This window comes from Ambystoma mexicanum, chromosome 12 (genome assembly GCF_040938575.1).
Source record: "Ambystoma mexicanum isolate Mex_15411 chromosome 12, UKY_AmexF1_1, whole genome shotgun sequence".
Classification (NCBI taxonomy): Eukaryota; Metazoa; Chordata; class Amphibia; order Caudata; family Ambystomatidae; genus Ambystoma; species Ambystoma mexicanum.
In genome coordinates this window covers 874,914,657-875,491,372 of record NC_090936.1, presented here as the reverse complement: position 1 = coordinate 875,491,372, position 576,716 = coordinate 874,914,657, and the positions used below count along the sequence as shown (strand labels likewise).

Below are 576,716 nucleotides of genomic sequence, written 5' to 3'. Positions count from 1 at the left end.
TTGGGCTATGTTTGGGCTGGTTTTGGCCTCAGTTGGGCTATATAACCATGTTTACAGTTCTGGTCACCAGCCCTACTTTTCAGGAAGTTGTGAGGAGGGGCATTCCATGCTGATTGGTAGTTATGGTGACTTCAAAGTGGGAAGCACCATCTCAAAATGCACAGTCAAGATAATTAATTCCAGAGGCCCTACATATCTTGTGCTTACTCAGAAGCAGTAGTGGATACATAATACTTTTTAATACATATGTTAGTGTTTTTCATTGTGTGCACACAATAGTCTGCACATATTTGTAATACTTTTAGAACTAATTTCCAGATGTCTAGGCCCAATATGAGTGGCCTCTGTCACCTACTGTGACTGCCTACTGCCCCCTGCAACTTCTAAGGCAGCGCTGGTGATGATGTCCCTTTATCCCACTATACGTTTGCTGCTGATTTAGGAGCAATGTGATCACATTTCCTAGAGTATACATTTCCAGTTGTGACATGGGTCTTCATCCTGAGTAAATAAAGGATTAAAAAGGCAGCCACTAGCTTCACTTTGAGAGGTGCAACTGGCTACTGCCACCCCTAAAGCTCCATTTGCAGACAGAAGATCCACTCATCCCTCTACCCATATACATTGATATTATCCCACTCAACCACACAATATTCATCCATGAACTCAGGGGTCAAGTCCTAAAAATTAAAGAGGGGGGGACTCAAACGCAATGGGAAATTTGCATATCAAGGTGAAATATGCACATTTCATTAAATTGGTTTTGCATAACCACCCACATTGAACAGGACGAATGGCTTTTGCCTTCCATAAAATCAACACAAACACAAAACCAAGACAGGATATTTTCGTCTAATAGTGTTTTTCAAAACGTTAAAAGGTGTGCATGTTTTAAACTCCAAGAATCAATACAAATGTTTTCCCTGGGACTTGCAGTACCGAAATGGGATATTTCCCCTTTAGTTGTTTATTTTTCATCAGATTATATAGTGCAGTGTCCAGCCTACAAACCTGATGACTGCAGTTTCATCCCCGAGGGCGGCTTTAATTCATACATTCAAAGAGGACATCCAATGTTTCTCTTTTAGCTATGGGGGACTGAGTACCCCCTCTGAATAAAGTAGGTGGACTCTGTCCCCCCGCGTGTACCCTTGACTTGAGCCCTGGAACTCCTCCATATTCTCACACAAATCCATCCATCCATGGCCATCCACCTTTATGCCTCATTCACCCACACACTCATCTTCTCATTCATCCGCTCAGCCATCCACCCACTCCTATATCCACCCCATAGCTCTCAACCCTTTGAGTCACCAAGGTGGGTGAAAATAGCGAATATTGTCTTTGCTGGGTAATAGCCCATTTGAGTCTGTGCATGGATAAGGAGCATGGCCATACCACTCACCCACCCTTTCTTTGAACTCAAAAGGTTGAGAACTGTGGCTTAGCGGGTTAATAAAATAACTCCACAGTGGGTGACATTTGCCAAAAGGCCATAAATTGAGAGGTATGCTACCATTCATCCACTCTTTCATCAACCTATCCAACCATATTCACCATCCATTGTCACATATTCACCCGCTCGCCCATCCACATTCACCTGGTCCATCCACCCACTGAGATATTTTACGCTCATCAATCCCCCTATATAGACATGCTATGTTCACCCATACAACCATATTCACCCACTCGTTTATCCACTCGTTAGCAATACTCGTTGACTGAAGAGCAGATGTGAGTGAAGAATGTGTATAATTAGTTGTAAGCAACAACTAGATCGAAAGATATGTTTTAGAGTTACAAATATATATTGTATTCACTTACAAAATCCCTCCTCCCACCAAGACTTACTTTTTTGACTTTTAGTCTCAACTTTACAAAATGTGGAGTAAAATATTGCTACTTACAAATCCTATCTGCAGAATCTTATATAAAACAAGTCAGACCTAATGACTTTGCCATTGCATGTTCCAAGTCTTACATTCCAAATTCTGTGCTGTGGAGATGGAGGAAAACCCAAGGAAACCGAGAACAGCCATAGATGAACGACTGCCGAAAGAGTCTCTCTTTTCTGTCTATTTCAATTGGTTTATAGCTTTAAGTTTCCTTAATTCGTGCTTTCCGTCTTCTATGCCGCCTTTACCTGTGTTGGATATAAGCAGAGCATTGAAGAGATGAGGAAGGCGGCGAGGACTAGAGAGCGTGGGGCCTTGTGTGTGCTTTGGATGATCATGGCGTGTGGCCTGTGCATGCGATGATCCTTTGGATGAAGGGTGGGGCCTTTGTGTTGGGGTGACTTGGATGATAGTGTTGCAGGTAGCTGCTATTAATGGGGAAGGACAGCTTTCTCTCTACTGCATGGGACCGAAACTGCTCGTGGTGTTATGGGTTCTGAGGTTTTGCATCCGTGTTGGGTAATTAGGACAAGGCTGGGATTGGCAGTGGTTTCTACGCTCGCCAGCACTGGGCCAACGCTCTGTGGCTTTCCCAGTCCATATCAGCTGACTGCCATCTTTGTCCTGAAGGGAGACTCACTTTGATTCTGGCTTAAAGGTGTCCTAGCCCTCATCAACCTGCCCCAAACACGAGGGGAGGAAGCCAAAACATTCATATGCAAGGGCGGAAGCTTCTCTAAGGATGCAGCTAACCATGGGAAGTTAAGCCTTACACCCAGGGTGAGGCCCCACAAAAGTTAGTCTATCCTAAGTGTGAAATGGGAGACCTTTCCAGATCATTCAAAACTGCTCTACAAACATGTCGCTTGTTACATTCAGCCTCTTCAGGGCTGGGAAACCAGGGCAGAAGAACAATCTCTTGGGACATTCAAAGAGGAACATCTTTGTTATTTAACTATCATTTTCCTGCGTAAGCAGCAGACTGTTAAACTCATCTAGTACACATCCTGAACTGGGATACTGCTCCACAAGTGCGTCTTGGATCTCTGGCACTTCTAGTCAGTCTATGGAATTCTACAAATGGGTCTGGCCCATCTGATGATTCTTTATCGTCTGGGTGCCAGCGCCAAATGTCAAGATGACCAACAGGATTTGCTCATGAAAAGCAGTGCTTACCTGCTGTAATCCTCCCCCATTGCTAACATGACTTATCACATGTAGTGTCATGTCATGACGCAGGTGAGCAAATAAAGAGGCCTGCTTCGTGCCCTTTAGACAGCCCGAAGCTGAACTGTTAAAGCACCACCACGGATCCTGTCATCTCTCATGCGTGTCGCTGCGCCACGCAACCAGACCACATAGCCCCACAAGATTGGTGACAAGGGTCAGTAACCAGTACGCACGCCTGCCCATCGGGCAGTTTTTGAAGCGTCTGGGCCGCCAATCACACGGCGTGCTGTCCCTCAGCCCGCAGCAAGGCCCCATCATGCTCTGGCATGCTGTTGAGGGATCCTGCCCAACATACGGCCTCGTATTAGCCAAAATGTGCGCTCGCCAGAATTTTTGGAACGGCCAAGCCGTTACAACTCTCTCAGCCCCAAATTAAGAAAAGTGGAGGGTCAAACACCCTGGGGACTAGCGCGGCTCTCGCAAAAGAGTACTTGTGCGCTGCCCCTTTACAAATCACACCACTCAAAAGGGCGCTACATGAAAGAAAGGTGCCTGCGCACCCAACTCACTGGTGTGGAACACTCCAAACCCCTAATGGGGTCAGTGTCTCTCCAGGAGCGCCTGTACACCCTGCAGTGGACCCAGTACTAAGGAACAGGGGCAGTGACTCCTGCTGGAGTGACTGTGCACCCCAAAGCAGCACAGGTGCTGACACTACACATCAGAAGCCATGTCAGCAGAAGACACTGCAGCCCCTGCGCCAGCAAGGGGGGACCTCACAACAAAGTGTTTCCATAGCACCACTATGCAAGTTTGACATCGATGGAGCACCATCCTCACTGGGACCGCAATGGGAACTATGGCGGGAGCGCCTAGATATGCATTTTAATGCCACAGGGAAGTACACACTGACCTATTCAGCAGGACCTGCGGTCCACAAGCTCTTCAAGATCCTGTGCCCCACAGACGACTTATATCATGCACCTGTCAAGGCGCTGACAGACTACTTCACCCCAATGGTGAACACAGATGTAGTATCTCGGAAAAAGGTGATGTAAGAATTATTTATATTGAAGTATAATTTATTGTCATGAGAATATAAACATAAGTTAACTAGATGAAACGGTCCCACCAGCCCACAGCTCCCCTGCATCTGTTTACATTCAACCCACGTTCGCTTTCCACTCGCGAGTACGCAGATGCAGGAGCTGAGCACAGCCACGAGACAAGTCTCGTGGACAGAAGGAGAGGAGCATATATTACACATCTCCCTCCCATAGTCTTCTGCCGATCGACAAGTGTTCACACTGGCATCTCTCCACATATCTTATGACCCTGCACAAGTTTTGTGTCTCCACATACAAAATCCTTCATACGATCAGGTCTGCGAATGATTCTTACTCTTCTTGACTTGCGGGAGGAATCTGGTTTAGATACTGGCAAGGAAAATTTTGAAACCCTTGAAACCCCCTTTCCTTCCATTGCTTCACTGGTCTACTTTATATAGTCTCTTGTGTTCTCTCTACTCTTCTTCTCCACTCCTCTGACACACCTTTCATTCTCACTAATATATTCACCACTCCTCATGCTTTCCCCACTTCTAACAACATCTTCACTCAGCGCACCAATGCTATGTGGGGTTAGCACATACACCCTCTCCATGTTGCACATCCTCCCGTCAACAACCTTCACTGCATGCTTAAAAACTTCCACCACTTTAACAGGTTTTGACCACTTGCATGGTCCATCCCTTAGAACGGGAGGCAATTTAATCCTTACAAACCCTCCTACTGTAGGGAAAACCATTCTCTTTGCACAACCTTGTGCGTTGTCATAAACCCGTTTGTTTTTTAATTGGGTGTTCCTAATCTTTTCACACACGTCTCCAAAATCTTTCTTTACAACACTTGCTCCTTCCAACCATGATGGGGTCAGTTTTGTATTTGCTTTGCGTCCTCTAAACTCAAATGGGGATAACCCTGTCGTGCAATGTGGGGTAAAACGGTGAGCAATGATCTTATTTCTAACCGCTTCCTCCCACTTCAATCCATTTGTCCAAGCCTAGCGAATGGCATCTTTGAGTATCTTATTAAAACGCTCAACTACTCTGTTCGTCTGTGGGTGGTAAATGGCGCTTCTTTTGTGCACAATGGAATTTTTTTCACAGAACATTTTAATTTCCCTAGAATGAAATTGAACTCCATTATCTGTCATAATGCTTCTTGGGAAACCTTCTCTCGCACAAATCTCAGACATAAAATCCACAACTGTCTTTGCGGTCATGCATGGTTTAATCAAAACCTCCACCAACCTGGTCAAGAGGTCAATTACTACCAAACAATACTGTTGTTTCCCATCACTGTAAATTGGGCCTAATATGTCTATGCCCAATTCATCCCAAATCTTCCCCGGAATATCCGTCACCACCATAGGACATTTTACACTCTTGCACACTCTATCACTCTCATTACAAAGGATACAGTCTCAGATGTATCTCTCGATCTGTAAATCACATCCTGGCCATCAATAATCATCACGTATTCTTTGCTTTGTCTTTACTATTCCTTGATGACCCTTGTGACCCAGTTCAAGGATTCTATGGCGTAATCCTATAGGTGGAACAATTCTGTCGCCTCTCTTGCTTTTCAGCTTCTTCCCATTCTTCTTTAGATATAGATGACGATTCAATATTTAGGACAACTTCCGAATCATTGTCTCTTTCATCCTCGGCCTCAGAATTGTTTGTAAGGCGAGACAGGCAATCAGCAGCATGATTTTTTACTCCGGTTACATATTTTACAGTGAAAATATATTCCTGTAAAAGCAATACCCATCTCTTTATTCGATTAGATACTTTATCAAGGACCTTATTCATGATAACATGAATCAATGGTTTGTGGTCAGTGTGAAACTCCACCTCCACACCCCAGATGAAATTTCTGAATTTTTCTGCTGCCCATTTAACAGCCAAAGTCTCTTTCTCTATCACTGCATAGGATTTATCTGCACCTTTCAAAAGTCTAGATGCAAAGGCAATTAGGACTTCCTTTCCATCAACTTCTTGGGCGACAACCGCTCGAAGACCTAGATTACTGGCATTTGTCGTAATTATAGTTTTTCTGCTGCTCTCAAAGTTCTTCAGTGATGGTGCACGGCCGAGTGCTATTTTGATCAATTCGAATTCCTCCTCACATTCAATACTCCACTCAAACGTCTTGCTCTTCAAAAGTTCACGGAGTGGTATGGTGTGAATGGCGAAATCTCGTAAGAATTTATAGTAGTATTCAGCCATCCCAGTGAAGGTACGTACTTCTTCTTTCAACTACGGTCTTGGCCTGTTCATTATAGGATTGAACAATTCCTTCTTAGGACGTATTCCTTCAGCTGATATTGTGTGACCAAGATAATCAATTTCACTCCGGTTGATTTTGCATTTGTCTCTACTCAGAGTCATGCCAGCTTCATACAATTTCTTACATGCATATTGCAATCTCTCATCATGTTTCTCTTGATTAGTGGCATGTACTAAAATGTCATATTGGAAACAAATGATGCCCTGATCTCCTTCAAAAAGTTGGTACATAATCTTTTGGAAAACTGATGCAGCAGATATTAATCCAAAAGGCAATCTTTTATATTCATACAAACCATCAGGTGTAATGAAAGCTGTCATTTTCCTGGACTCTTTGTGTAGTTTGACCTGATGGTATGCTGACGTTAGATCAAGTGTGGAAAAATGTTTTGATGGACCAATCGTAGACACAATCTCTTGGATGTTGGGAAGAGGGTGTCTGTCAGGTATCACACACTTATTCAGTTCTCGCATATCCACACACATTCTTAATTTCCCAGACTTCTTTCTGAGAACAACTAAAGGTGAGACCCATTCACTGGCATCTATACCTTCTATGATGCCTTGCTCTTCTAACAATTTGATTTCCTTTCTCACTTCTTCTCTCATGGACAGTGGTATGGTGCGCATTTTCTGCGCTACAGGGGTATGCCCCGGTTTCATTTTGATCTGATGTACATAACCTCAAAGACATCCAATTTCATCTCTGAATACATCTTTCATTATCTCTCCGATGTCTGTTGCTTGTCGAAAATTCTCTGGTTTACCTATAATGTTCTCAACGCACAGATTCACTGGCATCTAGTTTCACTTTAAGTTTACTTTGATGAGTCCAACTCAATAAAGGCGTTCTACCTGCTTTCGTGATGTATATCTTCCCGTTGGCTCTTCTGTCCTTGAACTTTAGTTTGCCCCAAAACCATCCAATGACATCTATTTTTACTCCCCCATAAGCCTTGGGCTTAATGTCTGGTTCATGTAAGTATTCATGTTTGTCTCTGTTCCATAAATCCTGTGGCACCAGGGTTTATTTAGCACCAGAATCAATCATCATACTCATGTCAATTCCATCAACACATACCATGGCCTTGGGACTTTCTATTTCTTCTTCATTTTCATCATCGGTTATAACAAATACGCATTCTTCTCCATCTTCATCACTATAATTTTCATCACCAATCCAATTCGTTGAGGTAGATTGAAATCTACAACATCTGGCAAAATGTCCCTTGCCTTTGCCACATATGATTTTGAGAGCAGGGCATTCCGGATTATCTGCCCAATGATCAGCACTGTTACACCTGAAACACCTGCCAGTGCTCTTTCTTTTTGGGCTACCCCTTTGTTTACATGGACTCCTCCTTCTTGGGTTTATGGTTTGTGTCCTGGAAGACATACCACTTCTTTTATCATCTCTCCATGGTGGTCTACGAGTACTTTCAATAGTACTCCGTCCTCTTACAGCTTCCACCACTTGCATTATTGACTCAATATTATTGCTGGAACTCGTCATTGTGGTATTGATTTCCGGAGTCTAATGTTTGATTTCCACTTTTTGGACTCTATTTTCCAATTTTCTAACACACTTTTCTGTGTGTTCCACCTCCTTGACCACGCGTAGAACAGTGTCTAAAGGAGGATCATCCTCAGACCACAGCCTTTCTCTTACTTTGCTGCTTCTGCACTCTAGCATGAACTGATCTCTCAGTCTCTCATCCAGCTGTGCATTGAAATGACAAGTTTTGGCTAACTTTCTCAATACGGTTATGTATTGTTCTACACTCTCTCCCTCTTCTTGTACTCTCTTCCCAAATTTTTAACGTTCCAGAATTGTACTCAACTTCCTTTCATAATGCTTGCTCATCTTCTTCACAGACTTCTCATACTCATTTAACTCAGCAGCCTCATCGGAGGGGTAATTCTGGCAGATCTTCAAATTTCTCCTGCCCAGCTGGGCCAAGACAATGTAATAACAAAGACTTCCTTTTCTCCACACTACAATTCTGACCGCATACAACACCAGCATAGTGTTCAAAGGATTTGATCCACCTCTTCCATGAAATCGCTGGCTCACCAACTTCTGGCAGGAAAAACACAGGTGGGGGAACGCTATTAATAGACATTTGGTGCTCTGTCGGGTTTGTGTGGATGTTTGTGTATAAGATTGCAATATATAACTGACCTCAATTTCCTTTTCTATGAAGGACTTTATTAATAGTAGGTAGAAATTACAGAAATTCCATTGCATCCAATGTCACCCTGTAGAAATAGTACTGAGGCTAATGTGAGGTTAGTTGACCACAAGGTGGTGCCACCTGACTTGAAAATCGCTTTCCAAATAGGCAGTGTTACTTCTCCACAAAGTCATAAAATGATATATTGTTCAATAGATCAGGGACCTTGATATGGGATTTTCTAGCACTGACTTTGCAATTTGAATTGAAAGTGTGTATGATTGGAACTCACTGTCTCATTAAAAGTAGACAACAGGTGAAACGCAGCTACTGTCCCTTTAAGCTGAGGCGTGGTGTTTTCAACCCTCGTTGAGACATACGCAATATAGCACTGTCTCTTTAAGACAGAATCTCGTGCTTATGACTCTCGGTGAAATTACACAAGACACTTTGCAAGATCAGGAAGTAGCTGGTCCAACTTTGACTTGTCTGGCACGTCTAACTATAACTCTATTAGTAATTAGCATGCGCATGGTACCTGAAAGTCCGATGAGTTCGAGCGGAGCGGCAGCAGTGTGCGCGATACTGCGGGGAGCTGCTACAATGCTCCAGGACGATCGAATACAGTGTGCCGGTGGGGCCGGAGTCAATCCTCGTCGCCAATTGTATCTCGGAAAAAGGTGACGTGAGAACTATTTATATTGAAGTATAATTTATTGTCATGAGAATATAAACATAAGTTAACTAGATGAAACAGTCCCACCAGCCGACAGCTCCCCTGCATCTGTTTACATTCAACCCGCGTTTGCATTCCACTCGCGAGTACGCAGATGCAGGAGCTGAGCACAGCCACGAGACAAGTCTCGTGGACAGAAGGAGAGGGGCATATATTACAACAGACTATGAGAAATTAGTCATGCACACTGCCATGCAGCAAAGTGAAAAAAATCTGGACAAATGCCAGTCGGCTGCAACAACTGGCCACGTCTTGTGGGTGGGAAAATGAGGAGGAGGAGAGACTCCAAATCATTATTAGATGTCACTCGGTGAAGCTTCAAAAACAAATTCTGCGGGAACCAGGAATCACACTCCACAGGATCCTTGAACTAGGCCGCTCCCACAAACTAATGGACATAAGAGCCTCCAAGATTGATTCGGCCCTGAAGTCGGTCACTTGAGGAGGTGTGCTCAGTAGGGAGACAGTCCCCAAGGACCCAAGGTACAAAAAGTGCCTGGCGGCAGAAGAAGCAGCAAAACCCCACCACTCCAGCTCCCTGCCCACAATGTGGATATGATCTTCCACATGAGAAGGATTGCCCAGCAAAAGGGTACACCTGCACAAGGTGTGGAATTCCAAATAATTTCACGTGAGTTTGCAAAGCCTCGGCCCCAACCAGTGTGCGAAGGGGAAGGGAATGCCCCAGAGGATTCCCACAGGAGAAAGCGAGTCAATCCGCCAACGCCATGTCCATGGACTCTATCATCGACCCTCCAGGTGTGAGCATATGGGATGAAGAAGAGGATGCTTTCTTTTGTATCAGCTGTGCTCACCGTCGGCGGTCATGCGGAAACGCCAACCCTGATGCGCAGTGACCATCTTGAAAACTCCGGTTCACGTGCTCTTCGACACAGGGGCCTCAGTTAACGTAATGGCTGATGAAAAATACCAGACATTACCAGGATCCCCTACACTTCAAGACACAAGAGTGCATTTCTTCAACTTCGGAGGCAAGTCTCCTCTACCACTGGAAGACGCCTTCATCACCACTGTCCAGCACAACGGTGTATCCATACAAGCCAGATTCTACGTCACTAAGGTAACAACCCAAACGCTACTTGGCTGTGCAGCAGCCAAAGCCCTGGGTCACATCCACTTCGCCCATGGAATGCTCGTAGAGGATGTCCAATTACTACTGCAGAAGTTCCTGGATATAGTTACCAGAATAGGACGGATGGAAGGCAAACCAATCCGGCTCCACATTGACGATACGAACCAGCCAGTTGCTCTGAAGCGCTCTGAAGCACAGAAGAGTGCCCTTCCACCTCCGCAAGAAAGCAGAAAAAGAGATCCAAGACCTCGTTAACCTCAACATTATCGAGCAAGTCGAAGGACCCACACCCTGTGTATCCCCAATTGTCATTGCCAACAAGCCCACAGACAACCAGACAAAGTCTGAATTTGCATGGACATGCGGCTGCCCAACAAGGCAATCAGAAGGGAAAGACACCTGACGCCCACCCTAGATGACATTGTCACAGAGCTGGAAGCAGCAACAGTCTTTTCCAAACTTGACCTCCGATCTGGCTACCACCAGCTTCTCCTCCACCAGGACAGTCGTTACATCACGACCTTCACCACCCACGTCGGCCTCTACAGGTACAAAAGGCTGAACTTTGGAATCTCATCCGCCGCAGAGGTGTTTCAGAACGCCATACGCGGCGCTCTGGCCGGACTACCAGCTACCCTGAATGTAAGTGATGACATTGTAGTGCACGCCAAATCTGAAAGGGAACATCTGGAAAGGCTAGAGAAAGTCCTAGTCAGGATCCAGTCCCTAGGCCTAACCCTCCACCATGAAAAATTTGAATTTCTGAAAAACAAGATCGAATTTTTTGGTTTCATCTTCCAAGAGGGAGGACTATCTGCCGAAGGTCAAGGACATTCAAGAAACCAAACCCCAAAATCCGTATCGGAGGTAAGAAGCTTCCTGGAGATGGTCACTTATTGTGGCCGCTTCATTGAGAACCTGGCCACCGTATCCGAACCCCTAAGGAACCTCACCAAGCAGTCAACAGCATGGAGGTGGTTGGCCCTAGAATAAACAGCATTCAAAAACATCAAGAGCACTATCTGATGAATGCATACTATCGTTCTTCGAACCCCAGAAGAGCACAGCAATCATCGTGGACACAAGCCCGTTCGTACATAGAGCCATCCTCACCCAGGCCAATAAGGACGGCACACCCGTGCACCGTGGCATATGCCAGCCCAACACTCTCCCCTACGGAGCAAAGATACTCCCAGATAGAGCGCAAAGCTCTGGTAGTGTTGTGGGGATGGCGCCATTTCCATATATACATTTTTTGGAAGCCAGTGAAGGTGGTCACCAATCACAAACCACTTCTTCCTATTATGATGGGCGGGTCAGCAAACCCTCCACCATGCATAGAGAAATGGCTGCCCGCACTCCAAGAATAAAACGTGGACCTCAAGTACAGACCAGGGCAAAACAATGCTGCAGACTACTTGTTCCTGCACCCCAAACTGTCAAATACAGCTCCTCCCGAGGAGGTTGGTTGCAGCAGCTGAAGAGCACTTACGACACGTCAGAGTTCCGTCTGCAACTCATTGGACATCGCCAAAATCAAAGCAGTCTCTGCAAACGGGTGCTTCCAAATCCTGCGCAACGCCATGGAGTCATGACAATGGAGGTCCGCTCTTGAAGACCTGGGCTCCAGGACATAGGAAGCAAAACGCACCTTGGAGCAACTGTGGAAAGTGCGATGCAAACTCACTTTCACGAATGACGTACTCCTGCTGAGAGGGCCCCATATAGTCATCCTATTTGAACTGACCGACCGGGTAATCACCCTTGCCCATCACAGCCATCAAGGCGCTGCCAAAACAAAACGCTGCCTCAGGCTCAAGGTCTGGTTCCCAGAATTGGAGTCAAAGGTAGAAGATTTCATCCGGGCATGCAAGTGGTGCCAAGCCACCGCCCCACACATCAGAGAACCGTCCATCCAGTGCATGCTCAGAAGCAAAGAGCCATGGGAATCCATACACATGGACTTTGGATCAACACAAAGAGACTTGCACTTCCTGGTAATGATGGACCAGTGGTCCCAGTACCCATAAATTGAGTTTGTCCTGTCCCTGGCTCTCCAGGATGTCATTCCAGTAATAGAAAAAATATTTGCTACCCACGGCTTCCCCAAAACAATATGCTCATACAATGGCTACCCATTCCAGAGCGCAAGCCTAGAAGAGTTCCTAGCAAAACGGGCCATTGATCACAGGAAAATCACACCAGTGTGGCCACACGCAAATGACAAAGCAGAACGTTTTATGCGCACGCTCAACAAATGCTTCCACATAGTACATGGACAAGGATCATGTGAGAAACAAGCCCTGTTCCAATTCCTGCTTGAGTATAGGACAACATCACACTGCTCGACAGGAGTAGTCCGAGCAGAAGCTCTTTTTCAAAGATGTCCGCACACAGTTCTACACAAACTGGAGTGGTGAACTCCAGGGACAATAGATAATGGAGACGTGCAAGCCCGGAGGTAAGCTGCAATCCAGAAGGAGAACAGTAGGCGAGGGCTAAGAGAACATGATATAGCAGTTGCCAACAGAGTCCTGGTAAGAGCTTGCCACCCAGAAGGAAAATTAATCCTCCCACTCAAGCCCTCACCTTTAAAGGTAGTCCGGGTGCAAGGCTTGCAAATAACGGCCGCAGACCACCACGTGCTAGTTACACGGAACTCCAGCTTCTTCAGGAGGTTCTCAGGCCCGCCCAGGCTCCAAACCGACTGGTATGGACAAAGGATGGACACTACCTCCCATCACCCCAAGGCAGGCGACATAGAAGAGGACATTTCAAGAGATCCCTATCCAGAGGTGGCAGCTGAACCAACATCCAGGGAATCCGAACATCACCCAAGACCGGCCCATACCAGTGAAACGGAAAAGCACTACCTCGACCGGCAATCGAGAGGGCCTCCGGCACGACTGAAAGACTATGACCTGAACACCTGATAAGGTGGACACTCAGGGGACAGAAGCGTGGCTAAATACCCCGACTGGGGGTAACCCTGAGTCCTTTGACATGCAGTGTTTTTCAGTTGCATGCTTGTTCAACACATGTTGCATTTTTTTGCATATAACCTGTTCTTAAGGCCAAAGGTCTGTTATAAAAATTGGGGGGAGTGTAGCGTCATGTGAGCCGCAACATGACATGGGTGAGCAAATAAAGAGGCCCGCTTCGCACCCTTTAGACGGACCGAAACACGGCTGTTGAAGCACCACCAATGTGTCTGTCATCTTTCATACATGGTGCTGCGCCACATGACCAGACCACACGGCCCCGCAACATCACTGGTGCATAACATCAACTGACAGGGTCTATCACATCACAGACATTCAGACGGCATGCACTAGCAACTTACACCACCAACAACGGACAACATAGTCATAGAATTACCATGCTGAAATGTTTTGGGATAGTCTGTTCTGCAGATTTATGCTCATCTGCACACAGTTTAATGTTTTTTTTGTTACAACTTTATTTCAGTGGCAGCATAAATCAACAGAAATGGCAATCAGGACGGTTATCCCTTACAAACTGTGCTCTAAGTTGGTCCATCCTATTTCCCTCATTCCCCTCCCATGCCCCAAATCTAGTCACCTCCCGTGGTTTGGAGTTTGACGGCTATTACTGCCGGTAGGCTGGGCGAGGGCCGCTAAGAATTGTCACCAGTTGGGGTTGGTAGGTCAGCGCCGGGAACCGGCTATGGTATTCCAGTACCGGGGACCAGCAGTCAGTAAAGCCGTGCATAGTTCCTTCACCACCGTGATTTTCTCAGCTGCCAGGATCTCCCATACCTTTATCCACCACAGGGACACCAAAGGACCCTCAGTTGTTTTCCATTTATGGGCCACCGTTATTTTGGCCGCTAGAAGAAGTTGCGTTAGAAGTTTGACGGTGCGCTCTGTTTTAGGATAGCATTCCCGGCTTGCTACTCCCAGGAGGATCACCTCTGGGTCCTTAGGGAGTTTGCAGTGGATCATGTCTTCAATAACGTGTATGATTTCCCCCCCAAAAGGCCTGTGCTTTGGGGCATGACCACCACATGTGGAAACATTTTCCCAGTGCCCCACACCGTCTCCTGCAGGTCGGATCCAAAGAGATTTGAAAGTTGTGTAGGCGCTCCGAGGAGTAGTACCAGCTACGTAGGAGTTTCAATGCGCATCCTTATTGGTAATGCATCTGGAAGCTGAATTGATCTTTGTCCAAATGTCTACCCATGTTTGGTCCTTGATGGGGTGCCCTAAATCCTCTTCCTACCTGGCCATATATAGGGGTCTGGTTGTCAGCATGTCCTCTTGAAAGAGTCTGTACAGCTTGGTGATCTGTCCCCGTCGGGAGCCCTCTTGCATGGCGTGTTCCATGGAGTGGAGGACTCTCGTGGCCCCCTGCTTGACTGTTGGCTGTGAGATCCAGTGTCTAATCTGGGCGTATGTGAATTTCTCTGTTTCGGCTATCTGGAAGCGAGTCTTACATTCTTTGGAGTGGGGTGCCATTGTCGTAGAGTTGTGAGAGGGTCCGCAGACCTCCTTTGGACCATCCGCTAAACTTCACTGCATTCATTCCAGGTGAAAAGTCCAGGTTTTGGACGATCGGGGAGAGGGAGCCTAGGTCCCTGGGTAGCTTCTTCCTGCGCCTGGCCCACGTCCATGCGCACAAGGTGGTTTTGGTGGATGATAGGATTATCGGCCACCGACTGCGGGTTATGCCTGGTATGTGGAGTAAGGAGTCCAGCTGAAGATGGCATTTAGTCTATCCGATGCAGACCCATTTCGGGGGGTATGCCCGTTCCGTCCAGGCCTTGGCGTTTGTGAATTGGGCTGCTATGAAGTAGTTGATAAGGTTAGGGAGGCCCACACCTCCCCATTAAGCTGCTCCAGTCATGACCCTTAGCGGAATTCTAGCTTTTCTCCCCTTCCAAACCAATTTAGAGAGTCTCTTCTGTAGGTGATCCAGGGCCTGTTTCGGGAGAGGAACCAGGAAGGTCGAACTGAGATATAGAAGTCTGGGGAGTAGGTTTCTTTTACATGCAGTAATTCTGCCAAGCAGCAAGATTTCTTGACCTTCCCAGCGTTTCAGGTCGCTTTCCAGTTCCCTGAATAGAGGGGGAAAGTTTGCTGCGTATAGCTGCTTTGGGTCTGCTGTAATGTGTATTCCTAAGTAGGATGAGGATGTAGTGTTCCACTTCAGCGGGCATTGTGCTTTGAAGGGCTGCTGTGCTGTCTGTCCCCAAGTTTATCCACAGGGCCGCTGATTTGGAATAGTTCACCTTAAACCCTGCCACTTGTTCGAATCTTTCAGTCCCATCAGGACGTCGGGAGAGATGTTTGACAGTGTGTAATAAAGCGCATGACATAATTGGCATAAAGGGAGAGCTTACATTTTTCACCATTTATGTCCATCCCAGCTATCCTATTGTCTCTGCGAACCCTTTGAGGGAACGGCTCCATCATGAGGGCAAAGATCAGAGAAGAGAGCGTGCATCCCTGCCTCGTCCTACATGTCAAAGGGATCAGGGCCAATCGTTTTTGATTCATTCTCAGGGATGTCTTCGGGGCTTGATAGTTGGCTAGTAGCATCTTGCGGAATGTGGGGCCAAACTGGAGAGCTTCGAGCGTGATGCGCATAAAGTTCCAGTCCACTTTGTCGAAAGCTTTAGTGGCATCTAAATTTAGGACTGCTAGTTCCTGCTGATTTTGGGCGGCTACTTCAATGAGATTGAGGGCTCAACGAATATTATCCCCTGTGCTTCTGCCTTTAATGAGCCCTGTTTGGTCTGGGTCTATGCTGGATGGTAGGGCCGTTGTCAGTCTGTTCGCCAGCACTTTGGAGTAGATGTTTGCATCCACGTTAAAGAGGGAGATAGTGCTGTATGATGTGCAGTCTTTCGGGTCTTTGCCAGGCTTCAGTAGTAGAATTGTGACCGACTCCTGCATGGAGGGTGTTATTGTGCCTGGAATTGAACAGGTTAGTCATTGGCCCCAGGAGCAGGGGCCGGAATAGCTTGAAGAATTTGGGTGAAAAGCCATCAGGTCCTGGGGTTCTGGGTTTCACATTTTTGAGCACCTCCTCAATTTCTTCTGCGGTGATAGGGGCCTCTAACGCTGCTATGTTTCTGAGAGGTGTGTGAGATTGGTATGTGCCACGAATTGCTTCTGCTGCGTCAGTGGATGGGGCGAGGCGGTCAACGTGTCAGCTAGGTGGGCGGTGGCCACCTGTAGCTTTCAGGGCAGAGATGTTGTTTCGCCTACGGGTTCTGGATAATTTGCTTACAAGAAATCTGTTGCCCTTGTTGCTGTTCGCGTAGTAGCTTTGTTTTGTTTTGATCAGGTTCTGGGCGGTGTCTTTGGCATAGTGGACCTCCAGTTTCGTGCGGGCCAAAGTTTAGCTGCCTTGGGCGACCAACCTTTCTTGTGAAGCGATTCTGCCGTAGCCACTTCCTTCTCCAGCTGCTCTTTTGTCTTGGTGCACTTTCTACCATATGCTGCTGCCTGAGCTATCAGCTCTCCTCTGATCACCACCTTCAAAGCTTCCCATCTAGTTACTGTGGAGGTATGGTCTGGCAGATTCTCTTTGAATTAGTTATGTATCGCTGTGGTTACAGAGTTGTTAGAGTCGTGCACCAGCATGTCATGTAGCATTGGTTCATAGAGCACCCATCAAGGTTTTTCCGGGCGGTCTGGGTCAAAGATCCGGGAGGTCAGCACAATTGGAGCATGGTCAGATAGGACTCTCGTGCCAATCTCTACGTCGTCGGTGAACGCTAGGTGTTGCAGGCTTGCCAGAATTAGGTCTATACGGAACGAGGAGCGATGGACATGTGAAAAGAATGAGAAGTCTGATGTTTCAGGGTGGAGGACGCTCCAGGTGTCCACGACCCCCAATGATTTCAACAGGTGACAGAGACAATATTGTAGTCCCTCCGTGCCGGAGTGCCAGATTTGTCTAATAAGGGGTTAAGGACCCCATTAAAATCACCTCCTATAACTACTTGGCCTTCGATGAAGGGGAGAAGCGTTGCTTCCAGGTCAAGGAAGAGGGTTTCCTGGCCCTCGTTGGGGGCATACATGGCTATTAGTGTGTGAAGTTGGTTGTACAGGTCACCCTTTATCACCACATATCTGCCGTCTGGGCTCCGCAGAATCTCCCTCTCCTTGAAGGGTGTACCCCTTGCCAACAAGATTGCTGTGCCCCCTTTCTTGCTGTTACCAGATGCCCAGTACTTCGCAATCAAATGGAGTCTTCTTCCAACAAATGTGTCTCCTGGAGGAACACTACAGAGCTCTGGAGGTCTTGCAGGTGCCTGAGAGTGGATCTACGTTTTTCCTGAGAGTTCAGGCCTCTGACGTTTAATGATATGTAGCGCAGCTTTGTATGAGGAGGGGGGCCTCTTGGTGTTCAACCTCATGGGTCAGGTGAGAGGCACGGAGGGAGAGCTGAGGAAGGAAGATCGTCTTCAGGAGATGGGCTGTGGGGTCTTTTGTGCTGCAACCAGGTTTTACTTGTAACTGACCCAGGGCCAAACGTGGCCCAGAAGGGTCCCATCAACAAAGGGTACAAACCAAAATGTAACTAGAATTGGCCTGCTGGCCTGTGGTCGGAGTGTGTGTCCATTCACTCACTCGGCTGGGACATATCGTGGGATGCTCGGGCACTGAGAGTATGAGAGTATATGTGTTCCGGCACAGGAATAGCATGCTCCTCGTTAGTTCTGAGTGGCGGGGGGTCTCCTTCCTTTGGGGACCTTCAACCAACGGTTATGTTGTGCTTTCAGGGTAGAGCTTTGGCTCTTGTCTGGGGTCGGGTTAGTCGAGTCTTTGTCCTGAGTTGATTGTTCCCCCCCCATGATACCTCCCGCTTCTTCAAGGGATTGAATTATACGTGTCTGTCCTCCAAATAAGAATTAGAGAGTGGCTGGAAACAGCCACTGATATTTGATCTTCTGTTCCTGGAGGAAGGATGTTAGCGGCCGCAGAGCTCTTTGTCGCTGGATTGTAGTGGGTGCTAGGTCCTGGAAGATTTGTATGGTAGCTCCCTGAAAGGTCAGGTCTCCCAGCGAGCAGCAAGCGGTCATAATCTCTTGTTTGGTGGTGAAGAAGTGAAATTAGTTATTACTTCTGGCATGTCTGTCGTGGGGCGCCTCTGCTGCTATGCAGTCTGTGGGTGAGGTCCAACATGAGGATAAATTTAACGCAGTCCGGGAGGATCGTCTGGAAGAGGTCACCAATGTAGGCCGGCAAAGCCTGATCTGATATTGAGACGGGGACCCCGCTAATGCTGATTTTATTCCTGCGTGCCCTATTTTCTAAATCTTCCTGCTTGCGGTGCATGTTTACGCTGATTTCCTCTAGAGATAGGAGTTTCCTCTGTAGTTCATTGACCTGTGCTCAGTGCTCCAGGACTTGGTCCTCTGTGTCCCCCACCTTTTGTTCCAACTCCTTCATTCAATTGTACAGTCCCTCTAATTTTGTTGCCACCTCCGACATGCAGTTGCGAAACTCCATCTTTATATCAGCCAGAAGGGCCTGAATGTCGTTCTTTCCGGCCCATTGTCCCTGGGATCTTTCTGGGGACGTGGCCTGGGTTCTGGTAGGGTCGGTTTTCCCGGTTCTCTCCTGTGGGTGTAGCATGGTGGCTATGTCTGCTGATTTTGGGCCCTTATGTTTGGCCATCGTTGCGTTATAGTGGAAGCCGATTGGGGTAGGAACTCAGGAGATCTAGGAGAGCCGAGCTCTCGCTGCTGAATCGGAGCTTCTGAAGCCTCTGTGCGATCATGGCTTCCAGCGGGTAAGCTTTTATCTAATCCCTAGAGTAGGTGTCCGGGGGTGGGAAGGCACAATTCTTACTGTGAGGTGCAGCCACTCGGGCTGTGTGTGGAGGGTCCTTGGGGCCAGGCCAAGGGAGGAGTGTTATGCTGGAAATGCATCAGAGGGACAGGGCCTCCGTATCCTTGTCCTTTACTGCTTTTTATCGTGTGTTCTGTGGTGTTTTCCGCGCAGGAGTTCATGTGGGACTCCTGGCGGTGCAGCTCTCTTTTGGTTTGGTGTACAGACCCATGGGATACCCTTATGGCACCCTTCGGTGTGGGTACAACTCTGTGCCCCTAATGTATGTTTTTGGGCACCTGTGTGTGGCCCACAGAGCAGGGTATGGGCTGGTGGCAGCTCCATGCTGAATTTGACAGGTGCTTTGAGTATCCTCCATTTTGGGATACCCAGGCCCTGCCATTGGAATCAGTTGATTCCTGATAGGAAACAAGATGGCCCCTGTGGCCCTTGCTTTCTTTTGCCTGTTACCTTGTTTTCCCAAAGTCCTGAGAAGCCCTGACTCTGTCCCTTCCCCCTGACTGGCTGTTGGGTGGAAGTTCCATATATGGTGTTGTGAAGTCCAGGTCAGACTGGCTGGAGCCTTCCCAGTGACTGTATGTTGTGGGTACACCCTGTGGGTGGGACCTGGGTGAATGGAGTGCATGACGAATACGCATTCTCTGTTGTGGATGTCTAGTATCTGGTGTTTGACACAATGACTGAGACAGCCCTGCCCGAAACTGGTATGAATGCAGTGTGGAGTGTTGAATGGCTGGGTACTTGTCCCAATTCACATAACTTGTTGTGAGTGTCTGGAGAGAAGTGAATGTCCTGAATGTACTATGCACCTGATCGGCTGCCTGCCTGCATGAATGCCCTTCTGACCGATTGGTTGCCTGAGTGTGACCCAGCAGAATGAATGGGAGATCAACTAGTATATCTGGGGGCCTCTCACTGCTAGAATTCGTATTCAGAAGCTGAAGTCCAAACTACGAAGAGTAACTGGAGTGAAACTGAAGCTTGACCTTGAAGCCCTGCTGGAAGAGAAGAATTGCTGTTGGCCTTCTTCATCAATCTGAAAGCTGCTGTGTCTCCAAGGACTGACCCAGAGAGGACCGGGTAGGGCAGCCTCTTCCCGAGCTACAAGGTACCATCGTGCACCAGCTGATCTTTTCCAAAGCTCCCTGGTAGACAGAGCTACGACAGGCTGCCGACCGGAGACAGGGATTGCCGCGGAATCCCAAAGAGAAGCGCACGGACTGTTGTCTGCCACCGTCGACGACTGCTGTCGCCGACCAGAGCCGCCGTGCTCCCGGATCCTAAGAACTTAATTTGATCCAAGGATGCTATGGCCTGCACTGCCGCTCGCCTCATCCCGCCGGAGAAGGCCAGACAGTCGACGCGCCGAGGAGCATCCGCCGGTGGGTTTCCCACCACCCAAAGACCCTAGAGATGCCGACGACTCAATGCCCTTGCTGCGCCACAGTTCTTCAAACTCTTTGCAGTCCAGAACTATCAACATCAAGGTGCCCTGCACGCCTCTTCCTTGCAAGACGTTTACGCTTCCCCCGTTTATCTTGCGAGAGGTCCGCTGCTTCGGTTGTGTTTAGCTGGCATGCAGCAGCATCCGGAGGAATTCCGCCACCGATTGACTCGCTATCTATCTCCCCACAGCCTCTGCTTGGTCTCCACAGGCACCCCGGGTCTCGATGCCTCGCGCAAACATGTCCCCACCTCAGCAGCCAGTGGGGCCGGTTCGGGGTCGCCTGCCGTTCTGGCCCCCCCAGGGACTGGCCAGAGGATGTAGGCGCTGTGGCCTCAAGATGTTGGAGTCTGAGGGGGTGGCGGCCGGTGGACACAGGGTGCTTGGTGATCTCAGGAGGCCACCATTTTACCTCCTGGACCTCGGCCCCAGGGCTGCGACAGATGTGCAGATTTCGTAGGTTTTGCAGCTCCGATTTTCCTCGGCCAACAGGCGGCAGCCTCAGGGATGATTCTGCCACCTCTTAAAATGCTTCTGTGCTTGGAACAAGCTTAAATTATGGGCATATGTGAGCTGGAGCCCAGGCGTTCCACAGAGCTCTTAATGAAGCATCCTAATCGCGGAACCTCAAGCCACGCCCCCTCCCACAGTTTAATGTTATTGCTCACTTACAGTATGTTTGTAACAAATGTTTACACTATTTTTCATACGGTGTTCGGCTGTGGGCCTCGGAATAACCAGATCTGTGGAAGTTTGGGAGAGCGACTGCTTAAAGCGCTACAAGGTAATGCCAATGGGAGTTGAGTGCTTTACAAATAACAGGTAACCTAATGCAGCACTTACTTTCACAAGGAAAGTATTTTACACTCAACTGGTTGTAAGGAAAAATACTGAAATTTTGGATTATTGACACTTTACCATCCTAATAATTTGTTATTTATACTGCGCTTTTGCCAAATCACTGTAGAAAAAACATTTACATAAAATTGTCTCCCACTGAAGTTGGTATTCATTTATCGACATCAGAAGGAGACGTGAGCTGGCCTTGTCTGATTCACACAGAGATCTCAGCAGTGAGTGCTCAACCCACAGAGTTACTAATCCATTGCTTTTAGCCTGGCATCCTGTTTCCTGCTGGGATGGCAATTGTGGGAAGAAGACAACGTGGGTGGAGAAGGGGTTGGGGGGCAGTTGGGAGGAAGTGGGTTGAGGGCAGTTGTGGTAGAAGAGGGTACTTGGGGGGGGGGTGAGTGGGGTGGGGTGAAGTGGGGAGAGGGAGGTTGGGGAGGAGGGCAGGTGGAGCGCACACTTTGTATAAGCATTGAAGCTGGGATTGTAACCCACGGTGCAATTCATGCACTTGCCTACATATGAGCTCCAGCTGCTAAACATATTTAGGTCTGGGGTTTCAGGAATAGATTGTTTATTTGCAAAGGACAAAAATCACTTTTAAAGGATCCTGACAATGTATGTATCCATAAAGAAACCTATTTAGCCAAGTATCATTCCAACTTTATTTTACACATCCTGAAGGGAAGCCTAAAAGTTTCAGAATGCAAAGTAATGCGAGCCTGAAACATCTCCTCTTTTAAACCACTTTACTTTCAGACACACAATGGAATACAGTTCCTGAGAAGATTCCTTGCCCAAAGTAATTGTTTGACACAAACATAAAGCTTCTTGTAAGCATGGTGTTCAACAAATTTGAATATCCCGATACAATCAAATGCCTTGTGTCAAAATAGAAACCATCATAGGTATAAGCTAGGCTTTACAGTACATTTTTCTTTTATTGCTGTCATTCATTGCCAAGTAAAGGCTGCCATTTGTTGCTATTAGAATGTGTACTCCTAATGTTTATGCTACTATTTCAGTGTACCGGGACAGAATGGATTTGCATCAGAAGGTGGCCATTGATCACTGCCTGGAACTGGCTCTTCAGTGGAAAAAGAGGGGGACCAGAACCACTCGACTGCTTTAATGTGATCCCATTCCTGGTCCGGCAACTGCATCAGACGTAAGCATCCCTTGAGTAAAAAAGAAGTTGGTTGACGCCCCTATTAAAATAAATGTTTTATTTTCTCAGTCGTCAATAAGCAAGTGAAATCTTAGTCTTTCTCCTGCCTCATCTCTACCCTCTTGCCCCGGAATTCCTGTGAAGACATCTTGGGGTCGATACCCTTGTGAAATTAGCAATACACTATATGCCTAAACCTACAATGCTATAATTATATGTATTGTGCTTACAAAACTGTTTCACCAAAGCACGATACAATGTGAATACGTGACCAAAACCTAATCATTTTTCATTTCTTATTTGCACACAGGAAAATTCCTCTTGTTACAGACTTCTTGGTGAACCCTGTAAAACCAAGAGAGATTGTGATGGCGGCAAAAAAAGGCGGACAAGCAACTTGGCACGCTACCTGCTGAACAAACTGCTGGACTTTGAACATGGCAGAAAAGGGAAGATTAACATTGGATTGTCATCGACATGAAGCTATAAAAGGTACATAATGCCATTCAGAACACACAAGTTGACTATATTTATTTGGAGATTGTACAGTGCAAATTGTCTACTGTGCTTCCTTTCATCCATGACAGGCACATCTTCAGTAAAGTTGCAATGCTTGTTGAGCACCTCCTTTCAAGATCTACCCGTTGGTTAGATGTTGTTTGCTAGCTCTTTTCAAACAATTTCTACAGAATTCTTTCTTTTTGTATTTCAGAATGTATCTGTTAAAGCAACGGACATGGGCCTTGCAGAACTCTCTGCTGTTGAGTATCGAAAAGCACTGCCAAACAAAACTGGGATCCACCGGCTGAAGTGGAAGGCACCCGACTTGTTTATTTCTGTGCAAGTCTCTCCCCTTTGTGCCCTGTGTTGGGTTTGTGTCTTCCCTCTCCTCTGCTACCTAGGCTAATTCTAGGTCACTCCCTCACTGTCTTGCTCCCTGAGGTGGGTCTGCGTCACCTTCTCCTTGACTCTCTGGGCTGGGTTTAGGTCCCCATTTGATTGCCTAGCTAGGCTTGGGTCTCCATTTGACTCCATGGCTGGTACTAGGTTCCCCGCCTGACTCCTTTGCTCCCTGGGCTGGGTCCTCGCTTGACTCCCTTGCTCCCTAGGCTTGGGTCCCCAATTGAATTCCTGGCTGGTACTGGGTCCCCACCTGACCCCCTTGCTTCCTCGGCTGGGTCCCCATCTGACTCCCTTGCCCCATGTGCTGAGTCCCCACCCGACTAACTTGATCCCTGAACTGAGTCCCCATTTGACTCCCTGACTAGTATTGTATTTTAACCCATGCATGTCCACAAATTGTAAAACACCCAGTTCTGAGACTGCTAGTCATGCTTTTGTGCTATGTGGAAAAATAAAAGCAGGTGTCAATTCTTTTTTTTTAATATCCTATTTACCGTGGACGACTTTCATGTCATTTTACCCAAATTACTGCTAAGACCCAATGAGTGTGATCACTATTGGAAAGTTTCTTTTCAGGGTTATAGGTAACATTGTTTTTCAGGTTCAAACTCCTAATACATTTTTTCCAGTGCATAAACCAAAACAATTTATATAGGATAATTTGGGGATTTGCATTGCTTGTGGATTTTTATAGGCTTGCTTAATTGGACTGCCTCTGGATGTATTATATGATTGTTTGGGGATTGCATTGCTTTTGAATTTGTATAGGATTGTTTGGGGATTGCATTGCTTTTTGATTTTTACTGGATTGTTTGGGGATTGGATTGTTTATGGGCTGCATTTCACTGAGGATTGTTAATTAAAATATTTCAGGTGGATTAAGCCAAAAGCATGCCAAATGCAATCCACTGAGTACAATTGGATTATCTGGATTTAATGAGGATTTAAAGATCATTTAAATCTTTGGAAAAATCCAGTAGCAATGCACTTTTAGTAAAGATTTCTTTGGTAGGGAAAGAGCTTCTATTTTTCGTTTCGAGGCAGAACTAATTTTAGTTTTCAGATGTGTTTTGAGAACTGAGAGCTCCTCTAAGTGAGGGGTATGGGCCTAATGCCATTCACATTAACACTGGCATGTGTACAGGCCCAAAGAGTCCTGAAGATAATTGAGAGAGGACACGATATACAGCTATTGAATCAGGGATTATTGATCCTTTTTCTGCTTTTTCTACCTTGTGTTGGCCAGTGCTATAATTGTTATTGGGGTTTCTCCCCTGATTTTGATTGCATTTCTGTTATTGCCATTTCAAATTAATCGGCAGGCCTGGGGTTGTCTATATTATCATTATAGCTCAGGGTTTCTCCACCACAACAAGGGGAGAGCCACGTAGCTTTAGAGGGCCATTTTCTGAGGCAGTTATTTTCCCAGGTGCAATTATTTGGGTCACCTATTAGGTGTGATTTGGGTTGTTTTGGATTCATTTAGCTTTTTGCTGATTTTTTATGGACAAGAAAAGGTTTGGGGCTGGTTTTCTTTTCTTACAGGTTTTGTACAAAGAATTTATTTTGTTTGACTCAGTGACCTGCCCCACATCTTTGAGAGTCAGGGCCCGATTCTTATCTTGGCGCAGTAAGCGTGCTAAACAGCACGCTTCACTGCACCTTTTCAGACGCCCTGTCATGAATCGCAACTTTCACCCCCTATGGACTTCATGGTCCATAAAGCAACGCAACATCGGGACAATCATCCTTCCAACATGGCCGCCTGCACAGGAGCGCCACTCTCTAGCGTTTACGTTGGATGCGCTACCTTCTAGATAATAGGCACGCCCCGCGGCTCTGCGCGTGTCAACGCTACTGTTCCGTGTTGCTATTAGAAACTACTTCTTCAGTTAACAAAACAGCTTTCCTCCTAGTTTCACTCTGCAGTGATCATTTGACAGCAAGGTGTTAAATGATTTGTCGCCTTTCGTGTCAATGGTTATTACGGTAGAGGAGTACAGCTGTGGCAAGTTCTTTCAGAGTGCCAAATTTCAAAGCATGCCAGGGGCCGGGCAAAGAAAACCATGAACAGAAGGCACTGTTTACAGTACATTTGCCACAACTAAAACATTGCAACAACATAAATGCTATTAATAATTTGTCAAACTGAGCCATTATTGCTTTATACTCTTATCAGTTTATGGACCCAACCAGGGTTCAAGTCGAAGGTACACGCGGGGGGACGGAGTCCCCCCACTTTATTCAGAGGGGGGACTCAGTCCCCCAGCTAAAAGAGAAACATTGGATGTCCTCTTTGAATTCATGAATTAAAGCAGACCTTGAACGCAGTCGTTAGGTTTGGAGCCGGACATTTCACCACTGCACTATATAACCAATCAAAAATAACAAACAACTAAAAGTGAAATATCCCATTTCGGTACTTCAAGTCCCAGGGAAAACATTTGTAGTGGTTCTTGGAGTTTAAAACATGCACACCTTTTAACGTTTTAAAAAACACTATTAGAATAAAATATCCTGTCTTGGTTTTGTGCGTGTGTAGATTTTATGAAAGGCAAATGCCATTCGTCCTGTTCAATTTGGGTGGTTATGCAAAGCCAATTTAATGAAATGTGCATTTTTCACCTTGATATGCTAATTTCTGGCAACGTCACATCCCAATGCGTTTGTTGATGAGACCCCCACTTTAATTTTTAGGACTTGACCCCTGGACCCAACCAACAGTGAAAACCTTTTATGGGGACTACTTGAAGACAGCAACTTCCACCCAAGAGGGTAAATTAATACCGGGTGGGAACTTGAAAGTTTTACTCGACCAGATCACGGACAGATACACAGGCCGATTCATGGAATTAATGTGCGCCGAAAATTCCCGCGCAGAAGTGCCAAAACGTGCGATTCACAGTAAAAGTGCGAAAATGGCAGGGAAACCAGCGCACATCGATTCATGGAAGTCCGTGCGCGAGAAAAATATTGGATGTGCACTGAAAAAGTGCGCGGCGCACGCCGGCGCACAGGTCATCCAACGGCGTGCGCCACGGCCGCTGCAAAATCGCACATAGCGCGGCGCACATCACAAAAGTAGGCAGAACACGGGGCGTAACACTCAGAATGGGGAACAATGCGTGAAAAAATGGGCGTCACGGGGGAAGTACAGGAGGCAAGTGCGCGGAACGCCCAGACGCTCTCCTACAACTCGTATTCATGGAATGGAATAGGGCAAACCAGCGCACGGGCAAAGACGCGCACAGGGCCCAACAAGTACGCCACAAGAAAGCAGGCGGTAGCGTCCCAGCGCCTGAAATAAATGTGCGCCAAAATGTGCACTAACAAAAAGCACCCATATACAGCTATGATGAATGATCCATACAGTGGCCTTCTAGGACAAATGAGGTGCAAAGGGGTACCGACAAACACGGACACCCGCTGTGTGAAAAATAGCGTGTGCGTGTATTACGGGGTTCGCGGGAAGTTCCACACGCGAATCCAGCAGCCTACGTGTATTTCGGGGGTGCCGGGGAGTCCCACACGTGAATTGGCCGTGTGGGCCCTCCCAGCTGTTCCCTCTACACCCTCCATGGCCCCTGCAGGCGGCCCACACCACAGGGGACTACCCTGCACGCTTGCACATGTCCCGCAGGCTCTTCCATCCACCATGGCCATGCCCCCCAGCCAACCCACACCCTCCACCAGGCACCCTCCACCAGGCCCCCACTCATGTCCCCCTGCACCCCCACCCCCCTGGATCCAGGGGCACCCTCCACCAGGCCACCACTCATTTCTCCCTGCACCCCCACCCCCCAGCACTGTAGGGCACCCTCCACCAGGGTGCCCTACACCCCCACCCTACCACCCCCACCCCCCAGCACTGTAGGGCACCCTCCACCAGGCCACCACTCATGGCCCCCTGCGGCCCCACACCCCTGCATCCAGGGGCACCCTCCACCAGGCCCCAACTCATGTCCCCTGCACCCCCACCCCCTGCATCCAGGGGCACCCTCCACCAGGCCCCCACTCCTGTCCCCCTGCACCCCCAGCCCCCAGCCGTGCGATTTGCCTGGGTACGTGTATTCCAGGGGTGCGCGGGTAGTCTCACACGCGATTCCATCAGGGTACGTGTAGTATGGGTCTGCGTGAACTGCCACATGCAATACCAGCAGCCTATGTGTATTTCGGGGGTGCCGGGGAGTCCCACACGTGAATTGGCCGTGTGGGTCCTCCCAGCTGTTCCCTCTACACCCTCCACGGCCCCTACAGGCGGCCCACACCACAGGGGACTACCCTGCACCCCTGCACATGTCCCGCAGGCAGCCCAACCACCATGGCCATGCCCCCCAGCCAACCCACATGTCACCTTGCACTACTGCCCACCAACGCATGTCTCCCAGCACCCCCACCCCCCAGCACTGTAGGGCACCCTCCACCAGGCCACCACTCCTGTCCCCCTGCACCCCCACCCCCCTGCATCCAGGGGCACCCTCCACCAGGCCTCTACTCCTGTCCCCCTGCACCCCCACCCCCCAGCACTGTGGGGCACCCTCCACCAGGCCCCCACTCATGTCCCCCTGCACCCCCACCCCCCTGCATCCAGGGGCACCCTCCACCAGGCCCCCACACATGTCCCCCTGCACCCCCACCTCCCAGCACTGTAGGGCACCCTCCACCAGGCCCCCACTCCTGTCCCCCTGTACCCCCACCCCCCTGCATCCAGGGGCACCCTCCACCAGGCCCCCACTCCTGTCCCCCTGCACCCCCATCCCCCTGCATCCAGGGGCACCCTCCACCAGGCCCCCACTCATGTCCCCCTGCACCCCCACCCCCCAGCACTGTAGAGCACCCTCCACCAGGCCCCCACTCCTGTCCCCCTGCACCCCCACCCCCCTGCATCCTGCGGCACCCTCCACCAGGCCCCCACTCCTGTCCCCCTGCACCCCCACCCCCCTGCATCCAGGGGCACCCTCCACCAGGCCCCCACTCATGTCCCCCTGCACCCCCACACCCCAGCACTGTAGGGCACCCTCCACCAGGCCCCCACTCCTGTCCCCCTGCACCCCCACCCCCCTGCATCCAGGGGCACCCTCCACCAGGCCCCCACTCCTGTCTCCCTGCACCCCCACCCCCCAGCACTGTAGGGCACCCTCCACCAGGCCACCACTCCTGTCTCCCTGCACCCCCACCCCCCAGCACTGTAGGGCACCCTCCACCAGGCCACCACTCCTGTCCCCCTGCACCCCCACCCCCCTGCATCCAGGGGCACCCTCCACCAGGCCCCCACTTCTGTCCCCCTGTACCCCCACCCCCCTGGATCCAGGGGCACCCTCCACCAGGCCACCACTCATTTCTCCCTGCACCCCCACCCCCCAGCACTGTAGGGCACCCTCCACCAGGGCCCCACTCATGTCCCCCTGCACCCCCACCCCCACCCCCAGCACTGTAGGGCACCCTCCACCAGGCCCCCACTCCTGTTCCCCTGCACCCCCACCCCCTGCATCCAGGGGCACCCTCCACCAGGCCCCCACTCCTGTCCCCCTGCACCCCCACCCCCTCGGCACTGTAGGGCACCCTCCACCAGGCCACCACTCATGTCCCCCTGCACCCTCACCCCCCAGCACTGTAGGGCACCCTCCACCAGGCCCCCACTCATGTCCCCCTGCACCCCCACCCCCCAGCACTGTAGGGCACCCTCCACCAGGCCCCCACTCCTGTCCCCCTGCACCCCCACCCCCAGCACTGTAGGGCACCCTCCACCAGGCCCCCACTCCTGTCCCCCTGCACCCCCACCCCCCTGCATCCAGGGGCACCCTCCACCAGGCCCCCACTCATGTCCCCCTGCACCCCCACCCCCAGCATTGTAGGGCACCCTCCACCAGGCCCCCACTCCTGTCCCCCTGCACCCAGGGGCACCCTTCACCAGGCCACCACTCCTGTCCCCCCTGTACCCCCACCCCCCTGCATCCAGGGGCACCCTCCACCAGGCCCCCACTCCTGTCCCCCTGCACCCTCACCCCCCAGCACTGTAGGGCACCCTCCACCAGGCCCCCACTCCTGTCCCCCTGCACCCCCACCCCCTGCATCCAGGGGCACCCTCCACCAGGCCACCACTCCTGTCTCCCCTGTACCCCCACCCCCCTGCATCCAGGGGCACCCTCCACCAGGCCCCCACTCCTGTCCCCCTGCACCCTCACCCCCCAGCACTGTAGGGCACCCTCCACCAGGCCCCCACTCCTGTCCCCCTGCACCCCCACCCCCTGCATCCAGGGGCACCCTCCACCAGGCCCCCACTCCTGTCCCCCTGCACCCCCACCCCCAGCACTGTAGGGCACCCTCCACCAGGCCCCCACTCCTGTCCCCCTGCACACCCACCCCCCTGCATCCAGGGGCACCCTCCACCAGGCCCCCACTCCTGTCTCCCTACACCCCCACCCCCCAGCACTGTAGGGCACCCTCCACCAGGCCCCCACTCCTGTCTCCCTGCACCCCCACCCCCTAGCACTGTAGGGCACCCTCCACCAGGCCACCACTCCTGTCCCCCTGCACCCCCACCCCCTGCATCCAGGGGCACCCTCCACCAGGCCCCCACTCCTGTCCCCCTGCATCCCCACCCCCCTGCATCCAGGGGCACCCTCCACCAGGCCACCACTCATTTCTCCCTGCACCCCCACCCCCCAGCACTGTAGGGCACCCTCCACGAGGCCCCCACTCATGTCCCCCTGCACCCCCACCCCCCAGCACTGTAGGGCACCCTCCACCAGGCCCCCACTCCTGTCCCCCTGCACCCCCATCCCCTCCGCACTGTAGGGCACCCTCCACCAGGCGACCACTCATGTCCCCCTGCACCCTCACCCCCCCAGCACTGTAGGGCACCCTCCACCAGGCCCCCACTCATGTCCCCCTGCACCCCCACCCCCCAGCACTGTAGGGTACCCTCCACCAGGCCCCCACTCCTGTCCCCCTGCACCCCCACCCCCCTGCATCCAGGGGTACCCTCCACCAGGCCCCCACTCATGTCCCCCTGCACTCCCACCCCCCAGCACTGTAGGGCACCCTCCACCAGGCGACCACTCATGTCCCCCTGCACCCCCACCCCCCAGCACTGTAGGGCACCCTCCACCAGGCCCCCACTCCTGTTCCCCTGCACCCCCACCCCCCTGCATCCAGGGGCACCGTCCACCAGGCCCCCACTCCTGTCCCCCTGCACCCCCACCCCCTCCGCATTGTAGGGCACCCTCCACCAGGCGACCACTCATGTCCCCCTGCACCCTCACCCCCAGCACTGTAGGGCACCCTCCACCAGGCCCCCACTCATGTCCCCCTGCACCCCCACCCCCCAGCACTGTAGGGTACCCTCCACCAGGCCCCCACTCCTGTCCCCCTGCACCCCCACCCCCCTGCATCCAGGGGTACCCTCCACCAGGCCCCCACTCATGTCCCCCTGCACCCCCACCCCCAGCACTGTAGGGCACCCTCCACCAGGCCCCCACTCCTGTCCCCCTGCACCCCCACCCCCCTGCATCCAGGGGCACCCTCCACCAGGCCACCACTCCTGCCCCCCCTGCATCCAGTAGCACCCTCCACCAGGCCCCCACTCCTGTCCCCCTGCACCCTCACCCCCCAGCACTCTAGGGCACCCTCCACCAGGCCGCCACTCATGTCCCCCTGCACCCCCACCCCCCAGCACTGTAGGGCACCCTCCACCAGGCCCCCACTCCTGTCCCCCTGCACCCCCACCCCCCTGCATCCAGGGGCACCCTCCACCAGGCCCCCACTCCTGTCCCCCAGCACCCCCACCCCCCTGCATCCAGGGGCACCCTCCACCAGGCCCCCACTCCTGTCTCCCTGCACCCCCACCCCCCAGCACTGTAGGGCACCCTCCACCAGGCCACCACTCCTATCCCCCTGCACCCCCACCCCCACCCCCACCCCCCAGCACTGTAGGGCACCCTCCACCAGGCCCCCACTCATGTCCCCCTGCACCCCCACCCCCCTGCATCCAGGGGCACCCTCCACCAGGCCCCCACTCCTGTCCCCCTGCACCCCCACCCCCCTGCATCCAGGAGCACCCTCCACCAGGCCCCCACTCCTGTCTCCCTGCACCCCCACCCCCCAGCCGTGCGATTTGCCTGGGTATGTGTATTCCAGGGGTGCGCGGGTAGTCTCACACGCGATTCCATCAGGGTAAGTGTATTATGGGTCCGCGTGAACTTACACACGCAATGCCAGCAGGATACGTGTATTCCAGGGTGCGCGGGAAGTTCCACACGCAAATTTGCAGGGTATGTGTATTTTGGTGTGCACGTGAAGTTCCACACGCGACTGGGCCTGTGAGAGTGGGGTACGTGTATTCCAGGGGTGGGCGGGAATATTTACTCGCGACTGGGCCTGGGAGAGCGTGTTACGTGTATTCCTGGGGTGGGCGGGAAGATTTACACGGTCGCCTATAACGCGCCAAAAAATAAAAGGTCCAATCCTGAAACACGTACGCCAGCATGAAGCAGGCGCACGTCCCGCGCAGCATAAAAGAGTGCGCAAACAACAAACAAGCTCAGACGCCAGGATGAATATACCGTTCCTAGCAGCAGTGGCCATGGGATACCGCAGGAGGAGGAGAAGGATAGTCAGGGCCAGAATCTTCACACCCAGAACCAGCCTATTTGGTATGCCTGATGACCAGGTGTATGGGAGGTACAGGTTTCCACCACACATAATATTTGACCTGGTCAGTGAGTGGGAGGATGACCTCACATCACCCACCCTGTGCTCCCAAGCACTCAGCCCCCTGGAGAAGGTCCTCAATGTACTGCACTTCTTGGCTACCGGATCATTTCAGCGGACAAGTGCCATAGTGGGGGGGGTGTCACAGGCCACGCAGTCACGGTGCCTACACCAGGTGTTGGCCATCATCACTGCACGCCCATCAGTCCGCAGGCACATATACCTGCCCAGAACACCTGCAGTGGCACAATTCCCCAAAGTGCTAGGTGCCATTGATTGCACCCATGTGGCTCTACGTCCCCCCAGGGCATCTGAGCACGTCTATAGAAACCACAAGCACTGGCATTCCATCAACGTCCAGGTAGTATGTGATGCCAAGGGAATCATCACCTCAGTATATGCCAACTATCCAGGGTCCACCCACGACAGCTTCATTAACAGGATGTCAACCCTAAACCGGGACATGGAAGCTGGGCGGCATGGCAATGCATGGCTGCTTGGTGAGTAGAAATGCCACAGCACACGCATGCATGACAGATACAGAGTAATGCCAATACCCCACTAATGATCCCCATCACCAGCTCCCCAGGGGACAGTGCCTACCCTCTGAGCACACACATGATGACGCCAATTCGGAACCCCATCACGCCTCCCGAGGTAAGATACAACACAGCCCATATTGCAACACGGGGCATAGTGGAGCGCACATTCGGAGTGCTCAAGTCACGCTTTCACTCCCTTGACCGTTCTGGTGGGCAGCTGTTATACGCTCCCCCAGTAGTATGCAGGATCATAGTGGCAGCATGTGTCTTGCACAATGTTGCAACACGCCGGGGCCTGGCTGTGGACATGGTGGTGCCCCCACATCCCCAACCACATGCACGCCCGCTGCGCATGGGAGGGGAAAGGGCACGGGGTGAGGCAGCCCGTACGCAGCTGGTGGCTAATTACTACACATAGAAAGTACACCCCTGTGTAGTGCACACCGCCCTGGCACATACCATCTGACATTCAATGATGACTCAATCTGACAATTCTGATGAATTAATGGACAGTCAATTGTCAGAACCATAGCAGCCTGAGATTGTTCACCTGGAAGTGTCACAATGTGTGCATCCCTACCTACACAAACATCACCAATGCAGCGTCATCAAAAGACACACTTCCATGCAGCAAAAATGAATACCCACTTGCAAAATACAACATGAGAACAGTGCCATGTCACCCAACCCCTCCCCGGCACGGCCACACAGCACACCATGGCATGTCATGCAATGTGAGATCAAACTAATTAATCCCCACAACATGCCCCAAGTGTCACCAACTACAGTGTCCCTAATGGAAACTGGCCACACATGAAATGCTCACAGTAATGCAGGACCAACAACACACATTACCAAATACTTACCAATAATACCAATCACCTACACAACCTCCAACCTACCATAAACATGACAGTACGGGCTTAAAAAATTGGTAGCCTCACTACCTGATAATGCCAGCACTTCCAACACTTCCAACTATACAGTGTTAGCGCCACGCAAGAGTGTAGGTGCACTGCTTACAACATGGACTCCATTTCCAAAGTAGACCGCCTTGTGAAGACATGAGAAATGGACCTGCAAATTAGGAGGATGAGATGGATGCAGAGGCACATATTAATACACCATGCAGTGTACAATACAACCACAATATGCACTAGGAATGTATACACAGTATTGACTACAGACTGCCCACACATCATATGGGAGTCCAACGTCACCATGTAATTCAATGTCACTTGGGCACACCCTTTGTAAGCCCATGGAAACGGGAAGCAGGAGGGGTGTGTGTCACACAAACCCAAGCATCTGACCCAAATTCAGGACAAGCCTGCATGTGCCCAGCCACAATACAGCGTATGCCCACGGGAGCCACACAAGGCAACACACTGTCAAAAAAATCAAGATTCAAAAATCAAAAAAACAAAAAACAAAAATCAAAAATGGCCATGAATGGGCCCGGGGGAGGGGGGGGAGGCCACCCAGGAGGTCCGAGGACAGGGTGCACACCAAAACCCACCTGTGTGGATCTTGCGGAAAAAAAACACCTCCATGGGCTCATGGCCTGCACGGCTACCCTATTGTGGGAGAATCGCTGCTGTCGCTCTCCTCACCCTCTGCAGCTGCATCAGGAGGTGGTGGCACTATGGGAGGCAGCCCACGCAAAGCCCTAGTCTGGTCCTCCATGGCAGCAAGCATGCGGGTGTGGAAGGTCTGGTTCTGGAGGATAATTGTGTGTAGGTCCCCATGCAACAACTCACGGGATGCCCGGACCTCCGCCCTAGTTGCCTGCATCTCAGCTGAGAGCGTACATGTGAGCCGCTCCAGCTGCTGTTCTGTCCTCGTGTTAGCTGAAGCCTCAAGCTCAACCAGAGTTGCCCTGAGCTGACGGAGTTCCACCCTCAGGGCTTCCCTGTGGCCCTGGGACTCAATAGAAATGGCTTCCTGCAGAGTCTCCAGTGCCGCCCGCCTGTCCCTGTTGGACGCCAACATGTCCTCCCTGTGTGACTGGCTAGTGGAGTCTGTTGCCTGCTGTAGTTCAATTAGCCTTTCTTGGGGGACAATGGAAGTGGCCACCCTATCCATGGCCTGAGCCATCATCTCAGTTGATGCTGCCTGTTGGTTTGCCATACCGTATATGGATTGCTCCCATGCGGTATTGCCAGGTTGCGTACGGCCACCGCGTCGGCGGGCACCACACCTGTCTGGGGCAAGGCGAACTGCGCCTTGCTGTGCCGGCACTGCCTGAGGCTGCAGGACTGCATTCCCCCTCTGATCTGCTGGCCCAGGAACAGGATCAGATGTAGCAGAGTGTGACCCTGCATCCGTAACCACCAAAGGCGGACCTACCAACACTGACATCCCCATTCAGGGTTCTACCCCTGGTGCAGGTGGGGTGGACAGTACAGAATCCATCCCAGAAACACTTACCTGCGACGGCACATAGGTCTCATCATCCGAATCGACACCTGAATAGAGCTCGGGGGAGGTGCACCCAGAGACACCCCTTGAGATGACGGCCTGCAGCAAGTGTGGGTTCTCACCCACCACCACACCACATCCCTCACTGGTGCCCGGTCGGGCCTGAGACCCCTCCTGGGTCTGCACCATCTCCACAACCCCAGCAGTATCAAGTGCGTCATCCCCTGCAAAGACATGAAAGAAAAGAAAGGGGAACAGGCATTAGCAACATGGAACACAATTAGGGCTGAGAAGCAACAGAAACAGTACTTCATTGACACATGTACCACATGACTATAAACCTCCCATGCATGCACTGTCACTGCGTACAAAGGGGAGGCAAATGGCACACATTGATGACACCAAGATGGAAGACCAACAAATTTGCTGCATGCTGCCTAGCAGTGCCATCACACATTGGCCTGTGATTGGCATGTCCAATACACATACATGACACATACCAGCACACAGATGGCATGTACCCTAGCCATGTCACACATGTGACAATAGGACTGAGAAATGCCTAGTGAAAGTGGTGGAATGCAGACAATCAGCCTGAATGAACACAGAATAACATGCAACTATGTTGTGGCAAGATGACAATTCAAGGGCAACTGGCGTGAGGTTGGGCTGAATGTCTACTGTTGCCAGAAGGGATACTGCAACACCCAAATCCTGGTGCGCAGAATGTATTGGATGAAGCACATGGGTGACCCAAACCACTCAGGCACACACCCCCTCACCTGGCACTCAATCAGAAGCACTCACACACACACACCATGCACATGGATGACACACACATGCATGTGCACTCACCGGACAATGCCTCGTAATCTGGCAGGTCTCCCACGCCTTGGATCTGTTCCTCCGTGACGTAGGTCCCAGCAACATACTCATGTGGAGTGAGTTCTATGTCCTCTGCCGGAGACCCACCTCCAGTCACTAGAGTTGCGGCATGACTTGAGGCCAGCTTTTTCTTTGCCCTGTGCTTAAGGTCATTCCAGCGCTTGTAGCAATCATTAGCTGTGTGCCTCACGAATCCAAGGGCACTTATGAGTTCCGCAATGGTCTGCCAGTGTGCCTGACGTTGTGCAGGTGTGGTCTTGCATCCTGCAGTAATCACCATTTCGCTGTCATGTGCGGATACATACTCCACAAGTGCATCAAGTTCGACCTGATTGAAGCTGGGCTTCCTTGGTGGGCCGGACTGTGTAGCCGTGTCTGGGGCATCAGCCTGTACTGGACGAGCACTCTTCCTCTTCCGCTTGGAAGGTGGTGGTGATACTGAGTGTCCTACGCCGCTCTGGACACTAGGGGCAGGAGCCCCGGTGGACTGTGGACTAGGAGTGTGCGAATGAACACTCACCATGGGACTTGGTGCAGGCATTAGCTGAAGTGTGATGTAGTCAGGGGGAACATCAGCAGGATGCACTAGGACCAACACTGTCCTGGCTGGGACACTCAGAGCTGGGGTGGATGGAGCCGCAGCTGCCCCTGCAGCCTCCCCACCCTGCCTACTCGGGGCAGCAGATGACATAGCTGCCCCTGATCCACGTGGGCTGGTGACACCAACGTGCACCGCCACACTTGGCCTAGACCTGCTGACCTGGAAGTCAGCCATGGAGTCACCCAGTGCCAGGTCTGGTGCCACAATGGGCTGGTCCAACAAGGGCTGAGCAGGGATGGTGTCAGCCATGTTACCCTCAACCAGGGGGGGTGGCATGGGTGTCCCTGACTGGTCACCCACACATGGGGAGCTAGGGGCACCCTGCAAGTCCTGGCCATGTCCCCTACTGTATCCACCACGGCCATCTCTTGTGGCTCGCCCACCTTTGCCACACTTACCGCGTGCTCGCCTCCCAACCATGGCACTGATGTTGTTGTGCGTATGGGAGTTGCAGTAAACTATTGTCCTGGGCAATTGGGGGTCAAAGGGGTAGGGTACTAGATGGAATTCGTACCCTAGTGCTCTAGCAAGGCTGTATGTGACCCCTGGGGGAAGATGACGGGTCACGCAACGCACAGGCACCCCGAAAAAGGGAGATAATGTGCACGCAACCCCTCCTAGACCACGTGCGTGGAAAAAAAACCCTGCACTACGCTGTGGCACCCAGAAACACAAAAATGAACGTATGCTTGTCACACGCAGCCTAGACTGACCTCTGAAGGGGTAGGCAACACACGGGGCAAGCACAGATGTCAAATACGTGCGCGACTCACCGTCTGCCAGGAAAAATTGCATGAAAAATATGCGCGTGTGCGCATTGGCAACACCCCTGCCAAAAGAAGAATTGTACGCTGTCTGAGGAGACAGGACAACAGGAGAAGTGAACGCTGTTTGAGGAAACAGGCCCAGGAAAAATACAAGAAGACAAAAAGCTGTCAGAGGTAACAGGGAGTACGAACTTGGAACGCTGTGAAGTAAATCGCATGTGAACTGACAAGAAGTACAGATTTCACCCACTCGCTCTCCACGAAAAGCACGTACAAGGAAATGGCGTTCTACACGTACCTTTTAAACACCCACACGTCCAGCGTCACTTCCGCGTGTAAGCGCTAAGGCCCCATCCTCCAATTACACAAGCTGACACTCTGACGTGTAGTCATTGGACGTGTAACATGCACCCGTGTACAGGGAAACGCCCGCGCACGCACGTCACAGACGCGCATACGCGCTGGTGGCCTTTGGCCCAATGAATTCGCGTACGTGTGCTGAAGCGCTTACGCGCTAAGGCCCTTTCCTCGAATTACACGCAGACGTGCTGGATTTTCACGTGCCAAATCACTCTGTATCAAGCTGGCCACGCGTAAGCACACGGAAGACCATGCTCCTGCCCAGAAGGCCGGATTACTGCCCACCAGAGCCCCGAGCACGCTCCCACCTGCCATCTGCTGCTGCCTGATTGCCTGCTGCCCACGTGCCCTGCCATTTGCTGCCTGCACATCAGCCAGGGGTGCTGGTGCTGTGACCACCCCTGCTGGAACCGAAGACTCCCGACTGGGATTCCATCGCTCCACAGCCAAGCCCCAGGACCCAGTTGCCCACCCACTCCTGCCTCTGGGGTTGTCATGTCGGGCACTGCTACATCTGGCACCACTGACAACCCCCGGCCAGAGAGGCAGAGGGGCACCAGCTTCACTGCCACTGAAGTTGGTGTCCTGGTGGAGCAAGTCCTGGGGCAGTATGATGCCCTCTTCGGAAGTTTGCGCGCCGACAAGGAAGGACGGACTCGGATCTGGACGGACATCGTGACTGCCATCAACGCGGAGGGGGTGGCAGTCCGCGACTTCCAACATGTCAAGAAGTGCTGGGAGGACTTCAGGTCCAGGACCCTCAACAAGGCCCGGCGCCTCTTGAAGGCAGCGAATGCTAAGGGGCGCCGGGGCCACTTGTCGGACGATCAGATGAGGGTCCTGGAACGCATAACCCCAGCGCTCCACGTCCAGGTCCTTGTGAGGCAGACCCGTCTGGAGTCGAGCGGTAAGTGTACATGCATCTTGATTGTAAGCTGTGCGTGTGGTGATGTGCCAGTAGTGTGCAGGTTGCACATGTGTTTGTATGGGGCCAAGTATGGGTGGGGGTGTACAGGGCCGTGAGGCTAACACATGCGAGGGCTGTCATGTGTGAGACATGGATGGTGCTTGTGTGTGTAGGCTTGCATGCCAAATGCAGTTGTGTGGGCACACGTTTGGATGAATGTGTATGTAAGTAGGCATGTTCGTGATGTCACACATGGATGTTGTTTCAGCTGCATGTATCAGCACTGTGTACATGTGCATGTGTGTGTATTTGACAAGGGTGCAACAGTGATGCAACATGGATGCATGTGACAGCGGGATGTGGAAGCCTGATTGGCAGATGTGACATGGATGCCGATCTGAACACTGCGACAGTTGGCAGAGGTGTACACATGCATGCAAGTGTGGTGGTGTGTGTACATGTGTAGTGCACTCCCTGTGTTGCATGTGATGTCTGGCTCACCTTTGCCTGCTCATGCTGTTGTATGTGTATGGATGGTGCTGGCAGTTGTGATATGGCTGTGGTATGGCTCATGTGTGCAAGTTGAAATGACGTGTGTTGGCGATTGTGATGCCATGTCTGAGGTTTGCCAATGCCACTCATGTACAACTGTCATGTGTGTATGTGTCCATTGTACAGTGCCCTGATGCCTGTGTTTTATTTCTCCCTGTCTGCAGCGTCAACTGATGAAGAGGGCGGAGAAGGTTCTGTGGAGCACAGCGGCGGGGATCGCACTGCCAGCCGGAGACGCAAGGCCCGGCTCCCCTCCCAGGTTGTGATCTCGTCGGGGAGTGAGGAGACCGGTGGCGCGCCCCAGGCCGCAGCTGCCGGGGGAGGTCCAAGAGGCGGAGGTCGCAGTTGGACTCCTCGGCAGCAGAAGGGGCAGCTGGGACCCCACAGGGCCCAACGGGGGACGATGGCACGGAATCATCCAGGTTGGTGGGGGGTTTGGTGGCGGAGGAGGCCGTGCAAGCAACAGAGACGGGGTCTGGAGGTGGGGATTCCACTGGTGCTAGTGGTGCAGTGCAGGACCAGGGACAGGAGGCAGCACAGGCCGCAGCGGAGGTGCCTGTGTGCAATCCTGTCCCTGATCCTGTCACTGCATCATCTTGCACCAGCAGGGATGCCTACGTCCAGACCCGTCTTCAGGCAGGGGATGAGCTCACAACAACTGGCCTTCCTCTGCCTGCAGAGGTGGCTATCCGGGTCTGGGTTGAGCCTGTCCTGACTGGTGTGGCATTGCGTCAACGGGCCATGCGAGGTGACCTGCAGCCTTTTCATGAGGAGATTGCATGTCATCTCGAATGGCTCCTTGACCGCGTCGGCCTATTGGGACAGGTCACCCAGGCCGGATTCCTCCGTTTGATGGGGCTTGCTCAGACCCCCTCCTCAACTGAACCCCTTATGCGCCAGTCGTCCTCCGTGCCATCTTCCCACCCATTGTTAGGGAGAATTCTCTGTTTAGGCTGAATTTCCTAACCTAGTGAGTCCCCCAGCAGCTTTGCTGGATTTCTGGAGTTTGTTTTTTTCCATCCTGCCAAGAGTGTGACTCTTTTTCTCCCACTCTTGGACATGAACGTGGTCAATTCCTTTGAATGTCAATGTGTTCTATGGGCTATGGGGTCTTTTACTCCATAGGGTCTCATATGTTTTTCTATGTGTGTTACACCGCACCCTCTGTGCCGTAACACTGGGGCATCCTAGAGGATCCCCACCATAGACTCCATACCCTGGGACTGACTACTGTCTCCCAGGGCATGTAAAGTCACCATTGGCTTTAATAGACCTAAATTTACTAACAGAACTAGTACAAACCATCCTATTGTGGACGTACTAGTAGGGGTAATTCGATTACCCCTGGGTCTGTTATTCGAGGGGGCACTGTCCCGTCCCCCCTCGTCGAGTTTTGGCTGGTGGCAGTGGAAACTACTTGTTATATTCGACCCCGTATATAACCCTATGGGATTCTTCCCATTGTTGGAGGTTAATACTTTTTCTCGTTAATCTCTAACATACCACCGGTTTATTTATCTTAAATAAATCTATCGGTTGGTATTTTCTGCCAGAACTCGGTTTTTAAAATGGCGTCTGTGTTCGTCTCTGTGACTCCTAAACCAAAGGTTGAGCCCTTTGTTCCACTTTTGGCGGGCTTCTGCACAGAGGCCCTCCAAAGTGGTGCCATTCTGTCTGGGTACCACAGGGGGTGTGGGAGGGGGTTTAGGCACCCTGGACTGAGTTGCCTTGCCAACTCAAGTCGCACTCTGGTGTGGTTGGCCCAAGTGGTGAACCACCCCGCTCACCAATTAGCGTGTTTTGATTGACAGCTAGGCTGAATGAATGGGGGTTTTCTGCATAAAAGCAGGGCTTTTGGGACTGGATCTTCAGAAGTCGCCACAGGACCTAAGAATCCGACGAGGGTAAAGCTGAGCCGACCTGCAACGACGACACCTCCGGTGGAGCCCTGCTGAACCGTCTCACCACTTCCCAACGACAGAGGAGATCTCCCGGCTGGAGAGTCTTCTTACCCTGACTGGTGGGCACAACCAGTCCCCTTTGCTTTTTCTTCGCTTCCAGGGCGTAGTGGTCGAATTGCCCGTGCTGAGCACCCCGGCAACCGGATAGCCACTAACCTGTACCGTAACCAAAAGGTGGTGCCTTGTGACGGAGCACTCCACGGCTGGTCTCTTTCCTGGTGGTGCAACGATCTTCAACTTTCCTTCGACGACGAGAGCATCTCTTCTCTTGGCAAAGCCCCGACTTGCATCCACCACCAGGAACAACTGCCCCCGCCGGAGCTGTCTCTCCACATACAAGGTACCGTGTCCGCCTGGCTTCCCTTGTGACAGTTAGCGTGAGGTGTCTTAATCCTCGCCTCTCCATTGGGTCGCCTCCAAGCCTTCTTAACTTTCTGTTCTGAACTGGTCCAATCTTTCTGTGAGAATTTGCGATAAAGACTCGAAGTGCATTTCCACTGTGATACTTTTTTGGGACACATCACCTTGCCTCTCTCCGAGTGGGCCTGGCCTCTGAACTTTGCGATCTACAGTAGACCCTGCCTTACTTGCCTTGCATTTGTTCGTAAAAGTGTTGGTACCGAGTTGATTTCATACCCTGCCTTTTCTCTCCCGTCCTAACGAATACTAGAGTGCCATCTAGGTTAAAGCATTCACCTCTGTCTGCAAATAAGTGGTGCCGTTGAACCTAGACTTGTCGAACTATTGTTAGGGGGATTGATTTACTTATAGTAATTGTAATTGAAGTTGTTTGCCGTATTAGTGCCAGTGTGTTTTTCATAGATGTGTTTTTATAAATTAATAACTATGTATCTTTACACCGAAGCTCTGTTCCGTGTTTGCTTGTTCTACTGTGTAAATTGCCCTATCTTGTATACTCCACATACTGCCTAACTCTTCTTGAGGGAAGTCTGACTGCTCAGCCACAGCTACCAAGTGAATCTGTGTGGTACAGACTGCTACCAAGTGGGTTTACTGCCAAAAACATGTAGTCCTAAATCTTTTGCAGTGGTCCCAGAGGGAACTGCACAGGTTTCCGCATAACACCCATTAATCACCTGGGTGCCCTGTGGAGCTGCCTCTGACGGTGCGGCCAGGCTGGTGGAGGAGGCATCCCTGCCACAGTCGGGAGTCGGACGTCCAGCAGGGGTGGCCACATCAACGACTGCACCCCAGCAGGTGGAGGATGTGCAGGCAGCAGGAGCCAGGGCACGGGCACAGGCACAGCAGCAGCAACGAGGTGGGAGCCATGATGGCTCGGGGCCTTCGACATCGGAGGGGCAGGCATCGGCCGGAGGGCAGGAGGACCGAGGACGGGTAGTGTCTTCTGTGTGGCAGCGGTTGGGTCACGCCATAGATGCGAAGCGGCAGCGGGCGGAAGAGGCACGGCTCACGATGGTCAGGGCGGAGAACTCCATGCGGAGGGCCCTGAGGCGGGCTGAGTGCCTCGAGGCAATCTGCAGGGAGTTGGAGGTGAACATGTCGACGGCCCTGCGGACCCTCGGGGCCATGGAGGAGGACCGCCTCCGGGACATTGAGCAGGAGTTCGATGATGCCCTGGCCAGGAACATCCCGAAGTGAGCCGTCAGACTGGCCCGCTGCCCTTGTAAATAGTTCTGTAGTTAGTGTTAGGTTTTCTTTGGTTTTGCATTTTTTTTGGACCTTTTGGACAATGGGCCACATTTTTGTATATAGTTTTTTTTTTATTAGGTAGTGTTATTAGATAGGTTTAATTTCTTGTTGGGATCATGGACCCTGGATTGTTTATCTGTATATAGTTGACTGTTGGATTTTCTATTTTTTTTTATGATTTACCCATGGAGCAATGGTTTTCGATTTTAATTTTCCATTGGATTTACTTTTGTGAACTGTGACTTTGGACACCTTTCCTTTGGATTATGATTTGTGGTTTTACATTATTTTACGGACATGCTGCTTTCTTTTTTTAATTCCCATTTTCGTTTGTTTATTTTTGATTCAATTTATGTTGCTTTTAATACTTATTTTTTCTTCAAACTTCACTGTGTAGTATCATCTCATTGGTTTCATGCATATCATGATATGGGTTTTGACATTCACTGACACCCATTGTGTGTATGTGAGGGACATGTGTTCATTTACAAACTTGCCATTGGGGTTGTATCATGTAATTTCCATTTCTAAGTGGGTGGATGCAATACTCGGGTGGGAATTTGGCATTTGGAGGCTGCCCATAAGGCCAAGGGTTCTAGATTGTGATGACATGTTGGCTGGGGGACATGTGTGGGGGCCTGCTGGCAGGTGCCCCTGACTGGTGGGGGGTGGGGGTGCAGGGGGGCATGAGTGGGGGCCTGGTGGAGGGTACCCCACATTGCTGGGGGGTGTTGGTGCAGGGGGACATGTGTTGGACATGAGTGGGGGCATGGTGGAGGGTGCCCCACAGTGCTGGGGGGTGGGGGTGCTGGGAGACATGAGTGGGGGCCTGGTGGAGGGTGCCCCACAGTGCTGGGGAGTGGGGTTGCTGGGAGACATGAGTGGGGGCCTGGTGGAGGGTGCCCCACAGTGCTGGGGGGTGTGGGTGCTGGGAGACATGAGTGGGGCCTGGTGGAGGGTGGCCCACAGTGCTGGGGGGTGGGGGTGCAGGGGGACATGAGTGGGGGCCTGGTGGAGGGTGCCCCACAGTGCTGGGGGATGGGGGTGCAGGGGGACATGCGTGGGGGCCTGGTGGAGGGTGCCCCACAGTGCTGAGGGTGGGGGTGCTGGGAGACATGAGTGGGGGCCTGGTGGAGGGTGGCCCACAGTGGTGGGAGTGCTGGGAGACATGAGTGGGGGCCTGGTGGAGGGTGCCCCACAGTGCTGGGGGGTGGGGGTGCAGGGGGACATGAGTGGGGGCCTGGTGGAGGGTGGCCCACAGTGCTGGGGGTGGGGGTGCTGGGAGACATGAGTGGGGGCCTGGTGGAGGGTGCCCCACAGTGCTGGGGGGTGGGGGTGCTGGGAGACATGAGTGGGGGCCTGGTGGAGGGTGGCCCACAGTGCTGGGGGGTGGGGGTGCAGGGGGACATGAGTTGGACATGAGTGGGGGCCTGGTGGAGGGTGCCCCACAGTGCTGGGGGGTGGGGGTGCAGGGAGACATGAGTGGGGGCCGGTGGAGGGTGCCCCACAGTGCTGGGGGTGGGGGTGCTGGGAGACATGAGTGGGGGCCTGGTGGAGGGTGCCCCACAGTGCTGGGGGTGGGGGTGCTGGGAGACATGAGTGGGGGCCTGGTGGAGGGTGGCCCACAGTGCTGGGGGGTGGGGGTGCAGGGGGACATGAGTTGGACATGAGTGGGGGCCTGGTGGAGGGTGCCCCACAGTGCTGGGGGGTGGGGTGCAGGGGGACATGAGTGGGGGCCTGGTGGAGGGTGCCCCACAGTGCTGGGGGGTGGGGGTGCTGGGAGACATGAGTGGGGGCCTGGTGGAGGGTGGCCCACAGTGCTGGGGGGTGGGGGTGCAGGGAGACATGAGTGGGGGCCTGGTGGAGGGTGGGCCACAGTGCTGGGGGGGTGCAGGGGGACATGAATGGGGGCCCGTTGGAGGGTGCCCCTGGATGCTGGGGGGTGGGGGTGCAGGGGGACATGCGTTGGTGGGCAGTAGTGCAAGGTGACATGTGGGTTGGCTGGGGGGCATGGGCATGGTGGATGGGCTGCCTGCGGGACATGTGCAGGGTAGTCCCCTGTGGTGTGGGCCGTCTGCAGGGGCCGTGGAGGGTGTCGAGTGAACAGCTGGGAGGACCCACACAGCCGATTCACGTGTAGGACTGCCCGGCACCCCCGGAATACACGTAGGCTGCTGGATTCGCGTGTGGAATTTCCCTTGCACCTTGGAATACACGTACCCTGCTGAAATCGCGTGTGAAACTTCACGCGCAACCCGAAATACACGCACCACGGACAATCGCATGTGGAACTTCCCGCGCACCCTGAAATACACGTGCCCAGGGCAATCGCGTGTGGTACTTCCCGCGCACCTTGGAATACACGTACCCTGCTGAAATCGCGTGTGGAACTTCCCGCGCACCCCGGAATACACGCACCACGGACAATCGCGTGTGGAACTTCCCGCGCACCTTGGAATACACGTACCCTGCTGAAATCGCGTGTGGAACTTCCCGCGCACCCCGAAATACGCGTACCCAGGGCAATCGCGTGTGGAACTTCCTGCGCACCTTGGAATACACGTACCCTGCTGAATTTGCGTGTGGAACTTCCCGCGCACCCCGAAATACTCGTGCCCAGGGCAATCGCGTGTGGTACTTCCCGCGCACCTTGGAATACACGTACCCTGCTGAATTTGCGTGTGGAACTTCCCGCGCACCCCGAAATACTCGTGCCCAGGGCAATCGCGTGTGGTACTTCCCGCGCACCTTGGAATACACGTACCCCTGCTGAAATCGCGTGTGGAGCTTCCCGTGCACCCCGAAATACACGCACCCAGGGCAATCGCGTGTGGAACTTCCTGCGAACCCCGTAATACACATACCCTGCTGATATCGCGTGAAGTTCGCGCGGACCCATAATACACGTACCCTGATGAATTTGCGTGTCAGACTACACGCGCAACCCTGATATACACGTACAAAGGCGAATCGCACTGCTGGGGGGTGGAGGGGGTGGTAGAAAGGAGTGGGGTGCCTGTTGGAGGGTGCCCCTGGATGCTGGGGGGTGGGGGTGCTGGGAGACATGAGTGTGGGCCTGGTGGAGGGTGCCCCACAGTGCTGGGGGGTGGGGGTGCAGAGGGACATGAGTTGGACATGTGTGGGGACCTGCTGGCAGGTGCCCCACAGTGCTGGGGGGTGAGGGTGCTGGGAGACATGCGTTGTTGATCAGTAGTGCAAGGTGACATGTGGCTTGGCTGGGGGGCATGGCCATGGTGGATGGGCTTCCTGCGGGACATGAGCAGGGGTGCAGGGTAGTCCCCTGTGGTGTGGGCTGGCTGCAGGGGCCATGGAGGGTGTAGAGGGAACACCTGGGATGACCCACACGGCCAATTCACATGTAGTGCTCCCCACGCACCCCTGAAATACACGTGCCCTGATGGAATCGCGAGTGATACTTCCCACGCACCCCTGAAATACACGTACCCTGATGGAATCGCGTGTGATACTTCCCCCGCACCCCTGAAATACACGTACCCTGCTGATTTTGCGTGTGATACTTCCCACGCACCCCTGGAATACACGTGCTATGATGGAATCGCATGTGTTACTTCACGCGCACCCCGGATGTACACGTACCCAGGACAATCGCGTGTGAAACTTCCCGCGAACCACTGAAATACACGTTCCCCGCTTGGCGTTTGCTTTTTGGCAGCCCTGTGAACTGGTCCAGGGTTAGCGCAGCCCTTTGCGATGAATTGGGAATTTTGATGGCTTTTCCTTGCGCGAGGGCGTTCTTGGGGGCGTACCTGGCGCTGCTGCAGCGTCGCTGCACCACTCTGCGCCACGGCTGGTTTTGGAGGCTGAAATCCATGAATACGCTGTGCGATGAAATGGATTTTATCGCACGCGGCTGCCGCAGTGTATCGCAGGGGGACACTGTGCGCCAGCCGCGTGCGCCACTTTTGTGCGAAATTCTATGAATTACCCTGATAATGTTTATGCTACTGCTCTGGCTCCTAGTTCTTTAGCCCTTACTGATAATATCACTGACTTATTCTTCATTGATTTCTGGCACCTTAAACATGTCATGTAAGGTAATTAACTTTAGTGAACATATGCATAATATGTATATTCAAAACCTGATTCTTTTTTTATTTCACAATCCTTATTGGGCACTGTTGCTTGTTCGCACACCGCCTTGATACCTGCCTCAGTCCAGTCTCCAGTTTCTCTACTCTGAATTTGGGTACTCGCCTGTGTGGTAGTCCCACTCAGTGGTGCATGAGTGACTCTCTGCTTCCGGATCCCAAAATGTTGCAATCAATGTCGGAACATCTCACACATTAAGTTTCTAATGATTATATTGGTCAGGTATCACATGTGGCTCTGTGGAAGGCATTCAATCCCTGGTTTTGCGGGCAGGACCTTAGCATTGCTTCTGCATGTAAAAAGGCTAAAAATTCCTTCCGGAAATATCTGGAGTAAAATGTTTGCGATCTTGAACCGATTTATAAAAAACACATGGAGCAAGAAGATACTTAGACAACTAAAAGCTGCACAAGCTTAATGAAGATAAGCCTTGCTGTAGCGCAGGGAGTCTTGATTAAGACAACGAGGTGAGCATTATGCTTAACTTTCTTTAATTCTGCTCTTCCACCAGATTTAAATCTTCATATTTCTTTAATACATGTTTTTGTTCTTCAACCTTAAAACAGAAAATATTCCAACAAAGTTCATCTGTCCCTGGGCCCTATGAGCTACTTCTGCCCAGGTCCCTTCCTTTTCTTTGATGCCTTCCAACTGACATCCTGAGAGAAACACAAATGACGCTCAAAGCTGGAAGAACCCACATTCTGTCCCGTGCTGCAACTGAACCGCCACTCTTCGCCAGAGAACTTTTCATGGCCGACGACGACTACCTCCCGCATGACACCTTACCACGCCAGGTCCTAGACACTCAGCCAGCCTTCTGGTCATCACATGTCAGAGAAGACATGCATTAGCAGGGTCATACGATGCAACACATCACCAACACATAACATCATTACACACCAATGATCAACAATGCCTTGCGTCGCTGGGCGGGGTAATGCTTACCTCTGTGTCTTTACTAGAATTAAGACTCCCTGTGTTACAGCAGGGGTAATCTTCATTCTATGTCAAGACCGGAGGTGAGCATTATGCTTGTTCAAGGCTATGTACTGCAGCCGCTGCTACACTCGCTATTTGGCTTAAAATAAAAAGTCTTAAAAGTGCAGTTGCTGCACCAATCCTCTGCTTTCAAAATGTCCTGCAGACTCACTCCTCCTCCAAAGGCTTTGGAAGTCATGACACATCTCACCGAGTGAGACCCGAACCGTACCACGTCTATCCCTGCTAGGGACATTACTTCACATACCCATCAGACTATGGTCGCTGCCGCCACTGCCTTATACAGCTTCCTGTGCATGATGAGCAACTGCGACACTCCTGCCAGTCTCACCTCGCCTGTCCTAGCTTCGGATTCCTTGTTGCAGTTGGCTACGCACAATTTAGGCTGATCCTGCAAATAGGAATGTGAAATAGCTGACTAGTGACTTTTAGTCCTTCTCACAATCGAGAAGGTCCCCCCTCGGGGCCGAAGGTCTTCCTATGTACTTTAAGCGCTTTCACATCCAACACTCTTCTACAGGATACTAGGCACAACAGCATCGCAAATTTCCCGGAAAGCTGCAGTACCCACAAATCCCTGTTCCGTGGCAAGCTCGTAAATAACCTCACGGCTGAGTCAACGTCCCACAGCTGTGCGTATTTAGGAGTGGGCAGTATATTTACTTTTACATCTAGCATCAGCCTCACCACTGCTGGGTGTTCACCCACTGAGACCACGCTCAACAGATCGTGCCCTGCTAAAATCTCTGACATATGGACTTCTACTGTTCGAAAAGCCTTACCCCTCTTTTTAGGGATGCCAGATGAAACGGGATGAAGTTTGCACTGATTGCACCATAGGCTCCATCTCCCCCATGCTGCTTCGTAGCTCTTGAGCGTAGAGGGGGGCCCAGGATTGATTGATATATTCTGCAGCTGCTCCCGACATGACTGGGAGACTCCATCTGCTCCCTGCATGCTAGCAGTGGTAGTTGGCCCCTCCTCATCAGTGAATGATAATTCCCTGATGGGTCTGAGAGGAGATCCATCCTGAGAGGAAGCAGTTGTGGGATATGCAATGAAAGTTCAATCAGAACTGAAATCCACGCTTGCAACTTCCAGTTCAGGGCTACTATGATAGCCTCTGCCTTCTCTCGCCTGATCTTCCATAGAACCCTGGCTAACATCATGAAGGGGGAAACACCTAGTGTACTCCTCCCAACCATGCTTGAAGAAAAGCACCCACCCCTCATGCTTCCGGGTCCAGTCTCCAGCTGAAAAACGTTGATAACTGTTTGTTCAACGTGGGTGTGAATCGGTCGGTGTCCAGAGAACCCGACAGGGCCACTATCTGGGCAAACCCAGCTCTGTGCAGCATCCAGTCACTGGAATCGTGCAAGTAACGAGATTTCCAGTCCACGACTACATTCTGCATCCCTCAGAGATAATCTGCTGTCACTGAGATTTTCTGATCAAGGCAGTAATGCCAAAAGTCTTTTGTGATTTCTAGCAGCATCCTCGACCGCGTACCACCCAGGTAGTTTATGTACCTGACCGCCGAGATGTTGTCCTCAGCAGGATGCAACACTCTGCCCTGTCCTTGGTGAAGGCTTTTATTGCAAAAGAGCCTGCAAGCAGTTCTAAGCAGTTGATGTGGAGGGACAGTTCCTCCTGCTACCATCTTCCACCTGTCTCCAGATGACCGCACCAGGCTCCCCAGCCTGCTCTGCTGCCATCTGACTATGACAAGCTTTGGGACGTCACCGAAAATCGCATGCCCATTCCAGACTTCCATGTTCTGAAGCCACCATCCTAGTTGTAACCTCAGTGGTCAAAGTTGGCGGGAGCGGTCGGGAGCGGTGCTCCTCTACTTCTTTTATTTAAGTTTTACTGTTCCTATACTTTTCTTTTAAAAAGAAACTGTTCCGAACGGTTTCGTTTTAAAACAAAAGTGTAGGAAGAAGTTAAAACTTTTACTTTCAGTGCACTGCACTGAGCGTTCCCCTAAACAGCAGAATGTTTTTTGGGGTTTGTATTGTGCGTGGGAGTTGCGTGGCAATGGGGTTTGAGGGGAGCGGTGCAGGCCAGTAGGGAACATAGTTCCACTACTTATTTTTTGTGCACTTCGACCAGTGTGTAACCTTCCTTCCTGATCTAGGGGAACTAATTGGTGGTACCCTAGCCCATCTCATGGGTGGTGAATCTTCAACCTCTGAAGGTCTCTGTGATGCAGAGGACCCGGGAAGATAGCTTGGATGCAGGCTGTCAATAGCCTGCCAATCTTCGCTAGATCCTGGAGAGATATTACAGACTTTACTAACGCTGCTCTTAGGTATTTCTTTATTGCCCTCATTTTGGGGGCTCCAGCTCCAGTGTTGCCTTTGTTCTGTCTACTACAAACCCTAGAATGTCTATGCGTTGATTGGGAACTAGTTCGGATCATAGGGATGACAGCAGCTGAACCGTCCACTGCATTTGGTCAATAAATACTCAGGCGTCGTCGGCTAGCAAGAGGATATCATCTAGGTAAATGATCATGCAGATACCTCTTTCCCTCATGTCCACTGGTACCAGTCTCATGATTTTCGTGAAAGCCCAGGGTGCTGAGGCCAGGCTGAATAGGAGACACTTGAATTGCCATATCTGTTTATTCCATAGGAAGCTGAGATACCTGCAGTGACCCCTGGCAATCGGAATCGTCAGATAGGCCTCTGAGATCCATCCTCATTAACCAATTCCCTTTCTGGAGGATGTCTCCGAGGAGGTGTACTCCTTCCATCTTGAAGTGCCTGTAGACCAGCCACCCATTGAGCTCTTTCAGGGTGATGGTTGGTCTAACCATCTCTTTCTTGTGCACCAGGAACATATTGCTCATGAAAGCTGCCTCTGGGCAGATGCTTTATTCTATTGTGCCCTTGTTCGTTAATTGCTTTAGCTCTTTCTCTGGTAGTTCGCTCTCTGTGCGCACTTGCATGAATATCTGCGGCTTCTCTTGCTGTACAGGCATTGCCATGAACTCTAGCTGAAAACCTGCTACTGTCTGTAGGAGCCAAGAATCGCTTGAAAGCATTCGCCAATTTCACAAGCATAAAAGTGTTCTGCTCCCCACTGGAGGGTAGGCGCCAGAACTCACCTGACTGTGCTCCTGGATGACAGTAATACCCTTGTCCTTTGCGTCCATGTTGCCGTGTCCTTGCGCTGGGAAAAAGGTGTCTTGTTCATGGGCTTCCCTGTAATGGGCTCTCATTTTCTGAGGCCTTCTCTGTGAGTGGAAATGACTGGACCACGGCCCCTGCTGCGACCAGTCCCGGCAAAAACTCTTGAGGGGATCATTTTTTTTAATGGACATTTCAGCCTTTTCTAGGGCTGTGTACGTGCCCACAAATCTTCCCCTCTCTTTCCCCAAAGCTTTGTCAAATAGGAAACCCTGTTTGGTCTTGCCGTCCTCATAGGAAGCTAGATCCCCTAGTTTCTAGTTCATTTTTAATGGTAAGCTCCTCCTCCTTTCAGATAATAGGGCACAATGTGTGTTCCCAAGGAGACACACTGCCCCTTTGCGCCCAGTTTGCCAGGGTGTCAGGGTCCACAGGCTCTCCGGTATCTTTGGCCCTTTCAGCCAGGTCCATGATTTTAGCAATGGTGCTTGCAATGTCTAAACCCTTCTCTTGGCAACCTTTCCAGGCCTGGTCCAGGCCCTTTCTAAGATCTCTAGAGGCTTTGGATACAAAGGTGATCATCTTTGGGTCCAGTTCCGGTGTTTCGGCTGCTTTTCCCGTTAACTCTGGCCTGGGGCACTCTGAGCGCATTCTCAGCCTCACCTGTTTCTGGATGAGCTTGCAGAGCCTCTGAGTCCTGTACGAAACCACTCGTGGCAAAGGCAGCCAGTTTTGTGATCTCCGGTGCACAATCAACTCAGGAATGCACATGCCTGAGACATCTTCTTTGGGTTTCTCTAGATACTTTAGCTTGCATCTCCTCTTTAGATTGCTGGGAGGATCTTGAGTCTGATACTATCGGCTCTGAAAAGGAGTCATCATCATCTATATTTTGCACCCCCTGAGGAATGGGGTAGGAGGCTCGGTATTGTCGACCGCCTCATAAAAGCGTCTTTCAGCTTTTCGAATGCGTCAACAGCCTCAGGAGGCTTTCTGATTCTCTTCTTGAGAGGACACGGGGCAGTTGGAGAGTGCTTTCTCTCACAGGTCTGGTCTCTCCTCATATTAGTTGCCTTAGTGGTAAGCTGTACTGAGGACGTGCTTTTGTCAACTTTGGGACCTTTTTTTCTTAAATCCATCCCCAATCCTACATTCCAGAGCTTTAAGCCTCCCCTGGAGTGAGCGCACCCCCTGAGATACTGCATTTACTAGGGTGTCTACCAAAACTCTTTTAAAACTAAGCGTTGGCTCAGAATCCTCCTCGGAGTACACACCTGGTCTTGACTCCCCACACTCCCTTCATCTGACTCCATTGTATGATTAATTTACTATTGCCTGGACTGTGCATGCTGAATGGCACATCCTCTGGTAGATGGACGGAGCGGTGGGAAGGCACTGCCTTATGGGGATCTGCAGGTATCTTCCTTCTGCAGTTTATGTAGGCTTTTTAATATTTATCTCCACAATCTGGGGTATCCTCTGCAGGCTTAGCTATGTCTGCTTGAAGATGCACAAACCCAAGAGCTGTGCAAAGCTCTTCCTCAAGTTAGGCCTCACAGGCCTGATAATTATAGGGTCAGAATCAGCTGCTGAATGTCTCCTGGACTTGCGTCATACGAGCTGTCAGCACAGCACTCCGCTGCTAATGTTGGTTAAGGACTTATCTCTTGTTCTCCCGATGCAGGAACAGCAAGAACACACCACCCGTGTGCCGGGTCGTGTCTCGTTGCTGCAGCGAAAAAAAGAGTGAAAGAAAGCACCTTATGACGCTTCCTGTGCATTCATGTGGCCTCAGTGAAGCTGAGGAAGGCTTGTTCGGCTGTGGAATGCCAGGAGGGCAGAGGGGTAGGTGGTGGTGAGGCCGCCTCAAGGAGTGCTGCCGGGGGCCGCAGCTGTGGGCCCTAAAGGGAGTCAGATACACACGGGTCTAGCTGCGCTCCTCTCAACAAGCGTCTACCAGGGCTTGTGCCGTGCTTGACGATAAGCTGCGCAGACATAGCGATCTTAATTTGGAATGTTGTCCAACTAAAATTCTGATATGGAACAAAATGATCCAATAGTGCGCGTCGGCATGAACGCCATGACAATATGCTGCTTGGAGGCAGAGATCAGAATTTCAAACATTTCAAATGAACATTGCATATGAAACGTAATACCAAAGAGACCTTTTACACTGCTATGAAGTCATAACACACACACACACTGTCTAAACCAATAGAGCGCTATACATTGGTATCACATTATCAGAGCTAAAAGATCTGCTATTTATCTCATGGAAAAGCAGAAAAAGAAGAGGAAGGGACCTTGGCAGGAAGTAGCTCATAGGGCCCAGGGACAGGATATGGATACGGGACTACCAGAGACACTGGGGTTCATGGGATGTGATGTTTTTTGGAATATTTTCTGTTTTAAGGTTGAAGGGAGAAAAAAGTTACTTAAAAAAATGTAGATTTAAATCGGATGGAAGAGTAGAATTGAAGGAATTGAAGCATAATGCTTGCCCCTGGTCCTGACAGAATTGTTGGCATTCAATACTAAAATGGAAGTGTGTTTCCCGATCAAAACTAAACAATTTTACTACACAAATTCTAATAATGAAGATCTGAGTCTATAAATGTAAGGATTTACAGTCTTGCAAGATGATTATCGATTTGAAAGATCAGCAGGGGTCTTTAAACTGAGCAAGATCAAATATTTCCTCTCAATATTGCACCAGCTTGTTTGTGGCCCAGCTCATGCATCAAGTTTGTTTCTACAGAATATGTCCCTTCTGAAAATTACAGATGAGCTTGGAGAGCCTTGTGATCGTCCAATATCTGAGGAAGAAGTAATGCAGATCAGTCGTTCTCTTTGCACTAATATGGTGCGGGTCCCTATTGCATATCTGCCATAGTCAATGAGAAATTGCAACATGGCCAAATGTTTTAATTGTCTTCAAGTCGCACACACGCTGACACAATCTATGGTAGAGTCATTGGGCCTCGTTATAATGTAGGCGGTACGGTGTTAACGGTGCCGGTAAAACACTGGCATCGTTCATATCGTACTGCCGAATTACGAGTTCTGCTCGCGGGTGCCTGACAGCCCGCCAGGTCTGACCTGGCAGGCTGTGCGGCACCCGCGAGCATAACTCGTAAATGCGCCGGCACCGTTATCAACGGTGCTGGTGCATCCATGCTCCCCATGGGGAGCCCAGCAATACCGCCACCCGCAAATGGGCAATTACTGGCCCATTCAACTCGTAATGGGCTTGTAATTGCCCATTCATGGGTGGCGGTGCCGGTAGCGAGTTTGGCGGTAGCCGTGCCTGTAAAACAGGCACGGCTACCGCCAAGGTCGTAATGAGGCCCATTGTCCCTTATACTGAAGCCAGACAAAGGTGCCCAACTTAACACTACCTGTCACCCAAGTGCATTATACTAAATTATGAAGACTGAATACTTTCCAAAGTGTTAGCCAATCGCTTAGCCACCTTTCTCAATATACTGATTGATCCTGACAGATGGCAGATGTTACAGCTATATCTCATTGGAAGGGATCTCTTTTGGGGGCGCTGTTGAGCAGCAATAACAATGGCTGCCTGACCTGTGATCACAAAAATCCTGCTAGAGAAATCCTAACGTCCAAGGCGTTAAACGTCAGTTGTGATTGTAGCGTAGAACGTATCCGAAGGCCATGGAGCGAATCCTGGTTGAAATTGACACACGATTGTGGTGTCACGTGCCCCGCCAATCGAGGGTCACGTGACACACAGGAAATAAAGGAATCACCGGAACTGGCGTCATAACGCCAGTCCGGGTTTATGCACTGATCGAAGTGGTCCGTGTGTTTCTTTGCTGCGCCCCCTTTCCCGCGCTGTGAACCAGAGGCCTGCCATCCCAAGGCCCGACGCAGAACCAGGGCCCCCTGGGGCATATCATCACAACGATCAGGCAAGGAATCACCCTTGAAGTCAGACATGGCTTTGGGGGCTGATTGTAAAGTGGGCCGAAATCCATGAGTCCGGACAGCTGCTAGTGCAACACGCGGGAAGCAGATCCGGTGATTGAGGGAACACTGGCATTGGAGCCGCCTTGAATATACTTACCCGATCATCCATTGCACAATGCAGCACATCATCCTAGCCGGCGCCGGCCCCACCAGGGACTCAGGTGCCGGAGCTAGAAGTTACAGGGCCATTCAATAAAATGCAGACGGCTGAGAGGAGGAGCTCGGCAAACATCTGTGACTCACTGCCATACACGGGATCGACTGGCACTGGCCCCGTTGCTGATACAGGCGCTGGAATTAAGTAATAAAGACATTTCACAGCTGAATGCGGGCATCCGTGAGGAGGAGCTCTGCACACCTACCTGCCCACCCGATTTTCACCAGCCTCCTGCTGCCAGAAATACCTTGACTCCGCTAGAGGACTGGCCTGACACCGGCCCCAGTACACACAACACACCCCAAGACCTGTGGAGCCCACTAATTGCTGACAATTCACAATCTGGAAACACCCAAGCACAGCAGCAGGGAATTACAGGTGGATCTTTCCCTCAGGCATGGCTGAGCACTAGTCATCCACTGAGGCAGCGCTCTGCACAAACAATAACCCCAGCACACTAGCGTGGCACCACCACTAACAAATCCTGAGCCTGTGTTTGCCATCACACGTGGAGTGCATACTGGCCCCAGCCACCACCAGAGCCCCAGTAACACTGCTCCTCCAACTACAAACATACTGCCTAGGAATTCCCTGTTGATGACTCGAGGAAGAGCCACGGGGAGCAAGAAGGGCCCACAGATGTGTTTGCAGGCACATCCTGCCCTGGCACTGGCCCCAGCTGCCAACAGGACCTACCCTCGGATGCCGGCTCCTCCACTAATCCAGCCATGGACCCATATATGGCCACAATGCAGGCGGGCTTTGTTGCAGTGAACACCAAGCTAGATGATATTGGCTCAACAGTAAATTAATTGAAAGAAAAACTTGGGAAGGAGTGGACGCATCAAGCAGTCTGAAAACCAGGTTGGGGACCTAGAAGACACGGTCACTATACACGAAAAGGACATAGAAGAAATAAAAAAAGAGCTGAAAACTGTGCTAGTGAAATGTGATGACCTAGAATTGCGGTCGCGCCATAATAATATCCAATTAGTGTGTGTATCGGAGAAACCACTGAATGTCCCCACTAAGTCTTTTCCTGAGGAAATGATCCGCTCCTTGTTCCTGGAGGCACAATTCTTTGCACAATTCCTGATGGAAAGGGCACACCGCTCTCTGCCTCCAACCCCCAAACCTGAAGCCCCCCTTGCACAATCATTGCCGGCCTCCTCAATTACTGAGACCGCGTCCTGATACTTCGACTGTCACGTAAAAAGGGCTCCCTATAATTTGACTCGACCAGGATACATGTATACCCACATTTTTCAACTGCATTCAGATGGCTCGTCGTAACTTCAACCAAGTAAAGTGCACCCTACGAGACAGGAAAATACCGTATGCCATGATCTTCCCAGCTAAGCTCTGGATACAACATGTGGGTAGAACCCACTTTTTCGAAAGTCCAGAAGACGCTTCATCCTACATTGAACGAATCATCCCGATGCCTCCGATACTAATTGACTTAACCCACATGGCATTCCATCAACTGACCATGTGAGCTACTGACTGCCAAACGCTATTGCGAGTTCCATACTGTTTCCAGGATGACACACTATAGTGCGTCTGGCTTATCCCCATTATAGCACATGTTATGCCTTGGCGCTATCTCCTAGTGCTTTCCGGAGCACCAGACAGTGTTCTGACGTTCTTGCTGATGTTCGCAGGACTTCTCACAATGTTTAAAGTTAGTTTTTTATGGTATGGGACAACACTGTCATATTTGAAGTACAGTGAGGGTGGGGGTTGGGATGTTAAAGGGTTTAAAACACAAAAATCGACGGTCACACATGGGGAGCATTTGTTGGTCCGCTATTGCACGGTCATCTGGGAAATAGATTCACTTTCACTAAATGATGAGGAGCTGTAGTCACTCCATTAGAATGCTTACATGGAATATTTGTGGTATGAATAATCTCATCAAGTCCAGGAAAATACAATTATATGCCAAAAGACACAGAATAAAAATGCTGATGCTGCAAGAGACTCATGAGTTGAGCAGAGTGATCAACTCCTTTGCACGCTGCTGGGACCCCCAGAAATTTGCAACCAATTACTCCTCAAAATCAAGAGTGGCTCTCATTCTCATCCATTATACTTTGGGCTATCGGGTCTCAAAAGCGACGGTGGATCCATTAGGCAGATATGTCATTGTCTGGGGTGAATTACATGGACAGCCCACTACTTATTAACATGTACTGCCCAAACATAGCCAATCCAGAGATTTATCTTAACATCATAAACTTGATATCCCCCTTAGACAATGCCTGGGTACTTTGGGGTGGTGACTTCAACACCATTCTGGACCCAGTGCAGGAAAGAACCTGTAGGAACCCCCGTACACTGACCAGATTGGCCCAGGCTATTACCCAATCAATGGGATACTTGCTCCTGGTAGACATATGGCGGGAGCTACACCGCCATGTCGAGTAATTCACTTTTCACACATCCATACACAAATCGGGATCACATATTGATTTTTGGTTAATCACCCCTGATTGGACCCCACACACTACTGAATGCACAATCTTTCCAAACACAATCCCAGACCACTCTCCTGTACTACTTGACTTGCCTCCAGCTTCCTTCGCGATGCTACTGCGGTGGCTCCACTCAGGGTAGAGATAACAGATTTTATTGAACGTGATGAAGGTACAGTGGACTCTCTGTTCACTGTGTGGGAGGCTTTTAAGGTCTGGCTGCAAGGCCAGATTATATCCAATTTCTGGACACCGGTTTTTCCTGTGTCCCTTTTTTCACTTTCTTCTTTTTATATTTGACCTGCCCTAATTTAAGCAGTGTTGGTGGTAGCTGTATATTTTGGTCGACACTGTGTGTTTCGACCGTCTCTTCACCCAGCTGCGGCGTCACAGTTTAGCGGCCTTCGTCAGGACAAAATATAATTTTGAGAGTAAACACCCAATGCTTATTGTGTCTACAAAAGGAATAAAAGGGGGATGTGACATGTAAATTCCAAAGGACGAACAAATGCGTCTGAAAATAAGACTAAAAGCCACCAGTTGGCTTGGCTTCCTACCTTCTGCAGTAGTAGACCAGCGAGATCACTGAGGGGGGCTCCCCCCCTTGTTAGAGCGAAATCCAGGTGATGGAGATACTCATGAACAAGATGTATGCAAAACACAGGAATGCATCACTTCTAGTATCACAGCCACCTGCTATAGTAAAGAATACATATGGAGCAGACGAGAAAGGGTACCAATCCTACCCTTTTCTCAATGGCCCCATCTCCACCTCCACCAGTCTTTTGGCTGTGGTAGGTGCATGTGGTAGAGTTCACATATTCTCCTTCTTGGACAATTGACTCATTCAAGCCCACATCTGGTGACAGCAAACCTGCACCACATCCGTGATGCTGCACAGCTTGGGTTTCTCCATCAACTTCAAGACGTCCCACATTTCACTGCCCCAGTCACTCTAGTTCATAGTGGTGGTTCTGGATAGCCATTTGAGCAGGGTCTTTCCTCCTGAAGATAGAGTGGAAAACATCTTGAAGATGGTGAATGTCTTTTGGTCTCAGAGTCTGGCTCCAACTTCTGCTTTTCTACAGCTCCTAGGCCTCATGCCCTTTGCATCCTGGTGGTGCCAGAGGAACTGCTATGAATTAACTTGTTACAGCCTACTTTGCTGTCAGCTAGTTCTGTTTCAGAGTGACATGTCGAATCCCCTTGTATGCACGTTTGTCGATGATTTGTATAAAGCAAACCGAGCTAGGAAGTAATGAATCACTCTACAATAAAGGGTGTGTAACATGCAGGGGATCCCCTTGTCTGTTTATGACCTTAATGTGTCATTGAAGTGTCCTTTGAAGAGCAGGGCCTTCGCAGGAGGGAGCTAGCCTGATGTTAGCAAGAAGGCATAGGGGAATATCAGGAGAATTTGTTTTCTGGTCCTCTTGGATTCCAGTCTGGTCATTTTTAGCTCCCAGTGTTTCCTTGGCCTTTTAAGATGGTGATCCTTTCCGCTACGCATGATGGTGTTTTGGACATTAGAGATTTGCAGGTGATGTAGGCTGTCTTCAAAGTGATGCGAGCTTGAAGGGGTAACCAGTGTAGCTATTTGAGAGTGGGGAAAACGTGGTTGACTTGCTTCTGTCTTGCAATGAGGCATGCTGGGGCGTGCAGTACAGCTTCCAAAGGGTCCGCCTTTGGAAGTGGTTGGGACACCTTCCAGAACGGTGTTGCCACCACCCAGCTTGTAGAGCAGAAGGGCCTGGACGATGGATCTAAATACTGAATGTGGATAAGGGTTTGATAGTGTGCAGGAGTCCGAGCTGGTACCACAATGTTTGTGTCTTTTTTTTGGCGGATCTGTGCAATTACTACGGGGAACAAAATGCTGAACGGGAAAATGTCGATTTTATTATTTTTTTGGACATGTCACAGCAAATATATGCAGGGAGAGACCATCCACAGCCCCCACACTCTCCTTATATTTGTTATTATCCCAACCACCCCCACCTATAATTGCGTGGATATGTGCACTTTGAAATTATGCATTTTTGAGTTTGGCATTTTTTGTTGCAAAATTATGGGGTGATAGCCTTTTTGGCAATGTGTGCTTTAAAAAAAAGGGGTGCATTTGCTTATGAAGCCAAGAGACTTTGCACTAAGGGCGAGTTGGGGAAAGAAGCTACTGAGATGCATCTGTGTTAGCCGGATGTCAACTTGGGTGTATTTGGTGGAGCCCCCCCCCCCCGCCCCGAGTTGGATGAACTCTGTTTTGGCAGGGATGAGTTGCAGGTAGGCACTTGAAATCCAGGCTTGAATGGTGGAGAGGCAGTGTTTCAGTTGGTGAATGCCATAGAGTAATTGGCCAGGTATAGGTGTGCATCATCATATTCATGGTTTTTGATGTTTATTTTGACCAAGTGTCCCCAGCTGTTCCATGTAGAGATTGAAGATAACTGGGGAGAGGCAGAGCCTTGTGGCACTCCCCCAGTCATTGGCTGTTGTTGGGATATGCAAGTGCACATATAGAGCTGGATCTGTTGGAGAGGAAGGAGTCAAACCATGTAAGGACTGTGCCATTGAATCCAATGCTGGAGGACAGGGTGTTAAGTAATGTTTTGTGGTATGCTGCACCAAATGCAGCAGAGAGGTTGAGTAGGATCAGGAGGCATGAGTCGTCCTTGTCCATGATGAGAAGTGCCTTGTCGATTACCTGAATGTTGAAGATTTCGATGCTGTATCTCCAAAGCTGGGCTGGTATTCTTCAAGAAGGTAGTTTTATTTTCCCGTAGTTGAGCGTGACAGTCTTCTTGATGATTTTGCCAATGTATGGTAGATGGGTGATGGGGTGGTAGTTTTTTCGGATGTCTGGGTAGAGTGCAGGCTTCTTAAGGAGGGATGGGACATGACATGGTGGTATGGCATGGGTGTCTGGGGGCAGGGGTGTCTGGTGGTTAGGGTATTGTCAATGTGGTGATGGATCTTGTTGATCGTATGTGTCAAGAACATGTTGATTGCATTGCAGCTCTCCGTAGATTCAACTACTGCCAAAGCTCCTAGGTGGCTGATGCAACGTTTGACAGCCTTGAAGAGTGCTCTGCTCTTGTTGCAGGCTTCCACTGTGGATGGTGTATAGTATCTAAAAAATGTTGCCTTGGAGAAAACTTCCAAGGTACCACCCCGCCCCCCCACAACCTTCTCAGTGAGTCAACGAATGACTACTCGAAAATTTAAACAGGTGTAATTAAAATTCAATCACAAAAAATTCTATCTATAAATAATTTTTTCAAATGTATATTTCTTTTAATCCATAAATTACATTGTGAATTGTCAAAATCGTTTCTGACCATTTTTATATAGAGTGTTAGCATATATCAAAGAAACTTTGCAACACTCAATATACAATAAAACGACTTTAAATGCATCAAATTGAAAATGTTTTTCACCAATTTGAACTCGAGACATTCTAACGCAACATGTTTTGGATCATTAAGATCCTTATTCAGGAGAGAGTTCTAAATCCTAACATGACAGGTTGCAGGGTTTTCAGCCATGAACTAATTATTTATGGACTATCTTTGGTTGTTATTGATAATCAATTCCTATAAAGATGAAAAATGTGTCTGAGTTTATGTTCAAGCTAAAATCAATGTAGTTGCTAATGTAGGATAGTCGAGAAATTACTCACACCGTTCTAGATCTGGTACTCTTTAAAATTGGTCTAAAATATTGCATAGCCGTACTACAGGTCATAGTGCACTATACATAGTATCCCAATTCAATCTGAACTGTACGTTAAAAGAATCGATACAAATTAAATGAATTTACTTTACAAACTTAACATAAATTAATGTGTAACTGAACCATGGTGTAGATGGCAATCTGTGTGCTTACCCAATGTTCTTGGCTCAATTCACTTTTGGAATGATGGGTAAGCCAATACAGCGAATTGTTCCCTTCTTTAGGTATTCCATCTAAACATAACATTTCAAATATACCAATAAATTAATTGTTTTACAAAGATTCCATTACTTTCTATTAGGTTTGTAAAGTATGAGTCAACGTTTGTTTCATGGATTATGTTCAAATTTATTTTTTCAGGGTCATCATAATTGTTACAAATGTAGTACATTATTATTGTATTGTAGTCATTAATATACCGCCTTTTCCCATTTATATGGCTTAAGTGCGCTTTGTGGTAGGAACTCTCTCAGGCATTCTCAGAGGAGGCTTAAGATGTGTGTGTGCATTTGGCCAAGGAAGGAAAGGAATTAGGAGGGCTGCCTGGGCTCCAGTAAGCAACCCTAGAGGTCAGTCATGTGAATGGGTGCTGAGGGAGGTCACGACAGAGTGCTAGTGCATGAGACTCGATAGGTACCCAGCTAGACCAAAACTTGACATAGGTTGTTGCAGTATTGTAATGGTAGAAGTGTTGAGGCAAGTCTGGTGTTTCAGTGCAAAGTGGTTAGGTGACCAGCTAGACCGACTTTGTCATAGTCGTAGCTGCATTCTAAAGTGTGTATGAATGGATAGCAGATGTCCACCAAAGCGGTTCGTTTACACATACATGAAGCTCAGATGGAGCTTATATTTGATGTAGCTGTGTCATCCGAACGTCTGTGGGGAAGAAAAACCAGCTACCTTCTTAGACTTTTCCAGGCACTATGGACAGGCTACCGTCAATTCTACCAAGCGCAATAGACAGGCTGTCCTAGAACAACTTCTAGGCGGGACAGACAAGCTACCATATAATCTTGGATAATGGGATTCTATAAGCGCAATAGACAGGTTATCTTTATAGTCTTACTAAATATCTTCCAAGTTTTATAAACGATATCCAACAGGAGTCTACTAAGTGTGATATCAAGGATATCTACATATAACCACTGTGCGTTTCAACGGCTAATTTAAAAAGTTATAAGTACAATGGGAGGTTACCAACATATGTCTTTGAGCATAATGGGCGGGCTAACATTATAAGGTTTAACACAAGACTCACAGATTAATCTAATGCCACACATTGGCCACCCTCTGATCCATCCAACTAATACTGTTCTTCGAAGTGCAGTACAAGTGTCATCCTTCAAAGTTCTTCAAGTGCCACAGGTGTGCTAAATTTACATAATTTATTCTAAATGCAGTGCATGTGTTGACCTTCACAATTCTTTAAGAGCAGAATACGTGTTAGTTTACACAGTTCTTCATGTGTAATGCGTGGGTCAACCTACCCAATTACTTCTAAGTGCAATACAGGTGTCAGCACACACCATTACTTCTGGGTGCAGCCCAATTTCCACCCATCACAGTTCAGGTACAAAACAAGAGCTAATCATGCCCAAATCGTTCTAAGTGCAATGCATGTGCTAACCCACACAATTGCCTCCAAGTAGAAAACCAGAACTAACGTTTGCAGTTTTCTAAGAGCAATACATGTGCTAACCTACAACAACTTTCTAAGCGTAACAAGTGTGCTGACTTACAAATATCCACCCAGTGCAGTACATGTGCTTTGAAACAGAATCGCGCTTTGAAACAGATTTGACTTACTGTATAAGCGCCTAATATGCACAATAAATAAATTAAATGTGCTAATCCTCACAGTTATTCCATGTGCAGTACATGTGTTAGCTTACACAGAATGCTCCTAGTCTAACACATGCATTAATCTGCATGTGCTAGTCTTCTAACTGCAAGACCAGACTACCTGCATATCTACGTACAAGCCCATTGCTGTCCTCACAGGTATTGTAAGGGTAAAGGCAGGCTAACATCAAGAATCTGTCAGGTCCAGTACCATGGCTCCAGAGCAGTGGCAAGCTATCTCCAACAGATCTTTAAGCACAGCAGGGGAAATCCTAATGCATCTTCTAGGTGCAATAAACAGTCTGTCTTAAAAGAACTTCAGGTGCATTGGATCTGTTCTCTCTATGATCTTCAGAGTGATGGAGACAGGATATCATCATAAACATCTTTGTAAATGGACAGGGTAACGAGACTGTGCTACACCATTCCTACACCCCTAAAAATCCATCTAAGTCCTCACATTTCCTACCCTCCAAAATCCATCTAAGTGTGCCACATTTCCTACCTCCAACAATCATCTATATGCGTCACATTTCCTACCCTTAGCAATCCATCTAAGTGCGTCAAATTTCCTACCCCAATATACAGCTAAGTGCAGTACACAGATAACTTCCAATACATCTAACTGACTATCTAGGTGGCACAGTAGGAAATCTACACAGTGCTATAATATGATGGAAGTAATGTAGAACTGCAAAAAACAAGGGGGGTCCTGGGAGACCTTCTGCCGGACATTAGTCCCGGTTACGAGAGACTTAACCAGAGTCTTTAGCTCACTATCTTTCACAGAGGAGAAATATCTAAACTTTATCAGTCTTTGTCCTGCCGTAGGGCAGTCCAGCACCGAAATGCTAAGCAATTCTCCTCTGAACAAGAGTACCAACAGCAACCCCAGACACGTGTTTCGGTCTGGATGGACCTCATCAGTAGGGTGGAGCTGTGCCTCTCTAAGAATAGTGAGCAAGGGGTCCACGTTTGGATTCCCCAAGTAACTTAGGGTGAGACCCAAAGTTACTTAAATATGCAAAAAAACAAGGGGGGATCCTGGGAGGCAATGTAGAACTGGCAGAGCTTTCATTGAGAACAGTAATGGCTGTGTTCACCGCCCGCACCATCTTACCTTAGTTGTAGCTGCAGGTTGCTTAGTCGGTTGTTCATGGGTGAACAGGGGCAAACAGGGTAAAATAGCTGCCCATAGAGAAGCTGCCCTTTGCCTTTGTCCCTTAGCCGGCTGCCCTGCAGTCTTCATTCAAGAGGGCTACTTGACTGACTGATTTGTTATTTATTATGCACCTATACGTCTTAGTTACTTACCTGTAACTGTATTTCTCCAGCATTGGTATCTTTCATAGATTCACATGCTTGAATATTCCCCGTCGTCAGACTGGGAATCCTCGGTGATAAATTAAATAATAATATATATTTTTTTTAAATATATATATATATATATATATATATATATATATATATATATATACACTGCCACCTAGCAGTGCATGTACATAGCCCATTATAGCCTATGAGCCACTTCATTGTGTAGTCCCTCTACCTCACTTTGGTCCTTTATGGCCCCAGCCAATGAGGTGGCAGGGCTTAAGCTCCGCCCCCGGCAGCCATCTTCAGATTTTGAACCGTAGAGATTACAGTATGATGGATGCCGAGCATAGGAGCAGCCTCTCAGGGGAGGCGGGCGGGCGCATGTGAATCTATGAAAGATACCAATGCTGGAGAAATACAGTTACAGGTAAGTAACTAAGACTTCTCCAGCATTGGATCTTTCATAGATTCAGATGCTTGAATAGAATACCAAGCAGTTAAAACATGCCACCATTATAAACAGATATGCATAATTACAGAAAAACATATTTCTGATCAAACCTTTACCATGCAGCAACACAACGGTTACATACTTTGGGAAAGGTGGGAAAGGAGGCTGGTCCTACCTTACACAAAGAGATGGCGGAGCACTGCCTGTCCAACTGCAGTTTCTTTGTTGGTATCTTCAGTCAGGCAGTAGTGTTTCGCGAAAGTATGGAGAGTGCTCCACGTGGCAGCTCTGCATATGTCTTTCAAGGCCACCCCTGCGTGGAATGCTGTTGACGCCGCCCTTCCTCTGGTGGAGTGCGCAGACGGCGGTCTAGTTAAAGGGTCGCCTTTCAACTGATGACAGTGGGTGATGCAGGACGATACCCAGCGTGCCAGGCTTTGTTTGGATATATGTTGGCCCTTGGTACGGCCAGAGAAGGAAATGAATAGCCGGTTTGAGGAGCGGAACTCCTTGGTTCTTTGCAAGTAAAACTTCAACACCCTAGAAACGTCTAGAGAGTGTAATGTCCTTTCCGCTTCCGAAGCGTGATTCTGGAAGAAGGTTGGTAAAACAATGCGCTCAGTGAACGACATCTCCGAAAGTACCTTGGGGAGGAACTTCGGGTGAGGGCTTAAGATGACGCGGTCCTTCTGGAACAAGGTAAATGGAGGTTCCGAAGACAGAGCTTGCAACTCACTGATCCTTCTGGCCGATGTGATGGCTACCAGGAAGGATGTCTTCCAGGACAAGAATTTCATATCGCATCTATGTATGGGCTCGAAGGGAGGTTGCATGAGGGCTGTTAAGACGGTGTTGAGGCTCCAGTCCGGAACTGGTGTAGGTGTAGGCGGATAAGTACGCATCAGCCCTTTCAGGAAGATCTTGATCGCTGGTAAGGAGAGTAAGGCTTGCGTCTCCGCGGTTACTGTGTAGGCCGCTATGGCTGACAGATGGACCTTGATAGAGGACAGTGAGAGCCCTGATTTAGCCAGGTGCAACAAGTAAGGCAGAATTTGATCAACCGAGGCCGTGAGGGGATCGATCGCAGAGGTCTCGCACCATTTGGAAAACCTGGTCCATTTTCTGGTGTAGGTGAGTTGCGTGGACGGGGCTCTAGCGGCCCTGATGATATCCCAGCATTCTGATGGTAACTTTAGGTGCATTAGTTTACGCTGCTCAGGAACCATGCTTTGAGGGACAGGCTCCTCGGGTCGTGGTGGAGGACCTTGCGGTTCTGTTGTGTCAGTAGATATTGATGTGATTTGAGACGAATCAGGGTTTTGCAGGATAGATGTCTCAGCGTCGGGTACCAGACTTGCCGTGCCCAATCGGGTGCAATAAGAATCAAGGAACAATCCTGTTCTTTCACCCTGCGAAGTACCCTCGACATGAGGGGAATGGGTGGGAAGGCGTAGAGGAGCTTCCCCGACCAATCCACTGAGAATGCGTCTCCCAGCGATTGGTGCTCGGGGTATCTTGACGCAAATCTCTTGCATTTTTTGTTGTTCCTGGTGGCGAAAAGGTCGATCTGCGGATGGCCCCATAAGGCAAATATCCGTCGGGTTTCTCTGTCGTCCAACTCCCACTCGTGTGATGCTGTGTATTCTCTGCTTAATCTGTCCGCTAGGACATTGTCTACTCCTGGAAGGTGCTCTGCCCTGATCTGTATCCCGTAGCGCAAGGCCCATGCCCATAGCTGTTGGGCTTCTTGCGACAGAATCTGAGACCTCGTGCCTCCCTGCTTGTTTGTATAGTGCATGGAGGTCGTGTTGTCTGTCTGGACCGTAAGAACTTGACCAGCTATAACCGGTAGGAAGGCTTTCAGCGCCAACCTTACGGCACTGAGCTCCAACATGTTGATGTGGAGCTGGGACTCTTGTGCCGACCAAGATCCCTTGGTTTGGAGGTCCGCAAGATGAGCGCCCCAGCCTGATAAGGAAGCGTCCGTCTGCAGCAGGAGGGTCGATGTCGGTGCTTGAAACGGCATTCCCTGTACAAGATTCCTCGGAACGTTCCACCATCGAAGGGCCTTGTGCAACGTCGATGGAATCTGGACAATGTCTGCCCAGCATCCTAAAGCTTGTTTCCATTGGTGGTCCAGAGCTTCCTGAATCGGCCTCATGCGAAGCCTGCAGTTCGGTATGAGGAATATGCATGATGACATCATGCCCAATAGGGATTTGTAAGAGCGTACAGATGTTGTCTCTTTCTGTAGGAAGTTCGAAGTTGAGCGTAGAATCGCTGCTATTCTCTCTGTGGATGGTCTCACTCTGGGAATGCTGGAGTCAAGCTCGGCTCCCAGGAAGAGAGCTACCTTGCTGGGAACGAGGCAGGACTTCGTCTGGTTGATGGAGAAACCTAACTCTTTTAGAAGGTTGACCGTCCTCGATACTGCCGAACGAGCCTTTGCAGCTGAACTTGCCTTTATCAGCCAATCGTCCAGGTATGGAAAAACGTCCGTTCCTGCTCTCCTGAGACTTGCCGCTACCGGTGCCAGGCACTTCGTGAAAACTCTTGGCGCTGATTTTAGACCGAACGGAAGCACTTGAAACTGAAAGTGGAGCCCTCCCACTGTGAACCTGAGGAACTGCCTGTGTGCTGGATGGATCGGAATGTGGAAGTATGCATCCTCCAAGTCTAAAGTGGCCAAGAAGTCGTGCTTGTTTAACCAAGGTAGCACCCCTTGTAGAGCTACCATCTTGAAAGTTATGCGCTTGATGAACTTGTTGAGAGCCCTCAGGTCCAAGATGGGCCTCCATTGACCGTTTTTCTTTCTGACGAGGAAAAATCGGGAGTAGAAACCTTTTCCCCTCTGAGAATAGGGTACTGGCTCTACTGCTGCCATATGGAGCAGTTTTTGCACTTCGGACATGACCTGTCTTAGCATATCCACTCTGCGGGGAGTTGGAGGCAGGGAAGGAGGTTGGTCCAGAAATTCCAAGGTGTGACCCTTTCGGATCACCTGTAACACCCATTTGTCCAATGTAATTGACCGCCAGCGTTGGAAAAACTGGCTCACCCTTCCCCCCACCGGGGCGTGGCGAAGGGGGGGGGAGATTGGTCATCAGTTCTGCTTGCCTTGCGACTTCCCTTGGGCGGAGCCACGTCTGCCTCTATGGGCGTATCTGTTGGATGACTGATATTTATTGGCTTGGTACGTGCCGCCTTGTGCTTTTTGACCATAGGAAGAACGACTGTATCCCCTGAACTTGGAAGATGAACCTCTAAAGGGACGAAAAGACCGATGGTCCTTACTTTTGTCCTTTAAAGAACTGATGGCTCTGGCTGTGTCAGTGTCTGTCTTGATTGCCTTCAAATGGTCATCTATCTTTTTCCCAAAGAGATCTTGGCCGTCAAATGGCATGTCTAGTATCTGCGCCTGAACTTCAGGTCTAAAGTTAGTAGCCTTCATCCAGGCCTGCCTTCTGAGCACTGTGCCGTGCGCCATCTGTCTGAAGCCTGATTCGGCCACATCAACTGCTGCGTCGATCATGTGATCCGATGTTGCTTCACCATCCGCGATTATGGATTTTGCCTCCTCCTGGAGCTCCGGTGGTAATTGTTTCGCCAAGTTAGACATGCGGAGCCAAAGCTCGCGATCGAATCTTGCGGTCATGGCCAGTGCATTACCCGCTCTGATTGTAAGTGATGCAGAAGATGATACTTTCCTGCCCATGGCTTCCAATTTACGTCCGTCCTTATCCGGTGGGGCCGACAACGGTGAGGAGGGGTTGGCGAGTTTCTTTCTGGCCGCCACTGTAATAACTGAGTCCGGTTTCGTATGACCCCTTAAACAAAGCGGTGCCGAATCCGGAGCTTTATATTTCTTTTCTGGTCTGGACACCAAAGCCGGAGTCGATAAGGGCGTAGATAGGATCTTGGATCCGGAATCCCAGATGGTATCGAGGAGGGGAATTGTGGTCACTGTCCTCCTTCGTTTGTCCCTGTGCTCGTAAAGCACTGATTGCCTTTCCTCCGAAGAAACCTGAATTTTAAACAGTTCTGCGGCTTTACCTATTATGGTGTGGAAAGAGACGAGATCATCCGGTGGTGAGGCCTTGCCCGGCGAGTCTCTCCTCCTGGGCTTCTCGACGACGTAGTCATCCCAATCGTCTGGCTCCTGAGTAATTTCTCCTTCTTCTGGTTCCGAAAATTCACCAAAAGGATCCTCCTGCCAGTCTGATACCGAGATGGTGGACGGTACCATGGTGGGATCTACGTCCGGAGATCGCAGTCTGTGCGATGACTGTGGTGACGGGACTCTTGTAGGTGAAGCACTGTGGGAGCTGCTCCTCGGTCTTCGAGCAGGTGATCTCATTCGTTTTTGCGGTCTACTCCTGTAAGGAGAGCAACCCGATGTGCCTGGAATCGGGGATGACTCTCTAGGAATGGGATTAATCGGAATTTGCTTCTCCTTTTGCCGTTTGTAAAATTCTTCTACAATCCTCTGCACGGATAACATGAGCACCGGGTCATGAGGATATTCGGATTCTCCCGTGGACGGGTGCCAAGGAGGGCTGTATTGCTTCGGTAAGGGACCGATGGACTCTTCCACCACTTCCGCATCGGAGAATTCTTCCTGAAGAATTATATCCGGAAGTTCTGCAATGTGCCCCAAAGGTGAGAATTGTTGTAGCAGAGGTTCAGTTACAGTATTCTTCTCAATGATATTGCTTGTAATGACAGGAGCTTCAAGAGTGAGAGGCAGTAATTCCTCTGTAACTGCCGAAATTTGCGGTGCCTCTGAAGGCGTTATGGATGATGTTATCCTCGCTGACGACTGAGGTTTCCCCGTCGACGAGGGCTTCGCCGTCGAATGAGATTTTCCCGTCGACGACAGAGATTGTCCCGTCGACGGAGGCTTCGCTGTCGACTGAGCTTTTCCCGTCGACGACAGAGATTGTCCTGTCGACGGAGGCTTCGCTGTCGACCAAGCTTTTCCCGTCGACGACTGAGATTTTCCCGTCGACAAGGGATTCGTCGTCGACGACTGACCTTTTCCCGTCGACGAGGACTTCGTTGACGAATGTGGAGTGTGTTCTGTGGACGACTGCGTCATGGAGGAATGCTTCGTGGACGAGTGGTGTTTCTTGCTCGTCGACGATTGCTTCGCGGTCGACATGTCCGATGACGATGATCTAACTGTCGACGATGTCTTAAGCGTCGTCGTCGTCGATGCTGGTTTCGTCGACGGTATGGCCGATGACGGGCCTTTACCTTTCCCTTCACTCGTGGGCGGTTTACCCGCCGACGACTGCCCCCCCCCCCGTTTTTTGCAAACTCCTCCTTACCTCTGGAGGCAGATTTTGCTGACTTTTTCTGGCTTGATAGGTCAACTGGAGGCAGAAAGGGTATCAATTCCAGCTTCCTCTTTTTGGATTTGGGAGAGGAACTCCTTTCCACTGAAGAGGCCCTTCTCTTTGAAGTTTGCCTCTCAGATGGAATGCTGGATTGGACAGGAGCTGTTCTGACAGACTCTTCGTCCGAAGATTGATCCCTGGATTCCAGGTATGAAAGGAGTCTTCTATGCCTGTCATGAAGGGTCTTAGTGGAAAAGGTTTTACAAATCTCGCATTTTTTAATGTCATGTGGGTACAGACAATAAATGCAATGCTCGTGGGGGTCCTTGTAGTAAACCAATTTCTTCTTGCACCTTGTGCAGTTCCTGAACAGGGAAGGCTTCCTGACAGCCTGAGGTGCCTCGTTTCTGAAGAGAAGTTCAGTCGACGATTTTGAGAGGAAAACAACAAGTTTTGTCACCAAGGTTAATTGGAAAGAAAGCCCCTAAGAAGGGGAACAAGATGGAATATATTTCACAAATATATTCCACACAAAAGTAGAAAGAATTTGAGAAAGCTCAGAGAGCTTGAGGATTCCCTGTGTCTGATAGACTGCGGTGAAAAATCTGAAGATGGCTGCCGGGGGCGGAGCTTAAGCCCTGCCACCTCATTGGCTGGGGCCATAAAGGACCAAAGTGAGGTGGAGGGACTACACAATGAAGTGGCTCATAGGCTATAATGGGCTATGTACATGCACTGCTAGGTGGCAGTGTATATATATATATATATATATATATATATATATATATATATTTTTTTTTTTTTTTTTAAATGTATTATTATAATTATTTAATTTATCACCGAGGATTCCCAGTCTGACGACGGGGAATATTCAAGCATCTGAATCTATGAAAGATCCAATGCTGGAGAAACAAGTGTTTCAAGGTGCAACAAGGTAAAGGAGGGGGAACAGAGGGAGGACAAGAGAACGATCTTACCAGGCGTCGTTTCATTGTGATTGTGCAAGTGCGCAAACAAGAAGTGCAGGGTAGAGGGTACAAGGAGAAGTGCACCCAGAACAGCAGAGCCCCGAGTTAAGTGCTGGGAGGCTGGGGCTACAAGGGGAAATCCAAGCCCGGTTGCGTAAGGTTAGCCAAAGAGGCAGTGCAATAAGGCCAGGCGTCAAGTGCAAGGGGACTGGTCAGGAGGGTGCCTGGTGTCCTATAAGACTCGGAGGACAACCAGGCAGCCAGTCAGCAGATGGAGCAGGAGCAAGGAAAGGTTAGCAGGGTAGAGGGAGAGAAAAGAGGAGAAAAGGTAGGTCTTGGGGAGTTTCCGGAACTTAAGCTCAAGGTGGAAAGATGCAGGGAGGCCATTCCAGAGGGGGCACCTGCAAAGGAGAGAGTTCAACCCCCAAATCTCTGCTTGGCAAAGCGACTCACCCGCAGAGAGTTAGAGGTAGACGAGCGCAGGGCTCTAAGAAGAAGGTACTTAGGATGAGAGAGTTGAAGGCAATAAGGGCCACTGCCCCAAAAAGCCTTGTGGACGATTGAAGGGGAGGTCTTAAACTTGATCCTTGCAGCCATCGGGAGCCAGTGGAGGGATTTCAGGGCCAGAGAGATGCGGCCCCTGGGCATGAGGCCAAAGATAAGTCTTGTGGTCCTATTATGGATGAGTTGAAGTAGGCAAAGAGTAGAGGTGGGCAGATTGAGAGTTTATTGCAGTAGTCCAGCCTAGAGAAAACCCGATCTCTAGAGACAGTGAGCATCTGGGGGAAGGTGAGAAAAGGGAGAATACCTTTGAGGAGGTACAGCTGGAAGTGGGCCTTGTTGGCAAGGTCTGTGATGTGTGGAGAGAGAGTGTGGAGTCGAAGATCCCTCCAGGGTTTTTTGCCTCATGAGGGTGAGGGCAGAGGGTGCAAGGAGGGCCGCCAAAGTGAGAGAGGGAAAGCAGGAGCAGGGGTTCCAATGAGAAGGATCTCAGTCTTGCTGGCATTGAGGCAGAGATCATTAGAGGCACATCATGACTGAATAGCAGATAGACAGTCAGGGATGAGCGAGGAGGAGGCTGAGGGTAGCCTGAAACAGAGCTGCGTGTCATTCGCATAACACTGAAAGTTAGAGGTGAAGGTAGAGATTAGGAGGGCCAAAGGGGGCAGATAGACATTGAGGAGCCAGGGGGGAGAGGATAGAGCCTTGGGGAACACCACATGTAGAGAGAGAGAGAGAGGGGCGGTGGAGAGATAGGAACCAAGCTGGACCTAGGAGGGTCGATCCAAGAGAAAGGAGGTCATGCCAGAGCCTGATCCATGATGCCAAGGGTCTCGCAGAGACAAGTAATCAGGATGGTGTGGTTGACTGTGACAAATGCAAAAGGTGAAGGAGAATGAGGATCGAGGGAGTGCTAGAGTCGAGATTTGAGAGCAGATTTTCACGAGGTGCTCAGCAGTGCAGTTTCCATGCTTCTGGCTGCTCTGATGCCAAACTGATGGTCATGGAGACAATGAACAGATTCAGTGTGGAGGGTTAAGCTGAGAGAGAGCCCACTTCGCCAGGAGTTTTCTCAGTAAAGGAGTGATAGGGATTGGGCAATACTTTTTTAGTAGAGGGTGCACAAGGGAGTGCTTGAGAAGAGAGGGGAAAGTGCCGGTGTGTTACGCTCACCTGATCTCTGCGGGGGTGTCTGTTGCTGCTGGACCCTTGCTTCTGAGCAGTGGACCACCTCCCTCTGGTTCCCTGACTTTGATAGTCCAGAACAACCTCCCTGGGTCTGTTCCTATGAAGACAGGAAAGGGGGTTGAGTTTTGACAGTTCTAGGGTGATTTAACCCCCCCCCCCCCGTTCCCTTCAGTTTGTACCCCTTGTGGATGGGCAAGCTGAGTGGCTCACCTGCTGTTTTGCAATGATGGGCTCTCCGTCCTGCTGTTCTCACAGTGGCGCTAATCTTCTGTGAACCAGTTACTTCACTGGTCCCTGGTGAGGACTGGCCCAGGCCAGCTGCGGCATAGTCCTTAATGGTGACTTTTTCCCCTTTTGTAGCAGTCAGGCAAGTATTTGTGCTCCGGTGAGTATTTTGTGCTTTGTTAATGTCCTTAGTATCTGTTTTCAGGGTTGTTCGTTGATGGAGATGTTTGTCCCTGTGCTCACTTTGTCTCTTTCCTCCTTTTAGGTGCTGATGCACTTCCGGAGCTGCAACACGATGTGCAGAGGAGACTACGATGAGTGGAAATGGCTCGCCGTATGCAGATGTCAACGCGGCGGTATGCAGAGCACACGAGCAACAGGTAAGTGAAGCGTCTGATGTGAGCGAACTAGGGATTGCGCGTGCCTTCAAAGGTGCTAAGCTAACATTTCTCTTCTTTTCTTTCTCAGCGTAGCGGTCGCAATGAGGTGATGGATTCACGGGTGAGAAATTGCAGGCTTGCAGGTTACCGGATTTCTCTGCTCTTTTCTGCGTGGATAACTGAGCGTCTCAAGGTACGTGATTGCAGGCTTCTTGACTTCTATGGTAGATGGGATGATATCTGCAGGCAGGATTGCGGTGAGCGTCACGTTGCAAGGAAAAGTAATGGGAAGTATGGACTAGAGGAGACGCGGGGCTTAAATACCCTGGCCTGTAGCCACGCCCACATTCAGTCTGGCTGGGCACGCCCTGCCCTTCCTAACACAAGATGCTGCTGGGCACACCCTGCCACGCCCTATGCACGTGCATAATGGGCCTGGTAGGCTGATAGACTCAGTATTCCGCATGGTTTGGCTTTTCTCATGAGCCTGGCGCCCCAGCGGCGCCAGGACAAGGCCCACCTGGTTCCAGAACATATCCCATAGGGGATTTTGGATACCCCCAATGGACTTCCTACCTGGGGTTGGATGTGCAGGCGCACCTTAGACTGGGTGGCCATGACTCAGTGGCAAAGGAGTGATTACAGAAATCGGCCAAGGCTTGAGCGAGAGAATCAATGTTGTGCTTGAAGGTTCTGGAGGAGCAGGGGTCACCTGTTTCGATGAGACTTTCAACGACCGGACTTGTCTGGAAACTACTCCTATGTTATAAGAGAGAAGGAGAGAAGTGGTGGAATGGCCAAGGCAGGCCTGAGAGGGGTGGGGGAGGGAGAGGAGAGGTGAGATGGTGGAGAGTGCAGACAGGATTTCCTGAGTTTTAGTGGTGAAATGAGGAGCCAGATCGTGCAGAGGGCCTGAGTGGGTGTAAAGGAGGAGGATACTGCAGTAGGATTGACCATCTCCTTGCAGATTTGGAAAGGTGCGGCCATGTTGTTAGAGGTCGCAGAGATGCCAGCTTTAATGTGGACCCTCTTCCTAGAGAAGATGGAGAGTCTGTATTGCCTTTGGAGAAGGCGACAGGCCAGTTTGTCAGAGGGTGCACCCGAAGCTCCCCACTTCCGCTCAGCTACTCTGCACTTGCATTTCAGAGCAGCCAAATCAGAGTCGTACCAAGAGTTGCACTTTGTGGCAGACATCAGGCCGATCCTCATAACAGGGGCAAGAATATCCAGAGTGTTAGCTATGGAGAGGTGAAGGATGGAAAGGGCTGTGTCAGGATGGAAGTCAGCCGCAGGAGTAGGTGGAGGGGAAAAGGGGCAAAGGCAGCCGCTGACACTTGCCTCATAGGTCAAATCACTGCAAAGAAAGGTGGCAGTGCTGGAAGGGCCTTTGCCAAAGGCACAGGAAGTTTCAAGTGAGAAGTGAGAAGAAAGTGGTAAGTTCAGGAGAGAGGAGCAGTGAGAGAATTGAGAGGGAGATAAATAAAGAGATGAGAGCATCCAAGCTGTGGCCTGCAGAGTGAGTCAGACCAGAAGGTAGAACGGAGAGGGAAAGAGTCGGATAGGTTTCGAAAGAGCCCAGAGGAGTCTGGGGAGTCCAGGTAGATGTTGAGATCCCCAAGGAGGAGACTCTGGGAGGAGGAGGATAGGAGAGAGGAGGAGAGATCAGCCCATTCAGAGAGGAAGAGGATGACCAGGTGAGGTGGCCTTTAGATCGTGGCCAAGGTCAGAGAGAGGCCAGGAGAGATAGAGAGCCTGCAGACCAGGCATTCAAAGGAGGCGTAGGTCTGAGTGAGGATGATGCATGCAGGGATCCACTCAGGAAAGTTTAGGGCCACTCCGACTCTGTGCCTGTTGGGCATGTTGTGGAGAGGAATGTGTAGCCCTTGTGGAGGAGTGTGTCAGAACTTGTCACAGAGATGGCCTGGCCTTGAACCATGTCTCGGTAAGAGCGAGAACATCCAGGTCCAGAAGTTCAAGGATGTGGCAGATGTCAGAGGAGTGTTTGACTGCAGAGCGAGAGTCGAGAGTAGCCAAGTGGATCAGATTGCCACTTTTGAAATATTTCCAGGGGTGGGGGGTGCAGGGGAGAAGAGTCCCCAACGGAAGTGGCAGAGGAACCAGAGAGGTAGAAGGTGGAGGCGGCAAAGGATCCACAGAGGTAGTGGATGGAAAGGGAGCCAGAGAGGTGGAGGACATGGGTTGTAGAGGAGCCAGAGAGGTGGAAGCAGCCAATGGCAGGGTGGGTGTCTGGGAGTGGGGCGGGAAGAGGACAGAGGAGTAAGCAGGGAGTATGAGTGAGAAAAAAGCCAAGAAAAGGCAGGGGGGAGAGGGATAAAAAGAAACAAGGCTGGGGGAGAGTGGGACATAAAGGGTGGGGGAGCAGGTGTGAGGCCACTTACCTGCTGTAGGTGCACCAAGCACAGAACACAGAGCAGGACCCACACACAAGGACCTGCTGGTGGAATACATTGTCAAGTGACTGTCCTCTGTAAGGTTAGAAAATCTATAGCATTATTTTAGTTTGTAATCTGAGCGATCACGAATTGGTCAATTTGTAGTCCAAAATATATGGTGATAAACTACAACAAAGCATCTTACAAGGTGGCCATTTTGTTTCACGTCAATTTGTAGTCCAAAAATAAGTTAATAAACTACAAGAGAGCATGATGTGTAGTGGCCATCTTGTTTCCGCTTTCCGACGCTCAGAATGATATTTGCACTTGAAAAGAGTAGTGCTCTGTTTAGTCCCTCTCTTCTACAGAAGATCATCTTTTGGTGCGAAGTAAGTTACTGACTATATGTCAACCTGAGTGTTCCATTTAGCGAGTAGGAATGAGTCATTTACTGGCATATTTGAAATGTTATGTTTAGAAGGAATACCTAAAGAAGGGGACAATTCACTGCATTGATTTACCCAGAATTCCAAACTGAATGGAGCCAGGGACATAGGGTAAGCACACAGATTATATTGTTACCTACACCATGGTTAGTTACACTTTCATTTATGAATGGATTAAGTTTGTATAGTATATTCATGTATTTTGTATTTGTTCTTTTTATATATATACTGTTCAGATTGAATTGGGATGTTATATGCAGTACACTATGACCTGTGGTGCCATATGCAATATTTTGGACCAATTTAAAGAGTACCGGATCTAAAAATTAGTGAGTAATTTCTCAACTATCCTACATTAGCATCTACATTGATTTTAGTTTGAACATAAACTCAGACAATTTTTTTCATCTTTATAGGGGTTGATTACCAATTAATACAGAAGATGGTCAATAATTATTTCAGGACTGAAAACCGATTTAGAACACTCTCCTGAAGAAGGATCCCATTGATCCGAAATGTGTTGAGACAGAATATTTCCAGAGTTCAAATTGAAGAAATACATTTTCTATTTGATACATTTAAAGTTTTTTTTACTGTATATGGAACGCTGCCAAGTTTTTCTTTGCTCTATATATGTTAAACACTGTTTACAAATTGTCACAAAACTATTTCTTCTTTTGACGATTCACAATGTAAATTATGGATTAAAAGAATATACATTTGAGCACATTATTTATATATAGAATGTTTTGTGATTGAATTTCCCATTCAACCTGTTCACATTTTCAAATAGTCATTAGGTGACACTTTGAAAAGATTGTGTGCAGGGGAGGAGACCTTGGGAGTTTTTTGATATTTTTCTGACACCAAGTACCAGGTGTTTTTAGATCCACCACAACCTGATAATTTTTGAAACATTTAAGTCTTTGAGTTGTGCCTGCTTTATATATATTTTGGATGCTGTATAGTAATCTCCTTTGAGTGAGATAATGAAGGTCCAGCGGGCAGTGCAGAGGTTTTCAAGGCGAGATGATCTTGAAGTTGCATTTTTCTCTAGATCTTTTCTTGTCTGCAGATGGCACATTTAGAGTCGTTGAGTTCTTATGTATACTAGGATGTGGATGGCTTGGTTTTGTTGCTTAGTACTTTCAATGGTGCATGAATCTTGGCAGGGTCAATTAGAGGGCTATTGGGCTAGTTGAGTAAGGTGTTGATGTCAGATGAAGGAGTAAGCGTTGAAGCCAGGTTGGTGAGGTTTTCTTCTAGGGCCTCCAGGGGAAGGGTCTGAATGAGTGTCAATGTCTCTTTGTTGGTTTCAGTTGTCCTTAATGGTAGGGCTTCGAGTGCTGGAGCTTGTTCATTACTTGATCTCAAAACATACACCTGCAATCACACCTTCTTTTAAATTAACTCAACTTGCACCAACAGTTAATTACATCACTAGCTTACACTTAACTTCTTCATAGCACCCTACACCTCAACCATTAATATGCCCAGTGCAAACAAGCACACTTACTGTGATGCTGGAAATGTATTGGAGGGACAGGGCCTCTCGGTACTTGTTTTGTAGTCCTTTTTTGTGTATGTTCTGTGTTATTTTCTGCACAGGAGTCCCATGTGGGACTCCTGGCAGTGCAGCTCTTCCTCTTTTTGATTTGTTGTACAGACCCTTGGGATACCTTTATGGCACCCATGGGTGGGGGTACAACCCTGTACCCCTAGTGTATGTTTTTGGGCGCCTGTGTGTGGCCCACAGAGCATGGTTGGGCCTGGTGGCAGCTCCATGCTGAATTTGACAGGTGCTCTGAGTATCCTCCATTTTGGGACACCCAGACCCTGCCATTGGAATCAGTTGATTCCTGATAGAAGACAAGATGGCCCCTGTGGCCTCTTTCTTTCTATTGCCTGTTACCTTGTTTTTTCCCAAAGTCCTGGGAAGCCCTGGCTCTGTCCTTCCCCCTGACTGGCTGTTGGGTGGAAGTTCCATATATGGTATTGTGGGGAAGTCCAGGCCAGACTGGCTGGAGCCTTCCCAGTGACTGTATGTTGTGGGTACACCCTTGGGGTGGGACCTGGGTGAATGGAGCCTATGGCCAATATGCACTTCTTGTTATGGGTGTCTAGTTTCTGGTATGTGAAACTAAAACTAAGACAGCCCTGCCCAAAACTGGTATGAATGCAGTGTGGAGTGCTGAATGGCTGGGTACTTGTCCCAATACACATTCCTTGTTGTAAGTGTCTGAGAGGGAGGAGAATGGCCTGAATGTCTGGTGAGCTTGATTGGCTGCCTGCCTGCTGAATGCCCTTCTGAGTGATTGGTTGCCTGAGTGTGACCCAGCAGAACGAATGACAGTCCAAACAGTATATCTGGGGGCCTCTCACTGCTAGAAATCATTCAGAAGCTGAAGTTGAAACTGATGCTTAACCTCGAAGCTGAGCCCGAAGAAGAAGGTTGACTGCTGTTACCTTCACCGCAATCCGAAAGCTGCCGTGACGTTGAGACTGATCCGAGAGAGGACCTGGCTAGGAGACCTCTTCCCGAGCTATGAGGGACCATCGTGCACCGCTAACCTTCGCCGAAGCGTGTTGGAAGTTAGCCTTCGAAAGACTGTTAACCAAAGACGGGGACTGCCGAGGAGAACAAAAATAAGCACCGGACAGCCATCCACTGTCGTCGACCAGGGTTTGCAGGTTTGCTATAACCGCTGGAGGCCCATCGAAGCTGTGTTGCCCAGAAGCGGGAACTGCTTGACGCTGAGCCACCGATGACCAGAGCCATAACGCTCTATTGATTAAGACCCTTTGAATCCAAGGACGCTCTAGCCGCCCCGCCGACTGAATTGTCACGCCGCAGAAAGTCGAGACCACTGACGCGCCGAGGAGCATCCGCCGGTGGGTTTCCCGATATCCAGAGACCGCACAGACACTGATGACTCAGTGCCCTTGCTGGGCCAAAGTTCTTCAGTGACTCTTTGCGGCAACAAACTATCATCGCCGAGGTGTACCGCACGCCTCGTCCCTGCAGGACATCCCTGATTGCTCGTCGACGAGCACCACCAGGACCGGAGCTGCTTCCTCCACGACTTTGTCCATCATTTCTTCGAGGGATCTCGATGAGCCGTGGCTCCTGCCTTAAAGGGAGCCACTCAAGAAGGATCTGTTGACGATCCAACATCGAACTCTGCTATTCCAGGTACATTGGGGTAGTAGAACTATTTTAGAAGGAAATAAGACTAATTTAAACAATATATGGACTGGGATTGTATTAGATCTTTATTTACAGGTTGCCCAGGTGGGGAGATCCTCATACAGAACTGTGCCTGGTGGTAGGGGCTCAGTATTCTGCCCATTGTTTTAACCAACCTGCTTTCCTCCTGTCTATTATTGGTTCACTTCATTAATTGATTTGGTTCACTTCATTAATTGATTTGTATAACATTTGCCCCGAGTACAGTTGATTCATTTTAATGGAATGAAAGAGTAATTTTGGTACTACATACAAATTGTATATATTTACCATTTTAGATTGATCTTGAGCACAAAGTGTGTTATTGTGATTGTGTACATAACTTGAGCCTATTTATATATAGAACTGTGTTTTCACCAATATAGTGTGTGGACATTCTTTTGTGGGTGCTTGGGGACTACACTGTACTTAAGAACCAGACTGCATCACCTCCTGAGAGCTTAAGCCTTGATTGCTCGTCCACGTTTACCAAATAGACAATCTTGGCTGGGGTGCTGTGTGCCTCTACCATGCCATATAGGGAGCAGGGGTACAGACACCCCCCTCCACTCCTGCTGCCTCTGTTCCGACCTCCAGCAATGTTTTGTCAGGGAATTCCTTGGAACTTGAATTATTAAGGATGAAATTGGCCTTTGAATATGAAAAGTTGGAAACTGAAGCTGAACTTAAGAAAGAAGAGTTGGCACAGCAAGTGATACTGAAAGACAAGGACACTGAATGTTAGAGAATCCAGCTAGAGAAACCTAAAGTGGAGACTTCAGCGAAACCAGTTGAGAGTGTCAGGTCCCCAGCCCCCAAGTTTATGAAATATTTGGTTGGTGGTATGTGGAGAGTTCTGATATTCTTCAATGGATTGAAGCATTTCAGTTGGCTTGTGGAATCCATGATGTTGATAAAAGAGATTGGGCTAAGTGTTTGTTAAGCAGAGTGCCTCAGACTGGATAGGACTGTATTCTAAAACTGAGTGTGGAAGAAAGGGGTCAGTATGAGTCCACAAAGTCTGCTTTGATTGCCAAGTTTGGCAAAACACCTGACCAATACCTTAAAAGGTTCAGGGAATTTAAGAAAAGAGAAAATGTGTCTTGGATTGACTGGGTGAGTGCTGCACATATGAACATGATGGGGTGGATAGATGATGCAAAGTGAAAACGTTTGTTGAATTGTCTGACCTTTTGTTTTTTGAGCATTTTTCTGAAGCCTCTTCACCAGAGCTGCATCAGTTTGTTGCTGACCAGAACATTTTAGATCCCTTTAAGCTGGCCCAACTGGCTGACAAGAGGGTCTCCCACTGGGTGTCCCCTAAGGACTCCAGTGGGAAGGACAAGGACAAAGAAAAGGGGACCTCTCAGAAGGCTGAGGAGTCACAGAAGCAGTCACAGTCGAGTAAACAAAAACCTTCCTCTCCTAAGACCCAAAAAGCTAGTGGGTATAAGTCCTATGTGGGTGGGAGTAAGAGTAGTGGTTCATCTGCTGCAAAGCAGGCTCACAGTGGTTCCAGTACTGTACCCCACATTACTTGGCATTTGTTGTGACTGTGGGGCTCTGGACCACAAGAAGGGCAACCCCAAGTGTAAAGGTAAGGCACTTGGAGTCCAGGCTGTCAGCCTGACCTACCCATACCCCATGCCTGAGGTGGAGGCCACCGTCCACCCCTCCTCTACAGGGATTACATTTGGCGCTCCTGTAGAGATTTCCCTAGTGTCCCTTGGGGCCTGGGACCAGTATGCAGAGGTACTGGCAACAATCCTACAGAACACCCATAGGTTTTTGAGAAGTATCCTCTTGAATGGCCAGCCTTCTACTGGTTTGAGAGACACTCGGGCAGGCATGACAGTGGCGGGCAGGACCCTGCTCAAGATAGAGGACTATGTAGGTGCTCCTCTAAGAACTACCAGGTTAGCTGGCGGGCCTCCCAAATTATCTCCTGTCGCCTTAGTCACACTCATGATTGGAGACAAGACAACAAAACATCCTGTCCTGGTTCAGGACAATGTCCCTGCAAAACCTTTGTTCGGCAACAATCTAGTAGAGTTGGGGTTGATCTCTGATGGTCTCCCCATGACTGCTGCTGCCGTCACTAGGTCACAGGTGACACCAGGTCTGACTGAGAGTCAGGTACCCAAGCCAAAGGCGAGGCCTAAGGCAAGAAGGAGGAACAAAAAGGCTACCTCTGTGACGGGTGCTCCTTCTCCTCCTGCTGCTCCTGCAGCACCCATTGGGATTCATGCTCTGGATGGGCTGGAACCAGTGGTAAACCCAAACTCAACTCCTGAGGGAGAAGAGGCAGAAGACCCTCCTGTGGGAGAAGTGCTCAACCCGGAGGACCACCCTGACCTTCAATACCTGTTGGCTGAAGGGAGACCCTCCTGGGTGGACTTCTGTAGGGGACAGAGAGAGTGCTACTCTCCCGAGGGTCTGAGGAAACAGTCCCTGTCCCCGGCACAGGGTAGAAGTGCCTAGGACATTCTGGATATATTGGGAGGGTGAGCTCCTTGTTAGTGAGCCCACTAAGCCTGAACCTGGTGTCCTCAAGAGGTTGGTGGTACCCCAGGTTTACAGGCCCTTCCTACTGCAGTTGGTGCTTGAGGTGCCCTTGGCTGGTCATCTTGGTACCAAGAAGACTAAGCAAAGGCTCTCTGGCCATTTCTGCTGGCCCTGGATTGGAGTAGAAGTTGAGTCCCACTGCAGGACCTGCCCAACCTGTCAGTTATCTGGCAAGACAGGAGGCAGTGTCATTGCCCCACTGCGCCATTGCCAGTGGTTGGCACACCATTTGAGAGGGTGGGCATCGACATTGTCGGTCCCCTTGACCCTACCACTTCAGGTGGACATTAGTTCATCCTAGTCTTGGTTGATCATGCCACCAGGTACCCTGAGGCTATACTCCTTCGGACTGTTACTGCCAAGGTGGTTGCCAGGGCTCTCCTGAGCATTTTCACATGTGTTGGATTCCCTAAAGAGGTGGTCTCTGACAGAGGATCCAACTTCATGTCAAGTTACATGAAAACCATGTGGAAGGAGTGTGGGGTAACCTACACGTTCTCCACCTCTTACCATCCCCAGACCAATGGTCTGGTTGAGAGATTTAATACAACTCTCAAGGGCATGCTAGGTGCTTTGGAAGAGCCTCTAAGCAGGAAATGGGATCTCCTCCTACCATGCCTGCTGTTTGCTTACAGAAAGGTACCTCAAGAGGGTGTTGGTTTCAGCCCCTTTGAGTTACTCTTTGAACATCCCGATGGAGCCCCTTGCCTTGATCCGAGAAGGTTGTGAAGCCACCCCTTCAGGTCCTGCCAAGCAAGTGGGGGACTATGTGTTAGACCACAGATGGAGGATGACACAGATGATGGGTCATGCAACAGCGAACCTTAAGGCAAGCCAGGAATTGAACAAATACTGGCATGACCTTAAAGCATCACAAGTGGATTGGACTCCAGGACAGGAGATCCTTGTGATGGAGCCTACCAAGCCTCGAGCTTTGGCAGATAAGTAGACTGAACCCTTCAGGATAATCTCCAAGATGGGCGACGTCAATTATCTGGTTGACATGGGAGTCCCTGGGGTAGCCCCTCAGGTATTCCACGTCAACAGGCTCAAGCCTTTCCATAAGCGAGCAGAAGTCTCATGTCTCTCGCTGGCTTCTGAGCAAGAGGAGGATGAGAGTGATCCCCTTCCTGATTTGCTGCATTGCAACCCTCAGGATGGCTCAGTGGAGGGACTGCATCTCTCTCTCGATCTGTCTCCAGAGCAGCAGAGGGCCTGCCGGGCTTTGCTCCGGCAGTATGCGCCTCTGTTCTCGTTGACACCAGGCCTCACTCCATGGTGCAGGCATGAAATTGACACTGGTGACAGCGTACCTGTCAAAAGCAGATGCTACAGAATGTCATAGACTGAAGAACCACATCCAGGCTGAGGTTGCCAAGATGTTGGATCTGGGTGTTATTGAACCCTCAACCAGTCCCTGGTCCGGTCCAGTGGTCCTTGTCCCCAAGGAAAGTTCCCAGGCCGGTACCAAGGATTGGAGAGTCTGTGTGGACTACAGAGGAGTCAATGCCGTCATCAAAACTGATGCGCACCCTTTGCCCAGGGCTGATGAGCTTGTGGACACCATAGCTGCTGCCAAATTTGTGAGCACCTTTGACCTTACCTCAGGCTATTGGCAAATAGCTCTGACAGACCATGCCAAGGAAAAGACTGCATTTTCAACACCTGAGGGTCCCTACCAGTTTAAAGTCATGCCTTCTGGGTTTAAGAATGCACCTGAAACTTTCCAACGATTAGTCAATCATGCACTAAGTGGGCTGGAGGCCTTTTGTGTGGCCTACTTAGACGACATCGCCATCTACAGCTCCACTTGGGAGGAGCAAAGCAATTGACTCACTTGGATAAAGTGTTGCAGGCCTTGAAAAGGGCTAAGCGCACTATCAAGGCCACCAAGTGCCAGATAGCTCAGGGGAAAGTAATTTATCTTGGTGATGAGGTAGGAGGGGGTCAAATCCAACCTCTCCCCAGTAAAGTACAGGATGTACATGACTGGGAGAATCCCACTACTCAAACCCAGGTGAGAGCCTTTATGGGCCTCACTGGGTATTATCGCAAATTCATGGCAGACTATGGAACCATAGCTGCCCCTCTGACAGCTCTGACTTTGCCCAAACAACCAAGGAAGGTTAACTGGACAGAAGACTGTTAGAGGGCCTTCGTTGGCTTGAATGACATTTTGTGTAGGGCCCCAGTGTTGTGTGTGCCTGATTACAGCAAACACTTTATCGTCAAGACAGATGCCTGCGACACCAGAATTGGAGCTGTCTTGTCCGAGTTAGATGACAATGGGAGGGAACATCCGATCTTATTCATCAGTAGACAACTCAAGGGTAGAGAATTTAGGTGGGCTACTATTGAAAAGGAATGTTTCAGTATAGTTAGGAGCCTTAGGCTTTTTAGGCCCTACCTTACAGGGTCTACCTTGAAGGTCCAAACAGACCATAAGCCCCTGAAGTGGCTTATGCAGATGAAGGGTGAAATGTGAAACCCTGAAACTGCTCACGTGGTCCATTAGCCTGCAAGGTCTAGACTTCACCATAGAGCATAGACTCGGGAAGAGTCACCATAATGCGGATGGCCTTTCCAGAAGGTATGTTGACCGGTCTGGATGAGGGTGTCAATCTTGTGGAAGATTAGACGCCCTAACCTCAGTCTGGCGGCGGGGGGTGACTGTGATGCTGGAAATGCATTGGAGGGACAGGGCCTCCCTGTCCTTGTTCTGTAATACTTTGTCGTGTATGTTCTGTGTTATTTTCTACACAGGAGTCCATGTGGGACTCCTGGCAGTGCAGCTCTTCCTCTTTTTGGTTTGGTGTATAGACGCTTGGGATACCCTTATAGCACCCATGGGTGGGGGTACAACCCTGTACCCCTACTGTATGTTTTCGGGCACCTGTGTGTGGCCCACAGAGCAGGGTATGGGCTGGTGGCAGCTCCATGCTGAATTCGACAGGTGCTCTGAGTATCCTCCATTTTGGGATACCCAGGCCTTGCCATTGGAATTAGTTGATTCCTGATAGAAGACAAGATGGCCCCTGTGGCCGCTTACTTTCTATTGTCTGTTACCTTGTTTTTCCCAAAGTCCTGGGAAGTCCTGGGAACCCCTGGCTCTATCCCTTCCCCCTGACTGGCTGTTGGGTGGAAGTTCCATATATGGTATTGTGGGGAAGTCGAGGCCAGACTGTCTGGAGTCTTCCCAGTGACTGAATGTTGTGGGTACACCCTTGGGTGGGACCTGGATGAATGGAGCCTATGGCCAAAATGCACTTCTTGTTATTTGTGTCTAGTTTCTGATATGTGACATAAAGACTAAGACAGTCCTCCCTGAAACTGCTATGAATGCAGTGTGGAGTGCTGAATGGCTGGGTACTCGTCTCAATACACATTCCTTGTTGTGAGTGTCTGAGAGGTGAGAGGGAGGGGAATGGCCTGAATGTCCGGTGAGCCTGATTGGCTGCCTGCCTGATGAATGCCCTTCTGAGTGATTGGTTGCCGGAGTGTGACCCAGCAGAATGAATGAGAGTCCAAACAGTATATCTGGGTGCCTCTAACTGCTAGAAATTGTTCAGAAGCTGAAGTTGAAATGGATGCTTAATCTCGAAGCCGAGCCCGAAGAAGAAGGTTGACTGCTGTTACCTTCACCGCAATCTGAAAGCTGCAGTGACGTCGAGACTGGTCCGAGAGAGGACCTGGCTAGGCGACCTCTTCCCGAGCTACGAGGGACCATCGTGCACTGCTAACCTTCGCCGAAGCGGCTTGGAAGTCAGCCTTCTAAAGACTGTTAACCGGAGATGGGGACCGCCGAGGAGAACGAAGAAAAGCACTGGACAGCCGTCCACCATCATCAACCAGGGTTCGCATGTTTGCTTTAACTGCTGGAGGCCCATCGAAGCTGTGTTTCCCAGAAGCGGGAACCGATTGACGCCAAGCCCCTGACGACCAGAGCCGCAATGCATCATTGATTAAGACCCTTTGAATCCAAGGGCGCTCTTGCCGCCCCGCCGACCACTTTGTCCCGCCAGAGAAAGTTGAGACCGCTGAGGAGCATCCGCCGGTGGGTTTCCTGCCATCCAGAGACCACAGAGACGCCGAAGACTCAACACCCTTGCAGGGCCAAAATTCTTCAGTGACTCTTTGCGGCAACAAACTATTGTCATCGAGGTCTACCGCATGCCTCATCCCCACAGGACATCCCCGATTGATCATCGACAAGAACCGCCAGGACTGGAGCTGCTGCCTCAACGCCTTTGTACATCATTTCTTCGAGGGATCTCAATGATCTGTGGCTCCTCCCTTAAAGGGAGCTGCTCAAGAAGGATCCCTCGATGACCCGATGTTGAACTCTGCTAGTCAGCGTCCAGCAACAGCGTCCGTGAACACAGCTGCTGTCGCAGGTGAACCATCACCGGCTCCGGAAGCACCTCAAGACCTTCCTCTTTGCTTCTGCCGTTGCTCTTGCTCTCCCCTGCTGATCTGTCTGCTCTGGCACCGTGCACCTGGTTACCCTCTGATTTCGGGCGCAGGTCCCTGCGCACCCAGTCACACACCCGCACTCCCTCCTGGCAACCCCTGCACTTGTGTCTGTTTCTGTAACCCTACAGTCCCCTTACTTGCACTTATCAGACACCCCTTGTCTTCGCTCTAAACCTCGCACTTGCCTCTCTGCTGGTTGCACAATCATTTTTGTCATCTGTCCCGTGCTCAGCACTTTCCATCTCTCCCCTCTCCCTTGCACTCTCCCCCTTCCCTCTCCCCTGGACTTGCGTATTCTCAATGTCAGTGGACCTAGTAAGATTGTTGTTTTGTCCTCCCTTGATCCCCTCCCTTGCCTTGACGTGCTCTGAAACACTTATGTATGAGCGCAATACAAATAAAATATATCATATGCCGATGCCAACGCTGGGGGGATCAGGGGAAAGCGAGGTCAGATCAACATAAATAAAAGCTGTGCAGATGACCCCACGCTCACCTGGGCTCAATGTCTTGGGGCAAGAGTTCAGCTTTCAGAATTCAGCTTGCGGTGGTGTGTGATTGATGGCATCAGTTCCAGGTAGATTGTGCCTTAGTCTAGTGCACACGCATGCTGCTGATTATTCGACAGGAGAGTCGACACACCTTTGTCCATAATGGACAAGCCACCCCTATGTTTGAAATGCTTAATGCACAGGATATAAATAACCGTTACTGACATGGATAGGTTGTTACAGCAGCTTCATGCATGTGATTTAAAGTGTGTATTACTGGCATAGAAAGGGCAACCTACCTATGCCAGTAATGCACACTTAAAATCACCTGCATGTAGGTTTAAGTGCTTTATGCATATGATTTAAATTGACCATTACTTGCATAGATAAGCTGCGGGGCCACAACCTATCTTTGCCAGTAATGATCACTGTAAATCACGTGCATGAGGATGCTGACCTACCTATGCCTCGGGCAACCTAGCATTGGGGCATTGTAGAGCTTCCTGTGCTTTGGTGAGGTATTCACACATCTTTTGGATTGTGTTGAAGGAGATATCGGACAATGTATCCCCAGAGAGGAGGGTCGATTTTGTCAAATATCGGCAAGCAAGCTGCCAGTCTGTAGACCGACATTGTAAGTGGTGTGGCCTACACCAGGGGATCTGGCCCGGGGCTGACCATTGCTCTGCCCCACTGCGACAGCGCGCATTCATCCCTCCCACGCCTAACCTGTGGTAACCAATGTTTGGGCAGCCACCCTTCACCCCCCAGCATCCCGTGTTACAGAAGCAGTGCCAATCTGCCAACCTGTACCCGCCCAAACCCTTGCCATTATTGCATCCTGGGACCAGGTAGATTGTGCCTTAGTCTAGTGAACGCGCATGCTGCTGATTGTTCAGTTTTAACGATTGTGGTAGGCAGGAAGCTGTCACAAATTGTTCCTGCTTTATCGTCTTTTGAAAAATCACATGACCTTTATGTTACAATGCTCGCTCGGGATCTGCATGTTTGTCTGCTACTTGTACAAAGTGGTCGTGTCTGTCTTCAGTGTGTTGCTTATGTTGCATTTTGTGCTAATCTGCAGAACCAGCCCGCTTGTTTTAGGCTATTCTTGCATTTTGCACCATCTTTAAAGTTCTCTATTTTAGTATAACAAGATTTAAATCAGGGTGCACTTAAGAATGATGAGGGGAGCTGAAATCCTGATGGGATTTGCTTTGTAAAAGGGATATCATTATCTGTATGATTACTATCTGTTAACGTCTCCTTGTACTCCTACCTGCCCTCCCCCACAGCTGCTCTGCTAAATCTTGACTGTATTGTGTTGCTCCCAAACATGTTAGGTTGCTTGTTTGTAGAGTGTTACGCTACAGTAAGAACATACAATATTGCGAGAGCGTAGAGCAGAGTTGTGTGGTGGGTGGGAGGGGAGCTAGCTGGGGTACAGCAAAGTAAGCACCATGACGTCAAAATATCTGCACTGGGGCAAGGCAGTTTCTAGCCAACTTGCAGCCCAGGGTGAAATACCAGAATGCAACCCTGCCCCCCCCCCCCACACACCCTGACTGGCACACGTCACTCCCAAACTACACCTATATGTCGTGAGACAAAACCCCTCCTCAATATGAATAAATAATTGCTATATAAATGAAGCTGGTTTCATTACATTGTAATGCAAGTACATGACAGAAGAATTCTAATGTAAAAACACAGCTGTTGCTGTTGAAATTAAATGTTTTTTCTGTCACCTGCTCTTAGGGAAGGCCTTGCCTGAATGCAGTTTCAAACTATCCATACTGGCACACTGCGGTGTGACCAGCTTTCCAGGGTCTGAGGGCCCACTGACTACTGCCCAGTGTTGCAGGTGTTCTGTTCGTACCACCTCACCGGCATTTCGCAAGTGGCAATACTAGACTAACCGTATTCATTATTTTCTGATGGAAGGTTATCATTCCAAGATGGGCAGTCTGATGCACTCTTATTCTACTCTTTCAAAATACCTCTGAGAGTGGGAAAGGGGACACATAGCACCAGCGAGGGTTCCTATATGCTTTGTATTAAATCACAGCACATTTCAGGACTATAAGAGTGATCAGATATCTCTATATTGGATGAACACGTCTGTGATAAAAGGATTGTATGTGTGAATCTCTAAATTAATAACAGATGCATGGCTTGGTGCTCACATCACTGTTCACAACACTCACCCTAACATTAAAATGTCTGTAACCATAAATCATACATACTCATTTGGACAGCTTAGGTTTATGTATGCGAGTATGAAAGGGCTGCAACATCAGACACTCAAATGTGGTACACAGGCTCTTTTGCTTCTTGTTTCTGAAGAATTTTAGATGAGGAAGGGCTGGGCCTCAGCGTGAGCGTGCCCAACCCCCAATACAGAAACGTCTTTTGGGAATTATATCCATAGACAGGACAGGATAACGTAGAAGAGAGACCCAATACACAATGTACAGAAAGGATTGTACCTCTTACAAACTTTAGCCTGATCAGTAATAAGCTGATGAAACATTTTAAACAAAACAGCTTCTAATGCATGGTAAAGGGCCCACAGTTCCTCAGCCACTACCTCCTCACTATTAAGCAAGTCTCTGGGTTATTTCTGCAAAAACTTGCAGGCCCATGCTTCATCTAACAGAGCTTGCATTAGCATCTTTTATTAGTGATGGCCTGCAGCTAGTGAAAATCATGGTGTGGCGGTGTAGAAAGGGCCTTTGGCCTAGTGGATGTACAATTTGGAGGTAACTTCTTTGATTGCTTTATGCGCTTAAGTGTGGGCCCAGTATGGCATGCTCATCAGAGCCACATGCACAAAACATTCCAGTGTGCGATTGTATGGATATTGGACACATCAGTCAAAAACCGACATATGTGCTGTTATCTACGGGAGCACCACATAGACGCCATTAACAAACTGGGTGGTGGCTTGTGCAGCGCACAAAACATTACTGCACCCATATCACTGCATTGATTTGCCATGTACTACTGCCTGCATGGTGAGACCCAATGAACTCTACTTCCCTAATCAAGGTGCTAAGTGACATTGAGTTGCCATCTGGTGGGCGCGCTAGGCAGTGGGTGGTTTGTTTAGAAAATTAAAAGACCTTTGATGCTGAGAGGATGCATTTAGTCCATGTCCCAAAGCAGCCAATAGAATACTTAAGCATGAAAATTACAGTTAACCTTCCCAGGGATGCCCCATATGTAACTAAAAAGTAATATACAAAAAAAAGTTTGGTGTGTCAAATAAAGAGACATGAAAATAGTTTAAAACTGTTTCTGTGTGGAATTGTAATTCTCTTTGAAGAATGCATAGGTTTGGTCAGCTAACGTATACTTGTGCTGGCCTGGTGAATAAAAATGACCCATGTTCATTTCTTAACACTGAAATGTTAAGCACATACTGTGTACAAACAAAGGCTTGTTAAATGAGAATTCAATTATAAATTGCTTAACTTGAAAGGCTGTCAAGACAAAGAATGAGGGGCACATGGTGTCAGTCACCAGAGCATCTCACACGCTGCGCTTGGAATATGCACTCATTTATGTCCATATTCCGAACGCATCGCAGTTCTAGTCGGCAGAGCGCAGCCAGCCAAACATCTCTTTTGTCCGTCCAGATCCGAGTCAGCTCTCTGGGTGGGCCACTTACTGCGCCCCCCCCCCCCCCCCTGAGCTGTTTAGCTCTGCTCCCAGGCATCGCCCGCTCCGCATGGGCGAAGAAACGGGGATGCACTGGGGGCGCGGAACGCCCAAGGTGGCCCATTTCTTTAATAGGCATACATGGGTGTGCCCGCAGACAGCCGTAGCTTTCAGTCTTCGAATAGAGCCCTCACAGAGCCGGTGTCATGCAGTCATTGGGGCCTGTAAGGAATCTATTGCTCTTTAGTGAAGCAGCATTTGGCGCCTGCATGTCGCAGTTTTTTCATGGCGTAAATAATCTAAAATACCCCTATCATGTAAAAAGAATAAACTTTAAAACGTTTTTGTCCCCTAAAAGTAATGTAACCCCTTTACACCTGTACAAATAAAACAGGTGGTTTGTGCTTGCTATGTTTTTTTTAGGAGTAGTAGTGTAAATTATCTTTCCTACGAGAGCGGACATGCTTTTGAGACTCGGTTACAGTGTTTCCATGATTCAGGACATCTAAATCATTAATGGTGTTTTATATAGTTTCATGTTGTACCATGTGTCTTCTCTAAATAGTAGCGTTGTTCTTCGTGCCACCGCTAGAGGCCAGCCGTGCACTGTTACCATCTAGCAGTTACTTAACAGCATCTTTGTCGGCGGTTATCTAGTTCAACAAAGAGCACAAGATAAAGGTAGTGTTTACCTTTGCTTGCAAACCGAGTCTTTTCCGGCACCACTAGTAAATGTCGTGATTGCCCGTCTGCTTCTTTGGCCCTGGTATTAGTAATCTCATTTAGCACAGACGGTATTATTTTCATGTGTTCATGTGCACAGCTCCACATCATTTTAAGCAACACCCAGGCTTCTTTAATCCTCTGGTTAACATCACACTTGCCAAGGTTTTCTTCTTAACGATATGACTAAAAGAGTTAAACCCATCCATCGTCTTCGCAGTGCCGTAGAATGATGGTGTAAATCATACAACCGTTCCATAATATCTCTAAATAACTAAAGGAATAGCGCACAATTTGTATACCGCCTTCATAGAGTGCTAATATCATACTTTTCCTGTTTGACCAGATTATGCAAGTTCGAAGTGTAAAATGTAATGTGTTTGCTGGTTGCGTCTTTAATGCAGAAATACTGGGAACTGGGCTTCAACTCCTAGTCGGGTCAGGGATGTCATTTCACCAAAATGCCACGGGTAGCGGACGTGACCCCACACAACCCTTGACATCTGATGACATCATAGAAAGTGAGGTCATTTGAACCCACACCGAAGTGACATCACGGGAATCGATGAAACATGACAATTCACCCCCTGACAGAACAGGAACTGGCATCACATAGCATTGTGCCTAAGTACACTACGAAAATTATGGTTATATCACATCACTAATGTGATAAACAGTTCATACAAGAATGGATCACCATACGTATAATTAATATCAGTGTGTATCGGCCCAAATTACTGTGAATGCAAGCAGACGTCCAAGGCCAAATGATAATGACGTATCATTGCACTTATGCTTAAGCGATTTATATAGAACAAATATACATTCAATATCACCCAACCTGTGTTGGTACTCATTTATCAACCTCAGAAGGATGAAAGGCTCAGTTGGTCTTGCCAGGATTCGAACCTGCAGATCATACAAATCGCAGCAGCGAGCGCAAAACCCACTGAGCTATCTTACCGACTATAGTAAAATGAGCAATAAAATGTCTGACTGTTCTCAAAGTCAGAAAGCAAATTACACTCTGTAGTGGATACCAGTAAAAACCTGAAATTTAACAGCAGGGCAATTCATCTGCAGGTCTGGTGCAAAGTTGGCCACATGTCAAGCCTGCATGGATCTACTTTTTAGGCTTTTCAGTCAACGGAAACGCTCTGCTGGGCAGGATTTCGAGCCTTCCAACTACGCAGACTGCAAGTAGCACGCACAGAATGTGGCAGTCAGATTGTTTTTTGGTGTGGCAAAATCTTCCCCTATTTCCAAACTAAGACAATCTATTCATTGGGTAGCTGTGAAAGAATGCATAGATTTCAAGATTCTGTGTCTCATGTTCAAATTCGTGAACCAGAAAGCACCTAGCTACCTGGTGGATAAAATCAAGACTTACACTCCAGGCCGCCAACTTCGCTCATGCGATAAGTTGTTGCTACAACTGCCACGGTCGAGACAGCTGAATAAAGGAGACCAAAGAGTCTATGGTCCAAAACTTTGCAACAGCCTCCAGAGAACCATTCAGGAACATAAAACTCGTATCTCGTTCCGAAAGGCGGTGAAGACTTCTCTTCTGCTAACTGTTATATCTTAAGCAGTTTTGACTGGTGAAATGTTTCTAATTGATAAGCGTGTCACGGATAGATGAGTCGCATTCATTCAACGCATCTGTGCCCAGATACGATATGATAGGATGTGATATGGCATTTATAACGCTCCTATACACAAGTGTTTCAAGGCGCGACGAGGCAAGGGGGGGGACAATGGGCAGACAAACAACGATCCTACTAGGCCAGGTGTCATTCAGATCGTGCAAGTGCATGGGAAGGGGGGAAAGGAAAAGTGCGCAGGGGGAAGGGAGAGGGGAAGTGCAGTACATGGGAAGTGGAATAAATATGACAAATAAACAGCCAGCTAGTGGCAAGTGCAAGGAAGTGCAAATGTAAGTGCTAGTAGGGGGGACTAAAAGGATACAGAAAACGGTCCCCAAGTGCAGGGGGTGCCAGGGAGGTAGTGCAGGTGGGTAATTGACGGGGCTTGGGCCAGAGATCAAAAGGGTAGCCAGGTAGCCAGTGCAATTTCGGTCAGGAATTCAGCAAGGGAGAGGAGGAGAGAAAGCAGAAGCAAAGAGGAAGGTTTTGAGGTGTTTCCGGAACCGGAGATGGTTCTCCTCAAGTTTCAGGGAGGCAGGAAGGCTGTTCCAGAGAGAGGCCCCTGCTGAAGAGAGTAATCTGCCACCAACTCGTTGCTTGGAGAAGAAACTGACCCTAAGGGAGTTGGAGGCAGATGAGCGAAGAGCTTGAGAAGGGAGATATTTAGGTAGAGAGAGTTGAAGGTATTTCGGTCCCAGACCCCAGAAGGCCTTGTGTACAATGCAGAGGGTTTTGAACTTAATCCTCGCAGCCACTGGGAGCCAGTGCAGAGATTTCAGTCCTGGAGAGATACGATCTCTGTGCTTGAGGTTAAGGACAAGTCTTGCAGTCCTGTTCTGGATAATTTGCAGAGGGCGGAGAGTAGAGGCAGGCAGATTTAGATAGAGGCTGATACGATTAGTTTCGTCAGGTGCGTGATTTTAAATAAATCAAGAGATTGGGAAAATAGGGAAAGCATCGCACTCGCATCACCCCGTATTCTGGGCACTCGTTAGCTCATACATGCAAACAAACATCCTGAACAGCATGCCGGGGAGATGGGAAAGATTGGCACATTACAATTTGCATTAATTGTGGCACAATGAAATGAATGGCCACTTGATGTACTGTGGTCAAACATTTCTACACTGTACACAAGCTTTTAGGCATAAGGATGTTGTCAAGTGACCGAGGACACCGAGATGGAAGGTTGTATAATAATAATAATAATAATTTGGCATTTATATAGCGCTACGAACCCTCAGGTATCTGAGCGCTGCTTATTATTACCCACGGTGTGTGGTGCTCATTTATTGACCTCAGAAGGATGAAAGGCTGAGTTTGAGCAGCCTCTGCACGGATGTCATTGCGAGCGCTCTACTCGCTGTGCCACTTGACCAGTTTATATATATACATATATGTATGATGCTCTTAACAGACAACTGCAAAAAAAAAAATGCTATAACTGTAACTTGCGAAAAGCAAAATGCAGTCTGAAATGCTTATTCTACTGTAAATGCTTTTTTGGACGTTTTAGTCTGCATTTGAGGTGTTTAAGGACAGACTAAATCAGCGAGCCCCTGAAGTGTGCCTGAAATAAACCTTTAATGAGTCTAGCAATTATTATTTAGAATTCCAGAAAGGCAAATTATGTGTTATTCCTATTCTTTCTTATTTAGGGTCACTGCTCAGTGTTGCAATTGTGGAACCCCCTGTTTTTTAAGAGGCGTGAACAAGAATGCCAGCCACTCCAGAAACAAAGAGCCACATGGTTTTGGCCACAACCCAGGAGTTGCATTAAAAAAATGTTTGTTCTTTTTTTAGGGGTAGCAAAGGAGATCTCAGGGGTATCAACTGCCCCAAATGACCGCAGGGGTAGCAACTCCCCCAAATGACATCCTTCAGGTGGGTGCAATCTATTGGCGGTTTCATGGACCTCCTCTTAATGATTTGAAACGAGAACCGTCTCGATGAAGCATTCCTTCTATTGGTTGTCTCGCGTGATCCACCTTGTAGCTCTTATGTTACGTGTGATATGCCTTGGTTTATCTGTGTACTCATTTCTGTATACCAGTTGTCTCATTAACCATTTCAGCCCTTGTGCTAGTTGCCAAATAGTATTGATATTGTAATGTCTCGAAACTAATAAGGTTACATGCTACTTTAAATAGGAAAACTGAAAGCGTGTTTCCTCTAACTTATGATCTCGTCCATGTACATTCTTTAAACCTGGTGGTCAACTGATATGCATCCCCAGTGGTGGCTTGTCCGCAATGGGTGACGGGGTGCCATCGCACCATCCATTACGGAGTAGCAACAGAGCCAGAAAAAGTTGGTAAACCGTTTCCACTTACAATCTGCAATCCATTTTGCATGCCCAAAACGTCAGGCTAGCAGTATTTTGCTTTTCCAACCTTAGATGGCCCTTTTGGCAAACAGGCTGCGGAACTAAGGATCTCTAGTGTCTCCCTGCATATCGAGAAGTCCTCAGCCTATACTTTCTGCCACTTGAGCTCCACTGCGCATGTCGGGGGGGAAAAGAAAGAACCTCCTCCTGCTTCCAGTTTCCTGTCTGCCTAGTGGGTGGGAGTCTGAGGGCCTCGAGTAGGGAGGAGTCCAGAGCTGGAGCAGGTAAAAAATAAAACCCTATTTGTGTATGTATGTGCGCATACAAGGGTGTAAGTGCACATATGAATCACAGTACATTGTGAATGTTCTGTATGGGTGCACATGCAAATGAGAGAAAGGTGTGTATGTAGTATGCGTGAATAGGTATGAATGTGTGTCCGTGCAGTGTATTAGAATTAAAAGGGATTTTTAAAGTAGTTAGATACCAGTCGGTGTAAGTAACTCTTTTTGATATTAAAATTACTATTGTGGTATTACGGATGTAGTTAGATACCCATTGGTGTATTCCAACAGTTTATTGTACTATACGTTAGTGAGCAAATATTGGTTGAAGAAATATTAAATAGGCATTTGTTAGATTTGATCGTAACCTATGCTTTGGTGTCGTTACATTTAAACCAACCACCTGTTTTGTTAACATATGCAGTATAGTAGCCTGAAGTGTTTGTGGCACCAGTGTGGTAGATTATGCCTACTGTTGTGGAGGTTTTCTTGCCAAGAGATACTTGTCCGTGTGTGAACCTAGTGAGCTTACAGTTATTTATGGTACCATCAGTAGTGTACCTTAGAAGCATTAGTATGACATATTGGCCATGTGAGTTTATTTTTATGCTGCACCGATTCTCTGATTTGCAAAAAGGGCATAATATGCTATGATTTGCATTTTAGATAAGCTACTGAAATGGAATGGATTCACAATTTGGTATGGATACATTAGGGATGTGCTCATGTCAAACATGGTTGCAGAGAGTGCATGTATGTTTTCACGTGTATGAAATCTGCAAGATTTCATTTCTAGGGATGTTTTTGTTTTCTAGTACTAGTAGTAAGTACATTATTAATTCTTGTGGATCTTCCTCTTTAAGGTGACATTTACCAATCCTGCACAATAGTCTGATTCTTGCCTTATATCTGAGACAATGAGTGTTGTCAAGATTATTTGTGGCACTTCTATGAATTAAGAGCATTTGTAAACACAACTGGTCAGAGCCATTTCAGTAAATGTTGTGTACAAATGGTGGCAATTGGAAGAGAAGATTGATACATTTGCATAGCAAGTTACTCCACTTGTGTTTCTGAATTTAAATTTTAAACACACCAGAAAGTTCTGCTTTTGTATCTTTTGATGGGCCTGTAGTTGTTTTTTTGAGAAGAGACATTTGTCTCTTTCTCGTGTGATAGATGTGCAGTAGTTTTTGGACTAGAGAGTTTTGTGGTTGTATTATTTGATAGACCAGCAGTTTTTAGTTTTTTCAGTGGTATTGCTGAGAGATCTTGTATAGGCTCTATTTGTATGACTTTTCTGTTCTTTTTTCAGGTACAGGGTATATAGCTATGTAGGGGGTGTACAATGCACGTAGCCTGTTGTATTCTAGGATGCAAGGAATCTCAGCGTTGACTTTTTTTGCATCAAAGATAACAAGGAATAGACCACTGAGTGTATATAAACGTGAAAGTGCTTCTTTGAAGGCTGTGCTGCCAATGTCAATCAATGCATGAACTAGGCTTAGATCTTGTGATTTGTGACTAGTGACAGCATATGCAGGGGATAGAGAGAATTGTTCTCTGTGTACGCACGTGTATTTGAAAAGAAGGAAACATGCTATTGTGCAGCCTATTTTCTTAACTTCTGCAAGTTTGTCAAAGTGGATGTTGACAAACTGAATGCTGTTCTCATGTGGATATGTTTGGAAGCCAACAATTGTACCAAATGCTCCATTGACTAAACCTTGTTCTATGTCAAAGTTACGTTTTAGGATTCCTCTGCCATTTAGACACAGAGTTAATACTTTTTCTAATCCAGCTGTGTTGGAGATATGTTTTGCTAAGCTATTTACTGGTGCTGGTGATTGTTGACACAGCCATGCACTTCAAGTTTGTCTGTGGAGCTGGTATGCACTATTGGTTGCATTTCAACATTGTATCATTGAAATGACTGCAACTTGCAAGGATTGGCATTAAAGACATGCATTTTATATTTGGGTGAGTTAATTGTTCCATGACCTCAAAGCAGATGTGTTTTGCCCATACAGTTTATGGATTAGTCTACTATTTAAGATGGAGTTTGCATCTTTAGTAAGCAGACCAGTTCTAATGCTTTTAGAAATGTTAGCATAGGTGGGTTCTGCAGACTGACACATGTTTTGAGTTAGTTCTCTGTAGCGAAAATGTTGCCAGAGATTTACTTTTTCAATGCTGCCAAGTGGGTTACGGCATTGTTTGTGTCCTAATGTATTAAACATAGGTTCACCTTTACTGGTGTTAACTGCAGGAGGTCTCCGTAAAAAATTACGTGTTGTCCTCCAAACAGTTCTTCGTAGACAGTTTTTAGGACTTCTTGCATTCTGAGATTCATTAAAGCCAACATGAGGTTGGAAACCATGCTTACTTCATCTGTCAGGAGCACTTTCATTGGTTTCAGAATTCTGCATACCTCAGTAGCAGCTTCTGCTGATCATTTGTAGTATTCTAATTTGTTTGGTGTTCTACTAGGAGGAGTAGTAGTCAGTGTAAAGTTACTTTTTATTTTTTTATTTTTTATTTTGATTGGCTGAAAGAATTCAACCTTACAAAAAAGGAGACTTTGTTACAACATAATTTAGATATTAACAAAAGAAAAATGACATACTATTGTTGCATAAGCATACCAAAATACAATAACCCCATTATTATTATTATTATTATCATTGACAGCATTAAAACACACTAAAGGGAGAAACCAAAAACTAAAAGGAATGTTTAAAAATAAAATTTCAGTTTAGACCGATGTGTAACATCTCATAAAAAAGAATAACAAAGCACTTTGTATTTAGTAAACTACTTGTTAAAAGGAGCCTTAACCGAAAATGTATGGGGTTATCTTAAGACCAGAATTCATATGGCAGAATTGTTTTTATAAATTGCGGTAATGCAATGTGAATCACAGTTCGATTGCTCGTGATCAGAATCGTCCATATTTCACAGGTCGATCGATCGCAAAATATTTGCAATAAATTGCGAAAGTAGTGTTCTCGGAGCCCAGACAATGCACAACATTCAACTACTAAATGAGATAGTGTTTCCACTTGTTTGCAGTTTTGACAAAATCGGCAGTAATGATGATTTTTTGGAATTAATCCACGCCTAGCTAAGATCTGGTTTGTTGGATGAAGATTCAACCGTAATCTTAGCATTTCTGCTCGAACATAATGTGATGGACACTTTATGAGGTAATGGGCCATTTGTTTAAACTTTTTAGGGGGAAAAAGGTTTATATCAAAATCTACATAACTTGTACACAGTTGATGCGTCACAATCCAATCATGCCAATAGATTTTTTTCTTTGCTTTGTCGGGATTAGTAATTAACAGCTCAATTGAAATGTCAGCATCAACTAGCGAGTTCAGGATGACTTTTACCCACTGTTTAGGGAATGCATCATGAGATGTGCAAAGATATATCGCCACTGATCGCAAAATGTTTGTGTTATTAATTCCTAGCAAACATTTGCGATAGAAGTTACACATCTTTCATAGGACCGAAGCAGAAAGTGAGATCAAACCTAATTCATACCTTAATAGACAAATCGGGGTACACAACGGTAAGCAGAACACTGCTTTCCAAAATTTACCTTCAAGGTGATCCCAATATGATCTGAGCTGTGGTGTAAAAGTCTCAGCTCCGTAAGAAAGAATGGGGACGACTTTTTGATTGTAAAAAGTGACAACATGAGTAGATGTGAATTTTCCATATTTGTGCAGTATTATTCTTGCTTGAGATGTTAAAATCATAGTTTTTGCCTTTAATGTGTCTGCATAAATTTGATTTTTTACAGAGCCTGAAAAGGGAAGACCTTAAAAATTGTAATTAGTTACAATTTTTAGAGGTACTTTCTGCAAAAACCATTGAAAATTGGACATTGTTGTATTCTTTTTTTTTCGACAGGTCACTATCTGCGTTTTACTCACGTTGATAGTCAGATTGTTATTGCCGACATACTCATCTAGTTTATTTAGTAGTTCTTGCAGTCCTTTTGGGGTTTGTGAAATTAAGACTAAATTGTCGGCATACAAAAGCCATGTGATTTTTTGGGACCCTAACTTGGAGCATCGGAGAGTGCTTCCTCAAAGGAGATTCCTATATCTAATAGGAACAGATTGAATAATGTTGATGCTAAAATGCACCCTTGTTTTAGGCCTCTCAGTGTCACAAATTTCGCAGTTAATAAACCCTCAAGAGATAGTCTCACTTGCATCGTTGTGTCTGAATGAAGCTTTTTGATTATGGTTAATACTGACGATGGGCAGCCATAATTTTGAAGTTTCTGAAATAGTAACATTCTATCCACTGAGTCAAATGCTAAACGAAAGTCTACAAATGCCATATATAATGGTTGATTAATCTTGGCATATTTCGACTTTAGCATATTTAGCGTAATTAGATTTATCGAGGTCCCCAAGCCCGCCACAAAACCAGATTGAAACGGGTCTCGTTTAAGATCAGCTGAAGTCCATCTGTTAAGTTCTTGTAATATAATGCGACAATATAGTTTTCCAGGGGCATCTAATAAGGCGATGGGTCTGTAGTTCTCAGGTAGACTCCGGTCTCCTTTTTTGTGGCTCGGAACAATTAGGGAGTGTTTCCACGAGACCGGAATCTCTTGCGTATCATTTATATGCTCATAAATTTGATACAAAAATCGATGTCCACAACTCAGGATGCTGTTTAAAATTTTTATTGGATAGGCCATCTGGACCCGGAGCTCTGGAATGGCTTATTTTGTTGATAAAATATATCAGACTTAATTATGTCAATGTGAAATGGTATATAAGGAAGTGTCCTAGGATATTGCATAGAGTTCGGTGGAAGAGCATACATTTTGGAAAAATAATGTACCCAACTCGCTTCAGGAACACTCTGAATTTGGGACATCGCCTGCACAGGCGATATGGCGTTCGTTAAAACTTTCCAAATTTGAGCCGAGTTCCTGTCTCGAGTGATTTTTAACATCAGCTCTCCATCGCGCTGGAAAAGTTTGCTACGATGGTGGCGCCGCCAGTTTCTGTATGTAGTTTTAACTTTGTGTAATGTTTCATATCTAACTCTCAGTGGAAGCTTTAGCGCATTCCTTTTTTGAAGTCGAAATTCAGTTTTTTTATTTTGCGCTTCTATGTCAAAACAATGAGTGAGCCTAGGGGGTCAGTGTTTTATGAGTTCTGATGTCTGGAAAATATTGCATCAAATCATAATAGGGAGTATCAATGGAAGCTGGAGCATTCCGCAAGTGGCAAAAGGCAACTCGCAGAGAGTTGTCGAAGTGACTAAGACTAGTTTCATTCCAATATAGACGATTTAGCTGGTTTGAGATGGACAATTGTCTGGGGATCACCATGGAGTTATGTTTAGTGTGTATGACAGTGGACAGCCATTTGATAGAGAGAATGCAATGGTCGCTATTTGGATTTGAGTCAATATTAAAGACTTGGATTTTAGAGAACAGTCGATCATCTGTGTAAATATAATCAATTGTGGCTTTTGAAGAGTTTTATTGCCACGTATGATCAAGCACACCTATGTCTAGTCTGCCCCCATTCAGCATACAAAACCCTCTATTTGACATTATTTTTTCCCACAATCTTTTTCTCGAATTTTTCGTCGCATGTTTTTCTTGTAGGCGGTGCAGATTGAGGTCACCAGCAACAATAGTATGCTGAATATTCGGAACTGATACAATAAAGTCCAGCATGGTGGAGAAATCCGTCAAAAACTTTCGATCTTCAATGCCTTTGGGATTCCAGTATAAGTTAACTATTGCGTACAAGATTTTCTCGATTACTATGACCGTTAGTTGGATGAAAGAATTTGGAGAATATGTAAATAATATGCTGGTATTCGAGGTCAAATTGGAGCCCGTCAAAAGGCCAGACATCGGCCGACCTTTCTCTCCCTTCATTGCTGGCAAGAAATGTATGCAGTGATTTTCCCAGGAGGGAGCAGCCATAAGCCAGGTTTCTTGTAAAAGAATCATATCATAGTTAATGAAGGGGTCTTGCGTGTTATTAAGTAGGTGGCGGAACCCTCGCGTATTCCATGAGCAAGACTGATGGAACGTTCATTATTAACCCTGTACGGAAGTTAACTTCTGGAATCACAATTACAATGGCATTTGACGGGAACATTTTTCACTGTTTTCGCTTCTCTATCACTCATAGGGTTCTTGATCTCCTTCAAGACAGATTCAATCCAGACATGGACCCTCAGATGGATTTGTAGGGCCCAATAAAAGAATGAAACCTAGCGCTAATAGTTGATCTTTGGCTTCCCATATGAGAGTGTAAAGTTACACCTCCTATGTAGTAGACAGCTGAACCTGTGGGGGCTGTTACAACCACTGAAACGTTGCTGTTTGTTAAGTCTTGTAGAAAAGTGCTGATTATTTTAATTAAGAACATTTTACCAGAACCAGCTTCAAAACTTAAAGGAGCAGAGGTTTACCATTTTTACAGCTGCAAGTTTTAGTTTCATGTTTAAGACCATGCTCAATTTCTTCAGTGGCTTCTAGATAAATGGTGAGTTGTTCATCATTTAGCTGTGCTTTGATCACTGATATTTTTTTTCAGATTGTTTAGATTGATACATGGTATTTTCTAACTCAGTCATGGCTATTTGGGCTTCATTTAGAATGTGTGCTTCTCGAAGTGGTTCTTGGCTTCATGTAAGGGAAGCTTGACTGCTGTCAGGAGTGTCTTTATCTAGTATAGCTTCAATGTCTTCCTCTTGTTGGCGTTCATTGTCCAACATTTGTTTGTATTGTTTGAAATTGTTATACCTGCTTTCATTTGCTTTGAATGCAGCTTCAAATGAGTCATGTTCAGCTAATAATTCTTCTTTTATCCAAGGTTTAAAAATCTGTAGTAGGGCCATGTGATAAAGTTCTCTATGTTGCAGAGATTTAAATGATAATTTTATGTGATTAATTAGGCTGGGTTTCTTAGGTTTTAGGCTTCCTTCAAAAGTTGAGACTGAATATTTGCCAGTTGTCTCATATGGTGTGACATTGCTTTTGTAGGAGTATTTTTGGAACATGTCGTTTAGACACATGTTTTCCAAACTAGTACTTTGGTTTGGGTAATATGTGGCGAAATATTTTTTTAAATGGCCTGGCTGTTGGGATCATTTGTGGCTATTATTTCTATTTACTGGTAGGGTTTTAGTAATCTTTTTCGGGATGAAGCTGGAGCAAGGTTTAGCCAGAACATGTGTTCCGATTTGTCATATAAGGCGGTTCATGTTAAACGGTCTACAGCTTCGTAGCACCCGCATTCTCTATGGGAGATCAGCTGTATCATTGTTGTGAGTAGTTTGTCAGATATGTCATTCCAGAGGTCTTTTAGCTCTGTTTTCTCAGCTTTGGTGAGATATGCTGTGACATATCTTGCAACTGCAGTGGAATTGTCTGCAATGTATGTGGATGTTTATATTTGCATTCCATAAGAGGGCAATGATTGCATTGTAATCATTGATGTACTTGGATGCTTCATCTCACTTAATGTTGCATGTGTTTTAAGGGTATTTCCCTTTTACACTGTGTCTAACAGAAGACATTAAGCTATTTACTTGTCCTGTTGTGGAAAATGGTTGAGGGAATCCAAAGCGACATTTGGTATAGTATTTACCTGTCTTTATATCATTGGCAGCAGTATTTGCCACACTTATGTTTTTGAAAGCGTAACATTTGCATATGTAGGTCACCATCTGAGGTTTCTTTTTTTTAGTTTCAGTGATTTGGCTTAAATTAAGCCTTTCACATATTGTTTGCTTTTTTTCTAACTCAGTAAAATGAAAAAAGTTTGCATAAAGATATTAGTCAGTGATATAAAACATTAATAATCATCTAGTTAAAACTATGGCAATGTATGATCTACAACAGTGCATCTTAAGTAATCGAAATCCTGATATAGATGCATCTCTTATCATGGTTGTCAACATTACCCAAATTATTCTTATATTTTATTTTAGAATTTCCACAGTAGTTGATCAGTCCTAGTAAGACATTTTCTCTATTTGCAGTTATAGTTTTAGATCATCAAGAAATCTTATTGTTTTAATGTTCAAGGATATTGATTCTGCATCAATTATCATATTCCATATTTTCAATTGATCAATATTTCTATAATCCCTAAAAAAAAGCGTTTTCGTAGTTCAGCCAATGTTTCACATTCTGTCAGTAGATGTTCAAGTGTTTCGTTATTTTCAATGTCATTACAGAATCTGCTTCTTGTACAAAAATCTGGGACTTTTTGTCGTTGTGCTAGGACTTTTTTGGTTGGCCAAAGGTCGAATCTTAGATGCATTAATTGAGCTTGATTACTGGGGCCTGGAAATATTTGTAAGTATTTCGGTAATTCACCTCTTTTCTTCAAAGAGGGATTAGATATAGGGCAGATCTTATAGGCTCTGGATTCAGTTAAGGTCTGAGACCAATCATAGTCCCATAATTTCTTTTTGTTGCACTGTCTGGGTTAGTCACTAGCTTTTCTATTGTTACATCAGCATTTGACAGTGGTTGTTCCATTTTACTAAGTGGTTGCAGTTTTCTGACATTATGCATTCAGAAATTAGCGGGATTATAGTTGATTTGTATGCATCTGGCATTAAACATTTTCTGTATAAAGATATCATGTTCCACCACACACTGCTTTTTAATGATGTTAGACCAATTTCATGCCCGAATTATCACAAATGGGAAACTAGTTGGCACAGGCAATAAGGCTTTCCAAAAAAGGCCTTTGATGTAGTTCCATCTTGGCTGGTATTGGGGGGGGCTTCGCTTCGGCTCCATATATCACTGTGGGTATCACCTTCTGGTTATAGAAAACGACTGATGGCATTATTGAACATTTCCCATATGCAGCTTGAATTATTCTTGCTTGCAATGATAGTGATTTCATCTTAGCTTTAATGTGATTTTATAAGGAGTATCACCATTATTATTGTTAAAATGTATTCCAAGATATCTGTAATCTGATAAAACATCAAGGCACGCTTTGCTGAGAAACCATTTGAATCCACTGTTTTTGGCGTATCCTTTTTTGTTAAATAGGCGCATGATATTAGTTTTGTCTGTTGATTTCCAGTTTATTTATTAATTTCTGCAATGCTGTTAGTTGTCGCTGTAATCCTGTGGGTGTCTGATCGATTAATATCAGGTCGTCGGCATAAAGTAAGTACGAAATTATTTGTTTTCCAATTTTCAGAGGGTGCGATTGGATTTCCCACCATTGTGAGCTTATATCATTAATGTAGAAGTTAAAGTGGGACGCTGCAAGTATGCAGCCTTGTTTCAAGCCTTGTGATGTTGCTGTTGGATCAGATAAAAGACCATTTTCATCCAGTTTAATTCTGATGACTGTGGCAGTATAGAGTTGTCCTATTGCATTCACTATGTAATTTGGACAAGCTGCTTTTTTTTTTGTTTCTCTCATTGTTTAGTTCTGCATACTGCGTCAAACACCTGGCGGAAGTCAACAAATGAGATGTATAATGGAGTCTGAGATTTTTTAGCTTGTTATTTTAAATCTGAAATTATAAATAGATTGGGACTGGTTCCAATTCCTGTAATAAAACCAGATTGGTAATGGTCGGTTAAATTGACTCTATTGAGCCATCTTTTTAAGTCTCTTAACAGAAATGTTGCGAAATTTTGTCCAGCAGTGTCAAGAAGTGCAAGGGGTCTATAGTTTGCAAGGTTACTTCTGTCTACTTTTTAAAATATTGGTATCAGAGTCGACTCTTTCCATGTAGATGGTATTGATCTGGTCAAAATCACGGTCTGATAAATGTTGTATAAGATTTAGGCCTATTTCTTGGGGTGATGTTTTATGATGGCGTTGGAGATGACATCGGGTCCTGGTGCTTGGGAGGTACTTAATTTTTTAATTTCTAATAGAATATCCAATCGGTCTGTAGTTAATTCATGGAAGTCAGATGATTCACATTTGTTTTTACTCATTTCAGTAGAATTGAATAGTTTGTTATAGTGATCAGACAATTTTTTTCCACTTATGGCATTTAGGATTAATGATTTGTTTCCATTCTTATGTGTTTTTAACATGCGCCATATACATGCACTAAATTTGGAACAAAGTGCTTTCAACATGTTTTCGTTTCTAACTGGTTTATTTTTTGATATTTGTTTGATGTTATTTTTATACTTTGTCGTTATTTTCTTAATTCCTTTATACGTAGTTCTAATGTTAACATTCTTAGTTTTCTCAATTTTTGTTTCATTTCTGTTTTTAATAGTTCAACATCAGGTTCCAAGATATGTTTATGTATAAAGTTGAGTCTTCGAGGAGAGCAAGGTTGTTCATGCAAAAGTGCTCAAAAATGGTTGTAAGGAATTACATCAGTTGATATTAGTTTACTGTTTATTTGGTTATTTTCTTGTAATACCCTTTTCAGTAATAGGTCTAGATGTTCAGATGTCCATTTGAGCACGTTCTGACCATTATTTAGTGATAGTTTACCCTGGTATTTGGTGGTTTTAAGGGCCAGGGGAAGGTTCCAGGTAATATCCATCATGCTGTGGTCACTCTGCGTCATGTCAATTATCCTGAAGGGCTAAATTGCGTTTACATTTTGGGCTGATATAAATGCGTAGTCAATTATAGATTTTGCCGCTTTCCTTTTCCAGGTAGGTTTTAAACTCAGTGCAGGAGATATGCTGCCGTTAAGAATGATGAAATTCCTCTTTCATTAATCTCATCCAGTTTCTACCTTTCAGAGATAATGATTTGTAGCTTGCAGCAATGCAGTTTGTATTTAGATCTCCAGTAATGATTATTGAATAGTGCAACGGCTCTTTTTCAGTCATGTCCAGTAGGTCAGATATATTTTAGGAAGAGAGTATCGGCAGTAATTACAGTGTTCCAGTATAAACTTAGTACCACGATATTATTTAATGATGGATGGTTTTTCCTCTCCAAATTCTATTTTTGCTAACTGAATGCATGGGTGTGGTGATATCCATGGGGTTATTTTCCCCCCAGAATCCAAGCATAGGGCAGCTAGCAAATCAGCCATTGGTCTTCCTTTTTTTCTTTCAGTGCTGGAATCCAACATATTTCATAGTTGGTAATTACAGGCTGCGACGTAATCCATGTTTCTTGTAGTAAAATGAGCTTATAATTTTCTAGAGGACATACAGAATTTTTGTTTAGCAAATGCTTGAATCCTCTTGTGTTCCATAATTTGACATTCAATGGTGCTTGTATCATTCTATTACTCGCTTCTAAGATTGGTTTTCTCTATCGCTTCTTGGAGCCAAGATCATTTTGTCGATTGCTCTGTCTTTGCTGGGTTTTGAATGAACTTCTTTGTAAATTTCCTCTGGGGCCCTCACAATGGATTCGTAATTGATATTGGGCCTCATTCCGAGTATGGCGGTAAGGGATAGCGGCCACCGCTAACGAGAGCGGTGGCGGTAATCCCTTACCGCCATACTCCGAGTTCCCTTAGCGCCATGGTGCTTTTAACACCTGCTTTTAGCAGGCGTTAAATACCATGGCGCTAAGGGACCTTGATGTTAATTACGCCACCGTAATTTACGGTGGCGTAATTGACGCCTTCCCCACTCCCATTATGCCCTATGGGGCAAGAATGGGAATGGGGAAGGGTAAATGGGGATTGGGGAATTACCGCCCCGCCAACCTTGGAATGGGGCGGTAATTCCGCCAACCACCAAGGCGCTGCCGGTCCGGGTACGGCGTCAACCAAGGCGTTAATAGCGCCATTGGTTAGCGCCGTACTCGGAATGAGGCCCATTCACTTTTAGTTCCATTTACATTATATCTTTCAGAGGGATGATGATTAGTTTCACTTTCTCTAGTAGTTGTATATGATCTTTTAGTGGTTACTTCAAATCTTAAATAGATCTTATATCTTGAATTTGTTTAGAGAGATACCAGAATTAACTCTTGTATCCTCATGCGATATTCAGCTAGTGGACTTTATTGATCCTCATAGGATGGACTTTGTGTGTTTAGTGATCACTTCGCCCATGGTGCGAGCTCTTATACTCAAGGAAGCCGGGGCCCTGCAAAAGAGGGGGTTTGATACGTATGAATATGTTGATCATGGTGAGAATACACGTGTGAGATATGTGGAGCAATACCCCCGAAATAATAATACAAGAGAGAAATATAGGGCGGCGAATCAAGCAGGAGGTGAGCATTTAACCCTAAGTGAAATGGATGAATGGAGATTGATGGCGAACTCTCTTAGAGATACTTTGGAACAACTAAAGGGATTGGGTAAATCCCTTTAGCGATGACAGCTTTTTTAAATTGATATCCTGGAATTCTAGAGGACACACACACCTGGTACAAAACAAAAAAGTATGTATGAATTTAGAGAAATTTGACTTTGTTTTGTTACAGGAAACTTGGGCATGTGGTTTGTTGTCCTCTGTTTGCCTGGTACGAAGGGCACGAGAGGTCGCCGTACCGTAATGACCCAGATATATCTTTGATAAAAGAGACGCATGTACATGAGTCATGCCTAATGGCCAATTTTAAAATCCTAACTAAAGAGAACATTATTCACCTCATGATCATTAATATCTATTGGAATGATGTGGAAAATGATGATCGTATGCTTGAAAAATTGTTGTACGACCTGAATGTACTGCTAGATGAATGGATAGTGGCTACCCCCAAATGGTTTGATAATTCTAGCAAGCGATTTAAATGCGGATTGCGATGTAACAAGTAGCGAAAGAGCAGCAAGATTAAGTGGGTGTTGCAACCAAAGAAGGCGACTAGATAATAAACGAAAGAGAGGAGCCCTATGGTGTAACTTTGCAAACTCATGGGGGCTGATACGGTTGTTTAATGACAAACCCACTTGGAAGGCGCGTGGACTTTCCTCAATTATTGATTTCATTTTCGCAAGCGAACATCTAATTGGTAATAGGACCAGTATGCATGTGGAAGACAATTTAGAAAGTGATCATGCAATGTTATCAATGAACATAAATATAAAGAAACAAAATAACCTTACCAAAGCATATTGTGCCCAAACAACTGTTAATGTCAGAGGTTCGAGAATTAAGTGGAACATGAAAAAAAAAAGCGAAATTTAATGCTATGATGATGCATGATTTTGAGAAACGTACTATGGAGGTAAAAAAGACCCAATACTCGGGTGACAAATTTAGTGAGCTCTTGGGTACAATCATGGCCAAGGTGGAGCAACCAACAGCCAGAATAGCGCTAAAAGATAAAAATCATAGGCACGCCTTTGATCTTGAGATTAAGATGCAAAGGGCATGGTTGAACAAAGATCTCCGTGTCATAAAAAAACAAAAATTACCTGTTGAGGATGTAAGGGAGCAATGTAGACGGATTAATTACAGACCAATATCTTTATTAAATATAGAGACAAAGATTTTTTCGGCCATAATTCTAGAGAGTCTATTAAAATGGATGGAAGAAAAAGATATACTAGATATCAGACAGATGGGTTTTCGTAAAAACTTAGGAACTGATGCTGGGGGCTTAGTACTTACAATTATGCAGAATCAAAGATCCAAAAAGGGGAATGGACCAATTTGTGCTGCCTCAATGGACCTTTCGGCTGCATTTGATACGGTGGATAGGCTTCTTTTATGGCAGAAATTGGCAAGGTTAAACATAGAGGGCGGCTTACTTTCCATGATCATGCACCTGTATTCAAACACAACTCTAAAGGTGCGACTTAATAATGATGGACTGATGTCTAAGGAAATTCATGCAAAGAATGGTTTGAAACAAGGCTGCGCATTGGCAGCAATCTTATTTAACCTATACGTCTCTGGTGCGAATGCTAGACTGGACCCTGCGGGCCTATTATCCCCCAGGGTTGGTGGAATTGAGATTAAATGGTTGGCTTATGCGGACGATTTCATTCTTTTTGACAGAACTAAAATTGGTCTTCAGAGGCTTATTGATGCTTTTGTTAGATTTATAAGTGATCTGAAATTGAAAATTAATCCGCAGAAAACAGTGGTAATTAACCTAGGTGAAAGTAAAAAGAAATGTGCAAATCCGGTTTGGTATGTTGAGGGTATCGCAGTCCCCCTACAGAATGCATTCAAGTACTTGGGTTATTCTTTTGTTAGTAATATGTCATATAGTTTTGTGAAACAATGTTTGGAAGCAAAAACCACTGATGCGGCAAACCAAATGAGAGTTATTGAAAGCAAGTATGGTAAATTTTCGATGAATGCCTGTAGAGATTTCTACCTAATGAAGGTGGTACCAAGACTGTCTTATGGTCTTGAATTCTACCCAGAGAAAGAAGCTTTACAGCTAAAAAGTTTTGAATCAAGAATTTGGAAAAAGCTACTATTTTTTCTGCCAAAATGTATACCGATGGAGTTAATAAGATATGAGTTTGGTTTTTATTCATTAAAATGCTGCATGGATTGCAAAAAAGCGATGATTTATAGAAAATGTGTTCTTGCCAAACAGAATTCAATATACCAAGTTTGTAGGAATGATACGGGGACATATATGTCTAACTTGAAGGCAGAGGTGGAAAAGATCCTGAGAAATATGGGTGTTACAGTGAATGTCCTCTTAAAAAGACCTGATAAAATCAAAACAATGATCAAAGCCTTCGATTGGGTTGCGAATAATTCTGTAATAATAAACTCAAAACTGTATGCGCAAGTACTATCGGTCTGGAAATGGTTCCCAATACCTGAGCAATACCTAGTAAAATGTCCTTCACGGAATTTGAGATACAGTATTATGAGATTCAGAATGAATGTAATGAATACCAATGAAATATGTGCAATAAGAAAATTGATCCCACAGAATTTGAAAGTATGTAGATTCTGCAAGTCTGAAGATCTTCCTGAATCTTTGTCACATTTGCTGTTAGGCTGTACCATGCTAAAGAATGAAAGACTTGCCTACTTTGCTGAATTTGTCACGGATACCTCGTGTGTATTTAGAGAGCAAATCTGGTTTGAAATGCTACATGGTCGTAATATCATACTAAAAATAAGGGTGATAGCGTTTTTGGCAAATGTATGCAAAGTTACATAGAAGGATGGAAATCTGTCATGGGTGGTCACATGGATATATCCCTGGGAAAAATGACCAAATGTATGTAGTTAGATGGAAAAGGGAATTATGTACAGTTGAGGTCTCCAATTATGGATGAGGAAAAATCAAAGAATCTTAATTACCGTAATTTTTTTTTTTTTTTTTTTAGCAGAAAGAAAAGAATTGAAGACTTGTATGTGAGTCCTTTTAGTTGTCGGGTGTAAAATGCTTATTATATGTGTAAAATGATGTTTTAAAATGGAGGTGAAAAATGATAAAATGTATTTTTGTACAATTTTATGTTTTGATAATGAAAATTTGTAAAGGTTTTTTCAAACCAATATACGATAAATAAAAAAAAAAAAAAAAGGTTCTTTCAAATCCTAACGCATTCAAGGCTTTTTTGCAGTTCCATATGTTTTACTTCACAGTAAAAGATGAGATGTTTAAGATTGCAGTATCCATTTTAATATTATTTTTGATGTAGATATGTAGATTGAGTCGCTGTTGCGAGTTTCTATTCCTTTGAGCTCATTGGTTGCCCAAAAGCTTGTCAGTATAGTGGATCTGTTAGGGAAAGGATCTCTTCTTGTTCTGTCAAGCATAGTCATCTGCAATGTATCAGCTCTGCTCAGTTCATCACCTCTTGATTTATCAGGATTATCTTCCATACTCGGGTTATTCATTTCTGAATCAGTGGTTTTCTTAGTTTGCGCTCGAGATTCAATTCTTTCATTATTGCAGGATTTTTTTTAGTCTTTAAGTTTGGATAACATAGGGACTTAGGAGGGTTCTCTCAAGTTTTGCTTCTCTTGTTTCGATGACTTAGCTCTTTTTTGTTCGAGTATCATGAAGCTATTGGTTTTCAAGTTTGAGCTATTCTCCGCAGGTAATGTAGATTCATATCTTCCTTCGTCATTTGTGTCCATCACATCAATGTCGAGATTTGAAAGGTCCATTTCATTTTCATCGTTTTCTATTATAGTATTTATGGAATATGTGGACATATTCATAAGGTCCTCATCTGGAGAAAGGTTGCTTGTATTTGTACATTTTTTGATTCACAGTTCAGTGAAGCAATTTTTCCGAGTTGAGGTTGCTTCTGGGTATCATTAGTTGGCTCAATCTCATATGTTGCCTCCATCTATCGATATTTGAGAAACAAAGTTCTTTGTACTTTATTTCAAGCTTTTTCTTTTGACTTTTTTGGGGTTTTAGATTTTTTTCTTTTTCCTTTTATTTATTTGTTCAATTAGTTTAATTTTATTGAGTTCTTTAGTTTTTTTTACTTTCCCTTTTGTTGGAACAGGTGAATATATTGTGTAGATCATCTGAAGGAATTTCGATGTTCTCTGGGGAGTCTCTTGCTAGCACGTTTTTTTCAGCAGAAGGCTCCTCGCAAACATTTCCACAGTTTATTAGTGATTTTCCAAGTTTAGAATTTTCAGAGGGAGTTGTTCAAGCTCCATTTGCAGTTTTCATTTGTTTGGGTTCAGTTGACTCGATTTGAGGGCAATCACTTGCAGGTACAGCACTACAGCAGTCTAATAGTTGTTTACAATTATCAAATATTTCCTGGCTGGTTGATAATTGTTTTTTTAGCACAGTTTTCATAACCTTTGACTTGAGAACATGCTTGATAGTGGTTCAAGTTTCGAGCATATTGTTTGTGTTATAATTTGCTGTTCATTCATTTTTCTGTCCAAGTTTTCCAATAACTTGGTAAGGCTGTATAAGGCTGTGTTCATTGCCATCAATGTTATTTCATGGAAAGAGTTTAGAGACGGTCTAAGGCCAATTGAGGGTCTAGCCATGGGGTTAGCAAATAGGGTTTCAGAATGAGCAGGACTGCTTACAAATGATATATTCTGGTTGCCATACTGAATAGGTGATTGAGACAAGTTGGAATTATGTTCATTGCCTAGTGCACTTTGCGTGTCATTGGCCATTTGCACATCAGATTTTTAAGTGTGATTGTATGGACAGCATTGACGCAATGGCGAGCGCAATCCCTTCAATTTCAAGATTAATTAGGTCAGGGATGTTTTGACAAGGTTTTACTCTTTCAGTGGTCGTAGTCGCTTTGCAAGCTGTAGCGGATAGTCAAGTGTACGTTTTCGCTGGGTTTGGGATGTTACTTTTTATTATTTCAGAGTACTCAAATGTTTTTCCTGGGCACAGGGCTTCTTGCTTGTTGGTATTCTGTCATGACCACGGGACCTTTCTATGGAATTTCCCCTAAGAGGTCTTGGGCTGCAGCGCATCATTCCTGGGCTAAGAGCAGAAAGGACACTGTGGCCAATTGTAATTCCAGCATTCCCGCCAAGCGGCCGTTCCTGAATACTGCAGAGTGTTCCAGTTGTGAGGGCTCTGCGAATATTTAAGTCCCTCCCCTCGGTTGAGCTGCGCTTCACGTCCTCTTGCTTATTAACGGAAGCTTACTGCGGTTTGTTCCTGACAGGAATTCTTCTGTTCCCTGTAACCCTTGTTATTCAAAATAGTTGTGCCCGCCACCTTCACAGTTCATTCAGTTGTAGTTCCTTATCGCGCATAGAAACACTTGTGTATAGGCGCGTTACAAATGCCATATCATATCTAGTTCGAGTCTCAGTCCGGTTCCTAGTTTCGTGTGTCCTGTGAGAGAGTGGCGTTCTTCTGTGAGGAAGTAATCCAGTGAAGCCGTTCTACTATTCCCAACCTACCGCAAGTACTGCTCCCATGACAAGCATAACTATTATGTACAGTTCATATTAGCGCAGTCTTGTTGTTCTCGAACGTGGGCTTCTTTAAGCCACGCTTCTCTCTTGAAGGCATTACTAAGGCTGTGGTTGTGAATGCAAATTGTTTTTTCCCATAGTTGGCGCATTTAGTCACAGTAGCTACGTTTGTACACAACATTGGGGCGCACACATTGTCAAAACAGTATCATTAGTTTCCTTCACGCTTGTGCTCCAAATTTCATTTTAGTTTGTGAGGAAAGAATTTTGCATAGCGTGTAGCTTTACAGGAGGTGCCTTTTGTTGTTGTTCGAGCGGAAGGTGCACTCACTCCCTTGCCCCTTCCCCAGACACATAGGAACTTGTGAGGTGATTATTGGTGTAGGTGGCATTTCCTTCAGAAATTGAGTCTTTTCCCTCATCACTGTCCTAGCACCCCGGTGTCGATATAATTACCTGGTATTTTTTTAAACATCCTAATTAGCATCTCCTGTGGTTATTGGAACTCTCTAGTACCTGTCCAATCAGAGTTAGTTCCTTGCTCCTCATTCATTCAGAGCCCATCTTCAGAACTTGCGCCCCTGTACAGAAGCAGGATGGAGAGCCCATCATAACATAAGTAGAGGTGAGCAAGGTGAACTCAGCAGGGAGGGAGAGGTTCCAAGTGAGAAGAGTATTCACTGCTTTTACATAGAATCCACACTTGCCTGGGTTTTGTCATGTACTACAGATTTTCTGCTTATTGAACGCAAGGAAAAGGCGTAGTGAGAAAATCATGCACCCAGAGAAAAATAGTGGAGTTTATCAGGAGCGATGTTCCCGCGGAGCCCAAGGTAAGCGTTACATATTCAATGTTATTATTTCGCATTGACAGATATTCACAACATCCTCTACGTTTGAAGCGGTTTCAACCTGAGTATTGAAACAGAGAATTTTCTCATCAGTAACAGAGCCTTCGGGGTTGTTAAGCAAGGAAGATTTCAGTTCTATTGATCGTGTCGCTTCCTCAGGTAAAAAGCATACCTTTTGTGTGTTTTCAGTAGGCGTAGTCTTGTTATTTTGTTTCAAAATCACAGGAAGCCATAGTTGCCGTACATCAGACACGAGGGAGGTCGCACGTGTTGGTCTTTGATTATGGTTTTTTTTTCCCCCCCACGTTGAAATGTTCGGTAACTCAGAGGTTAAGAAGTTATCAGTGCCCAGTTGTATACTGTTCAGGGGCATATTCGTTTTGAGAGTGTATACATTCATAGAATAGACTCTAGAATTCGATAGATTTCAACGTGCACACTAGGATACATGGTGCTCAAGGCTTTGCAGAGGGTTGTCGGCTGTCAGCGGAACAGCACTCGGCAAAGCACTCTTGCAGGAGCACACGTGCTCGTAGTTTTGTAGGAGAACAAGAAGAGTGGGCGGAGTTTCACTCCAATATAAATATTGTGTTTTAGAGCAAAGTAGAGTTCATAAAACAGGTTGTAAGATATTAACAGAAGTCAGTAAAAGACAAACCCCATGGGTTTGCATAGAGAGCTCGCAGTAAGAAGTATTGCTATAATACGGGCACAGTCTCAGAATTCAATCCAACAGCCTCCCTCAGCTGAACAGCACTGGTAAAAGCACTCTTGCAGGAGCGCACGTGCTCAAAGTTTTATAGGAGGACAAGAGGAGTGGGCTGAGTTTCACTCGCATGGGTCTATAGAGAGAGCTCCCAGTAAGGAGTATTGCTATAATACGGGCACAGTCTCAGAAATCAATCCAACAGCGTCCCTCAGCTGAACAACACTCAGCAAAGCACTCGTGCAGGAGCAAGAGGAGTAGGCAGCATTTAACTCAGATGTGGCATTGAATCAGGACATGAGCGTTTCCTAAAGGGTAGTGTCTGTGGTTTCTGAAGGGATGTCACAGGTAATGCATTTTTTTATAAATTGTAAAACAGTGGCATCACTGTCATGGCCAAATTTGGTAGCATCTTTTTATCCACAAAAGCATGTGGATGTGTGGTGCTCCTCTGGATTGATATTCTCTCCAAAAGAAGTTTTTCACTTCTCTGAGTGGAGGGGTGTTTTTATTGCAGATGAAGTGCAGCATGGCAATGAAGCGATGGTGAAAGTACCTTGACTCATTAACAGGGTCAAGAGAACAGAGTTCTCTTGGTGTGTTTATATCTAGTCCCTCTTTATTTGGTTTACAGTGTTTAAAAAGTTGTGCAAGCCATCCCATGCATATTCCGTGCTCTTCCCCCGGCATCTTGGGCGACGCATTCCAGATACAGTGGAATGGCTTGGTAGCCTATGCATTCCCTAAAGTAACAAACCATGTGGGTGGGCGTAGGTTCCTTAGCATACAATGTACATTAGCGTGACGTCGGAACCAGTATTCTTTTGTACCACGCATGTTTGCCAAGAGATTTGTGACTTGACTGCAAAACTTCATCTTTTGAAGCAGTTGGGTAACAGATATGTTTAAAAAAATTAGAGCCTATTTTTAACGTGTGTGCAACTCCCTAACAGAGTTTCTAGTTCACTTTCAAACAGAAGGTGGAAAATGTTTTCTACATTTTGTCTAAATCTGGGGTCTTAAGAATACATTCCTAAAGAGCGATATTCTGATGCACTAATTTGTGTGGATCTTTCATCATATCTTCCTCCTTATCCTGTAGGAGAGAGCAGAGGAAAAGAATGTGCCTCTACACTTCTCTCATATGCTTATTGGAGAGCCTTTTGCTTGACGCATTTCATGTTTCTAATGCATCTTCTAGGGGATCTTTGGAATGTAGTGGGTAAATTGAATATGGGTCTTAAATGTTGGCTGCACTAACAGGACCTACATGTTCAAATTGCCCATTTTGTGGTAAATCTTGAATTATTTGGGTTGTTTTGAAGATTTCCTCTATGTTTATATCTTTGTAGTATTGATTGTTTTTTTTGAGATATTGTAGGGCTTGTCTAAGTCGACTAGTTGTTGCCACACCTCTTTTGGTACACTATTACAATCAATGATTGATCTATTGGCTGTTGAACTCCTAGAGCTTCTACATTTTCTTTACGATCTAATTGCAAATATACTACTTTGCCACAAATGCCTTTCAGTAACTCAGAGGGAGGCTATTTGGCAGTTTTCGGTTGAAGGCATATTATAGCTTGAAATGGGCGTAGCGGAGTGTGCGAGAGTGTGTTGCCTGTGACTGGCAAGTCTGTTTACCATTACAACTGCTGGAGGCGGAGCAAGACTTTAAAAACTCCCACTGCTACGGAGCGGAGCATAGCGGAGTGTGCGAGAGTGTGTTGCCTGTGACTGGCAAGCCTGTTTACCATTACAACTGCTGGAGGCTGGAGGTGGAGCAAGACTTTAAAAACTCCCACTGCTACAGAGCGGAGCGTAGCGGAGTGTGCGAGAGTGTGTTGCATGTGTTCCCTGGGGACTCCCTGGGGCCTCGAGAGGTACGCGAGGAAAAGGCAGCTGCTTGCAAATCGAACTGTGATCGCCCGTACTCTACAGCTACCCAAGAACACGGTAAGAGCTAGGGTAAGTGGGTAAGCGCGAGACCAGGCGTAGGCTGCCCTCCATAGCGCAGTGCCGAGCCCAGCACAGACATACTCAATACCGTTAAACACCAATAATGTCAATGACCACGAGGGGCGTCGCAAATAAAGCAAACACACGAGCGCAAGCCAAGCGAGGGCTGAACGCAGTGTGTATGTCAAGTGTAAACGAAAACTTCAATGGAAAAATAAGATTTACAATGCATACCTCTGATGCTGCCGCCGCGGATGAGGAGGGTGTGTCTCCCCGAGAGGGAGGATCTGGGATGATGTCTGCTGCTTCATCTGAGCGGACGCGACTCAGTGACGAGTTGCCAGAGTCCGAGTCGTCCCGCGGGACCGTGGTGGCGGTTCAGCTGATACGAGAGAGAGGCACTAACATTGCGATCGGAACCATAGACGTAAGAAGTGACATCAAAAATGAAAGTGAGCTAGACGAAGATGAAGAGAAAGAAAATGATGGGTCTACTGTGGGAGAGAGGCAAGATAATGGAGATCAGCAACCAAGATCCCCAGCGATACAGAACAGTAAACCTTGCGTGACGCCAGGAAAGGGCGAGGGGGCCCAGGCAGAAAGCGCGCTGGGTGTGAATGGAAAGTCGGAGGATAAGCGGACCGGTGATATGAACACTGAAATATGTGCGGCAATGATTCATCAGGTTGAGAATATGCAGCCCGAGAAGTCTACCACTCCCTGTACCACTCCCTGTAAGCCGAGGGACGGCGAGCAGACCCAAGATACTGGTAACATGCGACAGCTCACGATTAAAAACATTACGAACTATCAAAGACCCTCGAACTCGGATGAGCAACGAAATTCGAGCTCATCACTAAAACTATTGGCATGGTTAAAGGTGGCAGAGATGCACAAACCACCTCTAGTTAAATCAAAAGCAAACTAAGGTCCTGATGCCTCTAACAGAATGGACAAAATTGTTGAGACATGGTCAACCCAAGATGAATGGAGGAAAAAAACTGCATCACAAAACACAGGATCGAAAATCAATATAAATCTAGGAGAAAGAAGAAATTCACTAGGGATTGCAGACCAAGTACTAAAAGACTTGGCAAGGATGAATGCCAGCCTAATACAGTCACGGAAACCTTCACAATTAAGCTCTAATGGGGGTAGACCACGACTCGTGGAGATCCAGTGTCCTAAACATAAGAGCATTCACGAAGTAATGATCCTTGAAGCAAACTCCCCAGCATTCGAATCCAGAAATTAAGAAATCACGGTGTCTCAGAAGAGGAGTCGAAGAAGAGAAAGCTCAGAGTGATGAGGAAAATGTGGATAAACGATGCAAAAGCAGAACCCAAGGAAGAACCATAGGTGTACAAAAAAACCCAGAAGAGATGCCATCCCCTAAAAAGACAAAATGGTGTACTTCCTTAATTTCAGAGTCAGAGGGTGAGGATGAGGCAACAACCCTCAAAGATCTAAGGCGACGGAAGTCTAATGAGTTACTTCCGAAGGAAAGAAATGACCCAGAAGATATCTCGCCCTACATTGAGGCAACAATTTCAAAGTTGAGTCCCATTTTGATGTCAGCTACAACGATAGCTGTAGCCCCATTGCTGAAGTTGTTTGAGAACCTGAATGAGAACTGTAGAGACAAAACGACTCTGATTGCCCTATTGAATTCTAAAATGATAAAACTAGAGAATGACTTAAAGGAGATGTCATCTGAGATTCCGTCATCTAAAAGAGGGAACGATATTTCGATAACAGCGTTGAAAGAATCGTTAAGAAACAACTCTGAGGACAAGAAACTCTTGGCTGAAGTGACGAGACAAGCCCTCACGCTTCTCCAAAATGAACGAGAAGGAAGGAGTGATCAAAATGAAAAGCAAGCTTCTAAGAAAGATCAAACGAGCGCCAATCAAACGACCAATCTGGAGCCATTGGAAACAAGTGAGATTCCTAAAGCAAACAACCTCTGGAGAAAACGAGAGAGGCTGAGAAAAAGGGTTCTAAGCAAAATTGCATTTACGACAAGGTGCTACTAATAAGTGCCAAAGATTGTGACCATGGAAGGAAAGAAACCCGAGAGAATGAGATAAGTTCGAAAGAAAGGTCATCTAAATTGACTACAGCAATGGAAGTGTCTGAGAAAGAGGTGGCAAGGACCAATTCCCAAAAGAAACTAGAAGCCGTCAAAGAACTAGTCTCCTCCGATTCAGAGCCACGAAGTAACCAAAATCACAATGATGTAAATGGAAAGGCAGTAACAAGCAATGCAACCTCTATTACAGCAAAAAAGACGGATGGAGCGTGGTTCGACATATTTGAACAATCGAAAGCTCCATTGGGAGTGAGCAAAGGGATGAAGACAAATAGAGACAATCCAAAACAAATAGATTGCAAAAGAAAAACAAAGAATCAACAAGCCCAAAAGAGTAAGAATACTCGTAGCTCAGCAAATTTCTTTAGGAATATTAAAGCACTAAATATAACAGTGAATAACTCTGAGAAACCGGCACTGAAAGGGGAAAAAAAAGACTGATGATATTGCACCTGTGGATGGAAAGGCACAATCAGAAATTCGGAACGAGGATGTCAACTCACAGATGGAAAGCATAGCCGAGCTAGCTTCCGACAGTGACGACGAAGAATTGCTGAATATTTCAACTTACAGCATATCCGATGGAGACGAAAACAAAGAAGAGACCACAGAAGGGAACGCCAAAGTAACTAACAAAGCCAATGGGCAAGGGGTCCCCGAGTCTATGGTAACTACACCAAAACCGCATGCCCAAGAGGGCGAGAACGAGAGAGAAACAGAAATGACAAGCAAAAGAGTGATTCTGTGGCCAGAAACTCCTAAAAAAGCCTTGGCTACAATAAAGAAAGCTGACAAAAAAGCTGAAGATCCTCTAATCTTCCTCACTTTGGAAAAGAAAAGGCGAAAGAGTATGCTGAACCCAAAAATCATCCTGATGAATAAGGAAGAAACACAAGACTCATCAACAAACGAGCGAAAGAACAAAACGGAACTAGAATCCCATAAAGAGAAAATGAAAAAACTGGCGAACAAGGAAAGCGTTGAAGAGCTAGCTAAGCCATGGAAAAACATCACAAACGTCGAGGAGAAAGTAACGAACCATCAATACAGAATATTAGTCGAAAAGATAGTATGCAAAAAAAAGTGATATTCCTCTGAACCGATACACCATTCTACAGATATTCCAAAAAATACCAGTGCTAAGAGCAATAAAGAGTCCACGGATTAATTGTGTAGAAATCATCCCTGATATGAACCAGAAATTTGTGCTGTTACACATCAACGACAAAAAAGACGCACTACTCATGATGAGCGAAAGACAACTTCTGGAAGCGGGATATCAAGTGTATGAAGTTGATAACACACTAGGGGATAAAGGTTATGAAAAAACAAAAGATGCAAAACCACTGAAAATAAAAGAAAAAGAGTCGCAGTCAAATAAAACAATAGAAAATAGAGCAACTCAGGAGTGCGATAATAACGCCAAGCTAACCTATGAAGATAGCGATGCAGAAAAATCATGCTTACCTGACGAGATAAGAAAGAAGAAAATCAAAATAACAATAGAAAATCGGGATAAATCAAACGAGGAAAGAAGCAGCAACTTAGAACGAAACGATGGGGAAGGAGAATTGAAAAATTGGTCCTGGCTAGCAAAATCGCTAAACAATGTAAAGAAGAGCTAATGCCACGAGGAGATAACTAAGCTAGTGATAGCTTTGTGGAATACTAGAGGATTTTCACATCTCCTAAGTTCCCCTCCTGCAATCTTAGAAAAGGCAGACTTGATATGCTTACAAGAGACATGGATCACCACCATGCCATGTGTGGATGGATTCGAAGTAGCAATAAATCCAGCTATAAAACAAAAAAAAGGGCGGCCAATGTCAGGTCAATTGTCTCTAATTAAGAGAACAAGCGGTCTAAAAATCAAATCGGCCCGCATCTGGTCACCTTTCCTGCAGGAAGTCTGTTTAGAGCAAGTGGGGCTGAAAGAGAAGCACTCCCGCCTAGTGCACATACTAAGTATTTATTGGAACTCAACACAAAATTCAAATCAAAAGCTTGAGGATGACATCATTGAAGCCATCGATTCAATTCTGACAACTGATTCAAAAGCAGTAATTTTGTTGTGTGGAGACTTCAATATGAAGTTAATTGAATTAGATCAACAGAGAACAAAGACTGACAGCGAAAGATACAAAAATGATTGTTGGCTAGAAGAAATGTCACTCAGAAATCTCTCAATGCTCAATGGAGCAACAAGAGGAGACATTCCGGCAAAGCCGACATGGGAAAGAGGAAACCAGAGATCTATATTAGATTATATCTTTGTCTCTGAAAACATATTACACAAAATAATCTCTTTCAAAGTCACCAAAGACAATCAAGGTGACCATAACATCATATCGACAGAATGGAAATGGATCAAAGTTAAGAAAAGGGAACAGTGGTGTTGTGACATCTCAGTGGGACCAGGGCGAAACAGATTAAGGCTAAGAAAAACGGACATTAAGGAGATATCTGACCAAATGCAAAGATGCCAAGTAAAAAGTTCAACTGTTGGAATCGAATATCAGCAATTGCTAGAAATCTACAAAACTGAAAATAAGTTCTGTAAAAAGACTCAAAACTATCGAAGGCACACGTACGACCCAGAAGTAGCGAGAAAGAGAGAACTAAGGAAAACTTTAAGAGAAATTATTGCGACAAAAGGAGAAATGACTCAACGCTCAACAAAAAGAGCGAAGAACCAATATAACAACTGGTGTAAACAACACAGAGCAGAGATGGAGCAAAGAGATGCCGAAATAATGCTGAAGGCACTGAATCAAAGGAACTCCCGAGGCTTTTGGGCCCTAATAAATGAATCAACCAACTCAGAAAAAGCCATGATAACGAATATGGTAACAGAAAACGACTGGGAATGTCATTATAAAAACCTATTCAACAGAAGAGAAAGCACAGGTAAAACTGAGTGCCAAACAAAAGTACCATGGGAGATTGAAATAGACAAAGCGGACATTTGAGCTACAATTAAAAAGAGTAGCGCATCTAGAGCGGCAGGACCCGACGGTCTTTCCAATGCCGACTTAAAACAAAATATTGAAGAATGGTCCGAATTCTGTGACATCTTATTCCAGGCAATAATAAAAGAAGGAAGGATCCCTACAACATGGAAATCAGGGATCATTGTGCCTATATTTAAAAAAGGCCTGCTCTCTGACCCGGCAAACTATTGGCCCATAGCCCTCCTTGACGTTGTAGCGAAAGTGTTTGCAACCCAACTCCTTAACCAACTAACAACCTGGATTAACCAAGAAAAAATATATGAGCGCCAGTCTGGATTTGTCAAAGGAGTAGGATGCAGCACAAACCTTTTAATACTAAACTTATTGAAAATCGATGCCATCCGAGCAGGTCAGAAAATCTACTTAGCATTTATTGACATGGCAAATGCGTTTGATGGAGTAAACAGAGAAATCTTATGGTACAAATTAAAAGAAAGAGGGTATCACGAGTGCCTAATTGTTGCTATCAAGGAACTTTACTCAGACACCGACATTCAAGTACGGTTAGATAGCAAAGGAACTTTATCTAAACTAATTCCCACAGAGAAAGGTGTAAAACAGGGTTGCCCATTAGGGGCGACCCTGTTCAACTTCTACATCTCAGAAGTGGAAAAAGCCCTGGCAACCGTGATCTCATTCCCAACAAGCAGTAATGGATTACAGTTACATCACATCCTATATGCCGACGACATGGTGATCTTGGATCGCACACCTATCGGATTGCAGCGCAAACTAACAGCATTAAAGAACTATACAGAAGATCTCGGACTAGAGATAAACGTAGCTAAATCGGAAATCCTAGTCCTAGAAAATAAAAGAGGTAGGAAGCCATTGACATATAGTACAAGCTGGTTTGTGGGAAAGACAAAACTGGAGAAAGTACATTATACAAGCAATTTAGGTACACTAATCAACTCCAGCGTAAATGACGAACCGATGATGGCAATTTACCACACAAGGAATCGTAATGCAAAATAAATTTGGGAAATTCACGTGCGAGCCTGTGAAGAAATTTTATCAAAATAAAGTGACACCGATTCTAACCTACGGGGCAGAGAACATGTTTGGCTGTGACCACAAGATATGGGCCAGATGCGAAGGATTCTTTTGGAAAAAAATCCTCCAGATACCTCAAAGTACGCCGACGTCTTGTGTCCTGTATGAAGTAGGGATGTCCACCCTGAATGCAAGGATCATATGGAATAAACTACTGCTCTTCAGGAAAACTCATGACAAAGCAAACTTGCCAATGTTCAAAATCCTGATGGGAAATGAAATAGGAAAGAAATCAGCCCTAAGAGATTGGAAACAACAGTGCAGAGAGATCCTTAACCAATTGGGCACGGATGAGACCACATTCTGGTCTAATCCGGATTCTGTAAAAAAAAAAAAAACTACTAGATCTCGACTGGATCAAAACTGGTGAGAAAAGAGAATCTCAAAAATCTATGCGAAATCAGCATATAGAAGCAAAAAAACAGAACACACTCCAGAAATATCTGGTTTTATCACCATGCAAACGTGTGCCAAGACTTTACTTGAAGTTTTGCCTGAACATCATAGAAACAAAAGAAATTCTGAGGACCAGGCGCTTAATCCCAAAGGGAAATGTACTATGTAGATTTTGTGCGAAAGAAGACTAAAACCTAAAACATCTTATCCTAAAATGTTCCGAACTGAGTATGCAACGTGAAAACTGTTTAGGTAAAGTGATGGAAAACTATCAGACGCTAACCACTGAGGAGTGGTGGAGGCTACTACACCTGACCGAAAGCAACTCAGTGCTGATTGCGCTTACGCGATTCTTAGACATATTATAGAATCAATTAGAAATGAGACCTATCATTTCCAAAGGCGAGCCCGATCCAGCAACAAATCAAGGGAGAAAAATTTGCACAACTAAATCATAAGCAACAACATACAGAGGAACCAAGAAAAATAGTTGCAACCCAGTGACAATGAATAAGGTCCAAGACCAAAATAAGGTTAAAGAGACACTGCAAGCTAAGGCAATAAGCTTTGTGTCTCTCCTTTTTTAGTATGTGTATTTCTCTCTTTGTTTTTTGTATCTTTTTAAGCTAAAAGCTCGTTTTCAAAAGTTTGTTCAAACTAAATGAAAATAAAAAAAAAAGAAAAAAAAAGAAATGGGTGTACTGTTTTGGAAGTGGGAACGTTTAAGTTATTAGTAATAGCACATGATGGCATTCGGTTATTATACAGTATTGTATTGCAGTATGTGCAAACTATTGAGGGGTCAGTTATTTTGTATTTATTTTCTGCTGTTAGATATGCAGCTAATTGGAACCATTGGGATTCCTCATTGTCTTCCATTCTGTAGGCCATATCTACTATTTTGGTGCTCTTTTTTTATAATAGGTTCTGCAACAGCACACATACTGTGTCTGGTATTTCAGCAGTTGTGTTTTAGTCATTTCTTTTTGTATGTGTTTGTAAGGTGAGTGCTGTTTGTGAGGTTTTCACTAATGTTTTCAAAAGTTACAGAATTTTGTAAGTCAACTTCAGTTTCAAAATATTTACTTTGGATCTGTTCTATTTTTTTGAAGGAGTTCTTTAGTAGTGCCATGTAGGAGAATGCTATTTAAATTTTGCAGTTCTATAACAGGACTTTTTGCATAGTATAGTCTATGCACAAGATTTTGTATAGTGGAATGGTGTGTTGCTAACATTTTCATGTGATGGAACATGCTTTTGCAAGCAGTTCCTGAAATGCAGGCTAATGAACGTCTTCGCAGCCCTCAGTGGATGCGCACAAGTCTATGGTTTGTAAAGTTTTTATTCTACTTTTGTGTTTTAGTTTCACATAATGATTTAGGAATTAACGTAAAGATATGAAAGATTGTTGTACATTACATATTGAGCTGCACGTCCATTTGTATACTGGATGTTTGTTTGGGCTAAAGGAATATAGGGTTATTGGGGAAGTTTTGTCTATAACGGTTTCTTTTGCCATAATGGCGTCTCCTACCATTTCATAGCCTCGGCCATTGGGTTTCTTTGTTCTCGTTTATAAGCGTCTTCATTGAAATATGGTTGTGTGCCGCTTGTGTAAATCCATTCACTGTCACAGAAATTTGAAAAGGTATCTCTGTTGAAATTGCGCATATTTAAAAGTACTTTTAAAGTGTGGCTGCGAGTGTGCAGCCTTTGGCAGTCACTCTTCTCTTTCAACTGTTCCTGGGAGGTGCTACCACTGCTGTGGTTCTACAAGACTCACTCCAGACCGCGGAGCGGGCCGCGGAGTGTGGCTGCGAGTGTGCAGTCTTTGGCAGTCTGTGCATGGCTGCAATGGCGCAGATGCCGGGCTCTGTGCAAAACCAGGTCCTTGAGCATGACTCCAGGGAAGCAGAGGAGGGTCGCCTGCTTAGAAGTGCGTTCCCACAAAACGTCTCAAAAAGCAACTCAAACCGTGGTGTGCTAAGTCAGCCCCCGTAAGGTTCAATACAGTCTCACAAACAAAATAAACTGTCATCTTTACCAACTTCCCACGCCCGCTTTAGGCGGGCAGATACACCTGATCAATCCACGGTTGAAGGTGCCAAAATGCAAAATAGCCTAAGGCAACAAACATCGACAGAAATGGAGGGAGCTTCATTGGACATACCTGTCTCCGTGTTGAGGACACAAACGCCGGAACATCCAGTCCGCCCTCCGGCACCGCTACAATCGCAGACTCCCCCTCAACAGCTCCGGGACCCGGTGGCCTCCAGAAGGAGGACCGTGTCTCGTGAGCGGGGGGGTGCCTGCAAACGTGCGGCAGGAACTCCAGCAGCGGCTGCAAACGTGCGGCAGGAACTCCAGCAGCGGCACCCTACTCCGGGAAAGGAGCCCAGCAGGAGCCTTCTGAACTCGGTGGAGGCGGCCCCGGAAATGGCGGGGAACAACGAGAAACAGCCGCGGGTCATACAGGGGGAGGAGCCAAGACCCGCTCGCCCGCCTCCGGTGGCGGCCCCAACATGTGTGGAAACTCAAGGAGCGAGTTTAGACACGCCCCCTCACATGGAGGCTGCACCGGCTGTAAACCCCCAGGAGTGCCTGGACCAAGGACTCGCAAGGAGGGAGAAGGATACAACAAAAATAAACGGAGCAGTCGAAAATCAAACCTGTCCCAGCAATAAACATAGAAGGTAAATCAAGGCCCAAGTTCACCTTAACCCACCTGCAATAATTCCTCCAAGTCAAGATTGTACACCCCCCCCCCCGGCCCCGGGTGGAGAGTGGGGTCCCAGAGATCGACGTGACGGTCCAACCCACGAACACCCCAGAACACTTCAATCCATCATCAGCACCCGAAGTGGGAGCGCAAAATATCAAAAAACGTGCTAGGAAGGAGGGGGGGGGGGGGGGGGGGGGGTCACCAACTGGGAGGAAAACTAGACTTCGCACCAAAAAAGAGTCTCCAAAAAGAAAAACCAAAAATTTGACTATGAATCTCCATGTGGCAAAAAACAAAACATGCAGTCAAGCAGCAAAGAAACCTTGGAACCCGGAATCAATAAAACCCTCAGTGGCAAGCCTCGTAACAGACTTCTTTCATGCTTTTGCCCCAGATCCCGAATCCAGGAAAAAGGAGCTCACCGACGAAGAAATTCTGGAAGCGATTAAAATCTGCCAACCTCCGGATAAATAAAGGAAAATTGACACAGTTCCCGTGGCACGACCTCAATTACAAGACCAGGAAACGGGCACTCTGCCCTTGAGCACGCCCTCACGGGCGCTTCCTCCAGAGTCAGAAGCCCCTGCCCTTCGCCTTCGACTAGTCTCAGTGTCCACCTCAGAAAAGGGCCTAGAACTCTCAACCCCTTCTATCGAGTCTCCTGTCTTGGGAAAGGCGGCTTCTTTGGGAATCCCTGCAACCGCAAAACCATCAAGTCCGCGGACAAACAAGAAAGGGCCACCAATTTCAAACATGCTGAAAATCATGGCCGACCTGGCCCCTCCAGCAATGGCCGGGCCGCAGATAACTGAACACACAGCGCCTCAAGCACAAAGGGGGGCCGGTGGCCAAACGGAGTAATCACCAGACATTCAAAGTCAAGTACTACGCGGCCAAGTGTCTATCAATGGCCAGTTGGCCTGCCCAAGGCAAGAAGAGGTGCCACTTGTTCATCTCCCCAAATTACGCCCCCCGGACCGGATCAGCTGTGGTCCTGTAGATCCACCCCCTACGCCTATAGTGAGACGTCTCCTAAACAAAAGTCTCGCTTCTAAACAGCGCCCCCAGTTACCGGGCTCTCCATTGGACTCCTCAGGACAAAACAAAAGGGACCTTCTATCTGTAATGTCAGCAGTTACAATCACCCTAAACCCTTTCACTAAACTGTATGAAGGGATTAACGAAAACTTAAAGGATCACACCTCAATCCAAGCCTCCATGCTGACCAAATTGACTTTCCTGGAAGGTTACATTACTGCGCTAGATGGCCAATTAAAAGCCCTCAATCTGAACATGGACTGCGGGCATACAAATGCCGCTCCCTGCTTCACATCAGGCCCAATCGAGTCCACAGTGGGGACAATAAACGTGCCGTCACAACTGCGACTCTTACCTCCCAGCAGAGCCCCCCACCAGCAGGTGGGTTCAACTCCTCGGTTTTTGTCCAACAAGGAGGTCATTGTTATAACGGATGAATCCCGACAAGCCGATCAGCCTCGAATACCACCTGTGAGGGCAGAGGAAGGTTCCTATCCTCTTTTTTCAACAGTAAGACCAGAAAAAGCGGACCAGGGAGGAAAACCTTTAAATCAAAAAACCGTACCAGTGAAGCAACAGGTTTTTTGTGTTGATAAAAGATCGACGAATGCGGGAAATCCTAGACAAATGGTGGCGTCGCCACCAGGAAAGCGAAAAGGAAATCTTTCCTCGCCACGTTCTACAGGAGACTTCCTGGCGGAAAAAGATCTGATGGAAATCTCTCAACACCTTGATGATTCTCAATCTGCATTGCCGGTTAAGGGGGGGAGGGGTACAGCCCCGCAGGAGCCGCCCCACCCGGCCACATCGGGGGCGCAGGGAAATCGACAGAAGCCCTCAACTACTGAAGATCCAAGTGAAACGGACACAGAGTACAAATTCACTACCTTGGAGGAGCGCAGGAACAATCTTCTTCCTCGGAGTACACACCCCCCCATAGCCCTCAAGGCTCCAGAGTGGTGTCGTTTGCTCGCTCCAGATCTAGGGATTTTTCGGGCCGAAACAAACCGGCGTCCAGCGCCACGTCGGGCCACCATGCTTCTGGGGGGCCGCAGTCAGAACGCTCCATAAAGAAGGGAGGGCATCACCCCTCAGTACCCATACCAAAAGATCAAAGGGGGGCGCGCCCGTCGATCCACTATTCTTCAAGGACTGAGTCCTATCGTAAGGTAACCAAACCTCTGAATGAGTCTCCAATCAAGTTGGAACAACACAAAGAGAACGAGGACATCATCCTGAACAGAAGAGGGATATTCACACTATTCAGCCTGATCCCAAACCTCTGTGACCTAAAGATAGTGGAGCCCTACCATGCGTACGACAGAGCTAAAGCAAATATCTACAACGTTTCAAAGAGCGTGACAAAGGAAATAGGGCTATCGAAAGAGGACCTGGCCGCTCTTGGATACATCATCAACACTCAAAGATCAACTGTACATCAAAGGGGCCCGGGCCATCTCGAGAAAAACTCGGCCTGTCGGGAGAAAACCAACGGAAACGAGAAGGGACAAGAAAGCAAAAGAAGCTCGGGACACGGACGACCGGGGTCTAACTCGAACCCAAGGAATCAAGGACCTCCCCCGTCTACCTTCTGAGACAAACCAGCACCACTCAAGTTGACCAAAACCTTTGATTGCCAAAAAACAAGATCTCCTAGGAGCAAGCCCAAATCGTCTAAAGGGGATATGACACAGCATTCACCACAGAGAAACAGGACAAGTCTGAGTCTCAAAACAAGCTTCAGCCTCGAAATCTAATCCAAGAGACAAACTACAGGGGTTGTGGGCTTGGCTTCCCAAGGTGCTATCCCAATCGAACAAATAGCAATCCGCATGTCGGCTGGAAGGGCTCTTGGAACGTTCAACGGTCGACGGACATCTTACTCCTCTCCATATCGGTTCATGAATCATGGAATACCCGTGGCCACTTACACCTTACAACGACGAGTGACGCAAACTTAGCATCTTTTGACATTATCTGCCTACAAGAGACGTGGTTGGTACAAACACCTGCCATGGACGGGTATGACATCCTGGCCCCAGCCAACAAAGGGCTTTTGGGCCGCCCGACCTCGGTTCTTCTTACGGCATACCGGCAGGGAATCGGCCTAAAACACAAGGCCATACTTCTAGCAAATCTTTCGATCTTGGCAGTCATATTTGATTGGGCTGACAACATCAACTCCAGTCCTTCGCAAATAGCGATTGTCAACACATACTGGAACCCTGCAGCCATAAACCTTCAGTCCTACATAACGATGACGGAAAACCTGGTGGATGAAATTCAAGCAACGTACCAGGGCCCCGCTATCATAATCTGCGGGGACCTAAACATCAAATGCTGTGAGGGCCCCGCGAAGTCGGACAAACCTTCAACCTCGACGCCAGCGGGGAAAAGAGGGCACCTCTGGTCGGCCTTAATGTCCTCAAGAAACCTGGAAAACTTGAACGATGTATTCCCAAACATCCATCGTCTTCCAACCTGGGAACAAGGCACCCTAAACGCCACTATTGACCACATTTATATTTCAAGACAACTCTTGCACTCATTTGAAGTACGCAAAACAACAGCCAGTGACCATAAACAGCTGACAATGTCATTGGTCAACCATTTTACACAGCCTACGCCGTACACTCAGGCAGTAGAATCAAATCACAGGGGAAACAGACTGAACTTGACAGCGCAAGCAGTTATTTCCTTGCGTGCCAAGTACGTTCGTGAGGGGAGCATGGAGAAAAAATAAATTTTGGACTACGTCCCTGTATTGGTAAAACACATTGCAAAATCCAAACAGCGGCCTTCCTTGTTCACGCAACCAAGACACTCCTACGATGCTACTCTTGTAGTGAAAAGACGAGAGCTCCGCAGGCTGAAGAGACAGCTGGGAAGCCTCCCTCAAAATATAGACCAACCAAGGCTGGCAATAGTAACCTACAAAAATTGGGTCAAAAACCACCGCCATCAACTCTACCAGCAGGATGCGGAACGCATGCTAAAGGCCATTTGCGGAAACAAAGCAAAGGACTTTTGGTCATTGCTAAAATCATCGTCCCTCTCACCAAACAATTCAACCATCAATGCCATAGCCGAGCAAAAATGGATCGCCCATTTTTCCACAGTCTTTCAAGCACCGGAAACAAGTGTCCCTGCTACAGATGCTCCATCGGGCAATAATCAGCCGGTCTCGGACTGGCTAAAATTGAACGATCAAGCCGAAATCGGAGCGCTCATAAAAAAATTGAAGATCTCGAGAGCAGCAGGCCCCGACGGCATTTCCAACATAGACTTGAAAGCAAACCCAGTAAAATGGGCAGCGATGATCGCAGAGATTTTCGCAAAATGCACGGGGCAGAAAACCCTGCCGCCTTCGTGGACCAAATCCATCATTGTCCCGATCTACAAGAAAGGCGACATCACAGATCCAAAAAACTAAAACTACCGCCCTATCGCACTCTTGGATTGTATTGGTAAATTGTATGGGAGCCAGCTCCTGCAAAGATTCCAAGCCTGGGCAGAGTACGCACCGTGCAACGATAAATTCCAAACTGGCTTTAAAAAGAAGATGGGCACGGCGACTAATATCCTAACCATCAGCACCCAAAAAGCAAGGTCTGGGAAGGAAAATCTCGAATTTTTGTTGTCTTCATCGACCTCTCCCAGGCTTTCGATCTAGTAGATCGGAATAGACTACGGCAAAAACTAGAAGCGTGGAACTGTCCTCAGGAGATCCTGCAGCCCATTAAAGCCTTACATTCGAACACTACCCTCAGGATCCGATTTTCTCAAAGGGGGAACCTGTCAGGGGAAATCTCGACAGAACGGGGTTAAAACAAGGCTGCCCCATGGCCTCAGCGCTGTTCTTGGCGTACATAGGTGAACTTGAGGCATCAGAAGTCCTGGCCCGTACCTTCCCACCACAAGTCGCAGACATCAAAGTAAGTCATCTTTTGTACGCCGACTATCTAATTCTATTGGATCAGACACAGATTGGTCTCCAAAGGCAGCTTTTAAATCTCCTCACCTACATGAAGGAAAACAACTTAAGAATAAACAAAGAAAAAACTAAAATCTTGATAATGGCTGCCGGGCACAAAAAAACCAACGACAAATTCCCATGGCGCCTTGAGGAAAACGAGATTGAGAGGGTCACCGAATATAAATATCTGGGTGTCTCGATTGACCGCTCGAAACTTGAGATTTCCATGCAGGCCGCCCTACAAAACAAAACTAAGAAGCTGGCCGCCCAAGGAAAAGCAATTGACACCAAATTTGGAAAATTCTCCTGTATTCCAGTGCTTGAATTTTACAAAAAAAACATTGTGCCGTCCATCACCTATGGGGCGGAAGCCATGCCATCGATTCCAGCAAAAACCTGGCAGAACCTAGAAAGCCTGTTTTGGAAGTTGGTCCTTGGCCTTCCCAAATCCACATCTATTGTTGCAATTCGTCGTGAGCTGAGTCTCCTGTCATTAAAGACAACGGTAAACATCAATGCCCTCAGGCTTTACTGAAAATGCATAATGGATGACAGCGACCATATTTACGGCCTCCTCAACAAAGAAGTCCACTCTGGCAAGGTGAAGATGTTGACAGCCTGGAGAGAGTCCAACAGGGCCCAGCTTGAATCGGTGGAGTGTTCGGAACATGATCTCACCACCAACCCCACAAGAGTCTACCAGAAACTGAAACATCTAGACTGGATCCAAACTCAAGAAGTAGCATCCAAGAACAAACTCCTTTCTCACCTCCCTCCATTGTTCAACAAACTCAACAAACCAATGAAATCTCTGCAAAAATTTCCCAGCAGGGGGCCAGGAATGCGCTAACGATCAGACTGAATCTACTAGAAACCAACAAAATCAGGAACATCAGAGGTTTAGTGGACTCAAGCACATGCCGCCTGTGCGAATCCAAGACCGAATCGATTAGACACCTGTTGATGGTCTGTCCGAAAACCGTAACGCTGAGAGCTGCTTACTGCAAACATTTAATCGGCGATGATAGAGGGTGGGACGAAGAAAACTGGTGGCCAAGACTGATTGGAGGAGACCGTATATCATGGCTCCTAGCAACGACAAAAATCATGGAACATACCATGAAAATGTTAACATCGTGATGCTCCCACCCCGAGTAGTAGCAGCGATTTTGTTTCTTTTTTCTTCTCGCAACTTGTCCTTTGTAAAGTTCAATTTTGAACGTATACAAATAAAAAATGTTTTTAAAAAAGTACTTTTTGTAATTTGATTAATTTAGTTAGTGGTTTCATTCTGTTTAATATTAATATAAACAACTTTCTCATTAGTTGAAATGCGCTGTCAATTAGAGCTTTGAGGATTTGTTTTCTGCAATAGTTTTTAAGGGTAGATCGTGACTTTGTAGCAGTCTTTATGATTGTTAACAACTCTACAGTGGAAAAAATGTTGTAAAATTATTTTTTTGGATTGCTTTACTGTAACTACGCTAATATTGGTAGATCTAGTGTTAGGTTCATTACTTGGTCTGCTTTTGTTTGTACATTTTTTTTACATTTGGCAGGAGGGGCGTTAGTTGTTTTAATGCTGGTTTTGTTTTGTTGAGTGAGGTTACCAACTGTTTTGTTTTCATATTTGCAATACATTGTTTTAGAGGAGGATGCCTATATAACTTGTTTTTATTGTTATCTGCTCTATTTTTTCTTTGTTTTGCTTTTTAGTAAGCATTGTGTTTTGTCTGTTGGGGAAAAAAGAAAGGTTGCGTTTGAACATTGTGGAATGTTTATGTGGTATTTATTATGCATGAGTGTGTGTGTGTGATTGTGCAGTGGGATGATAGGTGTGGTTGGGAAGGTTGTAGAAGTAATTAGTTACTCACTGTAGTGACCAACTTAATCATAGTCCCCTTTCCTCCATACTGCATGGGGTGTCCCTCGCTAGGGACGGGATACGGAACCTTTTTCACCAGAAAAAACCTTCTTCCCCTTTAAATTTAGAGGCGAGCGGGGACGTGGCCGTTTGAGCATGCGCTCCCCTGACTCCGCCCACTGGCGCCACTCCTCAGTCCCCATTGACGAGTCGACAATATTAACATTGCCTAATGACACCAGTATGACCGAGGATGGTGGGACGTATGGTGGAAAGGGGACTATGGACTAGGAGTACGTTAGTCACTATGGTGAGTAACTATTAATTACTCCTATGGCCCATCCCCTTTTCACCATACTGCATGGGCGATTACAACTCAATGTAGCCCCAGGGTAGAGAGGTGACCCTCCTTAAGCAAAACATTTCCTTAGAACCGCCTGTCCGAAAGCCGCGTCTGATTTAGAGCCGGCGTCCAAACAGTAGTGCTTACAGAAAGCTGAAGGGGTGGCCTATGTGGCCACTCTGCCGATGACCTGCAGCTGGAATGCAATGGCCATGGCCTTGGCTGTGACAGTGTGGACGTGCATGTTAGCTGGAAGTGGTTTGTGCTGCCCCTCATAGGCCTCCTTGATGGGCGAAACCATCCACCTTGCTATAAAGGCCTTGGAAGTCTGATAACCTGGCCTTGACCGCCCCAAAGGAGACAGAGCGCCTGACCTGTGGAAGATCTTGGTCCTGTCGAGATAAATATTTCAGAGCGCATCTGACATCCAGACAGTGTAAGCCCCTCTGAGCATCTTCCATCGGATCGGCAAAAATGTAGGTAAAACTATCTCCTCATTTAGATGGAAAGCGGAGACTACCTTATGTAGGAACGTGGGGTGCGTTCTCAGGACCACCTTATCTTTGTGAAAAGTAGTATAGGGTTCTGATGCCACTAGCACCTGGATCTCGCTGACTCTGCCAGCATAGGTGAGACCCACCAACAAAGCTGTTTTACTTGTGACCAATCTGATGTCCAAGGATGCCATTGGTTCAAAAAGGTTTTTGCGCCAGGGCGCCCACCACTACATTGAGATCCCACATGGGGTGTGGCTTCTTGATGGGCGGGCAGAGCCTGGTGAGGTGTGCCAGATGCCACTTAACCACCAGTTGGAGGAGAAGACCTCCTCCTAAGAATTCCTGTAGACCCCTATAGCTGCCAAGCAGGTGGGGCAGGTGTCTATCTGCACGCCTGGGTGAGCGAGGCGTGATGAAAATTACAGCACATCGTCCAATGTGCAAGTAAGAGGGGGGTCGATCCCCTTAGAGTCCGCCCAGTGACTGAACCTGGTCCATTTACTCTTGTACTGGCTCCTAGTAGCCTGAATAATGTCCAGGTTAGCCTGAGATAGGCTCAGATGCTTCAGAGTGACCTGTTCAGGAACCACGCTGCAAGGGCTACTTTCTGTGGAGCGGGGTGGATGACCCTGCACCCCCTGCTGTGAGAGGTGAGCCGGGCCCAGCAGCAGGTGAATGGGTGGCCTGTTGAAGAGGCTGAGGATCTCTGAGAACCACGGTCTCGCCGGCCACCACGGAGTGATCAGAATGATGGAGAGGTGACACGATTCCCTTACCTTGCAGATCATCCTGTGGATCAGGGGTGTGGGAGAAAATGCATAGGCTGTCAAGCCATTCCACTGTATCTGGAATGCATCACCCAAGATGCCGGGGGAAGAGCGCGCGGTATTACAAGGCTGAAGCCAAACACAAGAGCACTGGTGAAATTGGCCCGTTCCCGTCGATGTGGAAAAGGGGACTGGGGAGTGGTGTCAGTGGGCGGAGTCTGGGGAGCGCATGCTCCCAGGGCCATGCCTCTAAATTTAAAGGAGAAGGTTTTTAATGGTGAAAAAGGTTCCGTCTCCCGTCCCTAGCGAGGGACTCCCCATGTAGTATGGAGCAAAGGGGACGGGATGTAAGAGCGAGAGGCTTTACAGGTGCGATAGGCTTGGGTTAGTGAGTAAGAGAGTGGTGGTGTGATGGAATAAGTAGGGAGATTATGATGTTTTGAGGAAAACGATGGTTGTTATAATGCTGTGGTTTACTGCATAGGTATGATGGGTGTATGGCTGTAATGGAAAAGGGGTGAAGAAGTGTGTGTTAGTGATTTGGAATGCAATGAGTTTGAAAGTTGTTACATTGGAATTGGTACCTTATGTGCATAGGGGTATGGAATATTGAGGAAGTAAATTGCAATATAGAAGTTGAAAGACAGCTGTGTCATTAGGTACTAAGGAATGGGCAGTGTTTTGAATAAAGAACAGTGTTTAGATGGGAATTGAAGGTGTGAATGTTGTAATATAACAAGTAAGAGTGAAATACAATGTTGGCAAGTAGAACAGAATATTCTAGGATATAATATATAGTGAAAGTACATTGTTACAATTAGAGCAGTTAACATGCTATACTCATGTACTTTGTAGGATGTGAAGAGTGTTCTTTCTTTGCGAAGTACTTTTAGTAAGAAAGTTTGTTATTTATTAGGTAGTAGAAGTTGGAAAAAAGTGTTAATGAAGGTGGGTTATGAGTGGTGTAGTAAATGATGTTATTTATGTTAGAAAAATTCGACTATGGCTATTCTTATGCATGAGCTAGTGTGAAATTAAAAAGGTACCAGTAAAAAAGTTACCAGCAGCTTTTCTGGACCGGCTCACTCTGTTTAGTGGTAGGGTCTTACCTTCTGGGAGTTGAGGCAGCTACCAGTAGGCTTTACACTGAAGCACTGGCATTGTTACTAATGGTGCCGGTGGTTCATGGTTCCCATTGCAATGGAGTCTTATAGGACTGTGTGGTAATGGGAACTTACTATAGTAATGCGGATTGTGATATTCTGGTAGCATCAGTGGTAATGGTAATACAGGGTTGATGGCAACATGCCAGATATCAGTGGGTCATACCGGCAATCCTGTAATGAGGCCCTAGGAGTAGTGTTGGGATATTATAAGGTGTAGGGCCAAAATGGGTGGGTAAAAAAAGATGCATATCTAGGTTATTTTTGTGCTTGTGTTTTTAGGAAGGGAAGGGTTGTGTTTGTGGTGCAATGTGTTGCAGTGTTTTTAAAGAATAGGGAAACTGTGGCCTAGTGGCAATGCAATGGCAGATTGTATTTGGTTCAGTGTTTGGTGTGTTATAGTAGTGGTTGGAAAAGAACAATAGTTTATATGTAAAGAGAAGTGTTGTATATAAATACTTTAGGCCTGATTAATGGAATGCAATTCTTTGCACTGTTGAAAAGTGAGTTTGCACAGCCCATAGAAACCATCATTCATGGAACTTTGCAAAGTGTATTTTTGCAGTGGAAAGGCAGCACACGTTTATTTTTGCAGTATAAACTGAGCTTACATTGACTGTGTACTACAGAAATTCTCTTTGCGCAGTACCACGAGTGTTTGTGTTGCCAGAGCAAAGTTACTTTTTAGCAGTCCAAAATCACTTTGCACTGTGCAACAAATGTGATGAATCTGGCTGCTTGGCAGTGTACACTTATCTGAGAATGGTGGCACTATAAAGGATGGAATGAGAAAGGTTGGAAAATGTGATGTGCATTTAAAAGTGTTTATTTTTAGTTACCCATGGTAACCTTCTTACGACTGGATGTTCCTCCCACGTATTCCTCATTTTATGATATTTCCATATCCAGCTTCAGCTGATTTGGAAATGTTTTCCAGCAGAAGGCGCTGTTCTTCAATATCTGTCGGCTCGATGTCCCTCAGAGGCTTCCATCTCGATGTCGACGTCATAGATGTTTTTTAAAGTGTATATAGGATATCCTACACCCAACAGTTACACCTCCTGAAAGAGTGAAGACTGCAATCACATGGAAAATTCTACTGCAGGGTTCGGCTGGGAAGGGCGATGAAGAATACGTGGGACGAACATCCAGTCGAAAGAACATTAACATGGGTAAGTAATTTGTTCTTCGAATGGATTGTGTCCTCCCACGTATTCCTCATCTTATGATGAACTCCCAAAGCAGTTAATGTATTCCTGGAGGAGGGAGTCAGAATTTTCAGACTCCTGATAATTTAGGAGTTCCTTTATATGTCTGTGTGCACAGAATGTAGCACCGCATTTCCAAATAAACATTCCCGGCTTGAGGAAGAGTCAGATTATAGTGTTTGGTAAAAGTGTGTACGGAAGACCAGGTGGCTGCCACACAAATATCTTTAATTGGGGACACCCCTCTGTAATGCAGAGGAGGTAGCAATGCCCCTGGTCGAATGAGATCTAATGCCCTCCTGAGGATCTTTTCCTGCTAATCTGTAGCATTCAGATATTCCTAAAATGATCCATCTTGATAACGTTTGTTTCAAAATTGCCTCACCCAACTTGTGGCCCGTGTAGCCTACAAAATGTTGGTCATCGTGGCTTATTTTAGACATCCTGGAGATATAAAAACTCAGTGCACACCTTGGATCAAGCTAGTGTAACCTCTCCTCTTACTTTCCAGGGTGAGGAGGAGGATAGATTGAAGGTAACATTATTTTCTGAGTTAAATGGAACTCGGACCCAATCTTGTGTAAGAAGGTATGTTTAACGTTAAGCACTACCTTGTCCTTATAGAAGATTGTATAAGGAGGCTTGCAGGACAAGGCCTTAAGTTCACTCACTCTTTGGGCTGATGTGATGGCCACTAAAAGGATGGTTTTTAAAGTTAACCTTAAAGGACCGGTATGGATAGGCTCAAAAGGAGCACACATTAGAAATCTCAACACCAAGCTGAGGTCCCAAGTTGGGACTTGAAATGGGACCGGGGGAAATGTATTTGTCAGTCCTTTTAAGAATTGCATCACAAGTGGAATCTTGAAGAAAGATGCCTCTTCAGATGAGCGCTTAAAAATAGAGAGCGCTGCCAGATACCATTTAATTGTACCAACCTGGAGTCCCAGGTTGGCTATGTGTAGTAGAAATGCTAACACCATAGGTGCACTGCATATAAATGGATCCTCATCCTCATCCCTGCACCAGCTAAGCAACATCTCCATTAAGACATCCGGGAAGTCCCAATCCTTGTATCTCAACCTCTCAGAAACCATGCGTGAAGGGTGAAGGTTGGGCGTGAGAGATTCTTCTCTCTCTCCCTCTCTCCCTCCCTCCCTCTCTGCCTCCCTCCTTCCTTCCCTCTCTCCCTCCTTCCCTCACCCCCTTCCCTCATCCCCGTCCTGGCCCAATCCAGAGCAATTAGGATCATGGATATCCTGAACCTCCTGATGACTTCAGGAATGACGGGGACTGGAGGAAACGTGTACAGATGTGGAAACTCCCAGTCCACTATGAACGCATCACCTAGAGCTCCTCTTAGGGGAAATTTCGTTGAGCAGTACCGCTCACACTTCCGGGTTCACACCAGTCGTGAACAGATCCACTTGGGGGGTTCCCCAAAGGGTGAAGATCTCTTGAAGGACTTCCTGAGCTAGTTCCCACACGTGGGATACTGTGCTCTGCCTGCTCAGAGCGTCCGCTGCTGTATTCTCCACTCCGGCTAGGCGAACTGCTGATAGGGAGACTTCTTCTTGAATTGCCCAGTACCAGAGCTGCATTGCCTCTCAGCACAGTGTTTGCGACCCTACACCTCCTCTCTTATTTAGTACATGGCCACTGTGTTGTCTGTCATTATCAGGACATTCTTTCTCCACACAGAAGGCAGGAAGGCCTTCATCACTAGTGTGATTGCCCTCAGCTCCAAAAGTTTGATATGTAGTTGGGACTCTGATGGAGACCAATGACCGCTGATTGTCAGATCATTGGTATGTGCTCCCCACACTGTGAGTGAGGCGTTCGTTACTACCTTTATCTCTGGCCATGGCTGCCAAAAAGGTTCTCCCTTTAGAATTTTGTCCTCGCAGGTCCACCACAGGAGATCCTGTGCAACCCTGCTTGGAACCTGAAGGAGATCTGACATCCTGCCTGAGAATTGAGACCATTAAGTCCTGAGAGCCCACTGGAGAGATCTAATTCTCAGGCCCACCTCTGGCGCCAGAAAAATGCAGGATGGCAGGAGGTCGGGCAACCTCAGAAAGTCAAAGGACGGGAGACTTTGGGCACTTTGGAATTTTGTGACCATCTGCAGAATGTCTTGATCCCTCACGTCTGGTGGCAGGGCGTTTTCCAGGGATGCATCTAGGACTGCTCCAATGAATTGGAGCCTTTGAGATGGTATCATATGGGACTTCTTGAAGTTGAGGGCAAAGGCCAGTTAGTGTAGGGAATGACAGGTGTAGCTGAGATGCACTAGGGCCTGTTCGGGGGAGCTAGCCCTGATCAGCCAATTGTCCAGGTAGGGGTAGACGTGAATCCCCCCCCCTCTCCTGAGATTCGCTGCCACCACCGCCATCAACCTGGTGAAAACCCTCAGGTGGAGGTCAGCTCAAATGGCAGAACTCGAAAAACTGATAATGAGAACCGCCAATGACAAACCTCAGGTACTGTTTGTGCTTGTGATGGATTGGCACATGAAAGTAAGCGTCCTGAAGGTCCAATGATACCATACAGTCCTGAAGCTGGAGGACCTGAAGGATCTGAGAAAGGGTAACCATCTTGAACTTGTCCTTCTTGAGGAATTTGTTTAAGTCTCTTAAGTCCAAAATGGGTTTCAATCTTCCATCCTTCTTGGGAATTAGGAAGTACGGGGAGTACCAACCCTTGTTGCTCTCTGCTTCGGGTACTGGTTCAATAGCACCTTTTCTCTAGCAGGGTCAAGATTTCCTGCATAAGCAGCGGATCTGGAACTTTGAAAGAGTTGTTCCCTGGTGGATGACTGAGGCTTTTTTTAGAAAGGGAAGGCAGTAATACTGGGCAACCTTTTCCAATGCCCATGCATCTGAAGTAATGCCTCACCATTCTTTCAGATGTAGTGAGGGTTTGCCTCCCACCAGAGTCGTGTGAACTAAGACCTCAGAGAGGTTTTGAGGTGGCTGGAGCAGTGGCTGATGGTAAAGTAGCCACTGCCTTGGCAGTCTTAGTACCTCTTCTCTGTCCACCACGGGGGAATATTTTTTGACCTCTTTGATTGGACAGTCCTCTCCACCTTTCAACTGAGGAGTAAAATCAAAAGGACCTACCTCTAAAGTGTGCCAGGTGGGAGCTTTTGTGGCTGTCTAATAGCAGCATAAAGGGATTTTGCTGCTGCTTTGGAGGTCTGTAGTTTCTCAAGACTCTTGTCAGCCTTGTTACAAAATAAATGTGGGCCATCAAAGGGCATCTTGAGCATTCTGGATTGCACATCTGGAGCAAAACCCGACTTTCATAACCAGGGAAATCTGCGCATTACTTTACTAGCCGCCATGGACCTGCTGATACTGTCAGCAGTGTCAAGACCCGTCTGAAGGGATTCACACATTCCGTCCTTCCCATCCTTGACTAGTTTTTAAAATCAGTCTCTTTCTTCCCCTTCAGGGATATGCACGGCCCCCATTGCTATACATTCCCAAATAGTATGAGTGAACCTGGCCAACGTGAACATAGCATTCACTGACTTTAGGGCCATACTTCCTGCAGAGACTATGTTCTTGGCCAAAGCGTTGTAACGCTTGTTATCTCTTATCCTGGGAGGAATAGTCACATATGCATTTTGTCTTGAGTTGGATGTGGCAGCCTGTACCACCAAACTTTATGGAGTGGTATGTTTCATCAGATAACTGGGGTCAATACTGGACGCCCTGTATTTTGATGTTAGTTTTTTTAATCTACTGGCGGAATTAATTCTGGTGTCTCTCAATTTGTATTTATTCACCTTTGCAATGCCACATGAAAAGGAAGAATAGGAACCTCCTGGGCTCCTTTATCTTGGATGTCAGTAACATCAACCTGCTCATATATTGGTGTGGGTCTTTTCCACCGCATGTATTCCACCACCCATATTCCACCTCCATAAGTGTTTTATAATGGCGCAATCCCATAGGAAAACATTCCATGAATCAGGCCCTAAATGTTAGTGAGACCCTTCTGCATGGTCAGTAGGATCAGGTCTCCCAAATTCTAATTCTGGGGATGTATCTAGTCCACTTGCATTTTGCAGGGACTGCTGTACATTTTTCAACCTTGATTCCTCTCAGATCAAGGGTTCAGGGACCCCAGGTGTTCCATATTGCAGACCAAAGGGACGTGAATCATCAGAGGAATATTCTGCTTCCTGATAAATAGAAGGAAGTGATTTAAAAATAAATCCTTTCTTGGTAGTGGTGTATATATTTTCTCAGTAATCTTTGAATGCGTAGATGGTGGTGCTGAAATCTTCGTCGATGTAGACTGACAAGTAGACTTTTGGTGCTGATGGCGACAATGACTTCTTCTTCGACTGCTCTCGAGGAGATTTTACCTTGCCTCCCGGGCCTGAGGGAGCACAAGTTTTGCCCTCATCTTTTTTCTTGTCGAGTTTTTTGACCTGGGCATGGCTTTCATAAGTCTTCGAGGGGGTCAAGGCAGCATTCTCAAATACTTCCATCATTTTCACTGTGAACTTCTCCCCCTCAGCTGGAAAGGCCGATTTCATTGGGCATTTAACCTGTTCTGGGGAAGAACTCGACGACGTAGACCGCGACCTCTGGTAACTTTTCTTCAAACGTCACGAAGATGAGTGGTGAGAACCACTGCGTGATCTCAATATTTTTGTCTTCTTTCGACGAGGTGAAATATTTCTCGACTCGGCCGATGACTGTCTTTTCGACAGTTTCAAACAGGATTCTGACCTACTTGCCACTAGTTTTCCTCTTTCAGGGCTTTCGGCGTCATCGATAGGCATGCCTTACAGTCAAAGGTTGCATAAGAGGAACCAAGGCACCACAGACACACCCGATGGGGGTCCGTAAGGGACATCTTCGCCCCATAGTCCCGACACTTCTTAAACCCTGATCTGGGAGTCGAAGAGGCTGATGATAATTTCATGTTATGCTTTTTACTCCAAGATTCTCGTTAGGGAACCGAAGTGCACCGCATCCGAAACAATGGCTTTTGCAGAAAAACAGAACTGAAGCCAACGGTCGCTGCGCGCGCTTTATACCATCGATGACGTCGAGACGGAGGACTCAGAGACATCAAGTGGACAGGTATTGACGCTCAGCGTCCTCTGATGGAAAACATTTCCAGAGCAGCTGAGCTGGATATGGCAATATCATAAGATGAGGACTACGTGGGAGGACACAATCCATTTGAAGGTTATTTTCTAGTTGCCTCTCCTTTTCCTTTTTCCATCAACTTTTAACTGCCCTCGAAGGCATTCTGCATGACGCATTTTAATTATTTTACCTGTTTTAACATGCAAAGCAAGGTTTCTTTCAATCGATGTTATATACGATGCATAAAATTGTTATGCCTTTTATTGTAATATTGAAAGGTTGGAATTGCCAACTATATCGATTTAAAAAAAAAAGTGCTGCAAAAAAATACTTTATAGAAAACATACTACAGGTATGTTTATATCTTATAGATGCAGATGTTCTTGAATCGGCAAGTAGAAATCGTGGAAAGTTTCCCAGTAGTTTCTGATGCAGGTGGCTGTGATTAACAGGAGATATGTACTCTGAGTTGAAGTGTACATCTGAAGTGTTGAACTGAGATGACAGGGTTAGGTGTAGAGTTTGTGGATGTGATTGGTGGATGGATCTGTGGCTGTTTGAAAAGAACCAATGAGGGAGTGTTACAAACATGAAAGTAGAAATGGTAGCAGGGCTGCCTTGTACTGCCGGGTTCTCAGACATAAGGCATGCCATCCGGGTTCTTTAATGATGCCTGGCATGGAACGAGGACAGTAGGGATCAGGCAATGACATTTTGTGGTTTATAGGAAGAAAGGGTCAGGTGTTTTGTTTTTCTGTGCAGTGAAGATGGATGTGTATATTGCTATTAAGAAGCAGTGTGGGGATGGATTCATTGAAGGTTTACAGTGACTGTTGTGGTATGTTTGGTACTATTGGATTGCAAAAAGTGGAAATTCCTGGTGTGCAGTTTGTGGGGTAAACTGGGCAACTTTATTATCATTTTGTGAGAGTATGGCTCACTTTTAACATCCAGACATTATTACTGTGCACTGTAGAGGGACCAGTGTAGGCCAGTCGGGATGTCCGTGGACACTAGGGGATCAGCCAATCAGGTTTCTTGGCTGCGGTGTCGAGGAAGACAGGGTAGCAGGAGTTTTGTTTATTGAGTGCACTGAAAATGGGTATGGCTGTTTTTGAGGAAGCAGGGTGTATGGATTCTGGGAGACTCTTTTTATTCATTGGCTAAAGGTGTATTCTAAACACTGTGGATTGTCTGACAATCCTGAATGTTTCATGGTACGGAGTTCGTGGAATGAAATGGGTGGAATAGCTTCAGTTTTGTGAGAGAATGGTTAATTTGAAGCATCCGGACATCTTGGGCATATGTGACTGGAATTTCATTACAGTTTGAAATAAAGGATACATTTGGGAAGTTGGTGGAACCGTTTCCTACATTTGAAAATTCTTTCTTCACAGATCACTCAGACAAATGTGGTAGCGTTCAGACTTATTTTGTCCACACATTGAAAAAGCAAGGCACAATGTTAACAAAACTGCATGTGCTTTTTGCAGGATTTTTGCATGACATCTTTTGATAATGCAAATAAAAAAATGTGATAGTGTCAACATTTTTCGAAGAGATGGAGTACATCCGACATTGGCAATCAGATTTTTCTTGAAAATCTTCAAAATGCATTGAAGCAGTTTCTGTGAACACATAAAATATGTAGTTAAGTATTTGACCTTTCCCTCCTTTTTGTCCCCCACTTTACCTTGCCTCTGTGAAGAAAAAAAAAGGTTCTTTTTGAACGAAAAACAAGTTCAATGATTTTAATTCCCCCACCACACGCCTGGGATTTTCTAGATGTCCGCGGACATTAGCACTGTCCGTGGACCATACAGGCGGCAAAAGGGTCCCACGATATTGTTTCAGTTCTATATTTTAACTGTGAAAAGTGGCTCTTAAAGGAATTGTTTTTTGTATTTCTCTATTTGTTGGGGCTTTTTGTTTGTCAGATGCAAGGTAAGGTGGGGGCAGAAGGGAGGGAAGGGCCTCCAACCACAGAGACGCAGGGCCTGGTGGACAGGGGAAGATGTTGGGCAGGCCTTAAATTTAAGGTAGGTGTCAGTGTTCTCGTGCTCCTTGACTGCAGCCTCGAAAGCACTATGAAACTTCCCCCGCCCCGCACAGATTGGTGTGTCGCAGTACAAACATAGTACTGTGACCCTTGAAAGGTAAGGGTCAACAGGGTTCTGTATGGCCTGTGAGGCGGCTGCCGGGATCCTCTGCCCAGAGAAGTTGCCTGTGTGGTTGCAGCAGAGGTCGAGGAAGATGGGGTAGAGCTCGTCAACCTGCTTCTCCCTGAGAAAGGAACAGCCATTCTCAGAGCTCTCCGGTGGTTGGATCTGGTGCTGCATGTAGGTGGTCCCATAGGAGTAACACATGGAGCATGGAGGTGGTCCCATGAGAGTACAGACCAGGTTGTCCGCGACTGAGTACGGCGCAGCAGAGTGACCCTGTGCAGCTGGAATCTTTCTACTGTTTCACTTGCTTCTACGTGCTACCGACATGAAGCTGTGAGAAGCTGTATATAATATTACAACTGCGGTGGAGTGTGACAGAGTGACCCTGTGACCGTGTGCAGTGTAGCCACACTTCACGGAACTTGGATTGAGCACCTCGTGATTCTTTACCTTAGGCCAGTGGTCTTCAAACTTTTTTGGCCTCAGCCCCCATGAGAAAAATTTGGGCAGGACAGGCCCCCCCAAAAATGCCAAATGGACAGTATGTATAAATGGCTATGAACTATTGCGTGCTGTCACCGCACTCTATTCCCAGTATAGTCCCTGGGCTCTCCCCACCCTGCTCCCACTACTATCCCAGTGCTCCCGCCCATCCTGCTCCCACCACAGTCCCTGGGCTCACCCCGCCCCGTTCCCAACACAGGCCAAGGACCAGTGGGAACTGGTAAATTTTTAACGTGGAGGGGCATACATCTTTCCCACAAACATGCCATAGTGACCGAGCACAGTGAGGGAGCCCGAACCAATCAACAGGGGTGCATGGATGGTTTTCCACCTGTGAATTTATTTTCAATAATGGGTTAAAATGTTGCATTTTAGAGCATACTTTAAATTTTAAAAAATGAGTAAAAAGCCAAACAGTTTGCAATTGGCGCTGGGGGGCCACGGGGGAAGTATGGTATTTTTGACTAGACATCTATGATAGATATCCAGTAAAAAAAGAAATACCATCCCTGGCCCCTGGGCTCCACAACGCCTCCGAAGGAGAGCTGATTTTGGCAGGTGGGTAGGGGGATTGTGCAACAAAGGCATTTTTAAAATGCCTTTGTTGTACAACCCTCCTTCCCCCCCTCACCAAAATCATATATATATGTATGTATACATATATTCTCTCTCGCTCTCTCTCGCTTTACCTACCTTGTGGGGACTATGTGTGGATACCTGCCTTGTGGGGACTAACCCGTCCCAATGTTTTAGAAATGGGCTAATAGCAGAACTATGTTAAAAAAAAAATTCCTAATGCAGGATCCAACTTCATATTTGCAATAATGCTTATTTTTACTTGCGTGTACGGTACCATCTTTGTGGGGACTTGAACGTGTGTTACCATCCTTGTGGGGACTTATTTCATCATTCTTATTTGGAATTAAATACATCCATATATAAATGACTAAAGGTTTTACAGTACACTTTTCACATTATACAATTCTAGCTCTAATAATTGGTACCTCCCAACATCCTGGGGATGCTCAACAGATAGGTGTAGAGGTAGAGAATTTCTTATAAAACATTCACTTAAAGGCTCTTAATTCTGGTATTAAATCCTATATCAAATAGTCCAAATGTGTCAGAAAAGAGGCTGGCACATAGAAGGATGACATGCATAACCCAGGATCACACACCATCATCAAGGTGGGAAGCAGTGATTTGAATTCAGGTTTCATTGTTTCACTGTCACCATCTTGCCCAATGATCTGTATGATTGGTATGATAATACAGATTTCACTCACTACTTTGGGACTGTATGTGATGATTGTGAAGTTAATTTCCCGATAGTGATGCTGTGTGATTGTGGTAAAGGGAATGACCCCACAAAGATTGTGTATGATAATATTGAAGTCCCCAAATGGATGGTGTGTGATTAATATTATGCTAAAGTCCTTACAGAGATGGTGCATCATAACAGTGGTGTTACCATCGCCCACAGAGATGGTGAGTGACAATAATGATGGTAAAGACTCCACAGTGATACTCTGTAGTAATACCAGTGTTGACGTGCCCACAAAGATGGTGTGTAATTATTGTGATGTTAAAGTCCCAATAGACATAGTATGTGACATTAGCGATGTAGAAGGGCCAGTATAGATTGTGTGTGATGATAATGCTGTGCAGGTCCTCACAGAGATACTGTGTGATGATAATGATGTACAGGTCCTCACAGAGATGAGATGCTGTGTGATGATAATGATGTACAGGTCCTCACAGAGATGAGATGCTGTGTGATAATGATGTTCCAGTCCCCACAGAGATGCTGTGTGATGATAATGATGTTGAGGTCCTCACAGAAATGCTTTATGAGGATGATATTCAGGTCCCCGCAGAGATGCTGTGTGATCATAGTGATGTCCAGGTCCTCATGGAGATGCTGTCATGATGCCTACCCCCGGGGATCCAGATCAAGTCCAGCAACCCCAGAAGCAGGCATCAAGTTATTCCAAGCAAGTCCAACAACCCCTGCTAGGGGCTATTTGGGTGCAGTCCTGGCATCTATGGCGCCAGGCTCATATGGAGAGTCAGTCCTGGCGCCATAGGCGCCAGGCTCATAGATTAAAACTTTACTGATGCAGACCATGCTGCAAGAGCTCCAAGCCAAAAGAGGCTTGGAAGGGACAACTTTACCTAGGGTCTATTTTTTTACTCGGGTCGGGTAGGAATACTTACCTGGGACTACTTTGGAGGCTATTTAAACCCCGCCCGAAGAGCAGCACACTCTTCGCATTATTCTGCATCCAGCAGCATAACGCTTACCGTGCCTGCAAGTCTGCATCCAGTCTTCTGCCACGCCCGCCTCGAGTCTGGAGCTCCTAGAAAAAGGGAGAAAGAAGGAGAAAAGGTTAGAACAAGAGCAATACCTTTGATCCTTACCTGAATTCCCGATCCACCGCGCCTTCGAGCTGGAGGAAAAGTTATTTTATGCGCGTCGCCTCGCCTGCTGCAGCGCCGCGCTGAACTCACCGGCCTTCGCAGCATCTTCACTATTCACCGCATCCTTCTGCATGTTCCCACCGCACTCCGGCACCTAAGGGGAACACAAGAACAGCAAGGTGAGCAAAGGGAATAAACAGAGGCAATATTAGTTACCCCCCCATAGACTTACCTGATTTTACCACCGGGGGTACTATTCCTCTTCACGGGTCGGCGCAGCCTCCATTGCATCTTCGCCGTACCCCGGCCCCTAAGGGGAACAAAAGGACAGCAAGGTGAAACAAAGGGACAAACAAGGGGAATCCTTCTCACCACAATAGACTTACCTAATTTTACCGCCGGAGGCATTATTCCCCGAGACTTCATAATTTCTCTCAGCACCTGAATAAGGGAGAAAGCAACAGGTTACATACTGACATTATTTTATCGCACTGTGTTGGATAATACAAATCCTTACCTGAATGTTACCGGTTGCCACAAGGAACTCTTCGCTAGGGTCAAGCTGCAACCTGCAAGGAATCGGACAAAAGTGAAAGTCAGACATTTGAACTCTTATGAACTATATACTTACAGCGTCTCGCCGGAAATCTCAGAGTCAATATTGTTCTGGAACTCACCAATTCCTTCGAACCAGTGAAGCAACTGGTTATCTACGTGCCCCTGCGCTCAATGCAGGATGGAGAGCTCTTCTTTCCAAACCATCAGGTGAGACTATAAGAGGGGACATTAAAGTTGATCAGTGGGGAGAACAGCAGGGGTGGGGGTTAACACTCAACTCCACGGGTGGTTAATTCCCTTTCTCCATTTGCAGAAGAATACTCCTACGGGCCAAGCAAACGAAGCTAGGTGGGCCAGTCCAGTCTGTCATTTCGGCACTACGCGTCACATTGGTGGAGACCGCAGCTGTCCAGATCAGATCGATGCCCCTGTGGGAGCCAGGTGAGCGTAACAGATGCTGTGTGATGATGATGTTCAGGTCCCCACAGAGATGCTGTGTGATGATAATGATGTTGAGGTCCTCACAGAAATGCTTTATGAGGATAATGATATTCAGGTCCCCGTAGAGATGCTGTGTGATCATAGTGATGTCCAGGTCCTCATGGAGATGCTGTGTGATGATGATGTTCAGGTCCCCACAGAGATGCTGTGTGATAATGATGTTGAGGTCCTCACAGAAATGCTTTATGAGGATAATGATATTCAGGTCCCCGCAGAGATGCTGTGTGATCATAGTGATGTCCAGGTCCTCATGGAGATGCTGTGTGATGATGTTCATGTCCCCAGAGATGCTGTGTGATGATGATGTTCAGGTCCCCACAGAGATGCTGTGTGATCATAGTGATGTTCAGGTCCTCACAGAGATGCTGTGTGATGATGATGATGATGTTCAGGTCCTCACAGCGATGGTGTGTGATCATAGTGATGTCCAGGTCCTCGCAGAGATGCTGTGTGATAATGATGTTCGGGTCCTCACAGTGGTGCTGTGTGATGAGAATGATGTTCAGGTCCCCACAGAGATGCTGTGCGATGATAATGTTGTTAATGTGCTCACAAAGATATTGTGTAATAAAGGGCAATGTTAAATTCCCCCTCATAGATATTATGTGGAATGTGTGACATTAAAGTGCCCATAGAGATGTGTGATGATAATGCTTATAAAGACCCCACAGAGCTTCCCTATGTCTTCCCCATCAGGGAGTCCAATGTATCGTCCACCTGGGGCGTGGTGTATTGCTCCTTAATAGTGTGGCATAGTCAATGCACATCCAGACATCCCCGTTCTTCTTCCGGGTGATGATGATAGGGGAAGCATCGGGTCTCTTGGACTCTTGGATGATCCCTGCCTTCTGACGATCGTCCAGGTGTCTCATTGCTCACACTCATCCAGTGTTCCACTGTTTGGGCCTTGCCGATGTCCCCTTGACGCTCATGTCGAGCGGTTCTCTCAGGTGGTCCTGGTCCTTTTCTGTGATCAGGGAGTATCTAAAGTCCAATGTTTTCAAATCCAGTACTGTGTCAGGTGGGCTGGTAGCAACACCTGCAGGGTCTATAGAAGGGGTCAGGTGTAACTGTATGATGGTGCACCCTGGTAATAAAATGGTCCTATTGGCCACATTAATGACCAATACCTTGATGGTCTTCAGGTCCATGCTATCCATAGTTACCAGAGTCTCCTGTACTAGTAAACCCCCTGCGATCTCCCCACATACCAGAGCCTCCATCAGCAGTCATCTTGGGTAGTTCTCCGCATTGAGTCGCACTCTGGCAGGAACCCCACACTGTGATGTGTGCCAGGATTGTGATTTGCCCGAACCAGTTGTTGCAAACCGCTCCAACGGGTCCATCAGGTAGAGTTGTAGGCCGAATATCTATCTTCAAGCATGCCTACTGGCACATAGGGTGCATGGACAATGTGCTGACATGTTATGGTTCGGCCATCTCCCGACATAGTGCAGCCAATCCATTGAACATTGAGGAATTGGTTCTAATCACCACCAGCGAGTGGGTTCCTCATTGGTTGCTGCACAACAAAGCCATGGAGATGATGGAGGTGCTAACATGGAAATGGCAGCCTGCATCAGATGTACTCCAGATATTTGCTGGGGTGGTCTCTCTTGCAGAGGAGGATTAGTCCAGTCAAGGGATCCAATGGGATATCAGTTAGGGGTTTTCTGTATAACCATTCATAGACAACGGTCATCTGTGAGACACTTTGCAGTAGTGTTTGTGCCTGCTATCCATCAATGGTAACTGTCACCGTGGCTGGTGGTCATGTGAGCCCTTTAGGTACTCCCCAAAGTGTTCCAGTGCTGCTCTTGATGGTAGTTAGATTACAGATTATCTACCTCTCAGGTGGGCTAGCCAGTCTGGGTGGATGCAAGTTCTCAGATGACTTGCCCACCAGTGGTGTCGCTGCAGCTTTGGACCTGTCTGGAGGCACAGACTTGCAGTTCTCTGTCTTTACATTGTCAGTCCATAATAATTGCAAGGATTCAGTTGCTCCTCCTTCTGGTCCTCACTGGCGTTTTCCACCATTGTGCATGTTGGAATGTTCAAGGGCTGGAACTTCTCTGCAACTTGGATGTAATCTGGTGGGGTTGTGCACATACAGAAAGTGCTGCTCTGCTGTCCACATCTTTGGCAGAACTGCCCGGACTGCAGCGGTGCTGTTCACCGTTGGTACTCTCTGGGCCGCCGTGGCTCTTGCGCTCAAAGAGCTGGTATTTCCTCTCCTGGGAGGAAAGTGTAGAGTCTCTTCCAGGCTCCAGTAGGATGGGTGACCCTAAAGGCAGTGTTCTGGCTGGTGCCCTCTGCAGCTGCATCACCAAGCTGGTATGATGCAATTTCACCACTTGATGTCATATCCTGGGGTTGTGTAAGGAGACACCAGTTGACTAGGTAGACTATACACTGTGTCCTTCATCTCTCCTTCCGGGCCAGTTCATCAAAGGAAGGTGGTTTTGGGATCCATTCTCAGAGTCGTAGCTGCAGAACCTCCTTCTGCTTGAAAGCCAGCCGCAGAATCGGTTCTGTTCTGCCCAGATATTCTGAGAGACTCTCACTGTGTTGGAGGTGGTTGGCATAATACTTAAATGTCAGCTCTGCATCGGACTCCGTGGCTCCAAAGACTCCATCTAGCATGTACAATGTCCTTTGATGTGGGGTTTGGGTATGTGGCAAGACATCAGAGTCTCTCAAGAGCGCAATGCCTGGTCTCCCTGTCAGGAGCTCTCCAGTCGTGGATTATCTGGTTGGTTGGGTTCACCCTTAAACGATATTCCTCTTCACATCTCAGGTGGCTATAGGGTCCATGTTCTGCTGGCGTCATGATACCCTCATTCAACATATGCTTGAAAGCATTTGCCATGGAGGAAGCATTCAGTATGGTGCCTCTATCCTCTGGTGTAGAACTGGTGTATGCTACACCCAGGTGAACTAGGGTTGCTTGTGGGTGCATCTATGATGGCACCCACAGTGGTCACTGCAGGGTGAATGCATGCAGTGTTGGTCAGGGCAGGGCTTGAGGTAGGTGGTGTGGATGGTAGGCTAGACTTTAACACTGGCCAGATGTTTAATGCCCAAAGAGGATGGCACACTATTGACTCACACCTGTGGATGGTAAGGGGCAATGTCTCAACGTCAACTTTCTTAGGGCCATGGCAGACCAGGATACTGGTCCTTGCTGGGCCAAGGTCTTTACCCAGGCACTTGACCTAGCCTATGAGGGACTCTAGGGACACCGTCATTTTGAGCACCTGTTGTAGGGGTGTGCTCCATGCGACATCACCTTTAGACTGACAATTAATTGTCAGTCTAAAACCCCTCAGGCTCAGCCCAGCTGGCTAATGGAATCTGATTTATGAAGATGGTGCCTGTATCTGCTGTGGTGGCAAATCACAATTATTACAAGACTATAAACACATCCTTATCCACAAATGTGCACAAAAAACCTATTTACATGGATGAAAAATGGAAACTTACAATAGAAATATGTACACTAACCCCGAGAACAGAAAGGGTAGGTATGCCTAGGTCAGTAGATTCGTGTAGGATGGGTATAGGCACACCAGAGGTGAGCTCGGCAGTGCCTCCAAGAAATGTAAGGGGGGTGTTCTTGCCGCGCTCCACCCATGCATCCCCATAAGGTTTGGTGGTGAAGGTCATGATGGCTAGCTTCCAAACCAAATTTTCCCCCTTTTGTCTCCTGACAGGATTCTTAGGGGAACAAGATATTAACTACGGGCATCCTTGCCCTGAAAACACTAAATGCATCCTGCACCTTGGCCAAGGCATCTTTTGAATTTTGGGCTGTGGTCTCCGAAGCAACAACAAATCTCCTAAATGGAGAGAGGGACAGCTTCAACATGCCGGTAAAGAAGGACAGTCCTTTACCGGCATGACAGTCCTTCTTCCGCTCCTTCCAACTCTTGGCCCCGCTACACTGGAACTCCCTCCCGCTCTCCATCCGCTCCACCCCTACCTACTCATCCTTCCACCACTCCCTGAAACCCCATCTTCTTCACTCCCCCCCCCTGACTTCCTTGCCGTACCCCACCCCCTCCCCTCATACCCTTTTCCCCCATCCTCTCTCCTTCCACTCCGACCTTAAATTGGTAACAAATACTACTTAAGGGCAATGGGGACACCAGATCACTCTCCCTTCCCTTCCCCTCCCCCTGCCCACTCCCTTCCCCTACCTCAAATTCTACACCATAACTCCCTTCACCTACCCCCTCCTCTACCCTCCCTCACTTGTAAATAGTTCTACTTATTGTTCTAATGACCTGTTCATGTTTGTAAATATGCTTCTCTCACTTTTGTACCTGTTATATTGTAAAGCTCTTTGGCTTAAAGCGCTATATAAATTCAATAAGCAAACAGTCGTGAATTTCATGCTAAATAAATGGGCACAGTGAAGTAGGTGAAATGTGGCAGACGTTTGGCAGAAATGTAAAGGATTCACCTCCAGCTATGAACTGGAGGTAAATCTGCTGAGTTCCTACCCATTTTCAGCGAAATTACTGCGGCGGAATTACTGCTGCAGTAATTTTGCCAAAAGTGCCCCATAGAGTCCAATGGACTCTGTTACTCCGCATACACCACGTGTAATCCGGCAGTAAATCTGCCAGACCAAGCGGCAGTAACAGAAAGTCTAGTGGATTTACAGACAGAATACCGCCAAATTTATAATGACCCCCCATTGTCAGGTGAGATTTTGTTCGATTTCTGATTTGGTCATGTACTAAGCAGAGATTGATGTAACGTTACCATTACATGAGTTCAAGTTAACATAAAACACACTCGGGCATATAAATACTTTAATTATTCCAACATCTTCACAAAACCTCTCTTTTACTTCCTTGAAGCATTATATATATGTAAGGCATTTAATGTCAAAGAGCCCACATATGAAAACTTTAAAATCATTATACATCTTCATTAAGGAGATTTCAACATCATCACACACTATCCATGTGAGGACTTCAATATCATCACATATCATCCCTGTGGGGACCTCAACATCAGCACACACCATCCATGTGAGGACTTCAATATCATCACATATCATCCCTGTGGGGACCTCAACATCAGCACACACCATCCATGTGAGGACTTCAATATCATCACGTCATCCCCGTGGGGACCTCACCATCAGCACGCACCATGCATGTGAGGACTTAAATATCACATATCCGTTACGCTCACCTGGTTCCCACAGGGGCGTCGATCAGAGCCAGACAGCTGCGGTCTCCACCAACGTGATGCGTAGTGAAGAGATGACAGTCTGGACTGGCCCGCCTAATCTTGTCTGCTGGACTCGTAGAAGTATTCTCCTGCAAGTGGAGAAAGGGATTTAGCCACCCGTGGACTTTAGTGATGCCCCCCCCCTCCAACTGTTCTCGTTCTCCCCACTAATCACCTCCGATATCCCCTCTTGGTAACCTCACCTTATGTTTTTAAATGATGAGCTATCCATCCTGCATGGCATGCAGGGCCGCGTAGATACCAGTTACTTCACTGGTATGAAGGTACTGGAGGAGTTCCAGAGGAATATTGACTCCAGTGTCTATAAAGTTCAAAGAGTTCAATATGTCCGATGTTCACTCTTGTTCCATTCCCTCGTTAGGTTGCAGCTGGGTCCAAAAGAATATTGCCTGGAGGCAGCTGATGGCGTTCAGGTAAGAGTTTGTATTACCAAACACTGTCCGGTAAAAGTTGCATGAGTTTAACTTGCTGTTTTCTCTCCCTTTATAGGTGCGGCATAGAAAGATGCGGCGAATTAAAGGATAATACCTCCGGTGGTAAAGCAGGTAAGCCTATGGTGGCAAAGAGATTGTCTTTGTCGGTTTTCTCGGCTCACCTTGTTATTCCTTTTGTTTTCCCCCCAGGTGCTGGGTTTCGACGAAGAAAATGATGGAGGCAGCGCCGAGTTGAAAGATGCGGTGGGCTGATGAGTATAACACGGCGCTGCTGCTGGCGAAGCGACGCATGCTGAAATAATGTCCTTTCCAGGCTGGGAGATGTGCTGGGCCCGGAATCAGGTAAGGAATCAAATAATGTCTGTGATGTAACCTCTTCTCCTTTCTTTTCCTTTTGTCTAGGAGCTCCGGATTCGAGGCGGGCGTGGCAGAAGACTGGATGCTGACTTGCAGACACGGTGAGCGTTACGCTGCTGGATGCAGAATAACACGAAGCATGAGCTGCTGTTCGGGCGTGGTTTAAATAGCCTGCAAAGTAGTCCCAGGTAAGAAGTTCCCCAGAACCACACCCGAGTAAAAAATAGTCCCTGTAATAAAATAGTCCCATTCAGGCCTCACGTTGGCTTGGACTCATTTGCAGCATGGTCTGCATAAGGTAAGTAAAGTCTATGTACCATCATATCAGCTCTATGGGGACCTCAGCATCATTACATACTATTCACATTCACTTACCCTTGTATGGCCAATTGCCACAGGTATATTTATATCTTATAGATGCAGATATTGTTGAATTGGCAAGTAGAAATCGTGGAAAGTTTCACAGTAGTTTCTGATGCAGGTGGCTGTGATTAACAGGAGATATGTACTCTGAGTTGAAGTGTACATCTGAAGTGTTGAACTGAGATGACAGGGTTAGGTGTAGAGTTTGTGGATGTGATTGTGGATGGATCTGTGACTGTTTGAAAGGAACCAATGAGGGAGTGTTCTGCAGGGTTCTCATATATTGATAACACACAAAATCAGGATGCGAGATCCTCACAAAAATCCACGGTTTTTAGATATATTTATTTCCATCTCAAAAACCAGTGTCTTCTATTTTTATACAAACTTTTGCTAAGCACGAAAGCGATACCGGACAGATTTTGAATAAAAACATAGGGAAGTGCAGTTGTGCACCCTCATCGGGATGTAGAAGATGAGTACCCTAGTAACATGCACATGTGAGTATACAACATTGGTGACATAAGTAACTCAGATCAGTGCTGCCCGTGGTTGTTTTTCAACCCGGGTGTGGTTTTCAAACAAAAACAGTGTACACAACACGAAATTCGAAACATACAACAAAGGGTATTTTCACAGTTGTGCCACAAGTGATCGACACAGTTGTGTTTCGGCCACAATCGCTGGGTTGAAGCTAGTAGTTGTGGTGGCCTTCATCAGGAGAGACTAGTTGAAGAGTCTGTCCGTTGGTAAGATCTATGGGAGGGAGGAGAACTATGAGGATCTCATAACGTACATAATGAATTAGGGGTTAATAAATAACAGCTCATTGGTGCTAGAGAAATACACCGTTGGTGTATAGGAGAACGCAGCTTACCGTCCGACTGGAGCAAGGCGGTAAAACTGTCAAGGGGCCTGGGTGTAATTCTAGGTCTGGTGTGGATCGGCCGGGCCGGGGAGACCGGATTTAAACGGTGCTGGGCTTATGATTAGCCATTGACCTAGAGAGAGGGAGACATAAAAGTATGTCCCAGTCAGAGCACTATGGTGACGAGAGGTGAGGCAAGACGTGTCAATAGTGCAGCGGTCTCGTGAAGGGGCCTGGCTTACCCGATTCACAATTGTTGAGTTCTTGCTGGGTTCACGGTCGCGGTGGAAATGGCTGCCTGTCGTGAATCAGCAGATATATCGGAGGGGGTTAGACACGCCCCCCGTGTACTGGGCCAATCCCAGTAAGGATGTGTTGAGTACTGGTGAAGGTGTTGTGAGCTCCCTATGATCGGCTACTAAGTGCTGTCACTCAACAGGAATCATCCCGTGTAATGGGTGTATGCATCCAGTGTGGAATGGAGTGAAGGAACTACTTCCACGTCCCCATTCTAGAAAGGCACAGGAAGTTCCTCAGGTTCGTGGTTCAAGGACGCCACTACCAATTCAGAACCCTACCGTTCTGATTAAAGTCGGCACCCAGGGTTTTCACCAAGTGTCTGGCACCAGTGGCGGCGCCGCTGCGCCTGCAGGGGATCCACGTCTACCCCTACCTGGACGACTGGCTAATCCGGGCAAGGTCAAGGGAACTCGCCGTCAATCATACGGCGAGGACCATCCGGTTGCTCACGGAGCTGGGGTTCTCCGTCAACTACCCCAAATCCCACCTGGTTCTGTCACAAGTAGCTGTGTTTTTGGGGGCGAAACTCGATACAGTGGAGCAATTGGCCTCCCCTTCAGAGGAGAGGACCAAAACCATCCCGGGCAAGGTACGGTGACTGTTAGCCACGGACGTGGCCAGGGTGAGGTCCATCAAGTCCCTTCTTGGGATGATGTCCTCATGCATCTACCTTGTACCCCTTTGAAGACTTCGGATGCGTCCGCTACAGGAGTTCCTCGATGCCCGCTGGGTTCAGGCAGAGGCTGCTTCGAGGACAGGATCCCCCTCGACAAGGAGTTCCGTCGGGCGATCCTATGGTGGGGCACCCGGCTCACCTCACGACGGGCACGGAGTTTCAAACCCCGGCATTTCAGGAGACGGGACTACGGACGCCTCTCTGGAGGGTTGGGGGGGCCCACACCGGAGATCTCCACGCAAGAGGCCTTTGGCTCCCGGAGGAGAGGTCTCTTCACAACATCTTGGAGCTTCGTGCAGTGTTCTGGGCGCTCAAGTCGTTCCTCCCGTCCCTCAAGGACAAGGTGGTGAGGATCTTCACTGACAACACCACCACGATGTTCTACATACGGAAGCAGGGAGGCACCAGATCCCCAGCCCTATCCAAGGAGGCCCAGGATCCGTCGCCCAGGGGATGTTTCTGGTTCCCTTCCACCTGGCAGGAATAAAAAACACCATTGCCGACTCACTCAGCAGGGAGCTGCGCTCGTGCCACGAGTGGGATCTGCGCCAGGATCAAGTGGATCGACTCTTCCAACGATGGGGCAAACCCCAGATCGACCTGTTCGCGACGGCGACAAACTCAAAGTGCCAGAGGTTCGCCAGCAGGTTCCCACAGCCGAGGAGCATGGGCGATGCTTTCTCGTTCCCTTGGGACGGCCTGTTTCTATACGCATTCCCTCTGTTGCCGTTGCTGCTCCGCCTCATCAGCCAGCTCAAGATGTCCAGGTGCAGGATGATCCTCGTCGCACCGGCGTGGCCGAGGCAGATCTGGTTCCCCGACCTTCTGGACTTGTCAACGTCCCCGCCAGTCAGGCTGCCGGCGGACGCGGATCTTCTCTCCAGAGAAGGAGGCGTCATTCTACACCACGACCCACAGTCGCTGAACTTGCAGGCCTGGCTCCTGCAGCGCTAGAGTTTGGAGGGTACGATATCCCAGCTGATTGCAGAGAGGTTCTTGCAAAGGCCAGGGCGTCCTCAACTCTCAAGTGTTACGGTCATAAATGTAAGAGGTTCTCTGTATGTTGCCGTGCACAGAAGATTAACCCTCTGCGGATTACGGCCCCTCAAGTGCTGCCGTACTTACTGTCGCTGGCCAAAGCTGGACTGGCTCACGCCTCCATAAAAATACATCTGGCTGCCATCTCCCGATATACCAGGACTACAGGACGGGCGTCCTTGTGGTCTCATCGCCTGGTAAAGGAATTTATGAAGGGACTATTCCGTTCATTCCCGCTGGTGAAAGCTCCTGCCCCGGCGTGGCAAGTTAATGTGGTGCTGACCAGGCTCATGGGAGCCCCATTCGAGCCTATGCACTCGGCGCCCTTGAAGTTCCTGTCATGGAAGACAGCGTTCCTCGTGGCCATCACCTCTGCACGACGAGTGGGAGAGATTCTTGCAAGCCTCCATACTTGACTTTTCATGACACAAGGGTAGTGCTTAGGACACACCCCTCCTTCATGCCCAAGGTGCCGTCGGACTTCCACCTCAACGAGCCCTTGGTGTTACCAGTTTTCTTCCCGTCGCCTTCGACGCCGGCCGAGAGGACTTTGCACTCGCTGGATGTAGCTAGAGCGCTGAAGTTCTACGTGGACCGCAAGAAGAGTTTTCGGAAGACGTCACAGCTATTCGTGAACTTTGGGGCTGTGAATCAAGGGAAGGCTCTCTCGAAGACTTCTATTTCCAGATGGCTCTCCAGCTGCATCATGCATTGTCGCTGGTTGGCAAACCGACCGCTGCCCGGCCGTCCGAAAGCCCATTCGACCAGAGCGATCGCTGCTACCACGGCATTCCTGTCTGGTGTACCCCTGCTGGACATCTGCAGGGCTGCTACGTGGAGGTCGACACACACCTTCACAAGATTCTACTGCGTCGATCGGGACTCCAGGGAGGAGTCCAGGGTCGGCCAAGCAGTGCTGCGCAACTTGTTCGCTTAAGGTGAGCCTGGTGAGGAGGTAAGAGATGCTTAATGTTGAGTTGTTGTAGTGCTTAATGTTGAGCCTGTTGCCACCTCCCGTGGTTGTGCATGTGTATACTGCTATGTATTCTTTTATTCATGAGCATGTGAATCCATGCCAGACCCCATGCTGGAGAAGGAACAAGTTACTTACCTGTAACTGTTGTTCTCCAGCATGGGTCTGGCATGGATTCACATGCGAACCCTCCCACCTACCCCTCTGCGACTCTTCACTTGATCATACTGCCACTTGGAGTGCTACCAAATCTGAGGATGGCTGCCGGAGGCGGGGCTTAGGGAGAGGGCAGTCATTGGCTGGGGGCAGTATGACACAGAGATCAGTGATTGGTTACTACTAAGAAAGACAGATCAGAAACGAAACTGATACTGATTTTTTCTTTACCGAGGATTCCCAGCCTGACGACGGGGAATATTCAATGAGCATGTGAATCCATGCCAGACCCATGCTGGAGAACAACAGTTACAGATAAGTAACTTGTTCCTTCCACCCCATCGTGCACAGCTTTTTACTCTACTTGTCTGGAGATGCCTCAGAAAAGACTAAGGGTTTTCCTGCTCTTTTCCGTGTTGTTGTTGTTACTACAAGAGAGTCAGGTTTGAGCTGTCCCCTGACATAGAGGGGTCTGAAGGAGCAGGGTGGAAGAGCTTCTCGATGTGGAGATTAACTGCCCGTGTCTGGTTAGGCATTCCCAGAGAGGGCCGTATCCTCTGCTGGAGAGACTGCAGGATGGGAATGAACTGTGTGACTGCTTTCTTATCCCATAAAATGTCGACAACAAAGTTTTTGTTATGTTGAGTTTCTTGCGTTTTTATCTGGAAGTGCTCAGCTGCCTTGATGAGCATGACATTATTTAGTGGCTGGTTATCTATAGGCGAATCTGCCACTGTTAAACATGTCCTGCTCTTCTTCATCATCACCAAATTAAGGATCTGCAGCCTCCTGAGTTATGTAGAGGTCCTCAGTGTCTGAACCCGGGTCATACAGGTCAATGACCGGAGGGTCCTGCTGGGACAGAATAGCCAGGGTATCCGGACGAGACCTTTTGGAGGGGGGCTCAGAAGCAGAGGCATCTACTGGGGCCTGAGAACTAGAGGCAGCTGTTGTGGGTGAGATGTTAAGAATGCTTTGGAAAGAATCTGGGTTTTTTTCAAAAAGGTTTGCTATAAGGTCATCCTCTTCATGACACTATGTCCCAACATGACCATTGGGCGGAACTTGGAATGGACATAGGGTCCAGTGCGTGAACCTGATCTTGGGGTGTGACTGGGACCTGAGGATGAGGCGGACTTGAATCCCCTTCTTTTGGATGCATGTCCCTTTCTCTGGATGGTGAATGGGACCTTTTCTTATGAGGGGTCTTTGAAAGGTGTTTCTTGGACTCCGTCGCCTTCATTAGGCCTTTCGGGCCATGTTTTTCGACCAGATGGGCTAGGCCCGACTGTTTTGAAATCTTCACCGATTTTGACGGGGCATGTGGAACTTTGGCCGTGGAGTGACCGGACGTCTTGTCAGCTGACGTGTGACATTCGGGAATGGTTTTAGGCACGACATCTGTGCTGTCTTTCGACAGCCGGGCCCTGTCATGGGGCGATTGGGACCTCGAGTGCCCAAAGGACCTCTCCCTAGTTGTTGTGTGTGGGCTCTTAGTACGTGTCGATTCACAGCCCTTGGCTGTGTGCTTAGTGGTAGTGTCTGTGTGAGCGCTGCTGCCGCAGGGGGGGTGGGTCATCCCCATAACAGGACCGCTGGTCTGTCTGTTGGGGTCGGGAGATATCGCTTGGGAAACCAAAGTATCCCCGTCTCCTTCGGAAAACACGGTGTTGCTACCGTCGCTGTAGGCCCCCCCCCAGTCCATGGTGGCCTCTGCCTGCATGGCATGGTGGGCCCAGTGCTTTGATAAACGGTCCTTCAACGTCTTGGGTTTACAGTTTACAGGCTCAACAGGTCCCTTCGATGTGATCCCGAGGGAGACAAAGGTTGCACACCAGGTGCTTGTCGACCCAAGGGAATTTTTTGTTGCACTTAGGGCAGAACTGGAAAGGGGTTCTATCCATAATGAAAAGAAACGGCAGCTAGGCTAGAATGAAGTATGAAAAGGGGTAAATCCATTCTCAAATGTCCTCCCCTCCCCCTCCCTCCCTACTGTGTGGGCCGAAGCGGCCCTCGAATGCCAGATGGATCAGTCGGTGGGAGTCTTCGCCGGTCATCTTCTTCACCGTTGTCGGATGTTATCGATAGTCGGTGATGGAAATATAAAGGATAGGAAGACGTCTCTTTTCGAATTTTGAAAACAACAACTGGAATACTCTGCAGCTTCCACTAGATGTCGGACTATGCACAGCATGTAATCTAAGCAGATTCCACAAGCCTCAGAAATATATATATATATATATATATATATATATATATATATATATATATATGGATATATAATTGGTTATTTATAACATGCTTAATACCCAGAGGTTTTTAAGCGCAGACCCGGGGATCGAATCTGCGTGGCTTCACGTCATCTTGCTTTCAAGGCCAGTGGGTTGTCCCTGAGCTATCCTCAAGAGACATCACTGAGGACATCATATTTGAAATGCATTTTGATGAAGTCCCTACAGGGGTTTGTGTTTACAATGTTGCTAACCAGATGTCAGGGGTGATTGGGAGACCTCTCATGAACTACTTAATGTATTAAAAAATGTACTCATCTTAACAAAACCTTATATTGGGAGTGTTAATACAGGAACCTAATAGTACATACAAATAGGCAATGGCTGCAGCATGCACCATAGAAGTACTGCATTTTTTATCTGGTAATATTGGACAGTAAAATAATAACTGCAACCAAATCAGAATTTTGACTAATGTTAATTATGGAATAAATCGCTAATAATTCAAGACTTACTACACCCTTGTGTTAGTACAAACAATACATATGAAGAGCCACAATGCATAGAAATCTGAGGCACATACAGGGAAACTCCAGTAAGGAGGAAAGAATCAACATCATCAAAAATGATAACATTAGAGATCATAATCATGTATACAAATCAATTGTTTGTTTGAGGCGTGCTCATTTCCTCATGTATGTGTAGCATGAACTGAGGCCAAACCCTAAGGAAAGTAGCTTAACAACATAGGACAAGGTAAACGACTAGATATATAGCACCTTTTGCATTTTAAAATTCTCACCGTCCGTGAACACAAACAACTGGTCTACATATGTCAGTGAACAAAAACAAGTGGCCCAGATATGTGAGGTCATCAATGACATTTGTGATGTGATCTTTGATGTCCTGGGTTTTAGTCTTAGCAGTGCGTGCTGATGGCGCGAGCTATGGTTGCCTAGCTTACCAGAACTGGAGAATTTCTGGGGGTTTTCGGTTTAATTGCAACCATAACGTCCCTTAAACAATATCTTTTCACTGAATTTCATAGGTCTTTACTAGTGCATCTTAACCATAACGTTTTTGTACTGAATATATATTATACAGACACGCACCTCCGCATCCACCAATTTGTTTTCCAGAGTTTTATCCTTATCTTAGAGAGTAAAAATAGTACCCTATTTAACTGTTCAATTTCAAAACTAGAAAACAATTTCTACATACTTAACAGAATGAAAAACAACTTATTCATACCAAACACCATGTTTTTCATTTTAATATTCAATCATCTTTTTTTTTAAATTACAACTACATTTTTTCTTGCAATCTTTCTCCTTCATCTACCAGCCAGGATTTTCCAAACTGGTTTAGGACCTATGTACCCAAAAAACAGGCACTTTTACTACTGTTTTTAGTTTCCGTTAACATGTTTGAAACGGGACTAACTACTCAAAAATCGTATATAATATAGGAGCAATTGGTGTTTCACCATCTGGATCAAGGGAAAATGTGGAGGATAGAGATCAGCATAAAACACATGAAATGTATGGTTTTGTAATCCTTTCATGGTATGAACCCTTAGTTAACTGACCGGTATAAGAGGTACATACCCCAGGCAGAACTATGGTACATCCTCAGATGAACTAGAGGAATCTGGGAGAAGCCACTGCTCTGAGGCTGTGAACATGGCATATCTGGATAATCTCTCGTGGGCAGAACTTTCTTAGGCCGGCAGGGACCTTGAGGTACATAACATGGTCCTATCTGCTTTTTAGGTAACTTTGCAGAGGTCGCTTGGCATTTACTGCCAATACAACAGAGCGAGAAGTAGCAGTGCACAGAGTAGAGGGCACAGCTACTTCTACACAAACAATGGTCACACTGGAAAAATCCAAGTTGGTGGACTAGCATTTGTGGAGCTACGACTGGACAGGTGGTGAAAAAGAATGGCACCAGGAAACACCACACGAGAAGAAAAAAAGTTTACAATAGGAAAAAAAGCAGTGATGAATAGCTACAGCAGCCGGGTTTTTAAGTTAAAAAAAAAACAAATAGCTGCACAAGGCTTGGATCCTGTACCTAGGGGACTAGTGTAAAGGAAAGACAATGGGACGTAAATGTACAACTGTCTATAATAACCGTTGTTTGCATTGTACATTTAACTGTTATTTTATCCTATATCTATTTTCCAATACACCCTGAAAGATGTTTTTGTTAGGATGCGTAGACACATTACGTTAGGGCAAAATGAAAAAAAGTAATTGAAAACTCTAGTGCCCACCAGCAGAATGGAGTTAATTTCTTTCAGTAAATATATATTTATTATTTGATAAAATATTTTTACAGTACAGTCAACAATTGAGATTTACAATACCAGAAAGATGGTCAGTTGTTCCAACGGAATTCCACAGCACACAATAGCAGTAGGTACAGTAAATAAAAATAACTCATGAAGGCCTCATTACAAAGGTTGACACAAAGTTAGAGGTGCCATTTGATAAAATGAAAGGATGAATGCTTCTTAATGGGACCTAAATCGGTGGCCTTATGGCTCTTCTGGATAGCCTCAGCTACTAAAATTACAAACCATGATTTGGTGGACGAACTTGACATATATTTAATGTGGCTATAAATGGCACTCCCAGAAGATACTACCCATGGACTCATTAAAATACTGCTGAGTACCCAATGCCAGAACTAACATTCCACACATTAAAAACATAACTCGGGGCAGCTTTTCAAAATAGCAACATGCTGCAATGTTGAAGGAAACTGCTGAAGACAAAATAAAATTCCTCTCACAGGATTGTTAAACCGCAACTTCTCGCCTAAACGAAAATACCCCTGCATGCCTTAAAACAAAACGACGAGCACATCATTTGGTTTATGTCCCTCAATGCCAATCAGGATTTCTTGACTATCCTTCCCTCCCTCCCTCCCTTCCCACTCAATCACAGAATGTCTCTTTTCATCATTACCCAAAATATGCATCTCCCATAATTTAGGATCCCACCCTGTATTGGATCTCAATTCCTCACGATGGGTTCTCGCAGGTCGCGATCAAGCAGGAAAAGCCAGAAATGCCCCAGATGTCAACACTACTCCCATTATTGAAGTGGCCATCCACTCTATACCTATATTGCAATGCCACCTCCCAAAGGATCCCCACCGCCGGCTTCAAATCTACTCTCAGCTCCACACCCACCTACATGCAGTATAATGGGTGCCATGGTAAGGAGAAGAGTTAAAATTCAGCTGCTCACTGAAACGGCAAGATCAAGATGTTCAATTCCCATTGGAGGTAATTTTGTGATGATAAGCAACACTGGAGCAGGTCACTGTGCAGAGTGAGGAAGTGACAAAATAGGAAACAAGAAATACAGCATTGCCAATGATTTCTCCGGCTTCTTATTGCCCCTCAAAAAGTTTTTTTTTTTCCTTAAAAAAAGTGATTTACTTTTTTACAATAAAGTGCACAGTCTATTGTGGCTGCCTATGTAAATCCATGTTCTTGTTTAGATGCTGTAACCTTAGCAGCCTTTTCAGCTTTATGTTTTTGAGATTGGCTTGTTGTCAAAATCTTTTCAGTTCTAGCAGATGATTTTGTTTTGGTCGAAGATTGTTGTAGTCGCACAACAGCGAGTGGTGTGCGTACAGTAGTTATTGTTCCGTTTCGAGTCTCATGAACTGTACCGTTACCAACGGTTTGCTTACTTGAATTACTTTTAAATGCAATATGTTTTTTAGACACTGTAGACATTTGAACCGTTGATGATTCAACACCCAAAACAGACACTTTAGTTTTACCAGGTTTACTAGATAAGGATAACATGCCTGATTGCGTACTGGACGGTGAGGCTTTCAGACTCTGCATTGGGCTTCGAACTGCTTGCACTGGAACGCCAATTGACTGGTAGCTATTCATAGATTTGTGCTCAGAGGCCGTTTCTGGGAAAGCTGAGGAAGAGCCTTTGGGATTAGTATTTTTATGTACAACGCGAGGCTTTATAACAGCATTTGTTGATGGTTTATGTTTCACAGAAGTGGGCTGGGTTGGCTTTTGTGTGGGGATACACTTGGATGGCACAGGTTTATGTTTCAAAGCCATAGTTGGTGTGGAAGACTGGGAAGAACATGCTTTTGAAGAGTCCGAAGGCACAGTATGCAACAAAGCAGGCGAAGAACTCTGCAAAGAGGGCTTGATGTTGCGAGTAAGTTTAGGAGTAAAAGGCGATGGAGCAAACTTTCTAGTTGGCTCTGAACGAGTATTATTCGGGGCTGACTGCACGAAAGGGCTCGTAGCTGCCTTAAAAGGTGATGGAGAGGTTTGAACAGGAGTTCCCAGTTTCTTTGCAATTTTCCTATGTGGTTCAAAATGTACGGGGGATCTTGTGGAGGGCAAGCCATCTAGTTTATGTTGAACTAATAAATCATTTGCTCGATTGGTTTTCACTGGAGTATATCTTGCATCTCTTCTTGATTTAACAGCAGGCGACTGATTGAGGGAGGAAGTCCCTTTCCGAGTGGACACTGGAGTAGAGGGCTTGGAAGATTCTTTTTCCGATCCATTAATAGCTGACAAAGGATTCATCACTGGGGTCTTTGGTGTATTCGTTGATGGAAGAAAGTTATTATAATTTGAACCTCCTTTCTGATACTGAAGAATTTTCTGCTCCAGAGTTGTAAATTGCAGTACTCGACAAGGGTCATATTTAAGCAGAAACCCTTGGAGGGTGTCCCAACCTCCACCTACACGAACCATCACATGTTTGCCATGTAACATCTGAAAGAGAGAAAAGTCTTATTTTTGGAGAAACACAGATCTACATTATCATCTAAAGACATTTCCATGTGCTCCATTTAAAAGGGTTCCAATTATTTGAGCTGTAGGAAAATCCAATTATCAAATGTCAATCACTTTGGTAATGCCTGAATGTGCCGTTTAAAGTACATGCGACATCCTGTATAAGCGGACAAACATAAATAACGAAAATAAAGCTTTCCCTAAATTAGGTGGATCCAGGCAAGTAATGGCAACAAAAGTGGCTCCAATTCACAAAGAATTGCTTTTGAGCTTTCAATGTTTCACCACCAACCACATTCAAAACCCATGTTCATTCACGAAAAAGTGTGCTTGCATCACATGCAATTGGCATATACGCACTTCGCAAGCGCAAATGGACCAGATTTCAAGAAACAGTTAACAAGGCTCACATTGGAAGAGAAAAAAATGTGAACAGTTCAGTGACAACAATTTTCTACATTTTTACCAGACGTGGTGCCAATCTTTGGGGAAAGTACCCTATTTCCAGTAAAAAAATGTATAGGAATTAAATTTCTTCCTGTGGATTTCCCCATCACTGCATGCGTGCGTGTGTACCCCTTCTTATCTTTTTAGTTGCAGTTAAACTTGCTTTCAATTTTGTGTATGGGGCAATTTACGTCAGGCATAATCAAGCATTTGGCACAATAGGGTGGACATGGATGTTCGCTTCTCTTAAACTATATGTCCTGGGTGACAATTATTAGATGGATCAAATTACTATATATACTGACCCAATAGCTAGGGTGCAAACAGGTGGAACAATCTCAGAGGTACAATGAGGGACAAGAAAAGGAGTATACACGCATTTTGTCGCCTGTATTTACATCGTGGGACTTTTCATCGCCGACCCTTTCATCGGCAAATTTTTAAAAATATTTTTTTTTAGGGGTGGTGTTTGTGCGGGTTGGGGTATGTTTATTTAAGTAAGGGGGGTTTTGGGGGGGCGCAGCCCCCCTCTAAAAAAATAAATAATAATTTTGGCGATGAAAGGGTGGCGATGAAAAGTCCCACGATGTAAAATCAGGTGGCGAAATCACGTAGAACCAAGAAAAGGATGCCCTCGTTCCCCAATATTCTTTACCATTTGTATTTTATTTATTGAATTTTATATAGCGTATTTAGCCAAAGCGCTCTACATAGAACAAGCAATATATTACATAGCAAAGTGAGTTCTTCTCATGAATCGTGTAGCAGAGAACAATGTACAGAACAATTTACCATGAAACAAACAGGATTATAAACTTGAGCAGTGCTGGCCAGTGATCAAAGTCAGCCGTTAACTGTCAGGCAGGTGACTGGAGTAGGTGGGTTTCTAAGGAAGTGTGGAAGGAGGAGTAAGAGGTGATGGAGCGGAGAGGGAGAAGGTTCCAGTGAAGTGGAGCAAGAAGTTGGAAGGAACGGAAACGGGATTGTGCACAAGGGGTGGGCTGAACAGTAAGTCGGAAGTGATCAGCAAAGCAGAGAGGGCGAGAGGGAGAATAGAAGGAGAGGAGAGATGCGAGGTGGGGGGTGGGGGGAGTCCGTAGAGAGATTTGAAGACAAGACAGAGGAAGTTGAACTTGAGTTGAGAGTGAAAGGAGAGACAGCCCAGTGAGGTACGGGATGAAGAGATAAGAGTCCTGGTGGTAAAGAAGACAGAGAATGGATGGCCAGAAGGTGTCCAGTCATTTGGTCGACTGAAAACTGGTCGAATGACATTTGGTCGACGTAATTTAGTCGAAAACCAAATGGTCGATTATTTTTTATTTATATATTTATTTTTCGGGTTTTCTTTTTGTAAAAAAAGGGGTTTTTAGAGAAAAAAAGGGGGTTGGGGGGACCCCCCCCCCCCAAAAAAAGGGTTAAAATAATAAAAAAAAAAATTCGACCATTTGGTTTTCGACCAAATTGGTTCGACCATTTGTCTGGTCGACCAATTCTTTTCGACCAAATGTCTGGTAACCATGGCAGATGGATTTAAGAGGGGCTAGATGTGAGGAAGGGAGGGCAAAGAGGAGCACGGAGCACTAGAAAAGATGAGAGAAGATTAAAGATGATATTGGAAGTTTGGTGGCGTGGAAAGTAAGGAAGGGACATATTTTGCGTATGTTGTACAGGTGAAAGCGACAGGCCCTGGAGGTAAGCGATGTGGTGAGTGAAGTAGAGGTTAGTGTCAAGGTGGAGACCAAGATTGTGGGCAGAGGGGGAGATGGGAGCGAGGAAAGAGAATGGAAGGAGGAGGGAGGACATTAGCGGGAAAGAATAGAACTTCAGTTTTCTCAGTGTTCAGGGTAAGAAAGTGGGAAGTCATCCAGGATTTGATGGCAGTGAGGCAGGGTGAGAGTTTGTGATGGATATCAGGGGTGAAAGATGAAAAAGAGAAAAAGCTGAGTATCGTCAGCATAGAAGTGGTGAGATACACCAAAGGGAGAGATGATAGGAGCAAGAAGGGAGGTGTACAGGGAGAAGAGAAAAGGGCCAAGTACGGAGCCTTGGGGAACGCCATAGTCGAGAGAGAAGGAGGAGGCGGTGCAGCCACCCCAAGAAAGAGTAAAGGTGCGGTTGGATAGATAGGAGGTGAACCAAATCAAGGACAGAGCCATTGAAGCCAAAGGAGGAGAGGGAGTCAAGAAGTAAATATTGATCTACTGTGTCAAAGGCGGTTGATAGGTCGAGAATAGGGACAGAAGAGTGTTTGGAGTAGCGGGCTGTAAGGAGGGAGTTAAGGACGGAGGTGAGAGCAGTTTCAGTGGAGTGGCGGGGGCGGAACCCTGATTGAGTAGGAGGGAGGAGAGAGAGGTTAAAGACGTATGCTGAGAGTTGGGAGTAGACAAGGCGTTCAAGGAGTTTGGATAGGAAGGGTAAGAGGGAGATGGGGCGAAAGTTTAAAACCAGGAGAGGGTTTGCTGAGGGCTTTTTCAGGATGGGAATGATGGTTGCATGTTTGAAGGCAGATGGAAAGGTAGAGGTAGCAAGACAGATGTTGAAAAAGGAGGTACGGTAAGGTACTAGGAGCGGGTAGACTTTGGGAATGAGAGAGGTGGGAAAGGGATCGCCAGGGGCAGCGGTAGGGTGAGTTTTGGACAGGCGAAGGGAGACTTCAGAGTCAGAGACAGCAGTGAAGTTAGAAACTGTGGTGGAGGGGGGTGAGAGATGGAGGGGGGAGAATAAGAGGGGGATTGTAGAATGTCTTGACAGAGTGTGTACCTTAGAGGAGAAGTTGTAAGCGAGATCACTAGCTGAGAGAGGTGAGGCAATAGAAGGGTCAGGAGAGGGGGTGAGAGAGAAGGCGAGTCAAGGTCTGAAAGATACGACGGGGGTGATTAGATTGAGTGTGGAGGAGGTCTGAAAGGTAAGTTTGTTTGGCAGATTTAATGCAGTTGTCATAGAGTGTGTGGTAGGAGAAATAAGTAGCCTGGTTAGCTGGAAAGCAGTGGTAGCACCAGCGTCTTGCAAGGCGGTGGAGGCGCATTGAGGAGGGATGTGGAGAGCGCCAGGGTGGGGGGGGTTTGCAGGTGGGGCGGAAGGAGGTGAGAGGGTAGAGTTGGTCAAGACTGGTGGTGAGGAATGAGGAGAGAGCGGATGTGGCCTCATTCGCAGAGAGAGTGGAAAAATTAGTGAGAGGGAGTTGGTGCAGGTGTTCTAGAAAAGTGAATAATTAAAGTTGCGCAGTTCACATCGGGAGAAGGAGGACGACGGTGGGGGGGGGCGGGGGGAGTGGGAGCGTTGGAGAACAATATGAAGACCTGGGCCTATGGATAGGATGAGCACCAACTCCTCTCTTTATATGCCAACAATGTGTTGCTCTGCCTTAACACCCCCAAAACAAAACTCAAATATATACTAGAGATATTTGAGAACTTTGGCAGATTGTCAGGATTGCATATTAATTGGAACAAATCATGCATGTTTCCCCTAAACGGTAACAACCAACTCCTGCACCCAGTTGATGGTAGGTTGGGATGGTGTCGCAACACCATCCAATATCTTGGCTTTGATATACACCACAACACTAGGGAAAGTATGTCTAACACAAGCAGGACGCTTGCTGCATTGGACAGCTCGTTGGCGTTCTGGAGCAGACTTCCGCTCTCCTTGATGGGGAAGGTCACGAGAATTAAGTCAATTATTCTCCCACACTGACTCTACAATGTTGCCAATATTTCCTATCTAGTACCATGGACATTCTTGTGGGGGTACGGCAGGCGGTGTATTTGGGTTTGCAAGGGGGGAGTATCGTTGTTTTATTACGGTTTATACGGAACCTTGATTGTGCTCCGTATTCTTCTATTTCTTGCAAGAGGGCCGGGATCGATTACTCGGGATGTGTGACATAGGCCAGCACATCATCCGCGAATAGTGCCAATTTGTATTCAACACCATATCTAAGGAACCGTTTAATCCTGGCGTTCTGCCTAATATTCTGCGCCAGTGGTTCCATAACTAAAACATATACAAGCGGGGAAAGAGGACACCCCTGCCTTGTGCCCCTGGTCAGTTTGAATTGTTTTGATGCCACCCCATTCACCACGACCTTGGCCTGGGTGTCCTGGTATAGTGCCTGGGCACCTCTAATCCAATCTGGGCCCAGACCTGCTTTATGTAGGACAATTGACATGAATCCCCATTCCACCCGGTCGAAGGGCTTTTCGGCGTCGACTGAAATCAGCGTGGGCTCATTTTCCATTACCAGGATGGACGCCATAAGGTCCAATGTTTTGCGGACATTATCTGCGCCCTGCCGTTCAGTGCCATACCCCACCTGCTCGCTATGTATCAATAGAGGAAGAACTCCAATCTCTTGGCCAGGATGCTGGTGTATATTTTAACATCAACATTTAGCAGTGAGATTGGCCTGTATGAGCCACATTCCAATCTATCCTTCCCTTCTTTGGGTATAACTATGATCCTTGCCTCTGTGAAGGACGGTGGGTCAGAATGTTGTTAAAGAGCTGGGTGAAGAACGAGGTTAAAGCACCTTTGAATCTTTTATAGTAGGCAGGGGTGAACCAGTCAGAGCCAGGTGCTGAGCCAGCCTTCAAGTGGGAGATGGCATGATCAACTTCTTCTGTGGTTACTGGGCCATTTAGCCGATCTCTATCAGCACTTGATATTGCGGGGAATGTCTGTGGAAATATATTCTTTGGCGCTATCTGGGGAGGGGACTGTGTCGGAAGTATAAAGCTGCTTGTAGAATTGAGCAAACCTTGCCGTAATGTCAGCTGGGTTTATCAGCCTAATTTTCAGGACTGCCCTGTCTGCTCTCTCCTTCCTGAGTCTAGCTGCTAGAAGCGTATGAGCCTTGTCCCCCTTCTGAAAGTATTTTTGCTTAACGAATCGCAGACTGGTTAATGCTTTACCTTCCCATATTTCTTTAAGCTCCTGCCTGAGAGCTCTAATTTCCTCTCTTGCCTTGGTTGAATCTCCCTTCTCTCTAACAAGGCGTTGTTTTGTTTCCACTATCTGTTGCTTGACCTATGTTTCTCTTAATAGCTTCTTTCTCTTAATTGAGGAGCCCTGCACTATAATTAAGCCTTTTATTGTTGCTTTGGCGGCCTCCCAGACAGTCGGGATGGGGGTTTCATCTGTATTATTTCTTTCGAAGAATTCCCGTATCTCCTCATCCAAAGTCTCTCGGAAAAGCCTGTCCTTGAAGAGCATGTCGTTACACGTCCATTGTTTATCTACTGGCGCATTATTCCCTAGGTCTAGGTTGACCGTGACCATGTCGTGGTCCAACCACCCCACCACTTCAATGGCTGCTTCAGTGATGAGGTATTCCAGACTCCCTTCCAGGAAGACGTAGTCTATTTGGCAAAATGTTTGGTGTGGGGGAGAGTAGAATGTAAAAGCTTTACTCCGTGGGTATGTGATCCTCCATGCATCCAGGAGGTGGTGCGCTGAAATGAGGTGCTGAAACGCCTTATTGTCTGGAGGTTTGGGGGGGGGGAGGGGCTTTTGGAAGGGTGCCTGCACGATAGGAGCACCAGTCTAAGGAAGGGACCATTATCTGGTTAAAGTCTCCACCACAGACCGGGGGCCACCCTCTCCCCTTCTAGGGTTGCCAAGAGGTCTCTACAGAACGGTATCTGCTGGGTATTCGGGGCATAAAACGAGCACAGTGTGACCGTTGTGGAGCAAATCGAGCCGTGCAAAATGAGAAACGCTCCCCCTGGGTCTCTTCATAGGCGCATTATATGAAGTCCTCCGGATGAGCGGTACAATATTTGTATTTGTATTTTGTTCATTTATATAGCGCACCGGGCCCGTGGGCATCTGGGCACATATAAGAGGCAAAGTTACGATTACATACATGGAAAAAGAAAATAGAGGTCTCTACCAGCTTACAGTAAACATGCAGGTAGGACTCCAGTATGACAAAAATATGTACAATATAAAATAGAATAAAGCATGTATAAGCAGGAGGGATTTACAGACAGTTCCTTTAACAAGTAAAGCAAAGAATATAGGAAGTTCACACGAAGATATAGGCACAGGAGGATAAATTATCTACGTACAAGAGATATCTGCAAAGAGGGATACAAGCGTTATGTACGCGTGAACTATACAGCTGAGTGCTAAGGTGGCAGAAGCCGTAGTATGGCGTCAAATGTCTCATATGTTTTGTGCTGAGAGCCACCCTTTGGTTTTGATCTTAAAGGATTGGAAGGTAGGCTCGGCTCTGATAGCATTAGGAAGGGTATCCCAGAGCTTAGAGGCCAGGACCGGGAAACTAGTGCCACCAGCTTTTTGTAGTTTAAACCTAGGGAGGTATAAATTGTGGCCTTGGGCCACTCTCATAGGCCGAGTGGAAGTGTGGGGTGTGAGTCGGTTGGCTAAGTAAATGGGGGCCTGGTTGCTAAGGCACTTGTGAGTCAGGGCAAGTGTTTTCAAAGAGATTCTATGTTTAACAGGAAGCCAATGTAGATTGCGCCTGTGGTTAGAGATATGGTGATTTCTCGGTATTTTTAATGCTGCTCTAATGGCATTGTTCTGCAGTTTGTTAAGGTTAGATAGACTATTGCAGCACCCTTTACCTTGGCACTAGTCAATCTTACACATGACAAGATTTCTAGCCAGGGTGATGCAATTGGGAGTAGACAAGAATGGTCTACAGGCAGAGAGAAGTTTGCATGTATAGGCAGATGCTGAGCTGACAGCGTTGGTTTGTCTGAACAATGATAGTGTAGAATCGAGGTAAATTCCTAAAGTTTTGGTATCCTTAGAGACCTTAATGACATTGCCATCAATGATGAACGACTTGAAGGGTGGGTCAAGTTTACTAAGACATTGGTGTGAACAAAGAATAAGTAGCTCTGTCTTGTCGTCATTGAGGCAAAGCTCAAGTTGTGCCATCCATGCCTGAATAACCATGTAAACCTCATTCAGAGCTTTAGTGTCCACTACATAATCACCCGTGATGGGGATGGGTGTCGTCAACATAGTTAGTGTAAGAGACACCCAGATAATCAAGAATATCAAAAAAAGGTTTGGTGAACACAAAGTTTTGGTGACACGCAGGACCCTTGGGGTACACCACAGTGAATGGGAGCAGGCTGCGCAAATGCCAACGGAGAGAAAACCTGCATAGATCTGTTGCTTAAGAATGATCTGATCCAGGCGGTGGCCGTGTCAGAAAAGTTGGGGGCTAATAGGAGGTGCTGGCAAAGGATATGGTGATTAACCAAATCAAAGGCTGTAGAGAGATCAAGTAATAATATGCAAGGCTATTTTCCCGTTGTCTTCCAGTACCACAATCTGTGTTTTTAGGTCCATTAGGGCGGTTTCCGTCCCATGCCTAGGCCGGAAACCAGATTGTCTTAAACCAAGAAGATTGTTGACTTCCAGATAGTCCTGGATCTGGAGGTAAGCGGCACGGTCCAATATTTTGAGCATGAATGGGACAGTGGTAATGGGCCTGTAGTTGGTAGGTAAGGTAGGATCAAGGGAGGTTTTTTTTAAGCAGAGGGATGATCCAGGCTTCCTTAAGGTTGTCCGGTACTATACCTGTTTTGAAGGATGAATTTATGAAGGTAGTAATAAATGGGGCTAGATCGTGGGAGGCCTCCTTGCTAACGGGGGCAGGGCATGAGTCGCCTTGACAATTGGAAGGTTGGATTTAATTAATGATATATTCAACTTCAGCAATAGTGAGTGGAGAGAAGCTGAAAGGATTGATGTTAGGAGTGGCCTGGGTGATTACAGTCGTAGGAGTATTAAGTTGCTTGTCTGTCTGTAGACAGTTTTGCTTAACTTTGATTTCAGTTTGGAGGGTGCCAATTTTGTCCTGTATGTTCGAGCACCATTTATTGTCTTTGGTGCAAGAATCAGGGGGAGTAGCAGGCGATTCAAGTTCCTTCAGAATCTTAAATAATTCTTTGGTGTTAGATTCTGCTTGTGTTATGCGTTTGTTAAAGGTATCTTTTTTGGCCTGGAAGATGGCCTCTTTGTAGTTGATGGAAGCTATGATAAGACTATCCTTATGGGCATCAGAAGGATGGCTTTTCCAACGGGCTTCAGCATTGCGTTTTTCTTTTCATAGCACTCTCAGATGTGGTGTAAACCACGAGTTAAGATGTGCATGCGGTTTAGATTTCCTAAGTTTGATTGGGGCGATTGAGTTCAGTGCTGTGAGCATAACATGGTTATAGGTTTCCGCTAAAATCGAAGGGTCAGAGTATGAAGCAGACGCTTTGCAAAGGGAGGGAAGAATAAGTGGGAGGAGTTTGTCTCTTGTTATATCCCTTTTATTTCTAGTAGGCAAGGCCGGAGCAATAGACTGTTTGGGGCATTGGACAGTTTGCATGTTGAAGGTAATAGTACGATGGTCTGACCAGGCGCGAGGTGAATTGGTCTGAAGGCTAACGTTGCAATTGGAGTCTACTAGCCAGTCGAGTGTCCGCCCTTTAATGTGAGTAGGTTCTAGAATGTGGTGAGAGAACCCCAGGTCAGTTAGAGTATTCTCAAGGTCGGCCGCGGTGGGGTCGTTCTGATCTTGGAAACCCAAGTTGAAGTCCCCCAGTATGAAAATTTGAGATTTAGTTTTAGAATTATCTAATAAAAGGGATGTGATGTTGTCTCCAAAGGATGTGGCAGGGCCAGGCGGTCTGTAAATGAGATGTAGGTTGGCAGTTTGATTAGGAGAGATGGGAAGCTTGACAGAGTATCTCAGCTCAGGGAATCTTTTGGCTGGGCATCGCTCTAAGACCAAGTGAATTTTTGTGAATAAAGGCAACTCCGCTCCCTCTAGATTGCGAGGTGTTGCAGTCGCATCTAGTGAATAAAGAATAAAGTCTGCAATGTCCAGTGCATGAGCAGGGAGGGACCTAGCATTGATTAGAGTGCCCTTAATAGGCATAACTTTAGGAGCGTGTGGTAGGATGTTGGGATTGGGTTTGGGGTGAGATGTGGAAGGCTCAGGGTGACTGACTCAGGGTGCATGGTTTCTGCCTACAGCTGGTAACACGGGGAGTTCTAGAGCCCAGTCTGTAGTTTCTTAGGTGCAAAGCACAAGGTTGATTAGGTAGGGGTTTCTTGGCAAAGTGTTCAAGCCATAAGGCGGGTGAATTTAGATAGAGATTAGTGGATGTGGGTGTCACTAAACAGTGCGTCACTTAACTGGAGCCATCCCACAGTGTGGCTTTGGGAAGGTGGTAGCTGTTCTGGTGGCTGATTCAGAGAGCGACTATTAGCAGGGTTTGTCATCATGACAGTGGATGCGTTATGCGTAGTAGAGCTAGGGAGCTGTAAGTGGGCAGTGTGCATAGGTTCCCAGGCTAGTATGGTGAAGAATGTGAGAAACATCTGAGAAGGTAATGCTAGGTGGCCCAGGAGCATATTAAGCGGCCGTGGGGTACGGTGAAGAAGATGTAGTGTAGGATAAAGTACTGTGCTTTAACATAGTTACTGCGCTAAGGTAGGGAGATCTATTAGGTCTAGATAAAGAAATATGCCTACCCCTCCCTTTTTTTCTGGCCCCGAAGCCCATATTGAACCTCCTATGTCTCCCCCCCCCCTTGATATCAAATTCTCCCAGTTGTTTATATTTCGTTTCCTGGACAAATAGTATGTTTAAATTGGCTAGTTTGAAGGTTCGCTTCAACATGGACCTTTTCTGTGGCAAATTTAACCCCTTCACATTGAGGGACCCTATTCCGATTGCCTCAACCTCCCCATCGTCCCACACATCTGAGCTAACGGCTAGTTTCCCCAACGTGTCGCATTGTTGTTTGTCTCCTTGGCTAATTGAAATGCGTCTTCTGCAACCAGCATAGTTCGGTCAGGCCCCAACTCTCCCTTCCCCCAGCCGCCCCCAAGAAAGAATGTAGAATAGAAAATAAATCATGAAGGACAGTGGAAGATGAGTACCATCTCTTTGCATTGGCGGAGACGCCCTGGATGTTAACATAGGGTCACAACAACGGGTGTTGCCCTTAGAACCCTTCGGCCTTCAACCATCCATCAACTCCAAATCTTAAGCGAAAGCTTATTGACAACTAATTCCTATGCCCAGCCCGGCAAAGCTTCAAGGATGTTCTCAGCATGTACTGACTACTCTTCTCATTTCAGTCATGGAGGATTCAATCTCTGAAAACTTTTACCACCTTTGGTCTTGTTTTTTTGTCGTCAGGGGCTAGCTGGTTTCCGTGTCGGCTCTGCTGAGGACGGCACAGACGAGGACGGCACAGACGAGGACGGCACAGACGAGGACGGCACAGACGAGGACGGCACAGACGAGGACGGCACAGACGAGGACGGCACAGACGAGGACGGCACAGACGAGGACGGCACAGACGAGGACGGCACAGACGAGGACGGCACAGACGAGGACGGCACAGACGAGGACGGCACAGACGAGGACGGCACAGACGAGGACGGCACAGACGAGGACGGCACAGACGAGGACGGCACTTCCTCATCGTTGATGGTGTTGGTCCCGGCGTGCAGAGTCTTGAGGACTCGCTCTGCTTCCTCTCCTGAGGCGACTCTAAATTCCTCATTTCCATAAGTGAAGACCAAGGCTAACGGGTGGTTCCACCTATATCTTGTGCTTTTTTCTCGCAGCCATAGGATGAGGGGGCGGCATGCTCTGCTCCGGGCCAGGGTGGCGGCCGAAAAGTCCTGATAAATCCTGACCTTAGATCCTTCGAAGTCTATGGGGTCTAGCTCCCTTGCTTTCTGCAGGATTTCCACTATGTTTATAGTGGTGGCATCTTGACAGAACTGATCTAGGGCCCCCCAGAGGACCACCTGCTCGGTGAACTCTTTCGAATTCCAATTGGGGTGTGAGGTCCTTGATTCTTCTCTCGAGCAATGCTGGTTTCTCAGAGGGGGCTTCCTTCAGGCCCTGTATCCATATATTAGCCCTTCTCTCTCGATTCTCCAAATCGTCGATTTTTGCCTCAAGGTCTCTGTTTTTCTGCTCAAGTTCTTGGAACCGGCCTTCCATCCTCATCTCCACTATGTCTGCAGATTGCTGATAATTTTCCAACACCTCGACCTTGTCTTCTATCCTGTGAATCTTGTCTTGCAGGACGCGGACTGTAGTTGTCATACTGGTCCGGAATGCATGAATTTCCCCAAGCAGGAGGTGGATGGCCGCTTTAGTTGATAGTTCCTGATCCCCTCCTGGGATGGCAGAGTCCTCTTGTGGGGTTGGAGATGCCATGCTTGTGGGTTCCTGGCGGTACTTCTGCAGCCTCTGGAGAGTCGAGGGAGCTGCGGTAGCTTGCATGCGGGGTGCGCTCTCAATATTGATGCCTGGTTGTTGTCGTGCTACCCGTATAGTGGAAGCATGTTTCTGGGCTACTGCTTCCCCAGGTGACTTCGCGCTGTTCCCTCTGCGGGGGGTTCCTTGCCCTACTGCCGGCCCTTTGCCGTACATCTTTTTGCGTAGTTCGCGATCTTTGTCCCTTCGCTCCGTGCTCAGCAACTGGATTCCTGGTTCGTTGTTTTTAATGTTCACCAGGCGCTGCGGAGGCGGGCTATGCAATTGTCTCCTTCTCTATGTTGCACTGCTGCTCAAGGTCGCAAGGCGCAACGCTCTTTTCGCCAAGAGATTGATTATAGTTCTCAGTTTTCATGCACGCTCGCAGCCTGGGGTGAGTATCTACTTATCAAACTTCCCGGGGCTTGCATCCCTATTCATTAGCCATGGTCTGCTGGTGGGGTGATGAACCTTACGGCCCGAGGCCGAAGCTTGAGACGTGGCTCGTCTCCCTCTAGGGTAGAGGGGGTGGGCTTTCTGCCCAACAGCTCCTGCAGGCAAGCTGGTCCCGCCGTTTCACAGCTTCCTTACTGTGTTGCTGGTAAGCAGTTTCTTCCCTGCCTGTCCTCCGCAGCAGACCCAGACACGGCCTTCAGACACTGACCCCAGAGCGTGGAGCTGTTATTTGGGTAATGCTCCATGTCGTGGTGTCCCTTTCCAGATGTTGGGGTGTCCTTCAGTAGGGAGGGGTGGTAGGTGGACAATTATTCTGTCTCCATGTGGCTCACTGCGGGTGCTTATGGGACCAGGAACCCAGTCTGGCGCGCCCGTTGTCCTTACCTGGTAACGGGACTCAATAGTGCCCGGAGGTGCCTTTTGTATTTGTCTGCTTCAGGCAGGCACTGACCTGGTTCGCCTCGCTGTTTGTAGCACTGCCGGGCCCGCGCTCCGGAGGTATCCTCCGCTGAGTCGCCAAGGCTGTGTCGTAGCAATGACCGCGCCGGCTCCCGCCTCCGAGCCGCGCTTGTGCTGTCCTTTATGCTGGGGGAAGCAGTCTGGGCACCACAGTGGGTGTGGTGTTGTCTGTAGTTCGTTGAGGGGTGTTGGGGGGGGGGGGCACAATTGCGGAAGCAGAAATCCGGGGGAGGGCAGCGCCCACCCCTCCCGCAGAGAGTGTGTGCGCGGCTCCCAGGTGCCTGAAGATGCGGGCAGTGCCTCGCCACCGCACCCCACCGCACTCCCTCGACAGCTGCCGCTGCTGATGCCTCCTCTGGGGCGCCCGTTGGAGCAGTGGGTGTCCCAAGCCTCAACTTGTCTGGCAGGGCTCTGAACGGGGATGCTCCTCCACGCTGCTACGGGCCTCCGCAACTCCGGGACAAGGCGTGCAACCGTCTGCTCTGCATGGCGGCTGCTTGGGTTAGTCGCAGGGTTGTCCCGAGTCGCCAGCCGCTCACTCCAGCTCCCGATTAGACGGGCGCCGTGCCCCGCGGCTCCCAGCGCTCTCCTACGTTCTCTGCCGCTACGTCGGGCGTCCCAGGTGTCTAGGTGGCCACACCGCGCCCCTCTCCAGAGGGCCTTCACACCAGGGGAGGGGAGGCCACTTTGCCAGCAGCGTTTCCGGGGCAAAACGGTCTAATTTTGGCAGGACACGGGCCGGTGATGCCTGACCCCTTCCACTACGAGGATGTCAGGTTTCAGTGGTCTGCGGGCTGGGCAGACTTCAGGAAATCGCTTTTCACTGTTCCTCAGGAGCTAAGCTTTCAGGCTTCCATACAGCCTGCACCCCCTGCGTTTGTTTTTTTTTTAAAACTCCCTTTTCACAAGTATTTTACTTACATTTGAATTGCATACTACATTCTAAAACTTATTAGAAAAGTGGTTGACTTACTGTGAATAATGCATTGGTATTTTTAAGTTATGTATTGTGTGCTATAGTACTTGCCTTGCTGAACAATTACTTACCTTAGTGCTTATATAACAAACACTTATTTTATATAACTTTAGGTTGTCAGTGTTTATTTGGCCTATGTGTATTCTAAGTACTTTGTACTCCTACATCCCTTTCTCCCACCTAAAATAAGCCTGGCTGCCCAGCCATTGCTACCAACAAATATTGTGTGGTTCAGGCCTATGCTAAGAGTTGGACCCCTGTGTCCCAAGTGTGAGTCTTCAGCTGTCCTACCACTGGTGGACTTTTGTAAAACTCCCTAACAGGGCCTGTTTGCTGTATGATGGCAGTGGGAAATGTACATGGAATGCCATCTAGAAATGGAAGACTTTGAAAGGGATTTGTCCTTGCCGGCAGGTCCAAAAGGTAAGAGACAATTGTAATGGCCTTTGGAACTCCTTAATGCGACTCGCATAGAATTTGAGGGTTCGGGTGACATCCAGGGAATGTAAGGACTCTCCGCCTGAGATGAAGAAGAGCCAAAGAACAGTGACAGAATCAAGTGTTCATTAAGGTGGAATGCAGAAGGGACCTTGGCCATGAAAGAAGGATTTGTACGAAGGAAGCACCACCTTTGACTGATGAACAGACAAGTAGGGAGGCTTGCAGGAGAGGGCTTGCCTGTTCTCCCACCCTTATGGCTGAAGTAATGGCAACCAGGAATGCTATTTTCAAGGAGAGAAACCTGAAGGAGGCTTCTGTGTAGAGGCTCGAACGGACAGCTCTTTAGCTTTGGGAGGACCACATTCAGTTCCCAACCTGGAGCACTAGCTCGGACAGGAAGGACTTTAGGGCCTAGAACACTGCCCTCAGCTGCAGAACATTGATGTGTAGAGCTTTTTTCCAGTGAGGCATCTGTGGTAAACGTGACCAGATGTGCTGGAGGGCGAAATGTGGTGCGTGGGGGGGGGGGGGGCTGAGTGAGGTTGAGACAACTCCACCAATGAAGGGTGTTCCTAAAGGAAGGTGTGAGGTGAAGCTTGTCCTCTAATGACCCCCAAAATGTGTTGCCAACGGACATCCAGGAACTCCTGAAGTGGTCTCATTCTGAGACTGCAGTGTGGAATTAATGGGGTGCATGAGGACATCATTCCCAGGAGGGACTTGAGCGAGCAGATGGAAGCAATCGGCAGGCGCGACATTTGCTGGACCTTGTTCAGGATGGTATTTACCCTCTCCTCTGAAGGCGTGGTGACACGCAGGAGTGTTGAGCAGTGAGCCCAAGAACAGTGAGTTCTGAGCAGGACTTCGGCAAGACCTTGCAAATTTCACTGGGAACTCCAGTGATGTTAGACTTGGGATCGTTTCCTTGGTGTGTTGAGTTGCTAGTGGATGAAATGGGGCGCACACCAACCAGTCATCCAGATACGGGTAAATGTGAATTCCTGAACGCCAGAGGTGGGCTGCTACTGGAGCAATACATTTGGTGAACAATTTGTGACACTCTCCCGCCGCTTTTTGTACACCTAGCATTCCTAGGTCTGGAATTAGGAGAGTATGCCTGAACCAGAGCATACGCAGTCACTGCGTCGCCCAGCTGTGGTGACGAACTTCATGGGTGACTTGCTACTGTGCCCACCTGTGCCCTCAGACTCGCTGCAGTGGAACTGGCCTGATCCCTTTCACCATTAGCGGAGAAATCACCACTGCCCCGCCACAGAATCCATCCCGGAACGTGACCCCTGAAAGCCGCAGAGCTGTACAACTGCAGGATTTGAACCTGCGACTGAAGTGGACTTGACTGCCGAAGTTTGGTCCGGAATGCGCCTAGGGTGGATAAGTACTTGCAACCCTTACCTGTGGCCGTAGGCGCATCCATAGACCTTTTTACGCACAAGTGTCTCCTGAGGGCCACTCTTCTTCCTCAGGGTAGCCTGTGCTACCGAGCTATTCCCAATTCTTGGATCCAGTTCTGCCCCCTTGGGGAGACTCTCCTCTAATAGTGGGAACTTATTCTTCACTGCCTCACCCACCTTCCTGAGTCACTACAGCCCCTTGAAGAGACCCCGCTTTGAACTTAAATGCATGATCGCTTGCGCCAGCAGCAAATGTACTTTTGAGCTCAAGGCTCCACTCAGACTGGACTGCCTCTTAGCTAGGGTTTGAATTGTGAAGGACTGCCTAAACAATATTCGTACTGTGTGACCCCCTTTCTTTGCAGGTTGTGAATCTATACTGTGTAATATTCCTTTAGGATATTGGTGACTGTATACATGTTTCATAGTTAGTGTTGTGTTTGTTTCATTAATACTGCTGAGATTTGCTTTGTGTTTGATTTAAAACACAAGCCTTCTGAACCCCTGTGTAACGCTCACCTGATTCCCGCAGAGGCGCCGGTCTTGACTGGGTGAATGCCGTATCTTCAAAGGTGATGTGTAACACACGGTTGGCTCTTTGGGCTGGACCTCTGTGCACTGTATGTCTGACTCGAAGAGTAAGATGTCTGCAGATAGAAAATATGGGATTAATGAACTGGGGTTATTGGGTGCCTCTCTCCTCTTCCCTTTCTCTTCTCCTGTAGAACCCTAAAGGTTAACGCCCTCACCTTAGGTAAGTGAACGCCGAGCTCTCCATCTGCCTCGGGGCAGGGTGCCGTAACCAGTTTCTTCACTGGATAAGGGTGCAGGCCTCTTGACCTCAGAGGACTGCTGTCCGTCAACTGCACGAACGGTAAGTTCTGGGCACTTCAAATGTCTTAAAAGTCTTTTGTAATGATATCTCTTGTTTTGCAGGGTTCCGGCGATGGCGGATGGCGGGCTGATGAGAGTAGAGGATCGAACCCGCGTGAGGAATAGAAGCGCCTGGAAGCACGTAAGTAAGCGCTTGTAGCCTGCTTCACGATGCGCACTAACTGTCCCTTTTATCTTGCAGGTACAAGTTCGGAGCTTTAGAGAAGCTGAAGGGTGCTGGAATACCCACTGGATTCGGCGTGGGAAGGAGTAATGGCACGTGAGTAATAAAGTTGCCCAATGTCTTTAAACGCATCTTCTTTTGTCTTTCAGATGCCGGAATGCAGCGCGAGGCGTTGGTGACAGCCGATGGACCAGGTAAGAGATGCGCTGCCACTGAAGACCGTAGTGCTAACCTGTTCTTTCTTTGTATTTACAGGTGCTGCTGAAGACTGGATTCCAGGATGGTAAGCCTTTGTTCCCTTAGGCCCAGGATCAGAAGCAGAAGACACGATGAGCGTTCTGCTGCAGAGAATGCAGAATAACGCAAAGCAAGATTCATCCATCGGGTGTGGTTTAAATAGCCTCCTGTAGTGCTTAGGTGTCTCCTTCCACAGCCTCGCCTAGGTAAGAAAAGAGTTCCTGCTTTCCAGAAGAGTTCCAGTGTTCTGAACCTAGGGAGTGGCTCCTGCCCCACCCAACAGGAAAAGTAGTCCCAAACAGAAGAGGATCAGGGGCTCAACTGGCAGGTAAGTAAGCAGCATGGTCTGCTGCAGGTAAGTCCACCCAAGCATTATGAGCCCGGCGCTTCCAGCGCTGGGACTGGGCATCTTTATGAGCCTGGTGCCACTGGCGCCAGGACAGGGTCCAAAAGGTCCCAATTGGGACTGGCTGGCACTCGGAACCGGGGTTATGGGTCTGCTTCCAAGGGAGTCGGGCAAGTCCTGATCTTTTGGAAGCAGAGATCATGACAGCACCCCCCTCAAGGCCCCTCCCAAACCGGGCTTCTCCGGGGTTTTGGGCTTGTTAGGAAATGTTCGATGAAATCTTTTGATTAGACGAGGCGCGTGGACATATTTGGCAGGTTCCCAGGATCTTTCTTGGGGACCGTAGCCTTTCCAGTCAATCAGGTAAAATAGTTTAGATTTGGAGATCTTGGAATCCAGGATGCTTTTGACTTCAAACTCGAGTTCTCCATCAACTAGGATAGGTTTTGGAGATTTAGTTAGTCGGGTTTGAGGTTGCACGGGTTTTAATAGAGAGACGTGGAAGACCGGATGTATCTTCATGTGAGGGGGCAAGTCCAACTTGACCGCTACTGGATTTACTATGGTAGTGATGGAATAGGGTCCAAGGTATCTTGGGTTGAATGTGCGTGGTCCTTTTAGAGGTAGATATTTGGTGGATAACCAGACTTGATCTCCTACTTGATATTGGGGGGCTTTCTTCCGATGTTGGTCTGCTCCTTTCTTGTACTGTTCTTTAGCCCTTTGAAGGTGAGAAACGGCTTCCTTAAAGGCTTGGGTGATTGTAGAATGCAGGTGGTCTACTGCTGGTGTTCCAAGATCTTGGAGTGGATCCAACTCCGAGGTTCGAGGGTGACTACCGTATGAAAGAAAAAACGGGGTCTTCCCAGTTCCCGAGTTATTGTAGGCATATTCGGCTATCCAAAGGATATCTTTCCAAGTTTTTTCAGTTTGTTGTAGCATGCAGCGCAAATACTGTTCCAGAGTTTGATTGGTCCTCTCGGTTTGTCCGTCGGTTTGAGGGTGGTGGCTGGTCGAAAGTCTCACATCAATTTGAGCCGACCGACAGCTACTTCGCCAAAAATGAGAAATAAATTGACCACCTCGATCTGAAATTAGAACTGAAGGAAAACCGTGCAGTCGGACGATGTTTTCGAGAAATTCTCGGGCCAGAGTTGCTGCTGTTGGTAAGCCTTTGAGTGGAATGAAATGCACCATCTTGGAGAATAGGTCCACGATTACTAGGATCGTATTGTATCCGGAGCATGGAGGTAGATCGGTGATGAAGTCCATGGAAAGCGTATGCCAAGGGAGAGGTGGGATGTCAATAGGGCGTAAGAGGCCGGCTGGTTTTTCCTTTTGACTCTTGTTTTGGGCGCATACTCCACAGGACATTATAAAGTCTCTGATATCTTTTTTCCAAGACGGCCACCAGAAGTAGCGCTTGATCTTTTCCGAGGTTTTGGCCATACCGGGATGTCCTTCCATTAAAGAATCGTGATAACAAGAGATTACCTTTTTCTGTAAATCTGTGCTGGGCAGGTATAACCGTTCTTGGAAATATAATAGGTTGTCCTTCACCGTAAAGTCCTTTCCCTGCAGATGCCAATTCTGTATGTCTGCTGGAGTTACCAGTAGCCTGGCTTTATCCTTAACTTCCTCTATGGATTGTGTGGCGATTACACCTAGAATTCTTTGTTCGGGAATGATAGGTACAGGTTTAGGACTGATCAAATGTTCTTCCACTCCCATCCGAGAAAGGGCATCAGCTTTACTGTTTTTTGTACCAGGTCGATAGGTAATTATGAAGTCAAACTCGGCAAAGAATAGTGCCCAACGGAGTTGGCTAGAGGATTGAGCTTTTGCGGTTTTCAAATATTGCAGGTTTCGGTGATCTGTAATCACAGTAACGGTGTGTCGGGCCCCCAGAAGATAATGCCGCCAAGCCTTAAAGGCGGACTTGATAGCTAGAAGTTCCTGATCAGTAATAGTGTAATTGATTTCAGGAGGCGAGAATTTGCGAGACCAAAATGCCACGGGATGCAACTGATTGGTTACTGGGTCCTTTTGTGATACAACTGCCCCCATGGCAAGGCTCGAAGCATCAGTTTCAACGATGTAGGGGAGTTCTGGGCGAGGATGTTTTAAGATCGGTGCAGAGATAAATCTAGTCTTCAAATTCTGGAAAGCTTGTTCCGCCTCGGTAGACCATTCAAAACGTTTGTTTTTCTTTAACAAGGCGGTGATGGGCTGGACTATTCGAGAGAATTCGGGGATAAACCTGCGGTAAAAGTTAGCGAAGCCTAACATGCTTTGAACACCTTTTACGGAGGATGGCGATGGCCATTTGAGAATTGCATCGACCTTCTTTGAATCCATACGCACTCCGCTAAGTGATAATATGAATCCCAAGAATTCAACTTCAGTCACGTTGAAAACACATTTTTCCAACTTAGCGAAAAGTTTGTGTTGACGCAATCTCTCGAGGACCATTTTCACGTGTTTCCGATGTTCAGTTTCCGATGAAGAATAAACGAGGATGTCGTCAATGTAAACAACAACACACACACATCTATGAGCTCTCTGAGGACATCGTTCATAAAATATTGAAAGGCGGCCGGGGCATTGCAAAGTCCGAAGGGCATGACCTGATATTCAAATAGCCCATACTTGGTGCGGAAGGCCGTCTTCCATTCATCGCCCTCCTTTACTCGTACCAAGTGGTAGGCTCCTCTAAGATCCAGCTTTGTATATATGCATGCTTTTCTGACTTGGTCCAGGAGTTCAGGGATCAAAGGTAACGGATATCTATTCTTAACGGTGATCTGGTTCAGGGCGCGATAATCTATACAAGTTCTAAGGTCCCCTTCTTTTTTTGGAATGAAGAACAAAGCTGAGGAAGCAGTGGACTTGGAAGGACGAATAAACCCATTCGCTAGGAATTGATCCAGGTATTGTCGGAGGTGAAAATTCTCAGGCTCGGTGAGGGCATTAATTCTACTACAAGGAGGAGTAGATCCAGGTATCAGGTCTATCTGGCAGTCATAAGACCTATGAGGAGGTAGAGAGCTAGCCTGATCCTTCCGGAAAACATCTTGGAATTCTAGGTATTCGGGAGGTAACTGGGGAGCCTCCGAGGAAATTGCTGCCAGTGCAACACCAGGTCGAGGGTGACGAGTAGAGACACATTCTGGGAACTGAACCGTTCTTGCTCGCCAATCGATCTGAGGATTGTGCTTCTCTAACCAAGGAATTCCTAGAATAATCTGGAACTGAGGGGCCTTGATCACATCGAACACGATCTTCTCATGGTGTCCATCTTGACTTACTAGCGTCACTTCTTGGGTGGTATGCGTTACTGGTCCGGAGGCTATCTCCGTACCATCCACCGTAGTAATGACGTCCTTTACAGCCCTTGGACAAAGAGTCAGATTCATCCTCAAAACCATTTCATGATCCACATAATTGCCGATGGCACCGCTGTCAACGTAAGCTTCAATTGCATGTAATTGATCCGGATGTTCAGGGCTAATGAGGACCATAGGTATCACGAAATGCGTGGTCACGGAACTGGTTTTAACGCTCGGCAAGAGGACCTCTATTCTTGTCGGGCGAGGTCGTTTCCCTGCTCAGAGTTTGTGACCCTGGTAACTGCAGCTCCTACTGCCTTCTTGGCTGGTTTCACCGGACAGTCTCGAAGAAAGTGCCCCGAGTTTCCGCAATAGAGGCATAATTGCAGCTGTTTTCTCCTTTCCCGCTCCTTTTGTGTTAGTGGTCCTTTCAGGCCCCCTATTTGCATGGGTTCCCCAGAGTCTACTCCTTTGGTAGGAGTTGGTGGTTTGGAAAATACTCTAGCATCAAACTTGGAACGATCGGCCTTCCTGTTCTGCAGTCTGTGGTCTATTTGAACGACTAAGTCAATATAGTCCGAACAGTCTTGCGGGGGATTCACTACTTGGGCTAACACATCTTTGAGCTCTCCACGTAGACCTCTATAAAACAGCGTAATCCTTTTGTCCTCAGGCCATCGAGTTTCCACTATCAGTCTGTTGAAAGACGCAATATAAGCCAAAAGGTCTTGATTACCCTGTCGCAATGAAAGGAGCTCATTGTCCAAGGCCTGCCCCTGTGAATGTCTTGCAAACAGTTTTTCCATACTGAGCTGAAAAGCTTGAAAATCATGGAGAACCGGATCATCTTGATTAACTAGAGGGATTGACCAGTCTGCCGCATTGCCACTAAGGTACGAAAGCACGAAAGCTACCTTAGCTTGATCAGTTGGAAAGGCTGCTGGCCGGCATAAGAAGTGCAACCGGCACTGATTAATAAATACTGCAAACCTCTTTGGGTCACTAGAAAATCATTCGGGCGGAGCCAGAGGTACATTCCCAGGTAGGTTGATCTGCACTGGGTTCGTAGAGTATGTTGAAGGAAGATTTGCCCCTGATGCGGGTAACAGAGTTTGTCCGGCTTGTGACTGTAGCAATTGTCTAGCGAGATCGTCTGTTCGCTCCTTGGAAATAATCAGTTCCCTTCTTAGAGCATTCGTTTCCGGACGGGCTGCATGCACTTCTGCTCTTAGTTCCCCAAGTAACTGGGCTAGCTGGTCGGTATCCGAGGTTTCCATAGCGCCTGGGTGGGAGTTTTGCGGTAGGCTTTGCGTTCTGTAACGCTCACCTGATTCCCGCAGAGGCGCCGGTCTTGACTGGGTGAATGCCGTATCTTCAAAGGTGATGTGTAACACGCAGTTGGCTCTTTGGGCTGGACCTCTGTGCACTGTATGTCTGACTCGAAGAGTAAGATGTCTGCAGATAGAAAATATGGGATTAATGAACTGGGGTTATTGGGTGCCTCTCTCCTCTTCCCTTTCTCTTCTCCTGTAGAACCCCAAAGGTTAACGCCCTCACCTTAGGTAAGTGAACGCCGAGCTCTCCATCTGCCTCGGGGCAGGGTGCCGTAACCAGTTTCTTCACTGGATAAGGGTGCAGGCCTCTTGACCTCAGAGGACTGCTGTCCGTCGTTAACTGCACGAACGGTAAGTTCTGGGCACTTCAAATGTCATAAAAGTCTTTTGTAATGATATCTCTTGTTTTGTAGGGTTCCGGCGATGGCGGATGGCGAGCTGGTGAGAGTAGAGGATCGAACCCGCGTGAGGAATAGAAGCGCCTAGAAGCACGTAAGTAAGCGATTGTAGCCTGCTTCACGATGCACACTAACTGTCCCTTTTATCTTGCAGGAACAAGTTCGGAGCTTTAGAGAAGCTGAAGGGTGCTGGAATACCCACTGGATTCGGCGTGGGAAGGAGTAATGGCACGTGAGTAATAAAGTTGCCCAATGTCTTTAAACGCACCTTCTTTTGTCTTTCAGATGCGGGATGCAGCGCCGAAGGCCTCCGGAGCGTGCAAAGAGCTGGTAAGCTTTTGTCTTTCAGATGCCGGAATGCAGTGCGAAGACCTCCGGAGCATGCGAAGAGTAGGTAAGCCTTTGTCTTTCAGATGCCGGAATGCAGCGCGAGGCGTTGGTGACAGCCGATGGACCAGGTAAGAGATGCGCTGCCACTGAAGACCGTAGTGCTAACCTGTTCTTTCTTTGTCTTTACAGGTGCTGCTGAAGACTGGATTCCAGGATGGTAAGCCTTTGTTCCCTTAGGCCCAGGATCAGAAGCAGAAGACACGATGAGCGTTCTGCTGCAGAGAATGCAGAATAACGCAAAGCAAGATTCATCCATCGGGTGTGGTTTAAATAGCCTCCTGTAGTGCTTAGGTGTCTCCTTCCACAGCCTCGCCTAGGTAAGAAAAGAGTTCCTGCTTTCCAGAAGAGTTCCAGTGTTCTGAACCTAGGGAGTGGCTCCTGCCCCACCCAACAGGAAAAGTAGTCTCAAACAGAAGAGGATCAGGGGCTCAACTGGCAGGTAAGTAAGCAGCATGGTCTGCTGCAGGTAAGTCCACCCAAGCATTATGAGCCCGGCGCTTCCAGCGCTGGGACTGGGCATCTTTATGAGCCTGGTGCCACTGGCGCCAGGACAGGGTCCAAAAGGTCCCAATTGGGACTGGCTGGCACTCGGAACCGGGGTTATGGGTCTGCTTCCAAGGGAGTCGGGCAAGTCCTGATCTTTTGGAAGCAGAGATCATGACACTCTGCCCACCAGGTCAGAGTTCATAAATCCATCTCAACAAATTGGTGTACAGCGATGGGATATGATCGAAGGTACCCAATTTTGCACACTGGTGAAGGTACTCGGATTACACTTACCCAGGACACACAGTGACCTTAGTAGTCGCTTAGCAGTAAAGGCTAACAACCTATCTTAAAACATGCAAGCAATAACCAATATAACCTTGAATGCTTCCAAGTCAGAAACACAGAGACTGATGTGTACCAAGAGAGGCTCATCTGTTCAAGGTATAAAAAGTGCAATGATCCAAAGGATCGCGGATTGGCAAGAGATGCAACTCGATGCCATTACCTCGGATGAGAGTGCAGAAGGTGGTGGGGATGCTCTCACTGACAGTTCTAGAAGAGCTGTCACTGCACTCGTTCATGTGGTCCATAACGACAGGGATGATGCAGAGTCCCAAGTTGTATCTGTCAGCTCTGATGCTGAAGCCATGCTTGAATTCAAAAGGCAAGAACTGCAGTTTAAGTAAAAGGAGCCTGAGTTCAACATGGCAAAGCTGAGAGTCGAGCAGGCAGAAAAACAAAAAGGACAGGGACCACCAGTTGGAGCTGGCCAAGATTCAGGCTACAACTTGCTCCTCGAAGGGATCTGGACATGGGTCTGGGTCCTCCTCTCATCCAAGATTTCCTAAAGATCTTCTCAGTTTGTATGATGAGAAGAATGACATTATGGACTGGCTGACTGCATTTGAGTGTGCATGTGAAGTCAAAGAGGTTGTGGATGCTGATAAGATTGCATGGCTGCTCTGTCGACTACCACATTCTGGCTGCAGTGCCATTATAGAAATGTCTAAGACTGATGGAGTAGATTTTGCAAAATTGAAGCAAACTCATCTTAAAGTTTAGGAAAACTCCTGCTCAATACCTAAAGAGATTTAGAGAGTACCTTCTTTTTTTGTAACACTTGGGTGTCCTATGTTAGCGATTCCTTGAAAAACTTGACTGGCTGGGTTGAAGGCTATAAGGTCACCGCCTTTGATGGTATGATATGTTTAGTCATGCTTGAACACATTTTTGCATCTTGTTCCCCTGAGTTTAAGCAGCACTTGGCTGATTCAAAGGAGATCGATCCTAAGAAACTGGCTAGTGCAGCAGATTTGTGGGTGTCACACTGTGTCCCATGAGGACAAGACTACTCCTGGTAAGCAGGAGGAGGGGAAAAAGAAAAATGAGAAGGAGGGTGGGGGATCTGATAAAACCTCCTCCCAAAAAAAGCCACAAAAAGAAAAACAAGGGTAAGTCCCAAGAGAATGTTCAGGGTAGTGGTAGTTACACTGCCAGAACTCTAGTTATAGTAAGCCGCCCTATGTACCAAGACCCAGTTGATCTTGTGTGGTTTGTAGAGCAAATGACCATGTGAAGGGGGACTTCAGATTTAAGCTCAAAACCTTGGGGTCCACTCTGAGTCTGGTCTTCCCCTTGTATGAGGAGGAAGAGATCACATAGGGGAATCCTTCCCCTGTGGGATAGAATCTGAGGTAGTCCTAGTTTCTGTGGGTTCCTGGGAGCCTAAAGTCTCAGAGGCGTATGCTAGCATTCCAGACAATACCAAGCACTACTTTAAGGACAGTGTGCTAATAAATGGAGTAGATACTCCTTCCCTTAAGGATAGTGGGGCCAGCAGAACTGCAGTGGATTCCACTTTGGTAAAGCCAGAGGCGCTTGCCAGAGCTCCCCTGATACCCACCAAGTTAGCTGATGGCCCCACTCTCAAGCTCCCAGTAATGCCAGTCAATCTTACTATACATGGTACAATGGTCAGAATTCCAGTGAGCATTCAGAGGCAAGTCCCAGGTAAGGTCCTGCTGGGGAATGATCTCAGAGACTTCGGTCTTGCTGGTGCCACAGCAGAGGGACCATGGACAAGGTCACAAACAAGGGCTGCCTTAGCCAAGACCAAGGTAAAGCCCAAGCCAAAGGGGAAACCCAAGGCTAAAGGAGTCAAGAAAGACAAGAGAGCAAAAGAAAACATTCCACCTAACTCACCTACCACTGAGATGGAGGTAGTTGGCCAAACACCTGAACCTGACGAAGAGGTGTTGCCTCTTCTTAATATTCTTCTTAATATTCTTAATCCACATGACCATCCTGAACTCCAAACTTTATTGGATGAAGGTGGTCCAGATAGGGTTGAGTTTAGTAAGGGCCAAAGTGAGTGCCCATCTTTGGAAGGCCTAAGGAGATAAGCTTGCTCCCACATTGAGGGTGAACCTCCTGGGAAGCACAGGAGTTATTGGGAAGGTGGGCACTTCTACAGTGAGCCCACAGAGTCTACCGAAGGAGACCACAGGAGGTTGGTGGTTCCCCTTCATGTAAGACCCTTCCTCTTGCAGCTGGCGCATGGAGTCCCCCTTGCTGGTCACCTTGGCATCAAGAGAACCAAGCAAAGGTTAGCCATGCACTTCTACTGGCCCAAGATTGGGGTCCAGGTAGAACGTCACTGCAGGAGTTGTGCCACCTGCCAGTTATCTGGAAAAAGTGGCACAAAAATTCAAGCTCCATTGGTACCACTCCCAGTTGTGGGGGTACCATTTGAAGGGGTAGGGATGGACACTGTTGGTCCCCTAGACCCTCAGGCAATATATTTATCCTGGTGCTGGTCGACCTTGCAACCAGGTATCCCGAGGCCAACCCATTAAAGACTAACTGCCAAGTCAGTTGCAAATGCTTTGCTTGGCATATTCACAAGGGTTGGCTTCCCTAAAGAAGTTGTTTCTGATAGGGGCAGCAACTTTATGTCCAAGTACATGCAAGCCATGTTGAAGGAGCGTGTGGTTACCTACAGGTTTTCCTCAGCATATCACTCTCAAACCAATGGCTTAGTTGAGAGACCCAATTGAACCCTCAAAAGCATGATTAGGGCCCTGAAAGAGCCCCAGAGGAGAACATGGGATATCCTCCTTCAATGCTCGTCTGCCTACAGAGAGATACCTCCTCAAGAGGGGGTTGGCTTCAGCCCCTTTGAGCTTCTTTTTGGTAACCCTGTTAGGGGTCCCATGGATAGTCAAGGAGAGGTGGGAGATGCCCACTCCCCCCCATCACTACCAATTTAGTGGCCTATGTGTTATGCTTAAGGAAGAGGGTGGTCCTCCTGATGGCTCAGGCTAGTGATAAGTTGAAGGCTGGGCAAGCTCTGGTGAAACACTGGTATGGCCAGAAGTCTTCCCTTGTCAAATTTACACGAGACCAGCAAGTCATGATCATGAACCCTATAAGGCCTAGAGCTTTACAGGATAAATGGTCAGGCCCTTACTCATTAGTGGAGCCACTGGGTGAGGTAAACTATTTAGTGGACCTTGGACGGGCTGGACAGGCTCCAAAAGTGTTCCATGTGAATAGGCTGAAGGTTTTCATCCCTAGGGTTGAAATTGCTGCACTGCTCCTGGCATCAGACGTAGAGGAGGAAGAGTCAGAACCTCTTCCTAATCCAGGGCAGTCCTTCGGACAGCTCCATTGAGGGCATCAAAGTTGCCCCTCACCTGACTTCTGTTCAGCAAGATGAGGTGAGAAGTTTGCTGAGGCAATTCTCCCCCTGGTTTTCTCTAGCTCGTGGTTTGACACCTTGGTGCAAATATGATATTGACATAGGAGATGGTGTACCTACAAAAAGTAGGGGATACATGATGTCAGATAATGTGAGATCTTACATCAAGACAGAGGTCAACAAGATGTTAGATCCTGGTGTGATTGAACCCTCCAGTAGTCCTTGGTCCAGTCCTGTGGTTCTGGTTCCAAAAGCAGGTTCCTCTGAGTTGAGGTTCTGTGTGGATTACAGGGCTCTGAATGCTGTCACCAAGACAGATGCACACCCCTTGCCTAGATCCGATGTGCTGGTGGATACCTTGGGTGCCTTCAAGTACCTCAGCACATTTGACCTCACTCCAGGATATTGGCAAATAGCCCTAGCAGAACAAGCCAAGGAGATGACAACATTCACAACTCCAGAAGGCCAGATCAGGGCAATGTCACCCCCGCTCCCCATGTTTGGTAGTGATTACCCAAACTGATTGTTTACAAACGATCGAATGGTACTGGCCGAATTCGGTCAGATTTACCAAACGATAGTTTGTAAACTATCAATTTGGGTAATACCGAGAGTGCAGTTGGAAGTGCGCCTGAGTTTCCAAAGTGACTGATGAATCAACAGTAAAGGCACAAAAGGGGTAAGCCTTCATGTTGTCCCAAGGAATCTCAATGGCATCCCCTAAAAAAGATGCTCCGAGACCGTCCCTGGAAGCATAAATAGGCAGTTTCCTGCTTGTTACCGTTGCAAAGAAGTCCACTGCCGGAGAACCCCATTGTTGGAAAATCTTGGTAAGAACATCGCTGTTCATTTCCCACCCGTAACTCGCAACAGACTGGCAGCTCAGTTAGTCTGCCGCAACATTGATCTGACCCAGAATGTGCACGCCCTGTAGCCAAACATTGTGCTGGACCGCCCAATTCCAAATCTGGATAGCTAGATCCACCAGAGGAGGGAACCTGGTGCCCCCTGCGTGTTGATGTAGAACATTGCTACAGAATTGATGTGCAATTTCGCACCACTCTGTTGATGAGAGGACTGGAAGGCTTTCAATTCGAGAAAAACATTCTGTCCTGGGGCATCAACAGATCGTAAATCTTGAGGTGACGTAGTGTCGCCACTCAGCCTAGGAGGGAGGAGACTCTTGTAACCGTAACCTGTGGGCAGGGCTCCTTGAAGGAGGTTCCCAATGAAAGGTTGCTGGCGAATGACCACCATTGAAGATACGCCGTCAAGGATGATGGGGTCGGAATCATTTTGGAGTTCGGGGTCCACGGCCAGGGACCAGCAGTCCCGAAGAGCAAGCTGGGTGCGTCTCATCTTCCGTCTCGCAAGGGGTAGGGCTAACACGCATGAAGCCATCAAGCCCAAGAGTCTCTGGAACCACCAGGACGACATGTGGGAGGACTCCAGGAAAGGCTGGCACATGGCTGATAAATCCGCAATTCTGTCCTCCATAAGGAACACTCTGGCACTGACAATATCCCAATGGAAACCTAGAAAAATCAGGTCTTGAGCAACCGTCCGACGAATTCCGCCAGTTCACCGACAGCACCAGTTGGAACAGGAGATGGAGGAGTGACTGAAGATTGGCCGTTGCAGCCCGTGGGCAAGGACCCTGCAGAAGCAATCGTCCAAATATGGATAGACATGTACTCCCTGCAGTCTGAGGAATGCTGCGATGACCGGCGTAATCCTCGTAAAGACACGCTGTGCCGAACTGAGACCAAACGGAAGCACTCGATACGGGAGGTTTTCCGTTCCCACAGAAAACAGACGGTATTTCCGATGTGGGCCCCAGATCAGGATATGCATGTAAGTGTCCTGAAGATCTACCACACTGAGCCAATCGCCCTTCCGGAGAGATGACCTTATCTGGCTGGGTGTGATCATCTTGAATCTCTCTTGGGTAGGAAAAGATTGAAGTTGGAGAGGTCGAGGATAGTGCGCAGGCCAGCCTGGTTGGGTTTGAGAACTGGAAACTGACCCGAGTAATAGCCCTCCCCTTTTTCCTACAAGGGAACAGGTTCCACCACTCTGAGGTCCTGAAGTTTCTGTACCTCGGCTCCGAGCGAGGGCAACCCAGTCTGCTGAAGAGGAGGGTGAGGTTTGAGGCAGGGGCAATTGAAAGCCTACTCGGGCGACAGACAAAACCTATCGGTCTGAAGAGATGGTTTGTCAGCGGCAAGACCACCTGTTGCCGAAGACGAGGCTGATGACCGACAGAAAAACCAGCCACTTTGTCTTTCCTGCGATGCCCACCAGAGCTCCCTTCTGCCTGGCGTGCACGGTGCTCCTGGAACCCTCTGAAACCTGAGAAGGACCTTGTCTGGGTCCCCGACCTCTGTGCATAGGCCACGTTAGCTGGGGGTTTGGCAAGGACCGACAAAGATTTCACTGTTTGCGTGCTTGCCTTTGTTTTATTGAGTTCCTCATCAGTGGAGGAGTGGAACAGCTCTTTACCTTCGAAGGGAGGATCAAGTACTTTGTCCTGAACCTCCTTCGAGAACTTTGTAGCATGCAACCATGCTTGGCGGGAGAGGTTTACTCCAACCATAAAACCCTGTGCAGAAGTGTCTACGTGATGGGCCGCAGCCTCCAGCACTCTGGCATCGGATAGGCCCCCTTTAAAATCTTTCAGTCTGTCTGGAGAGATACATTCCTGAAATTCAGAAAGCTCCTTCCATAGCTTGAGATTTGCTGCTGCCAGGATCATTTTGGTGTTCGCCTGTCGCAGCAGAAGAGCATAATTGGAAAATATTGTTTCCCCAATGGCATCAAGAAGCTTGTCCTCTTTGGACAGGACCGGAGATGCAGCCATAGAGGATGTTGAGGACGGCTTAGACTGGAGTGTAGCTGCTGCCACCACCACTGATGAGGGGTGTGGACATGCAGTCAAGGGTAGGTCTTCTGACAAGTGTAGCTTGTAGCGAGCATCAATTTCCTATTTATGTGCTGCCCAGAATGAGGTTTTTTCCCAGACCTTGCAGGCTTTAGCTAGCACATCCTTTTGGAAAAGGCTTGTGCGCTCCTGTGTCAAAAGAGTTAAGGCTCCTGAAAGTACACCTTCTTGTGAAGCCGGAGGCTCGGGTATCGGAATAACCAGCAGCGCCATCATATCCAGAACCCAGTCATGAAAGGCTCTGACAGAGTGCTGCAGGTCCTCGCTATCCTGGTCTGCTTGGTCTTCGTCAGATGCGGCGGGAACAGAGAACTGATCCACAGCACGTGGTACCTCAGACCCTGTCGTCATACTTTACTGCGCAACGGGTGTCTTAAGCACAGGTGAAAGTGGAGGCAGGGGCCCCACTGGAAGAGGAGGTGGTGGCACTACCGAAACCTGCTGAGGGGTTGTGGGAGCAGGCTGTGGCTTGAGAGGCTTAGGATAAAAAAAAAGAAAATAATAGATCCTTAAAGTATGCCTTCATCGGGTCAGAGTGCATAAGGGCCTGGAATTTGTCAAATAACGCAACCTGAGATGAAGGTCTAGGCACAGAAGTGGGTAGAGGCCACTCTGGAGGGGCATACCCCCAGGATTGTAAAGAGGCTGGTTGCCAGGATGGCCCTCTACCAACTGGATCCACATAAACTAAGTGAGCGGACGCAGGAAGGAGCAAGACTGTAGCAGCGGAAACCAAGCACGCCAATCCATTGGAGGGCGGAAAGGATTCCTATTGTCCACATTCTATGGAAAATGCTGCTCGCCCCAAATATAGGCCCCTCTGCACCAGCCGTTGAGAATGTTGGTGTGAAATACCTCATCAAAATGGCTGCCTCAGACCACATGGGTTGAAGCGCCAGTTTGTCACTGCCTGAGGTGTACTGTGTCAGTCAGGCCATTGTCAGCACAGAGGTTTCAGGGCCTTTTTTATCTATTTTAGCATTGTGACAGGGAACCTTGGCAGAGCCAGTACTAGCGGGTCTAGAGTGCTTTGAGTCCCTTTGGATTCTGCAGAAGAATGCCTCCTCAGTGAGGGAACCTCGGTAGAGCCGGTACTTGAAGATTTAGGGCCTTTGCCCTCCTTTGCCCCCTCAGCAGGATCGGTTTGACTACAAGATTGTTTGTGGGAAGGCTTAGGGTGACCCCCGTAGCCAGAGCCCTCGGAGGAGGCCCCTCGATCTTGCCGGTTTTAACTATATCCTTGGGGATAACCCTGATGTCTTTAGTCACTGTACAGGAAACCTCGAGACAAGGCTTACTATGTTTAGTTCCAGACCTGCTAACCTTGGGAATAACCTCGAACAAAACAGCCCTAGAAATGTTGGGCTTAACCTTTGCCATCCAGGTTGGATCCCTTTGACACCTCAGGGAGAACCCTGGTACCAGAGCCACTTGGGCCCCCCCCCAGAACCATATGACCCCCAGGAAGGAGACCCCTGTCCGGGGTGCCCTAAAAAGGAAGGAACTTACTGGACAATTCCTTTTTTCGTCGATGAACTGCTGTAAATGTGGAGGAGGAATCTGTTGGAACACCTCCTCCCACCTGACGAGCTGACGCTGGAATGCCCGGACGGAGAGGGAGTCACAGTAGAAGTAAGAGTCCCACCGATGTTCCGGGCCCAAGCATTCCAGACAGAGAATGGGGATCCGCCCTCGCAAAATGACATTCGCATGAAGAACAGTACATGAATCCCAGATGCTCCGGCACAGACGTAGAAAAGACGACCGTCAAAACAGAGCAGGAAGATGAAGGACAAGGGAACAAAAAGAATAATTCCCTAAGATGGAAGTGTGTCCGACCCTGACCGCGCGGAGAAAAGGACTGAAGGGTGATGTGCAAGGCAGAGCTCAAGAAGGCAGGGCTACGGTCACGTGCGGTGGCCCCGCGTAAAAATAAAAGAAGGTCACAACGTTTATTTTTGATGCTACAAAAGTGCTCCGGGCCCGTCCAGATGGACGGAATGTCCCAAAAATTATGGAGGAAGGGGGACGGGACGTAGGAGTAAGTGCATTTACTTGGCTCTAGATTTTTGCATTGATGAAATCTGACTTTTGGTACTTTGCACAACAGCTGAGTATACGGGAGAAAATTGCATTTTATTGTGTTCATATATGAGAGCAAGCAAAGCACGCTCAAGAAAAATGACATTTGATACCTGGAATTAAGATTTATGCTTACCCGTATGAAAATAGTTTTATCTCCCAAACGATAGCGCCCCTCAGATAAATATTCTATTGAAAAGCGATGGGAGCAACTGCAAGGAAGGTCTTCAGCAATATGCTTGACCTTGGGGCAAATGCAAAGCAAAGAAAACATGGTTTAATGAATGTACCTTTTTTTCATTTCATTTTTCTTTACACAAGAAAACACAAGACCTGCTATGGCAACATATTTCTCATGTCTAGCAGATGAACTATATGACTAAGATGCTTGATGAAACTAAACACACAACCTTGCATAAATAACTGCAATTATACTGAATATCTACCATCACACAATGTATGCATAAGGGGACAAGGTGCGTTTTCACGTATTTATTCAAATTTGGGGGTTGAAAAAGCCTCCTGCAACGCCCTCCCGACCCACACACATTAACCTTTCGGCCCACTATAGGCAGCATGTAAGGTACAGTCGGCCCTCTGTCAAAATCAGTTGAGCATCGCTGGCTTAAAGCCTACGCAGAGAACAAATATAAAAGATTAGCTCTTTGTCCCATATCATTACAAATGTACACCGGTCTCCTCTTCCATCCAACATGACAACTCCAATTCAGTCAATATTGATATCTTATTTTAATTGAAGACTTGTATTTCTCTTTCAATTGAATAATAATATTTTGTTGGTAAACATTAGGTATCTCAAAATTATATTTCTGTATTTACTATTCATAGTTCAAAACTTTGCACATGTGCATTAAACAGTGTGGGCAATCATTGATATAATTACCATGATATACAATACCATCAGCAATAGGCATATGTAATGTACCATACAACACAACAAGAAAGGGTGCGTGGCAAAGTGACGTAAACTCCAGATGTTTTAACTCTGAAGAAAACATGGGGTGGGTTACATTGAAGATAGTATTCTTTTGCGACCTGTGATTCTAATGGGTACAATTACAGATAAATGCCCACTATGTTTTTACCTCCCCAACGTTGAAACACATGTCGGTTAGGTTATGAACAGTTATGAACTGAATTGATGAACAGCACTTACTTTGTGGTTATGAATGGATTACAACTATCCACTTTGTTTAAGTTCACATAATTTAACATTTTGTGCGACTATTAATGTGCCCATTGCCCTTTCGATAATATTAAACGTACAACAATTTATTGATGTCCAAAGTTCATTCAGACAAAATCAATTTTCAGGTTTCTGTATATTATCCTACTTGCTAAAGTATATACAGTGAATCAACTTTATTTTTTGGTTGCATAGACGGCTAGGCCCCAGCAGTTGCAGAGGAGCAGTCGCAGGAGCCAACAACTCAAACTGGAGTAGGTAAGTAGACCTGCCCATCTTCTGAAAATCCAGCAGCACTCAGATCAGAACAGGGTTTCCACTGCATATCTCTTCAATCACTTGGGCTGGTTTCTGCCAGCCCATCCAATCCCATTAGAGGATTTAAAACAAAGGTCTTGTCAGGCAGCCAATCAGGTTTGCCAAAAAAGAATCAAAAACAACCAAACACCCAGGCGCAGCCTCGCAGGAAGTGTAGTGGGCTGCCCAGGACTAGGAACTTGTCTTAACCAATTCAAAACACTATGGAGGTTGCCATCTTGGGCTCACACAGAGCCCACATGTGCACAAAAGTTATTTTGAGTCCTGCCTCGTGGTTTCTCTGAATAAGGATATAGTAGGACTTGAAAACACCCATTTGTACCCCAGCGCCTACCATAAAGGTACATTGGGCTACTAATGCAGTAAATCGACTTCCACCGCTGGGGAAGCCAAAACAAAATATTAGCTACCACCAGCCTACCCCCTAAAACCAATATAGGATCATCAGGAAATCAAGAAAGGGGGGCTTTCCAATGGCTCCACACACCCCCAACATACAAGACATCCTGCACCCTTCTTCCTCCCACTTCTTCCTCTCCAATTACCTGCTGGACCCGAGCTTTGTGCTCTAGTGCCAGCATTCCATCCCACCCGCTGCTGCCATAGAAATAGAAAAGGAGACTCTGTCCCTTTTGTAGTTACTATGGCATCAACATTTTTTTTTTTTTTAACGGGGCTCAGAGCCTTTCTCCAGTAATAAAATAAAACTAGTCGCACTTTGGGTGCAAATAGCAATCATCCCCACTTGGGAAGGTCTATAGGGCCAGTAGCTGCCCTGAGCACTCACTTCACTTGGGCTGGCCTATGCTCGGGCTGGCGGGCCTTAACCGGCCATGTAAACCCGCTAAGCGGGGGTACTGCTACAATCTTAAATTAGAGAATGTCCAAAAGATGTGTTGTGTTACACTGTATCTTGAAACCAGCCTTCTTTTCAACCATTGCTACCAGTGGGTGAGACAGGGAACGCTTGCAGGAAAACCTGTAGCCTACCTGTCGGTGCAGTGAACTTCACCCCCCTGAACACAGTTGGCCAAGCAAAACTGTCCCATCAAAGTCCAGGATAAGGCGTGTTACAGCAGAGGAGCAACTGAGCATTAGACACATTAGTTGGGGTGCGGTGCAAAGCATAAAATAAGCAGTGTCATATAGCAATTTGCTATGTAATTATGCAGATTTGCTAATTAAGTTCACACTTGTGTAGTACAGCTGGCTATTTAAATTACCCTGTTCAATGAAAACCCAGCTCACACTGCATTCCTCTCTTGCCCTGGGAGCTCTCAATACCACCCCGCCCCCACACCCCCCCCTCTGCTCACTGCACATCCAAAGGGACTGAAGGAGAGAAGAGTGCAGCAATAATCCTCTACTCCACTCCACTCTTAAATGAGCCAACAGACTGTGTGGGAGTGCTAACCAATAAGAGTTCTCTCTTTTTCAAATATTTGCAAACCAGAAGTATATCGGGATGCTACTTCCATTAAGCTATTTTCTGTTTGGCGAAGACCAATACATATTAACTTTATATTTTTAAAGAATAGTCCTGCAATTCTATTATTAAAAATGTAAGTGGTTACATACTGCATAATTACAGTATTTATACTGTAAAACACTGCATTGTCTCCATGTTTTTCAGCAAGGTTTAGTGTATCTAAATCTCCTAATGTCCACTATATTTCATTTTGTAGGGGAAAGTGCATCATATTGATGAGTGAACACATTTGAAAATGTACATGATCACACAACCATATCCTTTTGAAGGAAAACCTAGTTCCATGACCTGCTGGCTGCATACATCTTTGCATCTAGTGCTCAACCCATAAGCAGAGCCGAAACGCCTTGACAATCCATCTATTCCAACTACAATATTCCACCTAGTTTGTCCAGTTCTCTGCCTGCTACACCACCTACTCTGCTTAGTCTCTTACTTTCTTTCCTCTTACATAACTCACAGAGCTACCTAGATTTTTACGTAAAGTAGCGGACAATAGTTCCATCCAGTCTGTACATCTACAGACTGTTAGGCAGAATCCTATGCAGTTCCCTTAGGGAGCACTACAGAAGATTAAGACTACAGGTATATGCAATAAATCCCCTTTGGTATCAGTCTGTACCACAAAGATTTAGTTGGTAGCTGTGGCTAAGCAGTCAGACTTATTGCAAGAGGGAGATTAGCAGTATTCAAGGTTTACACAATAGGACTACAATACTATGGACCAAGGAAACACTGACCAAAGGTTTGTATCAAAAAGAATATATATATTTATTTTACACTCTGATGTTCACACACAAATCACTATTAGTAAAGTAAGTTAAAACAGTCAAGAAAAGTATACACAACTATTTAAATTGTAGTCAAGTTTGAGCAAGAATGAAAACGGAGCAAAACGGCACAGTGTAAACTAAGCAGAAATGGCACTAACAATTTCTTCAGAGGGAGGGAAAGAACAAGTTATACAAGTTTAGCCTCTTAAACACACCAGCAACATTTCCCAATTGGATTGTGAACAAGTTAAGCAAGGCAGCACTTTAGCATCAACAGTACTTTGGTGAAAACCAAGCAAAATGGCACTTTGGCAATATATAAAGGGGAAGGAAAGGTGGTTATAAGAGTTTTAGGTGCACCAACACATTTCTTGATGAGAAACAATCTAGAGAAGGCAGTTATAACAGATTTAGCCAGAGTCAAGAGGCCTGTGCCAGACTCAGTGGTACAAGGCAAAGTGCCTAGGTTCAAAATGTTCTAGTAGCTGCAGTCAAGTCTTTGTTAAACGATTGAAAAGGCGGTTGCAGGACGTAGAAAGAATGTTAGACGAAAAGATGGCCAGCCCAGAAAGTAAAGGATTTAAAACGCCTTTAGCAATACCCAACGAAACGGGAGGCCTGGCGGAACAATGTACCTTGAAAGTGGAAGAGGCTCCTGCGGTGGCGGCAGTTCCGGCAGTTTGGGAGATCCAGCAGAGGAAGAGAGGCTCTCGTCGTGGAGGAAGGTTCGATTTACTGCATTGCCCAGGGATGAAACCAGCCGTGGTGCTGCCAAAACGGAATAAAAGCTACGCTCCTTTAAATCGCAGTCGTGGTGGCCGGGTGCCTGGCTATCCGCTCTCCTAGTGCTTGGCACTGGCGATTCGACTAAGGCAGTTCCTGGAAGGCGATTGGCGAACTGGTTGACCCCACCAGCTCAAGGGAAGAAGACTCTTGTAGGTGAAGATCTTCTCGAGTCGTTGGAGAAAAGTGTTGAGGATCTGCAGCAGGGCTTCGCCGGTGGTTCAGTCGTTAGTTGTCTTTGGCTTATTTCCTCTTCGGCTTCTTAGTTCCAGTGGCGACGTCTTGTCCTCCATTCCTCAGGACCCTGCTTTTATGCAGAAAGACCCCCATTCATACAGCCTAGGTGTCACTCACACAGTGGGGTGGCTATCCTGGCGGGATAACCCCCCAGCCTATCAGGGCAGAGTGCAAATTGGGTTGCCTAGGTAACCCTGTCCAGGGTGCCTATTCCCCCTCCCACACATCCTGTCTACCCCAGACTCAGTGGCGTCAAAAGGAGGGCTTCTGTGCAGAAGCCCGCCAAAAGGACGAACAAAAGATCCCCGACCTGAGTTAGGATTTCAGAGAAATAAATATTATTAAAGTTCTGGCAATAAAAACCTACCGGAGTAAAGTTAATAGTAAAATAAACCGTCGGCGAGGCCACCAGGGGGCCAGGCAATATGGCCGCCAGATCTGCAAGCTCCCTATATGGCCCCGGGATAAACACGAAGAAATGCAATAAAATGGAACGTTGCCCCATCCAAACCAGGAGAACCGGCCTTCGCAAGGTGTAAGGAGCCCATAGACACTTGAACGAGCTTCTGAGGTGCCCCCGGTCCAGAGATATCCGTTGAAGAAGCTGGGTGCTTCCCCTCCCACGTACGGCCTTGCGGGGTCCAGGACTGCGAGGCAGCCTTCCACCACACGGGGGAGGAGCCCGGCGTCTCGCTGAGTTCGCCCACCCAGCCTCCTCCGATCCCCCAGGACATCCTGCGGGGAAGCTGAGACCTTCTAAGAGCAGTAAACGAGGATTGCCATGCAGAGAGGCCTGCCCGTTCCTTGCCCCTGGAGAACCTAGCGCCGCATTGAGAGGAGGGGCGGACCGGGGTGCCGTGTGACCTAGACCTCCGTGACACGCATAATCCCCCTCGCCATCGGACTCTCCTTGTCCCCCCACCAGCGGTCTATCAGGCCTGTCCGGGCCGACATGGGTGCGCGCCCGGCCCCCTCCTCCCACCCGCACCCCACGAGAACGAGGAGCTGCCGGGGGATCCACGGCGCAACAGCGCTGATTGCGCTGCGGCCACTGAACTCTTCAGCCTCTCCCCCAGCTTTCACACCAGCAGCCCTGGGACGACGTGGGAGTGCGCCCAGGCCCCTTTCCACCTGCCTCCGCCTCAAAACAAGGTTTGCTGGGAGAGCCTGCCTCCAGGGGGTGGGGTTGAAGTCTGGCCTCCCACTGGGGGGCCGCACAAGAAGTCCTGCAGAGGAGGGTTTTTGCCCCATCACCCCGCCCTGATTTCGACAAGCAGCCCCATTAACCAGAGGGACCACCACCTGTCCCCACATGAATATGGTGGGCACACTGACAACAAAAATGCGAGGAAAAACCGCAGGGAGGGTGGCCCAAAGCACCCCCCAGGGACACTGTCCCCACCCCCGCCCCCATCACACCCAGGAGACATACAGGGGGACGTCAATACAAAGAGTGACATCTGACTCTGGACCCTGGTGAATGAGCAAGAAATCAGGGTGCCTCTCGGGTGCAGACCCAAATTCAAGGTACCACTGGTGGCTGGGCCCGGAGGTCTGCAGGAGCACAGTGCGGAGGTGAGTGGGAGGCTGACTCCATTGATCCGTGGGAGTCCCAAATACATGAAACAGACCCCAAAGCCTTGCCCATCACATTATAAATCTTGTGGACTGAAGCTACGGCAGGGGGGTGGGCTCTGGTTCTGTGGAGACACCACCGTGCACACCAAGAAACCATGGAAATACAGAAGGAGAGACCCCATGAGGTGGAAGGAGTCCTTGGCGAAATACCAATTTACACCTGGAAACCCAGAAATGTATACTGGAGCCCCCTCTGCCCCACCTCCAGACATGAACACCATGCAGAACAACATTCAGACGATCCTCGACGAGATAAGGGGGATGAGAATGGACATGGGGGCCAAGCTGGCAGACCTCACAGCCAAGTTCTCCACCCTGGAGGACCGAATGGAGGGGGTGGAAAACAACCAGGCATCCACTGACCTCCTGGAAACGCAGATGGAGGCGAGGTTTAAAGAGATGCGACGCCGGGAGGAGGAACTCCGCCACCGAGTTGATGACATGGAGAACCGCGAACGGAGAAGCAACCTGCAGATCTTCGGTCTCGCGGAAGTGGAGGGGGGAGACCCAGTTTAGCCTAAAGGGCAAGGTACAAGATATCATCAGAATCGTTCTAGGAAAAGAGACTCTGGAGAGGCAGCCCTGATTGACAGTCCATCGGGCGGGTGGAGGCGGAAGGGGTCCGCGTTCAGTTCTTGCAAGACTCCACTATTATAGAGATAAAGTGAGGATCCTGGAAAGGGCAAGGACTCTGAGACATACAATACGGCAATTCCAGGGTTGCAATCTACCAAGACCTGTCCGCCCTTACATTGCAGATGAGGAAAAAATGCGTGGCCATCACCAGATGGCTGCAGGAGAAGGGGGTCCGATATTGGTGGGGGCACCCATTCCACTTGGCCTTTGAGTGGCAAGGTGAGAGTTATCAGCTTGTAACGGAAGAAGACATCCAAAGAGCCATGGATTATTTGGTCGGAGATCCCCCAGGAACATCCAGAAATCAGGGTGGAACTGACAGAGACCTTGCCCGAACTCCGCAGGGCCCTGAACTGACCCTGGGCAAGCCTAAAGTGAAAGGCACTTGAAAGTTCCAGAAAACTAGACACCCTCTGGCGGGCTGCGGAGGGCCCCCATGAATGTAATGGAAATGCTACGAAATTAATCTCCGGGCGGAGGTTGCTTAAACGATCCCTCGAAGGTCCCCTCAAGTGGGGGAAACGCATGTTGCCCCGAGGTGTTGCCACAGTTGGCGAGTTTTTGTTCAAAGGGCATGATGCGCCGACGGGGCGGGGGGGGGGTCACCAGATGATAGATCCAGAAGAGCTATGTATCTTGGAGCCGTTGCGCTTTGCCCCTGTGTTTGGGAGGGCGGGGGGGGGGGCTCCTCGACCCACATCAAGTGTTAATGTCCTGGGGAGCTCACAGTTGGGGGGGGCACACTGCATGTTATGGGCATATGGAGGGGAACATGGTCGGTAGACCCTCAAAGAGACCCCAAGGCCGATCGAAATAGAGAAACATTCTTGATCAAAGGACGTGAGGTAACGTTCCACACCACTAAATTTCCTGGGTCTAGGGTAGCAACCCTGGTGGTTCGTTGACTAACCCAACGTAAGTTGGGCGACGGAGACGAATGCCTTACAAAATGGGAAAGGGAGATGGGGTGCAAAAGGGGGGGGGGGACAAGGGTAATGAAGATACCAAACCATGGAACTGTGGACCAAGAGAAGAGAATGTGCAAGGGGTCCACACAGGAATTTTGCAGGGCAAGGGCAGCAACGATCATGGTTGAGGGACAGGTTGGCATGCTCAATGTCAAGGGTCTAAACTCACAGAACAAGCGCTCTCTCACGAGCAACATGTTCTGCAAACAAAAACTGCTTGTCCTCGTTCTACAAGAGACACACTATCGGAGGGGGGCAGAGTCGACGATAAAGGGGAAAGAGATAGGAAGGAACATCTGGGCCTCACACAAATCCTCGAAGAAGGAGGGAGTGGGTATTCTCCTTGGAAAAGCGATGCACCTTTCCGATGTTTAGACAAAAAGGGGCTTTGGAGGCAGATTTCTGGGATCAAGGGACTCTTTCAGGGGACACGGGTCACACTGGCTACCCTGTACGCCCCCAATGCTGGTAAGATCAAATTCATCCGTAGGGTATTTCAGGTTATGGATGAATGGGCGGAGGAAGCAATGATCCCGGGCGGATCCCCCCCCCCCCCCCGACTAGACTGGTGGTCCGCTAAGGGTGTAGGGCCAAAGGAACCCACGAAGGATAATCTAGCCATGAGGGACCTCCTACAAGAATATTACTGGGTAGATGTATGGCGCAAATGTTGGCAAACCCCGGGGGGATACACGTTCTTCTCCCCTCCCCACCAAACATACACCAGGATTGACCTACTATTGGTATCAGAGGAAGGAGGTGGAGAGATAGGAAACCCGACAGTTGAATCAGTAACTTGGTCAGACCACGAGTTTCTCATCATGGACTGGCGACTACAAGGCGCCCCTTAGTCTTACAGGTGGCGCTGTAATGACACCCTTATGAGGGACCAGGTATTCAAGGAATTCCTAAGGAAAGAAATAGAAGCCTACTTTGTAACAAATGACACAAGGGATCCCAATGCCCACAGTTTGGGAGGCGGCCAAGGCCACCTTCCGGGGCCTCCTTATTGCGGAGGGCTCAAGGAGAAAATGGGAAAGGGCACTAATAGAGTCCAAACTCCGTGAGGACCTAAGGGTTATTAGGACCCAACTCATTAAGGGGGATGTGGATCGTGAAAACCTCCTGGGTGAAATGAGAGAAAAAAGACAAGCCCTACACACAGTCTTAATTGGGGAAGTGGTCAAAAAAATTAGATACACTAAGCAAAGATACTACGAGAAGGGGGACAGGGTAGGGACCCTCTTGGCATACAGGCTGAGGGGAAATAGTGGGCAGACGGGTTGAGAGTATCAAGGACAGGGTGGGCAAGGTTCAAACAAAAACCAAACATATAGCTGAACTATTTGCAGGGTTTTATAGGGAACTCTATGCCAAACAGGAAGGCGTGTCCCCAGATGAGATCTGAAGTTACCTCAATGACCACCCGCTACCTAAACTCACAGACCCAGAGAGGGAGGCCCTGGTGAGGGAAATATGGGAGGAAGAAGTAGTTGGGGCCATTAAGCAGCTAAAGGTGGGAAAGACACCGGTAGGGGATGGATATACAGCTGATTTTTTCAAACAATACCAATCGGTGCTGATACGCCCGCTAACCAAGCTATTCAATCAAATTAGGACCCCAGAGACTATCCCGCCGATGTTCTTACATGCCATGATTATGGCGATACCGAAGCCTGGTAAGAGCCCGGTGGAATGCAGCTCCTACAGGCCCATCTCTCTCCTGAACACCGACGCAAAGATCTTTACCAGGATCCTGGCAACATGCCTGGAACAGTCTCTCCCCCGGCTGATCCACCCAGACCAAGTAGGTTTTGTTCTCAACAGACAGGGGGCCGATAGTATGCGCAAAACTATTCACATACTAAGCTCAAGAGTAGTTAGAACAGAGGGTGCTCTTCTCCTATCCTTGGACGCGGAGAAGGCGTTCGACATGGTGAGCTGGGCTTTTATGGAGATGGTTCTGTCGTCCATGGGAATGGGGCCAAAGTGGCGAGGATGGATAGCTGCCCTTTATTCTAACCCCTCAGCAAGGGTGGTGGTGAGCGGCGGCGACTCAATGACCTTTCCACTGGAAAGGGGTACGAGACAGGGGTGCCCTTTATCCCCCCTCATATATGCATTAGTGATGGAACCCTGGGCCATAGCGATTAGGGGAAACGATAATATCACAGGTATCATGATAGGAGACACCGTAAGGTGAGCCTATTTGCCGACGATGTGTTGCTATATCTCACCAACCCAACCCGCTCTGTCCCTGAAGTACTGACCCACCTGGAGTGATATGGGGCCCTCGCGGGCTACAAAGTTAACCTAGGGAAATCAGTCGCATTCACAGTGGGTCAGCTTAATGAGGTTGAGATGCAGTACATTGAGGACCTTCCCTTCTGTAAACAAGCCGGAGGATTCTGTCATCTGGGGATCCAGATACCACCCGACTTGGCCAACCTCTTCAGTGTTAATTACCCACCCTTGTGGTCAGAGGTTAAGCGGGACTTGGGGCGATGGTCTAAGTCTGGCCTCTCATGGATGGCACGCCTCAATTCAATTAAAATGGTTATCCTCCCCAAGTTCTTGTACCTATTCCAAATGTTGCCGACCCAGATACCGAAGCCGTTCCTCCTAGAGGTCAGAAGGGCCCTCCTGCGCTACCTCTGGGCTGGGAAGTCCCATAGTAGAATCGCCTACAGTACACTGACAAGCCCCAAAGACGAGGGTGGAGTGAACTTCCCAGACTTCGATACACACTATAAGGCGTCACAACTGCGAATTCTTGTTGACCACTTCGCAAGGGGCCTGAAGAAACAGTGGGTAGCATTGGACAACACTCTCTTCGCTCCAGTTACACTGGACGAATGGTTGTGGGTCCTCAACGCGCACATCCCGAGGAGAATTCTGATACATCAGTCATGGGGGTACTGTGGTCAGTTTGGAAAGAGGGGGTTACCTCAGATGGCTCACGACATGGCCCTTGCCCTTAAGCTGTATCTGGGCTCCCCCACTTTGGGAGGGTATTGATGAACCACTAGCTTTCCAGCAATTTTATGAAGTGGGCCTCAGCAGGGCGGGGCAGCTCTGGGTGGACGGAACATTTATAACCCTGGGAGACCTGAAGGAGGTTCTGGGACTCAACAACCTCTCCCCTTTCCAATATCTACAACTTAAGGGGCCCCTCACAGAAAACAGAAGGGGGACACCCTTAGGCTGGACCGAACAGACTTCGAGAAATGCCTAATTACATATAAGGGGACCAAGGGTGTAATATCGAGACTCTACACCTTTTTACTGTTTTCCGCCCCAAGGGACCCTCCGCCCGCCTGGGTGCAATGGGAGAAAGACCTGGACACCCACATCACCGATAGGCGATGGACCAAGATCTGCAGACAAGCCAGCCGCTCCACAGCTGCGCCCCAATATCGCCACCTGGCCCTGAAACTGATCCACAGATGGCACTACCCCCCACAGAGGATAGCCAAAATAAGAAAGGGGTATGACCCACACTGCTGGAAATGTTGCACTGAAAAAGGGGACTATATCCATATGTGGTGGAAATGTAATGTGGTGCAAACCTATTGGAGTGAGGTGCTGTCCTGGATAAAGGGGTTTGACGGAGTTGAAGGAGGGAAAGGAGGTGATTGAATATATGTTTTTTCCAAAGGTTATATTGTTGTTCCATTAATATCATAACCCAATAATTTCAATAAAACCGAATTAAAAAAATAAAATAAACCGGCAGTATGTTAGAGGCTGTCAGTAAAAGTGGTAGCCTCGAACAATGGGAAAATCCCATAGGGAAATATTTGCGGTCGAATATTTACGGTAGTAACCACTGCCACAAGCCAGAAACTTTGGAGAGAGGGTCTGTACGGTACCCCCTCGAAAATTAACACCAGGGAAAAACAATTAACCCTTCCCAGTACTTCCATAGTAAGATGGGTTGTACTGGTTTTGTCCATAACTATTCACTAGTAAAGTCAATGGTGACTTTACATGCCCTGGGAGACAGTAGTCAGTCCCAGGGTATGCAGTCTATGTTTGGGGGTCGCTACTACACCCCTGGGTTACTGCGTAATACACTTGTAAAAAGATGATACCTATGAGGGTGAGAAAAACCCCATAGCCCATAAGTACAAAAATAGGCTGAAACATACATCAAAATACAGCTATGAGTGGAAAAAAAGAGTCTCACTCTTAGTAGGAGTAAAAAAAAAAAAAAAAACTGAAATCCAGCAAGCTGCTGGGGGCTCTATAGGTAAGGGAAATTAGCCCTAGAAGAGAATTCTCCCTAACACAGACCTACTGCAATACCAGAACACTAACCAGTTTCCAGAGCTTGCTTTGCTAGGAGTAAGTTTGCATTATGTATTAGCACTGGAAAGAGTGCTGGCCAATCAGGACGCTGGGAATTTAAATGTAATTCACAAGTAGCCATTCGCATTTCATGGCATTCCTACTGCGCCGATGCCCAGTCTTCACTTTGCCCTTGGAGCTGGTGCCCTAGGCGGAGTTGCCCATGGAGTGCCTCACCTTAAACCCTCTGCCCCACCAGAGCCCCCAGCCAACCCCAGTGCAAACCTCTTGCACCACCTCCAGGTCCTGGAAATAGTTACTTCCAATCGCAGACACGTGTGTCGTTACATTTTAAGGGAAGTATGAATTGCGCAAATCCTGGTTCCCTTCCAAACAAAACAAAAAATATGAGCACTCCAGATGGTGCCACATAGTGCTAATAGGGGTAAATACTGCTTTTGTGGGTGCACAGGGCTGGAAAGACACGCTTGGGCCTACCTGGCTTGGGGGCCATTACTGGCTCTGACCTCTCCCGAATGTGGTATGTAATGCTATATTGAAAACTGTTGAATGTCGCAACGCCACAGTACATACTTAGTCTCCAGCTAGGACTTTCCTTTAGCATTGAACTTTTTGATTGATAAAAGATCTCAAATTGCCCACAGTAAATTATGGGGCAAGCATACAGTACACAGAACACTGCCCTGTGCCACACCGACTACACCCACCTGCACAGAGTCTTACACTGAAAACCATTTACATAGCCTGTTTATCATATCTGTTTATTTTATCCATTCATGCAGCTAACCTTTACATTTTATGGACACTTGCCTTGCTAATCTCTTTCTTCAGAGGTACAGAAAAATGCTAGATTTTTGCTGATTTAAGTCTTGGGTGCAAATAACTTCTGGTGACATTTCCTATATACATAGAACATTGCTAATCAAATTAAGTTGGTTTGCAAATCAAGAAAATAGTAGTTAGGAAAATCTGCTAATCAATTTTTGAAAACCAATGGATTTCTGGCAGTGCGTACAATTACAGATATATGCCTGCTATGTTTTCATCTCCCCAACGTTGAAACACGCGTGGGTTAGGTAATGAACGGTTATGAACTGAATTGATTACCACCACTTACTTTGTGGTTATGAATGGATTAGAACTATTCACTTTGTTTTGGATCACATGATTTACCATTTTGTGTGACTAATAATGTGCCTATCGCCCTTTGGACTATATTAAGGGGGAAATTCGCGAAGACATTTTATTGGTCCAATAGATCGAGCATACATTGATCTATTGTACCTCCCGTTTTCTCACATTTACACATGCAAAACTGACGGGTTGGCTACCGCCATCTTGTGCTAAAGTTAGCCATTGATCCATCACTCTAAGTTCAAGTGCCCTCGCAGCAGTAATTCAGATCACCCGCCCTCAAGCTGACATCACTAGCCGCTTACACCCCTTTTCGCAATGCTAATTCAAGTCTGATGTCAACGTCCTCTGTGTGCAATCTATTGATGTGACTCCATGGAAATGTCAAGATGCCTCTTTCCTCGACAAGTAAAAACAAACCCTTTCTGATCAGACAACATTGGAGTTTCTTTTTCCTCTTTGTCAGTCTATTTAATGCCAGGCCTCCCCAACTTATTTTTGCTCTGTTCAGCCATCTACCAAGAATGGCGTGCTGAGAACAGGTACTTGCACTACCTTAAATGAATGAACTCACTAGTCGCTTTTTATTTAAACATTTCTTATACTATGTACAAATGTCTTTACCAAACCATATTTAAATCCTACATTTACAAGGCTTATTCTTTACATTTATCAATTTGAAATGTCAGAGTTTATGCCTATTATTTGTGTCTTTGCACTATGGGTATTGTAACATGGCTGTTCCTTCTGTTATTTTTCTTTTACATTGCATTTTCAGGTAAAACGTCATTATGTTCCTGTATACAAAGAAAAACCTTTTCATTTTTCTCACTGTTGATTTTATATTTCAATATTCAGGAACTATGGCAGTCCTACCTGTACGACCCCAAACATTCAGAAGAGGAAATGGTTCAAAGACAAAGAAGCCAAAATGATGGGGAAATCGGATGAAGTCGTGATAATCAATCACCAGAGCCTGATCCGAGACCCATGGAAGAAGTTTCCACCTGGTGTACCCATCATCGTTGTGAGGTTATGCCAACTGTGGTGGTGAATTGCTGTTGCAGAGAAAGCTGTGGCTGCTTGGCCTACATAGCCGAAGAAAAACACACCACCACTATGCGTTACCCAGATGCAGCACTTCAGGGCAGCCTGCCTTACAAGATCTGTAATGCGGCGAATGATGGTCCTTATGCACGAACTTCGAGCAACAGTTTGCCCATTTAACCCAAATAATGAGTAAGTTTCCTCATTATACGTTGTAAGTTTGACAACCAAGACCACTAACATTTTATGTTCTCCTACATCATAAGTTTGATAGATCACAGCAAAATAATTTTTCTGATATTTGAAAACATTTCTTGTTCTCATCTCAAGCCAAAGTATTCAACATTATATTTAACGGCCAAAAAATGACATTTTATTCACTTTAAAGTTAAAAAAAACAATGTTCCTGATGTTCCAAACTGTTTTTGCTGGAATGGGCGTTCACATTTCTAATTCATACCTACTTGAAAACAAAAGTACTGTTAGTACTTTGCTCGAAAAGGTACTTCTTTTAAGCATAACAATGCAATTATTGGAGCCACTCAAGTAAACTATTTCTGAACCTCTTACACAGATGGTACAGGCTTGTGGACTATCAAGCATTTAAATGGTGGATTCATGGAAGACTGGGATTCCGCATTCAACGAGTAATACCTGCCTGTGTGGTTCGAGCCATTCGTGAGAAATTCCCCAGTGACTCCGGACAATACAAGGGATTTATACAGACAGTATCTCAACCACAGCAGTACAATTTGTAGTTTGTCAATGCCATCAACCTTACCAAACTAAATTTAAAAAAATGAGTTCATATGAAAAGTTATTAGAACTAAATTGTAAGTCACCAACACGTCCAAACATCTAATATTTATAAAATGTATGCTATTCCAAGATCACGAAACGCAAATTGGACCTGGCCCCAGAGCTCAGGGACAGTGGAATAATGTTGGTGAGACTACCAAGGAGCTATTGAAAAAGGGATTGGCTGGCAAGAGGCATCGCGCCTCCAGGACCCAAGATGCCCAAAAGCACACACACACTTTTAGTTTGATTGTCTTGTAAAACAATAAAGCCTATGATTTTTATTCACACAGATTGTGGTTACAGAGTGGTAATTTACTATGCCAATGCTTCTTACATGCAAACAGTACATGCCTACTCAGCTTATGCACCGGAGACTGCGTGCTCGCAAGGGGGATGGCTGGGTGGGAAGGAACAAGGTGACAAAACAACGTACACCTCAAAGGGTTCTTTTGCATGGGGACCACTGGCCACATTGCCACCCCAGACCCGGTGTCTCCAGACTCTCCTTTGAAGACCCCGTCCACGAAATCAAAACATGCATGCGTCCTTTGACTATGTGCCGTGCCGGGCCTATTGCGCTCACCTCATCCACCCCTCTCCGGTATCAATGGCAGTTTGCAACTGTGACTGCGCGCTCACAACGGGGCTGGGCGGATGAATGACAACGAACAAGGTGCTTAATACCATGTACATCTGAAAGGGCTCTTTCGCATGGGGACCATTGGCCACATTGACTGTTCAGAGCCTATTACGCGCCTCTCATCCACATCCATCCCCCTCCAGTATCAATGGCAGATGTGCAGTTGTCATACTCCACAAGGCAGCACCCACTATTTAGATGGAACTTATTAGACTTTTTAGTTGACCCTTTCATGCACATGTAAGTTTCAGGTGGAAGGCAGTAAGTGAATTCACGCACCTCAGCAAGTCACGTCTGAACTGGTTTGTTTGCCACATAAAGTAATTGATTTATCTACTGAGAGACTTACTTTTGTCCATTCTTATAGCCTTATAGACTGAGGAAGGGTCATTATCGTGGGATAATGACCCGCCATCAAGTTATGGCCCAAGGAATTGCCTTGGCCATAAGTTGGGGAAGGGTCATGTAAGGGTGCAGAAGTAAGGCTCGGACAAAACGGTGGCACGTTTATGAGTATTAACTTTTATTAAAGAGAAAGGGTTGTGAAATTACCTCTCTATGCCTAAAGCTAAGAGGGGATTCCCTGCTTCAAAGGAAACTAGTGAAATTGTCAGGAAGTTCAAAACTAAAAAGTCGGTCACTGCCGTGTCCCAAACCTACTTCTATCCCTAACACCAATAATCTAAAGCAACTGTGCATGGTTGAACTCTTCTCCAAGCAAAAGATGTTCTTTGAGAAAAGTGATGCAAAATAATGTTCCAGAATGTAAAGTTCAAATGTTAGGGTTATGCTCCTTTCCACTAGACTTCTCCTCATTTTATGACGATTCTCTGAGGACTTTGGAGCACCTTTTATCCCCTTCCAGTAAGGCGTCACTTGGTAATTCACAAAGGATTTCATCTTGTCTTCATGCATCGTTTTCCTACCAACTTGGCAGTTCGCTACCAAGTGTACGATTCCGCTCATCAGTTCCAGTATTCGTATCTCATCAACCTCTAATGTGGGTGCGATATCTTACACTGCTTGGTCCACTCTCCTACTAAGCCAGTGCTCCTTCACAGACTGTTTCTTTTTCTTTCACAGGGTCTCAGAAACTCATAATCTTTGTCAGTTCAAACTTTGGCTTCTCAATTGGGTACGGGTCCTAACTTGCAGTGCTGAATTATATCTGCTTGGTTCACTCTTCTGACAAGTATATAACTCCTCCTTATTTGCCTTGCTTTCAAATCAGGGTCCCAGACCCTCTTATTCTCGAGATCCCATTTGGTGCGGGACCCAGACTCGCACTTTAGAGTGGTGTTCACCTGGTTTACTCTCCTGCCAAGCAGAACACCCTTCCTGCTTCACTTCTCTTTCTTCCAGGGTCCCAGACCCTTTTAATCTCAACCTCTTATTTGGGTGAGGGTCCCAGACTTGAAGTGTTGCATTGTTTCCGCCTGGTTCCCTCTCCTGCCAAGCATACCACTCTTTCCACTTGATCTCAGTGTCTCAGACCCTCTCTTTCCAGCTTCTGTGGGGACCCGTTGCTCCCCACAAGCTCCCGCAACCCCCGGGCAACCCGCGTACCCATTTCCCATCTTTCATGTATCAGTGGTTCCTAGGCCGCTGCTTCCCTCTGCAAGGCTCCGGTAGCGTTCGGGCATCCCACGGGTTCTGCAGCGGCTCTGCAGTCCTCCGACACCTGCCAGCTACGCATTCTCCCTTTCTCGTGTTTCGCTGGGGCCTCACTCAAGAGGATTTACTCAGCAGCGACCCAAGAAGTCCTCATGTTGGACCACCTTTGGATTCGCTCTTTCCTCTGGTTCCTGATGAGTCTGGCTCATGCCAGCAGCTCCTGTGCACGGCCCCCGCTGTTCCTCCTCAGAGGACCGCTCCCTCTCTCTCTCTCTCTTACGCGTCACTGCTGAGCCGCTTTCAAACTCCTGTGTGAGATTGTTGTCCTGCTCCGGGCCAATGATCGGCGTTGAGAAGCTAGACTGATCACTCTACTTCTCCAGCATAATCCTTGAAGTCCCGGTCATCATCTTCGTCACAGTATCAGTTAAGAGTAAATACATGATACTTTATACTATCTGATCTTTTGGTCTCGCTATTCAAGTTAAGTTAGCTGACTTGGCAAAAGAACGCATTGGCTCTATCGAGAGAGGGAGAATTTAGGGTTGGAAAAGGGTTTGAGGCTAATGAACAAGGATCATACTGCATTCTCTGCTGATGGTCATCCCCAACCCCATAGAGGGATTCCCCTCTCATGTGATCTTCCTTCGTGCACCACGCCCAGGGGGACTAGTGTACTGTGGATGCACCACCATGACCCCATGAGAAAGGTCTCCCCCTGAGTTAGTAAATTAAATGTGGTTTTATTTTGTAGAATTTAAATAAGATGTCTTCATACGTTAATTGCAACTTATTTGAACTGGAATAGGTTTAATATGAGCATGGATTAAGTGTCATGTAAAATTAAACTATTTTTGTATAAAAGTGAATGCACTTTGCTTAATTCTTTGGGTGTTAAATAGCATGTTGCAGAAAAAAGAAAAAATGTTCCACCCAGAGAGGAAGCATCTTGTTGAAAAAAAAAAAAAAAAAAGAAAAACGTGCCTAGAAAACGCCTGGTTGTTTCGCATTCTGCTTCCGAAGAATACCAACAGTTATTGATTACACTCTAAACATTCTGATTGGCTGAGAGGTGGTCAACAATAATCTCCATGTGCTAATATTGATTAGTACCCGGCGAGGGCGAATAAGAATGAAAGGACCATTCTGATTGGCCCTCGCCGTGGCATTACCCGGCCGGGAATCCCTGGATGCCATGCCTTTGTCCCCTGCAGGGGGGTGTGGCAGCCCCTCGGCCAATGAGGAGGCTCGAAGCGGGCCATCCCCGCTCTGAGCATCTACACGGCTGGAGGCCGCCTTCTTCCCTCACCGAGGATTCAGGTATGTTTTTTTTTGTGGTCCCCTCCCCACCTTCCCACTCCCACTTACCTTCTGCCTGCTTTGTCCCTGGTGGGTAGACGGTGGCAGCCTCCAGCCGTCTGGAGACTCGAAGCCTGCTCCAAGCCTCCACACGGCTGGAGGCTTCCATCGTCCCCTGCCGGGACCCAGGTAAGTTTTTCTTTTTTCCCTCCCTCCCTCCCAACCCCACTTACCTTCTTCTGTCGCCTTTCGGGAACGGATGCGCTGGGAACACTTCTGTTCCCAGCGCGTCCGCTCTCGATGGCCGCCATGGAAAGGTAAAACAGACTCCGTTTTCCCTTTCCCGGCAGCCATTTTCTTGGTCGTTTTTTATTTCTGTCTCGAAACGCAGCAGCGTTTCGGGACAAAACAAAATGCTTTTAGTGCCCCGGTCACGCAGATCTTGTGGGCCGGGGTACTAATAGCTATATGCCCCTTGCGGCAGTTGCCAAGGGAGCCAGTGAGGAGGAAGGTGGAAAGTTGATAAACTGAGGGAGGAGCATATCACAAAGGAGGTTGGGTTGGGGCCTTTGTACCAAGACTGTACGATTTTGATAGACATTTATGATGACCTTGGAGGCCGAAGAGAAGGCAAGAAGGACCTCCAAGCAGGTGCCCCCATTGGCGTTTGAGGAAGAGTAGGAAAAGAGCAGAGCAACCGTATGCCAATAACTATGGGCCCCGGGGTATTACCTGCGTCGGTAATGCCCCCGCCGCTTCGGGCATATTGCTTAATTACAGAACATTCATGGCCTCTATAGTGGCAAACAGGTTTTCAGTTACTGGTAGTGAAGGAGGAGTATCTTAACCAATCCCTTGAGACCGAAACATGCTCCTCAGATCTTGTTGTCAAAGCTAGACCTTTTGAATATAGAAATTACCTGTTTTGATTAAATCTCAAGCATTTAACCATAGACTGTAACCAGTTAAATGAATTTGCTGCTTAGTTGCTTGCTTGGTTTCTGTATTAATTTGTTATGCCTTTAACTTCAATGTTTCTTCTAATGTTTATGGGGTATATACTCACTTGTTATTTTGTGTAATGAGAAATGAACGACAACAATGTTTGAGTAATTTACTCCTGCAATAAGCGCTATGCTAAATATGACATACATTACTCACTGTAATTGTATTTCTGGTGCTTGTATCTGCTTAGATTCATATGCTGTGCATATAGTCTGACATCTAGTGGTAATCGCAGAGTATTTAATCTTTTCTTCGAAGATCGAAAAGGGATGTGTCTGTAACACTATCCCTACTGTGACGTCTAGTGCACCCTTGATCTCTCACACGTTGAGGTCCCCCCTGGTTGTTTTTTTTCTGCCATGAGGGAACCTGAAGAGAATGTGTGAATGAGTACAGAAGAATAGAAGGTGTAAGATGTCTATGTTCCTTCAACTCCAAGAGGGGAGGAAGGGTGGGCGCATGTGAATCTAAGCAGATTCACAAGAATCAGAAGATGTGCATTACTCACCGTAATCATATTTCTGGTGCTTGTATCTGCTTAGATTCACATGCGCCCACCCTTCCTCCCCTCTTGGAGTTGAAGGAACATAGACATCTTACACCTTCTATTCTTCTGTACTCATGATTACGGTGAGTAATGCACATCTTATGATGCTTGTGAATCTGCTTAGAATCACCTGCTGTGCATAGACTAGCGAGCAGTACCAGGAGATGGTGGTGGGATGTGTGAAGGAACAGCAGCAAAGAGATGTCTTAACACTGCCTGACACACCTCAGATTTAGTCTTAGAATGTGTATCTAAGCAGTAATGTTGTGTAAAGGTGTAACAGAACTCCAGGTAGCTGAATTGCAAATGGAATCCAATGGAATATGTGCAATGAAAGCTATAGTGCTCCTGTGCCTTGAGTAGATTATGCTCTAGGTCAAGGGGTAACACATTTGGATACATTCAACGATCCACTTAAAGATTGCAGACTTAGAGACAAGATCCCCTTCTCTACCAGCGGCAACAGAGACAAAGAATTGATCTGTCTTTCAAAGTGGTTTTATCTTATTAAAGTAATACATCACTGCTCTCCTAACATCTAGTGTATGGAGGCTTCTTTCAGCTGAGTGTTTTGCTTTTTGGACACGTGTAATGACCTCAGAACTACTCACCCTATTACACGGGCCAAACGTTCTTGGATTCAAGAAGGCAATAATCCACACCTAGACCAATGATTGGAATATAATTGACTCTTTATAGGCCCTTTATTCACAAACAATGATAAGCATACAGATAACTATTGGAATAAATACAATTGGTTATATATAGACACACAAATAGGAATAGTTACAAAAGAGTCTACATCACAGTTAGTGAAGTTGTAGGAGAAAACTTAATCTCAGCCACGATGACACTACCCAGTCCCGAGGCAAGTAAGCAGAGAGATTGCATGTACTAACAGGGTTTGGAGAGGAGCGTCCTCCCTCTCAGCGAGACTTCATCACCTGGGGTTCCAATTCTCTGTCTTCTCATCAGCATACCTCTCTGATTATGGGGGACAAATCCCTGCCCCTCATAGGTTGCAAATTGTCCACAGCCGAAGGACCGACAGCAAGCATGGGAGGCAAAGAGCGGAAATATTCAGACAGTAGTGGAAAAACCCAGCTTGTCTTCCGTGCGTTCTTTCCCAGCACCCCTTATCAATGTACCTGCACATCTCTGACTACCTTCTTGGCTCGTCCTTGAGCGAACAATACAACTATCCTTCATGGTGAGCTCCTCAGTTTCACAGTATAATATTGCAATCGTTGCAGAATGCATGTCTGCCTTCTAACTGAGCTCACAGAAACGTAGACTCATTGTGGTTTGGAAGTGAATGTCCAAAATGGCTGCGCACCAGCGCCATGTTTTAGCTCATTTTCACACACGCATTACACTGAGTTAGTATGATTCTGAAAGAAAGCTGGAAGTTCAATGGACTGGTTTACATGGAACTTGGAAATACATCTAGGTGCAAAGCATGGATGTGTGAGCAAAACCACTTAGTCCTTATGAATAGTAACAAATGTGTCTTTAACTGAGATAGCCTGCAGTTCACCAAGTCGATTTTAAATAATTGAGTTTAGGTGTGCTCTCATCCCGCATTGATTGTGACTGTTAGCTTAAAAATTGAATTTAGGTGTGCTCCCATTGCGCATTTGTTTTGTTCTGCTAGTTAAAATCCTACTTCCTTCCTTCCTTGCTCTCTGCATTGTCTCTTGCTCCCTTGTACCCCCCTTTAGCTCCCACTACCTCTTCCCATTCTTATTGTGTTTCCTTGTGCGCGTGCGCCCTCCTATCAACTCCCTCCCATGTGCCTCAGATGCTCACCTTGGTTAAGTGTAGCACACTCTGTGCCCTCTCACAATGACACTTTCCATCTGTCCTATCTTCTCCAACTGCTTCTCTATCTCCTATCCTTCACTGCTCACCAAGTCTGTCAGGAAGAAACTGAAGAATGACACACTTGGCCCCAAGCCCAGGCCTTCTTATCACTGTGAGAAATTAGTGCATCAGCCAGAGAGACTCAACGACCTTTGGACTCTTTATACAGTTGCTCTGCTCTTTTCCTACTCTTCCTCAAACATCAATGGGGGCACCTGCTTGGAGGTCCTTCTTGCCTTCTCTTCGGCCTCCAAGGTCATCATAAATGTCTATCAAAATCGTACAGTCTTGGTACAAAGGCCCCAACCCAACCTCCTTTGTGATAGGCTCCTCCCTCAGTTTATCAACTTTCCACCTTCCTCCTCACTGGCTCCCTTGGCAACTGCACCTAAAGCCTCCCTGGCTCCCTTACCGGCTAGGCACACCTTGGTTTCCCTGCCTCCACCTGGTCACATCACCTCTCTTCCTATGGCTCCTTTGATATCTTCTACTATCTTGGCTCCCTTGCCCACTCTCTGCACCAACATCCTTGTCAGCCTCTCCCACGCTGGTGCCCTTGCCACCCACTGCCGACACATTTGGGGTTCCCTTGCCCCCTCATTCACTGGCTCCCTTGCCATCTACTACTGTCTCGGCTCCCTTGCCTGCACTCCCTTCAGCCCCTATGCCTTCTCTTGCCTCCATCTCTCAGGCGCCGCCATCTCTCAGGCACCTCCATCTCTCAGGCCTCCGCACCACTTACGGGGGTGGGGGGGGCTCTCTGTCCCCTGCACCCTCTGTCCTCTGCACCACCCCCATAAGTCCTTCAAAAATCGCAATCTGCTCCCTGTTGCCGCACTTAAGTCTTGCTCCGTAGTCAAGCACTCCTCAGACATCTGCCACCTCCTTGAACACCTGGACCTTGATGTTCTTGGTCTCACTGAGACCTGGTTTAAGGACAGCTCTGTCACGAGTTTTGACACACTTCTTCCTGAACTGAAAGCTACAAGATCCTCTCTGAGCCCATTCTCAACAGGCCAGTAGGGGGAGTTGCCCTGATCTTTCCAGAGTGGATCCCTGTTTCCACCATTCCCATTCCTCCTTTGAAGGCCTGGTCTGCAGGCGCTCTCTCTCTCCTGTCTCCTCTCTTGCTCTGGCCACCTTCTATCGGCCGCCCGACAAGTTCACCCTCTTCCTCATGCAATGGGCTGACCTGGCATCTTCTCTCCTTTCCTCCTCCTCCCAACTCCTCCTGCTGGGGGAATCTCAACATCCATCTTGACTGTCCGGACTCTTCCCTATGCGACCCTCCTTAACTTCCTGAAACTCCTCAAGACCTTCCTCTTCTTTTCCTCTCTCCCTCTGCCCTGCTTCCCTCCTTTCTCTTCCCCAACCTGCTCAGTTCGCTGACTGGTCGCCTGGTGCACCTCCAGAGCCTCACAGGTCCCATGCTTCCCCACCAGTCCTGCACTTGCCTCCGGCCTCTACACTCAGCTTGGCACTACTGCACTTGGAATATGTTCCATGAGAGGGGCAACAACTCTGCTCTTAACCCAGGCCCCTGCTGGACTGGGCACACTTATCCCCTTCCCCTCCCTCGCACTTCCAGTGTGCGTACTTGCACAACCTTGAATGTACTAGGCCTAGCAAGTTGTCTGTCCTGTCCTCCCTTGGTCTCCCCTCCCTAGGTTGGTTGTGCCTGAAATACTCATGCATAGGCGCATTAGATGACCAACCACCAATCAATCTGAAATGTCGCCAGGCCTAGTACGGTAGTTTATTGTTCTGCATGCCCCTTGCCCCTTCTTTGTCAAACACTTACACTTGTAGATATGCCTGTGGCCTAGTATGCTAGTTATTGTTGTTAGATCATTCGGAATCTTCAAGGCCAAAGAATGACAACTGTATTCCTTGTTCCCTGTATTTCCTTTACACATAAACAATTACAACTCTCCTAATGGAATATCCACCAGAAAAGCAGTCTTTAAGGTGAGAGCCTTAAGACTAGCTTTGTAGTTGGGGAAAGGGGAGGGGGGTGGAGGGGGAAAGGGGGGGTTCGAAATTCATGAATTTTAAAATGAGATTCTGATGATACTTCATGTGCTTTATGTTGGCATTGCAAATAGCAATGTTTGTAATCTCAAAAAAAGATATACTGGGGGGGGGGGGGGAGAGAAAAAAGAAAAAAAAAAAAAAAGACCAGCTTTGTACATTGGCTCAAAAGAAGGGCCCATAGGCTTAGTAAGGACAACAGTCAAGTGCCATCTGGGAGTTGGATTAGAAATAGACGGGTGATGTCTTTTCACCCCTACCATGAAAGTTTCGATTACCAGGTCTTTCCACCAGGCAATATTCCTCTGAGAGGTGGTGTAAGCAGAGAGGACAGCAAGGTGGACCTTCAGCGAGTTAAAAGGTCCAGAGTCTAAGAGGTGAGTTAGATATAGGACTATGTGTGTTAGATATAGGACTATGTGTGTAGGACAATGACACTTTCCATCTGTCCTATCTTCTCCAACTGCTTCTCTATCTCCTATCCTTCACTGCTCACCAAGTCTGTCAGGAAGAAACTGAAGAATGACACACTTGGTTGATGTTACGAGTACCACACCAAATGACAAAACATCTCCATTTACTGGAAAAATATTGTCTGGTATTTGGGTTCTGTGCCTCTCTAAGAATGTCCATACACCTTTGAGGCAGTTGATGTCCAAACTCTATGATTTCAGGAGCCATGCTGCTGAGTTGAGAGTTTGAGGGCAAGGGTGCAGTGTTGTCCCCTGATCTGGGGCATCATGCTGTAGGGGCAAAGCAACTTCACCGGAGGGCAAAGTGTCATTCTCATGCGATGTGAGACCCACGGTTGACGAGCTCACATGGGTGCTATCAGGATTAGTGTAACTTGTTCCTGGTGCATCTTGTGAATTATCTTTTTGAGGAGCAGAGTTGGGGGTGGATGGGGAGGCAGTATACGCTAATCTCCCTGACCATTTGATCCAAAGACTGTTCCCCTTGGACATGTTTTGGGATACCTGGAGGCGTATTCTGGGCATTGTGCGTTCTCCATTGTTGCAAAGAGGTCGATGTCTGGATGCTCCCATTCTGCAAAGGTGTTGTGCAAAATGTGTTTGTGTAAACGCCACTCGTGTTATACTGGTAGCTGATTGTCGCTGCTGAGCACATCTGCAAAAAGATTGTGTTCCCCTGGAACGTGTTGGGACAGGAGGAACATGTGTTGGAGTGCCCACTTCCAACTATTTTGTGACATTTTGGGCAACCCTGGAGAGAGTACCTCCCTGCGTGTGTATGTAAAACATGGCCGTGGTGCTGTCTGTTAGGATTAGAATGGTCTTCCCTTGCATTTGTTGTTGAAAAGCCTTCAGGGCTTTGAACACTGCAAGTAGCTCTAACAGGTTGATGTGTTTGTTCGCTACTGATTGTGACCACGTGCCATGCGCTGGTGGAGAAGGTGAGCTCCCCACACTGACAGGTATGCGTCTGGAGTGAGAGTGGCTTCTAATGCAAGGGCGATGAATGATTTCCCCTTCGTCCACCACTGCAGTAATAGAACGAGGGCTTTCAAGACCACTACTAGATCGTCCCACTGACCACTTGCTTGACACCATTGGCTTTTGGGCCACTCTTGCACAGGACGCATGTGCAGTCGGGCATGTGGAACCAGGAAAATGCAGGATGCCATCATTCCTAATAGCCGCATGGATCTTCCTACGGTTATCTGACGGCCGCCTACATACTGAGGGATCTGTATCAATATGTTTTGGACCCTCTCGTTGGAGGCAATGACAACCCTGTCTTCTGTTCGAATTAGGGCCCCCAGAAATTATTTTACTTGGCTGGGGACAAGACTCGATTTCTTTTCGTTGATGGAGAACCCCAGCTGAATGAGTAGGTTTACAGTCTTCTGGGTGTTCTCCAGACACTCCTGATGTGCGTCTCCTGGAACAGACTGTCTGCGCAAGTGAGCTACCGCCACTGCCAGAACCTTGGAAAAAACCTTGGGCGGAGGCAATGCTGAAGGGGAGTACTTTGAATTGATTGTGAGCGTTCTCCATCTTGAACCTTAGGTACTTTCTGTGCGCTGGCAATATTGAAATATGAAATTACTAGCAGGTGCACCAGTGCTTCACCCGGTAATTCCTACTTCAGTCATAGTTTGAAGTTTATTTAATGAACTAAACCAATGCTTCTGTGTAGACAATATTGCTAGTGTTTCCTGTAGGAGCTAGTGTGAACGAATTGTTTCCAACTCTGGAGCAAGCCACATAATGAGAAAAGCATGAATTGATTGCAGCTACTTTGAGATGGAGGGTTGACATTGCGCAGCAACATTATTGGTGTCCTGATCTACAGCCGAGGCAGCAGCGACCTCAACGTAAGTGCCATACCTGTAGGGCTGGAGCATGTAAGCTTGAAGTAGTGTACCCCTACGTGTACAGCTGAAGCATGTAAGCTCTGTACTATTGAGATGGCATACATTCATCAACTTCCGTGGGAAATGAAGTTCCTGTAATTATCATGAGAGATTTGCAACTATGTGACTGACAACGTCATTTCGGATACTACTGTAGAGACATGCACCGTTTCCGGTCACCGCCATTACTACGAAAGCACCATTTTGTGTCACATGCATGACTTCAAAAGTGAGTGCCGCTAATGTCAGCTAGAAAGCAGAAAGTTAGGAACAATGAATGTAGAACTACGGCGTGGGAGCCATATGGCAGGGGTAACCCTTGCAGACCGCTTTAAAAAAAGAAAGAAATCTAAAAAGGTATGTTTTATACTTGTTACGTTGTGTACGCCATCGAACCTACCCACAAACCAAATTTCAGGTTTGTAGCATGCTGGGAAGTATGCTGAACCTTTCGAACAGACACACACACAAATAGTTTCTAATACAAGGCGCAAGATTAGATCCTTTTTGGGTACAAGGAAGTATACTGAATTATCTGATGATCTGGGAGGAGTTCAATCGCTTCCTTTTGCAGCAGGGTCCACCGCCTTTCCAAAGAGGGCTGACTCTTTAATGGGCTTATTGATGAGTCAGGCTTGCATCTCAGGTTTAAAACCAGAGTTCTTTAGCCATGCATGTCATTTTAAAAGAGTGCCTTCTGCCAACACTCTGCCAGCCAGTTTAGCGGCGTCAAGCATGTTTTAAAAAATATTCAGTGTGACATAACGCCATAACTTCTGCCAAAATAGAAATTGACCTCAAAATAATTGAAGATATCAAAAAATTGACTTCCCTTGACGTATACAAAAAAAGAATAGAAGAGATTGAGAAAGAGATGAAAGATTTTAAGGAAACTAATACCTTAGATCGAATCTCCAGACTCAAGAAAGAGCTAGCGAGATTTTCTCATGAGAGAGCTTTTCCATACACCAAAGAAGGGTGCCAAACTTCGGCTCCTCAACATACTGGTCAGAATAATCGATCAAGAAGAGTCAGTTTTCGTGCTACATCTTATAGTAGTAGTGACGACAGCAGCACGAATGATCCAGATGATCCCACTGCAGGAAACTCTAATGGACCACCTAAAAGAGGCAGAGGCAATGCCAACTTCAGACCCGCACGAGGAAACCGGAACAATTCCCAGAGGCCTTTTTTTATACCAAGGCCCGTCCAGAGGCACCTGGAACGACAATTACAAACACGGAGCGGGAATCGCTTCTAGTCAATTTGTCGAATTATGTTGTAACTGATAATGAACGCTCAGTCCTAGAAAAAGGCCTGGGCGTTGGAATTACTAAGACGCATAATTCGTTCGAGTTTCGTACCGATTTCCACAAGTTAATGCGCAAAATCCACATTAAGAGGTTTTTCGCCAATCCATCTAATGTAGATGCCCCAATAGCATGATGAATCATACTGGCCTTCGTCCACCCTCGTTCTTCTATCCCCCTGCCCGTTCTTTCTCTCCAGAATCTTTGGTATTTGAAAAGCGAGTATTGGCTGAGGTTGCCAAACTCGAACATACCAATACCAGAGTATTTCAAAATCTCTCCCAACAGCAATCTATAGCCTTGAATAACCTGGCCACTAATGAGTCCATTATAATTAAGAAAGCTGATAAGGGAGGTGGAATAGTAGTTTTGAATCAGACAGATTACGTCAACAAATGTAATCGACAACTTTTGAATGAGGCTTATTACAAAAAACTCAGTGGGGACCCTACTCTAGAATTAGCCTCCCTCATTGAACTCAAAGTCTCGAAAGCTAAAGCGAGAGAATGGAACAGCCCTCAAGAAAGTGCCTTTTTAATTAATAAAAATCCCAGTGCTCCCTGTTTCTATTGCCTCCCCAAGATTCATAAAACTCTTTGTGAATCCTCCGGGCAGGCTGATTGTTGCGGGTATTAATTCTATTCTTGAACCCCCCTCTATCTTTGCCGATCACTACCTTAAAGGGTATGTATCGCTGATGAAATCCTACTTAAAAGACACTAACGATGTTATCAACAAGTTTGAAGACTTGGAATTTAATCAAGAAACCCAATTTATGTTGACTCTTGATATAGTGTCTTTATACACTAATATTCCACAGCAAGACACTTTGGAGAAAATTGAAGAACTCCTCTTGACTCGACTGGATGCTGATCCAGTTCCCACGTCTTTCATAATGTGGTGTATTTCTTTAGCTCTCACTAAAAACTTTGAGTTTGCAGGCGTTTTTTTATCAACAAATAGAGGGTACCGCGATGGGGGCCACTATGGCCCCCCCAGCATGGCAAACTTCTATAATGAATTTTTTGAGAAACAGTTTGTTTTTGCGGTTTATCCTTTCAGTAACAACATCAAAGCCTGGTCCCGCTACATCGACGATGTACTCGTCATATGGTAAGGTACACGCGAACCTGCTGTTGCCTTTTTGAATTGGCTTAATAGTCTCAATAGACACCTTCAATTTACTTTGACTATTGAAAAAGAGGCAACTAACTTTCTTGACTTAACCCTATACCATGAAAATGACAAAATTAGAGTTAGGCCTTTTCACAAACAGACCGAGAAGAACTCTCTCTTGCACTATCAGTCACATCACATCAAACATCTGAGAGATAATTTACCCTTTGGGCAATTTCTCAGGTTAAAACATAACAGTTCTGGCAGAGAGTCTTATGAACAAGAAGCTCAACATCTTAAAGCTAAACTCTTGAATAGAGATTACCCCAAGAGACTCATTAAAAAAGCGGCTAAACGTGCCTTTAATAACAACAGATCAGTTTTACTGGAGGCCAAACCCAAAAAGAACTTGGGAGATAGAATAGTGTGTGTGAACACTTTCACTAATCACAGTCTAGCCATTCGCAAGATTATCTCTAAACAATGGAAAGTGCTTAAAACTACTAAATCTGATCCGGATATACTCCTTTTTGCTTATACCAAATCCACCTCTATAGGTAATCGAGTTAGCCAAAGCAGATTTCGTAACCCTTCTGTACCTAAGACCAGCATTACTAGTCAATGGGGCCTTCCTCCCATCACAGGCCACTATCCTTGTGGACAATGTGTGGCATGTGAAACCACATCTAAATCTCATTAAGTCAACATAGGTTGTGATTTAATCTGGACTCAGAAATCCTTTTCAAATTGCAATACTGACCATTTAGTATACATGGTCACATGCCCTTGTGGTCTCCATTATATTGGAAAGACCAATCGTAAAATCAAAGTTCGAATTAGTGAACATAAAAGTTGCATTAAGAATAAAACTCTCCAGGCACCCATGGTAAAACACTTCATTGATAAAGCCCACAATTTTGAAAGCTTTACTTGGACAGTACTGTTGGTGGTTAGAGCCGATACCTTATCAATTCAAAATTCTAAACTCCTACAAAAAGAACAGCTTATTTTCCAAACCCGTAGTGATCTCTACGGTTTAAATGATGCAATTGAGTGGCATAAAATTAAATAAGCTTAGATAGTGCATGTATCCTGTTAACATCAGGCTTTCCATTGTTTACCTTTTATTGTGTAATATGCTCTTTCACCACTAGGGGCCCGAGTTCTTCAGTAACAGACTTAGCCTGTTCATGGACACTAACAAAGGACTCGTCTATCTTTTGAGGGGACCATTCCAAAATGGCAAGGGGTCTGAGTTTTTTAGTAACAGACCCAGCCCGTTCATAGACACTAACAAAGGACTCGTCTATCTCTGATGGGGACTACTCCAATATGCCTAATTATGCTGCCCTTTTCTCCCGTGCGCTGTCAGGAATAATAATTTAAAAAACATACGCGCCTTTTTTGCTACGGGATTTAGGGCCTGCTTTCATTCTACCTCCTAAGACCAAACCTTTTGGAGCACACTCCTTGGATACCGCGGGACGCGCTAGACACGTATTTAACTAACGCGAGCGCAGGTAAGCACATACCTTACTACAGAGTCAGTTGTTTGTCCTGTACATTTTCAACTCGGTTTATTCTGGGTCACTAGTTATTTTAAGGTTGTGAATTAGCCCTTTGTTGCCACTTGGCACACCTGATAGTCCGAGTGTGTCTATATTTTGTTTGTGTATACTTGGTTTGTTTGTCTTTTTGAAACCCCCTCTCTTTCACTGTTTTCATTTTAGTGGATTCTATCCCCCATTCTGATTCTCTCTAAACTGTATGGAGAGGAGTGAAAAGGATTACGCCCTGATTGCACTGCCCGCCAAGACTAGATCTATATTTTCTGGCGCCACTTGCTTTACCTTGAGGTAAGAGACATTTTAAGTCTCCTCCTTCTGTTGTTTTTCCAACAGCGACTTGAGTCATCATGGTACTAAGGGTTATATTTTCCTAGTGTTTATAGTTATATTTTTTTGGAAATACTTTAACCCCACCCGAGGCGATATCTGTGTGGGTTTTTTCTGTTTTTTTTTTTTTTTTAAATGCAAAGACCTATTGTAAGTCGATATATGTGTAATGTAGATGTGAACACAGACTCAAAATTGACAGCTGATGTAGGTTCAAAAGAGTAGGTTCTGATATGATATGCATGTATTTCCACAGAATTTGAATCTGCAATGGGTGCATTTTATGTTTGAAGACGGAACATTGTCCAGCTTTCCCCTATACTACTTCGACCCTAAAGGCTAGGTATAAGATGCATTTGTTTCTCTGATTACCCTGCCTGATCTATTCTGTTTTTCCCTGTGTTTAATTTGTAGATTTACAGAGCGTTTTAAATGTCTTTCAGCAGCACCTCCTTTTGGGTTAAGCACTTTAGAATTATGAAGTGCTGCAGTGAATGCTAAAAAGAAAGTGACGGATCAAAATACTTCCTCCTGAAGAAAGTTCTTAAGAAATCACATGAACTGAAACATGTCGAGGCATACTACCAGGGATTAGATCTACTGGTCTATGTATTTGGGTCGTCATTGACCGATATTTTTTTCTCCTGTATATACAACATTAATGTATCAATAGGAGTTTTGTAGGTACCATTACATGCAACTGACCCACGCCCTGAAATCCCACATCCCCGCTGATGTTAACGCCCCGGACTACACACCGATTGAACGTAACATGTTACCTGCGTACATCCCCACCAAATGCACCTCCATCCTATATAACGCCATCACATCCTTCGCTACTCCTGAACTGACGAGCATGAGAATTAAGTGGGAAAGGGATGTAGGTGAGATAGACCCAGAAGACTGGATTCAGGTACTAATGTTCCCACGGGAGGTGGCTATCTCCTCTAGGCTCCGTTTGGTGCAACTTAAAATCTTGCATAGAGTGTACTACCCTAGAATGATGCTACACGGTTGGAAGAAAGCATCGAATCCAAACTGGCTCCGGTGTGGAGAAGGGGAGGGAACTTTTTTTCTTATCCTCCGGGCATGCCCCCGGATTCGTTCCTTCTGGAGCGCTTGCTGCAATGAACTGACCAGGATACTCAAGCGCACCGTGCAGCTAGATCCCAGGGTTTTGATCCTGGGTGTACCAATGGAGAGTGACTAACAAGTGGGAAAGACTACTGTTGAACACTGCAGGGGGTCTGATGAAGCGCAACATCGCACAAAAATGGGGAGTCCCAGAATCCCCGATCCTGGAACAATGGGTACTAGACATGGACACTTGCGCTATGATAGAACGTCGAGTATACAACGCAAGAGGCTGCTCCACCAAAGCCTCGAAAATATGGGGGGCATGGACAATGGTGGCATAGTCTGAACAGTGGCAAGACATGCAGGGTGGAATGCCCCAGGTGACTGGCGATTCATGTATTGATATCTGTTAAGATTGGACATGCTGGTCCTTGATTGTTTTTTCTTTTTCGTGATTGTTGTGACTATGTTATAAAACAATAAAATGTTTTATCAAAAAAAAATAGGAGTTTTGTACCTAGTCTATTGAATGACTAGAGATGAATTGTTACAATTTGATTGTGAGTATTTAGTTTGGTGTCACTTGCACTTTATGTTTACTAGGTTTTAACATCTGTATGTTTTTAATGATGTTTTTTAATAATTATTAATAAAAGCTGTATTTTGTGATAATATTTGGTTGCTGTCGACTACTTTTTCTCTACCTTGTGCTATTGTATTTTGTCTCTATAATCCCTTCTTGAAGGGTAGAGGTTCCTTTTACTACCCTAGGGAGTAATTGTTTTCTGAATGGTTTCCTTCTAATATATTATATATATATGATATAACGCCACTCCTGCAAAATCGCAAGCAGCTGTGACTTAGCTGGTTCAGGAACATACTGAAATCCGTCATATAAGAAGCAATTCTTTTACCCAAGGTGTAGAGATTGTTACAGTCTTTATCGGGAGGAGCTTCTGCTGAAGACCAGGGAACGCCTGCACCCAGGGAGTCCGGAATGGCGTCTCCCCAAATAGAGGGGATCAGAGGGTGCGGATCAAAACATCTTCTGAATGCGTGGGTTCACTGCCCAATTAAGGGAGGGGCATAAGTAAAGCAGGGGCAATACGCTTCTTAATGGAGTTGAGAATGGAAATCACCTGGCTGACCGGAACCTACTCTGAGGATGTGCAACACAAAGTCGGAGTCAGGTACGGCTTCCTGAGTACCAATTTTGAAATGGTCTGCTGCCTTCATAAGAATATGTGACAGGAGTAGAGTCTAAAGAAAGATGGTCAGGTTCTGCCTCATGAGCAGGGGTAGTGGGCCAAGCCCCCTGGTCATCTGTTTTAGGCCATGCATCTGGGTCATAAGAGACAGGATCTTGGGACACATCATAGAACATGTCTTCATCTCGATTATACTGAATAATATCTTCAGAGGGATCAGATAACTTGAGTTCACAAGAGGTAGGTTGGACCACAGAGTACCGAAGCCTAGGAAACTTGCAGGGCCTAGGGTTATCCTTGAAGGAATTAGTCCTTTTCTGAAGAATCTTGTCAAATCTTACTGAAAAAGCAATGAACTCTGAGACCTTGTCCATATACTCCACAAACCTTTCCTTCGTCCAGGAGCGGATAGTTGGAGTTTCTGGAAGTGGGAAAGTTCAATCTTCCAGAATATGGCCTGTAGGTCCCTAGGGACTGTGACAATTGAGAGGAGGCCTGGGGACCACAACCATGGGAATCCCGTTGTGGAAGGGCCTTATTGTGCTTTTCCATCAATTTAGTTTGAGTTGTACTTAAAGAAGCGTGTTTCAACATGTCGGAAATAGGCGGCAACACTTTAGGGGTGGCACCCAGTGGAGTGGAAGACTTGTATTTTGTTTATTATTTGTATCGTGTGCAGAACCCTGAGGTAACTGGGCGCTGGAAAATACTTGTGGTTTAAATACAAGAAAAACAAAAAGACATATGATTTACATACATGAGCATCAATGTCAGTACAAGTGAGGTTTTCAAGACCTGTGGTTACAGACGGTCTGGGGCATACGACAACAATTAGGTAGAGTCTGTGCACATGTGCAATCAGAAGAAGAAAGGTTTGATATCCGCAGGGGTAGTTATTGGAGGGGCTTGTTGTTCAGCCAAGCCTTGATTCTGGATTTGAATGCCAGGAGAGAGGGCTCGTATCTAAGTGCAGTGGGTAGGGAGTTCCAGCGTTTGGCTGCTTGGAATGGGAAACTTGCTCCTCCAGCCGTTTTAAGGCTGAACCTGGGTACAGTAAGGAGGTGAGATAGGGCAGCACGGTAGGTGCGGGCTGATTGGTGTAGGCAGATTTTATCGGAGAGATATTTGGATGCTGTATTCGCGAGGCACTTGTGTGTGATTACTAGTGTTGGAGGGTGATCCTATCGCGAACTGTTAGCCAGTTGGCATTACGCCTGGGGGTAGATATGTGACTGGATCTAGGAAGATTAAGTGTTGCTCTTAGTGAGTTGTTTTGCAGGACCTGGAGTCTATTTAAATTGAGTTCGGAGGAGCCTAAGAAGAGTGTGTTGCAGTAATCTATTTTGGACAATGCTAGTGCTCTGGCTAGGGTTAGGCAACTGGCAGTGGATAGATAGGCTTTAGAGCTATTGATTAGTTTATTAGTATAGGCTGTAGAGGAAGCTATTGACTGACTTGTTTTTTGAGGGACAGTGTGGCATCGAGGTAGACCCCCAATGTTTTAGGTGGTATACCAATGGTCAAGCTTATTAAGCCGACCCTGCGTGCCAGTAATCAGGAGCTCAGTCTTTTCGTCATTAAGACATAGGCTGCTGTTAGTCATCCATGCCTGTATTTCTAGATAGATGTCGTTTATGAGTTTAGTGTCTTGTTCATAGCAGCCTGTGAGGGGGGATGAGGACTTGGGTGTCATCTGTTTAGTTAGTGTAGATGACTTGGTACCATGAGTCACACCCGGTGGCAGGCGTGCACAGGTTTGGGAACTGGATGGTTCTCCAGGCCCCGCCGAACCTTTCGACGGGCCTGCCGGTGCCATAAGCTTCTTCGACGGTACCGTTGAGGAAAGCAGAGGGGTTGTGTGCTTAGCCTTGGTGGTGTGACTATGTGTGCCCCTGTCACCAGTGCATGGTCTCCCCGTAGCAGTGCGTTCAGCATGCCTAGTGGGGTGGGGAAGGGCACGTCTGAGTTGGCTGACTCTGCACCGGTGTCTTCGGCCTCCGAACTGGAGCCGTGGCTGCTGGAGGGGGTTCTTGTCTGATGCAACAGAGCCGGTGGGGGGGATGGGATTTGGACTGCATGGTGTAGGCTGCCCACCGCTTTGTGTGCCTTTTTTTTTTAAGTGTCTTAAGCTTAAAGAGTCGGCAGGCCTTGCAGCGCCACTTGTGGTCACAAGGTAAGCAGTTATTACACTCATTAACTGTGTCCATCCAAGGAAAGTTCCGATTACAGGAAGGACAACATTTAAATGAGTACTCTCCATTATCTAGTGTAAAAGGAGCAGCCAGACAGGAGAAATAAAGAAAAGGCATTCCCGAAAGAGTAATGTTGAGAATAAGGGTCCCCACTCTCCCTACTGTAAAGGCAGAAGCTTGTCAAGAATCCAACTGGAGATTTGTAGGACGGTAAACGGGAAACGACCGCCGATTAAATCGTCGAAAGGATGCATCAAAGATGCAGAGAATATGGCAATAAATCTCCTTACCACAAGCTCTGCATTTAAGCTACCAACCAGTAAAGTAGAAAAAACAATGTGGGGGAATCTCGACATGTGAAAGATCATGGGCGCACTACACACGTCACAGTAGGGATAGTGTAACAGACATGCCCAGGTTGACATCCTTTTTCAATCTTAAGATACAATACTCTGTGATTACCACTAGATGTCGCACTATATGCACAACATGTGATTCTAAGCAGATTTACAAGCATCAGAAATAGGATTTATCGGTAGAAATATGAAATGCAGAATTTGGCTAGTCGCTAAAATTCATGGTAATCAGATCGAGACAACACGCTTTGAATCTTCGCCATGAATTTATTTACTTCTAAAGATGCAGAGCACTGCCCATCTCCCAGCAGCACTGATGCTCCAAGAAAGGAGGTGGCATCTTGAACATTTTCATGCGGAAAATGGCAAAAAGGTCTCTAACAATCTTTTTAAATGATCTTTCCCCGGTCCTGGCAAACATACATAATTGTAGCTCTAAACCGATTCGCCTCACAAACCTTTATGCATCTGGAAGATTTGATTTTAATTATTTGCATAGCGCAAAACCCAAATAGGGTACCCGTCAAAATGAACAGCGTCTCGGAGCAAGAGATATTGGTAGAGAAATTGCAGAGGGATGGATTGACATGAAGTTGCTCATTTTAATTAGAAGAAGAAAAGATCAGTTTTAAGGTTTCTCCGAAAGGCTAACAATGATATATGATATGATATGGCATTTGTAACGCGCCTATACACAAGTGTTTTGTAGTATTGTACCTATCTATTTGCACTGGGTGCACACAGTGCTGCTAGTAGAATACAGCTATGTCATATGGAATGTGATGGGACCTGAGGGTTCCAAGAACTACAGTTGGGAACACAGGATGGGAGAACCTTACATGGAAGGATGACATCTGTTTAGCTCCCTGCCTTTCTAACTAACTAGCCCTGTAACTAAGTAATACACTTACTTCTTTTATATATACTAGTCTCCTGTGTTTACCTGAATCCAGATGTCTTCTTACCTTCCTCCAATACTACATGTTTCAAGGCGCGGCGAGGCGGGGGGGGGGACAAGGGGAGACAGACAACGATCATACTAGGCCAGGTGTCATTCAGATCGCGCAAGGGTAGGGGGACTGGTAAAAATGTGCAACGGGAAGGGGAAAGGGGAAAGTGCAGTACATGGTTAGTAGAATACAAGATAAATAATAGGGCCAGCTGGTGGCAAGTGTAAGGAAAGTGCAGTACATGGTTAGTAGAATACAAGATAAATAATAGGGCCAGCTGGTGGCAAGTGCAAGGTAAGTGCCGGGAGAAGGGGCTGTAGGATACAGAGACAGTCCCGTAGTGCAGGTAGGCAGTGCAGGGAAGAGTGGCTGGGCCAAGGACCGAGATCGGTGAGTGGCCCAGTTGCATATTCAGTGATTTTAGCAGGGGCGAGAGGGAGAGAAACCGGGGGCAAAGAGGAAGGTTTTGAGGTGCTTCCAGAACCAGAGATGGTTCTCCTCAAGTTTCAGGGAGGCAGGAAGGCTGTTCCAGAGGGAGGCCCCTGCTACGGAGAGAGATCTACCCCCAGCTCATTGCTTGGAGAAGCGGCTGACCCTGAGGTAGTTGGAGGTGGATGAGCGAAGAGCTCGAGAAGGAAGATATTTAGGAAGAGAGAGTTGAAGGTATTTTGGCCCAAGGCCCCAGAAGGCCTTGTGGACAATGCAGAGGGTTTTGAACTTAATCCTCGCAGCCACTGGGAGCCAGTGTAGTGATTTCAGTCCTGAAGAGATACGGTCCCTGGGCTTCAGACCAAGGTAAGTCTCGCAGTCCTGTTCTGGATGAGTTGCAAAGGGCGGAGAGTAGAGGCAGGAAGATTTAGATAGAGGCTGTTACAGTAGTCCAGCTTCGAGAGAACCAGGGCTCTGGAGACAGTGAGCTTCTGGGGGAAGGCGAGGAAAGGAAGGATACCTCCGAGGAGGTGTAGCTGGTAGTGTGACTTCTTAGAGACATCAGATATGTGAGGAGAGAAAGAGTGTGGAGTCGAAGATGACCCCGAGGTTTTTTGCCTTGCAGGTAGGAGCAGGAAGAGGGCCAAGGGAGGCCGGCCAGAGAGCTGCAGGGAAGGAGGGAGTGGGTGTGCCGTTAAGTAGAATCTCAGTCTTACTGGCATTAAGGCAGAGGTCCTTGGGGGCACACTATTCCTGGATAGCAGAAAGACAGTCAGAGATGAGGGAAGGGGAAGAGGAGGCCGAGGGTAGCCTGAAAATGAGCTGGGTATCATCTGCATAGCACTGAAAGTTGGGACAGAGAGCGGCGATGCGGTGAGCAAGAAGTGCAAGATACTGGTTGAACAGCCAGGGGGAGAGGTTAGATCCCTGGGGGACACCACAGGTAGAGAAAAAGATGTCAGAGAGGAAGGAACCCAGTTGGACTTGGGAGGGTCGATTGGAGAGGAAGGAGGTCAGCCACGCCAGAGCTTGACCAGTGATACTCAGGTTCTCACAGAGACGGTTGAGCAGGATGGTGTGGTTGACCGTGTCAAAGGCAGAAGAGAGGTTGAGCAAAATGAGAACACAAGTGGTGTTAGAGTCAAGGTTTGAGAGCAGGTCCTCACGGATGTTCAGTAGAGCAGTTTCCGTGCTTCTGGCAGCTCTGAAGCCAGACTGATGGTCATGAAGACTACCAACAGATTCAGCATGGAGATTAAGCTGGGAGATAGCCAGTTTCTCCAGGAGCTTGCCCAGTAAGGGAGTGATAGAGATTGGCCGATAGTTAGCTGGGCAGGAGGGGTCGGAGGAGGGTTTCTTAAGAAGGGGGTGCACAAGGGAGTGCTTGAGGGGGGATGGGAAGACTCCAGAGGCGAAGGAGTGATTGCAGAAGTCAGCCGGGGCAGGTGCCAGGGAGTCGACAAGAAAGTCATAGATCGAAGCTGGATTTGAAGATTGTTCCAAAGGGGAGGTCCAGCAATGAGACGAGTGGGGGGAAGGGCGGTAGGAATAATTAGAAGATGCAACTGGGTTGAGTGAAAAACGGCGGATGGTTAGTATAAGCCAATTTTATCTTTTAAATACTGTGATGCTAAACTATGGAGGCACTTAAAAACTAAAAGTATCTTAAAAGTGATTCCATGACAGACCGGGAGATCTTCTATTAGAAGTGGGGAAAACACGTGTGTAGACGAGACGGGTGGTAGCATCTTGAGCAATCTGGCTGCCATTTAAAAGACATTTAGTAAAGCCTATGTAGAATGCATTTGCATAGTTAAGGGGAGCGTTCACCAATGCCCCAACCACTATTGCATGAGACTCATAAGGGAGAGAAGGTAGATTATTCCTCAGTATTTGGAGGCAAAAAAGATTTGACTAGCCCAAATTCAGGGTCCCAGATGATTCCCAGGTTTTTAATCTTCTTAGCAAATGTGGTTAGAAGGCCAAATAATTGAGGAGGTGTTGGTTGACATGACAAGTCATTTAATATGCGTTTTCTCCCAGAAGAATACGCTCAATTTTATTAGGGTTAAGTTGGAGGTTATCGGTCAGCCAACATTTAACCTCTGACAAACAGAGCCGACGTTTTCCAAAAGTGTCCTGGTGGCCAGAGACTAAAGCGAGGTATCATCAGCGTAAGAGTAAAACACAACATTAAAGTTCTGAATAAGAGATATTAAAAGGAGAAGCTAAACATTCAAGAGGGGTGACAGCTAAGAGCCCAGTGGAACACCACAGGTAACCTTTGAGGGTGTAGAGGTGAGATGGCCAAGTTTCACCATTTGCGTTCTCTCTGAAAGGCAACTACAAAACCATTCTAGTACGAGACCGCCAACCCCGATAGTGTGCCAGCCTTGAAAGAAGGATCGAATGGTCCGCTGTATCAAAACACGGCAGACAAGTCTAACATGACCAATTACTGCTTAGGATCAGTCAATTCCTTTCTCTACATTTTGTTTCTCATTTTATTGTGGCATGGAAGTCCAAGTAATCAGTTTTGAAAATCAACATGGCCCTTGGGGCGGGGAATTTGACCATCATAAGTGAAGAGCACATAATGCAAGGGGACGACAAGCAAGTTAAGACTGACATGTGTTAAAAGAAGGCATAACCTGAAAACCATATTTGGTATTTTAATGAATGCATCATGTATTATGCAATATAAACAATTGGTTAACTAGTAAGCACCAGAAAATGTACATTGAATAACTAAATTCCCCAACACAGACAGTTTTTGTCATATACATGCAAATTCATACACAACAGACATTTGAAAAATATACTAATGTAAAACCAATGCAAAACAAAATATATAAGAAATACATACAAAGCAGTTCCACTACTTACCGCTTCATGCAATTCCCCATGATGGCAACATGACTTCAAGGTATTAGAAGAAATTATAGGTTCTGAAGAAACCAGCAAAGACTCCTCAAACTCAATTTCCTTCTCCAGTTTCACCAAAATTGGAGGTTCAACACCATATCTGAGAAATGGTAAAAGAGATAGATGTATACAAATGTGACTAAAACAGAACTTTATCCTCATTAGGAATCTGTCAAATCACAGATATTCTCATTTTCCAGAGGGGAGCACCTAAAAGCAACATGCTCGCCCAACAAATTTATGTTTTCTACCATTGATGTGCCAAGGTCTTAATAAACAAATAATCAACTGGATTTCAGAAGTCTATCATGATGTGGAACCCCATTCAAAGCACATAGTGCATGTCAACATGTTTGGGCCAATCTCAAAGAAAGACATCCTTTGGTTGGGAGATCTAAACCGGCAACTTCAAGATAGCACCCTGGCCACGTGACCATAGTATTCGGTTGAAACAGTGGCGAGGGGCACCACCAGCCCTTATATGATGAATTATTGGGAGGATGGCCCCATGCACTATTTTTGGGAGCGGTGGAGATGGTAGAATGAATGAAGGTCGGGCGATTAGGGGGTCAGTGCACACTTATTTTGAGAAGGGCAACTGCCTGCATTTTATTAGGCAAGTGGTCTATGAACCTACTATTATTTTTTTCTGAGTGTGCGGGCCATTTTGTAAAGTGTTCAGTGTACTGTACATTTGCAAGCAGCATTTGAACATACAAGTAAGCGTCTATGGTGTACTGTAATAAATGTACCATACGTCATCAAAACACGAACACTCAAAAGTTAGGAGATTGTAACATCCAAGAACTTCCATGTTGCATCCTTAACATAACTGGTCCTGGCTTAGTAAAGCTTGAAATTTGTTCTCACCTTGATGCAGGATGAGAGCAAGTAATTGTTAAGATGGGATTTCCAAAATCAGTCCCATGGAGAGGATTTTGGGATATTAGCGTGAACATGGAAGACACTAAGGTAAGGTAAGGAACAAGTTACTTACCTGTAACTGTTGTTCTCCAGCATGGGTCTGGCATGGATTCACATGCTCATGAATATTCCCCGTCGTCAGGCTGGGAATCCTCGGTAAAGAGAAAACCAGTATCAGTTTCGTTTCTGATCTGTCTTTCGTAGAAATAACCAATCACTGATCTCTGCGTCATACTGACCACAGCCAATGACTGCCCTCTACCTAAGCCCCGCCTCTGGCAGCCATCTTCAGATTTGGAAGCACGTGAAGTGGCAGTATGACCAAGTGAAGAGCCGCAGAGGGGTAGGCGGGAGGGTTCGCATGTGAATCCATGCCAGACCCATGCTGGAGAACAACAGTTACAGGTAAGTAACTTGTTCCTTCTCCAGCATGGGGTCTGGCATGGATTCACATGCTCATGAATATTCCCCGTCGTCAGGCTGGGAATCCTCGGTAAAGAAAAAACCAGTATCAGTTTCGTTTCTGATCTGTCTTTCGTAGTAATAACCAATCACTGATCTCTGCGTCATACTGACCACAGCCAATGACTGCCCTCTACCTAAGCCCCGCCTCTGGCAGCCATCTTCAGATTTTTACCGCACGTTCATGTGTTGGGATCCTCGTGCTATTGCTCTCGAGCGTTAGTGCTCTTTCTCTCTCAGATCTGAGATGCATAATAAATCAGATCCATCCGGCTTTCGTCTATAAATTCAACAATCGCTATGTCGTCCGGCCGGAGCTTCTCAGCTAGGAGCAGCTGGTTTAGCAATGTAGTTATGTTTTTTCTGTTCAGAAGGATCTTCTTGTGGTCTTTAATGATCCTTTCTAATTTCAATTTAAAGAATGATTTGTTTGAATTATTTTCCCTTGCGCCATCTCTCCGAGCTGGCCTTTCACAAAAAATGTTTTTGTCATTCTCCCTTTCACTGGGTGGCAGCATTGATATTTTTTCATTTTCATTTTGTTGTTTTTGATGTCTTCTCTCTTTCCAATTGTACCGGTCCTGCTTCTTTCTATAAGAACGATCATCCTTCTCGTTCCGATTTGGCACCTGTATTTTTGGGCCTGGTTGGTCTTTGATCCTCCTTCCTTCATTCCTAATTGGCGTCTTTTCTTGTATGTGCTTGAAAAGTTTTCCTTCTATTTTCATTCTGATGTGCTGTGTGCTTGTCATCTTCATTTCCATCTTTCTTTTAATCAGAGTTTGAGTATTTATCAATGACTTGCCAGTCTGTCATACTGATGTTCTCCCATGATTCTTCCTCATGGTTATTTTTAATTATTTTGATGAGATCACTCAGACACTCGGAGGCATCTAGATCCACTATTGACATTACATCAGAATCCTCTTCCCTTGTATGGACCTTTCCCGGTAAGACTTATCGTTAGGGACTTGACTTAATATCATTTCTCTTCTTGGTTTCTTTGTTGGTGGTTTCCGATCTTCTCGCGGCAGAGTTCTCATATTTCGTAGAAAAGCTCAACATCCATTTAATTTGCGTTTGATTGCTTGTTTTTTTTGGTAGAGTTAATGGGGGCGAATGGGCACATGTATTTTCCACAGTCACTATCTCCTGCTTGTCTTGATGGTTTCCTTCACGGAACATTGAGTATGTTGGAATTTGTTCTTTGTTGCCTGGTTTTGTCTTGAGGGCTACTTTTGTCTGTTTGGTGTTTGTTTGAGCCTTTCCAAAAAGCATTGGACCACCCGTACTTTGTGAAGTTTTTAGGGTCCAATCCCGTAGCTGGTTTTTTGCCTGAGACACTGGGTATCGAGCACATACTATGCAAGTCTTTATGGGTTGCACTTACGGTAGCTCTTATTTCACAAGATTTCCGTATCCACTTGTGGTCTTCCTGAATTGCTTCCATTAGTAGATGTTTATCATTTGTGTCTTGGCGCGTCAAGTCACATTATCGACTTTGCCATTGACAAAAGGCGTCTGATTCCTTCTCTAGCCTTGCATCCAGTCTTTTCGCGAATCCTGCAAGTTGAGTAACCTGCTCGTTTATGTTAAGATTCAATGCATAGGCCGAGTTTACCGATTCATTGATGGTCTCAAAGTTTCAGAAACGGAGCCATAGTTATATTTAGAGCCGCCATGACAACATTTTGGCGCTGAGTGAAATCTTCCCATCTATCTTTATCACACATCTCAATAATTTTCCTTAACGACCAGTCATTGATCATTCTAGGCTGGCCCACTTAGTCCGATCTGCGGCGTGGCATACTCGATAGATCTGCTGTCTCTGGCCATTGTATAAACTTGGCTCTTTCCTCCTGCTGTTGTTCCATCGGCGTAGGAGGCGTCTGTGGATCTTCTCCTTCCAGTGCAATTGTTTCCATGATAAAAAGACAGGTTCCTTTTTTTCTCACTCACTCTTTTGACTGTGAGATTAGCAATGTCTTGAATTAACTTACTGGCCAACGTGGAGTTCCTCTGTATAGGTGTTTCAAGGTTACTTAATTCCACCAGTGGCAGGGGAAGAATCAACCTTTGCTGATTTAAGAGCAAGTTCACCATATTAGCAGTCTGGGTCGATCCTCCCTTTCTTTTGACTCGTCATTGTTTGGTGCTTTGGCGGCATCTTAACCAGAGCCTTGGATCAAACTCTAGTTGGGGGGGGGGGGGGGGGGGGGGGGTCGTCTTGCTTGGTTGAAGGAGTCATCCCACAGGTCTTCTTGCCAGTCCAGATCGTTTGTACGATTGGGAGGGCCCTCTTTGCCTGCTTCCAAAATGTTTTCTGCAATTAAAGGGCCTTTGTCCCGTTGAGCATTTTGCTACTGCTGGCTCGCTCCCACCTGTCCTTGGTCAAGGGCTGAGAGCTCGGTTTCAGCCTGTAGTATCCCGGCTCCTGATACGGGAGTCTTTTTTCCAGCTTCACCCTCCGTTCCCTTCTCTTTATTCTGGTTGCTCTCATATCGCTTTTGCAATTTTAGGATTGGAGTTGTTTCATTGATATGAGTTGGGGAAGTTGTGTCTATGAGGTTATTTCTATTGGCCGGAGTCACTTCTGTTATTGGTGTCTTTATTTCTTTTAAATGATCCCTATGAACAACCAGGTTGCTAGGGGATATCGAGGATGGATTCGATGCGTCCGCTGGCAAGTTCACTCATGGCTCCGATAAATCCGAGGTGTCCTGCAGTTGCGGGATTCATGGTAAAGTTATTTATTTTCATGGTCTGCTGCTCCTCGTTTTAGACACCTTACTGTGTATCATGGTAGTCATTTCTAGGCAGATTTTCCCACTCTTGTTTGTGTTCCTCTAGGTCTTTAGTCCCCTCATTTCCATGTATTAGGGCTCTGGTCTTTAACAGTAATATTTCTGCCCTGGCAGCCGATTGGGGTATTAGGCAACTCCTCTTCGGGGGCTAGACTGGAAAAAGGGGAGGCGGGACTGTATTAGAGGCGGGAGCACTTTGTGTCTTTGTCGGGCTGGTGATGATGGCAGAGGCTGGGAGACTGGGTAGGAGACCAAGCGCTGCCTTACCTGTTGGCACATCTTTCTCTTCGAGTCTGCCTCAGGGTCCGTTGAGTCGCATGATTTGTCTCCTGGTGCAGCTCCTCTAGTTAAGTTTTCATTGTGGATGGCAACACAGACAACAGGACTACTTTACAGAGTGATGACAGCGTTGGTTAATGCCGTCTCCAGCCGTAAACAGCAGAAAACGGCAATCAGCCGGCGTCCTTGTCTCCACGGCGGGATTAACGCCGCAAGGGCGGCTAGGCAATGTTTTTGAGCTGTACTTCCTGTGGGCGTGGCTTAGGTAGATCACGTGACGAGTCAGTTCAGTTACGGGTAAATGAGTCCTCGCTCGCTTCTAACTGCTGTTGGCTCCTGCCGGCAGCCTTCCGCGAGTCGGAGCAGGACCAATTGGCTTTCTCTGGATTTCTCTGAGAGCAGCTTGCAGCCCACAGCAGTCGGATTCAGGTTAGTGGTCTTCTCACAGCGGAAAACAACAATCATCCATCGCCCTTGTCTCCACGGCGGGCTTAACCTTGTCCAACTTAGTGGTCTGGGATATAAGTGGTATGGCCTTATGTCTAATAAACTGTCTGAGGTCACAGATCGAAGGTTGGGCTAAGATCAAAAAACCCAGATACACCATTTTTTGGGCTCTTACAATCGGTTCCCCTCCAATTTTCCAAACAATTTGATTCCCCCATTTTTCCATTAGAAATTACCATTATGCGGCTTTTACTAGGGTTAATTTTTAACCCATTTGTTACAGCATACTGTTCAAACTTATGTATCAGTCTTTGTAATCCGACTTTGGTATGGTCAAACAGGAGAAAATCATCGGCATACGCCAACCACGAAAACCTGAGATCCCCAGTTTAGCACTCACCAGCCCAGCATCCCTGAGATTCACAGGCATCTGCCAGATTTAGGATGAAGAGGCAGGGAGCCAAATAGCAGCCCTGTCTCACACCTACACGTGTTCTTATTCTTCTAGAAAGATTCCCTTCCAGATTCAGTCGTACATGTGTCCCTGAGTTCTCGTACATAGCCATAATAAGTTTCAGTAATCCTGCAGGGAGACCCCACCTGGAAAGTTTAGCCCAGAGATGAGACCTAATAACCAAGTCAAACGCACTTGACAGGTCAATAGAGGCAATATATAGTGAACCCCCAAATGTAATCCATGCTGAATCTTGGAGAGCAGTTAGAATGAAACCATTTAGGTTAGTAGAATGCCCAGCCCTAAACCCTGTTTGATATTTATCTAAGATATGATTCTTCATAATCCACTTATTAACATGTGAAAGTAGCAGAGAGGCAAATAGCTTGCAGTCTGCATCGATCAGTGAAATCAGTCTATAGTTCTTAGCCAGATTCTGCTGACCTCTCTTAAAGATAGGAGTTATGTGTGCAGTCTGCCAACTGATGGGTATCGTGCCGCTCCTCGCTACATTTTGGAAAAGCATGGTTAGTATATTGTCCCACATTTCTGGTAGCGCTTTCATTGTATTATTTGTCAGTCCATTCGGACCTGGAGCATTTGAGTTCTTGGCTTTATAGATTAATCTTAATACAGTCAATGGTCGGATCTCATGAGATATTTGTGCCCTCCTCTATAGCTGGTTCTTGGAGTCCCTCTTCCCCTTGTGTGAAAAGCTTAGAAAAGCTCAGAGAAAAATTCTACCCATTGGACCTCTGAGATACTGTTCAGTTGGTCAGTTGCTAAAACAGTGTCTTGGAAAGAGAAGAGAGCCCAGAAAGCCCCGCGATCCCTTTTCACCAAGACACATAGCATCAGCTCAGCATCTTTTTGGAGCAAACTGCTTTTTTTTGCAATACAGAAGTTTTTATATCTGTCGGATGATCTAATCTTAGCATTTTTGTCCAGCTGGTCAGCATCGAGATTACGGGTTTCTCTGAGCAACTTCAGCATAAGGGACTTTTCCCTGGCCACCTCTTCGTCAAACATATGCACATGTTCTCTTTTAGAGTGTCCCTTTCTCAAACTATCATGGCCCTTTTATCCAAAGCGCTTTACATAGAAACATTTTATATACAATTATCCAATCGAAATTGGTACTTATTTTATCAACCTCCGAAGGACGAAAGGCTGAATCAACCTAGCCGGGATTCAGACCTGCTAGCTGCAGATCACACACAGATCGCTGCAGTGAATGCTTAAGACATTCATGGTAAATGCAAAAGTGCACGAGTACCATTTTCCAAAATTGTAAACATACCCGATGCCATCAACATGTGTTAAGCACACCGTAAAAGTAACCCAAAAGCCATCAAATGAAACGTTATAAGCATACATTCTAACTGCACTTCACTGTAAGCTGATGCATGCAATTGTAACAATACAAGCAATTTGCAAAGAGTACTTATAGACTTAGGAACTGATCAGTTTCCCCATGAGAATGAGCATAAAGTGAAGTAAAGCAGAAGCCTTTACGTCCCTCCAAAAATTTAGGACAGGGTTCAAAACAAGCAAAAAGAAAGGGTGTCCCAGAGACGTCAATGGGAGGAAAGCAGCAAAAACGAAATCTTTCCTAACATTGTTCACCCCTAGCACTGGGTAAATTTAGGACACAACTGTTATAATACCTTAATTCATTGAACAACTGGCAAAAGAGAAAGGTAATGAAGTCCTCCACTTGTGCCCCAACTCAAAGGTACTTTCTCTTGTAGCTGCCCTTTCAATCACATTCTGGCCCAGTGACCTGAATTTATCATTTTAGAATTAAACACAAATCTTGAAAGTACTGGAGATGTAATGCCTGGGGTCTTTGCACTTCTGCAACCGCATATGTTACGTACCCTGGGCATTCAAGAATTGCACATAATCAATTCCATACATCATCCAACTCCTGTTCCACATCCCTGTGACAAGGCACTCTGGAATACATGCACTAGTACAAGCAGATGCACAGTTACTGCACCATGAAGAACATCCAGTGAGACCTACAGAGGAGGTTGGACTTTCAATTCCTTTTTAGGGGGAGGTGTGCAGATGATATCTACCGAAGATCTTAGAAGAACCACACAGTTTAGTGGAACAGAGGAAAGAGTTTGTAAATTCCAAGTCCCCATCTCGGCAATCCCCATTCACTGATACATCAGACAATAACAGATGAGGGTCAGGACACCACGATGAGTCATTAAAGCACAGACACTGAAAATAGTGATAATGGGGAGGACAACAAGGACTCCACCAATATATAGGCTGTGACAGTAATAGACACTCACCCCCACCTGTGTACAGACCCGAGAAAACCTCCCCGTCACACATCAGAAAGCACACTACCCGACATCCGGAACACCACCAGCACAACCACCACCCACACCATTGCACCCAGATGAGCCCAATCCACGTAGATCACAACGAAAGTCAAAAGTGTGTCAGTACTTCACATAGAATAAACACAAAAGATTTATGGAGGGTGAAAAACATGTCCTTGCTACTGGATTTAATTACATTTTTGTATGAAATGCTTTCAGTCCTGAAAATATTGGATTTAAAATGTGTATATCTGTTTAATTATACCTAATCAATGAAATTTATTAATAGAAGTGTATACGTTTTGTATGGTTCTTTACTGCGATTTATGTATTTTAGTGTATGAAATGAAATCGTGTACTTTTTAGTTAATTTGTGTAAGGTTTTAATTTAAAACCAAATGACAAAGAAAAAATAAACAGTAACCATATATGGCTACTTGCACACTCTGCCAGAACGCGGTGAGCAGAGGGAGGGACCAACTTGGGCACTACATCTGTGTGGTTCTATTTGCAGTAGCACCACACACCGACACAGGAAGAAGTAAAAAGGTCATCTCTCCCCATACTGTCGGACATGCAGCATACTTCCATCTGTCTGTGCAACCCCTGCATGGAAGTGGCACACCAAGCTCAACCCCGCCCCCATCTTTCCAGCCATGCATAACAGGGATCCCTGATCGAGTCTGGCCAGCGGTAAAGCATTTAAAAGTGGCCAAAATTAGCACTGGTCCCATCACAGTCTGCCTGATGCTAACCTGGCTAGAATGTTGGTAACAGATCGCTTGCCCTACTGTTTGTGGAAAACCCAACATTCTGTGGGAAGTTCCTGTCTGCAGTATTTCCATTAGCAAGGAGTTATCAGAATTGTGCATGTTTATGGTTTACAGTGGAGTGGGTACTACAGCAGTCTGTGGAAGAAAAAAAACCTTTGCTATTTACACGCACATGCAGACAAGTGGTCAAATCAGACACTACATGGCTGTCACAACCTACATAAACAGCCTAGTGCTATCACAGATTACTGCTACGCTCATAGATGAGCTTAAGATGGGGCATTATTGACAGTGGCAGCTGCTGTCCAATTTCTCCTCCGCGCTACGACCTTTTGAGGAAGCACCAAGTGGGTTAGCTGTCACAATACATCCCTTTGTGAGATTCTCACACCGATGCATCTGCTTGAGCTCAACCTGACCAACATGGCGAGGGGTTGTGCCCAGACCGTTGATGCCAATGTGGCACAGCGGGAGAGGGTGCTGCTTTTAAAAACTTGCATGGTGATCCACAGCCAGTTGGATTTAAAGGTAATCCAAAGGTTGCTCACCATAGAACACATTCCCCTTTCCTCCAAACTCCGGGAAGTTGTGCTCGGGAAGGTTTGGGACTACAGCCCGATATACCGCTGCACATATTAAAAAGATGACAGCAGAGTGCATGAGTGTGCTTGGGCATGCCCCAATGCAGTATGTCCAGTGCACATACTCCCCGCCCAACTGCTAGTACTTTTCCTCCTTTCCTCCAGGGGAAAGCAAAGAAGCGTGAAAGGCGGGAAGGAGTATGCAAGAAAGGGGATTATGGGCTAGGAGTACCTTAATCACTACAGTGAGCAGCAGCTTTGTACTTCTAAGTCCTGTTCCCTTTCCTTCATACTTGAGGGAGATGGTAAAGCACCCTATACACTACACGAGGATAGAACGGTTTATCGGCCAAACAGGTTCAGAAGCACCTCTTGACCAAATTGAGCATTTGCTCTGGACCTTGAATCCATTCCATAGGGCTTGCAAAAAGCATAGCCTAAAAGGTCAGAATGCCACATATCCCGTTTAGTTGGTGGTGTGCAATCAGAATAAGGTGGCAGCTGTGGCTGCTTGTGTAAGACTTGGGCAATTAGAGGTGAAAGGCATTTAGTGTCGGTCCCATCCAAGGGAAAAGAAAGGCATCTTCCAATGAGTCCTACCCATACCCCTTCCACAAGGAATAAACAGCACTTCTTGTTTTGAAAGTCAAAGGAGTCGAGGAGGGGCAGGTCCCACTGATATCGGTTTCAGGATGTTAAGTGGCAGCTCCCACCCATGATGCAGGCATACATGTTTATCCATGTCTCAGGAAAACAGAACAAGAGACCCCCCCAGAGCAAATCCTGAGCTATTGCGGCGGACGATTGTATGTCGTTTTGCTGAAAGGAACTCCCATTAAGTAATTTACTTCACTGGAATTCTGCCGACAAAACTCAGATTTGTTTTTTAGGGTGTGTGGTTCTCCCCAAAACCCCCCTTTCCCTACACAATCACCCTTCCCCCAAGCCCATCCCCACCCCTTTTATTCCCCCCCTCCCTATTTTTTTCAATGAGTTATCTGCGGAATTCTTTCAAAGTGAAATAGGACGGCGGACACCAGAACGAGAACAGACTGGGGATTAGTCTCTTGAGACCAGTGAGCCGCAAAATTCATTTCAGTGGTTCTCATATGGAACATCCAAGTGAGGAACACCACTAGGCCTAAAGTCCCAGCAAACATTGGAAACAAGCAGCCATATGAAAGTTATCAAAAAATTCATGCAGAGCTTCAAAATGTACTAAAGTCTCAATCAGAGAGAAAAAGCCCTGCCCTGGGTGGTGTCAAAGAAGAGGGGAATGTATTCAGACTTCTGTGTCGGGAGAATCGGGACGTCTCCCAATTTATATACAGGACCAACATGAACATCATGCTCAAAGTAGCCTGAAGGGAATACCACTTTTTCTGAGGTAGACACTGATCAATTAGTCCAGATAAGGATAGATGGATTGGATTCCAACTTGTCCACCATTCGAGTAGGACTTGTGAAACCAGGAAACTTGTGAAGAGGTCACTTGGCCCAAAATGGAAGCACTGTCACTAGGGTTGCCATTGAAATACCCTTTCGAGGTACCATGGGGTGAGCTCTGGTAAGTGCAGCCCTTTAGCAGAGCTGGTGCAAGCCCTGTGAGCAGCCTCCAGAGGAGGCCCAATGAGGCACTCCCAACTGGGCGGCACAGTATGGCTTCCTTGCGGGGTATATCTTGCCAGGGGTCCAATTTGTTAAACAAGAGAGTCTTCAATCATTTCTGAAAATTAAGGAGGCTTTTCTCCTTGCGCAGGTCAGCTGATAGTTCATCCCAGGTCTGAGCAGCTCGAACAGTGAAGGACCGTTCTTTGCCCACTAGCTCTCTTCACCTTAGGACATAACAGCCGAAAGGTATCAATGGATATAGTAGTTCTTCTTTGAGGTTGTAGATTGAGACTTTCCTTAAGATATATAGGAGCTGTACCATGCAAGCATTTGTGAGTTACGGTGTTGATCTTGAAGAGAATCCGTGACAACACTAGTAACCAGTGAAGTTCTCTCCTGGCTATGGTAATATGTTCCCTTTTAGGGACATTCTTAATGATCCGTACAGCATCATTTTGGAGCACCTGAAGGTTTTGGATATTGTTCTTATTGGCTCCACCCAGAAGAGCATTACAATAATCTAACTTAGGGATTATAATGGCCTGAATTAATGATAGGCAGTTTTTATTTGTGACGTATGGCTTCACAAACCTCAACAACCTAAGGTGGTACTGGTATTTTATAATTACACTGTCCACCTGGGCATCCACTCCAAGTGAACTCTCCAGCATCACATCTAGTGTCTTAATTTTATTTTGGGTATCTATACGATGGTCATCAATTAAGAAATTAACAAAGCAAGGATCTAGTTTTGTTATAGTCTGAAGGGATCCAAATATCAGTAACTCTCTTTTAGCACCGTTAAGGCAAAGGCTATTGGGTTTAACAAACCTACAGACATCCTGAATCTTCATAGAGTCCTTAATGAAGTCGCCACTCAAGTCAAACAGCAGCTGTGTGTCATCAGCGTAGTTTGTGAATTTATTTGACTGCTTTCATGTCCAGGATGTCACAGAGGGCACACAGACATTAAAAAGTGCTGGGGACAAGCAGCCACCCTGAGGAACTCCACAAATCCAGCTTTCGTAGTTGCTCCAAGCAAACTCTGGATTTTCCTTTGGAGAGAAACCCATCAATCCACTTAATGGTTGCAGGGGAACACTGTCCCACTGAAGATGGCACCGTCAAGAGTTTGGTATGGTCCAGAAGATCAAAGACTGCTGCGAGGTCCAACAAGGAACAAGTTACTTACCTGTAACTGTTGTTCTCCAGCATGGGTCTGGCATGGATTCACATGCTCATGAATATTCCCAGTCGTCAGGCTGGGAATCCTGGGTAAAAGAAAAAATCAGTTTCATTTTTGAACTGTGTTTCTCCTAATCACCAATCGCTGGTCTCTGGGTCATACGGCCCCCAGCCAATGACTGCCCTCCACCTAAGCCCCTCCTCTGGCAGCCATCTTCAGATTTGGTAGCATGTAAAGTAGCAGTAGGACCAAGAGAAGAGCCGCAGAGGGGCAGGCGGGAGGGTTCGCATGTGCATCCATGCCAGACCCAGGCTGGAGAACAACAGTTACAGGTAAGTAACTTGTTCCTACTCCAGCATGTGGACTGGCATGGATTCACATGCTCATGAATAAAGAATACATAGCAGTACAAACATGCACAACCACGGGAGGTGGCAAGGCTCAACATAAACATCTCTCACCTCCTCACCAGGCTCACCATCAAGCAAACAGGTTGCGCAGCACTGCTTGGCCAACACAGCACTCCTCCCTGGAATCCCTGTCGACGCAGTAGAATTTCGTAAAGGTGTGCGTCGACCTCCACATAGGAGCCCTGCAGATGTCCAACAGGGGCACACCAGACAGGAACGCAGTTGTAGCAGCGATCGCTCTGGTGGAATGAGCTCTCGGACGGCCAGGCAGCGGTTGGTTTGCCAACCAGTGACAGAGGGTGATACAGCCGGAGAGCCATCTGGAAATGGAAGCCTTGGACAGGGCCTTCCCAGGCTTCACTGGACCAAAGTTCAAAAAAAGTTGAGAAGTTTTCCAGAAACTCTTCGTACGGGCCAAATAAAACGTCAGCACTCTAGCCACATCCAGCGAGTGCAAAGTCCACTCAGCCGGCGATGAAGGCGTTGGAAAAAATACAGGCAACACCAAGGGCTTGTTTAGATGAAAGTCTGACAGCACATGAAGGAAGGGTGCGTCGGCAGCACCATCCTCGTCTCGTGAAAAGTCAAGTAAGGTGGTTTACAGGATAGGCCTGGATCTCAACCCTCATCGTGCAGAGGTGATGGCCACAAGGAAAGGTATTTTCCACGACAGAAACTTGAGTGGAACCGAATGCATAGGCTCGAAAGGGGGTCCCGTGAGCCTAGTAAGCACCACATCGAGCTCCCACGCCGGGGCTGGAGCCTTCACCGGCGGGAACAAGCGGAATAGTCCCTTGACTAATTCCTTGACCAATCGGTGTGACCACAAGGATGGTCGTCCAGGGGATCTGGTGTATTGGGAGATCGCTGCAGGATGAACCTTGATGGAGGCGTGCGCCAGCCCCGATTTAGCCAACGACAGCAATTATGGAAGCACCTGAGGGGCCTTGACCCTCAGAGGATAGATGATCTGGGAACAGCACCAAATAGCGAATCTCTTCCACTTGTTGAGTCCGTAGCATTTCAAGGTAGACGAAGCTCTAGCCTTGGCGAGCACTTCCTTGCAGTCCGCCAGAAGACCGTAGCCACCGAATTCTAACGCTGCAGCAGCCATCCCTTCAGGTTCAGCGACCCTAAATCGCGGTGTAGAATGGCTCCTCCTTCCCTGGCGAGCAGATCTACGACCACTGGCTGCTGACTGGCGGAGACACTGACATGCTGAGAAGGTTCGGGTACCAGATCTGCCTCGGCCACGCCGGTGCGACGAGGATCATCCGGCACCAGCACCGTCTGAGTTGACTGATGACTCGAAGTAATAACGGCAACGGATAGAACGCATACAGAAAGAGGTCTTCCCACGGGAATGAGAGTGCGTCCCCCTTGCTCCCTTGCTGGGTGAACCTGCTGGCAAACCTCCGGCACTTGGTGTTTGCCGCCGTCGCAAACGAGTCGATCTGGGGGTTGCCCCATTTGACGAAAAGCTTCTCCACTAGGTCCTGCCGAAGTTCCCACTCGTGACAAGAGCGAAGCTCCCTGCTCAGAGAGTCGGCGACCATATTCTTTACTCCTGCCAGATGAAACGGATAAGGAACATCCCCTGGGCACCGGCCCAGTGCCACAAGTCCTGCACCTCTTTGGAGAGCACCATGGATCTGGTGCCCCACTGTTTCCAGATGTAAAACATCAGTGCGGTATTGTCTGTGAAGATCCGTACCACCTTGCCCTTGAGGGACGGCAGGAACGATCGGTGAGCCCAGAACACTGCCCGTAGCTCCAAAATGTTGATGTGCAAGGTCTTCTCCTGTCCTGCGTCAGCCACAGGCCTCTGGCATAAAGGCTTCCAGTGTGGGCTCCCCATCCTTCCAGGGAAGCGTCTGTCGTGACCGTCTCCTGGTGTGGTGGGGTCTGGAAATCCACGCCTGCGGTCAGGTGCGCGCACACGCCCCACCACCTTATCGCCCGACGGAACCCCTTGTCGAGCGCAATCCTTTCTTGGAAGCTTCCGGATACCTGGACCCAACGGGCATCTAGGAACTCCTGCAGTGGGCTCATTCGTAACCTGAAGAGCTTGATGAGGTAAATGCATGATATCATCATGCCGATCAGCGACTTGATGGCCCTCACGTCGCGATCTTCAGTGCTAGCAGCCGCTGCACCTTGCCCAGGATGGCCGCTATCCTCTCTTCCAACAGTGATGTCAAGCACGATACCGTGTTGAGGCGTGATCCCAGGAACAGAGCGTCCTGCGATGGAGTCAAGCAGGACTTTGCATAGTTCACCGAGAACCCCAGCTCTGCTAGTAGGCGGACAGTCCTCGTTGGGTGGTCGACAGCGATCTCTCTTGATCTGGCCTGGATGAGCCAGTTGTCTGATTAAGGGTAGACGTGGATCCCTTGTAGCCGTAGATGGGCCGACACCGGGGCCTGGCACTTGGTGAATATCCTGAGCGACTACTTCAGTCCGAAGGCAAGGGCCTTGAATTGGCAATGCTTCCCCTGAAAGACGAAGCGCAGAAACTTGCTGTGTCCTTTGTGAATGGGGATGTGGAAGTATGTATCCTCCAAGTCCAATGACGACAAGTCTCCCTCCTCCAGCTGTCCGAGCACGTGCTGAAGAGTGACCATGCAGAACTTTTGAGACTTTATGTATTTGTTCATTTGGCACAGGTCGAGAATGGGTCTCCAGCCCCCAGACTTTTCAAATGAGGAAGTACCTTGAATAAACTCTGGATCCCCGAAGTCGCTTTGGGACCAGCTCTATCGCCCCTTTCCTTAACATGGCCTGCACCACCAGCAGCAGCTGAGATATTTCCTGCCAGGCCACCTGTGGTATTCAAGGACACGTCCGTTGGAACTCTAAAGTGTGACCGTGGGCGAGAGCGTCCAGCACCCAACGGTCGGTGGAGATTGTCTCCCACACGCTGACGAAGTTCGCCAGCCGGTCTCCCACTGGGGTGCACGGGTTGGGGCCCGACTAATTGGCTGGTTCATTCCTGCTTGGAGGTCGACGGCCCACCTTGCGGTCCCCGAAGACGACATCCACCTCCACCGAAGGCCTTGGAAGGGCCCCTGTTGGTTTTCTGGGCTGAGGAGCGAGAGGGCTGACGGTAAGAAGAGGAGCCTCCACAGAAACCTCCATAAAATCGGGTAGCCTTGCCTCCTGAGGACCGAAAGGACAGCCTCGTTGCTGAAGCGTGCCTAGGGCACATGCCATCTCCATGTCCGCCTTGATGGCTTGCATGGACTCATCCACCGCCTTCCCAAAAATGTTGTCCCCATCGAAGAGCATGTCCAGAACACTGGTTTGGACCTGTCAGAAGTTGGTGGCCTTGAGCCAGCCACGACGAAGGCAAACACTGTTTCCCATCTGGCGGGACCCCGCGTCCGCGATGTCCTTGATTGCGTGATCCGAAGCCACTTCTCCCGCTTGCAGAATCTTCAAAGCTACCAAGTCCGGTGACGGCTGGACCCGCAAAAACCTAGGCGCAGAGTCCGGCACACTATACTTCTTCTCTAGGCAGTTCTTCATGAGTCCGCTTTTCATCCCAAATGTCATCGAAGAGAGGAACTGAGAGGATGGTCTTTCCCTTTGCCTCGCGGCGCTGGTATAAGAATCCCTCCTTCTCCTTCGGTGTGAGCTGGAACAGGATCTGGGCGTAGACGACGGGAGGTTCCCCCATCCCGCCGTTGTGATCCGTGCCAGTCGTCGGCGCTGTATCTGTCCCAGTCTCATCTGCACGGGGTGGTGGTGAAGGGTTGTAGGGAGGCAGTGGGTGCCTCTTCCTCTTTGCCGGCGGTTCCTCCGCCAAACGGGGCGGGTGGCGGAGACACCGTCATCCTCTGTTGTATCTCATATACCAACGTATGAAGAGTCTAAAGGATGTCCACGAGAGGTGTCTAGGAGGCTGAGGGGCAGGCGTAGGCAGCTGGGGCACAGGAGCAGGGCTAGGGCCCTCCGTCCTGGGGTTCCTCAACGGTATCCTCGTCGTTGCTGTCCTCGTCGTAGTGAGTGACTGTCATCCTCGTCGCCAACGTCACCCTGATGGTCTGGAGATAAACAAGCTCATCCTCCTTGGCCGTGGAGATGTCTGTGCCCTGGAGGGCCTCAATGACCCCACCCCCCTGCCTTTCTTTGCGTCCAGCGAGGGAGACCATCTCAGAGAGATGATCGCCATCTTCTTCTCTGGGGTCTTCTCAGTGGGTATGATTGAGGTCTCCCTCCTGGGAGCAAGGGATACCCTTGCCGACGGAGGGGTGCCCTGCGGGTCCGCCCCTGCGGCCTTGGAAAGGGACGCTGCTACCACCACCTCGATGGAAGGTGCTGCTTTCGTCTGGTGTACCTGGGCCTTCACCGTTAAACTTACCACAAGTTTAGAGCCAACACCATTTTATGGCTAAAATCCAACAACCAGCACTCCTAACCATTTGCTTACTGTTATGACAACAGCTTCTAATTAGCCCTCTTCCAGACTCTATTTTGTATATACCTCCCTGTGTCTATATATTCTCCTACTGTACACCATGTTTTTAAATATGCCTTCTCTGTATATAATTTTTACCTGTATGTATCCTGTATAATTCTGTGTAACCAAGCTTTGCATATAGTTGTAACTGCTGCGCCCTGTTACCCCCCGGGTATGATGCGCATTATAAATAATAAACAAACCGTCAGGCCAGGCCCTTTGTCCTGCTTTGTCTTCGTAGTCCTCTCCGGCTTGACCTTCTCCTAAGGGGATGGGTCGGGCCCACGCTCCTCTTTTGCCTTATTTGTCACGGGCAGGCTGGACGCTGTACCATGTTTGGACTTTTCTTTGGTCGTCTCTGGGGCCACCTTCAGCTTGCCCAGGTGATCAGACTTCCTCTTGGATGACGATCCAGAGCTTTGACTGGAGACCGAAGCAGCAGGAGATTTTGAGCACGCCCTGCCCGCCAAGGAACCCACCAAAACGGCGCTCCCGACGGTAGTGGACTCGCAGTGCTTGGCCTTCTGTTGGACCCCCGTGGGAGGGGCGCCCTCAAAGGACTTAGAAGCCCGCTCAGCTTTCCCAGAACCAGGAGAGGCATGCCCCTGGGAACCACCTGGTGGAGAGGCCTTGGCCTGCAGCCACTCTTCCAGCCGTTCACGCTGATCCTTCAACGTGCGCTTCGAGAGCTTTATAGGGGCCTTATAGAGACAGGTTCCAGTATAGGTTCCTTGTTTGCTACTGGAGGATTTATGGTAGGCAGTAAGGTCTGGTTAAATATTTCCACATTCAACAGGGCACTTTCTTGGATACGAATTGCCATTTTTGGACTACTGCGTAGACTTTCTTCTGCAATAACGGTACTGGGTTTACTTTTTATGTTTGTCTCTACAAGATTGCCAGCATACATATTTAAATATTTAGTGTGGATGCCTGGCTGAGATTGGGTCCATTGAAGTAGATGGCATATCATGCGATTACTCTGTCGTATAAGACAGTATTTACCAAAGAAACTACTGTACCTGTTATAAGGCAATGGTAAACGGTCAAAGAAATCCCGTAATGAGGAGGAAATGTATGTGTTGGGCAACCACAGACTTGCTTGGTCCAGATGCGTGGGCGCTGACGCGCCCGATAGGAGAATAAATATGCACCAAGACTACAATCCCGAAGGTAGATGTAGTTCTGGAGTGCTGACGAGGAGCAGCAATGAAAATCGAGTTAACAGTGTTTAAACACGCAATTCAACATGCAGGCAATTTAAAAACACAGCACAATCATCGGATGGCAAGAAATCATATCTAGAAGATTTTTAAACTCAGTTATTTAAATGTTCTATAAAAATGTTTTTTTTTAAAAATAATAATCGACCCCAACCACTCTAAAGTACTTACCTACTTGTTATATTCTGCCAAATCATAATGGCGATGTGCATGAAACACTGTCAGCTTGCGCAAACATTTTCTAGGGGAAAAATGATGCACACCACACAGAGGGTCCAGACACCGTCTGGGGTGGGGAGGTACTGCGAGCATGATGTACAGCACTCACGGCCTCCGGGATAAGCGTGGGGGGGAATAAAAAACAGACACTGCAGCTGCTGCACCGAAGTCCAGTCCTGCCCATGCAGAGAAAAGGATTGGCTGTTGGGCGGTGAGCATGCAAAGGGGTACCTTCTCCCCCAGAGGGCTGTGTCCATGTGCATGCATGAGCCCATGGTCATTTTTTAATTAAAAAGCTGCTACATACAAGACTCTGGTATCTCAAGTATGGCGGAAAGGGGGCGGGATGTAGGACCTTAACGGGCCCATTTTTCAAACATGGTTGCTTTTCATCCATATCTATTAGCAGAGGAGGACTTGCAGCAAACATCACAGGGAGTAGACACTCCAGCAATGTAGGCAATACGGGCCAGTGTGCCTCAAATGGTCCAAAGGGTTCTGCCCAAAGACCAACACTGCCAGTGGCACACCACCCACAATCGTTTGTTGGGGTGGTACCAGCAACAAGGGCAAGCTGCTGACCACAGTTGTCGATACCACCCATTTGGCATACTGGGCAAAGGTTTGCATGGTGTGCCTGATGTCTTGCTGCAATGCACCCTGGGATGTGCTTGGACCCATTTTCTCATCACCACTGCTGGAGGAAGAAGGATGGTAGCAGCCAGGTTGCAAGTGGTCTCAGCAGAGGCAGGGGACTAATTAGCCTTTTAAGTTCCTTTGTGTCACTGGCAATCGTGGTTTTTCATGGACATCATCCATAGGATGCAGCCCATATCCTTCTGCCCACATGTCACCCTCCTTCTACAGTCCTCCACCATACAGAGATGTTTCCCCAGTTAGCAGTGCAAAATACTCCTGCACCCAGGACCACGTGGGCTGTCTGGCAGAGAGGTAGAGGTGATCAGTCTCTAGGACAACTCCTGTACTTGTCTTGTACCCTCTGAAATGGCACACAAAGGACTGGGCTCCACCCGCATCAGCTCCCAATACCCCTCCTCTACTCCTCTTCCTCGGGTTGGTCCAACACCTGCTGCAGGACCTCCATGGACAAACACCAGCTGAGGCTCTCCTGACAGCTCCCGCTCCTCCTCAGAAAGCTTGTTGGGTCGAGTCCACCTCCTTCTCACAAGCACTCACCCAGATAGGAGCGCTTTCATACTTCACATAGGATGCTTGCTGAGGCTGCCCGCTCCTCCAACTTGAGGAATATGTGCCTCTCTGCTCCTGAATCCTTGTGACATCTGTGCTAGTCGGGGTCTGCTCTGATGGCCCTACCTCCTCTCGGACGATGACTCCTTCTCCTGGGGCCTCCACCAATGCCTCATACTCCCCTACTGAAGCCTTGACCCTTAAATCAGCACAAATGAATAGCACAAGGGTCACTCTTAGTCCATCATGGGGGAATCGTTGTCGTCCTGCGAGGAGAAAAGCTGCTCTCCTGGAACTCCATGGGTTTTAATTCCCTCACTTCAGATTGTGAGAGACTTCGGACCATTCAGAACTCGGACTTGCTTCTCCTTCAAGAAACGTGTTTGACATATATAGTGGGAATTGATGGCTTTTCAACATACCAACAGCTGGCCCTTCAATTACGAGGGGGGAAGGCCAGCAGGGAGTCTTCTGATTGCATGCAAAAACGATGTCTTTGTCTTCTCTGAACTTTTATCTATACAGAGACGGGGCATCTTGATTGTCAGGGTGGGTTTGGGTTGGTTGGTGGTTAACTTGTACTGGAACCCTCAAGCCTCCAATTTATTTGGGTTTCTACAAGATTTGTCTGACTGTCTTGTTAAATCTGCCTCTTCATTCCCATCTGATAAATAATAGCGGGAAATTTGAATTCTCAATGTGTTGATGTCAAGGACAGGATATCGGACAAAAGCAAGTACAAGGAATGGAAAACTTTGGTTAAAATGTATGGGGGAACGAGATCTCTGGTTGCTCAATGGGAATGTGGTGGGGGACCTTTTGAGCGAACCTACTTGGCATAGGGGAGGTTCATTTTCTACCCTAGATTACTTTTTTGTAACCAGAAGGATTTTGATAGTTGTCTGAAATGTGTAGTTTCTAGAGGGAATGGAGATGATCATGACATGTTGTTGGCTACATTGTCCCGAGAGGGTGAATGTACAATCAGTTTATAGTTGAGGTTTCAGCAAATTCTGCAGGGAACCGACTAAGAAAATTTGATAGAGGGGTCTTCACTCTAATAAAAAACCTGACGGAACAAGTAAAGCAGCTGTCGGAACATCAGCTCTCCCTCTGTTGTGATCCTGATAATTTCCAGTTTTTTTTGTTAAAGTTAAGTTCCCAAACTGTCTATAGTATAAAAAAACAGGTGTCAAACAAGCCCTCGTATGATATTCACATCCATGAACAAAAAAGGCTGAAACGGTTCCATAGAGCAGGGTTGAAAAAAAGGGGCCTGGATAAAGAGCTTCTTGAAGAACATCTTGGGGCGTTGAACAACGTATATAGGAACTGGGTCCGTTCACATAGGCATTTAACATACCAGCAAGATGGGGAAAAGATGTTGAGGGCATTAGCATTAGTTGAATAACCAACCTGCAGATAGTCAGAAAATGATCCTACAGGAACAGGTTTAGGTCAGGTACTTCAATGAGGTTTATGGATACTCAGACATTCCAATTCCGAAGACGAAGCTGTAAGGGGCCTGGTCCTCATCTCTTTGTTTTGAGTCAATTGAAAATCTGATTAAAAAGTCATCCACTTCCAGAGCGGCTGGCCCAAATGGGCTTAGTAACTATTCTAAAAAGGAACCCAGCCCTTTGGGCGCGGCTCCTAAAATGCCTATTTGAGAATATTCTGCGGTCACAGGAATTCCCAGAATCTTGGAGTTTGTCTGTGGTTATTCCAATTTATAAAAGGGGGGACCGTTTAGCAGCCTCGAACTACCGTCCCATATCTCTTTTATATGCCAATAGTAAAATCTTTGTGGGTTTGATTTTGGCAGAGATGGAGAGCTGGACCAAATTGAATGGCATCATTCCAAACAACAAACTGGGTTTAGAAGGGGTTTGTCGACTTGCCTCAATGGACTAGCTCTAAATTGTCTTAGCGCGCAGTTATTGGGGAAAGGCGGCACTCCCCTTTTTGGAACTTGGATAGACCTTTCACAGGCGTTCGACACCATCAACAGAAATCTTCTGTGGAAAAAACTGAACGCCTGGAGGGCTCCGCCCAACCTCCTCTCTATCCTCATAGAGCTCCATCACAATACATCTATGCGAGTCAGGTTGTCGAGAGCAGGTTCCCTATCAGATTCAATTAAGATCAAACGAGGAGTCTGTCATGTGTGCCTGATAGCCCCCTTCTCTTTATACTCTTTATGTCCGATCTAAGTATGTGGCTGCAAGATAAAGGCCTAGTTACTCCAAAAATAGGAGACCTGAAAACCAGTTGGTTGGCCTATGCTGATGAGGTGGTGGTTCTAGACCACACACAAGTAGGTCTTCAACGACTACTCTCGGCATTAGCAGATTATGCCAAATGCAATGATCTAAAAATCAACCCGAATAAATCCGAAATCATGGTTTTCAAACATTCAAAAAAGTCACTTAAGTCGTACATCTGGGAGTTGGAGAATCATCCCGTAGAGGTAGTCACTGAGATCACCTACCTGGGTGCTAGTATTGAATCCTTCCCGACTATGGGCCATGTTCTTGAAACAATTGATCTTAAAGTGCTCAATATGGGGGCGCAGAGGAAAATAATCTATCATACATTTTGCAAGTTCTCGGCCTGGACTCCAACCCCCTATCTTTCATTATAGATTGGGATAAATTCGAGGCCAAACTATTAAAGATGCTCCTTAATCTGTCCAACTGTGTACCTATTGGATGTCTAAGGTATGAACTAGGTTTGACCTCGCTTAGAGCGATGGAGTGGAAATGGGTCTCAATGCTGAGGTGTGTCCAAGTCTTTGCTTTTGTCTAGATGTTGGTCTCCGATGTGTATTGGTTACCATTTTGGTGCTCCTTTGTTTTAGTGTTTGTTCAGTGTGTTAGTTAACCCATATTCAAAGAAAACACCCTTGCCTCTTGTCCCTTTCTCTTTTGCTTCCCCAATAAAAGTAAAAAAAATCCAAAATAAAGCGCTCCTGTCCGTGCTCAGATCTGTAAAAGAAAAACACAAGACAACAAAACACATTGCCAGTTACCCCTTCATGTGCGTTTGTTGTCTCTCATGATGATCGTCAACGAAGGTATTCCTTTTAACTACTCCACTAAGGGGTTACTTAATTTATTGATTTCCACCTTACTCAGTGTTTTCAGCTCCAGGGCTTACAAAATCCACTCGAGCACAAGCATAGTGGAGGACTGAGTAACATTTTCACAGAACGTTCACCCTTTGGTGGAGTGCCCCTTTTGAAACGAACGTTTATGTGCACTAAATGCCCAGTTGACAGCTGCCCTCTGGACTACAGCACTGCACAAGGTTAATCCCAATTACCTGGAAGTCAATCTGTGGCAGTGTGCCTTTTAAGGGTGATAAAGACTGTTATGGGGTGGGATCTGGAGCAGTGCACAGGTGGATGTATACAGAGAATTAAGGAGTTTGCCTGCCTGGAGGTCCACCTGCTTCTGCTTTCTTTAAGAAGAGATCATAGAGGAGCCGTCACTGAGACAGGTAGATAGCATAAACAAAAGATATCCACAAGGCTTAGAACTGGTGTGGTTCAATAAATGCATAAACAAAGGGGTCCTGGGAGTGTCTCTCTACCGGCATATATCCAGGGTTAGAGTCTCAACCAGAGTCTCACCATCCTTTCACAGAAGAGAAATATCCACTACATATCAGTGTTTGTCCTGCCCAAGGGCAGTCCACCACCGAAAAGCCAGGCAATTCTCTTCTGAACAAGAGTACCAACAGTAATCCCAGACACGTTTTTCGGCCTTGTCAGTGAGGTGGCGCTATGCCTCTCTAAGAACAGCTTACATTACTCCATTCAATATGTCAAAATACTCCACATCAGTTGCCTGCTCCAAGTTCAAAAGCTTTTGCGACAAGTGCCAAAATAACCACTACAGGCTTATTGTAGGATGCAAGAACCCAGAGCAGAGGCATGGTGAGCGCCCATTGGAAGTACTGTGCTTTAGAGCAAATGTAAGAAACCTGATGAAGTGATAAGGACAATGCAACATTGACACAAAACTTTGGACAGAAGGTTTATTTTGTACATTCGTGACAGGACAGATCATAAGTGAAGTGTACAAGGAAGGATGGGCAGCTGCAATGCAGCCCAGTGCCTGTAGTATCCTTGGCTGTTGCGTCCACAATTCAATCAGCCCTTCCCTGGGGAGGGGGCAGATGAGTTACCCAAAGTTGACCCTCTAAACAGATACATAAACTGAGGCACTTCAAGTATAGTTAGCCCGCAGATGGACAACTCCCAGGCATATTCATGAGTGGGCCTGCTCATCCATTTTTATAAGTGTATATTGAGCAGCGAGGTATAGCCCCTTCCGAGTGCCTCTGCACTGTGCAATGTTAGGGAGATTTTTGCACAACCTGTATAATCAACTAACCTACTGGTGGAACAGTGTCTCCCCTGAAGGAAAGACCAGACTCTCTAATGGCAAGCGCAGCAGAGGAGACCAGATCAACTTTAGGAGGGAGAATGGTTGTCCGGGAGGTAAAACTAGTCCCAACAGACACAACACAAGAACACTCCACATTGGTATACTTTGAAAATACACACTTTATTATAAGGTCACACAAAGTATTAATGATGGAAAAAGTAAGTATTAAAGTTACACAGAGCAAATAGAGCACAGCGTAGACGGAAAACAGTAATTTGCCAGTAAAGGCTTAACTCAATCCTCAACTAAAATGTAGGCCCCATACCTGGTGATAGGCACTATACATATAAGCTTTCAGACCCTGAGACAAGATTACACACAGCAATGATGATCATTTTCAGGATCCAAAGGTACCAAACAGAACAAAGAACAGGCTTCCTACTACCTTCTGCATGAAGTATTATACTTAACACATAAGCATACAACACAGTATAGCACTTAGATTTTGAGCACATGGGAACACAATGTCCAACACAGCAACGGGGGAGGGGGCTACCAAAGTCCAGGATATATTTCAGATAGACAGTCCCCAGGTCCCGGAAAAGCGTATTGCACGCCAAGGAGGGAAACAGTAGCAACACACATTTATACTCCTTTGAGGGGTGTAATGTACAGATTTAAAAGGCCCTAGTTATTAAGGGAAAGTCTCTAAACATTCAGGGGTTGGTGAGGAAATCCAGGGACCTTAGAAAAATATCAGAGTCCAGGTTAATACCTTGCAGTGGCGCTTGTAAAAGTTCAAGTGTTGACAACAGTACCCCATGGGAAACAATGGGAAAAGCCAGGTAAGTCTGTTTCTTTCCACAGGAGACCTAGAAGAGGCTTCGGGACCCAGCAGCATAAAAGCACAGCAGGATTCAGCCCCCAATGTTAGCCATTGGAGAAATGCAGTGGAAGGAGACCTGCAGAACCAAATGACCAGAGACCACTGGGACGCCTGAGGAGTATATGGAATAACCCACCAACCCACGTCCCAAAGGCAAGTACTTACAGTGGTTGCCTCTGGAAATCCGGTAAATAACAGCTTCTTTTTAAATAGGGAAATGAAGGATCTAGTCACCCAAGGATTGGTACACCGAGCCAACGATGACCCCAACAGCCCAAAAGAACAATAATTGTCCTTCAGTTGAGCGGGACTCACCATCCATAAGTGGGATCACGACAGAGATGGCTCCAGAAGGACCGAGGAAACTGCACACGGTAGACCCCAGTGGCTCAGCAGATAAATGTGGTCAGCTTACCAACAAAAACAGCCCCTGCAGCAGGACAACGGCAACCAGATATGACCCAGGCAAGCGCGTTGGGCAGGTTTGGAGAGTCCCAACATCTTTCCAGGTGGCAGCAGCTTCCAAAATCAAACCAGTGTGCCTTTGTTGGGAAAATGCAGTAAAACGGCCTGGAAAACCACTCTAGGATGGAGGACCTGGCACCAGTAGATGAGCAGGACTAAAAGCAAGACAAGGAAATCTTGGCAAGGGAAACCAGCAGAAGAGGATCCAAACTGGAACTATGCCCAGGCCATTGCTTGCAGCCAGTATGGCCAGAAGAGTGCCTACAAATGCATCAACAGCAGCAAATGGACACAAATCCCTGAGCAGGTAAGCAGACCTGCTTACGCTACAAAAATGCAGCAGCTCCGAGTTCAGGAACAGGGTTTCCCATATATATTCATTCATTCGCCGGGGCTGGCTTCTGACACCCCACATATGCCATGAGGAGATTTATTAAAAAAACAAAAATGTTTTGGCGGCCAGCCAATCAGGATGGCCTCAAAAACCAACAAAAACTCAGGCCCACCCCCACAGAAAGTGTAGTGGCCCAGGGCCACAAACTAGTCCAAACCACCAGAGAGGCTGTCATCTTGGGCTCACAAAGAGCCAATGTGGCTGGAAAAACCATTTTAAGGCCTGCCTCGTGGTTCCCCTGAACAAAGAAAGCCTCCTAAACAAAGAGAGTAGGACTTAAAAAGACCCATTGATAACCTTCATTGGCTACTTTAAATGCACATTGGGCTACTAATGCGGTGAAGCCAAAACTAAATATTACCTGCCACCAGCCTACATCCTAAAACCAGTGTAGGGTGATAAAATGATACTACTGCTGACATTGGGCGTCTGAGAGGCACCCCTGAGAAAAAGGGATGCAGTGGCAGAGGGACTTTAGCAGAAATCCTTCTGACCACCAAAAGAAATTAAAACCGCCAACAAATGAGGGAAAAAGCAAAAAGAGAAGGGGTTCCATACAATGAGCCTGCAGAACCCCAGGGGCTATGTGGTCCCCTGTTTAACTCTATGCTGATTTCCCACAGTAAGCATCTAGACCAGCATTAAACACTTGGTTTAAACAAGTAATGATATGCCAATGGGGAGTGGGAGAGAGTGAATTGGAAGTCCTTAGGTATTGTGGGCAGAAATATTGGTCTTGATACATTGTAGGACTTTCCTAAAAAAAAAAGGTTTAAAAAAAAAAAAATTACATTAAAAAAAAAGAAAAAAACAACCAGCACTGAAAGCAGAGATGTGTTTTTTTTTATTTATCTTTGTGTTCCTTGTAGTATGAGACATTTACAGGGATGTCTCTCTCCTGACCAGCGGAATCATCAGTTCATCATCCGCGGCAGGTGCATGTGACGGCGTCCCACTGCGTGGCTCGCTCGTCCCATGCGGCGACTTCAATCCGGCCCGCGGCTTCGGAGGCCTGAGGGGGGCGCCTTGATCTCCTGTAGCAGCGCACCTGGTAGGCGAGCTCAGAGCGGGCACCCCTGGGCTCCGCTTGAGGATCCCTTTTATCATCTGCACATTGCCCCTTATCCCGAACGCTGCCGGCAACCGGCTGAGTGCCTGAACTCACATAGCTGTGAATCCTGATGCCTTTGATGTTGATGATGGGCCCTCTGATGTTGCTCGACATCCGAGCCCTCTTTCTGACTCTGGGCCCCCCAGAGGTTCTCCTGCTTTACATACTCACAGTACATGTGAGCCGGCCAGCGGGTGATGCATATGAGTCCCGGGGTCCCCGTGACTGGAATGGGATGCAAAGTCATTTTCTCCTGGCACAGTGGACCTAGTGGTGCTGGGAGAAAACATTGGAGGGCTGCAAGTCTGCGCTGCTTCTTGTGCACTCTGGTTGAGTGCTGGGCAGAACAGTGCACTGTGGACTGGAGTTGGGGGAGCTGGGGCGGTGGTCTCTCCAGCTCTGAGAATACAGGATTAGTTTTGAGTTTTCAACTCCATAAGTCACTTGGCCTGTTGGAACATGACGAAGGGTGAAGGGAAAAAAAGGGGCCCAATGGACACATTCACCAGTACTCCGGTAAGGGCTGCGAGTTCTGAAACACCTGTGGGGGAGGCCGGGGAGTGGCTTTGCTGCCGTCAATGAGAAGCTCGACGATATAGTTGCAAACATTGGCTCCCTGCGCTCCAAGCGGGCATATCACCAAGACGGAGAACAGGATCGGCGGCGTTGAGGACAAGATCATGCGACATGACCAGGACATAGCCGGTTTGAAGAAAGATCTGGCATCAATTTGAATGAAGTGCGATGTCTTGTAGTCACGTTTCCGGCACAACAATGTCTGTATAGTCGGGAGTGCCTGAAAATGCAGTGAAGGGGCCCATGGAGAAGCTTAATGAGGACCTGCTGAAACAGTTGTTGGGGGGAGTTGCAGATCTCAGCTCAATTCTTGGTCTAGCGGGAACACCATGCTCTGGCCCCGGTCCACAAACCGGGCACGCCCCCAAGGACGATTATTGCCAAGTTACTAAACTACAGGGATCTTATCATTAAGTTGTCCAGGGAGCGTGGTCGTTGCAGTTTGACTCCAGTAAGATCCATATATACTCCGACTTTGCAGCTGGTGTCCAAGTGCTGCAGCGGCCCTCTGATCCAGTCTTCTCCGAGCTCAGCAGATGCAGTATGCCCTTCTGTTCCCTGCTTAATTACATATCATGCATGGAGGTAGAGCCCACTTTTTTGAGAGCCCTTTAGATGCGATCACTTAAAATTGAGGCATTGATTCCGCTTCCTCAGGAGGGCGGCCCGGATGGTGAGCTCCCTAGCGGTAGTAGGGATGCTGGTACTGTGGACGCTGGGGAGTGAACGGTTTGAGTCGCCAAACATGTTACCCACCCAGCGAGGATTAACCTGAAGGCATAGTAAGCTATAATTGTAAATTTGCCGGGCCTACAGGCAGTTCTGTGTGACAGTTCTTCTCAAAGCTACCCAGCAGGAGTCCGGGTTTGTTGGTGCATCATCGAGTTGGGGGAAGATGGTGGGGTGGGTGCAGGATGGAGGTCCGGGGTAACAGTAGCCGAACTCCCAGAGTTGGGGTTTACATGTTTCAATATGTTTGGGCAAGTGGTGTACTGCATAGCATGGGCAAATTGGATGAGTGGCGTTGGCTGCTCTGAACTTCAATAGGTGCGAATGGTGGGAGTGGATAATCTAAGGTTGGCGGGAGGAGTTGACGTTCATCTCCTGGAATGTATGGGGGTGAACAACCCGGCTAAGTTTCGAAAGGCTGATGGCATATCTCGAGCGGCATGCCCCAAGGGTCCCGATGCTGCAGGAGACCCATGCATTAAGATCGGTTCATGAGTCCTTTGCCCCCAAATGGGGAGGCCAAGATTCTTCACCATATACTCCTTGCAGGCACGTGGGGTAATGACATTGATTCACCCCATGGTTACATTCATTTTAGACAAAAGCTACATTAATTTGTAGGGTCGGTATGTTGTGTTAAGGGGCACAGTTGATGGCGAGGATGTACTGCTGGTTAACTCCTGTGGTCCTAATGTTGATGATCCCGAATTTTACTGGTCGCTTGCAGATGTTATTGTTGGGCATATTGATGTACCTGTGATCTGGGGTGGGGACATGAACATACCGCCATGTATCACTACCTGAACACCCATGGACTGGACAATGGTGGCACAGTCACTCTTGCGTATTATGTTATGCGTTTTATGTTATGTTGCAGTTACACTTGTCGGATGTCTGGAGGAAGCTGCACCCCGGGAGTAGGGAGTAGATATACTACTCAACGGTCCATGATTCCTTGTTCTGGGTTTGATTATTGGGTGATGTCTACAGAGTGGATGGGGACGGTGAAGGGGTGCTCTCTCCTCCCATTCACAGATCACTTGCGCATTGTGCTTTCATTGATACACTCCGCTCCCTCTGGCACATGTCCCATGCGAAGTTGCAGGACCCCAATCTTGCAGAAATGCTTTGTCAAAATCGAGGAGTTTTTTTTTTTTTAACAATGTGGGCTCAGTAGCTCGTCATGCTACAGTTTGGGAAACCTTTAAGTGTTCATGAGGGGGGAGAATTCATAGCTAGCACCTTGGGGACCCTTAAATCACTCAGATCAGAACTTGGGTGTCCTTGGGCAGCGGATTCGGCAGCTCGAAAACAATATGCCAGGTCTAGTAACAAGGCATTGCTGGGCCTAATCAAGGGCAAATATCAAGAGCTGGCTGAAAAAGTGCTCTACATTGCAAGGCTGGTACTTACACGCAGATACATAGAGTCTGACTAACCAGGGTCCTCGTTAGGGCAGTGAAGTTAGATTTACCTTCCCGTGTGTTTATTGCCATTACCTTGTGTGCTGGGGTGCCTTATCATCCGAAAGTTCCTCTGCAAAATGTTTCTGGCTTGTCCCCACTCTAGATGCTAGATCTAGATGTGCAAAAACCCTGGGGAAGCAATACCGAGCCGACAGTGGGAGATCTTTTCCCAGAAGGGTCCTTTGTGTCTCTGGAGGACTACATGGCTAATCTTGGTAGTGGGCCATTGATTGATAAGTCATTTATAACGCGCCTGTACACATGTTTCTAGGCGGCACAAGACAAGGGAGGATACGGAGGGAGGACACGGAGGGAGGACACGACAAACGATCTTACAGGCCTTGTGTCCTTCAGATCGTGCAGTGCATAACGCAAAGCGCAAGGGAAGGAAATGGGGAAATGCAAGGCGAAGGGAAGGGGAAGGTGCAATAAGGAAAGCATTCCTCTGAGGCAGTGAAGCACTGGGTAAGTGCAAGGAGGCCGGGGACTGTAGAGGTTACAGTTACAACCCCTAGTACGCGACAGGCCCAGAGGCAGTGCGGGGGAGACTGGTCAAAGAGGAGTCCGGTACCAGTGAGGGTAACCACGCAACCAGTCGGCGCAGCAGACAGGAAGTTTATCGAGGGAGAGACAGCAGAGGAGAAAAGGAAGGTCTTGAGCTGCTTCTGAAACTTCAGGTGGTCAGGCTCAAGTTTGAGATGGGCAGGGAGGCTGATACAGAGGGAGGCACCCGCAGAGGAAAGTGATCTACCCACTACTCTCTGCCTGGAGAAGCGTCTGACACTCCGAGTTGGAGGCAGCAGAGCGAGGGTCTCGAGAAGGAAGGTATTTAGGAAGAAAGTGTTGGATGTATTGTGGGCCCCGGCCCCAGAAAGCCTTGTGGACGATGCAGAGGGTCTTGAACTTGATCCTTGCAGCCACCGGGAGCCAGTGGAGAGATTTCAGGGCTGGAGATACGGTCCCTGGGCTTGAGGCCAAGGATACGTCTTGCAGTGCTGTTCTGGATTAGGGTGGAGAGTAGAGGAAGGCAGATTGAGAAAGAGGCTGTTCCAGTAGTCCAACCTAGAGAGAACCAGGGCTCTGGAGAGAATGAGCTTCTGGGGGAAAGTGATAAAAGGAAGAGTACCTCTGAGAAGTTGCAGCTGATAATGGGCCTTCTTAGAAAGGTCAATGATGTGAGGAGAGAAAGAGTGGAGTCAAAGAGGACACCAAGGTTTTTTGCCTCGCAGGAAGGCAAAAGAAGAGGGCCCATGGAGGGCGGCCAGAGAGGGAACGAGGGAGCAGGGGTCCCGATGAGTAGGATATCTGTTTTACTCGCATTAAGGCAGAGAACATTGGATGCGCACCAAACCTGAATCACAGAACAGTCTGGAATGTGCAAGAGAGGAGAGGAGGCTGTAGGGAGCCTGAAAGAGCTGCGTTTCATCCGCATAACACTGAAAGTTAGAGCAGAAGGTAGAGATTAGGTGGGCCCAAGGGGCCACAGAGATTGAAGAGCCAGGGTGAGAGGTTAGAGCCCTGAGGAACACCACATGTGGAGATAGAGGTGGCAGAGAGCAAGGACATAAGTTGGACCTGGGAGGGTCGGTCCAGGAGGAAGGAGGTCAGCCACTCCAGGGCCTGATCTGTGATGCCCAGGTTCTCACGCAGTCGATTGACTAGGATGGCGTGAGTGATTGTGTCGAAAGCAGAAGAAAGGTCAAGGAGGATGAGGACAGAAGGCGCGCTGGTGTCGAGATTGGAGAGCAGGTCTTCATGGGTGTTCAGGAGAGCCTTTGGCTGCTCTGAAACCAGACTGGTGGTCATGGAAACAAGGAACACATTGCTTACCAGTAACCTTTGTTCTCCAGCATGGGCCTGGCATGGATTCACATGCTTGTGAATATTCCCTGTTGTCAGGCTAGGAATCCTCAGTAAAAGAAAAACAGTTTCACTTTCACTTACAAACTGTATTTCTCCTTTCAACCAATCACTGTTCTCAGAGTCATACTGCCCCCATCCAATGACAGTACTCTACCTAAGCCCCATCTCTGGCAGCCATCTTCAAATTTGGTAAGCATGTAACGTGGCATTATGACCAAGAAGAGCCGTAGAGGGGTTGGAGGGAGGGTTTGCATGTGAATCCATGCTAGACCCATGCTGGAGAACAATAGTTACAGGTAAGTAACTTGTTCCTGCTCCAGCATGGGGGTCTGGCATGGATTCATATGCTCATGAATAACTAATACATAGCACAACATTACACAACCACAGGAAGTGGCACGGCTCAACAGAAGTAATTAAGTCTTACCTCCGGAACAGACTCACCTCAAGCCAACAGGTTGCGTAGCACTGCCTGGCCTACCCTGGACTCCCTGTTGACGCAGAAGAACCTAGTGAAGGTGTGCGTGGTCCTCCATGGAGCAGCCCAGGACATGTCTAGCAGAGGCACACCAGCCAGGAACACAGTTGTTGCAGCAATCGCTCTGGCTGAGTGGGCCCTCGGACGGCCGGGCAGTGGTCGGTTTTCCAACCAACGACAGTGCATGACGCAGCCGGCGTGCCACCTTGAGACGGAAGCCTTGGACAAGGCCTTCCCATGGTTCACAGGATCTTGTGAAGTGTTTCAAAACGTTTTGTGCCTGCCACGTAGAACTTCAGGGCACGAGCAACATCCAGCGAGTGCAAGTCCCTTTCAGCCGGCGACAAAAGCTTCGGTAAAAAAACATGCAACATCAAAGGCTTGTTGAGGTGGAATTCTGATGGAACCTTCGGCATGAAAGAGGGGTGCATCCGCAGCGCCACCCTCGATTCGTGGAAAGTCAGGTATGGCTGTTTGTAGCATAAGGCCTGGTTATCACCTACCATCCTGGCAGAGGTGATGGCCAAAAGTAAAGCAGTTTTCCACTAGAGAAACTTGAGAGGGCCCTGATGCATAGACTCGAAAGCCCCCCCCCCCTCCATGATCCTTGTCAGAACCACATTGAGTTCCCACGTCTGGACAGGTGCCTTCAACGGTCGGAAAGATTGAAAAAGTCCTTCAAGGAACTCCTGGACGAGTCAGTGAGACCACAGCGAAGATCTTCCTGGTAACCTGGTGTAGCGGGAGATAGCCGCCAGAGGCACCTTGATAGAAGCGTGTGCCAGGCCGGCCTCGGTCAAGGAAAGCAATTATGGCAGAATTTGCGGGCCGCGACACTCAGCGGGGTAATCTGCAACCGGCACCACGTAGCAAAATGCTTCCACTTGTGACCATAGCACTTAAAAGTCGACGACGCCCTGGCCTTGGCGAGGACCTCCTTGCTGTCCGCAAGCAACTCGTATCGACCAAACCCTAGGGCTTCAGGAGTCAAGCCCTCAGGTTCAGCGATCCTGGGTTGTGGTTAAGGATTGCGCCTCCTTTTCTGGTGAGAAGATCCGGAACTACTGGCAGCTTGACCGGAGGCGACGCTGACAGACCGAGAAGGTCCAGAAACCATATCTGCCTCTGCCACGCCTGGCCGATGAGCATTATCCTGCATTGGCACTGAGTGTGTTGATGATTCGTAGCAGGAGAGGCAATGGAGGAAACACGTACAGAACCATCCATTCCCACAGGAAGGAGAACATGGCCCCCAGGCTCTTTGGTTGGTGGAATCTGCTGGCAAACCTCTGGCATTTGGAGTTCGCCTCTGTTGTAAACAGATTGATCTGGGGCCTGTCCGACTTGGCGAAGATGCGGTCCACCTGATCCTGCCAAAACCCCCACTCATGGCAGGAGCACAATTCCCTGCTGAGGGAGTCTGCAATGGAGTTGACTGCTGCTAGGTGGTGAGGGATGAGGAACATCTCTTGTACGACGGCCCAGCGCCACAAGCCCTGCGTTTCCTTGGAAAGCGCTGGAGATAGAGTGCCCCCCCTGTTTCCTGATGTAGAACATGGTGGTGGTGTTGTCCGTCGAGATCCTCACCACCTTGCCCTTCAGAAACAGAAGGAATGACTCGAGGACCCAGAACACTGCTCATAGCTCCATAATGTTGATCTCCTCCAGCAGTCACAGGCCTTTGGCGTGCAGACGTCCGGTGTGGGCTCCCCAGCCTTCCAGGGAAGTGTGTGTGGTGACCGTCTCCTGGTATGGCATGTTTTGAAACCCTGTGGCCCAGGCGATGTTGGGGCGGACACCCCACCACCCTATCGCCCGACCAGACTACTCATTGAGCGGGATCTTGTCCGTGAAGCTTCCGGACACATGTATCCAGCAAGCGTCCAGGAACTCCTGAAGATGTTGCATCTGTAACCTGCAGAGCAGGATGAGGTAGATGCAGGAGGACTTCAGGCCGAGCAACGACTTGATGGTCCGCACGGTGGCTGTCTTCATCGACAACAGCCGCTGCACCTTCCCTTGAAAGGCTGCTACCCTCTCCTCCGAGGGTGATGACAGGCAGGACACCGTATTGAGTCTGGCTCCTAGGAACAGCGCATTCTGCAATGGTGTTAAGCTGGACGGTTGTCTCTGTGTGTCCGACGGCCAACTACCGCAAGCAGGCCCGGATAAGCCAGTCGTTGAGGTACAGATATAAGTGTATACCCCGTAGATGTAGATGGGCAGCCACTGGTGCCAGGCATTTTGTGGAAACTCTTTCAATCTGAAAGGTAGGGCCTTGAACTGGTAGTGCTGGCCCTGCACTACAAAACACAGACCTTTAAGTTTCCTGTGAATGGGGACGTGGAAATAGGAGTCCCCCAGGTCCAGTGACGTCAAGAAATCCCCTTCCTCCAGTTGACAGAGCACATGCTGCAACGTGAACATCCTGGACTTTTGGGACTAAGTATTTCTTGAGAAGTCGCAGATCTAGGATGGGCCTCCAGCCCCCTGTCTTCTTTCTGAACAGAAAGTATCTTGAATAGACTCCAGAGCCGTTGGGGAAATGGCTCCAGACCGGTAACCGGAGGGATACCCGGACACCTGTGTTGAAACTTCAGGGTGTGTCCCTGGGCGAGAGCATCCAGCACCCATCTGTCAGTGGTGATCTTCTTCCACTCGCTGACGAACCTTGTCAGCCTGTCACCCACAAGGGTGCACGCGTGGAGCCCGACTTCCCTGCCGAATCAGACCTGTTTCGGAGCCGGCGTCCTGCCCAGCAAGCAACGCTGTCCTCTGCTACCGTAGGCCTGGGAACCGCCACTGTAGGCTTCCTGTGTCATGAATCTGGAAGGCTGAAGGTACGAAGAGGAGAAACCTCTAAAAGAACTGCTCGAATTTCCCCTGCAGGAGCGAAGAGAAGTGAACCAAAAAACAGGCCGTCTCCGTATCAACCTTGATGGCCTGGAGGGACTCATTGACGACCTTCCCAAACAAGTTCTCTCTGTCGAAGGGCATGTCCAACACCTTCCCCTGGACCTCCTGCTGGAAATTCGTGGCCTTCATCCAGCCTTTTCAACGAAGGCAGACACTGTTCCCCATCTGCCGGAACCCAGTTTCGGCGACGTCCATCGGCACTGTAATGGGGTGATCAGACGTAACTTCCCGCTCTTGGAAAAGAGCGATTGCCTCCATCCTCTTATCGTCTGGGAGGCACTCCAGAATAGGCCCCAGCTTGTACCACAGCTCCCTGCATACCTGGCTAGGATTGCCAATGCGTTGGTCGCCTTGATAGTAGACGCTGGTGTAAATCAACTTCCTTCCCATGGCATCCAACTTCTTTGCCTCGCTGTCCGGAGGGAATGAAGACGAGGACGGGTTAGCTGACAGTTTCCTTGCGGCCGCCGATACCACCGAATCCGGTGACTGTTGCGACCTCAGGCACTTGGGTGCAGAGTCCAGCACCCGATACTTCTTCTCCAGCCTATCCCGTTTGGCTGGAGTCATGCAAGGGTTCTTCATGAGGGCCAGGCCCCTCTTCCCACACGCCGTCCAGAAGGGGCACCACCAGGATGGTCTTCCTCTTAGCATCGCACCACTGGTACAAGAAACCCTCCTTCCTGGTTTCTTCGGCACAAGCTGAAAAAGCCCAGAGGCTCTGTCGATCATGGAGTGGCACGACCCCACCGGACGATGGGGACGCCCTTGGTGGTGCATCCAGATGCAGACACTCGCTGTCCACTGCGACGATGTCCTCATCCATAGTAAAGGCCGTATCCGTCACCGTGTCTGGGTCTGCTATGGGATAAGGGGCCCGACACGGAGGCGGAGGCATCGGCTGATGCTTCCTCTTTTTCATTGGAGGCTGAACAGAGGTCTGGGGGACTACTGGAACCGGGCCTGGTGGCATTGTCTTCTGGATCTCGGACACCAAGGTGTGAAGGGTCGACAGAATGTCCAGAGACACATCCCTCGGCTGAGCTGGCGGGATTGGAAAACTAGGTCCGCCGTCATTGTCCTCCTCCTCCTCCACATGGACCGTGTGCAAGGACACCTGGGTCCTGGTTGTCTGTGGACGAGACCTCCATGGCTTGTGCCACGGCCTAGGGGGGCTGTTTTGGGGCCTCCTCACCTGCCCTTTCCCCCCACTTTCCGCAGGGCTTGAACCGGAACCTGAGTCCGTTTCCACCCTTATGGCCTTCCAGCAGACTTTCCCAAAGTTACTGCAGCAGTGTTTGGCGTCTTGGGGACAGGGATACCTTCTGTGCTGCAGGGGCTACCATAGCCGTTGTGAGGGCAGTTGCCAGAAACTCTATCGTCAAAGTCATAGCCTGCACCGATTGGACCTGCTTGGGTGGTTTGGCCTTCTTCTCCTCCGTCTGTGGCTTCTCAGACTTCTCCCGCAGTTTAGCCGGGTTAGATGATTTTCTTTTTGTGAAAGAGCTCAATTGCCGGCTGGCAATGGAGACGGAGGGTGATGATCGCGCCCTATCCACCTTGGGACCCGCTTCCGCAGCGAACCGTGTGGGCTTGGACTTACAGTTCTTGGCTTTGTCTTACGCCCCCACGAATGAGGCGGCCTGAAAGGACTTATACGACCGCTGCTCGGAGCGGCTGGTCCTGGGTGAGGCATTTCCCTGCTCGTGGCAAGGGACACAGGCCTTAGCATTAAGCCACACCGCCAGTCTACTGTGCCTGTCCTTCGTCGTCTTCTTGGAAACACAAGGTATATCTCACACTCCACCTCCTTATGGTCTGGGTGCAGGCAGTAGAGGCATTACAGGTGCTGGTCTTCCACAAACACATTCTGCAGCCCAGACTTGGTGCAGGGCTTGAAGAGGGACCTTCCCTCCGTCTCATCCATCATAGTCGGAGGGCGCGAAGTATGTACAATGGTCTTCTGGAAACTTTGATGATACTCGCCCTTGAGGGGCGCTGAAAGTCACCGACAACGGATGCCTGCTGTCGGCAGATGGAGAAAAGAGCACACAGGTTCTTTTGGAACTAAATTAGAACCTTTTTCTGTGGAAAACATGAAAAAAACATAGAAGTAACTCGCAGAGCAAACTCGAGGACTCCCAAAACTGAAGCGTACGGTAAAAATCTGAAGATGGCTGCCAGAGGACGGGCTTAGGTAGAGGACTGCCATTGGATGGGGGCAGTATGACACAGAGGACAGTGATTAGTTTAAAGGAGAAATACTGTTTGTAAGTGAAAGTGAAACAGTTTTTTCCCAGCCTAACGGGGAATATTCACAAGCATGTGAATCCATGCCAGACCCCATGCTGGAGAACCAACAGTTTCAGTGTGGAGAGTAAACTGGGGGTATGGCCAGCTTTTCCAGAAGTTTTCCCAGGAAAGGAGCGATAAAGATCTGGCGATAGTTAGCTGGACAGGTAGGATCTGCAGAAGTTTTTTTTTTTTTTTTTTAAGGAGGGGGTGCACAAGGGAGTGCTTGAGGAGAGCGGGGAAAGCACCAGTGGCGAAAGAGTGATTGCAGAAATAGGCCAAGGCTGGGGCAAAGGTGTCAATGTGGCCCTTGATGGTTCTGGAGGAGTAGGGGAGCACCCGTTTGGACGACACTTTCATAGATCGGACTTGTCTAGAAACATTGTCAGGTGTTATCAGAGAGAAAAAGGAGAAAGGAGGAGGAGATGGAGAGGTGGCCAGAGGGGGATGGGGGGGGAGGAGGTCGAGGGCAGTAGAGGGAGAGGAAGAGGAGAGCGAGGACAGGATGTCCTGAGTTTTAGTAGTGAATTGAGAAGCCAGGGCCGTACCGAGGGTCTGGGAGGGAACAGGAGAGGTGGAGACTGCAGAAGGATTGGCCAGCTCCATGCAGATTTTAAAGAGTTTGGCCGTGTTGTGAGAGGTCACAGAGAAGCAGGCTTGGATCTGGACTCTCTTCTTGGTCAGGACAGGGAATCTGTATTGCCTTTGGAGCAGGCAGCAGGCAATTTGTCAGGGATGCGCCAAGTTTGTAACACAGAAGCAATGCAAAAACACCCAGATTAAAGTTTCCTAAAAAGGGAAAAAAACACCATGCTACAGCAGCAATGCAAGCACAGTGAGTATGAAGGGGAAAAGTTCAGGGAGGCTAAGCAAACCGGTTACTAAGATTCTGTAGTTAGAGAGACGACAGGGAGTGAAAAGGAAGTGGGGTCAGTACGAAAGGGTGTAGGGAGTATTGCACCCCATGACCCCATACCAGATGGTTGCAGCGGGTTGACGGCTGCAGGTTTGTAGCTTCCCCGGCAGACACTATCTGGAGCTGCTTCTGGGAGCCGTCCTTTCCCTCTGGGTCTTTCACCAAGGGGGTGCTGCCACAGCACTGGCTTCCTACGATGGATGTCTATGAGGGCCGGAATGGCGAATATGAGCGCAGTTGGCGGGAGGTAGGCTAGCAACTAGGAAGAGGAGACAAGGGGAAGGGGAGTGGAAACGCACACAAGCACTACAGCGCCTACACAGAAATGGATACAAAAAAGAAAATTATGTCAGTGCCAAACTCACCCCAGTCCTAGGAAGATGGGAAATGGTGCTGGGGGCAGAGAGAGGAACCATCACTGCAGGTTGGGCAGGATGCAGCGAGCGGGAGGGAAAGGGGAAGCCAGCAGCCAGGAAGGAGACAAGGGGAGGGGAGTGGAAAAACACACGCGCTATGGCGGCAGAAACAGATACAAACAAATGATTTCAGTGCCAATGGCAGGCACAAACTCACCAGCTATACACCAGCTAGAGTGGCGAAGTTTACACCGGAAGCCTTTAAAGTATGCATGAAATGCAGCTGCACCCCAACAGATACGGTGCACACGTTCTGGGGGTGCCCTGTCATACACAGTTTCTGGGAAAAGGTTGCCACTACACTGCATGAGATTTTAGATATCCCCCTATATTAGCCTCGGACAAGTATCTCTTGGGGGATATAGGTAAGATAGCGGTGGAAGTCAGACGACTTTTTAATATAGCATGTATAGTAGCCAAGAAATGTGTGCTCCGACATTGTGGCACGACACATGCAGAATGGTTGTGAGACCTGATATTTACATCGGAGAGGGAGGAGACGTATATAGCCTCAGTCCCGTCTCAGTGTCGACCCAGGGATATGTGGACCCCATTGCGTATCTCTTTGGGGTCTATGGTTGGCTCGCGGCCAGAAGTGGAGTGAACTGTCTGGTTGCTGTGGTTCCCTCTTGCTTACCCATTCGTAGTTGTCCCTCTACCCCTTCTTGTCCGTTCATTGTAATTCTGCTAATGAATGTTAATCCGCTCTGCTGTACTCCTACAGTTAATATGACCTGATTTAGTGACTGTATCATGCCAATGCATAAACGCTCATGTATGTGCCACGGATTTGTCCTGTAAGTTTGCCTATACATTTTAAATTAATCTCATCACCCCCGTAAGGTGGTCTTAAAAGAACTGAAACTTTGACTCTATGGGCATACTGTGAGATACATTGCTCAGTCCACACACTGCAGTGTTGCTGATAGTGAAGAGGCGTAATATAAAGGATTTGTAACACTTAAGCAGGGAATCACCTGCATCCTTTTTTTTAATTTATTTTTTTAATCTTTTTCGCAGTATGAAAGCCAATTAACCTAACAGTCTGTGACGGGTCCTCCGAGTGTGAATGTTGGATAACAAGAACTGCATAGGTGCTTTTGTATCTAAAAACCATGACAACCCACATGAATTACTCCGTCTTCAAAGATAAATAAACTGAGCAGCAAAATACCCCCTCCCTTTTAAACGACCTACTTTATTTCCATGCTTGACTTACACAAATAGTGTTTTCCTTTCATGGAACTTTACATTAGGTTCACATTAGGCACAATAGCAAGGTGCATGCATGTGTCAAGCAATGACTTCAAACAGGTAATATTGTCGCCGTTTAATTGTGGTTGTGTGTTTTTGCAGTCTTTACAGTACTGTTGCAAACCCCAGAGAAGATGTTTTTAAACCAGGGGTCTGCAGCCTTTGGCTCATCAAATGTTTTGACCACAAATACTACACTGGCTACCATTAAAACAGCGAATAAAGTTCAACTCCATGTGTATCACGCACAGAGCAATACACAAACAAGGCACAGAATTCCTAAGCGATAAACTACACCTACATCAACCGACAAGAACACTGAGATCAAGCACCGACATCCGCCTGGAACCAAAACCTTATAACAGAAGAAACCTCGGAGGATCCTCTTTCTCTCACCAGGCACCGAAAACCTGGAATGACCTACCTAAGAATATACGGAACACAACAAACCACCTAGCATTCAGGAAACTCCTCAAATCATGGCTCTTCACAGCGTAACCACAACAGCGACGCACTAGAATGCCCACCCCATTAAAACAACAACGAAAATAACACAAACCTCGGCCACTCTCAAATGGACAAACACTGAACCCAAAGAACTGACCACACGACAGACCATAAGATATCATGGGAAATAGCCACAAAAGGAGGCCTCCAGAGACTGATCACATAATCAGACCCAGACGAAAACCTTAAATGACTCCCCCACTCCCCCACGGACGTACCATATCCAAACCGGCAGATGCATTTAGATAGAAAGTTTGAGAGGAGTCCGCTACACCATCCCCAGCACCCAAGGAGGAGAATAGACACCCAACCCACATTAACCAATCCATCAGCATTAGAACACCTACAGAGCTGGCTAGAATAGAACTACGAGGAGCAATCAGAACACTTACAAAACACATTAGAACAGCACAGGGAGCGCCCCACACAAACCAAACCCTGCCAGGCGTAGCCCTTTTGCCCACCCTGATGAAATTGGGAGGATTAGCAAGTGCCACACTCGGACAGATTTCTGAACTTCTGTTAACCTTCATACAACCGACTAACAAAAAACTCAGCATTTCTGCAGACTTATCTCACTCAAAAATTTCACACAACCATCTCTCGCACAACAACCCACACACACTGCACAACACAAGCAACACCAACAGCACACGAGGACTGACATCGATCCAATACTCACACCGAAGCTCAGCACCCGGTGTATACTGAGTTGAAGCTGCCAACAGAACACCACTCGTCTCACTATTCTACTCCCGCTTCACCTACTAACCCATCCAACCTTCTCATTTGCAGATCCGCCAGTGCGCCTGGGGACCAACTCCGTTGTTGATGGTGCGCGGTACAAATACCTTTAACATTTAACAGCCCTAGTCAGCAAAGCCAATGGTGATGGATCATGGGAGTTGTAGTCCAACACACCTGGAGAGCCACAAGTTGCAGACCCATTTTAGACTGCCATTACTTGTAGTCTTCCATTAAGGATCAATAAAACAAAGCTTTCATTATACTCTCGATGTTTTAAATGCTTATATAAGAATTGATATAGCTATCACATTGATTAATAATGGGATTGGTGTACTTTTCAAATCATTGCTATAATGAACAGCAATATGTTAGCAATTCAAAGACATATATTATTCGTACCAACTAGGAGATATGTGGTGAAGCAGAGGGCAGACTCAAATCCTGTCCTTGTGTCTTAATTGAACGTGTGTGATTCTGGGCAAGTAATGTTATCTCCCTGTGCCAAATCTTCCCAAATTCGGATGCAAGGAATGGGTTTTGAGTTGCAGGGATCAGGCAGCATACCAGTTTTGGAGTTTGTGTTATAAGGGGTGGGGGAATGATTGGGACAAACAAGGGTATGTGCCTTTTACCAGCTCAGCTTGTTTTTCCCTCCTGGAGCCAAGCCAGACTGTCTCACTTCTACCCATACATTTGCTAGTTCCACTAGATCAATCATAGAAATATGGGCTTGAACTTCAACCTTATGCTCTACTACAGGCTTACAACCTCTTTGATCATAAAACACCTGTTCCCGTTTCAGTAGTCAACAGCACCAATCTATTTACTCTAACTTGCCACAAATTCATACTGTGTGGATTGGAAGCAATGGCCACCTCACATTTAGCTCACAGCCTGCAATGGTCATCCTTTTCTTACTTTAAATGTTACCTAGCTCCATTGCTTCTAAACTGGGGGATGTGTGCCCCTCCCTGAATACATCAGACCGTTTTCATTCTCCTATAGTGCTAGATTGTGATTCTTATCTTTCAGAATAGTTTGGACTTTGCCTATGCCACTCTACCTTGGCTTATGCCTAAACCTCAACTCTGTTTTTCTCAACTTTGAACCCGAGTTGAAAATTCAATTTTTGTTCCCCATTCCGTTACCACAGACCGCTAACTCTTCTCCCCTACCTCCCTCCTTGGATCATCCCTTTTACTTCAGGTACATTACATGGATCCTCTACTGATATAAGCAATGGAACCTATTTTACACCTTAAAAATAGGTACCTAGTGCTGTGTTGTGTGAACCCCTTACCAGCCTCAAGAAGCTAAATAGTCCCTTGAGCTAAACTATATTGTTCCCGAGTAAGGGAGAATGCAGAGACAAATCATCAATTTCCTTCAAAATTGGGTTAGAACAAGGAGGCGTTATCACAAGCTTCCACCTCCTTCCGAATATTATCAGCCGATGCTCCAGATAAGATTTGGAAGTCGGAGCATTTTACTCCCCATTTTTTAAAGTTGGGAGTAAAATGATTTTTTTACGGAGTTGAAATGTAAGTTCAATTCTCAATGGGAGTATTTTATAAGCGAGTAAAAATATATGTTTTAACTGGAAAACGGAATTGTTTTTGTAATCATTTCTTTACACCTAGTTATTCATACACATTAAAAGGGCAGATACATGTTTACTTCTTCCAACCATGCAGTTATAACAGTAGTCTCTTCCTGTGGAACTACATGCACTACTGGTCTAAACATATTCATGCAGCTGTGTGAGTGAAAGCAGAGGCGCATGGTCCTATGCGTCCGTTTCCTATTCTTTGGTGGGAGCATTTATTTATTAATTATTTTATTAATAAATAATCATTTTTTTATACTCCCCATTTTTATTTTTGGGGAGTCGTTGCCTATTTTTATGGAGTAAAAGCAGCCCATACATCCCTTATCTTTAGGGCTGTTATCAGGGGAAACCTTTGAAACAGAATCGCAGTTTAAATCTATCTTTTCACACATCTGTCAGTTTCCAGAAATACCCGGACACTTCATTACGCCTTGTCTGCAGATCTAATGGTTCTACGTGATATTTACTCATTTTGAAGGCTGAACACCAAAAAAGATTGATTTAGTTTGGTTGTTGTGTAGCCTCCAAAATGCCGAAATATCACCTATTGAGCCCCAACACCACCAAGACCCAAAGAACCACTATCACCCCCCTCGACCCTTTCCCTGCCCCAACAACACATTACTCCTTTCTCCAACACTAACCTAAACACATTTTTAACCGCAACCCACCCCTCCCTTCCGTTCCCACCTCAAACATTCAACCCCCTCTCCCTCACATACATGTAAACACACGAATATGCACACCCATACACATTCCCCCAAAATACTTAACCTAAATCCAAAGACGTCCCTTGCCTGACCGTGCCAGTCAGCCCCTGCGTGCACTCGTGTGCAACGCAAGCTGTCATCCGAAAGATGACCGGCGCACTAGGAATGGAGAGTTGGATCGAGTAAGGTAAGTGAGCTGAGGGGGAAGAGGCTAGAAGGTGGGTGAATGGGAATTATATGATCGATTTAGAAAGACTGAATTGAATCGCTGTTTCTAAATCGATCAAAATAGCTAGTACAAATCATTCAGCTTAGCCAAAGTATCGGGATTCAAGAGTCTTCAACATGGAAGGTGACGGCAAACGATAGGCCTACTTCTCTTGCTGATTTTAGGTGGACAAAGCAACAATATACTTCTCCCTAAGGTGCGGCCCAAAGACGTGATCCAATTCGGCATCAGTTTTTAACTTGACAGAGTTGTTGTACACTAAGTCAGCAAATCCATTTTAGACCGTGGAATACCCTTATCATGCCACAACCAAGTATTCTCATTCATCCATGTTCATCCCAATAATTTATGACTAAAATTTCAGGATTAACGTTTGAAATGTGTTGGGGGGCAGGGATGATTGTCCCATGCCCCCAAGAGGTTTCAGATGAGGCAGAGGCATAAACGTGAGTTGTAGGTGCTTGGGAAGGCTGTAGAGGGAGAGGGGTGTCGATAGAAGATGCATTATGGCTAGCTTAGCATATATTTGGGTATAGGTTGTGCTGGGAGTGAAACGCCAGTTTAGAAAACAGCAGCCATTTTGAAATCGAGGCCTAGCGCTGCGCTGCTGCCAGGGCAATAGGCTCGGGCCCAGACCATAGAAATAAGTGCGTGCATGTGGATTTGGGTTGCAGCGAAGGCATCAGTGAGAGAGAACAAACACCCGGAAATGTACAAACTGCTAATTGTTTCATACTATTAGCACATATATCCCAGAAGGAATGCACCCTGCAAGGCCAAGAGGGGGCACAGAGTTCCCTGTGAACAGTTATCCCACGAGAAGGAGGGCACGAGCCTCTGACCTGCACCGCTCCAAATTCTAAGTTATAGTACCCAGATGCCCCCGTCCCAAGACCCAAGCATTTCAGTGTAACAGTGAGCCCCAGACCACAGACCATAAACCAGCTAGATCGCCAATTTATCAGGAAGATCACAGCAGAAAGGCGGGTTCACCACATACTGGACCCTGTGATTTGTGCTGCGAGGTGCCAAGGGGGAAACGTGAGAAACCTAAAGCCCGGGTGGGAAGATTTGGGAAGGCGCCGACGTGTTGGAGATTGAGCTGGGGTTTTTAAGTCATTGTGACCTTGAAAGTATCCCCTGCGCCCATGTCTGCAGTACCAGGTGCACATTAGGCCAGAGATAGGGAATGCAATCATTTGTGTTACTAATTGCCAATTAGGAGCTCCGCGCCTGATGACGCAAAGAAGAAACCCACATGGAAGAAGACGAACAGGAGATGCTGGGACCAATGTCCAGGCATCCCTTATGGAACAGGTGATACATGTATAGGGTCGCACCAACCAGTGTGATTAAACCTTGTTCTCCTTGCAAAAGGTGTTCTGATTTCCCTAGCGGGTTGTATTTTTTCTAAGTGTGTGCGTTGGAGGTCGGCCAAACAAATGCATTGGGCTAAATCCAGCCTGGTTGGAACATAAATCCGCTGATAAGAGCCAAGGCAGGACAATAATGGTGGTCACACTCCATTGACTCCCTGATGGAATGGTAAGCACTGGGGAAACACATTAGCTTTGCCCAGAATGCTAATGAGAATAGACCTTCTCAAACAAATTGAGTTTATCATTATTCCCCAAATCAACAGAGTTAATCTGCTCTTCCTTCATTGCCAACTCATTCACACCAAACAGGAGCACCCTCCTCACAGAAGATACTAAACATGTAACTTTGGGACAGTTGGGACTGGAACTGATCGATCTTCAGCATTGCACTGGCCAGAAAGCACAAACGAAGCACTGAGGCAATGTATCAGTACAGATCCCAAAACGCATCCACATGGTTCCTACACTGGCTCCTCACACCCGCACGGATCACAATTACCAGCAGTTCCATGTCAGAGCAGCTCCTCTGTGTTAAGTAGACACAGGCCCTGAAAGCATCCACTAAGTTCCTACAAAGGCTCCAAAACTTCCTCTCAGCCCCACAGTCATCAGCATTTCCAGGTGTTTGAGTGGTGGGCCAATATAAACTAACAAATACCTTGGGTAGTCTATCAAGCGTATATAATTTCATGGAGAGGAAGAAAAAAAAAGGTCATAGGCTGAAAGGTTTTTTCGACAATCAAATGGCACTATTATTGTTTAAAGATAGCGAGTAGACTGCCTATGAAAGTGAAAGGTTGCTTTGAGATTGGAATACGTTTGATCGATCTATGGACGATCCAATGCTGGAGAATATAGGCCTTGCAAATTACATTTTACATAAACGTTCAATTCTAAAACTGCATTCAAGGGTCTGGACAAATGGGCCACCTTGGACGTTAAGAAACTGATGAGGATCAGGGGGCTTCAATTAAATAACTAACTCCTTCAGAACCATACCATGGGCATCCCACATAAAACATGACCAATTTAAGAAGTGCGTTTGAACCATGGTGCAAGTTGGAGGTTGTTGAAAAGTTGTGCTGTTTTCCCATCACCTTGAGGCACTACTAACAGGCTTTTGTTTTTGAAATAACCAAACCCACACAGAACTATTTATTTCTTGCATTGCACTGGACACAATATCTCACTAAAAGCCCATTTGTGCGCAGATCCCTCTTTGCAAGGCCTAATTTGCCCATTAATAACCCTACAACCTAACCCTGTCCCCTCCTTCATCCCCTCTGTCACTCCTCCTAATCTACAAATATCCATCATCTTCACCTATGGTGCTCTTAAGCAGCTTTTATACATTATCCAAGGAACCTCGCCTACTTAAAAAATCATGCTGATTCCTCTGCTTCATACCTGAAACCTTTCTCAGACTTCTCCTTCCATTCTTCCCCAATAGCACTTTGAAACTACTTCTGGATGAGCAATGAATGGAAGGCTGGAATGCACTGCTGCTTTATTGGTAGCATTCACGGTTTGAGGCACAATAACACTCATCCCAAATACTGTTACTTTGCACCTTATAGCGACTATGCTGACATGATAAAAGCAATTCTAAGCAACCCCATGGGAACCCGAAGATCAATTCAACCACTACTCTGCCCGTGTACATACTTGAAGTATGTTCTCTGTGCCAACGTCTCAACTGAAGTCCAGAGGAGCAGGAGATCCCGCCATCCACTACAGGAGTAGCAGGCTTTAGGATCGATGACTACGAGCCCTGCAAGATGCAAGGTAGGCCATATGCCTCCCCTAGTTGTACTCCAGATTTCGGCCGCATGCCCGTTTCTTCTCACTTCTATAGTGCTTGGGCACCCACATGGGCACTCACTAGCATACGGCATCTAGCCTGTTTATTACTGCCACATGTAGAAACAGTAATTGTAGCCCAACTTGCCAGCTCGTGCCCTACAGACTCGCTCTCTGACACACTACCACTGGTCTCACACATACCACCCTAGATCTATAGCTTTAGCACGACTCGGAACCCTTGAACGCTACCCCACTACATTATGAACTCAAGTGCCCTACCCGAACCTAGGCATCCCCAATTCCATCTCAGCTCATGTCCACTCTGAACCAGATGTTGCCTCACTGCACCTTGAATTGCACCTTAGGGTACTAATAGACTCCATTGATGTGTATTGTGTCCTATGGTCGCTAATAGACCACATTTGATTTGTACTGTGCCCTATGGTCGCTAATAGACCACACATGATTTGTATTGTGTCCTATGGTCGCTAATAGACCACATTGATTTGTGCTATGCCCTATGGTCGCTAATAGACCACTCTGATTTGTGTTGTGCCCTATGGTCGCTAATAGACCACACTTGATCTGTATTGTGCCCTATGGTCGTAACACAAAGACCTAATAGACCACTCTGATTTGTGTTGTGCCCTATGGTCACTAATAGACTACATGGATGGTGTTGTCACTCGCACGCCTTTACTGTGAAGTTTGCACATGCCAACTTTTAGCCTGAGTGTGATTTATGATTTTAAGTGAACCCCTTGTCTAACTGCATCTGTTTGCACATGCCACTTTTTAGCCTGAGCGTGATTTCTAATTTAGGTGAACCCCTTCCACTGAGAACCCTCCAAGGTCTTAAGCCTCTGATACAAAACACTGCCGGCATTATACCAATTGTTGGGCCTTACCTGATATTGCCTTATACTAGTTTGCACCGAACTACTATTGCTGCTGCCACAATTTGTCCTGCATCTTTAGCCCTAGTGTGAATTCGGTATCTAGGTTTACCCGCTTGCGTCTGCATATGCATTTCGCATTTTTGCCACAAACTAGCATGCCTCCCGTGTTCAGTAATTGCCTTGCCTGCCCCCTGCTCCTCTTAATCACCATAATACTATCCTACATGCCGCCTCAACATCCAACTACCATGTGCGCGACCTTACCTAACTCCAACTCATCCAACAGCTCACCGCTAATGACAACTGAGGCACCTCCAGTGCTACCATAGCCTCCCTGGCCCTACTATAGATAGGAATACAAGACTCAGAGCTAGAATAGCCAAAGTCCACGAGCCACTCGCCCGTTCCATGCCCACCACTAAGAAATCCAGCTCCACTCTCACCAGCCCTAACAACTACAAAACTAAATTATCTCTGAACCACCATACTAAATATCCAACTCATCCAAACAACCAGAGAAGTACTAAACCCTCACAGAAATCGTCGGCCTCTACGACCACTACACCCATAGTGAGCCCCCAAATCAAGGGAGCTCTAATCAACGCTAGATCACTTGCAGCTCACGCAACTGAAATTGCAGACCTAATTATCAATGAAGACCTGGACCTCCTTGCTATCACAGAGACATGGCTCCATCCGGCAGCAGGCCCTATGCTTATGCTAGCAGTCCCAGATAATTACACCATCCTGAGACAAGACCGACCTAACTCTAGAGGAGGCGGTGTTGCCATCATTCATAAATGTAGCCTTCCCATAAGAGCAGCTACCTCCATCAGTGTCCCTTCTTGTGAACTACTCTCAGCCAAAGTCCCTATTACTAATACCCAAACCCTCAACATCCGTGTGATCTATCGCCCTCCAGGCCCATTGGGCACCTTTGATGAGGATCTTAACACTATCCTATCCACTAACCTAAAAAATGCTACACAGGTGCTCACTCTTGGAGACTTCAACATGGGCTTCAACGACCCCAAAGACCCCAAAGACCAGCTGCCGTCATCACGTTGAACACCCTCACCGAATTAGGATTTACTCAAAGAAGCCTAAAACCTACCCATGACAAGGGCTGAATACTTGACTGGCTAGCTGACTACAACTGCCTAGCTAACATTACTGACATCTCACCTCTAGCCTGGACTGACCACCACCTGGTATCGTTCCTGCTGTCCACCACTAGACCCCCTCCTATGCAGCCCAGTAGGGCCCCACCCACTCTTACAAGAAACAAAAAGAGCATCACGACGGAGAGACTTATCCCCAACCTACTCCCCACACTCAACTCACTCCCTGACAACTTGGACCCTGAGAGCCTGGTTGAGGAATACAATAAAATTATGTCCACTTCCCTGGACTTAATTGCCCCTCTCAAACTCAGGCCAAGCAAGCCCAAAACACACCTGAACAATTGGTACACACCTTTCCTCAAAGATTTAAGACAACAAAAAAGAAATTGTAAAACCATCTGGAAAAGAGACCCATCAGTAGCCAATAAAATCAAATTCACTAAACTAGCGGCCCCGTACAAAAAAGAAATCCTCCTAGCAAAACGTACCTCCTTTGACTCCCGCATCTCCCAAGCCAGTTCAAACATGAAGGAACTATTTTTTATTCTAGAAGAAGTAGAATCCCCCATAGCACCACCAGACACCTGCATTAAAGATAAGAATTGGTGCACCGACATCCAAAATGCCTTAGCCAACATAATCGGTACATTACAAAATAAAATATCCTGTAAAAAAAGCATCCTTGAACAACCCTGCTCTGTCCAAGCCCCCAAGAAGCAGACTACAAGTGAATATACACGATTCAACTTTACCAGAGTGACCATACTCGAAGTTGAAAAAATCATCTTGTCATTAAAGCCTTCTAACTGCCAGGGAGACCTATGCCCAGCACAGCTTATAAAAGACGCTGCCGCGACCTCTCCCCATTTATCACAAAGCTAATCAATGCCTCCTTCTCCACTGGGTCCATCCCAACCAACCTAAAACAATCCTGGGTACTACCTCTACTAAAAAAAACCTATCCTTGACCCAGCCACACCTACTAATTACAGACCCATAACAACGGTACCATTCCTCCTGAAAATCCTGGACAAGGTCGCCTATGTTCAAATACAGAAGCACTTGGAAGAACACCACTTGTTAGGAGCCAGACAATCAGGCTTCTGAACCCAACATGGGACTGAGACAGCGCTCATCGACCTTAAAACACAGATCGATCTGCTCAAAGACAGTGGCCAAGCAGCATTACTCCTCCTCCTCGACCTCTCTGCAGCATTCGACCTGGTCGACCACTCGGTCCTTTGCACTCACCTACACACGGCTGCCCACTTCTCCCCCGAGGCCATTACATGGATTAGATCTTTCCTCGATGGCAGAACCATGAGGGTTTTCTCGCCTACAGACGCTGCAGACCCCATACCCATCACTTGTGGCGTACCTCAGGGTTTCTGTGTCTCCCCTACACTGTAACATATTTACCAAGCCCCTTTTCGATGATTTGGATAGAATTTCAGAGCGCGTCTGACATCCAGAGAGTGCAAGACTCTCTGAGCCTCGTCCTTGGGGTCAGCAAAAAATGTGGGTAAGACCATTTCCTCTTTTAGATGGAAAGCAGAGGGTACCTTAGGTAGGAACGTGGGGTGTGTCGGCAGGACCACCTTATCCCTATGAAATAGGGTATAGGGTTCTGAGGCCACCAGAGCCTGGATCTCGCTGACTCTGCGACCAGTGGGGAGGCCCACTAACAAAGCTGTGCTAATGGCGACTAGCTCGATGTCCACGGATGCCATTGGCTCGAAGGGTTTGTGCGCCCAGGCACCCAACACCACATTGAGGTCCCACACAGTGTGTGGCATCTTGATGGGCGGGTAGAGCCTGGACAGGCCCGCCAAATGTCTCTTGACTAGCGGGTTGGCAGAGGAAAAGACCCCCTCCTCCGAATTTCTGTAGGCCCCTATGGCTGCCAGATAGGTGCGGCATGTGTCCACCCGTACGCCTGAGTGCCCAAGGTGTGCTGAGAAGAAGAGCACATCAACCAGCATACACGTAAGGGAGTCGATCTCCTTAGAGTCCGCCCAATGACAGAACCTAGTCCATTTACTCTTGTATTAGCTCCTGGTAGCCCTGCTCCTGGTGCCGTGAATGATTTCCAGTTTAGCCTGTGATAGGCTCAGATGACCTGCTGGGCCAGGAGATGGGCTGGTCCCATTGGAAGTTGAATGGGTGGTCTGACCGTGAGGCTGAGCAGTTGGGAGAACCACGGTCTCGCCAGCCACCATGGAGCTATCAGAATTGATGCTGAGGTGACAAGATTCCTTTATCTTGCGGATCACCCTGTGTACAAGGGGTGTGGGAGGGAAGGCATACGCCGTCATGCCGTCCCACTGTATCTGGAATGCGTCGCCCAGGGAGCCGGGGCCCTGCCCCTGCCTGGACGTGAACTGTTGGCACTTCCTGTTGGCACTTCCTGTTGTCCCATGAGGCAAAAGGATCCACTTGAGGATTCCCCCAGCTGCTGAAGATCTCCATCAGCACCTGGTCATTCAATTGTCATTCATAATTGTCTGCTCCCCGTCTGATGAGCCTGTCCCCTTCCAAGTTGGCCTCCCCCAGGTGGTGGACGGCCATGAGATAGAGGTTGTTCTCCAGGGCCCATTCCCACATGCTGACCGCTAGGCTGCACAGTGGTGGGGACCTGGTACCCCCCCGCTGCTACTACATACTAGTGGAGTTGTCAGTCTGGGTAAGGACGGTCTTGCCGTGAATGAGTGGAAGGAAAGCTCTCAGAGCTAGCCAGGTGGCTTTCATCTACAGCCAGTTGATATGAGACTCCTGATCCTGCCGGGTCCAAATCTGTGGACGTTGTGGCTGTCCAGAGAGGCGCCCCAGCCCTCTAGGGAGGAGCCCGTAATGAAGGTGACCTGCGGGGCCAGCTGGCAGAAGGGCTTGCCCGTCCACAGGTTTCAGTCCTTCGACCGCCATGTGAGGTACGAATGGAGAGAATAAGGAATGTTGTGCAGCTCCGCTTGGGAGCCCCGCTCCTGATTCCATGAGGCTGCGAAGTGCAGCTGTAATCTCCTCATCTTGAGTCTCGTGTGGGGTACGGCCAGCAGGACTGCCGCCATGATACCTAATAAATGTCACTTCTCAGTGAGGAAGTGAGTAGTGGCCTTCTTGATGGCTGTGATCTTGTCCTCCGAGAGAAAGAGTCTGAGCTTGTATCCCAGAGGAGGCCCAGGAAGGTCAGGCTCTGCCTAGGTTGCAGCTGAGACTTCTTGAGGTTGATCGTAAACCCCAGGTCGTGGAGTGTGTTCATAGGTGCGGAGGAAGTGTGGATAACCGCCTCTGGAGATCTCGACCTGACGAGCCAGTTGTCTAGGTACGGGTAGATGTGGTGGCCCTGGGCCCTGAGGAGGGCTGCCACTGCATTTATGAGCCTGGTAAATACCCTGGGGGCTGAGTTGGGGCCAAATGATAGCACCTTGTATTGGAAATGGCAGCCCATGACCCTGAAGCGCAAAAGGAGAGATGTGGTTGCCAAATCGGGACGTGCAGTTAAGCGTCCTTCAGATCCAGGGAGCACATCCGGTCTCCCCTGTCTAGTGTCCCGGCAATGAGTGCTGGTGTAACCATATTGAATTTTTGAAGAGGGAGGGAGAGGTTAAGGGTGGATAGGTCCAACACAACTCTCAGGCCAGCCTGGTTCTTCCTTTGTATGGCAAAAATCCTGGAAAAGAAGCCCAAACCTCTCGGGGAGGCTGGGCCTTCTTCCGCTGCCTGGCTCTCGACAAGCAACCGAATTCCCACCAACAGAGTTGCAGTCCCAATCTGTGGGAGTGGAGGGGAGGAATAATAGGCGGACCCAGAGGATACTAATGAGAGGATCCAGGGGTCCGAAAAGTTCTGGTGCCAAGATTGCATGTGAAAGTCAAGCCTGCCCCCTACCGGAGACACATGGACCCGAAGGGACGCGTCATGCTTTCTTTCCCTCTGAGGCTGCTGCTGAGGAGGGGGACTGAAAAAAGTCCTTGCCCTCCCCCCTTTTGTTTTTTGCACCGGTGCTCACTCGGAGAGCGGTCAGGCTGCCTCAACCTCCGTTCCTGGAAGCCCTGGAACCCTGCCGAACGCCCACCCCTTGTTGGAGCGTTGATGCAACTGGGTGGGCGTGGCCTTCGTTAGGATAAAGACTTTGCAGAATGTGAGCTGTTCTTGCAATCTAATTCCTCATCGGTGGTAGAGTGAAAGAGGTCACTACCCTCGAATGGAAGGTCCAATATGCGTTCCCGGACATCAGGGTTAAACTTAGTAGCCCAAAGCCAAGCAGTCCTTCTCATATCCATGGTGATGCATATGGCCCGACCAAAGGTATAAATGTGGGCCACGGTGGACTCCATGATGTCCCGCGCTACCAGCTTGGCTTCTCCTAGTTCCCCCCATTGAAGCATGCTTGGCTCTGCACCGGATGTTCTGGGAGGAAGTCCGCTATTTCTCGCCAAAGCCTTTGGTTAACGGCTGCCAGCATGGCATCCGCGTTGGATTTACGCAGGTGCAGCAAGGCGTTGGAGTACAGCTTCTTCCTGTACGCCTCCAAGACCATCTCCTCCTTGCCTAGCAGCGCCGAGGACGACTGAGGCTTAGAGAAGAGTGGCACCGCAGCGATCACTGAAGAGTGCGGCTGAGGGTGCGCCGACAGCAACAGTGGATCCCCTCCATCTGCCTATACTTGGCGTTGAGGCACCGATTGACAGATTGGGCCGAGTGTGGCTTGAGTCACCCCTTCTTGGCCAAGGCCACGACATCTTTCTGCATCGGGATACCCGTTCTGGTAGGGGGTCGTAGGGTGAGGACTTCTGCCAAGACCACCTCCTTGGGCTGCTCGACCTCTGGTTGAGGAAGGCCCAAATATTCTGCCAGACCTGCAAGCCATTCGTGGAAGGCCTTTGCTGACATGTCAGGGTCGTCCTCCTCCTTGTCTGTGTTCACCAGAGTGTCCGGCTTATCCTGAGTGGGTGGAGGAGTGCTGGGCGCCGTGGGGACTGTAGGCTGCTGCAGAGGCTGGTGTGGAACTGCCTGTACTATGGGAGGCAGGGGAGCCGGAATCGAAGGAGCCGGCAGGGGCAGTAGGGGCTGTGCTGGTGCCTGCAGCGCCAGAGCCATAGGAGGAATGACTATGGGTACTGGTGGAGTGACCAGTGGGAGCAAGTCCCTGACTGCATCCCGCAGGATGACCCCCATCTGAGGGGTTCGCATCAGCACCAGGAACCTTTTGAAGAACCGGTCTTCAGAGGTTGAAGAGGTGACAGGTGATAGGTGATATTGACTGGGTGTCTGGAGGCTGCGGAGGCCGGAGCGCACTCTGCCTCGGTAGCAGGGGGAACCTGCCCTGCTGATGGATAAACTGTAGGCCACGTACCTGGTTGACACCATTCCCACCTTGAAACTCATTCTCCCGCCTGCTCCATTCCTAGGAGCGGCATCGGACGAGTGGCCATGTTGTCTGGCGCGGCGGCCCTTTTGTCTAGCTGCGTGCCATGTGCCGAAGTCGTGGTGCTTGGCTCCTTGGGCCCGGCCTCCTCCAAGACTCTTGGATGTGGAGCATGAGACCTACCCTGCACCTCAGGCCGGGGCCTGGCCGGCGTATTGCACTCGGCAGTGTCGCCGGTAGTGCTGCATACAGGCGCCCCCTTAGACATTAGGCCGGTACTTGGGTGTTGCCCCTAGGGTGTACACCTGGTACAAGAACCTTGTGCTCCCTTAGCACTGCTTCCGGAAGGATCTACCGCCGTGAGGCCGGTAGCTGTAAAAGCCTCGGTACGTGTGCTGGTGCAAGAACCAGAGAGTTTCCTCCCGGTTGGGCGCTTCCTTGGGAAGGAGTCGCCCTTACGGCGCAAGATGGAAAACAGCGGCCCTCCCTTGGGCCTCGATCTCTGTCTGACGAAGTCCTTCAAGTTCTCTGGAGGAGACCTTTTGAAGAGCTCCCTCCACCTAGCTAGCTTGTTCTTCGGTGCACGTGGAGTCAGAGCGTTGCATGCGGTACAACCTTACCGGTCGGGCCAAGGCAGTGGAGGAAAAAAGCATGGGGGTCGGACATAAGGATGACACCTGCTGAAGTCGACATGCACTGGGGAGGAGCGTGGTGCCGGGAGGACCAAGTACCTGATTGACAAAAAGAAGACAAAAAGATAGAAGAATCCGGGGAAGAGCGTGCAGTATTACATGGCCGAAGCCAAACACAGGAGCGCTGGTGATATCGGCCCGTTCCTGTCGATGCAGAAAAGGGCACTGAGGTGTGGCACTGGTGGGCGGTCAGGATAGCGCATGCTCCTAGGGCTGCACCCCTGCGCACCTCTAAATTTAAAGGTGAAGGTTTTTTCTGTTGAAAAAGGTTTTGTCTCACATCCCTTGGAAGGGATGCCCATACAGTATGGAGGAAAGGGGAAGGGACGCAAGAGTATAACACCTGTGTCGACAATTCTCCTAACACTGTCAAATGTCCACACGGTCATCTCTAAGCTGTTAAAATCAGCAAGTACTAGAAGGATTTTGGCTTCCAACAAAGAAAATAGGACCCCTCTGCTTTGTAGAATTTTTTTGGTAAAAATGTTTTTCTGTTTTTTCCCTTGCATGTGCATTGATTTCCGTGCCTATCCCAACAGAACATATACATGGAATGTTTGTTTGTCCTGTATAATTAGGATCACTTTTCTGTCCTAGACAGCCAAATATGCTATAACCAAGAAACTCGGTATGAGTAAAGCATTTTATTAAAACATCTGAGTCGCAAGAGTTTTTCGTCCATTCGGGACACCCTGATCAACTGCATACATTTCAGAAATCAAACAAGCCACTTTATGCCAATTTTAGATACAGCCCACACTGTGCACTTAGACTTAATCAAAAACCATCATTATTCTACAAAAAATACATACCTTGATACAATTCGACCAATTTCTAGAAGACAAAGACAGACCTGCCTTGGATCCTTGTGCAAAACTGAAAGAAAATGAAATTACATCTGGTGTGAAATAGTTGAAAGATAATCAGTTACTATTTGAGGATTCCATGAAATGCAGGAAAATAGGTTATTCTTCTGTACATAGCCTTCAAATATAAAACAAAAACAAATACATATGTTGATTATTCAACTAACATTGAATTCGCAACTAATACAAAAATAACACTTCTCCCTCGATAAATAATTCACCTCTTTGGCTGACTCTGGCGTTCAGGAACTCTCTGAAAAACTCTTCATTATTTCATGAATAACAAAAGAAGATTTTCTTTTTACTAATCCTCACCCATTGCCCTCTTCGCCCCACCCTCTGGTGCTTGTATTGCAATTTTTTGCAGGCTCCTCCATTCCTGTTCTGATCTCTTCCACAAATTCATGCTACCCTCTGCCTGATTAAGTTACTTTAAACCATCTCAGACACTACTGGATTCTCATTTCTCCAGATTAATCGCTCATCACAGGGACAGTCCCTGAAGCCTTTAAAAAACACAGTTCTTACTCCCTTGCCTTTCTAACCCAGCCAAAACGCTTGAACGTCAAAATAGTTTTTACCTTACAACTTTTGTGGGGAAAACTCCCTACGACATCTCTCGCGGGCATGTTTTTCAGCTGGCCATTGTAGACTCAGTTCTGGTGGCAGCTATCAACCTCCGTATGATGGTGGATGTCGGCAGTGTTGGGGCGATGATTCTTTTAGATTTTTTCCAAGCCTTCAGCACTGCTGACCATTCCACCTTGCTTATGCAACTGAAATCCATGAGTGTTTGTGACCATGCCCTTTCATGGATTTGCTCCTTTCTATCTGATTGGACTCATGTGGTTGCCCTTCCAACGGTCTTCTCTCAGTTTTGCCTTCTGCCTGCAGAATTCCATAGGGAACCTCAGTTTCGCCAATCATGTGCAACCTTTATATTACATCTCATTGATTCTTCTGGTACAGATATTTTTGTATACGTACCGATAATAGTTCACTGTCCTGACAACCACCCATTGAAGCAGCTGATAAACTCAAATGTGTATGCGAGTGAGATCAGCCTGGATGAACACCAAGAACCTAAATCTTAGAGAAAAAACAGAGCTTTTGTCGGTTGCAAGAGGCTTGGAGGCCCCACTGTTAGCCGAATTCCACGTTATTTACTGCCATCCTTGTCCCTTTGTTAAATTTAGAACGTGGGTGTTAAAATCGGTTCAACTTTCTCTCATCCCTCAGATTAATCAGGCTGCTTATACTTGCTTTTATCATCTTTGCATTCGCAAACTGATCTTCCCCTTCCTCTCCCCACAACCTGCTCCTGCCCGGCAACCTATTCAGTTGTGGCCACTGTTACTGCAATGCTATTTACTTGGTATTGTCGAATTACAACTTAAACAACAGCAGCTCCTCTAGAAGGCAGCAGCTATACTGCTATCCAACTCTTCTTGTTGCTGGCATATCACTGCCATCCTCTACTCTCTTTGTGTACAACCAATTAAACAGAGAATCAGCTTTAAGGTTCTCTGTAGAGTTTATGGTGGTAGGACGCTGTGCCGCTTTCCTTTCATGCCTTCCCTCCTATATTACTACCCACTCTCTCCAGTCATCTACCAAACATCTCCTCCAGTACACAGGCTCTGATCAATCTTGTGTGGCCGGGCACTCTCGCTCTGCTGGTGCACCTGCACTATGAAATCCTTTTGTCATCTGTTATAAAATCAGAATGTCTGTTTTTTGTTATGAACTCAAAACACTTCTCTTTAACAAAGGCTTCCAGCCTTCCACCTTAACCCTTCCTCTGATACAGGGTTTCACTGTACTGCCCCAACAGCAGTAAAGTGATGAGTAGTGGTTTCTAACTCAATCTCAGACTACTATTATACCAGAAGGTGAAAACACAACAACATAGTGGTACACCTCTTTCGCCTCTTAGGTTAACATAGGCTGAGGGCAGGGTATACTCTGGGGTGTGAGGAAGCATCCAAAACAAAATTACCTTTGTACTAAAATAGAAGAAAGGTCCAATCAAGATTCTAATTAAAATAAATAGGAATCTTTAATTGAAACAAGTACTCAAAAAACAAGTATACAAACTAAACGCGTATCCCTCTCCCTGTAAAAGAATACACAACATGCAGATCTTTGGATGGAGTATCCCAGATGGCACAATAGTCCCTCAAAGTCTCAAAGGCAGTTCAAGGATTTGTATTGACGTTGTTGTTGGCCCTAGGGCTGTCTCCTCTCTCTCCAGTCTTATATCCCAACTCCACCCTAGCCCAGGCATCCCTGGCCCAGGCATCCCTAAACCACGGGTTAGTACCTTCCGAAGGTCGATCTCCTCCGTCTAATCGTCCTCTGGTCGCTCTTAAACTCCCTTAGCTACTTCCCAGCTTTCCCTACACTATCCAGTGGTTCGTGTTCAATCAGGGTTTGGGAATGGTACCCTACAGATACCCTGATGGGTCCAGGCCCTTCTAGCATGCTCAATCTCCCTTTTCCACTTGTTCCACTTAAGGTCACTCCTCCTGCCAATCTCCTAACTCTTCAACGTCAGTCACTCACTCACTCACTCCTAGGTCTCGCCGCCAACCTTTGATCTTACTACTCCTGCACACCACTTCTCCCTCCTCCACACCACTACTAATCACCCACCTTTCACTCAATACATAGACTTCACAGTCATTCCTCGCACTAACTTTCCTAACCACTCTCGCCACACTAACATGCACACTTGCACAGCAATACCACATTCACTCACTAGCCAACATCTCACCCTCAGAAATCTCCTCCACAGTCTGCCATTCTGCCCTTCTTTCCTGCCAGTCTCTAGGTTGTCATTTGCCTCAAACCCCTCACGAATAACCCACACTGGCTACTTCCTACCGCTTCCTTTTATTCTCCTCCCGCTCCTTGGATTGGGCCCCTGTCCCTAGCCAATCCTGCCATGTGTCTTCCCCTCCCAATACGTGATCGAATAAGCAAATCTCATCAGTAGAGGGCAAAGCCCTGCCCACTTTCTCCACGCGGATGTATTGCGGAACTGCCATGGTGGCCCAGAAGGGCACATTTCCACATTTGTATTGTACGGTCTTGGTTCTTGACACCCGCAAGTATATGGTGGCGGGGAGAGTCAAATTCCCATATGAATATCCGTGGTGGTCTAGAGTGTCTCTGATTCCAAGTGCAAGCTTGCTGGTGTGATGAATCACTGGATACCACCATTTCTCCCTGAGGGGTAGCCCTTTCCATGAGGCTAGGGAGGTGAGGCCGCTACCTGATAGTCCCCCTGGGGGTGGTATAATGTGGTAAGATCTCATGGGGAAGTACTCCCGCCAAGTCTGCAGGGAGAAGGACACCATCTAGGATACAGCCCTTATGAGAACATCACAACCTCACATACTCTAGCCACTCCTTCTGTTAATAACCTCTTTGTAGACAGTAGACCTATGTACTGTTATCAGGCAGACTACTTCAAGGTTCTGGAAAGTACCGAGATGAAGAAGAACATCAGGAACATAGGTAATCCAAGTACTGTGACAAGTTGGCCATGCGGAGCAATGAAGATGAAACATATGAAAGACAAACGACTTATACAACGGACCCGACACTGCTGGCCACATTGTATAAAAATCGACAATGGACTAAGCACTGCGTCTCGGACAGACGTGGACGATGGCAGGTCTGCTGAACACTGAATGTGGGAGATACAAACCTGTGTCGCTGAGACAGAGGGAGAACTCAAAGGACGCTGGCAGAAGGCATCCGAGAACGCCATCGCACAGCCGGAGGGAAAGCAATACGCTGCATAAGCCGAACAGACCACCTGCCATCCCAGGAGGCCCCAAAAACATGTCAAAGCCCTCAACAAGGTAAAGGATGGCACCAGAGAACCGGGGTGGGGTGGGCATGTAGTTGTCCATATGCCCCTTTGCAACCATAACATTTGGGTGGTACGGCAGGGGCAGATAGCCTACAGACCTTCTCCTCCTAATTTCAAGAGTGAAACAAAGCCGGCTGATCGCCAGGGAAAGGTCGAGGACCCCAAACACCGTTGAGAGTGAGAGTCCACACAACAGTGGCAGGGATAAACTCACTAAGAGATACCAGGGTCGGGGACCCAAACCAAGATCGAGATACGAGTCATCTTCCTCATGGCAGTACTTGGCAGGAAAGTGGACCAAGTGGGCCCAGTCAATGAAGAAGAGAAGCCAGTGTTGCGGACCCTCCGAACACAGAGCTGGGTGTTGTAGTTGTGAAACCTTGTGAAAAGAAGACCAGGGGAAGGGACTGTTTTATGATTACCAGGAGAAGGGAGTCATTCTTCTGTTAACACGGACTGGGAGGAAGGTCCAACAGGCCTGGGGAAAGGAGACTGAGACCTAACACCAGGTGAAGGGAGGCATTCTACTGGCCCACAAACCAAATATAGTTTGGAACTTTGTGACCTGGGGAAGGGAGTCATTTCCCCAGGCTATCTGAGACTGAATGCCAGGAGAAGAGAGGCATTTCTCTTGGGCCACCAAGGAACCATTGTGTAGAACTTTAACCCTAACTCAGGACAAGGGAGGCATTCCCCTGGGACAAGAACAGTACTGCTTTATTATTTAGTTTATTTTTTTTTTTTTTTTTTTTTTTTTTATAATTTCAGCTCGATAAACCTGTGTGTAAACAGACAGGTCTCCGTGCTTTTATTACATTTCATCTGTTGGAGTAGGAGAGGCACTATACCAGTCAGTCACTCTTCCTAGTAGTTAAGACTAAACTTAAGGTAATCCTTTAGTTTTCATGTAGTTTCAAGGAATCTAGAAAGTTCACTACCCCATATGTCAGTTTGACGTTATGTCCAGATGCTGCATATTGCCACCAATGGTGGTTGTTTGAGGTCTCGGGGGTAAAACCACTTAAATGTTGTGTCCTCCGTTCAACCAACGCCGTACACCCCGACAGTAGATGTTCTGTAGTTTCGATCTCAAGCTTGCAGAATCGACAGAGGTTGTCGGTCATTTCTCTCATGTGACGACATGCTTGCATTGCTTTAGTCGGAAGGGCGTTCAACCGAAGTCGCAAGAACTGAGCACGATGATGTCTAGATGGACATTTGGTCAAGTATCGACTAGGAACATTTAATTTATGAACTACTAGATCAGATTTCAGCGTGGTTGGCATTAACGCACGTTGATCATAATTCTCGATCCAACTCCATTGCTCAAATTTCTTTTTGGCCCATTGAGGACGTAGAATCAGATCTTCTTGCGAGATGCTTGCTCGAGTCAGTAGTTTGGCCAACAATTGTCTCCATTCTTGTAGAAGTCCAGATTGTGATTGATCAGGGCTTACTTCGAAAAGATTGTACGCAGGGGCCCTTGGGGTCAGGTTCATTTTACGCAAGGTCATTAGTGACTTCCACATGACATGTGTGTACAAGGGGATTAGTGACAGCTCGTAATTTAGTTGGATCATTGAAATGTAAGATGGAAGTTTCAGCACACGACGCCAAAATAAGCCCTCTAGCTTCTGCCAAATCTTCGCGTCAAGGTTCCACCCAGCCTCAGAACCAAAAGTGATTACTGGAACCACTTTTTGGAGGTAGAACATTAGAATTGGTTTTAGGCTAAATTTACCAAATGAGTTATAGATTTTGCTTGCTTGAATACTCAGTTGGGTCATCTTGTTAAGAAGATCCGATTTCCAATGCTGTTCGTTTATTGAAGAATTAAACATAATTCCTAAATATTTTATGGAGTTTGTGGTGTTCAAGGGGATCCCATTTATGTACCACTTGAATTGCTTTTGCTTTTTAGAGCCAGCCGCTCCGATGGTCATTATTTTGGTTTTTCCAGAGTTCAGATGTAGATCGTTCAAATCCAAGTACTCTTGTAACTTGTTTAAGAGTCTTTGCAACCCGATCTCAGTTGAATCTATCAAAACGACATCGTCTGCATACACAACGCATTGAATTTGTGTATCATTAATTTTCGGAGCGAAGGAACGTGCTGACGATAAGTGTTTGGGGAGATCGGAAATAAACAGTTTGAAAAGTTCCGCTGCTAATGGACACCCCTGTTTTACACCTTTATTGGTGCATACAGGTTTTGACAATTCGCCCTGGGTGTTCAGCCGCACTCTAATTGAGGTATCAGAATGTAACGCAATTATTGGAGCGGTCAGCTCTTGAGGACAGTTCCAGGCAAACAACTATTATTATTATTTAGTTTATAGTGAAGGGACAGTATTAAGGTTTTCTTCACACAGAACGGTGGACACTTTTACTCCAACTGACATCCTGACCGTCACCATAGATATTTAGTTGGGGCAGGGAAACCCATCTTAGGAATAGGGAAAGATAGGTTTTCTTTTGCTTTATTGTTTAATAAAGGTCTTTAGCCCCAAGCATGCCACCTTTGTGTCAGAGTCGTCCATCTGCACTCAGACTGTTCTTTCCCTGGCTGCTACATGCGTTCTCCGAGTTGTTCGTGTGTGACCGCTGCCTGCAGTGCTCTGTGTGCAGAGGCTGACTGTAGGCTTGCCACTGCTTCCTTGTCTCCCTCTATACTTCTCATTCTCTGAAGTGTCTTGCTGCCGATCAATGTTGGCTGGCCGTCATGTTTCTTGAGATGTCCTGGGTCACCTCTCACTCCCAAAACTTTTCTTGCTTGCTGTTCCGATATAGAATTTCTACAAAAAAATTGAAAAACACAGGTGAGCATCTAGTAATGGAGGCATGGCTTGAGAGAACCAGGGTCTGCACAGAAATATGCTGGCATAAGAGGGGAGGCAAGAATTGGGCCCTCAAGTGCCATTGTGTACTTCAGGGGGAGGACTGGCTCCGGCTTTCTCCCTGGAATGCCTCCCACATCCATGGGTTCCTATCCCCCTCCTGACAAGGCCAGGTTAATAGCCTTTTCACAGCAGGCACTCTGGGTATGAAGACATAGGTGTGCAGGCAATTGTCTTTTACAGCAATCTCCAAATTCAAGGATATGTCTTTTTAAGAGTGGGATCTTAAGTGTCAATGGGGCCCTTAAACCAGGTCAGGGCTTCATAATCGATATAAATATCTTTCACTCTTGTTATATGTGTTCGACAATGTGTAGCTGGCCTTCTATTTGCCTTCAAGCTGATCAAGTTGGTGTCGAGCCAGCGGCTTCCAATGAGTCTGCATTGGGATGATTTGAGTCGGATGCTTCATAATGGGTCGAGTTGGCGTTTAGGTGGTTTGAGTCCACTTGAAAATGGATTGAACGGTCTGAAACACATAGGTTGTTAAAGGCAGCTCAAGAAGCTAGAAATTACTTGAAAGTGGTTGAAAAGCTGTTCAAGGCAGGAAACAGCCTTATGCTTGTCCTTTTCTCCCTAGCTTCTGTGGGAGTCTGTCCAGGGTCTCAGAGAATAAGAGTCTTTCTCCTGTGCTTCCCAGTGAAGAAGGTTGTCAAGAGCACTTGCAGGGCTGCAACTTCCAGTAGGCAGAGTTTTGGGTACCTGTGTCTAGGCAGTAGACGGGTCTTCTCCGACAGCAGCTCAATTCAAATGTTCTTCTGAAGTGGTTGAGGGGAGGGCCAGACTCCCCTCTTTGAAAGCTCTATTTTCACCCCAGTGACTGAGGACTTTGGGGCAGACTGTACCCCAAAACATTTCCAGCAAAATCCTTCTTCTGAAGTGCAAAGATGGTTCAATTAAGGGGAGATGTGGGAGCTTCTCATTCACCTATGTACCCTATTTGCCAAAGAAGGCTGGCCTGTAACAGAAATCTTGAAATGGCCAATCTTAGCTGTTGTAATAAGAGTTGCCACCCGATAGTGGCTTCCCATAGTGCTTTGCCTACAGGATGTTGGAAGGGGGTACAGGAAGTAAGGCTTACAAAGGTTCAAGGTGGTGGGACACTTCCTCTGGGAACAAAATCTCTCCTAAACTGCACTGTACTTACCGCTTCTTATGTCTGACTTGCATCAAAGGGACTCCAGTCAACATCTCCCATGTGTGACTTTCGGACTGTACTGGCAGGGTTCCCTAAGGCACTAGACCCCCTCCTTACCTCTGTGGGGTATATCCCGTCCTCCTGGGAAGGTGTTAAGCCTTCACAGGAAAGCACAAAAGGAGCTTGTAGGGCTGGACCCAACCGGTATTTTTGGGTGAAACTAAGTGCCGGACAGTGATGCACAAAACTAACAGTTGCAGGAGTCACTTGATTGATTGATTGATTTATAGAGCGCTTTACACCAAGGCGCTGTACAAAAGAACAACAAGATACAGAATAACAACATTTAATAATTAGAGCAACATTTACATCATGAATCATTCCACAAAACAGTGCAAAGAGCAATTAACTGAGGGGTGGGGGTGGAAAGAGAGGGAGTGGGAAAAGGTGGAGGGAGGAAGGGAAGAGGAGAAACTAGATGAAACTAGTTTGACAATCAAATGACATCAGATGGGTATTTGGCATTGATATCCATCTTTTCAGAATCCACTTTATCAAATCAGATACAGCTTCATAGTTATGTTTTACTAATGAATCTGCCACCTGGCCTTTGGGGATTGTGAGGGGTCAGAAATGACAATCGGACACAAAGTTGTAATGTTTTCATTATCAGACATCTTTATTAAAATAAAAAGGTTGAATAAAAGGTCTCTCTGTCCTTATCTTAAAGAGAGTTTCCCTACCTAGGAAACAAACTAAAAATCAGTCTGTGTTAAGTGGTTAAAACATATAAATTGTCTTTGTGTCCAAAACATACTAATTTGACCTTCACCCAAACAATTCAACTAAGGGTGCAAGGAAATGTCTCAGACTTATGTTTGGCAAAAAGTGTTCACAATCAAAGCAGGTAAACAAATCCAAGAGAAACTGTATTTTCCAAGGAGAAAACCCTTGGATCCAGAGGTGGAGGGTGGGAGAGCTCCCTTCCCTAGGATATTTCAGGTAGGATGGCAAAAGTGTCCCTTTCAAACAACAGTTTCTTACGGAGACCTCCTGGTATACTCTCCTGCCAGGTATCTTCCTACAATTTTAAAGTTCTTAATTATCTTCAAAGCGCCTAGTATTTTGATTGCCAGAGCTTCTTTTCATCATCTTCTTAGATCACTGGTCTACTCCCCTTCCAGGTATCTTGCCACAATGTCTTTTACTTCCATATACTTGGGGTGGATTGCCTGGTATACTCCCCTGCCAGGAATCCCTTTCTGGGTCTGACAGATCCCTGGTATACTTCTCTGCCAGGTATCCCTGCCCCAATATTCACTGCCCGATGTGCTCCTTTCATCAGCTGGTCTTCTCGGTTTCACTGTCCTTCAACATAACACAGTTTATTACTTCACTGTGCTTTCACTTCATTGGCTTGAGGTTCTACTTGTTCCAATGTTCACCACATTGACATCTCATGTATGCAGACTTGTTCAATTTCTGCCGTTTTATATTTTCATTAGTATTTCCCTGGATGGGATTTTCAAGAAAACCTAGAGGCCCGCCACCAAAAGTAATGTGCCACAAACTGTGGAAACTTAATACGTCCTCTATGTTACCTTTCTCTACCCCCATTCTAGACAATCTTGGAAACTACAATTCGGTCACTAAGTTGGCTGTAATATACCATGACATGATGTCCTCAGCAGTAAATAGCTTAGCTCTACAGAACTATAGCCTGGTGAAATCACAACCATATAAAGTATATTCTTGAAACAAAAACGTCAGAAAAATAAAGCTCTCCAGATCTGGAAAAATACTATCCTTAGGAAAACAAAACAAATTATGGAATTGCTGCCAAGGACTATAAACAGTTTTATGTACAGCACAGCAAAAAGAATCATTATATGACAAATGAATCAGAGAGGCAACATCTGATTCTATGGAACCATTGAAAATCTTAAGAGAATTGGAAAACCCTCAACCTGTTCCCACCATCAAAGATGCAAAGTGGTGTACCTCCAGTCAGAATGCAATGACACAAAAAAGTGAAAAAGCCAAGGGGGATATCTCAGTTAAATTAGGGGCCTCGGACAGTCCATCCCTTACCAGAAAGTGTGATAAACCAATCACCTCTTTACCGCAGTTTAACTTCAGGGAGGTACAGGAAGCAGAAATGCTGGATATTCTTCAGAAAATTAAACCTACCAACTGTAGAGGCGATGTTTGCACAGCCACCCTTATTAAGTCCTGCACTGCGTCTCTTACCCCTCATCACAAAATGTGTTAATGCCTCTTTCCAAAAGAGCTATATCCCCTCTGAGATAAAACAGGCATGGCTCTCCCTTCGTCTGAAAAAGCCTTTGCTGTATCCTAACCTACCAAGCAATTATAGTCCCATTACAAACTTGCCATTTCTTTTGAAGATACTTGATAAAACTGGCCACTGCCAACTTCAGGAGTTCCTAGCCCAACATAACATCTTAGGTGCAAAACAATACGTTTCAGAAGCGCTCACAGTACTGAGTCCACTCTCTTGGTCCGAAAAACCAACATCTTGCAATACTGTGATAAAGGGAACAACTTTCTACTGATGCTTTTGGATCTTACTGCAGCCTTTAATTTGGTAGATTACGGCAATTTGCTAACAAGATTGCAGAATTCTGCCTCGTTCTCCTGTGAAGCCTCTTATTGGGTCCACTCCTCCTTGAGTAATAGGGCGGCTAGAGTCTATCATGAGGAAGCGATGGCAGAGGGTCATGTGCTCTCATGTGGGGTGCTGCAGGGGTCCGGTGTGTTGCCAACTCTGTTCAACCTTATCATCTTGCTTCTCTGAGTTGTTGGACTCTAAAGGCATGATATATGTCAACTACGGATATACAGTGCCTAATACCTCTCTCACGCAATCATACTCAAGACACCATGACGATTAACACCACCTACAATTACATACATTCATTCATAGATGGATGTTGTGCAATGGGCTGGCACTGAATAATGCTAAAACAGAGATTATGATTGGCGGCAGAGCTCCCAAACTGCGCAAATTGGATGCTGCCTATAGTTCCTTACAAATAGCAGAATGCACCTTAGCGACTTTGACCAAGGTTAAAATGCTGGTTAAAATGCTGGGAGTGGTCCTTGACCAAGAGCTCACTATGAACGATCATATCAGTAGCCTTGTGTCAAGTACATCCTACTACATCAAGCTTCTAGCTCTTACGAGCACGGTTTCACTCAACACAGTACCCTACCCACTCACCAGAAAGGCAGAATGATAGTGGGTGGCAACACTCAACTGCAACACCACATGCAGCAACCCTCAACCCCTCACATGGTCAGGCCATTACCTTTTCCATCTCAAAATCAACATCTATCAGGTAGCTCCCAAAAAATGACCTATGGCACCTGCCTGGCCGACCAGAAACAAACGTAACATTACGGCCGAGGCCTTGCTACCACTGGTCCTACCAGCCCTAAATGCACTAATGGCCAATGCTGAACTAAACCTACTGGTTGACACCTTCAACAAGTCCATGGCCAATGCCATCGATACCATTGCCCCCCTGAAACTACGCAAAAGTAAACCAATAGCCCATTTAAATTCGTGGTACACCCCAGAACTTAAATTACTTAGGTAACAGAAAGCTAAACTAGAACTCATATGGAAAACTAACCCATCAGTGGAAAACAAATACAACCTCAGGAATACATCCGCCCTATACAAAAAAGAGATAATTCGCACCAAAAAAAGACACTTACAACGTCAGGATAGATCAGGCAGGCTCTTCCACTAAATAACTCTTCAAAATTCAGAACCCAAATCCACCCACAGACACCTGCATAAAAGACAAGCCTTGGTGCATCAGCATCCAGAACGCCCTTAACTCCAAAATCATAGGACTTCAAACTAAAATTGAGGACAAACGCCAACAACTCTTTAGTAGTAAGTCTACCAGCCGAAGCTCATCCTCACCCATCGATCTTAATACAGGCTTCACCTTTAAAAAAGTCCCTACTACAGAAGTCCAAAAAATCATCTCCTCCTTAAAACCATCTAATTGCAAAGGGGACAGCAGTCCCGCCCAGATAATAAAAGATGCAGCCAGAGACCTCTCCCCTTTCATCACTAAACTCATCAACCTCTCCATCGCTAATAACTCAGTCCCTAGCAACCTAAAACAATCCTGGGTTCTCCCCCTGCAAAAAAAACAATCACTCGACCCAGCCATACCCACTAACTATAGACCCATCACAACTGTCCTATTCCTGCTAAAAATATTGGACAAAGTCGCTTACCTCCAAATCCAGGAGCATCTAGAATCCAACCAACTCCTAGGTATACGTCAATCTGGCTTCAGACCTCTACATGATACAGAAACTGCCCTTGTGGACCTCAAAAGCTAGATTGATGAAATTCAAGACAAAGGCAAGGCCGCTATCCTACTCCTACTAGACCTCTCGGCAGCCTTCGATTTAGTCGATCATGAAATCCTTTGCAGCCACCTATCTATCGCAGCACATTTCACCCCTCCGCCACCTCCTGGATACAATCCTTCCTAGCGAACAGAACCATGAGAGTCTTCTCCACCACATCAGCAGCAGACCCCATCTCCATCACATGCGGAGTCCCACAAGGCTCTTGTGTCTCCCTGACTTTGTACAACATATTTACAAAGCCACTATTCGACAAACTGGACCGTCTGGGTGTCACCTACACTAACTATGCAGACGACACCCAGATACTCCTAACTATCTTAGGCAACTACAACACAGACGCCACCCGAATCAATGAAATCTTCTCAATCATTCAGGCATGGATGGCCACTCATGGCCTCTGTCTAAATGATGAGAAGACGGAGCTTCTCCTAGTCGGCTCTCCCAGCAACCTGTCCAAACTCAGTCCTCACTACAAAAACATTATTGATGGTAACACCATCCCCATTATTAATAGTGTGAAAACCCTAGGCTTTTACTATGATGCCAACACCAACCTCACCAAACAAACTAATATGACTGCATCAGCCACCGCCTACACTGGCAAACTGATAAGAGCCTGCAGACCTTTCCTCTCGCCCCATAGCTGCCTCACACTTGCCAGAGCACTCATACAGTCCAAACTGGACTAGGTGCCAACCAATAAATAATTAACAAACTCCAAGTTCTCCAGAATAACGCATTGCGCGCAGCACTCAACATCCCAAGACGAGAGCACATTTCCACAACTAGGAAAGCATGCAAATGGCTCTCAATACAACAAAAAATGGACCTCAAAACCATCTGCCTCACCTACAAAGCCTTAAACAACCTAGCCCCACCATATCTCACCAACATATTCACTATGAAATCTGCTCCCAGAATCATCAGGTCATCCAACTCCTTATGCTTGGTAGTGCCTAGATTCACATTAAATGGAGCAGGCGGCTCCAGTTTCACAGTGCTTGCCTCACTTCTCTGGAACTCCCTACCCCTCAATATCAAAACCATTGAGTCTTTCCACATCTTTAGGAAACAGGTTATTCGCTGGATACTGAACAAAGAGTAGCGATCACCTCTGAATCTCCTATGCACATGCTGAAGTTTTGTAAATAATGTAAATTGGTGTAATTTGTAATTGTTGCACCATGTATAATGCATACCTCATTCCTGTAACTGAACTCTATGCGCACATCTACCCACGGTCTGCAGCGCTATACAAATAAAATAAACAAACAAACAAACATTAGACTCCTTCCTTGACATGTCTAAATTGTGCTACTTTAGCCCGTGCCATCATATGAGCTCGTATTGACTACTGCTCCCGGGCACAAGCAAAGGTGAAAAAAATTGCCTACAAGTGGTACCAAACAATGCAGTTCGAGATGTCAAGGTGCTTCGAAAAAAATGACCACATTATGGAGGCGAGGAGACCACTACACTGGTTACCTATTGTTAAGCGGATCACATTCAGACATTAAACATGCCCGTCTTTATGGGAAAAGCCCAGATTATCTTTCCAACCGACTCTCCTGGCTCCCCATTAGGCATACACAGAGTTCTAATAACTCATGCCTCCTGCAGACGCCCCCCCCCCCAACCCCTGAAAAAACAGAGTCTGGTCTCAGCTGGATGTCGACTTATAGCAGCCCCTCGTATGTGAAATGCTTTACCACATGACCTCAGATCCTGTTCGTCCCTACCAGCTTTTATGCATAAGCTGAAAACTATCCTCTTTGAATACATTTCTACTTGAGCCATGTTGACTGCAGCCTCAGAGGCCTGACCCGAATGTTTTATGTTGTTTGTCCCCATCTAAGCGCTTCCATGCCTACGGGCTTCGTCCCAGCGCTTTATAAATAGATTAAATAAATTTGCTTGTGGTAACACTTTCTCCAACTTTACCCATATATACAAGTTCTGTCTTTGTACTTTACTTGGTCGTTATTCAAATATTCTTATTGGCTTACATGCCTGTCTGTATGCCCCGGGGTCCCCAATGGCTCTGGCCAGACTCAGTGGTATCTTGCAGCATACCTGACCTGTGGCGCGTTGCTGCAATGAAGCTTCCTCTCTGGGACAGGATCCCTTGCTCTGCAGACCTTCCTCTAGCGCTCCTGGCCACTTCGCGCTCACACGCCGGCAAGGCTGCTGCTGCTCTGCAAGACTGTGGCTCTCTGATAGCTCTGCTGCCGGTACTCATACGGTCCTCCCCGGTGCCCACTGCTACTCTCCTGGCCTGGCACCACACCGGTAACACTGGTATGTAATTGCGAGCGGCAGATTGGAAATGCCTGCCTTCTCCAGCACAGTCCTTTCCCGTACTGCTTCTTTCTCGGGTTCTGCCTTCCTTTCTGGCTCAGCTCTCTTCTTGAGTGTGGACACCATTTTTAAATGTACTGCACACTTGTGTTGCATCCAAACAACTAGTACGCACGTTTAACTTTGTGTTTCTTCGTCTGCATTAACTCATTCTTCCTCTGCCTCATCTCAGTACCTGAGGCTTTACGGGAGTTGGAGTCCATAGAATTTATAGGATTTCTAAAGCAATATTGTTTGGGATTTTTATTTGGAAAAACATTAGATATATGAGATTTTAGGTGTGTTTATGAGGTATGGGGTCATAGGGTTTTCCTCATAGGGAAGGGGGAAATACTGTGTCCCTCTTAATAAAGTCATTACCTCCTCCCGGTAGTCGTCCCCCGCACATGATCCTCCCTCTTAGTACCACCCACAGGGTCAGGATCAGGTAGCGGCTGCCGTCCCCTGGCCATGTGGGTGGAAATCACTGGGGAATCAGTGATGACTCTGCAGGATTTATCACAGGATATACAGATACATATAATTGGGATCATGGGACCCCACTAAGGACGGCCGGTGGTTGAAATTAGTTTAGATTACAGAAGGTTGTTTATCAGGAATGAATATACTACTCTGATGCTGCCAAACTACATGGCAGTTTCTGGTGTGCAGTAGGCAGGGCCCAGTAGAGGAACACACAAGCACTGTACCATTTTAGCATGGAGCATTAAGAAAGTGAGGCAATATAGCTCACTTTTATGAGTTACCAACCTCATTCTTTGTTCCAAAAATCAAAAAAGTTCAGGATGCACCTAAAGCAGAAACATGGTGGAGCCGACATGTAGATCATGGGTTCGCATTGAGAGGAAAGCAAAGTGTGAAGTTGTCTACTCCCCGAAACTTCCAGTCATACATGTTACAGTCTTGTCATTGACCAGCGAGCCGGGATTTGTAAACCGCATGAAACGGCTGGGTATATCTTGTTTGCGGGACCTAAGAGCAGGGGGCAAGAGGGGCTATATTGGACGGGATGCTAGACTGGGTGGATCCTGGTAAAACGGTCTTCCCTTTACAGTAAGATACAGGATGTCTGGGTGGGATGGGTGGAGTCCTCTCGGAGAAGTCCTTTTCGGGGGCTCTCTATGCAAAGAGGTGTGGAGCTATTGCTGTGTACAAACCAGAAAGTTACCACTTAACAGCTGATTTAAGCAGATTCATTTAAAGTACTTACATCAGTTCGATTATACCCAAGCGGTGTAGCACAGATTTTCCCCCACACACCTCAGATGAATGCGCTCAATGTGCTAACACACTGGCAGATTTTATACATGTAGCATAGAGCTGCCCTCCGGTGTTGCTATTTTGGGGAAAAGTATTTGAGATAATAAGCAACATTATAGGGGAGAGGGTGGAACTATCACCAGAGATTGCTCTGCTGGGTAATTCTAGATCAATTCACAGCAGGGTGAGGAAATTAGTAGGGCTGTTACTTTTGGCCAAGAGGAGAGTGGCAATGGTTTGGGGTGGACCTAAGGTGGAACAATGGAAAGGGGACGTTCTTTATTGCAATGAGATGGAACTGGAATACGGAAGAGTGATGCATCCGAGTGCCGGGCCAAGGGACGTATGGGACCCTTATAAGCACTACTTTATTGCCCAAATTCTGTGGTGGATTTGTGGGAGGAGATTTCATGAACAATAAAGGTAAATGACTGGGGTGGGGATGTTCAACGGTTATCATGGATTGATGGGTGCTTCTGTGAGAAGGGGAAACATGTTCACGGTGAAGAGTGCTGTTGCACGACAAGTGGAGATGTATAGACCTATGTACCTGTGGTGGAGAGAAGTAGCTTTGTGGACAATGTATGAGAGAGGGGGTTGATTTGTGGAACCACTGTTCTTTTGTGCAATTTTGTTATGAAAACTAATAAAAAGGACTTTAAAAAAAAAAAGCTTCAGGATGGCCCCACCCTGGTAGATGGCTTTAACTCACATGCCCTCTTTTGCTACTACTAAGAAACTCACTTGGGAGTTGACTCTGCACTCTATCCTTGGCATTCAGTGTGGGAATAATGGGGAAAAGTAAATACATGGCACACGATCGCTGTTTGAAAAGAGGTTTGGTTTTTGTGACCACCCTCCCCCCCTACATTTACTTCAATGGGACCCCCAGAATATCTGTTGACCGTCTTTAGACCCGGATGTGATTTCTGAGAGTGATATCCTTTATAACCCTACACCCTTGCTTAACTCACTTGGTTTCAAGCAGCACTAGTGAGTCCTTAACGGCTACCAGTGCAGGTGGGTGGGGACGCTGCCCCATTTAAGTCACTGCTGTAGAACTACCATCTTCCTCCAGGACAGCAGTGTAGGGGAACCATGTGTTTGCCCTTTCCTTCTACTGCATGCACATTTTTACCATACTTATTAAAGCCCAGATAGACTAGCGGCAGAGGTACCTTTTGATATCATCTGTGCACCTTTTTACTGCATGGTAGGCTTTTGTTCACTACAATGCTCAAAATGGATGTCCATGATTAAGCACAGTCTTTCTTCTTCACTTTTCATTTGGCAGGCTTCCTTATGGGCAGGTTTAGGAAACTGACATATTTGGGCATCCTCTTTACAGGCTCTGGGTCGAGCCCGGGAAGTAGCATTTGTATTCATTTAACATGATTTAGGTTAGGTAAGGGACTGCAGGTAGCATCAATACACATCCCGAACTTTGTATAAGGTCATGACCCTACCCGAACTGTCCATGATCGGACAGTTGCCCAGAGTTTGAATGGTGCAACTCACCCGGCAGGTGTAAACCCGCCCCACAGTTTGGACATCAGGAGACAATCTGGAGCCACTTCTTTAGTTGACCACTGAAGCCAAGGATCCAGAGTATGAGAGGTCTCGGGTGAAAGCTGGAACTCTTCCGATTCCTAAATTGCGAAGGCCATCGTCCTGGACCTTTGAAGAGTAATTGGCCTGTAGTGCAAATCCACATCACAGTCTGAAGAGGGGATTTCTCCTGTTCCCTGGCCATGGAAATTGCTGCTCTGTGCCAAAAATAAGAGGTGTGCAGGGACACTTGATATGTGGCATTGTTTAGGTCCTCCAATGCTGTAGAAGCCCAAGTTAATCTTCATCCTGTGTTCAGCCTGGTAATAATCAGAACCGTTAGCTCACTGAGAGACCAGAATTGTCAAATCGCCAAACCCTGCAGTCAGAATTGCCAAACAAGGGAAACCCTGAACCTGTGAACAGATGTTCAACACAAGAATCTATGGCGACATCAGTTGTCCAACAGCCTAGACTTAATTGTCCAATGTGGTCGGGTTATGACCTATTTGGCAAACATTTGTTGTAAGGTCCTACCCTACAGCTACCCTTGCCTCATCTTTGATGGTGAGCCCTGGGTACAGGAATCTTATTTGGGGTCCCTCTAGATGACCAGGATTGGTAGCTTCCCCATTCCTTGGCAGGAAACCTACTATTGAAATATGAATTGTGTCACTGACTAAAGCACTATTTCATTGATCCCATTGCTTCCTATGGGAGAACTGTCAACTCCTCAAACTCCTCCAATGTAGTCCACACCTGGCTACTCGCCTTTAACTCTGTTGAACCCTTGTTCCTAAGTTAGACGATACATTAAGATAAGAGGACTGCTGGTTACTTATAAAGAGTGCAATAACTTGTTTTCACATCTCCCTCCCCTCCCACTTCAGGTTATTGAAATAGTAATTGTTTATAATGGTTTTAATTCTAAAGTGTGGTGTGTCCCTCAATTGGATATGTTTATAGGTTTGTGTGTCTTTCTTACTGTAGTCTAGCTTAATGCAACCATGAGGTTAAACAATTAAGTGAATGCTTAACTATGTGGGCAATCTACTGCTTGATAAACCCTTGTGTATTTTAACTGCACTTTACACCAAGGCCCCGATATTAGTTTAAACCTTACTGCTCAGACTTGATACCAAGTGAGAGTTCAGTGTTAAACCTTTGCGGGTCCACTGAAGTTGGCATCTCAGAGTCCTATACCAGTGGTGGCTCTTAGAAAGCTACAAACATTGGTAGCAGTGTGGAGAGTAACTGATGGTGGATATGAAGAGAGACTGACTCAGTAGAGGTCTGGTGAGAAAGCAGATTAAGGTGGGAGCTGGAGGGCCTGGGGGGTAGCCAACTGACTTTTGTCATAGGAGTTCTTAATTATGGGTAGAATAGGTCAGGATTACAGCAGAAGGAACCCATAATGTGATACAGCTGTCCAAGTGAGGTTTCCTACTCGTCTGTGCTTTCTACCCCATGCCTATTAATCTTCAACCTTGATTGCTGTGCTCAGAATGGTTACATGCTTGTAAAAGAACAGCCGATAGACCAAAACACACGGTTTTATAAAAGTCAGCACCCCAGAGCATTAAACGAGAACTTACCCGTGGGGCAATTCTTGCGATTAGGACGAAATTGCATTCTGGTGGAGGACTACACCGAACAGGCCCAAATACTAAAATTGAGATTAATGGAGAAAGGTTACCCATGGAAGGCAAGAGAGCTAGATTTGCCATGGTGTGCTCTCTTGACTCCCCGTAAACAAGGCCCAACACAAGACAGGATTGTGTGTGAAAATACCTTCCTAAGGCACACTACCCGGTTAAAAAAAAATAGTGAACAAATATTGGCAACTCGTGACCAACACAGGGTGTATAACAAGAAAACAATTTTTTCCTCTAAAAAGAGGAAAAAACCTCGGGGACATGCTAGTCCATGCCAAATTTGGAGCCCCAAAGGAAAATCTAGGGCAAACCACCATTAAAGCAGCCTTGAGATCACAGATGGCACACTTGGTTGGACACCACCCCTGCGGGAATTGCACTGCATGTGCACTGTCACCACAAGGATTTTTTTTACACAACACATTCCACTGGACACAACAAATTCTCCAATTGTAATGCAACAAACATCATCTACAGCATTAAAGGAACGGTTCGCCCAAAATGTTTCATTTAAAAAATAGATAGGCAATATAAAAATAAAAAACGATTGGCATTTTTTTTTCGAAGTCCCTATGTAAAATTTTGAGCAATTCAAGCTCAAAGATAGCACATGGGGGCATCCATTTTGTGAAATGGGTGCCCGCCGCTGTGCTCGCTTTGGCTTTTGCGGCACTAATGAAGGAAAAGCCAGCCAGCTGTAGTAAACAAAAGCTACCACTGGGTGGCTTTTCCTTCATTGGTGCTGTACGCGGAGGACGGGGACCGGAGACTACAGGCAGAAAAGCTGCAGCTGCATCTCGGTAAGCGCTATTTTTTAAATAAAAATAAACACTAGCTGCGTTGAAAGCCAAGGCAGGCAGAAACAACACGGTTGTGTTTACATGCCGCAGTGTTTCTGCCTACAGCCGATTTCCCATTTGGGGCTCTCGGGCTCCCCGTGGGGAGCCCTAAAGCCCCAAATGGGAAATCTGCTTTCCCATTTGGGGCTCTAGGGCTCTCCGTGGGGAGCTCTAAAGCCCCAAATGGGAAAGCAGATTTAGGCAGAAACACAACGCGGTTGTGTTTGAAAACGCTGCGGTTTTTCTTTCCAAGTTTCTCAGGCTCGGAGGAGCCTGAGAAACTCAGAAAGAAAAACCGCAGCGTTTTCAAACACAACCGCATTGTGTTTCTGCATGCCGTGGGCATCACTTTGGGTCTCTGGTGCTCCCCCAGGAGAGCACAGGAGACCCAAAGTGAAAGCAAAGGCAGGCAGAATCACAACACGGTTGTGTTTACATGCCCCGGTGTTTCTGCCTAAATCTGCTTTCCCATTTGGGGCTTTAGGGCTCCCCACAGGCAGAAATACAACGCAGTTGTGTTTGAAAACGCTGCAGTTTTTCTTTCTAAGTTTCTCAGGCTCGGAGGAGCCTCAGAAACTTAGAAAGAAAAACCGCAGCGTTTTCAAACACAATAACGTTGTATTTATGTTTGCGGTCGCTTCAAAAGCTACCGCAAACATAAATACAACATTTTTAAAACTGCGGTTTTATTTCCAAGTTTTCCGGGCTCCTCCAGCCCGGAAAACGTAGAAAGAAAAAAAAACGCAGCTAGTGCTTATTTTAAAAAAAAAAATAAATAGCACTTACCGAGAGGCAGCTGCAGCTTTTCTGCCTGTAGTCTCCGGTCCGTGTCCTCCGAATCCCGGCACCAATGAAGGAAAAGCCACCCAGTGGTAGCTTTTGTTTACTACAGCTGGCTGGCTTTTCCTTCATTAGTGCCGCAAAAGCAAAAGCCAGCACAGGCGGGCATCCATTACACAAAATGGATGCGCCCATGTGCTTGCTTTTGCACATTTTTGAGCTTGAATTGCTCAAAATTTTACATAGGGACTTCGAAAAAAAAAAATGACAATCGTTTTTTTTTTAATATTGCCTATCTATTTTTTAAATAAAAATCTTTGGACGAACCATTCCTTTAAATGCTGCTGCAACCTGTTATTTATAGGGATGACATGCAGAAAGGTGGCTTTGAGGATCTGTGAACACCAGAGTAGGATCAAGAACCAGGTCCTGACAGAACCTCTAGTACAACAATTTATGGAGCAAAGCCATGGGCCAGATACCTCACTTGATTGGTCAAAGACCAACTGAAACCAGACATTCACAGCCTTCTGATAGCTAACAGACTGCTGACCTCGGAACAAAAATAGAATCCCCGCCTCAGGGCCCATGAAGTGGGCTTGAACGATGGTATACAATGGTTAGCACTTCTAATCTGAGAGAGGCAGTCCCTTGTGAAGGCATCATGAGTCAGACACAGACAGCAGGTACAATTTCTTTGCACAAAGTTTAATTAACTCAAAAGGTAGGGTTGAATAATGCCAAACTTTCACTATTCTGAAATGGGATTTCCGAACGTAAAGAAATCTAAGGATAGTCTGCATCAGGAAGGCCAAAGTAAAACATCCGCCTGTCCAAAATCTATACTTGCCCTCACAACTAAATGCATGTAATATATAGGGATGTCAGCATCAAAAATGAATAGTGTTAAAAAAATAAATAGTGTTTTAAAAAAAGTTCAGAGCTTCTTCCAGATATCCTTCACTCTACCTGGTTCCTCCCTAAATAGATCAGGTAATTGGCGTCTGAGGTCATATAGATATTGCTTTTGGTTATTGCCAAGTTCAGGTGGAATCAGGAATTTCTTACCAGAGTCTTCAGGTAACAAGACAGGATAGAATAGTGGCCGCAGACTCTGTAGGATTTTCCCTCCATTATTTTAGTTGATTAACATGATATACTGGTCCGGTCCGATAGTACAGCGAGTAGAGCGCTCGGTTTGACATCTGTGCTGACGCAGGTTTGAATCCCGGCAGAGCCAAACTCAGCCTCTCATCCTTCCGAGGTCGATAAATGAGCACCACACACCAAGGGTAATAATAAGCAGCGCTCAGATACCTGAGGGTTCGTAGCGCTATATAAATTCTAAATTATTATTATTATTATACCTGGGTCTTTAATCGGCGGTCAGGTTGGGAAATGATGTAGTTACAAGGGCTTCTTTGTTCTAATACCTCATATGGTCTGTGCTGCTAGGAGAGGAATTTGTTTTCAGAAGTGAGCAGCAATACCAAGACCTTTTGGCCTATTGAGAAGGAGCTTAAGGTAACCTTTTTGTCATAAGAGTTTTTCTGCTGTTACTGTGCCTTGGCCATTTGGGTTTCTACTAAGGATCTAACTACCTGCATGTGTTCTTTTAAATTGGTGTGCAATTTGGGAGAGTGGAATTGGGGCTGCTTCCCTTTCTTCCTATGTTTCTCTCAAAACATCCAGGATATCTCGAGGTTCCCGCCTGTAAAGTACCTTGAATGGGTAGACTCCCCTTAGAAGCCTCGGGAGTATTCCTTACAGCAAAGAAAGCCCAACAAATCATTTGATCCCAATTTCTGCCATTCTGTTCTACTCTTTTTTGTAACATGGTTTTCAGGGTCTTGTTAAATCTTTCAACAAGACCATCTGTTTCTAGGGTGATATACAGAGGTTTTTAAGAGTGGTAATTAACAGTTCTTTTACTTTCTCCATGAGTTTTATCATAAATGTAGAGCCCTGATCTGTCAGATTTCTCTGGGAAACCCTACTCGCGAAAAGAAAGGGAGTAGGTGTTTTAAGATCTGGTGGGTGGTGTTGGCTCCAAGGGGAAAGGCTGCTGGATATCGGGTGGCATATTCAACTATCACCAAGATGTACTTATTTCCTAACTTTGATGTTTCCAAGGGTTTCCATAATGTCCACGCCAATGCTTGAGAATGGAACTTCAATGATTGGAAGTGGCTCTGAGGGAACTGGTCTTTTGGCCCGATTGCAAAAGACTGAACAAAGATCTTAATGTCAGCATGACTTCCAGGCCAGTAAAACGTATTCAGGATTTGGGCTAGAGTTTTTGTCTGTCCAAGATAACCTGCTGTCAGATGGGAATGGGTTATTTCTAGGACCACCTGCTTATGACTTTTAGGGATGAATAACTGGCTTTTTACTATGCACTCTGAAGTGAGGTGTCCTCGGTATAGTAACCATTGTTTCAAAACGAAAAAAAGTTAAACACAAATAATTGGGTGCCCTTAGCAATTGGTAGCAGTTAGGCCAAAGTAGACTAGAAGAAAACAAAGAGGATCCCTGCCACCAATGTCGACATTTGATTGGTCATGGATTTGACCTTATTATGTAAAAGTATTGAATTTCAAAACATTTAGACCAACAATGTGCCGTAGAAATACTCTGATACACCATGTATGCAATAACAAGGAATTATTTATGTGGTTATAAAAAAAAAATATATTTAATGCATATAAAACTTCCTTTCATGCCAAAGATAGGAAGGATTAAAAAAAAGAAGAAAAAAATGAGAGACGGCAAGAGCCAGTTAAAAGAAGAAAAGACCCTGTTAGAGAAATCTTTTTGAAGAGAGATAATAGAAAGCCAAGAGACAGAGTGGATGCGGTTGACAAATAGCTCCTAAAGATCTAATAAACACATGCGTTCATCATCAAATGTTTAAAGGCACTTCATGAATATTCAGTAATTTGCATCATCATATACAGGACACTTTAGGAGACCCAATTTTTTCTCAAATGGAGAACATACAGGGAGAAATCATATACAGTTCTTCATTGATATGAATAGTAGAGGGTAATAGTTAATGACTCATATTTCTTTAGGGATTCAGTCAATCTGACCCTTCTAGTTCTGAAAGTACTTCTAAAGACGGAGAGTCGTTGGGCCTGCCTACGCGACATCAAATAATAATGGAACCAATTGGCACTGGGATGAAAATAATGTAGGCAAAGTTCAAGAAAGCCCCCGTGTTGGTCACATTTTTGGCAGCGTTCAACTGTTTGGCCACCTTCGTCAGGGCATAGCTTTAAGGACCCTGCAAACACATGTATAGGTGTATTGGGGTTACAAGGGAAAGGTCGGTCACTTGCGACAAATCAAGCATTAAGAGGATAAGTATCGGCTTGAAAAAGGGGGGACACCAAAGGATTAGTTTACCCTGGGTACCGGAACTATATGTCTCCTAATACGTGGGGGTCAGGGGGTTTAGGGGGGTATGGCACCCTGCGTGTGGTTCAGGTGGGGACATCTACAGCTAGGCTGTGGCCAGCGTCAATTATGCGCATAGCAAAATGTTAATGGGAATAGGGAAAAAATTGCTCCCTCAGTTTGATCTTTGGGAGGCCGGAATGGCAAATCTCTGAAACGACAGGCAAAGAGGTTGCCCCATGAGTTTCAGACTGTGTAGAACATGAGTCAAACAAGTCCTCATAGTCAGAATAAAGGGAGAGATAAAGAAATACAAGTGGATAAGTGGAAGCTTACCAATGTCTGGCTTCATGTTGTATAAATTGGTCTGCAAAGCAAAATATTGTTGGTGCGGTCATGTAGAAAGTACAGTCCTGCTGCATCTAGGTGGATAAGAGGCACAAACAGGAGGGAGGCGCATTAGTCGGTAATAATCAATCGCGGTATGTGAAGGCTTGATATAGATAGCCTGTGGGGGGAGGGGGTGGGTATAGAAAATGTTGAAAGATACCAGCCTGGTATGAAGCCTGGGAGCGAGCGGTGCAGACAAACAGAACTGCCGCATGTGAATCGGCATCGGAACTGTAGAGACGCGTCCAATCGTAATGTTCGTTTTTATGTGGTTGCCAAGGATACTGCATATGCTATATTGTGATTGAGTAACATACCGAGCTAGGAACTATCCTTTCACTTGGCAGCGTCGTCGTCAGGGAGAGCAGGTACGGGACATACTCGTAGGTAGGGGGGCGTGGCTATCCAGAGATGGAGCACCAATGGGTAAGTCTTTGTGTGCCCCGATGGGCACATTCATTATTCGCTTTCCGACAAGTGTCACAAACAAATGAAAAACAACAAGTTTGTCTTACAAGGAAGAAAAGCACACACAGTCTGCTGTTTTATGACAGCGCTTACTGCGTGTGCTGTGATTAAATTGGGCACAGAGCCATAATTTGATATTTCACTTGGTTGTTGCTAAGGAAACGCAGATGCAGGGGCATAATGATGAAACTTCAGGCGTTCACGTGTACCAGGGTACATAATCACAAAGTTAAATTGTAAATGTACAGATGTGTGAGGCCGATAGTAACATTGGAATAAATGGTTGCACAGCAAGTTTCAAAGAGGCTGGAAAAAACATTGGTTGATGAAAGGCTGGTTGTTAGGTTGCAGGTCTGTGGTGGGACACAGCAGATCTACGTGGGCAGGGTCTGCTGTTGTTGGAAGTGCGCCCCGAGACATTGCACCCTCTGGGCTTATGTTGTGAATACAAGGGGCCAAGTACAGGGTTGCAAGTACCAGGTGCTAGAGTGTTTACATAGCCTGGGGCAAAAATTATTGGTTCAGTCCATGATTGAAAGTGTCTAGTCTGTGGATCCAGCAACATCCAAGGTCCAATAGGCGTCTTGGTATATTGGGGTCCCCCTTTCACTTTTTCTAGTACCCACCAAAATAGGTCATCGGGTGTATGTCTGGCCTCTATGTAGTGCTCCACAAGGGGAGCTGTTCGCTTATTACACCGGATTTTGGATCTGTGCTCAGTAATACATGTGTTCACAGTTCTCCTTGTTTGCACCACATATTAAAAAAAACGCACAGCCATTTTATGCAATACACTACTTGATTCGACTTACAGTTGATCATGACCTGTTGCGTCCAGGTCCTGCTCCCAATTTGTATTGTTTGTATTTTGGTAGTGAATTTGCAGGCTACGAGGTTGCTGCATGGATAATGATGGTGCGTAGGTTCCAAAGGACAGTTCTTGTGGCCTCTTTAATAAACTGAGAGTGAACTAAATCCTCACTTATATTCCTAGCGCGTTTGAACGCAAACCGTGGAGGTAATTCCTCAGGTAGATATAAGTGTGCCATATGCCTGTATTTTTGGATGATCTTTTTAATTTGGAATGTCTGCATGCCATGCGTTATGACACATGCAAGTCGTCCATACTCCTCTCTTACGGCCCTCTTGCTCAGGTAGAATTTGCAAAAAAATTTCAGCCAACAATGGGTCATTCCTTTGGGCAAAGGCTTGGTCAGGATGAGTTTGTTTCTTCTTCCTCAACCCTTTTGGGTTGAGGGTCTTGAGGGTTTTCATGTGTCTCATCAGCCTCCCCAAAGCCTAGAGTTCCTCGATCTGTTAATTCCTTCCCAGCATCTTCCGTTACCCTAGGGAACACTGCTCTCTCGAGCACCCCTTGTACAATTTTTTTCCCCTGGTGAATTTGGAAGGGATCCTTTGAATCTACACCCGCTGACACAACAGCGGGTTTAGGCACCCTCAAATGTTTCCAGCCATTTTCGTTTTGTATGCTCCCAGTGCCTTGTTGAAAAAACAAACTTCGGTGCTCTCACATGTATGCAGACAATTTTTCTCGCTTTGTGTGCGTCAGGCCCTACACCATCTCTCTGATATACAAACCTTGAGGCTTAGTAATAGTAGCTGCTTTGACCTTTTCCTATGCAATTCGAATTCAGCTGTTACCAACCCTGCTTTTACTCCTTAGCCAGCCAATAACTGCACTTGCTACGGAAATCTAGGCACCCTTGATACTACAGGTATTACCCCCTGAGCCTCACTTTGTCTGTGTTCCTTGAGCAACAGCACAGATAGCCCACCTTCGCTGATCCCACATCTACCAGGCTCCGTCAAATCAAGGTAGCCTCTCCATCCAGATTCGCCCAGGAGCCAACAGGTAATGCCGCCCCCCCACCAAAGGCCTAGACAAAAGGCCTAGTTCTACCCCAGTCTGGCCCTGTCAAGAAATTGGCGGCCAGGAGCCAACAGTCCGCCCTATCAGCTATCTGCTGCATGCCACCACTAACTACAATCGTACTACCACCTTAAAAATGTCACATACTCTGCCCATTTCACATGACAGCCCCCCCCCTGTCACTTTCTGCCCATGGCATTGCCACCCTACACCACCTGAAGCCCACAGGTCACTGCGCACAAGCCTGCCCGAAGCCCTAGTTAATCATGCGCCATCAACAAACTGAACAGAGGGCTTCAAGATGGCCGCCGACACGAGATAAACGGGTCGACGGCGCTCCGGAGCCCTCAAGCGGTTTTAAGCAGTTCCACCACCCGGTTTGTCCATCTGCAACGGTGAGGTGTCCGCCCAGGTAGGAGAGGAAAACCCAAAGGCAGTCAAGAGGAGTGCAGCACCTTTCATGAGCAGGGAGACGTCCGGGCTGAGTGTGGCGGCAGAAGGGGCCTCCCTGGACTGAAGGAGCTCCAGCCCACCAACGGCTTCCTAGCAGCAGGCGGATCCAGCCCGAGTGGCGGGCGGGTCCACGGAAGCAGACCGGACCCCAGCACCCGAGAAATAAAAGGCACGGCTGCCTTGGAGGAGATCCCGCGGATCTGGGGGGAAGAGAAAAAGCGGAAGATCTGCAGTAGTTGGTGCCGGGGAAGAAACGCGGTCGCCCAGGGAGGGCGCAGCCTGCCGGGAATAGTGGAGTACCCTCCGTGACCAGGGGGGAGCTTGGGTTGAGTGCGGTGGAGGAGGGGACCTCCTTGGGCTCGAGGTGCTCCGGTCAGCAACGGTGCTCTTGCGGAGAGCGGATCGGGCCCAGCAGATGAGCGGGACCGCAGTGGAGGACCGGCCCCCCAGCATCCAGGCAGGAAGAACACAGCTGCCCTGAAGAGGATCCTGCGGACCTGTGCGGCGGGAGGCGAGCGGGAGAGGCCGGCAACGGCAGCTGTCGGGAAGGTCAACGTGGTCCCCTGAAGAGGGCTCGCTGGAACAAGCTTCCAGTGCAGGCTGCGCCTCCCGATCAGCAGCATTGAGGAGTGACAACACCGCCGGGGACCGGCCGCCGTGTTAGACAGAGCAGGGCTGCGGCAGATAAGATACGCGGGCATATGGTCAGAGTGGAGTGTTGAGTGGGCCCCACCCACCCCCATCTGGTCGACCGAGTGAGCAAGAGAGTGGGAGACTGGGGAGTGGCCGTGGGCCCCCAAGAAACTGGCCCGGTCCGCTTCTCAAGTCAGAGCGAGACAGCACATACAAAATTACCTCACTACTAACTGCATCTCAAGCCGGATGATACAAAAAGTTATGGAGGAGCAGTAGGTGCCACATGAGAAGACGGCTATTTGTTTGAATGTTTGGATCAGTAATGGAGGATATTTCTGCCAGGGCAACTTAGTACTGCCCTAGACGGGGATTGTTAGCCCTGTGCCCCAAATTCGAGAATGTCCTTGAAGAATAAAAACAAGCAGACTAAGGGTGGCCTGTCGCAAGCAGAGACCCTAGGCACCCTCCCAACCTTGTGACAGCACAGGGAGGAGTGTGAGGAGCAGGCGGACCCCCAGGAGAAAAGCGACGTCACGTCAGGACCTCCATGGCGAGATGCTAACCCTCCAGAACAACTTAGTCAAGACCTTCCAAAATCAAATTCAGCTGTTCAGATAAGTCAGGCGGTGGCGGAAATGAGGCAAGAGGTGGGCCATCTAGGTGAAAGAACGGACATTCTAGAAAAGGGCCTGCAGGAGGGGTGCAAGGAGATCACAGAGAATAGCGAAGCGATTGAAAGACTCGACACAGCAACAAGGAACTTGGAGCGGAGGATGGAGGACTTAGAAAATAGGTCTAGGAGAGTCAACATTCAGTTGAAATGGCTACCAGAGGCAGTCCAAGACAAGGATCTGAAGGGCACAATGCAGGAAGTATTTGCAAGGCTACTGGATGAATCCTCCCCGGAATCAGTGGAGTTGGATAGAGTCCATAAGGTGGGCCGTATAAACAGTGAAGCAAATGCCAGGCCAAGAGATGCATTAGCGGCCTTCGCCAGGTATGCACAAAAGGAGGCAGTCTTGAGAGCCGCTAGGCAGAGAGAACCCCTAAGCCACGATGGCCACACAATAGAGCTATATCAGGACTTGGCCAGTAGCACCTTGGTGAAGAGATGACAAATGAACCCTATCCTGGCATTCCTAAATGCTAAGGGGATTAAGTATAAATGGACCTATCCCTTCGGCCTCCTATTTGAGTGGCAGGGGGTACAAAAAAGGATAACCTCTCCACAGGAAGGAGTGGGCCTGCTGCATTTGGAGCTACACCAGGAAGAGACAGGGAGGAGGTCGGAGAGATCACAGGGAGTCGATCACGGACAGACAACTAGGGCTTGGGATTGGTCTACGGTGGGGGAGAACAAAAAGGAGGAAGCCTGCCCTCAAAGGACACCCTGAGAGAAGAGAAAAGCAGAATGAGGGGGAAGGTGCACCCAGCGGGCCGACTCCCTGATAAATCTCCGATTTAAAGGGGTGGTGGGCTCAGAAGCTATCTTTCGGGCGGGGAGCAACAAGGAGCAAACATCTTGGGGGTGGTAATGGAAGTGGGGAATTTAGGGGGGATGGGGCAGGGAAACCTCAGTTGGGTAAGGGGGGGGTGTTGGGAGGGGGTCAGGGGAGTTGAGGGGGTTAACACGGGCGATAAATTCCAGGGCACGAGAAAGGTGGTAACAGGGCTGAAATGGAGCAAGGGTGAAAGGTTTTTTGGTATAAGACGCAGGGGGGCCAATGGGAGAAATACTAAATGGAGAAGCCTTAGAAATGGGTGCCTACGAGGGGTCTAGCAACAATCCGGATAATTCAAGTGGATAACCCATAACGTGCGAGGGCTTAACTCCCCCCTGAGTAGGAAAAAACTGGAGAGGTTTACGAAGGAGGAGGGGCCGGATATATTGGGTCTGGAGGAAACGCATCTACTATACAAAGACCAAAAGAGGTTGAGGTTTAGGGTCTTCGACCAAATGTTTCAGGCCTCAGCTAGTACGAAAACGGCGGGAGTGGTTTTGGCGCTTAAAAACTCATTGCAGTTCAGGGAAGAGTGTATAGTCCGGGATAAGGGGGGGCAGATACCTCATTGTGCGTGGGTTGTATCTGGGTGCTGCATACACAATCACAGTTGTATACGCTCCAAATACAGGACAGGAATTGTTTCTGAAACAGTCCTTGAAATTTTAGGCAAAATGGCAAGGAGCCCTGTGGTGGTAATGGGGGACTTTAATTTAGCGTGGGACGGGGCTCGAGATCGATCCGGGAAGAGGGCAACGGGCATGGAGAGAGCAGTCTCAGCAGATGTACGGGAAAGAATGGTGGGGTTTGGCCTGAGGGATGTCTGGCGTGAAGCACGGGGGGGATGAGGTAGGTTATACATTTTTTCTCAGGGGTGCATGGGACCCAATCTAGGATATATTACATATGGGTGTCAGCGACCCTCTTGGGTCGGGTTAAGGAAGTAAATGTAGGCCCCCCTGGGTATAGCAGAACATAAAATCGTCACTATGCCCCTAAAACTAGGAGGGAAGCAGGAGGGGGATTTGGAACTGGAAATACCCAGCGGCCCTCATGAGAGACCCGGTGCTCAGGGAGAAAATAGAAGGTAAAATTAATAAATTCATGGAAGAAAATGAGAGGGGATACATCTGAGGGTGTAAGATGGGATGTGTTTAAGGCTACTATTAGAGGCGAGCTCATAGCGGCCAAGGCCAATCGAGATAGGCAAATGGAGGAGCTGGAGAGACAATTGGAGGGGGAAGTAGAAGCCGCTCGATTAAGAGCAGAAAATGCCGAATAGAGCCTCCCAGAGAGAGTACAGGCGAGTTGAGGGGCAGCTCCGAATCCTCCGAATGAAAAAAGCTCAGGGGGCCTTACTGTCAGTACGGCAAAGATTTCAGGCAAAGGCGAACAAAACAGATGCCCTCCTGGCCAGACTTCTGAGAGGGGAGGCAGCAAAAAGGTGATAGGGGCACTTAGGTGTCATGATGCCTACCCCCGGGCATCCGGACCAAGCCCATCAGCCCCGGGAGCAGGCATCCAGATATTTATTAAAACCCCAGCAGCACCGGCTAGGGGCTGGCTGGGTTCAGTCCTGGCGCCTTAAGCACCAGGCTCATAATAGAAATCAGTCCTGGCGCCATAGGCGCCAGGCTCATAGACATTACTTACCTCATGCAGACCATGCTGCAACTGAATCCAAGCCAACGTGAGGCTTGGATGGGACTATTTTGTTACAGGGACTATTTTACTCGGGTGTGGTTCTGGGGAACTTCTTACCTGGAACTACTTTGGAGGCTATCTAAACCACGCCCGATCAGCAACACACGCTTCGCGTTATTCTGCATCCAGCAGCGTAACTCTCACTGTGTCTGCAGTCTTCAGCCACGCCCGACTTGAATCCAGAGCTCCTAGCAAAAGAGGAAAGAAGAAGGAAAGGTTAGAACACTGACATTATTTCAATCCTTACCTGATTCCGGATCCATCACGTCTTCGAACTTGAAAGGACCTCATTTCTGCACGCGTCGCATCGCCAGCTGCAGCACCGCGCCATACTCGCCAGTCCTCACAGCATTTTTCGATCCGGCGCTGCCTCCATCATTTTCTTGCCGAACTCCAGCACCTGGGGGAAAACAAAAGAAACAACAAGGTGAGCCAAGAGAGCCGACAAATACAATCTCTTACCACCATAGGCTTACCCGATTTACCACCGGAGGCATTACCCTTTTATACGCCTCATCTTCATTTGCCGCACCTATAAAGGGAGAAAACAACAAGTTAAACTCATGCAACTCTTACCGGACATTAGTGGGTAATACAGACTCTCACCTGAACGCCATCAGCTGCCTTCAGGCAATATTCTTTTGAACCAGTTGCAATTCAACAAGGGAATGGAATAAGCGTGATAATCGGACATATTGAACTCTTTGAACTTTATAAACCCCGGAGTCAATATTCCTCCGGAACTCCTCCAGCACCTTCAAACCAGCGAAGTAATGTGACAAGAGGGGAGGACGAGAACAGTGGGAGGGGGCCATCACTACAATCCACCGGTGGCTAAATCCCTTTCTCCACTTGCAGGAGAATACTTCTACGGATCAAGCAGACAAGATTAGGCGGGCCAGTCCGGACAGTCATCTCAGCACTACGCGTCACGTTGGTGGAGACCGCAGCTGTCCGGGTCCGATCGACGCCCCTGTGGGAACCAGGTGAGCGTAACATTAGGTCAAAGGCGGGAGAAAGGATAACACGCAACGAGGACATCCAGGAACATCTAGCAGCCTACTATGAGACACTTTACACCTCACAGCACCCCACGTCCCGATCCCAGGAAGAGCTCCTGGGGAAAGTTGACTTACGCAAAATTAGTGAGGAGTCCCAAGAGGTCATAAACCAAGAGATTAAAGAAGATGAGGTGAGACAAGTGATCTCAAATCCCCCCCCCCTTGAAAGGCCCCGGGCCCCGATGGGTATTCGGCCGCGTTTTATAGAACTTTTGCGGCCTTTCTCGCACCGTACTTGAACTACTTATTCAACACGTTCAAAGATACCAGACGTATAACTCCCTCTATGGAGGATGCTAAAATCTCCCTGATTCTGAAAACACATAAGGACCCATTGGAACGGTCATCATATAGGCCGATAGCATTGATCAATATCGATGCCAAAATGTATACGAAGATTCTGGCCAATAGACTAGAGGGATTGCTCCCGGAGCTAATCCACCGGGACCAATCGGGGTTTATCCGGGGTAGGCAGACGACAGATAATCTTTGGCGAGTTGCACACTTAGTGGAAAAAACGCAGAAAACTAACACTCCCGCGGTCCTACTTTCTTTGGATGCCGAGAAGGCCTTCGACCGCATGGAGTGGTCGTATCTGTTTCACACTATGGAGAGGATGGGGTTGGGAGGAGAATTCTTAAACATGGTGAAGGCCAATTACCGGATTATGGTAAACGGGTCTCTCTCACGCGCCTTTAGACTGAATAGGGGCACAAAACAAGGCTGTCCCCAGCCCCTGTTGCTTTATGCCATATATTTAGAGCCACTCCTGCAACTGATACGAGACGAGGATGGGGTGCAGGGAATTCCATTTGGGGGAAAGCATCATAAGGTCACGGCATTTGCCGATGACATGCTGCTCTCCGTAATCAATCCAGTAGAATCAATCGATGCCAGCAAGAAGATACTTGAAGACTTTGGTGAGGCCTCGGGACTTCGTATCAATCTGGGAAAATCAGAGTTTATGGGCTTGTCCCTGGATAGGGCCTTAAATGCTAGACTGAAGACGGAAACCCCATTTGTTTGGTCCCCAGGGGGAATTAAATATTTGGGAGTATGGATCACCCCTATGCTCAAGGGCTGGTATGCGGCAAACTATCTTCCCCTTTTGGACGGGTTTAAAAAAGGACCTCAGGAGATGGGGGTCTTTACATTTCTCCTGGCTGGGGCGTATAGCCGCAATTAAAATGGTCATATTGCCGCGTTTGCTTTATTTGTTTCAAGCCATCCCGCAGACAGTCCCGGAGAAATTCTTCAGGGAGATTCGATCCTTGACAAAGGAGTTCATTTGGGAAGGAAAACGTGCTAGACTCAGCAGGTGCCTGTTAGAGACCTCCAAGAGGGATGGGGGTTTGGCCCTTCCAAATTTCAGACAATATTATGAAGCAACGCAGCTGCGGGTTATAAGAGTGGTTGAGGGAGGCTGAGGAGCCTTTATGGGTAGGAATGGATAGGGCAGTGACTAATATGACCTGGGGGAGGAACTATGGTTGAGGAAGGACCTTGGGCATAAACATATGTATGAAAGCTCTATTACGGGTTTAATGGCGTCCAACTGGGACAGTCTGGCTAAGAGGAGGGGGATTACGTCCTTCCTGTCCCCTTTTACACCGATATTTAACAACACTGACTTCACCCCTGGAACCGAGAAGGGAGCATTCACACAATGGGAGGAGAAGGGGATGTAGAAGAATTCGTGGGTGAAATCCCGTCATTTAGGGAATGTAAAAGAAGCTTTTGGGATTAGTGAAGGGGAGAGGCTTAGGTATGCCCAGCTGCGCCACTGGCTGCTATATTCGCCAAATAAACAAGCGGCAACAAAGGAGGTCACCTCCTTTGAGAAATTCTTACTCACAAAATGATGGGACCTAGGGTCTAATTGGCAACCTTTACAAGATCTTGGAAGAATCTACCCCCCACGAGCGATGGCACTTCATGAAAAAGGTGGGAGCGGGTAGTATGGAGGGGTTTGGAAACGGAGGAATGGTCCAGCCTGTGGAGGAGAATTCCTAAATTGGCTAAGGCTTCACAAACACAGGAAGCCTGGTATAAGATAATATATGGGTGGCATTATACGCCGGAAATCCTGCACAGAATGAACCCTGAGATTGCAGGAGAGTGTTGGAGAGGTTGTGGGCAAGAGGGAACAGCCGAACATATTTGGTGGAGGTGTCCGAAAATAGCTCCATTCTGGGAGGAAGTACAGAGGGGGCAAGATCAAGCATTGGGAGGAGGAGGGACTAGACCTCTGGAACAAGTGCTATTGGGCCTCCAGGGCAGGAGAATGGTTGGAGAACCGCGCAGCAGAGAAAGAGCAAGAGTGATATTGACACTTGCAGTTATGACTCAAATTGCACAGAGATGGAGGAGTGTTAATGTACTGACCTTCCAAGACTGGTTACGAAGGCTGTGGGATACTATCGCTCTCGAGTGGGCGACTTATGCTATGAACGGGGAAATGTCGATATTTGCTGGAGACTGGGGAGAGACGCTGGCCTTCCTTAGAGACGATTACAGGGCAAACTGGTGCCCCCAACGCCTCAAGATCTTAGACCTGTATCAAGCTTAACGAACATGCTCAAGCAGGAGATCCCCTGGAAAGGAGGGGAAAAAAAAAAAAAAATCGCCTGGGGGCAGGGGAGGTGGGAATTGTTGTGTTTTTTTTTCTTTTACTGTTCATGTGATAAACTTAATAAAGATATGTTAAAAAAAACAAACAATCGGAACAGGAGACTAACATCTCGCCTAGCTATATGCTGGTAGTACCTACAAACAACCACCCCTGCGCTCACATGGAGGAATGTGCAACTCAAAACCAATGCCATGACCCCCCCTGCACCATGAGAGCTTAACAACATCCCTTCCCAGCCCCAAACTGCAAACACAACATGAAAACAATAGGCATTTCTGATCCCCATGTCCTCAATCGTGATGATGCCACAGGCATTTCTCACAATACCCATAAGACGGCTACCCCAACAAATACCCACACCACCCTAGAAAGAGTACCCACAGCACGTGCTAAAGCCTCATACCCAAACTTTCTACCCCTGCTATCCCAGAACACTTGCCCAACAAGCTTACCCCCCACTGCTGACACAAAAGGAGATATCACAACACACCTCAAGGGAGCGCTCATCAATGCAACATGCCTCCTTGCTGATGCTCTCATCAAATCCAACAACCTTGATTTCCTAGCAATCACAGAAACATGGTTGCATCCAGCTGCTGGCCCTTCCCTCTGCCTGGCCATCTCAGACGGATACACTATCCTCAGGAAAGACAGACTGGTATCTAACGGAAGCAGAGTAGCTTTTGTTGCCAAAAACATCAAACACATTAGAGAAAGCCCCAACCAAACTATGCACTCAGGTGAGCTGCTCTCGATCAAAATCTCCTTATCGGCTACAGCTACCCTTACAATTAATTTAATTTACAGACCCCCCCACCCAGGCCCACTGCTTTCCTTTGAGGAAGACATTGCGCAACTCCTCTCAAACAACACAAAGCCTTCTTCCAGAATCATTATTTTGGGAGATGTTCACTTAGTCTTAACGACCCCTCTGATCCCCATGCACATGCCCTCGCCAATACCAGTGAAGCCCTATGCTTCTCCCACTAGATCTCAAGCCCCACGCATGATAAAGGCTGCACACTAGACTGGTTAGCAGATTTCAACTGCAACACCAACATACGAGATAACGTTCCATGCCCTTGGTCAGACCATTACGTTATCACTATTACCGAGATAGTACAATTGGATGCCTCGATCCAAACAGCACTGGCTTCCTTCGAGAAACTCGCACAACATTACTTCAGCCAACCTAATCCCCCTGCTGAGGCCTCTAACAGCCTACTCACATGCAAACAATGACCTTACCTCCATCGTCAAATTTTCTAACCAAACTCTCCTAGAAGCCATTAACAAGGTAGCACTTCTGAGCAACCGTAAACCTAAACCAAGAGCCCACCTGAATTCTTGGTACAACCCCGATCTTAAAGCCCTGTGCTCCACTAAAAGAGCAGCCAAGACCGCCTGGAAAAAATACCCTTTGATGTGAACAAACAGCACTTCACAGCCCTATCCAAAAAAGATGAACTTGACATGAACTTGAAACACCAACTCCCTCACCAGATAATTACATTAAAGACCTCCCTTGGTGCAGGAACATCCAAACCGCATGGCTCGACACATTCTCTCTTTTTCAAACTAAAAGCCCAGCTAAAAAAAAAAAAAAAAAGACCAGCCTTTAGACCAGCGGCCAACACCCACAATCTCCACTCCCTGGTTTGAATTTGCCCCAGTCACGACCACAAACTACCAACATTATTAAAGGCTTAAAACCACCCAGCTGCCAAGGAGACATATGTCTGGCCTCTTGTCCCTTTTATTACGGCACTAATCAATAACTCCTTCTCAACTGGCAATGCTCCAGATAATCTAAAATAAGCCTGGGTACACCCACTCTTCAAAAAGCCTAAATTAGATGCCAACGTTCCCAACAACTACCGCCCCATCATGACCGTACCATTCCTCCTTAAGATACTTCACAGATCAGCATATCTGCAAACACAAAACCACCTGGAAAATCACATTCTCCTCGGCCTACACCAATCCGGCTTCCACCCCGGTCATGGAATGAAATCCCGCCCTCCTGGACCTAAAAATCCAAATGGATGAAATCAAAGACAAGGGTAACCTGGCCATCTTCCTCCTACTTAACCTCTCAGCGGCTTTTGACTTGGTCAATCACAAAATCCTCTGCCAGCACCTCTCCTCAGCTGCCCATTTTTCACCTAAAGCCAAAGCCTGGATAGAGTCGTTCTTATTTAACAGTACAGTGAGAGTGTTCTTCACCTCTGCGGCAGCAACCCCCAGCGCCGGTCACCTGCGGAGTGCCACAAGGCTCATGTGTCTCACTGACACTATACAATATCTTTCCTAAACCCCTTTTTGACCTCCTCAATGACCTGGGTGTCACCTACACTAACTATGCAGAGGACACTCAAATCCTCCTACCAATCTCCGGCAATTATGACGCCGACTCCCACGCACCAAGCAAAATATACCAAACCATTCAGGCCTGGATGCCACAACACGGTCTTTGCCTAAATGATGATGAAAAAAAACGGAACTACTCCTTATTGGCATACAATACGACTGCCACAAATCCTTTACTATCGACGGTAACATCATCGCCATCGCTAAAGAGGTAAAAACCATGGGAGTGTACTTAGACTCAGCGTTATCACTATATAGACAGTTTATTTTGCCTTTTTTCTTCCAACCTCTGTGGAAACAAAATCTATTTTTCTGTGGCGGAGTAAGTTCTCTACAGAAATCACCAGTCACAGAACTGTGGTTGAAAACCTCACTGTGGAAGTTTAAAAAAAACTATAAATTGCTCCCTGTATGTTCCTTCAGCTACATGTCTACGGGGATATTAAAAGATGTTAATAACGAAGCTATTTAAAGAACCCCCCCCCCCCCATCATTAATGAAGGTTCTCCAATGGACTGATATAAAAAACCTTTATCAGACTTGCATGCTGATGTAATAGGACCATTTATATAATATGCCACATTCCAAATTGTCTTTAATGAAAGTGAAAAAGCAATGGAACGAGCAAAACACCCAAGGACAAAACTGAAAAACAATGAAAAAAGAGAAGGAAAGTGTGAAGAGCGTGTGAAAGAGCATGAAAGCAAAAGGGGTGAAAACAAAAACGAACACCGAAAGGAAGATAAAAAGAACAAAAGAAAGCAAATAAGAGAAAGGTCAAGGCGAATAACGCAGTATGTGAGAATTTTTTGTAGTTTTGATGAATATGGATGGTAGGTGTAGCAATGGGTTCAAATTACCCCAAGGCAGGTTTCAGGATAAATGAGTAGCATACAGCATGAGTAAATACTGTTTGAAATGTCGCATGTTTGTAATGATTACGAATGATGGACATGGGATTTAACAGCCTCAGCCCGGGCTGCGAGATGCTAAATCCCATGTCTGCCCCAGCCGAGGCATCTAAGCTATTCGCACTGTGGATTTCCCGTGGCAAGCACATCTCCTGTCGGAATAAAAAAATTGGGCGCCGCCATTAAAAAATAGGTCCCTTTTTGGATCACTGTGGCCATGGAAAACAGGTTCCAAAATAGCCCCCATCATTCGAAAAGGGGACTGTTCCCTTTTCTATTTTTATGGCGGTGGCCATTTATATGGACTTAAAAATAAATAAATAAATGCACCCACCATGGACGGTGAATGCACAATCGCAACCGGGAAAGGCAGATTGGTCAATCTGTCTTTCCCGGGTGCGAATTGGCGTTGTAAACTCGCTACTGGAGTAATATGTTGCACCATTTTGCACCTGCTACCATCAATGGCCATTTAATACAACCGTGGATGTGTATAGCAAGTGCCTTTGGCATGCCTACACAAAAGTCCAAACTGTTGCCATTGCCAATGCTGGTTTATTTAGGTTTGATCCTTTTGAAAAGACAAAAGTCGCTCATTGTCGCACACAAGAAAACGGTGAATACTCCTCCCCCCTCAGCAGTCGGTGAGATCCACTGCTACAAACTAAACAAACGTGGACAAATAGCCTCAATGTCATTTGCCTCTGCCTCCCCAAAACAACTCAACTAGTGACGTCCTTTGTAAATCCTGTATCCATTCCTATTTCGTATGGGGATTTACGGATGTCCACAACAGAGTCAACCCCCATAATTAAAGGCTGACTTTAGCAGTGTTCAACTGTGACCTGCTCCCAAAAATTGCCGAGCATACTACCCTCCCAAGTCCTGTGTTAAAGCGTTATCTACCTATGCGTGCACCCCCAACACACGTCTGAATAACTCCTTCCCCTCTTGGCCATTCTATACGGTGTCCAATACAGAGTGCAGTTTTAGGTATAAAGCAGTGGGCGGGGAAAACACAATACGCGCAAAGTGAAGTGTTTGTGCAAGTGCCACACCAAGTAGCATGATTGATTTAATCAGCTTCAGTCAATGTGCGTTACTTTAGCGTTTCCCCAAATACATTGGGAAACTGAAGGAAGAGAAAAGGATCGAGGGTTTCATATGCATTTGCACCATAAATGCTCGACGTTCTCATTAAACTTCTTATTTGATACGTATTTGCACCAGGAATGTTTGACCCCCGTTAATTGCCTTCGAAGTTTTTGCCGAATTTGTAAACTCCATGTGGCTTCTTAAAATTGCATTATGCAGTTAGCGAAGCAGAAGCATGCAAATAGGATTCAAAGATGCACACGAAGAACAGAAATCTCCCTAATGAGGTGTCAATTAACACCACTCAAACAACTTAGCAGCTGTTTGCCCCAAGGCTCAGCCTCAGTATATGGGTGGCACGAGCAGTGTGGCGGTTTTTGTTTTACACACAATTCTGTGGAGAAAAAAAAAAGAACCTTACTGACTGCTAGCTGAAAGGTCAAACAGGACTACAAAAACAACTTTCTAAATAAGCACTTACACAACTTCCAATTGTAAGAACGTGTGCACCTATATTTAAAATAGAAGGCATGCATACAAAATACAGATTTAAAACAGGTTTCTGGGTGCTAGGTGGAAAAGCGTGTCTTTATTGTGTAAGATAACACAATATCTTTACAGTGACAAAACATACTTGAATGGATATGGAGCAGGCTATTTTTCGAAAGGGAATGGAAAATATCAATGTAAAAAAAGTTAGGAAAAGTACCTAAACCCTCCGATTCAAAAAGGTAGGTTTCATCAACTCCAATGTATTTGCACCAGCGAAGAAAGTTGGCCGTGTTGTCCCGAGCAAAGAATGATCCGGAGGCCGCATTTTCCTTGAATCTTACTTTCCTTGAAGGCAAAAGCTAGCAAGATAGAAAAATAAACAAAAATCAAAAAAACATGAGAATAGACAATTATTTCCAGTACGTTTTTTCATACTACAAAATCATTACACAAAATATTCTGTGTAGGCAATACCTATAAAAAGGGGAAACATGATCTCGTAAGTACTATTCATACTAATACACACCTAAGGACGCTACTTTCCACAACAATATCAGCTTGCAAAATGTCCTCCCGATAAAGCAATTCATATTCCTGGATTGAAGCAATTCATATTCCGGGGTAGGAAAGGCTATGTGCAGCTTCTTGGTGTCTTCAGAAAGGGGTGTGCATCTCAGGGACATCATTTGGGGGTCGCAGCTGCGACCCCTGTGGTCTGTATCCCTTGCTACCCCTATATAAAAAAGAATATGAAAAAAAACTGTACGCTCCTGGGTAGTAATATGTCTATCTTTCTCATCTCCCTGGCATGCTGTTCAGGATGTTTGTTTGCATGTTTGAGGTAACAAGTGCCCAGAGTACAGGATGCCGTGGCAGGGCGCCGCTTTGCCTGCGCTACTCTAAATTCTTTAATACACAATTATCAACCCTCCCAATGGTATGCATTTTGCCAACCTCTGAAGCGTGAAAAATAGACCTGTGTACTACCCAAAAACAGTGAATCAAGAAAACTTAACATGGCACGGAAATATGAGGTCACCCTGGGAAAGTACAGCAACTACTATAGGTGAAGAAAGGAAACCACTGGCGACCAATATCATCTAGCAATCTCTTTGTCCAGTGCAGCAAAGCCTGGAAAGTAGTCAAGGGATACCGAGAACATTTCTCAAAACACATTTGTTGAAGAGGGGATTGAATTTACCTCCCCTTGGCCAAAGACTTTACCTACAATAGATGCACTTCAGCTAATAATTAAGCACAACCTGCTTTGAAAGCTGCACAAAGGTGTTCTTAAAATGAATATAAAAGGGTACACCAAATGCGTGCTGTACACCAATGATCAAGCCCTGCGCCAGGGCCTTTCAATTTTTCAAATGAAATAGGCCCCCACACCTGGGATGTGTGGGAGCAATGCTCCCTGTGACATTGGCAAAGAAGAAAGAGTAATAATCATTTGAAGTACTCATTTAGGGTTTCTGCTCCATGATAGTTCTTTTTCTTTGTTCTGCTGTGCAGAGGCGCAACCCATCCTCTGATAATCTGCAGCTACCCTCCTCCCACCATTGCCTTTTTTAGGATTCTAATGAAGCCAATGGATAGGACTGGTGGTATAAACACATTTCCTTGGAAAGCACCAGTCTTAAACAATTCATGTGATCTCACTTCTCCCCAGAAGGGAGCCCTTCCCTGTGAGGCTAGGGAGGTGACAACACTACATTGCAACCCCCTAGTGGTGACGCAATGTGGGACCTCGCAGAGGAGACTCCCCTCATGGGAACAAGGACTCCCGTTCCCCGATAGACCTTCTCACCTTTGAGACCAAGAAATCCTTGAGGTCCTCCAAAAAGCAACCTAAAAGCACTACTGTTTGTTACTGGAATATTCCCTCCTTTCCCCATCCATGTCTTAATACTACCAAAATGAGGAGGAACATCCAGCCTTTGACACGGTCAACCATGCCATCCTGCTCAACAGTCTATGTGATAACCTGGGTATCAACTATCAGGCCCTGGCTTGGCTGACTTCTTTCCTCTCCGATCAACCCTCCCAGGTCCAACTTGGGTCCTTCCTCTCCTCTATCTCTACCTGTGGTGTTCCCCAGGGGTCTAACCTCTCTCCCAGGCTGTTCAACCAATACCTGGCACTTTTTACCCACCACATTGCCACTCTCTGCCCCAACTTTCAGTGCTATGCGGATGAGAACAAATTTTCAGGCTCCCCTCTGCCACCTCTTCTCTCATCTCCGACTATCTACTAGCCAGGAGTGGTGTGCTGCCAATGACCTCTGCCTTAATGCCAGTAAAACCGATATTCTCCTAATCGGCACACCTGCTCCCTCCTTTCCCATCACTCTCTGGCCAGTCTCTCTTGGCCCTCTTCCTGCTCCCACCTGTGAGGCTAAAAACCTTGGGGGAATTTTAGACTCCACACTCTCCTCCTCTCCTCACATCTTTGACGTCTCTAAGAGGTAACACTACCAACTGCACCTCCTCAGAGGTATTATTCCTTTCCTCTCCTTCCCCCAGAAGTTCACAGTCTCCAGAGCTCTGGTTCTCTCTAGGCTGGACTACTGCAACAGCCTCTTTCTAAATCTGCCTGCCTCTACTCTCCGCCCTCTGCAACTCATCCAAGACAGGACTGCGAGACTTGTCCTTGGCCTCAAGCCCAGAGATCTTATCTCTCCAGGACTGAAATCTCTGCACTGTCTCCCAGTGGCGGGGAGGATTACGTTCAAAACCCTCTGCATTGTCCGCAAGGCCTATTGGGGTTTGAGGCCTCAATACCTTCAACTCTCTCTTCCTAAATATCTTTCTTCTTGAACTCGTCGCTCATCCGCCTCTAACTCCCTCAGGATCAGTCGCTTCTCCAAGCAACAAGTTGGTGGTAGATCTCTTTCTTTGGCTGGGGCCTACCTCTGGAACAGCCTCCCTAGCCTTTCTGAAACTTGAGGAGAACCATCTCCGTTTGCTTCTGCTCTCTCTCCTCCTCTCCCCTGCTGATCTCCTGGCTGAAACTGAAACTGCACTGGTTACCTGGCTACCCTCAGATCTCGGTCCCAGGTCCCCCCGCCCCCCCTCCAGTTGCACACATGCACTGCCCCCCCCCCGGCAACCCTTGCACTCAGGGGCTATTTCTGCATCCCTACAGCCCCCTACCAGCACTTGAAACCCAACGTCTGCTCTTACCCTTGCACTTATTTATTTATTTATTCATCCATTCGTAGAGTGCGCAGAGGCAACTAGGCGCTGATTACTGCTTAAGGATATGGTTACAGCTTTGCCGTCTTAGAGGCATTACATCACAAGTTACACAGTACATTACATATAGAGCATTAAACACTCAGGCAGTTACATTACAAGTTAAATAGTATATTACATATGGATCATTACACACTCGGGGCATAAAATGTTAAGCAGTAGGTTTACAATGGGGTAGAGAGCAAGAATCTCACAATGTACACACATTTTACATATTTATATATTATTGCGGGTCCTTATCCTAATTTGTATTAGGATGAAGGGCTAAGAGACTATTGCAAGAGGTCAGCTCTGAAGAGCAGGGCTCTAAGGTTTTTTCTGAATGACCAGAAAAACATGTAATTTCTCAGATTGTAGGGGAGGGTGTTCCACAGTTTTGGAGCTATAACCGGGAAGCTTGAGCCTCCTGCTTTCTGTCTTCTCTAATGGGTGGTGGAGAGCAGGATAGTATAGGCAGAGCGGGTTGGTCTGTTAGTATTGACTTTGCAAATTAGGCTACTAAGGTATTTAGGAGCCTTATTAGCAATGCATTTGTGCCTCAACGTCAAGATTTTGAATTTAATTCCGTCATGGACAGTGGATGCTCCTTCTAGTGGATGAGATGTGATTGTGGCTGGGGATATTTAATGCTGCTCTTATGGCATTGTTTTGTACTGTTTGTACTTTTTTGATATTTCTAATGCTGGTTCCAGCAGTGAGAGTTGCAATAATCAATCCTGGAGAGTATAAGAGCCCTCGCCAGGGTGATCGAGTTTTACGTAGATAGAGAAGGGCGGCTGGCTCTTATCAGTATAGACGTGTAGGCGGCTGAAGCGGCCACAGCATTGACCTGTCTATTTAGAGTGAGTGTGGAATCAATATAGACTCCTAAGGTTTTTATTTTGTTAGCCACTGAGATGATGTTGACATCAATGATGAAGGACTTGTGTATTGTTGTGGGAGGTTACTGAGTTTCCTTTTGTTTCCAATGATAAGCTCCATCTTATAATTGAGGCATAGTTCATTGAGTGCCGTCCAGGCTTGGATTGCAAGATATATTTTGTTGAGATTTTTGGTGTCTGTATCATAACATCCGGATAATGGTATTATAATTTGCATATCATCCGAATAATTGGTATACGTAATACCCCTTTTTTCAAGTTTGTCGAATAGGAGCTTGGTAAAAGCATTATAGAGTGTGGGAGGGACGCACAAACCTTGCGGTACTCCACAAGTTACCAATGCAGGGTGATCTGCTAAGTTGTCCGAGAAGACCCTCATGGTTCTGTTAGTTAGAAACGATTTGATCCAGTTGATGGAATCTGGGAAGACTCGGGCTGCAGTCTCGAGGTGTTGGCATAGTATATCATGATTGACTAGGTCAAATGCCGGTGAGCGGTCTAGCAATAGAAGTATGCAAAGTTCTCCTGTGTCTATGTACTGATCCATTTGAGTTTTCAGATCGAGTAATGCAGTGTGTCACTGTCTTAAGCCCAAGAGATGATGATCTTCAAGATGTTTTTGGATTTGCAGGTAGGCTGCACGATCTATTTTAAGTAAAAAGGGGACTGTAGTTATAGGGCGAAAATTGGTTGGAATGTTAGGGTCTAAGGTGGGCTTTTTTAGCAGAGGTAATACCCAAGCTGTTTTTACGTCGATAGCACCTGTGTTGGAGGCGAACGAGTTGTTGATGAGACTGGTGACAAAAGGTGCCAGTTCAACTGCACAATCTTTGATTAGGGTAGCAGGGCAGATATTGCCTTTGCATCTAGATGGCTTTAGGCTTTTGATGATGTTGATGGTATTAGTAGTTGTAAGTGGAGAGAATGTGAATTTGGTTACTTTAGGGTTAGGTGAAAGGTATGTGGTTGAAGGGGTAAGGTTAAGGATGGATATTTTTTGTTCTATTTTCCTTTGTAGTAATGAGATTTTGTCGGCAATATCATTCTGAATATTGGAACACCATTGTTCATCTTTAATTGTTAAGTCTGGAGTGGGTGCTGGTGATTCTAGTTCACAGAGGATGGTGAATAGCTCCCTAGTGTTGGATTGGGCCTTAGATATTCTTTGAATGTAGGCTTCACTTTTAGATTTAATTATTTCATTCTTGTAGTTAGTAGCTAGGGTTTGGAATAGTATTCTATTTTCTTGCGAAGGCGATTTGATCCATTTGTTTTCAGCAGATCTTTTTAAGGTCCTAAGAGCTTTGAGTTCAGTGGAGAACCATGGATTGACATGAGGTAAGGGTTTGATCTTTTTACTTTTAATAGAGCGTTTTTTTCTATAGCTGCGAGCATAATTTCATTGTAGTGGCTGACCAAAGTTGACGGGTCACTGTAAACGTGTGCTATATCAAGGATAGGAGTGAGAAGTGGTAGCATACTGTCTCGGTTGATATTTATGAGGTTTCTAGATGGGGCTGAAGGTGTAGATTGAGGCTGTTTCAAGGTCTTGGTGGTGCAGAATATGATAAGATTGTGTTCTGACCAAGGCGAGGCGGATGTTGGTGGAGCAGTTACTATCAGCTTATCAATCTAAGGTACGTCGTTTGTCATGAGTAGGTGTAGTGATTCTTTAAGTAAATCCTTTGGCTTCAATAGAGTTAGCCGTGAGACTTGCCACCAGTTGGCTGCACTTTTATTTGTTTTATTTATTATCATTTTTTTTATTTGACTGTTTATCCTATGTACTGCACTGCCACCTCCCCCTTTCCCTGCCCCCGCACTTTTCCCCCTGCCCTGGACTTGCGCAATCTAATTGTCATCTGGCCTAGTAAGATCGCCGTCTCCGTCTTCCCTCTGTTCCCCCTCCCTTGCCTCGTCACACCTTGAAACGTGTGTGTATAGGTGTGTTATAAATGCCATATCATATCATACCGAGTAATAAGTCCTCTCCCAAAAGTACTGAGAAGAGGAAGATTGAAGGAATGATGCAAACTACTCCTTTTTGAAGTCAAAACGGTACTGAGAGGAGATGGCTCTAAGGAGGGATATGATATGGTATTTGTAACACGCCTGTACACAAGTGTTAGTGGCGTGTTTGGAGCTCAACGGAACTGTGGATCTGTGCGCTAGCATAAGAACTAGTTTGTTCATCAATTATGGATATTCCCTCAGCTTGTTGTTCCCACTCCTGCTGACTCTGTGTAAGGTTCCAAGGGACAGAGCTCCTGCAGTCCCAGATTTGAAAAAGTGCACTTTTTGTGGGGGTTGGAACCCTGTTGTACAGTGGCGCTGGGTCTGGTTTTCACCTAATCCAATTTGTAATGCTCAGTGTTCATTCGTCAATGATAGTGGACACCACTGTGGGTTTTGAAAACACATTGTTTTTATTGTGCCAGACGGCCACTATTTGTCAGCTTATATTTGTCACATGTATCAGTCTACAATTTCATTGGGCAGAGTTATATGCTGCTGGCCTTCCAGCGGCCTATAACTCTGCCCAATGTAAGTGCCGAGTAACATTGCCCAATGTAACAATGCCCAGTGAAGTCTGGCTCTTTAGTCCTTATCTCAAGAAGGCCCTTTATTGGTGCTTAGAACCCTGAACTGGTGGAAACAGCCTGTCCCAACCCCTGCTAGAGGATCTGTGTCTGCTGACCAGCTATCTCCTGGGCTACCTCAGTCACCATTCTGAGTGCATCCTTGAACTTTGTGGATCTTCAACTTGTACAACAATACACATCTGCTCCTGCAGTTTCAGCCTTCTACACCAAAGAAGCTGTGCAGGGCCTGTTCCTTTCAGAGTCCTATGAAGATCACCTGTTGCCGCATGATCGTGGTAACTCCTGCCAGAACCAGTCTACTTTGTGTCCTGTCAGTCTCGTGACGTTGCCTGTCCTGTGGAGGTCTGCATCTCTTTGTGCCAGGAGTATCCAGCTGTCCAGCCTTCAGAACTGTATCACCAGAGCCTGACCCAAGTACTAGCTGTACCCACTCTAGACGAAACGGACCCGGGACCTCCCTCGACTGGATACATCGCAGAAGTGGGCACAGCAGATCTAGGAACCACTGAAGTGGTCCCTGGAAGTATCAGAGTAAGGCGGTGAGGGAAGGCGGGGAAGTTATACTACCATTTTCAGGAAGGGAAGTTACACTAACCAGATGTCTAGCGTTGACCTGATTTTTAAAGCCTCATGTTACCAGTAACATGTCACACCCTGCTTACTTCTTGAGCTATGTCGCTGCCGTGTGCAGGTCTATTTGAACAGGAATCTGATCATACCATGTTCACATGACCATACACTTTCCTGTGAAGTACTGAAGTTAAAAACACTGCAACGCTACCTGACCTAGTCACTACTGACAAATTCGTTTCTAGAACACAATTCGGGAATGCAGGGATGGATGATGGTCTCTAGGAACCACACTATATTACTTTCTAAGAGGAGAAATAGACTCGATTCTCTACATTTTCAAAGACACCTGCAGCAAGTTGCTTGCAGGCTTATCTGTTGCAAGCTACAAGTGACCGTACAGCTGCGTCTTCCCTATATAAAAGAGCGTGATGCTCTTGCAAGAAGTTCATCTCCAACGCTCTAAATGGAATTGGGCGACATCTTTAGTAGCTATTTTGATGATGTGTAGAGGGAAATATGTGAGCAGGCAATGTACAGCTCCCTAAATAGCCGTAACCGCCTGTTATAGTTCAGCTATCTTCATCAGACATACTATATAACAGAAAAAAAAGCACTCCAGCATCTTCGGGGGCACGCAAAGTGGAAGATTAGCGATTCTGATTTTGTACACTTGGCCTGTTCCTGCACTCAAATTGAAACTATATGGACCCGAGTACAGCCTCTGATAAAGTTAATGGGAGTAAATTGAGGACTGTGCTCGGGTCCATGGGTTGTCCACGTGATCTTATAAACATTGATGGCAATACATTCAAGTAATCAGGCCTGTGGTAAGAGCGGAGGACAGGGCCATTGTACACAGTATTTTTCCATATTGTCTGGTCCATGACAGGTTTGCGTTTTAGCCCCTGTGTTATTTTCTCATTTTATTAATGGTTTACAGAATTTCCTGGCAAGCCTGAATGTCGACTCTCTGGCTTGGAGTTAGACCAGGCCTTTCCTGGTATATGCAGACAATATGGTTCTTATTGCACGCAACCCAGGGCCTTACAAAAATGAATTGATGGATATACAAGCTTATGAATTCATTGGACTTAAGGTGAACACTCAAAAATCTGTTTTAATGGTCTGCAATAGAGCGAAAGAAAGCACAAAAATGTCTAAAATGCTTAGTAATGGATGCACTATCCCGAGGGTTACAGAACCTAAGGATACGTTTTTCTTCAGACCCGATAGGGTCTAGTCACGTCATGAAGCAGAGTTTAAAGATGAAACAGCAATTTGGGGGAACATCCCGTTTTATAACCATGTGCAAATGTCAACCACTGAATCTGATTCTTAAGGTTTACCAGTTACAAGCCAAAGCAAAGATAAATATGGCAAAGTTGCAAATAATGGAAAATTATTTCCTTCCGAAACTCCTGTGTCTATCAAAGTCTGCCCCCAACTAAGCGACTCATGCCGAGTTACGTCTAGGTTATCTTGAAGACAAACTGTCTGGAGGCGCCTCTACATTGACTACGGATTTGGTCTAACTTTAGGGCAACTTTGACACAGAATATAATTATGGAGCTGTTAAAGAGGAATGGCACGGGTAAAAATTCCATGGCTACAATATACCGAAAAGAGCTTTTCTAAAATGAATGCACAAGCACTTTCTGCAACACCAGGTCTAATGGATAAAACTGCACAATCTTATTATAAAGCATTTATGTGCTCCTCTATTAAAGAAGAGAATCTACGGAACTCTTGGGTCAGTGCAAATCGAAGTTATGTTGTTTTTGCTGCTCTAGACATTTTGCAGGATTATTTCACCTTGAGTCATACGTTTTAGGACAGGTGGCTAATAACGAGAGCATGTTTTAATGCTCTCCCGCTTAAAACTATCACAACTAAATGGACTTATCAAAGAAATTATATTAATTTCCCATTATGCAATGAGCCAAACAAAAATGTGTTGAATTTCATCATGTTTTGCCCGGCGTTTTTGCGCATAAGGTAACATTCTTTGGATTTTAAGAGATGAATTTTACTCAGTGCTTTAATGTCATATTTAAGTCAGGCTTTCTATTTAAGAAATACGTTTGCTGATACTACACACACACACACACACACACTGTTTAAGTCTATGTACATTTTATGAACTTTTTTTAGAGATCTTTTTTTTTATTAGTTGGGATTTTTAACTTAATGGAATTGTTTTTTTTTTTAAAACTTATGTTTATTGATTTTACATAAATAACACAAAAAAGATAAACATTGCAACTTATAACATTGCCCCCCCCCTTCCTCCCCTTGGATCGGATGAAGTCATATTGTCCCGGGTTCCCATTATGCGTTGAAAATATCTGAAACTTTAATGTTGTGGGGGCACCACTGTTCCATAAAGTCTGACTGGAGATATTGTAGGGTCCCTTCCCACTCTTTTACAAACTTGTCTCCAGTTCCTTGGATTTTGTGGGTGATTTTCTCCATTGTTATATGGGACCAGACTTTCTGTAGCCAAGTAAATGTCATTGGGGTATTCTTATTTTTCCAATTTTGTGCTATGGTGGTCCATGCTGCTATAAGTAGTCCCGTAAAGCTTCTCCATTGTGATGTACGATATTGTCTTGCTGTGTCATCTCTGATTCCGCAGAGCCACACCTCCTCCCCCATCAACCCCACATCTGGGAAAATTTTGCCCATTTCGTTTTTCACTTCTTCCCAGAATGGTTGTATACCCCCTACAGTCCCACCATATGTGTCTCCACGTTCCCACTTCATCGCATCCTCTCCAGCATAGGTTAGGTGTGTTTGGGTACATCGAGTCGGAATTGTTTTTTTACATTTATGTTTTATGGAAGTATTCATTTACGAAATAAACATTTGACAGACTGAAACTTTATGGACCTCTCTGCCCCTGTTACGCAGTAAAGTACCCACTATGGTTGAAACACATTCACAGAGACCCGTGAGAACTCCAGCTCTTTTGCTGGATTTAAGGCCTTTTTAATTTTTACTCCTGAGTGAGTGGGACCTTTTTCTCCCTCTCTCATGTGTTTTTACCTGATTTGGATGTTGCGTTTTCACTGTTTTTGGAGTCTGACAAACTCCATAGGCATCTGCCTTTTGTATGGTGACACACAGAACTTTCAGTGCAGTGTCACTGAGAAATGCTTTGGATTTCTCATAAGGTTTAAATACCTTTTCTTGTGTGAACTACAGATCCCAAGAATAGTAAAGTGAAATTGACTTTACTTACCTTTTCTCTTTGTAGGTCCAGCACACACCATCTTATATGGAGTGCTGGGGGGTTGCATAGTAGCCCCTTATCCTACTTTCTCATGTAACATTTGTATGTTACCCTCACTACTTTAAATGGCTGACAGCAGTGGTTTAATTATTCCTACCATTGATTGTGCTTTTCTACCGCAGGCTGAACACTCAGCTGCAATACAGCACCCATGGGTGACCATTTTGTCAAAATGGCCCCCTTCTTTTTTCGCCATTTTCTGTTTGTTGGGTCTTTCTTGGCTTTCACGCGTTGAGACAGGTTTGAGCCCTTTGTTTGTCTTGCCTTTGCCGGGCTTCAGCCATGAAGTCCTCCCTTGGCTCCAGTCTGTCTGGAAGGACAGGATGTGCGGGAGGGTCCTGAAACTCACCTGTCCGTTGTCTCTAGGAATGCCTGTATGAAACCAGTCCTGATTGGCCAGCTGGCTGTCCTGAAGGACAGCCACCCTGCTGTGTGATTGACAGACTAGGCTGTGCATGAATGGGAAATCTTGCTTAAAAAGGTGAGGTTCTTGGGACTACAGGCAGATTTGACCACTAGAAGAACATCCGAAGAAGAAACCGTGAACACGAAGCTCGCTGCAACCTTCTGGACCTTCAATTGCCCGGTGAAGCCCTGCTGCTGTGCTGACCTCCCTTTTCACCTCAACAGAGAAGCTCCTCAGGAATGACTTTTCCCCTTGGGTTAGTGGGACCAACTAACCCCGAGACAAACTCCACTTGGCTCCTCTACCGACTTGGTGTGCCTCTGTTGTTGCAGAAGCCCAATACCCAGGGTTGAGAGACCATATTCGAGTGCAAAGTATGCAGCAGGGACGAATCCGGCTAAAAGCTCCAGGAGCCTCCTAAGGACCCTCCAGAAGCAGGGCATCCCGATCCAGAGTCCCCTTACCAAAGCACAAGACAGAGGGAGCACAGAGAGCCCAACGGGTGTCCAACAATCTGTATCAGTGCGGTTTGACAAGCGCTGAAACCGCAAAGTGCCACTGAAACGAAAAGGGCCCGTAGCTGCCGACGACCTTCCTGTGTACTGCCGCAGGAGCCCTCCAGAGGTCCTTCCTTTTGTCCCCACAACTGAGGCTCAGGAACCAGGATCTGCTTGGCTGTAGCAAGACTGAATCCAGCTGGACCACATTTTCTTCTAACCAGAGGTAATATTTGGGCTTGGGGTGCTTACCTTCTTGCCTAAAGTCGTGCTGTCTCACTTGAGACTTGCACCTACTTACTTTCCGAGTTCATTTCAACTCCCTTTCTACAGTCTTAACAGCTTGTGGCCCTACGAGTGATTTTCTGAACTCTCTAACTTGTGCAAGACTTTGATCCAAGAAGTACATCAGACACAGATGGTATCCCAATGACTTTGGCGGTCCTTGCTCCCTAAAGGCACTCTTCTTAATACATTGACTTTGATATTGCTTGTCTCCCCTTACGCTGTGGCTTTTTAAACACTGTTACTGCTGGGAAAGGCACATCTCGACTTCATTGGAGGATTCAGTTGTCCGCACATATTCAGAGAATCTGTTCCAACCGTTTTGTTTCCCTTAACCTTTTACTTTCTTCAACTCTGAATCTGCAAAATATGCTTGTGTAAATAAATGTTAATACTATCCTTGTGATTGAAGTCACCTCCGGATGTAGGAGAAGTGTATGAAGCATATCCAAAGATTATTCACTGGCTTGTTTGATTCTGAAAAGTAATTTCAAAGTTTATTCGTATTGTTATAATATTTTACCTTTTTAAAGTATGCTTATTCAAAACTGACGTTAAATAAATAACTATTTATAACTAAAACCTTGAGTGTAAGTGTTACTTAGCTACTTGTATTTACAGATTTCAATTGCACAGCTATACAGATCACATTTACTCCTCTTGAGATAGGACTGGCTGCTCAGTCACGCTCCCAACCTGTGTAGTACGGACCAATACCAAAAGGTAGGTTACCTAATACCATGCAGATACGTTTTGTGTAGTCTCATACAGTGCGACTACACCAATTCTTACCCAACAACCCTACCATATTTATTGGGCTATTCCCATTCTTTACCAAAGCCTTTACAGCAATGTGTTTCCCTTGCTTTCCAAATAGCAAATACTGGATGTACTCCGCTGCTCATACACTTGACTGCAGGATCACAGATTTCATCAACGTAAATGCATGCAAGGACACTTACCCTGAATTGTGCCTAAAATCGAGCTAATCTGGAAACACTTAACAAGCCATCTGTAGAGAACCTCTGCCTGACTCAACAGGTCTTTTTCCTTCATACCCTTGTCTTTCCAACAATACTAGGCTGCAGTTTTTTATTGCCGTCTACTGGAATGCTACTCTAGGACTGGTATCTTCTGTATCTCCTATAGTTGATCTGGTCTCTGTTCTGCTTCATAACCTGTATTGATAAGTTGTTACAATCAACAAAAGAACTCAAAAAATTGAAGGTCAGTTCAATGGTTATTTCACACACAAGAGGAGGGAACTAGTTTGTAGCTAGCCCATCGTCTTGAGACATCAAAACTCACTGGCCCGATAGAAGCAGGAGGGACAGCTGAATAGGAAAAAGTGAAGGAAACCCATCATAGGCTCTGCCCAATCCAAAATGCCCAGTCAAATGATTATACTTAGGTGGAATTTTCTGGGTATTTAAGCTCAAACACAGGGACCACTGTGGGAAAACTGAGGCACAAGAGGTCGGACAGGAGAGTAGCAAATTTGGATTCCAAAAGAATGCCATTGATGGGGAAATCCCCTTTAAAGGGCCTTGTGCACACTGGAAGATCCCGATTATCAGAAAGCAAATATTGGGATCAGGTGGACAGGCAAGGAAGAGCTTTCCTGAAAAAGCTGCATGAAGCAGGTCAGTGTCTCTACCTGTCCGGGGCTTTTAAAAGACAAACCAAACGTGAATTCTATGACCTTAAATGTAAACAAATGTAAAGAATTAATTAAATCCCAGATAGCGAGTAAAATAATGTTGAGGAACCTTTTTACAAGATGTTGCTGAAAGAGGGATTGGACCTTGTGAAGGCATCATGAAGTACGACACAGACAACACTTATTTAACTGAAATGTCAGGGTGGTTGAAGGCCTAACTTGCCCTATGCCAATGTGGTTTTTCCCTAGCAGAATGAAACTAAGGAAAGTCTGTGTCAAAGAGTTCAACTTAAAAGTCTGTGGCCAAAACGTATCCATGCCCTCAACTATTTTAAACCAATGTGAAGGGATGTCAAGTTCAAAAGAAACATGTTCAACTCAAAGTTCTGAGCTTCTTCCAGCTCAAAGCTTTCTCTCTGCTCCCCTTCCCCAAGCATAAGCATAAGAAAGTTCCATGAAAGAAAAGTCTCAAATGTTCCTTTCTTCAGTTCAAGGCAATATAGTTCAAGACCAAATACTTGGGGTTCCCTTCCCCAAGTTTTAAGCAGTACAATCCAGAACAAAAAGGGTCTCAGGATTCCGTTCCCAAGACAAGTGTAGTTCAAAAATGTTCCAGTGGTTTTGTTGAGCTTGTTTCGTGATGCTTTTAGCTCTCACCAATTAGGATTCTCTTGCCTAGGTGCAGTTGTCAGACCACATGGTCCACCCATCACAGGTCATGCAACCAGGGTCCCAGGACTTCTCAGTCCAACATAGAAGTCCTGTTACGCTCACCTGGTCTCCACAGGGGCGCCAAACGGAGCTGGAAGGTCCGGTGTTGAGTGGTTCCTTGTGTCCCCCTGTGATTCCCCTTTTCGTCACAAAAGCAGGTTGCCTAAAATGGTTAAACCAAATGTTACCCAACCATAAAGACGAGGGCAACTCCCGCCTCCCGTGACCTCTTCTTGCACCCTTCTGCTATGTCTCACCTGTATGTTATGAATGGCGGACTCTCCATCCTGCGACTGTGTGCAGGGGTGCGTAGTAGTTCAAGGATCTAGTTACTTCACTGATCCTGCAGAGTTCCAGACAACTGTGACTCAATGGGCAAGTCTTTATTTCAAGGTATGGATTGCTTAAGAGTTCAAGTTGCCAAAAGTTCACTCCTGTGCTTCTTCCTTACAGGTTTCCCCTCGGTGCTTAATATGGAGCGGGGTCCCTTCCGGAAATGGTAGCTGGCTTCCAAGGTAGTTCTAGCGGCAGCGTTATGCAATAATCTTTCCACACGGTATTGGTTCTCTGCGCACCTAACCTGTATTTGTATTCTGCAGGTGCGGTATATCCAAAGCAGAGAGTGCGTGGCGATGTCTTGTGGGGCCGCAATAAAGGGCTGTCTTCAGGTGAGTAGCGGCGCTGCACAAGATTTTAAAGTCTGAATGAGGCCTTTCCCCCACTGCGCGGATAACCTGAGGTCTTTGTTTTCTACAGTCGCGGCAGATCTGGAGCAGCGATCGGATGATGGAGCGGTGATCGAGTGATGGTGCTTCTATGGATCGTTGGAATGAGCAGCCTTCTGGTAAGTATTAGCGTTGCGTTGCTAACCTGGTGTCTTCACCTTTGCAGCTCTGCAGAAGCGGTGACTCCGGGTGACCGAGATGGAGCATCAGGTAAGAGTCTTGTTCTGTTCTCTTCTCTCTCCTTCTTCCTTGCAGGTAACTTGAGAGGACGGGACGGGTGTGGCTGAAGACAGGCCTGGACTTTGCAGACACGGTGACCGTTACGCTGCAGGAGTGCAGAATAACGCGAAGCGTGTTCTTTACAGAAGGTGTGGTTTATATAGTCTTCAAGAAGTAGTTCCCAGGTAAAGTAGTCCCTCCAACCACATCCTAGCAAGTAGTCCCTTGGTAAAGTAGTCCCTTCAGCCTGCCTCAGACTGGTCTGCACGTGGTTCTCTCCCTTTGAAACCTGCCTTACTTGAGATGGCAGTATGAGCCTGGCGCCAAAGGCGCCAGGACCGAGTCCAGAAATCCCTTAGGGAATCCTTTGGGACCTTGGAGGTCCCCATGGGTGACAATACCCTGGGCTGGTTGGTCTGTTCCTGGTGTCTGGCGGCAGGTACCATGACAATTTCCTTGGGGTACAACGTTCATTCATTGACAGTTGTTTTTTCGATTTTAATTTTGCCAAAACAAATCCCAGAAAAAAAAACATTGAAAAATATATGGGTGGTGGGGTAACGGTATGTAAGGTGTGGGGATAGAGGGGGTGGTTTGGGGGGGTCTCCCAAAAATAAAACGAGATGGTTTTTTGAGAGGGAAAGAAAAATAATAAATAAAAATGGGCCAAAAAAAGCAATCGAAAAAACAACAGTTGATGAATGAACATGGAACCTGCCCCTGGCTTTTAGGGTGCAATCTTAGATCCTTTGGCTTTTCCTGGATTGCCTCGTTGCTCTGCTGCCATTTATCACACACTTCGCCAAGTAGTTGTCTTGCTATACTGCATTCATTCATTAAAGTTAATTGCTCATGCTTTCTTTAGTCTTTACTGCAGTCAATAGTCAATTGTAAGGTTAGATGTCATTCACTGTGTAACACAGCTTTACTATGATTTGAGTTTCAATTCAGAGTTCAAAAGTATTCTTGTTTCTTAAATCAAATTCAAGTTTGAAGGCACACTTGCAATGACTGAAGGTAAAAGTGTTTTAAAGTTTGCAATTCAATTTGCTGGTTTAATTCAAATGGGAAGTTTCCCTGTAATGCGATGTTTAAAGTTCAAAATCTCATATAGTTTGGAATTCAGCATACCTTGGTTTCTTACAATGTTAAGGTTTCATGTAGTTCGGTATTCAGTATACCTTGGTTTCTTGCAAGATTACGTTTTGATATAGTTCAACATTTAATAGGTGGACGGGCACTTGCCTGTGATCCTGTTCAGAGCTCCCCAGTGCTTGCAAGTCACTCACCAGAGGTCTGCTGCTGTTGCCAGCGGGTCGTCACGCAGCTCACCGGTGTTCGCTTGTCCCTCTGACACTCACCAGCAGCCTGCTCCCGATGACTTTTGGGCGGGGACCACCGCCAATGCGAGCCCCGCTTGCCTTGCCAACTTCTTACGAACACAGTGTTCTTTGAGGCCTGGGTCTGCCGGCGTCCTGGTTAGCATCCAGTCCCACCGCAGCTGTCCCTTGAAGAGCAGGTCCCCTGCTAATCTCCCTGCTTCTCCTTCACGGCTCTCTTGACTGGTTCTCCAGGCAGGTTCTCTCTATCCTCGTTAGTCGCTCATTTTATGCACCTGCAGCCCTTTATCAGGCTGCAGGAGTGTCAGGTTAATTAAACCAGCCTGACAATAGTTAGGCAGACATGCCTGACGTTCCCAGTGTTTGAGATGCAGCTTCCTAGCCACAGTACCTAAGTGGTGAAGAGGGGTAATCTTCATTACTCTCAGATGTCTCATCTTTGTCTCAGTACCGTCAGGTGTGTGTGTGTGGAATAATGAGGGCAATTGGCTTGTAACAGCCTATAAAGGTTGGGGGAGGGTTAGGTAGATTATTACTAGGCAAAGGGGATACCATATCTCATCTCGCTTCTCTTTAGTTCTTTTCCTCCTACTACTACGTCTAGACTTATAATATCCCTTGCCAGTCCCTGGGTAAAGGAGACATGTGGGACAATATCCCATAATTACTTTGGGAACAGAGGTTTCTTCCAGAAGGGAAAATGTGGGATACTAGGACTCGCCAGAGAACATCTTTCTCCCAACCTTCAGGGACCCTCCACCCAGGTGATCCTCCCTCGCTTCTCCAACCCCCAGGGTCAGGATTCAAAAGCGATGGCCTTTCCCTGGCCACCTGCGTAGAGGATCCAAGGGGAGTAGGAATATCCTCAGGTTTCTCACAACCTGTAAATGAAACTTTTGTATTATATTCCATAGAATCTACCAATGGGAAGGGCACATTTCTCTCTGGCAGTAAATAATTGATGATTCACCAGGTCTTGTAATTTCTCCGCAGGAGGAGCCCTTTCCTATGAGGCTAGGGAGGTGAAGCTGCTATCTGATAGTCCCCCTAGGAGTGGAAATATGCAGGAGGACCTCATAGGAAGGGACTCCCCTCCTGGGGATCATGTCGTCCACATGGGTGGAAATAAAACCTCTACAACATTGTCACAGAACCCACTGACCTCATGGTCACCCTTTACTCACACAATGGATAGTCGAACCATATGTTACTGTAAAGTGATGAGTGTGATAAATGTAGCTCATACTGGGACGAAGGAGAACATGAGAAGCCAAATGCAAAATCCGCCAAGTACTGCAATGAGGTGGCTCACTTGAGGCATAAAAAGCGCCAAAGAGACTTTCCAAGATGGCGCTGACATTCCACGCGGGAGGAGTGAATCAAAGAAGAATGTAAGAACAGACTAGAGATCTCTCATCGCTGAAGCCAGCAGCACACAAGTCCCGCCCAGTGAGATTGAAACCAGGAGGACCAGAGAAGCAGAGAAGCTGTACCTCCAGTCAGAGGCCACAAAAAAAACAGGACGCTCCTACAACATCCCAGGAGCCAGCTGGGAGCAGACTCGCCAGAAGAAAGAAGCAATCGAGGTGGTGGCGCGACCACAGAAAGGTGAACTGTGAGGTCTGGAAATAGTGCAGAGACCAACAGCCGGAGCCTGCCATGGCGCCATGCAGGAAATTGCAGAGGAAGGAACCTGCAACCCTGGGAAGAACTGGAGCCGTCTCCCATTGTGTGAGATATCAGGCATTTATCTCTTTCTCCACAATAGGTTGCTGGATGATTTTAAAAGTGCTCAATAATAGTATTTTTACACATCACTAAACTGTTTCTTTCAAGTGAAGTATTTCATTTTGACAATACACACATAAAAAAAAGCCTGTTTCTTGTCCCATATTGTGGGGTTTGAATGTTGCTGTGCAGTATTTCCCTTAGAAAGAACCAATAAAGGGAGAAGTGAACATGTTCCATACATATAAATCATTACACACCACAATGCCTAGCCGTTACCACATGAGCATTAATCATGCTATCAATAAACCCTTCTCTAGTATGAACATACCACACCAAAGCGCAGTATCTATCAGAGATTGGACTTGCCTTTAGATAACCAATTCCCAAACGTATTTGCCCATCCTCTAGAATCAAAATGGCATGCATGTCTCAGGTACTTCAGAACCATACCGATCACCACCACAGGTTTAGCATCTGCATTTTCGGCTACTGCACAAACAAACCCATCCCCTTTTTTCTTAAAGAGCTGCATGCAGTGATGGCAACAAACATGGCAGAAGGTTGTTGTACAAGACCATTCCTGAAAAACAAGCTGGAAGCTGCCATTAAAGCTCAACTAGTTGAGAATGGTGAGGAGGCATAATGTGAAGGACCACCAGACTGCAGGTGTTTATTCAGAACATTTCATGGGTTCCATTTGAAGAGAATGTTGACTTATAAAAACTGATGCAGTAGTCAATATTAGTTTTTCTTTCTTGCATACACTAAATCTGAATTATCTTACCTTGCTTGCCTCAAATGTAAAACATCTTCGAATGATAGTTTCAATGATGCCCGTTAACTTGCAAAGAATAACACCATTATCGAGTTCTTGCATGAACTTCTCAGCTTTAATTTCAATACCTAGGGAGGTAGAGTAGTACTGGTAAATTAAACATTTCATAGTAAAAATATAATTCTGAGAAATCCGCACAACACAAGGGCAATTGAAGGAGTACTATGTGCTGCCATTGCTACCCATAGACAAGCTCACTCCCCACAGGACTTTGCACACCAATGTTGTTCCCCAAGATCATTCCTGAACCCATCGATGCTCATGTGTACAATTTCACTAATTAACATCTAAGAGAGACTGGTAGTTCTCGAGGGGCCGCTTGATAGGCTTCAGCTTGGTGTTCTGCACTTTCCTGTCCAATGCTGCTACCTAAGCATTCCCAGAGGTCTGCTGCTGCATTACTCTCCAAGCCTGAACCAGTCTACTACGTATGCCCCTTCAGAGACTTTGATTTACATTACCCTTTGTAAATATTGTTTAAATATCAACATTCTGTACAGATCTCAGTCGCTTAAACAATAATTTCATTATAGAACACAGAGGTCTACTACAGGTTCCTTTAACTCTCTCTGAATTATTTTTTCTGCAAGGTTACAACCAAATCATAAGATCATAAACTCTTCATAGAATGGGTACACGCATCCTCACACTTTCTTTAATGGCTGTGTAAAAGTACTAAAATGATGCACACAGTGATGGAAGCTGGACAGTGTTTTGGAAGTTATTCAGTGTAGTACCTTATTTCTAGAACCTGTGATGAACCCAGCAATGTCATCACTTCCTCTCTGGGGAAACTCTTGCCATATGGCCAGGGAAGGGCAGCGGCTACCTGATCCCGACCCTGGTGTTAGCTGCCAGAGGGAGGATCATATGGGGCAGAGGACCCTCGTTGGAGGGACAGAGGGAGACTTGTTGGTAAGAATGTGGTATCCCCCTTTCCACATAGGCTATCACATCCCCACAAGTTTATACAATGGCCTGTGATACTGAAAAAATGCAACCACCTTATACTGAATGCAGGGCTCCTTTTGACAACTGGTGTCAAAACACAGAAGAGGAAGAGTCAGAGTAATGCAGAGCGCTAGACTCCTGGAACTAGAGGCACGCTCTAGTGTTTGGTAGCATCCAATTGGTGCAGGACATTTAAAATCCTGGTATCGCAAGGAAGAGGGAGTTCCACTATTCCCGATGCGGGCTTCGAAACAAGAGGCATAGCAGCTGCAGTTGGAAGGAGAAACGCTGCCACTGTCGCCGTCGCAAGAGGTCCAGAGGGAGAAAGTTTGCTGCAAGCAGACTGACCGAGAGGGATGCTGGCGAGAGGCAAGAAGGAGAGTCGCGGAGAAGGCCGAAACAGCCAAGCAACACTGGTGAGCCCAGGGAAGGGAAGTCGGATGCCCGGGCGCTTCGCGGCATGATCCATACGCCGAGAGAAGGCAAAGAGAGATGCATGGCAAACCCAGCAAGGGAGTTGGGACATTGGGCACCTTTGAAAAGGAGGCAAAGCAAAGAGGGTCGAGGACCCAATACTTATCAGAATAGAATCATTCATGTGGAATAAGTCCTGGCCATAAAGTAAACCATACAGCTGGTTGGGAGTCTGGAGACACACACCTAAAGAGAAGGAGAATAAGCCCTGGCAGGAGAATATACCAGGCAAATGTGACTGCACGTTTGGAGACCCACACCCAGAAGGAAAAGTGTACCTTGTACATTTCTGTCAGGAGAGTATACTAGGCAAGGTGGATGCAAGTTGTGGTCCCACAACCAGTTATAAAGAAAGACATTCCAGACAGCCACTTGAAATTGTGTGAAACCCAAGGGAAGGGAAACATACCGCTTGGGTTGGGAAAGTGACTGGCACAGGTACTATAGCTCAGTGGCAATGCGCACATCTTGGAAGCAAGACGACGCAGAGCAACACAGGTTCGAATCCCGAGTCCACGCTCAGAAATCTCTTGGGTATTAAGCACGTTATAAATAACCAATCATAATTATAAAAGAATTATTAAGCAAGTTGAGGTGAGGAAGAACCCCTGAATGTTTGAGTCCAAGGGAAAGGAAGCCATACTCCCTGCGATACCAGGATTTTAAAAAATTGCCTTTTTATCAAGAAAGCGAACTGTGTTTTGAAACTTGAGCAAATCAAGGGGTGAGAAAGAACCCTTAAGTGTGTGAATCTAGGGTACGGGAACCATAACACCCGGATTGGAAAATTACATTTTACCTAGAAAAGGAACTATGATTTTCTTAGGTTTAGCTTGTAAGGGTCAGGATAGGATTTTGGACACAGGACAGAAAATCTTTTATTTTTGGACATTCTGACACAAACATCCTTTAGTTTCGTTGAGGCAGGGAAACCTCCCATAGTGTTAGGGAGAGATAGGTCTTTTTCTTACCCTTTTTTAACTAAACTCTATAACAATCATCACAATGCCGCTGTGTCCAAGTCTTACCCCGGAATCATTACCGACCATAGTTTCTTTTTCCACATAAAGGAGCATACAGCTTTAAGGGAATTAAGGCACAGAGTATGATGCTCTGCCCATACCTGGCTCTTCTCCATCATATGGCCTTTGACTTCTCTATGCAGTGATTTTCAATTTATTAATTATGATTGATAGTCTATTGTGGGATGCCAAAGTGGTATTTTCCATAAATAAAACTTTGCAAGCCTTGCTTTTAAAAACAACAATGGAAACATGCATTGATATGGCAGGACTTTAAGACAGAAGACTATTGTCACCTGTACACCTGTTGCTAAAATCTTGACATTATTCACAGCCACTAAAATCAGACAAAGTATGCAAATGACAATGTAATAATCTTTCTCAAACAGTAGATCAACTGGGAGGGCGAAAAAAAAACAAGATACTTGGAAACTCCCCTCAAACACATTTTGCTTTACTATACAGTCAAATAATGTGCTTCAACATTCAAATATTCCAGTGGCAAAAATGTTTGCCGTTCGGGATTAATCTGGACAATCTTTGAGGCTAGGAAGGTGAACCCACTCAGAAAGACCCGGGTGGGGAGGGGGGTCGAGGGGGAGGAGGTGCTGCTGAGGAATCAGCCTAGGAAATGGCTGCCTAGCCTTTGTGCTCCACGTAGCACCGACTTGTATCCGACGCCAATGGCTGAGATTTCCGTCATCCTCCTTCCCTTCTTGCCACTGCCTGCAGTAGAGATCCCGAGGCACGTTTACCTCCAATCCTGTGGGAAATCAGTGCTCCGCAGCCCAGATACGGCTGATTGAACTTTGGCCAGGTGTGCAGCCTCGTCATCGGCCGGAACGGCCAGTGCCACTTAAAACCCCTGGGAGGCCGAACCAGACCAGCTACTGGCTTAAGGATGTGTGCCCGCGAAGCCACTGCAATCACTGGGGGTCGCGGGCAACTTCATCACCCCTCACCCATTCAGTGCAGCTGCTGCCTGCAGCATCGCCGGCTAATCCCGCTCTGCGAGGTGTTCCGGGGGACTGAGGTTTCGAACCCTGCGGACTCGGGGTGGAGGACTAGGCGGGCGGGCGGTGCCTCATGCCGGCTGCCGTCCTGGAGGTAGCGGACTGCTTTGGGCTGTGTGCCCCCCTGAGGGCACTCTCGGCGCCACTGGATCCGCGCCTGTGGCGGACCTCTGGGGGTACTGCGTACTGCCTGGCTCTGCATGCGGACAGTGGGAGCTCCCTGATACGCCAATACCTTCATCCTACATCTTCCGGAGGACTCTGGGGAGTCTGCCTTGCTGGAGGTGGAAGAGTTGCCGTAGGGCTCGGCCTGACCTCGTGGGACTGCTGGTGTGCAGCTGAGGCTCCCGCCACAGGCGAGCTTGCTGCCGGCGCGGGGGGGGGGGGGGAGGGGTGTGTGGGGCCTGATGTTCAGCTAACCCCGTGTCTCCTGGGCCCGCAAGCAGCATTGTGCCTGCCCTGCATCTATCCCTCCTTTTGTGGGTTCTTGGTGCCATATCCAACGCCCCCTCCACCGGACTACGTGACGCACTACGCAGCGCCCTGTGCCGGCACTTGGATTGCGGTGCAGCCCATGGACTCGTCACCAACACCACCCGCTCTCCTTCCCCTGACACTGTGGGCCCCTGAACTCTGAGCAGCACTGTACTTTTGCACATATCTGACTTGCCCACTTGTGCCCCCACGCGCCTGCTGGGTACTTGCCACACACGCCTGTGAATATCTGTTTGGCCAGTTTGGAGCCACGCTGCTGCCATGGCCTAGTTCTGCGCGGGGGGCAGTGTGCACGTGCAGAGTGCCTGTGCTGCCACCACATATATTTCTTATACCACTGTGACCCCCCCCCCCCCCTTGCCCATATCAGCACACACCCGGATCACTGCCGCCGACCCAGCTGTGCCATCACAGTGTGGTTCTGGTTTCTGTACTGGCTGCCTAGCCCCGGATGGTACTTAATAGACAGGCTGACCCCCCACTAACCATACCGGTCCTGTTGTGCCTCCAACCTGGTCTTTCTTCACCCCCAGATGCAACCACTGTGTATTCACAGACCCCAGCCTTAACTGCTGAACTTCTACAGCGACTGACATTACCCACCTGGACCCATCCACAGTGTCGGCTGAATAGAGATGTCGAATAGATCGAGGTACCAACAAAGTGGGGGCTATGGATAAGTTCGCTAAAGTGGCGTCTAGAGTGGAGCCGGATCAATCATCCAACCATGAAGAACCCGTTTCGTCCCCCGGCGCGCCTGCCCCTGATCTCACCGCAATGATGGAGTTCATGGCTAAAAACTTTGCTTCCTTCCACGAGAAGCTAGACGATATAAACGCTAATGTAGCATCACTTAAATCGATCACGCTGGCACTAAGATCACCGAAGCGGAGTCCAGAATTGGAGCTAATGAAGACGTGTTGCACTCCCTCCAGGACACAGTCACCTCACTTACGCGCAACATGAAGTTTGTAAAAGCCAAATGTGATGATTTGGAGTCCAGATCACGCAGGAATAACATACGGATCATAGGTGTCCCAGAAAACGCACTTAAGGGCCACATGGAGTTCGCTGTCGAAAACCTGCTCAAGGAACTGCTGGATAACCCCGACCTGTCCCCGTTCTTCACCGTTGAGCGTGATCACCGCGCTCTATCTCCACGCCCTAAGCCCAGAAACTTTCCCAGGCCTGTCATCGCCAAGATTCTGAGCTATAGGGACAGGGATCTTATTCTCTGCCTATCCCGTGAGAAAGGAGAACTGCACCTCGGCTCCCAAATTATCCAGATCTTTCCTGACTTCTCTGTGGGAGTGCAGCAAGAGAGGCGGCAATTCCTTGGTGTGAAAAAGTTGTTGAGGGAATGCAATATTGCCTACGCAATATTGTTTCCTGCGTGGCTCAAATTCACCTTTAGGGAGAAACTGGACTTCTTTACGGTCCCTGATGAAGCGGTGAAGTTCATAGAGGCGCAGATACCACTCAATGGTCCAGCTGAGGATCTCATGGACAATGACTGACCTACAGATTGGCTGCTCCTGATTCGCCTAGTTTTTGGTAATTGATATTCTTTAGTTCTTGTGTTGATGGTAGTATCAAACATACTGGTTCTTCGCCACATGCGTGTTCAATTTGTTGGATTGTGGTACACCTGAACATCTGGACCACAACCGGAGACCTCCTGAATAGGCGTTATGCCTGGTATTGTGTGACATTGGCAGACACCTCTGATTAGGAGACGCTACATTAAGCCTATACACTCTTGGTGCTGTTGGTTTGCCTTTACCGATGCCTTAGCATTGCCCTTCTTTGCTGCATTCGTTGGTGAGACAAAACTATGTCCTAGTGATGTATTCCGCCTGTCTCATGTACCTGTTCTGGTGCTTCATTGCTCATGTTTTGGTGTTTGCACGGCAACAGCGCGCCCCACTGCGGTTGTAATGGCTACACTAGAGGGTTTGTTGAGTGCTGGCCCCTGTTGGGCCTGTGGGGCGATCAGACCAAGTTTTGATGGATCCACCGTTACCTGTTTGGGTGAATTTGTTGGAATCTGTGGGAGCGGGGTGGGATGGGACACTACCGGCTGGTATGGGGTAGTGAGGGAGGGGCGAGGGAATAGTTGGGTAAAATATGTTAAAAATGGTAGAGGTGGAACAGCATTCCACATCACGCAAGATTGCCATTTTGGAAGCAGTCTTACCTGTAGATACACACTGGGCCATACTAGCTGGGATGTGCACTAGAACTATAAAATGGCCGTAAATATAATGTCATGGAATGTCCGGGGTCTGAGCAACCACACCAAGGCCCACAAAATAATTGCCTATGCCCGGAGACACAGTGTTAAAATACTCATGCTGCAAGAAACGCACACCCGGGGCGGCCTGCTGACTAGTACGGCACCATCCTGGGGACCCAACAGATTGTATACTACTTATTCTACACACGACAGAGGGGGTGCTGACATTGATCCATAAATCTATTAAATTTACACTCTTAAAGAGCTACATAGACCCTGAGGGCAGGTACATTGTTCTACACTGTACGATAATAAACGGGGAATACTTACTGGTGAATACCTACGGCCCCAACGTGGATACCCCGGATTTCTTTGATGCCATCACTTCGATTCTGTTGGGCTATGTCGGGGTCCAGACCATCGGGGGGGGAGGGGGGATATGAATTTGATACTAGACTCTAGTTTGGATAGAACTGGGGCTTCACCCAGAACCATGTCGCGTGCGGCTCACCAACTGCACATGCACAGGAATACACTTGGCATGCAAGACGTCTGGAGGGCTCTCCATCCCCAGTTGCGTGAATACACCCATTTGTCCATACATGACAGTTCCTCCAGAATTGATCTTTTCCTGGTGTCCGATGATAGGGAAAATAGACAAGGCCCAAATACTTACCGGCACATTGTCCGACCATGCCCCAATCACCCTTTCGGTGGAGTTTGGGCCGTCCTTTCCAACGTGCAGCATGTGGCGTTTCAAGTCTGTGGCCCTCCTAGATATAGTATTCAAGGCTGGCATACTAGCGGACGTTGTGACCTTCTTTGAATGTAACTCCTTGCAGGATACTACTGCTGGGATCCACTGGGATGCCTTTAAAGCTAACATCAGAGGGATGTCCATCTCCAGGGAGGAGGGTGTACTAAATCTCAGTCGCTCTGAATCTAAGCTACGGGACCTAGAAATGGACTGCACGACAGCAGCCGATCCCGCTAAACCAGCACGGATTAGCGAGGAACTCAGTTTTCCAGAAACATGCCATGAGAGAGGTCCGCTACTTTAGTCGTCCACAGGCTGCACGAAGATATGGGGAGGGCAAGAGACCCGGTAGGACACTTGCAAGGTTATCGAAAGTGGAATGGGGCAAGGCCCAGATCATATCTATCAAGGATACGCAAGGTACGTCACGGTGGTCGGACCAGAAGATATTGGGGATATTTACCGAGTTTTATACTAATCTCTATGCACCACCCCCGGAACATAGTGAGCTACACATTAGGGATCTCCTTGACCACATCCCCACGACATGCATTTCCCTCCCTCGACTAGGGACCAGCACGATTCCCCGATCCTATTGGAAGAGATTGTTAATGCCATCTTGGACCTCCCGAAGGGCAGGGCTCCAGGGCCTGACGGATTTACCCCAGAATTTTACCAGGAACATGTTGCGGTCCTAGCCCCCAGACTGCTCAAGATCTGGGATGAATAACCGTGTGCATCCATTCTCCCTCCCTCTCTTTGCGAGGCTGTCATCACAGTTTTGCTAAAGCCCGAGAAGCCCAGTGACGAGTGCGGCTCGTACAGGCCTCCCTCGCTCATGAACATCGACACTAAGATCTTTGCAAAGGTAATAGCTAATCGCTTCCTCCCAATCATGACCTACCTGGTGCACGAAGACCAGGGGGGCTTTGTTCCCGGGAGGTCTACTTCCCACAATATTCTGTGACTTTTCAATGTGATAGCTAGGATTGACCAGGATTCACACGTCGTTGCAGTCACGCTCGATGCTCAAAAGGCATTTGACATGGTCTCATGGAAATACATGTGGCTGGTCCTAGAAACAATGGGAATTGGTCCCAATATGATTGCGTACATTAAATTACTATATACTGCTCCATTGGCAAGGGTTCGGTTCAATTCCCTGACGTCCACACTGTTCACACTCTTTAGGGGCACTAGTCAGGGTGGCCCGTTCTTCCCAATCCTTTTTGTGCTCGTAATAGAGCCAATGGCGGACTATGTTCATGCACGACATGCTCATAGAGGAATAAGTTTAAAAGACACCCCTGAACTTATATCCCTATACGCCGATGACTTGCTATTGTACATTACAGATCATGCTATCCATCTGAACCCCATCCTGCGGGATATTACGCGTGTGGGCACCTTCTCGGGCTTCACGATTAACTACTCTAAGTCAGAGATTTTCCCACTCACTTGTGCTACCCAACAGCCTATCTCAGAGTATCCACTACACTGGTCCCCTGGCGGTATCAGGTACTTAGGAGTCCGGGTCTCCCTATCAAAGTCCACCCTGCTGGCGGATACCTACATGGCTGCAGCACAGCTGGCTGATTCAAAAATGGTTAGGTGGCGCTCACTCCCGTTATCACTCGCTGGGAAACTATCCCTTATCAAGATGATTCTGGTTCCCAAACTGCTCTACATCTTTAACAATGTACCCATCTGGCCTGGTAAACAATACTTCACAATACATGTGCGCAGTTCCTGTGGCATTCGGGGGCGGTTCGTAAGAAGTGGTTGGACATGGTACTCCCATACGAGAGGTGGTGGATCCACGGCCCTCGAGTTTACACTATAATGGATGGCTGCACAGGCCCAATATGCCACATACTGGTACACAAATCCTCTTATTCGCCCGCATGTCAAGTTGGAAAACCTGGCTGCAGATAAGATTAACATTATGACCCTGATATTCCACTGGGATTATCTGCCGGATTCCCCACTTGATCCAGTAGCAATTACTCTGTTTGCTTGGGACCCGACTACTGAACAGAACACCTGAATCCTACCCCCATTACAAATGGCTCCCTATTTCGGGATTCCCCGACCTTGAACCCACACATGATACAGCCCTAGCCCCACACTGGAGTGCTCTAGGTTACCAGGCACAGACTGACCTTATTCCCGATGGGAAATTTATCGAGCCGCAGTCATGGAGACAGGGCCATTCTGGATCGGCACTCGAGACGTTACAATATTATAGGCTTCGTGCTGCCTTCCGAGCCAAATGACCCACCTTTCCTGATGAGCCTCCCGACACCCCTGGCGTCACCTACATTGCTAACTTGAGCGGTGCGCACGTGGTGTCGTCTCCTCTCTATATAAAATACTAATGGCAGCAACCCCGACCCAGCCTCCCAAAGCACACACTGAATGGGCAGACAAAATGGGCCTTGAGATCCCTGATCACATATGGAAAAAGATGTGTTTGCACACAGACATTTATCCCTTAACTTCCGATACCGTGTCATGCAGTTTAAATTGCTGAATAGATTGTAATATACGCCCCAAAAAATCTCTAAATTCACCCATGCTGGTATTCACACTTGTGCCCACTGCGGTTTGGAGAGTGCAGACCACTTACACATGTTCTGGACGTGTCACGCTCTGGGAGTCTTCCGGGATGGGGTCCTGGAAGCCCTTACTGATATCACAGGTGCTGTTATCGACCCTAGTCCGCTGGGAATCTTGTTTGGAGTGTGGGGTACTGACGATACTAGGCAAGTGGCTAAGTTTCTAAACATAAACTGCATGATAGCCAAGCAATGTGTGCTTCAGTGTTGGAAAAGCCCCTCCCACCCTACCTTTCAGAAGTGGCTTAACGCACTCACCTGGTCCCAGACCTTTGAGGAAGAATATCTTACTATGCTCCCGGCATGCTCTCGCCCCCGGAATGTATGGTTCGCGTTCAATAGTTATCTTATCAACCTAACCGAGAGTTCATCAGGAGATGATTTACCTGGGATCTACCAAGGGGATTCTTGACGTTACGATGTATTACAATTGAATGTATTTTGTTCCATGTTGATGCACTGCCTTTTCTTTCCTTATGTACTGTGTCCTAAAAGTGTACTGACTGCAGAGTTGACTTGGTTATATGTGTTTGCTGTAAGCCTCTACCTATAAATAAAAATTTTAAAAAAGAAAGACCCGCCCTGGGGGTCTGGCAAGTGGAACCTCACTTGGAGTGATCCCCCTCTTGGGGATATGGGCTCCCATTTTGGTAAGGAACTCCCGGCCCAGAGCACGTTATATGCCTATATGGAAGTCATAAAGACTGTTAACCCGTTTTTTTATTTACTGAATAGTGACATTTCTTCAGGTAATGCTGAATTCCACCTGAACGCCAGAGTCAAAGAAGAAAGACATCTTTTGTTTATGACGTACATAAATCCACGATGAGCCTTGTATAGAGGAGAGTAAATCCTATGCAGAGGCGAGATTCTGACAGGAAGATGTCCTGGAGGGATGCAGCCACGCTAGACTGTGGAGCCAGCGGTAGAGTGAAGAGCAAACAAATCACTTGCAAGACACCGGAAGGCCCGGCATCCTAACTGGCAAAGAAGCCAAAATAGAGAAAGAGACGTAGATAGTAAAGTGAACTTCTCACCAGGTGGTCATGAGCACACAGAAGCCTCAGTGGGCTTGGGGCCCGTTAACTGGCACAGATAGCATACTGCTTCAGAGAGATTGTATTGCTGAGCTCCGCATGAGGAGTGCATCTACTGCTGAGCAGCGAAAGGGAAGCGAATGCCCCAAAATAGGGAGTGCTGTTGAGAGGGGCCAACAGTAATATTCAAACCTGGAAAATCCACAAACGTTAAGGGAGCCTGATAAACCAGAGCAGGCAGACACCCTAACAAAGTTGGGTTTAAGCAAGCATATCAGAGGGCCAGAGGACTTTTGGAAGCCCAAGAACCACGAAACAGAACCAACTGAACAGAAGAGAGCCTGGAGGGTTCCAATCCTTAAGTACAAAACAAGAATATTGGTAAGTACCAAGTGAGAGCTGGTGGCATTGTATTAAGAAAACCTTTTCTTCCTGGATAGAGGGAAACATATGGAAGTAAGATTTAGCATGCAGAACCTGCTGAGAGGTTGTGAACTGTGTTACGAGTTACAGACAAACATTATAAAAAAAATAAATTAAATTAAATAGAAACCTGGATAAGGAATCCAAGTGATTCTATTGCTCTGGCCTCCTTTATTGGTGGGGCAGGTTAGCTAATAGTATTTGGACTAACGTCTATTTCTTTGGACTTTGACAAGCACCCTTACTTTTAAGTTGGTTAGGCAGGGAACTTCCCTCAAACTGGTAGGGCTAAATAGGAGATTTCTTTTTTATTTAAATAAAAATATCCAATTAACATGGCACATCTTAGTCCTTCTTCTGGTTCGCCACAGTAGAAACAGAGGGATAAATACAGGGAACTGTTATGACATGTATGCACATTGTGGCAAAAGAATAATGACGCAGAGCTAGGTTACAACCACATAAAATGGTGGACACATTCAAGAGAACCTCCAATTCTGCCAGGATCAGTGGGTCGGCCTACTCAACCGTGGCGCCAACTTTGTGGAACTCTCTGCCTCCCCGCATTAGACACAGCGAAAACTGCATGGCTTTCCGGAAGGTACTCAAAACCTGGCCCTTCACCTAAAAACACAAAGGGAATGCAGTGAACCCAGACTACCACCACGACTGACACCTGGCGTGGTACGCAGCTGTTTACGGACACAGACCTAGACCTTCAAATCGGACGATATCTAATTCCACAACCTAAAGCCTCTGACAGACCTGAAACCTGAATCGTAGCAGCACCCATGTACCTGATCAAATACATTCATCACCTCATACGCAGGGACAGTGCACGCTCCGAGACCCAGAGTTACTGATCGCCATTAATACAACTAATCGGGGACTATTGTGCTAGACTCGTAACCCTACCAGAAATAAGACCCATTAAATTGACCAAGGCCATCCTACCCATACACACCCAGCATTCTAAGAGCAGAACTGGACACCGGGGGCCGTGTAGCAGCTACTCTACTCTGCTAATCATAACCTCCCAGTAAATGTACAAAGCTGAACGACCTACAGGTAACCTTTCTAACAGACCTAGCACTTATAAACCTGATCATTGCATGCAAATATGTACTACGCTCTCAGTCCAGGAAATGCCCTGGTCTGCTATTCCTTCACATCCGGAAACCACTGTGGAGATCCATTTAGCAAGGGACACACGCAGAGTCCACAAGCGACAAATGATGTAATAGGAGTTCCCTTTTCAAATCTCAACCAGGACAGGAATACCCTACCCCCTACTGTAGACAATACCTGTGACCTGGAAAATGGGCCTGTTGACACCTATGCACCAGCATTAGATGTACAGGCACACTCATCACATAGCACTGAGCAGAGACCTGAATGAGAGACTCTAAGAGCACCAAGCACTTTTCCACTTCAACAAGAAACATTGTCAATTCGGCAGGTACAGGAAGGTAATCAAGGTCATGGACCTCTTCAGGCGGCATGGATACTCGCACATACCTACCACAATGCAGATTCTCTCCTTGCAGTAGCATACGGCTATACCCTACGATCAAATCGGCCTAGTCGCACACTATTACAGACCACGGTGCACAACTGAACAAGCTTTAGAAAGCAGCTATCAACCACGAAAAAGTAAAAAATAAAAATACATTTTTTTTTTTTTAAATCGACATAGCTACACACAGAATCCCATATGCAAGTACCACCTCGGCTACAATGCAGCTACCGACCACACCTCGATCTAGACGTGCACATACCGAGTGCACACATGCAGTATCTACCTTCCTACACTCTACTGACTTGGACTACAGTTCTCGAAGGCATTCAACCCACTTCGCTTTGTGATCATACCAATGGTAAAAGAAGCTATACAAATGCCCAATAACATAACATTTAATACTCTAGATTTGGCTTGTTCCATAAGAATGTTAGATCAAGGCTCTTTCTCATTCAAATTGTACCTTTTGGTGCTCTGAGGTGTCAGAAATTCGAGTCATTAAAGATATCCGTAGCACAACTACTCTGGGATTCTGATGTGTGCCCCTGTCCATGTCAGGATATCAAAAACAAAACCGTCCTATGTCCAAAGTTCTATTCTGACACTATAAACTGAACTCTAAGGTGGAAAAGGGAATTGTCTTTAACATTTGAGGGGTTTGGTAAAAAGTGTTCATAAAGGATAAAGTGCTTGAGGGTAGTTCCCTTACCCTGGATTCTTGCTTACTCCTTGAGTACACTGGTGTTCTGTGGACCTCAAGAATAAAGGTCCTTTTCCAGGGGTGGGTCCCTTCATCTGAAATCTACTTCACAACTTGAGTTTCTATGCTCAACAGTTCTTGGCCCCTCCCTTAGCCAAGTGCCACACTTGCATATAAAACTGTTTGACTTACTTTCTTGTTTAACACAATCCTTTTGAATTACCTGGCATACTCCCCTGCCAGAACGTCTGTTTCACACACTAATCCCCCTTCTCCCTCTTCTCCTTCCTCTCCCCCCTTCGTCTCCCCCCCCCTTCCCTCTCTCTCGCTCTCTCTCCCTCCCTCCCTCCGGCTGTTTTGCATTATGTCTCAAATTAATCAGCATGCCAGAGCGGTAGGGTCCTCCCTGGGCACTGAGAAATCTTTCAATTCAGTGTCATGGAGGTATTTAATTAAAGTTGATCCCCCTGCTTCACGGGCATAGGGGTATCCGCATATCAGGCCCTCCGCAAGACATCTCGTTCTATGCGGATGATACGCTCCTTTATGTCTGTGACTCCACCAGAGGTCAGATTGGGCCCCATGATGGAAACAGTCCATGAGTACACCATGCATTCTGGATATAGGCTCAACCGATCTAAGTCGGAGCTCTTCCCATTAACGGATGCTTAGACTGCCCCACTAGACTTAACATGGATTCAAATGGATCCCTTCAAGATTTCGATATTTGGGTATAGTGGTCTCCCGATCGCAGAAATCCCTGTTCTTAGATGATCATGCAGAATATCTGCAGGTACTCGGGCTAAATCGAAGGTATGGTCCAGATTTCCTCTTACATTGTACGGTAGGCTTTCTTTGCTCAAGATGATTGTGCTTCCCAAAGTACAATATTATTTTTGTAATGTTCCCATATGGCCAGGGAGGGAGTTTTTCACAGGATTGAGATCACTTGCACTAGAGTTTATTTGGGGGTAGGGTGACAGGCAGCTTGGATCAGCTGGGAACACCTTCTTGAGCCATATGCGCAAGGATGCCTGGCTGCACCAGACTTTGAACTTTATTATTTAGTGGCACACTTTGCGGGTAAAGCGGTCCATCTAACCCTGGAGCAATTTGGTGCAGCGCCTACAAAAATCCCATCTGCGATTTTGAGTGATTGGTATGTGGATTCCAGTTTCTTTTACCCTGTATGCACCACTGTGAACCCATGGGCTATAATATTTGCAGACTGGTGCTCAGCACTCCTTATAGTAGGCAGGTTCCTCTATGGAACTACCCTGGAATTCATCCGACATATGATGCAGAAATACATAGGACATGGGGTGTAGAAGAACAATTGACAATCGTAGATTTGTGTCAGTAAATAACTTCCGGTCCAGGCTGGGCAACAGCTTTTTAAAACTACTGCAATATTACCGGATCAAGGTGGCCTCCCGACGATTGTGGCTGTCCTTTGCGATGTAGCCCGAAACACACAACTGCATTATGGCAATCACTGATGGGGGAGAGAATAGACGCATGGTTTCCATAAACGCTGAATACCAGTTGATGTAGTTCAAAATACTTAAACTACACTACTCACCAGCCAAAATAGCAAAGTTCTTCCCTGATGTGAAGGGTAGGTGCACAACGTGTGGTTTTCCCCCGGCTAACTCATACCACATGTCCTGAGACTGTCCACCAGTCAACTTATATTGGTGGAAGGTGGCTGAAATTCTGAGTGACATTGTTGGGGTTCCTCCCGTGATGTCCCCTTTGAAATATTTGCTGGGGGATAGTGTCAACAGTTCAAAGAATATTCTTTAACCTTGCCTGCATGGTTTCTAAAAAAACGTATACTCTGGCATTGAAAATCAGCTTTGGGCCCAACCTATGAAGAATGGCTTAAGGACTTGCTTTATACCAGCGAGAGGGAAGAGGCCTTTATTGCTATGGTGACCCCGGCCTCCCAACCTAAGGACATTTGGGCTCCATTCCACACATCCCTGGCTCATGAGGAGTCAGACATTGGGCTTGGACTGTATGGGCTGTTCATTGTTTGCGATTCATCCCATGGGGCATTATAATGTGTAACTTGCCGTCAATATGGTTCAATGTACTGCTCTCACGCATGTCACTAATTGTATATACTGCCACTTGTCGATGTCATGCTGTCTGTTTTGTAGTTGAAAAAGTTTAAAAAAAAAAAACGCTGGTCCATGTTACTCACTAGAGATTCCAAAGTTCACACATCTTCCTTACCCAAATCCTTACCCCCGGACCTCATTAAAGATCAAACATATTCATGCCTGGAGACAAACTGGTTATAATATGTTCCTATTCACTTTATTCAGGTATTCAAGCAGCACCCTCCAGTTTCTGCCAAAACCTCAAATTAAGTTGCACGTTTTTCCATATACAGAACAAACCATACCTTTTTCCACCACAAGGTCACATGCAATATTGTCACCTTTTTCAGTGGGTTCCTATAACCAGTTAAATTGGCAGCAATAGTGTGGTTACTACTCTTCTTGCGTTAGGCAGCATTGTGGGGCATCCTTGTGGCCCACCCACAGGTTCCACGTCAAGCTCAACCCAATGATATTAGAGATTGTTCCAATGACGACCTAAAATGATTAAATCTTCTGGTATTCCCACCAGATACGCAGTTGGGTACCTGGTCTCCTGCATGCCCCTCCACTCTTCCAAGTAATGCAAGAATATAAAAGTCAGTCTCGGTGGGCCCAAATAACTGATATAACAATTTGTAATTAACCTCCCTATATTGCAAGCACACCAAGTATTTCTTTCCCAAATATGTTCCCACTCTTGAGTTGATGATACCCTACCCACAGTCGTCCCTCCATTTCCTCAAAAAGCCCTATACAGGAGCTTCTCTTGCTGACAATTATTTTATAAAAACTAGAGATTAGCCCTCTAGGGTAATAATCGAGGATACGGGTCTCTCAAAGGGTAGGAGAGAGCTTGTTGCCAGCTCTTTAATATGGGAATGCATTACCTAATGGCACAGCTTCAAGTACGAGAGCCGATCTCCTCCCTCACTCCAAAATGTTACATTCCTGAAAAGATTTTATAGACACCTTAAAATAGGTCACTAATACACCAGCCCATTATTTCTCACTAGTGTTTGAAGGATGTCTCTACTTTTGCAAGGGTAAAATCCCACGCCAACATGGATCGACCTAGATGATGCCAGTCCATCCCATACCTCTAGACGTGATTTTCTTACCGCGTTGACATAAAAAAAAAAGAAAAAATGAAAAAAAGGTCGGGGAAGGTGGTTGCTTTTTTGGTACATATATAGTTCCCCATAACCAGTCTCCTCCAATGGCCTAGTCTACAGCCCACCATTGTTTCCACTTTCCCCATTCATCCAGAATTATAAATTTTGAAGCCTAGTAATACCTCAAGAAAGGAGGAAAGCCCCAACTACACCCACTACTCAAAGGAGCACTCAGTGTTGTTCTAGCAACTTTCACATTCCCATCCCCACATGTAGGCTACTGCTTCTTTTTGCAACTTAGCCAGGTCACCTGTAAGGATAAGAGTTAGGCTAGCTTGGAAAAAACCCAGTTGCAATAAAACCATGGTCTATACCATATTCATCCTCACCATCCAATAAAGTGGCATAGGCATATAAGCGTGTGTAGTTCGCCTTACATAATCATGATACATCTGTGATATGTCTTACTCTTAAATACCTAAGCCCCTAGTCAATCCTTCTCCGACGGTGAGATAACTAGTGGTAGTAGCTCACATTTTCAATGAATGATCTTAAAACCTGAAACTTCACTGTATTTCTGCAGTTCCTGCATTAGATGACAAATGATGGTCACTGTGTGCGATATGGAAAGATGTCACTATGCAAGCTGGTATTCTGCATTTCCAAATATAATGGTTTTGATTCACCTTTACCTTTCAAGCAAACTGTTCCATTGTGATAGCAAATAGGAGAGGCTAGCGTGGGCACCCCTGCTCTCACCACTTCACACATTTACTTCTCAGAACAGCCTCCTGTTTACTTGAAGTCTTGAGGAAGGGTCTGCATATGCCTCCGAAACTCACTTCTTAAAAGCTTCACTGATCCCCATCACTCGCAGAGTCTCATCCAAGCAGCCACAGTCCATCCTGCCAAATGCCTTCTACGCATCAAGTGACAATACGATGGACGGGGCTCCAGGAAACCTGCATGTCTAGTTGTGGTAATGGGTTACCCCTCCTGACATTGAACATCTGTGTACACTGAATAAAACCAGCCTGATGTAGGGGCATCAGGTCTGGTAGTAAGTCCTCCAGTCTTATTGCCGGGATCTTGGTAAATATATTCTAGGGTAGGTTTAATAGGGCTATCGGCTACACCTCTCTGGCTCTTCCACCACACTAACCATATCGTGTGACAGTTCGGGTAGCTTCCCAAAGATTATTTGGATAGGATCATCAATTCCACTAGATGATTCAAGAATGTTTTTACCAACGTGCAAGACCCATCAGGACTTAATGTCTTGTTCCGTGTTAAAGGCACAGATTGCCCTCAGGACTTACTCCTTCTGAATTGACCCATCAAGCATTTGCTTGCTAATTTGCTCATTTGGGCACAGCTGCTTCAGCAATAGGATGTTTCTGGGTCTCTAGATTTTGGTGATCAGAACTGCAAAGTCTACTATCGGGTGTTCGGAAGGCCGGCAATTCTTTCTCTTTTATAGAATTGCTGACAAACCGCATCATCTTTAATCACATGTATATAACTCAGACTTTATTTTACCCTTAGAAAGAGGGCTACAAATGTGTCAGTTTAGTTGCCTTTTCATAGAATTAATGTTTCAGGCCCAGCAGTAGTCTTCCTGCTTTGTTTAAAGATACAGCATTGATCTGCCCTCTAACTAGCTAGAGCCGTTGCCATTTTCATTGGGAGACTATGTTGTTCTGCCAATTGCTATAATTCCCTTGTTAATCTACAAGCTCAGTAGAAAGCACATTAATTAGTGCCTTTCAAGTCGTCAGTAATTTACTCCTCAAATGCCTTAAATGCATTCCAATTAATATTAAAAGCCGCATGAGCCGGCAGATCATATTTAAAACATTCTGAGATGTGTCCTGTGCTTTCTGATGCCACTGTTCCCGTCAGTACCTGCAAAGGTAATGTCCAACTCCTCTGGGTGTTTCTGCGTGTCAGCCAGCTAGAACTCTATCAGACAATGATTTGATATTATTATTATTATTATTTATGGTTTATATAAACCTTTACAAAATAGTTCATCAAAATAGTTCGAACAAATAGAATTACCTTTTGAAAAGACAATAAAACAATTTTGATACATTATCTTCAAACACAAGTCGAACAATCATTTGAAACATATTATAGTCATGACAATTCAGAACTACTAAAATGTAAATAAACAGAAGAACATTAAGACCAAAATTAAGAACAGTTCGTATCAAGTCAATTTACAAAACGTTAAAAGATTTCATTAGCTTCTAAAACCTGTTAAAACCAATGTATGGAGGTTTCGATGTAAGGAGACAGTTTGTTATGATCATTTAAGATAAATCAAACATTTTTTAAAAATGCCATTATTCTTAGTTTTAAAACAATCGAGGTGTTATGTCTAATTTGAAACCATAAGAATTTGGTGTCAATGGCGTGTAGGTGCAATACAAATTGTTCAAAGTAATAAATCCTCTGTTTTAAAAGAGCTGGACATTGTAGTAATAAATGCTTCAGAGTTTCTTCAGTCCCTTCTGACTTACAATGTCTACACCATCCCCAGTTTATGTTCTGGAGATTCCACCTTTTTAAAATATGGTTTGTTTTCAGGGTATGGAACCGAAACCTCATGAAAGAATTTCTAAAAATTCGTGAAGGATATTTCACTAAATAGTTCTCGAGAAGGGGGTAAAATTTCCAAAAGGAGTGTATCTGATTAATGGTTTTCGATATAGTCAAGTTCCCCATGGTTATGCTTTTAATAAGCTCATGTAGCCTACATGATGCAAGGAAATACATCAGTTTGGTTGTAGACTATGTGTACATGTGAATAAAATGACGAGTCTATGCATGTCCTGCCAAGTAACTTCCACCCTCAAATTGGAAAGTTTATTCTTCAATTTAGAACGCTACTGTGCAGCTTGTGAGCATAGTCCCTTAGAGTGGTCTAGATCCTTGTCCATAATCAGAGTCAGATCCCCTAGCGTATTGTGAGATCTCCAAAATAAGAGACAGTAAAAACTTCTCTTGATTCACATTAAGAACGTATATTGAACCTGCTGTGATTGAATGATCCCTCGAATTCCTCTTATGTAAATGTTCTCCTGACCTCGCTTGAACTGTATGATTCTGAATGAGTAGCTTCTCCTGACAAGCACCGCCACCACCACCTTTTTTAGTCTGGCATAGACTTGTGTTGGGTAAGCCCTACATTTTAACCTGAACTCATCCTTACTTAATAGGTGCATTCTCTATATAAGCCCTATGCCTATCCTAGAAGGTGAATTGGGTACATGCTTTTATTTGGTGAGCCGAGGCCTCATATTTATAGTGAGAACTTGAACCATTGTCCCAGACTTTTGCACTTTTCCCTCTCGTTCCCTCTAAGCATGTAGTCGCTTGGTACCATTATAACATCTAACCTTCTATTTAGCATATATAAAGTCCTAATCCTTCCCTCAATCACTTGAGAATGGTTGCCATCACTTACCATTCTGGAGCACAAACTAGAGTAAAAGGTACACCCCACCCACCACCCTGACAACCGAAATGCTGCATCAACGTAATATACATTGATCCAGCTGGCACTCAAGTAGCTCATGCTGATCGCATATGTAGGAGAGGCCTGATTGTCTACAAGCATATAATGCAACAAATATCCATGTTGCTCCCCTGAGGCACTTCAATCCAGTAGTCTCATTCCTTAAGTATGAAGCCTGCCCAGGGCTTTCACACCGAAGAGCTTGTGTAAGCATGTTTGCACATAAACTCTCCCAATCTCCTCTTTAAATGCCAAGAATTTCTCTGACGAAGGCCATCTTGGCGGCTTGCTCCTCTAGCACCCTTTCTTGGCCTGACTGGCTCCCATAGGCGATTATTCACTTATTTTTGGATAAGTATGTTGATATCAATTGCAGATTGGGAATATTCAACAGCTTACAACCCTTCTCCACTGTTCTAATGAGGTGCTGGGTCCCATTCAGTTCTAACTGAGGACCTACTGGCTAAAGCCAGTGAAAGCTAATTTTGTCCCTACTTATCACGAATTCCCAAAGTTTATAGGGGCTTTTCTTCCCCTTGCTGCCTTCAAAAGTTTTTGCTTAAAGGCACAGGATTGGTGCAAGAGGACACACCCTCAGTTTATCTTTCGTAAGTGTTCTTACCGAACCACCTCAGTGTGAAAGCGATCTCCAGTTGATTGTTAATTAATCTCAATTAATCTTTTATAACACGCTTAAAGCCGAATACCAATCTCTAAGCGCGGGACTGGGATTCGAACCTGTGTTGTCTTGCTCCCAAGACAAACGCAGTGCCCCTAGGCTATCTTCACAGCCCATTGTTTTGTTGTGTCGTGTGTACTATGTATCCCAGGCTGCCCACGCCTGATCTGATTCTTTCTGCATTTGTGTACACTTCACCCTTCAGCACTACCAACTCATGAGTCAGGGAGTCTTGAGGGGTTTTCATAGATGATAGAAAAACGTTTGTAAATGCCACCCCTTAGAACATGGCTGTGAACAGGTCGCTAGTCAGGGTGTGAAATAAAGAGTCTCTAAACCCCCCCCTCCCTCCTCCTCCTAGATTTATTCTTGTGCCCACACTTTCCTGCATAGCTTTCATTTTACAAAGTCGGATATTGTCAGGAACTGACTGAAAGTGGGCCCTTCAGCACCTCTTTATAGTGCATCACCCTTCTCCCTGGCAGCAGGACCTGCTGTGAGGAAGGCCTACCTGGCGAAGGTAACTAGTTGCACAGGAGAATTGTGACAGAGGAGTTGAATCACAGTCAGGGAGCCGTGAAGTGGGAAAGAGCGGGCTGGACGAGACCCCCACCCCCTTGAAAGTGACAAAGAGCGACTTTGCAAGAGGCAGCCTTCAGTGTGCATCCCCTGGAAAAGTTGTTTTTATATGTGAACGATTATCATTATTGGTTAGTCATTGCACCACTCCAGAAAACTAGTAAGACCCCCCCTACTGTGTGGTAGGGGAGAGGGGAAACGTCACCCCTGTAGCACCCCAATGCCCAGTTATGCAGGTTGCCACTCACTAATGTTCCATGCTCTTGTTACAAGCACTTTGCTGCACTTCACTCCATGTACGCTACTCCACACCCGTCCACGCCCCCTGTAAGCAGTGATTAAGAGTGGGTTTCACAAGGTGTGGCCAAGATGGCGGGCTGAGCGGACGCAGGAAATCCAAGTTCAGTTCCTGCATGTGGGCCACAGGAAGTGAGAGGCGAGCGTCACCAGCCAAGTGGCGAGGCCTGCGGGAAAATGGCGGGTGGCAAAGTGGAGGCGGGCGGGTGGGCCGCTGACTCGGTGAGAGCAAAGACGCACTGCGCTTGGACGTGGGGGCAGCAGCGAGCCAGGGGCTGGCATTCGCCTAGACTTTTGGCGCGGGCGGGTGGAGGAACTGGAGACTTGCCCAGTGAGGAGGGCACGCAGTGTGGCGTGGGGAAAGCTGGTGGCCGCTCCCGCCGACTGAGAGCTTGAAGCTGGCGGCTGCATTGGTGTGGCCGGGGGCTAGCGGTAATTGTCCCTTGCTGTGCAGTGGCTCCCGCGGTAGAGGCAGGATCAGTGTCAACTGGGGGTGCCGGCAGCTGCACAATGCCTGCAGTGAAGAACAGGTGGGAACGGCCTGGGGAGGAGCCGCAGGCAGCAGAAGGGCAATCCGGAGAAACAGCAAGCAGTGGAAGATCTCAGGGGGCCAGGCGGTGAACGAAAGGGCAGAGCCTGCAGGCACCAGCTGCAGAAAGGTGCCTGATCTGCAGAACTAGCAGGAGCAGCCCGGTGAGAAACCTCAGACAGCAAGAGGACGACCCTAGGGGACGACAAAGTGCAGTCAGGCACCTGGTGAGGAGGAAAGCCGGAGCGGAGGGGTCTGGGGGCTGATATTTAAGGAGAAGAGGAAAAGCGAGAGTGGAGAAGCCTGGCAGAAAGGCCGGAGAGGAGGGAAACAACCTTGTTAGGGAGAAACTGAGGTAATAAGGAGCCCTTTAATGCTCTCTCCATGAGGAAACTGTGCCATCTGGAGCAGACCGGAGCGCCAGCATGGGTCTATGAGCCGGGACCTTCAAACGTTAATGGTGGAATAACTGGCTGCCAGAAGCAAGTAGAGGTGGAGAAGGACAAAGGGCACATCCTCACCCCCTGAGTGGGGACTAGCTGAAAAGCTCACCCACCAACCAGGAAGGTGCCCACGTGCTACGGTGGACGGTGTAGGATGGGCAATAAGGACTGGAGAAGTGGCAGAGTGTCCCCTTTAGAGTGGTGGAGCCAACTAACGGAGGCAGCCCAGTGGTTGCAGATAGGACCGAAGAGGAAAGGCAAGGAGACACTATCGGGGGCACACTCCGACCACGCTCCAGTTTGGGAATCAGGAGTGCGCACCAGTGAAGAGATGCCGTTCACCAAGGAAGATCTACATGCTGCCCTGGCCAAATTTAAACATGGGTTAACAGAGACAGTCAAAACAGAGGCAGCAAATATCAGGGAGAACTCTCGCAGGGGATCACAGCAAATCACAGAGACATTGGCGCACTAGGTGAGTGAGTGACGGAAGTGGAAAGTCATGTCAAAGGGGCTGGCCGAAAAAGTACCTGAACTGGCACAACAGGCGCAAGGCGCAGACACAATGCAGGCCCTGGAGGAGTAGTGCAAGGATCTGGAAAACGCCTAACTGTTTATTTATATTTGATGCTGAGAAGGCATTTGATCGTGTCAACTGGGGTTTCATGAATCAAATACTGAGCAAGGTGGGGGTGGGTCCAAATTTCCTTTATGAGGCTGGTCCAGCCAAACTACCAGACTCCCCAAGCTAGGGTCAAAGTGAATGGGGCATTGACAAACCAGTTTCCAATCAGCCAGGGAACCAAACAAGGATGTACGCTTTCTCCCCTCTCTTTGCGCTAGTGATGAAACCTTTTGCACATCGGATAAGGGAGAACAGGGAGGTGCAGAGGGTCAGACAGGCGAACTTGCATCACAAAATCAGTCTATTCGCTGACGATGTGGTCCTCATGGTCATCAAGCTGGAAATATCACTGCCGGCAATAATGGGCGAGATACTGCCTTTCTCTGAGGTATCTGGATCCCAGGTGAACTATTCAAAGTCAGAAATACTAAATCTGACGGTGGGGAATGACAAGCAGGAGCGATTAGCAAGCACGGCAGGCCCAATTAGGTACCTGGGCATGAATATGACAGCAACTGTAAACCAAATAGTCGGGGCAAACTATTCACAAATTAAAACTGATCTTGCACGATGGAAGGGGCTATATGTGTCGTGGTTAGTAAGGATAGCTATTGTGAAGACCAACATACTCTTCCATCTGCTATATCTTTTCCAGGAGATTCCCTTACCAATACCGGAGGAAGATGATGAATGAGATTCAGGAGGAGATCATGGGCTTCATATGGAACGGGAAGAAACCCTGGACAGGGAGGAAAACTATTTAGGGGTAAAAGGCATGGGGGTTGTTAGGCAAAGTTTGTATGCAGTACCCTCTGGGAACACTACAAACAACTGTGAATACAGGTATAGGAAACCCAGCTTTTGGTATAAGCTTGTACTACACAGTTTTGGTAGCGTGTTGAGCAGCCAGTCTTATCTCAAGAGGGGTCAATGTGAGCTGTAGGGGAGTTACACAGAGATTCACAGTGCCAAGTATTCAGATAAACACTTCCCCTCAAGGATTCTTGAATAAACAATTATTAATTTATCAATCAGTTAGAATAAGCCTTCTTTTTTATTTTTTTATTTTATTGCATCAATTAGTTACCAAAGGAAACTTTAAATGCATAATGGAGGTAAAAGAAGAAAAATTAAAAAAACACAATTACATCAATTATATATAGGGGAGAAAACAGTGTAACTAAGGAAGAATGACTAAATATCCAGAATTGTAAAGATTTCTCTCACGAAGTTCAACAAAGCCAAAGTCATAGATACTTTTTCTCCCCTTCTCAGGATTGACCACCTATCCTGCAAGGTTAAAGTACTTAGGTTTAAAAGGTGCAACCCCAACCATTTCTCTCTGGGCTTAGATAAGGTAACGCAGTTCATCACCAGATGCTGTAAGGTTTCAGCCTCCTGCCCACAGCCTCGACACAGCAGACTAGGTTTTTCCTCTTTTTTGTTTCTTCTCCCTAGGACTTCTCTTGTGTGGAAAAGGTTTAATCTAAATTTTAGAAACCACTGCCTTTCCGTATTTGAAGGAAATGTATCCAAATATGGGTGAACGGTACCTCTGCAGTAGTGCTCGTCCATACCCTGGGTTATTGATGGCAAAGCACTAAGCCTGTCCAGAGTGACTGTCCAATCCCAATCCAAGAGTTTCCTCTTTACCATGAGCGGGTTTAACATAAGATTGTCTAGTTTTAATGCTATGGTATTCAGAATTTCTGAGCAGATTAATTGCCACTTGGTTAGAACCGGGATCAGTTTTCTTTTGATTGCTTCATTAATTGCCACAAATCCGCTTTTTTCCTGTGGGTGCAGACATTTGCCAGGGAGTGTCAATGATTTCCAGACCATGGATATGTAAAGGGAGGATAGGCCCAGTTCTTTACGCACACTTTCCATTGGAATTGATGTCGGTAAGCCCAATACTCTTTTCCAGAATAGACCCTCCAACAGTTTCCAAACCTCTGAATTAATGAAGAAATTTGCCTCCGCCGCATAAGTGAGAATAGGCACAACTTTCAGTTTGTAAAAATCTATCAGTGGACGAAGGGAGAAGGAACAGTATCGTCGCTTAATTAACAATGCTTGTGAAGCTAAGTTCGTAACTTTACTTCTAAGCCTGGCGATACCCGGACCATCTTGGATGCTGTTGTTTAAGGTTACTCCAAGTTATACCATGGTCGAGACCACTGGTACCTTTTCCCCCGATAGGAACCACCTTAGATTTTTCATACCAATGATAGGTCCTAGCCTCAAGATCTTTGATTTTTTCGGATTTACACGGAGGCTGTTTCCTTGTATGTATAACTCGAGTGCCTTTAGTGGCCGCTGTAATCCGACAGCCGTCTGGTCTAGCAGCAGGAGGTCGTCCGCAAACAACAGCCTTCCCACGGAGGTCTCCGCGATCTTTGGGGGTAAAACATCTCACTGCTTCGAAAGCTTCCTGCATATCGGATATGAAAAGACAAAAAACAGCAGGAACCAACCGACAGCCCTGTTTCAGACCATTCAAGGCCTTCACATTGTTTGAAAGGTTGCCCTGTCTGTCCAACCTCACTTTGAGGGTTGTCCCAGTGTGCAGTGCTTCCAGAGGTTCTCTCAGGTTGTTCGGACAACCCCATTTCCTCAGTTTTTGCCATAGAATTCCACGGTCAACAGAATCGAACGCCTGCTCCAAGTCTATTGACGCGATGTAGATGTTCTTGTATTTCTTGTCCTTAACCATACATTTAATTATATTTATGATTAGCACATTTAGGGATGTTCCAATGCCCTTTGGAAAGCCTGATTGCCAAGGGTCCAAATGGTCTGCCAACCGACTCCAATCATTCAGATATTTCAAGATTATTGCTGCAAATATTTTGCCAACGACATCCAAAAGGGCGATCGGTCTGTAGTTCGTGGGCGCGGACCTGTCTCCCTTCTTAAAAATCGGCACAATTATGGACGTCATCCAAGATTTAGGTAACTTTTTTAATCTTGTTATGTCGTTGAACAAAACCAACATAAATGAAGCCCATTTTTCCGGGTCCCTTTTAAGGATGTCGTTAGTAAGACCATCTGGTCCTGCGGCCCTTGAAGAATTGGAGTGTTTAATGAGGTCTAGGATATCTTGTTTTCCAAATTTGAAGTCCCAGGACTCATTCAATGGTAAGAATGAGGCGGGACCACAGATTTTCCCCCATAGAATAAAGGTGCCGAAAGTGAGTTTCCCAAACTTCTGAGGCTATGGGGTTCACCATTTTTGAATCAGAAGGGATGTTTATTTCATTAAACAATTTCCAAATACCAGTGATGTTTTTGGTAGATAGTAGATGAAGCATCTTCTCACTGTCTTGTTGCATTATTTGATGTTTATGTTGCTTAAGCCAGTTCCTGTAGTTGTTTCTAGCTTTATTATACAGGACTAGGTCGGCTGGTGCACTGGTTTTGACGTATAACCTCCTGGCTTTTCTTACCACTTTTTTTTTTGTCACTACTTGATGATCGTAACAGTGCCGCTTGCATTGATAGATTCCCTTGGCAACTACCTTTGGGCGAAAGATCTTCAGTGCTTCAGCATATTCTATCAAATTGGGACCTTGGTCCTTGATTAAGGAATCCAACGCTAGTGCAGTCTCTTTTCTTCCCATACGTAGTCTATTGCCCCCAGAAGTTAACTCAAGAAGCTGGTTTGATAGATGTTTACCGGGTGCAAACGAGAACTTATCCCAGGCCTCCGTTTTGAGTTCCAGAATATTATGGTCACTCTGCATCGTGGGGGATCACTTCCAACGATGTTAGTTTTCCAAAGAGGTTTTCTGATGCAAAAATGTAGTCCAATGTGCTTGTTTGGGCAGCCCGTTTCCATGTAGGGGTGGCCGGTTTGTCACCCGCCAAGTTCCCGTTTACCATGTGTATGTTCCTGGCTATTAGTTCCTTCTCCATGGTCACTCCTCTCGTTATGTTTTTGGAGGCATTCAGAGGCAGGAGCTCCATTTTCCTCTGCTTCTTGTCGTAGCATTCCATGTTAAAGTCTCCACATAGCAGAATTTCGAGTGACGAGCATTCGATCCTCGCATCATCTATGGCTTCCAGTAGAACTTCCATGAATTTGTCCTCTTCTCGAGCTGTCGGGCCCCAATATACATTGCATATGAGCAACTGCCAATCAGGGCTAAATAAAGGGGGTTTAGTCATGGATGAAATCCTAGTGAGTTGGATCCAGGGGTTTCTGTTTAGAGAAGAGAGCACTTTTATGCCACTAGTGCGCTTTACCCCTAACAATAAACCAAAACTCGGTCTACCTTTCATGCCCTTTATTGCGGGGTTTAAGTATAGCTCAAACCTGTCCAAAAGAGGTAGATCACACAACCAGGTTTCCTGCAAGCAAAAAAGATCGTAGGAGGACAGATGTGTTGCTGAATTTCCAAGTAAATGCGAGTAACCATCTTTATCCCTTTTGGCGGGGAGTGGATTGGGCACTCTTAGATAGATGTTGGCGTTCTAATTTGGCAGATAGAGCCCCTGCCAGCCGACTCCAATCCTCTTGACTGAATAAGCCTTCTTCAGAAGGGGGCAATATAATGGTAACACACAAATACACTTCAATACTGTACACTCTTAGTTTCTAAATCAGTAAGGGTGTCACCAGATGGCCTTCTTCTCTTTGCCCTCTTTGCTCTAGGATAGACACCGCTCAAATGGGGCAGCCCTTATAGAAGATCCAGTTGCTGCCAACTTCATGGTTTTCCATCCAAATGCATCAAGAGCCAGCAGTGCTCTGAAATCTAATGTTCATGGGTTGCTCTCAGTTTCCTGGGCATTGTTTATGTCTCTGTCAGCCGTGCGGCAGAATTTATTGAATCATTATACTGGAGACAGAGCATTTTTAAGAAATGGCACCACCACTGGCCACATCGTCACCTTTGACCAGATTGAATGGAAAGCTAGATACCCGGGAGTCTGGCTACAGGCGGATGTGGCTAGGCTCGGGAGACTAAATGTTGAAATATATCTGGATGAACTGAAACACTTGTGGACAGATCAATTATCAAATTATCCCTAGGGGGATGGAAACAACTCAATCAAGATGGTGCTATCCATGCTGCCTCCAACAATCCCGTGGAGGATCCTCCAGCAACTTAACATGATCATGAGGAAATGTATGTGGGACGGTCAATGTGCAAAAGATCAGCTTGAATAGAACTGCAAATGTCCTAGTCCTGGGGCAAAATCATCCAACCAGATTTTCGGCAAATACAACACAGCATTTGCAGCCTGTCCTCTGGGTGGATCGCTTGTGATAGATGCCTGGGTCAAGGAATTGTGGGCCAAAGCAGAGGTGAATAAGGAGGGCCGGCATCTGGGCGCTATCTGGCGAGTCAGGTTCGAGGTGGTCAAGATGGCGAGATAGAATTCAACAAGCATCAACAGCACTTAGTTGAAAGAAGAGATGGGTAATAGACAACTGTATGAAATAAAGGAGTTGCTAAGAGGCAATTATGCTTTTAAAAGTAAATCTACATGACAAATATTTTCTGAGTTTCAGCAGGTGTCCATTTCCATCTGTGCATACTTTTATGATAAGATATTGTGTGTCCTAACAGCTGCTGGAACGCTAACTACTGATGCCCAACAGAAATTATACATGTAGTGTCTAGTAAATGGATGTTGGTAAGTACAATTATACACCCAATGGACGACAGACCGATATGGGTACAAACAGCAGTTTGTTTTTTAAAAGAGCGCTTTCTGAATTTGTGTCCGCTTAGCAAATCTGACTTTCATGGTAGAATCCATTTAATAGAGCTGCTAAAATGCTTTAATGAATTCTAAGAGGTTCCCCTTAGAAGGGCAGCTTACTAATGATGGAATAATTTCTGCTTGGTCGCCCCTGAACTTAGCGTAAGAGAATGGCTACCAATGAAAGATAATGTGATCATAGGACATTTCTAAATTCAGGAGGTATGCCTCATTTGATATTTGTTATTAGAGCCACAAAGTAAACAAAAAAAAACAAAAAAATCAAAGTAAAGAAAGTGGTTGGTTCTATCATTTTTAAACAGGCATATCTACGCAAATACAAGCAAGTTTATCCCCTGAAGGCAGCCCAGAGTGAGGCAAGGGGCCAAAATATGTTAAGGTGATGCAACTATCTTCTAGAGAAGAGGAGCACATTAAAGAAGAGATTGGATGTTGTCAGGGTTTTTTTATGTGTGATACATGAATTTGTTACAAATGTGTACATATATGGTCCCATGGACTTATGATTCAATGAACAAGGTCTATGGAAGCTCCGCTGAGATAGCTTTTTAACATGTGATGTAATGGTGTATGTTTTCTCATTGATGATAAAGTGTTGGAAAGTAATGGTTATACTAGGCCCAGTGACATTGAGAACACGCAAGTGCATAGGAGAGGGAAAGGGGAAAAGTGCACAGAAGGGGGGAGAATTGGGAAGTGCAGTGCAAAGGAAAAATAGATAAATAATAAAATAAATAATTCAAGGCAGCAAACAGTGGCAGTGCAGCCAGCAAGTGCTGTGTTTAAGACAGCAGACAGGGTATGTCTGATAAGTGCAGGAAAGGGGTGGGGGACTGTATGGTTACACATACAGACCCCAGTGCAAGGGACTGCCTGGAGGCAGTGCGGGTGTGTTGAGCAGGGACCTGGGTCCAGAGGACAGAGGGTAGGCCAGGTGCACGGTGCCAAGAGAGAGAGAAGATCAACAGGGGAGAGGAGGGGCGAAGGCAAAAGTAAAGAGGAAGGTCTTGAGGTGCTTCCGGAACCAGAGATGGTTCTCCTTAAGAAGGCAGGCATTACTAGGGTCCTGAACAATACGTGTGAGGCCTCATGCAAGGTATTTGTCATGGAGGCAGACGATGGCATGGACTGCACGTCATAGAGGGATGTCTATGGATAAAGAGATTAACTATGTTGGCTAGGAACCAAATCCTGCAGAGCTAATCTATGCAAAACAAACATTGTGTCTACAGACAGCCCTCCACAGAGGCAAACTGAAGATGTTCAAGAAAGTCTGATCCTTTTCATTTCCCTTTCCTTTGGATTTGGGAGCTCCGAAATACGTACACTTTCTTTTTCATTGGAAAGTTTAACTTAATTTGTTCACGTACAAAAACTGAAAAGGTGTTTCATAATAAATCAGCCATTTCAATGACAGTAAGATAGTATCCCAAACCTATACAAATATAAGCAGTATTCTAAGCCAGACAAGGTTTTCCAATGATATTAAGCTCGGCTCAGTCCTAACTCACTGTACCGGTGTTGAATTGGGAGCCAGCCGCCATATACTAGGCAAGTGTACCAAAATGGTTTTGACCTCCATACTATGTTAACGTAGATTGTGCGCGATTACTAATGTATTTGCTGCCTTGCTTTTGTTGCTTTCAAAACCATCAATTATTCCATCCTGGCGGATAGAGTTTTATCGAATTGCAGGTTCCAGGCCAACTTGGACATACACACTTCATACTCCTACGTCCTGTCCCCTTTCCTCCATACTATATGGGTGTCCCTCGCTAGAGACGGGAAACTGAACCTTTTTCACCAGAAAACATCTTCCCCTTTAAATTTAGAGACGGACGGGAGCGTGGCCATGGGAGCATGCAATCCCCTGACTCCACCTACCGGCGCCAGTCCCCTACTCCGTGTCGACAGGAACAGACCGCTTTCACCAGCGCTCCTGGGTTTGGCTTCGGCCTTGTAATAAAACGCGCTCGTCCCCGGATACTTTCTTCTGTCTGGCGCATGTCGATGTCAGCGGGCTTCAGCAGATGGCCAGCCTGCGAAGGGCTCTTCCCTACACCCAACCCCCACCTTCTTTGCCTCTGCTGCCTTGGCCCCGATCACAGCTGGAAGGGTTGCTCCATGTGTGACGCGCTTACACCGCACGCTCTGAAGAACAGGTTAGCTCAGTGAAGGGAGCTCTTCGAGAAGTTGTCTCCAGAGGACTTGAAGGACTTCGTCAGACAGGTCAAAGCTTAAAGGTAGGGCCCCTTTTTTTCCAATTGCACCCCGCAAGGGCGACTCCTTCCCAAGGAAACGCCAGAGCAGGAGGAATCAGTCAGGTTCTCGCACCAGCGCAGGTACCAAGGCTACTTCAGCTACCGGCTGTCAGGCGGAGGGGTCATTAGATCCTTCCGGGGACAGTGCTGCGGGACCGCAAGGTTGTTTTACCGGGTGTCCAACCGAGGGGCCATGCCCTAGTACCGGACAGATGTCTGAGGTGGTGCCTGTATGCAGAACTACCAGTGGCTCTGCCGAGGGCAACACGCCTACCAGGCCCCGTCCTGAGATGCAGGGTAGGTCTAATGCTCCACGCCCAAGAGTCATGTAGGAGGCCGGGCCCAGCGATGCGAGCACCACGACTTTGGCACGTGCCACACAGCCCGACAAAATGGCCACTGTGCCAAAGGGATGGCTGTTCATCCGATACCGCCCCCTGGTGCGGTGAAGGTGGGAGAACAAGTCAAGGTGGGACTGGTCTCAACCAGGTACGTGGCCTACAGCTTATCCATCCGCATCGCAGGTCAGATTTACCCCACAGCCAGCAAGGCAGAGTACGCACAGGCCTCAGCAGCCACCTGCTACTCAGTCAATAATACCCACCAACCCACTAGCCTGTGAGGACATGCTTTTTTTTTAAAGTTACTCATGTTCATTAGGTTTCCTCAGATGGGGGTCCATCCCTCGGGATGTGATTAGGGACATGCTCCCTCTGGTCCCGCCGCCGGCGCCGATAGTCATTCCTCCCATGGCTCCAGCGTCTCAGGCCCCCGTGCAGCCCTTGCAGCACAGGCTGGGTCCTTCGATTGCGGCTTCGCTACCTACCAGAGGTCAGGCGGTTCCACACCAGCCTCCGGAACAACCACCGGGTCCGGTTCCTACAACGCAGCCCTCAGCACCTAGTACTCCTCCACCCTGCACTGGACCAACCGGACACCCTTGTGGACACCGACAGGGAGGGTCACCCTGACAGGCCGTCCTCAGCCAAAGCCTTTCATGAATGGCTCTCAGGTTTGGCCGAATATTGGCGCTTCCTCAACCAGAGGTCGAAGAACTGGAGGCGGCGGTCCTGGCCCGAGGTCCTCACTATGCCTGTGGCTAGAACGAGGATCCCGATGCAGAAGGATGTTGTGGCCTTGGCCAAAAAGAGATGGCTTGAACCCCATTCGGCCCAGCCTGTCAATCGGTGCCTCAACACCAAGTATAGGCAATTGGAGGGGGATCCACTCTTGCACTCCACGCACCCTCAACCACACTCTTCGGTGATCACTGCAACGTCACTCTACTCCAAGCCTGTCATACTCAGCCACCTCGGCTTCGGCGCTTCTAGGCAAGGAGAAGATCTTGGAGGCTTATGGAAAGGTTTATTCCAATGCCTCAATGCACCTTCATCAATCCAACGCAGACGCCATGCTGGCAGCCGTTAATCAGAGGCTTTGGTGGAAATAGCGGACTTCCTCCCAGAATTTCTGGTGCAGAGCCAGGCACGTTTCAAGGTGGGCCTGGCAGAAGCTAAATTGGTGGCACAGGACATCATGGAGTCCACCGTGGCGCACACTGACCCCTCAGGCCATGCCATCTGCATTGCCACGGACATGAGAAGGACTGCCTGGCTACGGGCTACCACGTTCAACCCGGATGTCCAGGAACACATATTGGACTTTCCAGTCGAGGGTGGTGACCCCTTTCATTCGACCACCGATGAGGAGCTAGAGAAAAAGAAAAAACAATTCCCAAACTGCAAAGTCTTTATCTAGCCTCACAAAGGCCATGCCCAAGGCTTACACCCAGTCGCATCAATGCTCCGACAAGGGGCGTGCTTTCAGTGGGTTCCAACGCTTCCAAGAACAGAGATCGAGACAGCCCGACAATTCTTTGAATCAGCACCGGTGCAAACAGCAGAAGGGCGTCAGGAGGGTTAGGGGGGTTAAGCAAGAGCTTCTTTCAGTCCCCCTCCTCTGCACCAGCCTCAGAGGGAAAGAAGGCATAAAGCATCCCTTTGAGTCCACGTGTCTCCGGTGGGGGGGCAGGCTAGCCCTTCACGCACAGTCTTGGCGTCAGAAGTTCACAGATCCCTGGATCCTATCCTTAGTGTCCACAGGTTACTGCCTACCGATTCCTTCCTCTCCTCCCTCGTCCCCTCCACTCCCACAGTTTGGGACAACAACTGTTGGTGGAAATTTGTTCGCTCATAGAGAGCCAGGCAGTGGAGGAAGTCAGAGCCTCCCAGCGAGGCTTGGGCTTCTACTCCAGGATTTCTGACATACAAAAGAAGAACCAGCCTGGCCTGGGAGTTGTGTTGGACCTTTCCACCCTGAACCTCTTCCTCCCTATTCAAAAATTCAAGATGGTTACGCCAGCGCTTATTGCAGAGACACTGTGCAGGGGAGACTGGGTGTGCTCCCTAGATCTGAAGGATGTGTATCTATACGCCCCAATTTGGCAGCCTCATCGGTCCTTTCTTCGGGCAGGATCATGGGCTTCCATTTCCAATACAAGGTTCTACACTTTGGCCTCAACTCAGCCCCCAGGGTCTTTACCAGACTTATGAATGCAGCGGCAGCACTTCTCAGGGCCCAGGGTCACCATGTCTACCCATACCTGGAAGACTGGCTCATCAGAGCGAGATCCCTGGAGGCGGTTCACCACACTTCCTCCGCCCTTATGATCACATTTCAGGAACTGGGATTTTCAATCAACCCCAAGAAGTCTCAGCTGCAGCCTACACAGAGCCCGACTTTTCTGGGCCTCATCTGGGACACAAGCTCCAAGAGTTTTCTCCTCGGAGGACAAGATCACGGCCATCAAGAGGGCCACAGGTCATTTTCTCAGCATCCTGATAGTACCAGTATCTATTGAGTATGATGGCAGCGTTTCTACTGGCTGTACCTCAAACGAGACGAGGAGATTACAGCTGCTCTTCGCAGCCTCATGGAATCAGGAGCTGGGGTCCCAAGTGGAGCTTGTCAGCATTCCTCCCTGTCTCCACCAGGATCTTGTCTGGTGGTCCACGAACTGCAACCGGCGGAAGTCACCATCACCACAGATTTCTCCCTGGAAGGCTGGGGCACTACCCTGGACAACCACAGCATCCATGGAGTCTGGTCCGCCCAGGAGCAGGAGTCCCATATCAACTGGCTGGAGCTGAAAGCTATCTGGCTCGCTCTCAAGGCCTTCCTGCCACTTATCTGCGGCAAGGTGGCCCTCATTCAAACAGACAACTCCACCAGCATGTATTACATCAACAGGCAGGTTGGCACCAGGTCCCTCCCCCCGTGCAGTCTAGCGGTCAGCATTTGGAAGTGGGCCCTGGAGAACAGCATCTACTTGACTGCAATCCCTCTCCCTGGGGAGTCCAACCTGGGGGCGGACAGGCTCAGCAGACTGGGAGCAGACAGTGGAACAATCAGGTCCTGCTGGGGGATCTTCAGCAGATGGGGCATCCTCAGGTGGATCACTTTGCTTCCTGGGTCAACAGGAAGTGTCTGCAGTTCGCGTTTTGGCAGGGGCAGGGCCCCTGCTCCCTGGGCCACACTTTCCAGATACAGTGGAACAACATGACAGCATATGCATTTCCACCCACTCCCCTAATCCACAGGGTGATCTGCAAGATAAGAGAATCGTGTCACCTCAGCATCATTCCGATAGCTCTGTGGTGGCCAGTGAGACCATGGTTCTCGGAGCTGCACAGCCTCTCGGACCGGCCTCCCATTCACTTGCCATTGGGCCTGGCTCACCTATCGCAGCAGGGGGGCAGGGTCATCCACCCCGCCCCGCAGAAGTGAGCCCTTGCGTCGTGGTTCCTGAGCAGGTCACACTAAAGCATCTGGGGCCGTCACAGGCTAACCTAGACAAAATTCAGGGCACTAGGAGTGATGCTACTAGGAACAGTACAAAAGTAAATGGACTAGGTTCTGTCACTGGGCACACTCTATGGAGATTTACCCACTTACTTGCATGTTGGATGACGTGCTATCCTTCTCTGCACACCTTGCACACTCAGGCGTGCAAATAGACACATGCCGCACCTACCTGGCGGCCATTGGAACATACCGGAACTTGGAGGAAGTATTCTCTTCCTCCAACCCGGTGGTTAAGAGCCATCTGGTGGGCCTCACCTGGCTCTACCCGCCCATCAAGAAACCACACCCGGTGTGGGACCTCAATGTAGTGTTGGGCGCCCTGACACACAAACTGTTCGAAAGCATGGCGTCCGCGGACATCAGGCTGGTCACCATTAAAACAGCTCTCTTGGTGGGTCTTACGTCCGCATGCAGAGTTAGCAAAATCCAGGTGCTAGTAGCTTCAGAACCGTACACTACCTTTCAGAGAGATTAGGTGGTCCTGAGAATGCATCCAGCGTTCTTGCCTAAAGTAGTCTCTTGTTTCCATCTAAACTAGGAGATTGTCTTACCTACGTTCTTTGTGGATCCTAAGGACGATTCTAAGCGGGTCCTGCACTGTCTGGCGGTCAGGCGCGCTCTGAAATTTTATCTGGACAGGACCAAGAGCTTCCGCAAGTCAGATGCTTTCTTTGTCTCCAAGGTGGATGGTTTCGGCCATCAAGGAGGCCTATGAAGGACAGCACAAACCGTGTCCAGCTAACATGTATGCAAATGCAGTCAGTGACAAGGCCACAGCAGTCACGTTCCAGAGGCACGTACCGTGGCAGATCATCAGTAAAGCGACAACATGGTCCACCCCTTCGGACTTCTGCAAACACTACTGTTAGGATGCCGGCTCCAGGTCAGATGCAGCATTTGAACAGGCTGTGGTAAGAAACTTGTTTTCTTAAGGAGGGTCACCTCGCCACCCTGGGGCTACATTCAGTTGTAATCGCCCATACAGTATGGAAGAAAGGGGACGGGATGTAGGAGTAATTAGAAGTTACTCACTGTAGTTACTGACGTACTCCTAGTCCATAGTCACCTTTCCTCCATACGTCCCACCATCCTCCCCCTAATAAAACTGGTGTCATTAGGCAATGGTAATATTGTTGACGCGTCAATGGGGACTGAGGAATGGTGCCGGTGGGCGGAGTCAGGGGAGCGCATGCTCCTAGGGCCGCGCCCCCGCACACCTCGAAATTTAAAGGGGGAAGAAGTTTTTTTATGGTGAAAAAGGTTCCGTCTCCCGTCCCTAGAGAGGGACACCCATACAGTATGGAGGAAAAGGGACTATGGACAAGGAGTATGTTAGTCAATACGGTGACTAATTTATAATTTCTCAACCATATTGATTTCCAACAGACTGCAATGTGTTTCGCAACCACCTTTACCCAAAGGGCTTGGCAGTATTGTTAAATATGTATCTTTGCCTTTCCCCTAGTTCGCTCATTTAGCCTCTTTTTATAGTTCCGCTGATGTACACTTATTTGCGGACTAAAATCTTCATCTAGGTGTGAACAGAAAAAATGTTGTTTGGAATGTCTTTCAGAGCTAAACTACTGGTTAAATAGAAATGTTCTTAAATTGAAGCCAAGAAAAACAGAACTACTTAGTGACTGGAAATCCCTTTAAAATCTTTCTGCTTTGCCACCCCCTTTTGGATTTTGTGTCACTCATGTGCCTAGGGTAAAAAAGATAGGTATTTAAAATGGAACACCAGTCGGGGGGAAAAAACGAGGACAATTTAGTTATGGGAGTCGCAGTGAAACCAAATGGAGCGAGACGCTTCCCCGACGTCTCGCTTGTGAAAAAGCGCCTCTCCTTTTTTAAAAGAAAAAAAAAAACAAATGTTTGTATTCAATAATAATTTCCTTTTATTACAAAAAAGCAGAAATCAAGTTCTTGTTATTGTGCTTCAAAAGACTAGATGAGATTATCAATCCTATATTAGAGTGTCGAGCCAACACGCGTTTCAAGCCTCGCTAAATTAAATGTATAGGATATAGGAAAGAGTTTACCCAAATTCAGATTCTCACTACATTTACCTATTTATGTTGTTAATGTTAGTATTGTAAATTATTTTCGTAAATATTTTTATTTTGTGACGCTGGAGTACATTGCAATGTTTTCACACCTTTAGTTCGTTCTATCTAGAAAGCAAATATCAAAATAGCAAATATCAAAAGCCCAATTTATATCAAATAAACCCTAAAATAACAAAAGGGTACACAGTGGCTACCTTTCTGCTCTCCCATTGAGACCATTTTCAAACAAAATGTTATTTTGTAGGGCAACAGAGGAGAACACATTGCAAAAAATATTTACGAGACACTATATACCGATCATCTTCCCTTATGGTGCCAAATGAGCACAATAGTCTAAGGGACAACCATGGCATATATATGTGAGGCATGCATGAATAGATAGGCATTTATTCCTGCGCCCCATTATTGCTGTAGCCCAGTGTGGGAATACACATTAAATGCCCATTCTTTTTCCAGAGCCCAACAAACGACTTGCTTTCACAAGGTCATTAAAAGCTCCACTTCACCCAAGATCAAATACAGTTTTATCAAATTGTCATTTAAAGTTACATTCAGAGTTGTAGACAGCTTAAACACCTCACCAAGTAGACCATTTAACCAGATGGACAGATCGTCTTTCAAAGGAATTAGTGTGGCTTCATGTCGCACAGCCAACCATTGATCATACTGGGAAACATCGGCCAGTCCTGGTCCATGCCTCGGGGTTAGAGGATTCCGTGGACTATCTTCAAACAGCACCTACATATGGAAAAAAAGGAATCCATTATTTGTAAACACAGTAGTTCTGCATTTCGACTGATGCTGAAATGCTAATGGTGTGTCAAGAATGTATGACAAAAGATATCATGAAATAAGCACAGTTCCGAAAGCGAGTATGTGCACTCAATATTGTAGTTTAAGTTACAAAGGTAAACCGTACAGACTACAAGTGTGGACACCATATGCTGGGGTTGTCGGAGCCCTCACGCAGGCAGTGCGAAAGGCTCTCTCAAACGAAGTCATCTGAGCCCCGACAGGGCCATAAAGTATGCGGACATAGTGGGGTCGATTGCCTCCTTGAACTAAAGATGTGTAAACTGCCAAAACCCTGACCCACGTGACCCCCTCTGTCCTCGCCCCTTCCCTAGCCCAACGTCCCTCTTCTTGTCATGTGGCCTGAACTGCGAGCCAACCATATAACGATGTGGGAGGGCCAAAAGAGTCAAGTTACGACGTGACATCTCCCCCCTTTTTATAGTACAGCTTAACCCAGGTCTTTACCCCATTTCCTCGATCAGTCTGAGGGGCTTTATGCGGCTGCGTTGAGGCCTTCTGGGGCACAGAGGGTCTTTGTTTTCCTCCAAGCTGTTCTTCATCTTCAGAGGGTTCACCATCTCCTTGGTAGGAGTCATCTGAAAATGATCCATCAACAGTCACTTGACAGCTCCCATTTTTCAGGTATGCCACAGATTAGTTTATTGGGACCTCTTGTTGGCGATCGCCACTGGCTGTCACCAGGTTGCCCTTTTTGGCCGTCACAATCAGCATTTCTGGGGCAAATGTAGAGTCTTCCTTCCGGGCCCTTGGCTGGCACAACACTACCTTGTCTCCCAGATCTACCCCACACTCCATCTTCTCCTTTTGATCTAGATCACGATCCTTGACTTGTTATCCAAGGGGTGTGATGGGCTGTCAGCTTTGACTCTCTGGTAGTCGTGTTCTGATAACTCGTCTAAACATGAGGTCATACGGGCTCACTCCGGTAGTGCTATGAGGGGTGTGACGATAATCACGTAGTAACTGATATAGTGCTTGCTGAAAGGGTTTCTTGATCAGATTGGCTATCTGTAAGGACTTCTTGACATTGGCTATGAATTGTTCAACGATCCCATTAGCACGAGGTCACCGCAGTGTTATCTTGCGGTGTAGGAACCCCATGTATTTGGCAAAGTTCTCAAAATCATGACTTGTGAATGGGGGTCCATTGTCTGATTTCAGGACCTTTGTTATTCCATAAGCGGATAGCATTCGGTCTAGCGCTGGAATGACGCATGTTGCTGATGTGGACTCAATGATCTGCGCATCTGGAAACCGAGAATGTTCATCATTGAGTACTATTACATATTTTCCATTTTGCAGTGGTCCAAAAATAATCGACTGCCACCTCTTCCCAAACACCTCCGGGAAGTGTAGACATTTGTAAGGGATTTGGGTGTGGCTAGGGAGCCACTAGTGCGCACAGATTGCATCTGCTAACAACTTCTTCCACTAGAGTGTCCAACCTGGGAAATCAGAACTTCTCGCGCTGAAGACGTTTCGTGGAGGCTAATCCCCGGTGACCCTCATGTGCTAGCTCGACAACACGTTCACGTAAAGAAGGTGGAATTACCAATTCTGATCCTTTCATCATAATGTGATTCTCAACTACGGTCAGCTCTTCCTTTACAAGTTCCAATGCCCTAATATCTTTCACAGTCTCTTCTTCTTGTCTGGCTTGTTGTTTAGCGTGCGACATCCTGTCGGTCCGTATGCAGTGTGTTATTATAGCAAGGGCTTCATTTTCTGATTCTTTACGCATGGTGGCCCAATCCACTGGCAGAGGTTGAAGATGATATATTATGTAGTTGTCTGCGATGGATATACCGGCTCGGGCTGGGCCTGCAGGGTGTCTTGAAAGGTAGTCCGCTGGGTTGTTTTCCTTTCATGGGCAGTGTACAATTTAAATGTATAGTCCCCACCTTGCTATTCTTGGAGGCATTCTTGCCTTGGGGTCACTGAAAATTGTAAGAAGTGCCTGGTGATCAGTGATGCTGTTGAATGCTTTGCCATATAAAGAGGTGAAAATATTTGCAGGCCCACACCACCACTAAGCTTTCTTTTTCTGCATGTGAATAGGCTTCTTCTGTTGTTGTAAGACTCCTACACACATATGCCACTACACATTTTTCACTGGGTTCCGCAGGGTTGCATTGTGTCAATATGGCGCAGAGTCCAACTGGGCTGCCATCAATTATTACTTCAATTTTCTTATCCGCATCAAAGTATGCCATGTTATCTGCTTTGTTGATGATGTTGTGGATGGTTTCAAAAGCAGTTTGACAATCTGGAGACCACTCGCATAATTGTTTTTTCTGTTTGAGCAGACGTAGTGGATTACTTACTGTTGCATAATCTTGTAAATATCGGGAGCAATAGCTAGCCAGCCCAAGAAAAGATTGTAGCTCGGATTTGTTTTGCAGCGGTTGGGCAGAGTTGAGGGCCGCCACTTTTTCGGGGACCGCTCACATTCCTTTTTCTGAGAATAGGTGTCTAGAGAACCTGAGAGAGTCTTTTCGGAACTCACACTTTGCCCGATTGAGCGTAAGACCTGCTGTTTCAAGCGCTGCACAGACTTTATGGAGAGCTGCATCGTGTTCTTCCTTGGATTTTCCGTAAACCAGTACATCATCTGAGTAATTCAGACATCTTGGGAAATGGCGGATCATCTTGTGAATTTCCTCCTGGAAAATCTCTGCAGCAGACGAGATGCCAGAACTGAGTCTCTTGTATTGGAATAACCACAGGTGAGTTTCAACGGTGGTGATGTACCTGGACTCTGGGGCAATTTCAATCCGATTATATCCTTTTATAAGATCCAGTTTCGAGAAGTATTTGGCTCCATATAAGAGGTGAATCATATCCGTTATTCTGTGTGCTTGGTGTCTTTCTCTTTCTATGGCCTCATTTGCTCTTCTCATATCCACACATAACCTGATGGACCCGTCTGGCGAATTCTTCGGCACAGGTATTATAGGTGACACCCACGGAGTAGGTCCTGTCGCCAGCTCGATGACATGTTTTAATAGTTTGTTGATTTCATCCTCAACTTGGTGTTGTATATTAATAGGTATGCCCCGATAATGTTGGACAACAGGTTTTACTTCTGGATTGATGTGAAGCTGGACTTTCCGGTTCTTTAGCTTCCCTAATCCTTTAAACAATTTCGGAAAGGTTGGCTCAATATCTTGTAGCCGAGAAAGATACTTGTGAGCCATGAATCGGTACATGATGTGGACTAGTCCCATGTCCGCTGTAGTCTTAAAACTGTATGCAACCGCTTTTTGCTTCATTTTTGAGGACATGTACTTGAACCTTGGCAACGAGGGATTTGTGTGCACACGTGACTGAGATGACTCCTTTGAAGGGCAGAGGCGTGGTGGAGCCGTAGGAGTAGATCTCTACCATAGCTTTCTTGAGTTTTGGTGCATTGGGTAAAGTATCATAGGCTTCCTCACTAATTATGTTGACAGTGGCGCCAGTGTAGATGAGAAAATCCATGGGTGTGTCATCTACTTGGATGCCAAGAACAGGGCTATGTTGGGTTGCAGCGTTATTTAAAGTCCAAACGTACCCCTTTACGCTGGTCGTCTCCTGAGGAAGATGATTCACTGCTGGAAGGTGACTTCATTTCAATATAGCAGACATAGCGCCTGCTGCGTCGCAAGGTGTCAGATGGCTTGTGTTCCTCTCTCGGATATGTTTTCCTATGGTCCCTCTCATCTCGTCTTTGCCACCTATGGTCTGCATCTGGGCCTCCTTCACATGGGCTTGTTGGTCCTGATTTTCTTGGCTCCTTGAAACTCCTCCGGAAGTTGGGCTGAATTAGGGGATTCTTGCACATGACTGTAATGGTCATAGCCCCCACAGCAGCACATTTATGTCCCATGGCAGGGCATTCTCCGGCATGTGGGTATTCATAACCACATCTGTAACATGTGGCTTTGTTGCGTCTTGGTAGCGAGTTGGCTGAAGAAAATAATTTGTTGACCACTTCTTGATCAGACGATTTTTTCTGCATAGTGATTTTGCAGAGATTATCCAATTGGGACTCTACTGCCGCCTCCATGCGTGCCAGGGCAAGAAATTTATCAATCGACCGTTGCTTTTGTAGTAGCTTCTAACGAAATCCTTTAGAATCACACCCAGCTATTACTTGGTATCAATGGAATTTGCAGTGCTTCAACTTGATGCGCAGTCACATTGCAAAGTGGTCTATGGATTCTCCCTTCTCTTGACGTGTAGTATGAAAAAAAGGTCTTTCATAATCTACGTTAGTCAGTGGTGTGAAATATTTAAATACTTAAAGATGACACCAGACTCAAAAATACTCAGTCCATGGCAGTAGGTCCTGCAGTAAGAGATATTGTAGGAGAGTTAATTAATCTTGACGCTGCCTCATATCATGAGTTACACTCCAGTTATATTCCGTCACACAGCACCTTGAGTCTGAAGAAAGGGATCCAGCTGGCTTCTGTTCCAGTTGTAGTCCTGCAGATCCTGTTGTTCCCGAGCCTCAGTCGTGGGGACAAGAGGGAGGACGTCTGGGTAATATGGTCGGTGGCAGCAATGGGCACAATTGGACATCTTATGGGCCCCTCTTGCTTCTGGGGTTCCGCGCTCTGTTGAGGTGGCTCAGGATTGGGGAGTCCTGCTTCGAGGGAGTCGGAGGATCTTCCTGGAGCTCGGGTTCGGCTAAAAAACGATGCACTCGATTCTGGTATTCCTGTCCCCTGGCACTCGATTCTTGCAGCAGCGAGGAAGTACAGCCAGCAGGGACAGAGGTTCCAGTCAAGTTCATCTTGGGGTCAGCTGGTCCCACCAACCCAAGGGAAGAAGTCATCTGTTCTGGGCTTCTGTAGTCTATTCGAAATATGGAGCTTCAGCACTGCAGCAGGGCTTCACTAGACAAACCAACGGTCCAGGAGGGTGCAGCAAGCTTCTCTTCCAGTTTCTTCATCGGTTCCTTCGTCCAGTGGTCGACTGCCTTCCTTGCCTTTCATACAAGTTTCTCCAATTCATTTGCAGCCTAGCCGTCACTCTCACAGCAGGGTAGCTGTCCTCCAAGGACAGCCAGCTGGCCAATCACCATTGGGTGCATTCATGTAACCAAGGAGACTAAGCACAGGGAGTTTCGGGAACCTCCCTCGCTTCCTGCCCTGCCAGTCACGCTGGAGCCAGAGGCAGGTTTCACCCGTGAATCCTGCCAAAGACAAATCAAACAAAGGTATCAAACCTGGTTTGGCGCGCAGAGTAAATCTCAAGAAGGACCTTACAAACAAGAAATGGCGTAAAAAAGAAGACAGGGCCATTTAGACCAAATGGGCACCCATGGGTGCAGCTGAGGATTCAGCCTGCGGTAAAAAAGAGACACAATGGTAGGAAAGTTAAACCACTGCCACCAGCCATTAAATGTAGCAAGGGTAAAATAATAAATGTTACATGAGAAGGTAGACAAAGGGGATACTAAGTAACCCCCCCAGCACTCCACATAAGTTGGTGTGTGCTGGGTCTACAAAGGGAAGTAAAGTCAATTTCACTTTACTACTCTTGGAAACAGTAGTTTATCCAAGAGAAGGTATTTAAAACTTAACAGAAATCCAAAAGACTTCTCTGTGCCACTGCACTGAAGGTGCTGTGTGTCACAATACAAAGAGATGATGTTTATGGAGTTTGTCACAACTCCAAAACCAAAAGAAACAGAGTCCTAACCAGAGAGTGAGAAAAGATCTCTCACACTCCAGGATAAAAATTTAAAAGCCCTAAAGTCCAGCAAAAGAGCAGGGGGTCTCTAAGGTAGAAGGGAATTAGCACAGAAATTAGATTTCTCCCTAACAGCCCTATTGTATAAGGCTTGGTATCCTATTTCTAACACATTTATTTATAACATATTAGTTCTCTAACTGATGGTGACTTACCTGGTTCTTTTTATTTACTTGCTTTACTACTACTCTACAGTAATCTGAACTGCTTGAACCAACGTAAAAGTGAAGCGCTGGTGCTCTTAGCAGAGCACATCAAAGTGAATGTGTATATAGTAGTAGTGAATGTTTTAGTGTGTGTGTGTGTACTTGTGTTTCTTCATTGGTAAGAGTTTGTCTAAAGGCCTATAAAATACCACTTCTATACATTCTAATTTGTATTATTAAAAGTGCTGTGTGTGTGCTTAACTGAACCTTTCACCACTCGCCCTTCCTAAGTTTAAGTCTTGCCGTTTAGTCCCACTACCCAGACAGAGTTTGACTAGACATCAGTGTCTTTCTCCGTTCACCAGAACAGGGCGGCCTCTCAGAATCAGACTACAGGGCTGATTTCTGAAAATCCATCTTAGCACTCAGCATCCAGCTGCCTGGCCCACTGCCTGTGATCCCAATGCAATCTGAGTGCCCCATTGTCCTTGTGGTAACATCTCTGATGTAGTGCAAGCTGCGGGAGATAGCATAGCCGAGTCTGGTTAGCAGCAGGACATTAGGGCACAATCTTTACATGGACAGCACTTAGTCAGCACCCATTCGGACAGTGCAGCCACCGATGCTACAATCAGTCAGCTCCATGGCACTGCTGAACTAGAATGGGGATTCTAATTCACCATGAGGATGGGGTCAGGACGATGTGGGGAATTGTAGGGGCAATTATAGAGGCTTGGAGTCCGTTATAGCAATCCCACAAGGAGGCCCCTCTGGCGCCCGGAGTACTCTGGGACTCCTTTAGTGCCAGTCTAGATGTACACTGTTGGGTAGACAGCCCATTTGTTACCTGATGCGGAAGCCCTATGTGCATTTTGCTGGCTATGAGGTGGACTATTTATCCTCCTGGGCCAGGATTAATCCCAAGCCTGACAGAATGCATCTGTTTCTGTGTGCTCTGCCTTAAGTGTCCTCATGATTTCTAAGGCCCGGGTAGCCCAAAGGTACCTCACAGGGTCCCAGAGAAGATACCCCTCTCAGTTATCCAAGTTTTTAGGCTGGTGGGAACTTTTTGCCTCATGTAAAATGACTCCCTTGGTGAAAAGCATTTGATGTGCTGTGTCCTTTCTGTTCTCTGTGCCATCTCACAAAATGGTAGTTATTGTTTGCCATGAAGAGCTGAGGGGCCACATGACTATCCCTGGTCCCTCTGTGTGTGTCAGTGGGGTGTGGTAGCCATCATTGGCTTCTAGATGCCTGTATCCCAGAGGTAGAGGCTGTAGCTAGCCTGAACCCTGTTCCGACTGGCATATCCAGATACCAGTCTGGGATAGTGTGGATTTACTTCCTGTGTGGATGAGAGACCTTCCTGATCGCTTGGATGTGCATGGAGGGATGGTCTGCCATTGGATGGCTACCCTTCTGTTTGAATGTTTTGTGTGCATGGTTGGGTTTGGTGTTCACTGCCTCCTGAGGGGTGCGGGGATAAAATAGACCCACCCTCCTACTGTTGGACCCCTCAACCTGCACTCCTCGAAGGCCTGCTGCCCGAAGGTTTGAAGCTCTGCACTAGGATCCTTCGATTCTAAACCAAATCAGACGGAAAGGCTCTGCCTCTCCAGAAAGACTGAAAGAAAGACTGTTGCTCCATCCCCTTGATCCAGCTGGGACAACTGGATAACCGCTCCTGCTCAAAGACCGGTCTCCCTGAAGCTACGGACCATGCAAGCATTGCTGGATCCAGAAGTGTGTGCAATTTCCCTGCCAGAACCCTGAAGACTCTTCGCACCATCTAAACCGGAGCGGTTTCATACCATTGTTGCAGGCTTTGACAGAGGCCCAACTGACTATCCAGGCTTCAAAGTGGCAGATATGTCGGAGTACAGTGGTCTGCCTCAGTCTCAAATTTGGTGGGGCAAAGTTTTGCCTCTTTCCAGTAGTTGTTCAGGATTGGGAGCCTTATTGGGCCTCACTTGTTACTTGGCTGACCTATTGCACCAGAGCAGCCACTCTGGTTGCTCAGACTTCTAATAAACACCCATGAAAGGTTCATTGGGCATAGCAATGTCAGAGGTGATTTGATGGCTTGGGGAAAGCCTTGTATAAGGCACCTGTTCTGAATGCTCCAGACTACAGTCTGCCCTTCATTGTCCAAAATGATGCTTCTGAACATGGAACAGGAGAAATATACTGCCAACTTGATGAATACAGTAGGGACAACCCCATCATCTTCATCAATAAAAGGCTCAAAAGTAGCGTGCATAGGTGAGCCACAGTTGAGAAGAAGCGTTTTAGGCTCTTAGCAGGTTCCGACCCTACCTCACAGGATCAACCCTCAGGATCCAAACAGGCCATAAACCCATCTGGTGGTTAATGTAAATAAAGGGGTGAAAACCCAAAGTCACTCAGGTGCCCCATCTGCCTACATGGGATGCACCACAATTGCGCACAGGCCTGGTCATGACTAGGACAATTCAGATAGTATTTCCAGAATATATAACCAACCAGAAGCTCAGACACATCCTGTGGGAGAGTGCTTCTCCTGCCCTTAGTCTTAGGGAGAAGTCCACATGTTACCTTATTAGATACCGCCCTGAACATGTTGCTTGCTTTGAGTTTCATCCCAGCTACGCTTAAGAGTCTGTATTACTCCCAAGGAGGCAGTACCCCATAGCATACCAGAGACAGTGTGCCCTCGTCTAGGCTCAGGGTAGATTCTGCTTTGTGTAAAATGGCTTCAGTATTTAGCAACATTTTACATGGCTGGGTTCTTTCTGATCCCTCCTTCATTTAACAAAATGATAGTTATCTTTCTTGGGACAGAGGGAGAGTCACAGAAAGAGTGAGAGAGAGACACACGCAGAGAGACTGAGGTAATCTTTTGTGTATGAGAGCCCTTCCGTAGGGCCTGAATGTACTTGGAGGGATGGTCTTCCATTAGTTGGCTAACTATGTTTCAATGCTCGGTGTGCATGATTGGGTGCAGTGCTCACTCACCGACTTCAGATGGAGGATAAAAAAGACTGCACCCTCCCACTTACTCGCTCACCTACTGCTGGAACTTTGAACCTGCACTCCTGGAAGGCCTGTTGCTCGAAGAAGGTTCAACGCTCTGCCAGGCCTTGCAGATTCTTACAAATATTACTAGACCTACAGTTCTAGTTATTTAAGTTTACCTACCCAACATAAATAAAATGTATTTGCCACATTTTCAGTTAAATATTTTTTTTTCCAAGTGCTTAAAATTCCAAAGTGGGAGTATTCTACTCCCTATTTTTTTAAAGTTGGGAGTAAAATGATTTTTTACTGATTATAAAACGTTCGTCCAATTCCCAGTGGGAGTATTTTAGAAAGCAAATAAAACAAATTTAATTGGAAAAACGAAAATATGTTTTTGTAAACAATTGTTTTTCACCCAATTATTCATGCACATTAAAAGAAACAGGTGTACTTCTTACAATTAGCCAGTAATAATAGCCGTTTCTTCTTGTGGTACTATGTGCAGTACTAGTCCAACCATAGTCAGTTTTTCGCATTTTTTGTTGGGAATATTTTTAATCCCCGTTTTTATTTTTGGGGAGTATTTGCCTGTTTTTAGAGAGTAAAAGTGGCCGATACACCCCTTTATCTGTAGGGCTGCCCATAAGAATTTCATAGTTGGTGCAATGCTGCCAGCCAGAGGCCAGGCATGCACAGTGAAATTTGTTATTTGCTGCAACGAACGTTTATTTGCAGTAAATAGCAAATATGTTTCAAGCAACCCTATAATCGCCATGAAGATCGAGGAGCATGCAAATGGTCCCTGCCCTTCATAAAATCTCGACTATGTAAGTGAGCACTGAGATTTTGCAAGCCGCGTCTGCACCAGCAGCCTTCGACTCTTGGCCAAATTGGACAGCAAAGCTCTGCATGCAATTGCGTGTTGTGCTCACTGAGACGGGGTGTCCGCCACAAATAACCACGCTCACTCTCTGCAATATCCAAGGGTGTTTTTATTGAACTTGATACAGTAGTTGGAGTGGCTGTAGGTTCCTAAAAAGGGATCATTAGGATTTACTGTTTTCTTAGGGAGTTGGGTGCTTGGCTTTAGGGCCGTCCCTCTCTCTCAAGTTCCCCGGTCTTTCCCACCTCCCTAACGCAGGCATTGGCAACGGCCACAGCTGCTTTGACTTTCAGCTTTCCTGGCGTGGACCCTTTAGTCAATAATTGTTGTAGGGCTTCTCCTGCACCGGGACCTACAGTAGTCACCAAAGAACGTGCACAGTGACAGCCTCTGGAAACCACAAAACCAACTGCTGTGGAACTGTTTTTTGTGCAAAGAATATTTTTCTCAATACTTTCTAGCACTGCTAGGACGCCATTTCTTTACTTGAATCTTCATCTCTGTGACCACTCTTCATCACCAATGGTCTTCAGTGGTGTAAACTCTAGAGACTGCCCCTTTAGACACTGTCGCAGAAGCCAGCTATTTCTGTAAAAGACTGACAAAATCCACAAAACCGGTCTCTTCCCAAACTCTTTCTGGCCTAGATATGAAAAGTGTTTAAGGGCCGTGATTGCTTTTTTCCTTCAAGGAAATACACTTTCTTGAACTATTAAGATCAAATCTATTTTGAAACTATTTCTACTGACCCGTTACAGTGTTGCATTTATTTTATGATGTTTCTGTATGCGTGGTGTTTTATCATCTCTTGCCTTTTCTTATATAAAGATATTTGTATTTTTGGGGGGTATTTGTGAAAAGTATGTAACATACTTATGAACCACCTTTTTATCGCCCAAGAGTCAAACATGGGCTGCTATGCCACACCAACATTTGGGTGGGTGGGGGAGCGGGAGCTGTTTGATCACAGTTTGATGACAACGAGGGGCTGGGGCATACAAGGTACGATAGTAATGCACCCAGACTTCTTCTGGCACTGCATTCATTTGCATTGGAACTTAGGTGATATATTCGCCCAATTTAATAGGCCCTAAATTAAAGGAGGGTTTTTGGAGGCTAATGCTTGTAACATCTGTTGGGCGTCCTTCTGCATGGTTTGGGCTTTATGCAACTTGATCCAGTTTTTGTATTGTGTCTTCACTTGTCTGAGCCTTGAAATTCTAGTTAAAAGGGGTAGGCTGCTACGATTTATTTTGCAAAGTCGGAGTGCGATTTTTCTTTCATGTAGCTCTTGATCATACATGTTTATGTCTATGAATCAATTTAGAGAATGAGGACGGTTGTAGTTTGAATATTTGCAAGCAGCTACATAAAGACCATGAGAGTGTATTAATTCTGGATTTAACATATCTTTTTGATTCTGTATAAGTGTATTAAAATGCCTCTGAATCTGGCGTCCACCTGAACCAGTTTCGACCACCGGAAAGTATAAGGGCTGGTCTATAAAATTGCGATACAAGAGGAAGGGACCAGGTCCAGGTTAGTGTCAAACAATCATGATCACTGAGCTGTTGGGGCTGGACTAGGAAGCGTTCAGTAATTGCAAACACATCTCAATCTGTTTAGATGTAATCAATGATCGCTATCTGATGATCTCTTTTCCACGTGCTCAGAGGAGGGATGTCACCCTGCACCGCTCCATTGAGAATAATTTTCTCGCCTCCATTAACGAGGACCACCGCTGTACACAAGCTGCATTTTGAGCAGTGCTCTTAGTCAGTGTATGCTGAGATCGCCAGTCAGAATTACATATCTTGTTAAACAATCGTGGGTAGTCAGATCCAATACATACTCAAGTCTTATAGAAATTAATCTGCCTCTATGCTAGAATGTGCTAGAATGGTTCCAATATATGTTAATGATGGCTAGTGCTTCAGATGGAGTCTTGATTTTTACTAATTTAATAAACATGTTCAGAGAAGCTCACGGGTCTAGCTAAAGACCTTGACCATTTTTCAGCGCAACCAATAGGCCAGTCATTGGTCTTCCTCTGGCTGAACCCTTGGCTGGCAGTAACGTGACATTATAGTTGTCCCAAACAGAGGGCTCAGTTAATCAGATTTCCTGGAGGGCAATATCATCATAGGCAGTCAGCAGATTTCTTCCTGGAGGGCAATAATATCATAGGCAGTCAGCAGATTTCAGGTGGTAGATATAAGATGTTTGAAGCCCCTGGTGTTCCAACTGGCAAATTTACAAGCGCGAGAGTCACGAATCTTGAGTTGTTAATTATGGCTTAAGTGACGTGATTGAAAAGATCAATTTGGTTTGGGTGCAGTTTCTACCTGCCGAAGAGTCTTGAAAGCTCCTTGAATGCAAGTTACTTTTAAAGGCAAAGAAAGTAAGTCGTCGTTCGTGACGACGCTGTCGGTCGGGAGTCTTGAATTTATTCAAAGATTGTTCGTTAATCAGAATGAAGCTTAGTTAGAATAGTTGAGCTCTAGCTTGCCATATGGTGTTAAGCACCATCTATGCCTGATTGAATCCAGAGTCTTGCTATTGACAAATCAAGGTCATGCAAGAACTCTACTTGCGCTATATCCGAAGAGCAAAGATATTCTAGGATTTGAATATCGCTAAAGATGTTCAATATACTTGTCCTGTTTAAATCATAAGTGGGGTATGCACCACCTCGGCACTGAAGAATTAAGTGATGATAGGATAGAGAGGCATGCGGGGCTTACTTATGTTTGCATGCTGGTTCCTGCGATGTCCTCTCGGGCCAAGTGGCAATGGCATTGCCTGTTAAATAAGACCAAGGCCCTAATATAAGCTCAGTAGACTGCATAAGTGCTCTTGGATTAGCTGGCAAGTAGAATTGCTGGATTGGTTTTGTGAGCTCCAGGTTCTCAGTACCGACTTATCACGCATGGTGTGCATTTTTGGCAAAGCTACAAATAGGGCAACTGATTTAGTAATTTTGTGGCGCCTTTGCTCCAACGTCAGGAAGTCATTATTCCGAGAGTGCAAAGGTTTATGGATAGCATCTAATGGCACAGTAGGCAGTGCTAAATGTGTGTACAGGGTGGGCTTGAGTACCTTTTTACCAAAATGTTCTACTTCTTGCAGTAGATCATCTAGTGGCTCATATTGTAGGTTGTCAGTGCTAGCCGGCACGGGCGCATAGTTGGCAAGATTGTTACTGCGAGTCTCTTTTAGCCTGTGCTAATGTTGCATATTTTCTTTGTAATGGCAGTCTTGGCTATTTGGGATTGTTTGCTTGGCAAGATTAGAGACTGAATGAAGTGCTGCAAGCCTGATCGAGCTGAGCCCAAAGAAGGTTTCGTGTTTTTGCAAGGTTTCACAGATTTTTTCGATTTGGCAAAGATAGCAAATGCTGGTTTAACCTGGAGTAGGGGGACCGGGAGCTCAACAGGAGGATGAGAATCGGGGACTACGATGACCGAGTCGGATGAAACTGGCGAAGAAAAGGGAGTTTCTTCAAGAGGCGTAGCTCCTCTTTCTATAGGCATCGCATTAGAGTTGCAATCAGATAACAACTCCCTAGCGATTTGTCCCCGAGGAAAGATGGTTGATGGTATATATGAGTCGCGTCCCAAGAACTGTAAAATCAAAGAGGTCTGCGCATTAATTTTGGCATCTACATTTTCGATCAGCTTGGTTAAAGATAGAAGAGCTGTATTCATGGCGCTCATCGTCAGTTCTATGAGTGGCGGAGTGGTCACTTGAGGGGAAATGGGTCGAAGAGATGGCAGAAAAATTGGCCTTCGAGGTGTGGGATTGACAAAAGAAATTAAAAGGGCAGATGAATTATGGGTGGAATTGGCGAACATAATGGGAGACTGGGACAAGTTGGTTGGAGGGGGATTTGAAAGGTAAGTGAGAAGGGCCTGAGAGGTAGCAGCTGTGTGTGGGGAGACGGGGAGTGAAGAGGCATCATCAGATCAACAGCTATGGGGCGGGCAGTGGAAGCAATGTCTGAGCCTTGACTGACACCGCCTGATTGCTTGCATCAATTTCTCGCTGTGCGGAAATGGAAAGTTGCAGGGGACTATTATGTACCTGAGCTAAGGTTACAGTTTCAGAAAGAGCATCGTCGCTCATAACATTTGGATCAGACGATGGTTGAAGCGGCATCGCTTGCTGGCAAGATAAAGCTGAAGCCCGAGTCAAGCAAGCAGACCCAATGGGGGCCCACTTCCAGGAATTGACATTGGAGTACATAATACAAGGAAGTGTATAGGCCTCCAGATAGCTAGTAAGCAAAGTTTATGTTATTGAGCTATCTCTAAATAATATGGATAATTTGATGCTTGGCTCTCTGTGTTCATGCTTTACATACTTTCTGTATTTTTTTTTAACTCTTCTGAGACCAGCTTTTGGGTCACAGGCAATTCTTTGCACTGGGCTTTGTCTGTTCACTTACATACACTGGGCCTCATTACGACACTGACGGCGGTAGCCATGCCGGTAAAACCGTCACGGCTGCCACCGGTATCTTTTTTTCCCGGCGCCCGCAAATGTGCAATTACCGGGTCATTACGGCCTTGCCGGACCCGGTAAATGCCCATTCGCGGGCGTCGGAAAGAAATGCTTCCCATTCACATTTGAACCCCATAGGGCTCAAATGGGAATGGGGAGGTCAGATGCACCAGCATCATTCGTGAATGGTGCCTGTGGATCAGACATGCTCTGCTCGCGGGTGCCGCATGTCCTAATAGGGCACCCCAACCTCCCCGTTTTTGCTTGAGTCAAGATAGCAGCAGACAAGGTAAAGCCAGCAGCTATTATGGAGTTTGGCAGAGTGGATAAATCAATTAATGATGAGCTAGCACAGGTGTACTCAGTAGGATGTTGTGCTGCTGGAATAAAAGTGGAATTGCTAGCCGCAATCAGTGGTGCAGAACCCTCGAATGCCGGCAGTTAGTGACTAAGGGCGAGGTCACAAGGAAGAACGACCCTCAATATTTATTTATTTCATTTCTAACACGCATAGAAAAGGTCTGTGGGCATGATGGCGCGAGGACAATAAAAACAGGATCAGAGGGCAGGGCAAGATCAGAGAAAGTGAGAGCTTTACCTGAAAAGAATGGTCTTGAGATTTAAATTTCTTAAAGCTAGTGCAGGCTCTCAAATCCGGTGGTAGATCATTCCAGAGCATTGGTCCTGTGTGGGCAATAGAGTTCAGTGTGACAACAACCGTCTTGCCTTGGGTATAAGTAAAAGATTGGAGTTGTTAGATCGAAGGACTCTCCTCTCCGGCAACCAGACCAATTCCTCTGCAAGATATCTGGGGACATCTCTATGCAGGTACTGATGTGTAATGCAGAGTGTCCGAAATATTACTCTCTTCTCCACTTGAGGCCAGTGGAGATTTTGTCTTGCGATGGAGACCTGGTCAGATCTCTTTAGACCTTCCACCACCCTCACCGCATTATTTTGGATGACCTGCAATCTGGTCAGCTACCCTTTACAGATGCCCTAGTCTATATGGGCCCCAATAATCGCTCTTGCCATCGTGGCACAGTTGGATCTGTTGAGAAAGGGCCTGTTTTAAGTCAATAGTTTCAAGAGACACCAGGCTACTAATATGTGCCGTCATGGAGAGTTCCTGATCCAGTACCACCCCCAAGGTCTTTACCTTGTTGAGCGTCTTGACTTCACAGCCTGAGATGTTAAAAATATGGTATTCATTTGCAAGCTCTGGTTTTTTTTGCATTTTTGGCATTCAGTGCTTACCCACTGTCCCTCATCCAGGATTCAATGCGGCTAAATACACGGTTGACCGAGATGGAATCTTTGGCATAGTCCATGGTGCACAAAAAAGTGATCAGACCTGGGGGACGGGGCTATGTCAAGACTCTCAAAATCTAAATTGTGTGCAGCCACCCAGTCAAGTGTCCTTTTATAGTGGGTTGCAGACTGCACCCATTGAGAGAAACCCAGCACCGTCAGTGCAGTCTTGAGCTGATGTGGTGGGCCGTTTTATCAGCGAGGTCCCAAAGGCCCAGATTCATATCACCCAGCAGAATCAGTTTTGCCAATGGTTTAAGAAGAGTAAGAATCGCATCGCTCAGATGCAACAGAAAATCGGGCATTTTTATCGGGGGAGCGATAAATAAGAACAATATTGATGGTAGTATTAGGGTGTCAGGATCCCATGACACTTTTCCACATTTTCCAAGAGACCTTTCACTAGAAAACTTTCAATTAGGAGATTTCATCATCACAAATATATGTAGGAGTATGGTTGAATGATGTTTGAGTGTTTGATCTGAATGTAACATCTTACTATTCACATACATTTCCTTAATGTTAAACAATTCAGGAAGTGCCTATTGTCCCAAACCAAGATGGAGGGTCAGTTCCACAACAGTGATTGGAGGAGAAATGCTGTGAGGTAGTTTGGAACATTCACCACGATTCTAAACTGCCTTTCATTCCAGTTTCCTTAGAGGAAGGTTGCAGTAATTTAGTTCTGTAGAAAATGTAACTTTAATGATCTATAGAAACTTTATTATAAGAAATATACTTCAGAGAAGATAAGATACTTCAAGAAGGACTCATTCAGTGTTCAAAGGACAATATCTTTACAGATGAAGCAAGCTAAATCAAATTGAGAAATCATTTTTATTCTGTTGTCAAGAAAATATATCTACAGATTGAGTCAAGAAGTTATTTGAAAAGAATTTTGAAACTGTTTCTTTTACAAGTTAAGAACTTTCATGTGCTCATTTTCTCGTGTTATTTACCGGCTGGTAATAGTAACGTTCTTTTTTCTGTAATTGCGGCTGCACTTGCATTTTTGTTTCTTTAATAGAAATTGAAATTTAGAGTAAGGTTTATTTTGTGCTAACAGTGTTATAGTATTTCTTTAACAATACTAACGAAATCTTTATTTGAATACCTCGCGTGCGCGTGAGTTTCGTTATAGTTAACTTTAGAGTAAAGGACCTGTTGGCGTGCATCGTACGTCCTTCAGTGTGTTGCTTTACTTCCTGATTGTGACGTATCGTATCCACGTCTTTTTCGTGTGTGGTTTCATGGAGCCTTACCGAGCTTCTGAGAGTTTAGGTTTCAGTGTTGTCGAGTCTGCAGTAATTAGTGCGCGGTTCATCTGAAAGCGCGGTTCATCAGAGAGCGCGGTTTCCTTCTAGTGCGCGGTTCTGTTGGCCTTGTGTTTATTTTGTTGCTATTTTTGAGAGCACATCATTCAAAGATTTTTCGTATCTTCATTGGAGTTGAAGGTATGATTACGCTATTTCCTGATGACTATAAGTAGCGTGTTTCAAATCAACATGGGTTCATCAACTAATTGAACTTGTTAAAGAAAAAGAAGAATTCAGAGAAGTTTATTAAAGATTCAGAAAGAAAAAATACTTAGCTATAATTATTAGGCCTATAAGCTATCAAGCATAGGCTGCAGGTATATACCTTTTTTCAATTAAGAATTTATAAAGAATCAGTAGTTTAAGGCTGTGAATAGTAATATTAAAAGGGTAATATTTGTGTTTAGATTTTCACAGACACTACACTGATGAATCATCTATCCAGTAATCCAGTTCCGGATGGAAAACCAGTAGTCGATAGATGTACATAGAAAACCAGTGAAAATCTGCCGTTTTGTTATCCATTCCCCTTTCCCCTTGGGTTTGCCAGTTTAGTAATTATATCTTTTGAGAGATTGTTGAGTTGGCACACCTTGGTGGGGATCTGGTGGGCCAGCATCACTCCTGCGGGAAGCTTTAAGACCGGACCTTGACATAGGGTCCCTGGAGAGCTTGGCAAGTAGAATTTCACAATCCACTATGGCTATATTAGCAATCTCATAAAGCTGAAGTGATGAGCTGTAAATCATGAGTACTCCCCCTCTCCCTATACCTTCTTGTCGATAGGCCTGCATGATCTTTTAGCCAGGAGGTTTGGCCAAAGTAGTTATAGGGCCAGCCGCGGAGTGAAGCCAGGTCTCGGTAATGGCACAGATATCAATATTTGTGCCTGTGATGTAATCGGCTACTTTGGTAGCACGTTTGGCCAGGGACCGGGTGTTAAGCAACAAACATTCTAAGGGCTTATGCATCAGCTGAGTACTTGGCGCCGCGCTATGTCCTTTACATGGGGCTACAGCAGTTTCTTGTGGGAAAAGTCCTGGGGGTGATGATGGTATTACCATGGAGTGGGTGTTTGTAGAATGCATTTCATTCGCCAGGCATCGGCGGTCCCCGGGGCTTACCCCCACATGCATCACCCATAGATGAAGTTGCACCCGATTCTGCATGTGGAGGCCCACTGGGCAGGGTTATACGTGTACAGAGTCAGCAGAGCGAATTTGCGCCGACCGTTCGGTTGATGCAAATGGTGCATCTAGATGCTCATGTACTATCAGGGGTCTTCGTTTGGCTTGCCTGGTCAAAAGAGCATCCATAGTGGCTGACAAAGACACAGGAGAACTGAATATGAAGGGTTACCTGTAAGCTGTGTCAGCGGCGGCTCCTGCCACTTTACGGACACAAACCGGCCTGTCAAACGCACTGATGACGTGTTTTTCAGGACAAGGGGGTGCTGGGTAATGTAGTACTTGCAAACTACAAATCAATAGAGCTGTTTCCATGGAGCTTATGAGCTCAATCAAAATGATTTACTTGTAGAAACTTCAAATCTAGATGGCTAAGGAATTAGCTAGCGTTTTATGAGCACGAGACAACAGAGTAGTATACTGATCTAAACACACTACGCAGTAGGTAGCTGTAAGTAAAAGAATCACTCCAAATGCATGTTTGTTCCTATTCTTAATTCCTATTCTTTAAACAAGTATGCTGGCAGACAGAAACATGCACACAATCAACATGTACAGCCCTCATTGGGGTGCGTTTAGATTAAGAGGTTTGCTTATCTCCTTTGTGGGGGCATAGCTGTTTTTAGAGAATATGCGCTAGACATGAGAACGCACTGTAAGTAATTAGAATTGATACAGTGCAACAATGAGTGTTAGTTAACAAAAAATGAAGTGCAGATGGAACGTGAGTGTATCACCACTCACCAGCCAAACAGCGAAACAGCACTCTGCAAAGCACTCAGCAATGCATGCACTTCCTTGATTTTATAGCAGAAGCTGATGCAGGGGGAGGAGCTAGATGCTGTTTGCAGTCGTGTTTTCGATCCCTTTACAAATATGTAATAGAGTTTTTCTCTTTAATGCAAAGGGAGACGTTCACGTTAGATGATGGTTCTTAGAGTCTAAAGTATAATGATAAAGGTGATGTCCAGTGGGAGAGCATACCATCCAGCAGAAATGGAGAGTTCACCAGCGAAACCGCACTCTGAAAAGCACTCTGCAATGCGCGAACGCACGTGCTTCCTTGATTTTATAGCGGAAGCAGATGCAGGGGGAGGAGCTAGACTCTAGTTTGCAGTAGCGCTATCGATCCCCTTAGAAATACGTAAAGTGTTGTTATCATCCAGCAGAAATGGAGAGCGCCCACCAGCAAAACAGCACTCTGCAATGTGAGAAACCTGAAGGTGTTGCGCACTCTAGTCCCCGGAGATCTGTCATCCAGGTGGCCAGGACACGGGCCATCGCTATTGGATCCAGTTCTTGGGGGTGGACCAGTGGGGGAGGATCACCTGGATTTATTTTAGATTTGTAAAACGCATTACAGCACGCAGGCATCGAGGAGCTGGCTGGGGGTCTTCGGGGAGTGGAAGTTGGACTCCGACTGGCGAGAGGCAGTATCTCATTCCTAACACCTTTTTCCCCATCCTACCCCGTAGGACATCGAGAAGCTCTACCGCCCTTTTCCGACATGAACACTTTCTTACACAGAGAAAGACAACGGTCTAATCCCAGAGCCGTTTACCTGACATGTCCCAACACAAGGGTCAGGCAGAGTCAGGCAACTGACCAGAACAACACACTCCCGACGGCCCTTTACCTTCCCCACGGGGATAAAAGTGCAGCACAAGAGCACACAGCTATTCCAGACCTGCAGTTCAAAAGGAGGAGAAAAGCAGCTAGACCTGAAAGGATGACGAGGAGAGAGTTGCCACTGCCCTTTTCAACTCAGAACCGCAAAGCCTCTGATAAAGAACTTATAAGATCGGGGAATACAGCTGGCGTGTGGTGGAATAGGTGTCAACGGTGCGCGGGGGCCTCCGCATGGATAACACAAGCAGGGAGGCACACTGGCTACCGTGGTAGCATCATTCGATTCCAGAGGCGAACCAGACCAGCGGGCTCAACACCGCCGGTGAGTCAGAGAACACTGATAGCAAACCGAACTGTGTTGAGCCCAAGGTTGCAAGTGGCAACATTAACATTATATCTGAACAAAGAACTAGTGTTTTGAACTTTTGAGACAACAGAGAAAAGGGCAAGTTGCAGAGTGGTCAGGCGCCGCAGGAGTGCTCTTTCGAAGGACTCTGGCTGGCCCCTTTGTTTTCTGGTGAAACTTCAAGTCTGAGAAGGACCTAGGAGAGGGGCGGTGTGAGGGTCAGAGTGGTCCGACAGAGGTCACATAAAATCCTCTGTGCACTTGAAAGTCTGACCCATTGCTGAAAGAAAGCTAGGGAAAAGGAACCATGCTTTCTGAAAATATGAAGTAAAACAGGAACGGTGTTTAGAAACTCATGAACTGTGTTAACAATGGCTAAGTGAACCAGACAGAGGGAAGCCTAGGAAAAAGCAAAGAAAGTAAATACTGAATGTGATAAAACAAAGTGAACTGTGAAATTTGTCTGTGAATCGAGGTGAGATCTGATACCCCCAAGAAGATTGTGTTAAGAGTGAAAGGCCATCGTGAACCCGACTGAGGGAGGCCCAAGTTACAAGAAGGATCCGAGCCCGGCGGAGGGAGATCCAAGGGGCGAGGGGCAATCGCCCACTGTGCACGATCACCGAAGGAACTTTTATTTTGGACCAGCAGGCCTTCTAAGGCAAGAGACTTTGGCACAAGAGATTTGGCCCCTGAAGGTCCTGCTATTGTTGAATGGAATAGTGAACCGTGAGTGTGCTGTGCTCATAAGTCCTGCCTTGCCCTGTCCTTAAAACACGGGGAAAGGAGACCCGAGCCATACCATTCAGACTTATTTTGTGAACACTCTCTTTCTTTTCTGGTGAACATTATCCCACACTCTTTTTGTAACTTAGTGGTTAGGATTGGCAATATTTGTTTCTAGTATAGGCCCTTTTTATTAGACAAAACACCACTAGGACTGCCTTATTATTCTTTGTTGGTCCTAGCTTGCTCCCATTTTAGCTTTAGGTTTAGATTAGGTGTTTTTCTCACCCATTTCATACAGTTTAATAAATACCCTTCAACTGTTATCACGTGTGTCTGTCTCTACCGTTACCACCATGCCTTACAGCAAAGCACTCCGTAATGCGCGCCTAACATTTCAAGAGCCTGGTGAAGCTGGAGGGAAGCCCTTATACGCAAATGGGGAAGATATATCCAAGAACCCCGACTACAGGGCTTAAGGAAAATCTCACAATGACACACGCATCCAGCCTTTTGTGCTCCGGCCAGGTGGGGAGGGGAGGGGAATAACACTTACCAAACAGAATATTTAGGTTTACAAGACAGAAATAGAAGTGATAATCTACGCTTTTTGGCATCCCACAGGAGACTGAACGTGATAATCAACTCCCGTCTATGAAAATGAGGACACCAATGCGTCTTGAAGTGTCTCATTTGAAATTCAGGAGGCGCACACAGGATTAGGCCCAGAACTTCAGTGAATAAACCCTCTTAAAATGCCTCTTGAAAGACAACATGCTAGACACATGCTTTTGGCAGCAAAGAATCAAGCACCAGATTTTCTTTTAGACTCTATGATCTAAACGTGACAGATTTCTAGAATTCAGACCTGCATTTCGAAAACAGGGCCTCAGATCTCGCCTATTTGGGCCCTTCAGAATGATTGCGGTCACCGAGAAGTTTCTAGACCATAATGAATCTTTTTATTCATTAGAGTGAGGTTTACCAAATTGATACCTAGACCCTGGATTACTCAACAGTCATTTTCTCTAATGACAACATATAGAAAGGACAGTTGGCGCAGAGTCATAATAGGTTCAAACAGTACAAGAAGCAGACACGTAGTGTGAAGCACTGCAGATGTTAGTGACCATTAACAGAGAAATCAAGATCACCTCTTAAATCAGCTGATGGCTCTTTATTTGGCCTTATAGAAGAAGGTTGATTTCTCTTCCTTTTACTGTATTTATCGATTCAGTTTATTTCAATAAAGGTGATTGTTAGCCATGACAGAAACCAAGTTTCTTTCTGCTTTCAAATTTAAAATAATGTATGTTAAATGTTTTTCTCCCCACAATAAAAAAACAGGTTTAACATATATTACGATACCATATATTCGGATTGAAAATTATGTTCTTAAAATGAATACCAGTTGGCAGGAATAAGGTGATAAGTAACATCTAGGTTAACAGTTATTACACAGAACCTCATTATGCAGACATTATATTGAAAAACAAAAACAAAAACATGCATATTATAAATATTCTAACTCATAGAAAACACACATTGAATTAATTTTAACAACTGAAATGATTCACAAGTGTGCCGGAAATAAAAGCCTACCTTAACAGCTTTGTTCATTTTAGTGAGTCATTCAAAATAACTTCTTTTCTGGAAAGAAAATGCAAATGTTTTAATTTCATGAACTCTAATTGGTTTTGTTAAGTACAACACTTTGGCCCCATACTATTGCATTGGGTGACCGAGTTACTAGTTGAATATTCAATGAATACGGATTTGGACACTTGATGGCTTTTGCTTGGACCGACAATGTCCAGCAGTTGTGCGAGGTGAGTGCATGTGTTGTGGTTGCACCAGTCAAGATTGAGGCATCTAGAAAACTATACCTGGTAAATACAAGCATTGGCAAATTTAATAGACATGGCGTTTGCAGTTTATTGCATTTTACATTTATAGGCATGAATGCAGTAAATGCTCGGTTGGGCCATACATACTGTGACAAAGTCCTCTGCCCATCTCTTGGTATCAAGGGTAGGGTAGCATTGAAGGACGGATGCTGCTGCCCGCTACGCGGTTCAGGGTCCGGGTCAGTGCAGGGAGGATTCCCTTACTTGCATCACCACACCCCAAGCATATGGCATGAGTTTTTAACAAAGAGCAAATCCATGGTATTGTCCTTTTAAAGGACACTGCTGATGTGAAGCTGCCCACTAAACATACAAACGTGCCTGGGTATAGTGAACGCCAAACCATGCCTTTTCCCTTAGTTGTGAAGTGACCAACCCCACCACAAGAACCTGGTATTCCTGTGTGAAATTGCAGGAATAAGAGTGGCTGGCAGCCCCGCTAGCTCTGAGGTTTTAGTTTGTGTGGTGCAGAGATCCAATAAACCTACCCAAGAAGCAAACTTGCTGCTGTAGCAAAAATCTTCCCAGTCCATGAAAAGTTAAGGCAAGGTGAGTGCACAGGTCGGCTGAGCTGGCTCCTTTCTGACCATGTACAAAGTGAACGTCCAAGATGACGACGAGACGATTTAAAGCCTTAGTCCACAGCTCTGCACGATAGAAGGCAGGTCTAATAGATCGGCAGATAAGCAGAGGTAAAGTAAAATGTAACCAATCATCTTCCTGAATACAAAATCCCACAGACTTGAGATTATTTAAATCCGGTCAGTTCTAGAGGTGAGGCCAAGCCCCAATAGAAGTCACAAGAGTCAAGCAAATGTGGGCATTTGGAGGGGGTGGAAGTGCGGTTCAGGAACATGTTGAGGTAAGTGAAGCTGTAAAGGAAAGAGGAGGCTGAAGAGAGGTCATCAGAGATGAGCAGGTTGAGGAGGGGAATGTAGGGAGGAGAGATAACCAAGGTGGAGGTGGGGAGTAAGAAATTAAGGAACATCCAGGATAAGGAGGCCAATAAGAAGGAGGGGGAGGTAGAGGGCAGTTAAATACCAGGTGACAACGAAGAAGGAGGATGGTAATGAGGCGAAAGACCAGGAGGCAGTGGCGAAACAAAAAGGTAGGCAGGCGTGGATGAGATTGGGAGAGACCCCAAAGGAGAGGTGGAGAGACATTGCCCCAGAGGGGCTAAATCTGATGGGGAGCAGAAGCAGGCATGCTGCAAACCTGAAAGAAGATAATTGAGGTGGACAGGAACAACAAGCACATGGTGTAGGTTCGCGGGAAATGTAGAGTAGACAAGAGTGGAGTACAGTGGAGATTAAAGGAGAGTAAGGTGGGCGTTTCGGAACACAGCCAGCTAACCCAGATAGTGAGAAGGGATAAAATATCAAACAAAGCCTACAAACCAGCCTAAGTGACGAGAGCTCTGGTGGAAACTTGGCCTTGCAACACACATTCATCCATCCTGCTTCAGCCCAAGCTTAACATGTGACCGCACTGAGGTCCCAAGAAAGGAGGCAGATGGTCCTGAAAACTGGTAAAACCAGTATGAGAAGACCCAACCCAAAGAAACTAGGAATCAAGAAAAAAGTGAGAAGCCACTTAAACCCGCAGACTGAGCGACTACGAAATGAGAAATCCCTCCAGGAAAGGAGCAAGGATTTAGAGACTTCATTGAACCTGGAACTGTCTTTTTGTGGAGCCTAGGAACTTTCGTTGGTGTACATTTTGCATGAAACTCAGACTTTAATGGACTCAATCAATAAACCCATAAACTCCAGGTGTCAATCCAGCGGGCCAATACTGAAATGCTTAGTGGCATTTTCAGGAGTTGTGTCCTGGTAGAGAAAGAAGATACCTGCAAACTGATAAAGGGTGTGGGGTGGGGGCTTCAGTCAGGAGAAGCATCCTAAGTCGGACAACCTAAGACCTTGCTGAGACCCAAACACCCACTAAGAATCCCCTGCAAGACAGAAGAACAAGTTACTTATCAATGGTAACTTTCTTTCAACTGGATGTTCCGCCCACATATTCCTCATCTTATGCCATCTCCATATCCAGTTTTAGCTGGTCTTGGTGGGGGGGGGGAAATAAATATGTCCAGCCGGGGGTGCTGTGTGTCGATGCCAATCGACTCGATGTTCATCGGGGACCTCAGTTTCGGTGTCGACGTCATCGATGGCATATAGTGTGCGCGATGACCGTTGGCTTCAGTTTCGTTTTTACGTGTATTGGTGTATTGGTTTATCCTACGTGCGGCAGCTACTCACCCTGAAAGAACGTAAGCTGCAATGACATGGAATTTCTACTGTAGGGTAGGCTGGGAGGGGCGATGAGGAATACGTGGGAGGAACATCCAGTCGAAAGAACGTTACCATGGGCAAGTAACTTGTTCTTTGAATGAATTGTAAGCTCCCATGTATTCCTCATCTTACGATAGACTCCCAAAGCAGTATTTGCATCTTTGGAGGAGAAAGTCAGAATGTACAGTTCCAAATTAGAATGTATGAGTTACTTATTGGTCTGTATGTACAGAATGTAACACTGCCTTCCAAAAAACAACTTCCCGGCCTGAGGAAGAGTCCAGACTATAATGCTTGGTGAAAGTGTGGAATGAGGACCATGTTGCAGCCGCACACATCCTTAATTGGGGGTCCCCTCTGTAAAAGCTGAGGAAGTAGCCGTGCCCCTGGTCGAATGGGCTCCGAGACCCTCAGGAGGATCTTTTCCAGCTAATCAGTAGCATTCTGAGATTCCTAGGATGATCCACCTAGATAAAGTTTGCTTTGAGACCGCCATACCAAACTTATGGCCCGTGTAACCAACAAAAAGTTGATCGTCTTGTCTTAATTTAGACAGGCTAAGTGAATTCTTAGAAACTAAGTGCAAGTTTTGGGTTGTTAGGCAGAAACCTGTGCAGTTCCCTTAGGGACCACTGCAAAAGATTTAGGACTACAGGTGGTTGGCAAGAAACCCAATTGTGTCATGATCTCTGCTTCCAAAAGGTCAGGGTTTTCCCAACTCCCTTGGAAGCAGATCCATAACCCAGGTTCCGAGTGCCAACCAGTCCCAATCGGGACCTTTTGGACCCAGTCCTGGCGCCAGTGGCACCAGGCTCATAAATATGCCCAGTCCCAGCGCTGGAAGCGCCGGGCTCATAATGTTTGGGTGGACTTACCTTCAGCAGACCATGCTGCTTACTTGCCTGCCAGTTGAGCCTCTCATCCTCTTCTGTTTGGAACTACTTTTCCTGTTGGGTGGGGCTGGAGCCACTCCCTAGATTCAGAACACTGGAACTCTTCTGGAAGGCAGGAACTCTTTTCTTACCAGGAACTCTTTTCTTACTTAGGCGTGGCTGTGGAAGGAGACACCTAAGCACTACAGGAGGCTATTTAAACCACACCCGGTGGATGAATCTTGCTTTGCGTTATTCTGCAACCTCTGCAGCAGAACGCTCATCGTGTCTTCTGCATCCGGTCCTGGGCCTAAGGAAAAAGGCTTACCATCCTGAATCCAGTCTTCAGCAACACCTATAAAGACAAGAAAGAACAGGTTAGCATTCCGGCATCTGAAAGGCAAAGGCTTACCATCCTGAATCCAGTCTTCAGCAACACCTATAAAGACAAGAAAGAACAGGTTAGCATTCCGGCATCTGAAAGGCAAAGGCTTACCTACTCTTCGCAAGCTCCGGAGGCCTTCGGCGCTGCATCCCGCATCTGAAAGACAAAACAAGGTGCGTTTAAAGACATTGGGGAACTTTAATACTCGCGTGCCATTACTCCTTTCCACATCTAATCCAGTGGGTATTCCGGCACCCTGCAGCCGCTCCGAACTCGTACCTGCAAAATAAAAAGACAGTTAGAGCGCATAGTGAAGCAGGCAACAAGCGTTTACTTACGTGCTTCCAGGCGCTTCTATTCATCACACGGGCTCCATCTTCAACTCACCTCAGCCCGTCATCCGCCATCGCCGGAACCCTGCAAAACAAGAGACATCATTACTAAAGACTTTAAAGACATTTGAATGACTCGAAACTTACCGTTCGTGCAGTAAACGACGGACAGCAGTCCTCTGAAGTCAAGAGGCCTGCGCTACCTATCCAGTGAAGAAACTGGTTACAGCACCCTGCCCCGAGGCAGATGGAGAGCTCGGCATTCACTTACCTAAGGTGAGAGCGTTAACCTTTGGGGGTCTACAGGAGAGGAGAAGAGGAAAGAGATAGGGACACCCCAATAACCCCATATTTTCTATCTGCAGACATCTTACTCTACACGTCAGGCATACAGTGCACAGAGGTCCAGCCCAAAGAGCCAACCGGGTGCTACACATCACCTTTGAAGATACGGTAGTCGCCCAGTCAAGACCGGCGCCTCTGCGAGAATCAGGTGGGCGTTACAAATTGGTAGCAGTCTATACCAACCAGATTTACCTATTACCCACTTATTTTCAGACAGAGGTGAGCACTTGACATAAGATGGCACTCTAATAAGTTATTAAAAAAGGGAGGGAAAAAGGCAGAGTTATGAAAGCACACAATATTCAATACTTTTCAAAGAACCACAGTGAGGCAGGTTAGGCAAAGTCTACTGGGGAGCAAGGAAGTTCAAATGCCAGGCTCACTCTTAGAGAGAGCAAGCAAAATGTGTCCAGGATCACACAGGGGGGGGGGGGGGTATGCCCAAAGAGTCTTTGTAGAAAGTTCACAAAAGATTGAGATAAAGTGAGGAAAAGTTAGTTAACAGGCCCCAGGCTAGCCCAGGTTAGAAAGTCGAGGATTTACTGTCACCCCGAACGATCTGTAGCAAGGGAAGCCAGGCGGGACACAGTACCTGAAAGTGGGAAGAATGCTCCAGCGGGGGCAGTTGTTCCTGGCAGCGAGTGCAAGTCAGTATTTCGTCCAGAGGAAGAGGAGGTCTCGACGTGGAGGAAAGCTGAAGGTCGATGCGCTGCCAGGGAAGAAACCAGCCGCAGAGTTTCCTGGTTACAACGTACCACCCTGTTCTTCGCGGTAGTGGTGATCTGTGGTACTCCGGTTGCTGGGGTGCTTGGCACGGGCAAGGCGGCCACGAGATGGTCCAGGAAGCCGAAAAGACGGGCAAACTGGTTATCCCCGCCAGTCAAAGGAAGAAGACTCTCCGGGCTGGAGATCTCCTCGGTCGTCGGGAAAAGTCGTGAGACGGTTCCGCAGGGCTCCACCGGTGGTGTCGTCGTTGCAGGTCGGTTCGGCTTTCTCCCTCCTCGGATTCTTTAGGTCCTGTGGCGACTTCTGACGTTCCAGTCCCCAAAGCCCTGCTTTTATGCAGAAAACCCCCATTCATTCAGCCTAGCTGTCAATCAAACATGCTTGGGCCAATCACACAAGAGTGCGACTTGAGTTGCTGAGGCAACTCAGTCCAGGGTGCCTAAAACCCCTCCCACACCCCCTGTGGTACCCAGACAGAGTGGCACCACTTTTGGAGGCTTCTGTGGAGAAGCCCGCCAAAAAGTGGAACAAAGGGCTCGACTTGGGTTGGAGTCACAGAAGCGAACACAAACGCCATTTTGGAACCAAGTTTCGGCAAAAATTACCAACCAGTGAATTAATATTAATTTAATAAACCGGCGGTATGTTTGAGGCTATATTAAAAAGTGGTAGCCTCGAACAATGGGAAAATCCCATAGGAATATATTTGCGGTCGAATATAAAAAGTAGTATCCACTGCCACCAGCCAAAACTCTGTCGGGGGGGACTGGACAGTGTCCCCGCGAACAACAGACCCCGGGGCAATCGAATTGCCCCGACCAGTACGTCCACAATATGATGGTTTGTACTGGTTCTGTTCACAATTTGAGACTAGTAAAGACAATGGTGACTTTACATGCCCTGGGAGACAGTAGTCAGTCCCTGGGTATGGAGTCTATGCTTGGGGGTCGCTAGGACACCCCTGGGTTACGGCACGGAGGGTGCTGTGTAACCTACATACCAAAAATACATGAAGCCCTATGGGGTAAAGGACCCCATAGCCCATAAAACGCATACAAAGTCAAAGGAACACCTCAAATCATGTCTAAGAGTGGGAGGAAAAGAGTCTCACTCTTAGCAGGAGAAAAAAATAAACCCCAGAAATCCAGCAAAGCTGCTGGGGGACTCACTAGGTTTGGGAAATTAGCCTTTACAGAGAATTCTCCCTAACATGGGTCAAGCCTGTGTAGCCTCTCCTCTTCCTTTCCAGGATGAGGTGGGGGATAGAAAGAAGGTAGAATGATTTTTTGAGTTAAATGATAAATCGGACACAATTTGTGGCGAAAGGTAAATTCAACCTTAAGGACCACTATGCCTAAATAAGACTGTGTAAGGAGGCTTGCAGCACAAGGCTTTAAGTTTGCTCACTCTACGGGCTGATGTAAGAGCCACTAAAAGGATGGTCTGTAAGTTTAACAATCTTAAAGGACAGGATTGGATGGGCTCGAATGGCGCACACATTAGGAATTTCAGAACTAGGTTGAGATCCAAATCTAGGACTTGAAAAGGGACCAGATGAAAAACATTTGTCAATCCTTTCAAAAACTGTTTAACCAGTGGAATCTTGAAGAAAGCTACCTATTCAGAGGAGCGCTTGAAAATAGATAGCGCTGCTAGATACCCTTTAATTGTACCAACCTGGATCCACAGATGTGTAGTGCATGTAAAAGGGACCACATTCTTATCCCTGCGCCAGCTGCAGGATTTGTTCCAAAAACAGCGGCATAAGGATTTCGTCATCCGGGAGGTCCCAATCCTTATATCTCAACCTCTCAGAAACCATGCGTGAAGGTCGAGTGGCTTGACCTCTGGATGTGGAACCTGAGCCTCCTTTCCGGACAGAAGGTCCTCTCTTTGTGGAAGACATTTTGGAGGACAGATGGACATGTCCAGAATGTCCGGGTGCCAGGTTCTCCTGGCCCAATCCGGGGCAATTAGGATCATGTATTTCCCCAAACTTTCTCAACCTCATGACCACGTGATGAATGATGGGGCCCGGAGGAAAGGCGTACAGGAGTGGAAACTCCCAGTTCACTACGAACGCGTCCCCTAGAGCTCCCCTTGGAGCAAATTTCCTGGAGCAGTACAGTTTGCCCTTCCGTTGACACTGGTCGCAAACAGATCCACTCGAAGGGTTCCCCAAAGGGTGAAGACTTCCTGAGCTAGTTCCCACTCATGGGAGATAGTGCTCTGCCTGCTGAGAGCGTCCACTGCCGTATTCTCCTCTCCGGCTAGGTGAGCCGCTGATCGAGAGATTCCTTAGTAAATTGCCCAGAACCAGAGCTGCATTGCTTCTCTGCACAGTGGTAGTGACCCTGCACCACCACTCTTGTTGAGGTAGTACATAGCCACTGTGTTGTCTGTCATTATCAGGACATTCTTTCCCCGTACAGATGGCAGAAAGGGCTTCAACGCTAATCTGATTGCCCTCCGCTACAACAGGTTGATGTGTAGTTTGGACTCTGACCAACGATCACTGATAGTCCGATCGTTGGTGTGGGCTCCCCACCCCGAGAGTGAGGCATCGTCACTACAGTTATCTCCGGCCATGGTTGCCAAAAAGGTTCTCCTTTTAAAATATTGTTCTCGCAAGCCCACTACAGAAGGTCCTGTGCGACTCTGCTCAGGAATCTGAAGGTCGTCTCACATCCTGCCTGAAAATTGGGACCATTGAGTCCTGACGGCCATTGAAGGGATCTCATTCTCAGGCGTGCCTCCGTTACCAAGAAAATGCAGCATGTCATAAGGCTGAGCGAACAAAAAAAAGCAAAGGCCGGAGGACGCTGGGCACTCTGGAATTTGGTAACCATCTGCAGAATGTCTTGAGTCCTCACATCGGGTGGCAAGGCTTTCCCCAAGGAAGCATCCAAGACAAGCCGATGAATTGGAGTCTTTGTGATGGTATCATGTGGGACGTCTTGAAGTTGAGGGAGAAGCTGAGATGTTCCAAGGCCTGATCGGGGGAACGTGCCCTGATCACCTAATCGTCCAGGTAGGAGTAGATGTGAATCCCCCCCTCTCCCAAGACTTGCTGCCACCACGCAATCAATTTGGTGAAAACCCTCGGGCAGAGGACAGCCCAAATGGCAGAACTCGAAACTGATAATGAGAACTGCCAACAGCGAACCTCAGGTACCTTCTGTGCTTGTGATGGATTTGCACATGAAAGTAAGCAATCCTGAAGCTGGAGGGCCTGAAAGATCTGAGAAAGGGTAACCATCTTGAACTTGTCTTTCCTGAGGAGCTTGTTCAAGTCTCTTAAGTCCAAGATGGGTCTCAATCCTCTGTCCTTCTTGGGTATTAGAAAGTAAGGGGAGTACCAACCCTTGTTCCTCTCCACTACAGGTAAAGGTTCTATAGCACCTTTCACTAGGAGGGTCAAAATTATCCACATAAGGACCGGATCTGGAACTCTGAAAGAGCTGGTCCCCGGTGGATGATCCTGAGGCCTTTTTAGAAAGGGAAGGCAGTAACCCTGGCCAACTGTATCCAATGCCCATGCATCTGAAGTAATAAACTGCCATTCTTTCAGATGCTGTGGGAGTCTGCCTCCCACGAGGGTCTTGTGGAGTAAGGCCTCAGAGGTTTTGAGGTGGCTGATGCAGCGGCTAAGGGTAAAGCAGCGTTGCCAGGGCGGTTTGAGCACCTCTTCCTCGTCCACCACAGGGGAATCTTCTCGGACCTCTTTGATTCGACAGTCCTCCCTTTTCCAACTGAGGACCTGCCCCTCCAAGCTGTACCAGTAGGGTGAGATGGTTGTGGCTGTCTGATTGCAGCGCCAAGGGATATGTACGCTGCTTTGGAGGTCTACAGCTTCCCCAGGCTCTAGTCAGCCTTGCTGCCATATAAATGTGTGCCATCAAAGGGCATGTTAAGAAGTCTAGACTGCACATCTGGAGCAAAACAAGACTTTCTCAACCAGGCAAATCTGCGCATTACAGTGCTAGCCGCCACAGCCCTGCTGATACTGTCAGTCGAGACAAGTCTGGAGGGATTCGCACATTGCATCTTTCCCATCCTAGACTATGTTTAAGAAGCCGTCTCATTCTTCCCCTTCGGGAATATGTTCAGCCGCCATCGTTACGTAATCCCAAAAGGTGAAAGTGAACTTGGCAAGTGCACATGTGGCTTTTGCCGATTTAAGGGCCATACTCCCCACAGAAAAAATCTTTCCAGCCAAAGCATCATATTGCTTGTCATCTCTGTCCAGGAGGGGGTGGGGAGGAAGTAGTGAGGTATGCATCTTGTTTGGATGTAGAAGTGGCAGCCTGAACCATCAAACTTTCGGGAGTTGAATGCTAGTTAGATAGTAAGGGTCACTGCTCGACAGTCTGTACTTCTTGTCAGCTTTTTGTTCACTGCTGGAATAATTCTTGCATCTCCCAATTGGCATCAACTCTCCTTTGTAAAGCTACATGGAAAGGAAGAATAGGGTCCTTATCTAAAATATCAGTGAGGTTGTCCTGCTCAAAAAGTGGTGCAGGTCTTTTCCACCCCAAATATTCTATGATCCTAGACATCAGCTGTCTGTAAGATCCATCGGCATGGTCTGAAGGATCTGGTCTGCCAAACTATCTCTGGGGAAGTGTCTAACCCACTTGCAGATTGCAGGGTTTCATGAAGGTCTTTTATTCTTGAGCCCTCTGAGATTAAGGCCTCTGGAACATTTGGTGTCCCATACTGTAACCCAAAGGGACGCGAGTCATGCGAAGATGGCACATCATCCTCCTAAGTTAAGGAAAGAGACTTAAAGTCTCTTAGACATTGGCGGGAACGTTTTCTCGACTTCCTTTGAGGGTTTAGCCAACTGCATCGACAATGGCGTCGAAGTCTTCTGCAATGCAGAGGGCTCTGACAGCTGTTGGGTCAATTTTAGACATCGACTTGGAGTCTTTCAGTGCCAATGACATTGATGATTTTGGCTTGGAAGGAGTCTTTTCTCTACTTGAGAGAACCTTCGAGGGCTCCTCAGGTGTTTTCTGCTGGACACTCAGGCCCGAAGGCACACAGGTTTTATCCGTTGCCTTTATGTCGGGTTTGTTGACATGGTCAAGGCCGCATTTTCGAATACTTTGAGCATCTTTAGTCTGAACTTCTCCCACTTAGCCAGTGAGGCCGATTTGGTTGGGCACAAGACCCGTTCTGGGGAGGAACTCTATAACGAAGACGGCGATCTGGGGCAACCGTGAGGATGATGATGATGATTAGGAGTGTGAGCCATTTCGTGATCGGGACATTCTAGCTTTCTTCCGACGAGGAGAGCCTGGGATTTCTGAGACCTACCTGCAGCTAACTTCCCTCTACACTCTTTCAGGGCTTTTGCTGTCATCGATAGGCAGGACCCACGCTCTGATGTTAAATAAGTGGATCCTAAGCACCACAGACACACCCGATGGGGGTCCGTAAGAGACATTTTCGCCCCACAGTCATGAAATGTTTTGAACTTCGATGCCTGGGTCGAAGATGCCGACAACAATGTCATCTCACTAAATAAGAAAGGAACCGAAGCGTGCTGATATTCCAAAGTGATAGCTCACGTGGAAAAATAGAACTGAAGAAAACTGTCGCTGCGCGCGCTATATGCCATTAATGACGTCGACACCGAGACAGAGGCCCCAGAGGGACTTCAAGTCGACAAGCATCGACGCGCAGTGCCCCCTGCTGGAATTTCTTTTCTCCAGAGCAGCTGAAACTTGATATGGAGATATAAGATGAGGAATATGTGGGGGGGGAACACTCCATTTGAAGGGAAGCTTTAGGGGGTTGTAGATAGTTTCCGTTCACAATTTGAATTGTATCGGACGATCACCCTGAACAAACATTTCCAATTGGTGTCTGTGTGACATCCATCCAGCTCCGCTTCATGACTATACTCATGGTGAAAAGAATTTTGTTTACTGTTGTCCCTAAATCTTGTTTACTAGAGCTGTAAATAACTTCCCTGCATCAGTGTGTACCCCTCCAGCAGCGTTGCAAAAACCATAGTTTTACTAATGCACTAAGGGCACCATTGATGCGCACGTCTCTTCCGAATGTGACATAGAAACTATCCCTGTACCAATAAGTTTGTTACTCAAGGTTTCATGGACTCGCCCAAATATCCTTTTCTATCCAACTCACATCGGAGACCTTTTCAGCTGAAACTATCATGGTTACAACATTGTCTTTTCTGCTACATCATTTAATCTAATGTGGTCTACACCAGTCCTTTTAGGCGGGGAGATTACTCTGCAGCTTTCAATTTTACAGAGACACTTAATTTATTGTCCGATAATTCTTGTTGACAACAGCTTGTCCTCTTTACAAAACAATGACATGAAAATGTAAAGGGGATTCAGATATCGGTGAACTCCATATGAGAATTATGGGGCAATAGCTGCACCCTACTATGTTGTATAGTTGGTGGTTACCATTGTTGGATCTATAGCAAAATAATAAGCACGCATAAATGCATATTGTTCCGACTGCGTTTCTGGTAGTACATTGTAAAAGAGCCCCAATTCCATAAAGCGCTTAGAAACTACTCTGTTGTCGGGATGACGGTCTAAGTGTCATTATAGCGCATCACTCGTCAATATAAAAATATAAAAACCCTAAAATCATGCATGGCTTCATTAACATATGCTCATACGTTTCAATATTACATGTTGAAATACTGAAAAGAATATGTAGCAGGGTGCAAAATTTCAAGTTGCAAGCTACTAGCCAGCCATTAAATTCTTTTTTTAAATAACTCGCCTCCTCAATTCTATACATACAAATGCACACCATTTCTTTCTCATCAAGAGTCAATTATATTTATAACTAGCTAATTGCGAGTGCCCTGATTTTGATATACTAAGGTAAACCTAAAGACCAAGTCAAATGATAAAATTGGCTGTAGATCGATAATGGACAGGGAGGACAGGGTGAACTGCTTGAAGAGGCAGACTTTCCTGAAACCAGAAACTGGATATGAAAAGGGGAATCAGAGAAGAAATAGGAGACGAGCAAGCAGGTAACTTGTCTGTGACTGCCATCCATGAGAGGAGAGGAAGGAGGGTAATTTATTAATCGGAGGGTGAGCAAGCCTTGTGATTGATGCCTACTCATGAACGATCATAGTTTCCCCATACAAAGTCCACCTTTTCTCAATCCACCACACACTCCCCGCTCTCACAGATTGTCAAGCCTACACTCTGGCTAAATTATGCAGATTTGATACTTGGTCAATCATCTCTGTGCAGCTCCATCATGCCTTTTGTGACCAAGCTTGCACTACATTACACTGAAAAATAAATACAATAAGGCTTTGCTGGGACATTTACTTGATGTAAGGACCGAGTATCCACAGCTTTGGAAAAGGGGAAATGGGAATAAGGCGTCATTAATTTCTACGGGCGGATTGTGTAGAGGGTCACAAGCCTGGCCAGCGAGTTTGATCACCCCGGCTGGAATTGATGGAGTTGGAAGAGTCAATCTTGCTTAGGTATGAAGATCTTTTCTCTGACAAAAGGTCACTTCTTCCTAATCTCCGCCAGTACCAAAGGCAAATGGAATCATGACTTATAGGGGTTGAAGGGCAGCGGTGTGGATGCATACACTAGTATTTTGAGATGAATACAAGATTTGTAAAACTAAATTGAAATCACACCAACAAAAACAGCATCTCCAAGATCACCCATCGCATTACAGAACGTCTGGGGAGCAATAGCTGTATTGCTCACATTTAGAGCACAAGAGTCAAATAGCAGGACCATCGGGCAAAAAATAGACCCATCTCCTGTAACTGCCGATTCCCACAACTCAAAAGATACTGTCAAATCCACAAAATTAACATCCTCTATTCCAGAGTGGGTGAAGGATGGGCCATATAAATGAAATGTCCTTTAACTTTGAATTTCACACACTCAGACTTTAAAAATGTGCTTTTTGAAGACTATTTTAGCCTATTTTTATTTGTGAATCAAAAGTTTCTTTTTTTATTATAACCTCATTGAGCACTCTCAAATTCAGGAAATCCATCCTAAATTAATGATCTCATTAGATAAAAGCACACCTGGCTCCAAGAAGCAGAGAAGCATTTTAGATGGCAGAGCGGAAATTATGTTGCGAGGCATGTAAAATAACAGGCACATGTTTAGAGAGCTGAACAAACCTGTTTCGAATGTGTGGGCACTTTCCGTAAAGAAGGTGTGGTAGTTGGACGGTTTGGATGGGGGATCTTAAGTGGGGAGTGAACTGGAACATTTCTAGTTTCTTTATGAAAGTGGTTAGCTTTCAAAAAACAAAATCTGATGGAGGGCTGCTGATTGTTTCAAAAAAAGTGCATAGAAGAATGGAGCCAATCTCCTAGCATACCCATTTGCAGTGCATATATATCATCACCAGATGGATTGTGTGAACGCTGTGGGTTTTGCCGAGTATTGGTTGAGGTGCAGTTTCTTTGCTTTGACAGATTAAAGGGGGGGAATTTGTACCCAATGCTCAGCAACTGGAACTGGGTGCAGGCAGTAAGCGGTAGAAAACCAGTGAAGAACGTTCATCGTTTCTGCTGACCGGAGATGGGTTTTGTGCTGTGTGGAAAAATGCATTAAAGTGGATGAGGGTGGCGCCAAGAAGGCCAGAAAGTAGGCTACTGTCCATGTCAATATGGGGAGAGGACAATGCTTTCAACCGCTCAGTAGAACTTGCTTGTAGGATGAAAGATTTCATCCTGCTGAAGAGGCTTACATTGTGTTGTGCTCCGTGACAACGTCTTGGGGGTACGAGATTCATAACAACCTCGCTGTGTTCCAAGTTTGGTCTGTACACCCACATATATGTTATTTTAACAAATGGAAAGTATGAAAAGCACTGATTGTTTGGTGTCACAAATGTATCTTCATGTTTGGTATGTATGTGAGCTATCTTTATTTAAAAGAAGCATGATAATGAAAAATGGCAATCCTGGTTTTTGAATAAGAATGCATTAACGCCATCCAGTTGAATATACATTCTAAAAAATATACAAATGAAATAATGAGTAAGGTTTACAGTGAAAAAAAGAGTGATGAGTATCACTAGAAATATTGTAAAGACTACCTAAAGGAAAGTGTGTATTAATTACCACACATGCGTTAATGAATGAGACAGAAATTGAGGTGTTTGAAATATGTTTATTAGGACATCCTTTGTTACTGTTAGGCAGAATCCTGTGCAGTTCCCTTGGGGAACACTGCAAAAAGATTAAGACTACAAGAGCAGCAGTAAACCCAATTGGTAGCAGTCTGCACCACCCAGATTTACCTGGTAGCTGTGGCTGAGCAGTCCGACTTCTCTCAAGAAGAGTAGGGCAGTATGCAGAGTATACACAATAGGGTCAAAACACAGTAGAGCAAACAAACACTGACCAGAGCTTTGTATAAAAAGTATATAGTTATTTAAAACACACTTTAGGCAATACACTAGCACTCTCAATGAAAGGTAATCTAAAACACAGTCAGATAAGTATACACACCTCCCTTAATAACTATCAGACAAGTCAGGGTTAAAGTACAACTATTTGTTAAGACAGAAGTGAGCGCTTAACCTAGATGGCATTCCAATAGTTTAGGTTAAAAAGGGAGAGAAAAGGCAGAGCATAAAATAGAACAGTTCCCAACACTTTTAAGAGTACAGAGCAAAGGGAGAAAGGCAGGTTATACTGTAGAGCCAAAGTTCATAGGCCAGGCCCACTTTAAATGGAGCGAAGCGAAATGTGCCCAGGAACACACGGTTTAAAGTGCACTGAAAGTCTTTGCAGAGTGTTCAAAAGAGGTTGGGGTGAGTCAAAAGATATAGTTAGAAGGCCAGGAGCCAACCCAGTTTAGAAGCCAAGGATTTAAGGGTCACCTTTAGCAATCTGTAGAAAGGGAGGCCAGGCAGGACACAGTACCTTAAAGAGAAAGGAAGCTCCAGCGGGGGTAGTTGTTCCTGGCAGTGGTTGAGGTCCGGGGTTCCGACCAGGGAAAGAGAAGATCTCGTCGAGGAGGAAACGTGGAGTCGTTGCACTGCACAGGGATGAAACCAGCCGCAGAATTCCCGATTAAAAGATGCGGTCCTTTTATTAGCGGTCAAAAGTGGTGAGCTTGGCTATCCGGCCGCCAGGGTGCTTGGCACGGGCGATTCGACCAAGTGACGTCTTTGGAAGCGGAAAAGGGCGAACTGGTTGGTCCTACCAGCTCAAAGGGAGAAGACTCTCCAGCAGAAGATCTTCTCTTGTCGTTGGAAAAGTGGTGAGTCGGTTGCAGGTGGCTCAGCTTCTTCCCTCTTCGTATTCTTAGGTCCTGTGGCGACTTCTGAAGTTCCAGTCCCAAAGGCCCTGCTTTTATGCAGAAAACCCCCCATTCATCAGCCTAGCTGTCAATCACACATGCTAAGTGGTGAGCCGGGCGGCCCACCACTGGGCCAATCAGAGTAGAGTGCGACTTGGGTTGCTAAGGAACCCAGACAGAGTGGCACCATTTGGAGGGCTTCTGTGGAGAAGCCCGCCAAAATAGTGGAAAAAAGGGCTCGACCTTGGTCAGAGTTACAGAGATGGACACAAACGCCATTTTAGAATCGAGTTCTGGCAAAAAAAAAACAACCGGTGATTTAATATTAAATAAATAAACCAGCGGTATCTTTAACATTGCACCAAAAAGTGGTGCGTTTAAAATCAATGGGAAAATCCCATAGAGAATATTCCAGAGGAATATTTCGCGTGGTAACCACTGCCACCAGCCAGAAACTCGACGAGGGGGGACGGGACAGTGCCCCCTCGAAAACAGACCCAGGGGCATTACCCCTTACCAGTACTTCCACAATATGATGGTTTGTATTGGTTCTGTTCACAATTTTGGACTAGTAAAGCCAATGGGGACTGTACATGCCCTGGGAGACAGTAGTCAGTCCCAGGGTATGGAGTCTATTTTTGGGGGTCACTGTGACACCCCCGTGGAACTGCACTGAGGGTGCTGTGTACAACACATACAGAAAAACAGATGATACCCTATGGAGTAAAAAGGAACCCCACAGCCCATAAGCATATATCAAGTCAAGGACATACCTCAAACCATGTCTAAGAGTTTGATTGATTATTTGTATAGCGCCTATACACAATGTGTTTCAAAGCGCTTCAAGGAGGGAGGGAACATGGGAGAAAAATTACATTCTTACAAGTCCTTGAAACAATTCAGAATGTGAAAATAACTGTTGTACTAGGCCTGGCGACATTTCTGATAGTGCAAGTGCTGAAACATTTATGGAGGAGAGGAGGAGGGAAAGAACATGAGAACAAACAAGCAGTAACATTAATGCATGATGACAATTGATGTAGTGCAAGTGTTAAAGTGAAAAACAAGAGGAAGGGGGGGATGGACAGACAGGCTGCTATCAAAGGTAAAGGGACACATGATAGGAGTAAGTGCCAATGGCATGAGGGACAGAAAGAGGGGGGAGGAGGGGAGAGGGGTGACAGAGGGGGGGACAAGACATGAAGCTATCAAGCATGTCTAAGCAAGGATATGAGGTAGCAGTTTGCAGAGAGGGAGAGAGACCACACCAAAGGAGAAACAGGGGAGAGAGGGCAAGAGGGTCGTAAAGACAAAACCGGGGAGGGGCATGGGATATGGAGGGGTAGGAGAAGAAAAGGGAGAGAGGAGGAGGGGGGGCAAGGGGACAATTCAGGTGGGGAGGGGGAATGAGGGGAGCAACACAGAGCATGGGGGGTGGGAGGACAGGGGAGCAACACAGGAGCATGGAGTGGGGCAGGGGAACATCGGAGACACAACGGGGAAACAACGGAGCGTAGAAGGGGGGATGGGGGGGGGCCAGGGGAGCAACACAGGAGAATGGAGGGGGGGTGGTACAGGGGAGCAACACAGGAGCATGGAAGTGGGGGTGGGGGGACAGGGGACCATCGGAGACACAAAGGGGAAACAACGGAGCATGGAGGGGGGTGGGGGGAACAGGGGCTCAACAGAGAAACGAAGGAGCAAAAAGGGGGGACAAGGGGAGGAAATACGGAGCAGGAAAAATGAAAAGGGAGGGACTCACCGGCGAAACTAACAGGGAAACAAACAGGGCCTTAGAAGGCGGGCCTTGGGGAGGCGAGCCGGCGTCCACCTGCTGGCGTCGGGATTGGCCCTTAAGTGGAACACAAAGGCCAATCACAGTACAGCAGGAGCTGTGGTCGGTAGGGACAGCAGACAAAGAAGAAAGTAGCCACCATCTTCGAAGGTCGATTCAAGCACATGGCTCCAATGAAGCGGAGCACTACAAACAAAGCAAATAATGTGGCGCGCATCATATTTAAAAAGTTTGTGAGTCTCGTGTGCATGGGACTCCATGTGGAGCATGCCAGGGTCCATTAGGCAGCATTTCTCTTCCAAGTCAGGCGCAGCCTCATGCTGGAGGTGAAGTCTCCATGGGAAGTGGGTGGAATGGAGGTCCAGGGAAACAAACAGGGCCTTAGAAGACGGGCCTTGGGCAGGCGGGCCGGCATTCACCCGACGTCGGGATTGGCCCTTAAGTAGAACACAAAGGCCAATCACAGTGCAGCAGGAGTGGGAGTGGGAGTAAAAGTCTCACTCTTAGCAGGAGAAAAGAACAAACCCCAAAAATCCAGCAAAGCTGCTGGGGGACTCACTAGGTTTGGGAAATTAGCCTTATCAGAGAATTCTCCCTAACAGTTCAATAATTCTATTGCCCTTTACCTTGTTTCCCCAAAGACCTGGCAAGCCCCACCTTTGTTCCCTTCCTCCCGAGTGGCTGTTGGGTGGAAATACCATATATGGCTCTTGGGATGCCTCCTATCAGACTGATTGGAGCCTTCCTAAGGCTGTGTGTTGTGGGTACACCCTAGGAGTTGGACCTGTGTGAATGGAGTCTGAAATGAACTCACATTCTGTGTTATGGGTGTCTGGTTCCTGTGAGTGAGACAAAATGAATGAGACAGCCCTGACTGAAACAGACATGAATGCAGTGCAGTGTGCTGAAATGCTGGGTACTTAACATTCTTGGTTACGAGTGTCTGGGTGGGGTAAATGGCCCGAATGCCTGTGAGCCCGATTGGCTGCTTGCCTGAATGCCCTTTTGTGCGATTGGCTGACTGAGCCTGGCTCAGCCAGAGTGAATGGGGAACAGATGTGTATATCTGGGGACCTCTCACTTACCAATTTGTTAGCAAGCTGAAGTCATAGCTGAAGAAAGAAGTTCCTTGAAAGCTCAGCTGGAGGAGAAGTCTGCTGCTGAATTTTCTTTGTGTAATCCAAAAGCTGCTGTGTTCTTCCAAGGACTGATCCAGAGAGGACTTGCGAAGGAGACCTCTCCCCGAGCTACGAGGGACCATCGTGCAACCTGCTACTCTTCATCAAAGTATCCTGGAAGCCAGTCCTGTGTGCCTGTCGTCCGGAGAAGGGGTATTTGAAGTCCTGAAGAGGAGTGTCCGGACATCGAGTCAAAGTCCATTGGTGCCACCATTGTCCGGACGTGCATTTTGTGACCGCTGGAAGCGGTTGCAGTCTACCGCCCAGAAGAGGGGGTAACCCTTCATAGTGGTGCTCGACACCCGGAGCTGCGAAAGTTCCAAACTGCCTAAGAAGCATTCACAGGACATCCTTGCCATCATTACTGACATCTCTTTCACACCGGAGAGAGTTCAGCATCGCCGATTGCAGAGGAAGGTCTGCCGGTGGGTTTCCTGCCACCAGAAGCTAACGAAGACATCCTGAGGGTCCAGACTTGGTGAGGGCCTGAGGTCCACTCCATTGGTTGCGTCCAGGTCGCCAGAAGCTATCCAGAGGTCCATGCTGCAGCACAGAAGAACTGAAAGTCAGAAAACTGCAATATTCCGAAACCCGATATCAAACGTGACTTATGCACCCGTTGCCGCCAGAAGTCATCGAAGGGTCCCAGGGGCCTTACTCATCTGCCAAGCCTTTATGGAGCGTACAGCAAGTTTCATCTTCACCTGACTTCTACAGTCAGAGAAATTGTTGACCAAAAGGAGAGCAACATGAAGAGCAAACTGCTGCACTTCAGAAAGCCTTTGGTTCCATTTTTCTTCTTGGACTCAGCATCCCAGTGGCTCCTTCTTCCAAGGGGGGGGGTCCATCCTTGGAGGGAATCGTCGAGTGAAACAGAGAAACTCTGCCACTTCACCTGCCAAGGTACCAAAAGGTACTGTGTCGAGGAAGAGCATTTTCTAGCCTCAGGGGTCTCAGCTTAGATTTGAATCCTGTTCTCCTGGGGCCTCTCAGGTACTTTGTGCTTGCAGAACCTTTTAAAGAAAGCAAAGGTTATTGATCATTATTGGACTGTGCTGCAAAAGACAAAATAATTTACTGCCTAACTTTTCCATTACAGGTTGGCCAGCTGTGTCTAAAGAGAGCATTCTGCCACTGTTCACAACTAACCTGCCTTTCTTCCCTATTCTATGCCGATACACCTCACATAAGAATTCACATGGCTATTTAAAACTATCTGCATGCAGTTAGTGCATCTAATACTGAATTTAAGTATTGTGTGGTACCACAGAGTGTATATATTTTCTATTCTTTGAATAAGTATTTCCAAATACAAAGTGTTATTATTTATATGTATATGCTTGGTAGCAACCTTAACTTATATAAAAGAAAGCTGTGGTATCACTAAACAGTGTGTGGACATTCCTTTGTGGAGGCTTTGGGGAAACAATGTACTTAAGAACCAGCCTGCATCACCTCCTGAAAGCTTAAGCCTGGCTGCTCGTCCATTGCTACTAAATTGAGAGCCTTGGCTTAGGTGTTATGTGCCTTTACCCTACCATATAGAGGGCAGAAGTTCAGATACCCCCAGCCAGTCTTTGGTTTGTTTGGCCACGGCCTGGCCCAACTTGTGGCCAGTGTAGCCAATAAGTAGTTGTTCATCCCGTCTGACATTTGCCATTCTTGAAATGTAAAAACTAAGAGCCCTTTTCAGGTCAACCCAGCTCTTTTCATCCTTAGAAGTGTGAGGAGGTGGAAAAAAAGTTAGCAGTGTTTGTGACGAATTGGATTCTGCCTCGCAGGAGTAGAAGGATGAGTAAGGACAAAATGGCTCGCTCAGCCATAACACTTCTACAAACCAAAACACATTCCCCAATCCTCATGGGGGTTTAAAGGTGACCCAGTATCGACCAGAACAACACAGTATCACAGCCCAAAACAAAGGGAATGTCCAATCAATGTTCTATAAAAATAGGAACACTTTGCACACCATCTGCAAGTAGAATGAAAAGAGATTACTGTAGAAAAACCCATCCCAGAGGAAACACCGAGAAGATGCAACAGACTGAGGAAAGTAGCACTTCGATCTTTGTTCCAGGTGTGGTATGTAAGGTACTACAAAAAAAGGATATCTTGGTCAAGACAGGGACTATCATGACCAAACCGGTCTCTAGGGTCCAAGTGGACCAGGGAGTCAGGGAGCAGTTTAGTGTGTAAGTATCTGAATTCAGTTCTTGGTCGGCTGACGCATTGAATGTTGATGCAAGCTGATCAGGCACAGTCTGGCACGTAGTATCACGAAGGCCCTGGCAGCAAGCTGGAGTCGAGCAGGGGCAAATGCGGGTGCTCGGTGCAGTAAAACAGCAGCGGTTCAAAGTGCTGCTAGTCAGGGCAGTCCTGAGCTCTCAGGTGATTGGTCTAAAGCTAGCCTGCTTTAGGGGATCAATCCCCGCTCCTTGCGGGTGTGGACCTTGCCCTCTTGATCTTGCTCCCAAAGTGATTTGGTCCAGGGGAAGCAGAGGAGACCGGAAAAGAACAGCGCGAAACAAGTTGGTGCAAGTCTTCTTCCATTGTCCAGAGCACCCTTGTCTATCTTACTCCCGCCCCGTTACCTCCTACTTACAACAAAAGACCTTCAGGCATGCAGCACTCTGGAGTGAGGCTACTCCTCCTGAATGGGTGTGCTTCTTTAATACCTGGGCCCAGGGCTACTGCCTGCTGTGCGGCAGGTTTGGAGACAGTGGCCACATCTTAAATGTCAACCCTGTGCTGCAGTGACATTGCTGTCACCGCAGCAGCCGAGTGGGCATCTTGCAACCTTTGAACCTGCTATGCACCACAAGCAGAGCGGACGCTGCGGATCAGGCTACTGATGCAGCAGGGAACAAGTGCACCATGACTGATATGGAGTAGAAACAAAGAAGGATCTGGTTAGTAGATTACCCCTTTGAAGAAGGAATCACCTGCATCGTTTTAAGTACTAAAAATAAAAAAAAACAGGAATTTGCATCCTTGCCAAATGGCAATTCCTCACAGGGTTTTCTTCTGCCTCAGATGCAGTTCAGACACCACCTTGGGAAGGAAGGAGGGAGGGACAAACCTTCAGAACTACCTTCTCCTTGGAGAATATAGTAAACAGTGATTTGCATGGCAAGGCATGTAGTTGCCTCTGAACAGATGGCAACTAAAAGATGATTTTCAAAGTAAATAACCAGAGAGAACAAGAAGAGCAGTTCAAATGGAGCTCCGTTTAAAAAAGTTAAAACCAGATCCAAATCCCAGGATGGAATCAGAAAAGCGACCAGTGGAAATATATTTGTCAGACCTTTCAGGAATTCTATGACAATTGGCACCTTAAAGTTAGAGCCTTGTTCTGGGGAGCGTTTAAAAATAGATGACTCTGCAGACCTTAGCGGCAGCCGCCTGCAGCCATTGGTGGGTTGGGTGCAGTAAAAAAGAAAGCACTAACAGTGTATTGCAAGAGAAGGATCGATATTATTAGCTCTACACCAGCTGCAAAATGTGTTACCACAGCAACGGTAGAGTGCTTTGGTTGCTGGTCTTCTAGCCGAAAGCAACACCTCCATAATGTCTTCTGGGAGGTCCCAATCTTTGTATCTTAGCCTCTCACAAACCAGGCGTAAAGGTTCAGTGTTCTGATTCCTCAGTGAAGAAGATAGTCTCCCTCTTGTGAGAGTAGATCCACTCTCTGTGGAAGACGGAATGGAGGGCAGGTGGACATTTCTGGAAGGTCCGGGTACCACTTCCTCCTGGCCCAATCCGCAGCAATCAGGATTATGGATTTCCTGAACGTTCTCAACCTCCTAATGATGTGAGGAAATTACCTGGAGCAGAACAAATATTGCTTTCTGTTGATACTGGACGCAAACAGATCTACTTGAAGTGTTCCCCAAAGTGCAAAGATCTCTACAAGGACTTCTTGAGCCAACTCCCACACGTGGGAGATCATGCTATGCCTGCTCAGAGAGTCTGCTGTCATATTAATTTCCACTAGGTGAATAGACCACTGAGAAATCCTGTTTGTAGAGCCCAAAACCAAAGCTTCATTGCCTCCCCGCACAGCAGTAGTGACCATCCTACACCACTTTTGTTGAGGTAATGCATGGCCACTGTGTTGTCCGTTATTGTCAGGATGTTCTTCCCCTGTATGGAAGGCAAAAAAGGCCACCAGCACCAGTCTGATCACCCTCCGCTCTAACAGCTTTATGTGTAGTCTTGATTCTGATGGGGACCAAAGTCTGCTCCTCGTCCGATCGCTCATGTGAGCGTCCCATCCCGTGAGGGAAGCATCTGACTACAGTGGTCTCTGGCTCGGGTTGCCAAAAGGGTTCCCCTATCATCACATTCTCCACGCAGGCGCACCACAGGAGGTCCACTGCGACCTTGCTCGGGCCCTGAAGAAGGTCTGTCACCCTGTCTGAGAAGTGTGACCATTGGGATCCGAGGGTGCACTGGAAGGACCTCATCCTTAGGAGGGCTTCTGGCACCAGGAAAATGCAAGATGCCATGAGGCCCAGCAACCTCAAAGTCAAAAACCGGTAGTTATTGGGTGTTCTGAAATCTCGTTACCATCAAGATGTGTTGAGCCCTCCACTCGGGAGGCGAAGACTTCCCAGAGGAAGAGTCCAGGACGAATTGCAGCTTTTGAGAATGTGTAATCTGGAACTTCTTGACATTGAGGGAGAAGTTTGTGGAGGAGGTGGCAGGTGCTGTAGAGATCATCCAGAGCCTTTGAGAGTGCAAGCCCTGATTAGCCAATCATCTAGATCGGGAAAGATGTGAATCCCTCCCCTCCTTAAGATTTGCTACCACTACTTACATCAACTTCTTGAATACCCTCAGGCGTAGATGAGCCCAAAAGGTAGTAATCAAAATTGATAGCAAGAACTGCTAATTGTGAACCTCTGGTACTTTCTGTGCTTGGGATGTATAAGCACATGAAAGTAAGCATCCTGAAGATCCAGTGACACAATGAAGTCCAGGAACTTAAGGGCCTGGAGGATCTGCAAAGGAGTGACCATCTTTTGAAGTGCCTCAGGTCCAGGATGAATTGCAGTCCGCTGTCTTTCTTGGCAACCAGGAAATAGGTGGATTACCAACCCTGTTATTGTTCCGCTACAGGTACCTTCTTCATGGCACCTTTCTCCAACAGGGAAAGAATCTCCTACAGAAGGAGTGGATCTGGTTCCTGAAGAGATTGTACACTCGAGGGACAATCTGGGGGTCTTTGCAGAAATGGGAGACAGTACCTTTGGGCCACTGTCTGTATGGCACATGCATCAGAAGTAATAAGATGCCATTGTTGCAGATGCTGGGTCAACCTGCCGCCCACTGGGTTTCTGTGAGCAAAGTGCTCACAGAGATTTTGGGGCTGTAGCAGAGGGCACTGAGGAGGTTGTGGACTGAGCAGTTTTTCTTCCATAGCCCCTGAGGGCACGTGTGAACTTCCTTTGTCCTTCTGCGTAGCTTGACCTATTCCTCTTTGGCCAAAGGAGGAGTAATATCGAAGGGAACGCCTTCTCCATGCCTGCGAAGGCGGGTGTTGTTGCGGCTGATGAATGGCTACCAACAAAGATTTTGCTGCAGCCTTTGAGGTGTGTAGCTTTTCTAGACATGTAGCCTTTAACCCAATTGGTTGGTCCCATCAAAGGACATATCCAGGAGCCTTGAGGGCACATTGGGAGCAAACCCAGACTCACGCAGCCAAGCAAATATCCACATTACTGCGCTAGAGCCCATACATCGGCCGATGCAGTTTGACACATCTATGCCTGACTGAAGCGATTGACAAGAGGCCCCTTTACCATCATTAATGAGGTTATTGAACCCATCTCATTTTACCTTCAGGGATGTTTTCTGCGGCTTAGGAAATTACATTCCACAAAGTATAGGAGTATTTTGCCAGATCACATGATGCATTAATGGCTTTGAATGCCATGCTCAGCATAGAATAACCTTTTTGTTAGTGCGTCATTGCTTCAGCCGCCTTTTTACATCCACCCTGCTCTGCTACCTTTCTATAATGTGCAGAGCAAAATAAAGTTCCTCTCTGGTTCCATTTCATTAGAGTATAGCAGGCAGTACCTCCAATTTGCCAAATGCCATTATGATGCAAACCTCCCCAAGAACATTCACGCAGAAGTATTGTTGTTTCGAAGCTTCCACTGCGGAGCCATAGCTCTGCAGAGTAAAGCCTGGCCTTGGCTCACGGCACCCAAGTAAAATGAAAAAGGTATACCATCTACGTTTGTGTGCTTAACCTTTAGGAGTGAAACTACCCGAATCCAGCATGTGGTACAAGTTTGAGCCTAGTGCAAAGAAGATTTGTTCCAATCCCTTAAGTCTTCTCACCAGGATAGATAATCGGAGATTCAGAAGCACTTGAAAACAGTTTCAGCAAGAAAGGTCTTCCCAATCTCTATGCTGAAAAAGTACTGCAATGTGCACATCCAAATGTCACTTGTGGCAACAGAAAACTTTAACCACTCACCAGCAGCATGAATTTCTGCCACATTTAATTTATAAAGCAGAAGAAATAGGCGTCTTCCGCAATTTAGTTGTTAGTCTAACATAACAGACACAGCGCAACTGTGAGAGCACCACTACGCAATTTGACTTTTGTTCTCTCTTCAGACTTTTTTTTTTATAAGGACATGGTAAAGGAATTACCATATAGTCAATGTAACTTGCCTATTCCGTCTCTATTCATTACTTATTTGTTCAACTTTCCAAACTGCAGCAGTATCTCAATGGAAATTCATTGTATGTTAATGTGCCTTATACATCCTCTTTGTCGGTACCTTGACAAACCAACTGCCTTTTTCCAATTCAGTGTATGTACAAGCCCACACAAAGCCCCATTCCCAACACGCTCCACTGACATTGGCGTATGCATCTCCTCTTCCTCTCTCCTCTGCATCTCCTAGTCCTTTTCATCCAACAACTACTGGTCTGATCCTACCTCAATCCACGCCCCGTGTATTGTCAAATGCAGTCCAATCTGCTCAATCCACTACATTACTGACTGGTGCAGGCAGAATTCTCATTCTTCTACAATTTCTGTGTAAATGCAGTGTCTAAGATCTGCATGGCAGTCAAGTGGGATACTGCTGCTCTAGTGCAGAAATAGGAAACACATATTTGATGAGCTGGAGCTAAAATAAGCTGTTGCTTTTGTCCGGCACCACCCAGTAAGCAGGAAGGCACTCTGGAGTACGAAGCACTAATGTGTAGCCTGCCACAAACAAATTCCCACCTAAAATACAAACTATAAAGGGTTGTCCATTATTTGACCTATAGCATACTTCAAAAGTCTTCTAGACGTCCCAATACATTTTTATAGATAGTCCCAAATACACAGAGCTGAAGTTACATGGATATGTGTGCATGCTACCAGTTAGTATTGGGAGTAAAAGGTAGCTCATTATGTCAAGATACCCAAGCCCATCTAAGCTACAGCATAAGCTAAACAGCTCCCAGAATTAGAATCCCAGAATTAGAATCCTGGCTGTGTGCCGCAACACCAGGGAATGGTTGAATGGAGAAAAAAACACAACACAAGAGCTGGCTCATCTCATCTGCCCAACAGCAATACTTAGTCCCTTTGTTTAGTACTGTGACCCATCACACACTATAGCCCCTACAATCATTAGTCACAAGGTGGTAATAATCTGGTTACAGAATTTAGGCTCTGCAGTTCAGACTTTGATGGGGAAACTGTATGCGCCGTCCCAGAGTTTACTCTGGTGTAGGTGCTGGATTCGGCACTTTGTCATAGGACAAACGAACTGAAAAGCAAAAGTTATCTGCTCCATATCTAGGAACTTAAAAATCACTTGGCAGAGGATCTTCTAGCATGCAAGCCTGCTTTTGAACTCCTGGAACACCATGGGCATTAGTTAAGTGAGCGGAACTAGAGCATAATGCATTTTGGAAAATTATTAATGTTCCAGGTGGCATACAGGAAAGTATTGCTGTATAAAAAGGCATTGCAGGTGATCTTGCTTTCTGTGACCAGATCTATAAAAGATCTGGTTTACGATTTGTATTGCGAAGCAGTATGAGCCTATATGAATGTCCTAAAAAAGAACTAATGTAAATGTGTGTAATAACAAACCAGGCCGGAAAATGTGCACTTGCCACTAGCCACTGGCTAGTTATAATTGACACACGGCGAGTAGGAAATGGTGTGCAATCGGTATATGTAGAATTGAGGAGGCAATGGACTTTATGCCTGGCTTGCAACTTGACATTTTAACCCCGGAACAAAGCGTTCTTTCTTTTTTTTTGTTTCTGCATAGCCGAAGCCTTAAGGAATCCCAAACGATCATCCCATGCATCCAACAAGTATTAGCTGACCCAGCACTCTAAAGATGGAATCGCCACACTGTCCACCATTTCCGTCTGGGAGTGTCCCCTTCCCTCAGGCCTTTGTTAATATTTGTTGATAAATATGTTTTTACAAGTTTATAAAAGAACTCAGTACTATACATTCTAATGAATTAGAATATAAAAACAAATCTTCGGTTCTATGCTGTTTTATTCTGGTTTGAAAAATAAAAATCATTTAGAGAACCCTGTTCCTGTGGTTTATACGTACTGGTGCCGAATGATGCTGGCAGGGTAACCCTGACCTTTCCTTATCCAAATCCTGTTGTCCATTGGACACAGCAGACAAGTTGAAGTGTCCCACTTCAGAGTAGGCGCCCCTTCATAAGGCCTCGAATGTACCCAACGCTCCTACAAGGACAACCGAACCCCCTCCGCGGCCCCATCCCTTACAGGGTGCAAACTGAGGACAGTTCAAGGCACTGGGCTTGCCAGGCCGAATATACAACATTGTTCACTGAACAGCTCCATTTGCACATTATTGAAATTGTTTGCAAACGCCCTATTGTGTTATCATTGTAAACACTATAGCCCTGAAGGAACACATTGTAATACTCTCAGGGCCAAACTTGGTGTTGACAGGTTTTTTTTTTAGACCGGTTTCAAGAGAGAAACTGTAACCGGTTGTGTTTGCACAGTATGCATCACATCTTCGATTACAACATGTGTATGTTCACATAACGACAAGGAGAGCACACACCACTGAACGTGAACGAGTTAGTAAAAGGTCTGTTCACATCCTTAGTACAGATTTATTTAGCAAAATCCAATACTCTAACGTATCGGAGGCATTCCGAAAGTTGCTAGCAAAAGTGATCTGTGGAATATATTTAGTCATGGATCTTAAAGCAGATGGTCAAGTAATGCCGTTTGTGAGCTCACCATATATTTGCATTTTTAAAGCGCTCACACAGCCCAGGCGCATCGAGGCGCTGTTACAGGAATATGTCTCTTAGTTGCGTATTTATAACGCGCTTAATACCCACCTAAGCGCGGACCCAGGGATTGAACCTGTGTTGCTCCGTGTCGTCTCGTTTCCAAGGCGAGCACGTTGCCGCTGAGCTATCCTCCCAGGACAATGATGACAGGAGGACCATCCTGTACTTCTGCACAAGGTACCTCATTCCAAGGATTGACTAGGCCTGGACTCTTGTCTGACGATCTATGCAATACCTCCAGGAAAGTGCCTGTGCCAACACAGCTGGGTGGGTCTCGGGAGAGCAGTGGGGCATTGCTGCACCTCTGCCCATGGAGTCTGGCATCCATGCTCCTTGTCTGACTGCTCACCACCTTTCTAGCAATTAGGTTACGCGTGGTGGGAGGGGATAGCAGAGTGGTTGCTCAGTTGATGCCAAAGGCCTCCCCGCCCACTCCTCTGCAAATGTAGAGGGATGTAGAGAGGGTGGGCTTGCTCATGGAGGTGAATTAAATCCTCTCCAGTGCTTGCAACAAAATAATTAATGCGTCTCGTCATACGTTAGCAAAATAGCATATGGTAAGAGTATGTAAGCATTGGACTTGTTAGAGGTCCAAGTTCCTGGAAAAAGATAACTACTAAATAGTGAGCATCTAGGAATACATGACAATACCTTGCAAATGGTGCAAGTACCCGTCTATATTTTAGTGGGAGGAAAGCTCAGGGGCAATGTGCTCGCCATGGAAGCAAGACGACACCAAGCAACACAGGTTTGATCCCCGGGTCTGCGCTTAGCAATCTCTGGGTATTAAGCGTGTTATAAATAACCTATCATTTCATACCAATACCTGGTGTGGGCAACTGGCATATGGGGTACATGTGCATAAAATGGCGCAAGCACCTGGATATATTATGGCAATACCAGGCATGTGAGGTAGTGCCTGGGTCAGTGAGTGATAGCCAGACAAGGACATTATAACGGCACCTCGTCCACATTTGATGGCAAAACTGCCTGGGCGTATGATATGCAGACCCAATAAAGTCGGTGATATTGGCAAATATCTGGTCATTCTCTAGAAGGGCAATCCAACCTGGCAAATTATGTCATTAGGTAGACATATTCATGTACATGTCTAGCAAGAGTACTTTGCCATGATGTTAGCTAGCATGTGTTATTTTTACAATACAAACGCCAACACTACTCACTTATATCCGTGTGGCTGCATCTGGTTATGATCAGTAAGACGTGTGATGACTGATGCCGGAGGGAGGTTTGTATCTGTTTGGGTAGCAAGTGCCAGGCTTTGCCTTCTACTGCGTGTGCAAAAAGTGGACAGTTCTGTACATCATTTCTCTGAAGAAGTTTGCACACTGTGGAACAGTGCATCGGTGTGTCACCTACCAAATTGTATCTACCAAATCTGTAGGTGGGACAAGGCTGTACACGGGAGTTTAGCACAATCTCTGGCTTCTCTGGCACAAGGGTGCAGTTCAAACTTTAGCATCAGGGCCTTCTGTGCCCAAGTCTCTTTGCCCTTCAAAGTTTCTTCCTTCAGGGGGCCTGATGCAACATACAATAAGTTATTTTCCTCTCGGAATTTCGCACATACTCAATTTCTCAGGGGATTCACTATTCACCTTGGATACCCCTCAGTCAGGCTCAGGGGCTCAGATCCGGTTTAAACACAATGTTCAATCAGTCTCCCTGCACCGGGCTCGGAACAATTTAACTCTAAAACACAAAACTTATTTTATCCCAAAACTTTCAATTGATCCCCCTCGTTTGGGCTCAGACCAACTTTCCCTATTTTGTCATCAACTTGTTTGGTAGTGTCAACATCAACTACTTTCGATTGTGCACAGGATTTAGCTTGACCAGTCGCAGGACAACTTCGATGCACAGTTCTTTGCAACTCTTTCACCTTTCACCTTACTCCACTCTTAGTTGGATACCTTACAGAGACCTTCGAATGAGCACACACGCAGTGCCGGGCCACTGTCAAAGGTATCCCATTTTGGTTTCAAAGTTCAATCACTCATCTGTCGTTCAACTTCACTCGCGTTGGTTATCAGATGCGTTTTAACACACTGTTTGCTTCAGCGCTCACCATACAATGTTGCAGCTTGCAACCTTGGCTTCGGCATAGACCGGTCTGCTATTAGGCTCCCTAACTCACTGGCTGTGTTGAATTCCCTGGCACTGCTTTGTTGTAGGTAGGAGCCAAGGACAGTACCACAGTAGTAGACTATTCTCCCTGCCTTGATTATCAATGCAGGAGAACCCCTGGGTAGCTCCGACACACAATACAGGATTCTTCAACTTGGTTTCCTGGTCACTTTCTATTCAAGAGTTCATGAAAGTAGTGGTTCCTCGTCAAAAAGGTCACGGGCACTTCCCTCCTTGCGATCCCCTTCTATTTTGCCATCTTTCTCCTCGTTTTAAACTGTCATCTTGGAACTGAGTTCCTAACTATCCTATCTGTTAGGATGGGGTAAAGGGGTTTCAGGGAAGGGGATACTGCGTCTCGCCATCTGGTGTGCCACTCCCGAAGACCCCTCACCCAGGTGATCCTCTCGCACTGGACCACCCCCAGGAACTACATCCAAAACGTGATGGCTGTGTCCTGGCCACCTGTATGACAGATTCCCGGGGGATTAGCGGGTGAGACACCTTCAGGTGTCTCACAGCTGGTCACCCACTTCAGCTTGATCAGTCAGTGTCTGCCTAAGGAGCCCAGGGCCCTGGTCTCTTCCAGAGGCTCTACAGACCCCAATGGGCTCCAGTCTCTATCACAGGGATGCTTCCGCAAGTCTACATTGAGTTATATAGTGTGGTATATTGACGGAATGAGTAAAACAGCGAATAGACGTCAAGGATGTTTATCAGAACTGCCAGGATGGGATACTGATAAACGCCTATGGGTCAAAGGATTTACTCTAAAAAGAAAAATAATGTTCCTGGACTGGAACAACTTTAAGCCAAATGAAAGGAAAGCCTAATGCACAATAGTTTCTCCCAATAGGGATACTGGTCTACCTCTGGACTAATGATCCCCAAACATTGACAGAAATAAAATGCCCAGCACGCCATTTCTAATCCTTCCAAGGATCTAATGACTAGCTCACTTCCTTGGCCCTCACTTGCAGACTAATGTATATAGCACCAGTTTACTACTATGAAATTAGAGTGGCCAGATCACTGAAGAGCAGTTTAAAGACGTCAGGCATGTGCATTTTCCCAAGTCGTGAGGTTCTTCTAAAGACCCTTTGATAATTCACATAGGCCAGTCGCTTCATGGCCCCATTTCTGTCCCCCGCCGCACCCCCCAAAAATAGCAACTCTGGTTAGATTGTTTGGCTCCCATGCACCTGGTCCTGTTCCTTCCATCTGCACCAGTTAACTGCTGTCCTGTGCCCAAGTCTCCCAGGCTTTCTGTATAGCCCTCCCTCTTATTTGGCCTACCTTTGTGTTGATGTTGTCCCAGGAATAGCTGTATCAAGCTTGCTGATGGACTTTGCCCCTAAATTGCTGCACCGTTCTCATCTGAGGGGCTGCAGTGGTTCTCCAAGGCCATAACAGTTTTTTTAAAAATATATTTTTATTTTTTCTGCGTTTTAGTGATTTTTTTTGTACAGATTGTATTCTTATATTTGTAGATGTTGTGGATTTTGTTTGTAAATTGTAAATAAATTATTTAAAAAAAAGAACCATAAAAAACAAAAAAAAAAACAAAGAACAGTCTGAGTGAAGCAGAAGTCCCACCTTCAACCCTGGGTCCACAGCAGTCTTCTGTGGCTCTCCTCTGCTACTTTTGCATCTCTGGCTCGCTCCTTTAACTACCATTTTCTTGAGAATCCCCTCTGACCTATAGGATCTTGGGCTAAATCCAGTAAGCTACTGAAGACTTCAGCAGCACCTCACTGACGCTCCAAGTAACGCTGCACAAAAGTCCCACCTGCCATATTCTACCCGGTGGCATCGGCAGGGAAACATTCTTCTTTTGGGGGCAGTTTAATGCTCTCAGGTTCCTGCTGGCACACATGGTGTCTGCGGCATAACAGAACACTGGTTGTGATTTGTTGTAACCCCAAAAGGGCCCCGTATTTCATGAACACCAGTGTTCTCCTCTCCCTTTTATGACAAGGAGACCTGCCACTGACCTCATGTACGGGTGGGGAAAGGGACTTCCACACTAGGGGTACGGATCACTAAGGTAGCCAGTATCCTGATGGGGTGTCTGATGAGTCATGGAGAAACAGGGGGACTCTGAGCCCCCACACACACACTTTTGATCGGCTTTGGGTAGGATTAGGTACTTGCATGAAGAAACTGGTAGTCCAGCCCTGGAACGTCACAGTGGGCCATGTCTGATCCTGCAAGGAGAATACACCCCACTCTTTTCACTGCAAGGAGGGGGACAGGGTGCGGGGGTGCCGGAGTTCTCAAAAAGGAGAGAATCCCCATCAGCAATTGTGCTCAAAATAGGGACCATCGCTTCCGTTACCCAGCATATAGCAAACGGCAGTCTTCCCACCACTTGCGGGAGTAATAAAAGACCATTTTTGCTGTTACCAGGTACACACATAGCTGCCCACCCTCAAACCTTCGAGCACGGTTTGAAAAGACTGCCATCGGTCTTCCTACCTAAAACAGGACAGTGGTGGGGGATCATGTAATTTACATGAATACACATTATTATAGGATGAAAGAGGTTTGGTAAGGGATGGAAACTTCACAACACTGGGTCCAAAGAGCAAACCAACACGCAGAGTTTAGGCGATTCTACTTTCATGAGGGAGGACCCCCTCAAGAAGTGGTGTTGTGTATGTGCAAAAGCACCCTTCTTTTTGTCATCCAATAGGTTGCTCTGCATCACGCTGCTCTGGACCCCCCCCCCACCATACACCTCATCAATGATCCAACCCACACCAAAGACAACACTCTCGACCTTGAATTCACCTCAGCCCCCAGACATCAACTGCCCCCCACCAGTACAACTCGACTGGACTGGCCACACAGCTATACTAATGCTCCAACACTCAAAGCCCTCCCATCGAGATTGACAAACCATAAAGACCTTGAAGCTCATTCAAAAACGTCCCCTTGGACACCTCAGAAAAAAGCCTCACCAACTTGGCTTCCACACTCACTCCATCTCATATAAACACTCAACCAGCTCAACGGTATTCAGACTCCGCCAACACTAATGCACCATTGAAAGTGTGAACCAACAAAACCAAGCCACCCACATTGTGACATACACAAGAAATCACTGACAGTAAATGTGTCATCAACAATGCAGAAAAGATCTGAAGACTAACAACTAAAATCATCACCTTGCAAAGTCTTGGCTCAGCCTGCAGGATTCATCTCCTCAGCCAAAGCACATTACTAAACTGCATCCATAGCAGACCCCTGCAACAAGAGCAGATCCCCCGTCAAGGCTGAACACTGCAACAACCCACTACCTGCCCACCGCAGCACTCGAATCCATGGAAAGATGCAATGCAATCAGCATGTTCTTCACAGATAAAATTGACAAGATCCATGACAATATTGACACCCTACCGCACCAGACACCTCTGCCATACCACCATGCCATGTTCCAAGATGGTCAGAATTCAAGATCCTAACAATGGAAGAACACAAACACCCTAGAATCACTCAAGGCCACCTACTACGGACAGGACTTCATTTGAGCCTACATTCTGAAGGACATCACGGAAAAGGCTCTCACGCCTCTCCTCCCACATGATCAATGCCTCACTCGTTGAAGCCTTCACCAATGCAGTAACAACTGGCCAGAATCATATCCTACTCATACTGCAGAAACCTGCACTCAATAGCAAACTACTGCCCCATCACACATATATACTTCACTGACAAGATTATCGAGAAAAATGTCACACTCCAACTACACAAAGAGACTGCTCAACACAACATACTTCAATAATCCCAATCCGCCTTTCTACCAAGATGCAACTCTGAGACTGACACCATAAAGGCCACTGACGAACTCAATTCCTAGACAAAGGAAACCTGTGTCTCCTGGCCCTGCCCGAGCCCTCTGCCAGATTCGACAACAAAGCGCTACTCAACACCTTGTCCTCCCACATAGGATTCAAAGCACAGTCCCTTGATAGTTTGACTCCTACCTCACCAATAGAAACTGGCTTGTCCAGATGGGCACTTGCATATACCAATAATGCCCGGTGATCCGCAGACTGAGGAAAAGCACAAAACAGCATGCCTAGCCCCACACAGCTCAGCTCCAGATTTATTCTGGAAGGACAGAAAGGAAAACAGGAGGATTACGATACAGGTCAGGTGCTTTATAACCAGGACTATGAGGGAGAAGATATTTGGTAAAGAATTGTGTCGGAAGGTGAATGGCCTTCATAGAGTAAGTATCAAGACGAGGAAGAGAGGACGTGGAGGGAATAACTTAACTATGCACAACATTATATTCTGGTATGTTTTGCTATAGTGCTGCATGCAGCTAGACACTGCTTCAGGTCACAGGTGAAAGTGTGATTACAGATAAGGGAGCATATGAGGAAAAAATATTTCAGACCTTCCACACACACAAACACACACACACACACTCCAAAAACAAGTAACAAAACCCCTATTAAATGGAGAGACGAGTCATGATTTATCATGATGAGGGGGCTTCCCAGTTAAATAGAGCACCAGACTTTCAGGGCCCCATCCACAAAGCCCTATACATGACCCTTCACCATGAACTATTTGAAACACTTCAAATGACCATAAATTTCAGTCTTTCAACTTTAAGACTTCCTTCATGCACCAGGGTCCAACTTTCTTTAGTTAAAATTCTCCAACGGGATGAACAAGTTACTTACAAACTGGTAACGTTCTTTCGATTGGATGTCCCCCCCCAACCACCAATGTATTCGACATCTTTGACTTGTAATGTCCACAGCTGTGTACTTCGCAAACTTTTTTCGGCAGAGGGTGTCCCGCATCACTGGCGTCGGGTCAATGTCCCTCGAAGGCCTCCGTCGCGGGCGACGTCACCCGATGTTATAAATAGGACGCACGGCGCCTGTAGACTCAGTTTATGATTCTTCCTTCAGAACACGTGACATGCACATATCCAATGCCTGCTTGAATGCACACAGCCTTGCGGAAACGTAAGCTGCAATTGCATAGGAAATTCTCCAGAGAGGCAGGCTGGGAGGGCAATGTATTTGTATTTATTTCAATTTATATAGCGCTTTCATCCAAGGCGCTTTACACGAGGAACAAGAAAATACAACAAGCAATACATGACATTAAATCTAAACCAGAAAACAGTACAAGGAACAATTTACATTATTTATGAGGTTAAGTACAAGTGGAGAGGGACCAGAGTGAGAGGGGGGGGGGTGGAGGAGGTGGAGGTGGCTTCAGTGGAGAAAAAGGAAGCAAAAGAGGCTAAGGGGGTGAGTGGAAGAGATAGGATTTTAGAGAAGTGTGAAATGAAGGGTAGTAGGTAATAGAGCGGACAGGGAGGGGAAGGAGGTTCCAATGGAAAGGAGCGAGAAGTTAGAAGGAGCGGGAAGGGGCACAGGGTGAAGGAGGATGAGAGAGAAGGAAGTGATCTGCAGAATGGAGAGATCGAGAAGGAGTATAGAAAGTGAGAAGGGAGGATAGGTAGGGAGGGGGAGGACAATAGAGGGCTTTGAAAACTAGGTAGAGGAAGTTACATTTGAGCTGGGAGTGAAATGGGAGCCATCCTAATGAGTTAAGAGAAGAGGAGATGGAGTCGTGAGGTAAGAGAAGGCAGAGGGAGCGGGTGGCAGAGTGGTAGATGGATTTGAGGGGGGGGGGTGAGAAGAGGGGAGTCCGAAGAAAAGTGTGGAGCAATAGAACAGTCTGGAGAAGGTGAGGGAGGAGATTAGTAGTTTGGTGGCATGAAAGGATGAATTTTACAGATGTTGTAGAGGTGGAAGCGGCAAGATCTGGCAGTGAGAGACATGTGGTTAGAAAGAGAGAGATGGGGGTCAATGTGGAGACCAAGGTCGTGGGCGTGAGGAGAGAAGGGGAGTTGGGAGGGGGGAAAGATAATGAAAGGAGGAGGCGAGCGAGGAGGGAGAGAGTTAGCAGGGAAGAACAGGAGCTCAGTTTTATCTGTGTTAAGAGTAAGGAAGTGAGAGGACATCCAAGACTTAATAGCAGAGAGGCAAGAAGTAAGCTTATGGTGGATGTCAGGAGAGAAGGAGGAGAAAGAAAGGAAGAGCTGGGTATCATCAGCATAGAAACGGTGTGAGACGCCAAAGGAGGAGATAATGGGAGCTAGGAAGGAAGTATAGAGTGAGAAGTGAAGGGGGCAGAGGACAGAACCTTGGGGAACGCCATGGTTGAGAGGAAAGATGGGGGAGAAGCAGCCACCCCGGGAGACTTTAAAGGTGCGGTTAGAAAGCTAGGAGGAGAACCAATTGAGAACAGAGTCTTTAAGGCCAAATTAAGATAGAGAGCTAAGGAGTAGAGGGTGGTCAACAGTATCAAAGGCAGCAGAGAGGTCTAGTAGGATAAGAATAGAGGAATGCTTAGAGTAGCGAGCAGAAAGGAGAAAGTTGAGAACAGAAGTTAGAGCAGTTTCCGTGGAGTGGAGAGGGCGGAATCCAAATTGGGGTTTTAGGGGGAGAGAATGGTTGGAGGTGAAGGTAGAGAGTTGAGAATAGACAATGCGTTTTAGAAGTTAGATAGGAAGGGGAGAAGGGAGATGGGGCACTAATCGGAAGCAATATGGGGATTAGCAGAAGGTTTTTTTGAGAATGGGGATGATAGTGGCATGCTTAAAAGGAGTGGGGAAGGTGGATGTGGAGAGACATGTTGAAAAAGGAGGTGATATAGGATATTAAGAGGGGGGTAGATTTTAGGGATGAGGGAGGTAGGAATGGGGTCAGTAGGAGATGCAGTGGGATGGGTTTTAGACAGGAGGAGGGTAACTTCAGACCAAGTGATAGGGGTAAAAGAGGACATGTAGAAGGGAGGAGGAGGAGGGGAATATGAAGGGGAGGAGAGGATAGTTTGTCGGAGATTGAGGACTTTGTTGGAAAAGAAGGTGACAAAATCAGAGGCAAAGAGAGGAAAGGCAATAGAATGATCGGGGTTAGGAGGAGAGAGAAGTCGAGTTAAGGTTTAAAAGATACAGCGAGGATGAGAGGACTGAGAGTGAAGAAGGTCGGAGAAATAAGTGTGCTTAGCGGTGTTGAGACAAAAGTCATAGAGCGAGTGTAACGCTCACCTGATTCCCGCAGAGGCGCCGGTCTTGACTGGGTGAATGCCGTGTCTTCAAAGGTGATGTGCAACACACGGTTGGTTCCTCGGGCTGGACCTCTGTGCACTGTGTGTCTGACTCGGAGAGTAAGATGTCTGCAGATAGAAAATATGGGATTAATGAACTGGGGTTATTGGGTGCCTCTCTCCTCTTCCCTTTCTCTTCTCCTGTAGGACCCCAAAGGTTAACGATCTCACCTTAGGTAGGTGAACGCCGAGCTCTCCATCTGCCTCGGGGGCAGGGTGCCGTAACCAGTTTCTTCACTGGATAAGGGTGCAGGCCTCTTGACCTCAGAGGACTGCTGTCCGTCGTTTACTGCACGAACGGTAAGTTCTGGGCACTTCAAATGTCTTAAAAGTCTTTAAGTGCGTAAGGCGTAGCTGCTGTGGAGCGGTGCCGAGGAGCACGTGAGTATGGCTTTTGACTTATGTAAAGTTCTTTTGTAATGATACCTCTTGTTTTGCAGGGTTCCGGCGATGGCGGATGGCGGGCTGAAGAGAGTTGAGGATCGAACCCGCGTGAGGAATAGAAGCGCTTGGAAGCACGTAAGTGAGCGCTTGTTGCCTGCTTCACGATGCGCACTAACTGTCTCTTTTACCTTGCAGGTACAAGTTCGGAGCTTTAGAGAAGCTGAAGGGTGCTGGGATACCCGCTGATTTCGGCGTGAGTAGTAAAGTTGCCCAATGTCTCTAAACGCACCTTCTTTTGCCTTTCAGATGCGGGATGCAGCGTTGAAGGCCTCCGGAGCGTGCAAAGAGCCGGTAAGCTTTTGTCTTTCAGATGCCGGAATGCAGCGCGAAGACCTCCGGAGCGTGCGAAGAGTTGGTAAGCCTTTGTCTTTCAGATGCAGGTATGCAGCGCGAGGCGTTGGTGACAGCCGCTGGACCAGGGTAGAGATGCGCTGCCACTGAAGACCGTAGTGCTAGCCTGTTCTTTCTTTGTCTTTATAGGTGCTGCTGAAGACTGGATTCCAGGATGGTAAGCCTTTGTTCCCTTAGGCACAGGATCAGAAGACACGGTGAGCGTTCTGCTGCAGAGAATGCAGAATAACGCAAAGCAAGATTCATCCATCGGGTGTGGTTTAAATAGCCTCCTGTAGTGCTTAGGTGTCTCCTTCCACGGCCTCGCCTAGGTAAGAAAAGAGTTCCTGCTTTCCAGAAGAGTTCCAGTGTTCTGAACCTAGGGAGTGGCTCCTGCCCCACCCAACAGGAAAAGTAGTCCCAAACAGAAGAGGATCAGGGGCTCAACTGGCAGGTAAGTAAGCAGCAATGTCTGCTGCAGGTAAGTCCACCCAAGCATTATGAGCCCGGCGCTTCCAGCGCTGGGACTGGGCATATTTATGAGCCTGGTGCCACTGGCGCCAGGACAGGGTCCAAAAGGTCCCAATTGGGACTGGCCGGCACCCGGAACCGGGGTTATGGGTCTGCTTCCAAGGGAGTTGGGTAAGTCCTGACCCTTTGGAAGCAGAGATCATGACAGGGAGTGATAGTAAAAATATGCAGATTGGTTGGAGGGGTGTTTGAGCCAGGAGCGTTCACGGCGCCTAAGGCGGCGCATGGAGGAAAGATGGGCTGAGAGCCATGGTTGAGCAGGTCGGCGAGAAGGGTGGAACAAGGAGAGAGGATAAAGATCTAGAGTAGAGGTGAGGGAGGAAGTTAAGATGGAGGATGCTTCAGTGGCCGAAAGAGAGAAGTGGGGGGATGGGGAAGAACAGCAGGAAGTGAGGAAGAGGGAAGGGTTGAAGTTACACAGGCCACGTCGGAAGAAAGGGGTGGAAGAGGGAGAGGAGGGGGGACGAGGGGAAGGAGAGAATGAGGGAGAAGGAGAGTAAGGAGTGGTCAAAGATAGGTAGAGAAGAAATAGGAGAAGCGGAGAAGGAAGAGGTAAAGATGATGTCAATGGTAGAGCCGGATTGGTGAGTAGGAGGGGAAGCGAGAGGAGTGAGAAGGTAGGAATCAAGGATGGACAGTAGAGGAGAGGAGGGGGGTTGGTAGAGAAGGCCTGAGCCGCCTCCACGGCCAGAGGGGCGAGGGCCGTGCTCGAAAGAAGATGAAGACAAGGTGAGGGATGTGAGAACAGAGGAGTTATGGGGGAGGGATCCATGTTTCCGTGATGCAGAGAAATTGGAGATTGAGGTGTAAGAACAGGCGCAAGGACAGCAGTGGTTTTGTTGCAGATGGATCTGGTATTCCAGAGGGCGACTTCGAAGAAATTGGGAGTATTGGAGATTTGTGGGTAGAGGAGGCTGCGGCGTCGGAATGAGGCGTTTGGAGGTAGGGAGGAGTGGATGTGGTGAGGGGAGGGGAGGTTGAGAGAGGAAATGGCCATGATAAGAGAGAATTGAGGGGGGAGAGTGAAGGGGGGGGGGAGAGGATGGGGCGTGACAGGAAGGAGAAGCAGCACATAACAAGGAGCACACATTAGATAAGAGGGCAGGTGTGGTAGGTATGGTACACTAGGATACCAGTTGGTAAAATGTGGGGTACAAAGGGGAGAGAGGTCAATAGGGTGAAAATGCGATGCTGGAGAGGATGCCAAAATGAAGGGTAGATTAGGCACTAGAAGTCCAGGATACTCAGAGGGGGGTAATAGTTCCAAGGGGTTGTTGCTTGAAACTGGAGAGGATGCTGTAGGTTGAGTGGATCAGATTCACCTTAGGAGCACGCAAGATGGAGGCAGCGGTAGTGGAAGGCAGTAGAGACACTCCAGAGTGTGCTGGTGGAGGGAGGGCCCTGACACAGGCAGGCTGGAGAGGCAGGTCGAGGATAGTGGTAGTTACACGTCCAGATGCTGCACACCAAGGAGGAGCAGGAGAGAGGAGCGCTGTCGAGCCAGTGACGTAGACTGGAAAGTCAGTGACGTAACATGGAAAGGTGGACCGGAGGGTTAGGTCACGTAGTCGGGAGTACCCCTAGTAGGAGCCGGAGAGAGGAGCGCTGTAGAGCCAGTGGGAGTCACTCAGATAGAATTGGTGGTAAGATAAGTGGGTTCGTGGTTGGCGAGTAGTAGGAGCAGGCACTGGAAGTCCAGATGAGGTAGACAGGAGTGCTAGGCTGAGTGGTCAGGGGCTCCCAAGAAGGAAGCTGGACCACCAGCAGGAGCAGAGGGGAGGGGAGGGGAGGGGTGCTGCGGGATCCTGTGCGCTTAGTTGGTGAGAGCCAGTATGGGCTGCAGCTGAAGTGCCTAGAAGACGTAGAGGTCCGTAGTAGATGGGGGCTATGGGAGCAGCAGGGGAGGCGTAGAAAGGCGCACCCAAGAGGGAGGCTGCACCCCAGTAGGAGTCGAAGGGAGGAGGGCTGCAGAATGTTGCTGGCTTAGTTGAAGGGAGCCAGCAAGGGCTGCGGCTGCAGGGCGTAGAATGGACCGCCAGATGCAGCAGGCGCGGAGAGTCGTTGGAGCGGTAAATCAGGGGGCGGCAGTGGAGATGGTTGAGAGGAGCCACGCAGAGACACCCTGTCAAGCCAGAGAGAGCCACGCCAGAAGGCAGAATCTAGATTACTCACTTGTAGGGAGCCGGCAAGGGCCGTGAATGTCAGTCGGTGGGGCACTGCGGCCTGTGGCAGATGGAGCGGGCCTCGGGAGCTGCAGGGGCCGTGGCTGCCAGAGGCGGTGCAAGCAGCATACAGTGGAGGATGGAGCGGGACACTGAGGCTGCGGCAGCCAGAGTCGGTTAAAGCAGCAGTCGGTGGCTGATGGAGTGGGCCACAGGAGCTGCAAGGGCCGCGGCAGCCGGAGGCAATGAAAGTAGCAGTCCGTCTGAAGAAGGGGCCAAAAGAGGTGCTGGAGCCGCGGCAGCCTGAGGCAGTGAAAGCAGCAGTCTGTGGCTGTAGGAGCAGGCCAAAAGGAGCTGCAGGGGCCTGGGTAACCAGAGGTGGTGACAGCAACAGGCTGTATTTAGCAGCAGTCTGATGGAGCGGGCCACTGGGGCTGCAAGGGCCGAGGTTGCAGAGGCGGAGGACGAAGCAGGCAGTAGTAGGTGGAACGGGCCACAGGAGCTGTAGGGCAGTGGCAGCTAGTGGCGGAGGAGCCGATTAAGGTGGCGGCAGGTGGACGTGGCCCATGACCGGGCTGCATCGATGCCGGCGAGCGCTGTTTGCTTACCCGCCTGGGATTTCGCCCCGCACCTTTCTCCGGTTCAGTTTGCTGGTGGTGGAACTGCTGCCAGGCTGCACGCTGTGCTTCGCAGAGGGGCTGGGCGTAGTCTGCGCTGTGTTCCGAGTGTCTGAGTAGCTGGAAGGAGTCACAGGAGCAGCCGTGAAGCTAGCTGACAGAGGGAGCAATCGCTGGGGAGCAAGTCGAGGTCGCCATATTTTCACCCACGAGGCGGGAGAAGAGTTGAGGGAGGCGAACGGGTCGAAAAGAGTTGAGTTTTTGCGAGGAAAGGCAGTCCAATGAAGCACAAGGTAATTAGGAAGCGAAAAAATGCAGCGTTGAAGTAGAAATTGTAGGAAATAGTGCTTTCAAGAGGTAAGATTCAGCCTGATTAAGGGAGACATTGGATCAGGCATCCTTGGTGTTTACGTATGTGGAATACGTTGGAGGCACACCCAATTGAAAGAACCTTACCAGTTGGTAAGTAACTTGTTCTTCAAATGGATTGTGTCCTCCAACGTATTCCATGAAAAGGTAGAGGTTGACGCACAGTTGCGCTAAAAGATTTAGCAGCAGCTTTTGAGGTCTGCAACCTGCGCACCATCAAAGGGCATGTTCAAAGACGGGCTTGCACATCCGGAGCAAAACCAGACTTCTGCAACCACGCAGCAAGCACCCAAAGCCTGCCTACATCTGGATTGTTAAAACCGCGACTGAAGGGAGCTGCCCCCCGCACCCCATGCGCATCACTGTCTCCAGTGGATGAAATACAAATACTTGGCAAGAGCAGGAAAAACAGTACTTTGAGAACTCATGTAAACAAAGTGCTTGAAAAATACCATGTCATCAGTGGTGGAACTCCTGGCACAAAAAAGGCTACAGAAAAACGACAAAAAGGAGTTGGTCAAGATGTGTTAAAATAATAAAAGAATAATCTTCATTCATGGTGCAGTTGCAAACACAGAGACTGACCAAAAATCACAGGAAAGAAACAGAGGACAGTTCACCATAAAACTTTGAAATATGCCCCAAATGGAACACCGGAATTAACTGGATTAAGGCGGATGACCATACAGATCATAAAGGAAAAAAAAAGCAAAGTGAGTATATGGTTTACAGCACTATGGCTGTAGAAGGATTAATATTTCACTAAACAAAATGAACTACAATGATATGGATGGACTACACCACAGGGAAAAAAATTCAGTTGGAAGCTATTATCCAGCCATTAAATAAAGTAAAATAAAAAAATCACTTGCCACCTCAATCCTATACATAGACACAGCACACCATTTCTTACTCGCCAAGTCAAATATCAATTGCATATGGCTAGTGGAGAGTGCACATTTTGCGTCCGGTCTACACAATTAAATGTTGACCTGTTCGGACTCACAGAAGGATATACCAAATTTGATGGACCACCTTTTGGACTCAGCGGTCAGGGGACAAGAGTTGCCCACCAAATGACTACCCGGAGGTGGAATACAGCAGATTCCCCAGAGCCCTGCCACATGTCCTAACCCATCCTTTCTCCAAGCATTGGGGAAAAATTCTGCGAGCCTTTAGTTGTTGAGCACAAGTAAGGCAGTAGACAAGGCAAAGCCCTCAGCTAATACCTTGGCCTACACCTCTTAACCCGGCAACACCCAACACCAAATATCTCCAGAGTAATTTCTACAGAAGTCCCGCGTTCTGCTACACAAAGGAGGACCAAATGTCTCAGCAGCAGATAAGAGTTTTCCCCCACTAAGGCACCCATTCATCACCATGGAGCAGAGGACAGGTGCACCAACCATAAGCGTACTTGCAGACGGTCAAAATTCAGTATGCAAGCATCCAGCAAAGCCAAAGCTGCCAAGCCAACTAAAAGTGGCAAAAGAAAGCCTGCTTGAATAGAGCCTCTGTGCAGTACATTAGGACACCAGCACTGAGACCACACAAATAGTCACGCAGCCGACCAATCGTTTCCACATCACTTCAAAATGGAGGATTAGGATGTTATACCCACAGACGCCATCAAGAATGTGGTCCAATTACCGCAAGGGAGGGAGGAAATGATTACCATCTGATAAACCTCAGTGAGGGAAAAGGGAGCCAACGATGCATAATTAGGAGCGGGACTGACTCAACCAAACTTGAGGGGATGCAGAATAACAACACTATTAGTTGATCAGACTTATCAGGCACCTATAAAAATGCTTAAAGCCCTGCGGAAAGTTTAACCGATTAGTTACTGGCCTGGGGAAGGAGAAAGAAAGCCAGAGTTCTAGCCAGACAGCTGAAACCGTGCTGAGTGCTATATCTCCGACACTGGTGTAGACCAGATCCAATGGAAGAGCAAAACCTGAAAGCTTGCTGAGGTCTAGAACTCAGACCTTGGCAGCAACCAGATCTAAAGAGGTGAGAGCAACAAGCAGATGCTGGTGGGTATGTCTCAGAGCCTGGAGGGAACTAGTGAAGGAGACCTTAACCCAGGAGGGCAGTCAGTGGCTGGTGGGTAACAATATCACAGCCTGACAAAAACCTTACGCTAGGGAGGAAAAAAAAGACTTGCAGGTAGGATTGTGTAACACGTATGGTCATTTGCACGGGAGGGGGACCCGGAACTTGAGGATAATATCTATGTCTACACTATTTTGCTGACAATAATTAATCGAAGCAAAGTGAAGGGAGAGCTACATGCTGCTAGGAGTCTGTTACAAGATACTGCTAATGATCCAGGAGAACAGCCCACAGAGGTTAACAATGAGCCAGTCCTGTAGCCTATAATGCAAGGGGTTGGGGTACTCGTTGGTATATGAAGTCGAGAGGTGAATGGGGTGCGGACGTCCTAGGATTGGTGTTAGATTAGAGCGGGGGGGGGGGGGCAAAATGTGTACTTGTCACTAGCTAGTGAAAATTGACTCCTGGCGGGTAAGAAATGGTGTCCTGTGTATATGTGTAGAAATGAGGTGGAGAGCGACTTTATAGCAGGCTACTACTTTTTTTTAACACTTTATTTAAAAAGATCATAGCACCTGACAATACAGAATGGGAAAAAAAGGGAGCAAAACAGACATCATTTCGACAGCTTGCTAAAGTAATAAACATATACGGATGGCAATTAAAAGCACTACAACAATTGTGATATTCTGGGCCCCCTGCCCAAGTGAGCCAGGCCACTGCCTTAAAATGGGTGTGCATGAATTCAGTCAACTGAATGGTTAAGAAGTGCATGAAGGGCGCAGAAGCCATTACCCTGTAACTTGGAATTTGTACTCATGGATTAGAAAACAATAAAGCACCTTTAGTCCGTTAGGTATGCCTTTGTTCCCATTCCTGACACTTAGTAGTCCTGCTTCTTGCATTTTAGCTAGATACTTTGGGCCCGATAGGCCATCGTCCATCCCATCATGATACTTACAAAATAAATAAATAAATATAGTTGCATTCATTTCGGACCCAAAAGTAGATTTTCCTGTGGAAATGAGCAGAAGTCTGCGAGGTTATTCAACCAAACGCCACAATTTAAATTAGGAGGCAATCTCCAATTGCCCCTCTATGTATAGTTTACATTAATCCGAGGTTCTGGGAATAACCTTGATACGAAGAAATTATCATTAAAATATGCCAAAAGAACGAACGCCTTCAAATATACCCTAAAGTAAACTATGCATGCACACACTGGTCACGGACACATTACTGTCGAATATATCCACCAATCCAAAGCTGCTACGCGAAAAAGCCACGACAGACGCCCAACAGTGTATTGGCACCAACAAAAGAACGCCTTGCCTTGCCTTGCGTTCCTTGCACACAGAAGAGACACAGATCACACAAAATGTCAGGGACTGAATAGAACCAGCACTCGGTGCAATCAGGTGCACATCGTTTATTGGACATGGATTTCAAACTGCCGATTCTGGTATTTTCCAATGGTTGAAATCAAACTCTGAATGATCCCATTACTCAAAAGTGCACACAAAGATGAAAATCATGCTATACCAAAATGACCATTATGCTTTGTGTATTCATTTTTAATCGAAATACTCATTTGCTTAATCTAACACTCTACAAAGTGTTAGAAACAACATTATAAAACCAGTTATCTCCGAGCTCAGATTGCACGAAGTGTTGGTTCTATTGAGTCCTTGATAATGTTTTGGGATATGTGAATTGGGATCCTGGACAGTTAAAGACTTTTTTTAACCAGATTCCTCAGAACATTTGGCTCGACACAGCAGAGAAATTCATGCGACTTCAACCTGCTGGAATTCACATTTGTAAAAGTGACCAATGTCTAGTTGAATACATTGTTGCAACTCAAGATTTTAAAACATTAAGAGAGTGCACAACTTCGTTATCCCTGCAGTTCACAGCAATCTAACACTATAGCAGACTTACCTTCCACATCCGTTGCCACCATGACGGGACTGTATTCTGTACACAAAACTAGAAGTGAATCCAGCGCTGCTTCAATTGGTTCTCCGCGAGTTAGAACCACCTATTCGGCCAGTACTCTGCATCTGGGCATGGAAGTATTAATGTGCGTCGCGTTTAAACTTGTGGAACTCTTCAAAAAGTCCTTTGTGCCAAATAGAACAAAGTCATCTTGTTTGTAGAGGATTCCGTGACCTATTGGAGAGAGAGAAAAAAAGGGCAACAGACCAGCCAGTAAACAAGCTGCTCTCATTAAAATTACAATTCATACATGGACGCACCAGTTCTAATAGAAGCGGCCTTCAGCACTACAACAAAAGAAAGACTTCTTTGCGAGGAATTCGCACAACATGAATGCAACATGCTCACAATGCAGCTTTTGTGCGACGGTTTTATTTCAGCCTTGATGGAAGATGCTCAAAATATTTCCCCTTCAATTAAGAAATGAACTACTGTGAGCAAAAACCTATGTACAGTTTACATAATGCCTTACTGTTATCATCGGAAGCTTCGCCAGGCACAGCAGCTGCATACAAGCCCATTCATTTGAAAATAGAACTTCAACAGCTGTCAATGGGAATGCCCTGGGAATGAGGTAGGGGGCTGAACATTTCACGCCTGTTCACAAGGCATGGTGGCACAAGCCCCAAGCATCCCTCTCCAGAACAAGGAGCAGCAAAAAATAAAATAAAGGTTCTGCTCAAGTAGGATTCATGATATGGAATAATGAAGCGTTACTGATTATTTTCCCTGACCAAATAGTGGGGCTCTGGGTTGAACGATGACAACCTCTGTTTTCCAGGATCCCTCGGACCAGGAGTGTTCTCCCCTCCGTATCTTTGTCAGTCGATACCAGTTTGAATTTTAGGGATCTATTTATTAGGATTGCCACTCCCCTGGAGTATGAGGAATACAAGGCGAAGTATCTAGGACAACCCCAGTCTCGGGCCCAGCGATTCTCCGACCCCGGGAGAAGATGGGTCTCCTGAATCAGAGCTACGTCAGCTTTGTGTCTCTGCAAATACTGTGACATCTTCCTCATTTTGGTCAGGTTATTGCCCCCTCTAATATTCTAAGTGGCTACTTTGAATGTCTGTGATAGTCGGACAGTTTGTCTAGCTCTTGGGCGGGAATGTAGCCAGCTGTTCCAAGCCATCCTTGAGTGTATAGTGTGGGCTTCTTCCCATAACAGCGGACGTTATTGTTACGCCCCTCAGGAGTGTATGGGTGTATGTGGCGGGGCGTGGGCCCCCGGTGAGCACTTCTCCAGAACAAACATGAAAAGAAACCCACCCCATCACAGGCAACCCCCAACGTGCCCATCAAGTATCCCCTCCCATTAATCCCAAACATAAACGTGTCTCCGCTTGAGGTGCTAGGGAGCTTCCAAGAACTAGCGCACCCTAGAGTTCATCGCGTTTTCCGACGCCAGGAGCCTTTCTCTTAGCACATAGCGGACTGAAGGTGGGCACTGTTGGGTATCACAGTGGATCTCTGCCCGCACGGTCTCTCCTGGGAGGTCTCAGATTGTTGATGGGTTGCCTACACCCAATCTTGTCAAGGAATGTGTTCGCCTCCTCAGGTATGTTAAAGAACTGGGATTTGCCTTTGTGCTGAATGCGCCGTTTGGCAGGGAAAAGCATGGAGTAAAGCATTTGGTTGTCCTGAAGTCGGCATTTTACCCTGGCAAACGTCTTACGTTGTGCTTGGACCGATGGGGCGAAGTTCGTGAAGAACTGGACATCATCTCCGTCGTATTGTAGCCGTCCTTTCTCCCTTGCCAGGCGTAAGATTGTATCACAGTCTTTAAAGTTAAGTAGTTTGGCTAAAATCGGGTGTAAAGCCGTCCCCGGGATGGGTCGACTATTTGATACTCTGTGGGCTCGCTCGACAACGAACATGCTGGATAACGCGGGACTGCCAAATAGCTCTTTGCACAGATTTTCCACAAAGTCCTTAATTTTCCACCTGGATTGCTGCTCTCCCACCCCCAGGATCCTGATATTGCTCCGTCGAGAGCGTCCTTCGAGATCCTCATTTTTGGCAATAACAGCTTTCATTTGGCTTTCAAGAGACGCCACTCTAGTGGACAACGAGGAAGAGTTATCTTCGAGGTCAGAGATCCGCTGCTCGGCAGTGTCGAGTCTGTCTCCATGCTTGTCCAAGCGATGTTGTAGCAAGTCTACTTTAGTGGACATGGAGTCCAGTTTGCTCTCAATATTGTGTACGCCCGTTTTCAATTCAAGGAGGATCCCTCTAATGTCCATGTCTCTGGCGGGATCGTCATCGTGTGATGTGGTCGTTTCAGGGCCCTCCCTATGGTCGAATGGTTTGGGGGTTTGGACTATGGTACTGGCCTCAAAAGTCAGCTTCCTTTGTGACTTATCAGACTTCCCCATCATAGAGGCACCGCTTCTCTCCAGACAGATGTGATCTGCTGTTTGGATGTCTTCTCCACCATTTGTCCACCGACCAGGGTGTGTGCTACGGCGAGGCGGGATGTGCCCTCTGTGGGACTTATCGCCCTGTGCAAAGGTACCCACGGAAAAAGGATCTGCCGGCCACAGTGGACGTATCAGGGGGGAGGCCTGCCCAGGTTATAGTATCCAGTAATTGGAGGGTTGTTGGCTTTCGTGCTGGACCGCTTATTGCAGGGGGGTGCTCGTTGCCCTTGTCCTGAGGGGGTGGGGGTGTTGTGGCGGTTTGAGGCCTAAATGTTGAGCCACCCGCTTAAGCCTACACCTGGGCTTACGCCTGGACAGGTCAGAGGTTGTGCCCTTAAATTTATGCGTATATCCTTCTATTGGAGGGGGCCTTATGGCCACTACAGGCCTTGGGTTGAAGACGCTGTATTGCGGCCTTTTATGGGCTTAAAGGAGGCTCTCACAGGGCACGGTGACCAAGATATGCCGTCTCCGTGGTCGGGGAGGGGGAGGGGTTAAAGGGGTGCCTGGGGCGGTGGCGGCTCACCTTCAGCTCCTCTGCTGTCACGGCTCTTCTCCGTTGTGTTCAGGGGCCAACCACCCGGTGCACAGCCGCAGTGGGCTCTCACTCGCAACGTCCTCTGCAGCGCGCCCCCCGGGTCTGCCTCATGGGCCACGAAGAGGGATGGCCCAGCCTCTCCTGTCTGGCCTGGCTCACAGAGTCCCCGCAGGATCGCCACCCCGGCAGGGGGGGGGGGTGGCTGCTGGAGCGCCATCCTCCGCCGCTCTCCAGGTGCTGGCTGGGACGGCGCACAGGTGTACTCTTTTGGTACCGCCTTGTCTCTCGAGCTGGTCATTTGCCTGGCGGCAAGCAATGGCGGGACAGTGTCAGGGGGTGGTGGGGGGGAGCTGCCAGCGCCCGCTGCAGTGAGATCACCGGGCCCACCTTGCTGGCCGCCGAGCGGGGGGGGAATCTTGTTTCCACGGCTGGTCCTCGGCGGGCGCTATCCCTCGGAGAACTCTTCACAATGCGTCTGGCAGAACCCCCAGGATGTCGCCGGAGCGTTGCGGGTCTCGGTGGTCACGTTCTGCCGTTCACCCGGCACTGGCTGGGCTGGCGCGCAGACCACCACCCCTGGCGCTGAGGTTGTCGCGGGCCGGCTGCAGTGGCGTAGCAGTTTGGCGGCCTTTCTCCTGTGCAGGCCTAGCTCTGCCCGGACCGCGGCAAGTCTCCGGATCCACAGGCAAGAGGTAGGGGGCTGGTGTGGAACTCCCAGAATAGTCGGCGGAGTCTCAGATGGGTTGGATGACCCCTGGCAGTATGTTCTTTAGAGGATTAACTTGGGTGCGCCGCAGAGCTGACATCAGAGCCGCCATCTTGGTCGCGCTCTAGCGCCCTTTCTGGCTCTGGGTTGAATAAGGTCCTGTGACCCTGGGAACATTTATATCAATCGATACGGTTTACCTTTCAAACTTACCTTTAAATTCCTGAAATCAGACCAGAGGATTGACTTCCACAGTGGTTGCCATCCGTGCATTGAGTTAGACAGACTGGCCACCAAGAATTTTGCGGTAGGGAAACCATTACGAGACTCTATCCACCAAGTCTTAAGCTGCCTGCGAACGCCCGGGATGTGTCGCACAAGAAGATATTAGGACGACAGTGAAGATCTTCTCTGGCAGATCTCAGATTGTCTTTACTTCACAATTCATGTTGGCTACACCATTATAAATTACTATTTAGCATGCATGCCACCCCAAATAGTTTAACTCAGTAGTCCTGAAGATAGATGGTCAAAAAAAGATTTGAAACCGTAAAGGAGGTCAGTTGATAACCTTTTTGCCAATCTATTTACAAATTATGACAACCTTGGTTAAAGAGCATCAACGATACACAAAAGCTGTTTTATTTGTAGGTTTCAATTTACAAACCTCAAATGATATGAACGGTTTGGCAAATTACATCATTAACTGACAAGAGGCAAGCCTCTACAGAGATTGTTCCCATAGGAGTGACAATGTGACAACAGGACTACTGTTTTGCAGGAATTACAGGGAGGAGTAGTGGCTAATGTAGTGGCTTAAGTGCCTACTCAGCTCCACACTAATACTAACCAGCAGTGACCACAATCAAAGGTGAAACAGGCACCCGTTTCCCTCTTTTTGTCTGTCTATTTTGGTAATGTGGACAAGGGCAAGCAAGCTATATCTTCAGGCGGAGTGAAATGTGGCAGAAGCAACACAAGGCATGGTGATACCAAAACAAAAATAATGTTCCTACCTAGGCTCTATAGAAATGGGATCTCTAAACTGAACTAGCCCATCTTGTCATAGAGACTCGTTCCCTGCAATTTTTTGCCACCCATTAATTCTGACACAACCCACCACCAAAAAAAAAAAAATTATATCTTGAACACCACCAGGTCCATTCGCTAAAACATACCGTAAAAACACTGCGAAACAGCCATTTCACCAAATGCAGTGAAATGCCCGAAACCAGGTGGAGGGAGGGTTAGCTTTAAACAAAAAAAAAAAAATGCACACCTAAATTAAAACAAAGCTGGCATACCCCTGAAAGGAACAAAAGAGGAAAAGCAAAATTTAATAAAGGGGCACTCTGGGTTTTTAGACCAGGGTGTTCAGGCAAAGACTTCAGCACAAAATGTCAAATTTAGTGAAGGAGTCTTTTTGAAAAAGACAGAAGGGAGACATGATTGAAGGTAGACCATGAGGACAGGACTACTTAAAATGCATTTGTGGCTCAACAGTGTCAAGCCAGGATACTAGGTGCTTTACTGGAGTCGATATAGTCGGAATGCAGCTTGTGTCGATCTAGTCAGCATTTAAGACTGGTTGAGTCGATATCTTCCAGCGGATTGCGACAGCATCTGGGTCCAGACGATGCTTCAGTTGGATCGATTCGAGAAGAGGAGAGTCAGTTGCTTCCACAGAGTGGAACCGCTGATCAGGTTGAGGCGGTCTGTTTCACTGGGTCAAGTCAGTACTGGAGCCCCAAAGGCAGTACAGCAGGACCTGTAGAAGCTCAAAGTGAGTCAAGCAGTTGACCCAGCTTGAAAAGCTTTGGGAGGCGGTAGACACGATTTGGCCTACTTTCTGGGTGTTGCAGTCAATGAGATACAGTCCAGTCTGTGGTGCAAGGGGCATCCTTTCTTCTTCCTTTCCCAGTCAGTAAAGTGTGTAGAGTGAACTTGCAGGGGTGCCATCACCTGAAATGGCAGGGTCCTGCGTACCAGTGCCTCAGTTGCAATAGGCCTTGTTCACACAGCAGTTATATGCCCTTGGGATGCATTAAAGGATGCGTTAGGGGAAAGAGATTGCCTCTTTCTTGGAGCCTTCTGTCCTCCCCTCTATTGCTGAGGACTCTGAAATAGGCCAGATGCAACAGATTTCTAAGTGAATCTGTAAGTCCAAAGAAGGATCAGCTAAGGGGGAAGAGTGCCTCCCCCTCTTGTATAGGCACAATGCTACAAAGGGTTGGTCCACAGCAAGCCTGTTAGCGGTCCAGCCCTGGCTGCTGTAACAAGTATCCTTTGCCTACTGATGTCCCACCCAGAGTGCCTAGTCTAAAGGAAGTGGAGTGGAAGTTTGGGGAGCTCTAGCAAAATCCAAGAAGGCAAGACCCCTTTTTGACCGGAACCCCTCTTCTGGGCAACTAACAGTCCACCCCTTACGCAGTATGCTCAAATCAAACGTTATAAGTAATCAACACCCAGGTGAGAAGAATCCATTGTACTGAGAAGGCAGACTGAAGCTCAAGTTCCCATATACGACGAACCAGGGTGGGGCAGGGGAGAGGGACTTGCTGCACAGGAGCATCAAAGGGGCAGGATTCCTGGCCAGCACCCAGATTGCATCTCGGCGAAACTCAGCCCAGACAACTAACACCCAAACCAGTCATTCAAGGGTCTCTGTCCAGCAGGCAATTAATTGACATGAAATGCTTGAGACTTGTGTACTCTAGGGAGCCATAATCTCAAACCGAACATGGCTTATCTTTAGATATTAAACTACCACCTGGTCACAGGTCACCCAGTTACTACATTTGGAAAGGGATGCCTGTGATTACAAAGGCAACCCCTCCCATCTGGTTGACCTTTGGCCTCCATCAGGAATGTACACGTAACCTTTGACCTGCCCTCAAGGCAGTTGCTGGGGGTTGCCCGGAGACTGTCAGAAGAAAGGGCACATGGGTACTGTGAGGAGTCAGAAAATAAAGCCAGACACAAAGTTGTCATTTATTTGGATAAATACTTATTAAATCATATGGGTTGGGAAAATGCCTCTGTAGCCCTGCTCTAAGAGGAATTCCCTACCTAAAAACAACCAAAACGAAGGAACTGTGCGTCAGGACTCAGAAAACAAAATCTGTTCCTGTGTTCAAACGTTCTATCCTGACCATCATATACAAAACAAAGCAACAAAGTGATAAGGGAAATGTCTTCAACCTGATGTTGGCAAAAATAAATGTGTTCATAAATAAACTAGAATAGCTCCAACTTAAATGTTCTTCTAAAAACCTTGGCTCCGGTTGGAGACTCCTTCCCTTGAATTCTTCAAAGCTTGAATAATGCCTTTTCCATCTAACAGTTCCTTGTGTCTTTTCTTATGGCACAGTACTCATGTTAGGTAAAAGGTTCTTTGACTTGAACAGTCTTTCTTTAACACAAGTCTCCTCTTGATTCAAAATACTGTCTCTTCCAACTGCCTGGTGCACTCTCCTGCCAAGATTTCACTTGTGTACTTCCACGTGACTGGTATGCATATTGCCAGGACTTCACTTGTATACTTCAAAAGCCTAGTGCGATTCTCTTGCCAGGACTTCTCTCTCATGCTTCAAAGTTTCTCTTTACTTTCACAAATGCATGTACCCTCTTTGGCTTGGTACATCTTTTTTGGGCTTCCACCCACATCTGCAATCCATATGCTCATTTCATATGCTCATATGTTATCGGGGTCTTGTTTGGCTCTCTGCTCTTTTTACTTGTAAACACAGTTCTGCTTCTTTCTGCCTCTGTGGCTTTACAGTATTCAGTTTCTCGCTGGTGTGGTCACTGCAATACCCTGGGGGTCCTCCCACTTGCTCTGGGCCAACTAACTGAACTGGTTCTTCACAGTATCTTCGGTCCCTTTCACATTTACAGTGTTCCTCCACCGCTTGCTGCACACTCAAGTTCCTTCGACAGCTTTCCGTGAGGATTCGCTTCTGCATGCCTGTTTCTGGCCAGGCTCCAGTAGGGACTCTGTGAGCTGGCGAGCGTCCAGGAATCCGCTTTCAACTCCTGGCATCTCCACAGCACTAATTTCCACTCACACTGCATGGCGTCCCTTCTCTGTGGTGGAGCTGCTCTGCCTCGCCACACCAGCTCGTGGCTCCAGCGTTCTCCTGCCTCTCCCCCTGTGCAGTCGCTCACAATCTGTTTACCATTTTTAAAGGGTCCCGCGTACCTGTGCTTTTCCCAAAAAACTAGTAAGTTCAATGAGCTTGAGGCTCTCAGGGGTTTACATAGATTCTCTCATCCTCTTCATCTCAGTACTTAGGTGGTTAAGGGTATCAAAGTCCATAGATGTTACTTGATGTACGGTTTTGGGAAGTTTCTCTTGATGATTTCACATGACAAATCAGTTCATCTTCAAGGGAAGTTAGAACCAAAAAAGCTCTTGGAGTTTTGATCCCTTGGGTCATGGATGGAAGCTTGGCAAAAAGAGTGTTGGAAAAAGGTTTTCTTGGAGCTTTTAGAAATAGTATTGTTGAGCTTTTAGAAAAGGTAGTCTTGGAACTTCCGGAAAAATTATTTTTAAGAATGTTTACTTCTTATAAGAGAAATGGGAGATTGGTCTGAATGGTGCTGGTAATAGGTTGCTCTTCTTTTCACAAAGGAGGGTACAGATAAATGGCAGTAGGCTGTTAGGGTACTGGATGCAAGAAGGTCTTTTGCATGGGTAAATGGGGACTACCATGCCTCCTTCAAAGGAGCCATGCTATCCCCCTGGTAGTTATCTTCTCCCATGTGATCCTCCATCACATCATCACCCCAAGGGTCAGGATCAGGTAGTGGCTGGGGTCTCCAACTGAACATGTGGCGGGGCCTGCCCGTTCCCATACAAATACGTGGCAAACTGTGCCCGATCAGCCAGCCAGTACACTTCAAAATACGACAGTGTCATTTCTGATCATTTCTTCCAGACAGCCCCCGAATGCCACAGGAATTGTGAGAGGGACCCATGGATCCTTGAAAAATAGGATTTGCCTGGCCAGAGGGGAACATAGACCAAGATATACAGCAGTCAAGGCAATAACACCATTTTTACAAGGGGCAATCTTCCCGCTAGTGAGATGGGGTCCATCATCCACCTAGTTATTCTCTCGTCCTCAGATCGCTCTTGCGCAGTGTAGTTATCCCGGTAGAGCGTGCTTTTTGCCCCCTAGATATAATAACCCCTAGGTATTTAATACAGTCAGGCGTCCACCTCAGGAGAAAGTCCCCAAGCGGCTCCCTTGTGGCGGCTGTCAATGGAAACATCTCTGACTTAGTATAGTTTACCGTTTACCACAAAAACTTGCCCACGCCCATAATATCATGCATTATCAGGTCCAAATTCACTTGCGGGTCGCTTCCCATGGTGTTCTCTAAATCCGCCATTGGCTCAATGGCTAGGGCAAACAATTTTGGAGATGGTGGCAATCCTGACGGGTGCCTCTACCAAGGGCGAAATGATCAGAGACTTGAGAGTTCACTAACACTCCGTTAAACAATCGGCAGATATTAAGGGTTGTTGATCTGCCCGGAATAAAGCCGGCCTGATCCCCATTGATCAGGTGTGGCATCAATGGGAGCAGGCGATTTTCCAGTGCCTTGGCATACATCTCCGTATCAACATCCATGAGTGACAGGGGTCTATATGACCCACAGTCATAGCTAAGTTTATTTGGTTGGGGTAACACCATTATTGTGGCTTCGTGCAGTGATTCTGGGAGAAGGGAGTGCCCCAAATATTCCCCACAGACTCCTAAGAGGTGAGGGGCCAGTATTGTACCATACTCTCTGTAGAACTCAGCTGCTAATCCGTCCAGGCCTGGGGCTTTGCGTTTCGGGTCAATAATTCCTCGACCATGAGCAGCGTGTTTATTTGGTTTCTGGACTCTTCGGATAGTCAGGACAGAGGGATATCTTTGAGAAGGGCATATATGGCCCTTTCCCTATGTTGCGGACAAGCCCTATACAGTGCCTCATAAAAACTTCGGAAACACCCCAAGGAGATCTTGATCCGTCCATCTATTATCTCCCTGCATGTCCAGGACACAGTCAACTTGTGTAGGCCCCTTTTCGATGCGCACTACTCTGGCCAGTGTCCTCCCCGGTCGGTTCCCCCCAGCCCCCATATTTCCTAGAGCCCAACAGCCGAGAAAATACATGGTTTCCCTCTGGGAATGATCTCGGAACTGTTCATGGGTGGTACGTATGCGAGCCAACAGTTCTGGGGTAGGCGCTGCAGCGTATGTACCCTCCAACACCTTGAGCTTATCTCCACATGTCTGCAATTCTCGCCGAATAGTCTTAAAAGATACCAAATTCTCTAGAAGTAGCCATCATTCTAATGAACACCTTAAATGCCTGCCACCTTGTACCAAGGGATGTGGCTTCCGGAGTGTTACACTGGAAGAAGGTTTTTATATCTGTTTCTACATCAGCCTTAAACCCTATGGTCTTGTAACACTTCAGATTTGAATCTCCATACCCTGCACTGGTCAGCCCTTTTACCCAATCCACCACGATGGAAGAAGGGTCCGACAGTGAACGCGAGAGGATATTCGCAGTTACAAGCCTCCCTATGAGCAAATGTGATAGCAGGAAGACATTGATACACAATGCCATATCATGAACTGAGGAGTAAAATGTATAGCCCCGGTTCTGCAGGTGTAGAAGGCGCCACACATCCACGGACAGCCAACACATCCTTTTGGCCCAGCAGACAACGTGCAGCTCTAGACTGTGGTCTAGGTGCTGTGCCTGTCCTATCCATACAATGATCTAGGATGAGGTTCATGTCGCCCCACCCCCAAAGGATAGGTACACTGGAATATGCAGACACAATCCCTGCAATTTTAGTGTAAAACTCAGGGGAGGTCACATTCGGCCCGTACGTGTTTACTAGGAGTATCTCCATGGCTTCAAGGATACCATGTATGATCACATACCGCCCTTCAGGATCAACATGCAAATGTTGCCCAGTAAATGTAAGTGACTTATGAATGAGTCATAAAACCTGCATCCCTCCCCTCCCCCGCCTCTTCCGCCCGGGACTGGGACAAATAGGCGGTAAAGTACCTGTTCCTCCCCCATGATATAGCCAAACTCCCCCACTAACCGCAGCTGTAGCATGCTTTTCCTGGAGGAACATGACATTGATCTTATGCCTATTAGCATATGCCTTGATTCCTCTCATCTTGGAGTAGTCTCACACTCCCCGGATATTCCAGCTCATCACATTAATCGACATTACTCTACCATGTAATCATATCCCCACCAGGCGCAACCACCCCGTGAGTCCATACCACTGCGACCCCACAATCCATTTCATTACATTGTGCAACTCCGTCTCCCAAGACATTTTAAAACTATTTTTGGATCCCCAACCACCTTCCCTCCCCAGTATAACCAATCCCTTAGAGACTGTCCCCAGTCCCTCCCTAAACCCTCACTTCCTCTCCCCAACCAGCAGTGTAAACCATGCCCACCCAGCCCAGCCCTAACTCACAACTGTACCGCCTCATCATCCAGGCGGATTCCGAACTGCAACAAACTCAAAGCTACTTCAATGGGGGTGTACCGTCACCACTCTTGGCACTTCCTTCAGGTCACTAATATGATACATGTTTATGTTTCACAGTAGCAGTGTTGAATGAATCCAACGCCATCAACTCAAAATACAAATGGACCAGCATCTCAAGATATTATAAATAAATAAGACGCTCATGTTGTGGACGAGTCCTCCGGAGGCCCACAAGAAGGTTGCTGAATAGGTATTTTGGCCTCGATGAATTTCACGGCCTCACCTGGGACTAAGAAGAAGTACAATTTACCCTGAAATGGGAAAATAGTAGTGCTAGAAATAGCATCGCATAGGAGATATTGCGCTCCCGTAGCATCTTCCTGACCCCCAGAAACTGCTGGCGCTCATGCTGCACCGCCGCAGAAAGATCAGGAAAAATCCAGATGGTTTGGAGTCCAGCCAGAGCTCTTTCTTGCCAGCTTCTCCTTCTTGTCTCTTGCCAGCTTCAGGAGTAGGTCTCTCTCACAGTAGCTCAGGATTTTGGGTATTATAGGGCTTGGGAAGTCACCAGGTTTAAGTTTTTGGGTCAGTACTCTATGCGCCCGCTCTACTGGAAAGAACAGCAACAATTGTTGTGAACTCCCAGTCTTGCAGATCCCAAGAGAATCTCAGGTAACTCACGTACGCTTGGTGAATGGGCACCGCGAGATAGGTGTCTTTCAAGTCTAGGCGCATGAGCCAGTCTAGGCGCATGGCCTCAGGATGTCTCTGAGCAGGTGAATGCTCTCCATCTTGAAATGCCGGTAGACTATAAACTTGTTCAGCGCTCTCAGGTTTATTACGGGCCTTACTTTTTCTTTTCTGCGCACTAGAAAAATTGGGCTGATGAAACCGCCCGGAGTCGAGCAGGGGCGAATTGCGTTCTTCTGATACAGGCCGTGAATCTCGCTGTCTAGCGCTCTCCGATCTGTGTCGGACATAGCTATGGAGATGGGTCGACTGTTCTGAAAGGGCTGTGCGAAAAATTCTAGACGGAAACCGCGCACTGCGTCCCTGACCAAGGCGTCCCCTGATAAGCCATCCCAGGTATGCGTAAAGAACCTTAGCCTCCCCCCAATGGGCGTATGCGGCGCTGGCAAGCGCAGACTGACCTGCTGGTTGCTGTTGGGCTGTATTCTTATAGGGTCTCCTCCAGGATCGCCCTCTGCCTCGTCCTCTAGACGGGAAGAAAGTGTCAGTGGGCTCTTACCAAGCGCCGTGTTGCCCCCTTTGATGTTGAGGTCTTCTGCCAAAAGGCATAACGACCGGAAGAGCGGCCTCGACCGGCCCTGGAAAATCTTTTTGAGGCAAAGACCCTCTTGATGGAGGCTTGGGCTTTGTCAAAAGCGGTAAAGGTACCGACAAATTTAGCCATCTCTTTGACAAAAAGGTCTCCAAAGAGTAATCCCTGAGCAGCTGCACCAGACTATTTGCCAGTTCAGTGAGCTTTGAATCCATCTTGTAAAGGATGCCCTTCCGACGTTCTGTGGAGATAGCGCAGTTTGCGTTTCCTAACAAGCAGATCGCTCTCTGGACCCAACCAGAAATTATCACTGTATCGATAGGCTTGGATGAGTTAAAAGCCTCTTACGCTAGGTCTAGAATTTTCGCCAACGGACCTGTGATGTCTAAAGGTTTATCTTGGCAAGACTTCAAGGCTCGGTCGATGCCTTTTCTGGGATCCTTCACTTGCTTGCCCAAGAAGGTGATCATTTTCTGATTGAGTTCTGGAGTCAGAGCTATTTTATTTGGAATCTCCGGGCGTGGGCATTCTGCCCGTAGCTTTGCCCTGACCTCTTTGTCCAGAGGCTTGCGCAGTATGTGAAAGATGTAATCCGTTGTCCTGGCTGATGGTTCCCAGTCCGAGGATCTAGGATGTACCAAGTCTTCGGGATCAAACATCTCCTTCTCAGGAGGATGCTCTCCGGAGCCTCTGGGGATGGGGGCTGCCGCAATCCCAGAGGTTGAGGGCTTGGAACCCCATGTTTGGGCGTCCTCATCTGAGGAAGAGAGCATTATCTCTTCATATACTGCTGTCTTTTGGTTGTCTTCTGTGCCCGGTTCATATCCCTCTGGGCTTGAGGGTCTTGTACCCCTGTTTTCCTCCTCAGGGTTAGAGGGTCCTTCAAAGGAAGGGGTTACTTTCCGATTCACAAAGACCTTTTTCAGCCTGGAGAAGACATCAGATACTGCAGCGGTGGCAGGAATCAATTGGCTTGGCGGGGGGGTTCGGAGAGCTTCGGCTCTTGCGAGCCAGACTACATCCCCCTTCTGCAAGGTGCTTCCTCTTGCGAGATTTCTTTCCTCCAAGGGGAGATGTGCTTCGCAAGCGCTCTTCCATGTCATCTAATCGCTGTTGCATTGGCAGGAGAATGCCAGATACAGCTTTCTTAATACTGTGTTGAACAGTAGATCCCAATGCCTTTTGCAGGCTTCTTTCCATAGCCACCTCATCAATGAAACATGAATCCTCCTCACCTTCTGACCAAGCTTGGTCTGACTGGGGGAATACTGTGCTGCCATAATCAGTAAAAGCACCTTACACCCTTTGTTTCCCCTTTTTTTTGTTCTGGGCTCACTGATGCCTCCTCTCAAAGCCCAGTTCTTATCTTTTGCAAATACCTCAGAGAGATTTATTTTTTTAGTTTTTTTTATACAGGAGTGCCCCCATGCACTCCTGTCTCAATCTGTACTCCCAAGCAATACTCCCAAGTAGTGTCAGGAAGTCACTTTCTGCTTGACATTGCTTAGCTTCTCTTTTTTTTTTGTTACATTATGGTCAATTTCTGTGACTGAAAGGATTGAGAAGACTCTGGTGCTCGCGCAGCAACCGTTATGCCGAACGGAAGTGCTAACGCGAGTGCCGGAGTCACGAGAAAAGGACCAGGGAGAGCTGGAGCTCCCCCTGGTGCTTCGCGGACGGCGCCGCGCTCAGTGAAGGGGCCATGCTGCTTTCCCTGGAGCTCACGTTGTATATATCGGGAAAGCAGCGTGGCTTCAGTGCTCGTACGGCCTGCGGCACCCACTGCAGCATTTGGAAGACGCTGCAAGCGGATACACGAGAGCGAAAAATGTTCGCGCTTGAGCCTCCGACGCCAGCAGGAAGCAGCTGGCGTTGGTAAGGTAAAGTAAAACACCATTTTCAAGGAAATAATTAACGGCAGTTACTACGGGCGCACTGAAATAACAATCATTACAAATAAAGAAATCAATATCATATGGCAATAATTTTCATGCAACAATCACGTAAACAGTACTGAATAAGAGGTAATTTATCTCTTGCTGTGAGCAGCAAAGAATGAGAAAGTTACTTCTTGTTCAGGACTGTTTATGGACATATACCCATGTTCATTGGAGAAGGTCACATGGTTATGGATGCTACCTGACCTTTTGGAGAGCATCACGGGAAATGTAGTTCCTATTTCAACTGAGGAAATACTATGGACTTGGATTGTTTTAATGTTCATTTGTTTATTATATTTTTTACTCGCACCTTCATTATGAGCATGTTGCTATATGAGGTGCACAAAAAAAAAATATATTTATCTTGCTGCTGAGCTTTTACATTTATGTGGAAATAAAGGAAGAGAAGCATCTCCCCTAGGAGATCTCTGAGCAGTTGCTACACTTCTTGCTCAATGCCCCCCGTGAGGGCGTCCTCCGGATCCCCAATTATTCCGACACTATTTCTTCGGGAGCGGGATTCAAGGTTGTCACATTTTGCTTCAACATAGCACATATGTTTAATGCCTGGTCGAAACGTGGCTTGCAACTCATACACAATCACGAAAAAGAAAGTGTCCTAACCTAGTGGACACTCGCATCCCCTGCACACTTCATGTACTGACAGTAAAGTCAGTCAAATCTTTTTTGGAATAGAAAATGGTTGTTTTCTATGGTTTTCCGGCAAGTGGTATGTTCAAATTTATGAAAGCAGTCATAAATGTTCTGTAGAAGAATGTGATGAATTCTTACCATAAAGTTGTCAACTTTATGGTAAGAATTCATCACATTTCTTCTACAGAACATTTTCAGACAATGTTTAGAGCAAACAATTTCCATGAGATAAATCCTTATGGAATTAAAAGTGGAGCTCAACGTGTTTCGAGACATGCAATACCTTCATCAGGAGCAAGTGATTCATGATATATGATAAGTCAATTATAACGCGCCTGTACACAAGTGTTTCCAGTCGTGACAAGGAGGGGGAGGGGGAAACAGGAGGACAAACAACGATCTTACTAGGCCTTGTGTCATTCAGATCGCACAAGTGTGGGGAAGAGGGGAGGGGAGAAGTGCAGGTGATTCAATAAGTGCTGCCAGAGGGTGTCTCTTAAGTGGAAAGAGAAGGGACTGTAGGGTTACAGATACAGACCCTTAAGTGCTGAGGGAGCCTGTAGGCAGTGCAAGGGCAACTGGACACGCAGATGACTGGGCCAGAGTTCATGGGTGGCTAGGTGATCAGTGTGCGGAGCTCAGGGACAAGGAAGAGAGAAAGCAGAAGCTAAAAGGAAGGTCTCGAGTTGCTTCCGGAACCGGAGGTGGTTCTGCTGCAGTTTGAGAGAGGCAGGGAGGCTGTTCCAAATGGAGGCCCCAGCCGAGGAAAGATATCTGCCCCAATTCTCTGCTTGTAAAAGCATCTGACCCTCAGAGAATTGGAGGTGGATGAGGGGAGAGCTTCAGAAGGAAGATGTTTAGGAAGAGAAAGTTGGAGGTAGTACGGTCCCAGGCCCCAGAAAGCCCTGTGGACGATGCAAAGGGTCTTGAATTTGATCCTTGCAGCCAGATGGAGCCAGTGCAGAAATTTCAGAGCTGGAAAGATACAATCCCTGGGCTGGAGGCTAAGAACAAGTCTCATAGTCCTATTCTGGATGAGTTGTAAAGGTCGAAGAGTAGGGACAGGCAGATTTAGAAAGAGGCTGTTGCAATAGTCCAGCCTTGAGAGGACCAGGGCTCTATTGATATTGGTATTTTATTTGGATCACGCTCATACACTAGTGTTTCAGAGCGCGATGAGGCAGAGGAGGGGAATAAGGGAGAACACAAACAACGATCTTACTAGGCCCTGTGACATTGAGAACGTGCAAGTGCAGGGGAGAGGGACGTGGGAAAGCTCGGGAAGGAGGGGGAAAAATGGAAAGTGCTAAGCAGGGAACATAATAACAAAGTGGTAGTGCAGACAGCAAGTGGTAAGTGCTAGGTTTAAGGTGCAGACAGGGGGTATCTGATAACTGCAGAAAACAGGGTCGGAGGGACTGTAGGGGGACAGATACAGACCCAAGTGCAAGGGTTGCCAGGAGGGAGTGCGTGGCAGGGTGAGCAAGTACTTGGGCCCGAAATCAGAGCGTAACCAGGTACACGATGCCAAAGCAGACCAGATCAACAGGGGAGAAGAGAAGCAAAGAGGAAGGTCTTGAGGTGCTTCCGGGACCAGAGATGGTTCTCCTCAAGTTTGACAGTGTCTTCGGCTGGGGTCTCCCCCTGGAACAGCCTCCCTGACAGTTCTACCCCCAGCTTGTTTCTTTGAGAAATGACTGACCCTGAGGGAGTTGGAGGAGCAAAGAGCTCGAGATGGAAGTTGATTACAGAGGGAAAGTTGAAGGTATTTTGGACCTAGGCCCCAGAAAGCCTTGTGGACAATCCAAAGGGTCTTGAATTTAATCCTTGCAGCCACTGGGAGCCAATGAAGAGATTTCAGGGCTAGAGAAATATGATCCCAGGCTTGAGGCCAAGGACAAGTCTCGCAGTCTTGCTCTAGACGAGTTGCAAAGGGTGGAGAGTAGAAGCAGGTAGATTTAGAAAGAGGCTGCTGCAGTTATCCAACCTAGAGAGAACCAGGGCTCGAGACACAGTGAGCTTCTGGGGGAAGGAGAGGAAAGGCAGAATACCGCTAAGGAGGTGCAGTTGGAAATTTGACTTTTAGAGACATCAGAGATGTGGGCAGAAAAGGAAAGAGTGGAGTCGAAGATGACCCCGAGGCTCTTAGCCTCGCAGGTGGGTTTGCGGCAAGGACAAGGGAGGCCAGCCAGGGGGGTGACCGGAAAGGAGGGTGAGGGTGTGCCGATGAGGAGGATCTCAGTCTTGTTGGCATTCAGGCAGAGATCATTATCGGTACAGCACTCCTGAATAGCAGACAGGCAATCAGAGATGAGAGAAGGAGAAGAGGTAGCTAAGGGAAGCCTGAAAATGAGTTGTGTCATCCACATAGCAATGAAAATTGGAGCAGAAAGCTGCAATGCGATGGGTGCGAGTTGCCAGGTATTGGTTGAAAAGCTAGGGTGAAAGGTTAGACCCCTGGGGAACACCACAGGTAGAGAGGAATACAGAGGAAAGGAAGGACCCAAGTTGGAACTGGGAGGGTCAGAGAGGAAAGAGTTCAGCCAGGCCAGAGCCTGATCAGTGATACCCAGGTTGTCACAGATGGCTGAGCCGGATTGGTATGGTTGACTGCGTCGAAGGCAGAAGAGAGAGAGTAGGATGAGGACAGAGGGGGATGTTAGAGTCAAGGTTGGAGAGCAGATCTTCACGGATTGTTCAGGAGAGCAGTTTCCGTGCTTCTGGCAGCTCTAAAGCCAGACTGATGGTTGTGGAGACAACCAACAGAATCAGAGTGAAGATCAAGCTGAGAGATCAAACAATATTCCTGTTGAGAGATAATAATCACGCTCAGAATTCTGCTGTCCAATGTACGTATTCATTTAAGTTCAAATTCACATTGCTTATGACACAGATATTTGAGATATATAGTTTCTGAATCTTCACAAATCAAAATCTTGTTTATTCTGTGTTATTTCCTCAAATGAAAAACAGCCGACACGTGTTTCAACCCTTGGGTCGTTCAAGGCCCGAAAACTTGAGATTACTTGGTTAAATGTCTTAATGTATTATTTGTTAATTATGTCTTCATTGGAATCACTTGCTTCGAAAATACTTGAGATAACTCCTTGAAAAAAAGTCTACCGTCACTGGGTTGAATCCCTCTCAAAAATCACTGACTCTGATTAACCAAGTCATCTCAAGTTTTCGGGCTTTGAGAACGAACCAAGGGGTCGAAACACGTGTCGGCTGTTTCTCATTTGATTAAATAACATAGAATAAACAAGATTTTGATTTGTGAAGATTCAGAAACTATATATCTCACATATCTGTGTCATAAGCAATGTGAATTTGAACTTAAAAGAACATGTACATTGGACAGTAGAATTATGAGCACGATTATTATCTCTCAAAGGGAATATTGTTTAATTCATGGTATATGAACCCTTTGGGCGGGTTCATTGTTCAGAGATTTCTCACTGTCAGTCTCTAGAATCTTGGATAATGGAGAATAGGGCACAGTAATACAGTATCCAAACCCATGTTCTGTAGTTTACTGTTTAAGCTGAGAGATGGCCAGCTTTTCCAGTAAGGGAGTGATAGAGATCGGGAGATACGTTTTGCCGGGCAAGATGGGCCGTCTGTGGGTTTTTTGAGAAGAGGGTACACAAGAGAGTGCTTCAGAGGAGAGAGGATGGCTCCCAAGGTGAAGGAGAGGTTGCAGAAAACGGCCAGGGCAGGAGCAAGGGTGTCAATATGGTCCTTGATGGTTTTGGAGGAACAGGGAAGAGCCTGTTTTGACGAGACTTTCATAGATAGGTCTCGTCTAGAGATCGTCTAGTGATCTCATCATGGGAGAAAAGGGGAAGCAAGAGAAGGAGGGTGGGGGGGTGGCTGCAGGAGGGCCAGCATTCGCAGAAGGGGAAGGGAGAGGAGTGGGAGGGGCTAGGAGAGGAGTGGGAGGGTAAGAGAGGGTGGACAGGATGTCCTGGGTTTTTTAGATGAAGTGAGAGGCAAGGACCAGGCAAAGGGCCTGGGAGGCCACAGGAGAGGTAGAGACTACAGCAGGGTTGGCCAGCTCCTTGCAGATTAAGAGTTTGGCTGAGTTGTTACATGCCGCTGAGACACAGATTTGGATGTGTGCTCTCTTTTTTGTATGGACAGAGAGTGGGTATTGCCTTTGGAGCAGGCAGCAGGCCAGTTTGTCAGAGGATGAACAAGAAGCCCTCCGTTTCCTCTCAGCCACCCTGCACGTACGGGTGGATCTGGGTGCAGAGAGGATCTTGTAGCCGTCAGGGAGGAGAGTGTCTAAGCTTGTGACAGAGCTGGCAGTGAACCATATCTCGGTGAGACAGAGGACATCGAGGTCAAGTTCTTCCAGGAGGTGCCAGATGTCAGAGGAGTGTTTGACAGCAGAGCGAGAGTTGAGTGGCAAGATGAAGAAGTGCGGGGAGTGTTTGTTGTGTTTGATACTCTGATCCTCTGCTTGGGAAAAACGTACTGAACTTTTTGTCTGCAGAGTGAGTATCTTTTCACTTTCGACATTGAGAAGGAGCCGAAGGCATAAATACCCATCCTCCCACGCAGAGCGTTTGGTTGGGTTTGCGTGGGTGGCGGTATGCCCACTGCGGTGCATCATTTGAAAAATGCTGGTGGCATTCGAGCCACTTTTGCAAGCAGCCTCTGGCTTATCCTCAAACAAGATTGCAACAGCAACACTGTAAATCTACACTGACTGAGAGTTTGGCCAGTGATTGCGCTTCTGATCAAGGACATCAGACCTTGAAAGTGAGTGAAATAAATGTGCCTGCTTCCACGGACTTAATTGATTTAAATAAACTGAGCCAAGTTTGAAGGATGTTGGAAATCCCGCTAAGAGCTCTGAACGTGTCCGTAAGTCCTCTCCCACTACTGAGACCCCGAGATCATACCTGGGTGCTTTATCTAAATGTCGACTGTACAGCGCTCACAAGTGGTCCCTTAGCCTCCCCTGGCATTCCTCGACTGCGCGCGTCCTTGCTTGGTGTGCGTCCGAGGCTCCAGGTGGTGTGGCCGGGGCCATTATGAGCATAATGATCCCTTAAACCAATGTCAGCACACGATTCTCAAAAAAGCACAGCAATTGCGCATATGTCTTTAAACTCTTTGAAAAAGCACTAAACATAAATAGCGAAGCAGAGGCTTTAGCTTATGTTTAGGACACCTGTGCGAACCATGAAAGTGCATGCGATGAAATGCTCGTTGAAATCTCCTCAAACTTCAAAATCTCTTCAAATCAGGACAACATGGATATTGCGAGTGTCTCAAGAGTGGGGAGTGAGCTCAAAAATATAAGGAGACAACTACGCCAAGTTCCTTTCAAAAGAGCGCAAAAAAAGACGAAAGTGTGCCCATCAATAACCCTGAGGCTGCTCTGAATCATGCAGAGGGGCTTGACGTCTCCATGCACACAGCACAACTTTATGGATGATGTATTGGAGACCGGACAAGCCGATGCCCCCATCTACATTACAATGGAAGAAACTGACAAAAGAGTTGCTACTCCTCATAGACGTAACTCCTTAGCAGTAGCTGACAAACTGCTTTGAGACCGGGTGCAGATGACTCATAACGTAAGCAGCAAACTGCGTGAAGGAAACTCAAGAGAATCCTCCCCATACTGGAGCGTAAACTTCACTGAAAAGGGCTCAAAACAACCTAAAGGTCCAGATCTGAATGCCAGTATCTATATCCGCTCAAAAAAACGGAGAAGGGTGCAATCTAGCAGTCCGCCCTCAGTTGCCTGCTCCCAACAGAGTCCCAATTATGTGCCCAAAAGGTGAAAATATCCGAGGCATAACAAATAAATCAAGGCGTACGAGACGTAGAGCAAGCCCTGTATGGGACCCTCGACTGAGACTTCTGATGACTCGTCTCCCGACTCGTCTTGTGTAGCCCGTGAATGCCCGAAAATTAGACGAAGCATTCCAACTGAAAGTAATGGATCAACAATAACCAACAGCACTATTAAATAACATAATGTTAGCACTGACAATTAGCGTTGCTCCCTCCCGAAAGATGTATGAACAACTTAATAATTTGAAAGACCAGAAAACCTTAATCACAATGATGAACTCTAAACTTGTAAATATGGAAATGGAATGACTCACAAATAAAAAAAAGATGTCCAATGAAAATGGAAAAGCTGAACTAGCACTAATATTGCTGATGGAACAATCAAAAAACAATGCAGAAGACAAACGGCTTCTGGCAGAAGTGGCACGAGAAGTGCTTGCCATACTAAAACGAAGGCAGGATGTCGGCCTCGCAAGCGACTCTGGTATACCGCAAAAAGCGACTGCTGATACCCATCCGCTTGGGCACCTCCACATGGCAACTCACTGTGGCAGCCAAATAATTGCAACTCGTGTTCTTCACTGGTTGGCAGACTCACTTCGGCTCTGGTGACAAAACCTCTTTGTCACCCAGAGCAAAAAATTGAAGAGCTGACAAAGACCAATACAAAACGCGATATGAAACAGGGGCCCGGAGAAACTTCATCTTGCTTTGGACGGGCTGATGGTGGCCAAACCCCCTTGTCCCCCAAGTCAGTGAATGCAGAGGGATTGGTTGGTAACCCTCCTAGCCCCATGAACGACGGATTGACAGTTGTCGATGAAGTTCTAATCTGTCAACCTTTGGTGGCAGCGACCACGGATGGCCTAATTGGCAATTCTGTGAGCCATCAAAACGAAGGACCGTGAGCCACCAATAAAGATGAGGGAAACTACTCAATTTTCAATTCTATGAAGTCAGGAGTGAGCAAGACTCATGCAAGTAAAATCCCACAAGGAACTAAAACTAAAAACTAATCCAAAAGGGAAGAGCTCCAATGCCAACAACTCTAGAAAATGTCTACGGAACATCAAGTCTTTCAGCATTACAGTTAATCGCCCCCAAGACTGTAAAAAGTTCTATGAAATCATTGGAAGTGCAAACTACACTCAGTACTGCAAAACCAACACATGTGAGATCAAGGAATGAACAAGAACCCACAGATGAGGACAGCATGGCTGAGCTCATAAAATACGAAACAGAGGAGGAAGATATGGTAGATAATCAAAGAAGCAGCAGCAGAAAGGTCCTCTGCATTGAATCTGTGGAGGACCAATTAGAATCACGACATGAAGAAACATTGGCGATCAATGACGTGCAGCCACAAAGAGTATGTGAAATTATTTCAAAACCAGAACTGCGAGCTGGAAGAGATGCAGAGATGAATTGCAGTGATACGAAATATCTAAACTTCTATACTTTGGATGAAAAGAGAGCGAAATTAGAGGCACAAACTCTATTAAAGGAACTGTTACCCAAACAGAACCCTTCTTCTTTGGGTGGAAAAAGAGGCCACTGAAAACAAAACTCAAAATAGGCCATATTTTAGCAGGCAGCAACAAGAAAGTAATGAGCTTTCAAGATCTGGCCTCCATAGCTCCAAAAACCCACAACGAGCTGAAAAAAAAAACTCTGCAACATACTTCCAATGCAAACAACAGGGGAAAACAAAAAGTGCGCTATAACTATTCCCTCCTAATTGAACGTATGTTACTAGCTAAAGACAGCCTCATTTTGAACAGAAAGAATGTATTAGGCTTATTACATTATGTCCCACATTTAAGGACAATAGTGTCAGACGACTTCAAAACTGTGGAATTCTTGCAAGAAGAAATGCATGATCGTTTGGTTCTCGACATGAAGTCTACTATGATCTGCAACATGACACTGAACGCAGTCCATCTCACCCATCCCCTTGAGCTTGACATCCAAGAAATCAGAGTTGATGATGAAGAGCGACGCAACACGCTGTGCTGCGAGGAACCAGATCCTTATGAAGAAACCAAGAAGACCCCATCATTGAAGACTCATCTGAACTCGAATAGATCTGCCAGAGTGGAAAAACTGCACAAGGAGTACACTCTTGGCATTATAACTGAGGCGTCAATGAAATCTATGCCCATGGGGGATCGAAAAATGACCACGATTGCACATACTAATAAAGAAGGTGAAGCAAAATACAAAATAAATTGAGGAAAAGACCGGAGAAGAAAAACATGAAAACCGAATTGCCGGTGCGCAGGGAGGAAGTAATTCCAGCTAATGTCAGACAACGTCCAAAGCGAATACATACTACATTGGCACATGGAATACAAGGGGTCATGCACACTTATTCAATAAAAATTTGAACTGTAGTCAATGGATATTTTGCACCTGCAGGAAACTTGGCTTGTGGATGCCCCAACAGTGGAAGGTTATGAGATCACCACAAATCCTGCAATAAAAAGACCAAAAGGCCTCCTATGGCCAGCATATTGACGTTGGCCAAAAAGGAAGATGGATGCCGGGTACTCAGTACAAAAAATTACTCTCCGTGCGTACAATTGACCACGATCAAATTACTGGCCCAATTGAAATGCATTGGGAACAAAATCCACATCATAAATGTTTATTGGCAGCATTACCTGTTGGCATCTGTTAGGCAGAAACCTGTGCAGTTCCCTTAGGGACCACTGCAAAAGGCTTAAGACTAGAGGTGTTGGCAGTAAACCCAATTGGTAGCAGTCTGTACCACCCAGATTTACCTGGTAGCTTGGCTGAGCAGCCAGACTTCTCTCAAGAAGAGTTAGACAGTATATAGAGTATACAAGATAGGTACCAAAATACAGTAGCACAAGCAAACACTGACCAGAGCTTTGGTAACAAAGTATATAATTATTTATTTAAAGACACACTTAGAAACACTCCAGCACTATTATTGTAAGCAAGTTCAAAAACACAGTCACTATTAATATATATACATCCCTTATTCCTTATTAGACAAGTCTTAGTTAACAGCACTTATTTTCAGACAGAGGTGAGCGCTTAACTAAAGATGGCACTCCAATAAGTTAAGAAAAAGGGAGGGAAAAGGCAGAAATTAGAAAAGCACACAGCACTAATACTTTAGAAGCACCCAGCAAGGCAGGAAAGTCAAAGTCTGCTTGTGAGCAAAAGGTTCAGAGACCAGGCTCCCTCTTGGAGAGAGTAGAACACCAATGCGCCCAAGATCACACAGTTTATGAGGCTTGAAAAGTCTTGCAGGGAGTTCAGAAAAGAATTAGTTCAGCTCAGAAAAGTTCAGTTAGCCAGCCTAGTGCCAACCCAAGTGGTGAGTTGAGGATTTAAGAGACACCCCACACAGACTGTTGCCAGGGAGGCCAGGCGGACACAGTACCTCCAGCGGGGGCAGTTGTTCCTGGCAGCGGGTGCAAGTCGCGGCGTCGTCCAGAGGAAGAGAAGATCTCGACGTGGAGGAAAGCTGAAGGTTGTTGTACTGCCAGGGAAGAAACCAGCCGCGGAGTTCTCTGGTTAAAAGATACTACCCTTTTATTCGCGGTAGTGGTAAAACGTGGTATCCCGGTTGCTGGGGTGCTTGGCACAGGCAAGGCGGCCACGAGATGATTCTGAATGGTTCCGGTGCATCCAACATGGTCTGCTCGCGAGTGCCGGTCCGCCCAGCAGGTCAGACCTGGCGGGCGAAAAGGCACCCACGAGCAGAACTCGCAGTTTGCCGGTCCGGTAACTACGGTACCGGCAATCTTACCAGTACTGTAGTTACTGGACCAGCAAACTTGTAACAAGGCCCATTGTTTGAAAAGGATGGCGTGACAGAAGATCCAGAACTTCCAGTACTATCGCGATGGGAGATCCAAATAGAGAGAGAAGACATTTTGACGAACCAATCAAATAAGCTCCTTGCGAGCACCAGGTCCCGAATGGCTTACAAACCACATGCTCAAAGAAAACCCTGGAGAAGTGGACCAACTTTTGGAGCTTGCTGTTCAAGCTGATCCTGAATAAGTGTACTATCCCAGATTCATGGAGGAGTGCAGTCTTGGTGCCCAAATTTAAAAAAGGACAAAGATCGGAGCCAAAGAACTACCGCCCAACGTAGTTGGTAAAATCTTTGCTACCCAACTCCATCATCACCTGATAGCCAGGATGAAATCTTCCTGTGCATATGACCCAAGGCAAACTGAGTTCACATTATTATGTGGTCTGTTCTCGCCACTGAAAATAACAAAAAAAACGACATATGCATCGACATTTTATTTGGATCAAGTGAATATTTTGTTGACAAAAAATGTCACAGAGATGAAAAATGACCTAGTGGTAATACTGTTTTAAGTGATAAACGAGTTCTAATGAAAATAATAATGAAAAATGTGAAACTGCAGAATATTGTTTTTTTAAAGTTTGTAACAACTGATAAAAAATCATAAAATTAAAAAACATCAAGGCCTTCAGGGGAGGGGTACAAATCAGCGGTACGCCCTGCAGAGGTGAAGAAGGGGGCAGAAGAGGGGAAAGAGAGGAGGGGACAGCAGGCGATGGAAGGTAATTGATGAGGCGAGGGAAGCGCCTATCAAAGGGGAGGAGATTGGCCTGAGGGCCTTGGGCCTTTACGGTGCCATTTAGGTAGACATTAATGATGACCTTAGAGGAGTTGAAGGGGGCCATAAGAGCTTCCCAGCGGGTGCCACCATTAATGGGAGAGGAGGAGAGAGAACAGAGCACAGAGTTCATAAGAAGAGCACATAGATCTGGCGAAGGAACAACAAAGAGCAAGTCGGTGAGGGTCGGTCTGGAAGAAGCGCTGGAGTAGGTGTCAGCGATAGGGAGACCAGGGTTGGAGGCCAGGATCTCCTTTTTGAACTTCTTCCTACCAGACTTAGTGAGAAGGGAAGGATAGTCGATGGAGAAGCTGTTGGAGAAGATAGGAGAAACAGAAAGCGCCATGGGTGAGTAGAGAGAGGGGGGGGCAGTGGGTAAGCGTTGAACAAGTAGAATGGTACAGAGCAGTCACTGGGCCTCTAGAGACAGTGAGCTTCTAGGGGAAAGTGACAAAAAGCCAGAATACCTCTGAGGAGGTGCAGCTGAAAGTGTGACTTGTCGGAGATATGAGGAGAGAAGGAGAGGGTGGAGTTGAAGATGACACCAAGGTTCTTAGCCTCACAGCAAGGAGCAGGAAGAGGGCCCAGGGTGGAGGCCAGAGAGAGAGAGTAAAAGAGGAAGCAGGTGTCCCGATGAGGAGGATATCGGTCTTACTGGCATTAAGGCAGAGATCATTGGCAGCATACCATTCCTAAATTGCGGCCAGTCTGCTATGAGAGAAGGAGCAGAGGTGGCTAAGGTGAGCCTGAAGGAGAGCTCGGTGTCATCTGCATAACACTGAAAGTTAGAACGGAATGTAGCAATGCGGTGGGCCAGAGGTGCCAGGTAGTGGTTGAATAGCCAGGGAGAAAGGTTAGACCCCTGGGGAACACCACAAGTAGAGAGAAAAATAGAGGAAAGACCCCAGTTGGACCTGGGAGGGTGGGTCAGTCGGTCGGTCAGTGGGAAAGGAGGTCAACCAGGACAGAGCCCGACCAGTGATACCCAATTGAGCAGGACGGCGTGGCTGACAGTGTCAAAAGCAGAGCATAGATCGAGGAGAATGAGGACAGAAGGAAGATTAGCGTCAAGATTAGCGAGCAAGTCTTCACGGGTGTTCAAGAGAGCCGTTTCCGTGCCTCTGGTAGCTCTGAAGCCAGACTGGTGGTCGTGGATACAACCAACAGATTCAGTGTGCAGATTAAGCTGAGAGATGGCCAGCTTTTCCAGGAGTTTGCCCAGGAAAGGAGTGATGGAGAGATATTTAGCCAGAGAGGAAGGATTGGCAGAGAGCTTCTTAAGAAAGGGGTGCACAAAGGAGTACTTAAGGGAGGAGGGAAAGGTTCCAGTGGCAAAGGAGTGATTGCAGAAATCGGCCAGGGATGGAGCCAGGGTGTCGATGTGGTCCTTGATGGTTCTGGATAAGCAGGGGAGAACCTGCTTTGACAAGACTTTCATAGATCGGACTGGTCTAGAAACATTGTCAGGGGTGAACAGGGGAAAGGAGGAGAAGAAGCGGCCAAGGACGTGCCAGGGGTGGCAGAGGAGGAAGAGAGAGTGGCCAGGATGTCCTGAGTTTTAGTGTTGAAATGAGAAGCTAGGCTCGTGCAGAAGGCATGGGAGGGAACAGGAGAGGTATAGACTGCTATAGAAAGTTCGGCCGAGTTGTTCGATGCCGCAGAGACGCAGGCTTGGATGTAGACTCTCTTCTTGGAGAGGACAGAGTCTGTACTGCCTTTGGAGCTGTCAGCAGGCTAATTTGTCGGAGGGTGTGCCTGAGGCCCTCGCAGCCACTCTACACTTACATTTAAGAGTGGCGAGGTTGAAATTGTACCAAGAGTTGCACTTGGAAGTGGACTTTAAGCAGATCCTCATGACAGGGACAAGCATGTCAAAAGTTTTAAGATAGAGAGAGATGAAGGTTAGAGAAGGCTGTGTCAGAGTGCGAGTCAGCCAAAGGTGTAGGAGGAAGAGAGAAAGTAGCAGCAAAAGCCTCCACCAACACACGCTTCATGGGCCGGATGACCGAGAAGGTAGGTGGCAGTGCTGGCTTGACCTGAGGGGGCGTGGGGGGGGGGGGAGAGAGAAGGGAGAAGTGAGATGGTTAGAGAGGTGGAGGTCTGATGAGATCAGGGAGAGAGAGAGAGAAAGAGAGAGAAAGAGAGAGAAAGAGAGAAAGAGAGAAAGAGAGAGAAAGAGAGAGAAAGAGAGAGAAAGAGAGAGAAAGAGAAAGAGAGAAAGAGAGATAGAGAGAAAGAGAGAGAAGAAAGAGTCGCAGAGGTTGCGAAAGAGCCCCAAAGAGGGCTTGGTGGCATCCAGGTGGATGGTCAGGTCTCCGAGTAGGAGAAGTTGAGAAGTAGAGGCAAGGAGGGAGGAGGAAAGGTCAGCCAACCCAGAGAGGATGAGGGCCTGTAGATAGTGGCCACAGTGAGAGAGAGGCCAGGAGAGATAGCCTGCAGACCAGGTATTCAAAGGAGGAGTAGTCCTGCGCAGGAATGACAGAAGTAGGGATCCACTCTGGGAAAGTCATGGCAACACCCAGAGAGGGGTAAGTAGGGATAGCAGGAGAAGAAACGAAGTTGCTAAGGCGCAGGAAGCATCTATCAAAAAGGAGGAGATTGGCCTGAGGGCCTTGGACCAAGACGGTGCCATTTAGGTAGACATTAATGAAGGTCTTAGAGGAATGAAAGGGGGCCAGGAGGGTCTCCCAACGGATGCCACCATTAATGGGAGAAGAGGAAAAAGGAGAGTGAACAGAGACCATATGGGGGGTCTATAGGCCTGGAGAGGGAACGACAAAGAGGACGTCACTGAGGGTCAGTCTGGAGGAAGCACTGGTGTAGGCATCAGCGATAGGGAGGTCTGGGTTGGAGACCAGGATGTCCCTTTGAGCTTCTTCCTGCCAGACTTAGTTAGAGGGATAGGATAGTCGATAGACTAGCAGTTAGAGAAGATCGGTGAGACAGAGAGCACCATAGAGGGTACAGGGGAAAGAGGAAGGAGTGGGGGGCCCAAGCAGGTGGGGGCGGTTTAGCGCATGGGGTAGACAGTAGGGAGGCACAAGGGGAGGAACAACAGGGAGGAGCAACGGCACAGAACAAGAAACAGACCTATGAAATCAGATTTACGCAAGGACCATCAACAAAGCACAAAACACAGCAAAGAAGAGTGCAGGCAATGCAAAGTAATGCCAAAATCAAGAGCACAACCAGGGTCAAAAACAATTGCCAGAGAGCAAAACCACAACAAGGAAACAAGGAACCAAGTAAGGAATGCAGGCAATGCAAAATAAAACAGAGAACACTACAAAGTCAATATAATAGGAAAGAAAACAACAGTGTCAAAGTACAAAGTGGAATCCCAACCCACCAGGCACAGTAAAGTGATGAACTTAGAAGTAAGGAATTTATGCAAAGGCAAAAGGTACAGTAATGAAACAAATAAAGGTACAATAAAGAATATCAAAAAAGTATCTAAGCATAGGGAATAGATAGGGAGTACGTCGTCACAAATTGACATCTGCTGTATGTCAGATATTCTTTTACTAGGCATTGGCTGATGGCCTCCCTCTGGAGAAGTTCCTTTTCCAGTAGGATCGAGCCTTAAATCCTAACCATTAGAGGTATGTCCCCTCTGCAGATAAATTGTTAGATACACCAGATAGGACTATCCCAAATTACATATACCAATGTTTCTTAAGACTACCATCTCCCTCTCCAGACGTGTCATATGTATAAAAGAAAATCTTTGCTCACCAGAGGACCATCTTGTGACTTCTAACAAGGTGACTCTTATTCACTTTATTGAATTGAACGACACTTTTCTTCAATGAATAATCTACTCTCATGCATAAACAGCCCACTTACAAGAATATTTGGCTTATTTTGGCTAATTTTGAAACTATGATCTTCATGAATCACTTACTCCTGATGAAGGGATTGCATGTTACGAAACATGTCGAGCTCCACTTTTAATTCCATTAGGATTTATCTCATAAAAATTGTTTGCTAAAATTTTTTGTTAAAGAAATGTGATGAATTATTCAAGTTGACATAAGTTGAACATTAAACAACAGTTCTTAATTCCAAAAATATTTGCATGACTTTACCGTCAGTACATGAAGTGTGCAGGGGACACGAGTATCCACTAGATTAGGACACTTTCATGGTGATTGTGTAGGAGTTGCAAGCCACATTAAATGCCTGGTCGAAACATAGGAGATCTGCAAGGAACATACTGCCCCCTTTCAGTTGTGAGGGGTCAGAAATGTGATGCGGACAACTTTGTGAAGGTTTTTCAAAAGATGCCCTTTTATTAACTCAAAAGGTTGGATAAACGCCTCACTATCCCTACCCTGACAAGGACTTCACTGCCTAAAATAAACTTAACTAGTACTCACAAATGGTTTCTGTCCCTCACACTTGTACATACACCAACTCAACAAGGTAACATATGGCAGTTCAAAAGCAACAATTATAACAGTTATGTTCACAGCATGATAACGGTTTCTCCTTATAATCTGGGTGAATTCCCCTTTCCCAGCTTCAAGCAGGATTTTGATTAGCTGTTCCAAAAGATTAAAGGAAATCCTCGACTTCAGTTCTCTTTTTGTTCCAACTTGTTAGCACAAAGTTTCAACTTGAATACAACCAACAGTTCAGAAGTGTTCCATAAGGTTTTCCTCTTTTCACTTTTCCAATGATCTTAAAACAACTTTTCATCAACAAGGAATATTTCCATGCTTCATTAGTTTCAACAAAAATGTCTGTCAGGATATTTCTGCAGCACTTCACAAAACCGCTTGATATCTTGTGAGGATATCTGTATTAATCCACAAAACACTTTAATGGTTATTCAACTGCTTCAAGTATTTTAACTACACCAAAGCACTTTAACGACTCACCTGGTCGACTCACCTGCCAGGTCTACGATTACCAAGTTCTCTGTTCTGGTGTACTCTCCTGTCAGAACAGAACAAATTGTTACAAAGTCCTCTGACCTGGTGTATTCTCCTGCAAGGCAAGAACAAACAACCAACTACAAGTGCTTCTCTGGCAACGGTCAGCTTCCAACAATTTAACAATGTCACTAGGAATTGAACAGAAAGTGACTATTGACTGTGTCACTCTGTTCGTGTGGAGTTTGTTTCGTTTTCCAGCAGGAGGAAGGATTTCACTGCGACACAGTCTGTCTTGGACCTCCCCCCGATTGTAGCCTACTTACAGGCTCAGACGCGTGAAGCCTGCCCACCGCCCACCAGGAAGTGCTTTGAAATACCCAGACCACAGCGCACCAGGAAGTGAACAGAAAGTGACTGTTTGTTTGGAGTTAGTTTTGTTTTCCAGCAGGAGGAAGGATTTCACTGCAACACACTCTGCGTCTTGGACCTCCCCCTGATGTAACTATCTCACCTCCTTCCCCTGGAGCCTCCTTCCCCTGGAGCCTCCTTCCCCTGGAGCCTCCTTCCCCTGGAGCCTCCTTCCCCTGGACCCTGGACACCCCCCCCCCCCGTTCACTCCCCTCCATTCCCGTGCACTCCCCCCTCCCTGTCCCGTGCCCCTTCCAGGAAGCTAGTGCCACGTTAGTGTTAACTCCCGCCCACTCCGTGAGGCGTTTCTAATACAGGTCTTTTTGGGTGCTTTTTCTAGTGTAGCCTGCTTACTGGCCCTGACGCGTGAAGCCGCCCCCCCCCCGCCCACCAGGAAGTGCTTTGAAATACCCGGACCACAGCACACCAGCGCACGCACCAGGAAGTGAACAGAAAGTGACTGTTGACTGTTCACCAGTCGCGGCGCTCTGTGCACTGCCCGGCATCAGATCTCTTGCCTCCCTGTGATTCCTGGGATCCATTCCCTTTCCCCCCTTGGATTACTTAGCCTAACCAGCGTTTAAACTTACCCTGTTGCCCACGATGGAATTAAGATCATTTAAAACCCCTCAGATAGAGGGTAACACAGCTTATGATTCACACGTGGATAAGTCTAAGTTAGCTAAGCAAATTGATCCAGCTAAAACTAGCCGGGCATGCAAAAGGAAGACTATTACACAGCCCGGTCTACTAACTGAAGGTAAGCTAACAAAAATTACTTCTTTTTTTGAACAATTTCAAAATGTGCAGATGTCATCCCTTATAGATACCAAGCCTAGTATGTCTGCCAATGATGTTGGCAACTGTGTTACTGAAATTATGGAGGATTTAGCAGTGGCATTTCCTTGTCTCAGTAGAAAATTAATTACACAAATTTTGATGCCCACAATACCTGAATCAGGTTGCATAATTGATGTCGAGAAATATGACTCCCACATAGCAAAGACATCAACCATTGCCCCAATTGGAAATAGTCACGAAAATGACAATAAAATGAAGCAAATCGGAGATAGTGACCCGCTATTTAGCTACGGTGGCATAACGAATGTCACTGCTAATGCGCTGGCTACCATTGCGCTACATGAAGAGGCTAAAGATAAATATGAGCCACTCAACCCTGGTGAAACGTTTGAAATAGACCCAACATCAGGTCTGATTGTTATAGGGAAAGTACACCTGGCTATTGATAACAGCGTAAAAGAAGATCTGACCACTCAACCAACTGCGAATAACGCTAGTGCTTATATACATGACATCTCACAAGATACTAGTTTTGTAAGCATGAATACAGAAGAACTATTCCAGGCCCTACACAATGTGTTAGTCTCTTTGGTAGAAAAATGTGAAGCAATGGATAACAAACTAGCTATTCACTCACTGTTGCTATACAATCTTAGCAAAAGAAATAACAAACTATGTGATAGCAGTACGAATACAGAAACTAGAAAGAATCTAGAGCAAGAAAAATCTAATCCAAAAAATGATCAATGCAAAAATGAAATAGAATATATAGCAAGTAACTTAGCTAATAACATTGAATATAACATAACAGAAAATAATATCAAAGAGAAAAATGCAGAAGCAAGTGTGAACTGCAAACCAAAACGAAAGGTGAAGCAGAAAATGACCAACAAGAAAAAGAAATATTGCCAAGCAGTAATGTATACCACAAATAAAGAAAAAAAAAACAAAGAATGGGTGTATAGTAGACATCAATATACTGACAGAATTGAAAAAAGTGTACTTACAGAGATAGAAAATAATAAGCAAGTGGTAAGTAGAGATCCCAAAAGTATATCCATGTATAAAGAAGCTAACTATGTTGGCACACATGGAGTAGCTATACATGAACCACTTAGTAAAAAAGGTAATAGACAAAAAACAAAAAAACAAGTTAAGCTCCCAGACACTGATATAAGATTTTCTGATTCAACCTAAGAGACCAAGAAAAAAACAAGTTAAGGTAAACAAAAAAAGGGCGCATAACACAGATGAGATTTTAGAAGATGTGCGCATGCTATATGAAAGTACAACAAATGAAGAGAAAAACAAGGTATGTAGTGTAAAAATAAGCACAAAAAAAGTAGCTAAAAGTGCCAATTCCTGTAACAATACTAATGCAATAACACCTAACAAGAGACTCAATTAAGGCCCTGCAAATTGAAAAAATAGACACAAATAAGATGCTAGTCCTCAATCGAAGCCACGTGCTACAAATATGTGGTCAATAGTCCCATTAAGGATGATAGTTACAGAAGACTTCAAAATTGTCGATCAAGTAGTTAGTGCCACTAACATTATAACTAATTTATGGTGCCAAGATGAGACAATACATGAATACCTATTTAGCCATAGACACCAGGCTGAATTTATAGGATGTACATGTAAAGAAATATACATGCCGAAAGAAAAATATTAACAAAAAATGGGGAAGAAGCAGACATGAATAAGAAAGACCAATGCAAATCAAAAAATCAACTTAAATTGAGGAATAAAAAAAATCTGAAACCTATTCATCAAGAGTTTGCTCATGGGTACTGCCAGTGGCTTCCCACAGCCTTCAAAGCTCATTTTGAAATAAGTTCCTGATGCCCCTGATATTATATTGTCCTGGAATACCCGAGGAAACTCATTATAATAGTGATGAGGGGCTTTTAGAGAATATAAAAACATTTAGAATTATAGCCCTGCAAGAAACATGGCTAACCGCTGACTGTGAAATAGATGGACGCAGCAACCATGTAAGCACCGCTACACAAGGTCTGCGAGGTAGACCTAAAGGTCGGGCTCCTTATCTCCATTAAACAGCCTTGGGAAGGAGTCCGACACCCTGAATCTACAAAGATGGTGTTAGCTATATTGGTTTCATGTAAGACACCAGCAATTGATACTTTTGTCCTGATCAATATATATAACCCTCCAGAAGCCAAATATAGCAAAGAAAATATTGCCACACTAACCAAAATTCTTGCTGAAGTTGGTAATACTTTACTGCTGATTATTGTAGGCGATCTTAATGTAAGAATAAACCATAAATCTGAGGTGGTCGTAGAGGAAACTTTGTCTGAACCTATATCTCAAATCTTTGATAAAAATGCAAAAGACTGGGTAAAGCTGTTAAATAAATTTGAACTGACAGTTCTGAATGGAAACACCCCAGGAGACTGGGAGATGAATGTGACACGGATATCGGGACTAGCATGAGCACAATAGACTATACGATAGTGAACAAAAGGGCATGGCCATGGGTAAAGGATATGGCTGTAGGATGTAGAGATGAGAGTGATCATCTTCTATTATACCTCCTACTAACCAGTAAATCCTCTCAGAGTGATAAATACCAAAATAATGGACAGATCGGAGTAAATATAGCAGGAAATAGAATAAATGGAATCCAAAAAATATCGAGAAAGGTAATGCCATAGTGCAACCCCTGCTGGAACAGTTCGCCGAATTAGCTGGCACAATTGAAAGGCACGACACCAATAGCATACTAAATATGTTCGAACAACTAACAGAACAGGTAAGAGAATCCATTAGTGACAAACGAAAATATAAGACAACTAATGAAAGATGGAACTTAGATCAGAACAAGAAATTTGATAAAATAATACAACTAAAAAGGAAAATCTTACGGAAAGACATCCGTAACTGTATTAAAGAGAAAGATGAACAAGCAACAAATAAGATACGTAGCCTTAAGACTGAATATAGAAGATGGCTAAAATACCGCTTAAAAGGAAAAAAGGAAGAGACGTGGTGCCTGTTAGCACAAGCATCCAATATTAAGAACAACAAAATTATGTGGGATATCATCAATGAGAAAAAAGACAGGAATATCCCGATTAATTATGTATCTGAAAGCAGATGGATTACCCATGTTACTAATACAATTGGTACCCTAGCAGAAGATGAAATGGACTTCAAACCTGTAAGAACTGAATGGAAAGGTAATTATACAGTATACTCGCTAACTAAATTAATAAGAAAACTACCTAAGTCCAGAGCAGCTGGCCCTGATAGCACCTGTAATGCGCTACTACATAAATCCCCTGAAAAATGGGCTAAGGTCCTATGCATTGTCTTCCAATGGATAGGAGTACATGGGATTATTCCTAATACGTGGAAGAAGAGTATAAATCTGGTTTTAGATGCGGGTCATCAACGGCCCATAACATAGCCATTCTAGTTAACGCAGTCGAATATTCCTGGAAAAATTGAAGGCTGCCAGTGTATGTAGCCTAGACAGACTTCTCAGCAGCCTTTGATACAATAGCACGTAGTAAACTATGGGCCAAATTAGAATACTGGACGATACCTAGCGGGCTACTCTATATGATCCAGTTACTGTACAAAGACACCTCGGTTGGAATACGGCTAGATGCCGAGGGCAATTATCAGAAAACATTCAGACCTTACGAGGTGTAAAACAGGGTGCACTTTAGCGGCTACCCTGTTTAACTTCTATCTCGCAGATTTCCTCAAAAATGTCAATAATACAAACATGAACAACATTAAATTAGGTAATCTCATGCTAAAATGGTTGGGATACGCAGATTATCTCATTCTGCTTGATTATATGCCCAAAGGGCTACAGGCAAAACTTAATGAGCTTGAAAAGTTTGCTAATGCTAATAACCTTGTTGTTAACATTGGTAAAACTAAAATTATGAAGTTTGAACTACAGTCGTCTAATAAGAAGAGATACAATGGTGGGTGGACACTACATCAACAACAGATTGAAGTGGTCCATGAATATACACTTAGGAGTTATCATAGATGACAAGCTTACATGGAAGAAACACTGGTTTGAAACTAAAAGGAACTGTATGATTGCACATAGTTGTATGATTGCACCATAGCACTGAGTAAGTTTATAAGTAATCGGGGCACTTACTCAGTAGCAACAGTTGTTAAACTATACTCAGCTAAAATTGTTTCATGCCTGATCTATGGTGCAGAAATCTGGAGCAGCAAATTTGGCATGACCTTGAAAAATTTGAAGCTAAAATGCTAAGGATACTGCTGCAAATGCCTAAAACATTGCCCTAAGAATACATGATGCTAGAATGTGAAATCCTTAGTATAAGATGTAAAGTGCAGCTGTCTTCAGCCATACTTTATGCGAAATTAACACGACTTGCTAACGATACATTTATGATGCGAATGATGGAGCAATATGAGGGAATAGACTCCAAAACCAATTTTAAAACAATAGACAGATGGAGATTAACCTACCTTAAATTGATAAAAAATGAGTCACTGTGGGCTGCTATATTCTGTGGCCCAGATAAAATGTAAATTGAAAAAACTGATTTGCGAAACAGATAGAGAACAAAGAATAGTAAATCTGGCAATCAAATCGAACAGTGGAATGTTCATAGAACATATCAGAATAAGTGCGAAGAAACCAAAATACCAGATGTCATACCCTAATTGCTCTACCATTCGATGGTATCTTATTCAAATTTAATTCATGCGATGTATTAGAAATACTAGGGGCGAGAGTGGGAATCTCCCGCAAAATCAGATTCTGTCGCCTCTGCAGTATTATTGTTCTTGAATCAGCATATCATATGTGAGTGTGAAAGTCTAAGAGCAATACGAAGGCAATTTCTGATGACATATGATAACTATGTATACGTGTGATGTACACAGTGTGTGGGTAAAGCTAGTAGAAGGAAACGCGCAAACTTAATTTTCTATTTGATGAAATTTTATGTGATGATTTTAGCAATTTTAAAAGATCTGTCAAAAGATATTTTATACTATTAAATGTGTGATGATTTTGTGGTATGTGTTTTAGAAAGAAACATCTAAGTGATGTTTATTTTAGAAAGATAACTTTATGTGATGAATTGATAAAAATATGTAAAACTGAATTGTTATATAGATATAATTAATAAATAAATAAATAGTGTCTCTTGCTTCACAACATCAAGTTTTTTAATTTCTTCAGAGGAAATAAGAACCACACAGGCAAGGTGTAAATTTGTTTTGAAAAATTAATTAGCAGAGTTTGACTATTATACATTTCTTGATTAGCAAACGTATTTGATTAGCAATTGTGTACCAGTATTGTTAGTCACCAGAAGGTAGGAGTACCGAAGACATAAAATAAACAATTCAGCATGTTTGTGTACCTCTGAAGTAAGGCATTGTTAAGAGCAGTTTCTTTAAATGTAAAGGTTAACTGCATGGACATAAAGACGATTAAAAAAAGCTCTTAAAACAGTGTTCACTGCATGGCTGTGCACATGGATGCAGTTTGTGTTTCACAGGGCAGTGTCCCATATATTATATGCTTGACCCATCATTTGCTGTCTAAGGAGACGTTCAGACGTTACATAAATCAAAAAGTGCCCAATGTTAAAGCCTGAGGCTAAGTATGTAGAATGGTGTTGCGGCCAGGCCGGTAGTTGTCAACTTCAGGTGGCCAAGGTGGCCCTTGCCAGTCATTGAGATCAACTTCTATGTAGTGTTAAATACAACTTTCGAAGGAGGGCAGTACCCCAAAAGGCCCTCCAGCCCAAGCCAGATAAGCCGAGGCACAGTATTTTAGCTCTACGCACCCATGAAAGCAGTATTTATCTCTATTAGCATTCAGACCCAACCTATGTGGTGCAGATACCCTTTGTTCTTTTTTTGTTTTTAAGGGAGCTAGGCTTTGCGCAATTCATGCTTCCCTTGCTAAGAAATAACACAAGTCTGCAACTGGAAAAAAATATTTCCAGGACCTGGTAGGTGCCCAGGCGAGTGGATGGTGGGAGGGGGAAAATATAGGTGTGGCACACCAGTGGAGATTCACCTGGGCCATTGCCTCCAAGGACAGGGTGAAGGCTGAGCAGAAGCGAAGCATGAAATTAGGGTGGCTACTTGCAAATTCTGCTTGTGTTCCAGGCATCCGGATTGGCCAGCTGTGTCTCTCTTGGAGGTGGTAATATATAATGCAATCATAATTGTACAGCAAAGCGAGCTCTGATGGCTAACTACAATGTATGGTATTGGAGTATATCTGTAAATGGTATCTGGTCATATTTTCGAAATACCATTTTCTCAAAACATTTTGCCCACATTTCTTTTCCCGAATGTATTCTTTTTTAATATTTTATATGTTTTTGTGTGTTTCGTACGTTTAAAAAAGTGTTAAAAAAAAAAACAGGGGTTGGGGGGACGGGACCCCCCATTTAAAAATTATTTTTTTAAAAAGAACCATTGGAAAACATTTTTTCGGCAAAATTGTGTCGAGAAAATGGCATTCGAAAATATTACGTTAGAAAATATCACTATAAACCCTGTAGACGTATAGACTGGATTGAACTATTGATCACTACTTTGAAAAAACATCTAGCTAGCTTTGTGTACTCATTTTGTAAGAGGAAAGAAAGTAAGAGATTAAGCAGAGTGGATGGGACAACATGTAGAGCACTGGGCAAACTAGATTAAGTATTGTATTTTGTGGCATCTCACTTTTAGAGTTGCTGGTATAAATCGACATTGAATGTCAAGGAGTTTGGGATCAGCTCATGGGTTGAGAACCTGTTGCATAGATGTATGCAACCAGCGGGTCACAGAACTAGGTTTGCCATCAACAGCATATGGCTATCTGATCATGTAGGTTTTCAAAAGTGTTCACTCGTCAATAGGGTGCACCTTCCCCTCCCTCCCACCCCAACAAAAAAGAATATAGTTGACACTATGAAATTTAGATACACTAACCTAAACTTTACTGACAAAGACCATGCAGTTTTAATTATGCATTATGTAACAACTTACATTTTTACAAATGGAATTGGACTGTCTTTTAAAATAAAGTAAAGCTAACACATACTGGTCTTTGCCAAACAAGAGAGCTTAATAGAAGTATCAGTTCGATTACTTCTGGTTTGAAATTATTTGAAAAAAACTGTTCATACCTAGCACTCCCACAAAGCCCTTTGGCACTTTTAGGAGTGGAGGAGATGATTACTGCTGCACTCTCTCTCCATTATCCCCTGAACATGCAGTGAACAGAGAAAGAGGGCAGAGTGAGTCCTGCAGGCAACAGAGGAATTCAGGGTGAGCTGTGCTTTCATTGAATATGGTAATTTAATTTAAATTAGCTAGTTGTGCTACATAGGTGTCAATTTAATTAGCAAACCGGTCAAATTGCTATACGACACTGCTTATTTTATGCCTTGCACTGGTGCTATTTTTTACACATTTGTGATCACCATGCATAATGCAGGATATGCTCCACTCTTATTGAATACCTTTTATCAAAAGGGCAGCCTTACTGACACTCTTGTTTCTCCCCTTCTGGGCTAACAAAATGCTGATAATTATTCTGTTTCACTTCACACTTCTTTGGTTTTGGCAATGTAGGTTTAAGCCATCCACTCTTCCGATTGCCATTACAGAGGGGCGATAGAAATTCTCAATTGCCTTCTTTTGGCTTAGGCAATATGGTTTTTTTATTAATTGCCTTGGTAGGATTCTATTTAGGCTTTGGCAATACTGGTTTGTAATTTCTTCTCAGGTTATTGCCCTTTCTTGTTGTTGGCTTTGAATATAACCCACTATGTGGCACCCTACTTTGATTATTAAGTTCTCGTTCTGCTGTCTGCTCCCTTTTCAATCAGCTTGGTCTGCAACAGAATAATTTGCCTGCTTTTTTTTTTTTTTTAAGTTCGGTATTCAAAACGTTTTCTTCTTTAACATTAATCTGTTTATCTCATTTTTGAGACTCAGATCCCTGGACTTGGCCAGCGGGCGTTTACGGAGCACTCCAGGGTCACAATGCACCAATGAACTCACAGCTTCTGGCGTGCATGTCCATTCGCCTCGCTGCCACCAGGTCTTCAGCTTTGGTTTCCCTGCGCTGCCCGGCAACCTCTCCTTCACGGCTTCCCACGGGCCACGTCTGTCAACTTCAGAGCACTCCTGGCTCCCTCAGCTATCCGTTGCACACCTTCCACCGGTGCTCATCGAACAGTGTGGATAACTGTTAAATGGTGCGCTTTCTGCTACGCGACCTCTGCAGCTGCAATCTTGAGCACATGAGACCCTCTCAGGACCGACATAGGTTTCAGTCACCACAATGGTCCTGGCTCTTCTGCTTCTATTGCCAATTGGAGGGGTCAAAGCTCTTCCACCTTATGCTACTACTCTTCTTCTTAATGGCCTGCACCTGAGCGGGCCTTTTATGCCTCCCAGTCTCACTCAGGTGTGGGTCATTATTCCTAATAGGCTGCAACTTGCAGTCTGTTGCCTCTGCAGTCCTCTTCGTGCCAGTATTTTAGGAATTGTGCTTTGAAGTCCATAACAGAATTCAGCTTTCTAATGAAACATACATATTCCTGTGGGATGTATTGACCCACTCATACAGTATTTCCCCACATCACCAAGCTGCATTTGCGCAGAAACAGCAAAATGGCTGTGCTGGCTCCTGCGAGCGCCATGGCCTCAAAACTGCATTTTACAGCAACAAAAAGATGGCTGCACTTTCTTGCCAAGCATACATTGGGCAGGATGGAACAAGGGGACACACTCAAAGAGCGTGCCAGTATGTTCTGACACATAAAAAAGGAAGAAAGTGAAAAGGCAGCACTGCTTTGCTGAAAACCCCAAAATCCCCATTGAAAAAGAAACCTTTTCACCTTTAAAATAAATGCTGATTTGACGCCAATTCCATCTGTTCTTTCTTAAACCACTGTGATCAATAAGGCCCTGCCATGCCCAGGATATCTCATTGTGCTTCAGCAAAACCAGGCATGATATTCTGGATGACAGGCCCTGTCAAACCAACTTTGAGAGAAATCAACAAGGAGCTTCACTTTTCCCGCACGGGAAAACACGTTAATTTCTTTACAAATGTATCAAAGGTCAGTAGTTCAAGAGACGCTATCTGAGCCATGTCAGTGTCAATGCATCTGTGCTTCAGACAAAACCCCTGCACTCAGGAAAATAACTATGGCTGTAGGACAGAGTGGGAATCTGAAGGAAATGCCAGCTCTGCACCACATGTAAAATAATGGGTTTTGCAAAACTAAAGGAGAAAAATGCCAGTTTAAAAAGTAAACTGTTGAATGAAAGCCTGCCTTATCTAGCAATGTGAAGGGGTTTTGTTGCTGGTGATAATACACACATTGGCTATTTTGTTCCACAGGCTTGTTCTAATTCAGGACCAAAAATCAGAAAATAAAGGTTTTAAACCACCTTCGCTGGATTTGCAAGCTGTCAAAAACAGGTTATTCTGGTGGCAGAGTTAAAGCTTCCCCCTAGGAAGGGAGCCACACTATAAACCCTCAGCAGAGACTAACAACCCACTGATAATTACAGTGTGGGAAAGAATCTAGTCTAGGCTGAGCCCACCGACAATTACATTTCCAGGACAAGGACATGTGAGAAGAAAGTCACATGTCATTGTGATTTCTACAGGAGAAATCAGAGGAGATCTCCATGACGGCCCTGCCCTTTACAGGGGTAGCTTGCAAGCTATGACCAAATATAGCAGACAAAGGATTGCCATTTGCTTCCAGAGACAATTTCATAAATAAACTTTAAAGACTTATCTCTACAGCAAGACTTTGTAAAAATGCGAAAATGTTATAGTTTAAATATGATTTTATAGGCTTTCATTGAAGACATGGTAGAATTCACTGACACTTTGGGGACAGAAATGGCAAAGTATTGCGGATTACAAGAAAAGCATCCATGTTGCAAATGCGAAGTTTTGTACATACAGCCCGGTCAAGTGGCACAGCGAGTAGAGTGCTTGCTTTGATATCTGTGCAGAGCTTGCTAACGTAGGTTTGAATCCCGACAGGGCGAAACTCAGCCTTTCATCCTTCCGAGGTCGATTAATAAGCACCACACACGGTGGGTAATAATAAGCAGCGCTCAGATACCTGAGGGTTCGTAGCGCTATATAAATGCTAAATAATTATTATTATTATCCCTTATGATCATCCACACCTATGTGTAAAGTTATAGAATTTTGAGTAATATAAATCCCCTAGAAAAGCGTGAAAAACTGATAGAAGGGCGAAACAAGGTCAAACAAACTGGAGAATTGGACTGCTATGTGCTGCATAAAATATGTAACCTACTTGTGTAAGTGTTGAGATGTTTCCACTGTATGAAGGTGCCATTTAGGTCTAAAATGGATTTTAAGTAAAGTAATTGTGGGAGGTTTTGGACATTGTAAAACTCACATCATAAATCTGACATAATTTTCTGGAAATCCAACCAGCTGAGAGCGGGGCCCTTGTCCAATCCAGTTGTTAGAGGCGTGTTTAGTTAAGCCAGCCCCAGCCATATACTTTGATGATGTCACTGTGCATTATAAAGAGTCCCTGACAAGTCTCTAGACACACACTCTTCCCGATTTTCCTGCGCCGGCGTCATGTTCCATTCATCATCAAGAATGCAGATTCCAACTACAAGGCCAAAGCATTGCTGCCCTACTCCAGGGCCCACTGCAAAACCCAAGCAGTGCTGATACTATTCCTAGCAAGGCCTCAAATCTGAAAACCCACTAATCGCCCATTAAAAAGGGGAGAGCTATGATCCTTTTTGAATCCTAAACCAGCCTGGCTTGCTGCCCACTAACTGCATGCCTGCTGCAATCCTGCCATCCAGTTGATCTTTAGTATCCAGTGACAAGAATTGACAGTCCAGAAGTGCCATCCGGTGACCAGAACTGCCCAGCTGTTTGCCACGTGCGCCGCCGTGTGGTGACCAGAACATATCGACGGTCCAAAAATCCCAAAACTAAAAGGTGGACTGGGAGTATAAATCACCACCCTATAGAAATCCATAGTATACCTTATCTTGCCTTGGTCCTTATTGCACTCTAAGTCATCCCATCAGTATCCTGATAACTTAACTGTCAGACTCGTTCTTGCATCCCTGCCCTTGATTTCTAGTGCTAGCGCCATCTCTTTAGTAATTTTGTCTTGTGTAATCCTAAACCATTAGTCCTATTTCAAGTGATCAGACTGATTTCCCCCAGGGTTGGGCGGTGGGGTGACAGGGTTGAAATCACTAATCAACCCTGGATCTTACTGTGTCCCTCTTTGGTGGGCTAGGCTGAATACTCTAGTTTAAAGTTAAACTGTTCTTGTCACAACTCATTTCCTTTTCTATTTCACGGCTTCATTTTACTCAAAGCGCACCTTTTTATATCTTGTATAACTCCTCCAATTTACCAGCTACAGACCTAGTTTCACCAGTTTCTATAAAAAACCGTTTGGGTAATTTAAGACGGGAATTGAAAAAGTCCAACTTTTACACGTGTCGCTCTTGGTAATCCATTCTTTGTGATTATTAGTGTCTCTGCATTGTTGCTTTAGTGAGGAATTATATTTGCTTCAACGTTTTTAAACACACATTCATTATTTGTCAATTTCCGAGTGTCATTTCATAAAATTGCAAGGGGTTTTAAAGATTTGGATTCCGTTTCCTGTTTCTTATTCCCGATTACCTGCTGCTTCCGTTTATCCAGTCAGAATTGATTATTTGTGGGTTCAGGGAACATTGCAGGGGGAAATCCTAACTTGGGTGCTATCTTTCCTAAATCAAAAAGTGTTCCTATTCCTCTGTGCTGTGTATATGTTCCACTAGAAGGCTAAACCCTGTGCATTGCTCACATTCTCATTGTAATTATCACCCCATTGGTGATTGCTGCCCCATTTTAAAAAGTGTATGATTTCTTTTGAATTTTAAAATAAAATAAATATTGTATTTTACCAACCAGCCTGGTTCATGGTCCATTGTGATCCGGGGTATTTGAAAAGGGGGTGTCATAGGAGCGATGTAGCATCTCAATATTGAGCCTATGTAATATAAAGAGATAAGCATTTCAGTCGTGCGCTGCGTACTAGGCCGAGACCAAGGTGTGTCGCCTGATTGAATTCCTTAACACATTTGGGGGCTCTTCCGGGATTGAGTTTGGTTACCATCCGTGGCAGTCTAACACGGCAGACTAACCTCCAAGGTAGTGCTACTTTGTGTGGTTGGAATACTGGGTTACACTGTACAAGCACCCCCTCAAAAACAAAGTACCAGGCCTGTGTCTAAATATTAAAGCTAAATCAAACCCAAAATAGACAGAAAGCAATCAAATACAGGTTACCCTTACATAAATAAATTAATAAAGAAAGAACATGTCCAAAATGACCGTAGTAGAAATCAATATGGCTAGGGAGCACCTTTTTTGCACAAGCTATTTGTCAGAGGTGAATGGCCAGAACAGGATGAAAGTCTGGCTACAAGAAATAACACAACAGGTCACCGCCATGAACCTGGATACATGGCAGGACGGGGGCCTATTACACCAAGCTTTGAGTGAATTATATAGGACCCCAAAAATTAAAATTGACAGAATCACGGCCTACATGTATCTCCACATGGGAGTGATGTGGGAAAGGCATGAGGAAAATGAAACTCTAGCGCAGAATCAATCTGAACTATTAAATCAAATCCAGGCTGAACTAAAAGTAGCAGAACAAGAATTTCAAAAGAGCCAAGAGTTGGAGGTAGAATCCGGAAATTACACAAAAAAATTAAAAGAGGACTTGGTCTTCCAAACAACAGAATAATGCAGACCAAGAGGCCCAATTAGACACAGTAAGACTAGAGTGTCAGGAAAAGGTTGACTCCCTGGAAGAGAGTCAACAGAAGAGGACTCAACAATTAACCTATAACAGGGTCTGCTCAGGACAAATAACCATGTTGAAAGATCAGGTCGAAAGCTTGAAAGAGAAAAATAATAAAATAATTATGAGAGACCTCCACTCTCAAGCAGAATTCGATCAAAAGCGCCAGAAATTTAATACCATCAAGAACAAATGGATGACCTGGCTGAACAGAGAGGCACCCTAAATCAGGAGAAATACACCCTATGCCAGGAAGTAAGCAAATTACTAACAGAGTTACAGGGAAGTGAGTTAGCCCTCCAGAAACTGAATGAACTCAAAACAGAGTATGGGAATCTACTGGAGCGCGCCAGACGGGTAGAAGGTGCTCTAGAAGAGAGCACTCAAACCAAAGATGCAAACTCAGGAGGTGAGTCTCCTGCAACAGAAATTGTCTCACTATTTCCAAACCATACAGGAAGCGCAGAGAGACAATGAGGCCCTCTGTGAAAAGAATGATGGGCTCCACAAACAAGTAGCAGCGCAAGAGCGGGTCATAGAGGCCAGTAAAGCCTCGACAGCTGAGCAAAAGGTTAAGATCTTTGCTTACTATCAAGAGGTAGAGGCTGAGAAGGAGAAACTAGCAAGGCTGGAGAAAGAGGGTGCTAGATTTAATCCTAACTGAAGGGACCCTGAACAGGTAGAGAGGGACAGGGCAGCCCCTGATCATAGCATAAGGACCTCTGTACTAAGGGACTCAAACCCATTTAACACTTGGTGCACTGCTGACTTCATGGCTGCCGGTTCACATGAGCCGGAGACCATGAGGCCATCAGAATTTAATAGACCTAGAATGATGGAACTGACAGGTCAGCACCCTCCAGAAAGTGATGGACGGACGTCCCTGTAAAGATACCCAAACATTAAGGTTGATGTCTCTGACAAGGACGACTCTTATGAGGGGAAGAGTCAGGGAAGTAGATACACAGGAAAAACTAGCTTCCAAGGGACCAGTTGGTTCAATCTGAGGAAATACCGAATGAAATGAGGCCCAATAAGAGCATCCTGAAGACCTCTACCCAATTAGGGCAGCAGGGATACTCTGCCAACCCTGGGAGCAGGGAAAAGTCAGAAGACTACTCTCCTGAGCACCACAGGAGTAGAGAAACTAGGCTCCTCCATTCTGCGAGCCCCTCTCAAGCTCACAGAATCGGGGAGTGCCTAGATGATCATGAGGGGACCTCAAGTAGTAGCGCCTCCGAGTCTGAGGGCGAGTGGACTCGGGTGACTAGGCCAAAGAAGGCAAAGAGTTATGACAAAAGACCCCATTAGGCAGATTAAGGCCATTAGGAGTTTCATAACCCCATACCATAAAAATGCAAAATATTCTGTTTGGTAACACTTGGAGCTCAATGAGCAGATGATGGACACTTTTCATCTGAAAGACAACCAGAACTGCATAGAGTATGTAAAATGGACATTCTCCCCGGGTACTCCAGCTTCTTTGCTGGACTGGAGGATCAGAACCATTCAAGATGGTCCACCTATAGGGCGGCCATCTTGAAACACTTTTCCGCCCACAGAAACCCCCAAGAGGCTCGCAAAGCGGCCTCAAATCTGCAGTGCGGGGAAGATCAGGCCCCACGAGAATTTGTGCAGGAGATCAAACGCGCCTTTGCACAAACCACTAGGAGGGCACGCACGGATAGCCGGTAAGAGCTTCATCAGTGAAGCCATGTTCCGAAAGCTACCAAAAGATCCAGCCATTCCCACATTTAAAGTGATCGATAAGTGGGAAATGGGTCTGGAAACTCCCAATTCCAAACAAACATCTCCTGCCTAGCAGGTGTATGCTCAAAATTTCGATAGGAAACAAAAGCATAGTAAATAATTGTTGGGTTGTACAAGATGTCCCTGCTGCATTTTATTTAGGCAGTGACATTCTCAATCGTTTTGCCATTAATTTACACCCGATAAATTAAAAAGCCTGGTCCCGACTAGGGGTTAATCCCACAGATTTTGATGATTCAGAAAAGTCATTTCGGTCAGCCCAATTGCTGCCGTATGCAGTTGAAGTTCAAATTGGAAAGGAGGTCACCATCCCAGGACGGACCCGGACCGGACAATTCCCACTTGAATTAAAAATGTAAAGAGGACAAACTGCAGAATTCTGACGCACACGTACACCTCAATGTCCATCTCCAACAGCAGGGGCTGGGGTTAAACCCAACACCATTAGTCAATGTAGAACACAACACCATTCCAATATTGATGGATAACAGCGACCTTAGGAGTATCACTCTGGGCACAGGCACCATTATTGGAATGGTGGTTGATGACTGACATTTTTCCATGGATTTAGGTAATGAACTGATAGGACCAATCCCCAATGACTGTTTTGACAGTGACAATGACTTACCGCCAGACATGATCTACACCTGGCAAGGGCGGGATTTCCTAGTGTGCTCTTCCTGCCTTTATGGTGAGGAAAAGGTGACCTGTGACATCAGGCAGGATGAGGTGATCTTCCAGGTCCACAAGGACTATCTCTCCAACTTGAAACCCTCTATCCAGCTGAATACAGGGACCTCTCCACTCAGCTGGAGGAGGCCGCTGAGATGGCAAAACCGGAAGTCTTTCCAGGCTTCAGGCAGATGGTTGAAAAGCGGGTCAACCTAGCTGATGCCTGCGAGACTCCGGAGCAAAAGCAAAAGTTGAAACAGGTTTTCTTAGATTTTCAAGATCTCTTTGCGGTGGACTTGTAGGACTGTGGTTGCACCAAAATCCATACAACAATTCCCACAGACCCTGGAATGACTCCAGTGTTTGTGAAGCAATACCGCTTGCCTCTCGCATCCATGGAGTCCCTGACGGAAATCCTCAAAAACCTTGAGTCCTGTGGGATAATTATTCCAGAACACATTTAATAATCCGGTGCTTGGGATTTTAAAACCGAACGGCCAGTGGAGACTCTGCGTTGACCTTAGGGAGCTGAATAAACGGGTCCATATTAACCAATGGCCTCTCCCCTACATTGACCAGGGGCTTGCCCAGATCCAGGGGTCAAAAGGTATACACTGCCATTGACCTGACCAATGGGTACTGGACCATGCCCGTCAGTAGGGAGGACCAATACAAGCTGGCCTTTACCTTCGGGGGGGGGCAGCAGTACACGTGGACCGGGACTCCCTTTGGATACATCAACTCCGGCAACAAATTCAACATCTTCCTATATAAGGCCATGCCTGACTTGGGTGAAAGGGGTAGTCTGGCCTATGTGGATGATGTCCTGATAAAAAGCTCATCTGTGGAGGAACACATAGCGGAAATCTGTTATGTTCTGACACAGTTGAGGGTTGCCGGAGCAAATCTATCCTTCCAAAGGCACAGTGGTGCAGAACATGTGTCAACTTCTTGGGGCATGAGATAACTCCCGAGGGTCTCTGTCCTCAGGAGAAGAAAGTGGAAGCACTCCTAAAATTGAAAGACCCCACAACTCTGCGTGAGCTAAGAAGCCTCCTTGGACTGACTAATTACAGTCGGAAGTTCATCGAGGATTACGCAGAGATCACAAGAAACCTGATCCATCTGTTGAAGGGGGTGGGGGCGTCCAGAACAAGCCGAGGCAGTAAAGCAACTCAAAGAAGCCTCTCACAAGCGCCTTGTCTAGCTTACCCAGTCAAAAACATGGAGTTCTTCTTGGAGACAGGGTTCTCGAATACATGCTTGACAGCAGTATTCTATCAAAAGCATGACAAGGTCAATAAGGTCATCTCCTATGCAAGCAAGACGTTATCCTCTGTGCAGGAAAAATTCAACGATTGTGAGAAGGCACTCCTGGCAACGGTGTGGGCATTGAAGAATTGCCGCCCGTTTATCCAGGGGGAACACATCATAGTGGAGACTCCACACCAGCCTTTGCAATACCTCCAAAGTGACAGAATCCGATCCGAAAATGTGAGTAATTCCAGAATTACTTCCTGGATTCTGTCAATGCAAGGTTTTCCTGTGGAGGTCAGATATGGCCAAAACAAGAAGAGTCCCCTCACGCAAGTTCTGGCTGATTTGAATGATTTTGCCGGAGAAAACGGTCTCGAGGCCAAAAGTCTTAAAACCCAGGACAACCTGGAGGCGTACCTGAATTCCCTGCACAAAGTCTACGAAGACAATTGCGAGGGAATGCCCACCGTTTATGTGGACGGGTGCTCCTACCATGTTGACAACAACGGGGAAAAGGAACTGGTGGCTGGCGTTGGGAATGTCTGGGTGAATGATGTCCCACAACCCTCCGCTGGGTACAAAATCGGTCCCTGCCGTAGTCAGGTGGCAGAGTTGATGGCAGTTCATCAAGCCATCTTCACTGCCGTCCAACACCAACTCCACGAACTGGTCATAATCACTGATTCAGATTATGTCCAGAACGGGTTCGTGGAGCACCTGGTAAATTGGAAAACCAGAGGCATGCTATGTGCTAACAATAAACCGCTGAAACATGGCAAGCTTATCCAAAATATTGATGATTTGGTCACCTCTAGTGGGATGACCATCTATTGGACAAAGATCAAGGGTCATTCCATAATAGAGAGGACAGACAAAACTGGAAAACGACCTTGCTGATCAGTTGGCCAAAACCAGAGCAATCCATGGGGGGGGATCTCCTTGAGATGGAGTCCCAGTTGGGGGAAATCCAGGTCACTGCTATCACTAGGTCCCAGACAAATGCTCACAATGAACTCTCAACTGCCCATAGGAGTAAGGAGACCCCAGATGCTGATTTAATCACGGCACAAAAAGGGGATCCGATTATTGGTACATTTTATCAACACATTGAGGACCCTGAGAACTTTCCCCGGATGGATGCCAATCTTACATTGGGAAAGAGGAACTCGGAGTGTTGATGAAATGTCCAAAAATGTTCCGAATCCAAGACGGTTTGTTGGTAAGGAGATCCATATCTGGCTGTGACCAGTGTATGGTCCCTACCTCATTCCAAAGCCTGATGATAAGTCACGCCCATGATGCGTCCACAGCCGGTCATCGTGGGTTTCACACTACTTTAGAAATCTTGCGAGAGGTTGCATACTTACCACACATTGGGGCAGGACCTCGACCAATACTTGAAGGGGTGTCTTGTGTGTGCACAATTTCAGCCAACATCACTCACTCACCAGGCTCCTCTCCAGAAGAGGGGGGTGACACTGCCTTGGTCAGATTTACAAGTAGATTTCATCAGGCCCGTAATTCGCTCCTATAGGGGGAACAAGTACATGTTAACCGTAACATGCTTGTTTACCAAATGGGTGGAATGTCTCCCGGCCCCAAATCGCAGGGCAGAAACAGCAGCTGCCCTGATGATCAATCACATCATCTTGCGTTTTTTGGCCTACCCCAAAGGATTGAGTCAGACCGAGGTAGTTAATTCACCAGCGAAGTGATGACCAAGATGTGGGAGATACTTGGGGTAAAAAGGAAACATCATATTGCATACCGCCGTCCTCTAGTGGTGGAGTTGAGAGGTACAATAAAACCATTGTTGAGCATTGTAAACATTTGTGGCAGACTCTGGGCCAAGTTGGGACATCAGATTACTGCTTGTCCTGATGGCCATCAGATCTACACCTTCTTCTGCAACTAATATGTCTCCCTTTGAGCTGATGACTGGATGAAGGATGGTGCTACCTCAGCATCTGCTCTATAGAACACAGGAGTAGACACTGATTAACGCCTCCACAACTCATGAGTATGTTGAGAATCTAAGAAAACACCTTCAACATGCTTTTGCTTACGCTTAGCGGAATCTAGAAAGATCTGCAGAGGGGATGAAGACTCAATATGATCTAAAAACAACCAAAAAGGAATACCAAGTAGGAGACAGGGTCTACTTGTACAATTTTCAAAGGAACCAGACCAGAGAGCATACATTTTTACCAAGCTGGTGAGGTCCTTTAGAAATTGTAGATAAAATGTCACCTGTCGCCTACAGAATCCGCATTCCGAAGGCAAATTGACAGAAGTGAAATGGGTCCATATTAATCAGCTAAAGAGTTATCACCCCAGGCACACTTTGCAACAAATTGAGAAGCCTAGAGAGAATCAAATAGATGAGACATCTGAAACATGAGAATAAGAAAAAGAAGAACCAGAAGGGAACCGATAGGATTTATGGATATAATTATGTAACAGGGAGTCTTTTTCTCCATTGTCAACTGTCAGTATTGAACATATGCGTATCCCATTGCTGTCCACCCTATTGGAGGGCAGTTAGTGGGAAATTGTAGTAACCGGTTTGTGTTTCTTTCATAGACTTGTACTGGTTGCAACGTCACAACCAAGGAGGACCTCCCCGGGGACCGGGAAAGCAGAAACCAAAGGAAATCCGGGGTTTTGCTCCACACCATAAAGGAAGACCTCAGGGATAGCTGGGGATGTCGGTCCACGTTCCAACCAGAGACAGCCAGAGGAGTGTGACGCACCGCTCTCTGATGGAAGAAGGCCTCATACCCGACTGATCCTGAACTACAAGGCCAAAGCATTGCTGACCCTACTCCAGGGCCCACTGCAAAACCCAAGCAGTGCTGATCCTATTCCCAGCAAGGCCTCAAATCTGAAAACCCACTAATCTCCCATTAGAAACCTGCATGCCTGCAGCAATCCTTCAATCCAGTTGATCTTTAACATCCAGTGGCTCTTTAGTATCCAGTGACCAGAATTGCCAGTCCAGAAGTGCCATCCGGTAACCAGAACTGCCCAGCTGTTTGCCAGGCGCGCCGCCGTGTGGTGACCAGAACCTATTGATGGTCCAAAAATCCCAAAACTAAAAAGGTGGACTGGGAGTATAAATCACCACCCCATAGAAATCCATAGTATACCTTGTCTTGCCTTGGTCCTTCGCTGCACTCTCTAAGTCATCCTATCCTTATCCTGATAACTTGTTGAAACTGTCAGACTCGTTCTTGCAACCCTGCCCTTGATTTTTAGTGCTAGCGCCATCTCTTCAGTAATTTTGTCTTGTGTAATCCTAAGCCATTAGTCCTATTTCGAGTGATCGGACTGGTTTCCGCCAGGGTTGGGCGCTGGGATGAAAGGGTTGAAATCGCGAATCAACCCTGGACCTTATTGTGTCCCCCTTTGGTGGGCTAGGCTGATTACTCTAGTTTAAAGTAAAACTGTTCTCATCACAACTGATTTCCTTTTCTATTTCACGGCTTCACTTTACTCAAAGCGCACCTTTTTATATCTTGTATAACTCCTCCAATTTACCAGCTAGAAACCTAGTTTCACGTCTAGAATATCCCGGGGATATACCTCTATCCCCCAACCGCACTCCAAATCAGTGTATTTCACCCGTTTTTATTAAAAACCGTTTGGGTAATTTAAGGAGGGAATTGAAAAAGTGCAACTTTTACACATGTCATTTTGCTGCAATCGGTTTTAAACGTTCCACAAATTTTTGAACTGTATGCTCTTGGTAATCCTTTCTTTGTTATTAGTGTCTTTGCATTGTTGCTTTAGTGAGGAATTATATTTGCTTTAAGGTTTTTAAACACACATTCATTATTTTTCCATTTCCGAGTGTCATTTCATAACATTGCAAGGGGTTTAAAATCCTGTTTCTTATTCCTAATTACCTGCTGCTTCAGTTTATCCACTCAGAATTGATTATTTGTGGGTTGAGGGAACATTGCATGGGGAAATCCCAACTTGGGTGCCATCTTTCCTAAATCAAAAAGTGCTCCTATTCCGCTGTGCTGTGTATATGTTCCACTAGAAGGTTCAAACCCATGCATTGCTCACATTCTCATTGTAATTATCACCCCATTGGTGATTGCTGCCCCATATTAAAAAGTGTATGATTTCTTTTGAATTTTAATATAAATAAAAATTGTATTTTACCAACCAGCCTGGTTCATGGTCCATTGTGACCCGGGGTGTTTGAAAAGGGGGTGTGATATGAGTGGTGTTCCATCTCAATATTGAATCTATATAATATAAAGAGATAAGCATTTCAGTCGTGCGCTGCATACTAGGCCGAGACCAAGGTGTGCGTCACCCGATTGAAATCCTTAACATTACCTAAAGGAGTATCATAATGATTCAATGAAGTATTGGCTTTACAGAAGAATGGTTTTTTTCAGGGTCTAAATTGGCAAAATTTAAACATTATTTTCATCAATGTCAGTTACTTTAAAGGGGTTTTTCTTACTCCCAATACAAGACTGGTTATAATTGTCTTCACTCACATTCTGACAGTTTGAGGGAATAAAAGCTCTCTTTGACAACAACCCATTACATATTCTGTTATCAATTATATTCCCTTCTTTGAGAAAGATAAATACCACGCCTCATCCCATGAAGTCCTCCCGTTCCCCTGGGGCCCTACGCTTCCCAGGCGATTCTCCTGAGTAATACCGCCCCCATGGTCAGGATCAGGAAGCTTCTACCTTTCCCTGGCAACCTGGGAGGAGACTTTAGGTAGGGTTAATGTGTGGACTATGCAGGATTTGTCAGTGTTTTGATTCTCTCTTTCAATTCTACTTGAATAGGAGTACCAATTTAGGGAGAAGGAATTTCCATTCCGGCCTAGGGGTCAATGAACTGTGATGCTCCAAAAATGTCCAGAGTGTACTGTCCATGTTGATCTAGGCTAACTTTTGAGCCAGTTGGATTATCTCCATGCATATAAATGTGTATTCCTGTCAAATATCAACTTCATCCTTTTGACCATGGTGAAATGTTCTCTCTTCTTACGTTAAATGGCTTTTACCACTAATTATACAGAAAGATTGTGGTTCGCCCCAGAGTGGCTAATGTATTATATCTGTTGTCAATTATTTATTCATTATCCGATTGCCTTGTTAATTAATGTGTTACTTGGGAACCCATGGCTACTCTTCCAATGCATATGCATGTGTTAACTCCTTGTCAACTGTCTAAGATACATACAGACTTCAGGTTTGATCTCAGAATGTCGGGTACCAGTGTCAAGGGGTGACCAAGCCAGGGCACCCCAGACTTCAGCAGGCAATGGATGTCATTGAATGGTTTGGGGTTCGAAAATGAGGGTAGCTGGAAGCTATTTAGCTCCTGCTTGTAGCCTATAAGAGTCTGGTTAGCTTGGCACCAACAGCTACCATGAGCTACTTCGGGCATCCCAGGCCAACTGATGACAAACACATCTAGGTGAATTTACTCTGTGCATTTGGGACAATCTATAAATAATCATTAGGACACATCCATATGACATTTAAAGCAGAAGGGTTCATAAAAAATAAGCATGTTGAAGTTATATTGTGGAATGTTATGTACTAGCTCCTGGTTCCCCATTGGTAGCTCCTGCTCACCTGTTAATGCCAGATTCCAAGGAGCTGCTTTTCGCTCTTGCTCATCTAATCTTCAGTTCGATCCCAGGACCTGATTCACCACAGATGAAATAGCTGATGGGCGAGTACATTTTCAACAATGGCCTGTCAGTGGTAAGTATATGTGTCCATCAATACAACATTCTACCCAAGGCAGCTGATCAATGCTTTATTGAATTAATATCTCTTTGGCATTCTAAGAGGGTTTGGTCCGCAACCATTCCTCTCCAGACACGCAAGCCACAGACGGGGCTACATCCAGGGAAATGTTCTTTGCAAACTTCAAACCATCCACCAGTATGAGTGGGTAGTTTCACGTATATACATATAGCAGTGGCATATAATTACAGTTTTCCTCTCAAACGATTGGGTCACTCATTCATCGTGCAGAGCCTTAATAATGTGCTTTTCACATATTGTTTCCTCGCGCACTTGTAAGTACTGTAATCCTTGTTTACTCGGCAGACGTATACTGCTTGCAATATCTTCATTTAGTAAGGACTCTGATGAGACAAGAGTGGACGCAGAGGTAATGGCCGATTACGTACGGTAATCCTCATTACTCGAGTTCACCCTTCTCGTCACATTCCTTACAGCTCTCCCGCCTGGGTTCTTCTGCCTCCTAATCTGGTGAAAGTAAAAACACAGGCAGAGGACAAGGAGATGCTGGGCTTTACATTCGACCTTAGGGATTAGGGGGAAATCATGGAAGTGTTTGCAACTTCATTGATTTCTCTCTGGGAAGGCAGCAACTTTGTTGATTTCTGGTTGGGAAGGCAAGGAGCATTCATTTATTGGTGTTGCATTTTATCAGCAACATCATTGCTAGAGAAGAGAGACGAGAGAGAGTAAAGGGGTACCAGAAAGCTAACTTTGAAATGCTGTGGCATAATTGGCCGACAAACAAAATGCTATTTCTTGTTTTATTACGCTGATGTAATTCAATAGTGGCTTGTTTACATTTTCTCCCAATCAGGGGTTCTGTACCATGCCATGGTGTCACTTCCGAAGCTGGAATGGCGCAATGATCGATCTTTTCACTGCCAGGGAATTGGGCTTTATTTTGGGCTACATGTAGGTTTCCCTTTCTGGATACGGTTACCATACAAGCAATAATTATTTGGAACAGTGCATTACAGTGCAGTACCACTGACAAGATACGGATGTCCTCAGGAGATCTGTATCTTATCAGTGGTACTGCACCGCTCCAATAATATGAGTTGCAAGGACACCTGCAGGTTGTTGGTCACTGGATACGTGCAGTACCACGGACAACATATAGGTGTCCTTGCAAGAAGTCCTATTGAGATCCATACTAGATGCCCCCCTCTACTTCAAGAAGCAATTTGTAAGATACAATCCCTGGAGACAATTACGCTCAGCGGACAAAGGATTGCTTAACGTGCCAAGATATAATCTTAAGGCAGGTATGATCCTTTTCAGTTCATGCTGGACAACAGTGGAACAAATTACCACCCATCTTGCGGCTGGAAAAGAACTACCAAACGTTCAGGAAATGCCTGAAGACGTGCCTCTTTAAGTAATGTTTAACTGTTAGGAAACAAAGAGCCCTTTGAGATTATTTTGCGAGTCCCAGGTGCGACCAGTACATGTTGTATGTCATCAGCGCCCTGATGCCTGCGTGCTGCCAGCGCTATTTAAGCACCCATAACATAACCTGGGCATTTGTCCATCAGCTATACCATATGCATCACCCATTACTCATTCTTGCCAGCCCCTTTCCTTTCCCCTCCAGTAAGGTGCTGAATGAGACGTTTTCCTTTGGTTTGGCATAACAAGGCCGCAGATTTATTTTCACACATATCTATAACTACAGCAAACAGATATTGAAAATAGCTCCAAAGATGCGGCGACTGCTCCTCGTCCTGCTTCCCCCTTTTTATCCATGTCCATTGCAGGCCCAACTCCCCCAAGACCTTCGAGTCTGAGAACCGCCTGCCCCTGCAGGTATTTGCGGACTGGGGGAGCGCTGTTTGTTGGGGGGAAGCTGAGCCCCAATTGCTACCGCCAGGCACCCCCGCCGTTTAGGCTCCCAGGAGGCGCGGTCCAGAATGGGTGAAGCCCCTTCCGGTTTAGCAATGGCTCATTCGGAGTCTTTCTGTTCTCATTGGTCGCCACAACACCGCCACGCCAAAGGTGGGTTACCGCCCACCGTGGCTCCCCCTTTTCCTAATTTGTAACTCTAGAAAGTTCTGTGTACACCTTGCTGCCCGGTGCCAGTCCTTCTATCCTTCTTTGACCAGGGATGTCACCTTTGCCAGTTGTGCCTGATCCTGGGGTACCTCAGCCCCCCCCCCCCACCTTTCCATCCTCCTTGACCTGCTCTCGCACCACCGGCTCCTGGTTCTGCCACTGCTTTGAAGCCAACTGCCTCCTTCTCTTCCAACCATCTCCTTACTAGGCACAACTCTCCCAACACTCCGTGCCTGGTAACACCCTGCCCCTGCAGGTGTTTTTTAGGGGTGAGAGAGCGCCATTTGTTCGAGGAGGCTGAGCCCTCGTTGCCAACCCCAGACGCCCCTGCCGTTTTTAGGCTCCCAAGAGGCGCTGGTCCGACTCCGTTCCTTGCATTATCCAACCATCTCCTTCGTAGGCACAACTCTCTCAACCCTCCGTGCCTGATACCTCCCTGCCCTTGCAGGTGTTTTCGGGATGAGAGAAAGCCATTTGTTCGAGGAAGCGGAGCCCTCGCTGCCACCACCAGACGCCCCTGCCGTGTTAGGCTCCCAAGAGGCGCTGGTCCGACTCCCGAGTAGTGGAGTCTATACACGAAGCTACTGTACATACTGACTTGTCTTTAGGTTCAACTTATCCCACCTTTTGCCACATACTAGTGGTGTTATATTGATTCCACCGAACTGACCCATGTGCGCAAGCCCAATATATTGCGTTGTGTATTAGTAACTTTCCTGACCACTTCTGCAGCCCAATGGCTAGCCTGAGCCCTCACCCCCGCATCAATGCCCTTGCAACTACCATGCCCTGCGGTGATAAGGTACCCCACCATGGCCCAGCCTGGACAACCTGTTTTATAGGGTATGCCCTCCTGTGCATTGACCTCGGTGGATCGGCCACTGACCTGAGTGCCCCGGCAACCTTCACCCCCTGGCCAATTCAGATATGTCCCATCCCATGCCCACTAGAATCTGCCCAGATATGGTTGCCTACAAGGGTATCCATCTACCTCCGTGCCCTTATTGCCTCCCCGGCCTATTCTCCCATCCTCTCCTAACCTGCTTTATATCATTTGGAACGTTGGTGGGAGGATAGGTTTTTTCTAATGCGCTTAATACCCAGAGGTTCCCAAGCGCTAACATGGGATCAAACTTTTGTTGCTCTGTGTCATCTTGCTTCCAAGTCCAGCCTGCTCCCCCCGAGCTGACCTCACCTGAAAAATTATCACTTGATGTAAAGATAATGCCTGGCTCTCGTTTTCCCCGCATCAAACCCATTGAATTTCCAAAGACCAAGAGGACGCTGAACCTAAAAATAAAAATTTAATTAATTTAGCATTTCTACAGCGCTACAAACCCTCCGGTGTCTGAGCGCTGCTCATTATTGACCAGTGTGTGGTGCTCATTTATCAACCTCGGAAGGATAAAAAGGCTGAGTTTGCCTCTGCCGGGCTCCATTGTCTTTCAGCCTTGAAGCCTGAAACCGTATTATCCCACAAAAAGGTTCCTAATCTTAGACCTTAAACTTATGCTTATGGCGGCAGCTCTGAGTCATTCTGAGTGTAATTACCCTTAATTGTCACATTAAACTGGCACGGCGGCCGGGAAGCGTGCAAGTGTTGACCGCAATAACCTACGCCAAATAAATGAATCCACTTTAAAAACTCTTTATCCTTCATAATGGTGCGGCATTGCATGGAAAAGGTCCACCCCTTAGCTACACCGAAGCCCAACCTGCAGGCTTTTTCAATGCTTGTTGATGCATTCGGGGATTCAGACCTATAAAGCGAGGCAATGGGGAGAACTCTGCCCACCATTAAATCAATTCAAATGTGCAGCGCCCGAAGCCCATTGGGACATAGACTATGGGTACTCAGCACCGCATTAATTACCTTATCCTTTCTGCTGTGCCTGTCCTCTTGATACGCCGCCAAGAAAGCAGTGCACAGCCACAGCACCCTGTCTACCCTTCCGTGCTACGTAAAACGCAGATGTAGTGCTCAAAGAAACATGTCAACCCTGCCCCTCGAATATTCTCAGCTTTTTCTGTCCTGGAAAATGAACTGAAGCGTGCTTCAAATCGAGGCGATAAAGCATTGCCCCTTGTATTTCCTCCACCCATTCCCCGCAGCCCGTTTCAAATGACCCCAACGGGATTTGTCCAAGATCACACCATTCCGGTCACGAGGGAATGCTCACTCCCAAGTAATCACTTTCGTCTAGAACTGAAAAGATAAAGGAACTGGAGTTCCTGGGCGGGTGGCTGGGGTGGGGCATTGTGACTTTGTCATTCCAGTTGAGAGAAAGAGATTGCAATCTAATCGTAATGCATCCCAAAATGTCCCGTTTGAAAGTGGGGACACTCACTAGGTCGACCTAGCCTGCGTTCCCCATGCGGGACACTAATACAGCGCATAAGCCGTGACACTGAAGCTCACACCAGAGCGCCGAATATCTCTAGGCCACCCTTTACTTTGCACTGCCAACGTTGAACCACATAATTCCAATTCACCCATCATGCCGACCGCTCCCCATTAGTAATAAACGGCAAATACCTTCAATATGTAACTTGCAGGCAATTAGACAATACAACTCGCACGACCGCATTGCGTTCGCCTGCAGACTTGCATTCCCTTGGGGAGCCCGCGGGAACCGCAATCTGTGCATGTAGACAGGGCTCTGGGGTCGCCTCGCGCCTCTCTATTAAACCCCTTGCTATTCATGAAAACCCCTGCAAGAACGGTTTGCCCCACACCGTGGAATTTGTGAAACCTTAGGTAATAAGTAACGTTGCTATACTTAAGCCCCCGTCACGCGTGCCCCCAGTGCTGATTCCTGAACAAACTAGAGAGAGCCCAATACGCTATACATTTCAGACAAAACATCCACTTCTTCAGATATTCACCTCGTTTTAAGACGCCCCTTGCCTGATTACAGTGACTGCACCCGCGTCTAGCACCATAACTCCCTAGCAGTGGTATTTACCTTTCTCTTTGCAACACTCTGGTGAGTTCCGCTCCCTCCTCACTGCAACTGGCCATCTCCTTCCCTGGAACGCTTCCTCCTAACCCTCAATATTGCCTGTAACAGCAATTCCCACTCCCATCGCGCGCATTTTCCTGTTCCCGTTTGTCGACCTAAGCGCGCCCTAGTTTTGAATGCTGCGCCCAACGTCGTTCGCCCAGAGGTCCCCAAACGCGATCGGTGGGGTGTCCCACCATTTGCCCCACCCATCTGCCAGGATGCGGTATTCCCCGCCTCCCCCTTCCTATCTCTGGCGCCAGCACCCGAATTGCTTCGATGCCGGCGATTCCAAGTAAACCCCAAATCCGTGTCCAGTGAAGGCCGAAATCGCGCACTAACTGTTTAAATATCTCCTTGATGTCCCGTTGCACATCTCCTACTCCCCGTGGCTTCTGATCCAAGAGCCCCTTGTTACTACCTACTCGTGTCCTTGATGGCAGTATACTCTACACGTTACATATATATTCAACGTCGTTATTATTTATATATATATATCTTTAACGAATCGACACGTTCACGTTCCTGGGAAAAACCTAATTCATAGTACAATGCCACACGTGTGATGAACTTTTACCTGCCGTACAGCCTACTGCCTCGCCGCCATTGGCCGCGTGGCTTCACCTCACTCGCCCCCTAACCTATAGCCGCACAGGGGTCTCCAGAATTTCGGTAGTGCGACCGCTGCAACAACACCGACCAGCCCCGCTGGACCCGTTGAGCACATACTTCCCGTCACCCATCCGCCCGTTACGGCCACCAAAACAGACTCGCCAGCTGGGCACCTTATTGCCACTTCATTCGCTTACCTTACCCACATTATACCTGTGCCTTGGCGCTTTTGCCCACTGCATTTCGGTGTATGTAGTCCCGGGGGTGGATGTGTAATATCAAAACTTGACTCATCCTTCCACACCATCCCCGCCCCCATATTATATTATCATTATTACCCAACCAAGGCCGTACTTAATGGTAGCACCGAGGAATATGCTTACTACCTGTTCCCCGATCCTACTCTTTGCCACGGCTGCACTCTTGTATGGCCGACAACTCCTTACCCTGATCTGGCTCATTGGGGTTTCGCCCCTCGCCACAACGCTCCATCGTATCCTCTCCTTCTTCCTTCGCTCCGCTCAAGAATGAACGGACCCTCCTTCCACGAACGCTGCACCCGGAGCTCTTCCATCCCGGAACGGCAGCAGGATCAACTCGAACCAAAACGAAGTCCTCTGAAGGCGGGCGTCCCACTGGAAACAAAAATGGAAGGACGAAAATCCTCTCATGCTTGGCGGGCGCCCGGCTGCTGGAAGAGCTGCAAGTGCTCCTGTGCCGGGCGCCTGCCGCTTATGAATCCCAAGCTCCTCCCCTTTCTTTTGTGGCCCTTCGCGGGCTTTTGCAGCGCTTGGCGCTCTTTTTCTGCCTCTTGCCGCCCTCTCCCCTGCCCCCGCGGGGGGAGGGACGAGAGAGCGGAAGGAGGAAGGCCCCTGCCCCGGTTATCGGGGTGCCTCCTCCATTTCCCTTCGGGTCTCCGTTCGTCACCTTCATAACAACTACAATGTAGGACCACTGCAGCCAAAGGCTGCAATTATACAAACTGCCAATAGATGTCACTCCGCACTTGCGCTGCTGCTCCTTCCTGTGTGTTGTCGCTCCTCTCTCCTTAGGCTGTCCCTCCTCACCACCCCTTGCGCTGTCGCTCCATCCCCACCTTGCGCTGGCCATCCATTCACCCTCCCCCCCCCCCACCCCCACCCCTTGCGTCCACAGTGAGGCGATTCCATGTATCAATACTCTCCTGTAGGCAGTGGCGGGCCATCTGCTCCTGCCTTTAATGAGCTTGTCAGCTCCTTACCCGTCCTTTTCCGCCTAATGCGAAATTCATCCCAGGCCTTGCCCTTACTTACCCTGTAGGGGGCCAAGTGATGTGGGCGGACTCGGGAGCATTGCTCTGGTGGCTGGAGCCTCAGGCCTTCTGAGCTAAGTGAGGCAGAATGCATTCTAGAAAACGCATGGAAGCCGTGTGAAATTCGGGGCAGTCTTTCCTGTAAGCGTGAATGCATTTTTGTAGGCTTAGTGCATTTAGTTAACTACCGTACGAAGGGACATCTTTAGTAAATAAGGCAGAATACATTTTACGAGATTTCGCCCTCAGAAGCAAGGACTGGAATAACTAGTGAAACAAGTTCAAACTGAGCAACATAGTTCTAGGGGCTGCTGTGCATGGAGTGGGCAAAGTGCATTCTGGGCCTAGTGGCCATCAGAATGGGGCATCTTTGCCAACTTGAGAGAGTGCATTGTGGACTGTTGACTCCAGTGAAGGCATTTGTATTCAGGGCTGTCAGAAGATGTGGTGAGGCCCAAGGCAAATCATTTGGTGAGGCCCCCTTACAATTTTTTGCACTCGGCAGCAGCACATCCGCAAACAGGAGAAATCTCACCTTGAGTTTGTGTGCAGGATCTCAAATATGGTTTATTAATACAACTCCAAATCAACTACAGCAAAGTTAGATTTCTCTACTGAAGAAAGGTTCATGCCAGACTAACTTTTTTATGATATGAATAAATATATATAAGATGGCTTGAGCTCTCCACTGCGCCACCTCCAATTCTCTGAGGGTCAGTCACTTTTTCAAGCAAAGGGCTGAGGGAGATCTCTTTCTTGGGGTGGGGCCTCCCTCTGGAAACAGCCTCCTGCCTCGCTGAAACTGGAGGACAACCATCTCCGGTTCGGAAGCACCTCAAGATGTGTCTCTTTGCTTCTGCCTTCTCTCTTCCTCTCCCTTGCTGATCACCTGCCTGATCCATGCACTGGTCACCTGGTCAAGCTCTAAATTCTGGCACAGGTTCCTCCCTGTCCCATTGCAATCCCGCACTGCCTCTTGGCTCCCCTGCACTTGTGGTCTGTATCTCTAACCCTACAGTCCCCGCTCTTGCTCTTATTCTCCGCCTGTTGGCTGCACTTATGAGTACCCACACTTGGCACCCATTGGCTGCACTCTTGTTTCTCCTTTGTTCCTGCACTCTGCATCCTATCCCACCCTCGGCACTTCTCCCCTCCCCCCTTCCCTGCTCTTGCGCGATGTGAATGACACAAGACCTAGTAAGATCTGTTTTGTCCTACTCTTTTGTTTCTCCCTCCTTGCCTTGTCGCGCCTAGAAACACCTGTGTACAGGCATGTTATAAATGCCATATCATATCATTAAGGAGCACCCTGCCCGTGTGCGCATTAAAACACACATCATACACAGTGAAAAATGATGTACAGTGGAGGCTGGTACATTTCTGAATTTAAGAGATTTAAATGTTTGTGCCAATTAGGCAGGATCAACAGAGCACAGTGAGAGAGCCCAAACCAAACAAGGGTTGCTTGGGGGGGGGGGTGGGGTTCTCACTCCAAAGAAAATGTTTGAAACACTGGGTTAAGTATGCATTTTAGAGCACTTTCTTTGCAAAATTTGGCAGAAATCCATACAGTTTGCAATTGGTTTTGTATGGAAGAACATGGAAATTCCCAATAGTTGCAAATAACAAATTGTGCATAGGAACATTTTCCAATACATTTCATGCGGCCTTTCCACATGAGATATACCAGTATAAAAATATATTCATGCTGGTTGTTCTAATTATGTCGATGCAGGATGCATCAATATATGCCATTATTACCATGTACGGACTCCCAGCCAGTAAAAATGCCATGCCATAGAAAGTGACTGTGTACCATAAGTGTTATTAATGGCTAGATTGGCCTACATTCAATGTGGGCCAATTTAGCCAAGTAGTATGTTTGCTTTAACCTAGATGCATAGTCCTGTGCATCAAGGGTAAAGCAAAAGGAGCATTGGCAATGCTAACAGTTTGGGCATTCATGTAGGCATGGGAAAGGCACTTCTGTATTGGTGTTAGCTGGCCATTGATAGTGCCAGTGCAACATGGTTTGAGTACCTGAGCAGCTAATAGCAGCGCCTGGTAAATGCCTAATACTTATACACAAGCCAAAACTGTTGGCTTTGCCAATGCTAATTTTTAAAAGAACTTCAGCGGAAGACAAGAAGTGTGTTTTTAAATTGAGTGGCCAAAGGCAGACCTGATTAAGACATTTTTATTACACCAGTTCCGTGTTTACAACTCCAATGAAGTCATGAACTCTCAGAAGACTCCTTTGAGGAAACACTTGCTGGCACATTGAGGGCAAAGTTTGATGGCCAGGCATGTTTAAAGCTAGCTCAAAGAGTTCCAGTGAGGAGGCGTTTTGGGTGGTGAGGGCAGGAACTGGGCGAGAATTGCCATAGGGATTAGCATGGCCATGAGAAGTCATTTCACCGTTAGCTCCTGCATTCATATCCATACATTTTTATGTAATTGAAATCGTGATGTGGGGTTAGCACTTGCATGCTAGGGGAGTAATTAGAAGGGAAGTGGTGAAATGAGACCTCTCATTCTCAAAGCGGTCCGTCAGTGTGACGTTTCAGAAATGAAGGCAAGAGGTAGCTGCTTGTAACATTGAAGCTTCACCAGAATAGTCTCATTCGAAATGTGGAAATATGTTAGGTGCCCCCACACAAGGAAGTTTGCCCCTTCCTCACAGCCTCTGATGTTAGCGCCTCTCCCAACATTTGAAGTGTTAGTCCCCTTTCCCACCTGACATTTTAGCCTAGGTGCACCTCTGTTGTAATGAACCCACTCTTTAATGAAGTGGCACCCAGGGCGGCTACATATAGGGGTGGTGCTGAATACACACTCACAAAAAACACTTTCACCGATGCATTCATCCACCGGTTACACAACTCCATACATGCATGTATGCATAAAACCAAACACAGCATTGACACAAACACCAACATGCATGCATGCATTCATACATACATACACATATACATACTCATTTAATTTAAATACACATACACTTAATTTAAAATAAAAACACTTACCTTAACTCCATGCACCCTTAAAAAGCATCCAAGCAGCCGACACGTAGACATGCTGCCTGACAAGAGAGAACTCCTCTCCCATCCGTCAGCGTGGTCACACTGAGCAACGTGAACACACTGACAGGAGAGGAGTCCTCTCCCATCAGTCAGCATGGTCACACTGAGCAACGTGAACATACTGACTGACAAGAGAACTCCTCTCCCATCAGTCAGCGTGATCACGCTGACAACATGAACACACTGACTGACAGGAGAGGAGTCCTTGCTTGTCAATCAGAATGTCCACGTTTTCAGCTGAATGAAGGGAGGCAGCAGAGATCACTTCTGAGCCCTGCTGTCTCCCATTATTTTGCTGTTTGTTGCGGAGCCAAAAGGCTTTCCAACAAACCGCAAAATCATTGCGGGGGCAGAGAGGAGACGGCACAGTCCCCCGTGTGAATAAAGGACACGGGAGACTGTGTTGCCTTCCACTTAGGAGAGGGGGCCGCGAGACCCCCACAAGTGCGAGGCCCAGGGCAGTTTGCCCCCCCCCCCGCCTCGTGACGGCCCTGTTTGTATTGAGTTTAGCAGTGTGCATTTTAGGACACCGAGTCACGTGAAGCACCTGTACTGAACAGACCCAGTTTCTTGCAGCTCAAAGATGTAGGCGTCTTTCAAGCTGAATAAAGCAATGCGCATTGTGGGGCATGTGCGCTAGTGGGTGGGATCCCACATAAAAGGTCACATTTTGTTGTAATTAATCCCGTGTGTCCTAAATGTAGCAGAATACATTCAGGACAGGTTGTCCAGTAATGCCCACTGTACTAAGAAAAGGTGGATTTTGGGACATGCAGTCCACGTGAGGCAAGGGCCTCTGCACTCTACATTCTTTGAAAGGTAGTCGTGTTGTTGTATAATCACTGAAATGAATAATCCAGAGGCCGCGTGGCTGCAGTGAAGGTTTCTTTATTGGGCTAATACATCACTGTAAATATTCATAAGTAACTCTGTGGCAACATAAGGCAACTGGCCCTGATGGTGTCCAGGTGGAGAAATGTCCATTTAGTCTTTGTGAGGGACCAATCGCCAGTCAAGGGGAGGAGCACACGGGAGCTGGTCTTGCTCCGTGACTCTGTTCCCTTCGTAGGCCGCGCGGGCAGCCTTGGGGATCCGCTTCCACTTCTCGCGGCCAGGGTCTCGCGATAGCTCTACACGCCTCCCTCTGATAATGCAAAACATATTACTGCAGAACATAGTCACTGTATCTCACCGGTCTTCTGGGTTCCCTTCGCGGTCGATCACCTCTTTCTCCGTGGGCATCCTGCTTCTGGTCATCTTCTTGTTCTCCTGCATGTGCATCTGCTTCACTCTTGTTCCCTTCAGCTTCACTTCTGCCTGTCTCCAGCTCTCGTTCTTCTTCTCTCTTTTTATCCTTTGTTTCCTCGGTCTCGGGTCTTCTATGGGGCTGGTCTCTGTCTTGCTTTTTTTCCCAAACATGGCTACTCTCTATGTTCCATGTGCGTCCGTCTTCGGTGCGGACGTGGTTCGTTCCTCTGTGGATTACTTTCACAGGTCTGCTGAACTTTGAACCCGTGACGTGATCCTTGGTCGGCAAGTGTATTTTAATCCAGTCTCCTTCATTTACATCGGACCTTTGTTTTGTCCTTCTTCTGCCACTCCAACTTTTCATGCGTGCTTTGCTGTTCTCTATTCTCCACACCACCTCTGACATGTCTACCTCCTCGTCTTCTCTTACTCTGGCCAACCAAGGTGGCACTAGGGTGGAGGCTGCTCTCCTCCCTCTCAACATGTGGAACGGAGAGATTTGGGTGATCCCATTTGGAGTCAGTCTGTGGGCTGCGATGGCCTCTTTGGTCGTTTTGAGGGGATTCATTCCTGATGTGGTCGCTAGTTGAATGGCTCCCTTTATGAACCTGTTGGCCCTCTCCACAAGCCATTGACTTGGGGATGATACAATGCCGCTTTCTTCTGATGTACATTGTGCTTCTTCAAGAACAGTTCCATGTCTCTGGATATAAGTTGCACCCCATTGTCAGTCACTAACTCATTGGGGAGTCCTTCCCTCTGAAAGTTGGCAGTGAGTACTTCAATTACGGTGGCGGTCGTGATGTTGGGGGCGAACTCAGCCTCAACCCACTTTGATAAGTAGTCTACCAGCACTATGCCATAGCGATGCTTGGGCGCCATGGCCTCCAATGGTCCTATAAAGTGTAGTCCCACCTTTGACCATACTGCTTCCGGTGTTTCTGTGGGAATCATGGACGCCTGTCTGATCTTCAGTCGCTTGTCACTGTTGAGACATTCGTGGCATCTCTCGATCATGGTGCGGATCTCCCGATCCATGGACGGCCACCATTAGGTTTCTCTCACTCTGCGGCGAGTCATTGTGTTCCCCAAGTGGCCTGCATGGGCTCTGCAGAGGATGGTTTTCCTCATGCCTGTGGGCGGAATCACTTCGTAGGTTTTCATAATTATGCCGTCGGTTTCCGAGATTGTCTGCTACTTTCCAATATGGTCTCATTCCTTCTGGCACTGCCCTCTCATCAGGCCATCCGTTCTTGACCCACTCTCTAATTCTTGCCATGGTGGGGTCCTTTCCGTCTTCTTCCATCCAGTGTCTCTCACTTAGTTCTAGTCGGGGGCTTTGAGATCTGTGATGGATGCCACTATGCATTCTTCCTTCAAGAAGGTGGTGGCACTTTCCTTGCCTTCTGGTAATCTTGACATACAGTCCGCCTGCAAATTCTTCCACCCCGAGATGTGTTGTACTTCGAAGGTGTATTCTTGCAGTTTGGCTGCTATGCGCGCCAATCTGGGTGTTGACACTTTGGTGCCTCCTGGACTTAGCATGTGGATGAGGGGCTTGTGGTCAGTGACTAACTTGAACCTGGTGCCCCACACATGTCCTGAAATGTTCCACACACACGTCAGCATCTCCTTCTCGATGGTGGAGTAGTTTTGTTCAGCTGACAATAGGGGTTTGGAGGCAAATGCCACTACATGTTCCGTGTCACCCTTTTTCTGGGTGAGGACAGCTCCTAAACCATATGCACTGGCGTCTGTGGTGATGAGGGTGTTCTACTCTGGGTTAAACGGTTGTAAGCACAGCGCTTCCACTATGTGGCGTGTGATGCTTTCTATGGCTTTCTTTTGGGCTTCTTGCCACATGTACTCTGACCCCTTTTTGAGAAGCTAGCGGAGCGGCGCAGAGGTTTCAGAGAATTTGGGGATGAATTTTGCATAATATTCTGCCAGCCCAAGGAATGACCTCACTTCATCTTTGTTGGTGGGCTCGGGAGCTTTGATTATGGCCTGTAGCAGGTTTTGCTTGGGACTTATGCCTTGCTCCGATATCTTGTACCCCAAATAATCAACTTGTTTTGCCCTGAATACGCATTTCTCATACCTCAATCTTACTCCCGCTTCTTGACTATTTTCAACATGGCATCATGGGTCTGCTCGTCCTTTGCGTATACTAGGATGTCGTCCTGAAAATAGGACACGTTTCTGACGTTTCGTAACAGGGCGTCCATCATGCGTTGAAACGCCGAGGCTGCGGATGATAGGCCAAAAGGCATTTTTGTGAATTGAAAAGTACCAAACGGAGTGATGAACGCGGTGAGTGGCTTGGACTCTTTGTGTAATTGTATTTGATGATATGCATTTCTCATGTCTAATTTCGAGAACACTCTGGCCTCCTTCATCATGAGGATTAGTTTGTTGGTACTCGGCAGAGGGTAGCGGTCCGCGATGACTTCCAAGTTTAGGCTGCGGAGATCAATACACACTCTTAGTTCTTGTGAATTTTGTTTGTTTATGAGTACTACCGGGCTCAGCCATTCGGATGCTTCTATTTCTTCAATGGTGCCATCTATCTTCATTCTGTCCAATTGGTTTCTCAGCGTGTCTCTTGCAGTTGCCGGTACTGGTCTTACTCTGTGTTTGACTGGAACAGCATTGGTATTGAGTAGAATCTTATGGACAAAGCCCTTAATGTGTCCCGGTTCTTCAGAAAATTATTTGGGATAGCCTCTTTTTGCCACTGGCGCCCCTTTCAAACTGACAGACAGTACTTGGTCATCTGCGCTGGAGTCGAACACTTGATCTTCAGCTTTGCCTGGTCGTCCCACCCTAGTACTGCTGGGCCTTCCTGACTGAAGTATACTTTTGTGGTCGTTTCCCTTCCTTTAAACTCCACTCTCCCTTTGATGTAACCCAGCAAATCTACTGACGCACCGCCGAACACTGTAGGCGTGTGTCGCATGCTGAGCACTTGGACTGTCTCTGTTCCCATCATCTCTTTGTATGTGCGCAGGGGTATTATGGTGAGATTAGAGCCGGAGTCGGCCATGGCTTTTGTTTCTCGGCCAATGATTTTGATTGCGCAATGAGGCTTCTCTTCTGGCCCGTGGACTGTTCACCATTATGACGGTAGGTCTCCCTTCGTCTTCGGAGGACGATTCCCTCTCCGCATTACTGTTGACATAGAAGACTTTTCTGTTGCGCCACCGGCATACAATTGAGAAGTGTCCAATCTTCTTACATACTGGGCACTCTTTGTCTCTCGCCGGGCACTCTTCATCGAACGCTAAATACTTCGTACTGGCGCACCTGTGGCACTTTAACAAATCTTTCCTCCCCCTTTTACCTTCTCTGGCATCAGGGACTGGCCTCTCCTTTGGGTGGAAGGCCACTGCTTGCACTTCGGCTGGGCTGTGGTGGTTTGTGAATTCTTTTCTTCTACCTGCCGTCTCTTGAACCGCTCTTGCTATTTCAATTGCTTTTTTCAGCAGTAGTTCTTTTTCAAGAATTAATTTGTCCTGCACCTTCCTGCTGTTGGTATGGACCACCAGCATGTCAAATATGAGGCCCCCCGCATCGTTTCCAAAGTTGCATAGCGCCGCTAACTCACGCAATTTGGTAACGTAGTCATCCACAGGTTGACGCTTCCTGCTATAAAACCATATCATGATTAGGACGGTATTTTCTTTGCTGGCGAACCTCTTGACAATTCTTCTTACGGCTTCCTTGAATACATCATGGTTGTCATCGACCACTGGATCCGGGGTGAGACTCTCGAACACCTTTTGTCCTTCGACGCCGAGGGCATTTAGTAACATTGCCCTCCTTCTTGCCGCAGAGTAGCCTGCACCGCCCATAGCCTCCATGTATGTAGTGAATAAGGGTTTCCACTGCGCCCACAGAATGGTTGGCCTACCTGGAGTTTGCAGGAAGGGCGGTGGTGGAGTGGCTCCTTGCATGTTGCTGCATTGGATTCAGTGGTGATCCTCGTCACCAATTATGTTGTATAATCACTGAAATGAATAATCCAGAGGCCGCGGCTGCAGTGAAGGTTTCTTTATTGGGTTAATACATCACTGGTAAATATTCATAAGTAACTATGTGGCAACATAGGGCAACTGGCCCTGATGGTGTCCAGGTGGAGAAATGACTATTTAGTCGTTGTGAGGGCCCAATCGCCAGTCCAGGGGAGGAGCACACAGTAGCTGGTCTTGCTCTGTGACTCTGCTCCCTTCGTATGCCGCGCGGGCAGCCTCGGGGATCCGCTTCTCGCAGCCGAGATCTCGCGAGACGTGTGTTCAGGGGGCGTCATCTGCTCCAAGTGAGTAAAAGCACACCATGGGTTCCTACGTGATAATGTCGTATGTGTGAATGTCAGAAGTGAACCCCACTGGCGGCATTCCCTTTTTGTTTGCGGAGGGCGGTTTATTTATTACTCGGTTTAAATTTGCAATGGACGAATAATAGTTTTTGGGGTACTGTATAAAATGTGATGATGATTAAGTATACTCCAAATCACATTTGCTTACTGAAATAAATTAATAGAAAGGCTGGAATTGTGGTTCCAACAGTAAGAAGACAAGTGTATTAATGGAATGCAGGCATACATCGATATATATATCGTTAAGTGTTTTTGTGTAGAAACATTTTATATATACGTTATGCTTAGAATAAAATGCCTTTTACTAAATGGTGCTGGTTCCATTGCACCGAGTTCTCAGAAAAGGACATCAAATGAAAGATTGTGGATACCAAAAGAGTTGGGAAATGTATTTGTAGTACTGACTGACAACCGTTCTTTAACTCTGGATTCCCTAGACCCTCATTTTAACGAGTCCTTGGTACTTCAGCCACACAGGTACAGCGCTAAGGCTTTCCAATTGAGAGCAGACCAAGACACGTGGGCCACACTATGAATACCCCATGTAAGACATAAAAAAAGTCATTACAGATGCCAGGTTACCAACTCAAGATAAAACAAGCATTGGCAACGCAAACAGTTTGGGCTTTTGTGGCATGGAAAAACGCCACTTGCCAGACACTGCCATAGTGGCATTGACTGGCTATTGATGGCAGCGCATATAATAGGAGTGCCTGGCAAATGCCCAATACTTATACTCAAGCCAAAACTGTTAGCTTTGCCAATGCTTGTTTAACAGGACTTCAGTGAAGGACATGCATAGTGCTTATAAAATGGAATGGCTTAAGGCAGACCTGGTTACAACTTTTTTATTACACCAGTAGCTGGTTTAAAGGTCCAATTAAGTAATTAACTCAGAAGACTGCTTTAAAAAAAAAAACTGGCAGACACATTTTGATGCCAATGCTTGATTAAAGTGAGCTCAAAGGAGTTCCCATGCAGGGGTGTTTTGGGCGAGGAAGGGCATAAACTGGGTGGGACTGGCTGAATAGATTAGCATGGCCATGGGAAGTCAATGGGTGGGCAAATAACCAAACACCTACAAGCTGCGTCCCTCCTTGTATGCCATTTCTCCCGATCTGTACTCTAATGCAATAGTTTCGGCTAGCAACACCCAATAGCCCAAACTAACAAGGGAGCGGTGGTCTGCCTGTGAACTGCAAGCAGGCTCATCTGCTTAGCCAGGCTTGTGGTGCCCTTTTGACTACTCTTCTTTGTGGCACGCCAGGCCACCTTGCCAGACTTATTTGAATTTTCGTTCAGCGCTGGCCCTACCCAGAGTTTCTCGGGCGCCTTACATGGTTCAAATATTGAAAAGATGAGTTGAAAAAAAGTTACAAAACGTTTGCAGGAAAGGATAGGAAGATTAGGATAGACAAGTGATAAAAGTGGAGGAGGCCAGGATTATGTGTGGGGAAACCGGTATGTATTGAGGCTCTTTCTGAAAGTGATGGAGGATGCAGTGTTTATGTGGAGAGGAAGGGTGTTTCTATAATTATAATTGTTCATTTATAAGCACTCTTAAGCGCGGGATCGGGATTCAAACCTACGTTGCGCTGCATTGTCTTGCTTCCAAGACAAATGTGTTGCACCTGAGCTATCCTTCCTCCCCATGTTCCATGTGCTGCGTGCTCAGTGTGTAAATGCTTGTTTGAGTTTTTGTGAGCATGTGAGTTTGCCGAGTGGAATGTTTAAAAGGTGTTAGCTGGCTTGTCTGCTGTTTGTGTGGGTGAGGGTGATGGGTATGAGTTTGTCATGAAGGTAAGATTGCGTTTTGAGGTGGATGGCTCTGACAATAATGCAGAGTCCTTTAAAGGAAATTCTCTGGGCTATGCGGAGTCAGTGGAGCTGGGCAAGAGAGGGTGATGTGTGAATATTTGGGAAGATGAAGGGCGAGTCTGGCTGCTTAGTTTTGTATGGACTACAGGGCAGTGTACTAAAGGTGCCAATTCACCACGAGATAGGGGGACACACCTACCACCTTCGAGAGTAAAGAAGGGGGACAACAGGGTACCTGCTAGGGGTGGGGTGGGCAGACAACAAGGGTACACAGAAAGCCACAGTCACCCTGTAAATGAAGACCTCCTTGGGAATGGCAAGGGGAGAGATGCATCAGGTGTACAGTCAGCCTAAGGGATTTTTTATAAATAGCACAAGATGGGTAAAAACAATATCTCAGGTAAACGCATTCGATAGGGAAACCCAGAGGGCGGGCCCAACCTGGGAAAACCTGATCTGAAACACATGACCAACACTCTGGGGGCCAGGGAGGAGGGAGACAGAGCACAAGCTAGTTGTCGCAGCCAAATCGAAGCAGCTAGAACAACACTGGGTGATGTAATTACAGGCCGGTTAGCCAATACAGCAGTCATCCGGGGTAGGGGGGAAATGGGCCTGAGTCAGTGTACCAGTCCCATGGCGACCCATGCCCATCGGCATGTCGCTATGGGAAAGGGACACTTGACAAAGTGGCAGTCCTGGGAGAACCAATCAGATGGTAAGTCACAGTGCTCCGGGAAGGTGGCCAGCCTTCAGAGTATCCACTACAGGGCTCGCAAAGGTCATCATCCTGCAGGTGTTGTGCGAGTGTCTCCTTTCCCAACAGAACCAGGGTGTCTTGTGTCCCCGTTCTCAATGGTGCTGGCCAATGGCAGTGTATTAAAAAGTTACGGCAGTGTATTGCCAATTGTTCCGGGCAGTGCTGAGCGTCGATGTGGCAAAAACCAACAAAATATGTCCCCACAGGTTATAAACTGGTGATACGGTATATGTATTACCTATACACACCTTATTTTCTCTGACCAAAGAAGAAAAAAAGACAAAGATTTGAAATTGTTGCACAGAACTATTTTGAAACCAGAGCACTGCTATCTGGGTTTATTACTCCTTAGCTCCAGGTAGTGTCCTAATAATCTCTATTTGTGCACACTGACAACATCAATTGCATTAATACATATATGTGATGTCAAAAATCATTCACTTTGATTTTGTTACTTGACTAGATATGGAATCTCACCATATACATCAAGAATATTTTTCATTATTTAATAAAGAACATAAAGCAGTCTTTTACACATGAGCCTCAGTGTCAATGCTATTTTACAAACTGTTAAACGCTATTTTCTTGAATCGGGCTCAAAACATACGACAATAAAATCAATAGTATCTGAATAGATCATGCACCATACGGGACAATAATAATCAACAATAAATGTATCAATAGCAAAAAGCTGAGAATTTAGAAAAAACAGTTGGAAATAAGAAGAAGAAACTTTCTTTACAGTAAAGACGCTAAGTGTCACAGGAATTAAATTCTTCTCCTATGTTAAAGAAGTATTCTAAAATTACTCCGTTACCACCCTATTTCAGTAGTGGAAATCCACAAATCTGTATTTTTCAAGAGTGCCAAAAAAGGAAAATGTCCAATTGTTGTTCCTTGTAGGGTTTGAAAACAAGTGGCTAGTGTCACTTTAATTCATGTATTCGCACTTGCCAATCGCTTCTTACAGTACTGCTCAGGTCTACGTATAGGGTCTGGCCTTGCTAATGTAGGCACAGATACCACCTTTATGGGCTAAAGGAGGTCAGCCAGGTGGAATCAAATATGTTTCGGCGTGAAGATCTAAACAGAAAACGCCTTCCTCAGGACCAAAAGGTCAGATGTGTAAGACATAAGCCCCTAGGGAGAGAGACAAAAAATGGGAGAGGTATTTAAAAATAAAAAGCCACCCTCCGATGGCTAAACAAGATTTAAAAGCATTCCAATTCCTATCCGAGGGTTATTGAAAAGAGATGATTCAAGAGCGACCAAGAATCAGAGCAGGTAGTTAATACAGCTGCTGAGGTTAGGGAGGAGGAGCAAGAATACACACCCAAACCCAGTGTATAATAGTTCAACATGCACTAAAAAATCGTGCTCAGAAAGAATGAGAAGGATAATTACTCCTTATCTGAAGTGCCAAAGTGAAGAAATGAAAATAAATAAGAGCGTGAATAATTTAAAGGAAAAGCCACATTGTGGTTTCAGTAGGAAAGCATATGAGAACTAAATCGCCTAGATGGAGTAAAACATGGAAGGCATGGGCACCTCAGTGGTAAAAGGGCAGCAGTTCTCTGAAGGGTACCCAAGGTACAAGGGCAATACTTTACCGCAAATGGGGTTTTGGGTAAAGCACTGTGGGCTCAAGTTCAGCAACCCCAAGTACAAATGCTTTGGTGTCGGCTCACTGAACGACACCAAAGAACACTACACCAGGTGTAGTCTGTCTACTCCAACGTGCCTGAGAGAAAACAAACAGAAACACATCCACAATGTATGTATATTTTCTCTGGTCTCCAACGAGTCTAAGGGGTATATATGCATATTAATGTAAGAGGTACAGTATGTAAATAAAGACAAGTACCTGGCTATAGTGGCCATAGGGGGCCCCATGTTTTCATGTTGGCTCTAGAAAAGGCAAAACGAGTGGCATGTCAGAAGCGCTGACCGCAATTGTAGGAAAAGCTTAGATGTCTTCTAAAGCAACAGACACATACTCACCAAGCCGTTGGCGAAAGGCGGGGTTGCTATCTCTGCAGGAATTAAGCACGCGAGTCTTCAAAGGGTATGGCACATGCGATCGCTCCGATTGTCCAAACAAGTCAACCCGTTTTGTAGTGTACTGCACAAGGACCAAACCATTGCCGTGATACAGCGTAAATGTTGCAGCCTGTCAATAAGTAGAGTGTGCCAAAACATGAGAATGGTTTGTATTAGATCATAAAGCTGCAAAACGTGCAGCAGAAGGTCCACGTAACCATAGTGTTTGAAAGCTGGTTGCACAAACCGTGTCAGAGGAAGTGTGCCATTGTTTTGATAGTGGCCAACTAGGGAAATGCACCCTGCCATAGGTAGTTTCTCTGTATTAAAGGAAGCCAGTTATACTAGGTAATGCTAACATCAGATGAAATGTAGCATTGCGTTCAGGAATAACTGGCAGCATAAAGAATAAGCTAAATTAAATATACCCAAGATCATTGTGGGAATTCATAAGCGGGAGATTCTTCATTGAGTCCTCTCAGTTTGTCAAGAGTTTGCAAACGATGGATCCATCTAGATTCTTTGTTATACAAAGCTCTCTTCGGGTTGGAGCTGTTTTTCACAACATCTAACACCCACCATTGGATGTCATCAGGAGTATGGGCAAAGGCAACAAAATGGGACACCATTGGTGCTTGGTGGTTCTTACATCTAATCCTAGATCGATGTTCATTGATCCTTGTGTGCACTGGTCTTGTGGTTTAGCCCACATACCTCAGTCCACATGGACACTGGATACAGTATATTACATTCAATGTTTTGCAATTAGATAAGAAACGTATGTTCCATGTTCTTTCCTGGATTTTGAAATTGAACATTTTCATTGTGAATTTGCAAGCATGGCAATTTCCACAGGGATAATGCCCCAACAATGGTCTGAGAGTTCTATGACTTGTGTTAGGCTTGCCGTGGCTCGTTGAGTGCACCAGTTTGTCTCTCAAATTTCTCGATCTTTTAAACACAAACAACGGTTTGCCTTTATCTTGTAGACAGTTACTCACCATTGGCCAATACTTCAGAAGTGCCTTCTTGATCGCAAAGGATTGTGTGCTATAGGTTGTAACACATGTTATGCGATTCTGGTTTTGTTCCCTCAGGCTAGGCTCCAGCAAATTTTCCCGGGGGGTAAATCGCGCTCTTTTAAGGGAGTGAGATACCAGTTTTTGCGGGTAGCCTTGTTCTTTAAGGTCACTGGCAAGTTTGTTAGCATGTGTATAATAGTCGGCAGTCTATGTGCAATTTCTGCGAAGTCTGAGAAATTGACTAAACGGCAAATTCTCTTTAAGAGATCTGGGATGGAAGCTCTTAAAGTGTAAAAAGGTGTTTGTCAGTGGATTTTTTTAATGCAAAGAACAAGCTAGATGTCCCACTTTAACATTAATGCATAAATCCAGAAAATTGATTGTCGATTTAAATGTGACATCGTAAATTTGATGGTATTATGTTGGCCATTTAAATAGACAAAACATTCCTGTAGAGACTCAATATTGCCCCTCCAAAGGAAAATCACATCATCAATATACCTATACCATTTTCTAATGTATGGTTTATAGATGTTGTTTTCTGAGAAGATATATCTCCCCTCAAAAGCAGCCATAAACAAGATCGCAAGACTGGGAGCAAATGCTGCTCCCATAGCTGTGCCCCTTGTTTGTAGATAGAACTGACCTGAATAGATGAGGAAGTTCCTTTGTAGTGCAATAGTCATCAGTTCGACTAGGAAAGCCGCTGGAACCCTATGTTGGGTCGCCTGATGGGTAAGGAAAAGGTGGACTCTCTCTATTGCCTCTTCTTGAGGGATGTTAGTATAAAGTGCTGTAATGTCCATCGTGACTAAAACGTCCTGGTCCTCATCAAATGGTTCTCCCTCAAAGATTTTTATGGTTACTGTAGTATCTTTCAAATATGTATCTGTTTGTTGGCTGCGGCGCCACATGGGGAGGTGATGTGTTGGGATATTGTTGAACTGTTTGCTCCAATTGTACTTCACCAACATAAGTTTAACACCAAGGTTATGACGTAGACTAGCCAATGAAATGTCTGGTAAACATTGAAAATTTGAACATACCAAATTTGCAAGTGTTTCAATGAGTTCCAACCATTGTGTTTTATGGTATACAACTAATAACCTGCAGTGCATTCAGATGTCAGCTCTCATCAATCAGATCCATTCCACTGTTCTGTTTGATTTGTGCTTGCCCAGCATTGCTTCTTGCCCAGTGTGTGCTCTTTTTTCAAGTACGTGTTTTTACGGCATATTTGGAGGACCCCAGAGTACATTTTTGGGGGCCCCAGCGAGATAGTCAACCCTCTCGGTCAGCCAAGGATATCCAGGCGGCCCTCCCTGGGGGAGCCGTTCCGCCGTGCGCAGACCTAACCCAAGGCATACATTAGTTTTCAAAAATTGATTAGCAGAATTTGCTAATGAAAATTGTTTTGATTAGCAAATTAACTTATTTGATTAGCAATTGTGTACTAATATTGCATGTCACCAGAAATTAGTTGTACCCTAAGACATTGAATTAGCAAGAATGTAGAAATGATTTCTATGTACCTCTGAAGTATAACATCAGTGCAATGTCTGTAAAATGTAAAGGTTTGCTGCATGAATGGCCAAACAAATAAATGATAAACCTTCTGTACAAATGTGGTGTTTAAAGCATCTAACATTTTTACACATTGTGGTACTCTTGACAGTTAGCTTTAATGCTAAATTGGCTTGAACCCTCAGGTCTCCAGTTTCCTCTTGCTTCCAAGCACTATTTTGATTCAAGTGCTAACATCCCATGATCACAAATCAATTATTGCAAGTCATAGATGCTGCTGACAAGTTCACTGCAGTAATCGCTGGGCCTTCGTTATCTGTGCAGCAGCAACAGGAAAGAACAAATGATTTAGCCTTCTGCAGGCTTTGTTATCAGTGCAAAGCTGCGTGCTGGGACTAATATTTTGCCCACCCAATGCACATAGCTCTGCAATTTGAACACAGCTTGCTGGGAGAAAGCATTCTAATATTCTTTAAATTGTGATTGAAAGAATATTTAGAAGGCTTTCTGCCAGCACCGGCAGTGCTTTTAGGGTGGGCTGAGTGCAAGCAAGTGGCGGGTATTGATATTTCTCCCACCCAAACGGGCAGGAGTTCATTAATTTCCAGCGTGGCCACCTGCACCAATAACACATCCTGCTTGCAAAAGGCCTTTGAATAGTCTACAATTAAAAAGATATTTTTGAAATAAAAAGTTATGCTGGGCTTTGCTTACCTCTCAGGCCCGTTGTTATCAAGTCACAGTGGGAAGGTCCTCTCTGCTTAATCTTCCTCTACACTGCAGACCAATACTTACAAAATGGCCAGAAATCAACTCATTACCCACAAAAAATGCACACTGACTCTAAGGGTGGAGGGGGGGCTCGAGAATCGACAGGGCCGCTCGGCACCCGCTATGCAGTGAAAATAATATTTCTCCCACCCGACTGGGCAGGAGAAATAAATGCCAGCGCAGCCACTTGCCAACACCCAGCCCAGCAATCGGGGACAGGGTTGGGGCCTTTCGTCTTTACAAACAAAAGAGGCCTCGAGACTCTAGGGGGAGGGGACCCAGCAACTGGCCCCATGTTTCCAGTCGGCAAAGCACAGCAAAAAAGTCACAATTTGCGTTCTGGGGCTTTGAATATGTGCTTTGCAGTGCTCATATTAAAGTTGTTGCCAGTGTAAAGCTTCCTACTGGCTCTGGCTGCCTGCTTCTTGATAAATTCAGCAGCTAACCTCCATGCACCACTGCAGGCTCGGACTGGCCTATAGGGCAAAAGGCCCATGGCTTAACCAAAAACGCAAAATGCTTGTGTGGGCCCGTTTTTTGGGTCAAAGTGGGCCACCTTTTTTGCCAATGTGGGCCAGTTTGATGAGTTACTGGACTAATGTGGCTAATAATTTTTACCAGTGTTGCTGAATAAACAGGCAGCGCAGCCAGGGGAGGACCCGGAGGGAAATGAAGGAGAAGAGAGGACTCGGGTGCAAGGATGAGAGTGCAAAGTTTCAAACGAGGACGTGATAACATGGACGTGCAAGAGACTGTGAAGGAAGGCAAATAGAGCAAGGTCTTGGCTTGACGTGCTGACTCCGCCCCCTGGGCGTCAACTCCCCTTCACTACGTGATTTAACCATAGAGCCTAGCGCACCCGTGCGCGCACCCTTAAGTACACTTAAGTACTGTTTACTGGTGCGGCGGACTGTGTGATGCAGCGGCTATATTGGAATCTCTAGTCACCTGCAGGGACCCGGGAACTTTGCTGTACTGTGGAACTTTTGCATTACTGACTGGGTGAGCGTCCGCCTGGAGGACGTCTTCGCGGGTTGCACCCTCTTTGCCTGGACTATAGAAACAAAGAAGGTGATTGTCTGAGCACGTTGTGCACGTTTGTGCCCACATTAGTCGGCATATACTAGTCCTCTGAGTGTACATGTGCTGATGCTTCCTATTTTTAGTTTTTTGTCAGGTCTTGGCTTGACGTGCTGACTCCGCCTCCTGGGCGTCAACTCCCCTTCTCTACGCGATTTAACCATAGAGAGCCGCGCGCACCCATGAGTACACTTAAGTACGGTTTACTGTTCACGGTGCGGGACGCTGGGGTCTTTGATTTAAAAATACTTTTTTGTGCCTTATGTATTTTCTCTTGCATGAACTTACTCAGATTTGACCCTTATATGCTGGAGAGAAATTATTAGAGTATTACCGCTAGAGTGTAATTACTACTTTCCAAGCCTTGGAAATTTCTGAGCGTTGGACTCATTCACAATCGAGTGTTTATTCATGGGTGAGTACTGAACTGTACTGATGTTAGTGTAACCAGTGGCTTTCTGTATTCTATGGGGTGTGTCTTATCGGTCACTCCTTATTTTAAGAGTGGAGGGAATTGATGTTAACTGTGCATATACGGTGGCTCTAACCTGCCATCCTTATGTAATAGTGGAAGGATTTGATGTGAGCTGCGCATGTTTAATAACCTTAACCTGGAGGGGACATACTGATTCCGCATTCGAGGGGTGAAAGTTGTTTTATTTTTATTTGTACTGGATGAAGTGCAAGAGGGTTCTGTCCTCCTCAGTACCCATAATTTGTCCCTCGCTGTGTGGTAAGGTCTTTCTTTCTCAGTGGGTCGTGCCTGCACTGCTCCCGAGTGAGCAAGAACAGTTCCATCGACTGCTTGCGGGAGCATGGTCGGCACGCTTCGCAACGGGAAGCCTGTTTGACCCATACAGGTAGTGAAAAAAACGTATTCTTTGGCTAAACCAGTTTTTGCGTTTAATATGGATAATCTTCCTACAGGAGATCAGCAGTCTGATCTCTCGCTAAAAGACGTCCCGAATGGCTTTACTGGGCCAAGGGAACACCTGTCTCCGGTGAACTCTCTGGCGAATTGCATGGGTGTTGCTCTCCCACCACAGGCGGAAGAGATCATGGGGGATGGAATTCCAAACACAGGCCATTCCGCCGTACCTCCCCAGAAGAGCTTGCTAAGTGTTCATGAAAATCTGGGTAGATACTCAATGGGACAAATAGAGGAGGGAGCAAAACCGAAGATTGGGGCCGATACGTCCCTGTTGGCGCTGGTGGTTCTGGCAGAACCTGACAGAAGTGTCCGCTGTCGAAAGAGCCGTCAAACCTGCCAGGCCGAGAGCTGGGGGTTTTGACAATGTACATTTGCATGAAGCTTCTGAGGAGGCTCCTTTCTCCCCCCCGCCTATGCCCATGACGGGAATAAACTCTTTTGGTACCTATTTTGGGGTTAAGGAAAAAGGGACAAACCGCAAGGATAACATAGGGCAGGGTAGCCGAGCTGCCAATTTTATAAGCCCCGCTTCCCCCACTTCCCCTATACCAAATCAGTCATTTGGAATAACCGATCCGCTTATAGGACAGTTTTTTGAAGGCATCAATTCGGAGGACACGGCCTCGACATATGCCACCTCTCCAGTCTTAATCTTCTGGATAAGGGCCATGAACGGACCCACCTGGACATCCAGGAACTTAGATCATGGATACTGTTGAATACAGAGATGACTTGTAAACTGGAGGGTTATCTTTTGGCCGTTGAGATGTGTATTGATGGGGGGGGGGGCACGGCAAACCTCAAAATCAAATTTTCTGCCATGATCAGACTGTGCAAACGGAATGTGAGTCTTTGACCATCCCTAAATCTTATGCAGAGGTTCTTACTAAAGGGAACAATGACATACTGCCTGCTCTCTTGAGCAGCCTGGCTGAACTTAAAGCTCTGGTGACCTCAAACGGTACAAAGATTATAAGTCTAAAGGACAACATTGGTGGAGTTTACACAAATCTGGCAAGATTAGAAGAGAAGCTGGCATCTAGAGAAAGCTTCTCTGAGGCCGGGGAGACAGCTACTCACACAGACAGTCCCTCGGTACTCCTAAAGGTATTGGAGGAAGGAGGAGACCCGGATGGTGATGATGGGTGGGTCCAGGGAAAGGGATTCTTCCACAGAATGCCCAACTGTCAACAATCACTATCTCTCTCGCAGGGAGACAAAAATGAGGGCCAGGGCCATCAGACGTAGGGCAGCTAGGGCACATAGTTATGTCACAAATCCGAAAAAAAACAAAAAACAAAAACAAAACCTACCTGCCTTAAAAATATCCAACTTTAACGCCAATCTAAAAGATATATGCGGTCTCTCTGTCGAAGGTGGCATTGATTTGTCCCAACTTGAGGAGGAAAGCAAAAAAGTGTTAGAACTGAAAGAATTAGGGACCCCAAAAAAAAAAAACCATCCAGGCGGCACACTCCGACCATGTCCAGCGCTCAGTGGACTCATTTGAACATTTGAACCCGAGGAGGGTGACTACGGAGAAGCATCCAATACCCTGATTGAGGCTATGAGCCACAAGGGAAACCCGCAGACTCACAAACAAATAAAAAAGAAAATATCAAATAAAAATGTACAAATATTGGAAGAGAAACAAGCAGGGAGAAAGACACTTCTGGGCCCTAAAAACTGTAATTATGTGATGTCCTCTCTAAAAAAAGACCACAAACAAAATAAAAAGTAATAAAAAAATAACAGCCCCGAATGACAGACATCAAGCTCTTTTTTACACCTAAAACTAAAAATAGCCTTGGCAGCTGTGAGGAGAACAAGAGCATCCTTCCCTCGCCACAGTCTATATCTTCAACACAGGTACTTAGAAATCTACCATCCCCACCCACCCCCCCCCCGGTAACGCAAGAGAAGGTTAAGGTTGGGGAAGTGCCAACGGGAGGGCTGGGGAGAGTGGGTCCCTCCATAAACGCTGGGGAGATGAAAAATTCAGGGGCATCCTATACCTCTGGAAGTACGATGGGAAGGAATGAGGGGGTGGGACCTCCCGTAATCATCGGCACCCTCCCTGGATCCTAGTGAGGTCATTAAAATCTTGGTAAAACAGGCCCTAAAGAATTTGTTAGAAGATTCTAGTAGGCAGGGCGCAAGACTCCCAGCCACCTATAATTGGATGGAAGCAAGGCATAATTTAACTGGAATAAAGGACAACATAGAAGGACCCCTTACTGATATTAAAGCACTTGGACCTCCTCAAGATTATGATGTGACAGGAAAACATTTGAGCACTTGGACCTCCTCAAGATTATGATGTGACAGGAAAACATTTGCTCGAGCCATCATCCATGATTGGGCTGGGCCGTGACCTAAATAATCCGAATTATAGCTCCGGTATCTGTTTTAGTCACAGTGTTCAGCCCCCATTGCATGATCATGCAACACACATAAGTGAGGGATCTGCAATACAGACAACTCAATCTTGCTTGGAATCCTCCAAATTACAGCAAAATCAGTTGGGTGATCAGCATGAAAAGAGATGCATATCTGAAAGAAATATGCACCTCCAGCAGCCCAAAGAATGGGTGAATCTGGTACGAGATGCGCATTCGTCTGAGGGGGAAAGTAGTAAGGCCCATATGGCTGGTGCAGAAGAACTGCAGAAAGAAGGGGAGAACAGAACATGTCCAGAATATCCTATAGGGGGGAGAAGCACAGTCCACACATGTCCAACAAACAAGTTGTAAATAATATGATGCCCAATAGAATTGACTGGAGAGCCCCCACTTTTACTGACTGTCCTAGCATTATGCTATACTACATGTTCTCGCAAGGCGGTCCTGGCTCACTTAATCGCCAAAGAATTATAACTCTATTCAGTGAAATCCCTAGGCTTTCCATGATTTCATCCGGTGACATTAAATTGGTTGATTTCATTCAACCCTTGAGGTTCGACTGTGTAAGATTGGTATTTTTTTTTCCCCAGGCGATTATGGAACTAGTGGCTTCGGAAATCGACTCCTTACACTGCTTCTGCTTCGATCTAGAACCATTTATCAATGGACTGATTAGCCGAGGGAAGTTATTTTTTTGATGCTACTTTACATTCACACTCAGAGGGGGCTGAGGAGGCAAATACGCAAAGTCAAACCCCAGAAATCGATCTTAAATGGCTGGCGCAAACGCTTAGTGATTCATTGGACAAGATACAAGCTTTAAATGTGAAACTATAGACTCCAGCGACATGTGTAGTTGTATCCTGGAATTCTAAGGGAAATAAAGTTCTAAGGATGGCGTCTGACAGCATTAGCCATCTCATAGAAGCAAGTATCTTTTGTCTCCAGGAAACTTGTGCACTTTTTCGTTTGGTGCTGGATGGGTATTGTCTGCATCAATTGCCAGCAGTAAAAAATCAAGAGAAAGACCTTCGGGGGGGGGGTATGCTTATTGCAGTGAGCAAATCCCTGCCCTTTAAGTGTCTTAAATTCTTTTCACCTCACAAGGGTTGTATTGCTTTGCTGCTACATTTTCCCCTTCCCACCCCCTGTTCCCCTTCGCCATTTACTGATAGTAAATGTTTATTGGAGCCCTGAGCTCGATTTAAAGGAATTCATGAACCTCATTGATGGTTTAATTCAGGAGTGCCAAATATTGTGTAAAATGTTGAATGTCATTGCCATGGGTGATTTTAATTCCGAAGCAGCTATGTGCTCAAATGGGGCACTTGGGGAGTCTATTGTTGGCCTCAAACATTCCGGCTCATCAAGGAAATTAGTGCAGGGCCGGCAGTGGAATGATTTTCTGATGAGCTGGGTCTTAAATTGTGTAAATGATTATCTGAGTAAGGATGCGTTTTGCTACACTTTGACAAATGGTTCTGAGTTTTCCACCATAGATTTCATCTTTGTTACCACTCACTTACTTAATTTTAGATCTGATTTTAAAATTATTCCCTCCATGGTTAGTGATCATAGTGTCCTTAAGATGACCCTCCAGGTGCAAAGTGTAGCCGCGCCTAATGATGTATACCCACTGATGATGGAGCATAACACTGCTGGGAACAGAATTAATTGGCATGTGGACAATGTTGAGAAAGTGAATAAGGTATTTTTTCAGGACTACGACAAAAATGCATGTGATAAAAAAATGATACTGTATAACCATGGGGAATTTAATTGCTATATCAAGGGTGTTATCCTTGGGCCCCAAGGGATTAAGAGACCCAAGAAAGCAGGTCCCACCCACACACATGTTTTTGATCCCACGATGTACCTAATCAAAAAAGAGAGGAATCGTGAGATTCGTAGCTTAGCAAGACTTCCGTTCACTCCTCAATTGGGGGATATTATCAAAAAAGTAAGAAATAAATGGAAAATCAAAGCGCCCACACTAAAAGCAAAAATCTTGCAGAAGGACGCTGAAAGTATATTGGAGGCACTATCCAAAACGAATCTGAGAAATGTCTGACCTTGGTCAACAGAGGGGGAGATGCTCAAGCCAGAGATCAAGGAGTGTGCATCTCCTCTTCTGTCCTATATTGTCCACCTGCCTCTAATTGGCTGGTACCGGCCGAGATTCTAACATGTCAATGGGACATCCCCTTTACATTGCTGGATGTACAAAGACATATATCTAGATGCTCGTCTTCACGTGCTCCTGGGCCAAACATGCTTGCTAATGTTGTTTTCAAAGGGAATACAAATCTGTGGGCTAAAATCCTGTTTCTTCTGTTTAAGGACATTGTTATATCCAGGGTTTTTCCATCTAGCTGGCACATGTCTACAACCACCTAGCTATAGACCTATCGCCCTGCTTGATGCAGATTAAAAAATCTTAGCGCCCTTAGTCCTGGAACACATCCAAGCCTGGATGGACGGAGAGGCAGTACTGTCACCTAAGCAATTCGGTTTTAGGAAAGCAGTGGGTACTGACCCGGTGGGGGCTTTTATTGTCTATCATGCAGCATCAGACCAGGTCAAGAGGTAGCCAACCAATATACTTGGCGTCAATTGATCTGTGTTCCGCCTTTGATTTAGTTGATAGAAATACACTGCGCAAACTGTATGCTTTAAATATGCCCGCACAGTTGTTAGCTATCCTATATAACTTACATGCAGAAACTAAAATTAGGGTTCGTCTTAACACCGCGGGAACCCTTTTGGAGGAAAGGGTCTCAGACAGGGATGTATTTTTGCTCCAACTATTTTTAATTTGTATCTTTCGGATGTAGGCCAGTCTCTGGAAGATGCATCCTTTGCCGCTCCCAAAGTGGAGGGTACCAAGATTGTCTGGACCACCTATGCGGATGATGTACTCCCGTTTGACCTGACCCCCCCTAGGTCTGCAACATGTACGGTCTGCTTTAAAGAAAACCACTGCTGAAAATGCATTAGCCATTAACCGAACACAAACTTTCATTATGCGATTAAGCTACAGGAAGAGTGCAATTAGATTTGCTTGGTTCGTAGATCAGGCCAGACTCTCAGTATGTCATGCTTTCCGTTATCTTGGTTACCTCATATATGAGTTTGTAACTAGGGCAAATTTGCATACATATTTGGATAAAAAAAAGAAAATAATCACTTCATTGATTTCCCAACTGCATAAAATCAATAGCAAATATGGGACATTTTCGATACTACCCTGCTTAAAAGTGTTCCGCAGCAAATCTATTGCACAATTTTGCTATGGGATGGAACTGGCCCCCTCTTGGTTCAGAAGCGAATTTACAAAATATGAGACCCGCTTGCCAAGGTCTTTGGTCTGGTGCCTTCCGAAGTGTGTTCCACTTGCGGCAATACGCTATGAACTAGGGTTATATTCTCTGTCAAGTATAATTCTCTGGCGCAGAGTAACGCTGTATAGGAAACTGCTCGTTGGCAAGGATTCCAATCTGTATGGAATCTTGGGACGGGGCTTGGTTGCTGGAGCCGATTCGTCAGCGGTATTGCGGGAATTGGAAAGGGAGGTTCAGGAATCTCTTGCTGAAGTAGGGGTTTCCAAAGATCTCCTTATTAAGAACCCCATGAAGGTCAAGACACGTTTGCAACATGCAGACTGAAACTTAACAGCAAAAATTTGTATGCGCATCTGGTCCATAATAATAAAAAAAATGGGCACAACAGAACCTTATCTCATGAAATTCCCCTGCAAAGGGCTTAGACATGAATTCATGAGTTTTCGCTTCAATGTTTTGGCCAAATTATGAGCATAAGGTGAGTTCTTTCTACTGCAACGGCTAAATGCCGATTTTGTAATCTTGGCATAAGGGACGTAACTCTGCAACATTTGCTGACTCAATGTGTGGGACTTAGACAAGCACGCATTGAATATTTTCTCAAATACGTGCCTAATCCGGAGTGTGTTAATATTGAAGCACTCTCGATAGATATGTTACATGGCTCCAGGGTTAAACTGCAATTGGCTGTGCTACACTTTTTAAAATCTAAATGTGAATTGCAAGGAGATATGCCGGCCAATGATCTAGGAAGCTAATCTGGTGGAGTAATTTGCCTGAGTTCGAATGAAAAGTTGGGGAATAAACCACAATAGTGCAATATCTCATTTCCCCAAAGATAAAGATGTTAAGTTTTCTTAGAAATGTAACTTTTAAAGTCATGGAGGAAAGAAAAAAGTTAACACATAGGCAACGTTCCTTTTGCTTGTCATTTGTCCTATATCGTGTGTATTTGTTTTTATCTATTGTAATTTTATGAATTTTAATGTTGAGATGTCTACTTTTGTAAAGGTTACTGTGTAGCCAAAACAAATAAAAATAAAAAAAAGGATAAATATTCTCTAAAAATGTACAATGTGCCACACATTTTATCAGAAACCTCCCCCTTGGGTTACTCAAACAGCATCACAAAAGTAATTAATTCCCATTTGCAACTGTGGGGCACTTTTTCGTTGGTGCCCGAGACAATTGTAGGCCCAGTCTGACCCTGCACCACTGTTTCCACCCTCAGCAGCGAGGGGCCGGGTGGCACACATTTTCAGCTGGGCCTGTTGCTGCTCATAGAAGCCTTTTTCAAAGGCCTTCTACGAGCAGGCTGCGTTATACTGCGGGTGCTGCGTGTCAGAGAGTGGCTGCTAATAATATTTCTCCCGCCCGAACGGGCGGGATAAATATTATTGTCAGACACTTGCTAACACCCATCACCCGCAGTAATAATGCAACCTGCTTGCAGAAGGCTTTAAATATTCTTTCATTCTTGTGATAAAATCTGTGCTTGTCACGAGAATGAAAGAATATTTGAAAGCCTTCTACAAACATGCTGTGTTACTGAGGGGCTGGGTAATAGCAAGTATGGCTGGAATTAATATTTCTTCCCAGGATGGCCACTTGCTAAACACCCAGTGCCCCATGAAACACATTTGCTGCAAAAGGGCCTGGCTCCCCCACCCAAATCTCCCCTAAGCACTCCCTCCACCTTACTTCGAAAAAGCCAGAGCAGAGTGAGAGGGAGGCTGAGATCCTCCCCTCACGTGATGACGCCACATCCGGGCTGGGCTCATAACATTGATACAATGTTTTTAGCCCAGCCCGGGTGCTTCTGCCTCGCCTGCAGTGCACGCTGTGCACAGATTGAGAGACAGAGTTTAGGCACCATCGTTTTATTTATTTTTTATGTGCTGATTTGTAGTGTAGAAATCATATTGCAGTTGGTGCGACATGATTGATTAAGTATACAGCAAAACAGCAGTATTATATTGCAAATTGCAATGCGATACTGCCTATTTTATGCCTTGCTAACCAACGCATATCACAGAGGAGGCCCTGCAGAGGCCGAGTTCACGAAGGTTGGGCGTGTGCTGTGCACAGGAGTCCCCGCCCTGTCCGGTACTCAAAACATGGGGAAGGGAGACCCCGACGCCCCCCCCCGGACTACCGCATCCTGACTGAACACTTTTCCTTTCTTATGAACCCTATCCCACACTCTTTTTGTATTTAGTTTTAAGGATTAGAAAAAGGTTTTTCTTGGCATATGCCCTTTCATTTGACTAGACGCCACTCGGACTGCCTTATTATAATTTGATGGTTGTAGCTTGCTCCCATCTTAGATTTAGATTAGACATTTTTCCAACTACCTATACAGTTTAGTAAACACCCTTGTACTATCATCACTTGTGTCTGTCTTTTCTGTTGCCACCATGAGTTCCTTACAGTGCCACGCAATAGGGAGCGGGCGCAGGTGGGAGCACACCTAGAACAGGACTGGTGCATAGTGTCTGGCGGACCCCCTCAGACAGGAGTTGGGCTTAGTAACAGCAATGGTATAGTTGTATCATAGGGGGAAGAGGTGTGTCATTTTGTTTTTCTGTTTATTGGGGTAAAGAGAGGGACATGCATGCAGTAGTTAGTGTCGTCTCATGATGTAGACTCATGGTGGAAGAGTAAGCACCAGGAGGTACCTCGTGTAAATAGGGCGCTTGGCATTTGTAGTGGCGGGTGTGTGCAGACGAGGCACGGTGCACATTTACCTTAACATAGGGAACAGTGAGCCTGTGGAGAGGGCTATTGGCTACTAGCACTGAGTGAAGTGGCCGGGCCTGTGGAGAGGGCCAGAGTGAACGTTGAATTTGTGTTGAGTGGGAGTAAGCGTGGGCATATTGGGAACACAAGAATAGACAGGATCAAGAGCAAGGGAAGATTGGGAAATAAAGGCTTATATTGACAGCCCCATGGGTGACATGTGTCGAAAACTACCCCAGTACTGCAAGAAATTAATAAGAGTACAATTTGCAGTGGCTCCAGGAGAGTGCAGGTCAGTGTTTCCATGAATGGCCAGAGGAAGGTACATTTGACAGCAAAATAATAGAAAATACATTCTCATATCCATTATCAAAATACAGGGGCTCCAAGTTGAAGAGCAGGCAGAACATATTAGGGCTCTGGAAACTACATGAAAAAACAAGGGGAAAAATGAAAAAGGAAGAAGAGGAGACCAAGGGAGGGAGCGGACTGAGCTCTGCGCCCTCACCCCATGGGTTATATCCCACATTACGACCCGCAGCGGAGTACACCAATCCCCAGCGAGAAACCTCAGGGGGCGACCATTGGAAAATGACAGGGGAAAAAGAAAGGGACACAAAAAGTGAAGAAATACGCAAAGGTGGATGTATTATGAAGTGAGGCCAAATGGGTAATAGAGAAGGAAGTGGGGCGGGGGGAAATCAAGGGAGACTAGGGAACTGGCTATCAGGGAGAATACAATTTAATCTAGACGAGGATGAAGAGAAAAAGAAGAAAGAAGCAGAGGTAGGGGACAAGGATGATGCAGCTTCAGATGAAGGAATGCTGGGGGAAGAGTGGAGTGTTGGGCATAGTGACAAGTGGGCACCTAACAGAACAAGAAGGAGAGGGAGGAAAGAGCGAAAGCAACAAGACAGTGACAGGAGTTACAGGGACTGGTCCACCGCCCTCCGCAGCAGGGTGGGAAAGGTGTAAATGGGATCAACACAGGGTACTTAAGGGGGAGGGATAGGTCCCAAGATACGAGTAATGCCATTACAGCAGAAAGGGAGAGGGGGTGCACATTATGTACCATTACAACCCAATATGCAGCATGCCCTGCCTCGTGGCTGGGGCTAGTGAATGGATTTAGGTGCACGAGAAAAAGACGACAGGGTGACATTAGCAATCGGGGATATGAAAAGTTTATTCGCTGCAATCAAAGGAAAACGGGCAGACAAAATATGGAACCAGGCAGGTTACAAATCAGTAAAATTAAGCACAAATGCTCATGACGGGGCTGCACTCAATAACTGCCGAGCTCCCATTTGGGAGGTCTTGAGGAGTATGTATCCAGAAAGTTATGACCTGGGGACAGTAATGGCCCATAAAATGAAAGGCGATCATGACCCAGTAGACTATGTAAAGCGAGTAAAAGACCTATGGACACAAGAGACGCGAAGGCCTTGGGATTAATGCATACCTCTGTTCCATTACATTCTGATAAAAGGGTTGCCACCAGGAGTACAGGCATCTCTGGATAAAATAGTGGGCATTGAAGCTAAAGGCTGTCCCGAAATACAGGCAACAATAGTACACCATTGTAAGCGAAAACAGGAAAGCGAGAGACTGGCAGTGGAAAATGCTGCCAAGGCAGAAAATAAGCTGGTGCAAAAGAATGGAAGGGGCGATGCTCATGCCAGATGCTGCTGCAGTAGCACCGGCACCAAAGGGTGGATTTCCCCGCTGAGAATATACCACAACAGAGATGTTACATTCAATGGGGGACGCCACCACAGGGGAGTTACACCCATGGGGGATTCTTTTCTGTGGGAAGAGGGTAACCATAGGGAGGAAGAGGCAGGTATAGAGGACCCGGGTATAGGGTCTTCGGACCGTGTTACGTATGTCAAAATATGGGACACATGGCGCGCTCTTGCCCATTCGAGAAGCGGGCTCAGGTGAACCAAGCGGCACAGCAACAAGGGATCAGTACAGTACAACCCCAGTGGCAACAGATGCAGCTTTTCCCAGGGCAGTCAACACAAGCACACAGACATTCCCGCAGCAGGGAGGGACGCTGATACAAGGAGGTAGGGGGTTGCGCGGGGGGGGGGAGACAACCTATAGTGGGATAGCAGTCCCTGTTGTGTCATAACCTCCAGTCGTGGCAGCAGGAAAGGGGTATTGGGACAAAACATGGTGCCCCATTGTAATTGGGTCAGTGTTGTAGGAGGAAACCCTTTCCAACCAAACAGCACACAATAATAGGGGGGCCCACAGAAAGCCAAGTGTGTCCAGTCCTAGCAATAACTGACGACCCCGAAGAGGAACCCGAGGTGGCAGTGAAAATAGGACCAACAGAATTCTCCTTTCTCATAGACACAGGAGCAACTACATCCTGCATCAGGGAGAGGGGGAATTCGCATAATTCAACAAGGTGATGGATACGCAGGGCTTCCCTGGAGCGGTGGTCACGGTTCCAGTTGCAAAAGATTTACCACTGGCATTATAATGTTCTTTTAGGAATATGAACACAACACCTCATAGCAGCATTACTATATTCAGAAGACACTCCTATCAATATCCTCGGGAGAGATTCGCTCATTAAACTAAATGCCACAATATCATTCACAGAGAAAGGGCTGGTGTGCACTACGTGGCCGCCTTCCTCTTGGCAGCACACGCTCAAAGCACCCTGCGAGCAAAGCCATTGTATCCAAGCATGTTCCTGTACGGGGTTGAGATCCTGCTAGGGTGCGTCCCAATAATACCGGGGAAGGTGTTCCAATTGGCTTCAGAATTCTTGTTCAGACCACAGTGCCAGAAGGATGACCTGAAGGGGACAACAGTAGTGTTACACCTAGAAGAAGTAGTAATAAGCAAAGACATGGTGATTCTGTGTGGGGAGGACAAGGACAACATGGAATGGCATACGATGCTATGTATCGACCCTACACTGACAATTACAGGATTTTCGGATGAACAGTTGTTCACCGATGAGGAAGGAAGTAGAAATGGTATTCCAGATACAGATACCTTGCGGTTCACATAATGGAGAAGCTGGTACCAATTCTAACGGGTAGTGAAAAAAAGAGAACAGACATACAGGGGGGGGTGGGGGGGCGAGATCTCAAAACGGCACCAGAGACGTTACAGACTAAGGGACTCTAAAAGGTGTACTAAAAGGGGTTGGGCCAGTGAAAATAAAATTGAAGGAAAGGGCACTATTGCCCCAAGAAAAGCAATACCCCTTGTCCAGAGAAGCAGATGAAGGGATATATTCCACTTTACATGCATTATGGCAGCAGGGCATTATCCAGACATCCACGTCACCATGTAACACCAAGATATACCCGATAAAGAAATCCAAAAGGTGGATCATTGTGTTTCATCCAGGATTTGTGCCCACTAATTGATGTGGTTGAAGATTTCCTGTAGTCCGAACCCTGCCACAATATTGTGCAATATTCCGACAAAGGTGGAGCCTTCTTTTCCATACCCTTGCACCCAGATTAAAGATACTTGACCATGTTCACGTATCACAGAAGCAGAAGGAGCACACTCATTTGCCCCAAAGGGTACTGCGAGTCACCAAGCATTTTCAATACAGATGGGCCTGTGCAATGTATGTCAAGCAAAGCAATTCAGTATGTCGACGATTTGTTGATATGCAGTGAGACAGAAGAGTGTAGAACAGATTCAGTACACATTTTGACACTACTAGCAGAAAAAGGATACAAAGTGGACAAAGTGAAATTGCAGTATTGCCAGGAAGAGGTTGTGTACCTGGGGCAAATAATATTCATAGATGAGCGCAGGATAACACCAGAAAGGGTATAGGCCATTCAGTCAATAGCCCGCCCACGTACAGTGAAGGAAATGCAGACATTTCTGGGACTATGCAATTACTGCAGGGAATGGGCGTTTGATTACTCCACACATTTACAAAACCCCTATTGCAGGGCCTTAAAGAAGCACAAAAAGAGATGAAGGAACTAAAACAGACATCTGAAATGGAGAGTTTCACAGAGCAACAAGACGTACTGGCCCACGCACCAGTGCTGGCTACCCCAAATTACATTGAAAAATCTATCTGTTCTCACACTCAGATGGCACAGTGTTGACTGCTGTCCTCACGCAAAAGAAGCCACAGGGACACCAGCCACTGGCTTACTACAGTGGTATTCTTGACCCAGTGATGCAGGGACGCTTCCCCTGCGAAGCGCTCAGAGCTGCAGCGTTTGCAATAGAAAAGGTGGCGATGGGATGCCCCATATTATTGTATGCAGAGCACTCGCTATTCGCCATCCTAGAGAAATCAAAAAGCACCATGACAACACAAAGGACATCAGGGTATGGGGTGATACTAACCAACCTAGCCATAGAGGTGCTAAGGTGCAGCTACCTACCTAGCAGAAACTCTACAGGAAGTGGACTACATACACGATTGTGCAGCACACGTGGACAGGATGGAAGGGAATATACAGGTAAAAGAAGATGAAATAGCAGGGGCTGACATGGTCTATATTGATGGCTCATCAAGTTTTGACCCAGAGACAGGAAGGAGACATACTGGTACGACAGTGGTGTGTTACATAGATGGGGGAATGTGTAATAGCATCAACTATTCAGCACAGGCAGCAGAGCTAGTGGCAATAAGAGCACTAAACATGATGGAACGACACGCAGCAAACCTCTTTTCTGACTCTGCCCATGTTACATCAACAATACATTCATGATTAGCACGATGGCAAAGGAGGGGGTTCAGAAGAAACGATGGGTCCCCCATGCAGAACTGCTCAAGCAATCGAGTGAGGCCCTAAAAGTACCCTTAGAAGTGGCAAAAATAAAATGTGCCGACCACACAGGTAAACAAGCCAACCCTCACTAGGGAATGAAATGGCCGACAGAGCGACAAAATAAGCAGCATATTTACCTGAAGGAAGTATCAATTGGTACCCTGGGGGGGAAGAGGAAAGAGTACCACTTACTGCAGCAGAGAGGAAGGTGGGTGGGGAGGAGGAAAGAGAGGAGAGTTTCAGCACCATCCCCATTGTCTAAATAATAGAATTACAAAGAGAGGTACCAAAAGAGGAAAAAGACTTATGGATAAGGAGGGGGGGTCAACCTTTGCCGACTGACCTGATTTGGCGACAAAATAGCACAGGGAAGCCTGTCATGCCCAAAATATGTAGCACTAGCACAGCTGAACTTCCCCATCTACGCATCATGTGAAACTACACATATTTAGGTTAGCCTTAAGCTACTCCATTTTGTCTCTCCAAAGAACCCATTTTGTCGAAACTATGAATGCAACTGAACTCTGAGCATGGTGTTCATGCGAAGAATAGTCAAACATGCAATAACAGGAAAGGCTTATGTTAAACAAACTATAGCTCTAGCTGCAGAGTAACCTTCGGTCGCACAAACAAAGATAGGATGAGTGGCTACGTCTCCTCGTCTGGGAATCTTCGAAGGTCAGGTCATTCAAGCAAAGAACTGCTGACAAATGTAGGTTTCTCAATCTCTGTACATAGCAGGAAACCATAAAAATGTCTGGGCCACTGAGAGCCTCAGCCGATTTGTATAAAAGATTTCTCTTCTGTAAATTGCTCACTTCACTACTCTCCCCGAGATACGGGTCGTGGTTGAACCTAAGCCCACTCGAGTGAAAATAAAAAACTTTGCATTTGCTTTACTCCGTGCCTGATGGTCTCATTTGCTTTACAGATGTAAATCCGGTCTTTCAAAATGGCGCCCAAACAGGGACCATTTCGAGGATGATCCATTGGATTTCGAGGGTTGAGTGGCCGAGCGTTGGGATCACCGAGTACTGGGGATCCCTGCCAAAAGGAGACAAAGTTTCTTGCAGCTGCTACTCGTAATCCACGTCGGCCTCCTCGCCCAGTGATCATCCCGACGAGGGTCCTGAACCGTTGTAGCCGCGACTTCATTTCGCCATTGGAGACAACCAGCCACAGACTTTGGTTTTCGTTGGATCGGATATTTGACAGGTGAGCTAGTTTCGAGTTGGTGGTTAAACATATTTGCAAATATTTGGCCAGGTGAGATACCACTTTTGTGTTAGAAATGCCTGGTTTTAGTAAAATGCGCACTTGTTAGGCAGGACTTTGTTGTTGTAGGAAACGGCCGAATGGGTTAGAATATGGTCAGCCTGCCCCACGTATGAAATGTACGTAAAATACAGGTTAGGGGCAATTGAGTCTTTGGCACCGCCAGACCAGACATGTACCTGATTTACAGTGGCCCGAGAATGGCTCCTTTGAATTATCGAAAATCCAGCACTTGGAGTCAGTATTATTACAGAACAAGGCTAGACCCAGGGCTCCAGATAAGCTGGGTACCAGGCCTCTTTACGCATGAAAATCTTGCAAATACGACAGCTTTATTATTTTCCTGGGTACATTTACACGCAGGTTTAAAGGGCAGTGCAAAGGTCAGGTTACTTGATAAAAATCAAAAGAAGCCTCATAGTTTCTATCTACATGGATGTAATTGCAAGCCACCTCTGAAACAGAATGCATTTCTCTGAAGCCTTTCAAAAAAGGAAACTGCACACTGTGATAAAAGGAATGGTTTCTTTCCATTCAGCTTTAGAAGCACTGTGCATAGTTTCCTAGAATTTTAGGATTATATAATTAATAAGATGGAAAACTAAGTTACAATTGAGAATTAATGTTTTGTAACAAATTATGCTTTTTTTCCAGTGAAAGCAAACCATTATTGCACAATTGTATTTTTCAGAGTTCTGGTGCATAATCAGGCGGAGGCAGATCATTTTTACACTGATAATTTAATTTACACTATAATTATAAGTGTGTAAAATGAGGACTATGCACAGTCTAGATTACATCCATTCAAGCTTGCAGTCAATGGGGTACATTACTATAAATGGTCTGTGGCAACAAAGTCTTTTCTAAAGGGTGCGTGATTATCATTACACCAATCACAGGTGTTCTAGCCTCTCAAATCATCAAGACTACAATTAAAACATCCAAAACCTGAATCTCCAGGAAGTGCAAGCGCTGTCCAAAAACAAACAAAATAAATGAAAGTTACATTTGTAATTGAAATAGAAACTCAGCAAAAACTGTGCCTGTGATAATCCAGATAGGTATTTAACTTCATGTAGTGCTTCATAAATGGTTCGTCCAATATCTAGGTACTGTGATTATTATACCTCAGTCGATACTCAGTTAACCGAACTCTAAAGGATGTTAGCCAATAAGATAGCTCAGCCTGTGGAGCACTCATTGCTGCAATCTGTGCGTGATATGTAGGTTGCAGGCTCGAATCCCAGCAAGTCCAACTCAGCCTTTCATCCTTTCGGGGTCGATAAAGGAGTACCGACTTTGGTTTGGTGATAATTTTGATAAATATGGTCTATGTACAGCGCTTGGCCAAAACCGCTATATAAATAACCATTTGACCATTAGATTAGATGTACAATTTAGCATGAAGTCATTGCCTGTCTGCACTGGTGTATCATAACATTAGGATACCATTAGGTAGTAATAGCTACAGAACATGAGGACTCCTCAAATGACAATTCTGCTATCGAACCGCATAACACACAATAAAATTCATGTTTGATTTACTATTAATTGGCTAGGTTTTTGTGATGAGATCAAATGGCCAGACCTTAGAGAAATAATGAAAGGTGTACTCTGTCACAATGCAGAAAGCTGCCGTACTCTAATGATTTCCATACAGTTTGTGCATGCGTCGGCTGGATGTCGCATACATTTTACTCTCTTGCAAAGGAGAAAAGTCATTTTTACTCTCTTAAAATCACATTTACTCTCAACGTTTAAAAAACAGGGAGTAAAATACTCCCACCTCAAAATCTTATCTGGAGCACTGGCTAGACCTGCCGCTTTTGATGGGCTTCGGGATTGGGGCAAGGAAGCTACCCAACGCATCAAAAAGGGAGAGAAGCACACTTAGAGACATAATCGGCCAGAGAAGGCTTTGATACGTCACCAAATGAAACAGGAAGAGGGTATTAGGGTGATAAGACAGAACTTTTCAGTTGGACATATGCAAAATATATCCATCAAAAGAATTGCATGCGTTCAATGAATTCATGGAGAAATTGTTAAGTGAAAGACAAGACTCACCAACAGCACCACTACCAACAGCACTGCCACCCCCTCCTTATACCCCACCACTACCACCACAACCACTACCACCACCACCACCACCACCACCACTGCAAACCCAACCACAGCCACTGGCCCCAGACACCAACTCTTGGCCTGACCCACCTTCCGCACCACTTCGCCCAGACTGTCACTGCCCACATCACCGCTTATGTCCTCCGTTATGCCTGGCACTCCTGCAGAGAATTATACGAATTCCCACCTTAGTGCTCAGAGGCCAGTGCTACATAGCGCACTGACAAAGAGTCAGAGAGCAATATTAGAATCAACAGCGGAGAACTATATAATGGGAGGGATCTAATCGGCTGTCTTCTGTTCTATGAACGACTATATTGTTCCGGAACAGAAATATGTGTTAGAACATATGGAAAAAACCCTTGCCTAAGAATGAAGTGAACTCACTAATACCGCTGCACCCAAAGACTTACAGCAATTAAACCATTCAGCATGCACCCTCAATACACTAGAGGAGCTACGTCAGCCTGTTCTCTCATAAAGAGGAACCAGACTAGGTGCCTCTGACCAGGTTAGCAGGTCTAGGAATATTTTGCCCCATAATAAACATTGTACATTCAAAAGAGTACCCTCCCCAAGCACTGTGCAGATACCAATGAAATGCGCATCATCACTAGAGACACTCTTAGATGGATTTCAGATGTCTCTCTCCCCCCTATAGAAATTCACAAACCTTCACGCAATACCCGCCCTCAATTCAGAAAAAGGTATTGCAAGTAATGGCTTAATACCTACAGGATAAACGCCTTAGAAGAAAGTTGTGATGCTCAGGAGACATTATGAAAATATATAGACAAACTTTTTCAGATGACGTTCTGCCCACCTCGCTATCTGTAGACCTAACACTACTCCTAAACTATAGATTTGAGCACCCCACCTCACAATTGCCCATGAGAGAAATACCCTCTACACTCGTACCACAAACAGGAACCAGGCGTGGACTGACAGCCTGGGATTATCACAGCAGCACACTACCTCGAACTATTTGTTTATGTCCCCTTTTACAGACAAGAGGTGAACACTCTTAGACAATCCATCCCAGACATTAGGAAGAACCCTACTGGATTCTATAAGGAGGTAAATTCGATCCTTGCCTCCTCCGTATTCACCCTTAGTGATAGAGAATTATTATTCCCCATTATTCTGCCTTCCGACCTATGGAAACAGATTAGAGAACAGGATTACCAAGCATTTGGGAATACATGGGCAGAATTTGTTGCTCTGGACGCAAAACGACAGTCCGGTGAGAGACCGCCACACACAATACAAAACTTGCCAAGTGCCATTTTGACTAAACTTAAAGCATTGGTCCCCGGGTAAAAGATTAACTGGGACAAATTGGCTGCCTGTATGCAAAGGAAAACGGAGGGAGAGACGGAATACTTTAAGAGATTTTAGCAGATATTTTCTGATTACAGCAGACAGGACTTGGGTACTTAACCAGGAAAAGGGTTGTTTGTTGATAAATTTGTACGTGCCCTTTTGCCTTGACATTCAGTCTCAAATCACGGCTTTGGAAAGTGCTTGGCACACCAAGACACCAACCGAAATCTTACATATGGCTCAGTATTATGAGAACAGAGTTAGTAATGAGAAGGAAAAGAAAAAAGGGTGCTGTTAGAGCAGGTAGCTAGGGGGCAGAGGAGGAAATGCCCAGAATAGGAGACAGGTTATGCAACCCTCTGGGTTGCTGAATGAAAACCAGTGCGCCTAATGTAAAGAGGAAGGTCATTGGAGGGTGCATGGACCAATACTCAAGCAAAAGGGGAACAGTATGTACACAAGAAGGGGGAAGGAGGACGTAGTAATGGCATGCAGGGACCAAATAGAAATGAATTTTCCCAACTTCAGCAGTTTCAAAATAATTCAGGGAATACGAATGCACAGCAGACTACTAGAAATGCCAACAACAACCCATCTCAAAATTATTTTTCAGAAGACTACACATCAGATGACATATTGTCTCACCAAGACAGCCCAAAGCAGGGGCTGGAACCCACTCCTAACTGCGTTAATTAGAAAGGGCCCTATGTAACAATCAAAGTAGGGGATATGCTGCACACCTTTCTAGAGGACACTGGTGCACAGAAAATGATCAATTGATCACTCATCGGTTCCAGACATCCCCCTGTCAGGGCAACAGAACGTTTCTGTAGGGTTTGCTGGCACACCTGTAATAAGTCTGGTCTCGCAACCAGTACCTATTCACTGGGACCATTTACTGATGCATGTCCTTTTCTGTTAACAACTAATTGTGGTGAGAACTTGTTAGGACTGAATTTGTTGAAACAATTACATGCTGTTATTTATTGCTCTGCTAATGCTGTATATTTGACAAACGCACTTCTACCTCTCAACTGTTAGCATTGCCACTACCCAGTGAATTACAAAACGTGCCTACTCATTTATGGGCCCTTAGTGATAATGACGTAGGAACGCTCAATGTTGAACCAGTATACATTCAGTTAAAGACAAATGTGACATTTCCTTGCATACCCCAATACAAGGTTTTAGTGGATGGAGAAGCTGCACTGAAAACAATCAGATCAGATCTCGTTCATCTAGGTGTCATAAAACAAATTTCGGGTAGCCCTTATAACAGTCCCATTCTCCGTGTATACAAGAAAAGTGACAACACCTTGCCTTACCATTTTGCGATTGATTTACGGGACATTAATAAAATAGTTTCTCCCCAATTTCCCATTGTTCCTGACATCACCCCCATTTTATCGATGATCCCTGCCCAGGCAACTCATTTTTCAGTTGTTGATTTGAAGAACACATTCCTTAGCATACCTATACACCCTGAAAGCAGGACCCGTTCTCATTTACTCTTGGAGGATTGTCCTTCACCTTCACTAGGATACCACAAGGTTATACTGAAAGTCCGAGCATTTATAGTAGAGCCCTCAAGGAACAACTGGATACATTAGAATTACCTTCAACTTGCACATTGATATAGTACATTGAGGACCTACTTATTGTAGCGGACTCTGAAAAGTGTTGTCAGGAAGGCACTGCATTGTTGTTCGCGCATTTGGCGCACAACGGTCACAAGACTTTGTTAAAGAAATTCCAGTATTGTCAGCAGGAGGTTGCCTACTTAGGATACCTCCTGTCGAAGGAGGGTAGATGTCTCGCCCCTGAAAGAATACAGCCCATCTCTGACAGTGGTCCCAAGCCCTCAAACTGAAATCAGGACTTGGCATGGCATCATATTGCAGGCAATGGATTCTGAATCTATCCCTTTTTATTAAGCCTTTGCTAGCACTAACAAAAAAAATATGTGGTTTTTCTGTTACCTTGGGATGGAGCTTGCCAAGATGCCTTTGTTATGGTTAAGACTCCTTGTTCAGCTCCAGTGTTGGGCACACCGAATTATACTAGAAGTTATTTGTGCATGAGAAAGATGGCTGTGCTTTGGCAGTATTAGCTCAGGAAAATGGAGGCAAGAATAAACTGGGCATATATTTTTCCTCCACGTTAGATCCTGTTGCATGCGCTTTGCCAAAATGTTAGAAGGCTGTGGATGCTGCCTCAGTAAAAGAGAGCAAAGGCATGGTTTTGGGTCACTCCTTAACACGATGGTGCCTCACTCAGTAGATGTACTAGTGAACAAAACATCTCACATCCGCTCGTCTCACTAGATACAAGCTCATTTTGTTTGCACCCCCCCATCAAAATTAAGAGTGGCAATTCCCTAAACCCAGCTGAACTATTAGCTCCTCTAAAGGAGAATAGCCTTTAGGATACCAAACATGATTGCATCTCTGTCACTGAGCAACAAAGAAAAGCGAAATGGATTTAATTGATACAATCTTGCCATCTCCAATTGGAGAAATATATTGTGACGGTTCTTGTTTTAAACTTCCAGACGGCACTTCTACTGCTGCCTATGCAATCACACTAGATCCTCTGGTCGAAACTAGAAGAATTCCCTACAATTCTGCCCAAACAGCAGAGAAAATTGCCCCAATTGAAGCTTGTGAGATATCCCAAGGGCTCAAGGTTAATATTTATATGGACAGCCAATACGCCTTTGGTGTAGCTCACAAACTATGGGCCGAAAGAGGATTTAACACCTCACGGTACCCAAATTCAGCATAGCCCCTTGATAGTACAGTGTTGTCAGCATTAGCATTACCCGTACAGTTAGCGATAAAGAAATGCACAGCCCACCAGAAAACTGCTGACAAAAATTGGAAAGGGTAATGCGCTGGCAGACAGGATAGCCAAACAAACAGCCACAAATTTACAATCAGAGATGTATGTGCTAGGTCCCCGCCATATGGGTACCCGAAACACGGATGATGGAGGTAGGGATTAGCAGTGTTAAGAGATCCATGACGAGGCCACAGCAGAAGAAATTAAAACATGGGAAGAGGGACCGGCTCGACTGAATGAGGAAAGATGTTGGGTTGACCATGCCAAACAGAGATGGAGGTTACCAAACGCTTATAGTATGGCTCATGGCCAAGCTCACATAAGCGCTACGAGTATTTGTAAACACCTAGATCCAGTATGGAGAAACAACAACATTTTGAAAGTAGCTGAATGGTTAGTGCCAAATTGCTTGGTTTATTTGTAACCTAACAATGGGAAAGGGACATCAGTATCTAGGGGCAGTGTTGGTCCACCTTCCATGCCCTTTGAGGTAATACATTTTGATTTAATTGAGATGGAGCGATGTCCAAATCTTAAATAGGTCTTAGTGGTGGTTTGTGCGTTTAGCAAATGGGTTGAAGCTTTTCCTTTTAAAGACAATGCAGCCATCTCCACTGCAAAGGTTATGCTAAAAGACTACTTTCTCCATTTTGGATTACTGAGGGTGATCTGGTCCGATAATCGGACCCATTTCACAGCTTCAGTTATACAGCACGTGTATGAAGGGTTGCAGATAAGGAAGAAATTCTGTGCAGCAAACCACTCACAATCGGCTGGTTTGGTGGAGAGACCCAACTGTACCTTGAAAAACAAAATTAGCGAAAATATGTGCACATAGTAAACTAAGATGGCCAGACACTCTCCCATTGGCCTTAATGTCCAAGAGAACAACAGCTTAGGCAAGAACAGGCCTCTCCCCATATGAGATTGTGATGGGGAGACCTGCCAATGTGTGGAATGTACCCCGGCCAAAGATGTTGTCAGAGACTGAATATCCATTACTGGTTCAATATTGTAATCAGTCGACTCAAAACTTGTGTTTGATTCACCAACTGGTTTGTGAAACACTGCCCGATAAATACGTGGGTCCTGGTCACACCATTCGACTTAAAGATTAGGCCTTGGTGAAAGACTTCCAGTGAAAATCCAGCTTTGACCTCATTGGAAGGGACCATACCAGGTGTTGCTGCCACTCAAACAGCTGTGCGAGTGGAGGGGAAGAAGCACTGGATACACGAAGTGCTGCGTTAGTACCCTTGCCTTTGCCAAATGACAAGTGGGTAGAGGAGTGGGTAGGAGATTGTGAGACAGAATACGTACCTCAGTACGTACCCTTTAGTGGTGGAAAATATACCAACACTGATTTGAACAGCCAGACTTCTCACTTCCTCCAGACTCGGACACACTGTTTGCTGGTCCTTCTGTGCCTAGAGTGTCTCGGTACAATTTGCGGTCAAGGAAATAGATAGGGAAGGACTTCCTAAAAAGCAGGAAAGTGGGATTCTCTGGGTTCCACCTACAAGAAAGCAACAATGTTCCCTCCATACTCCCCAAAGACGCCTGAGGTAGAGGAGGGCAGGGAAAAGATGACTTCAATCAAGGGAGGCCACGTGGTCTGGTGCCACCCACAGATTCACTTTTTAAGCCTGTATCAATGAGGCTTCTTAACGGACACAGATACTATGCCCCATTTTGGACTACACAGGTGTGAGGAAATGGAAGTCAACCCGAGAAAAATATTTAATAATTGGTCTTGTTGTAAGCATCAAAATAATATTGATGACCGTTTTGTGGGTCCTCTAGAGCCCATACCCACTCAGACAGATGTTGTCCATGTCTAGTTCACCTACCATGTCTCCTTTCCAGGTACAGACATACACCCTTCACCCCCTTGATCTTGAGCATCGAGAGCGGGATCTTAACACATTTCTAAGGATTTTGAACAATACTCATTTGGAGCTCAATAAAAGAAATTGTCGGGTGTGTTCCCCTCTCCCACAACATGGAGAGAAGGGGCAAGGATGGTATGTACATCCCCTCTCTTTGTCCACGGCTTGCTACATGATCTTTAGGGCAATGCTCTTTGGCAAATGGAATGACAGTGCCACAGGGAACTTTGATGGGACAAATAATGTTTTTGATCAACAGGTATTGTTGCCCTTGGGGTGCGCAGTGTTCGATAATAGAACTGTAAAGAACACTGCCTCTACCAAGCAAACCAAAATGGATTCCAGGCCATAGCAATCACCAATATCTTTCTGAATGGCCTCAGTGGGGACCAAAGAAGCAATTCCTCCAGCATATACCATTAATAATAATCCTGCTGCGGCCCCTTTATATTTAAGTAAGGAAGGGTCATGGTACATGGGTACATATGATGCATGCATAAATATTACTGTTTTAGTGAACCAAACAGGGCGCCATTATATTGGGGGTCCGTTTATTTTAATTTTATGGAAGGAAGGCATGCCCATGGTTACCTAAAGATTGGAGAGGGACATGCTATTTAGGGATACTATTAGCAGGGGTATATTTGGCAGTGTCCTCAAAACTTTTCAAACATTGCCATAAACTAGATTTGGACGATGATGCTGCTGATCAAATAGTAGGAGATATAGTAAAGGCAATAGTGCCTTCTTGGGGCACAGCTATAAACTCACGTGACAGGCGATTAGCGCAAGTATTAGAAAGAACTGTTAATGAAACGACCGACACATTGTCCAATACGACTTTAGAACTGAGAGCAATTCGATTAGTTGCACTTCAAAATAGAACAGTGCTAGACAATGCTGGCTGAAAGGGGAGGAGTTTGCAAAATGGTGGGATCTTCAGGTAGCGTTTACATACCCGACTCCTCCCCCACAGTATTTCAGGCCACCAAAAGATTGCACAAATTGGGGGCCAAAATTCATACAGATGAAGGCAGTTGGCACACTGGGACCTGGGCATAGAATTTGCTTAAAGCTTGGAGGTAGAAAATATGTGCTGTTCTTGCAATGTTTGCAGGAGTTATTCTATGCTGCTGCTTCTGTATACAGTGCTTAGCTGCTTTAGAGTCGGTGCTATGTCATGGTTGTTCCAGGGCTTGCCCCTGGTAAATGTAACTAATGCCCTCATTATGCAGACGATACAAAAATGTTAAGGGCAATTAACATACAGGAATAAGGTGACCTATACAACAAGAAATGTATTATCTTAGGCTGAAAGGAGAGTTTGTGAAACTGCACATATTTAGGTTACCTTAAGCTACTCCATTTTGTATCTCCAAAGAAACCATTTTGTCAAAACGATGCATGAAACTGAACTCTAATCATGGTGTACGCGCGAAGGATAGTCAAACATGCAATAACAGAAAAGGCTCATCTTAAACAAACTATAGCTCCAGCTGCAGAGTAACCTTCGGTCGCACAAACAAAGATAGGATGAGTGGGAACGTCTCCTCGTCTGGGTGTTATCTTGTAAAGTCCGGGTGTTCAAGCAAAGAACTGCTGATAAATGTATTTTCTCAGAATCTCTATACATAGCAGGCAACCATAAAATGTCTGAGCCACTGACAGCTTCAGTGAGCCGATGTGTACAAAACAGGAGATTTCTCTTCTGTAAATTGCTCACTTCACTACTCTCCCCGAGATACGGGTCGTGGTTGAACCTGAGCCCACTCGAGTGAAAATAAAACTTTGTATTTGCTTTACTCCGTGCCTGATGGTCTCATTTCCTTTATAGATGTAAACAGGGTCTTTCAGTAAAAAGAAAGTATAGTGGCAAAACTGGATGAAGGGTGGTACGTATCAAATTTGCATGAGAGAGTGGCAGATTTTATGGAAGACTGCATGATTCGTTAACAATTGTTTTCTGGTCATACTTTGAAGACACTGGAAGGGTCCTTCTAGCACTCGACTATGTTGACAATCAAGAAAAATGTGCCTCTTATATGTATCTAATTGTGGTGGTTTGTCCATTCTCACGTTGGCTTGAGACGGGACCCTGTGCAAAGAATGACGCAAGATCTGCAGCAACATTTTTGGTGAGGGAGGTATTTCCAAGATGGGTGGTGTGTGAGAAGATAAGGTCGGACAATGGCCAGCACTTAGGCAACAACCTTTTCGATGAGATAAACGTGTCTCGTAGGGATAAAGACACAAGCTTTGCACAGTGTACCGGCCGCAAGCAAACAGGATTGCCGAAAGGCTCGACAGCTTACTAAAAGAGCACTTGGCCTAGCGAACACCTACTCTGTGCCAAAATAGTCTTTCTTGCCTCCTTCCTGCCCTTTCTGCTCTATCTGAAACTCGTTGCGGATCAGGACTTGACTCTGCACGAAATTGTAATGGGTAGGAGGATGCACGCGTATTTCCCTCCTTCACGTTCAATTTCGGATGCTAACCCTAGCTCAGAAATCCTCAGCACGCAATATTTGATAGATACCAGTTGAGAATTATTCAGCCTTACAACAATTTATGGCGATTCCTTATTATTTGTTTTGTTATTCATTAGGTATAGTATTTAAGATTGGCCGCAATCCGATTCCTGATGCTGAGGCTGACCAGTTTCCTAGAAGTATAGTGTTAAAATGAGAATGGAGATCCGGTAATTTGCACCAAACTTTTATTTAATTCACTTTTAGCACACAATAGCCCTTGATGCATGGGTTTCCCCACCTAAAAAAAGGTGGTGGTTCATCAGCAGGGTTTCTGTCATGACTCCGACTTTAATAATGTAAACAGCACTTATTTTCAGGTATAATCTATTTTTTGTTTCCATTACAAAGATATAATTTTCAGTAGTATAGCTCTAGATTTTGTGTTTGTACAAATCATAATGAAAAAGGACTTACAATATGATGCATCTCTAACATCCAAAGATCATTATATTGTTCAAATCGATTCAAAGCTTTTTTGTTTTTGTTTGTTTTTTGTGTGTCTTGAATTTAGGCGATTCTGCAGATAAAAGCAGGTAAAACGTTTTCAGTTTCCCAAATTTTCCTCCTTCAACAAGGTCTGCATGCTTATGCATCTAGACTGAACTAGTCAGGTTACATCAATTCCAAAAAGCCTTAAGAATACAGCTAATTATGCTTGTGGGTTTCCCGTAGCTTCAAAGAAAGCGTGGCACGATAACCAACGATTCGATTCAAAATGGCTGCTTATTTGTAGTTGCGTGATGACGCGATTACACTTGTTGTACGCGATCGTGTCATAACGTCGCCGCTATTTTGGTTTGGGTTTAGTTTCTTCCTTTGTTTGTCGCCAATTGTTGTTTATTGCACAAACTTCTCAATTTATTTTCAAATTTCGTTCCAATTGTGTAATATATTGTTTTAGCCAACACTACATAAGCTTTTCATTATGGTCAATCTAGAGTCTAAAAACTACCAGATAAGCACACCAACTAGCATTGTTAAATTAACTCAACTTTCAAATAGTTTGAGGCATGGGCTGAACTAGCTTTTTAAATTTCAGTGTCCGTAAATACATTTTTTTTAAAGTAAATTGTTCACCTCTGCATCTTCATTTAGACCGCTCTGGCATGTGTGCAGTAGGCATATCCATAGTGCCTCTCTGGATCTTAAAATCTTCTCGATATTGCCTCCTCGTGGCAGCATACAGATTCTTTCAATCCCAAAGAATGTAATATCATCCTTTGGTTCACTCTGGTGTTCCTGTTAGTGATGATATCCTAATGGAAATCCTATGTCTTCATTTTTGATTGTTCTCAAATCTTCAAGAATTCTCATTTTACTGGTCCGATAGTACTGCCTACGTATAGTTTGAGGCATGTGCATTGAATGCCTTATGCCGCATATTTTGTGTTGCAATTTATAAATTGCCTGTTTTTCTACTTATTCCATTTGGCAGTACAATATCTTGTTTTCCATTGTCTGAATTGGAACAGATTTTACTTTTGCCACACTTGAAATTGTATTTAAGTGGTTTCTTATTCCACGTTTGTGGTAGACCTTATTCTTTCATTTGGTTTATAAAATGTCAGCGACTTAGTATATCCTTTAGATTTTTTTGCTATTCGAAAAGCATTCTATATCTACCAGAAAATCTGAAATTTTTTCATCCAATTTTAAAATATGCCAATTTTTTGATAGAATTGATCCAATAACCTTGGTGTTTGAGCTGTACATAGTTGTAAATCTTAATTTGTTCATATTGGTTGTAGATGTTAATTTATCTATATTGATCAGCAGTTCTGCTCTTGTCCTAGTTTGCGTTTTTTGATAAGTCTTCTGAAGATTTTGATGATTGTAGCCTCTTGCTTAGAATTTGTTTTATTGAGTCTTTGGCACATTTCTCTTATTGCTCATTTTCTGTGCAGTTCCCCTTTATTCGCAGCAATTCCCCATATGGAATATTTAGAATTACATGGTCTGGATGGTTACTTCTTGCATGTAGAATTGTATTGCCTGCAGTTGGTTTGACAAATAAAGTTGTGTGTATTGTGTCATTTTTTATATATAATTCCAAGTCCAAAAAATGAATTGAAGATGTACTTTCTGTAAAGTTTAATTGTAGATTGTATTCATTGTTGTTCAAATATTCGAAATATTTGATAGAGATGACAAATGTGCTTCTCTACATCTCCCGCCAGGTTCAACGACCAACAAGTCGGCAGACCAACATTGAAGATGGCATACATACCAATCAAGGGGAGGACTACGCACAAGCATAGTCCCTCTATCCTGGTGATCAAATTCTGATCCGTAATACAGTAAGAAGGTGGAAGAAGCCGAGGTCCTGCGGCCCCCTTTGAGGCTGTCTACTCAATACCAACAGTGGTGAAGATCAAAGAACGACTAACAAGGATTCACCTTTCAGACGTGCGCAGAGACATCAGCAGCAGATTGGAAAGAGAAAGCATCACCTGATGGGGAGGTTTTATAAAAGGAACGCAATTAAAAGAGAAGAGGGGCAGGAACACACTAGGGGGAATGGGGATAGAACAAAAATGATGTAAATATGATAGGGATTGGATTGCTTTGTGTTTCTGTATTCTCTCTTCTCCTTTTTCAGTTCTTAAGACATAGGGGTAATACGAGCACACCTGCTGATGGTGGAGGGCAGACACGTACTAGGTGAAGTATATCGAGTATTACAGAATACTACATTGCTGTCGGGAGGATGGTGACCTGCCTGGAAATCTGAAAATGCATGGTACAGAGAGATGATGAAGGTGGGGTGGGGAAGCACCAATGGCACATACTGTGTGTGCTCACTCATCCCACACATTGCAGGACCACCGAAAAAACTATTCCTGCCACATGAAGCGACAGTAGAGAAAGGAGGATATCTGATGCATATGTCCTTGTGCAAAACCAGGAAGATATTCCAGGGGCACACAGTAGAATTCAAATGGATAGATGGGGGTTGGTGGGGGAGGTGTATGAAGATAACTATAAACAGCTGGAAAGCATGTCCCAGGGGAGAAAAAAAACAAGCATATGATTCTAGAGTATAAAACCGAAAGGGCACAAAAAGGAAAACAGGTGCTCACGGCCCATAAAGATATATTCTGTAAGACTTCCACTGGATACGATATACCATGGTGCCGCACCAGGCCTTTGATGCAAATCCAGGGTTCAGTGCTGTACAATGGCAAATGGGAAAGAGGGATGGTACAGTGCCGTGCAGAAGGGCTGGTGGGGTTCGAACATCAGCAGGTGGCTATGGGAAAGGGTCACTAGACAAAGTGGCATTCCTGGGAGAACCAATCAGGTGGTAAGTCACTGTGCTCAGAGGATCTACCACAGGGCTTGCGAAGGTCATCATCTAGCAGGTGTTGTGTGAATGGTTCCTTTGCCACCAAAGCAGGGTGTCTCGTGTACCGTTCTCAATGGTGCAGGCTAATGGCAGTGTATTAAAGTTCCGGCGGTCAGCCCAAATGTTATTTTACTAATTGGTAATTCTTCCGGGTGAACTGAGAATCAATGTGCAGCCACATAGGGAGGTGATGTGTTGGGATATTGTTTAACATTTTGCTCCAATCATACTTCACTGACATACGTTTAGCATCAAGGATATGACGTAGAGTAGCCAATGAAATGTCTGGGAAACATAAAAAATGTGAACATACCAAATTGCAAGTGTTTTCAATGATTTCCGACCATTGTGTTCTATGGTATAAAACAAATGTACCCAGTGCATTCAGATGTCAGCTCATCAATAAGATTAATTCCACTGTTCCGTTTGATTTGTGCTTGCCCAGCTGTAATAAGCAGCATTGCTTTTTGCCCGGTGTGTGCTCCTTTGTTGAGTATGTGTTTTTATGGTGTATTTGGAAGACCAGATACACACCCCCCCGCCACCTCCCTCCCACAATACATGACGGCGAGGCTGAAAAAGGCCTTAGACAAGGAGGGTAGACAGCGCCTCCAAGCGGAATGCCCATGTCCGGGCCTTCCCGGAAAAGTGGCAGAGACCCCTGAGCTGGACCCTAAAATGCTTACCTTTGTATCCAAGACCAGCAAGAACCCCCGTAAGGGTATAGACAGATAATGGAAGAGTTGCCAGGAGAAAGTGCTAGACCTGGAAGGCCCTCTCGCTAAGACCATGGATCTGGCAGAAAGAGCGAGAGGAAGTAGATCCGGAGGCCTTAGCAGGTTGGGCGCAAAGAGCCGTTTGCCTTCTAGGGAACGCTAACTGCGCCATCGCATCAGAGAGAAGGAGAGGTCTATTGCTAAAGATCGACCCGAAGCTCAGCGACCTAACGTCCTATAAGGCTGGAGAAGCAGCTCAGGGGATCCTCTTCGGAGAAACTTTCGGGAAGGAGATAGGCCGTTTCATGGGCACGTACACATCGTTGGAGAAAGCCCAGGTATCCATCCGGAAGATATTCCCGCATAGAGTTTTTGTCAGGACCGGTTGTTTCAGGGGTCGTGCAACCTGTCGCCAACAAGGAGGGAGAAGACCCTCCAATCATAGAGCTCAATACTGGGAGAACAGACAGCAGGATGCGTTCTTTCCAGCCAGAGGCCGTAACACCATGGGTCGGAGAAGCAGAGGCTTCAGCCGAGGGCAAGGATTTATACCAGGTAAGAACGATTGCCAGTAGGAGGAAGAACCAGTATGTTCTGGGGAAAACTGGTGCGCGCTTTCCAGCGATGCCTGGATTTTGCAAACCGTCAGAGGTCTGCAGATAGAATTTGTACATCCACCAGCGCAGACCCGTGCCCCCCCTTCAGCAGCGCCTAGCAGTAGCAGAGCAGGAATCTCTAGATCACGAGTTATCGCTCCTAGCGCAGAAGAGAGCCATAGAGAGGTTCTCAGAAGCCCCCAGTTTCATAAGCAACATGTTTCTCGTTTACAGGAAGGAGAAAGTGCGACCAGTAATAAATCTGAAAGGGCTGAATGGATGGATTGTTTACCACCATTTCAAGGTGGAAGGGATCCATCAGCTCAGAGATTGCCTGAGAAAGGGGGACTGGTTGACGAGACTAGACTTAAAGGATGCTTACCTGACGATTCCAGTACAGTAGCATTTCAGGACATTCCTGGCTTTCCACTGGAAGAAGCAGCTCTGGCAATTCAAGACGATGCCCTTTGGCCTTGCGTCAGCGCCATGGGCTTTCACCAAGCTGATGAAACCAGTAGCAGCAGCAATCCGAGAGAAAGGTATATGGTTAATAATATATCTAGACAACCTTTTACTTCTTGCAGAGGATCGAGAAGCGCTAGAATATCAGACGAATTGGGTTCTAGACCTACTCCAGTCTTTAGGATTTCTAGTGAACACAGAGAAGTCAGATACCAAGCCAGCACAGAGGCTAGATTTTCTAAGGTTCGTATTAGACACAAGAAAAGCTATGCTGGAACTTCCAGCAAGGAAAATTCGAGATATCAAAAGAGATCAGCCCATGTCTGAAGAAGAGAGTGATTTCGCCAAGAGCCCTCGCGAGAATTGTGGGCCTGTTAGCAGCTTCCATTCAAGCCATATTTCCAGGACCCTTACATTATCGAGCCTTACAAAGATTGAAAATAAGACACCTTCAACAGGGATTGAAGTATCACCAATTGATACCATTGGATCAGGAATCCATCACGGAACTGGAATGGTGGTTGCAGAATATGGACGCCTGGAATGGACGTGCCATTTTCGGAGATCGGCCAGACCTGATCATAGAATCAGACACCAGCCACCTAGGATGGGGAGCACGATGCGGAGAGTTGCAGACAGGAGGCAAGTGGAGCAAAGATGAGCTGCACCTACACATAAACTGCCTCAAGCTCCCAGCGGGCTCCTTCGCAATCAAGACATTCACGAGGGACAAAGTGAAGTCATTCGTACTGTTGAAGATGGACAACATATCAGCAGTTTGTTACATAAATCACTTAGGCGGAACAAGATCCAAGATGCTAGCGAAGCTAGCAAAGGATTTTTGGCACTTTTGCCTGCAGACAAGGACTTCAGTGACAGCAGAATACCTACCCAGAGCACTGAACGTAGTAGCAGACTGGAATTCCCGATACCTCACAGACTCCAGCGACTGCAAGCTGGATCCCTCAGTATTTCAGATACTGGATCGGAGGTGGGGTCCAGTGCACACGGATCTGTTTGCGTCTCGCCTCAACACTCAGACAGCCAATTACTTCAGCTGGAGGTTAGACCCAGACGCGCAAGGGACAGACTCATTCCTGCAAGACTGGTCAGGCGACCTCCATTACGCATTTCCTCCCTTCAAGATGTTGAGCAGAGTGCTGGCGAAATGTCGGAGGGAGAAGGCGAAGCTGGTTGTAGTAGCACCGTTGTGGAAATCACAAGTGTGGTTCCCGACACTAATGGAACTCTCGATAGATCTCCAGAGAGTCCTCCCCGAAGGAGAGCGACTATTCACGGACCCAGCTGGACAGTGTGAGGGACACTCCCGCTCATCGCATGCATGATATCAGGAAACGATGGGAGCTGCCAGGCATTTCGATGCAGGCTGCAGAGCTCATTGCAGAATCACGGGCTCCATCTACTAGGAGGCGCTACGACGCGGCTTGGGCCAAGTGGACTGGCTGGTGTAGAGGGAGAAATCTTCATCCCATTTCAGCACCTGTAGTGGCTATACTGAATTTTCTGGCACAGCTCCTACAAGACGGGAAAGCATTCCGCACCATAGGAGTGTACAGATCAGCGATCTCAGCGGGGCACTTACCGATCAAGGGAGCCCCGGTAGGAGAACATCCAGCAGTAGTTAGGCTCATCAGAGGAGCTAAGTTTAAAGTACCGCCTGAACCTAAATACAATGCCCTATGGGATGTGACAGTGGTTCTGCGGTTGATAGAGAGCTGGCCAGCAGACAGATCTATCTCTCAAGCAGCTGTCAGAGAAACTGACGATGTCCTGTAAACGAGTGTCGGATATCAGAGCTTTAGACATTAATAGGAGCACATTTGGACCAGAAGGAGTGACCTACGCGATAGTGCGAAGAACACTAATACAGGTACTTCGACAGTTCACTACCCGTATTTCCCGAATAATATCAAATGGTGCGTTGCAAGCTGCTTCAAAGGAGTATGATCCTAGGACAGCAGAGAATAGAGCAGTGAGTACTACTCAATTGCTAATAACGCGTAGAAAACCTTTTCATGCAGTAAAGACAGCTACCATTGCGAGACGGGTCAGAGAAGTAATGCAGGCAGCAAGGGCTGCCTTGCAAAATTATGGAGTTCACTCCGTAAGAGGAGATATGGCATCCAAAGCGTATACAACAGGAGAACCCAACCCTGCAGATAACGTGCGTATCTAGCCTTTTTACGCATGAAATTATGACAAATACACATGAATTCATTTTCTACTGCGTACCGTGTAAGCTTTGATTTATTCATTAAAAAAATACTTTCCACCACTAGATGGCACTATAGCGTTTCTTTTGCCAGCAGCATAGCCTTTCTTACACATGATGGTAAATTTCTAACTGAAAGACCAAATCTGTGACAGCTAAGCGAGCAACACAATAAAGCATGCACCCTTTTGAAATGTGTTCATACCCATAACATCTAATAGCTTGATATGCTAAAAAGTAAAGGTTGCTTTGATGTCCTAAATTGAATATTCTTTAATAACCACACATAACACGCTGGAAGTTTGTGACGAATCTCGAAACCTAAGTGAGTTTATGGCAAAACTTACTTTTGGGGGCGTTTTTAAAGCACTGAAAATGAAGTGGGTAAATCCAGGATGTTTTACCTTTTGCATCTTCTAGTTTCCCATGCAGGAGGTACAGTGATATTATTTTGGCACAAAATGCTGCTATAAGGATTTACATGTTATGATGCTTTACTATGCAAGTAAACTCTATAGGGCATTATTATTATTGTAGGTTTTGACACCCAAAACTAAACATTTTGTTCCAAGTAGAGCGCGGAAGAAGGTGGCTATGCCCAAATTGAAAGAGCGGGTTATAATCCCAGCTTCGCTATTTAGCGCAAGTGTGTGATGCTGGGCAAATAATGTAATCTCACCCTGACTTCAATTGCAAAAATTGGAGTGCATTTACATTTACACCCTTACAAAAGGACAGTTTTAATAAGTGTAGGGACACATTGGTGTATACTGGTGCTCCGCTGCTAGTGGCTTCAATACATCTGCATAGAATTGCATTATTGCTGCACTGGCCCTCCCCCATTCTTGTAACACTGGATTTTACAGGCAGACATAGTGTCACCAGCCAGTCAGTGCACCAGAGATTCTAGTATGTATAGCGGACTATGGTAGAACCAACATTACATTTTCTCCCCTGTTGCTCCCAGCCACTGAAGGTGCTTGGCCCGTCCAGAGTACTGCCCTACACTCTGCAATGCCCCGTTATGCTAGGTATTGAGTCTTTCATTGCACACCATCTGCCATTTTCACACTTTCTAGGACCTTCAGGTTCTGCAAGAAGAGGGTGTTTCAAACTCAAAGGAGGGAGCAGTTAACTGATTGTAACATTGAAGCTGCACTAGAATATTCTTATTACAATGAGTAATGAAGTTAGATGCCCCTACACAAGTAAATTTGCCATTCCTCCACAGTCTCTGAAGTTAGTGCCTTTGTCAACATTTGAAGGGTTAGCCCCAGCCTACATTTTAGCATAGGTGCACCCCTGGATGTGTGTACTTGCATTTTGATAGGCAGGGAGGTGAGGGAAGTCTTTTCCCCAAACTGGCTGTGTTAATGTTTTACTGTGTGTGCTCAGAAAAATGTACTTGAACAAACACAGTAAAACTTTAAAGCTGTTACTTTCAAGAAAGTCTTCAATCACCTCTGCATATTGAGCTTTAAAACTTACTATTCAATAGTTCTTCCCCACACCAGACCATGGGAGGAGTTGGGTAGAACAGTGGGGGCAGAGCCTCCAAGTTTGCCCTGCCTATTTTCTGAAGTGACCCCTCCTATCATGACTTAATTCCCCCCCGCCCCACGAAATATAGGTTTTGTTGTGCCCCTGCATGCGAAAGAGGTCAGGTAGGTCGGCTTAATCTCACAAGCCACCAGCTACCCCCACCACCCCCCTCAAAGTGCTGAAATAAAGGGGCGGGAGCCAACACATCTACAATTATTCCTTTACTTGCTGCCTGTTGTAAACCTGCTTTGTAAAGTATAATTTATAAAGTTATGCTGGCTGTAGTAAGACGTGTGCTTGCTGTTGGGCTATATCACGAGGGATGTGCCATTACCCCATGCTGGGATGAACGGTCCCATTAGCCTGAACTGAATATATTTGCCTATAGCGCATGCAGAAAAGAGATGCTCAGTTAGCATGTGCAGAGAGAGATGTGCTGCTGCATGTGTAAGGAAGCTATGCCAATAACAGGTCGAAAGGGAGTATGTGTGCTTACATAGCGCTTTTAGCCAAATTCCTTCTGCTGTTAAGCACTGTGGTAAAGGTTATTATCCCATTTCGAATGGTAATTTATTAGAGCAAAACACAGCAGAATGCCAGGAGAGCACTGTTGGGCATTGTGGTGGGGGCTGGTGAGGACATGTTCGAGTCAGGCTGAATAAGGAAAGGGGAGGGGGAAAATCAGGTACATTTGGCCCCAGTTCATTTTGTCAATTTCCAGCACTGATAGTAACTTGTGTGAACGGTCATTCTTCATTCTTGCATTTCTTGTAAGAAAGAAGCGACTCATCTGCAGTCTTCCCTCTGCGCCACACCCATCATGGCAGTTTCCCGTAATTGGAACTTGGGTAGTGCCCTCCTGCCCAGTAGCTTTCCACCCTTTCTTTGGATGCAACATTTTAGCCTGTGCAGAAGGGAGCCCTGCCGTTATGACTGGCAGAGAGGAGATGTGCTGTTATATCATGGGCAGAGGAGATGCTACGTTAGCACTCACAGAGAAGAAATGTCCCCATAGTACGTACTTAGTAAAGATGTGTCATTTGCATGTGCCAAGGAACAGAAGGGCAATTAGCATGCAGAGCCGAGATGTGCTGTTAGCATGCAGCGTTAGCATCTGCATAGACAGGATGTGGAGTTTGCACATGCTAACTGCACATCCCGTTGCTGCACAGGATATGCAGTTAGTATGTGCACGCATGGGATGTGCAGTCAGCAAGTGCAGAGAGGATACGTACCATTAGCATGTGCGTAGAAGGCATGTCGTTACCATGCACATCTCCTCTGTGCACATGGGTGCAGTTATCGCACAAGTACAGAGAGTTGTCCCATTAGTATGTGCGCAGAGAAGATGCACCATTAGCAGACGAGAAGAGATGTGCCAATAGCATGCGCAGAGAAGAGATTGGAGGTCACTATGGGCAAAGATAGGTCCTGTTAACATGTACAAATATCAAGCTTGCTAAAAAGAACATGTTCTATCAATATGTGAAAACAATGTCTGCTATTAGCATATGCATAGAGATGTGCTGTTAGCATGCCCACAGTGTAAAGGTGCAATTTACACATGCAAATGACACACATTTGCTCTTCAAATGCTAATAGCACATTTCTGAAAATGCTGAAAGTAGATGTGCCTTTACCATGTGCACAGAGTACTTGGCGTACTTGCTAGTATGTGTCAAGAGGAGATGCATAGCTAGCATGTTCAGGGAGGATATATGCCATTATCAAGTGGAGTGATGTGCTGTTACTATGTGCCCAGACGGGATGTGCCGTTTGCATGTGGAGTGAAAGACTCTGCACAAGCCAGACAACTTTGATCTACAACGCTTTTGGTCTTTGGGTCTGATTTTACGTATGCACTGGGTGCATGTGTTGGATAAGTTTTACTCTCTTGCAGAGGAGAAAACTCATTTTTACTCTCTTGAAATTTCATTTACTCTCCAATTTGAAAAATCATGCGTAAAATACTCCCACCTCAAAATATTATCTGGAGCACTGGGAGCACCCTTGCAAGAGATCATGCTAGCAGCAGACTGGGCTAATGATCGTAGCTTCAGAGAGTTTTACTTTAGGTCATCTGAGAATATAGCCGTTACAGTATTGGGGAAGCTTTTTCTCGCCTCCAGTCTTGCCATAGAATAAAGATTACCCCTGCTATCTGCACAGGGAGTATTAATTCTATTAAAGACTAGGAGGCGAGCATTAGTTTCCCACCCGCTGGTATTTGTTGATCATATGTACTGTTGAGTATAATGTGTAATGATATGATAAAGCTAGACACCACCCTTATATTCTGTTTTGTTTCCTTCTTAGGAGAAGAGCAGACGAATAGTTGAGTGAGATGGCTAGTAATCGAAATTGACCGAGCAGGCGGACAATCTCGGCAGATAGTTGGAGTGGATTAAGTCTTCGCAATGTTGGCGGGACAAAAGTTCTAGCGTATAAGGGCCAGTCAGAGCACGTAAAAGAAAGGAGGAGCTCAGGGACAGGATTTGGTAATAGCTGAGCTGGAGAGTGATGGACTACAGAGACTATGGGATTCGTAGTTCAAAGAGGGGAAAGTCACTTTGGACATTTCAAAAGTTGTTAGTTTTGTTATAGTTTGTTGAAACTGCTAAAGAGTGGTAATAAAAGAAGTTGAAGCATAATGCTCGCCTCCTAGTCTTTAAAAGAATTAATACTCCCTGCGCAGATAGCAGGGGTAATCTTTATTGGTGCACACAAAATATTGTTTGGGAGGAAATCGGGTCCACTGGCTAAATTGCAAGCTATGGAGCCATAAAAAGGGTATCTTAGACATCCATAGTGGGGCCAACTCACCAATGCAGTCTCCCTGACTTTTTATGGGGGGTATACCACCCATAAAAAGTCCCCTCACGCCTTCCTCTACCCATAAATATGTATTTAAGTTCTCTATACCGGCACCACCCATAAGAATGCTATGAAGGAAAGTGGCAAAACTTTCCTCACTTGACCAAATATTGGGATCCTCTACACAAAACTGCATTGCACCTGCCTTGTTTTGCTTAACAGACAAAATTGGGATGACGCTCCAATGATTCATTTCAGTTTGGCTGTAGAACCCCTGCAGCTCCCTCCACCACACACAATCCAGGGTTGATCCATGTATACTTTTATTGTTAATTCATCACAATAGCATGGACCGCATTAGCTTATCAAAACACACCACAAAGTGAATTTGTTCTTAGTTCACTAATGGTAAAGTCCCTTAGGACTTAGTCCACCAAGAAATGCGAACTGATCAAAATGATTTTAATGTCACGAGAAGACCGAAAAACAATAAGTACCCAGTGCATAAAACAAAATGAATTCTCCTTTTATGATTAAATAAACTATCCAGTTATTACTCAAATCAACGTACCCATACGATCACGTTGGCAGAACAAGCAAAGAAAGCACTTGAGTATACTGAGCATGCACACTTGATTGCCACTTTCACTCCATACATTACCCAATTAAAACCATTCCATATCCACGGAGAGCCTCGAGTGCAAGTACGTTTCCTCACATGCTAGAGGCTGCCTCACCTGCCCAGGTGCTGCCATCATCTACCCGCCGAAAGCAGATATCGGGTTGAACTCGTATATGCCATTTTACAGCCTTAATTCTAGTTACACCCACTCCCCCCTCCTCCCTAAGACTCTGTACTTCATTCACACGCCAGAACGCGTGCTCATTCTCTCAGTAAAGAAGCATTGTTGATCCGTATGCCGTAAAGTGCACCACCTTATACGTTTCCACGTGCATATTTCTGCAATCATCTCCGCGTTCCTTATACAGGCACCAGATGAGTATATGTCCCGTCCCACTGTATGCATTAAACGAAAGCAATGTTCGCTTTGACAATATGAGTGTGGTCATGGGTGTCATCAGTCCCAAAATCTGCAGAAGACATTAATTGTACGACTCCAACGTGATGTTTAAAAATAAAGCTAGGATCCGCCATGGAAGGAACACCAGAGCCGTGATTGTTCATTTCCTGTGAGTTTCAGCCCAGATTGCGCATGATAATCACGAGTCTCCTGCTCCCTGACAAGTGTCAAATACAGCCCGCATGGCTGTGGGTGCTTTGCGGCGGTGCACAGTGAAGCGGGCACTTACTTTTGAAAGCTCGTATTCTTCGCCTCTCTATTTTCTTTAAGCCCAGCTGTGCTTGCTGTGGTAGAACACACCTCACTTGTTATCAGGATCCTCTTCAGATCACCCGCTTTTCAGCCCTGGGATTCACTCATTTGCTAGACACTTTAGCGCAGTTCGAAAAAGCCAATCAGGAGGGCGCTGTGGGTGGAGCTGCCCATCCTTCGCCTGGAGGATCAACACTGACACGACCAGACTCGTATCAACCGACTCGATCGTTGGTAGATGCGGCGGCCATCATACAATCTGAATTCCTCCAGCTCAAAGCGCTGGAAGCAGTTTAATCCCAGCAAAACGTGCATTTTTTGAAAAAGGAAATGCATTTTCATATTGATTATTTAAAGTTTAGAAATGTTTTATAAATAAGTAAAGATAATGTAATTAATATACATATATATACATCGATATGCACTTCCCATTGAA

General features: G+C 46.6%; 1 protein-coding gene across 7 annotated transcripts; it reads right to left on the bottom strand.

Moving 5' to 3' along the window:
- Nucleotides 1-163,708: 163,708 nt before the first annotated feature.
- Nucleotides 163,709-576,401, bottom strand: GAS2L3 (growth arrest specific 2 like 3). 7 transcript variants are annotated; one of them, XM_069629355.1, is made up of 12 exons: nucleotides 576,258-576,395; nucleotides 512,200-512,322; nucleotides 488,775-488,832; nucleotides 458,316-458,546; nucleotides 412,702-412,749; nucleotides 390,079-390,235; nucleotides 352,374-352,492; nucleotides 333,627-333,768; nucleotides 293,572-293,635; nucleotides 238,115-238,253; nucleotides 198,114-198,221; nucleotides 163,709-166,202 (listed from the first exon to the last, which is right to left on the bottom strand). In XM_069629355.1, the coding sequence occupies exons 5-12, from the start codon at nucleotides 412,717-412,719 to the stop codon at nucleotides 164,913-164,915; spliced, it is 2,037 nt and encodes a 678-aa protein (XP_069485456.1). In that variant the 5' UTR covers nucleotides 412,720-412,749; nucleotides 458,316-458,546; nucleotides 488,775-488,832; nucleotides 512,200-512,322; nucleotides 576,258-576,395; the 3' UTR covers nucleotides 163,709-164,912. The 7 variants fall into 7 exon arrangements, with proteins under 7 accessions (XP_069485456.1, XP_069485455.1, XP_069485460.1 ...); XM_069629354.1 differs by lacking the exon at nucleotides 512,200-512,322 and having other exon boundaries at nucleotides 488,775-488,883; XM_069629359.1 differs by lacking the exon at nucleotides 512,200-512,322 and having other exon boundaries at nucleotides 488,788-488,883.
- Nucleotides 576,402-576,716: the final 315 nt, after the last annotated feature.

Excerpts from the sequence above, each read along its gene's own strand:
- GAS2L3 (XM_069629358.1), bottom strand. Across the intron at positions 352,493-390,078 it reads CTGGTTAAATGGTCTACTTG|GTATTGAAATTAAAGCTGAG; the intron begins GTGAGGTGTTTA and ends CTACCTCCCTAG. Across the intron at positions 166,203-198,113 it reads ATAAAACTATTTTCATACGG|ATGTTACATGGCAAACATGT; the intron begins GTAAGCATAAAT and ends TCTCTCTTTCAG.